General features: G+C 41.5%; 9 protein-coding genes, 1 non-coding gene and 2 pseudogenes across 27 annotated transcripts; 7 read left to right on the top strand and 5 right to left on the bottom strand.

Annotated features, from left to right (window-relative positions):
• The first annotated feature begins 955 nt into the window (after nt 1–955).
• On the top strand, nt 956–3,168 carry LOC115149061 (uncharacterized protein CXorf21 homolog). 3 transcript variants are annotated; one of them, XM_029691548.1, is made up of 3 exons: nt 956–1,261; nt 1,516–1,653; nt 1,839–3,168. In XM_029691548.1, the coding sequence occupies exons 2-3, from the start codon at nt 1,524–1,526 to the stop codon at nt 2,528–2,530; spliced, it is 822 nt and encodes a 273-aa protein (XP_029547408.1). In that variant the 5' UTR covers nt 956–1,261; nt 1,516–1,523; the 3' UTR covers nt 2,531–3,168. The 3 variants fall into 3 exon arrangements, with proteins under 3 accessions (XP_029547408.1, XP_029547406.1, XP_029547407.1); XM_029691547.1 differs by having other exon boundaries at nt 965–1,077; XM_029691546.1 differs by having other exon boundaries at nt 956–1,653.
• Nucleotides 3,169–4,558: 1,390 nt separating this feature from the next.
• On the top strand, nt 4,559–94,119 carry LOC115149062 (connector enhancer of kinase suppressor of ras 2-like). 2 transcript variants are annotated; one of them, XM_029691549.1, is made up of 25 exons: nt 4,559–4,663; nt 4,875–4,992; nt 11,885–12,048; nt 14,799–15,001; nt 27,503–27,590; nt 28,181–28,222; nt 30,776–30,895; nt 31,108–31,167; nt 33,495–33,563; nt 41,982–42,128; nt 57,760–57,893; nt 63,234–63,448; nt 64,581–64,667; nt 65,510–65,757; nt 66,168–66,202; nt 67,897–67,945; nt 68,061–68,109; nt 68,303–68,475; nt 73,301–73,374; nt 73,933–74,004; nt 87,561–87,631; nt 87,843–87,943; nt 88,962–89,502; nt 89,878–90,089; nt 91,701–94,119. In XM_029691549.1, exons 2-25 carry the CDS (start codon nt 4,926–4,928, stop codon nt 91,920–91,922), a joined length of 3,243 nt encoding a protein of 1,080 aa, XP_029547409.1. In that variant the 5' UTR covers nt 4,559–4,663; nt 4,875–4,925; the 3' UTR covers nt 91,923–94,119. The 2 variants fall into 2 exon arrangements, with proteins under 2 accessions (XP_029547409.1, XP_029547411.1); XM_029691551.1 differs by lacking the exons at nt 4,559–4,663; nt 64,581–64,667 and having other exon boundaries at nt 4,689–4,992.
• A 1,203-nt stretch (nt 94,120–95,322) lies between these two features.
• Nucleotides 95,323–103,294, top strand: LOC115149063 (MICOS complex subunit Mic27). Of its 6 annotated transcripts, none has more exons than XR_003866783.1 (10): nt 95,600–95,634; nt 96,368–96,472; nt 96,599–96,718; nt 97,031–97,085; nt 97,179–97,277; nt 98,815–98,906; nt 99,431–99,538; nt 100,527–101,049; nt 101,164–101,731; nt 103,173–103,294. XR_003866783.1 is itself a non-coding variant. In XM_029691553.1 (9 exons), exons 1-9 carry the CDS (start codon nt 95,558–95,560, stop codon nt 101,250–101,252), a joined length of 1,200 nt encoding a protein of 399 aa, XP_029547413.1. In that variant the 5' UTR covers nt 95,323–95,557; the 3' UTR covers nt 101,253–102,545. The 6 variants fall into 6 exon arrangements, 4 of the variants coding, with proteins under 4 accessions (XP_029547413.1, XP_029547412.1, XP_029547414.1 ...); XR_003866784.1 differs by lacking the exon at nt 103,173–103,294 and having other exon boundaries at nt 101,164–101,372; nt 101,620–102,545; XM_029691553.1 differs by lacking the exons at nt 95,600–95,634; nt 103,173–103,294 and adding an exon at nt 95,323–95,566 and having other exon boundaries at nt 101,164–102,545.
• A 21,116-nt stretch (nt 103,295–124,410) lies between these two features.
• Nucleotides 124,411–127,395, top strand: LOC115148305 (type-2 angiotensin II receptor-like; annotated as a pseudogene).
• A 3,382-nt stretch (nt 127,396–130,777) lies between these two features.
• On the top strand, nt 130,778–138,087 carry LOC115149065 (SH2 domain-containing protein 1A-like). The gene is made up of 3 exons (XM_029691558.1): nt 130,778–131,008; nt 131,443–131,506; nt 137,730–138,087. The coding sequence occupies exons 1-3, from the start codon at nt 130,833–130,835 to the stop codon at nt 137,859–137,861; spliced, it is 372 nt and encodes a 123-aa protein (XP_029547418.1). The 5' UTR covers nt 130,778–130,832; the 3' UTR covers nt 137,862–138,087.
• tenm1 (teneurin transmembrane protein 1) lies at nt 138,075–369,030 on the bottom strand. Of its 2 annotated transcripts, none has more exons than XM_029691557.1 (32): nt 368,408–369,030; nt 328,560–328,833; nt 317,386–317,646; nt 273,693–273,936; nt 263,317–263,555; nt 249,136–249,282; nt 243,590–243,798; nt 239,834–240,047; nt 239,013–239,114; nt 235,221–235,415; nt 228,249–228,449; nt 224,452–224,637; nt 222,947–222,973; nt 205,107–205,253; nt 199,919–200,135; nt 191,934–192,053; nt 190,492–190,753; nt 189,366–189,633; nt 187,145–187,288; nt 186,633–186,882; nt 185,517–185,537; nt 184,219–184,451; nt 161,498–161,652; nt 151,886–152,252; nt 150,945–151,455; nt 149,949–150,121; nt 148,883–149,118; nt 145,904–146,197; nt 145,367–145,757; nt 141,840–143,060; nt 141,568–141,710; nt 138,075–141,443 (listed from the first exon to the last, which is right to left on the bottom strand). In XM_029691557.1, exons 2-32 carry the CDS (start codon nt 328,774–328,776, stop codon nt 140,688–140,690), a joined length of 8,151 nt encoding a protein of 2,716 aa, XP_029547417.1. In that variant the 5' UTR covers nt 328,777–328,833; nt 368,408–369,030; the 3' UTR covers nt 138,075–140,687. The 2 variants fall into 2 exon arrangements, with proteins under 2 accessions (XP_029547417.1, XP_029547416.1); XM_029691556.1 differs by having other exon boundaries at nt 249,136–249,285.
• On the top strand, nt 236,356–236,408 carry LOC115149705 (U7 small nuclear RNA). Its single transcript, XR_003866957.1, has one exon. It is a non-coding gene; the product is annotated as a U7 small nuclear RNA (small nuclear RNA).
• A 114,093-nt stretch (nt 369,031–483,123) lies between the features above and the next one.
• On the bottom strand, nt 483,124–498,667 carry smarca1 (SNF2 related chromatin remodeling ATPase 1). The gene is made up of 24 exons (XM_029691559.1): nt 498,524–498,667; nt 497,625–497,693; nt 497,108–497,274; nt 496,809–496,909; nt 496,222–496,322; nt 495,330–495,509; nt 495,048–495,203; nt 494,783–494,914; nt 494,165–494,233; nt 493,470–493,579; nt 493,112–493,338; nt 492,476–492,597; nt 491,856–492,008; nt 491,436–491,568; nt 490,877–491,022; nt 490,662–490,790; nt 488,808–488,918; nt 488,432–488,545; nt 487,720–487,842; nt 487,428–487,560; nt 487,140–487,258; nt 486,421–486,633; nt 483,969–484,079; nt 483,124–483,687 (listed from the first exon to the last, which is right to left on the bottom strand). Exons 1-24 carry the CDS (start codon nt 498,578–498,580, stop codon nt 483,619–483,621), a joined length of 3,045 nt encoding a protein of 1,014 aa, XP_029547419.1. The 5' UTR covers nt 498,581–498,667; the 3' UTR covers nt 483,124–483,618.
• Nucleotides 498,668–500,002: 1,335 nt separating this feature from the next.
• Nucleotides 500,003–525,178, top strand: LOC115149068 (GRB2-associated-binding protein 3-like). Of its 3 annotated transcripts, none has more exons than XM_029691560.1 (10): nt 500,003–500,246; nt 507,526–507,835; nt 512,717–512,918; nt 514,203–514,690; nt 516,610–516,665; nt 516,876–517,125; nt 517,488–517,578; nt 517,657–517,750; nt 518,131–518,247; nt 523,110–525,178. In XM_029691560.1, exons 1-10 carry the CDS (start codon nt 500,175–500,177, stop codon nt 523,224–523,226), a joined length of 1,797 nt encoding a protein of 598 aa, XP_029547420.1. In that variant the 5' UTR covers nt 500,003–500,174; the 3' UTR covers nt 523,227–525,178. The 3 variants fall into 3 exon arrangements, with proteins under 3 accessions (XP_029547420.1, XP_029547422.1, XP_029547421.1); XM_029691562.1 differs by having other exon boundaries at nt 517,693–517,750; XM_029691561.1 differs by lacking the exon at nt 500,003–500,246 and adding an exon at nt 500,907–501,283.
• A 2,083-nt stretch (nt 525,179–527,261) lies between these two features.
• LOC115149069 (rho guanine nucleotide exchange factor 9) lies at nt 527,262–551,352 on the bottom strand. 6 transcript variants are annotated; one of them, XM_029691564.1, is made up of 11 exons: nt 551,149–551,348; nt 546,576–546,755; nt 546,082–546,171; nt 539,111–539,335; nt 532,956–533,135; nt 532,430–532,662; nt 531,967–532,096; nt 531,121–531,252; nt 529,458–529,701; nt 529,310–529,378; nt 527,262–529,217 (listed from the first exon to the last, which is right to left on the bottom strand). In XM_029691564.1, exons 1-11 carry the CDS (start codon nt 551,167–551,169, stop codon nt 529,048–529,050), a joined length of 1,674 nt encoding a protein of 557 aa, XP_029547424.1. In that variant the 5' UTR covers nt 551,170–551,348; the 3' UTR covers nt 527,262–529,047. The 6 variants fall into 6 exon arrangements, with proteins under 6 accessions (XP_029547424.1, XP_029547425.1, XP_029547426.1 ...); XM_029691565.1 differs by lacking the exon at nt 551,149–551,348 and adding an exon at nt 550,726–550,887; XM_029691566.1 differs by lacking the exon at nt 546,082–546,171 and having other exon boundaries at nt 551,149–551,352.
• A 4,055-nt stretch (nt 551,353–555,407) lies between these two features.
• On the bottom strand, nt 555,408–562,075 carry LOC115149070 (APC membrane recruitment protein 1). Of its 2 annotated transcripts, none has more exons than XM_029691570.1 (2): nt 561,950–562,075; nt 555,408–561,048 (listed from the first exon to the last, which is right to left on the bottom strand). In XM_029691570.1, exons 1-2 carry the CDS (start codon nt 562,041–562,043, stop codon nt 557,855–557,857), a joined length of 3,288 nt encoding a protein of 1,095 aa, XP_029547430.1. In that variant the 5' UTR covers nt 562,044–562,075; the 3' UTR covers nt 555,408–557,854. The 2 variants fall into 2 exon arrangements, with proteins under 2 accessions (XP_029547430.1, XP_029547431.1); XM_029691571.1 differs by having other exon boundaries at nt 555,408–561,151; nt 561,950–562,038.
• Nucleotides 562,076–564,095: 2,020 nt separating this feature from the next.
• LOC115148244 (ankyrin repeat and SOCS box protein 12-like) lies at nt 564,096–565,653 on the bottom strand (annotated as a pseudogene).
• Nucleotides 565,654–576,716: the final 11,063 nt, after the last annotated feature.

The following is a 576,716-nucleotide window of genomic DNA, read 5'->3' on the forward strand; positions in this document are numbered from 1 at the left end:
TTTAAAAATGAAGGAGAAGCAAGAGAGAGAGAGCTAGCTATATTTCGTAGTATTTTTAAAAAAAACTTTCACTTAGCTAGCGAATGCAGCTAGCTAGTTTAGCCTACTCAAACACCCGGCTCAAACAGGAATGCTATGTTAGCTAGCAGGCTATGGCTATCCAACACTGGAACTCTTCCAAGCCTTTTATTTTATTTATTACCACCGGGGCCTGCCGGTGTAACTGCTAAATTGCTTGCTGACTGTACTGCATTATCGTAGCGGGTTTACTAACACCTTAGTTTTAGTAGCTATGTTGACTATGACGTTAGCTAATATGGCGACAGTGATGTAGGCTGTGTGTAGTGGTTATGATATTAAGGTTTGACTTGTAAAGGCATTTTCGCCTGGTCACAGACAGCTGATTTGTTGTGCACTGAAGTCCATAAACGAAGGGAAAAGGTGAGAGGAGGAGAGCGCGTAGACGCGAGAAAGAATTATGTGGTCATGCTGTTTGTATGTGGCTGCTATGAAAGTGAACTGTGTTGTGCATGTGATCAGGGGTGTATTAATTCTGTCGATTCTGTTGAAAAACTTTTCTTAAACTGAAGCAAACGGAACCAAACCGGGCTAAACATACCTGAATTTGACCAACAGAAACTCTCATTTGCAACTGTTGGACTAATGATTACACCCTTGATCAGCTAGATGCAGGCAAGAGTGTGCAAGGTGGTGTTAAATGTGTCACTGTCTGTCACCTTGATTACTAAATTTTTTCTCTTGGCCTGTGCACCTACATTGTAAACTTTCATTCATAGGCTATGTTGTAGCAACCTCATGATGGATATATGGAAAATTCCAGCATCATGTAGTAGCCTAAACCTATTGATGTTACACTGAGCTGTGTGAATGGAATATGAATGACAGTCATCCAATATGCTGTAAAAGAAATAAGGCCATGCTCATAAAAAAAAAGAATCGTCCTCCCTCACCTTAAACGGCACCGACCGCCACCGCGTCACATATTGTTTCAGTTCTCCTTACATTCTAAAACTGATGTTTCACATCACAGAAGGCAGCAGCTGAAGAGCAGGGGTAGTGAGTGTTCTCACTTTATTTCTGACAATACTTCCTGTTTTTAACATTTGCTACTCAGATGCTCTGTACAAATAGGGACAGCACAATACCGTGGCTGCTTACCAGTCAGAGACATTTGTAGCTAACTTGTAAACCTTGTATTAGTGGACAGACTGAAGAAAACATCATCTATTGTAAAACAGAGGTAGGGATATTCTCAGCACCTGTCCTGTGTTTTATACTATTTATGTTTTATATGACCTGGTAAGAGAAACGGAGTATTTATTTCTATTTTGAGCCTGATAAGCTATGTCATGGTAGCATAACACTTTGGGGTGATTTCCTGGAACCAGATTAATGCTAGTCCTGGAATAAAATCTGTGGAAATACACAATTGAAAGTCCTAGTTGGTGTGGTTTGCTGCTATGTTGTGTTGAGATAATATGCACTGTTGTGTAGTGGTTGTCATGTTGGGAGAAGCCTTCATCAGAGTCTTCAGGTACAGGAAAGAGGATTGTGATTGTGATTTCACAAAGGCTCAGGAACGTCCACCACACCCTGCTCCCAATATCATTCTGAACCAAGGTTCAATGTTAGGTAAGCATTTTGGATTTGTCTGAAATACTTCATGCTTCACTGGATCAGTTGGCTATGCTGCATCTTAGAAGGTTCACATGAGATTAAGTGCATCCAGGCATGAGTACAATGTTTAATAATTTCATTCATTTTTGATTGGATACGTCAAACTTTTAAAATGTGCTTCTGGTGTGTGGGCTGCACAGGAAACATGGAAGGCCTGGTGCAGTCTGGTCCTAGAGCGACAACCAGGCCCAGTGATGCCCTCACCATCCCCAATAGCCACAGTGACAACTATGGTGACCTGGAGCTCTATCGCTCCTGGTGCTGCACCACCTTCTGCAAAGACTACCCTGACCTGCAGCTCAGAGGAGACCATGTGGGAAACAGGAGTTCAATGAGCTTGCGGCTGGAGAGTGAGGTGTTCCAAGGGCCACTACTTCAATCTCAAGACCTGGGAGAGCTGGAGTCCTTGGAACCCACAGGGCCTGTGGAGCCTGGGGTACGGGTGGAGTCCCAAACCCTGCAGGATGAGGGTAACCTGGTCATAGACAGCAGCATCATCACCCTAAACAGAGAACCTCTGTCCAACTCTATGCTGAACGGCTACCTGGAGAGTAAGCTGCTGGAGGTGTACAGACAGCATATGCAGGACAGCCTGGCCCGGGGCAGCTCTCCCCTGGTCCAGACCCCTCCCCAGGGCCTGGTACCAGAACCAGTGAAGCAGCTCAGCCAGTATCTCTGTCAGGACCACGGCCTAGACTCCAGTACGGCCCAGAGCATCGTCATCCACTACCTCAGCACCTGCACCGTGGCCAGCTCCAACTTCAGCTCTCCCGACCTGCGCATCTCCAACCTACGCATCCCCAACCCTGAGCCCAGGAAGAAGCCCACCTGACTGAAACCAGCAGTATTTCTACTTTGTCTGCCAACTCTAACGTACTTGACAATGCTAAAGCATTCCACTGAATCTATACTTGGTGGTCAGTTGTATTGCATTCAAGAGGAAAATCCAATTGATGGTTGGGAAGGAGATCCCCTCATTTTGTTGAATTGTTGAAAGAAATAGCTTTAGAAAATGCCACAATGTCCAAAATATTTACTACATAAATGCAACCAGTTGCTATAATGTCATGCTTGGGTGCCTGAGACAATGTCAAGCTTTCGAGTTTAAAGACAAAGAGTAGAAAAACAGGGAACTGTGAGCTGATCTTGTAAAGAATCTTGTTTCTGAGAAATTATTCCTCACAGATACTGCTGATTTGAAATTATATTGTTTTAAACACAGACTTACAAAACGCCAAAGAAAAAAGCTATTTTCCTATCTTTGGTTGTCAAAGCAGGAAAATATTGCCACCTGCTGTCATACATAAGCATTGCATGTTTACTGCAAGTGTCACATTGCATTTTGACAAGAAAGCATATTACACAACATCTGTGCCAGATAAACATATCATGCTGTGCCACATTTCTAATGCGTTTTAATCTTGAATGCGACTGACTGAATAAATAATAAATATTAATATGCTAAAGAACTGAGTTATTGCAGTCATGTCTTGTGGAGAGTAAACTGTATTGGCCATTGGAATGGGGGTTGCAATTGACTATAATATACACTTCCTGGTTTAGCCATGGTGGGTTGATATTTTGCCTGAGTGAGCCTCTTGATCTTCATTTGTAAAATATCCATCTGGATCACTGTGACTTGTGGGTAGGTTCATTTCAGAATTCTCAGCAGGGATGTATGGCTGTCAGGGTTTACGTGAGTGTGACTATGTGATAGTATGTGTTAGGTATGCATGCATTTTTCTTTCCGTTGGGTGCATCTAATGTGGAAAACAGTATTGAACAACATTAAGCACATGTTTACTCTAGGGGTTTGCTATGATGGACCATCTGGGCATTGCTAGTGATCATAGTGGCATGCTGCTTGGGAACTAGACTGAGAGGATTAACAGTAAACCAGTGTGTGTCAGGAGTGAGAGCCAATGCCACCACTTCACACCCTGTCGGGAGCCACTGGGTCATACAGCAGCCATGCCAAGGACTATTAGCATGGCACTGTTGGAGCAGCAGAGGAGAGGGTAATGGTTAGGGAGAGTGGTGACCATGTTTGTGTGTGTATGTGTGGGTGTGTGAGAGTGTGTGTGTGACTATTCCCATACCTCTGATCATTTTGCAGAAGAAAATGTTGAGGTTTATTCCATTTATCACCATGAAGTGAAACCTATGGGGAGACTTGAATAAAGATACAAGAAATGGCCAGATCTTCAAGGAGTCAGTAACAGGCTTAGCAGGTACAGTATTAGGTAAAGATGTGTCGTCATGCTGCCCAGCATAGCAAGGACTGAATTATTAACCATACCATAGTGGGACACAGGCTCATACAGTGTGCACACACCATACATAGTTGATTATAGTTGTAATAGTTCATTTGACTATAGCTCAATAATTATGTACTACATTTATTTTCCTAATAATAAAGCATGGGGACTTTAGAAAGAAGTGATTAGCACACATCGTGATGTGGTTTTACAGTAACTGAGATATTTTGTAATTAACTTTAAAAAACGACTTGGACAATCAATTGTGTCTTTCATGTTTTGTTTTATAATTGTTATTTCAATTTAGAATTGCAGGGTGACCCAGTTTCGTATGGTTTCCCCCCATACTGTATCCATACAGGCTTGATGCAAGCATCACTAGTTTTGTATTGTATAACAATAGATTCGTTTCGGTTCCAACTCAAATGGGCTGGAAATGACGTCAGTTAAGGAGGTGAAGATATTTGTGATAATAACGGTATTATAATTGGAGATATTATATTTAACAGAAATGTCCAATCGAAATATAATGCATCACGCTCAGCTGCCATTGCTTCTCTATAAAGGCGTCAGGTAATTATGTATTATTGCACCATTCCTTCTGTCTCTGGAACGAAGCATGTGATGCTGCGGTGTGCAGGGGAGGGAGGGGTTGCAAGAGTTTCTCACTCAGAGAGAGACTCGCTTCTCTACACAGTGGTCGGCAGGTACGTTTGTGTGTGTGTGTGTGTGTGTGTGAGAGAGAGAGAGAGCGAGAGAGAGAGAGAGAGATGGGCGGGGGAGTCGTTTCTGTGAGCGCGTGGACTGCACCATCGCATTCCTTACCCAGGATACTGTCACCAGCCATGCCTTTACCCAGTAAGGTGCACCTATGCTATGTGTTCTCTTGTATACCGATACAACATTTCTGATTTCTAGCACGATTTTCACGCTCGATCAAGTCCTCGTTTGAAGGATTTAAAGACATCGATGATGGCTCTGGTGATGGAACCTATAAGCAAATGGACACCCAAGCAAGTGCTGGATTGGATGAAAGGTAATGCTTATACAACATGTTTATTTGAATTTGCTTGACAGAGTACATTTGGAAACGACTAACATGGATATGTGCACATCTTTTCTCTTTTCTCTAAATGAATGGTTCAATGGAGGTGTTTTGAGCTAAAACGGTGCTATTCCTTGCATTGAAACATTGAACGTGTGCCATTTTGTGTATCCAACCCTGATGGAAGCGCTATTTAGTGTAGTTATCACCCTGGCCTGATAGGCTACGCATTTCTAGACCACCAACCAGATACTGAGACCAACGCATTACGTGTAAAACAATCAGTTGACCTATATAATGTTCACATTTAGATTACCTCATACCATAAAGACAGGTGCTCTCTCTGTCTCTCTCTCTCTCCCTCTCTCTCTCTCTCTCTCTCTCTCTCTCTGTCTCACACACACACACACACACACACACACACACACACACACACACACACACACACACACACACACACACACACACACACACTCACAGTGTTGGCAACAATTGAGGTATTAGCAAAACTAGAACCATGGACAGCGAACCTATTTCATCTGATAATGTGTTGACCTAGACAATGATTCACATTACTACATTGATACTGCAATTCAGCATTGTGGATATGGATAGGGAACATATTGCAGGTTGCAAGGTTATTGAACTGTACAGCAGCTTTTGCAACACAGTAGTCAATTTCATCTTTTAAATATGCTGTTGTACTGAATTCAAAATGGTTGGCGTTATGCTATTCAGTATGTTTTAAAGATGCCTTATGTTCAGGAGTATTAGTCAAATTCTCCACTATCTGCCATAACATTAAGATTTTTATGAGAGAAAGCATACTTACGTATAGTTGTTTTTATTATTGTGTTGGCCAACAGTACAGCTGAGGTGAAATAACACTTAGGTAAGACCAAATGGATGACAAAACGATTGTTGTTACCTGCCATAAACAAATTGTGGGCACCGTTACTTTAGTAGTGGCAGACTTCTGTCATTCTGAAGGCGAGACGCTGACTGACAACAAATTCTTTATTTTCAGCCTTCATTTAGAAAAAAATGAGGCTGAGGAGCTGAATGCTTATCTAGATGGTTAAATAATGTTCCAAAGAAAGACCGATCAGTTACTGTAACATCAGAGCACAAGTTTGATTTAATAACTTCCTCTCTCACCAGGGCACAGGGATTTATTTTAGGTCTACTATCATCCAACTAAAGGAGCTGTGATGTGTCAACACAGACATGGTTTATGTTTTCCCATGTACTGTACACAATAGTTTATGCCAGCCAAGTGTCAGTCCAGAAGTGCACAGCCGTGCTTGCCTCTGGCGCCACTGTCACAGATGTGTCTCCAGCCTTCGCACCAAGGGCAGGGCTTGCCTACGGCACAACTTCTGTGCAGCTGATACACAACACAACTAGGAACTTCAGTTCAGTCTCAAATCCTCCACACCAAACACCATGGAAAGTGCATAGGCAAGGGACATCTATGTCACCTGTTGTCATATTAAAGTTGAGAGAGTATGCTGATATGAAAGTTGAGAGAGGATGCTGATATGAAAGTTGAGAGAGGCTGCTGATATGAAAGTTGAGAGAGGATGCTGATAGGAAAGTTGAGACAGAGGATGCTGATATGAAAGTTGGGAGAGGATGCTGATAGGAAAGTTGAGACAGAGGATGCTGATAGGAACGTTGAGAGAGGATGCTGATAGGAAAGTTGAGAGAGGATGCTGATAGGAAAGTTGAGAGAGGATGCTGATAGGAAAGTTGAGACAGAGGATGCTGATAGGAACGTTGAGAGAGGATGCTGATAGGAAAGTTGAGAGAGCATGCTGATATGAAAGTTGAGAGAGGATGCTGATAGGAACGTTGAGAGAGGATGCTGATATGAAAGTTGAGAGAGGATGCTGATAGGAACGTTGAGTGAGGATGCTGATATGAAAGTTGAGAGAGGATGCTGATATGAAAGTTGAGAGAGGATGCTGATATGAAAGTTGAGAGAGGATGCTGATAGGAAAGTTGAGACAGAGGATGCTGATATGAAAGTTGAGAGAGGATGCTGATAGGAAAGTTGAGACAGAGGATGCTGATAGGAACGTTGAGAGAGGATGCTGATAGGAAAGTTGAGAGAGGATGCTGATAGGAAAGTTGAGAGAGGATGCTGATAGGAAAGTTGAGACAGAGGATGCTGATAGGAACGTTGAGAGAGGATGCTGATAGGAAAGTTGAGAGAGCATGCTGATATGAAAGTTGAGAGAGGATGCTGATAGGAACGTTGAGAGAGGATGCTGATATGAAAGTTGAGAGAGGATGCTGATAGGAACGTTGAGTGAGGATGCTGATATGAAAGTTGAGAGAGGATGCTGATAGGAACGTTGAGAGAGGATGCTGATATGAAAGTTGAGAGAGTATGCTGATATGAAAGTTGAGAGAGGATGCTGATAGGAAAGTTGAGACAGAGGATGCTGATAGGAACGTTGAGAGAGGATGCTGATAGGAAAGTTGAGAGAGCATGCTGATATGAAAGTTGAGAGAGGATGCTGATAGGAACGTTGAGAGAGGATGCTGATATGAAAGTTGAGAGAGGATGCTGATAGGAACGTTGAGAGAGGATGCTGATAGGAAAGTTGAGAGAGGATGCTGATATGAAAGTTGAGAGAGGATGCTGATAGGAAAGTTGAGAGAGGATGCTGATATGAAAGTTGAGAGAGGATGCTGATAGGAAAGTTGAGAGAGGATGCTGATATGAAAGTTGAGAGAGGATGCTGATAGAAACGTTGAGAGAGGATGCTGATAGGAAAGTTGAGAGAGGATGCTGATAGGAACGTTGAGAGAGGATGCTGATAGGAACATTGAGAGAGGATGCTGATAGGAACGTTGAGAGAGGATGCTGATAGGAAAGTTGAGAGAGGATGCTGATAGGAACATTGAGAGAGGATGCTGATAGGAAAGTTGAGAGAGGATGCTGATAGGAAAGTTGAGAGAGGATGCTGATAGGAAAGTTGAGAGAGGATGCTGATAGGAACATTGAGAGAGGATGCTGATAGGAACGTTGAGAGAGGATGCTGATAGGAACGTTGAGAGAGGATGCTGATAGGAAAGTTGAGAGAGGATGCTGATAGGAAAGTTGAGAGAGGATGCTGATAGGAAAGTTGAGAGAGGATGCTGATAGGAAAGTTGAGAGAGGATGCTGATAGGAAAGTTGAGAGAGGATGCTGATAGGAAAGGGTTAGGGTTAGGGTTGAGAAATGTCTTTGTGCTGCCACAGCTGTAAAGAATATTCACACAGGATACTGTATGCTATTGGTTGCTTTGGCTTTCTTCTTCTTGAGGGGTTTTTGAGAGGTGGTCAGTGGACACAGTTGTAAAGTAAAAGGGGAACTCCACTCAATAGAGACTGTTGCTTCTCATCTGATTTTTCTAAGGGAAAGATCACTAGGGCAATAGAGACCCTATAATTGTGAATATGTAATTTTATGATTAGGGGTTGGTACTTCTTGTTACAAAGAACAAAATCTAAATATTAGACGTTACCTACACAAGTATGCACACACACCAATGCATCAATTGAGGCAGTCAAGAAAAACTAGCACCATGGACAGCGAACCTGCCTTGGTAATGCTGCCTTACATTGGTACTATGTTCCAATATTGTGGCTCGAGGTAGAGCAGTTGGCAAGCTAGTTGAACTGTACTGCATCTATTTCATAACAACTATTTGCTGTGTATGAGAGTAGGTTCAATGCCCATGAGAGTAAGAGGGAGGGACTGACCTGTTTTTGAGGGCATTGAGGGCTCAGGATTATTCCCTTGGGTAAAATGTAATTTAGAATGAATATTAGATACCTGTCTTATTTCATTTTGTGATAGGTCTGAGGGCAATAATGAAGTACTGCTGATAATTCACTTCTTCAAGGGGGCTTACCTCTTGGTCACCCGGCAACTGTTGCCATGGAGCCTTGATAGCTAGAGGAAAGCAACAGAATGGAAATCCCACAAGCAGCAAGCTCTCAAATGAAAGCAGCCATTCATGATCATTAGATGGATACATGAACGTGTGTGCACACACATGCACATGCACACACACACAAAGAAACACCACACACACACACTTGCGCAATCATGCTTTCATAAATTTCACTCCCACGAACATAGGCCACGGGCCTGTCTCAAGGCCACGGACCTGTCTCAAGGCTACGGACCTGTCTGTGTGCTCAGAGAAGCAGAGGACTAGGCAGCAGCACACAACATGGCAAGACAAGTGTTTGCCACATACAAATGGGGAACTTAGTTCAGATGATTCACCTGATTATGCACAGACTATGCAGAGCCGTCTAGATACAACATATGTCTTTGAATGTTCCATCCTTTGATCTACCTAGGCTAATTTGTCCCGTTGAATGCCTGTGTCCATGGATGTGTGTGTGCTGTGCTGCGGTGTTGACATGGCCCAGCCAGTGTGTGTAATGTGGGTCAGCTCTGTGCTGTGGCCCGCTCCGCTCCGCTCTGCCGCCGGAGATGACTCATCTCCCGGGAGCCATGGATGGATGCTGTGGTTGAAAGCCGAGACTCTGCTAGTCTGCTCTGCTACTATCTGGGCTCCTCTCTCTCTGTCGCTCTCTCTGTGCCGCCTGGCCCGCTGTACATGGCTCCAACACAGAATGCTGCAGAGGACTCTGTGTGTCTGTGTGGCTCTGCTGTGCTCTGATAAGGATGGCTTTAATACGCTGTGGTGAGAGCAGTTGATCTCCTAGACTAGTCCCATTTTTCTCTGCTCCCGTTCTGTTCTGCTCTGCTCTGCTCTGCTCTGTTCTACACAAAGAGCAGGTCAACTGGTAGACTGGATCTGCTCAGTTCTCTGGAGTTGAAAGAAAAGTCTGTTCTCTCTGCTTAGAGGGTAAGAGCACACTCAGGACTTCGAACATGTTTATGGTTGGAAGCATGCTTCTGGTATTATGTAGGAACTAACACACAAAGTGACTGAAATGGAAAATACTTTTTTAGCAGCTCGGTAGGGGTTTGATATGCATCTTTTTTATTACAGCAATTACTCTGAATCTGCCAGTCACACTGCATGTTATACATGCAGTGTGACTATACATGCAGTGTGACATGTTATACATGCAGTCTGTCATATTTATGCCTTTGAAAGGTATATAAACCAGCCCAATCCACATCCTATACAGTGGGGGAAAAAAGTATTTGATCCCCTGCTGATTTTGTACGTTTGCCCATTTACAAAGAAATGATCAGTCTATAATTTTAATAGTAGGTTCATTTGAACAGTGAGAGACAGAATAACAACAAAAAAATCCAGAAAAACGCATGTCAAAAATGTTATGAAATGATTTGCATTTTAATGAGGGAAATAAGTATTTGACCCCTCTGCAAAACATGACTTCGTACTTGGTGGCAAAACCCTTGTTGGCAATCACAGAGGTCAGACGTTTCTTGTAGTTGGCCACCAGGTTTGCACACATCTCAGGAGGGATTTTGTCCCACTCCTCTTTGCAGATCTTGTCCAAGTCTTTAAGGTTTCGAGGCTGACGTTTGGCAACTCGAACCTTCAGCTCCCTCCACAGATTTTCTATGGGATTAAGGTCTGGAGACTTGCTAGGCCACTCCAGGACCTTAATGTGCTTCTTCTTGAGCCACTCCTTTGTTGTCTTGGCCGTGTGTTTTGGGTCATTGTCATGCTGGAATACCCATCCACGACCCATTTTCAATGCCCTGGCTGAGGGAAGGAGGTTCTCACCCAAGATTTGACGGTACATGGGCCCGTCCATCGTCCCTTTGATGCGGTGAAGTTGTCCTGTCCCCTTAGCAGAAAAACACCCCCAAAGCATAATGTTTCCACCTCCATGTTTGATGGTGGAGATGGTGTTCTTGGGGTCATAGGCAGCATTCCTCCTCCTCCAAACACGGCGAGTTGAGTTGATGTCAAAGAGCTCAATTTTGGTCTCATCTGACCACAACACTTTCACCAGTTGTCCTCTGAGTCATTCATATGTTCATTGGCAAACTTCAGACGGGCATGTATATGTATTCTTGAGCAGGGGGACCTTGCGGGCGCTGCAGGATTTCAGTCCTTCACGGCGTAGTGTGTTACCAATTGTTTTCTTGGTGACTATGGTCCCAGCTGCCTTGAGGTCATTGACAAGATCCTCCCGTGTAGTTCTGGGCTGATTCCTCACCGTTCTCATGATCATTGCAACTCCACGAGGTGAGATCTTGCATGGAGCCCCAGGCCGAGGGATATTGACAGTTCTTTTGTGTTTCTTCCATTTGCGAATAATCGCACCAAATGTTGTCACCTTCTGACCAAGCTGCTTGGCGATGGTCTTGTAGCCCATTCCAGCCTTGTGTAGGTCTACAATCTTGTCCCTGACATCCTTTGAGAGCTCTTTGGTCTTGGCCATGGTGGAGAGTTTGGAATCTGATTGATTGCTTCTGTGGACTGGTGTCTTTTTTACAGGTAACAAGCTGCGGTTAGGAGCACTCCCTTTAAGAGTGTGCTCCTAATCTCAGCTCGTTACCTGTATAAAAGACACCTGGTAGCCAGAAATCTTTTTGATTGAGAGAGGGTCAAATACTTATTTCCCTCATTAAAATACAAATCAATTTATAGCATTTTTGATATGCGTTTTTCTGGATATTTTGTTGTTATTCTGTCTCTCACTGTTCAAATAAACCTACCATTAAAATTATAGACTGATCATTTCTTTGTCAGTGGGCAAACGTACAAAATCAGCAGGGGATCAAATTCCTTTTTCCCCCACTGTACACCAAGCAAATGACTTGGATGTTGACGGTAAAGGGGACAAATACATACTATTAGAACAAAGGTGTGCTTAACATAGTTTCCCCCCCTCATGCTCTCTTGTCTGTCCCCCATGCAGGCCTGGATGACTGTCTGCAGCAGTACATTAAGAACTTTGAGCGGGAGAAGATCAATGGGGAGCAGCTGCTCCACATCACTCATCAGGAGCTGGAGGAGCTGGGGGTCACCCGCATTGGACACCAGGAGCTCATCCTGGAGGCTGTGGACCTACTCTGTGCTCTGGTGAGTAGTCGTTCTAGACATAAAGAGTTGGAGTCAGGAAGGATGGTCAGGAGATATGGCTGTAGAGTTCGAGGTCTGGTGCACAGACATGATGGAACAACTTTACTATCGATGACTTCCAGTGCAACCAAGCCAGTGCAGTCAAGGTGCTCGAACTGGAAGGACACAGTAGACATGCAGGAGATGTCCAGCTAACCTAGTTGCCAGATCTGTTTGTGCACCATTTGACAGACAAGGCATGGCAAGGCATGACAGACAAGATTGAAGTTCAGTAAAAAGTGTCCCTTTATTATAAAAAACATAATGTGTTTCATCTACAGTGGTCATCAATGTTATTTGCTGAGTAGGGGAGGGTCAGGTACAGTGCTCAGTAAACAGGGCTAAAAAGGATAGGGCCAGAGGCTAAGGCGAGAGGCTAAGGCGATGATTTGTGTCCTTTGGAGCTAAAGGCTAATTCAGATTCATTGGTGATATATCCTTGTACGGGCAGATAGAGGTGGAGCGGCAGGAGCCTGTGCTGTGTACATGAGTAAGGGTGGCATGAAGTGGGTGTCGTTAGCCTTGGTGTATGATGAGTCATACAGACAGAGTCAGGCGTGGGCCTGGGAAGAGCCCTGTTAGAGCAAGCTAAGAGCTGTGTATTGATTTGACTGAATCAGAGAGGGGCCACACAGCACACGTCCTCACTGATGGGCTGGTAATGGATCCATAGGCCTAGAAAGCAGCAGCCGGGAGGGAGTGTGTGCGTGTGAGGCTGCCTGTGTGTGCGGCGTGTGTGGAGCTAGCTGAGGTTAGTGTATGATTCGCTGTGAAAGAGCGGCCCGCAGCAGAGCATCATTAGAGGCTTGGGAAACGTGCCTGGACTGCCTGAAACCCTGTCTGGCCAACATCTCCACACCCACACACATGTAATCTGTGTCTGTTAGTTAGACGGTCCGGTGGGGGCTGCCTGGGTGTGTGTGTGTGTGTGTCAGAATTTGATTTGTGTGTGTGTGAATGTTGAGAAGACTGGATTGTTCACATAGGGGGCTATAATATAGGTGTGCGACTGTGTGAGTGTGTGTGTTTGAGTGTGTGAACGTGTGTGTGTGCATATGCGTTAACACAGTATAGTGTGTGTTCTGCATCTCATCTCCAGCATGGTGATGTGCTGTGATTCTCATTGGCTGCTGGGACATGTCCCGATTGATCCTGGCAGAGTGCATTAGAGCTGAACATTGCGTCACTGCTGAGAGGAGGCTGACATGAGTAATGACTGCACTGGGGGAGAGCTGCAGGTGGAGGGGCCGGGAGGGACAGGACACACACACACACACACACACACACATCACATGGCCCGTCCAAAATGGATGTCAACTGAATAGATGTCAGTCTCTCTGCTCTGCTTGCGAAAGACAAGCCTCTCAACAGATACATTTTAGGAATGAATCTCTCCTTCGTGGGTTGATTATGTGAGTGTGATGGATTGAAAGAAAATGCTGGCTTAGTGTCAGTGTGACTGCTGACTCACTTTGACATCAAACTGAGGGTTGCTTGTTGCTGGGAGTTAGATAATTGTTCATCAGTCGGCAGTGACCAGACAGACAGAGACAGGGCTCTGCTGCTGAGTTGTTGAGGCAACTGGGGTTTTACTCCCATTACATTACAGCAATCAGAAGAAAGTGTCCTCTCCATGCAGTGAAGCCTCTCTCTGCCTGAATGGCTCACTGGAAGGAGATAGCAGGGAAATGGCTGAGCTGGTCGGTGCTCACCACCACCTAGCAGCATAATGGTGCGTTTCCTCTACAGTGGGTCGACTGCCAAGACAAGGCCTTATTATAGTGTTGCTTAGCATATTTCTATGAATGTAAAGCATATTTAATTCTCACCCGCCTTTTGTCTCGTCATCCTCTGCATGAATGTATATAACCGACTAGTGATGGAGAAGCCCCCATAAAGGCTATCAGACAGCAGTGCATTACTTTGATATTTTTAATGAAGCAAGAGGAAAATCAATAAGGGAAGAAGGAGCTATGGAAACACTGGGCTCGGTGTAATTAAGAGTGACAAAGCCAGGAGTCACCATGGCAACCGAGCTGGCTAAGCTACATAGTCGTGAGTTAGACAGGAAGGAGGCATTTCTCCATGGTGACAGCGATGACTGCTAACAAGACCCGCAGAATGAGAGACAGCTATTCACACACAGGCGCACATCTCCAACAGACACACCATTGTGACGAGTATCGTACACACACAACCTACATTCCATTTAGAGTGGAATACGGCATGATGCTCTGTACACTTTAACGAAAGTGTAGCAGATGAGTGGTCTTTAATGTGTCTCTGATGAGGCAATCATCAGTTTATGTTTACTTGAATAACTTGATCAAAAAGATACAGCTCAGTCAACCTGGTATGGTGGGAAAATGAAGAGGTAAAGATGAGATTATATTACTGGAGGGACTTTGTCTCTATTTATCTCTGCCATTTAGATCTTATATCCACTATACATTTGCTATAGCACTGTTTTGTATGAGCTATCAAATACAAGGACCCCACGGGACACAGACGTCAATTCAGTGTATAATCCGCGTTGGTTGAAATGACATGGAAATAGCACTGATTCAACGTTGACTGGCACCACAATGTCCATGGAAGTTACTGTTATTTCTCCTTGTATCCACATTTTCTTGACAATGACATCGTAACTTTAAAGTTAAACACTTCTGGGAGCGTACTGATCCATGAGCGTACTGTACTTTTTATTCCAGAACTATGGACTGGAGACTGAGAACCTGCGTACCCTATCCCACAAGCTTAATGCCTCAGCAAAGAACCTACAAAACTTCATCACAGGGAGGCGTCGAGGCGGCCATTATGACGGCAGGGCCTCCCGCAGGCTGCCCAACGACTTCCTCACCTCTGTAGTGGACCTTATCGGAGCAGCCAAGAACCTGCTGGCCTGGCTGGACAGGTGGGTGTTACCTCGGCCCTGGGGGAGGGGGGGTGGGAGTGGAGGTGGAGGCTTATGCACCGGAACATCCCGGTTTTGTTAGACTTACAGCGAAACTACACTGACACCGTGACGAGAGCGTACCGTCATACCTCCACAAAGTGGTTTTCAGGGTGCTGCACTGGGAGTGTGACAAAATGTGTGGCTACAAGCATACATTTTGGGGGGCTTTATTTCATAATGGTATGCGATCTGAAATACATTTCAGCCAAACGTCATAATGCGAGGATATTCTTACAACCTCAGCATGTTTGTTGTAATTAAAATTATTTGAAGTAGTTGTATCAACAATTGTGTCAACTTCGATTTTTTGTTTTTTAATAAGCCTAAAATGTGATACCAAACCTTTCAATATGAGCAGGGTGATGTTTTGGGGCTATTTTCGCATTTAGGATTATTAGCTGGGTTTCCATCCAATTGGCGACAGAGTTTCATGCGAATATTCTAAAATCTGCATAAAAACAATACGCGCATTTTCCCACCAGAGATGTGTTTCCATCAAATTTACTTGCTGTGGCTAAAAGGCTGTGCGTGATGATGTAGTGCAAATAGAAAAATGTTTCTGGTTAAATTCCCATGTACCGAATAGAAAATACAAGTTAAATGGGTTTCCATCGCATTTTCAACTCTGCTAATGGTTTTGTCACAAAAATGTTGCGTTATATAGCGAATGTGCCCACTCTGGTCTTGGTACGTGGGCTCTAGCCAACTGCTCGCAGATACAGTGCAGTTAGCCTACTACATGATGAGATTATTATGGATGAACTAGCAAGATTCTTTTTATTTGTCAAATGACAAGAAAAGAAAGAAGGGATACCTGTCTATTCTTTTACGTCAGAGGGATTGAGAAAGAGGTCAAAGCATAGGGTGGTTCTGTGTGAGTGGGACTAGTGGGCTCAATAGACTGAATGAGGAGCGGATGTCGTCAACCTTCTTTTCAAAGTGGTTGACAAAGTCGTCCGCAGAGAGGGAGGAGGAGAGGGTGGAGGATTAAGCAGGTAGAAGAAGGTGGAAAAGAGTTTCTTAGGGTTAGAGGCAGAAGATTGAAATTTAGAGTGATAGAAAGTGGCTTTAGCAGCAGATACAGAGGAAGAGAAGGTAGAGAGGAATGAATGGAAGGATGATAGGTCCTCCAGAAGTTTCGTTTTCCTCCATTTTTGCTCAGCTGCCCGCAGCCCTGTTCTGTAAGCTCGCAATGAGTCACTCAGCCACAGAGCAGGAGGGGAGGGCCGAGCCGGCTGGGAGGAAAGGGGAGAGTGCGAGTCATAGGATGCGTAAAGGTAGGAGAGTAGGGTGGAAGAGGCAGAATCAGGAGAAGGATTTAGCAGAAGGGAGCGATGATAGCATAGAAGAGGGGAGAGAGCGAAGATTGTGACGGTGCATGACCATCTGGGTAGGAGCTGAGTGGCTGGGTTGGAGGAAAGGGAGACAGAAAAAGAAACAAAGTAGTGATCAGAGACCTGGAGGAGGGTTGCAGTGAGATAAGTAGACAAACAGCCTCTAGTAAAGATGAGGTCAAGTGTATTGCCGGCCTTGTGAGTGGGAGGGAACTGGGAAAGGGTGAGATCAAAAGATGCAAGGAGTGGAAAGAAAGAGTTGGAAAGAAATGAATCGAAGGTAGACATCAGGAGGTTGAAGTCACCCAGTACGAAGAGAGGTGAGCCATCATCAGGAAATGAGTTTATCAAGGTGTCAAGCTCATTAAGGAACTCTCTAAGGGCACCTGGTGGGCGATAGATGATAACAATGTTAAGCTTGAGTGGACAAGTGACAGTGACAGCATGGAATTCAAATGAGATGGATAGGTGAGTGAGGGAAAAAAATCTTGACATAGGAGAAATGAGCAGCCCTGTGCCACCACCGCGATGACCAGATGCTCTCGGACTATGAGAGAACACGTAGTCAGATGAAGAGGGAGCTGCTGGAGTAGCAGTGTTTTCTTGGGTTGATCCATATCTCCGTCAAATTCTAGGGACTGAATAGGCTGAGATGAACTCTGTGTTCTTGACCGCAGATCGGCAGTTACAAACGCTGCCAGAGACCAGTAATTCCACATGGGTTGTGCATACACTGAATTAGAAGGGTTGCAGCCAAGAGGTGGGGAGCGCCTGTAAAGCCTACAAGGAGAAGAGCGAACTGGGATAGAAAACACACACACATAGTTGGCAAAGCTACAAAAAAGCAAAATGAGATCTGAAAATACTAGGTCAAATAATCAAGTGCGAGAGTGTTGTGGAGCCTTCCTCTCCATCTTTCCTCGAAAAACTCGGCAGAACCATCTTTGTTTCGGCGATAGGCTATGTCGGCGATGGACTTTGTCGGTGCCGCTGAGGAAACAGGGGACACTGAAGTAGTAACAATAATTGTGTCGTGTCTTTGGCTATGCCGGATTAAGTGATATGACATGCTAACTTATAAAATTATTTCTCTGTAATTAATATTACCTGATTAAGCTAATCATGTAAATGTAATTAACTAGAAAGTCGGGGCACCACAGAAGAACGTTTATAGAGCTGTTATCCTCTGAATAAACTCTTAAAATACTTAGTAATATTTTACATCGATAGCAGTCAATCTTAACCCGTATGTTGTTTCAGTCTCATCATGAAAGTTGTAAATTCTTGGTTATCTGCACAAACCCAGTCTTTACTAAAATCATCCATACATCAATTGTCTTAAAATCATTTATTTACTACACTAAGTAATTAACAGAAAACATACAAACAGCAACTATCGTCACAAATGATGGGTAGAGGAATGTGCCCTAATGGCTAACAAGCATGGCTGGTCTGTTAGACAATGGGTCATAAAACGGTAAGCTGAGAAGTTACACAGAGTTCATTAATATTAACAATTGACAATTGAAGGCTCACTCATTCGGGAACATTTGCAATCAATATATATTTACGCTCATGTGTAGTCGGGATTCTTTTTGGAGAGTTTTGTTCTGATGGAGAGTTTGTCAGCGTTCTCTCTCTCTCGGTTAGAATGGATCTGTCAGAGCGACATCATAGAATGGATGTGGTTGGTCTTCGCGTTCGATGATATAATTTACTTAGCTGCAGACTAATAATTAATATCAAAGACTTGTTCTTATTCTGTCGATATCGATAGTCTAAAAGTTAACCACGTGGTATGGTTCACTTTCAGTAGAGTACTTGGCTGGTCAAACCTATGGGCCAAACTCACGATGGAGTGGAGGCCTGGTCTGTAGAAATGTAAATCAGGGGGTGTTTTATAGTGCCCATAGAACAGGCTTGTCAAATGAGGCCTGGTCCTGTATGTGTCCCTGGGGGCGTGCCTATGACTGATCTAGACTTGGTTACAGAAATATAATTCTATCACATTAACATCAGTACATAGCATCTCAATGTATTACAAATAGCTTTATCCTTAATAATACATCGTATACAACCATGTGGATTCAGTCTCATCGCTGAGGCTATCATGTAGACCGTTTTAGGGTAACATGGCTATATTGTCTCTTCTGAGTATCACAAAATTGTACCAAGCGGATCAGTTCGTAGCTGGAGTCTTCATCAATCTTCCATATCTTCTCCAGAACACACATGTCGCTAGGTTCTCCAATTCTATGAGTTGGAAGAATTTCCTTTGTCTCTCTATGAAACATGTTGTAGTAGATTCTCCTCTTGGAATTTTTACAACCCTGGGTTGGGGGGAAGGTAGGTTGGGTGATGGTACAAAGGGGAGGGGGTCAACTGTCCTTCCTGTACCCAAAGAGGCCAACGTCATGACAATTGCTTTGCAGAGGTGTAGAGCACACCTCCCGGTAATAATTGCTGATTGCCGAGGAGAAACCACTCCCCCTCCAATACAGCCACTGATGATGAAAACCACAACAGTCATACATTTCCCTGCCCCTTAATCCTGGTTGTGTTAAAAATCATCTGCAAGTGATGAGCAGTCAGCAGTTCACACACCAAGTAGGCTACTGGGAAGACATGCAACACTTAAAGTAGATGGCAAAAAGACAGTACAAGACAATAACAGATTAAGACAAAAAATATACTTAATATACTCAAAAAATACACTCCTGGAGATATCAGGATATCTAGCTATTGAATGAAGCACGCAAGGTCCAACTGAAATTTGACTTGGCTTTTAAAACCAACCCCTCTGAAAGACACACATACATACACATACAGTACATTTGGAAAGTATTCAGACCACTTGACTCTTTCCACATTTTGTTACGTTACAGCCTTATTCTAAAATGTATTAAATTGTCCCCCCCCCTACAAAGTTCTACACACAATACCCCTTAATGACAAAAAAAAACAGGTTATTAGAAATTTTTGCAATTTATAAATATAAAAAACCCGGAAATATTACATTTACATAAGTATTCAGACCCTTTACTCAGTACTTTCTTGAAGCACCTTTGGCAGCGATTACAGCATCAAGTCTTCTTGGGTATGACGCTACAAGCTTGGCAGGTTGGATGGGGAGCGTCGCTGCACAGGCATTTTCAGGTCTCTCCAGAGATATTAGATCGGGTTCAAGTCCGGGCTCAGGCTGGGCCACTCAAGGACATTCAGAGACTTGTCCCGAAGCCACTCCTGTGTTGTCTTGGCATTGTCTTGGTTGTGTGCTTAGGGTCGTTGTCCCGTTGGAAGGTGAACCTTCGCCGTAGTCTGAGGTCATGAGTGCTCTGGAGCAGGTTTTCATCAAGGATCTCTCTGTACATCCCAACAGCATGATGCTGCCACCACCATGCTTCACCGTAGGGATGGTGCCTGGTTTCCTCCAGACGTGACGCTTGGCATTCAGGCCAAAGAATTCAATCTTGGTTTCATCAGACCAGAGAATCTTGTTTCTCATGGTCTGTGAATCTTTAGGTGCCTTTTGGAAAATTCCAAGTGGGCTGTCATTGTCCTTTTACTGTAGAATGGCTTCCATCTGGCCAATCTACCATAAAGGCCTGATTGGTGGAGTGCTGTAGAGATGGTTGTCCTTCTAGAAGTTTCTCCCATCTCCACAGTGGAACTTTGGTGCTCTATCAGAGTGACCATCGGGTTCTTGGTCACCTCCCTGACCAATGCCCTTCTCCCCCGATTGCTCAGTTTGGCCAGGCGGCCAGCTCTAGGAAGAGTCTTGGTGATTCCAAACTTCTTCCATTTAAATATTATGGAGGTCACTGTGTTCTTGGGGACCTTCAATACTGCGGAAATGTTTTGGTACCCTTTCTCAGATCTGTGCCTCAACACAATTCTGTCTCGGAGCGCTACGGACAATTCCTTCGACTTCATGGCTTGGTTTTTTCTCTGACATGCACTGTCAACTGTGGGACCTTATATAGACAGGTGTGTGCCTTTCCAAATCATGTCCAATCAATTGAATTTCAACAGGTGGATCCAATCAAGTTGTATAAACATCTCAGGATGATCAATGGAAACATGATGCTCAATTTTGAGTCTCATAGCAAAGGGTCTGAATACTTATGTAAATAAGGTATTTCTGTTTTTATTTTATATAAATTAGAAAAAATGTCGAATAACCTGTTTTCGCTTTGTCATTATGGGGTATTGTGTGTGGATTGATGAGGGGAAAAAATATTTAATACATTTAAGAATAAAGCTGTAACGTAACAAAATGTGTCAAAAGTCAAGAGGTCTGAATACTTTCCGAATACACTGTACATACAGTACCAGTCAAAGTTTGGACACACCTACTCATTCAAGGGTTTTTCTTACATTTTTACTATTTTCTACATTGTAGAATGATAGCGAAGACATCAAACTATGAAATAACACATATGGAATCATGTAGTAACGAAAGAAGTGTTAAACAAATATAACAAAAATATAATAGATTTTAGATTTTAGATTCTTCAATGTAGCCACCCTTTGCCTTGAGGACAGCTTTGCACACTATTGGGATTCTCTCAACCAGCTTCATAAGGAATGCTTTTTCAACAGTCTTGAAGGAGTTTCCATATATGCTGCGCACTTGTTCGCTGCTTTTTATTCACTCTACGGTCCAACTCATCCCAACCATCTCAATTGGGTTTAGGTCGGGAGATTGTGGAGGCCAGGTCATCTGATGCAGCACTCCATCACTCTCATTCTCGGTCAAATAGCTCTTACACAGCCTGGAGGTGTGTTGGGTCATTGTCCTGTTGAAAAACAAATGATAGTCCCACTAAGCGTAAACCAGATGGGATGGTGTATCGCTGCAGAATGCTGTGGTAGCAGTGGAGGCTGGTGACTTGAATAATTGAGGAGGATGGGAGAAGACAAAGTGGGTTTGAAAAATCATCAAAGACTAATTATTTTAACCTAAAGTATTTAATAAAGACATTTATAGTACAATATTACGGGGAATGGGAATAAGAGGGCTACTTTTACATTGTTGGAAAGGGATCCCAGCAGTGATTGAATGAGGGTATGAGGCATGAGTTGAGGTGTTCAGAGGCTTGACCAGTGCAGGACAGTATTTGACCGAGAAGACAAAAAACACAACACACTACATAGTTAGACAAAAGAGCCAAGAATGAGTTAGTCCAAGCAAGGAGTAAAATCATTGATGTGTAGTTATGTGATTGTGTTTGTGTATGTGATTGACTCTACATACAGTAATGAGAGAAAATTGATAGGGGCACTCACAGTGCTTGGAGGGGAAACATTCAATGTGCCATTGGATGAGCGGGCACAGGAGACGTGGCTTCAGTTAATGTCAGGAGAAAGTTGACAATGGTATTGGAGTGGAGTAGTCATCACCTCTTAATCAGAAAACAGGACAGCTGCACCATCGTAGGTTTTAACAACGAGTTGCTCTATGAAGTTAAACTCAGACATCTCAAAATTCACAAAGTAAAACACAGACTACGCATCTCGCCCTCTTGACACATCAAAGTAGCCCAAGAAACGTTCCTAAATAAAGCCCTGATCATCCACATACCTGACGATAACTGCCAACTGCAAGCAGACTGGTGGCACCATAGGTCCCAGAGCGGTGGGGCAATTTTTACCCCCTTGGGCCTGGAGTTTTTCCTTATATGTTAACCTAACTAGGAAAACTCTGGACCTTGTAAGGTATGACAGTGATTAATCAGTTGTAAAAAGGTTTTATATGGGCTATGATGCGACCAGTTTGTCCTAATCAGGTCACATGGTTTTAAAAAAACTCCTGGCCCTGGGGGTGGATAAAAACTCTGTCAAACTGCAGCTATCTTATATTTGTTCATATAAATTATATTTAGACTAGATTAGGAGGGGGTTTCCTCTAGCCAGACATATAGACAACAACTGATAGACAATAGAACTCACAGAGCTGAGTGTCACGCCCTGACCTTGGAGATCCTTTATTCTCTATTTTGGTTAGGTCGGGGTGTGACTAGGGTGGGCATTCTAGTTTCTTTATTTCTAGGTTGGCTTGGTATGGTTCCCAATCAGAGGCAGCTGTCTATCGTTGTCTCTGATTGGGGATCATATTTGGGCAGCTTTTTCCCACCTGTTGGTTGTGGGATCTTGTTTGTGTATAGTTGCCTTGAGCACTGCATAGCTTCACGTTCGTTTTGTTCTTTGTTTTTTTTTGCCGGTTCACGTAATAAAGATGATGAACCCAAACCACGCTGCATTTTGGTCCGATTCTTACAACAACGGCCGTGACACTGAGCTTGCTTTATGCATGTTTGTAATATGCAGTTCGTTGCAACTGTAGGCCTTATAAAAAATGTACTCACATCATCACTATTATGTTGATTGGTTAATTCCAGTTAATCATTTTGGATTAAAAATGTATAGTCTGCCTAGCCAGCCCAATTTTGAATATAAACAAAATTTGATCATATTCACATTTTCTCCTGACACACAAATGGACTATAAATACCCTGACCAGATGGACAGCACGCATAGGCTGTATGCAACTGCTCTTATTAGTAGCCTATAGTTGATCAGACTGAAAAATAGTCTAGTTTTCATCCCATACAGCATGTCAGATTTCTAATGTTTAGGTGTAGCCTAGGCTGCTGCATAAATTTATATCATGAGTTTTTGCTTGTGTCTGTCCGGAATGATTGTGTTATCATCTTTGCTTAATAAATACCGGAGGAAAGTGGAAAGTCTACTTCAAACGCACAAGAAAAAATGCGCTGTAAACCTCTCTTTAATCTAACATTTAATGGATGATGCGATGGAAGCTATCAAATCATTCGGAATTGTTTTCGACATCCCAGAAAAGACAGTCGAAAGTTCCATATGTTCAGCAAGTAAACCATCGTAACGTGCAATTACCTCTGCAAGCTCCTTGTAGTTGCCCTTGTTGGCGGAACTTTCCCTCTCGTCGTGTCCTCTAAAAGCAAATTATTGCACGCCCAAAAACGCAGTGGTGTTAATAAGCAGTTTGATAACATTCCTGTTTCCTCTTACTTTCTAGTTGTGTTGTGCAGTTTGAATACGCAGACCTTCATCATGATCGATGCAGCTTTTTCCCAGAAGCTTGAATCTGATGTGGGCATTTATATGCTCCCTGCTTTTGTTTTGCCGTTTGGCTGAACTATCAATGTTTTTCAGGTCACTGTACCCACCTTTCGAACAAGGCTCTGACTTTCCAAAATGCAGGCAAGGCCAGCAATACAGGCAAGGCCAGCAATACAGGCGTCTCGATGAAAGGCTCCCTGTTAACCAGCTATACTTTTGATACCAGTTGGTATTGAACACCCTCACCTTTTCATCCTTCTTCATGAAACTGATCAGAGGTCGACCCCCACTTTTAATTTGCACCTTTTCCACGTACCCCAGAGAATGAAAGGGGTTCTTCAACAAGAAGTCCACAACATTTTCTGCAGCGTTGGCCATTCTACCATTCTGGCGGAGAAAACGGCCCACTCACGCCAATGTTATCTTGGGTTCTTGACTGCCGTTGTAAGGTTAGAACGTTGAAATCAACCCTACAGTGTGTGCTCCGAGAGCGAAACGCACTGAATTTACGAGCGCACTCTGGCACTCCAGATTGAATTTAAGAACACACCCAAAGTCGTAAAATGTCTAACTAGTCATTTGTTATGCTAACTAGCTTGCAAGAGGTTGCATAGCAACAGCATCAACTTCCCGTAGACAGGCGAAGTGCTAATACGCTCAACTGAAAGGATGCTGTTTGTTTACAGTATACTAAAATGAACTAATAGTATGTAGTATATACTCATTAAGTATGTAGTATATAGTATGTTAGTATGGGTATTCGAACACAGCTTAGGTTCATTCTCTGATCCTAATTCTATGATTGGATGGACAACATGTCAGTTTATACTGCAAAATCTTTGATTGGTTGGAGGACGTCCTCCGGAGGTGGTCATAATTACCATGTCTATGGAAAGGGGTGAGGCCTATGAGCCTCCTAGGTTTTGTATTGAAGTCAATGTAGCCAGAGGAGGACGGACGCTAGCTGTCCTCTCGCTACACCATGGTGCTACCCCAGATAGTGCTGTTGAAGTTACTGTAGACCATTGCAAAACAGTGTATTTTAATCAATTATTTTGTGAAATATTAATATATTTAGTATATTTTTATCTAAAAAGGATAACTTTTTTAATGTTTCACAATTTACATTTTTAGAAAATTTCACTGAGGATGGTCCTCCCCTTCCTCCTCTGATGAGCCTCCACTGTGTGTTAGCCATGCTGGTTAAGTGTGCCTTGAATTCTAAATAAATCACAGACAGTATCAACAGCAAAGCACCCCTACACCATCACACCTCCTCCTCCATGCTTCATGGTGGGAACCACACATGCGGAGATCATCCGTTCACCTACTCTGCGTCTCACAAAGAAACAGCAGTTGGAACCAAACATCTGAAATTTGGGCTCATCAGATCAAAGGACAGATTTCCATCGGTCTAATGTCCATTGCTCGTGTTTTGTGGCCCAAGCAAGTCTCTTCTTCTTATTGGTGTCCTTTAGTAGTGGTTTCTTTGCAATTCGACCACAAAGGCTGTTACTTGAACCCTGTGTCTGTTACTTGAACCCTGTCTGTTACTTGAACCCTGTGAAGCATTTATTTGGGCTGCAATCTGAGGTGCAGTTAACTGTAATGAACTTATCTTCTGCAGTAGAGGTAACTCTGGGTCTTCCTTTCCTGTGACGGTCCTCATGAGAGCCAGTTTCATCATAGCGCCTGATGGTTTTTGCGACTGCACTTGAAGAAACTTTCAAAGTTCTTTACATTTTCCAGATGTCTTAAAGTAATGATGGACTGTCATTTCCCTTTGCTTATTTGAGCTGTTCTTGCCATAATATGGACTTGGTCTTTTACCAAATAGGGCTATCTTCTGTATACCACCCCTACCTTGTCATGACACAACTGATTGGCTCAAACGCATTAAGAATGAAAGACATTCCACAAATTAACTTTTAACAAGGCACACCTGTTAATTGAAATGCATTCCAGGTGACTACCTCATAAAGCTGGTTGAGAGAATGCCAAGAGTGTGTAAAGCTGTCATCAAGGCAAAGGGTTGCTACTTTGAAGAAGTATATTTTGATTTGTTTAACACTTTTTTTCATAGTTTTTATGTCTTCTCTATTATTCTACATTGTAGAAAATTGTAAAAATTAAAAAAAACCTTGAAAGAGTAGGTGTGTCCAATCTTTTGACTGGTACTGTTTACCATCTTTTTTTGGAGAGGTGTTGGTGCCCGGGGAGCTGTTGTTGTGCGGGGGTTAAGTGCCTTGCTCAAGGGCTTGGTCTTGTTGTCTTCCCTTGCTAGCAAGTTGGCCTACAACATTATCCCAATTTGATAAGCTGCTTCAATTTATTCGGTCCCATATCAGCAAAAAATGTCACATGGCTATCTATTTTTATGTTTTCAAATAGAATAACATTATCACTTCTAAACAAAATACATTTTAGGGGAGATTCTAATAAGGCCACAATGTTGTTTGGTTTATTGTTTGAACAGTCACTGAGATTATATTGATTTATCAATGCAAAATATACTCAACAAAAATATAAACGCAACATGTAAAGTGTTGGTCGCATGTTTCATGAGCTGAAATAAAAGAGCAAAGAAATTTTCCGTAAGCACAAAAAGCTTATTTCTCTCAAATGTTGTGTACAAATTTGTTTACATCTCTGTTAGTGAGCATTTCTCCTTTCCCAAGATAATCCATGTACCCGACAGGTGTGGAATATCAAGAAACTGATTAAACAACATGATCATTACACAGGTGCACCTTGTGTTAGGGACAATAAAATTCCACTCTAAAATGTGCAGTATTGTCACACAACACAATGCCACAGATGTCTCAAGTTTTGAGCGAGCGTGCAACTGGCATGCTGACTGCAGGAATGTCCACCAGAGCTGTTGCCAGAGAATTTAATGTACATTTCTCTACCATAAGCCACCTCCAACTTTGTTTTAGAGAATTTGGCATTATGTCCAACCGGCCTCACAACCGGCCTCACAACCGCAGACCACGTGTAGCCATGCCAGCCTAGGACCTCCACATTTGTCTTCTTCACCTGCGGGATCGTCTGAGACCAGCTACCCGAGAAGCTGATGAAACTGTGGGTTTGCACAACCGAGAAAGTTCTGCACAAACTGTCAGAAACTGTCTCAGGGAAGCTCATCTGCGTGCTCGTTGTCTTCACCAGGGTCTTTACCTGAGTGCAGTTTGGCGTCGTAACTGACTTCAGTGGGCAAATGTTCCCCTTCGATGACTACTGGCACGCTAGAGAAGTGTGCTCTTTATGGATGAATCATGGTACCGGGCAGATAGCAGACAGTGTGTATGTTGTCGTGTGGGTGAGCGGTTTGCTGATGTCAACATTGTGAACAGTGTGCCCCATGGGGGAGATGTGTCGCTCTGCGTGAGGAAAATGGTGGTTACACCAGAAACTGACTGGTTTTCTGATCCATGCCCGTACTTTTTTTTAAAGGTATCTGTGACTAACAGATGCATATCTGTATTACCAGTCATGTGTGATCCATAGATTAGGGCCTAATACATTCATTTCAAATGACTGATTTCCTTATATTAACTGTAACTCAGTAAAACATTTTAAACTGTTGCAAGTTGCGTTAACATTTTTGTTCAGTGAAGGTTACTTTGATGCATACCCTATAGATCAGATCAAGGAACCAAGCAAGCTTCATTGCCTACACAACACTTCCCCTATGGCTATGCAAGGAATGATATGGCGCGTTACCATTTTCATGTGGCACGGGAGTAAGTAGAACGTTAAAGCGTGCTACAAGGAGCCGCCCCTTTTGTGGCGAAAAACGATATTGCGACACTGCGCAATGCTCCGTAGGGTCCGTCTCCATAGGTTATAAATAGCCCTTTAGAAAAACAAAATATTCCCAGAGGAACTTCATTTGCATGTCTTATAGTTTATATAATGGTTCTCTTTCATTGTAAAGTTGTTGGAGAAGGCTTATGCAAAGATTTTATTTTTTAACGTCTCTGAACTCTACATATTGTGCTTTCTTCCCTCCTGGCAGATCCCCATTTGTCAGTGTGACGGAGTACTCCTTACTAAAGAACAACATTGTTCAACTGTGCTTGGAGTTAACCACCATAGTACAACAGGTGAGTTGTCCAGGGGTAGGAAAAAGTTAGTCAGTGTGACGGAGTACTCCTTACTAAAGAACAACATTGTTCAACTGTGCTTGGAGTTAACCACCATAGTACAACAGGTGAGTTGTCCAGGGGTAGGAAAAAGTTAGTCAGTGTGACGGAGTACTCCTTACTAAAGAACAACATTGTTCAACTGTGCTTGGAGTTAACCACCATAGTACAACAGGTGAGTTGTCCAGGGGTAGGAAAAAGTTAGTCAGTGTGACGGAGTACTCCTTACTAAAGAACAACATTGTTCAACTGTGCTTGGAGTTAACCACCATAGTACAACAGGTGAGTTTTCCAGGGGTAGGAAAAAGTTAGGGAATTTTATTAACTAGATACTATTGCATCAATATTTCTCTCACAGAACATCTAGCTACATACCTCAATTTTATACTTCTGTTAAAGTTTTGTCAGGAATAGATGAAGGCCTACTGAAAATAACTTCCCTGTTTTAAACACTCTCAATAGACAGTCTGCCAACCTAATACATTACACTAAACTTGCGATCAGCTTTTTTTGTACTTTCATTCTCTAACTGGTTTTTAATTGTCTTGCAGGACTGCACGGTGTATGAGACAGAAAACAAGATTCTTCATGTGGTGAGTTTCGAGTCTTTTTTCATGGGGTTTACTGCCCCCAAAGACACTCAAGGATCCACAAATCTTCCTATCAATCATTAACTGGCACTAAACACAAATCTTATTGGTCACACATAATTTGGATAGTCTAGATTGTCCATACAATCAACAAGCTATCTGTTGATAAGCAACTGCTTGCTAAGGTTATGGTTTGGTTTAGAAAAAAGGTTAGGGTAAGGGTTAGGCCTAGGCTTAGGGTAAGGGTTAGGTTTATGGTTAGGGTAAGGGTTAGGTTTAGGGTTAGGATAAGGGTTAAGGTAAGGGTTAAGGATAGGGTTTGTAGATAGTTCGTTGACATGTTATTGATAGTCTGTAGATAGTCTGTGGCATATAAATCATCAAACAATATGTTGGTCAATGATTTTGAAACAGCAATGAATCTTTACACATTGTTTGTACTCACACACACACACACACACACACACACACACACACACACACACACACACACACACACACACACACACACACACACACACACACTACACTACACTTTATTTAGGGCACATGCCCACACTTGAACATGTGATAATGCAGTCACATGCAGCCTCCTCATCGCCAGGCAGGCAGCACTATGGTTGGAAGAGGGTTTGGGTTATTAATAAGAGTGTGTGAGTCTGCCTGTGTATTTCTCTAAAGCCGCAGTTTTAAGGCCTTTGGTTGGCAGTCTGTGTTGAATAATGCAGAACCTCTCTGCTGCTCCCACGGGCATTCCTGCCTACAGCAATTAGACAGGGAGAGAGAGGGAGAAGCTAGGAAACTATGTACAGGCCAGATGTGTGTCTGTCTGTCAGTCTCTGTGTGTGTGTGTGTGTGTGTGTGTGTGTGTGTGTGTGTGTGTGTGTGTGTGTGTGTGTGTGTGTGTGTGCGTGCGTGTGTGTGTGTGTCTGTGTCTGTGTGAGAGAGAGAGCGAGTGAGAAAGAGAGCGATTGGAGACTAAGGGAATAGATGGAAAGTCATGGCTGTGTCACTGTAGCTAGCCAGTTCTAGCCGCTGTGCTACTTGTGGCAGTAATAGAAACCAACATACAGTACATTCGACATGACATCTGAAGGACATGACAGTATCCAGTGCTGCTAATACAGTGCTGCATAGAGCAATAAGGACCCCTTTACTCCTCAGCTTGTTAAACCCGGGAAGACGAGCCGTAGCTTGCCTTTGAAGAATGCCATGTGTGTCTCAGATGATGAATAAGCCAAAGAATCGCTCATTAAAAAGCGGGTCAGATTCTCAGATAATTGCATGCAGTGCTTTATTCTTTCTGCTCTAAAACACAGGCAGGAGGAGAAGAAAGTGCGCTCTGTCATTAGGGCTAGGAATTGCCAGGGACCTCACAATACGAAATTATCATGACACTTACAGTTGAAGTCGGAAGTTTACATACACCTTAACCAAATACATTTAAACTCCGTTTTTCACAATTCCTGACATTTAATCCTAGTAAAAATTCCCTGTCTTAGGTCAGTTAGGATTACCACTTTATTTTAAGAATGTGAAATGTCAGAATAATAGTAGAGTGAATTATTTATTTCAGCTTTTATTTCTTTCATCACATTCCCAGTGGGTCAGAAGTTTACATACACTCAATTAGTATTTGGTAGCATTGCCTTTAAACTGTCTTTTTTATGGCGGTTTTGGAGCAGTGGCTTCTTCCTTGCTGAGCGGCCTTTCGGTTATGTCGATATAGGACTTGTTTTACTGTGGAAATAGATACTTTTGTACCTGTTTCCTCCAGCATCTTCACAAGGTCCTTTGCTGTTGTTCTAGGATTGATTTGCACTTTTCGCACCAAAGTACGTTTATCATTTTTCTGAGGTCTTGGCTGATTTATTTTGATTTTCGCATGATTTCAAGAAAAGAGGCACTGAGTTTGAAGGTAGGCCTTGAAATATATCCACAGGTACACCTCCAATTGAGTCGAATGATATCAATTAGCCTCTCAGAAGCTTCTAAAGCCATGACATCATTTTCTGGAATTTTCCAAGCTGTTTAAAGGCACAGTCAACTTAGAGTATGTAAACTTCTGACCCACTGGAATTGTGATACAGTGAATTAGAAGTGAAATAATCTGTCTGTAAACAATTGTTGGAAAAGTTACTTGTGTCATGCACAAAGTAGATGTCCTAACCGACTTGCCAAAACTATAGTTTGTTAACAAGAAATGTGTGGAGTGGTTGAAAAACGAGTTTTAATGACTCCAACCTAAGTTTATGTAAACTTCTGTATTGGTTTTTCCCCATCACTACTTTCCCCATCACTACATTCCCAGTTGGTTCTTTGTCCTACACCAGCAAAGTGGTACTCTTGAACTCCAGGAAATGATGCACGATCCCGATGCTCACAATAGACAATGTAGCATAAAGTTTACTAGTAATACCTTACACTGTGTCGTTTCTCTCCACCATACAGTCATCTGACGAATGAGAGACATTCAGGCAGTAATTCATATCAGCCAGTTGACAGTGTGAGCTGCAGCCTGTTGAATGATCCCGCCCTGTCTTCTTGTGTCTGCAGTGTAAAACACTGTCTGGGATCTGTGACCACATCATCTCGCTGTCCTCTGATTCGCTGGTGTCCCAGTCGGCCCATCTGGAGGTTGTGCACCTGACCAACATCATGCCCAGCGAGGGCCTGGTGAGAACTAAGACTACACTACAGACACCTTAAATCATACCTCCACAGGAGATTAACCAGGACTCTGTCAGGATAGTTCTGTGACAGAGCAAACAGGCTAACTTTACTTGTTTGTAATGTCATACCAAGATATGAAGTGTACGTCTCATCATTATAACTACATTATTCTCCTTTTTAGTTGAATACAGTCTACCCTCTCTCCTCTCATTTAGGGAATGTACATCAAATCTACATATGACGGCCTTCATGTCATCACTGGGACGACTGAGAACGTAAGTCTACTTCCTGGACCATGTGTCCCTGTAGTAAAACAATTGTTTTACTTTAAACAGTCTCTGCTAACCATACCAACTCTTGCACCCATACCTTTGTTATTCTGTTTTACCATTGGCCTGCTCGTTTGCCACGTGAGCCTCTTGTAGTCCTGTAATGACCCGCCTCTCTGGTTGGGGTTCTGGAATAACTGTTCAATTAGTGCAGCAAATAGTGAACCCCCTAATTGTCATCTGGGTGTTTAATTGGGGTTGGCAACAGAGGAGGGATGACACAGGCTTACAGATGGCAGCATGGCACAGAGAACCACAGCTCTTCTAATCAGCAACACTTTCAAAGCATGACTGGGATGTTGTGGATTCTCTGGTGGAGATGGAGAGGGATTGGGTGCTGTGACTGACAGTTCATTAATCATTTCTAAACCCCTAAAGAAGGAAAATAGTTACTATTAGTGATATTGTACAAAGTGTGAAGTCGTACTACCATGGTATGAAGGGAGGTATGGAGGCTGGTGATGTTTGATTCTCTGCCAAGTGATGTGACTCCTTTCAATTGCTGCTAAATGGTGGCTGAGATCATCACTCTTTAGACTTACTGGACATTTTGGGGGAAAACATAATTTATCTATCTTATAAAGCTGTGCCAAGGAAGCCTGTCCTTGCAGATCTGGGCCCATATCCACAAAGCATCTCAGAGTAGGAAATTGGTCGTATGTGCTTAGAATAGAGACATTTCACTCCTAAAAATAAAAGCTGTGCATGAAACCTCTTTAGTCATAAGTTTCCCACCTAGTTGACAGATATTTAGAAAACCTCATGAGCTCTCGTAATCAGTTAAGAGTTACCAGCAGGTGTCTTGATAATAGAAAAATACAGCGAGTCAGTGGTTCCTGCACCACATACAATCTCTTTGGAGTTGTTAAAAGAATGATTTGATGTTTGGATTTTGATCAATCCATAAATAATCTCTACATGTAACACTATCTCTTGCGCTTTTGACCATGATTTCACATGGGGCCTATTTCACAATATACCTGTAATGTAGGATCTTAATTTGATCACTCTTTTGTTTCTGAGAATATTCCTGCATTTCAAACTTGTAGGTATTCAAGGTTTAAAAATGATTCTAAAGTGTGTTATTTCCACTTTAAAATGACAGACTTGATTTGTCCTAACGAAAAATGTATCAACCCTTACCAAAAGAATCCATTAATTATAATCTACATAATTATTTTCCTTCGGTAGTAAACTGTCTCAAATTAAGATCCTACTTCTGTTAATACTTATAACCACTAGGCTAATAAAAAAATATGTTTTGGTTTCCATGATTTTATTACCTACAGCATGTTATTTCAAGTTATCTCTTTGGAGCGCAACATCATGTTGTTAAAAACGATGCCTAAATTGGGCTTGCCTATAAGTTCGGCAGTTGAAAGCATCTAGCTGGCTTATGTTACCTTTGATTGTGTTGATGAAAATGATAGACCTTTCAAACGTTGTATGCAATGTTGTTTGCAACATTATTGGCAAATGACTTGATGCCTACTGTGCCAAAGTGATTTAGAGTTGTTAAACGGGAGTGACGAGTGTGTTGATATAACGGTAATGTTGTCAAAATTCAGCTATTATTAAAAAAAAGGTTATGGTTACCAACATATTAGGCAATCATTAAGAGTAAGCAAAGTGTTTGTGTCAGGCGAAAATGATATAAAACATTTTACCATTGCAACATTTGATGTACAGTCACAGTCACCGTGGTTATCTGAAGCGTGCTATAGAGTTCACAGCTGGTGAAGCCTCATCATGATTGGTTATTCCCCATTATTTGCAACAATATCAATGCGCGTCATCACTATCTTTCCTTTGCGGTACCTCAAACTGTCGTGATTACCCTCTGAGATAAACTTTTATGAGTTGATTTTACTCCTGGCTCAGAGTTTGTCTGGGCAGTGAATTAACATCAAACCTAAACCCTATTTTGAGCTGGGAGTTTTTTGTGTGTTTTAAAACAGGGTTTTAACAAGATTCCTAGGACCTTTTCTGAGATGCTTTTGTGGATGCAGGCCCTGTTTGTACTTTAGTCAACTCCTTTGTTCTGTTCATTATCATGCCATAGATGTTGTCCTAGGCATGAGAATGAAGTCAGAGGAGTTGGCCAAAGCACTATATAGCCTATACGGTCAAACAATAGAGAAAGGTCTCTAATAACCATTATATTTTAATTTAATTGCTATGATGGCTATGTGTCCTAACCTCTACTTATCCTACTTGAATGCTGATAATTGACAACCCCCTCTGCATGTCTCTGTCTGTCACTGTCTCTGCAGTCTCCAGCTGACCAGTGCAAGAAGATCCATGCGGGAGACGAGGTTATTCAGGTCAACCACCAGACAGTGGTGAGTCCAGACTGAATGTTCCACTGTAAAGCACTGAGTACAGCTCTGAGTACTGCACTGTCATTTAGTCCTACAGGATCTCTCTCAGGGTCTGGGGGAAAGACACTCTGTTCAGTCTGGGTCAGGAAAGGTCAGCCATCATGAATGAGAAACGGTGCTTTCCTAGACTCTGTACTCCTCCAGCCCAGCCTGTCTGGGCACAAAACGCTTTGTCTTTGGAAGCCAAGAACAAGGTGCTTATTTAGTGCTGCCTAGTACCTAATTAGTCCTCAATTAATCATTTAGTATCTGGTAGTTTAGGGGCATTGTACTTGTAAAAATACAGGGGACTGGTTAGTCATTCATTGATAATGAGCTTTTAGTTCCCAAAGTAACCAAGTTCGTTCAATTAACCCACAGGGGGTTGACAGCAGTGGGCAATCCATTTAATCTGATCTGGGCCGGTATCCACAAAGCCTCTCAGAGTAGGAGTGCTGATCTAGGATCTAGTTTTGCCTTTGAGATCATAATGAATACTATTATATGGACAGATGGGGACCTGATCCTACATCAGCACTTCTACTCTGAGACGCTTAGTGGATACGGGTCCTGATCTCACTTTAAACAGCAAAGTTCAGTGGAGGACACAGTCAAATCAATCCTCCATATTCACCAATAGATACCCTATTTATGGTTATTCTACATCAGGGGTTCCCAAACTTTTTCACTCAGCCCCCCTTTCTAGCATTGGAGAACATCCCGCGCACCATGTCTATTTCTATGGGCACAAGCACTGTTCATGACACAAACTGTTCACACCCCTCTCGTTGGCGGAGAGAAAACCATTGTTCTACATCAATGTTATCTACATAAATGTTTTCTCCTCTTTAGTAGAAAGAGCATTCATTCCAGTACTAATTTTTGCCAGAAGTACACATTTGTTTATCCTCATTGTAACATTTGTTTGGGACTGTGGCCTATTTGCTTTCCCAACATTGTGTGCACATGTACCATGCTAACTCTGAGCACACATGTACAGTACCTACCCCCAAGCCATAAGACTGCTGAACAGTTACCCAGACTATTTGCATTGACCCCCTTCTTTTTGCACTGACTCTTTTGCACTTGCTCTATGCACACTCACTGGACCCTACCCACACACTCACACATACTACACTGACACTCCAACACACACACACACACACACACACACACACACACACACACACACACACACACACACACACACACACACACACACACACATTACATGTGCTCACACACACTCACACATAGACACACTTTCACACTCTTCACATACGCTGCTGCTACTCTGTTTATTATCTATCTTGATTGCCTAGTCATTTTTACCCCTACCTGTACATATTACCTCAATTATCTCAACAACCTCTGCACATTGACTCGATACCGGGGCTCCTTGTATATAGCCTCGTTATTGTTACTTTATTGTGTTAATATTAAAAAATATATATTTTGCTCGTAAGTAAGCATTTAACGGTAAAGTCTGCACCTGTTGTATTTGGCACATGTGACAAATAACATTTGATTTGATTTGATCCATTGGCAGCTTTAGATGGCCAACAGTGGCCGCTTTAGAGGTGTTTGTGTCACCTTGCATTGCGTGAGGTCTGTGTATGTTTCTACTTGTTGTTGCTATAGAGGCCCCCTTGGCCCATTTACAGTGCATTCGGAAAGTATTCAGACCCCTTCACTTTTTCTACATTTTGTTACGTTACAGCCTTATTCTAAAATTGATTAAATAAAATTGTTCCTCCATACAATACCCCATAATGACAAAGCGAAAACAGGTTTTTAGATTTTTTTGCTAATTAATAAAAAATAAAAAAACATAAAAACCTTATTTACATAAGTAATCAGACCCTTTGCTATGAGACTCAGAATTGAGCTCAGGTGCATCTTGTTTCCATTGATCATCCTTGAGATGTTTCTACAACTTGAGCCACAGCATTCCCTGTGGCTCAGTTGGTAGAGCATGGTGTGTGCAACGCTAGGGTTGTGGGTTTGATTCCCACAGGGGGCCAGTACAAAAATGAAATGAAATGTATGCATTCACTACTGTAAGTCGCTCTGGATAAGAGTGTCTGCTAAATGACTAAAACGTAAAATGTGGAGTCAACCTGTGGTAAATTAAATTGATTGTACATTATTTGGAAAGGCACACACCTGTCTATATAAGTTCCCACAGTTAACAGTGCATGTCAGAGCAAAAACCAAGCCATGAGGTGGAAGGAATTGTCTGTAGAGCACTGAGACAGGATTGTATCGGGGAACGGTACCAAAAAAATGTCTGCAGCAAGAACACCATCATTCTTAAATCAAAGAAGTTTGGAACCACTAAGGTCAGGGAGGTGACCAAGAACCCAATGGTCACTGACAGAGCTCCAGAGTTCCTCTTTGGAGATAGGAGAACCTTCCAGAAGGACAACCATCTCTGCAGCACTCTACCAATCAGGCCTTTATGGTATAGTGGCCAGACGGAAGCCACTCCTCAGTAAAAGGCACATGACAGCCCGCTTGGAGTTTGCCAAAAGGCACCTAAAGGACTCTCAGACCATGAGAAACAAGATTCTCTTGTACTCTTTGGCCTGAATGTCAAGCGTCACATCTGGAGGAAACCAGGCAATGCTCCTCATCTGGCCAGTACCATCCCTACGGTGAAGCATGGTGGTGGCAGCATCATGCTGTGGGGATGTTTTTCATCGGCAGGGACAGGGAGACTAGTCAGGATCGAGGGAAAGATGAACGGAGCAAAGTACAGAGAGATCCTTGATGAAAACCTGCTCCAGAGCGCTCAGGACCTCAGACTAGGGCTAAGGTTCACCTTCCAGCAGGACAACGACCCTAAGCACACAGCCAAGACAACACAGGAGTGGCTTCGCGACAAGACTCTGAATGTCCTTGAGTGGCCCAGCCAGAACCCGGACTTGAGCCCGATCAAACATCTCTGGAGAGACCTGAAAATAAAGTTGAAGTCGGAAGTTTACACCTTAGCCAAATACATTTAAACTCAGTTTTTCACAATTCCTGACATTTAATCCTAGTAAAAATTCACTGTCTTATGTCGGTTACGATCACCACTTTATTTTAAGAATGTGAAATGTCAGAATAATAGTAGAGTGAATTATTTATTTCAGCTTTTATTTCTTTCATCACATTCCCAGTGGGTCAGAAGTTTACATACACTCAATTAGTATTTGGTAGCATTGCCTTTAAATTGTTTAACTTGGGTCAAACATTTTGGGTAGCCTTCCACAAGCCCCCACAATAAGTTGGGTGAATTTTGGCCCATTCCTCCTGACAGAGCTGGTGTAACTGAGTCAGGTTTGTAGGCCTCCTTGCTCGCACACGCTTTTTTCAGTTCTGCCCACAAATTTTCTATGGGATTGAGGTCAGGGCTTTGTGATGGCCATTCCAATACCTTGACTTTGTTGCCATTTTGCCACAACTTTGGAAGTATGCTTGGAGTCATTGTCCATTTGGAAGACCCATTTGCGACCAAGCTTTAACTTCCTGACTGATGTCTTGAGATGTTGCTTCAATATATCCACATAATTTTCCTGCCTCATGATGCCATCTATTTTGTGAAGTGCACCAGTCCCTCCTGCAGCAAAGCACCCCCACAACATGATGCTGCCACCCCCGTGCTTCACGGTTAGGATGGTGTTCTTCGGCTTGCAAGCCTCCCCCTTTTTCCTCCAAACATAATGATGGTCATTATGGCCAAACAGTTCTATTTTTGTTTCATCAGACCAGAGGACATTTCTCCAAAAGTCCGATCTTTGTCCCCATGTGCAGTTGCAAGCCGTAGTCTGGCTTTTTTATGGCAGTTTTGTAGCAGTGGCTTCTCCCTTGCTGAGCAGCCTTTCAGGTTATGTCGACATAGGGCTCGTTTTACTGTGGATATAGATACTTTTGTACCTGTTTCCTCCAGCATTTTCACAAGGTCCTTTGCTGTTGTTCTGGGATTGATTTTCACTTTTCGCAGCAAAGTACGTTCATCTCTAGGAGACAGAATGCGTCTCCTTCCTGAGCGGTATGACGGCTGCGTGGTCACATGGTGTTTATACTTGCGTACCATTGTTTGTACAGATGAACGTGGTACCTTCAGGCGTTTGGAAATTGCTCCCAAGGATGAACCAGACTTGTGGAGGTCTACAATTTTATTTCTGAGGTCTTGGCTGATTTATTTTGATTTTCCCATGATGCCAAGCAAAGAGGCACTGAGTTTGAAGTTAGGTCTCGAAATCCATCCACAGGTACAAGTCCAATTGACTCAAATGATGTCAATTAGCCTCTCAGAAGCTTCTAAAGCCATGACAACATTTTCTGGAATTTTCCAAGCTGTTTAAAGGCACAGTCAACTTAGTGTATGTAAACTTCTGACCCACTGGAATTGTGATACAGTCAGTTATAAGTGAAATAATCTGTCTGTAAACAATTGTTGGAAAAATTACTTGTGTCATGCACAAAGTAGATGTCCTAACCGACTTGCCAAAACTATAGTTTGTTAACAATACATTTGTGGAGTGGTTGAAAAATGAGTTTTAATGACTCCAACCTAAGTGTTCAACTGTAGCTGTGCAGCGACGCTCCCTATCCAATCTGACAGAGCTTGAGAGGATCTGCATTGAAGAATGGGAGAAACTCCCCAAATACAGGTGTGCAAAGCACAAGGGGTGGTCGGCGGAGCCGAGGAGTGAACCAGAGCCAGTCTGGGAGAAGAGGGAGAAACTGGAGGAGAGTGAACGGAGAGAATCAGAGACCGTCAGTGAGTTGAGGGAGAATTTGGAGGAGAGAAAAATGAGAGAGTTATTGAATTGGTGGAGGATGCACGACATTTGCCCTAAGGAGCGTGTTATCGGTTTAATGCCACCTGAGTCAGCTCTCCGTACTCGTCCTGAGGAGCGTGCTATTAGTCTGGTGAAAGTTGGGCCGGCTCCACGCACCAGGTCTCCAGTACGCCTTCCCAGCCCTATACGTCCTGTGCTAGCTCTCCACACTCGCCTTGCGGAGCGTGTCATTGAACCGGTACCATTGATGCCGGTTCTACGCACCAAGTCTCCAGTGCGCCTCCAGAGCCCAGTACGTCCTGTGCCAGCTCCTCGCACTCACCGTGCGAAGTGTGTCATTGTTCCGGTACAATTGATGCCGGCTATACGCACCAGGTCTCCAGTGCGCCTTCACAGCCCAGTACGTTCTGTGCCAGCTACTTGCAATTGCCGTGCGAGGTGTGTCATCGAACCGGTACCATTGATGCCGGCTATACGCACTAGGTCTCCAGTGCGTCTCCACAGCCCAGTACATCCTGTGCCAGCTCCACGCACCAGGCCTCCAGTGCGCCTCCCCAGTCCAGTACGTCATGTGCTGGCCCCACGCATCAGGCCTCGAGTGCGCCTTCACAGTCCAGAGCTTCCGGCGACAGTTCCCAGTCCAGAGCTTCCGGCGACAGTTTCCAGTCCAGAGCTTCCGTTGACGTTTCACAGTCCAGAACCTCCAACGACGGTCCACAGTCCGGAACCGCCAACGACGGTCCACAGTCCGAAACCTCCAACGACGGTCCACAGTCCGGAATCTCCTGAGACGGTCTACAGTCCGGAACCTCCTGAGACGGTCTACAGTCCGGAACCTCCTGAGACGGTCTACAGTCCGGAACCTCCTGAGATGGTCTACAGTCCGGAACCTCCTGAGATGGCCCACAGTCCGGAACCTCCTGAGACGGTCCACAGTCCAGAACCTCCTGAGACGGTCCACAACCCGGAACCTCCAGCGACGGTCAACGGTCCGGAACCTTCAGCGAGGGTCAACGGTCCGGAGCTTCCAAACACTGCGTCCAGTCCAGCTCCATGGCAGGAGCTCTCCTCTGCGCCGATGCCCAGTCCAGATACGGCGTCCAGTCCCGCTCCATGGCAGGAGTCTTCTTCTGCGCCAGTGCTCAGACCAGATATGGCGTCCAGTCCCGCTCCATGGCAGGAGCCTTCATTGGCACCGAGGTCCAGGCCAGGGCTGGTGTCCAGTCCTGCTCCATGGCAGGAGCCTTCCTTGACATCGAGGTCCAGTCCAGGCACAGTGTTCAGCCCGGGTCCATGGCTGGATCCGCGGGATGAGTGGGTTCTTCGGCCCGCACCAGAGCCGCCACCAAAGCTGGTGGATCCACGAGCTGAGCGGGTTCTTCATCCCGCACCAGAGCCGCCACCGATGCTGGTGGATCCGCGAGCTGAGTGGGTACTTCGCCACGCACCGGAGCCGCCACCGACACTAATCACCCCCCCTACCCTCCCCATTTGGTTTCAGGTTTTGCGGCCGGAGTCCGCACCTTTGGGGGGGGGGGGGGGGTACTGTCACGCCCTGACCATAGAGAGCCATTGTTTCTCTATGGTGTAGTAGGTCAGGGCGTGACTAGGGGGTGATCTAGTATATCTATGTCTATATTGTGTTCTAGTTTCTTTTTCTATGTTGGTGTTTTGTATGATTCTCAATTAGAGGCAGCTGGTAATCGTTGTCTCTAATTGGGGGATCATATTTAAGTAGTTATTTTTCCCACCTGTGTTTGTGGGATCTTGTTTCTGTGTAGTTGCCTATGAGCACTGCTTGAGCTTCACGTATCGTTTGATCATTTATTGTTTTGTGCGTTTCACTTAAATAAAATATGTGGAACCCAGATCACGCTGCACGTTGGTCGAAGTATGTTTCCAGTTCGTACGACGAGCGTGACATCGAGGCTGTAATCACTGGCAAAGGTGCTTCAACAAAGTACTGAGTAAAGGGTCTGAATAATTATGTAAATGTGATAAAGTTTTTTATTTTTTAATACATTTGCAAACATAAAAAAGAAACTGTTTTTGCTTTGTCATTATGGGGTATTTTGTGTAGATTGATGACGGAAAAAAACGATTTAATCAATTTTAGAATAAGGCCGTAACGTAACAAAATATGGAAAAAGTGAAAGGGTCTGAATACTTTCCGAATGCACTGTATAGTCCAGTCAATATGATTCTGGCGGAAATGGAGATTTAGTATAAAAACAGCAGGCAGGAGGTTATAAACTAACAACTACTATAATCAATGGACTGGGAGGACTGGGGCTATTGCTGTAAATTATTTAGGTTTGTGTCACCATGGTGGATGCATTAATCAGGTCACTTGTGATGTTGTCATACTGAGCAGGGGCAGTGTCCTAGCTCGGTAGGGGACAATTTGTAGTAGGCCTAATTTCACATTTGTGATGTATATTTAAAGAAAAAGGGCACTATAGCTCCTCCTGCCCAAACAAAGACATACTAATAAGGTGTGGTTGCAGTAGCCTGTCTTACTGCAGGATATAAAACAACTAGTTTACTCTATGATCAACCAATCACAGAGATTACACATTTTATGATGCTGTGTTCAGAAACATGAGACAGTGGATGTGCCAATGAACTGTCATATGCCTGGGCGAACTTCCAATAGAAGGTTGCAACTGACACACCAGGGGGCCAGAGACTAGCTAGCTTATTACACGCTAGTGTGATCTGCCACTGCAGTTTCCAGTAAGCACAGAAGCTGGTGTGAACACAGAGACAGTGTCTCGGACAAACAGAAATGTGTGTGTGTGTGTAGAGGGATCTGTTGGTCTTTTTATAGTTTGACTATGTTGCCATGCCAGTCCCTGACTTGAATAATGTAACCTGTTTACAGTTAAGTTACATTATTAACATTGGCACTCTACAGTGCACGGGGGAGTTGAGGGGAACTGAACAAAGCAAAGAGGAAGAGAGAGGTGCTCTGCTCAGCGTAGCATAGAGAGGGAGGGAGGAAGGGAGAGAGGGAGGGAGGGGGACGTGACCTGCTTTCTCTGCTCCCCTGCCTCTACTGGAACCTGCCTGGGAGCACACTGCCATCAGCAGAACCAAGCTCACTGTAGCACAGCTGCACACTGTCTGTCTGCTGCGGTACAGAGCCCAGTTGAGCATGGTGCTGATGCTTTGTGACGCATTATAGGTCGGCACGAGGTGCAACACTATCCGTTAAACGTTGTATAATGTTGTAACAACAGATAGGACAGAATTCTGAAAATTGTTATGTTCAGTCAATAAAGGAAATAATTGGAACAATATTTTGTCTGCATTGTATGAAACACTTCCCAGCACATACTGTTTAGCTAACCGTTTTTGTGCCAGACGCCATTATTTTCCAAGCACTGTAATTTGTGGGAATGGACTATTGAGTATTGGAATGATAGTACAGTTGTTTTCACTGTCATTATCTCCGGTGTTTTACCTCAGACATGGTTGGTAGAGGAGATGTTCAGAACTACAGTAACTAGCTACGACAATTTACTAGTTCATGATTTGTTTAGTATTTCATCAGCCTTACTGAGTGTGTTGTATTGTCTCTCTCCACTGTGGCGTATTTGTGCAGGTGGGCTGGCAGCTGAAGAACCTGGTGAACGCCCTTAGAGAAGACCCCAACGGAGTCATCCTCACACTGAAGAAGAGACCTCAGAACACTCTCACGTCTGCCCCTGCCCTGCTCAAGAATGTACGGTGGAAACCCCTTGCACTCCAGGTAATTATGTTATAATGTGATATTGAGAATGGGGTTCCTAAAGGTGTTTGGATATCTGTTTAGGATTCCTTCTGGTAGATAAGAATAGCGTTTTTTTCACCAATTCACCTGGGAGCTGTGTAATTTGAGCGATAAGAAACATAGCGCTCATTATTGATAATGACCAACTGGCTTAGTAGTTCCTTATGGGTGCCGCATTGTGAATAGATGCGATTATGATACATGATGAATTTAAGGGTAATTATCTGCAAGTTAGCACTTAACTTGTACCCCATACCTGGCCACCCTTTAATTGAGTTCTAATGGATTACGTGGAGCATCAGTGAATGGAGTTAGTGAACCTATTGTGCTGCTCAGTGTGGATGGAGTACAGACAGTACAGTATGTGGGACTGGCTGGGGGAAACAGGGACTGCCTGAGGAGGAGGAACAAAGACAGAACACTAGCTGGGGAGGATGATGGTAGAGGGGGGTTGGGGGTTTACATCATAACTGCCTGGATGTTTTTTTCTTCGGGAGCCCTTAGTGCAGAGCTATTTTTAGCTCTGCACTAAGCTCACTCATTTTCATGCTGCATGGGTTGCCTTGATGACGCCCAGGAACGTTTCTGTGGTTACGTGTCTTTGGCATCTGCAGTGAAATCAGTTAATGTGTTCAGATAATCAGCACCTTATCCTCATATCTCAACATGTGAAGCCAGAATGGTTGCTTCTGTATGGGGTGTGTAGATAAGCACTGAAGTATCAAGGCACAAGGCGAGTGTCACGGTCGTCGTAAGAACTGGACCAAGGCACAGCGTACGTAGCGTTCCACATCTTTTTATAAAGTGAAACTTCAGCACAAACAAAACAATAAAGAACAAACGAAACGCGACGTTCTGGAGTGCTCACAGGCAACTACACAAAAACAAAACAAGATCCCACCAAAACACAGTGGGGAAATGGCTGCCTAAATATGATCCCCAATCAGAGACAACGATAAATGGCGGCCTCTGATTGGGAACCATACCAGGCCAACATAGAAATAAAACAACTTAGATTACCCACCCTAGTCACACCCCGACCTAACCAACATAGAGAATAAAAGGCTCTCTATGGTCAGGGCATGACAATACCTTCCCCCAAAGGTGCGGACTCCGACTGCAAAACCTGACTCAATAGGTGAGGGTTCGGGTGGGCATCTAGCGTTGGTGGCGGCTCCGGTGCAGGTCATAACCCCCGCCCAGACCCCGGATCCGGCCATGGCGCCGGGTTTAACGTCGTGCCTGGACTGGGCACTGGCGTAGAAGAGGGCTCCGGCCATGGAGCTGGGTTGGACGCCGTGCCTGGACTGGGCATCGGCGCAGAGGAAGGCTCCGGCCATGGAGCTGGGCTGGTCGCCGTGCCTGGACTGGGCACCGGCGCAAAGGAAGGCTCCGGCCCTGGAGCGGGACTGGACGCTGTGCCTGGACATCGGCGCAGAGGAAGGCTCCTGCCATGGATCGGGACTGGACGCCATGCCTGGACTCGGCACCGGCGCAGAGGAAGGCTCCGGCCTTGGAGCTGGACTGGACGCTGTGCCTGGACTGGGCACCGGCGCAAAGGAGAGCTCCGGCGTGTGGACTGTCGTAGGAGATTCTGGACTGTGGACCGTCGTAGGAGGTTCCGGACTGTGGACCGTCGTAGGAGGTTCCGGACTGTGGACCGTTGCCGGAAGCTCTGGACTGGGGACCGTTGCCGGAAGCTCTGGACTGTTGATGCGCACTGGAGGCCTAGTGCGTGGAGCTGGTACAGGTGGCACCGGACTGGTGACACGCACTTCAGGGCGAGTGCGGGGAGCAGGCACAGGACATGCCGGACTGGGGAGGAGCACTGGAGGCCTAATGCGTGGGACTGGCACAGGTTGCACCGGGCTGGTGACATGCTCTTCAGGGTGAGTGCGAGGAGCAGGCACAGGACATGCCGGACTGAGGCGGCACACTGGAGACCTGGTGCGTAGGGCCGGCACAAATCGTACCGGAACGATGACACACTTCGCATGGCGAGTGCGGGGAGCTTGCACAAGACGTACTGGGCTGTGGAGGCACACTGGAGACTTGGTACGTAGAGCCGGCACAAATTGCACCGGAACGATGACACATTTCGCTCGGCGAGTGTGGGGAGCTGGCACAGGACGTACTGGGCTGTGAAGGCGTACTGGAGACTTGGTGCGTAGAGCCGGCACACATGGTACCGGACAAATGATACGCTCCTCAAGGCGAGTGCGGAGAGCTGGCACAGGACGTACAGGGCTGTGGAGGCGTACTGGAGACCTGGTGCGTGGAGCTGGCACAGTTTTTACCAGACTGCTAGCACGCTCCTCAGGACGAGTATGGAGATCTGACTCAGGTGGTATCAAACAGATAATACGCTCCTTAGGGCGAATGTCGTGCATCATACACCAACACAACAACTCTCTCATTTCTCTCTCCTCCAATTTCTCCATCAACTCACTGACGGTCTCTGACTCTCTCCATTCACTCTCCTCCAATTTCTCCCTCTTCTCCCAGATTCGCTCTGGTTCACTCCTCGGCTCCGCCGACCACCCCGTGTGCCCCCCCCCCCCATTTTTTGGGGGGGGGGCTTTCCTTACGTCCGCGAACATCAGCGTCGTCGCTGTCCTCCCTTATCTCCTTGCGTCTGCTTCCATGAAGGCTTTCGTGTCCCTCCATGATTTCCTCCCATGTCCAGGATATCTTCTCCTCCTTGATCTCCTTCCAAGCCCAGGATACCTTCTCCTCCTTGGCACGCTGCTTGGTCCTGTTGTGGTGGGATCTTCTGTCAAGGTCGTCGTAAGAACTGGACCAAGGCGCAGCGTGCGTCGCGTTCCACATCTTTATTATAAAGTGAAACTTCAGCACAAACAAAACAATAAAGAACAAACGAAACGTGACGTTCTGGAGTGCTCACAGGCAACTACACAAAAACAAAACAAGATCCCACCAAAACACAGTGGGGAAATGGCTGCCTAAATATGATCCCCAATCAGAGACAACAATAAACGGCTGCCTCTGATTGGGAACCATACCATGCCAACATAGAAATAAAACAACCTAGATTACCCACCCTAGTCACACCCCGACCTAACCAACATAGAGAATAAAAGGCTCTCTATGGTCAGGGCATGACAGCGAGACCCAAATGCAGACACAGGAGGCAGATGGTTGGAGTCTTACAATGTTTATTAATCCAAAGGGGTAGGCAAGAGAATGGTCGTGGACAGACAAAATGGTCAAAACCAGATCAGAGTCGAGGAGGTACTTAGTGGCAGACAGGCTCGTGGTCAAGGCAGGCAGAATGGTCAGGCAGGCAGGTGCAAAGTCCAGAAACAGGCAAGGGTCAAAACCGGGAGGACTAGAAAAAGGAGAATGCAAAAAGCAGGAGAACGGGAAAACCGCTGGTTGACTTGGAAACATACAAGACGAACTGGCACAGAGAGACAGGAAACACAGGGATAAGTACACTGGGCACCTGGAGGGGGTGGAGACAATCACAAGGACAGGTGAACCAGATCACGGCGTGACAGAAGTCATGTCAGGGAAATAATTATGTATTGATTATTTTGCACGGTGGCATGTTTTTCAGTTTGAAATAAACAGGGTTCTGCTTGAGTTATGCTTCATTATTGTGGCTGAATAGAATTGGAGAAAGAAATTAGTATTGGATTGCCCTCCGTGGAGGATATTGTGATGGTCCATCTTTTTAATTTTTTGGGGCCATAATTTTAGGGATTCTCACAAACTTTTATTGATAGAAGGGTCCTTTGGAGGAACTATTGTTGACATATATTTGACCTTTATACAGTGCCTTGCGAAAGTATTCGACCCCCTTGAACTTTTCGACCTTTTGCCACATTTCAGGCTTCAAACATAAAGATATAAAACTGTAATTTTTTGTGAAGAATCAACAACAAGTGTGACACAATTATGAAGTGGAACGAAATTTATTGGATATTTCAAACTTTTTTAACAAATAAAAAACTGAAAAATTGGCCGTGCAAAATTATTCAGCCCCTTTACTTTCAGTGCAGCAAACTCTCTCCAGAAGTTCAGTGAGGATCTCTGAATGATCCAATGTTGACCTAAATGACTAATGATGATAAATAGAATCCACCTGTGTGTAATCAAGTCTCCGTATAAATGCACCTGCTCTGTGATAGTCTCAGAGGTCAGTTTAAAGCGCAGAGAGCATCATGAAGAACAAGGAACACACCAGGCAGGTCCGAGATACTGTTGTGGAGAAGTTTAAAGCCGGATTTGGATACAAAAATATTTCCCAAGCTTTAAACATCCCAAGGAGCACTGTGCAAGCGATAATATTGAAATGGAAGGAGTATCAGACCACTGCAAATCTACGAAGACCCGGCCGTCCCTCTAAACTTTCAGCTCATACAAGGAGAAGACTGATCAGAGATGCAGCCAACAGGCCCATGATCACTCTGGATGAACTGCAGAGATCTACAGCTGAGGTGGGAGACTCTGTCCATAGGACAACAATCAGTCGTATACTGCACAAATCTGGCCTTTATGGAAGAGTGGCAAGAAGAAAGCCATTTCTTAAAGATATCCATAAAAAGTGTCGTTTAAAGTTTGCCACTAGCCACCTGGGAGACACACCAAACATGTGGAAGAAGGTGCTCTGGTCAGATGAAACCAAAATCGAACTTTTTGCCAACAATGCAAAACGTTATGTTTGGCGTAAAAGCACACCATCCCCACTGTCAAACATGGTGGTGGCAGCATCATGGTTTGGGCCTGCTTTTCTTCAGCAGGGGCAGGGAAGATGGTTAAAATTGATGGGAAGATGGATGGAGCCAAATACAGGACCATTCTGGAAGAAAACCTGATGGAGTCTGCAAAAGACCTGAGACTGGGACGGAGATTTGTCTTCCAACAAGACAATGATCCAAAACATAAAGCAAAATCTACAATGGAATGGTTCACAAATAAACATATCCAGGTGTTAGAATGGCCAAGTCAAAGTCCAGACCTGAATCCAATCGAGAATCTGTGGAAAGAACTGAAAACTGCTGTTCACAAACGCTCTCCATCCAACCTCACTGAGCTCGAGCTGTTTTGCAAGGAGGAATGGGCAAAAATGTCACTCTCTCGATGTGCAAAACTGATAGAGACATACCCCAAGCGACTTACAGCTGTAATCGCAGCAAAAGGTGGCGCTACAAAGTATTAACTTAAGGGGGCTGAATAATTTTGCACGCCCAATTTTCTGTTTTTTATTTGTTAAAAAAGTTTGAAATATCCAATAAATTTCGTTCCACTTCATGATTGTGTCCCACTTGTTGTTGATTCTTCACAAAAAATTACAGTTTTATATCTTTATGTTTGAAGCCTGAAATGTGGCAAAAGGTCGAAAAGTTCAAGGGGGCCAAATACTTTCGCAAGGCACTGTATGTTAAAGCATAATTGAGGGATAATTAATTGAATTTGGAATATTTGAGACATTTTGGCCTTACCCAGGCCTCTTTTAGTACTCTATGATGTTTCATCTGTAGGTGCTACAAGCAAAAGTTGGTTTCATATGAAGCTTTACTGCTTGCTCTGTAATATGAGTAGTATTTAGATTTTTATAACACATTTACATTTATTAATATTGAAAAATATAAAAATGGATATTGAAAAATATAAACATGTGCAATGCCTTCAGAAAGTATTTACACCCCTTGACTTTTTCCACATTTAGTTGTGTTACAGCCTGAATCAAAAATGTTTTTAAATTGAGATTTTGGGTCACTGGCCTACCCACAATACCCCATAATGTCAAAGTGAAATTATGTTTTTAGACATTTTTACAAATTAATTAAAAATTAAACATTGAAATGTCTAGAGTCAATAAGTATTTAGCCTCTTCAGGGCAAGCCTAAATAAGTTCAGGAGTAAAAATGTGCATAACAAGTCACATAATAAGTTGCATGGACAAAATCTGAGTGCAATAATAATGTTTAACATGATTTTTGAGTGACTACCTCATCTCTGTACCCCACACATACAATTATCTGTAAGGTCCCTCAGTCGAGCAGTGAATTTCAAACACAGATTCAACCACAAAGACCATGGAGGTTTTCCAATGCCTCGCAAAAAAGGGCACATATTGGTAGATGGGTAAAAAAAAGAAGCATATTGAATATCCTTTGAGCATGGTAAAGTTGTTAATTACACTTTGGATGGTGTATCAATACACCCAGTTACTACAAAGATACAGGCATCCTTCCTAACTCAGTTGCCGGAGAGGAAGGAATCTGCTCTGGGATTTCACCAGGCCAATGGTGACTTTAAAACAGTTACAGAGTTTAATGGCTGTGATAGGAGAAACTAAGGATGGATCAGTGGCGATTTTAGCATATAATTCTTGGTGGGGCAAGAAATAAATAAAGTGGGATGCATGCCAGCAAAGCCACTACACAACACAACACTAAACAATACATTAATTGCACTATAACGGTGACAAACGGTACCCACAAACTGTTAGGGCCTACATAAAGCTGTCCCGATAAAAATCCCGACAGTTTACCACTGCTACACCTGGATATCAGCGGAGTCTTGTCTGGCAGCGAAACAGTTAATTCATATTAATTTACTGCCTTTTAAAAAAAACATACAGTAGCTGATATGGCTGACTTGCTTAAACAAATGTGGTTTCTACTGACAATTGAGATGTACAAACTATGGCATAAGGGGACGACAAGCGGATAAGAGGCAATCTGTAATTTCGATTTAGACATTAATGTGCGAGCTAGGACGGACGTAGTCAATAGCACTTTTGAAATGTACAGTGACAGAATTCAGAACATGGGCCATTCTTATAGTGTTCCCCCGTACACCAAGTCAGAACCGTAGGATAAATAAAGGGGGCATATAAGCAATGAAAGCTCTTACAATATTCAATGATTACATTTTTCTAAAACAGGTTATAGGCTACATGTGCACCACCAAGTCAGAACAGTAGGCAAAATTAAGAGAGGTAAATAGACCACATTATTAGGGTGAGGCACATGGGCTACTAAATCTTACTACACAACATACACTTAGTATTACTTTCTTAGCTCCAGTATACATATCTCCCTGGCATATTAAATAATTTATGCAGCAGCACATAATAGATTTTTGGACTCCCCTTGTTGTGCTGTGCTCACTTGAACAGGAAGGTGGCGCGGAGGTCCTTTGTGGGAACATTTTGTGATTAAAGTCTGGCATTCTCTGGATTTATGGTGCTTTCAAAACAACTGGGAACTTTGAAAACAAACAGGGTCGAATCCAGTCGGAGCTCATTTATTCCCGACTTCCCAGCTGTCTTGAACTCAGTGAAGTCAAGTTTTTGCAGTTCCGAGGTAACAGTTGTTTTTTCTTGCAGCACAAATCATGCTTCATTGACAGCATGGCCAATGTTGAATGTTTATCATTTTAAACTTGGAAAAGAGTTCCTTAATCCCAAATTTGGAACCACACATCCACTGTCACTGATTCCTTCTAAACCACTCATTGTTGAATTTGCGATTTCTAACTTGTTGTGACCTTGAGCCTTCTTGGATGGGCACTTTTAATGTAACTCTATGGCATCACCAAAGGGGCTTGAATTTTCGAGGTCTAACCATAGACTTGGCGGTGACATAGTGTCCCCATGAGAACAGAACACTGAGCCAATCACGGCACAATGCTTCGTATTTTATGCTGGCTTGCCCCACCACCACAGAAAGCACTGAGCTAGGCTGAAACACCTGCATTTTCAGCTGCCTTACTCAAGTAAACAAAAAAGAGATCATGTTTGCATGCGGCTTTATTAACTCAATCATATATAAATATTTTTTAACATTGTTTGCAAACTGATATGTGACACGTATTAATGCCAAAACAACATGCAAAACACGCAAAAGATGTGGGGCACAAAACAGGTGGCTCTGCCCCACCTGCCCTGAATGACGGGTCGCCACTGGGATGGATTAAAAACATTGTAGTTACTTCACAATCCTAACCTAATTGACATAGTGAAAAGAAGAAAGCGTGCACACAATACAAATATTCCAAAACAGGAACTAAATTACAAGTGCAAAAAATGTATGAAAGAAATTAACGTTATGTCCTGAATACAAAGCATTATGTTTGGGGCAAATCCAAAACAATATATCACTGACTACCACTCTTCATATTTTCAAGCATGGTGGTGGCTGTATCATGTTATGGGGATGCTTGTCATCGGACTAGGGAGTTTTTTGGGATAAAAATAAATGCAATAGAGCTAAGCACAGGCAATAGAGCTAAGCAGAGGAAAACCTGGTTCAGTCTGCTTTCCAGTAGAGGCCAAATATACACTGGAGTTGCTTACCAAGACCACATTGAATGTTCCTGAGTGGCCTAGTTACAGTTTTGACTTAAATCGGCTTGGAAATCTTGAAGAGACTTGATAATGGCTGTCTAGCAATAAACTTAAGGGAGTTTGAAGTATTTATTAAAGAATAATGTGCAAATATTGTACAATCCAGATGTGCAAAGCTCTTAGAGACTTAACCAGAAAGACTCCAAGCTATAATCACTGTCAAAGGTGATTCTAACATGTATTGACTCAGGGGTGTCAATCTGTATTTCATTTTCAATAGATTTGCAAAAAATCTAAAAACATGTTTTCACTTTGTCATTTTGGGGTATTGTGTGTAGATGGGTGAGAAAAAATATAAATTGTATCCACTTTTAATTTAGGCTGTAACACAACAAAATGTGGAATAAGCCAAGAGGTATGAATACTTTGTGAAGGCACTGAAAGTATAGCATTTTTGATTTGGCTAATTTTTCAATATATTGTTGAACATAATATACTTTATGGACATATCAAAGTTCCAGAGTAGAATCTTTGCTACTTTTAGAGTTATGATCTGATTTGTAAGCATTAGTTTCAAGTTCCTTGGTGTCCACATCACCAAAAACTATCATGGTCCAAGCACACCAAGAAAGTTGTGAAGGTATGGGTCCCCAGATCCTCAAAAGGTTATACAGCTGCACCATCGAGAGCATACTGACCGGTTGCATCACCGCTTGTTATGGTAACTGCTCAGCATCTGATTGTAAGGCGCTACAAAGGGTAGTGAGTACGGCCCAGTACATCACTGGGGCTAAGCTTCCTGCCATCCAGGACCTATAAACTAGGCGGTGTCAGAGGAAAGGCCAAAAAATCATCAAAGACTTTGGTTATCCAAGTCATAGTCTGTTTTCTCTGCTACCGCATGGCAAGTGGTACCGGAGTGCCAAGTCTAGGACCAAAAGGCTCCTTAACAGTTTCTACCCCCAAGCCATAAGACTGCTGAACAATTAACCAAATGGCCACCAGATTATTTGCATTGACACCCCCCCCATTAGTTTTTTACACTGCTGCTATTCGCTGTTTATTATCTATGCATCGTCACTTCACCCGTACCTACATGTACAAATTACCTTGACTAACCTGTACACCCGCACATTTACTCAGTACCAGTACCCCCTATATATAGCCTCGTTACTGTTATTTTATTGTGTTACTTTTTATAATTTTTTTACTTTAGTTTATTTGGTAAATATTTTCTTAACTCTTTCTTGAACTGCACTGTTGGTTAAGGGCTTGTAAGCATTTCACGGTAAGGTCTACATATGTTGTATTCGTGGCACATGTGACAAATAAAGTTTGATTTGATCTGTGATGTCAAGCTCCAAATAAGGGCATATACGTCACAGAGTTTACCCCAGGAGAGCGCACATGCACAGGTGTTACCCATCTCCACGGTTTTTACCCATCTCCGCTGTTGTTGCAGTCAGCCACATAACATAATTATATAAAATAATTGCGATTGTTTTGGGTGGAACACTTCCTTTCTCAAAAAATAGCTAATTTGGCTGTACGCTTTCAATAAAACAAAGAATTTGTCCTCAATTCGAGGTTTTCTCAATCATTCTTTGACTGATAATTGAGCAGAGCTAGCAGTGCACAAAGACACATCACGAGTCACGTGACCCATTTTTTCAGCTTTCTAGTTCTGGACTGCAGGGAAAGAGAGGAGGAGAAGACAAACTCCACCTAATGTATGGAATCACTTGGGATTGTTTTTATTTTAGGTAAACAGCCCTTTTAAGTGGGTTAAAATCTTCCTGGAGAGTGTGTATGGAGGGACATGTCTTTATTCATATAAAAATTCTGATTTATTGAATTCTCCATGTGGTCTATATTAAAAGGCACTTCAATTGAATATAACAGGCTTTTAAAATTCAATATTGGTGCACAATTTCTACTTAAAATCAAATGAAGCGAAAGGCACTCATTTTGTGGAACGACCCAGCATCTACAGATGAAATATTATGTAATCTTCAATTAATCCAACTTCAATTAATTATTTCTCAATTATTCTTTAAGAAAAAAATCCTTCCTCATAAGGACCCTTCTATGGAAAAAAATTCAGGAAATTCCCACAATTCATGGTCCTTTTTTGTTCTAGTTTCATGAGGAATCAGGCATTGTTGGCAGTCTTACAAGTAACACAAACAAATACACACAAAGGTTACCAATCAGTCACAAACACTGTTTGGTTAATGAAGCACCTCAGAGTTAAATGACAGCATGCCAGGTGGCTGTAGGAGCCATTAACATATGGTACGAACACTGTTAGGGTGATTTTGTCTCCCAGGACTGTTTATGATGGATGTTTCAGTCAGAAAGAGTCAAACCACGACAGCTCAACACAGCTTGGAGAAAGGGTAGGCATGTTCTATTATTAAATCAACTCTTTACGAATCATGTGATGACAGAGAAGCATATGCAAAATCCAGGTAGTAGAGGACAAATATATTGAAAGGAGTCTTCAGTGAACTATCAAGGACTCAGTGTTTCCCATAGTGAATAAGTCAATGAAGAGTGAACCTAGCCATCTTGTTCATCCGGTATACAGCAGTGGTTCCCAAACTGTGGGGCGTGAGAGGTCGGAACTCAGTTTGGCTTTCAACTTACTCTTGAAAGTTGTAATAGTAGAATGCACAAGGTACAATTTCGAAATTGGGTAGTGCATCATCAGTTCTTCTTGTCATGTCAGTCATTGCGTACCTTAGAGAACTATTTATAACTTGTCAGAAATGTCCAGGTCAACTAACCCATGTCAGCTAATGTTTTTTAGCTAGATTTTTTAGCACATAGATTTTGTTCTAATGTTTTAGTCACTCAAATATTTGAGTCAAGCTTCCAATTGGCTCATTCATCCCCCCTCCTCTCCCCTGTAACTATTCCCCAGGTCGTTGCTGTAAATGAGAATGTGTTCTCAGTCAACTTACCTGCTTAAATAAGGGTTAAAATAACAATTTAAATAAAAAATATCACACGAATACACATTAGACATGGCAAAATGTATAGAACTGCAAAATGTTCTCCACCACAAGAGGGGTGTGAACAATGCTTGTGCCCATAGAAATAGACATGGCGCACACACACAGGAGGGGTGCGGGATGTTCCCCAATGCAGGAAGGGGGGCCTGAGTGAAAAAGTTTGAGAACCCCTGATATACAGGAGAACCCTCAGCTGCCATGGTCAGACTGATAGGACACAGACATAGTGGGAGGACTGCCAGCTTTAATCATTATTTTGTACGGTAGTGTCTTTTTATCTCTTGTTTTGTTCCTTGACCCATTCCTAACCCGCTGCTTCATATTTAATTATTTTTGTTTTATCTTGCTTTGGTCTGAGAGACATGAACAATCTAACAGTTGGGGTCTTTTCTTTTGACAGCACTGAGCCAACACATTTAGGCCATCTTTTTTACTTTTCTTGTAGAAATGTATTAATAATGAAGAAGAACATAAAATGGATTCTATTTTGATTTTCTTGCAGAATGGTATTTATTATTAATTACAGAAGTCCCGTAGAAGGTGTCACGACTTCCTCCGAAGTCGGTCCCTCTCCTTGTTCGGGCGGCGGTCGACGTCACCGGTCTTCTAGCCATCGCCGATCCACCTTTCATTTTCCATTTGTTTTGTCTTGTCTTCCCACACACCTGGTTTCAATTCCATCAATTACATGTTGTGTATTTAACCCTCTGTTCCCCCCATGTCCTTGTCCGGTATTGTTTATTGTAAGTGTTTGTGCACGGTATGTCTGGTGTGCGTCGGGTTTTGTACCCATTTATTGATTGTTTTGTTTTAGGGTGGTTTTTATTATTAAACCTTACAGAAGGAGTGCGCTCTAGATGTTCTGAAGCCTCCATTTTATGGACTTAGTCGTAAAGATTTGTCATTTAACTTTTAAAATCTATTATCTTTTATTGTGGCATAAGTTTTCATCTGATTGTCAAACAATCACTTCAAAGGGCTCCTTTACTAGGCTACCCGTGCATGTTAATTCACTCGCAACATACACTACATGGCCAAAGGTATGTGGACACTCCTTGAAATTAGTGGATTGAATATTGCAGCCACACCCGTTGCTGACAGGTATATAAAATCGAGCACACAGCCATGCAATTTCCATAGACAAACATTGTCATTAAAATGGCCTTTACTGAAGAGCTCATTGACTTTCAACCTGGCACCGTCATAGGATGCCACCTTTCCAACAAGTCAGTTCATCAAATTTTTGCCCTGCTAGAGCTGCCCCGGTCAACAGTGCTGTTATTGTGAAGTGGAAATTTCTAGGAGCAACAACGGCTCAGCTGCGAAGTGGTAGGCTACACAAGCTCACAGAACAGGACCGCCGAGTGCTGAAGTGCGTAGCACGTAAAAATAATCTGTCCTCGGTTGTAACACTCACTACCAGTGGTGGAAAAAGTATCCAATTGTCATAAAAGTAAAGATACCATAATAGAAAATGACCCAAGTAGCAGTGAAAGTCACCCAGCAAAATACTACTTCATTAAAAGTCCAAAAGTAATTGGTTTTAAATATACTTAAGTATCAAAAGTAAATGTAATTGCTAAAATATACTAAAGTATCAAAAGTAAAAGTTCTTTACAAGTTCTTTACATTCTTTATATTAAGCAAAGCAGACAGCACAATTTTCTTGTATTGTTTAGTGAGTCCACCAGATCAGAGGCAGAAGTAATGACAAGGGATGTTCTCTTGATAAGTGTGTGAATTGGACCATTTTCCTGTCATGCTAAGCATTTGAAATATAACAAGTACTTTTTGGTGTCAGGGAAAATGTATGGAGTAAAAAGTACATTCTTTTCTTTAGGAATGTAGGGTAAGGAATTTGGTGTAAAGCTCGCCAGGCCTAATCACCCAACATCAGTGCCCGACCTCACTAATGCTCGTGGCTGAATGAAAGCAAGTCCCCACAGCAATGTTCCAACATCTAGTAAAAGTTGTTATAAATAGTAAAGAGATAGCTCAAAAAACTACTTAAGTAGTATTTTAAAGTATTTTTACTTCAGTAATTTACACCACTGCTCACTACCAAGTTTCAAACGGCCTCTGAAAGCAGCCACACTCAAGCCTAATATCACTATGCGCAATGCCAAGTGTCGGCTGGAGTGGTGTAAAGCTCGCCGCCATTGGACTCTGGAGCAGTGGAAACGCGTTCTCTGGAGTGATGAATCAAGCATCACCGTCTGGCAGTTCAATGGACGAACCTGGGTTTGGCGGATGCCAGTAGAACGCTACCTGCCCGAATGCATAGTGCCAACTGTAAGTTTGGTTGAGGAGGAATAATGGTCTGGGGCTGTGTTTCATGGTTTGGGCTAGGCCCCTTAGTTCCAGTGAAGGGAAATCTTAATGCTACAGCATACAATGACATTCTAGACTATTCTGTGCTTCCAACTTTGTGGCAATAGTTTGAGGATGGCACTTTTCTGTTTCAGCATGACAAAGCGAGGTCCATACAGAAATGGTTTGTTGAGATCGGTGTGGAATAACTTGACTGGTCTGCACAGAGCCCAGACCTCAACCCCATCGAACACCTTAGGGATGAATTGGAACGCCGACTGCGAGCCAGGCCTAATCGCTCAACATCAGTGCCCTGACCTCGCTAATGCTCTTGTGGCTGAATGGAAGCAAGTCCCTGCAGCAATGTTCCAACAACTAGTGGGAAGCCTTCCCAGAAGAATGGAGGCTGTTAAAGTAGCAAAGGGAGGGCCAACTCCATGTTAATGCCCATGATTTTGGATTGAGATGTTTTATGAGCAGGTGTCCACATCTTTTTGGCCATGTCGTGTATTTCCAGCCTCCAAACAGTGGTGAATGGAAAGAGACATCTGTTACACAAAAAAACAAAACGTGTAATGACATTTGGTGATTGTCATTAGGCCAGAATGTATCAGTCCACTGCTGTCCGCGCACGTCTCGGTGTCGGCCACTCATCTCTGCTTTGGGAAAATGTCTGTGTTCTCGTCGAACCACATTGCATTTTGGAGAATAGGCTATACCACCCGCTTTCAAGTTCATTCGCTCATGTTTCATGGCTCTAATATGCGCTAATGATAAAAAGTGGTGTAACAGCCTCCAGTTTTCTTGACATTTTGTTTAAATTATTGCAATAAGTTGATGTTTTACCGGTACAGCGTACCCCAACTACTTATTTTGCCGGGATGCTGTACCGGACCATACCGCCTTACTTTCACCCTATTAACATCAACGGGGCTGTAGTGGAGTGGGTCGAGAGGTTCCAAGTTCTTTGGTGTCCACATCACCAACGAACTATCATGGGGCCAAGCTTCCTGCCATCCAGGACCTATAAACTAGGAGTTGTTAGAGGAAGGTCCAAAAAAATTGTCAAAGACTCAGTCACACAGGTTATAGACTGTTCTCTCTGCTACCGCACGGCAAGGGGTACCGGAGCGTCAAGTCTAGGACCCAAAGGCTCCTTAACAGCTTCTACCCCGAAGCCATAAGACTGCTGAAAAATTCATCAAATTGTTCAGCAGTTGTATTTTTATTTTACTTTAGTAAATATTATATTTCTTGAACTGCATTGTTGGTTAAGGGCTTGTAACTAAGAATTTCACAGTAAGTTCTACACCTGTTGTATTCAGCGCATGTGACAAATAAAATTTGATTTGATTCATCTTAGAAGTAGGCTCGAAAGAGGAAAAATATATGAAAATGTAGTTGTTCACATCAGAAGGTGATGGTCACAGGACCTTTACCAATCAGATGTTGTTGGTCAAAGGGTTTAGTCATCACAGTAGGTTACACTTCATAGTGCATCTCCTGGGGAGAGATGGCTCATGCTCACCACACTTGACACATCTTGACATTAATGATGTATAGTCGTTATCACAGAATCCCTTGTTGCCAAGGGTCTTATTGCTATCCCCTCCATAGTTTCCAACAGACCTCTCTCAAGAATTTCTTGGTTGCTATGGACGAGATCGCTGTTGCTAATACAAGCCACTTCACATCCTCTCCCTGTCTCAATAACTTCATTCAACAAAGCATCCTATCCTTTTCACAAGCATAGTGTTTATTGTGTGCCACTGTGTTAAGTGAACTGTGTGACATTGCACCACAATCCTCTATTAGCTCAAACATGGAGTACGCTATTCTATAGGATTTTACTCATGAATCTTGACATACTATGCCATGAATGAAAAATTATTACATTTAGGAAATTGTCTCATACTACTACAGTCCTGCTGTCTACATGACTCCACCCTTGTCCCTACAGCCCATCCCCACCAGTCCCAACAGTGACTCCAACACCCCGCCCAACAGCATGGGGACCATGGGGATGTCCTCTACGCTGGACAGTGGCCATGATGTCTTCATCTTGTCCCCAGTCTCTGGCCTTTATGGACACAGGTGAGCCTAGAAAATCCCATACAATACAGTTGAAGTCAGAAGTTTACATACACTTAGGTTGGAGTCATTAAAACTCGTTTTTCAACCACTCCACAAATTTCTTGTTAACAAACTATAGTTTTGGCAAGTCGGTTAGGACATCTACTTTGTGCATGACACAAGTAACTTTTCCAACAATTGTTTACAGGCAGATTATTTCACTTATAATTCACTGTATCACAATGTCAGTGGGTCAGAAGTTTCCATACACTAAGTTGACTGTGCCTTTAAACAGCTTGGAAAATTCCAAAAAATGATGTCATGGCTTTAGAAGCTTCTGATAGGTAATTGTCATTTGAATCACTTGGAGGTGTACCTGTGGATGCGTTTCAAGGCCTACCTTCAAACTCAGTGCCTCTTTGCTTGACATCATGGGAAAATCAAAAGAAACCAGCCAAGACCTCAGAAAAAAAATTGTAGACCTCCACAAGTCTGGTTCATTCTTGGGAGCAATTTCCAAATGCCTGAAGGTACCCCGTTCATCTGTACAAACAATGGTACACAAGTATAAACACCATGGGACCATGCAGCCGTCATACCGCTCAGGAAGGAGACGCGTTCTGTCTCTTAGAGATGAATGTACTTTGGTGCGAAAAGTGCAAATCAATTCCAGAACAACAGCAAAGGACCTTGTGAAGATGCTGGAGGAAACAGGTACAAAAGTATCTATATCCACAGTAAAACGAGTCCTATATTGACATACCCTGAAAGGCCGCTCAGCAAGGAAGAAGCCACTGCTCCAAAACCGCCATAAAAAAGACAGACTACGGTTTGCAACTGCACATGGGGACAAAGATCGTACTTTTTGTAGAAATGTCAAATCAAATCAAATCAAATTTATTTATATAGCCCTTCGTATATCAGCTGAAATCTCAAAGTGCTGTACAGAAACCCAGCCTAAAACCCCAAACAGCAAGCAATGCATGTGAAAGAGGCACGGTGGCTAGGAAAAACTCCCTAGGAAAAACTCCCTAGAAAGGCCAAAAACCTAGGAAGAAACCTAGAGAGGAACCAGGCTATGAGGGGTGGCCAGTCCTCTTCTGGCTGTGCCGGGTGGATATTATAACAGAACATGGTCAAGATGTTAAAATGTTCATAAATGACCAGCATGGTCAAATAATAATAATCATTGTAGTTGTCGAGGGTGCAACAAGCACATCCGGTGAACAGGTCAGGGTTCCGTGGCCGCAGGCAGAACAGTTGAAACTGGAGCAGCAGCATGGCCAGGTGGACTGGGGACAGCAAGGAGTCATCATGCCAGGAAGTCCCGAGGCATGGTCCTAGGGCTCAGGTCCTCCGAGAGAAAGAAAGAAAGAGAGAAAGAGAGAATTAGAGAGAGCATATTTAAATTCACACAGGACACCGGATAAGACAAGAGAATACTCCAGATGAAACAGACTGACCCTAGCCCCCCGGCACATAAACTACTGCAGCATAAATACTGGAGGCTGAGACAGGAGGGATCAGAAGACACTGTGGCCCCATCCGATGATACCCCCAGACAGGGCCAAACAGGCAGGATATAACCCCACCCACTTTGCCAAAGCACAGCCCCCACACCACTAGAGGGATGTCTACAACCACCAACTTACCGTCCGAAGACAAGGCCGAGTATAGCCCACAAAATCTCCGCCATGGCACAACCCAAGGGGGGGCGCCAACCCAGACAGGAAGACCACGTCAGTGACTCAACCCACTCAAGTGACGCACCCCTCCCATGGACGGCATGGAAGAACACCAGTAATTCAGTGACTCAGCCCCTGTAATAGGGTTAGAGGCAGAGAATCCCAGTGGAAAGAGGGGAACCGGCAAGGCAGAGACAGCAAGGGCGGTTCGTTGCTCCAGCCTTTCCGTTCACCTTCACACCCCTGGGCCAGACTACACTTAATCATAGGACCTACTGAAGAGATAAGTCTTCAGTAAATACTTAAAGGTTGAGACTGAGTCTGCGTCTCTCACATGGGTAGGCAGACCATTCCATAAAAATGGAGCTCTATAGGAGAAAGCCCTACCTCCAGCCGTTTGCTTAGAAATTCTAGGGACAATTAGGAGGCCTGCGTCTTGTGACCGTAGCGTACGTGTAGGTATGTACGGCAGGACCAAATCGGAAAGATAGGTAGGAGCAAGCCCATGTAATGCTTTGTAGGTTAGCAGTAAAACCTTGAAATCAGCCCTTGCCTTAACAGGAAGCCAGTGTAGGGAGGCTAGCACTGGAGTAATATGATCAAATTTTTTGGTTCTAGTCAGGATTCTAGCAGCCGTATTTAGCACTAACTGAAGTTTGTTTAGTGCTTTATCCGGGTAGCCGGAAAGTAGAGCATTGCAGTAGTCCAGCCTAGAAGTAACAAAAGCATGGATTAATTTTTCTGCGTCATTTTTGGACAGAAAGTTTCTGATTTTTGCAATGTTACGTAGATGGAAAAAAGCTGTCCTTGAAACAGTCTTGATATGTTCTTCAAAAGAGAGATCAGGGTCCAGAGTAACACCGAGGTCCTTCACAGTTTTATTTGAGACGACTGTACAACCATCCAGATTAATTTTCAGATTGAACAGAAGATCTCTTTGTTTCTTGGGACCTAGAACAAGCATCTCTGTTTTGTCCGAGTTTAAAAGTAGAAAGTTTGCAGCCATCCACTTCCTTATGTCTGAAACACAGGCATCTAGCGAGGGCAATTTTGGAGCTTCACCATGTTTCATTGAAATGTACAGCTGTGTGTCGTCCGCATAGCAGTGAAATTTAACATTATGTTTTCGAATGACATCCCCAAGAGGTAAAATATATAGTGAAAACAATAGTGGTCCTAAAACGGAACCTTGAGGAACACCGAAATTTACAATTGATTTGTCAGAGGACAAACCATTCACAGAGACAAACTGTTATCTTTCCGACAGATAAGATCTAAACCAGGCCAGAACTTGTCCATGTAGACCAATTTGGGTTTCCAATCTCTCCAAAAGAATGTGGTGATCGAAGGTATCAAAAGCGGCACTAAGATCTAGGAGCACGAGGACAGATGCAGAGCCTCGGTCTGACGTCATTAAAAGGTCATTTACCACCTTCACAAGTGCAGTCTCAGTGCTATGATGGGGTCTAAAACCAGACTGAAGCGTTTCGTATACATTGTTTGTCTTCAGGAAGGCAGTGAGTTGCTGTGCAACAGCTTTTTCAAAATTTTTTGAGAGGAATGGAAGATTCGATATAGGCCGATAGTTTTTTATAATTTCTGGGTCAAGATTCGGCTTTTTCAAGAGAGGCTTTATTACTACCACTTTTAGTGAGCTTGGTACACATCCGGTGGATAGAGAGCCGTTTATTATGTTCAACATAGGAGGGCCAAGCACAGGAAGCAGCTCTTTCAGTAGTTTAGTTGGAATAGGGTCCAGTATGCAGCTTGAGGGTTTGGAGGCCATGATTATTTTCATCATTGTGTCAAGAGATATAGTACTTAAACACTTTAGTATCTCCCTTGAGCCAAGGTCCTGGCAGAGTTGTGCAGACTCAGGACAATGGAGCTTTGGAGGAATACCCAGATTTAAAGAGGAGTCCGTAATTAGCTTTCTAATGATCATGATCTTTTCCTCAAAGAAGTTCATAAATGTATTACTGCTGAAGTGAAAGCCATCCTCCATTTGCGAATGCTGCTTTTTAGTTAGCTTTGCGACAGTATCAAAAAGAAATTTCGGATTGTTCTTATTTTCCTCAATTAAGTTGGAAAAATAGGATGATCGAGCAGCAGTGAGGGCTCTTCGATACTGCACGGTACTGTCTTTCCAAGCTAGTCGGAAGACTTCCAGTTTGGTGTGGCGCCATTTCCGTTCAAATTTTCTGGAAGCTTGCTTCAGAACTCGTGTATTTTCTGTATACCAGGGAGCTAGTTTCTTATGACAGATGTTTTTAATTTTTAGGGGTGCAACTGCATCTAGGGTATTGCGCAAGGTTAAATTGAGTTCCTCGGTTAGGTGGTTAACTGATTTTTGTCCTCTGACGTCCTTGGGTAGGCAGAGGGAGTCTGGAAGGGCATCAAGGAATCTTTGGGTTGTCTGAGAATTTATAGCACGACTTTTAATGCTCCTTGGTTGGGGTCTGAGCAGATTATTTGTTGCAATTGTAAACGCAATAAAATGGTGGTCCGATAATCCAGGATTATGAGGAAAAACATTAAGATCCACAACATTTATTCCATGGGACAAAACTAGGTCCAGAGTATGACTGTGGCAGTGAGTAGGTCCAGAGACATGTTGGACAAAACCCACTGAGTCGATGATGGCTCCGAAAGCCTTTTGGAGTGGGTCTGTGGACTTTTCCATGTGAATGTTAAAGTCACCAAAAATTTGAATATTATCTGCTATGACTACAAGATCCGATAGGAATTCAGGGAACTCAGTGAGGAACACTGCATATGGAACACTGCATATGTCCTCTGGTCTGACGAAAAAATATATATAACTGTTTGGCCATAATGACCATGGTTATGTTTGGAGGAAAAAGGGGGAGGCTTGCAAGCCGAAGAACACCATCCCAATCGTGAAGCACGGGGGTGGCAGCATCATGTGTGGGGGTGCTTTGCTGCAGGAGGGACTGGCGCACTTCACAAAATAGATGGCATCATGAGGTAGAAAAATTATGTGGATATATTGAAGCAACATCTCAAGACATCAGTCAGGAAGTTAAAGCTTGGTCGCAAATGGGTCTTCCAAATGGACAATGACTCCAAGCATACTTCCAAAGTTGTGGCAAAATGGCTTAAGGACAACAAAGTCAAGTTATTGGAGTGGCCATCACAAAGCCCTGACCTCAATCCCATAGAAAATGTGTGGGCAGATCTGAAAAAGCGTGTGCGAGCAAGGAGGCCTACAAACCTGACTCAGTTACACCAGCTCTGTCAGGAGGAATGGGCCAAAATTCACCCAACTTATTGTGGGAAGCTTGTGGAAGGCTACACGAATCGTTTGACCCAAGTTAAACAATTTAAAGGCAATGCTACCAAATACTAATTGAGAGTATGTAAACTTCTGACCCACTGGGAATGTGATGAAAGAAATACAAGCTGAAATAAATCATTCTCTCTACCATTATTCTGACATTTCACATTCTTAAAATAAAGTGGTGATCCTAACTGACCTAAGACAGTGAATTTTTACTAGGATTAAATGTCAGGAATTGTGAAAAACTGAGTTTAAATGTATTTGGCTGAGGTGTATGTAAACTTCCAACTTCAACTGTACAGCTAATGTTCACTTCATTGTTTAGTCCTTTAGCACCTGACTGATCTTCTCCATAACCATACCTGTCAATCACAGAGAAGAGATAGGTATCATGTCCTGCGATGACATCAACAAGTACAGTCTGGAGAAGATGGGTATGAAAGGCTCGGAGTCTCCAAGCTTCTACCTGGACCATGATGGGGGCAAGTACTTCACATTAGTGGAGGAAGACTGTCTGGCCCTGGGGCAGGAGTACGAGACCAGGGGCCGCTCCACGGGGGTCAGGCGGAGGGACAGGACACCCACCCATGGTGAGTTACCCAGCCCAGATATGTAGCACTACCAACCAACCAGCCTTTTCAATCTGGGCAGTAGTTTAATGTTAGAGGAGCATTGAAGGGTGGAATGCCAGGCGAGGTGGGTAGCTTCCCTCTCCTGCCTTCATTTAAGCGCATTATCATACAGTGTACCCAGCTGTGAATGGCACGTGGAGAATGTACAGTAAAGCCCCATGGCAATTGCTATGCATAGAAGAGATTATTATTATGCACCCCAGCGTATTTATGTTTCACATAAACCTCTCCCTTTTACAGTCCAGCCCCACCCCCACAGTCAGACATCCCCTTCCCCTGTCATTGCCCCTTCATCATCAGCAGCACTGCAGCTGTAGGATGGCCAGCAGCAGGATGAATATTCTACATGCCACCTCTGTCTGCACTTCACATAATGAGCTCATTCACATTACTGCACAGGATGACTCCGGAATCTTTAGTGAGTGACACACTGTCTGCCAACACTGAGACAAGGAAAGGAGGTATTTGAAAGCCGTTGATAATGTACAGTATTCTATCCGTCCATCTGACAGAGAGATGGCGATGCATTGTTTCAGCCCTCTCCTGGCTGTTGAGGATCTGTTGAGGCTCTGTTGAGGCTCAGTTTGTTGTGTATTGTACCGTGTGTAGTGGTGCAGGGATAAATCCCTTTGGCTCTGCCAGACGGAGTGTTTTTCATGTTTAACAGCCTGCCAGGGAAGTGAGGGTGGATTGCTTCCAAGCTCATAATGGCTCCAGGCAGGGTACGCTCCGCTCATCCCAGTCTGTGGAGGCACCATGTGCCATGACATGGCTCCATCACGGTCTCTCATGCTCACACATTCACACACGTGCAACAAGCCTACCGTTTTCCCTTCACTCTAAAGATGACTTATTTTCAACTGGATTCCCATGCTATAACCTACTTCTCTTATACCCCTTACTGCCCTGCCTGCACTTTAACCTCTGTCATGCAGACATCCACCCACGCACAGCCACTCCTCTCTCACCATCTCTCTCTACCACCCTCTCCTATCCCTCTCAGTGAGACAGCCCCCCCCCGTCTTCCCTCAACTCCTAGCTCTCTCTCCACTCACACCTTAGCTGACATGCTACTTGGACTTCTTTCCAGGTGACCTCAGGCCAGTTTCCATGCCAACGGATTACAACTGGATGGCAGAGACAAAGGAGCCAAATATGTACAAGAGAGGTAGCAGAGGTGGGTCCTTCAGTTCAGGTAGTCTCCCCAGTCCCCCCCTTAAATGCTTTGACTTAGAGAAGGAAATAGCTTTGGCTTCACTGCGTCTGCAAAGTACAGACGCCTAATGAGGACCAATCACCGTCCCCACTTTCAACAACACATAACTAATCGTCTGCTTCTTTCATTCATTTCACTGGAACTGCTACACATACACTGGTTTCTTTTGACATTACCACTGAATCTTGACAGAAACATGATTGCGCATTTAGAACTCTTTTCAAACTGCACTGTATAGAGATGAAGCTATCGCAAGAAGCTCAACCAATTTTATTTTAAAAAAGGAGATTCAATCAGCTAAATATAGACAACATCTTCATGTCAGGCATTAATTAAGTTGAAAACCTAATCTTTGTTTTGCACGTGGCTGATTTCAGTGTTGTTTAGCTTCGTGAGACTATGTACAGCAGTTATGTTGAGCGGGCTGTAGTGATAGCATCTCACTCCCATGACTTGTGTTATAAATAGCGAGTGCAAAAACATATCTGCCTCCCTCTGCTCTGAAACCACACAGTGTTGGGGCTTGCCCTCACTGATAGGAGGTCACGTAACAGAGGTTGGTTTCTGTGGAAACATGCTGGTCTGTGAGAATGGGAAACATTACCTCAGGACTGCTCTCACTTTGACTTTCTTTTCCATTCCAAATGTTGTTTCACTAAACACTTGGTAAGAGTTTGTTTTGCCATCAAGCATTTAATGTGATAGGCACTCTGGGCCTCCTAATGAACAAATAATTACCTCTCTAGGCTTCCAAATGACACAACTTTGCTCCCCTCTTTCCCTCCCTCCCTGACCTGTGCTAGACTCAGACAACTCCCTGCTGCGTTACCTGAATGACGATAAGATCCTAGTAATCCAGGAGGAGCCGGACGTGTCCAGGGAATGCAAGCGGGACACTGGGCGGCGTACCCGCAAGAAGAGCCACAACCCCAGCAGCCCCAGCTATCCCATCAGCCCATCCCTGCTGGCCCCGCCTGTCAGACTGGACTCAGGACCGCCAGAAGGCCTGCCCTTCTCACTGCCTGAGAGCAACACTGTGCCAATGTACCACGTGAGTCAGCACAGCTACTATTTATTTTGTATCAATCTGAACCAGTTCAAGAAGGATATTATAGCTTAACACTCAGACATAGGGGCATAATGGTCTGACAATACAGATTCAACCTATTTGTGTCACAGAGCAGTGCCATTTTTCTGTTGTTTAGGCTTTTTTGAGGTCACAATCAATATTAAATAAAAAGTGAGTCAGAAGAGTGCCACCCATACCACCTCTATTTCCACAACCCCAGACACCCCCATGGTTTCTGCCTGGGCCCAGGGACTCTACCTTCCCCTGATCTACTGATCTGCCTTCCTGGTCACAACAGGAAACAAAAGCCACGCTCTGAGATAACAGTGTGCTGTGATCTCTCTCTCTCTCTCTTTCTGTGATGCGCTAATCTGCTCTTTACCTTTCCACAGAGAGCTGGAGACACACTGAGAGCTGACACTGACAGGTGAGTGAGCATTTCTTCTCCATGGGGATCAACGGGACAGGCCAACTCAATGGCCAGAGAATATTGCCATCGTTTTGTGAGGAACATGGATTTATTTGCTGATTCAGATTTTTTTTTGCTTAAGCTATGGAGGCAAGTTGTGGTAATTTGAAATTGATTGGTATAATTTCCTCTGAAGTAAATTGAGAGCTTTTCATAAACTATCAAAATGTAATTGATAGATAATTTATCTTGTGAATGCTTTGTATTAGTTACCTACTTCTGCTTCTTGTGAGTGAAGTAAATTTCCGTCATCCTTCCATACCATCATATTCATTATTCTAGTAGAGAGGACTTTTTACCTTCAGTGTGTTGTTACAATGTATTAACTTAAAGATGCAGTGTGGGATCTCACGCACTTACAAATTCCTAACATATTGTACGAATTGGAATTTGTAACATATCATTCGAATTGCTTAAAATTGCGGGATGAAACATATCATAAGAAACGGATGATGTACTACATAATTGTGGAAAATTTTTGGGGACCAGTTACGGCTCATGAGCACAACTTGCAAAACTACTGGCTGAAATTATACAAAAGCTATGGAGCATCTCTTTAATTGAATTGGCCAATAGGCCTCAAGAGAAGGAGATTTTAACAAATCATGAGGGGTGCCAAGCAGAACATATTTCCTTTACCTTTCATTGACCTAAATCTTATTTCCTGATTCTATTTTAAAAAACACTGTGCTTTGTTTCAATTTATGCTACAATCCTACCCAATTCAACACCTTACCCATAGTCAGTGTTCAGTGGGTGCTCCAACCATGTAGGTTTAAAATGGGGGTCTGGCAGTAGAGAATTCCTCTCAGCCATTGTTACAGTGATGAGTGCTAATAAGGTCATCATAGATAGCCAGCATGAGTAGCACATCCCCTGAGTGGTTTATGTTGCGTCGTGCTGAGCTCTACTGAGACACAGAAACTGTCTGAACCTGATTTCCTGCCACCTGCTCTGTGGTTTAGGTTGCTTCTTTCACTTACTGGAGGCAATACATGATTTTTCCAAGTGTATCAAGCTTTAGATCATTCTCATTGGTAGAATGGATGCACCAGCACTCCGTTTTACACAGAGTTTCTGGATAGGTGAGTGTTAGAGTAATTCTGTTAAAACCAAGGTGTCAATATGATGGAAAGCTGCTATGTGTTTCACATACAGTCCACTGCATGCTACACATACTTGCTTTACCTAATACACTGACATCCAGTAGAAAATCTACATCTAGTATATCACAAAAGTAAGTAGTGAAACTTAGATTGAGAATGATATGTGATGTCCATTTCTTCAGTCAGTGTCCATGTTCCAGTACCATGTATGGTACCATCTGTCAGTAGAGCCATGTCCAGATGGGAATTCAGGCCAGCCCTGGGGAGGATAATGATGCTGAAATGGGGACTAAGTTCTTTGGGACGAATTCTAGCATGAGATACACTCAGACAAATCAATGTTTCATGTATGTAACTCATGCATTCATGTCAATGGAATAAATGCTTTAGTATTTTACTCACATAGATATCAAGTCATAATTCTACCCTTTATTTATGAATAGTATCATTACATTGATAGCAGTACAGGATCAGCTTATCCCCAGATAAAGAGGGTTAGCCTCCATTTTGTTGCATGCTTACTCACCTGATCTTCCCTTTCCCCAGGTATGCTAGTTTTGGCATCGAGAGACAAGGAGGCTCATCCATGAGGAAGGTAAAGCAAATGATATGAAACAGTTAATACTACTGTTACTCCCCTAATATGAGTACTGTACTGTACTTTAGACACCTCTTCTAATCAAACCCTCTCTTCTTCCCTCTCCTTGCAGTCATTTCACTATGCGTCTTTAAGGACTAAGACCAAAAAAAGAACCAAAGGTAAGACATGAGGGATAAACCCATTCACTGTGAGGTTTCTTTTGGTGAACCTTTGTCAATAGTTTTCTTTTATATTAGGATTTGTGATGGGGTTGGAATGATGTTAGTATTAAGGATACAGTATCATCCAGGGAGTGTTTAGTGTGTCCATGTGTCTATAAGAATTTCCTGTGATATCCTGCTCTCCACCCAGGTTCTCTGACTAGCGCTAGCCGTAGGCGTATCTCCTGTAAGGACCTGGGCCATGGAGACTGTGAGGGCTGGCTGTGGAAGAAGAAGGATGCCAAGGGCTACTTCACCCAGAAGTGGAAGAAGTACTGGTTCATCCTCAAGGACTCCTCGCTCTACTGGTACACCAACCAGAATGTAAGCTGCTCTCTGACAGTACAATACATCCGTCAAACATTACTTTATTTTCTCTTATCCACAACAGGCTTGCTGTTTACCAACACAATCTGCAGATTTGTCAGATATAGCAACACTACAGGCCATATTCCAGATACTGAACCATTTACAGTGCCTTCAGAAAATATTCATACCCCTTGCCTTATTCCACATTTTGATGTGTTACAGCCTGAATTCAAAATTGATGTTTCCTTACCAATTTACACACAATACCCCAAAATGACAAAGTGAAAACATGATTTTAGAAATGTTAGCAAATTGATTGAAAATGAAATACATAAATATCTAATTTACACAAGTAGTCAACAACCCTTGAGTCAATACATGTTAAAATCACCTTTGGCAGCGATTACAGCTGTGAGTATTTCTGGGTAAGTCTCTAAGAGCTTTGCACACCTGGATTGTACAATATTTGCACATTATAATTTTTTTAATTCTTCAAGCTCTGTCAAGTTGGTTGTTGATCATTGCTAGACAGCCATTTTCAAGTCTTGCCAAAGATTTTCAAGACGATTTAAGTCAAAACTGTAACTATGCCACTCAGGAACATTCAATGTCGTCTTGGTAAGCAACTCCAGTGTATATTTGGCCTTGTGCTCAAGGTTATTGTCCTGCTCGCTGGCTCTGGCTCGCTGTGTGGCCTTATTTGTCCCACTATTGTTTGTGGAGATATGCTCTGATGAAGGTCAACTGACCGAAAGCTCAGCTATATTAAAATACATTTGCATATGACTAGAAGTGTGCAGAGATTGTTTTCCTGTTTCTCCAGTTTTGCCTTTTGCCTCCAGCACCTTCTCAAATCAGCTTTGGGTGTGCAGTAGATTATGCCTATTATCTATAGGTTATTGCTCTGCTGAAAGGTGAATTTATCTCCCAGTGTCTGTTGGAAAGCAGAGTGAACCAGGTTTTCCTCTAGGATTTTGCCTGTGCTTAGCTCTATTCCGCTTCTTTTTATCATAAAAACTCCCTAGTCCTTGCCGATGACAAGCATACCCATAACATGATGCAGCCACCACCATGCTTGAAAATATGAAGAGTGGTACTCAGTGATGTGTTGTGTTGGAATTTCCACCAGCATAACACTTTGTATTCACGGCATAAAGTTAATTTCTTTGCCACATTGTCTACACTTTTACTTTAGTGCCTTATTGCAAACAGAAAGCATGTTTTGGAATATTTGTATTCTGTACAGGCTTCCTTCTTTTCACTATGTAATTTAGGTTAGTACTATGGAGTAACTACAATGTTGAGCCATCCTTAGTTTTCTCCTATCATAGCCATTAAACTCTGTAACTGTTTTAAAGTCACTATTGGCCTCATGGTGAAGTCGTGAGTTAGGAAGGATGTCGGTATCTTTGTAGTGACTGGTGGTATTGATACACCATCCAAAGTCCAATGAATAACTTCATCATGCTGAAAGGGATATTCAATGTCTGCTTTTTTGTATTTTTAGCAATAGGTGCCCTGCTTTGCGAGGCATTGGAAAACCTCCCCGGTCATTGTAATTGAATCTGAGTTTGAAATGCATTGCTTGTGTCACGAATCCCACCGAAGGTGGCTCCCCTGCCTGCTCGAGCGGCGCTCGGCGGTCGTCGTTGCCGGCCTACTAGCCACCGCTGATCCCTTTTTCCTTTTCTGTTTGTTTAGTCTTATTGGTTGCACCTGTTCCCTATTGTGTTCTTGATTTGTGTTTATTTAAGCCTGTTTAGCCCGCCCAGGTTTGTGCGGGATTACGTTTACTGTTGTGTGTATTTTTGGATGTGCTGGCTTACGCCTTGTATTCTCTCTCCGGACTGTTTTGCCCGTTGTACTGGGTTGATAATTTGTTTTACGCGCCCGTTGGTTTTGGCGTTGACCGTTTTGTGCCGGGAAGAATAAAGGTTGTTATACTTCACCTCTGCTCTCTGCGTTTGACTCTACCACCACTCCTAGTATCCCGTGACAGCTTGACTGATCGACCTTACAGATAATTGTATGTGTGGAGTACAGAGATGAAAAAATCATGTTAAACACTATTATTGCACACAGAGTGAGTCCATGCAACTTATTATGTGACTTATTAAGCACATTTTTACTCCTGAACTTATTTAGGCTGGCCATAACAAAAGGGTTGAATACTTGACTCAACATTTCAGTTTTTAATTTATTTGTTAACATTTCTAAAAACATAATCCCACTTTGACATTATGGGGTATTGTGTGTACACCAGTGACACAAAACCTCAATTTAATCCATAATAAATTCAGGATGTAACACAACAAAATGTGGGAAATGTCAAGGGTTTTGATAACTTTCTGAAGGCACTGTATGTTGAAGTGACATGTAGTGTACAGCATATTCCTGTAACGGCTGTCTTCTGAAATGAACCAAGGCGCAGCAGGTATGTGAATACTCATTTTTTATTACCCAACAAAAGGAGTAGAGCATCCACAGGAACAACACAAAAGGGTGACACCAGTGACAGTTCTGCAGGCTATAAAAGCAGTGCAAAAAACAACCACCCACAACCCCAAAGAAAAACACACACACCTATATAGGACTTCCAATCAAAGGCAACTCAACACACCTGCCTTCAATTGGAAGTCCCAAATCAACAATCAAACATTCACATACACAAAAACTGTCACGTCCTGACCCCACTACCCCCTCTACTGGTCAGGACGTGACAGTACCCCCCCCTCAAGGTGCAGACGCCGGGATGCACCTAAAAAAGGAAAACAAGAAAATCCCCAACAAAATTTAACACCTAAACAATAAGGGAGGGAAGGGAGGGTGGCTGCCGTCACCGACGGCAGTGTGCTACACCCTCCCTCCCCAACCCACCTATCCTGGAGGTGGCTCAGGTGCAGGACGTGGACCTCGCTCCACCTTCGGCGTCGCCCACTTTGTTGGCGCCAATAGCTGCGCCGGGCAGACGGGCCACTCGGGCTGACCCTGGCAGACGGACCACTCTGGCTGGGTCGGAAGACATGCGGGCCACTCTGGCTGGGCCGGAAGGCATGCGGGCCACTCGGGCTGGGCCGGAAGGCATGCGGGCCACTCGGGCTGGGCCGGAAGGCATGCGGGCCACTCGGGCTGGGCCGGAAGGCATGCGGGCCACTCGGGCTGGGCCGGAGGGCAGGAGGGCCACTCGGGCTGGACCGGAGGGCAGGAGGGCCACTCGGGCTGGACCGGAGGGCAGGAGGGCCACTCTGGCAGATCCTGACAGGCCAGGCACCCTGGCAGATCAGGGCAGGCGGGCACCTCTGGCAGAACAGGGCAGTCTGGCCACTCTGGCAGAACAGGGCAGTCTGGCCACTCCGGCAGTACAGGGCAGTCTGGCCACTCCGGCAGTACAGGGCAGTCTGGCCACTCCGGCAGTACAGGGCAGTCTGGCCACTCCGGCAGTTCAGCGCAGTCTGGCCACTCCGGCAGTTCAGCGCAGTCTGGCCACTCCGGCAGTTCAGCGCAGTCTGGCCACTCCGGCAGTTCAGCGCAGTCTGACCTCTCTGGCGACTGTTGACTGGCGGGCAGCTCTGACGACTGTTGACTGGCGGGCAGCTCTGACGACTGTTGACTGGCGGACAGCTCTGACGACTGTTGACTGGCGGACAGCTCTGACGACTGTTGACTGGCGGGCAGCTCTGGTGATGGTTGACTGGCGGGCAGCTCTGACTGTTGACTGGCGGGCAGCTCTGGTGACTGTTGACTGGCGGGCAGCTCTGGTGACTGTTGACTGGCGGGCAGCTCTGGTGACTGTTGACTGGCGAGGCTGGGCTGACGCACTAGACTCCTGATGCGTGGGGCTGGTATTGGACTTGCCAGCCTGGAGACACGCACCTCCATGCTAGTGCGTCTAGCGGGAAACACCGGACCGAAAGGGCGCACTGGCGGTCTTGAGTGCAGGGTTGGCATCACCCCTTCCGGCTCGATGCTCCCCTTGCCCTGGCACCTGCGGGGCGCTGGTACTGGGCGAACTGGGCTGTGCGTCCGTATAGGCGAGATGGTGCGTACCACAGCGTAACATGGCGCCCTCCACCTCATACGCACTTCCTTGTAATCACGGGTAGCTGGCTTACGGCTCTTCCCTGGCCTGGCCAAGCTACCCGTGTGCCCCCCCCAAAAAAAATCTTGGGGCTGCCTCTCGGGTTTCCTACCCAACCGTGTTCCAGCAAAACATTCCCGTTGGTTCCTCTGTCCAGCTGCCTCCACTCTCCTGAGTGCCTCCACCTGTTCCCATGGGAGGCGATCCCTTCCGGCCAGGATCTCTTCCCAGGTGTAGGCTCCCTTGCCATCCAGGACGTCCTCCCATGTCCATTCCTCCTTTTTTCTCTCCTGTGGCTTCCTCCTCTTCTGCTGCTTGGTCCTGGTTTGGTGGGTGGTTCTGTAACGTCTGTCTTCTGAAATGAACCAAGGCGCAGCAGGTATGTGAATACTCATTTTTTATTACCCAACAAAAGGAGTAGAGCATCCACAGGAACAACACAAAAGGGTGACACCAGTGACAGTTCTGCAGGCTATAAAAGCAGTGCAAAAAACAACCACCCACAACCCCAAAGAAAAACACACACACCTATATAGGACTTCCAATCAAAGGCAACTCAACACACCTGCCTTCAAATGGAAGTCCCAAATCAACAATCAAACATTCACATACACAAAAACTGTCACGTCCTGACCCCACTACCCCCTCTACTGGTCAGGACGTGACAATTCCAGTATGTCTGGTATACTTAATGAGGTGTGTCATCTCTACAGGCATATGGCAATGTATTGCTTCTTATTTCCCTTACCTCTCCTTTCCTAGGACGAGAAGGCTGAAGGTTTCATCAGCCTACCTGAGTTCCGAATAGATCGAGCGATTGAATGCAGAAGGAAACAGTGAGTGTTTTTGGGATTCATGTTTTATTTTGTCTCTCAAACTTTTAGTGAACCTGGGGATTTAAAAGAAAACACAAAGCCTAAATGAAACACAGAGACAAGCACATCATACATTATTTCCAGCACGAGTGCTTCTGTTTGGCTTCAAAGGGACAGTACATAAACAGATGATGCTGTTGCGTGGCATGACTATTTTATTTCATAAGAAGAGCTTTAAATAGCCATGGCACAAAGTAGTAGAAGTAATAGGTGTCTGTTTCCACCTGAGAAGCTGATTGGGTCACATAGGGATCAGCGGGGGGTCAACTGGCTAGGTGTGGCATGTGCCAGCCAGCTAGGCCTCATGTCCACTATTACAGAGACTACAGCGGTGATAAGCACATCGCATATACAGTACACTTATTTGGCCATTACCAAATGCTCTGAAGCTCGCATTGTACCACGTGGTCTGGATCTAAGGCTAATGGAATGGAATTATGCAAAATTGAGATGTTTAAGCGTCAGATGAACTTCAACATTACACAGACTAAATGGATCTTTTTTCTGCTTCCGTTACAGTGCCTTCAAAGCCTGCCATCCCAAAATCAAGAGTTTCTTCTTTGCCACAGACTGTTTGGAGGAGATGAACAGGTAAGACCAGTGCTCTGATGGTAGGGTTAGTTAGTGTGCTTATTTCATAAAATGCTCTCTTGCAACAGAATGTACAGTAGGTGAACAGCTTATTTTCTAAGGCGTATTATCTGTTTCAGAGCATTCACAGCTGGAGCTGTGACATTGTTCTCCGTTCATTCTCAATCAGGAGGAATATGAAAATATACTTTAGACTGTAGTTGTGTTCTACTGAAATGTTATTTTTCTTTGTTTTCTACTGAGATGAAAAAGAGCAGGAAGTATCTTGTTTCAAGGAACCCTCTGGGTCATCAGCTACTGCTTTGTTCATCAGAAACAGTTTCATCTTTCCCTTGTGTTGTGATTGATTCACTTGTTATCATCTCTGGCTCTTTTCTTTGCAATTATGTGGCAGTGTTGATCACAAATTCCCTTTATTGATTGAGTACCACTAACAAAAGAAAGGATGTGAGAGGATTCAGAGATTGCATATCATGCCATCAATATACATTATTTTCTTCAATGCAGACTGTTAAAGGTCAAATGCAGCCATTTTTTATGTCAATATCAAATAATTTCTGGGTAACAATTAAGTACCTTAAAATGGTCCGAAATCAACAACAAAAAAGCATATTAGAGAAGAGCAATTTCTCAAGCAAGAATTTTGCTAGGATTGTCTGGGAGTGGCCTGAGTGGGAAGGGCAAAACTGAAAACTAGCTGTTATTGGCAGAGGGGTTTAGAAACTTTTCAAACAACTCTTACACTAAAAGGGCATTATCATAATTTTCATAATTTCACAGTATTATTCCAACCTCATAGTGTGGAAATATATATTGTAATGAAACAGGCAGGGAGCAGGTCTCAACCTTCTTGCCCGAAGTCCAGCGCGCTATCAACTGTGCCCCAAAAGCATGCTCAAGCGGCAGAGTCGATATCCTCGCTTATAAACCCAGGATTGTTACACAACTCCCTCCTTTCAAAGAGCGCATCCTCGCGCTAGCTTGCGACTCAACGTCTTATAGGAACGCGCTCACTGGCCAAGCACACACACGTTCGTGGATGCAAGGTCCGATCACTTCTGACACCAATGTAATGAAACAGGCATCAGTGCACTATCGACTGTGCCCCAAAAGCATGCTCGAGCGGCAGAGTCGATATTCACGCTTATAAACCCAGGGTTGTTACAATATATACATTGCATGCACAATTATTAGGCAAATTGTATTCCTCGGGATTCATTTTATTGTTGAACAAACACAATGCTCTCAGTCAATCCAAAATGTTATTGAACCTCAAACCTGAATGTTTAACAAAGGAAAAGTGAGTTTTGTCTTTCTCAGGGAAATATATAAGTGTGCACAATAATTAGGCAACTATTAGTGTGCAGAATTATTAGTCTACTAAATTACAAAAAAAAATTCTCCCAACTCACTTGTTAATTCTAAATTTTTTGAGTAAGTGTAACAGATAAGTAACACAAAATGACAATTATATAACATTTTTGGCCTTTCAAAAATATTCAGTGACCAATATAGCCACCCTTATTTTCAATAACTTCCATGAGCCTTCCATCCATGGAGTCTGTCAGTTTCTTGATCTGTTCACGATCAATTTTCACTGAAGCAGCAACCACAGCCTCCCAACTGCTGTTCAAAAAGGTGTATTGTCTTCCATCACTGTAAATCTCATGTTTGAGAAGGGCCCACAAGTTCTCAATAGGATTTAAGTCAGGTGAGGAAGGGGGCCGGGTCATTATTCAGGCATCTTTGAGGCCCTTGCTGGCTAGCCAAGCAGTGGAGTACTTGGATGCATGTGATGGAGCATTGTCCTGGATAAAGATCATGGCCTTCTAGAATGCTGAGGACTTCTTCCTGTACCACTGTTTGACGAAAGAATCTTCCAGAAACTGGCGGTAGGTTTGGGAGTTGAGTTTCAGACCATCTTCAACCCGAAAAGGTCCAACTACCTCATCCTCAATGATAGCAGCCCATACCAGTACCCCTCCTTCACCTTGCTGGCACCTGACTCAAAGTGGTGCCCTGTGTCCATTACTGATCCAGCCACGGGCCGATCCATTTGGTCCATCAAGAGTCACTTTCATTTCATCTGTCCATAAAACCTTTGAAAAATCTGTCTTCAGGTATTTTGTTGCCCAATCTTGACGCTTCAACTTGTGAATCTTATTCAGTGGTGGTCTTGTTTCAGTCTTCTTGACCTTGGCCATGTCTCTGAGCACTTGACACCTTGTACTTCTGAACCCTCCAGGTAGGTTGCAGTTCTGGAATACGGTGGCACTGGAGGATAATGGGTTCCTGGTAGTTTGACGTTTAATTCTTCTCAAGTCTTTTGCAGTTAATTTGCGCCTTTTCTTCCCCATTAGTTTTTTGCGCCCCAGTTGACTATTCGCAACAAAACGTTTGAATGTCCGATGGTCACACCTCAATAGTTTAGCTATTTAAAGAGTGTCGCATCCGTCTGAAAGGCATTTTCCATTTTTGTTTTTTCAGTGTCAGTTAAATTTCTTTTTGGCCCATTTTACCTGAGGTAATGAGGCTGCCTAATAATTATGCACACCTTGATATAAGGTGTTATTCACTTTCGCCACACCCTCCCTCATTACACAAATACATATCACCTGAAAAAGATTAAATCCAATAAGCATTCAAGTTTATATGGTTTGGAGTTCGAAAATGTGAATAGAAACAATGATAAGATCAGAATACTCACTTGCCTAATAGTTGTGCACGCAGTGTACAAAACACAGAAAAATCTAGTTTTTTACTGGACTGGGTCTTTAATTATTAATATTCTTAAGAAATATAGACTATAGTGCAACATACAAGGCCGGCGTTAAAGGGGCCTGACCCGCCCTACCGTACCTCCTTGCCCGTCAAAATTAAATATTTAAATTTTGACCAAGACATGCGCCGACAGAAAGACAATCTCAGTTAAAGCATCCGAGCGAGTGAAACAGCACTCCTCTGTCTCAGTATGGGTAGACCATGTATCTGATGCTGTCTGGACCAAAAGAATATGGCATGTCATACAATTTCTGGCCAGACAGCATCAGATACATGGTCTACCAATACTGAGACATAATGGCTACATATAGAGGGGTGCTGTTTCGCTCGCTCGGGTGATTTCTACAGTGATATAGTTTCAGCAGAGGAAGAGGCAAAGCAAGAGGGCTCTCTTGCCAAAATCTGTCCAATATAAATAAGACCAATGCGTTTCTATGGGGAATAATATGCAGACCTAAACTTGTCGCCTGCCTTCCCGCCTTTGGGACAAAGACTCCCATTGTTAGGGCGGAGACATGAGCATCTCGTCATTATATGCAGATCTCTAGTTTCAGCCTCTTGCGAATTAGAAAGGAAAGATGGCGGGTGCACAGTTATGGAGCCAGATAGCTGCCAAAAGGTTGAATATATGTATCGTTAGGATCGTAAGAAAAGCCATGCGTGAAACATGAAACAAACTGTTAAATTTGATCTGTAAACGTACAAACCCAATGTTACGACTATGAATGGACATTTACACGTTCAATTCTTACTTTATGTCTCCCTTAACTCGGTTACAGATCTTTTTTATACGTACAAACTTTTGTCAGGAATGTGGCATCTGTAAAGGACGAACTGAATGTAGCTAGTCAATCAAGCAACTCTAGCCCAGACGTTACAGTTGCTTTGCAGCTTCCGGTTTCATTTCCAAAATAAATGTCAAGAGCTTGTTTTAGAACGGCATTCAATAGCAACGTAATACAACTAGATGGCGTAGTATAGGCTTGGGCCTTCAGCAAATTACTTAAGTGAGAATGATACTATCAAGATACAGAAGAGCTTTGTCCAGAATAACCGCCTGAGCTGCAAAATAGAAAGTAAATATGATTTAGGCTCGGCCTATTCCACTATCTAAATATGCCATGCTGCTGTGTGTTATTTAATGGCCATATAATTGCATAATTCATTTTTATAGCCGTGTGGGGCTACTGTGGTGATCATGTAACCTAATGAATCACACTTTTTCCAGGATTTGGCCTTATATTAGGCATTTTGACTGTTGTATTAGTGAATTCCACTCTGTATGCAGGCTTGTTATAGCCATTTGCATTGCACAACCCCATCATGCAGAGGCTATATCCATATCAATAAATGAGACATAGCAAAATATTGATTAAGTCTTGGCTATAACTGGTCCTGAGCAAAATAGCCAAGAGGTCCCACATGTTCAAGGCTATCTATAGCCTATTCTTATTGACAGATCTGTTTTCCCTATCAGCCACTGCATGTGCTTCTTCAACTATTTTGTTTCAAATGTATTTAGAGGCTATATTTAGAAGCCTGTGAGCTAGGGTCTCTTTTTAAGGGGAGGCCTATAATAAAAAGTTATAAAACACAAATAGAGTTCTAAAATTATTCCGCAAGACACCAGTACCCAAAATGATAGCCTAAATTGCAATGCCTATAAGTTGAAGGCCTATTTTTGTATTTGGATTAAGCCTAAATTAAACATTGAATTATTAAAGTGATAGGCTAAATAACTTTGGAGAATTTAGACCATTTTGAATACACACATGGATTTCAATAAACAAGTGGATAAGACTGTTCTATTCTCTTTGATTTAGTTCCTATTGTAACTCAGACAAATTATAGAATGGATGACATACTGACTGACTGAACTTAATAAAATATGAATTAAACGTTCAAATATGTTGGAATGACGAGTTGCACGTATCATGCATGCTCTGCGTTTTATTTGGCTAGTAGGCAAATAGGCCTACATTAGAGTATAATGACTCTATGGCTGCATGCCTCCAGAAGGGAATCTTCTGAGGCTGAGTGGTTCTTTTCCGAATGTGCATGGTGCTGTAGTGCTGCATGGAGATCACAAGCTCTTCAACTGGGCAGCAGTGTCGCTATGGAGGGAATAACCTATATGGAGACTACCTAAGACCACTGCAACAGAGTTATTGTAAAGTGTGAGAATAAGCTTATGCCAGATTTAGCCTACATTTAACGTCTCCCTTGTTAATTTCAAAGTCCATATGTTCATGACCCGATTAATATAAATAATGTCAAATTATTTACAATTATTTTTAACCCCTCCTACATAATATGCTTTGGCAAGATTTTGAGTGATAAATAAATGTCAAAATATTCTATAAAAATATATTTTCCGTGGCAAAGTCTCCAGTGGTCATACATAATTCATAGATTCACCAAACATCTATTATTATTCTATGTTTCATTATTCCTGGTTGATACTACTGGTTATGATTGCAGACAGAGCACAGAGAATGCGATGGTGAAATATTGAATTAGTCATATTTTGATAAGGTGCATGCATGGGGATATCCATGTCACCCAGAGATATGCCCATTCTGTAGAGATGCACCTAGTGGACTGAAACTTCACTGTTGTAGGCATAATACAGCTAGTGCAATCTAGACTTGCGCTGGCAAACAAATCCATTACATTAGTTACCTACATGTGAAGTAAACTCATCTGAGTAATAGAGAATGGAGACTTTTAACTTGAAAACGTGCAGGATACCTCTTTCCAGTTTCCCTGACTTCCATGTTTTTTATACTGTGTTATGCTTGTTCGTGTAGCACTCCTCACAGGCCGTTTGGTATACATTTTTTTTGTTGGTGAGATGAAACTGCCAAAACTCTGAAAGTTATTATTGTACATCAGAATTGCAACACAAGATTTGTTCAAGCCTAAAACGTTCGTCTGTAATCGCAACATGGTGTTTGTATGTTCACAGATGAAATTTCACACTTACATTTCATGTTTCACGCATGGCTTTTCTTATGATCCTAATGATACGTACATTCAACCTTTTGGCAGCTATCTGGTTCCATAAACAGTGCACTGTTACGATGCTGGATTGCCCTAAAATAAATGGATGTTTAGCCAAAATTATATAATTAATCCTGTCTACACAAAATCATTCAAAATACTTCACCGGGGAGCATGACTTATCCACAGAGGATCATTAGCTTCTTAAAAATAATGGCTGTGGATTGTTTGGGAAGCCCGCAATTTGATTAGTGCGCGTGGCAATAGGTCTAGCTGATTGAGTTGCGGCTGTCAGTTAAAAGCATCTGAAATATATGTGAAGATAATGTGTCTTTAGTATAATTTAAAATGTTGCATCAAGAAGGGGAGAAGGTGTGGCGAAGATATGGTTTGTCTTTTTCAGAATACATGCATATGTAAGAAGGCCCCATTTGCCAATGTCTGATTTCTGATTGTCTTAACTGACCACGTACACCACTCATTTTTTTCTTCGCCTCACACAAGTCAACAGTCTTTTTTTTTAACATCCATTGCGCATGATAGTTCCCCAGTATTTGAAAAATCTTTCCATCACTCCCGTTCTCTGTGTGAAAAGAGCAAAATATAGTGGAAACGTCATAAAAACTGCTTTCTGTCCCGGGCTCACTGGAGCAGGAAACTTTAAGGGCCTGGAATAGGCAAGTTGATACACAGTTGCAAGTTTGTTAACGACAGCTTCGGACTGAAGCCTCTGATGATTTGATGCAATGTTGAACTTCACTGGCAATAGCTCAAGTCAAGACAGATAGAAAGGGAGGCAGAGATGCGGAGAAGAGAGATGAATGTGATTGAAAGAACCAGAATTTTAATTTGGATATTTTCTACTGTTCTTATTTGTCAGCTTTAGGCCTATGTATTTTACTTAGTTGTTGTTGGACGTTATAGGCCTATTCAGTGGCGATTTTAGCATGTAAATCTTGGTGTGGCAAACAATTATTTATTTTTGATGCATGCCAGCAAAGCCACTACACAACACAACACAACACTAAACAATACATTCATTGCACTATAACGGTGACAAACCGTGCCCACAACCTGTTAGGGCCTACGTATTCACCATGGAGTGAATCCTTACCACAGCTACACCTGGCTATCAGCGGACCCTTGTCTGGCAGCGAAACAGTTCATTCAGCCTCATTTACAGGCTTTTTAAAAAACATAGCTGATATGGCTGACTTGTTAAACAAATGTGGTTTCTACTGACAAGTGAGATGTACAAACTATGGCATAGGGGAACAATGAGCGGATAAGAGGCAATCCATAATTTCAATTAAGACATTAATGAGCGAGCTAGGACGGACGTAGTCAATATAACTATTTGTTCAGCACTTTTGAAATGTACAGCGACAGAATTCAGAAAATCGTCCATTCTTTAAGTATTCTCCCTGTACACCAAGTCAGAACCGTAGCATAAGTAAAGGGGGCAAATAAGCGGACAATGAAAGCTCTTACAATATTCAGTGATGACATTTCTCTAAAACAGGCTATAGGCTGTTTTAGAGCACCATCAAGTTTATATGTGCACCATCAAGTCAGAACAGTAGGCTAAATTATGAGGAAGGAAATTGACCAAATTAATAGGGTGAGGCACATAACAGCTTACTTCACAACATACACTTGGTATTACTTTCTTGGCTACAGTATACTTATCTCCCTGGCATATTACATTGTTTATGCAGCAGCATACAAGACATTTGGACTCACCTTGTTGTGCTGTGCTCACTTCAACAGGAAGGTGGCGCCAGTGGCGAAAATCTGATATCAACTTTGGAGGGGACAATTACATGAATTTTCTCAAGAGCAATTCCTGAGGGGGACACCAAAAGTAGTGCTGTAACACATAGCCTACATTGTAATATGGTAAATGTATATTGAGGAACCAAAGAAATAAGGTGTTTGCCGTACTCCTAACTACCGGTACCCAAAACTACACAACTAATCACAACAGCAATACCATTGCCTTTAACAAATCTTAGTTCAGTCACCAGTTTAAGTTGAGAGTGGGGGTATCCATGGCATTTTCCAATTATGTTCCTATTTTACAAGTAAAAAAAATTGAGAACCTTTCATAATGTTGCCAAACAAAGACTTAACAAACTTACCTGAGACTCCCTGTCTCTGCCAGTCTGTCCCTGCATATCTGTCCCCAACTCTGCTGTCTGTGTGCCATCTGTTGCCTGCTCTGCCTAATGACATCATTGTGAAACATTTCCATTAGAATTTCATTTCTTTCTTATGAACATTTTATCAACTAGTCTTTGAGATATTAGGCTACTAGGGTTCTTACTATGCGTTTTGGTGTATTGAAAAATACTCTGATGTCCGTCTTTTATTTTTCTGCCATTTTTCTACCTGGCTGGTTTACACACACACATAATGTGTAGGTTATTTACAGTAGGAGATGGGCTTCTATCATCTTCAATCATTCTATTTGGGCTTCGATCTAAAAGGTAGCTAGCAAATGTGAAACGGATTAAAATGACAAGATTTGACAGCTGTATGAGTTCACCATTTACACAACATATGCTGCAACCTTTTGTAATTTTAATAGTTTGTTTCATATTGGCTGGCTTCCAACAATAGCTGAATTTGCAAAGCTAGCGAGCACCAATTCAGTTTCAGTGGTGTTTGCTATAATCTTTGCTACCCGGGTTAAATAAAGGTGAAATAAAATAAATAAATAAAAGTTCCCTTGCGACAATTTAGCTTTTGCAACGAGACCATTAAATATATTTAAGACAATGGTAGAAGAGTGTAGTTCTGTTCAGTTTGGACTTCAGTTTATCGCTAACCTTATCACAGGGACTTTGAAGCACTAACTTACATCATCTGCATGCTGAACTTGGAATAAATTGACAATAGCAAAGATTCCATCTTTGACGACGCCATATAAATGGAATAGGTACTAGCTAGCTTAATAGTTAATATTTGCGCGCTAGCTCTGCATATTCAGCTAGTGTATGTGCGCGGTTGACTGGATTAACCTCACTTCAGTTACGTGCATTGAGTGCCTTTCAGACAGTAGATACGACCTCTCTGTTACCTAGCAAGCTAAGGAACTGGCAGTGGATCAAACCATTGTGAGGCAAAGGGTGGGGGGGTCGCAATCTTTTGAAACTTAAAAACGCGCTATTAAGTGTCTATAATCAGCACAATTGCTTTCATTGCGTATTATTAATATTATTTAAATTACATAGTTATGTTTCAGTGATATATTGGGGGGGACAAATCATATTTTTCCCAGGATGGGGGGGTCGTGTCCCCCCCGTCCCCCCCGGGATTTCCGCCCCTGGGTGGCGCGGCGGTCCTTCTTGTGGGCTATAGAAAGAGGCCCGAAATCCCGACTTGGAATGCCGAGTTGGATGACCGTTCAAAATTATTTTACGTATTTTCAGAGTTGCAGCTAGTTTTATCTGAGTTCCCAGTTGTCTTGAACTCAATGAAGTCTGAGATTTCTCAGTTCCAAGTTTCCAGTTGTTTTGAACGTGGCAGAAGTCATGCTGGATTGACAGCATGGCCAGTGTATTCAAACTTTTCTGGCCCATGGCGTTACACCCAAACAAGGGCACTGCGTTCATCCACCTCTGGCCTGCTAGCCCCCCTACCTCTGCGGAAGCACAGTTCCCGCTCAATCCAGTCAAAACTGTTTGCTGCTCTGGCACCCCAATGGTGGAACAAGCTCCCTCACGACGCCAGGACAGCGGAGTCAATCACCACCTTCCGGAGACACCTGAAACCCCACCTCTTTAAGGAATACCTGGATATAGATGTACTATTGTAAAGTGGTTGTTCCACTGGATATCATAAGGTGAATGCACCAATTTGTAAGTCGCTCTGGATAAGAGCGTCTGCTAAATGACGTAAATCTAAATGTTACCTGCTTTTATGTGATATCCAATTGGTAGTTACGATCTTGTCTCATTGATGCAACTCCCCTACGGACTCGGTGAAGGTCGAGAGCAAGGCCGCACTGCTTCTTGACACACTGCTCGTGTAACAGTGTAGGTTCCGTCCCTCTCTTCGCCCCAACCTGGGCTCGAACCAGGGACCCTTGCACACATCAACAACTGACACCCCACGAAGCATTGTTACCCATCGCGCCACAAAAGCCGCGGCCCTTGCAACGCAAGGGGAAACCCTACTTCAAGTCTCAGAGCGAGTGACGTCACTGATTGAAACGCTATTAGCGCGCACCACCGCTAACTAACTAGCCATTTCACATCGGTTACACTCGCTTAACCCGGAAGCCAGCCGCACCAATGTGTCAGAGGAAACACTATCGAACTGACAACCGAAGTCAGCTTGCAGGTGACCGGCCCGCCACAAGGAGTTGCTAGAGTACGATGAGGGCCTGCCAAACCCTCCCCTAACCCTAACGACGCTGGGCCAATTGTGGACCGCCTCATGGGTCTCCCGGTCACAGCCGGCTGTGACACAGCCTGGGATCGAACCCAGGACTGCAGTGGCGCCTTAGCACTCATTGTTGAATTGGCAATTTCCAACTTGTTGTGTAATGTTTATGTCCAATGGCTGATGAGCACCGATATGTTTTTATCTATAATTTCTCTTCATATGACAAGGATTGAAAGGGATTTGCCAGTAGATTGACGACTTGATGCATGATGATGACTGCTAGCTTGCTAGCTAAGATTTTGAAAGTATCATGTTGACATGATCAGTCCAATCAAAGCTACGGTAGATATAACGTGATTTGACGTCATTTTATCTTTGGCCAATGACCTTGAGACTTCTTGGATGGGCACTTCTAATGTAAGTCTATGGCAGCACCCAAGGGGCTTAAATTTCCGAGCTGTACCCGTAGATTTTGTGGTGACGTAGTGTCCCCATCAGTGACAGAACACTGAGCCAATCACGGCGCAACTAGAGAACATTACCAACCCCAACGCTCCGTATTTTCAGCTGGCTGCCCCACCACCACAGAAAGCACTGAGCTAGGCTGAAAAAACCTGCATTTTGGAGCTGTCTTACTCAAGAAAGCTAAACAGAGAACATGTTTGTATGCGGCTTTATTAACTCATAAAAAATATATAATTACATTGGTATGTGACACGTATTAATGCCAAAGTAACATGCAAAACAGAAAAAAAAGTTGAAGTTGGAAGTTTAAATCAAATCAAATCAAATGTATTTATATAGCCCTTACATCAGCTGATATATCAAAGTGCTGTACAGAAACCCAGCCTGAAACCCCAAAAAGCAAGCAATGCAGGTGTAGAAGCAAGTTGGCTAGGAAAGACTCCCTAGAAAGGCCAAAACCTAGGAAGAAACCTAGAGAGGAACCAGGCTATGAGGGGTGGCCAGTCCTCTTCTGGCTGTGCCAGGTGGAGATTATAACAGAACATGGCCAAGATGTTCAAATGTTCATAAATGACCAGCAGGGTCAAATAATAGTAATCACAGTGAACAGGTCAAATTTACATACACTTAGGTTGGAGTCATTAAAACTCGTTTTTCAACCACTCAACCACAGTTTTGGCAAGCCGGTTAGGACATCTAATTTGTGCATGACACAAGTAATTTTTCCAACAATTGTTTACAGACAGATTATTTCACTTATAATTCACTGTATCACAATTCCAGTGAGTCAGTTATATACACTAAGTTGACAGTGCCTTTTAACAGCTTGTAAAATCCCAGAAAATTATGTCATGGCTTTAGAAGCTTCTCATAGGCTAATTGACAACATTTGAGTCAATTGGAGGTGTCCCTGTGGATATATTTCAAGGCCTACCTTCAAACTCAGTGCCTCTTTGCTTGACATCATGGGAAAATCAAAAGAAATCAGCCAAGACATCTGGTTCATCCTTGGGAGCAAGTCTGGTTCATCCTTGGGGTTCATCCTCCCAAGGATGAACAAGTCTGGTTCATCCTTGGGAGCAATTTCCAAACGCCTGAAGGTACCATGTTCATCTGTACCAACAATAGTACACAAGTATAAACACCATGGGACCATGCAGCCGTCATACCGCTCAGGAAGGAGACACATTCAGTCTCCTAGAGATGAACGTACCTTGGTGTGAAAAGTGCAAATCAATCCCAGAACAACAGCAAAGGACCTTGTAAAGATGCTGGAGGAAACAGGTACAAAAGTATCTATATCCACAGTAAAACGAGTCCTATATCGACATAACCTGAAAAGCCGCTCAGGAAGGAAGAAGCCACTGCTCCAAAACCGCCATAAAAAAGACAGACTACGGTTTGCAACTGTACATGAGGACAAAGGTCGTACTTTTTGGAGAAATGTCCTCTGGTCTGATGAAACAAAGATAGAACTGTTTGGCCATAATAACCATCGTTATGTTTGGAGGAAAAAGGGGGAGGCTTGCAAGCTGAAGAACACTATGGGGGTGGCAGCATCATGATGTGGGGGTGCTTTGCTGCAGGAGGGACTGGTGCACTTCACAAAATAGATGGCATCATGAGGAGAGAAAATGATGTGGATATATTGAAGTGACATCTCAAGACATCAGTCAGGAAGTTAAAGTTTGGTCGCAAATGGGTCTTCCAAATGGACACTGACCCCAAGCATACTTCCAAAGCTTAATGACAACAAAGTCAAGATATTGGAATGGCCATCACAAAGCCCTGACCTCAATCCCATAGAAAATTTGTGGGCAGAACTGAAAAAGCACATGCGAGCAAGGAGGCCTACAAACCTGACTCAGTTACACCAGCTCTGTCAGGAGGAATGGGCCAAAATTCACCCAAATTATTGTGGGAAGCTTGTGGAAGGCTACCAGAAACGTCTGACCTAAGTTAAGCAATTTAAAGGCAATGCTACCAAATACTAATTGAGTGTTTGTAAACTTCTGACCCACTGGGAATGTGATGAAAGAAATAAAAGCTGAAATAAATCATTCTCTCTACTATTATTCTGACATTTCACATTCTTAAAATAAAGTGGTGATCCTAACTGACCTAAAACAAGGAATTTTTACTAGGATTAAATTTCAGGAATTGTGAAAAAACTGAGTTTAAATGTAGTTGGCTAAGGTGTATGTAAACTTCTGACTTCAACTGTATTTTTTAGCTAAATGCAGCCTACAGCTGCATTGGCCTGTAGGCTATCTACATTTACATTTTAGTCATTTAGCAGACGCTCTTATCCAGAGCAACTTACAGTAGTGAATGCATACATTTTTACCTTACTGGTTCCCCGTGGGAATCGAACCCACAACCCTGGCGTTGCAAACACCACGCTCTACCAACCTATCTCTGAGTTCTATGCTCTCATTTCTTTAGTCACTAATGGTTCACAGTGTATCAGTGTATCTATGACAGAGGCTAGTGCTCTCGCCATAGTTTTAGATTTGTATCATTTAAGGCCTACTTCGGATTTTTATGATTAACCATTTTTTAAATGAAACTGTTCCATGAAAATGTGCATTTAAAAATAATCATAACTGGCACGCAGATCGGTAGAAATGGTAGGATGAATTGTAAACTTCCCCAAACTTGAAATTCACCAGTTGCCTATGGTCTTTACTATTACACCCATTTAAAAAATGGATGCAAGTGCGTGCACACATAGGAGGTCGCATGAAAAAATGGGCCGCCTATGGAAATCATAGGCCCCTCCAACTGATTTGTTCAGGCGGCGAGTCTGGCAACATAACACATTTCAAACTTCCTACCACTCCCTGGATGGTATCAGTTAGTCGATTAACCATCTCATGTTGTGTATCTGCACCCTGTCTTCTTACCCATTTTAGATGGATGAACCGGCTGGGGCTGGCGGCGATTGGCTACACACCCGACGATAAAGTTTCTCGCCCTGATGAAGGTAGGACAATCTGACTAGATGTTTAGTGACATCAGACAACATCCTGTTGTGATGTGGAAATTGAATGATTTTAGGACATTGACGTAAAATGTTACATAAGTGTGTTAGATCAATACCTATTGTACTGTAGTGCAATACTGACAGTATTGGCATGGATGAGGTCACCCAAGCTGTTTATTTTATTGATGTTCAACTTTGATGTGTGTTTCAGATTACTGGAGTGAGAGTGACCAGGATGAGATTGATGGTTCTATGACCCTGAAACAAGAGGGCATGTCATCACGCTGTGATACCTACCACCGCACCCCGTCTGTGAGTGCAGGCATCTGGTCCACATTCTGGAACACACACACACACACACACACATATACACACCAGTGGCGGTCGGTGCTATTTAAGATGAGGGAGGGCAATTATTTTTTTTCACAAGCATGGCCTTATTTCTATTATAGCATATTGGATGACTGTCATTCATATTCCATTCACTCAGTTCAATGTAACATTGATAGGTTTAAGCTACAGTACTACATGATACTCTAATTTTCCCTATACCCATCATGAGTTTGCTACAGGTAGAGAGAAAAGACACTGACACATGGACAGACAGTGACACATTCAAAACCGCGTTGCACACTCTTTCCTGCATCTAGCTGATCTAGGGTGTAATAATTAGTCCAACAGTTGCAAACGAGAGTTTCTATTGGACAAATTCAGGTATGTTTATTCCCATTTTCGTTCCGTTTGCTTCTGTTTATGAAATGTTTTTCGACAGAATCAGCTAAATGAATGCACCCCTGATCACACGTAAACACAGTTAACTTTCATAGCGGCCACGTTGTATTCTTTCTCGCATCTATGCGCTCTCCCCCTCTCACCTTTTCCCTTCGTATGTGGACTTCAATGCACAACACATCAGCTGTCTGTGACCAGGCGAAAAAACCTTTCCAAGCCAAACCGTATCATAACCGCTACACACAGCCTACATCATTGTCACCATATTAGCTAAAGTAACGTCATAGACAACATAGCTTATAGAACTAATGTGTTAGTAAACCAACTACAATCATGCAGTAACATTACGGTGTATAGTCAGTAAGCAGTTTAGCAGTTACACCGGCGGGTCCTGGTGGCAATAAATTAGTGAAACCAAAAGCAAAAGGATAACCTTTTAAATGTTTCAAAACATTTTTTTAAATGAAATTCACTGAGGAGGATTGTCCTCCTCTTCCTCCTCTGAGGAGCCTCCACTGATACGCACACTTATGCTTACACTCATACAATACATAATGACCCTATCATTAAATACCTCTGTCCACTGGTGCCCTTCCAGGTGAACTCCTCCAGTCCATTCCCTGAGCGCCACTTCTCCAGTGAGTCCACGTACTCCCACTCCTCTGCTGAGGATTCCCGTCCGGACTTCCCCGTGAGCACCCACTCCTCCGGTTGCCGCCCCACCCTCCGTGACACCCAACGCCGCTCCTGGCAGGACCTAATCGAGACGCCTCTCACCAGCTCGGGCCTCCACTTCCTGCAGACGGTGCCGGGGGAGGGTGACAGGGGCGACGGAGGCTACGGCAGCGGCCACATGGGAATGGGTCAGCTGCTCATGTCCCCTGAGCGCCGGCGTCAGGCCACGCTTCCCGCCCAGAGGCGGCGGCAACCTGACAGAGATGGGCCCTTCCCATTGGTGGACATAGAGGAGCGCGAGCAGCGCCTCCACCACTGTACCCATAAGCAGCGCAGCCAGAGCCTGCCCCGGAACAGGGACGTGCAGGGCATCAAGGGCAGCCTGCGCCCAGCAGGACCCTCAGAGGAGAGGAGTGAGGACGATGAGGTGCCATTCAGAAAGCACAACTCCAAAAAAAAACAAGGTACTTCCTGCTCTCACCAGGCTTCTCTTTAGGACTCCTCAGATTTCAAGTTACTGTTTAAAAAATACACATATACCTGGTTATGCCTTGATTATATACTCATTTGATGACATGGTTAGGGTTGCAAAATTCTGTGAACTTTCAATAAATTCCCTGGTTTTCCCGAAATCCCAGTTGGAAGATTCCTGGAATTAGGAGTACGTAGAAAACCTGGATCCTCCAACCACTATTTCTGGAAAACCAGGGAATTTATTGAAAGTTCACAGAATTGTTCAACCCTAGACAAGGTACTTTGTAAAGCTTTTATCCAAGTTAAAATGGTTGAATAAGGTTTAGTACAGAGCTTTGAAATCCTGTCCTAATTTCCCCGCTAAGATTCTCGGTCTAAAGAGCGAGGCCATGATCATGAGGGAGTGGATGGCTTTCATGAGCTGTACCGCTCCATAGAGCAGGCCAGCCTGTCTGCCCTGGGGGAGCAGAGGCCCTCCACCAAACAGGAGTTCAGACGCTCCTTCGTCAAGCGCTGCAATGACCCTGTCATCAACGACAAGCTGCACCGCATTCGTGCCCTGCGCAGCACGCTCAAGGTACGGAGAGGAAGGGACACATCCACAGGGCAGGCTGTGGGGCAGTCATAGGCAGTGTTTTCCCCAAGTATATGGAGTAGCCAGTCAAATATGAAAAGTAGCCAGCCAGGGAGTTTCGGACTTTGGGGTTCCGGAGGTGCTTTCCCTCCTGGGATTTTTTTTTTTTCAGAACAAGCTCTATTTTGGTGGCCTCTGGTACATTTTAATGCCTTGATTCCATCCAAAATACACAGCAAACAAACAATAATCAAATAGTATTGGTCACATACACATATTTAGCAGATGTTATTGCGTGTGTAGCGAAATGCTTGTATGACTTTACATCCCAGATTGGTTAAATGAGTTGTGGTACTGAGTAGAAAGACATGACTTTGCAATTAAAATGACTGAAAATGTATGAATTCAGTGTGTTGTTAGTTGTATTGGATATCATCTAGGCCTAGGTAAAATAAGCTTATTTTTTCAACCTTTAACCTGTCTTCTCTTGAGATTAAAGTCATATTTATAGTTTTGCTGCAAGATATGAATTGCCACAATGATGTTTGTTCTTCAAATTATGTATTTTATTGGCTCTGTGGCTGTGGACACTAAGGGTAAGGAAACCAGTGTGTAATTTTGTAATTTGGGGGAACTATCCCTTTAACAGTTTGGCCTGTCAATCATTCACTGTGGGTGGGATTGTCAGTGGAGGGGGCTGGATGTTTCAGAGTTGGTGGGGTTTTAGACCTGTCAATCATTCACTGGGGGTTGGACTTAGAGGGAAGGCGGTAGCTTAGTAATATAGTCAGAAAAACTAGTCGAGTCTACACTTTCAATTTAGTATATTGTGGCAAGTTTCGACATGGGCTTCAAGTCCTAGGAAAATACAAACAAGATATTTGGTTTACTTGTTCCGATGAGATACCATGGACATGTAACTACATTGTATGATTTATGAATAGCAAAGTATATTGGAGATTGACTTTATTCAGTCAGTTCGACACCTTTTATAAACTAGTCAACACTTGCTGTTCGATCTTCAATCAAAGCACAGGAAATAGCCTGTGCCCCGACTCCGTGGCTGGCTATATAAAATACACGAAAGAAAATAGTTGAATGTGCCACAAAATAATAATTAAGTGGATTTCAAGTCATCATTACCAGTTACATTACATGGGGCGTGTAAATTCACTCACAGGAGACGATGAAGAAGCATGTACCGAGAGTCGGGACAGACAGCAGACTGACAAACCAGCAGTGTTTCCCTGTCATCGCTCGCTTTATGACTGACAGGTGCCTTTACTACCAATAGGTCACTAGAAGATGCATATCGTTTATTCTAGGGGGAGAAGGCTATACTGACTTTTCTGACTAGCGAATTTAAACTTTTAAATGAAAAGAAGCCTAGTTCATTTATGAAGTGGAAAAAGTAGCCGGACAATAATCAGTCTGTTATCGGCTGGTTAGCCGACGGCCAGCGCTTAGGGAAAAAACTGCAAAGGGCAAATATGAATGGTATAGGATGTTACAGGTCCAGCAGGTGTCTGTCTATAGCGATGCGAGGGGGTTGGCATATGAGTGGGGTCATTTAGGTGGTATGTAAGCCAAACACTAACTGATGTGTTCCCACAGGCCAAAGAGGGTGATCTGGCCATTATCAGCCAAGTGCTGGACGACCCCAGTCTAAACTCCCAGAAGTTCCAGGAGTGGAAGCAGCAACACCATGAGCTTTTTGTGGACATCTGTGAGTTCAGCTCTGCCCCGACAGAGTCTCACCCTGAGGGTTCCGACCTCTCTCCCCTGTCTCCACCTCTGATGATGCACACCCACTCCTTCATCGAAACTCATGTTTGAGTGCTCAGATACAGAGTAACAGGAAGACACTGTGGAATCATGCAATCATCTCTTTCCCCCCAATCGTCGATGCAGCCAGGGTCTACCGTCACCATTCACAGCAAATGAACTGACAAACCAATCACTGTAATATGTGTACATACTGCACTGAGGTCAAACAGAAGAGAGTTACGGTCGGTGTATATACTGTATATTGGATAAAATAAGGCTCCCACGGGGTGCCATTTTGCATGTGTGGAGAAACTATCCTTCTTCATTATTATCTTCAAAACAGAAAATGCAACAGATGATAGATTGAAAGAGAACTTAACAACAAAAAGAAGACGAGAACTGTTTTTGGCTGATGCAGTGCATTTTTTTCTTCGATTGTCATTTTTGTTATTTATTTCCTTGCTTAAGAGGAAGCAAGCTTTGATTTTATTTCATTTTTTATTTCCCCTTTAATGCTGCTTGAAGAGAGAGCTATGTAGCGACGGGCTATAGGCATCATTCTGATTACAACAATGCACCCCCCTACTGGGCCAACATGTTACTGTGTGACCCTGAGCCCCCAGAAAGAAAGACCCAATCTGTGTAAAAGTGTGCGCACTGTATGTTTGTATAAGTGTGGAGAGGAGAGGGGTGTATGAGGAAGAGAGAGTGAGAGAAAGAGATGGAGGTATTTGGGCTTTTAGTGTATGAAGCTCAGTAGGGTTTTATTACACATTTTTGTTGTATGTACGGATGTTGCATGTTTAACATGTATGTATAATTATGTACATTTTGTTTGACATTTAAACAAAGTAGTTTAGCCAAACACAGCTCACCGGAATGACACTTTTTACATTTATTGATATGTCTCTTTGTAGCTATTTTGATTTTGCCAATCATTATAGCATTTGTTGGTGAGATTTATTTTTGAAATCAAACATCTGCATGGTAGTAAACATGTACATGTGGCCATTGGGGTTGAGAAATGTGTTAAAGAAAAATATTATATTGTTTGCATAGCAGCACCCTCTATTTAAAACTGTGAACTATATACTTGTGAATGCAATCTTTAGATTCTGTGACGACAGAATCTTTTTACTTATATTTTTCTTAGAAAAAGTATATAAAAGACAAAAAGCATTGCGTCTCCTGAATGACTGTTTTTGCTTCACTCCACCTGTCACAGAAGTTACCTCCTGATCTTCAGGGTTGATTCAGGTCCTGAGTTTTGCTCATGTATTCTGTTCCCTTTCTGTGTCTCTGTTGATTTTATGTGAATGTACTGGCTTATTTTCAAAAGATCCCAGAAATTGTGTCGATGATTTGTATTTGCTTAAGTTGTTTATTTCTACAGGTTAAGAAGTAGTACTGTAGTACTTCAATGTGTTTGCATTCCTTCTGCGCAAAATACATGATCAACAACTCATAACACATTTTTCATTTTTAAAGTTTGACATACTTGGTTGTTTCTTTTTAGGCCTATTTTATGGACTTTCTTTTACCTGTGATGGAATATGTAATTTCTATCAAATTTCAATAATAATGTTTTTCTTTGTGCTGCTTAATACATGTTCCCTTATTCCTGGCAGGATATTGACATTTCTTCAATTCACCTCCAGTTATCATCTAGTGTTGTGTCCTGATACTTAAAATGCCTTTAGGTGTCAGTACATTTGTTATACAGTATAATCTACTTCAAATTATACAGTATGATTACACAGGCCCTGCATTGTTTGGCTACATGTCATATTAGACATTTAGGCTACTAACATTTATAAAACGTGTCAGCAGTTACTCTCAAGTTGTTGCTCGCAACTTTCAAATTTTATGAATAGCAGTACATGTATTGTAGAATGTATTTCATTTAACCAGAATGTAATTGTTCTCACAATGTTTTAAAACATTGTACATGAAATCTGCCCAATCTGTCCAGGGTTCCACTGTGTTATTTTTGGAGGTGTGCACCTCATAGTACAACTGCGCAGGTGTGTAGCTAAGATGTAAGTTGCACTGCGACATTAAAAAAAGGAACATATTGCTCTTTTTTGGAAGTATATTATTATCTGTTTATCTGTACATTAACTGATTAAAAAAGTGTTATCAAGAAAGAGAAATACATTTATTCTTCCTATGAATCAAAAGTAGCCTTTTTGTTTCTCAGAAATATATACAGTACGAGGTTGTAAAACTGAAGTTGTAAAACCAATAAACTGAATTACTGCACAAATAAATGCATTCATGTCTATTTATTTCGATAACAAAAACGGTACTCTGAACTAAAGTAGATATTCAACCCTGCTCTTAGGGACCCACATAATGGGCAGGCTTTTTCCAGGATAGGATCAGGAATGAAGAACAATGCTCTAAATAAAGAAAACTGATTAACATTGCTATGTGTATGTCATTGTTATAGTGGTCATTATTCACTGCCCAGTAAACAGTGCTTAACTTGGGCAGAAGCTCACTGGAGCTGATACCGCCATCACAAAGGTTCAACAGCTTGAGCTCCTGTTCTACTTATCCAATATTAGCTCAAAAGTATTGTGGAGCTCTTGCATCCAAATGTAAATAGTACCGGTGTTGTGCCGAACATCTCCCCCCTGCCAGAATCCCCCCCCCCCTTCGCATTCTTTATTGCTGCGACTTGCTTGCTAGTTGAGATTTCTGCTCTTCACTCCTTTGTCAGTTTAGCCTACATTTCACTGATCTTAGTAGCAGAAAGCATTTTTGTCGGCAGTTTTCGGTTTGGCTATTTGTTTCAAGTGTATGTGGCGGTTCTAGCTTGTATGGCCCGGTGCCGCCACCGGCAATCTTAGTAGCAGAAAGTCCTGGGCGGCTGCCCATGTCGCCCGTACCTAAATCCGCCCCTGATTTTTATTAGTCTATAAATACATATCTTTGCCAAAATTCGTCATCTCTCCCATGTCTTATTCGACTAGTATCTTTGAAAGTGTAAGGATAATAATTCAGCCATAGTTGTTGTGAAATGTTTATTGCTTGCCAACATTTTACTCCCTCCTCTATGTTAAATATAATACACATACATTCATTATTAATTTTGGTTGTCTATCCTGAAGTGAAGTTTGTTCTATAGAAAGTATTTGACTCTGATGTGTGCCACAGAAAGTATTTGACCCTAACCACAAAATTAGTGGCTGGCAGTGGGAGAAGATGAAAGGAGATTGATTTTGGTCAACATTCTGCACATTTTGTCATTGATTAAACATTTTATCTCAAAACAGTTTTCTGTTCCCAAGACTAAAATCTGTTATGAACAGTGTGGACTAAGATTTGTAGACTTTACCTTTTGCCAAAGTTGTAAAATATTGCGTTGTTTGGAAGGAGTGCAAGGCGTACTCCACAGAGTAGGCGTTCACTAACTGAAATATGTAGATACAGCTAGAACGAGCCAATAGGAACTCGCTAACTGGTGCTTGGCTCTGTCCATCTCTTTGCTTGTTCTGCCCACTAATGACGAATTTGTTCCCTTGGAAGAGACGGGCTGTGGTCTATCTGGGTTTAGTTACACAAATCTTTGATGTAACGATAGCACAGTGCCATTGAGGGCACGAAAGTGGTTACAGATTAAGAGGATTTAACGCGTTTTCCTATGATAAAGTTGGTCCCTTGTCGCCACCGGTAGGACACTGAGGGGAGGTACCATAATGGCTCCAGTAAGTATTTGTCCAGTGCAAGTCTTTCCTAAGCAATGTTTTCCTTGAGTTTGAACTGGGACTCTAAGGTTGTTTTAAAAAGGTCGAATAATGTATCCGTTTACATGTGTGTATTTATGTGCCAACACATCGACCAGAATTGCGTGAATACAACATTGTTTTCTACACGCACCTTTTAGAACATGTTGTAGCTACAAACGGAAATTGCTGTGGTCTAACTCTAAATTATATATAGTTAACGTTAGCTACGAATGTGGATTTTAAAGTAGATAGAGAATGGATGTAGCCAAGTGTTTCCCTGTATATTTCAGGATTAGCATAGATAGCCTACTCTTTCAATGTGAAAGAGGTCACCTCTTCTTAATCTGTCCTAAATGTATCTTTATTGTATCCATTTCATTATTTTAATCTAGAAGAGCCCTGCTCAACAAGTTCAACGTCTTATCTCTTTGATCAGTATCGCATTGATATTGCATTCTTAGTTTAAAAAAATGTTGAAACCGTGGTTTCATGAAGTAAAGTACTGTTCTGATAATTGTAATACTATGCATAACAGTATTATAATTTCCATTACAATATTTATAATTAGGCCTATCATTTTCATCATCAGTTCTAGTAGAATATTGTCCAATTATAGGTCCATAGTATTAGCACTAGATGGCACAAAACGGGTGTAGGCCTGTATTGTATTAGATTCAACTGTGCCTCTTCAATAACTGATGAGATGTGAATATAAGACAGGAAAACTATGGATTACTTTAGGCCTATCTTGACAAAAGTCTGTGGTTTGTGTGTCTGCAGGTAGTGAAGCTGGCAGCGATCTCCGCAGCAATGGGAATGGCCTCGTTTCAAGTTTATGCCATGAGTGAGGACAAAACAGAAACCGTGCGGCTCTGCCCTAGAGAGGTAATCAAATGACCAAGATGATGTTCAATTTACTCAAGAACCGGGATGTACTTGACTATTACCACCATGCTTCTTGCTGTATGCATTTGACGATCAATTGATGATGATCTATTGTACTATTCTTAGTTGTCCATCTATGCTCCAGACCCTCCAGCAACACACTACATGGATGAGCAGCCTGGAGATCTGCAGAGTGGGCTGGGTGTGGTCCGAGTGGGGCTGCAGCCATATGTTACAGCCGTTAAGGTATACTTACACTATATGGCTCTGATGGCCTCTTATTACTGCTGACTGTTGGTTGTATTAGCTCATTTGAATATTCATCAATATGGGTTTTTAAGAATTACATGCTGGAAGTTTTGGAGTGGCTCTTTAGTTCAGTTATAGTAATTGTCTACTTTTACTGAGAACTCTCATTTTGTGTTAGAGATGCCATGAGATCAATAGACGGTGAGGGACTTTCTGAAAATGGCAGCTTTTGTGATCCTGTAATAGCTCTGTTGGCTTGTTTTGCAAACAAGTTTTATTTTGTACTCATTTCTGACCATTGTTTTCCAGAATGCTTATACCTCTGTCAAGGTTGGAGCTGTAACAGTCTATACTGCTGGACACGGTGAGGAGTGGGGGAGTTCTGTTGACACATCAGTAGGTCTGTTCTAGTATCTCAATCTCTAACAATTTTGTTTTTCATGTCTATTTTACCTAGATACATATGAGTTCCTGAGAGATCCTCCTCCTGGTTTCTTCCCGAGGGTCAGTGTGATCACAGTCTCTGGGTTAGCTGGTCTGATCCTGGCAAGGAAAGGTAATAATGAGTTGCTGCATTACATCACTGAATACTCCCCAGATTATTGACCAGCAGTTTATTATATAGTTCATATACAAAGTCTACACCCCCTTGAACTTTTTGCATATTTTGTTGCGTTACAAAGTAGGATTGAAATAGGGCATGTAAACAAATTTGTGTACAAAATTTGAGAGAAATAAGCTTTTTGTGCATATGGAAAATGTATGGGATTATTTATTTCAGCTCATGAAACAGAACCAACACTTTACATGTTGTGTTTATGTTTGTTCAGTGAACAAAGACCAGGGAGCTTTTCGCTGACCTCAAAGAATGGCAGTGATGGGTAGCAATAACAAATCAGACATTGAATATCTCTTTTAAGCTTGGTCAAGTTAATACTTATGCTGTGGATGATGCATTAAACTACCCAGACACATTAAAGATGCAGTAGAATTTATGAACTAAGCTGCAGGACAGGGAGGAAACTGCTTAGGGATGTCACCATGAGGCCATTAGTGATTTTTAAAACCGCTACAGAGTTCAATGGCTGTGATTGGAGAACTGAGGATGGATCAACAACATTGCAGTGACTCCACAATAATGACAGTGAAAAGAAGAACAATATACAGAATACAATTATTTCAAAATGTGCGTATGTCTGCAACAAGTCACTAAAGTAAGACTGCAGAAAAATATGGCAACGGAATAAACTTTTTGGCCTAGGTGCAAAGCTCTATGTTTGGGGCAAATCCAACAAAACACTGATTAACTGCCTCCTTATTTTCAAGCATGGTGGTGGCTGCATCATGGTATGGCTATGCTTGACTTTGGCAAAGACTGGGGAATTTTTTTAGGATAAAAAGAAACAGGATGGAGTTAAGCACAGGCAAAATCCTAGAGGAAAACCTACTTCAGTCGGCTTTACAGCAGAGACTGGGAGAGGAATTCACCTTTCAACAGGGCAATAACCTAAAACACAAAGAAACATCTACACTGGAGTTGCATATCAAGAAGAGTGGCCAATTTACAGTTTTGACATAAATATGCTTGAAAATCTATGGCAAGACTTGAAAATTGCTATCATGATCCCCAACACCTTGACAGAGCTCGAAGATTTTTGAAAAGAATAATGGGCAAATATGCACAATACAGGTGTGCAAAGCTCTTATGAAACTTACCCAAGAAGTCTCACAGCTGTAATCACTACCAAAGGTGTTTCTATCATGTATTGACTCAGCAGGGTGTGAAGATTTATCTAATCAAGCTATGTTAGTGTTTTATTTTTCATTAATCTTTAAAAAATGGTCATTTCTTCCACTTTGACAGAGTATTTTGTGTAGATCATGACAAAAAATGACAATGAAATCTATTTTAATCCCACATTGTAATGCTACAAAATGTGCACAAAGTTCAAGGGGGTGTAGACTAATTATAGGCACTGTAGATAATCCAAAATGTACACTTCGCAGTAGAATGGTTGAATAAGCAGGTTGCCAAATGTCTCTTTGTTATCATGTTCCTCCATGTAGAGTAGCTGACTTGTTTTCCCCTGCAGGGCCACATCTGATGACGTTGGGGGTTCCTCTGGGTATGGTCACTGTTGGGATGGCCGTGTGCTACCCCACTCAGACAGTGGCTGTTGTAAAGGTACATATTAATGTACAGGAAAAAATAAAACAATTCCACGGCTTCCTTTCGACTGTCACTAAGGCCTTTTTACACAATATTATATAAATGTCATAAGATCCAATACTTTGGACTGTTAAAACACATTTTGTATTATGGCACAATATCTAGTTTTCTGTTATGTCAATTTGTTTTGTAACATCCATGTGCATATGAGCTAAAATTAAAAGCAGAAACTGGATTTCTTGTGATATGCCATAGGGACATTCAGATATAAGATCTTTAATTTGAGCCAGTTTGCTACAGCAGGAAAATAATCCTGCAGCACAGGATATGCAAATTATTATGTTGCTTATAATTAGTGGACATTTTTATAGGGGTTGATACCTTTTTCGTTAGGGCAACTGAAGTCTGATATTTCAAAGTGGAAATTTTGTAAAACTAAAATACAGTACAAGTTTCCATTTCCTGCACATTCTCGGCAACAAAAGAGTGATCAAATTAAGATCCTATATCTGTAACAATGTGTGGCTTTTCTTCTGCAGATGTCTGGGCAGAAGATGTATGCAGCCAACCAGTACACCACCTCATATGTGGCATCAACCTTTAAATCAAAGCCCAAAGAAGTAACTCCCACAACTGTCAGGCTTGAGGTACAACAGACTATTGACATTATAGATGCTGTTTTTCATCTACTCTATGTTCTCAAATTGATTTCACTGTGGAAAAAATGCATTTAGCAGTGTTCTATACTGAACAAAAATATAAATGCAACATACAATTTAAAAGATTTTACTGAGTTATGAGGAAATCGTCAATTTAAATAAATTCATTAGGCCCTAATCTATGGATTTCACATGACTGGGAATACAGATATGTATCTGTTGGTCAAAGATACCTTACCAAAACTGGGCCTCAGGGTCTCATCTTGGTATTCAAATTGCCATCGATAAAATGCAGTTGTTCGTTGTCCGTAGTTTATGCCTGTCCATACCATAACCCAACAGCCACCGTGGCACTCTGTTCACAACGTTGGCATCAGCAAACTGCTCGGCCACACGACGCCATACACGTGGTCTGCGGTTGTGAGGCCGGTTGGACGTACTAACAAATTCTTTAAAACGGATGCGGCTTATGGTAGAGAAATGAACATTCAATTACATGGGAACAGCTCTGGTGGACATTCCTTGAGTCAGCATGCTAATTGTACACTCCCTCAACTTGAGACATCTGTGGTATTGTATTGTGTGACAAAACTGCACATTTTAGTGGCCTTTCATTGTCCCCAGCACAAGGTGCACCTGTGTAATGATCATGCTGTTTAATCAGCTTTTTGATATGCCACTCCTGTCAGGTGGATGGATTATCTCGGCAAAGGATAAATGCTCACTAACAGAGATGTAAACACATTTGTGCACAAAATTAGAAAGAAATAAGATTTTTGTGCATATGGAAAACTTTTATTTCAGCTCATGAAACATGGGAACAACACTTTACATGTACATGCATTTATACAGTCTTTTTGTTCAGTGTAGCTAGGTCAATGATTAATAAATCTAACAAGCCATTTTAAAGCTCTCTCAGGAGTTGAAAAGCATATTTTTTGATTAAACACAATTTGACCAATGTTTTCCTGTTTAGAAGCAGCAAGCCCCACCAGCTCCAATCCCTGAGACAGAAATCCCTGAGGCAAAGCCCCTCCCTGAAGCTGGATCATCTGAACCAGTCGTGCCTGCTGTTGACGAGGCTCCTCCCTCTGAACCTGGCTCTGCCCCAGTCCCCATAGAGGAGGGTGTTCCATCTGAGGCTGAACCTTCCCCTCAGCCCACCACAGAGGTGGCCCCTGCAGAGGATTCTATTGACACTGAGCCTGATGCAGCTGATGCAGCCGCAGTGGTGTTGCAAGAGGCTGTTGAGACGGCCCTTGTGCCTTCTGTTGAGACGGCCCTTGTGCCTTCTGTTGAAGAGATTCCTCCACCTGCCCCTGTTGAGGAGGAAGCTGCTTCTGTACCCCATGCAGCTGAAGAGGCTGTCCCTGCACCTGTAGAGGAGGTTGCTGCCCCACCTCCTATAGCTGAAGAGATGGCATCTGCTCCTGCTGAGGAGGCTGCTCCTCCAGCTCCAACAGAGGAGGAGCCATCTGTGATTGTAATAGTAACTGCTGGTGAGTCACTCAATGTGAAGATATTTTAATCTAAGCGGTTGGCTTCATCTTCTTTTAATATCAGATATTGACGTCGACTATAAAGAAATAAACAAACATTTTGGGTATTTCCAGGGAAACCCAAATTTGCACCCGACCCCAAGCTAGTTGACCTGGGCCAGGTCAGCCCTGAGGATGAAGACCTGTACAACATGCGTGGATGAAGAACGACAGGAGGAGAAGGGGGGGGATGTGGAAAGACGTGGGAGGGACGGGAAGGATAAGGGAAAACCACAGAAATGGGGAAAATAATGTGATGTGTTAAAGCAACTATAGTTTTTCAGGTGCCTATTTCTCTCTTTACCTCAATGATTGGGAACAGTTAGTCACAGGATGTGTCCTGATTCTCCACCTTTCTCCCCAAGTGTGTACTTGCACACTTCCCGTCATGGATTTACCAATGGTGGAAACTCCCGCCTCCGGCCAATATTTTCACCAATCCGATTTGAATCCATTACACGGAGAAGGATGGAGAATCAGGACTCACCCATACTGTATTTGAACTCTAGTGTCATTTGTGTTTCTTTGCAGAGGAGCTTGCAGTTTACATAGACACCCACAGGGAGCAGGGTGCAGGCCATCATCTGCATCCACCAGAACAAACAGCCATCTTTACACTCTTCTTCCAGAGCCACAACACAAGGTTTATTTACCAGCACTTACACAGAGTGTACAAAACATTAAGAACACCCTTTGCCCTCAGAACAGCCTCAATTTGTGGAGTCCACAAATTATGTTACTAACCAAACTGGACCATTACACTAAATATATTTTTTTTAACTAGGGACTTTACTTGGGTCACTGCTATGCTGTCGCTTTTTTTGTCAGCCACGTTCATGTGGTGAATGCCTGTTATTAGTCCGGTCAGTCTATGCAAATATTTTCCATGTGGCATTTTGTAAACAAGTGAGTCGTTTTAACACACATCCATGTTTTTATAGCATTTGTAAGACTTTATAGCACCATAGAACTACTGAGTTGAACCTTTTTGTGAAAACCCAATGTTTATGGATGTGTGCAGCTCTTGCACAAGTTAGACACTCACAAATAAGCCCACATAGAGGCACCTGGAGGTCATGTTACATTATGAACTGGCCAGTTTGATATGTGTGTTTGGATCATTGGAATAATGTCCCTATACTTGATGTCAGTTAGTATTTTCAAAAGGAAATGTGTCAAACAGTTTTGTTTGTATTTTAATAGAACTGTCAACATATTTAAACTTTATATATATATATATATATGCTATGTTACAGTACAGCCAAGAGGACATATTTTACATGTTTTATCACTCCCTATTTTTTATTTTTTTATAAATGAAAATCACTTCATGAATTGACTGCCTTCAATTTGAAATCACAGCCCTGATCTTCATACTGATAATCATGTTTCAGATGTGTTCTTTTGTGCAATAGAATTGCCAAACAGGGAATAAAGGCATTTTTTTGTAATTTTAATCAGAGCAGAGAAAAAGTGCAAATGGTAAAGTATTGTGATAGTCATGCAAAGTAATTGTGGATGATATGAGTATTTGATTTCAAACACTAGAGGGCGATAGTGTTAATATCTGCCATTCGGGCAAAACCAGAATTTGTATGAACCAAGTCCATGTTTAGGGGAAGTACGTTGTTTTAAAAAAGGACTTATGGGAATGAGGGACACTTGATTATTTCAAATTCAGAGAGGAGTTCCCAGATAATGATAAGCTCATATCAAAACAATAATGAATGGTTTGGAAGGAATCAGTGACTAACTGTAAATTTCACAAAGCAAGCTCTCTTTTCCAAGCTTAAAAGGATTAACATTCACTTGCACACATCATAGGCCAGAGAAGGTTGAATACATTGGCCATGCTGTCAATCCAGCATGACTTCTGCCGCATCCAAAGCTGGGAACTGGGAAATCTCATACTTCAGTGAGTTCAAGACAACTGGGAACTCTGGGGAAAAAATTGAGCTCTGACTGGAAAAAGACATTTTGAAAGGTAATCTCATTAGGAATTGTAAGTCGGGAACTTGGGCCTCTTTCTAGAGCTGCGACCTGAAGATCACTGACATCATGATTCAACCTTGTTTTTTTTCCAGAGTTGCCAGTTGTCTTGACAGCACCATCAATCCAGAGAATGCTAGACTTTGATTGCAAGGTTTGACAAAATTTGCCCACAAGAAGGACCGCCGCGCCACTTTCCTGTTCAAGTGAGCAGAGCACAAGGTGAGTCCAAAAATGTATTGAATGCTGCTGCATAAATTATGTAATATGCTATGGAGATATGTATGCTGTAGCTAAGAAAGTAATACTAAGTGTATGTTGTGTAGTAAGTCGAATATTGTAAGAGCTTTCATTGTCTGCTTATATGCCCCCTTTATTTATCCTACGGTTCTGACTTGGTGTACAGGGAGAATACTGTAAGAACGGCCAATGTTCTGAATTATGTCATTGTACATTTCAAAAGTGCTCAACAAATAGTTATATCGACTACGTCATCATTGCTCGCTCATTAATGTCTTAATCAAAATTGCGGATTGACTCTTATCTGCTCGTCGTTCCCTTATGCCATAGTTTGTACATCTCAATTGTCATTGGAAACCACATTTGTTTAAGCAAGTCAGCCATATCAGCTATGTTTTTTTTTTAAGGCAGTAAATGAAGCTGAATGAACTGTTTCGCTGCCAGACAAGGCTCCGCTGTTAGCTATGTTTAGCGGTGGATTCACTCCATGGTGCTGAAAAGAAAGCTCTGCTGTTGGGACAGCTTTACGGATAAAGCACTAAATAAACTTCAGTTAGTGCTAAACACGGCTGCTAGAATCTTGACTAGAACCCCAAAATTGGATCATATTACTCCAGTGCTAGCCTTCCTGTTAAGGCTAGAGCTGATTTCAAGGTTGTACTGCTAACCTACAAAGCATTACAAGGGCTTGCTCCTACCTATCTCTCCGATTTGGTCCTGCCGTACATACGTACGCTACGGTCACAAGACGCAGGCCTCCTTATTGTCCCTATAATTTCCAAGCAAACCGTTGGAGGCAGGGCTTTCTCCTATAGTGCTACATTTTTATGGAATGGTCTGCCTATCCATGTGAGAGACGCAGACTCGGTCTCAACCTTTAAGTCTTTATTGAAGACTCATCTCTTCAGTAGGTCCTATAATTGAGTGTAGTCTGGCCCAGGGGTGTGAAAATGAACAGAAAGGCACTGGAGCGATGAACCGCCCTTGCTGTCTGCCTGGCCGGTTCCCCTCTCTCCACCGGGATTCTCTGCCTCTAACCCTATTCTCTGCCCCTAACCCTCTCCCTCCCCTCCCGGAGGACCTGAGCCTTGGGACCATGCCTCAGGACTACCTGGCCTGATGACTCTTTGCTGTCCCCAGTCCACCTGGCCGTGCTGCTGCTCCAGTTTCAACTGTTCTGCCTGCGGCTATGGAACCCTGTCCTGTTCACCGGACGTGCTACCTTGTCCCTGACCTGTTTTCGACTCTCTCTCTCTACCGCACCTGCTGTCTCTAACTCTGAATTCTCGGCTATGAAAAGCCAACTGACATTTACTCCTGAGGTGCTGACCTGTTGCGCACTCTACAACCACTGTGATTATTATTATTATTTGACCCTGCTGGTCATCTATGAACGTTTGAACATCTTGGCCATGTACTGTTATAATCTCAACCCGACACAGCCAGAAGAGGACTGGACACCCCTCAGAGCCTGGTTCCCCTCTAGGTTTCTTCCTATGTTCCTGCCTTTCTAGGGAGTTTTTCTTAGCCGCTGTGTTTCTACATCTGCATTGCTTGCTGTTTGGGGTTTTAGGCTGGGTTTCTGTATAGCACTTTGTGACATCGGCTGATGTAAAAAGGGCTTTATAAATACATTTGATTGATGTAGGACCTAACAGTTTGTGGGCACTGTTGGTCACCGTTATAGTGCAATGAATGTATCGTTGAGTGTAGTGGCTTTGCTGGCATGTACCAAGATTGACATGCTAACATCTCCACTGCTACTACATAATAAATACATTTTCCCTATAACCATCATGAAGTTGCTACAACCTAGCCTGTGAATGAAAATTTACAATGTAGGTGCACACAGGTCGAGAGAGAAATTTGAGATGACAGACAGTGACACATTCAATACGGCCTTGCACACGCTTGCCTGCATCTAGCTGATATAGGGTGCAATCATTAGTCCAACAGTTGCAAATGAGAGTTTCTATTGGACAAATTCTGGTATGTTTATCCACGTTTTGTTCAGTTTAATAAACCTGCTACAATCATGCAGTAACGTTACAGTTTTCAGTGGTCCCTTGTGGCTCAATTGGTAGAGTGTGGCTCTTGCCAAGGTTGTGTGTTCAATTCCCACGGGGGACAGTACAAAATATGAAAATGTATCAACTCACTACTCTAATTCGCTCTGGATAAAAGCGTCTGCTAAATGACAATGTACAGTCATTCTGCAGTTTAGCACTTACACCGGCGGGCCCCGGTGGCAATAAATGAGTAAAACCAAAACTAGCCTTGACTTGGAAGAGTTCCAGTGTTGGCTAGTCATAGCTAGCTAGCTAACATAGCATTCCTCTGTTTGAGTAGGCTAAACTAGCTAGCTGCATTTGCTAGCTTAATTTTGGAAGAAATTAATTTGTTAAAAACTGTTCAACTATTGTCTTTCTCTCTCTTTGAGTCAACTACTCACCACATTTTATGCACTGCAGTGCTAGCTAGCTGTATCTTTTGCTTTCAGTACTAGATTCATTCTCTGATCCTTTGATTGGGTGGACAACATGTCAGTTCATGCTGCAAGAGCTCTGATAGTTTGGAGGACATCCTCCAGAAGTTGTCTTAATTACTGTGTAAGTCTATGGAAGGGGATGAGAACCATGAGCCTCCTATGTTTTGTATTGAAGTCAATGTACCCAGAGGAGGACGGAAGCTAGCTGTCCTCTGGCTACACCATGGTGCTACGCTACAGATTGCTGCTGAGGCTACTGTAGACCTTCAATGCAAAATAGTATGTTTTAATCAATTATTTGGTGATGTGATTATATTTAGTATAGTTTTATCTAAAAAGGATAACTAAATGACTATTGCCCCATAGCACTCACTTCTGTCATCATTTACTACTTTGAGAGGCTAGTTAATATCACTTCCACATTACCTGACACACAAGGCCCACTTCAAGTTGCATACCGCCCCAATAGATCCCAAGATGATGCAATCGCCATCGAACTGCCCTATCCCATCTGGACGAGGAATACCTATGTAAGAATGCTGTTCGTTGACTACAGCTCAGCCTTCAACACTATAGTACCCTCCAAGCTCACCATTAAGCTTGGAGCACTGGGTCTGAACCCCGCCCTGTGCAACTGGGTTCTGGACTTCCTGACGGGCCGCCCCCAGGTGGTGAAGGTAGGAAACAACACCTCTACTACTCTGAGCCTCAACAAAGGGGACCCACAAGGGTGTGTGCTCAGCCCCCTGCTGTACTCTCTGTTCACCCATGAATGCATGGCCAAGCATGCCTCCAACTCAATCCTCAAGTTTGCAGACGACACAACAGTAGTAGACCTGATTACCAATAATGACGAGACAGCCTACAGGGAGGAGGTGAGGGCCCTGGCGGAGTGGTGCCAGGAAAATAAGCTCTACCTCAACATCAACAAAATGAAGGAACTGATTGTGACCTTCAGGAGACAGCAGAGCGAGCACGCCCCATCCACATTGACGGGGCCGTAGTGGATAAGGTGAAAAGCTTCAAGTTCCTCTGTGTACACATCACTGACAATCTGAAATGGCTTGGCCCCAAGACCCTCACAAACATTTACAGATGCACCTTTGAGAGCATCCTGCAACTGCAGGGCTCTCCAGAGGGTGGTGTGGTCTGCCCAATGCATCATCGGGGGCACACTGCCTGCCCTGCAGGACACCTACAGCACCCGATGTCACAGGAAGGCAAAAAAGATCATCAATGATGCGAGCCACGGCCTGTTCACTCATCCAGAAGGCGAGGTGAGTACAGGTGCATCAAAGCTGGGACCAAGAGTCTGAAAAACAGCTGTCAAGTCCATCAGACTGTTAAATAGCCATCACTAGCTGGCCTCCACCCAGTACCCTGCCCTGAACTTAGTCACTGTCACTAACCAGCTACCACCCGGTTACTCAACCTTGCACCTTAGCGGCTGCACTGCTGCCCTATGTACATAGACATGGAATCACTGGTCACTTTAATAATGTTTATATTCTGTTTTACTCATTTCATATGTGTACACTGTATTCTAGTCAATGCCATCCTATTCAACTATTGCTGTATATATATATACTATTCTATCCTATGTATCCGTCTTCTCCCCAATTTCGTGGTATCCAATTGGTAGTTACAGTCTTGTCCCATCGCTGCAACTCCCATACGGACTCGGGAGAGGCGAAGGTCAATAGCCGTGCATCCTCCAAAACACATCCCAGCCAAGCCGCACTGCTTCTTGACACAATGCCGCTTAACCCGGAAGCCAGCCGCACCAATGTGTCGGAGGAAACGCTGTACACCTGACGACCATGTCAGCATGCATTGCACCTGTCCCGTCACAGGAGTTACTAGTGTGCGATGGGACAATAATATCCCTGCCGGCTAAACCCTCCCCTAACCCGAACGACGCTGGGCCAATTGTGCGCCGCCCCATGGGTCTCCCGGTCGCGGGTGGCTGCGACAGAGCCTGGACTCAAACCAGGATCTCTAGTGGCACATCTAGCACTGTGATGCAGTGCCTTAGACCACTCCACCACTTGGGAGGCCCTATCCTATGTATTTTACATATATACTGTATTCACATACTGTCCATAATGTCTATACATCCCATCCCATATATACACTCCGGACTCCGACATTGCTCGCCCTAATATTTATATATTTCTTACAGTTTTTCCCAATTGCTAAAACACAATTTTGCAAACTAGGCTGGTTTTATCAAAATACTTAACACAATTCACAAAACCACACACCCAAACTGCAAAATACCTCATATATCCTGCAAAATGAAGCACTGCAACCAAAACTACACATAGCATTATCAAAATCAAACGTTTGCACGAAATGGCACACACTTCATTCATATTACCAGATTTTTGTCTAACCAACTACACACTGTTGGGTATAATGAAAAGCACTCTCATCTTTAGAATGCTTTGCCATAATACTAAAATAGCTCAAATTGTAGAAAATTCTTCAGATGCACAGAAATATTTGCAGATGCACACACATGCTGTTGAAACATTTTATTTTTCACCAAACAAGTCAGTGCAACATATGCACAGCATATATATTTACATTGGACTGAACAAAAATATGCTCACAAAAAAACAAACTGAAAAAGAAAATTGCAGAAAAAATATATAGAAAAAAAAGAGGCAAGAAAAATAATTAGGCAGCATCTTGCCGCACAGCTGAGTCTGGCCACAACACCTCGTCCACATCACAGGCAATATCTTCCCTTGCCAGACATCGAGGGAAGAAGCGCCGTGAGTGCCTTTTCCATCCCTGAATCACACCCACATCAATCTCATCACATGCCCCTTCCATAGCCTGCACAAGAGGCATGCGCACAAAGGGCTGCCGGTCGTATACTTTCCACCGCCATGCCGAAAATAACTCTTCTATGGGGTTCAGAAATGGTGAGTATGGTGGGATGTATTGCACGAGAAATGGTGGGTGGTCAGCAAACCAGTTTTGTACTGGGGCTGCACAATGAAAGCTCACGTCCCATACTACAACGTACCGGGTTCTTTGATGGTCTGCATCATTCATACGTTCTGGTGGTATGAGAATGTTGTGGAGTCTGTCCAGAAATGTGAGAATATGGGCTGTGTTGTATGGTCCAAGGTTGGCATGACGGTGGAGGACACCATGCGTATTGGAGATGGCAGCGCACATTGTGATGTTCCCACCACGTTGACCAGGAACATCTATAATGGCTCTGTGGCCTATGACGTTTCTCCCCCTTCTTCTGGTCTTTGCTAGGTTGAACCCAGCCTCATCTATAAAGATGAACTCATGTGGGATTGCATGAGCATCCATTTCCAGAACTCCCTGAAAACAAAGAACAAAATCAGTCAATATGGTGTTATCCAGTACACTGGGAAACAATGTTGCGTGTAGTGTATGTACTGCAGTCAATATTGTACTTACATCCACATTTGCTCGTCTGACCTCTTTGTTTCTTTGAGAGTTTCTCTCAAACGGCACCTTATAAAGTTGTTTCATTCTGATTTGGTTTTGCTTGAGAATGCGAGCCAATGTGGACAGACTGACTCGTTGAAGGTTGTTGAATAGGGTGTTGTCTTGGAGGATGTGGCTTTGAATTTCTCGTAATCTGATTTCATTATTTTCCAAAACCAAGTTTACAATGGCAGCTTCCTGTACCCCGGTGAACATTTGGCCCCTTCCTCCACCATGGTTGCGTCTCTGTCCTTTAGAAAAACAAAAAAACAAAAATATAGGGCTTCGACTAAAGATATTTCCCCCACAGTAGAGTAAATTCTACAGGAAATTTGTGCAGTTAGTGTATGACATCAGCCATTCATGAAGTAAACAGGTGTCACCCAACTGATACACTATGACATGGGGTGTACTACATAGTGTGAAAGAAATGTTGGTTACATACCTGTACTCCAGTCTAAATGTCCGGATGTCACAGGCGACAGTAAAACGGCTCAAGTTGGGCTGTACTCTCTGTCCAGCCTCTCGCATTGTCAGCCCATGGTTGATGACATGATCAACTAAGGTTGCTCTGATTTCATTTGAAAGTTGTCTTCTTTGGCCATGAACTTTTCTACCAGCTCTACCCCTACCTCTCACTCTTCCTCTCATTCTCACTCTTCCTCTCTCTGCAACGGCTTCCATTGTTGTTGTAAAACAAAAGGTGCTCACCTGTGGTCTTTTCATAGTGCTTATGTAACAGTGTAGGTTCCGTCCCTCTCGTCGCCCCAACCTGGGCTCGAACCAGGGACCCTTGCACACATCAACAACTGACACCCACGAAGCATCGTTACCCATCGCGCCACAAAAGCCACGGCCCTTGCAACGCAAGGGGAACAACCACTTCAGGTCTCAGAGCGAGTGACGTCACCGATTGAAACGCTATTAGCGCGCACCACCGCTAACTAACTAGCCATTTCACATCGGTTACACTTACTTCCTGATTGAAGTGGTAACAATTAACCATTGAGGTGTTTGGCCAAGGGGCACATGTATTGGCCAATTAGCTCATGTAGTGTCATTTTGAATGGCAGTGTTTTGAAATGGCAAACGTGACTTTATGTCAGATTGTTGTCTTATGCAGAGAACCGTGTGCAGTGCATTTAAAAAGTGCCATTTTGAATTGCAAAATGTGTGTAAAGCAGAATGTGTTTAGACTTTGGAGACTTGAAGAGGTTTTGCTCTGTGTGTCAGTTTAAATAATTGTGCTGTGCATTTAATTTTAGTGTGTTAGCAATTGGAAAAAACTAATTCCATTCTTTTACTTTTAGATTTGTGTGTATTGTTGTGAATTATTAGATATTACTACACCGTTGGAGCTAGGGACACAAGTATTTCGCTACTCCCGCAATAACATCTGCTAAATATGTTTCTGACCAATAACATTTGATTTGAAATGTAATTTGAATGAACAGCTGTTTCATTCCATTTGGATCATGACAGATTTTGATAGGATTTTTGATTGATATGATTTATTTAAGTGTCACATATACCAGTGCCCAGCCCACATGGGCTTACAAGACACTGCTAAACATTGTACCATTTTCCTTGTACTCAAAACAAAATACAATTTTATAAATTATACACATAAACAACAATCATGGCAAGTACAGATATCTAGCCACACTACAAACAGTACATTTATCCTCCTCCAGGCCTTGTGAACAATCTGAGCAGTTGTGGGTCTACTCTCGACAGCTTATAAGGTCTAGAAAGGCACAGTAGCAGGCCAATCTGGCTTTATTTTTTTACTTCTGATACTGAGATGCGTTGTCTTTTGAGGATCATCATTCTCCCAAGTCCGCCTATAACAATGTGGCCACAAAGGTTCCTAGCAGGCCAAATAATTTAGAAAAGCTTAATACAGCTCAGCCTCCTCTCTGATTCGAGTGTCTAATCCTCACACACCTAGAATGTAACACTTAAATATAGCCTAAATATTTGTCATGTAACTTTTAAAATGTATTACCTTTTATGCGTGGAACAAACACAACCAGTAACAATGTTTTCATTTAATTAGGCTACTTCAAAAAAGTCATGTAGGCTACCTGCACACATACATTCAACAAATAATTCCAACATCCAAACTTTGCACCATGCCATTTGATGAAAGTGACATCCATTACAAAAGACCAAAAAGTTTCATGAAATTCAGAGATTGTGACAGACATGTAGTTGTTTAAAATTTGTCTGGTTTCATTTGAGAGATGTCGTGGAAATTACCACCAGTGACACCTGAAGTCAATATTAAATGAATAATTCTTTATTATCAGCAAGCTGAAGAGGTTCCAACAAAATTAATGCACCAAGTAGTACATTCATCATTATCGTTTGGTTCATGCACATCACCGACAAGGCTTCTTCTCTCCAAGAACCTTTAAACTGAGATATGCCTTTCTGTTCTCAAAACAAGGTTCTGGGCGCAGTGCCAAATTGCTTATCCTCCCAGGCACGATCAATCAGTCACTTGCATGAACCCAGTCAAATTGGTTATTAGAAAAGCAATAACATAAAATGTTGCTTCACATTCCCTCCTTTTATCCAACTGTGATAATTCTCATTACATTTTAAGGTAAGCATTAGATTATAGCTTCTATCAAAAGGTTCTATACTTCTACTAAAGTAAGCGAAATCAACAGTGTTGGAAAGTACTTAAGTACAAAATTCAAAAGGCACTCACACATCTGAGCAATCTTGTTGCAGGTGCATGGCAACAGTTGAAACAGGATGAAGGAAAAAAGGAAACCGCACACTGCTCTTGATAGTATCACTGATATTTAACAAGCTTACTTATTGTGAATTTTCTGAAAACAGCACCTCTATGTAGACCTAGCCCCACCCACATCCGTTCCACGTATGGAAAGGGGTTGGAGGCAAAGAAAAAATAAATAAGTGCTACCAAACATAACAATATACATTTCACAAATACTACAAAAGTGTATAAATAAGACGCATTGAATACGTCCATAAAACCACAATGAGGACATAGCAAGTTTTCATTAATCATTGGGTACATCATACGAAAAACATCAGAGTAATCTTAAATAGGGACATATTTCAAATTCACAACATAACATACATAGGCATTTCATCATTAAGTCCTTTAGGAAATAATGTCTGGAGGGTGAAAATCCCAAAACATTCTCTTTTACTCAGAGTATTATTAATATCACCTCCCCTGTCTGATATCTTGACTTTCTCTATGCCACAAAATCTAAAGGTAGAAATGTCATGCTTTAGGTCATTAAAATGTACTGCGACTGGATAATCCCTGTCGTTTCTCCTGATTGAACTTTTATGTTCACTAATTCTCTGTTTGAGAGAGCGGGAGGTCTTACCGACATAGCAGAGCCCACATGGACATTTAATAATGTAAATAACATGGTTGGTGGAACACGTAATGATATCGTTTACTTGAAACAGTTTTCCTGTGTGTGGGTGGCAGAAATATTCACACTTCTTCATATTGTTGCACTGTGCGCATCCTCTGCATTTATAGCTACCAGGTAGAGGGCGTAAAAGAGCCTGGCTGATTTTCTTTCGTGGCTGGCAGTTGGCATGAACCAATTTATCGCGTAAATTGCGACCTCTCCTATACACAATGAGTGGTGGATTCTTAAATTCAGCCGGCAAAGCTGGGTCCGATGATAAAATATGCCAGTGTTTCTTGACCACACCTCCCACTTTCCGCGAATTCAAAGTATATGTGGTTGTGAACATTACGGAGTGTTCTTTTGCTTTAGCGGGTCTTTTTTGTAACAATTCATCTCGTGTTTTTCCCAATGCCAAATGAAGAGCTTCATCCACACATTGTGGCGAATAGCCTCTTCTTAGAAACCTAATGCGCATCTCCGCTGCTTTTTCTAGATAATCATCTGTGGAGTGGCATATACGGCGCAGTCTGAAAAACTGGCTTCTAGGAAGTCCTCCTTTTAATGGCTCAGGGTGGAAGCTGTCCCCCTGTAATAGAGCATTCCTGTCTGTTTCTTTTCTATACAGAGTTGTAAACAGGGTTCCATTTGATTTCTCAATCCACATATCGAGGTAATGAACGCGTTGAGTGTCACATTCAATAGTGAATTTGAGATTGGGGTCAATGTCATTGAGTAGTGCCATAAAATCTGACAGCTCTTGTTCAGTTCCTTCCCATATGCAAAACATGTCGTCAATATATCGATACCACTTCAGGATTTTATTCAAAAATGGGTTTTTGTTATTGACAAAACGTTCTTCAAATAGACCCACAAAGGTTAGCATAGCTCGGAGCGAATGTGGAGCCCATCGATGTTCCATTCGTTTGGAGGTAGTATTCATCATCAAACCTAAAATAGTTTTTTTTCTTCTCTCAGCAGCATGAGAGAAGTTTGGACGGGATCTCACTCCATGCTCACTCCACGTGGACTCATGTTGCACTCCTGAGAGAAAAGGCAGTTGATAGCTTCAACTGGATGCTGTGCACAGGTTGCTGGCTCGGACTCAGGTTTCAGGTACAAGTGGTGAAGGACCATAATGAACGCCAGTTAGATGCTCACATTGTTCTCGGGCTAATTATCCATGCATCTAGATACCATCTGTGGTCACCTTCACCATAACCTTGAGAGAAGACAGACCAGAACAACAAATTAGAAACAGTTTCTGTGGTTGCACTTCAATCTCCTAAAATATTCTTAGTCTTAATCGAGTTTACTGCTTCTTGGGCATCCACTGTAACTCCAAAATTCGGCCCTAATTCAGTTGAAGGCAATGCCAAAGATTTTTAGAACTAAACCAAGATAGACCACAGCCCGTCGTTTCAAATGGGAACAAATTAGTCATAGTGGGCAGAACAAGCATGGAGGTGGGCAGAGCCAAGCACAAGCTAGCGAGATCCTATTGGCACGTTCTAGCATTCATGCACATATTTCCGTTATGGAATGCCTACTCTGTGCAATATCTCAATTGGCCTTTTCACTCCTTCTTAAGAACACAATTAAAAAAAAAAACTTTGGCAGAGTAAAGTCAACAAAACTTTGTCAACTCTGTTCATAACATATTTTAGTTTTGGGAACAGAATATAGTATTGAGATCAAATGTTGCGGGGGGAAGACAAAGCTGCATGTGAGCTCCTGCATTTTTTATCAGTTTAAAAAAATATATAGATTTAGAGTTAAACTTGGATTTTTCGGCGAGGACAAATACAAGATACTACCCTCCACAACATAACCTTCACTCCAAATGAAAACTCCAAACCTTCAACCTGATTTTGGACAAAATTACCTGAAAGGATTCCTACATCCAGGCCTTTGAAGCCCCCTCCTGATATCTATCCTTACTAAGGACATAAACTTTGCGATGACGTAGTGTCCCCGTAAGTGACAGATCACTGAGCAAATCACGGCGCAATACTCATATTTTTTGCTATCCTGCCCCACCAACACAGAAAGCACTGAGCTAGGCTGAAACACCTGCACTTTGGAGCTGCCTTACTCAAGAAAACAAAAAGATATCATGTGTGTATACGGCTTTATTAACTCAATGATGTTTATGAATAATTGCTAGCATTTCATCATTCCATCCCCGTACCGTTTATTGCAACACGGAGACATTTCTGTTTCATGGTTTCATGTTTGATTGGTCTACGATACATCTTAATTTAACCAACCATTTTTTACCCTTCTCTGAGTGGGCGCAATGTTTATTGTGCTCATGCACGTTCGCAAGACTCATGAGGTAGAAGTTCTGTTATTTAATTCAATGTATTGTTTCCTTTGTTCATCTTTCCCGGGTTATGTCGGGTTCCGTGTGTCTGTGTCCTATGTCTCTGTCATTCTGGTTGTGCGTTATAGGAGCATGCGTGTCTCAGTGTGCATAGAAATAGGCTACGTGGCCTGCGCTCCATGCTTTGGAGTCAGAACGTTGAATAAGATAAAATTATTGTTCCATGTATGGTGTTGAAATATCATTAATATTCATTAGGTCTGATTTAAGACGAATGTAACAATGGATGTGGAAATTGCCTTTTACAGGGCAGAACCAGTTTATAGGTTGTAATTCCCAGTTGGATAATTGTATGGTCCTGGGGGCCAAGTGCTTATTATGTAGGCCTACCTGTTTGAGCTCCTGTAGGCCTGGGCAACTCGTCCTCGGGGCCTGATTGGTGAGTGTTACGTTCCCCAGTTTCTATGTTGTAGTTTGTGTATTTGTGAGTGCGTTTCAGGTAATGGCGTCCTGAAGTTCTCCAAGCAGCTGATTGGTCGGCCCCATTGCTGATTGGAGAGCTGACCCCGCCCCCTCGTCAGCACGCAGCTGTCTCCAATTAACAACCCCACCTAAAGCTATATAAGCCAGTGTTCTGTTGCACAGAGAGAGATATTTGCTGAGAGAGGAGGCTAACGGCTGAGGGTTATAGCATGTTGGTTGTTAAGACATTTGGTATGTACTGTGTTCGTTGTTGCTGAGGGAGCTGATTGGTTGTCTGTTGTGTGTCAATAGGACACAGTGTTTGGATTATTGAACTTACTTTTGTGTAATTCTGTTTCATTTGTTCCCAGGGGGGAAGGCACCTAGGGAGTGCTTAGGCAAGAGGCCCGCGGGCATACATTACCCGTAGTAGTTTGTCTATGCACACTAGGAAAGACCTGGGCGGACCATCCCCTGTATTTTGGTTAGTGCACCAGGTGGTGCTAGTTAAGTAGTGGGTAGGCAGGTAAGGTAGGAGAGGGGACTTTGATATTTACTCTCTTTGCTTTGGTTCCGTCCAGCCCCTTTTCCCCCAAACTTACCGTGCGAAGGAATAAGTTCCCTGTAAAACGGTATTCTCTGCCTTTGTCATCCTTACTCACACTTACAGTCCATACCTCTTTCACACCATGGAGAGTTGAGTTGTAGCAAGGTGTTGCGTTCCCTCTTCCGAGAGGCGTGCGTAACAGTAGTTAGATTCAATTTGGTTTCTCAAAAGGAGGCTGTATAGTCTTGCTGTCTGTTTTCGTTCATATAGGACAGGTTAAGCCTGATACAGAAGCTATTTCTTTTGGGCTATTGCCTGTGTATATTTGGTAAATCTACTTGTATATGCTTTATGATATGGTGCTTTCACTATTGGATCACCAAGACATGTAAATAAATCTATACATATCCGACTTTCATTCCGTTATGACTGCTACAAGGTCCCTATTTTACAATTACATAGGCTTTTAAAAATATGTTGTAGACAATGAAAAGAGTTGTCTGGTAGCCTTAATAAATAGACAGATTTGTAGTTGACTTGAGACTCGGACCTTGTGACTTGAATAATAGTTACTTGGTCCCACCTCTGGCTAGAGTTACGCTAACTCGATTGCAATCCCTTTAGCATTGCCTGCTAGCTTGCTAGCTACAGAGGTTAGCTGGCTAGTTAGCTACAGTAGTTAGCTACTGCCATCAGTTGTTTTTGTTATCATATTGTTAGGTTTTGACCAACTATTTGTTTGCATAACCAATATAATACAACTATTTAAACCTATATAATACAATTAGTTGTGGTGCATAACTTATGAATACTAAAGCTAAACATAAGAGGTTTATATTGTATTAACATAGATTGAGCGACATATAATAGACATGACTAACTGGAGGGTTGCTGGCTAGTAGGAGTGTAGGCTGAGTAGACTCTTGACACGCACACAATGCCTGATTGAGGGGCCGCTCAAGGACAGGTGTACGGGAGGGGCTGGTAGAATGGAAGATGACTGTAGCACAAGAACAGGCACTGTCCTTGGGTGTCTGACTCTCGGTTACACGAAGATAAGCTAGAAGACAACTATGCCTGGCAACAAAGATGCGTCTGGAGGCTGGGACCAGACTGCACGCCAACGATAGGCTGGAGTAAGTCTAAACCACACCCAAGCCTCTACTCTGACAGGCCAGCAGTGAGCGGGAACTATCTCTGTCAGAGTATTTAATGAAGAACTTATGTCATTTAGAGTTCTGTTTGCCCTGCGTGGTGTTACAGAGATCCCGTATATACGAACCACACATTTACCATTCAAGTGTTTGCATTAATTAAAGTACAAAGAAATCAGAAGTTACTATGTGCTGACTATTTTGTTCTGATACCAGATCGAATTGACGCAACTTTAACAATATTTTGCCTATTCCACTGTTTTGTATACCGTGGGAGAAGGGAATACGGACACACTGTGGACACGGTAGACACATTTAAATGTAGGTGTAGACGAATGACATGTTCGGAATTACATGAGAACTCTATGACTGTCTTAACAGTTCAAGTCACACCTACATTTACATGTGTCAACAGTTGTCCAGATTCCCCTTTCCCGGCGCCATATTCAAATGCCAGTATGCATTCTACAAACGGTGGAATAGGCAAAATATGATAACACAACTGATGGCAGTTGCTAACTAGCCGACTAACCTCTGTAGCTAGCAAGCAACCGTAAAGGGATTGCAAACGAGTTTGCATAACTCTAGCCAAACAATTTTTAAAATTCTAAATATTAGTAAGCTGGGTTCATTTGAGGCCAGCAAACACGTTCCTCACCGTATTTCCTCCAACATTACAATGAGAAGGTGTATCTCGATCCCAAAACACACGTTTTCTGGAGACTTGTGGGAGGAGTCCTGACCACCACCTGAAGTGGTCAAACAGATCTGAACACAGACCACAAAGCGACTTTTCAATGCAATCTTCGTAGTCTGATAGCAGAAGTCTCATCTAAGTGTCAAGAGTAGACACGACCTGTGATCAGAATACTAAAGCTGAATGAACTGTCAAGTATAGACATGACATCAGCAGCGTCTCTAGACTAGAGCCGACTGCGAGCTGGAGTAGTTCGTTTCACGACGCCCTCGGCCTGTGCCGCGAGAAATAATAATGCTTAATTTTCAGTAATTTCAAAGCTGTAATTTTTATGTAGCTTCTGACACCATAACACTCACAAAATGGTGTCGCCTTCTTCCCACAAAGACAGCGTGGTGAAGAAGGCGCAACAGCGCCTTTTCAACCTCAGGAGGCTGAAGAAATTTGGCTTGTCACCAAAAACACTCAAACTTTTACAGATGCACAATGAAGAGCATCCTGTTGGGCTGTATCACCGCCTGGTATGGCAACTGCTCCGCCCACAACCGCAAGACTCTCCACAGGGTGGTGAGGTCTGCACAACGCATCACCGGGGGCAAACTACCTGCCCTCCAGGACACCTACACCACCCGATGTCACAGGAAGGCCAAAAAGATCATCATCGACAACAACCACCCGAGCCACTGCCTGTTCACCCCGCTATCATCCAGAAGGCGAGGTCAGTACAGGTGCATCAAAGCTGGGAACGAGACACTGAAAAACAGCTTCTATCTCAAGGCCATCAGACTGTTAAACAGCCATCACTAACATTGAGTGGCTGCTACCAACATACTGACTCAAATTTCTAGCCACTTTAATAATTAAAAATTGGATGTAATGTATTACTACCAATGCCACTTTATATAATGTTTACATAACCTACATTACTCATCTCATATGTATATACTGTACTCTATACCATCTACTGCATCTTGCCTATGCCGTTCAGCCATCGCTCATCCATATATTTTTATGTACATATTCTTATTCATTCCTTTACACTTGTGTGTATAAGGTAGTTGTGAAATTGTTAGATTACTTGTTAGATATTACTGCATGGTCGGAACTAGGAGCACAAGCATTTCGCTACACTCACATTAACATCTGCTAACCATGTGTATGTGACCAATAAGATTTGATTTGAGATGTAATCAATATGACTTGAGGCATATTGCAATCAAGATGATTTGATATTGTCATCATCCTTTATCATGCAGTTCAATTCTGGACTGGCCTCTTTCAGGGAAATCAAATCAGCAGCAAATGCATTATTGTGTATGTTGCAAATAGAGGAGTACATCTCTGGCTGTTTTATATAATGTGTGGGATTTTCAACTCGCATGCTTGTTACCTTCACCACCCACTCTGCACCCCCAGTATGATTCTCTTGAACTCTGATTGAATAACTTCGGACTGAACCTGTGTTTGAGGTGATATTCCAAACTAAAACCATGTAATGTAATCTCTCAAGCTGTCTGCTTGTTTTTAGAGGGGAGTGGGACATAGAGGAGTGACGAATGCCTGGCCTGGCTCACATTGCTGGCACGTGGTCAAGTTCCCCGTTCATTGACATGGATGACTCCCTATGGGCCAGTCAGAACATAAAAACCACAGAACCAAGTCTTCATACAGCCAGTGTTCAGGCGCAAACACATCATGGGACTAACTTTCACTGAACAGGAGAGGATTTAAGGTAAATCAACTTTATTTGAATGTTATAGTGGCTTTGACATTTTTTCTGATGTCACACAAAATGTATCCATTTGGCAATTGAAAAATAGAGTGTGTGTGATAATCTTGGAAAAAAGTAATTAATATCAAAGGGAATAATTAAAATGTGACATTATCATATAATTACAGAGATACTTGAACAATTGTATTTAATCAGTATTACAAATTATGTCTCTGGGAAAGTTGTTAGCCACTTATTATTAGTGCAGAGTATATGAAAATACCATACAGAGAATATTGTACTTTTTTCAACATTTCAAGAGCTGAACTGTACTCTGTTATGAACCCCTTTCACAAGTTTGACATATTGCCAGACGTTGTCACACAAGTTTTGATCACACTCTTACTTATATAACATAACATTCATGCATGGTTTTCAACATTTTAAAAACAAATGATACATAAGACAGCAAAAGTATGTAAAGATCAGCAAGGGCTGAATCAGCAAGGGCTGATTTCAAGGTTTTACTGCTAACCTACAAAGCATTACATGGGCTTGCTCCTACCTATCTTTCCGATTTGGTCCTGCCGTACATACCTACACGTACGCTACGGTCACAAGACGCAGGCCTCCTAATTGTCCCTAGAATTTCTAAGCAAACGGCTGGAGGTAGGGCTTTCTCCTATAGAGCTCCATTTTTATGGAATGGTCTGCCTACCCATGTGAGAGACGCAGACTCAGTCTCAACCTTTAAGTCTTTACTGAAGACTTATCTCTTCAGTAGGTCCTATGATTAAGTATAGTCTGGCCCAGGAGTGTGAAGGTGAACGGAAAGGCTGGAGCAACGAACCGCCCTTGCTGTCTCTGCCTTGTCGGTTCCCCTCTTCCCACTGGGATTCTCTGCCTCTAACCCTTTTACAGGGGCTGAGTCACTGACTTACTGGTGTTCTTCCATGCCGTCCATGGGAGGGGTGCGTCACTTGAGTAGGTTGAGCCACTGACGTGGTCTTCCTGTCTGGGCTGGCGCCCCCCCCTTGGGTTGTGCCGTGGCGGACATCTTTGTGGGCTATACTCGGCCTTGTCTTCGGACGGTAAGTTGGTGGTTGTAGATATCCCTCTAGTGGTGTGGGGGCTGTGCTTTGGCAAAGTGGGTGGGGTTATATCCTGCCTGTTTGGCCCTGTCCGGGGGTATCATCGGATGGGGCCACAGTGTCTTCTGATCCCTCCTGTCTCAGCCTCCAGTATTTATGCTGCAGTAGTTTATGTGTCGGGGGGCTAGGGTCAGTCTGTTACATCTGGAGTATTCTCTTGTCTTATCCAGTGTCCTGTGTGAATGTAAATATGCTCTCTCTAATTCTCTCTTTCTTTCTTTCTCTCGGAGGACCTGAGCCCTAGGACTACCTGGCATGATGACTCCTTGCTGTCCCCAGTCCACCTGGCCATGCTGCTGCTCCAGTTTCAACTGTTCTGCCTGCGGCTACGGAACCCTGACCTGTTCACCGGACGTGCTTGTTGCACCCTCGACAATTACTATGATTATTATTATTTGACCATGCTGGTCATTTACGAACATTTTAACATCTTGACCATGTTCTGTTATAATATCCACCCGGCACAGCCAGAAGAGGACTGGCCACCCCTCATAGCCTGGTTCCTCTCTAGGTTTCTTCCTAGGTTTTTGGCCTTTCTCAGGAGTTTTTCCTAGGGAGTTTTTCCCAGCCACCGTGCTTCTTTCACATGCATTGCTTGCTGTTTGGGGTTTTAGGCTGGGTTTCTGTACAGCACTTTGAGATTTCAGCTGATGTACGAAGGGCTATATAAATAAATTTGATTTGATTTAAAGAAGAAAACAATCAACCGTTAGATTTTCTATACCCAATGTGACAATAGATTTTATATTTGGTGATGAATTGCAGCTACAAAATCCCCTCCAATTGTATTACTATAGTTTCAATGTACACCGAGTGTACAAAACATTAGGAACACCTGCTCTTTCCATGACTGACCAGGTTAAAGCTTTGATCCCTTATTGATGTCACTTGTTAAATCCACTTCAATCAGTGTAGATGAAGGGGAGGAGACGGGTTAAAGAAGAATTTTTATGCCTTGAGACAATTCAGACATGGACTGTGTAGTTACTGTATGTGTGACATTCAGAGGGTGAATGGGCAAGACAAAATAATTAAGTGCCTTTGAACCTGGTATGGTAGTAGGTGCCAGACGCACCGGTTTGAGTGTGTCAAGAACCTCAACGCTGCTGGGTTTTTCACCCTCAACTGTTTCCTGTGTGTATCAAGAATGGTCCACCACCCAAAGGACATCCAGCCAACTTAACACGACTGTGGGAAGCGTTGGATTCTGAGGGCAATTGGGTGTGCAACTCAATATTATGGTGTTCCTAATGTTTTGTACACTCAGTCTATTTGGTATGTAATATATATATATATATTTATACACAATGTAATAAATATACACCAAACAAAAATATAAATGCAACATGTAAAGTGTCGATCACGTTTCATGAGCCGAAATAAAAAAATATCAGAAATGTTCTATACCCACAAAAATCTTATTTCTCTAAAATGTTGTGCACAAATTTGTTTACATCCCTGTTAGTGAGCATTGTTCTTTGCCAAGATAAACCATCCACCTGATTAGGTGTGGCATATCAAGAAGTTGATTAAATGGCATGATCATTACACAGGTGCACCTTGTGCTGGGGACAGTAAAAGGCCACTTTAAAATGTGCAGTTTTGACACACAATGCCACAGATGTCTCACACCCGGCTTCTTCACCGGAGGGGATGCTGAGGAGTATTTCTGTCTGTAATAAAGCCTTTTTGTGGGGGAAAACTCATTCTGATTGGCTGGGCCTGGCTCCCCAGTGGGTGGGCCAATGCCCTCCCTGGCCCACCTATGGCTGCACCCCTGCCCAGTCATGTGAAATCCATAGATTAGGGCCTAATTCATTCATTTCAATTGACTATTTCCTTATGAACTGTAACTCAGTAAAATCTTTGAAATTATTGTATGTTGTGTTTTTATATTTTTGTTCATTATAAATACATATACATATATTACATACCTGTACAATACTTTAAGATTGAATCAAGGTAATGCAAATCAATCAAATCCACCGTATCATTACTGTTTCTCTACAATTTTTATATTTTCAAACACAAAATAGTTGTTTTGTAATAAGGAAGACCTTAAAATATCTCCTGAGAGATTGCAGCAGCCAGTTGTTCACAATGCTATGTTATGTAATGCTCATTACTTTGCTATACAGCATGCGCTTCTGGTTGTATAGGCCAGCCCCTGTAGGGGAGTTTATCATTCACAGGGACCCTGGAGGGGGGAATATGGCCAACCCCAGAACCCCCAGAGCCCTCTAAAATAACCAACCACATGTTCTCCTCTGTCTCCTCCTACATAACACTATTCAGATGGACTCCAGCCTGGAGCCTGCACAGAGGAGGACTATCCAATACATATTCTCAAAACAAAAAGGAATTCTCAAATGGGCCGTACAAATGTATTTCTTTTTTTACATTAGGTTGGCCCGGTGTTCACGCTCCAGGACAAAGCGACATAATGAAACGTGATTCTTACATCTGCTGTAGAGGGTTTGAAAAAAAAAATGTAAAAAAAAAAGACATACAGAAAGAAGACTGAGCTGTTTCACACACAGCTGTTATCACTAAAATATTTAGCTTTCATCAGTGTCACGACTTCCACCGAAGGTGGCTCCTCTCCCTGTTCGGGCGGTGCTCGGCGGTCGTCGCCGGCCTACTAGCTGCCACCGATCCCATTTTCCTTTTCATTTAGTTCTGTTTGGTTTTACACACCTGTGTCTTGTTTTTCTGATTTCAGTGGGTTTATATTTCCCCACTGCAGGTTAGGCTGTGTGCGGGATTATTTTGCTGTAGGCTACATGTAAGGAGTGCGTGCCCACCACGGGCGTTGTTTGTTTTTTGTACGGTATGTGTGTCGTTGTGCTTTCGGAACCGCCAAAATAAATCGTGGATTTTCCTGGAACCCTTCTGCTCTCCTGCTCCTGATTCCAGACACCCCCCTCCATCGAGAGGCTTTGTTACAATCAGAATGTAATAAATTCAGTAGGCAAAATATTTAGTGGACTGAGAACACATCATTCTTCAGTTGGCCCACCCTGCCTGTGTCTCCTAACACCCTGCCCAGACCGGACGCGCGCGTGCGCCATCATACACAAATATATTTTTCCCCCCCACACCAAACGCGATCACGACACGCAGGTTGAAATATCAAAATAAACTCTGAACCAATTATATTAATTTGGGGACAGGTCGAAAAGCATTAAACATTTATGGCAATTTAGCTAGCTAGCTTTCAGTTGCTAGCTAATTTGTCCTGGGATATACATGTAAACGTGCGTACCTGAAATGCACAATGTCCTCTACTCCGACAATTAATCCACACATGAAACGGTTAACCGAATCATTTCTAGTCATCTCTCCTCCTTCCAGGCTTTTTCTTCTTTGGACTTTATATGGCGATTGGCATCTAACTTTCATAGGTGTATTACCAAGACCGACCAACATCAGTACATCTTTCAATCACCCACGTGGGTATAACCAATGAGGAGATGGCACGTGGGTATCTGCTTCTATAAACCAATGAGGAGATGGGAGAGGCAGGACTTGCATCGTGTTCAGCGTCACAAATAGAACTGACTTCTATTTTAGCGCTTGGCAACGCAGACGCTCACTGGCGTGCACGAGCAGTGTGGTGCAATGATTGAATAACATGTATGTGTACATTTATTTTGCAACGCTCACGCACATGACGCGAGTGGTGTGGTCAGCATGTAACATTAAGCAATTTATTACCATGCTTTCCAAAACAACTGTCTCGTTGTATTTTACAGTTACGGATTTATTGCAACTCTCTCATTTAAAATATTGCTGATTTTACATGATCTTCTTACAGGCCTTAGTGGGAGTTAGCTGTAAAAGCAATCACGGACCGAAAGTCCCCTGGCAACAACACTCTCTAACCTCTGAATGGCCACCAACTCATCAGAAGTGCCAATGAACAATTCTTCTTCCTGTGATTCCATCTCCCCCTCTCTGCATCAGAACAAGCTGATCCCAACCATCTTCAGTGTCATCTTTGTCTTTGGTTTTGTGGGCAATGTCTTGGTGGTGTTTGTGTTGTGTCAAAAGTTCAACCGTAAAACAGTGGCCAACACCTACAGTGGGGGAAAAAAGTATTTGATCCCCTGCTGATTTTGTACGTTTGCCCACTGACAAAGAAATGATCAGTCTATAATTTTAATGGTAGGTTTATTTGAACAGTGAGAGACAGAATAACAACAAAAACTTCCAGAAAAACGCATGTAAAAAATGTTATGAAATGATTAGCATTTTAAAGAGGGAAATAAGTATTTGACCCCTCTGCAAAACATGACTTAGTACTTGGTGGCAAAACCCTTATTGGCAATCACAGAGGTCAGATGTTTCTTGTAGTTGGCCACCAGGTTTGCACACATTTCAGGAGGGATTTTGTCCCACTCCTCTTTGCAGATCTTCTTCAAGCCATTAAGGTTTCGAGGCTGACATTTGGCAACTCGAACCTTCAGCTCCCTCCACAGATTTTCTATGGGATTAAGGTCTGGAGACTGGCTAGGCCACTCCAGGACCTTAATGTGCTTCTTCTTGAGCCACTCCTTTGTTGCCTTGGCTGTGTGTTTTGGGTCATTGTCATGCTGGAATACCCATCCACGACCCATTTTCAATGCCCTGGCTGAGGGAAGGATGTTCTCACCCAAGATTTGACGGTACATGGCCCCGTCCATCGTCCCTTTGATGCGGTGAAGTTGCCCTGTCCCCTTAGCAGAAAAACACCCCCAAAGCATAATGTTTCCACCTCCATGTTTGACGGTGGAGATGGTGTTCTTGGGGTCATAGGCAGCATTCCTCCTCCTCCAAACACGGCAAGTTGAGTTGACGCCAAAGAGCTCCATTTTGCTCTCATTTGACCACAACACTTTCACCAGTTGTCCTCTGAATCATTCAGATGTTCATTAGCAAACTTCAGACTGGCATGTATATGTATTCTTGAGCAGGGGGACCTTGCGGGCGCTGCAGGATTTCAGTCCTTCACGGCGTAGTGTGTTACCATTTGTTTTCTTGGTGACTATGGGCCCAGCTGCCTTGAGATCATTGACAAGATCCTTCCGTGTAGTTCTGGGCTGATTCCTCACCGTTCTCATGATCATTGCAACCCCACGAGGTGAGATCTTGCATGGAGCCCCAGGCCGAGGGAGATTGACAGTTCTTTTGTGTTTCTTCCATTTGCGAATAATCGCACCAAATGTTGTCACCTTCTCACCAAGCTGCTTGGCGATGGTCTTGTAGCCCATTCCAGCCTTGTATAGGTCTACAGTCTTGTCCCTGACATCCTTGGAGAGCTCTTTGGTCTTGGCCATGGTGGAGAGTTAGTAATCTGATTGATTAATTGCTTCTGTGGACAGGTGTCTTTTTTACAGGTAACAAGCTGCGGTTAGGAGCACTCCCTTTAAGAGTGTGCTCCTAATCTCAGCTCGTTACCTGTATAAAAGACACCTGGGAGCCATAAATCTTTCTGATTGAGAGGGGGTCAAATTCTTATTTCCCTCATTAAAATGTAAATCAATTTTATAACATTTTTGACATGCGTTTTTCGGGATATTTTTGTTGTTATTCTGTCTCTCACTGTTCAAATAAACCTACCATTAAAATTATAGATTGATACTTTCTTTGTCAGTGGGCAAACCCACAAAATCAGCAGGGGATCAAATACTTTTTTCCCCCACTGTACATTGTAAACTTGGCTCTCTCAGATCTTTTGTTCCTGATCAGCCTGCCTTTCTGGGCAGTCTACTACTCCATTGACTACAACTCTGTGTTTGGTGGGCTGATGTGTAAGCTGTGTGGCAGCCTCCTCTCTCTGAACGTCTACGCCAGCATTTACTTAATCACCTGTATAAGTGTGGACCGCTACAGAGCCATTGTCTATTCCCTCCAGTCTCAGTGCAGCAGGAACCTGTGTCGGCCTCGAGTGGTCAGCTGTGTGATCTGGACCATTGCTGGCCTCATGACCATCCCTACCATGGCCTTCAGAGACACCTACCACCTGGAGGACCTGGGGGTCACGGCATGTGCCCTCATAGATCCATCTACCCAGACAAACTGGTTCCCTGGCCTGGCCCTGACAAAGAACATCCTGGCCTTCTTGGTGCCCTTCACAGTCATCGCCAGCTATTACTGCTGCATCGGGAAGCACCTCCTGGGGGCACAGCCCAGCCTGGAAAAGAGCTCCAGCAACCTGGACCATGTGATGAAGATGGTAGTGGCTGAGGTGCTGGTCTTCTTTGTCTGCTGGTTCCCCTTGCACTTTCTGACCTTCATGGACGTCCTGAGCACCCTGGGGGTGATGCACAGCTGTTGGGTGCGCCAGGCCATCATCACCCTGATGCCCTTCACCCTCTGCCTGGGCTTCTTCAACAGCGCCATCAACCCTGTACTCTGCTTTGTGGGGATCCACTTTCGGGAGCAGCTGTGGCGGCTGTACGAGGAGAAGGCTCCCAGGCTGTGTCAGAAGAGAGAGTCCATCAGGACCAGGCTTAGCTCCTTCTCCAGCAACATCAAAGATACAGGGCCACTGGAGACTCTGGGACAACACAGTAGGGACCCTAGTGCATCACCTGGCAGGACTATGAGAGGACTCTGCCTGTCAGATATGCAACAGTTGACCCCAGACATCCAAGATCACCCCCAGGCCTAGTCTCCAGGGGACGTTGACCCCCCCTCGTCTACTCCTAATCAGGGACACCCTGTAGGCTGGACAGAGGGCATCTAAACATATATTTAAATGTACATTTCACATCCCATGTGACCATGAAGCTCATGTTAGGGTGAAGCGATATTTCATTACAATCTACAGTATATGTGCTGGATAAACTGGCCAGGTTTTCTAAGATTGATAGTGTGATACTAAGTGTGTGTGTGAAATAAACAACTATGTGCTTTTGTCCTAGTTAAAATAATGTGATGTGTATGTTAGTTTATTGTATATACATAACAAAACTATATATGTCAATCAACACAGAGCCTTTGTCATGTTCGTCAAAAGGAGTACCAAGGCGCAGCGTGCGTAGAGTTCCACATGTTTTAATAAATGAAACTCACCAAAACAAATACAGAAGCAAACGAAACGTGAAGTAATGGTGTGCTCACAGGCACAACCCAAAAACAAGATCCCACAACTAAAGGTGGAAAAAAGGGCTGCCTAAGTATGATTCCTAATCAGAGACAACGATAGACAGCTGCCTCTGATTAGGAACCATACTCGGCTCAACACAAAGACATATAAACCATAGAATGCCCACCCCACACCCTGACCTAACAACCTAGAGAAATAAACCGTCTCTCTCAGGTCAGGGCGTGACAGTACCCCCCCCCCCCCCCAAAGGTGCGGACTCCCGGCCGGAAACCTGAACCTATAGGGGAGGGTCCGGGTGGGCATCTGTACTTGGCGGCGGCTCTGGTTCGGGGCGTAGCCCCCACACCGCCCGCTGATCCCCCCGCTTCTGTGTCGCCGGAGGAACCAGACCGTGGATCATCGCCGGAGGCTCTGAACTGCCGACCGCTGCTGAAGACTCCGGGCCATGGATTATCACTGGAGGCTTTGTGCCATGGATCATCACTGGAGGCTTCAGACCACAGATCATTACTGGAGGCTTCCTACGTGGAGCTGGAACCGGTCTCACCGGACTGGGGAGACACACAGGAGACTGGGTACGTAAAGCAGGCACAGGGTATACTGGGCCGTGGAAGCGCACTGGAGGTCTGGAGCTTAGAGCTGGCACACCCAGTCCTGGCTGGATGGTTATTTTAGCCCAGCAAGGGTGGAGCGCTGGCACAGGACGAACTGGGCTGTGCTGGTGAACAGGGGGTACTGTGCGTAGAGCTGGCGCAGGATAACCTGGGCCGAAGAGACGCACTGGAGACCAGGAACGCTGAGTCGGCACACTTCTTCCTGGCTGACGGCCAACTCTAGCACGGCAACGTTGAGGAGCTTGCACCAAGCGCACCGGGCTGTGAGTGCGCACTGGCGACACAGTGCGCATCACCGTATAACACGGTGCTTGCTCGGTCACTCGCTCCCCACTGTAAGCACGGAGAGTTGGCTCAGGTCTCAACCCCGACTTAGCCAATCTCCCCGTGTGCCCCCCCAAAAATATATTTTTGGCACTGCCTCTCGGGCTTCCGTTGCTCCTCATAGCATCGCCGTTCCGCTTGCGCCGTCTCTACCTGCTTCCATGGCAGGGTCTTGTCCCCTGCCATTACCTCCTCCCAGGTCCAGGACTTCCTCCACTCTCTCTTTTCCCTAGCCCAGGATCCCTGCTCCTCCTGGGCACGCTGCTTGGTCCTTTGGTGGTGGGATCTTCTGTCACGTTCGTCAAAAGGAGTAGACCAAGGCACAGCGTGCGTAGAGTTCCACATGTTTTAATAAATGAAACTCACCAAAACAAATACAGACGCAAACGAAACGTGAAGTAATGGTGTGCTCACAGGCACAACCCAAAAACAAGATCCCACAACTAAAGGTGGAAAAAAGGGCTGCCTAAGTATGATTCCTAATCAGAGACAACGATAGACAGCTATCTCTGATTAGGAACCATACTCGGCTCAACACAAAGAAATATAAACCATAGAATGCCCACCCCACACCCTGACCTATCAACCTAGAGAAATAAACCATCTCTCTCAGGTCAGGGCGTGACAGCCTTCTAAACGGCAAGAAAAGTTACATGCAAACATCTACTGTAAACTGTAGAATTTGTCTATCTTGAACCATAATTAACATTCTATTGTGTCAAATGTATAACCCTTATCTGGATACGCTATGAGTTATGTGTTCCAGACACTCTTCATTTGAATTTCATTGGGCTGTGACGATTATATAATTTTGTGTAACAATTAATTATCATGCAAATGATCATGATTCTTGTCATAAATAATTTTTTGGGACCATGTTATGTATCATAACACATCTTTGAAAAAAATATTGTAACACAGCTTTGGTGACCCCCGTCTCAAAAATGAATGGTTTTGACCACTCTGAACTTTTGGGTATGAAGCTTTCCCTCTTCATGTAAAAATGGAAAACTTCTATTGTGTAAACTATATCTACTTGAAAATGAAGTTGCATCCCCCCTCCCCCTCTTAAAATGAATGTATGAAGATGATTATGGAGATTTTTCTTTTTTTCTTTCACAGTTATTGTCCATAAATGTCCGTTACATGATTATACAGTGATTGTGCCAGCCCTAATAAGAATATAATGATTCATAATGATATAACTGTCTGGCTGTCTTCTTGGTGTGAAAACGAAACCCCCGTTCAATTATTTAAAGCCATGCTCAAGTTGAACAAACATGGGAAAGCCAGGGACTAGAGTTTGTATCACAGTGTAGCAATTTTAACATGCATTTCATTGCTTTCCATACAATCAAAACTAACCACTTTTTTCTCCTGACAACCATCATAGAGACAACGAAGACACTGAGTAACAAGCATTGATATAGGCTCTGTTTTACTGCCACTCTGTGGCTGGGTTTGAGAAGCGCAGATGCAAAGGAATTGTCTTGATGATAATTCCATAGTTTTTGCTTCAAATTGTTATTTTAGTTATTAAAACTCATCCAGACCCATCATATCATCAGCTAATATGAACATTATATGAAGATTACAATAAACAGAAAAGTTCAATGCAAATTAAGGTGACATGTAGGCATAACCTTAAAGGGATAGTTCACCCAAATTACAAAATGCAATCCATACTTTGGTTTAGTTTCCCTGGCAGTATCTATCAAGGGACAGATATTAGCATTTTTCGTGAATCATGTCCAAATCATCTGAAAGTATCTAAAATTGATTGTAAAGCTCAAAGTCACAGTAGATGATTTGAACATGATGTGTAAAAAATGATAATATCGGTCCCATGACTTGATTGGGATTGGTGCCACAATGCTAACAATTGCCAGGGAAACTAAACCAAAGCCTGGACTGTCATACTTTGTCCATTGACTGCTTACAGAGCAAGGAAACCAATATGTAATTTGGGTGAAGTATCCCTTTTAATATGACAACAGGCTGTGTGCTCTTTTCTTGATTTCCTGTAGATGCTACCATACCATAAATACTACCATACTGAATATGTGTCAGTGCTATTCAGAGATGTCAAGTTTCAGTATCATAGAGCATGTTTCTGTTTACCACGGGGCTATCAGCAAGGCCACTACTGAGAGGATCCTGGGTGCAGTGGGGAGAGATGGGAGTTATCTACTCCGAGACAGTGAGCGTTTGCCCAACACCTACTGCCTATGTGTTCTGTGAGTACCTCAACAGTATTGTTGATCCATTGTATGTTTTTGACCTAACATCATGTGACCATAAATATTTTAAACATGTAGGTTTAGTTATTGCCATTTTGATTGACTTATGCTATGAATTCACATTTGCATCAATGCTGTTCTGATGGAAATGTACTTAGAATAATAATTTCTCAGCAAGGTGGTGGATAACAATGTTACAGAATGAATCACCAGATGGATGATATGACATGCATATTTGTATGACACACACCTGTGTTTCCATCTTTCTGATTCATGCTCATACAGACTGGTTGTTCCATTTCATTTGACTCCAATTTACACAGACTATAGAATACCATAAATACTGGACTGTAATGTACAGTACGATTAAACAAAAAATAACTCTGCATTGAAATGCTGTAATCATATTTTTCTGCTATTTTCACGGAAAGATGCAAAGGTGTTGTCTATACCTACAGAGTTTTCCAAATCAATGAGGGGTCCTGGACAGTTGAGGTGAGTAAAGAGAAGAAACAGTAATGTTATCAATATCCATTGATTAATAGTAGATTACCGCATGGACACGCATGAATTGCTACAATATACTGCACATTCACGCACATTTTCTTACATTCTAATTATAGAAAGCACATCCCTTAATTAAGAGGTGTGGCCTCAAAACACTAGATACAAAATTATAAAATGGTATTGTATTATTGATATTTAGTAGACCAACCAACCAGGAAAAAGTGCTTGCTTTTAATTGATTTAATTGATTTTTACTTGTTACAGGCTCTCATACATACAATGATGGAATGATAAACAAAGTTAGGCCAGATGCTTATGGCCCGGCCTACACCTAACGACTTAAAAAAAAAAATACAGTACCAGTCAAAAGTTTGGACACACCTACTCATTCAAGGTTTTTCCTATATTTGTACTATTTTCTACATTGTAGAATAATAGTGAAGACATCAAAACTATGAAATAACACATATGGAATCATGTAGTAACCAAAAAAGTGTGCCAAATAATGCCAAGAGTGTGCAAAGTTGTCATCAAGGCAAAGGGAGGCAACTTTAAAGAATCTCAAATATAAAATATATTTTGATTTGTTTAAAAATGTTTTGGTTACTACATGATTCCATATGTGTTATTTCATAGTTTTGATGTCTTCACTATTATTCTATTATTCAGTCAAAATAAAGAAAAACCATTGAATGAGTACTGTAGGTGTCCAAACTTTTGACTGGTACTGTATGAGCAAAAAATATGACATTTTATTTAGAATGGTAAGCCAGACAAAATTAAACGGGCCTATTTATATAATGAATATGAATTCGGAGGGCAGACATTATTAAAGCATTAGACCTCTCTCTAAAGGCTTCAGTCATACAAAAGCTATACTTAAAACCAAACTGGTGCTCTAGCAGAATGGCTCACCCCGTGTTCAAGAATGGCCTTTTGCCCTTCGAGTGGCACAGTGGTCTAAGACACTGCACCTCAGTGCAAGGGAGTCCCATAGGGCGGTGCACAATTGGCCCAGCGTCACCCGGGTTTGGCCGGGGTAGGCAGTCATTGTAAATAAGAATTTGTTCTTAACTGACTTGCCTAGTTAAATAAAGGTAAAATATTTTTTACATTTATTTTTATGAGATTACAGCCTCTCACTTTCGGTTATTTGAAAATGAAATAATCTCCAAAATATCGCTATTTTTTTTAAAAAGCCATAGAAAGTTGGTTGCAATTTCAGTTTAATCCACCAGAAAAGACAGAAGAAATATTACAACAAATATGGTTAAACTCAAATATAGAAATTGATAAAAAAAACTGTACAGATTAAAAATGTTCAGGCCTACTGTACATCTTACTGTAGAAAGTATTGTTGAGAAAAAGTCTAGGTTGGAACTATTGCTATTACAATAAAATAAATACATTTTATTTTGAACTGGAATAAACTGATTAATCACATCACACTGATGTAGACTAGAAAACACATATATATACACACACACACACACACACACACACACACACACACACAGTCCTAATGAGAGGTGTGTGGCTGGTTTAAAGTTAAACAAGTATGTCTATTCTGGGCTCAGTTTTTGACAGTGCAACCCTGTTTCTGTACTTGTTTTTTAAGTATGCCAGATCTGAGAACTCTGACTCTGATAGGCTTGTGGTGACAAACTGGATCAGAACATCTACTGCTTTCTCAGTCATGCAGGAGACAGCTTCCTGCTGTAGATGAGCAACCCAGAATTGTGAGTGTTTGCCTCAAAAAGCGTCTTGCTTCAATCAATTTATTCCAGAATAATAATTATTACTTGTATTTTAACAGCAATAGTTCCAACCTAGACTTGTTTTTAACAGTAATTTCTACAGTAAGATGTACAGTAGGCCTGATAATGTTATATCTTCATCTGTACTGTTACTTAGGGTTGCACTATCAGTACAGTAGCTAACTTGCTTTGGCTAACGTTAGCTAGCTATTAGCTGTGTACAAGGGGAATGTTTTTAAAAGAGAAAATCACATCTAGTACTATGAGCGATAGTACTTCCTTATTTCTGACAACAATGCCTTGCTAGCTGACTTACTTTTTTACTGTCGAAGCACTGTTTCCTGAATCATTGTGCCCTGTTCTGAAATAACTCCCTGGGTTTACCGTCATGCTGTGGATGTTTGGTCAGGATGTGTCGCTTTAATTTGTTAGTTTTGAGAGACTCATTCCTAAGCACTTCCCTGCACCAAACACATTGTGGGCACTCGTTATTTCTCAAAGTTTGTATGAAACCAAGAGAGATAAAATCAAATATCGCTGTATGAGTTCAGTCAGAACTGGTGGCTAGCTTGAGTCCATTTGATGACAGCGGTGAGTGATGGCAGTTGAGTGAGTGGCAGACAGCGCTTCAGCGTGTGGGTTGCCGAGTGATCTTCAATAAAACTGCAGAAAGAATATGAGGTAAAACGCGAAGCACACGGGCATCTCCCTCCCACTTGCGCAGCTGCCAAACTGAGCTCAGACACGGCTGCTAAGCAGGTCCGCGACCCACTTTGCCATACAGATCGCAAAATAGTTGGGAAGAGATTTTCTATGTACCGATTCCATGACACATGGAATGAACTGATACACAAAATGACGCGCTCTTCAAAACGTAGTTTTTCAATTTAAATGATACAACATTTTTGCAATCAATAGAATATTATATATATTTATCAGTTTATATATCAGTTTTTCACAATTTTTTCATCACATTCCCATTGGGTCAGGAGTTTACATACACTCAATTAGTATTTGGTAGCATTTCCTTTAAATTATTTAACTTGGGTCAAATGTTTCGGGTAGCCTTCCACAAGCTTCCCACAATAAGTTGGGTGAATTTTGGCCCATTCCTCCTGACAGAGCTGGTGTAACTGAGTCAGGTTTGTAGGCCTCCTTGCTCGCACACACACTTTTTAAGTTCTGCCCACAAATGTTCTATAGGGTTGAGGTCAGGGCTTTGTGATGGCCACTCCAGTACCTTGACTTTGTTGTACTTAAGCCATTTTGCCACAACTTTGGAAGTATGCTTGGGGTCATTGTCCATTTGGAAGACCCATTTGCGACCAAGCTTTAACTTCCTGACTGATGTCTTAAGATGTTGCTTCAATATATCCACATGATTTTCCTTCTTCATGCTGCCATCTATTTTGTGAAGTGCACCAGTCTCTCCTGCAGCAAAGCACCCCCACAACATGATGCTGCCAACCCCGTGCTTCACGGTTGGGATGGTGTTCTTCGGCTTGCAAGCCTCCCCCTTCTTCCTCCAAACATAACAATGGTCATTATGGGCAAACAGTTCTATTTTTGTTTCATCAGACCAGAGGACATTTCTCCAAAAAGTACGATCTTTGTCCCATGTGCTGTTGCAAACCGTAGTCTGGCTTTTTTATGGTGGTTTTGGAGCAGTGGCTTCTTCCTTGCTGAGCGGCCTTTCAGGTTATGTCGATATAGGACTCGTTTTACTGTGGATATAGATACTTTTGTACCTGTTTCCTCCAGCATCTTCACAAGGTCCTTTGTTGTTGTTCTGGGATTGATTTGTGTAACAGTGTAGGTTCCGTCCCTCTCTTCGCCCCAACCCGGGCTCGAACCAGGGACCCTTGCACACATCAACAACTGACACCCCACGAAGCATCGTTACCCATCACGCCACAAAAGCCACGGCCCTTGCAACACAAGGGGAAACCCTACTTCAAGTCTCAGAGCGAGTGACGTCACTGATTGAAATGCTAACTAACTAGCCATTTCACATCGGTTAAATTTGCACTTTTTGCACCAAAGTACATTCATCTCTAGGAGACAGAACGCGTCACCTTCCTGAGCGGTATGATGGCTGCGTGGTCCCATGGTGTTTATACTTGCGTACCATTGTTTGTACAGATGAATGTGGTACCTTCAGGCGTTTGGAAATTGCTCCCAAGGATGAACCAGACTTGTAGAGGTGTACCATTTTTATTCTGAGGTCTTGGCTAATTTCTTTTGATTTTCCCATGATGTCAAGCAAAGAGGCATTGAGTTAGAAGGTAGGCCTTGAAATACATCCACAGGTACACCTCCAATTGACTCAAATTATGTCAATTAGCCTATCAGAAGCTTCTAAAGCCAGGACATAATTTTCTGGAATTTTCCAAGCTGTTTAAAGGCACAGTCAACTTAGTGTATGTAAACTTCTGACCCACTGGAATTGTGATACAGTGAATTATAAGTGAAATAATCTGTCTGTAAACAATTGTTGGAAAAATTATTTGTGTCATGCACAAAGTAGATCTCCTAACCGAATTGCCAAAACTATAGTTTGTTAACAAGAAATTTGTGGAGTAGTTCAAAAACAAGTTTTAATGACTCCAACCTAAGTGTATGTAAACTTCCGACTTCAACTGTATATGACAGGTAAACAATTACAAATCATGTTCAATCTACTGAATTTACCACAGGTGAAATCCAAGTTGTAGAAACATCTCAAGGATCATCAATGGATACAGGATGCACCTGAATTTTGTGTCTCATAGCAAAGGGTCTGAATACTTATGTTAATAAAGTATTCCTGTTTTTTTTTTTTTATACATTTGCAAACATTTTTAAAAACCTGTTTTTGACTTTGTCATTATAGGGTATTGTGTGTAGATTGAGAATTTGTAACAAAATGTGGAAAAAGTAAAAAAGTGAAGGGGTCAGAATACTTTCCGAATGCGATGTAGGTTCAGAACTTTTGTGAAACTTTACAGCACAGTTGAAAATATATGACAAATAGAAATATAAACTGAGATGGGAAGGGTTGAGGGTAGTTGAAGGATGGGACTAAAAACAAACAAAAGATAACTAATGTAAACTATATTGTGTCCGTAAAATGTATATAGTATATATAAGCTGGAAGTTGAAGCCTAAGTGTTGTTTTCCATTAGTTTACTCCAATTAGGGGAGGGGTGGTAGGGTTAGGGGAAAATAATAAAGGAACATTTTTTTTAAAATAATGTATTTATAAAAAGACTATGGGATTGGAAATTTTGCTGACAATTGGATTAATCTATTTGCAATATTAAAGCTGATCCACCCCTAAAAAAAAAGTTATGCCGGATAACCTGTTACATTTGGATTTTGAAGCCTATTTTCAATGGCTTCAAGGTGAAATCTGGTGAAAATGGGCATAATGGAAATGATAGGTCAAATAACCTGACACTCTCAACAAAAAATGAGTGGATTATCAAACATAAACACTTAGACTATGGAATGGATGCATTAATAGTTACTTTTCAGAGTTAGTATGCAGTTGTGGCTTGTAGAACCACCATGGGGCGTTCTCAGATGACGTAGACACGCTGAGAAAACTTCAGGAGACCCCACTGAACCAGGAGAGCTTTACCTCGTAAGAATCTGTCTTTCTGGGCCAGAGATTTTGAAACTGAAATGTAATTTGTAAGCAGCCAAATAGGATAGATTCTGACCAAATTTACTGAATATAAATATATTACTAATTCCATTATGTAAAAATGTAAATAATACGTAGCACATTATCCGGCCTAACTATATAAATCACCCCATTGCATACCACCCTGCATCCGACTGCTGGCTTGCTTCTGAAGCTAAGCAGGGTTGGTCCTGGTCAGGCCCTGGATGGGAGACCAGATGCTGCTGGAAGTGGTGTTGGAGGGACAGTAGAGGGCACTCTTTCCTTAAGTCAAAAATAAATACCCCAGGGCAGTGATTGGGACACTACCCTGTGTAGGGTGCTGTCTTTCAGCTGGGATGTTAAATGGGTGTCCTGACTCTCTGAGGACATTAAAGATCCCATGGCATTTATTGTAAGAGTAGGTGTGTTAACCCTGGTGTCCTGTCTAAATTCCCAATCTGGCCCTCATACATTTTTACATTTTAGTCATTTAGCAGACGCTCTTATCCAGAGCGACTTACAGTAGTGAATGCATACATTTCATACATTTTTTTTCCCCGTACCATCACGGCCACCTAATAATCCCCATCTTCCAATTGGCTCTTTCATCCCCCTCCTCTCCCCTGTAACTATTCCCCAGGTCGTTGCTGTAAATGAGAACATGTTCTCGGTAAAATAAAAATAAATTGTTGTTGCACCTTTTCCAGGTTGGCTGGTCTACTAATTACCTTATAGTTATTTTGGAAATAGGAAACTCTATCCTGACTTTACCTGAATGAACAGATAAGGCGTTTCTGTGTTTCAGACAAACCCTGGAGTACAGACACGATTATTCAGGAAGATAAGAAATCTGATAGCTGCCTTTGGTAATCCAAACCAGGGCCTGGAGATGCCCCTCCTCTATCCAGTTGAAAACCAACACACTGACCTGCAGTAGCAATGAGATGATGGCTCCTCTTCAAAGATACCAAAACTTTGACAACAATATATTTGAAGAACTGTGAAATGATTCCAATTAAATAATTGATGTGTATTTGTATTTTGTTTAAATCACATTGTTTGATTAACTATTTTTTGCATTATGTCCAGTACAATTTAAACCAGTGGTACTCATATTATTTCATGATACAATGAAATAAACATCAAAACATACGGACAAAGAATTTGCACATTTATTTATTAAAAGTCAAACCTTCAAAGTACCTTGTTTTGAACATGAACTTTCCACACCCAATATATTAATTTCTCATTATTTACACCCACTTCCTGGAGCACTCGCAGAAAATACATGCCTCTTGGTCAAAGCCCAGAGTAGAAAATGCAGTCAAGCAATAGTGTTTTTATACCATCAGTCTACATAGTATACCGTATATCACAAATGTATCTTGGCAATCTCATCATCTTCGCTCTCAGACTCTGTTACCCGACTAAGACAGTATCATCAATTTGACCACCAATGGGCAGAGCATTATCAATTATAGGGAGTACTATCAATGAATTTACCCAAAATATGTTATATATTATATCATATAGCCTACGTTTTATACAATTGATTTTTTTGCAATACAACCCAATGAGAATTAAAGTAAAAAACAACAGATAAGGTTGCACAGAATTACATATTGATGAACTTCACAGTATTAAAGTGAATATCAGAATATAGGGTGTTTGGCTTCGTCCAACAGCACTTCATGCTTTTGGTTCAGACTTTTCCACAGTGCTAAATGTTTCATTTCCATATGGGAAGCTTAGAAAACAAATGTCAGCACACAAACCATACACATCCCAATTACAAAATTACTTGACAACAATACAACCAAATTGTGTGTGTGGGTAATGCGTGAGGGTGGATGGCTGGACAACATTTTAATTTTTAAACCCCTCTTTTTCGGTTCCAAACATGTCATACTCTGATCAAAATAAATTAAATAATTAAAATGAATTCCCAGACTTGAAAGTCAGTCTTAGGAAATAAGGAGGTTTCTTAGATCTTTCAAAGGACTGAATAAACTATTGCTTTACTAAGGCTTGTTTAATTGGGGCTGCATTGAAAATATTTTAGCTGTTGTGAAGATGGGGTAGCGGATGTCGAAATTCCTCAGATCATTTCTGTGGAATACTCGACACAGAGGCATATAGCACTACTTACAGTCTTTCCACAGAGGAATAGGAATGACTAATACTGCAACACAATGTGACTTTGTTGCAGTAAATTAAGCACAGAAAAAAAAAATGTTTAAATATTGAAACATTGTTTCCAATTCGTTTTATTTGTGGGAAACAGCTACTCTGTGTGCATTTCTTTTTGAAAAGTCCTCCATATCCACTATATTTGACCTGTAACTGGTACACACTTAGGCTCTTGTAAGCCACGTAATGTGAATTTGTCCTCTTCTCTTGCTGCTTTTCAGCCTGTTATGATTTCCTGCTCCTGATGTAAAGTCTATATTTCTATCCACTTGGTAAACTTGAAGTGTGCCTTGTCCTACAAGTATGGACATTTTTCTTTACAAGCTTATCACCTTTTTTAACATGCAAACCATTGATTCTTACTAATTCATGACGTTTGGATTTCTCAGTGGCAGCAGAGACTTATCTTCTGTACTGTCTGCCAATTTTTATTTATTTAACCAGGTAGGTCTTATTTAACCAATTGACTTGCTAGCTCAGATATTTCTATTACTGGGACACTTCTGTCTATCTAAACAGAGTATGGTAAGGATTGCCTTGTAATGGCATCAGAATAATTAAGGTACAATGAATGTAATACCTGTGAATTACAATATGATGAGGTATTTGCAGCATTTACACTATGATTTAGCACTTTGTATAGGCCACTATAGTCTGCCCTGCAAGCTCCACTCCATTAGGATTCTAGTCCAGTAGATCAATTATACAAATAATAACACTTTTCATGGTATGGAAAGATGCTTTTTGAATTGTCATCCTTCAAAGTTTTTTTAAGAGCAGAAAGGCACAAGCTCCACCCAGATAATACATTATATTTTACAATAAGCAATTTGTAAAAAATAAAATAATAATAATGTAAACTATACTGTACAGGTTTTCAGCATGAATACTTTTTCCCGTTGCTCTGTGTAACTCCAGTGATCACTTCTATTGATAGGATTAACAATTAATAATCAGTAACAACACATCAAGTTAAGCACTTGTATCTCGCTAAAGCACTTGCTATATACAATTTAATGTGTCTAAACACACACAATCTACTTCATTGTACCACCAGAGATTCAAATACGCAGGAAGCAGCAATCCCCGATGCCAGTGAGTCTCGTAGTCACAAAAGAAGACTGTAGTTGTCACTACCATTTTCAAAAGATCAGAGAGATATGTACTGTATAAACTGAAATGAGAGAAATTCACAACACTGTTATACATACTATATGTATAAAGATGAATTATATGGTAATGAACTTGATATAGCGTCTCATCTCAGATTCAGCATATCTAACAGTTTACAAAGTAGGTCAAATTACAGAAGCTAGCTAAATCACTCAATGAAAGACAGTCAAGAGTTTCAAATGATCAACTCATTCTCAGAAAAAACGAAACAATCAAAACACAGGTGAAACAAAATACCATCATTTGTCACTTTTAATTGTCACTTTTAAAGGCAGTTGTCTTTTTCTTATTTTATCGTCATCATTCTAGAAAAAACGGTACAACAAATCATTGTATGTCTAAAAACAGACTGTCTTTGGTGAAGGGGAACCCACGGCAGTAGTGAAGCACGATGCCGCTGTTACCTCCTCCCTATTTCACTTTGCCTCATGAAGTGAATGTTGTTGGCACTGTCAGAGAGCTCCAGGTACTGCTCCACGGAGAGCACGAAGTAGCCATCGTAGCCGGGCACCTGTCCAGTGGAGAGCAGCTGCTGCCTCTCCCCCTCTGTCCAGAGCCTGGAGCCCTCCTCTCCTTCCTCCAGCCTCCTCTGCTCGATGACCCAGGCCTGCTCCACCGCCCTCTGCCGGGCCACCTCCAGAACATGCTCCCGCTCCTCTTCCTCTGTGGCACCGTAGCGGATGTTGAAGCACAGAGTCCCGTGCTGCATCTGGATGTCAGCGAAGCGCCTAGTCCTCCCACCCACCACTGTCGTCATCTGGGACACGGTCATGTTGATGCCGTTTTCCAGGACGCGACCCACTCCGGTGTGGCCGACCACTCCCAGGTCCCCCTCCAACAGGCCAGGCTTGATAAAGTAGTGAGTGTCCAGACCGCCCACCGTGAAGTGCAGGCCGGAGAGGTAGACCGCGTGGTTTAGGATTGCTGCCACACGTCGGCTGTCCTCGCTCGCCACCCCAATGATTTCGGTGGTGACGACATTATCTCTGATGGCAAACTTGACGCCCTTACCAAAGATGGAGGAGATGGCAGAGAAGCGGGGCCTCCGGCCATGCCACGCCCCCAGCTGACCACTCACCTTACTCATAGGCAGCCGGTCCAGAGAGATGAAGTTCTTCAGGTGTTTCTGCAACTCACACTGGATACCCAACAGAACCTGGCAGACAAACACACATGGGGTGGTTATCTAATGATATTAAGGATTATGAGGAGGTTATGTAATATCTAAGGATCATACTGGAAATTAGGCTCTGTCTAGGCCTAGTCTAGGTTTAGCTCACCTTACTAGGGTCCCAGTCTTGTGTTTTGGTTTGAGTCCTCATCATTTCATAGGTTTGCTCCATGCTCTCCACCTCCGGCTTGGGGTAACCAGGGACAACGTTGTGGAGCTGGAACCCAAACAGTTGCAACCAACTGCTAATGTCTGGAGACAGAAGGTATTGAGGTGTCAATGACAGGGCATAGAATTTTAGATTTTGTCATGAAACACAATTGAGAGTCCTATTTTCTATAGTTTAAATGTCTGTCTTCAGGAAGTAGACATATAGTTTACCTGTAGTGAACTTGGTGACATCCTGTAACTCTCCAACCGGGTAGTTGTTTTTGAAGGAGTAGAGGTTGAAAGGCTTGGGGTTGATGCTGAGCTCCATCCACAGGTTATGGTTGGGAGTGGTCCACCTCCCAGCCACCACATCATAGTCTCTCCTCCCCAGGTGGACCAGCTTTGTCAGCGCGTCATATAGACCGCCCTGGAACCCGATGATCAGCTGAAAGGAAGGGTTTGAGTCTTGGTAGATGTCTCCGTATGGGGTGTAAAGCATCTCCTTGACGATGTGTCCTCGGCTACTGAAGATGGCCAGTGGCGTGCCAGAGTTATCACAGGCTACGTAGTACTCCTCCCCGCTGCTCAGCTCCATGGCGATCAGGTGTCCCTGCAGGTCATAGTACAGGGAGGTGATCTCAGAGCTGGAGTGGTTGTACATGTGGGTCACCCTGGTGGGTTTGGTCAGGTCAGCATAGAAGAACTGCAGCTGCTGGCCGTCACTGGTCCTGCTGGCCACCCGCCTGCCCAGGCCATCGTAGCGGTAGTGAACACTCCTCTCTGACACTTTGTCAAAAGCTTTAGCAAGCAGCCCGTTGGAGTTGTAATCAAACATGACATTGCCCCGCAGGTGAAGAAAGCCATCTTCATCCATTTTGTACTGAATTTCTCCGAGTCTTGTTATGCGGTCTCGTAAGTCATAGCGCAGCGGCGTGAGTCTAGCACTGTTGCCATGACTCAGTAAATTAATGTTGCCATTGAGGTCGTAACTATAGCGCCACTGTGGCCTATCATTCACCGACACAGCCTGGAGCTGACTATCAGCATCATACTCGTATGAGTAGCGTGTGATGTTGTTATCCACACCAATTCTGATGTCACAGATAGTGATGCGGCCCATGTTGTCATACTGCACTGTCATCCAGTAGGCAATAGACTTCAGGATCTCGTACTGGACCTCGATCACTTGTCCGTTGGCATTAAATATCTTAGTGTGCTTCATGATGTGTGTAGTGATCACTTGATTGAGGTCGTAGTTTATGACACTGAATTTCCCAAACTGTTCAATCCTTCCTGACACGTCAACATAACGGTAAAGGTCAATGGGAAGAGGAGTTTCATTGATCATGGCCTGCATGCTGGTGACCCGGAAGTTATTATAGCTGTAGTCAAATCTGGCATTCACCAGGCCCTCCACACTAAACCTATAGATCTGTCTCCCAACCAGAGGACCTGTGGGGAGAAGGATGAGGTAATGAAAGTTAGATTTCTCAACATTTATAAGATGAATCACAATTTCATCTTTTAAAAAACTCAGGCATAAATGAAACAATCTGTTATAATGAAGTACATTTGCATGACTCTAGCAGCTCTTCAAAGTTTGAAGACATACATATTGTATCATCAATAGCAGAGCAGAGATGCCCAGAAGACTAATACTAATCCAGTACCTCAAACAGTCTTGTTCACACCCATATGGATTGCACATTATAAAACAGAGGCAAAGTATTTGTATGTCTGCCTAAACTAACGAACTAAAGCAGAATTAAAGACTTGTACATTTTAATCACTTCTGTCCTTAGGATATGAAAATTGCATTGAGATGGTTGCGTGATATCATGTGACTGCAAATGAAGTTGGAGGCTGCTGACCTGTGATGCTTGAAATTGCAGGGGTGTGATACATTCAAAGCAATTGAATGGCAGTTAATTAATGTGGGCTTATTCACTCTCCCATTCAGCTCTGTAAAGGCCTCTAACAACATATTCAATACCTTCATTTGGGCTCAAACCAGCTGAGGAACTCAGAGCAAAAAGGCAGAGACCTCACTAAAAAGACTGCCTAGCCTACAGTATAATACTTAGTGTACTGTAGGTGTGAGAAAAGGTTAATTCATTTGACATCTACACTACTGAAGTGATAAAGTGTGTAATAGACAGTGGTATAAACTAAGTAAAATACTTTGAAGTACTACTTTAGTAGTATCTGCACTTTACTGCTTATATTTTTTACTTGACTTCATTGCTTTTTTTATTAGATTACTTTTTACCCAATTGGTAGTTACAGTCTTGTCCCATCGCTGCAACTCACATACGGACTCAGGAGAGGCAAAGGTTGACTATTAGATGTTTCTTTTGAAAAACAAAATATTAAAAAAGGAATAGTTTCACCATATTAAAACGAGAGTTCAGTTCACGTAACAGGGTTGAACTTAAAATGAGGGACAGATGTAAATGAATCACTAATCACATAAAATAAATCATCTTCAAAAGCAACAAAATAACTAGGGCTTTACAATGATGGTGAAATTTTGGGATTAAGTTGGTTAATGTCTTCCTGGAAGTGACAGCGTTGACAGAGAAATGCTGAATTTTGGCCCTATTGCAAACCTTTATTCATATTTAATTCTCCATGTGGTCTATATTAAAAATTGCAGTTCATTTAATAGAACAGGCTTTTAAAATTCAATATTCAAATATCAAAGGGACGCAAAAGGCACTCATTTCGTGGAATGACCCAGCTACATTTTCTAGTAATATATCCAGGCTTATCATTGAGCCAGCCAAATCCACCGGCCAGGCTATATAATACATTCTTAAGTATTCTCATCTATGCTCTCGCCTACCATCATCCCTCTCTCTGCTGTTCCTGATTGCTTATTTGCTTCAAATCAGACTTATTGTGGCCCAGCCAGTGGAGGACCTGGGATACTATTAAGTACAGGTTCATGTCAATTCGTTAGGAGGAAATCGAGGTGTATCTGTGCATGGAGACCAGGAGAGACCAGCAGAGTATGGTGACCCCCAACAGCGAGGCATGCATGTCTCAAAAGGACAGAATACAAGTCTGTGAAGCTGAGGAAATTGCTCATCAGTGCACAGCAGCACTCCCAATCTCCAACTATCCAGAATGGGTTCTGATTTGGTGCCCTATATAATCAGTGTGCAATTCCATATTGGCTTTATAGGGATTTTAAATCCCAACAAAGTTTCGGAGTCGTCCATGGATTTAGGTTCCAAAAATAGATTTAAACTTAGCAGGATGAATAGGATATATAAATTCTCATGGGTGAATTATTGGGGCCATACACCTGAGGATATATTTCAAGAGGTGCTAATAGAGTACTTCATGATGGTATGCTCAATCTCTCAAAGCAGACTTATATGTCAAACTTTAAGTCTTGTCTGACATAAAGCATTATCAGAATTGCTTATAGTGATAAGAACTCACAATAAAGGATCATCCTCAGCTATGCCTAAAGGCCTCCTCATCTCATATAGCTTATTGTATTATACTCCTGCAGAGGCACAGCCATTTGTGGTTTGGTTTCTTACATTAACCTGTCATAATACATTCCATTATAAAAATCAATAAGCTGCTTTATGGCATGCCATTCATTTTGAATCTATATTATCTTCTTGTCATTATGTGAGGATCATACGTCATTACTGAAGTTTAACCGGCTTGTCTTCGTTTGTAACGTTCTTGAGTGCTATTCCTCATTAAGTTAGCTAGAAGGTTGGTCTGTATTGTGGTACCTGTCTGTCTGTAGCGGATGGTGCACATGAAGCCCTGGTTCATGAGGTGGATGGTCTTCACCCCCCCAGAGGCCTCTTCGTAGGTGTAGGTGACCAGGGTGGTGTCGTACAGGATCTCTGCCAGGCGGGACTGGCGGGTGTAGTGGTAGAGGATACGGCGGCCCGTGCCCAGGTACAGAGTCTGGAGCAGGCGGCCATCATGGCTGTAGTCCTGGATCACAGAGGCTCCACTACTGTCTGGAGGGCTGTAGGTGTTCCTGTAGTAACCCACTGACAGCATGGACTGCAGACTGTGACGCACCATACTGGGCATGGTCACAGATATCAGGTAGTCTGTGTGGTCATACTCAAAGGTGTACCGCCGCTGGCTGTGCAACAGCAGCATGACCGACTGAAGAACACACAAACAAAAGTAGATTAATACTCTGAGCTACAGACCGCCACCTAATTCATATACATATACAGAACAAACTAAAATCCATATGGATTGGACTCTTTCTGGATCCATCACAACATGTCTAGCAAATTACTGAATACCTTCTCCAGGAAAGTGTAGCTCCATATCTTCCCATTGGTCCAGGTTCTGGAAACCACCTTCCCGTTCTCATACTCCAGTTTCTCTGACCAGTTACCCCTCTGGATGCTGGTCACCAGGCCTGCTGGAGAATAGGTCACATTCACCTCATTGTACTTGCTGCTGGGAGACCAGACGATGGGACGACCCATCTGGTCATAGAGGATCCGCAGGGTGAACTTGCGGTGGTCGTCATAGATCTTGCCCACTCGTGTGGCTTGGTTAAAGTCTATGGACAGCACATTTCTGTTGTGAGCCTGAGGTTGGTGAGAGACAAGAATGACACTTGAGTGAGTGGTACAGCCATTCCTCTGACTAATACTAGAGCTATTGACTATTTCTCCCAAAAGTTTGCTGTTTTATCTAGATAACAATGATACAAATGTTTCAAAAACAAATCCACTGTGCCGATTTGAAATGGAGGCTTTTAAAGACTTCAGTGTGATGGTAAATGAGTGTTTCGCCATCAATAGCGATTCAGACAGGCAGTAATGGAGCTGAATGTTCCCTCTCTGCCTCAGCTCAACTAGAAATGGGCCCTAAATGCTTTTATTTCATTTAATCCTAATTTGGAGGAGGAATAAGTCAAACATTCTGCACCCTTTTCCCCCTCATTATCCTCCTCTCTCTGACAGAGTCATCATCGTCTGGGTTACAATTGATTTCCCATTTTCACTGTCTGAATCTAAAAATATTCCACTAAAAGTTCTAGGGATCCATAATATTTGAGCAAGTCATGTGTAAATGTGACTCGTTTCAGTAAACTAGGCGTATGTTGCGCATCACTACTTCACAGGAGAGGCATTTGAATGTAAACTTTTTTGCTTAAAATGTGTTTTTTGGCAGAAATGCCTTCTGGAACATGTGAACTTTCATGTGCCTTAATAACGAACTTGCATGCCATCTGTAAATAGGAATAAAATAGTTAAATTTCGAGTTGGTTTAGCAACAGAAAAAGACAGGAACCTTCCCGCTAGCCAAGATTGGCTGAGATAATGGAAGGGCTGGACATGCCAAGAGATGAGTTTGGATTGGTCTGCCATGTAGCACGCTTCTGTCTATAACATAAGTTGCTCAGTATGTGTAGGTAATCCTTTCTAACACAGCTTTTTTTAAAGATATCACAAACAACTGAAAAAGTATTGCTAATGCTCTCCATTTTCTGGAGGACCGAGTTTTGAAATCAGTGGAATGTCCGGTGGAAGCGGAGTATGATAACTATTGCAAATATGCAGTCTCAAAGAGAACACTCAAGGCTGTTGTATAAAACACCTGTCTCCGGGTTGCATTTTAAAACGAAGGGCAACTGTGGCATCCATGACTTAGAGGGAGAAACGTTCATCCATGTATACGAGTAAGAGAGTCTAGCTAGCTACATTTTCAGATATTATATGTGTCAGAAAGTCATTTTCATTGCAAGTTATTGTGTACTGTTAGCTAGCTAGCTAACATTAGCTGGCTGGTTCACTAGCTAACGTTACGTGTATGATCTGTGTAGTAATATTATTCGTATCTCAGAGCCATTTGCATTGCTAGTTATAGTCTAATGTTAGCTAGCTAGCTAATATTGAACCTAGTTGGTTAGTTTTAGCTACCAGCAGATTCATGCAGGGTAGTAACATTATGAGTTGGGATTATGGTTCATTGTTAAGATAGCTACATTTTTTAACAAAAGACTCCACTATGCAAGTAACCGTTTCACTGTACCAGTTATACCTTCTGTATCCTGTGAATGTTACAAATAAACTTTGATTTTATTTGATACAGTGTGCATTTACCAGAGACGGTAATGTGAAGAACAATATGACCTGCACCAAAGTCAAATTATTATACAACGTTAGGCCAATGAGACAGTGTCCAAGTTCTGAAATTCTCCAGTAGAATGCCCCACTTTTATTTCACACTCAAAACCGTAAGGTATTTTCTGTAATAAGCTCGCAATTAACTTGGAAATAATGATCTTGTTGTGAGTTGATTTTCCTGTAATAATGAATACAAATGAGGTACATTTAAGACATTGTCAGCTATATGATATGGTCATTATTATTATTTGAACAAGATAGAAACATTGTTTAGAAAGTTGCTTTTAGTTGCCTGGTTGGCTAGATTGACATATACTAAATTCATTTTTAAACGGATGGTTTATTGGTGTTAAAATCTAAGGCGGTCTAAGGCACTGCATCTCAGTGCAAGAGGCGTCACTACAGTCCCTGGTTTGAATCCAGGCTGAATCACATCCGACCGTTATTGGGAGTCCCATAGGGTGGCGCACAATTGGCCCAGCGTCGTCTGGGTTTGGCCATGGTGTGCCGTCATTGTAAATAAGAATTTGTTCTTAACTGACTTGCCTAAAAATGAATGATGTCACTTCGACAACTGTCTACAGACATAGTATAAACCAGCCTTTAGTCTTGAAATCTTTGGTTGTTTAGTACACTACCATACTCACTCTGTTTAGCACATGGCCTCACATGTGAATCCTTAAAGAGATGGGTAGGGCTAAGGCTTAAGAGGGTGTGAACAATCTTGAATGGGTGAAGAGAAAGAAGAGCTCTCCGGTATGTGTACCAAAACATTCATGGGCCATTTTCTCAAAAAGTGGGGTTACAAGCTTATCAACTTTCAAGGCAGAATTACTTTCCCATTGTTCCTCAACTGTAGTATACGATATACAATTTTCTAGCTCTGAGTCGCTACTTTTATCCAATGTAAAAAACACTTTCAAATTTTGCTACATAAGACCAAATTGAGCAGGTCAGTCACACACCTTCTATTTAACATGACCTACAGTGTTATGGAAGAGTCATCAAACTCCCATAGGGCGACATTAGGTCTGTTATAAGTACGCTGCCATATTGTACCATATGTAGACATTCCTCCCACACACACAACATATGGTGAGGGGTATTGTGTTCACGCTGTCTGTTCTGCATCTTCCTTACCCTGAGCCTGCGTTCATAGGTCGTATAGTTCCCTTTAGCCTGGTCTCTTCTCTGCCTCCACTCGATGACGCTGTGAGCATGCTCGCCTGGCAGGGTGATGTTACACTTGCCCACCGTGGGGTTGACCACACCTGCCGAGATGTGGGGTTCTGTGTTCAGGGTCACCTCCATGCCACTGGCGAATGTCACCCACAGAGAGCCATCCGAACTCACACGGTACGTGTTCTGAGCATGCTCTGTGTGGGGCCATGGGACAAAGAGAGAGAGAGCGTAACAGAGAGCATTAGTGTGTGTGAAAGAGAGAATTAGTGTGAGAGAGAATTAGTGAGTGAGAAAAAGAGAGAATTAGTGAGTGTGAGAAAAAGAGAGAGAATTAGTGAGTGTGAGAGAATTAGTGAGTGTGAGAAAAAGAGAGAGAGAGAGAGAGAGAGAAAGAGAGAGATTAAACTCATTCAGTATTACCACAGGGACAGGGACAACAGGGACAACTCATATTGCAAGAGAAGACTGGTTCAACTGTAGACTACATACCGTACATGGCAGTTATAGCAATCAGGGCATCCAGTAATACCATTGTCATCTCTTCAATAAAATGCATGAATTATATTCTTCACAGATTTTATTGTAGAGATAACAGAATGGTATATTATTGCACGTGCCATGTGACATTTCATTGGTATCTCCTTGAGTAACTGTATTTCTACAAACCAAACTTGATGAGACACTGGCTCTATATGTGTCTATGTGAGAACAGAGGTGTGACTTTGTGAAAGAAGACTACTTCTCATTTCTTTCCTGTTTACTTCCTCAACAACTCTTTACACTTTTGTCAGACCTGCCATCTCAAAGTTATTTTAAGGCTCTATAAAATTGCTGTTGGGCCGTTATTAAAATGGTTCACCTCATAAAGACATGCATGTGAACAATGTGTTGAGGACACTGAAATAACAGATACAGGGAGGAATATATTTGCTTCATCATTGGTAGTGAGCAGACAACATAAAAAGCTACGGCATGATAATGTAAAATAACGAGATGAGAAAATGACGCGAAACCTTACTACTACCTTGGCGTAATGTATAGATAGTGCTGGCAGCAGAGAAGTTTGTGGCTGTGATGAATTTCTCCCGATTTGAAGTGTCTGCTTCCACCCGCACTGATTTCTCCATATTGCCGTGGAAACTGCTGACCTCTCCCGTTGGAAAGGTGACATTGATGAGATGACCGTCATAATTATACCTGGTCAAGGAAACACTCAGTCAAATAACATCCTACCAATGTCTGAAATGTGGATCTTACATCATTGTGACAACCTTGTGTAGTAAAATGGTAATATTTCAGTGGATTCCAGAAAATTCCTTTTCTGAAAGGTGTAGTTCCCCAGCATCACCACTGGGAGGCAGTATAATGATACTGCTGGAACAAAGGAGCCAATGAGGTATGACCTCCAAAGGCAGTCTTACCGCAGGACACTGAGGACAGTCTGAGAATGGGGTTTCGGTGGATTTAGGATTTTTCATAGAGACACAATAAAGGAGAGGGTTTTACTGCCGATCAAACAAAATTAAGAGGCAGTGAAAAGGATTCTTTGCCCCTGACATCCGAACGGATTTTAAACCCAAAGCACCCCTGAACAAATCCCTAAAAATGCCTATGCAAACATTTTATATAATCACACTATTCCCAGTTCTTTGAGGCTTTGAATCGCCAACAAAAAGAAGACAATTTCTGCAGGCCAGCGTATGGATTTGCCCCAATTACAGAAAAACATAATTTTGGAAATAATCTATTAGAAATTACAATTATATTAAATTTTTTCAGACAATGTAATTTATACATAGCTTTCAGATTTCACACATTCCCAACTCTGAAAAAATGCAGCAAAATTCTGCAGCAAAATGTTACCATATAATGCGAGTGTAGGTGGTGAAGCACTTACAGCTTCACACAGGCAAACAGGAACAAGAATATGGCTATGATCTGAAGGGTGCTAATAGAGGATATTATCAAGCAGAATGAAATTGACATGAATAGAGAGGAAGGAGCGTGGTGGAAAACTCACTCATATACTGTTGTCCAGGCGTTCTCATTGCTCATGGTTGCCAGGAGACCCGAGTTGCCATGGTAGCTGATCTGCGCCAGGTCATGCGCCAGGGCGGAGACTTTCTTGAGGACGCCCCCATTGCTGATCGTGAGCCAATAGACCTGACCCCCGGGAACCAGTAGCCAGAGGGGGACGCCGTTGGCATCGCGCCGCACATGGACCATGGTGCCGTCGCTGGTGACCACGGCGCTCACATCGCCCTCTCCTGAGTAGGTGAAGTTATAGACGTAGTCTCCGGTGACCAGGCTGCGGGTGTGGAGGTGGGTGCCATTGACACTGAACAGATAGAGCTCCTGGTCCACCACAGAGGTGATCTCATACATGCTGTTCTGATTGAGCTGGGGCCTGTTGGGGGACAGGGCCCTGATACGGATGTTCCCCAGGTCAGAGATGTACAGAGTCCCGTTAGGGGAAACAGCCAGGGAGGAGGGAGCCTTCAGCTTGGCATCACGGGCATATCCACCATCTCCTGTGGGAACAGGACAATGAAGAAATTAAGCACTTAACTAGCTAAGGTAGAATACATTGAATCAAATGAGAGTCAATCATAAACAACTATTTATGTATTCATACTTTACTGAATAATAATGTGGTGTTTGACAAGTTGCAATGTCAAATAAAGTTGTTATGAATAATACATCCGAGACAATAAAGTGAGGAGTGTTGTGTGAAAGGGAAATAAACTCGCTGTTCATCCCACCACTCCACTGAGCTATTTCACACGTTAAAGCTTGTTTGTTTTGTCAAGCTAGACCGATGCAACCATAAACATTGGGCGGGTTATAATAGTTCCAAATCATTGCTTCAGAGCATGTCCATCCAGAGAGCCTCTCCGCAGGCCTTTGATAGACTGCTGAATTGAGTCTGAGGCATAATGGGGTGCTCAGCAGGGGACCCACCGGAAAAGCAGTCACAGTTGGGGTCGATCTTGCAGTCACACTCAGTGGGCGCCCCGGCCACCACAGAGATCTCCCCGTTGGTGGTGACCTGCTGGATGCGGTTGATCTTCCTCTCGTCCGTCTCGGCGATGTAGAGCGTGCCTTGGTGGGACACGGTGATGGCCTTGGCTGCCTCCAGGGTGGAGTGGACGGCTGCCTTGCTGACCAGGTAGTGGTCGATCCCAGGGACCTGGCAGTGGATGGGCCGGCCCGCCACGATCCTCACCTGGCTGCTCTCTGACACCTGCATCACTATGTTGTTGTCCAGGATATACAGGGAGTTGTCCATTGGGTTGACAGCCAGGTAGGTGGGCCATTCTAGACGAACCTAGAGCAGGGAAAACACAGTTTAACAAGCATATACACTGAGTGTACAAAAAGTTAGGAACATCTTCCTATTGAGTTGCATCCCCTTTTGCCTTAAGAACTGCCTCAATTCGTCGGGGCAAGGACTACAAGGTGTCGAAAGTGTTCCACAGAGATGCTGGCCCATGTTGACTCCAATGCTTCCCACAGTTGTGTCAAGTTGGTTGGATGTCCTTTGGATGGTGGACCATTCTTGATACACATGGGAAAGTGTTGAGCTTGAAAAATCCAGCAGCGTTGCAGTTCTTGACACAATCAAACCGGTGCGCCTGGCACCTACTACCATACCAGGTTCAAAGGCACTTAAATATTTTGTCTTGCCCATTCACCCTCTGAATGGCACACACACAATCCATGTCTTAATTGTCTCAAGGCTTACAAATCCTTTTTTAACGGTCTCCTCCTGTTCATCTGCACTGATTGAAGTGGATTTAACAGGTGACAACAAGACGTGATCATAGCTTTCACCTGGATTTACCTGGTCAGTCTGTCATGGAAAGAGCAGGTGTTCCTAATGTTTTGTACTCTCAGTGTACGTGTCATATAGATGGATGTCACAAAGTTTCTCCTGAAACATTTCCTTTCCAGTTGTCCCACTGTCTTTGATTATGCATTATATTGCAATGTTATGTAAACGTAGTAGTAAGAATAGCACATAAACTGTGTAGACTGCTTGGACATTGTCTGTCTGTGTCATATATTCAGAAATGTCAAGTGGGCAATTCATAATAGAGAACATTTTGTGAAAGCCTTATAATAGCATGTGACTACTGAGAAACAAAGCTGTACGTTGTGCTCGTTCTGTACAAGCAGTAAGGTCACTGTAAGGTCATTTTTGGACGTGTGCGCACACTGTGTTCCCATGAGACTCAGCTAAGGATACATATTTCTAATAAAAAGCTCCATGGTATAGTTCACTAATTCTGAGTAGGATACTTAAGGGTGCTGGACAAAGTCCTAATAAAGAAAGCTTCCCATATAATCGCCCCTGTGTTTAATTGGATCATGAAAAACCATTCTTCCACCACAAATAATGGGTGGTAAGTGTTCCTGCACAATAGGGGTGAATGATTCAGATTGGTGGAGGATATAATTAGTTGCCATCTCACCTTCAAGCACTCGGAGATGATCTGATGAAGGGGCTGTATGCAAGTCAATTGTCCGTGAATGAAAGGAATCCGTTCAGGAATAATTTGACACTTCTCTACACAGGTAACAAAATATACTGACAACATAGTGTTTGCGCATTGAAATTGGAGGTACGTTTTCCCACTGCAGCCAATGTTTTAAAGCACATCCGAACACGTCTGTCTTGTGAGAGAAGTCTGGCAGCTCAGTGTTTGAAAATAACTTCCCACAAAAAGAACACTAATTGACAATACATTAACATATTTTTCTTCTGCGTTTTAAAACGCTAAATCAATGCAATGAGCTCCATTAAAAAAAAACGGTGATATGATTGCATTTTGTTTGCCTAAAAATCTGGAATGGTGAGATCTGTCACATATATGATAATACGCTATCACTGAACTATTCCATTCTTTAAATTCACTTTATACCCACACAATGCTAATCTGCTTGCAGTGACTCAATACAACTCTCTCCTAATCTTTATAATAAAGTGCCTTATTATTCACTTGAAGGGGTCTCATTTGCTAGGGGATGGGAACCAGAATGGTATGCCTTATTGCACCGTAAAGCCTGGAGTGCTGGATTGGATGGAGTATTGGACTCTCTTTGTTTCTTAGATCTCTCCAGCCTTCTATTGTTTTCAGAATGGCTTGGGGGAGAAACATATTGCTCTGGAGAATGAGACAATGTTTCTCTTCCAGTGTGATGCAACAATGAAATAACCTTAATTTTCCTCCTGCACAGTTTTGGTCCAAGCTGGGGACACAGTTTAAATTGATTGTCAAATGCAATAAGAATATGTTTGTGGGACTGTGCATGCTAAGAGGCCTAAGCCTTGCATACACCAAAAACATGAAAGGAGAATTCTGGAGAAAGGGAAATACCACTGCCAACATATGTGTAAACTACAGTATCAACCACACATCAATTTCAAAACGGCCAACGCACATTACTGTGATTAGAGGCCTTGGCCTGATAGTTTGGACATTTGATTCTATCACAGTGGAACATCAGACTTTGCATGTTAAGATACGCGAGAAGGAGAGGGAGACGGCCAGCTCACAAATGAGCATCTTGAGGATGAAGTTGCTTGGAATAATTTCACTGCATAATACATCAGCATAAAAGGCATTCAGAAAACCAACAAAATGAAAGCCAGGAACACAAAGCCTGAAATATGGACAGTAAAAAAAAATCTTTCATGCAAGATATTATCTGAATTGCAAACATTTAATTTAATGCTTCATCCTGCTGCTTCTCATACGACTGAGCAGTTGACAAATGTCTATGGGAATAATAGGCAGTGTCAATGACTGGCTCATTGTGATGCAAAATAGGGTATACAGTATCCTCCTATATGAAGGTTTAATTGCGACGTTATATACAGTATGCAAAGTCCCTGTAGCCTCTCTACAGCATCAGCCTCAGAAAATGCAAATGCTCTGGAGAAAACCCACACCCATAATGATGTTATATAGTTATGTATCTTTTCATGAGCACTTTGATGGGTTCATCAGCACGTGATCCAGTCCAGTGATGCGCATGGATAATCTTTCTAAAGAAGCAAATCTGTGCATAAGAGGGGAATTGCACGCTTCTTATGTGATAAGCCCTTATGGGGGCACAGCAGTTAATTTCCTGTTGCCTATTCAGAGCTGTGAGACCCACTCAGATGCGGGTCAATGTGCTGTGTTGCTGTGAAGAAGAGAGAGATGGAGAGAGGAAGAGTAGAGCGAGAGAGAGAAAAGGGGGGAAAGAGATAGAAGGGGGACAGAGAGGAAGGGAGAGGGGTAGAAAGAGAGAGGGATAAAGAGAGAGGTAAAGCTCGAGAGAGAGTCTGTAGAGAGTGACTGTAATGCAGTGGTCCCAAAACTTTTGTGAGCCAAGATCACTTTGAGTCAAAATTAAGGGCTGAGATTCACCTCTCAGATTTCGTTTTTAAAACATGACTTAAAAAACGTAAGCCTATGCAAAACAGTTTGTAGCAATGAGGTGTGTAGTAGGCTATATGCCCAATACATTTATCACTGCATATTGGATATGCTTGAATTGCCTTGCCAATGTTGTTCTTCTCAGACCATTTTAAAATAATATTTCAAAACATGAGGTATATAATCAAACTGGTAATAGATCATCACTTGTATTACTTGTGAGGCACAACTGAGTGAGCATAAATATACAGTTGAAGTCGGAAGTTTACATACACTTAGGTTGGAGTCATTAAAACTCGTTTTTCAACCACTACAAATGTCTTGTTAACAAACTATAGTTTTGGCAAGTCGATTAGGACATCTACAGTCGTGGCCAAAAGTTTTGAGAATGACAAAAATATTCATTTTCACAAAGTCTGCTGCCTCAATTTGTATGATGGCAATTAGAATATACTCCAGAATGTTATGAAGAATGATCAGATGAATTTCAAATAATTGCAAAGTCCCTCTTTGCCATGCAAATGAACTGATTCCCCAAAAAACATTTCTGCTGAATTTCAGCCCTGCCACAAAAGGACCAGCTGACATCCTGTCAGTGATTCTCTCGTTAACACAGGTGTGAGTGTTGACGAGGACAAGGCTGGAGATCACTCTGTCATGCTGATTGAGTTCGAATAACAGACTGGAAGCTTCAAAAGGAGGGTGGTGCTTGGAATCATTGTTCTTCCTCTGTCAACCATGGTTACCTGCAAGGAAACACGTGCCATCATCATTGCTTTGCACAAAAAGGGCTTCACAGACAAGGATATTGCTGCCAGTAAGATTGAACCTAAATCAACCATTTATCGGATCATCAAGAACTTCAAGGAGAGCAGTTCAATTGTTGTGAAGAAGGCTTCAGGGTGCCCAAGAAAGTCCAGCAAGCGCCAGGACCGTCTCCTAAAGTTAATTCAGCTGCGAGATCGGGGCACCACCAGTACAGAGCTTGCTCAGGAATGGCAACAGGCAGCTGTGAGTGCATCTGCACGCACAGTGAGGCGAAGACTTTTGGAGGATGGCCTGAATCAAGAAGGGCAGCAAAGAAGCCTCTTCTCTCCAGGAAAGACATCAGGGACAGACTGATATTCTGCAAAAGGTACAGGGATTGGACTGCTGAGGACTGGGGTAAAGTCATTTTCTCTGATGAATCCCCTTTCTGATTGTTTGGGGCATCCGGAAAAAAGCTTGTCCAGAGAAGACAAGGTGAGCGCTACCATCAGTCCAGTGTCATGCCAACAGCAAAGCATCCTGCGACCATTCATGTGTGGGGTTGCATCTCAGCCAAGGGAGTGGGCTCACTCACAATTTTGTCTAAGAACACAGCCATGAATAAAGAATAGTACAAACACATCCTCCAAGAGCAACTTCTCCCAACCATCCAGGAACAGTTTGGTGACGAACAATGCCTTTTCCAGCATGATGGAGCACCTTGCCATAAGGCAAAAACGATAACTAAGTGGCTCGGGGAACAAAACATCGATATTTTGGGTCCATGGCCAGGAAACTCCCCAAACCTTAATCCCATTGAGAAGTTAATTGACAGCATGCCAGGGCGGATTGCAGAGGTCTTGAAAAAGAAGGGTCAACACTGCAAATATTGACTCTTTGCATCAACTTCATGTAATTGTCAATAAAAGCCTTTGACACTTATGAAATGCTTGTAATTATACTTCAGTATTCCATAGTAACATCTGACAAAAATATCTAGACACTGATGCAGCAAACTTTGTGAAAATTAATATTTGTGTCATTCTCAAAACTTACATACACTAGATTGACTGTGCCTTTAAACAGCTTGGAAAATTCCAGAAAATGATGTCATGGCTTTAGAAGCTTCTGATAGTCTAATTTACATAATTTGAGTCAATTGGAGGTGTACCTGTGGATGTATTTCAAGGCCTACCTTCAAACTCAGTGCCTCTATGCTTGACATCATGGGAAAATCAAAAGAAATCAGCCAAGACCTCAGGAAAAAATGGTAGACCTCCACAAGTCTGGTTCATCCTTGGGAGCAATTTCCAAACACCTGAAGGTACCACGTTCATCTGTACAAACAATAGTACACAAGTATAAACACCATGGGACCACGCAGCCGTCATACCGCTCAGGAAGGAGACGCGTTCTGTCTCCTAGAGATGAATGTGCTTTGGTGCGAAAAGTGCAAATCAATCCCAGAACAACAGCAAAGGACCTTGTGAAGATTCTGGAGGAAATAGGTACAGAAGTATCTATATCCACAGTAAAACAAGTCCTATATTGACATAACCTGAAGGCCACTCAACAAGGAAGAAGCCACTGCACCAAAACCGCCATAAAAAAGCCAGACTACGGTTTGCAACTGCACATGGGACAAAGATCATACTTTTTGGAGAAATGTCCTCTGGTCTGATGAAACAAAAATAGAACTGTTTGGCCATAATGACCATTGTTATGTTTGGAGGAAAATGGGGGATGCTTGCAAGCCGAAGAATACCATCCCAACCGTGAAGCAGCATCATGTTGTGGGGGTGCTTTGCTGCAGGAGGGACTGGTGCACTTCACAAAATAGATGGCATCATGAGGTAGGAGGATTATGTGAATATATTGAAGCAACATCTCAAGACATCAGTCAGGAAGTTAAAGCTTGGTCGCAAATGGGTCTTCCAAATGAACAATGACCCCAAGCATACTTCCAAAGTTGTGGCAAAATGGCTTAAGGACAACAAAGTCAAGGTATTGGAGTGGCCATCACAAAGCCCTGACCTCAATCACATAGAATTGTGGGCAGAACTGAAAAAGTGTGTGCGAGCAAGGAGGGCTACAAACCTGACTCAGTTACACCAGCTCTGTCAGGAGGAATGGGCCAAAATTCACCCAACTTATTGTGGGAAGCTTGTGGAACGCTACAATTTAAAGGCAATGCTTCCAAATACTAATTGAGTGTATGTAAACTTCTGACCCACTGGGAATGTGATGAAAGAAATAAAAGCTGAAATAAATAATTCTCTCTACTATTATTGTGACATTTCACATTCTTAAAATAAAGTGGTGATCCTAGCTGACCAAAGACAGGGAATTTTTACTAGGATTAAATGTCAGGAATTGTGAAAAACTGAGTTTAAATGTATTTGGCTAAGGTGTATGTAAACTTCCCACGTCAACTGTAAAGAACATGCTTTCTTTATTTTACTGGACTGATTGTCCTGCATCTGATGTTCAGTCTCATCCTCCACCGTCGGACCGTCCCTCAGCTAAGATTGACCTAAAAGGGGACACCGTCTTCAAGCTGACGGCGAAACTGAGTCACCGAGTAGGTGGAGTTTGTACCTTCAGCCTGCAATTCTGGGCATTCCCTCAAGCATCCCATTGGTTCCTCTATGAATGCCCCCGCCTCGAGCACTACATGCTTGTGACACTTTTGAATGTTGGTCAAAAGGGAAATAAAAGTATAATCTGAGTTATTTCGTCCCCGCCTACCTGAGTCCTCCTTGCTAGCTAGCGGGAGCGACACCAGTAGACAGTGTCATTCACTTCTGCCTGCTGAACACCTGCCCTCACCGTCGTTAACAGAACTGTGGGAAACCAGTGCAAGGCTTTATCATTGTTTTTTTATAGAAATGTTTTGCGATCGACTAGGAACGCCCTGGAGATCGACCACCAGTCCCTTTGGTGACCACTGCTGTAGGGCATATCTCTGCAGCCCTCTCTGAATGTTAGCCAGCCTCAGCATTTGTACAACTTTTGGTGAAAACTTAATAAAGGTCAGTGTGTGAATTACAGGGGAGCCAAGGGGGTGCTCAGCTTCACTGAATGAGACTTTGGGGGAGTCTCTAAATAATGCTAATTTAATCATTCTCCTATTTGTTTAAATAAAAGCTTATATTAAAATAAAGCTTCCAATTGAAACAAACGCATCTCTGTCGTGGTTTAAACAATTTATTTATATGTGGTATTAGTGTCCACTTCAGGCAGATCACCTGTGTTACAAGTCAGTATTCAACGTCCATCCATGTCTGAAGACATTGGGAGATGACGTGGAAACCGGCCACAAGGGGGAACAGCGAGTGTTGTTACCTTCAAGTAAGTTTCAGTTTTTGCTATGGCGTTGTGGATGGGCGTAAGCATCTGCCTCAGGTTCCAAAGGCTGCATGTTCGAATCCAGCGACAGAAAGTTGTTTTTGATATTTATGTTTTAAGCCTATCCCAAACCTTACTCCATTCGGAGTTAATGCCTAACCTTAAGAATTTGGAGTTAATGCCTAAACTTAACCCTAACCTGAAAAATGTGGAATTAATGCCTAAACTCAATGCTTCGAAGATTTGGAACAACTTCAAAATTTGACGTTTGAGAAACATGGATGAACGTCTAATTCTGACGTGAATTAGGCCTGATTGGTGAAGTGCTGCAGAGATGGTTATCCTTCTGGAAGGATCTCCCATCTCCACAGAGGCACTCTGGAACTCTGTCAGAATGACCATATCAGTTCTTGGTCACCTCCCTGACCAAGGCCCTTCTCCTCCAATTACATTTTTTATTTAACCTTTATTTAACTACGCAAGTCAGTTAAGAACAAATTCTTATTTACCATGACTGCTGACCCCGGCTAAACCCCAACGACGCTGGGCACCACCCTATGGGACTCCCAATCACGGGCAGTTGTGATACAGCCTGGAATCTAACCAGGGTCTGCAGTGACACCTCTAGCACTGAGATGCCGTGCCTTAGACCGCTGCGCCACTTGGGAGCCCGATTGCTCAACTTGGCTGGGTGGTCAGCTCTAGGAAGAGTCTTGGTGGTTCCAAACTTCTCCCGTTTAAAATTATGATGGATGCCAGTGTGTGCTTGGGGACCTTCAATGCTGCAGAAAGTGTTGGTACCCTTCCCCAGATCTGTGCCTCGATGCAATCCTGTCTTGGAGCTCTACGGAGAATTCGTTCGACCTCATGGCTTGGTTTTTGCTCTGACATCCACTGTCAACTGTGGGACCTTATATAGACAGGTGTGTGCTTTTCCAAATCATGTCCAATCAATTGAATTCACCACAGGTGGACTCCAATCAAGTTGTAAAAACAGCTCAAGGATGATCAATGGAAACAGGATGCACCTGAGCTCAATTTCAAGTCTCATAGCAGAGGGTCTGAATAAGGTGTTTGTCTTTTTATTTTTAATATATTTGCAAACATTTCTAAAAACCTCTTTTTGCTTTGTCATTATGGGGTATTGTATGTCGATTTATTAGGATTTTTTTTTATTTCATCCATTAACGTGACAAAATGTGGAAAAAGTCAAGGGGTCTGAATATTTTCCAAATGCACTGTACATGCAGTTTGGATGCTGGAATTATTTTGGAGTGGACAAACATGGAGAGGAAGCCTACTTTTTTAAGTGATTTGTTTGACAATCAGATTAAAATATCATGACTGGTTGTGTTCATGCCACATTAAAAGATAATGAATTTTTACCTTTATTATAGGCCCGCTAAAAAAAATCCGTACACACGCTGACCCCTTGAATGTCATGGTGTAGCCTAATTTGCACTCTGATAAAGATGGTTTCCTTTGGCAAGGTCTGAGGGCTGAGAATAATTGCTCTCTGAGTCAGGGTGCATCCCGTGCTCTATCTGGGCCTCAGTTGCTCATGAGAGCAGGGACAGGAGCAAGAATAAAACTCTCCATTGAGAGGGAGCATTCAGCCGCTAAGGCCAGTTAATCGTGGCGGGAACGTCTCAAAGGAAATTTCATTCTCGATATCAGGCCTCTCCATTTTTATAGGTCAGATAGATAAAAGATCTGTTTTAACTTGTTTCTTTTTTTTCTCTTGGACATTATTGTCTAATTGTACATCGCTAATATCAGTTTTAATGCTTTGCTACATTACTTATTGATGACTTAACTGTGCTACTTCTATATGACTGTGTATAGATTAAAAGGGAATTGTTGCATGATAAGATCCTTGGAACCAGAGGATGATATCAATCATAGATAAGGGGTAAACAATTGCTTTTGAAATACTTTTCTGTCCGTTCAGTCTGCCAGTACTGCTCAATGTAAATGCATGTGTGTGTGTGTGTGTGTGTGTGCGTGCGTGCGTGCGTGTGTGTGTGTGTGGGCCGTCTAGTCATCTTACCTGTGAAATATCCATGCGGGCGTCACAACTTAATGGCTGAGTGGAAGTCAGGCCATTGGAACCAATGACAGTTGATATCATTCCTTTTCCATTGATCTTGCGAATCATGGTTCCATCAACAAAGTAGACTAATCCTTGCTTGTCCACTGCAATCCCTGTTGAAGGGGAAGGAGAGACAATTCATTAGCGCACAGCTCAGTATCAAAGAAACAGCAGTAACACTTTGTTGACATAGATGTGATTATTCTGACAATATTATAAGCTTGACATTACATGTTACACTTCATGACAACGTTCACCAGACTTGGACATTATGGAAGAGACCGGTCTTGTGATACAAGCTGTTCATAACAATCAAATAGGCATATTATTACTGAACTACCTTCAAAGGGAGAGAATGAAATGCTGTATGTCATCTTTATACACCCATTCATTCCTTATTGGACAATATGCCTATACTGTAGCCTATAGTAGACAACAGTGAGTCTGAACAGTGAGTTTGTTCAAAAAGAGTGAATTATGAACTAAAATCCTTCAAAGAGCAGCGGGACCAAGATGGTATTGAAGCAGAGCTCCTATTAAGGAGTAACAGATTGCAACAGCAGTCTATTCACTCTCTCATCACATTGTTATGGTGAACAGCCTGGCTCCATGGTGTAGTGAGTGACTACTTTTATCCCTGTCATCAGTCCCCTTCTCCCCACAGAGATGTGTGCTGCATGATAATAATAGCCAATTAATTTAATCAAGAGTCTGGGTATTATTTGATGAGATTTGCACTGCAAGTTGGGAGTCTTTAGAGCTCACAAAGCAATGCAGATTCCAGATCACATGCTGCTGGCTGCCGCATTCCTCCAACACTCTCCGATCCCAATGAATGAGGCAGCTTTAATCGTCTTAGAGGAGCTTACATCCTTAAAACCAATTCTGAAATTTAAGTTTGAAAAGGTTCAAGGCAACAATTTGGCTAGTTGCAGCATGCATTGAGCAGCATCCTCTGTAATTGTGCTAATTGAAAAATATGACAAATTAGTCAACACAACACAACAGAGTCCCTTCTCTGCAAAAAAAAGATGTGGTCACAGTAAAATGTTAATACAAAAGTATACTCTTGAGGTTTCAAAGGGTGTTACGAATTTAACGTTTTTAACACACTGGCCATTGAAACAATTTTTCTATAAGTTATGTAATAAATAACACAGTATGCTTTCCTATTTACTTTCATTCTTTGCCATTAGTACTGCCTGATGTAAATATAATACATACAGTACCAGTCAAAAGTTTGGACACACCTACTCATTCCAGGGTTTTTCTTTATTTATGATTTTCTACATTGTAGAATAATAGTAAAGACATCAAAACTATGAAATAACACATATGGAATCATGTAGTAACCAAAAAAGTGTCTAACAAATCAAAATATATTTTAAATTTGAGATTCTTCAAAGTAGCCACCCTTTTCCTCGATGACAGCTTTGCACACTCTTGGCATTCTCTACACCAGCTTCATGAGGTGGTCACTTGAAATGCACTTCAATTAACAGGTGTGCCTTGTTAAAAGTTAATTTGTGGAATTTATTTTCTTCTTAATGTGTCTGAGCTTGTGTTGTGTTGTGTTGTGACAAGGGAGGGGTGGTATACCTATTTGGTAAAAGACCAAAGCCATATTATGGCAAGAACAGCTCGAATAAGCAAAGAGAAAAGACACTCCATCATTACTTTAAGGCATGAAGGTCAGTCAATACAGAAAGTTTCTTCAAGTGCAGTCGTAAATACCATTAGGCACTATGATGAAACTGGCTCTCATGAGAACTGCCACAGGAAAGGAAGACCCAGAGTTACCTCTGCTGCAGAGGATAAGTTCATTAGAGTTACCAGCCTCAGAAATTGCAGCCCAAATAAATGCTTCAGAGTTCAAGTAACAGACACATCTCAACATCAACTGTTCAGAGAAGACTGCTTGAATCAGGCCTTCATGGTCGAATTGCTGCAAAGAAACCACTACTAAAGGAAACCAATAAGAGGAAGAGACTTGCTTGGGCCAAGAAACATGAGCAATGGACATTAGACCGGTGTAAATCTGTACTTTGGTCTGATGAGTCCAAATTGGAGATTTTTGGTTCCAAGTGCCGTGTCTTTGTGAGACGCAGAGTCGGAGAATGGATGATCTCAGCATGTGTGGTTCCCACCATGAAGCATGGAGGAGGAGGTGTGATGGTGCTTTGCTGGTGACACTGTCTGTGATTTATTTAGAATTCAAGGCACACTTTACCAGCATGGCTACCACATCATTCTGCAGCAATACGCCATCCAATCTGGTTTGCGCTTAGTGGGACTATCATTTGTTTTTCAACAGGACAACGACCCAACACACCTCCAGGCTGTGTAAGGGCTATTTGACCAAGAAGGAGTGATGGAGTGCTGCATCAGATGACCTGGCCTTCACATAAAATAAAAACTTTATTTAACGAGGCAAGTCAGTTAAGAACAAATTCTTATTTACAATGACGGCCTACCCCGGCCAAAACAATCACCCGACTTCAACCCAATTGAGAGGATTTGGGATGAGTTGGACCACAGAGTGAAGGAAAAGCAACCAAAAATGCGCAGCATATGTGGGAACTCCTTCAAGACTGTTGGAAAAGCCCTCCTCATGAAGCTGGTTGAGAGAATGCCGAGAGTGTGCAAAGCGGTCATCAAGGCAAAGGGTGCCTACTTTTAATAATATAACATATATTTTGATTTGTTTAACACTTTTTTGGTTACTCCATGATTCCATATGTGTTATTTCATAGTTTTAATTTAAAAAAAGTCTTGAATAAGTAGGTGTCTCCAAACATATGACTGGTACTGTATGTGTAGGTTTTCAACTAAGACCGTCGATGTAGGCTTGGGAGCTGAAAAGAACAGCTGTGACACACAACAGCCAAATACCTAGTCAGTTGTACAACTGAATGCATTCAACTGAAATGTGTCTTCTGCATTTAACCCAACCCCTCTGAATCAGAGAGGTGCAGGGAGCTGCTGTAATTGACATCCACATCTTTGGTGCCCAGGGAACAGTGGGTTAACTGCATTGCTCGGGGGTAGAACAACAGATATTTCCTTGTCATCTCAGGGATTTGATCCATCAACCTTTCAGTTGCTGGCCCAATGCCCTAACCACTAGGCTACCTGCCACCCCTACTCCAGTACAATGGTTGTGCATTTCATATGTATCAGGAATGCACAATTATGAGGTACAGCACAGCAAATGGATTGCCTTGGCATGGAGAGCCTATAGAATGGACTCCTTTACTATGTCCGTGTGAACCACCTGACAAAACAATTCTGCCATCCAGCCTTGTACCACTCAAGGTCAGGATATCCTGTTTGAATCAGGCACTTAGTAATAAACCTGGTGGGCAGAACGACACATTTTTACCTTGTCATCTCAGGGATTCGATCCAGCAACCTTTCGGTCACTGGCCCAACAGTCTAACCACTAGGCTACCTGCCCCCCTATCACCCAAGGTCAGGTTGAGATATCCTGTTTGAGTCAGGCACTTAGTAAGCCTGGTGGGCCGAAGGGCATCATGTTGGCTGCTTCTCTGGGACTGGGACTAGCCTTGAACCTATTGGTTTTGTGTCCAGGTCCACACAGTGTTTACATCAGGGCTGGCCAGCCAACGCCCCCAGGGGCGCTGTCTGTCTGCTGCCAGTTATCTCTCATTTAGACTCTGGTCAGGGCCTGAGAAGCCAGGTGAGTGGACTCACTCCTCTGACCAATCAATGATGAAACCAACAAATGAAAAGTAATTTCTTTCAACAGTGAAATAAGATGAAACTGAAATCCTACAGATGCTGTGTGTGTTTAGGCTTTCCTGGAAAATGTTAACAATCTATTTCAGCAGTCTGAACAAACTCTACAGTTGACAACATTATATCCTCAAATTTAAAGGCTCATTTCGTTTAAGACACAGAGATACTGCAGAGGATATTTTTAACTGATTGCCAGACATGTTCCCATGAATAATAGAACTCTAAATGCATAATTTAAAAATCCATATATTTCAACCAAAATACTCAAGTTCGAACAACATTAGCGTCAATACTGCTTGTATAGAGACATACTGTACCACATCATTGAGCTTAATTGCATGACATATCACCCTCATCATCTAGTTAATTATGCATGATGTGGGATGATAAGTGGTCCCGTCATACCCTTCATAGTGTACTAAATAACAGGTTGTCACTAGTTAACACAGCCACAATTATGGCTAAACCCTGCCCATTTCAACAATTTCACTTCTTAACATTGGATTTTAAACCTAACCTTAACCCTAACCTAAACCACACTGCTAACCTTATGCCAAACCTCAACCTTAATTGAATACCAAAAATATAATCTGACTTTAAGGCTGTGTCATCTAGTAGAAACCCAAATAACAGAGAGCGTACCGAAATAGAGAGCAGAGCAGAAACCCCCACTGTACATTTGAACTCATCTTAGTTTGATCTAATTAAAATTCCAAAATACAAAACAGCTTCATGTAAATGCAAGTATCTGTGACCTTGGGGGTGAAGCTGTTAATACGCTGGGCAACATGTTTACTTACAAATATACAAATATATTTGTCACATGCGCTGAATACAACGGGTGTAGTCTTTATTGTGAAATGCTTGCTTACGAGCTCTTCCCAACGATGCAAAGTTTTAAAAAGAAAAATAGTAACACGAGTAACACAAAATACACAAGAATGGAGCTATATACATGGAGTACCAGTACCTGATCAATGTGGAGCTACATACAGGGAATACCAGTACCAGATCAATGTGGAGCTATATACAGTGAGTACCTGTACCAGATCAATGTGCAGCGGTACAAGGTAGTTGAGGTAGATATGTACATGAAGGCAGGGTAAAGTGACTAGGCATCAGGATAGATAATAATAAGAGTAGAATGAAAAACAGAGTAGCAGCAGCATATGATGAGTGTAAAAGTGTGTGTGTATGTGTGCGTGAGTGTATGTGTGTTTGTTTGTGTGTTATGTACAGTATGTGTGTGCGTATGTAATGCATGTGAATGTGTGTGGGTATTGTGTGAGAGTGTCAGTGTAGTGTGTATGTACAGTGCCTTCAGAAAGTATTCAAAACCCTTGAATTTTTCCACATTTTCTTGTGTTACAGTCTGAATTTAAAATTGATTACATTTAGATTTTTTTGGTCACTGGCCTACACACAATACCCCATAATGTCAATGTGGAATTACGTTGTTTTTTAAAAATCTTTACAAATTAATAAAAAATGAAATGTTGAAATGTATTCAACCCCTTTGTTATGTCAAGCCTAAATAAGTTCAGGAGAGAAAGGAAACCACCCAGGGAGTTCACCATGAGGCCAACAGTGACTTTAAAACAGTTACAGAGTTTAATGGCTGTGATAGGAGAAAGCAGGATGGATCAACAACATTGTAGTTACTCCACAATACTAACCTAATTGACAGAGTCAAAAGAAGGAAGCCTGTACAGAATACATATATTCCAAAACATGCACCCTGTTGCTAACAAAGCACTAATGTAATACTGCAGAAAATGTGGAAAGGAAATACCTTTTTGTTCTAAATACAAGTGTTTAGGGCAAATCTATTATAATCACTGAGTACCACTCTCCAAATGTTCAAGCATAGTGGTGGCTGTGTCTGCATGTGTATGCTTGTAATCGTTAAGGACTGGGGAGTTTTTCAGGATAGAAAATAAACATAATGGAGCTAAGCACAGGCAAAATCCTAGAGGAGAACCTGGTTCAGTCTGCTTTCCAACAGACACTGGGGAATTAATTCACCTTTCAGCAGGACAATAACCTAAAACAAATCTACACTGGAGGCCAAATCTACACTGGAGTTGCTTACCAAGAAGACAGTGAATGTTCCTGAGTGACCAAGTTACAGTTCTGACTTAAATCTACTTGAAAATCTATGGCAAGACCTGGAAATGGGTGTCTAGCAACAATCAACAAACAATTTGAAAGAGTTTAAAGAATTTTGAAAATAATAATGGGCAAATGCTGCACAATCCAGGTGTGGAAAGCTCTTAGACACGTACCCAGAAAGACTTAAAAGTGCTTCTACAAAGTATTGTCTCAGGGGTGTGAAAACTTATGTAAATGAGATATTTATGTATTTAATTTTCAATAAATTAGTTAAAAATGTATAAACACATGTTTCACTTTGTCATTATGGGGTATTGTGTGTAAATGGGTGAGTAAAAATATATATTTAATCAATTTTGAATTCAGGCTGTAACGCAACACAATGTGGAATAAGTCAAGGGGTATGAATACTTTCAGAAGGCACTATTTAGCCTTGTGAGTGTGCATAGAGTCAGTGCAAGATAGGGTCAGTGCAGATAGAGTTTGGTAACCATTTAATTAACTATTTAGGAGTCTTATGGCTATTTAGCAGTCTTATCGCTTGGGGGCAGAAGCTGTCTCGTAGCCTGTCGGTCCGAGAACCGATGCTCCGTTACCGTTTGCCGGACGATAGCAGAATGGCTATGGCTTTGATGGCTGGAGACTTTGGCAATTTTTCAGGCCTTCCTCTGACACCGCTTGATATAAAGGTCCTGGATGGCAGGGAGCTCGGCCCCAGTGATGTTCTGTAGTGCTTTGTGGTCGAGGGTGCTGCATTTGCCATACCAAGCAGTGATGCAGCCAGTCAAGATGCTCTCGGTGGTGCAGCTGTAGAACTTTTTGAGGCCATGTTGACTACAGCTCCATCGATGTGGATGGGGGCATGCTCTCCCCTCTTTCTCCTGTAGTCCACGATCAGCTCCTTGGTCTTGCTGATGTTGAGGGAGAGATTGTTGTCTTGGAACCACACTGCCAAGTCTCTGACCTCCTCCCTGTAGACTGTCTCATCGCCATCAGTGATCGTCAGTAAACTTTATGATGTTGGAGTTGTGTGTGGCCAAGCAGTCGTGGGTGAACAGAGAGTACAGGTGTTGTGGAAATTCATACTGAGACTTTGTCATTTTTTCAAACAATCATCATCACCATCAGTGATCGTCAGTAAACTTGATGATGTTGGAGTTGTGCGTGGCCAAGCAGTCGTGGGTGAACAGAGAGTACAGGTGTCGTGGAAATTCATACTGAGACTTTGTCATTTTTTCAAACAATCATCTTTATTTAATATTGATTAATTATTGTAATAATGAGACTAGTCAACCCCACAGTCTTGACTGTTGGGCAGAGTAGCCTAACCTTTACACAAATGCAGAGTTCTTTATATAGCTGACACTAAGAATGCTCAGTCATGGTTGGTTCCACCCCTCCCATGCAGAATAGGGCATCATAAGCAACTCTGAGTTCATCCTGTCGTTATCTACATAGGGTTGTTGTCTTAACCCCACCCTGGCTTAGGTTCCCAGTTGCAAGGATGCTTTTGAGACAATGAGGGATTGTTCTACTCCTAAGCTATCTCTAGTAAAACACATTCTTGTCTATGTAATGCAGTCTTTAACTCATTTATCGGCTCAAGCCATCTCCAGTGACCATACGCCCAGATTAGCTGCAGGGAACTATAGTGGAGACCATAAAAACACAGACACTAGTAGGACAGAAATGTCTTACTATTAGTTAAATATTAATTGTTAACCATTAATATCATATAGATCAGGTAAATATGTAATTTGTCTATCACACAGGAGTTGACTAAGCACATATGCCTGAGGGGCCCCCGTGTTGAGGGTGAGTGTGGTGGAAGTGGTTGGCTACCTTCACATGTTGGATATGAGGATTAGTTCCAGTTTTAGAGGCAGGACTGCTAGAAACACTGGGTTGGAGCAAATCTAACCATTTCTTTTGATTTGTGTGATGCTGTTGATGGAAGTATTAACCACTATTACCTCAGGTCTTCTCCAGTTTCCACATATTGAGAGCAACTTTAGGATAACAGTAGGGGGAGGATTGTTACTGTGTCTAATATTTAAACCTCTTATTCTGCAGGTATATTGTTTGTGGTAGTTGCATTGCTGTAGTGTTCGCACAATATTTTTTGTTATATAGTCATAGTGAAATATATTCAAAGCATAATTTTAAATGCAAATATACATTTTCTATGGTAGAAAACATATATGGAACACTGACACTGTTACATGATACCTATGCATATGAGAGGTCTAAAAGTAACGCTAAATAGATGAATCATCCAGATTGATTAAGCCCTCTGTAAATGAATCATGTCTAGGTTACCTCATTGAATCCTCGACCCCCAAACATCGGCCTGGTGAGTTGAATTCACTGCTGAACGAGAGAGACCAAATAATTTATGGCACAGACAAAAAGAATGCTACTTCAGATGCCAGGAGTCCAAAGCTATTACCCTGGGTATCATGTAACATTTCACAGCACAAGCTTAGGTGGATGCCCTGGGGAAAAGGTGGGAAATAAAATGATAAATTGACCAGTCACCAGGTCTGACCCAGCGTTAATACCTCGGCCAATGTATTTAAAAAAATAAAGAAGGGAAAACATTAATTTTGAGGAGAAGCTCTTGACCCTGATCTATCTCTGGTCCCTGCTGCTGAGGCAAAACACAGCATATCCAGGGCAGCCTAGCCTGGCCAGTGCTGGTTGGAGGAAGCTGTGTCTGCCTGGGATGCCTGGATGACTGGGTGCCTGGTGCCGCTCCCTGGCTTCCACAGCCAGTTGCTCAACATCAGAGAGACTGATATGTGGGTCCTGCCTGAGCGTACGTGTGTTCACAGATGACTGCTTCTGCCACTTTCACGCATGCTTCCTCATTAAAACAGCCCTGGCAGCCTCCATGCCGTCTCGCACTGATAACGCGGAGTGTACACGGCCTATGCAATGATTGTACGGACAGCTCTTGTTCTCTCTGGAGAGGGCTTTCGTGTGTGGCAGCTTGATTCCTGCACCACACGGGAGGTCGATAATTGGAGACATATGTTTGAGTTGAGAACTGCCACAAACGTGGTGGAAAATGCTTATGATTTTTTTTTAAACGCTGCCACATTGAAACTAAACCATGGGATCTGTGTAGCTGGTATAGCTAACGCCCACCTTTGTTATTGAAAAATATTGAAATCCAGTGTGGGCTTTCAAAGGATTTGGCATTCTTTTTGGGTGAATAAGGCTGGGGGCTAAAGTGACTGGTGTTCTGAGACTGGGAAGGGAGGTACAGTATATCACCTGAAACACAACAACTACCACTACTGCTATTGTACAATGGAATACAAATAGGGTGTATTATTGATACCAATTTGTTTACAGTACATTATGGCCCACTTGAGGCAACGTGTTGCCAGATACTCTACGGTACCTAGTGGTTGACCTACTTCTGGGAGACCTTTTTATGGATAATCAAGAAGCAAACGCTTCTACATCTATTTCATGGACAAGCACTCTCTCCAGCTTGAAAATACTTAATCAATGCGTTTATTTTTTGTTTGTAATCGGTTCGTCACCATATTTCCAGTCAATATGAATCTACTGAAAGTGAAGTAAACCCAATGTTTGTTTAACCACATCATAGCTGCTGCTTGATAGCTGCTGCTACAGTTAGAATCAGATACATTTCTAGCAGACACTACAGACCCTCTACACTGCATCTAAATTACATTGCATTAAGTAAACAAACAAGTAAACCAGGGATTTCAACAATTATCTTTAACACAGTGAAATCCTCCTGTAACAGTCAGTTAAATGCATTTATATCCGATATACAGTACATCTCTGGATATGATGGTATTGAGTACTTTGTTGTCTGCTACACTATTTTTGTGGTAAGAATTTAGAGTGAGAAAACAACAACTCTCAGATTTCCGTGGGGTGAGGACCATCGTCTGCTCTAAGGTCAAGAGTGTATTGATTGAAAATATATTTTAGAAGTGTGCAACTTAATTTTTTGGGGGGCAAAACTTTCTAAAAGCCCATTTTTTCTGAGTAGACTATTATGAAGCATGTGGACCTGGTGTCAGGTTATCAGACATTTGAATCAGTCTGCCAATGATCTTATCTTTCTTTAAAAGCATTTTTTCATCCTTAAGAGCCCTAGTCACTCAGTATACAATTGTTGGAAAAATCCACTTATTCTGCCCTCTTCTTGCTAAGATGCATCAAGCAACATGATATCACTGGCAGTGGCGTACCTCAGTTTCTTGCCATAACCCCCCCACCCGCAAGGTCTGAGCAATTCTACACATTTCACCATGGGGCAAATAGCATTGCTACACATATTGCCAAAGGGCAGGGAGAAAAAAACGTGCATTTTTATAGTTCATCTCATGCTATTCTACACATATTGTAGAGGCTGAGAGAATTCTGCATTTTTAAAGATAATTTCCTGCCTGTGGGCCTCCCTGCCTTGCAGGGGTGTGTGTTACGCCAGTGATCATTGGATATGCATTATCTAATGGATAGACTTGAACTCGGTTTAAGAAGTAGCCAGTCTACATTGCTGCTTATCCATGTTTAAGTTCCAACCACAACAGTCAGTCGCTACCTCATCCTTGTTCAGTCTATTGGTTTCCTGTCTGTGAATCGCAGTTGGCTTACACTTTAATATGTTCTACCAATCAACACCCTCAGAACTTTACAGTTCCCTGGTTATATAACAACGGAATGAATATGTGTTCCCATGTTTACAATGACAACTACCACGTTTACAATAACATCTCCTAACCTATTGCTGTTCATGGCATATCAGATGTTCTCTTGGTTAGAAGAGCTTTTCAAATCAAATACAATTGCGCCAAATACAACAGGTGTAGACTTTAAAGGGAAATGCTTACTTAACCAACATGCAGTTTTAAGAAAAATAAGTGTTAAGTAAAAAACACACATAAAAAATAATTAAAGAGCAGCAGTAAAATAACAGGAGCGAGGCTATATTATTATTTAAATAATTTTTATTGAACCTTTATTTAACTAGGCAAGTCAGTTAAGAACAAATTCTTATTTACAATGACGGCCTACACCGGCCAAACCCAGACGACGCTGGGCCAATTGTGCGTCGCCCTATGGGACACCTAATCACGGCCGGTTGTGATATAGCCTGGATTCGGGTGGCGCATCTAGCACTGAGATGCAGTGCCTTAGACCGCTGCGCCACTCAGGAGCCAGTACAGAGTCAATGTGCGGGGGCACAGGTTAGTCGAGGTAATTGAGGTAATATGTACAGGGTAGGTAGAGTTAGCATGACTATGCATGGATAATAAACAGAGAGTAGCAGCAGCGTAAAAGAGGGGGTGGGGGGGCGATGACAATGCAAATAGTCTGGGTAGCCATTTGATTAGCTGTTCGGGAGTCTTATGGCTTGGGGGTAGAAGCTGTTAACAAGCTTTTTGGACCTAGACGTGGTGCTCCGGTACCGCTTGCCATCCACTTTGTTTATTCCCTCTACTTTTACACCTAGGCTCAGTCTGGTTCCTTTAGAAACATCAACTCATAAAAGTTGCTTCACAATCACAATGTTTTAAAACCCTGAAGAAAGATTTGGCCTTTAGATGTAATGGAACTTGCACATATTTAAACCATATTCCAATCTCCTTACTTCAACCAATAGCAAAAACATATGATATACACAAGACCAGCAGGCCATGCATATTACTAATACATGCATAAGAAAATACCATGAACCCATATACTAATTAGAAAACGTCTTTGTGTGTTACATTAACTTGGCAAGGCAAAGCCTCTTTACCATTCAAAAATTATTATTCACACCCTCTCCTGTCAATCAGAAAGGCTGAAAAGCTGATGAAGGAAGACTCACAATCTGTGTGACAATGACAGAGCATCAGCTAAAGACCCACCAACACACCTAATTGATTCACTGCTTGATTTAGCAAAAAGTGTGCCAATGTCATCTTTCATAATCTAGCTTCTCCCTCAGGCTGTCTTAAGGAGCTAAAAAAAAATGAACCCTTCACAAGTGCTGGGCTAAAGGTCAGGGTTATTAAAGCATTGTTCTAAAGAATAATAATACATCATTACTGTGTGAGGTGCTCTGGTAAAGTGTGTTTATTATATCAAACTGCAAACAGACAGCACCTTTCCTCTGTACGCCAGATCTAACAGCATCTAGTCCTAGTCACAACAACCCTGCCAACCATCATCACCAAATGCATACAAATTACTAATCACAAAATCCACACATTAATACAACGTATTTCTATTCAGGCCAAGTGGAACATTAGCTGGTAAAGTACACAGTCGCTTGCAGGTGGAACAATGTAGTATTTGCAGTTACCGTAACAACATGGGAATCTATTCACCAGGGGGAATGGATTGATCTCAATTTCGCTGTTGTTATGAGCGACAGACCAACTAATCCATCCCCATCTGGAGTGTCATCTCATCATGTCTGAGCCATTCATCAGCCTCACATGACTATATTAAAACTAACCTAGGTCTCCACATTAACGCTTGTCCTCTTGTCCGGGACAAGTCCAAAAAATTGTCGGACAAGAAGAATAAATCACACAACAATCACAATATCAAACAATTACTCAGATCAGAATTTGATCAGGGAGGCCAACATTGGAATAATATTTAAATCTCTCAAGTACATAAATAAAAAAGCCTACATGTCAAAGCGTATGTGATATGCATATTGGCTACAGCCTCATGTCCAAACAGATGCTGACATGAGGAAGAGGAAAATGTAGCCAAGCTTCAATGAGACTTTTAATGACATAAATATAGGCTAAACACCAGTCATATTTGACAAATATAATGAAGGATAAAGGCTTGATTCTGTCGACATACTGGAGGTACGGTTCATTCAGATCAAATGGTCAAAAGACCTGAGTGAAAGACAGTGCTGCGCACCGCTCATCACCTAAGTTAAATCTGAGCGGAGGCGGTTTGAGCGGAGGCGGTTTGAAACTATATAACCATAAACTTTATTGTCATTTTATGAGTCATGTCTTACCTTGTTTGAAAGTAGCCTAGCCCAAAATATAACCATAGAAATGTTGAGAAAATTATTTTATAAACACACCATTGAAACCATCATTTTTCTCATGCTCTATTGTTTTTCAAATCAACGTTATTTTATTTTCCAGCAGCCAAAGACATAATCTTAGTCATATTAGCAACCCATGTTAGTGGATGTATCTTTAGATCTCCCCTCTTTCTTAATTTCAAACCGATATTTGTCTCATGAAACGTCTTGCGTGTGCAGTGCGCATTGTCGAGCTTATCATATGAAGAAATAAAACTGAATCAACATTTTAAGCTAAAAGGTCTGATCTGTTGCATCAGCCTCATTACTGTGTGTGGCATGGTCAGTAAAACACCTCTTTCTCAGACAAAGAATAATCTGATGTTATTACTACCCCTGTTTTTGCACATTGCAATTGACTTGACAGTTTCCTTGATTTTGATCGTGCCTGTACAAATATTTTTCACTGATTTAATCACACCCTTATATGTCTAGAATGATCAATACAACAAGACTACTTTGATTATGACACATTGGGGATGTGAAGATGATTGTATAACCAAAAAAACCAACCTAACACAATTTACTAAATGTAATACTGCCTGTTAATAGTATAGCCAGACGAGTTAAGAGTATAGTTGGCATAAAAACGCATAATCCAAAGCCCTTTCTCTTAGTGTCCTATTTATGCAACACAACGTAATGCAGCAGGATGCACAAAATGAGGATAAATCCAAGGCTGGCTGAGGTGACAGTGATGAACTGATGTTGTGGTCTCATGGTTCAGGGAGCTATTATAATTAATAGTTCTAATGTTTTATGTGCTTCTGGGGACACTGCAAAAACTGTGGGACTGGGGAGAGTGTCAATACAACATCAATATCAATGAAGGCCCAAACAGTAGTGCATGTATGGACTGCAGCTGCTTCAGAATGACTGCATCTGTATCTGTGACAGCCAGTAATACCCATTATTCCTGAAGGTTAATGCCACGCCATGGAGTACCGCAGCCTCTCTTCCTCTCACCTACCGTTGCAGATCTGTCAGCCATGACACACTTAAATCCTGTTAGCAATACACTATTCTGCTCCCTCCCAGCCTGGGTGCCCTGATTTAGGAACAGTTTCATCACTCGTCATGGTTTTACAGTAACATCTTTATTTTGATTTGGCTGTCATCATTTACTCCCATGTGACAACAAGACACACACAACAAAATAAACAAACTGGCTGCATGGGACCAGGGACCGTGTCACATGTTGCTGAAACAGCCCTGTAAAGGCCTGTACGTTGAAGGGGGGTCATTCCACCTTCAAAAGCACAAGCAAGAGGATTTCAACACCCACCATCTCAGATTGGTCTGAAATTGTTTGTTGTTTAGCTGTGGCTCAGAGCATTGTTTCTTCATCCTATGTAAAGTATTCCCAGTGAATTTGTTGACACCCCCCTTTTCAGAGATATTTGTCATTTAATAAGAATCAGCCACATTTTTTTCAATTTTCGCCTAAAATTACATACCCAAATATAACTGCCTGTAGCTCAGGCCCTGAAGCATGGATATGCATATTCTTGGTACCATTTGAAAAAAAAAACACTTTGAAGTTTGTGGAAATGTGAGAGGAATGTCGGAGAATATAACACATTAGATCTGGTAAAAGATAATACAAAGAAAAAAAACCCCATTTATTTATATATTTTTTTGTACCATCATCTTTGAAATGCAAGAGAAAGGCCATAATGTATTATTCCAGCCCAGGTGCATTTTAGATTTTTGCCACTAGATGGCAGCAGTGTATGTGCAACGTTTCAGACATCCAATAAACCATTGCATTTCTGTTCTAAATTTTGTATCATGACTACCCAAATGTGCCTAATTTGTTTATTAATAACGTTTCATGTTCAGAACTGTGCACTCTCCTCAAACAATAGCATGATATTATTTCACTGTAATAGCTACTGTAAATTGGACAGTGCAGTTAGATTAACAAGAATTTAAGCTTTCTGCCAATATCAGATATGCCTATGTCCTGAGAAGTTCTTGTTACTTACAACCTCATGCTAATCGTATTAGCCTACGTTAGCTCAACCGTCCCACAGGGGACCCACCAATCCTGAATAAGTTTTAAGTTGTTTGATTTATGTCCCATCCTACAGCCTAATATTACCAAGTTCTGACCAATAGATGGTGCTGTTCCAAGTTTCTTTTTTAAAGAACAACCCCCCCATTTGAAACAGTGGCCAGGTAAACAAATCCAAAGCATGGGTTTCTATCAGACGTAGTCCATAAACTGCTTAAGGAAACCAATATGTAATTTTGTAATTTGGGTGAACTATACATTTGACATAAAAAATAAATCACCTAATAGTAGGAACAGCACCATCTAGTGGTCAGAACAGATGGGTCTAATTCGGGTGGTCTAATCGGGTGGGTCTAATCCTGAATGCTGATTGGTTAAAACCGCACTCCAGCCAGTGTCTATTCCATAAATTACTACCAGCTAAATCTAGGATGTTAAAAAGCCTATTTACTCTGTTCCATCTAACTGCGCAATCCACTGTCCATCAGCCCATCCAAGCAGTCTATAAACTTGATCTCCACTATAAAAAGCATCAAGAGATTATCTCACATTTCTTTAGACTAAGATTTAGTTTTCAACAGCGGAGATTTGTATAAACCTTGCTGTCTGTCTCTCCGACATTGGCAACATTGTTTCAATATTCAAATTTGATCTCCTGCTGTCCCATAGGAATGAACATGTCATGACAAGACAGTCCAGAGAACAGCATTTTTCAGCCAGTTTAAATCATGGATCAGCTGGCATTTTTATGGATATATACAAAGAAATGTCAATTGAAAAAAGGTCAAATGAAATGAAGTGCAGATAGTTTTGAGTCTTTCCAGCTTCAGTTTGAGGTGATTGTGTTAGCGGTCTTGTGAGCTAGCTCCTCTGAACAACAGTGTTCTGACAAGTGAGCACATTTTCTATGCCAGGTGAAATCGCGCCTCATTAGCTCATTGTTAAGGATGTATCCAAATAAATGTCACTAGAAAACAACTTAAACAAATGCAAATGCAGCTACAGTTGATGTGTCTGTTACTTGAACTCTGTGAAGCATTTATTTGGGCTGCAATCTGAGGTGCAGTTAATTGCTGATTTCTGAGGCTTGTATACTCTAACGAACTTATCCTCTGCAGCAGAGGTAACCCTTCCTTTCCTGTGGCGGTCCTCATGAGAGCCAGTTTCACAATAGGGCTTGATGGTTTTTGCGACTGTACTTGAAGAAACATTAAAAGTTGTTGAAATTTTCCGCGATGACTGACCTTCATGTCTTAAAGTAATGATGGACTGTTGTATCTCTTTGCTTATTTGAGCTGTTCTTGCCATAATATGGACTTGGTCTTTTACCAAATAGGGCTATCTTCTGTATACAAACCCTACCTTGTCACAACACAACTGATTGGCTCAAATGCATTAAGGAAAGAAATTCCACAAATTAACTTTGAACAAGGCACACTTGTTAATTGAAATGCATTCCAGGTGACTACCTCATGAAGCTGGTTGAGAAAATGCCAAGCATGTGCAAAGCAGGCATCAAGGCAAAGGGTGGCAACTTTGAAAAATCTCAAATATAAAATATATTTTGATTTGTTTAACACTTGTTTTGGTTACTACATGATTCCATATGTGTGATTTCATAGTGTTGATGTCTTCACTATTATTCTACAATGTAGAAAATAGTAAAAATAAAGAAAAACCCAGGTATGAGTAGGTTTGTCCAAACATTTGACTGGTTCTGTACAACAGGTGGGTCTAATCCTGAATGCGGATTGGTTAAAAACGCATTCCAGCTTGTGTCTAAGTTACCACCAGGTAAATCTAGGATGTTAAAATGCATATTTATTCTGTTCCACCTGACTGCGCAATCCACTGTCTCATCAGCCCAGCCAAGCAATTTATAAACTTGATCTCCACTATAAAAAGCAGCTAGACATTGTCTCACATTTCTTTTAGACTAACATTTAGTTTTCAACAGCGGAGATTTGAAAAACCTTGCTGTCTGTCTCTGTCATGTCCTGATCTGTTTCACCTGTCCCTGTGATTGTCTCCACCCCCTACATGTGTCGCTTATTTTCCCCAGTGTATTTATCCCTGTGTTTCCTGTCTCTCTGTGCCAGTTCGTCTTGTATGTTTATTCAAGTCAACCAGCGTGCTTTTCCCCGTACTCCTTTTCTATTCTCTTTTGCGTGTCTTCCCGGTTTTGACCACTGCCTGACTTTGGACTACTTTCCTGCCTGCCTGATCATCCTGCCTGCCCTGACCTTGAATCTGCCTGCCCTTTGGTACCTATTGGATTTTTGTACTGGTTTTGACCTTTTGCCTGTACATGACGTTTTGCCTGTTCTCTTGCCTGCCCCTTTTTGGATTAATAAACATTGTAAGACTCCAACCATCTGGGTCTCGCCTTGTGCCTTGATAGTCTCTCCGAAATCATGAATCATCTGGCATAATTTTTTATGGATACATACAAAGAAATATCAATTGAAAAAAGGTAAAACGAAACAAAGTGCAGCTAGTTTGCAGTCTTTCCATCTTCAGTTTGAAGTGATTGAGTTAGCTGTGTTGTTGGCTAGCTCCTTTGAACAACAGTGTTCAACAGTGAAGAGGTGACTCCGGGATGCAGTTGACAGCCCTTTTTATTGGTCAGTCTGAGATATGGCTTTTTCTTTGCAACTCTGCCTAGAAGGCCAGCATCCTGGAGTCGCCTCTTCATTGTTGACGTTGAGACTGGTGTTTTGCGGGTACTATTTAATGAAGCTGCCAGTTGAGGACTTGTGAGGTGTCTGTTTCTCAAACTAGACACTCTAATGTACTTGTCCTCTTGCTCAGTTGTGCACCAGGGCCTCCCACTCCTCTTTCTATTCTGGTTAGAGCCAATTTGTGCTTTTCTGTGAAGGGAGTAGTACACAGCGTTGTACAAGATCTTCAGTTTCTTGGCAATTTCTCACATGGAAAAGCCTTCATTTCTGAGAACAAGAATAGACTGACGAGTTTCAGAAGAAAGTCCTTTGTTTCTGGCCATTCTGAGCCTGTAATCGAACCCACAAATGCTGATGCTTCAGAGACTCATCTAGTCTAAAGAAGGCCAGTTTTATTGCTACTTTAATCAGAACAACAGTTTTCAGCCCTGCTAACATAATTGCAAAATGGTTTTCAAATTATCAATTAGCCTTTTAAAATGATAAACTTGGATTAGCTAACACAACGTGCCATTGGAACACAGGAGTGATGGTTGCTGATAATGGGCCTCTGTACACCTATGTAGATATTCCATAAAAAAAACGGCCATTTCCAGCTACATTAGTCATTTACAACATTAACAATGTCTACACTGTATTTCTGATCAATTGATGTTATTTTAATGGCCAAAAAAATTGCTTTTCTTTCAAAACAAGGACATTTCTAAGTGGCCCCAAGCTTTTGTACGGTAGTGTTGGACCATATATAAATTAGATGTATAATTTATTTTAAAAATGTAGTTCCCCATGATAGGTCAATAAATAAATTAGGTGTGTAATTTATTTTAAAATGCTGTTCCACCATGATAGGATAATTAAATAAATAAGATGTAAAATTCATTATAAAATGTATATCCCTCATCTGCACAGAATTGAAAGCTCTCTCACGACACCTGTTCACAGACATACATTGGTTCTGGGAAATGCAACCATTTCCTTTCTCACTCAACGCCACACTTTCCTAAACACCAAAAAACACACACCATCCATCTCAATACATCCACACATACCCACATACTGTGCCTTCTGTCTGCTGTGTTTTTATCTCCACCATGTTGAATAGTCCTTTTGTGTTCCAATTAGTTATATTTGAAGATAGATAGAAAAGCTATACGTATTATTACAATCCATAACAAGGCTAGTATTGTGTGCTTCATTTTTAGAATAGCCATGGAGTAGTCTTTGTGTCTCTGAACAATTGGTTATCAATATACATTTTATTGACTACGAGAGCTACGCGTTTCCATTTCAATCTATTTTCCTTGAAAATTGGATACAGAACTTTGCCCTGTTCTGCAATTTCCTTCAGGAACTGGTCATTTATGCCTATTTTCATGCCAGCATTTTTATGCCTATTTTCATGCCAGCTTTTACCCAGGCTTTTAACCAATATTCTATCTTTAAAGAAAGCAAATTTGGCAACGATTTGGCGTTCATACCTCTGCCCTCTCTGTCCGAAGCGGTGTACACGTTTGAGTTGGATTTTGTCGATAGATCCCACGCGAAGCTAAAGCGCTGTAAGGAGGAACTCTAACTACATATTCAGGAACTTCTTCTTTCTCTTGGATACCTGTAAGTACCAGATTCTCTCTTATGGATCTAGTCTGTATGGCTTCTCTCAGAACGATGTTCTCCTTTTAAAGTTCATTAACATCGGTTTCAATCGTATTGACTGTCCCTTTTAGCTTGTTTGTGTCTTTCTCCAATGTCGCAGCTTTTTGGTCACTCATCTCAAGGTCTTCAACTCTTTTCTATCCTTACTGACTAGTTCAAGTTTGCCCAGTTTGTCATTTATTGATTTCAACAGATCGGTTTCGACCTTTACCATTTCTGGTGGTGAAAAGATTAAATCGTCTGTCTGTAGAAGAGCCACATTTTCGTTTTGAGATAGGTTCCCCTGTCTTACTCTCCGTCATGTTTGGGTGTTGCTTGTTTTTGTAATATTTGGCAATACATTTCTCTAGTCTTATAATTTGTTCTGTGGTGTTATGCAGATTGAAGGTTATTACCCACCAGATTGTGAAGTGCTAATATTTAGTCTAACTTACCGATATTGAATATTACATTTTTATCTTGAGGTGATCTACATTGCTGTGTTCAGTCCGCCATCTTGCCATTCCATTCCTCATGTCTTACTCATTATTAGAAAAAAGCTTGGTCCAAATCAGATATTAGGTACTATTCTATTAGGTACTACTACTACTATTGAATATTTATATGGGGGCTATACATTAAAATGGCCAATTTGGGTAAAAATCTATTAGCTTAATTTCCCAGAGATATATTTCAACAAAATAATGTTGAAGGAATGCTAATCTTATCTGGTTCTAACTACATAAATGATTTCAGAACAATCTGAGATGGTGGGTGTCATGGCTTGCTGAAATGACATTGAACAAACCAGGGGTGAGTCAGTTATTGGAACTGTGTGTGATGGACCCTGATGCAGTGACTGTGTTATCACCTGATAATGCAGGGGTGGGCAAAAATTTGTCTCGAGGGCCACATCGGGATTTAAAAATTCAGCCAAGGGCCGCAAAGATTTTTTGGGGGACCGATTTGTTCGCGTCAAAAGCAATTTGTGGGCTAGAAAAAGGGCAGTTATTTGAAAATGTAGAGGTCCATTATAATTTCTACATACTTTTTATCTAGTTTTAGATGTTCAAGAGTGGCCTGGAGTGGTTTTTTACCCAAAATAATATTCCCCCCCATTTTATTTTATTATTATTATAATTGTAGATTTTTTTTTACTCAAACCTCCCCCGGCTCCATACCGCAAGCACATTCAATTTGGTCTGTGGGGCCGTATGTTGCCCACCCCTGTGATAAGGGCCTTACTCTGGCGCCTACGGGGCCATGGAATCCCGGGTATTGTGTATTGGAGGAGCAGCAAAATTAATTTCCATTGCTGCCATACTGTACTGTGTGGTCTAACTAAGCTCCACCCAGCCCAGATGATAAGGCTGAGGGAGAGGTTGAGGGAGAAGGGGAGGGGGAGAGGCGGGCACATAGTTGGAATTAATAGCGTCTCAGCACTGGAGCCAAAAAATCATGCCCGGGCTGAAGCCAGTCTAAATGATGTGCCCACACTGCTCTGAGCCTAATTTGGCTCTTACACATGTTCACTGTAGAGAGGAGACTGCAGACAGGAATTTCAACCCCGACAAAAAGGAGAGACACTCTGTTTGAACTTCAAAGCTGCTGCTGTTTGAGAACAGAAAATGACTGGGATCATCATTGGTGGACAAACCAATTTCAAGGACTTTCTATTGATAAGACAGAAGCACATTGAACCTCTGCTAATATCTGTCAATATTCAGACCCTGAATCATAATACTTCTCAGGTTCAGAAAAGGGCTGGTTGCTGAATGCATATACAGTGCCTTCAGAAAGTATTCATAGCCCTAGACTTATTCCACATTTTGTTGTGTTACAGCCTGAATTCAAAATGTATTTAAAAAAGTTTCTCGCTCATATACACAATACCCCTTAATGAGAAAGTGAAAACATGTTTTTTGAAATGTTAGCAAATTTATTGAAAAACAAATAGAGAAATATTTAATTTACGTAAGTAGTCACACCCCTGAGTCCAATCATGTTAGAATCACCTTCGGCAGTGATTACAGCTGTGAGTCTTTCTTGGTAAGTCTCTAAGAGTTTTGTACACCTGGATTGTACAATATTTACACATTGTTCTTTTTTAAATTCTTAAAGCTCTGTCAAGTTGGTTGTTGATCATTGCTAGACAGCTATGTTTAAGTCTTACCATATTTTAATTTTAATGTCGATTTAAGTCAGAACTGTAACTAGGCCACTCAGGAACATTTAACGTGTATATTTGGCCTTGTGTTTTAGGTTATTGTCCTGTTGAAAGGTGAACTTGACTCCCAGTGTCTGTTGGAAAGCAGACTGAATCAGGTTTTCCTCTAGGATTTTGCCTGTGCTTAGCTCTATTCCATTTATTTTTATCCTAAAAAAACTCCCTAGTCTTTGCCGATGACAAGTATACCCATAACATGATGCAGCCACCACCATGCTTGTAAATATGAATAATGGTTCTCAGTGATGTGTTTTGTTGGATTTTCCCTAAACATAATGCTTTGTATTCAGGAAATAAAGTTAATTTCTTTGCCACATTTTATCGCAGTTTTACTTTACTGCCTCATTGCAAACAGGATGCATGTTTTAGAATATTTGGATTCTGGTACACACGTCCTTCTTGTCACTGTCATTTAGGTTAGTATTGTGGAGTAACTACAATGTTGTTGATACATCCTAAGTTTTCTCCTATCACAGTCATTAAACTCTGTAACTGTTTTAAAGTCATCATTGGCCTCATGGTGAAATCCCTGAGTGGTTTCCTTCATCTCCGTCAACTGAGTTAGGAAGGACGCCGGTATCTTTCACTATGCTCAAAGGGATGTTCAATGTCTGCTTTTTTAAAAAACTTTTACCTATCCACCAATAGGTGCCCTTCTTTCTGAGGCATTGGAAAACCTACCTGGTCTTTGTGGTTGAATCTGTTTGCAATTCACTGCTCGACTAAGGGACCTTAGAAATAATGTTATGTGTGGGGTACAATGATGAGATACACATTCAAAAATCATGTTAAACACTATTATTGCACACAGAGTGAGTCAATGCAATAAAGAGGTTGAATACTTATTGACTGAAGACATTTCAGCTTTTCATTTGTAATAACTTGTAAAAAATAAAACATATATAATTCCACTTTTACATTATGGGGTATTGTGTCTAGGCCAGTGACACAAAATCTGTAACACAACAAAATGTGGAAAAAGTCAAGGGGTTTGAATACTTTCTGAAGGCACTGTAAATAGCTGTCCTTTTAAATCTCTCACTTCACAAAATACAATTTATTAAGCAAAATTTCAAATTGAAAGCAATAAAGTAGCCCTGGATTTTTCTTGGATTATAGACTAATTGCTATATTAAGGTAATGATGATGCTGTACCTCTGGGGTTGTTGAGGGAGGCCTCGGTGGCTTTGCCCCCGTCTCCACAGTGGCCCTGGTCGAAGGGGGTGCACTGGTCCCCAGTCCCTGCCACCACCTCCATGTTCTTGGCCAGGTCCTTCGGCTCCGTGAGGGTCCTGAGTCTGTAGACCCTCCTGCTGCTGGTGTCAGACAGGTAAAGAAGCTCCCTTACTGGGTCCATGGCCAGGTAGTACTTATGGGCTGGGCTGGTGCTGAAAAGAAAAGACTTGTGAGCAAAATGTTACCCAGTCACTTAGGTATAAAGTACCAAAAACATGAACAATGTATACATATACAGTACTGAGCAATCTTCAAAGAGCTGGCTTTTATCACTAAACACCAGTTCAGTTGCCTCCGACAGTCTTTCATATTAAATGGTTGCTCAAGAGGAACCACGTCATCAGCTCCGACATTAAAATCTCGCTGACGTGAAACAAACATCTGCCAACCACAGACAGACTCGATCTTTTCATCAGAAGTTATTATTAAAACCCTTACAGCGCTAATTCTGACAGCTGTATCACCTTTACAGTTGATTCACTGCAACTGAAAGGGGACTGAAATCCTGACAAAATGATGGAGGCAACCTAAGTGCCTGTGTAATATGAGCCCTGACAGAGTGTAACAGCTATGTGTGATGGCGTGCTTCCTTGTGAACTCTCTGTAAATATTAAGCTATGATTATAGATGCTGATTTGGAGAGGAACATTACTCATCTCAGGCTTTAGCTGAATGTGCCATTCCATACAAGCAGTGAAGAAAAAGCACAGCTAGTTCAGTGATTTTTTTTTACAGGCTTTGATTGAGAAAGAATCAATTGCGAACATGACAGCTGCTTGAAAAGATGAATCATATCTCTGGGAGAAATGAGAGCCTGTTCGTTCGGGGGAGAGAGTATGAGAAGCCTATCCCAACACAACAGTGTTACACTGGCCTTCAGCGGGGTGCTCTCCCATCTAAACACACATGAAAGGCTGGGGCTTGTCTATGATAAGAGGCACCCTTTAAAGACCTCGCCTCGTTTGTATTTTTCTCCAAAGTATTTCTCTCCATTTCTGATCCCTGCTACTTTTAAATCCAGGTCAATACACTTCCATATTGACTGACTCTCCTCGCTTCTAATCCTGTATTCTGTAACCAAATGAGAACGTCTTCTTTCATCCATGAAAGGGAGGCTGGCGGTTTGCAACTGAAGCACCGCTCTCTTCATGCAGCAGTGTCATAAAAACAGTTTTGAGGAAAATACATTATGAATGAATATGGTATTGAAAACGTACCTGTGCCTGATATCTCGATTCCTAGCAGCGTTGTATTAAAGAGATAGAAAGACAGTATTAGTTCTTATCCTTGGAGAAATGTCTCTTCTTCGATCCATGATTACACTTATGAAAGCATTTCAATGAAACTTTTCTGTTCAGTTTGTTCGTGTACTGTGTGCACAATAGATTACTTATTTCCTAATCTTTTTCCATTTGATCTTGAAAATTGAACAATCATAACAACAACAGCAAAGTATTTGGGCAACTAGCACTACAACAACTTTTATTATACTGTATATGTCAAATGCTTCAACCTCAAATAGTGCTTGTGATAATGTACAAAAACATAAAAACACTGAAAAACATATTAAAAGATGCACTATGCAGAAATTGCTTCTCCATTTCCTGGTTGCTAAAATTCGAATAGTTCGCCTAATTTCAGTTCATGTGACAAAACAAGCAAGTATAGTGCAGAGAATAATTTTACCATCTAAACCGCTGTCAGCGTGTGTAAAAGAGGCGAAGTCAGGTGCAGGAGAGTAGCGTGATGTAAACAGGCACACTTTATTAAAGTTCCAAAAGAGCACAACATAAATCAAATGCGCTCAAAAACACGGAACATAACAAAAGTAAAGCACGTAAAAAGACACCACAGCAACATGAAACAATTACACACAAAACATGATGGGAAACAGAGGGTTAAATACAAGTAGCTTCATTGAGGAAATGAAAACCAGGTGTGTATGGAAACAAGACAAGACAAATGGATATATGAAAAATGGAGCAGCGATGGCTAGAAAGCCGGTGACGTCAATCGCCGAACGCCGCCCGAACAAGGAGAGGAGCCGACTTCGGTGGAAGTCGTGACAACCGCTGTGAAATATATTTTCCATAACCAAAACTATTGTATTTTCAACCTTTTAGATCTGGTGTACAAAACTGAAAGTAAAAGGCGCAAAAACCAAACTTAAGACCAGGAAGAATAGAAATAGCGCACATAGAACAGATCTATCACTTCTTAGACTTGCTTTCAATGAGAATGGCATATCTATAACACATATTTCCATGTGAATTTGGTTGGGTCGCCCAAAAAGTTACATATTGCTGCTTTAACTGTTAGTCTTAAAGTGTCACCTCAGTTCTAGTATGCTAATAGCAAATCCGTTGGGTAGAATCCTTCTGATGAAGTTGAAGTCGCCAATGTAGATGCTGCCATCGGAGCCACAAGTGATTGCGACAGGAGCGTAGAGCTTGCTGCCCAGGGCAGGCCCGTTACAGTTGGGGCAGGGGATGGTGCGCACGTTCCCCGTCCCCATCACTGTGTGGATGACTGGAGGTTGCTGGGAGATGAAGATGTTCTCTCCATTCCCTTTGTGTAGGACACCTGGAGTTTAAGGACAACTAGCAATTATATTCTAATCCAGAGGAATGACTAGTCCTTCCTGGAATCTTCAAAGTTCAACAAGGCCAAGAATAATGCATTGTACTAGTCTATATCAAGTAATTTGAAATTGATAGTTTGGCAAGAATGTCTTCACAATATTCCTACTAGATAACCAGGTATGAAATAGTGTCAGGTCAGGTAGGCTTAGGGTAAAGTACTGTTGAATGGAATTGTGATACAGAGGAACAGGCAGAGCCCTCACCGCTTTGGAGGTTAAGGATGTGGTGCTTGTCCAGGGACCAGCCCCCTAGGTTGGAGGCAATCATCTCAAAGCCCTGCAGCTGAGCCATCCTTCTCTCCCACACAATGTAGTCAGCACATGACTCATACTCATAGCCTACAGAGACTGGAACACAATAGACCACTAGGCCGTTAATGTGACGCTGCCAATGCATTCATTATGCTGTTGATATTGCATTTACAAAGAGACATACCTGGAAAAAAAACAACCCCTAATGCTTTTGTGAGGCTAGCTCCTGCACAGTGTACAATTGCTTGAATCTGGAGTTGCTGTGGTCAAGGCAGAGGCTGGAACGATGCAGCACGGTGGTTATAGCAGAGCCTGGATGTGTGCTAACAGTCTGCGAGTCTCCGGAGCCTTTTTAATGCATCACTGATACCATCATGCTCTGCTGCATCCACCCAGTATGTGTACATGCTCACACAATTTTTGTCACTCTGTCTCTCTCTCTCTCTCTCTCTCTCTCTCTCTCTCTCTCTCTCTCTCTCTCTCTCTCTCTCTCTCTCTCTCACCCACACAAACACATGCGAAGAAAGCACACACAAACACACACACACAACAAGCAGGACATAGTCAGTTACACAGAGTAGCTACAGGCTCCTGCCTGTCTCACCATGATAGATCAGCCTGTTACTATCGGCAACAGAGAGAGGTATGGTGAGGAGGAAGGAGGGAAAGAAAGCGTGAGAGGGAGAGAGCTCAATTCCCACTGGTACATAAAGATAAATGAATAAATTAGAGGCTGTCTCATTTCCTTATCTCTTCCTCTGGTTTCGTGTGGATGAAAATATGTTTGCCCCATAACAAAATGTGTGTTTTGAATTTGAATTTAGTTTGGATGTTGTTCCTAATTGTGTCATGTGTTCGGTCCGTAACATCTCCAGGACTTCCTATTTATATCACAGACTATTAACCACAGTGCATCATATCCACCATCAAGGAGCTGAATACACACAAATTAAATTGTGCATTCAGTGAGAAAGGATTCCAACGCATGCACACCAGCCAGGCAATCAAGAAACACTCTGCTATCTGATAGTAATACATGGAGCAATCAAGAGAGAAATCCTCATAGTGTGAAGGAGATAAGAGTGCCCAGCTAGCACATGACGTTCTGAGAACCATATGTTTCTTAGAGCTTGGTGAGCATGTGGTTATCCTATGGTTATTTTCCATACAACCTTCCTACAATGTTCTGGGAATGCAGCAGGATAGTTGCTTGGCTTGGGAACATTCTCAGCCCTTTTAAGGAACTTGACAGAATAAAATTATTTTCTTGGTATTTCATTACTTTAACAGAACATTTCCTAAAAGTCTAAACATGGTTACATTTAATTTACATTTTTAATGTTCTAGGAACGTTCTCCAACTGGTTTGACATTAAGAATGTTCTCAAGTAGTTCAGAGAAAGTCATGAAACAATGTTCTCCTGTGGGAATTTCAGTACTTCAGCATAACGTTTTCGGCAGGTTTCCTCAAGTAAGTAATTCAAAAACCTAAAAATAACCTATAATTTCCGATCTCAAAACAGTAATAAAACCTACCAGGAAACATTTCAGGGAGCCATAATAAAACGTTCTCAACTAAACATTTTAGTTCCCAGAACAGGTGAAATGTTCACTTCTGTTTTCAGAATATTTAAACTACTTTCAGATTTACCGGTCAGGAACCTTCCCAGAACCAATGGGAAACCAAAAACATACGTACCCACAACTTCCAAGGAACCAAATGTGCTAGCTGGGTCTCTCCTGCTTTCTATTCCATTTAGATTTGTAACACTCTCTCCATTAAGAGCTGGTGCTCCCAATAGGCAGACGGCACACTAAATCAACCACTGATATAGAGCTTATATGTGGCCCTTCAAAAATCTCTCAGGCTTTCATACTACTGACCATTAACACACTGACAATCTCTTTAGAGCTCTGTGTGATTGTATTATCTAAAGATAAAGTATAACAAAAGTAACATGCTGTTCTTCTGTTACACTGTTGAACATTATACTGTCTTTATAGATTTTTGTCTTCCATTAGCTACAGATTGTCTCTCGTAGTTACCCAATGGAGAATGCTTACTTGCTTTCATCCCTTGGGTGTAAATTGTCAAAGGAGTGAAATACAGCACATTATGTTTGCCCTATAGGGAATCTGAATGTATATGATTCAAGTGCTCCATACTGTCTTACCAAAAGCTTGGGCCAGGCCCAACACTTTCTGCCCATAGACATCAGTCTTGTTCCAGGCCAGGACATAGACCAGGTTGGGGGCAGCAGGGAACCACTTCTGGAAGAGGCGTCCCTCGATGGCGGAGGATACGTGCACCTTAACGAGGCCAGTGGGGATGATGGAGTGGGTTAAGATGATGCGTAACAGAGACTTGTAGCCAGGCGAGCGGGTGCTCAGGTAGCTGAGCTTTAAGAAACTGCCAGGGATGGTGATCTCCTCTTGGACAGCCTGAGGAGGAGGAGAAAGCATTTCACCTGCTGTTATTACATGCTATTGGTAACTAGGAGTTGGAAAGGCTTCAAAAGCCCCAAGGATACAGACTGTACGTATAGAAAACTTTTAAAACTTTCTCAGTAAAGAATGTTTGATCACTCAGTGTTTGTACTCGCTCCAAGATATACTTGCACGTACTGTATATCACTTTCTTGAAACCAAATCAAAATAACGATACTTGACACTTTTTTAACTTTGAACATTCTTTGTAACACTATGCCCCTGGAATACAAAATAGCAACTATATATCCTATATCATTAGCGACGTACAGGAGGACATTTTAATTACTGCTGATGATCTAACCCCCACTCCCACCCTTCACTGCTCACAGATTCAATCATTCTGAACTGGGTCCTCATTAAAATCACTATCAGTTTCATTATCTTCCACAACAAACTAGGACGTCTAGTCGTCTACACACTGCAAAACACAGTTCCAAAGAGGTAGGAATATCAGGGGGATCGGGGGAGAAAATAGCAAGCAGATGGCAGCTCTGTGAATAAAGCGCCCCGGCAACTGATTAGTGTGAGATTCTAAGATGATTCACAGGTACAATATGAGCCTGCTGAAAATTTGACACGGTGCAGGAAGAACGCAAAAAAAAACATTTCAATATCCTACTAAAGAAAAATGCAGGAATTGGAATAAAAACGACCATTTATCACTTACACCTGGAAGTCATCATAACATGATATTCCGAGTAGAGTATAGGTTGTAAATGAAAGCTGAGTGAGTACCACTGGGACTTAAAACTGTATATTACCATATATATTATGTTTATTACTAGCTGGTGAGTGAGGAGTCTACTGTACCTGCAGCTCAGGGATGGCTGGACCTCGCTCCTCACAGGTGCTGGCGAAACGGGTGAGAGGGGAGGGGAGGACGATTGGGTAGGGACTGACCAGGTTCTTCAGGTCACATACAGGGGGGCGAGACTCCACCCTCGCCATGGTGACCTTCTCTACAACCACAAACTGGTTCCATGGTAACCAGACGGTGCGTTTCTGCATGAGGAAGGGAGCCCTCTGGAAGATCAGGGAGACTGAGATTCCCCCTGCAGCCACCAGGTCAAAACTACAGGAACAGAATCGACACAAATCAGAGCAAGACTATCTCAGCATCATAAGCCAGTTTACTATAGTATCCACTGGTGGTGTAACGGACCGTAGTTGATCCGTGATCCGTACGGATCACCCCCAACGATTCGGCACGCATGTGAACCGCGGATCAATTGCAAAGTTTGACCATCATAGTGTGAAATACAGTTTTACTGCCGCTGTTACTTTTTCAAGTAAAAATTCCCTAAATCTCGATGCAGAGTTGCAGTGAAAAGATAAAGACAAGACAGATGCATGCTGTGTTTTACTCTGAAGCCTGAAGGTTGATTTGATTATTTTTAAAAAGCAGTTGTGTGTACTGTTCACGTGAACGGGGCATGTTGAATCCCAACAAATCAAACCTGGATGCTCGCGTTGCAAAAAGCAAAGAAGAAAAAAGAGCAGTGATAGCCATGGCTAGCGGAGGAGCTGAAGAACTGGAAAAGTCTCCCGCTTCATTTATGTACATGTACAGTGGGGGAAAAAAGTATTTGATCCCCTGCTGATTTTGTATGTTTGCCCACTGATAAAGAAAGGATCAGTCTATAATTTTAATGGAAGGTTTATTTGAACAGTGAGAGACAGAATAACAACAAAAATATCCAGAAAAACGCATGTCAAAAATGTTATAAATTGATTTGCATTTTAATGAGGGAAATAAGTATTTGAACCCCTCTCAATCAGGAAGATTTCTGGCGAGAGGGTGTTCTCCACTGCAGGGGACATAGTGACTGCAAAGAGGCCTACCCTCTCCCCAGACAATGTAGATATCCTCATCTTTTTGAATAATAATGTGAAGTTATAAACTCAGGTCTGCTTTGCTTACTTTTTTTTTGATAATGTGGACACGGGCTATTTTTACATTCACTATTGTTCAAAGGAAGAAAGTATCATGCCTCATATTGCACTTTAACTTAACAATTGAGTATTGAATATTTTATTTTAATATTTTATTTGAACATCGAAAAGATCCTTGCTTTAAGTGTTCTTTAAGTAATAAATGGAAAGCAAAGTTATATTTGTCTCCCTCTTTACTTTTGCTGATCCGAAAAATTATCCGATCCGTGACTCAAAACCGTGATCCATCCAAACCGTGAGTTTTGTGATCCGTTGCACCACTAGTATCCACATACAATACTTGACCATTGTCTACCTACCTGCCATCCTGGCGACTGACAGAGAAGCCAAATTCGGGGTACTGCTGGAAGCTGATGTTCACCCCCACCAGTGGAGTCCCGTCTACTGCCACCACCTGCCCCCGGATCACTGAGGCTCGGCTAGGAGAGAGCAGGGTTTATTTTACTGGGTAAATACATTCTACTATAAGAAGTTGAAGTGTTTTCCAGTTCAGTTGACAAATGCAAAAGTGCTATATCCATACACTGTGGTAGCCTACAAATAGCTACGTAGAACAGGATCTGTACTTCAGTGGTAATTATACACTGAACAAAAATATAAATGCAACATTATTTGTTCATCAACAATTGTGAATAACTCACCACAGGTTAATGAGAAGGGTGTGCTTGAAAGGATGCACAAAACTCTGCAATGTTGGGTTGTAATGGAGAGAGTTTCAGTCTTACATCAGTTTCCACACACAGTCTGTGCCTGTATTTAGTTTTCATGCTAGTGAGGGCCGAGAATCCACTCTCACATAGGTATGTGGTTGCAAAGGGAATCAGCATCTTAACAGCGCGATTTGCCAAGGCAAGAAACTCTGAGCACAGCCCTATCCAGAAATCTGGCAGTGGCTTCTGATTAAATTCAATTTTCACAGAACCGCTTGTGCAACTTCGATGAGGCTCTCTTGTTCAGATATCTGTAAGTGGACTGGAGGCAGGGAATGAAAGGGAAAACGAATCAAGTTGTTTGTGTCACTCGTTTCAGGAAAGTACCTGCGTAATTGCGCACCCAGCTCACTCAGGTGCTTCGCTATATCACATTTGACATTGTCCGTAAGCTTGAGTTCATTTGGACACAAAAAAATCATACAATGATGGAAAGACCTGTGTGTTGTCCTTGTTAATGCAGACAGAGAAGAGCTCCAACTTCTTAATCATAGCCTCAATGTTGTCTCGCATATTGAATATAGTTGCGGAGAGTCCCTGTAATCCTAGATTCAGATCATTGAGGCGAGAAAAAACATCACCAAGATAGGCCAGTCGTGTGAGAAACTCATCATCATGCAAGGAGTCAGACAGGTGAAAATTATGGTCAGTAAAGAAAACTTTAAGCTCATCTCTCAAATCAAAAAAACGTGTCAATACTTTGCCCCTTGATAACCAACACACTTCTATATGTTGTAAAAGCATTACATGGTCGCTGCCCATATCATTGCATAATGCAGAAAATACACGAGAGTTCAGGGGCCTTGCTTTAACAAAGTTAACCATTTTCACTGTAGTGTCCAAAAGTCTTTCAAGCTGTCAGGCATTCCCTTGGCAGCAAGAGCCTCTCAGTGGATGCTGCAGTGGATGCTGCAGTGTTACCAAGTGGCGTCGGGAGCAACTGCTTGCACGCGCGTTACCACTCCACCATGTCTCCCTGTCATGGCTTTTGCGCCATCAGTACAGATACCAACACATCTTGACCACCAAAGTCCATTTGATGTCACAAAGCTGTCCAGTACTTTAAAAAGATCCTCTCATGTTTCCAGTGGTTTGCAGAAAAGGATGTCTTCCTTAATTGACCCCCCATAAACGTAACGGACCTATACCAGGAGCTGTGCCAGGCCCGCCACGTCTGCTGACTCATCCAGAAGTAACGCATATAATTCACTGGCTTGTATGCAAAGCAGTAATTGTTTGAAAACATCTCCTGCCATGTCACTGATGCGTCGTGAAACAGTGTTGTTTGATGAAGATATTGTCTGTATAGTATTTTTGGCCTTATCCCCCAGCATTGTCCCAGCCATATCTGTGGCAGCAGGAAGAATTAAGTCCTACACAATAGTATGGGGCTTACCTGTCCTAGCCACTCGGTAGCTCACCATATAAGACGCTTCTAGCCCCTTCTTACTAACGGTATCTGCTGCTTTTATACATGACTTACTACTCGAAAGTCATCTTTATTCTCGCTCAAATAACTCCCATGGCTTATTTTTCAAATTGTCATGTTTCGTTTCTAAATGTCTCCGCAAGACTGAATGTTTCCTGCGAGAGAGTAACGGTTAATGTGATTTGATGTTAATTATGTGACTAGGCTACCTGTATTTGACATTGTGTTGTTATTTCGCTGAACCAGGGGCGAAAATCCCGGGGGGGGGACGGGGGGACACGACCCCCCAATCCTGGGAAAAATATGATTTGTCCCCCCCAATATATCACTGAAACATAACTATGTAATTTAAATAATATTAATAATACGCAATGAAAGCAATTGTGCTGATTATAGACACTTAATAGCGCGTTTTTAAGTTTCAAAAGATTGCGACCCACCCACCCTTTGCCTCACAATAGTTTGATCCACTGCCAGTTCCTTAGCTTGCTAGGTAACAGAGAGGTCGTATCTACTGTCTGAAAGGCACTCAATGCGCATAACTGACGTGAGGTTAATCCAGTCAATCGCGCACACACACTAGCTGAATATGCAGAGCTAGCGCGCAAATATTAACCTGTTATGGATAGGGGGCAGTATTTTCACGGCCGGATAAAAAACGTACCCGATTTAATCTGATTATTACTCCTGCCCAGAAACTAGAATATGCATATAATTATTAGCTTTGGATAGAAAACACTCCAAAGTTTCTAAAACTGTTTGAATGGTGTCTGTGAGTATAACAGAACTCATTTGGCAGGCCAAAACCTGAGAAGATTCCAAACAGGAAGCGCCCTCTCTGACCATTTCTTGGCCTTCTTGATCGTCTCTAACCAAAACAGGGGATCTCTGCTGTAACGTGACACTTCCTACGGCTCCCATGGGCTCTCAGAAGGCGGCAAAAAGCTGAATGGTGGCTTTGCAGGCCCTGGCTGAAAAACATTAGCGCATTTTGATAGTGGTCGATCAGAGAACAGAGACTGGAGGCGCGTGCACGAGGCGACCCCATGTTTTTATTCTTTCGTCTTTGAACGTAAACAACGACTCCCGGTCGGAATATTATCGCTTTTTTTACGAGAAAAATAGCATAAAAATTGATTTTAAACAGCGGTTGACATGCTTTGAAGTACGGTAATGGAATATTTAGAAATTTTTTGTCACGAAATGCGTCGGGCGCGTAACCCTTCGTCACCCTTGGATAGTGTCTTGAACGCACGAACAAAACGCCGCTATTTGGATATAACTATGGATTATTTTGAACCAAACCAACATTTGTTATTGAAGTAGCAGTCCTGGGAGTGCATTCTGACGAAGAACAGCAAAGGTAATCAAACTTTTCTAATAGTAAATCAGAGTTTGGTGAGGGTCAAACTTGGTGGGTGTCAAAATAGCTAGCCGTGATGGCTGGGCTATCTACTCAGAATATTGCAAAATGTGCTTTCACCGAAAAGCTATTTTAAAATCGGACATAGCGAGTGCATAAAGGAGTTCTGTATCTATAATTCTTAAAATAATTGTTATGTTTTTTGTGAACGTTTATCGTGAGTAATTTAGTAAATTCACCGGAAGTGTTCGGTGGGAATGCTAGTTCTGAACATCACATGCTAATGTAAAAAGCTGTTTTTTGATATAAATATGAACTTGATTGAACAAAACATGCATGTATTGTATAACATAATGTCCTAGGCGTGTCATCTGATGAAGATCATCAAAGGTTAGTGCTGCATTTAGCTGTGGTTTTGTTTTTGTGACATTATATGCTAGCTTGAAAAATGGTTGTCTGATTATTTCTGGCTGGGTACTCTGCTGACATAATCTAATGTTTTGCTTTCGCTGTAAAGCCTTTTTGAAATCAGACAGTGTGGTTAGATAAAGGAGAGTCTTGTCTTTAAAATGGTGTAAAATAGTCATATGTTTGAAAAATGGACGTTTTGGGATTTTTGAGGAATTTGTAATTCGCGCCACGCCTATCATTGGATATTGGAGCAGGTGTTCGCTAGCGGAACGTCTAGATGTAAGAGGTTAACTATTAAGCTAGCTAGTACCTATTCCATTTATGTGGCGTCGTCAAAGATGGAATCTTTGCTATCGTCAATTTATTCCAAGATCAGCATGCAGATGATGTAAGTTAGTGCTTCAAAGTCCCTGTGATAAGGTTAGCGATAAACTGAAATCCAAACTGAACAGAACTACACTCTCTTCTACCATTGTCTTAAATATATTTAATGGTCTCGTTGCAAAAGCTAAATTGTCGCAAGGGAACTTTTATTTATTTATTTTATTTCACCTTTATTTAACCCGGGTAGCAAAGATTATAGCAAACACCACTGAAACTGAATTGGTGCTCGCTAGCTTTGCAAATTCAGCTATTGTTGGAAGCCAGCCAATATGAAACAAACTATTAAAATTACAAAAGGTTGCAGCATATGTTGTGTAAATGGTGAACTCATACAGCTGTCAACTCTTGTCATTTTAATCCGTTTCACATTTGCTAGCTACCTTTTAGATCGAAGCCCAAATAGAATGATTGAAGATGATAGAAGCCCATCTCCTACTGTAAATAACCTTCACACTGTGTGTGTAGCCAGCCAGCCAGCCAGGTAGAAAATGGCAGAAAAATAAAAGACGGACATCAGAGTATTTTTCAATACACCAAAACGCATAGTAAGAACCCTAGTAGCCTAATATCTCAAAGACTAGTTGATAAAATGTTCATAAGAAAGAAATGAAATTCTAATGGAAATGTTTCACAATGATGTCATTAGGCAGAGCAGGCAACAGATGGCACACAGACAGCAGAGTTGGGGACAGATATGTAGGGACAGACTGGCAGAGACAGGGAGTCTCAGGTAAGTTTGTTGAGTCTTTGTTTGGTAACATTATGAAAGGTTCTCAATTTTTTTGACTTGTAAAATAGGAACATAATTGGAAAATGCCATGGATACCCCCACTCTCAACTTAAACTGGTGACTGAACTAAGATTTGTTAAAGGCAATGGTATTGCTGTTGTGATTAGTTGTGTAGTTTTGGGTACCGGTAGTTAGGAGTACGGCAAACACCTTATTTCTTTGGTTCCTCAATATACATTTACCATATTACAATGTAGGCTATGTGTTACAGCACTACTTTTGGTGTCCCCCTCAGGAATTGCTCTTTAGAAAATTTCATGTAATTGTCCCCTCCAAAGTTGATATCAGATTTTCGCCCCAGCGCTGAACACTAGATGGTAAAATTTTATTTTTGGCAGTGAAACGAGGCTACTCAGGCGAGAAAGAAACTCACCCAAATGTATAGCCCCGTTGGAAAATATAAATGTACTGTTTGAAAATGTGAAGAATGTGCGAAGTTGCTGGATATTGGCGGGAACTGGAACACACTGTTGTACACGTCGGTCTAGAGCATCCCAAACATGCTCAATGGGTGACATGTCTGGTAAGTATGCAGGCCATAGCAGAACTGGGACATGTTCTGTTTCCAGGAATTGGCTATAGATCCTTGCGACATGGGGCCGTACATTATCATGCTGATGGAGGGGGATGAATAGCACGATAATGGCCCTCAGGATCTCATCATGGTACCTCTGTGCATTGAAATTGCCATTGTTAAAATTCAATTGTGTTCATTGTCCGTAGCTTATGCTTGCCCATACCATAACCCCACCGCCACCATGGGGCACACTGTTCACACTGTTGACATCAGCAAACTGCAGCAAAATGCTGTCTGCCATCTGCCCGGTACAGTTGAAACCAGGATTAATTCGTGAAGAGCACGCTTCTCCAATGTGCCAGTGGCCATCAAAGGTGAGCATTTTCCCACTGAAGTCGGTTACGATGACGAATTGCAGTCAGGTCAAGACCCTGGTGAGGACGATGAGCATGCAGATAAGCTTCCCTGAGACAGTTTCTGACAGTTTGTGCAGAAATTATTCTGTTGTGCAAACCCACAGTTTCATCAGCTGTCTGGGTGGCTGGTCTGAGACCATCCGGCAGGTGAAGAAGCGGGATGTGGAGGTACTGGGCTGGCGTGGTTACATGCCAAATTCTCTAAAACGATGTTGGAGGCGGCTTATGGTAGAGAAATGAACAATCAATTCTCTGGCAAGAGCTCTGGTGGACATTCCTGCATTCAGCATGCCAATTGCACGCTTCCTCAAAACTTGAGAGACATCTGTGACATTGTGTTGTGTGACATTTTAGAGTAGCCTTTTATTGTCCGCAGGACTAGGCGCACCTGTGTTATGATCATGCTGTTTAATCAGCTTCTTGATATGCCACACCTGTCTGGTGGAAGGATTACAGTGAGGGAAAAAAGTATTTGATCCCCTGCTGATTTTGTACGTTTGCCCACTGACAAAGAAATGATCAGTATCATTTTAATGGTAGGTTTATTTGAATAGTGAGAGACAGAATAACAACAAAAAAATCCAGAAAAACACGCCAAAAATGGTATAAATTGATTTGCATTTTAATGAGGGAAATTAGTATTTGACCCCCTCTCAATCAGAAAGATTTATGGCTCCCAAGTGTCTTTTATACAGGTAACGAGCTGAGATTAGGAGCACACTCTTAAAGGGAGTGCTCCTAATCTCAGTTTGTTACCTGTATAAAAGACACCTGTCCACAGAAGCAATCAATCAATCAGATTCCAAACTCTCCACCATGGCCAAGACCAAAGAGCTCTCCAAGGATGTCAGGGACAAGATTGTAGACCTACACAAGGCTGGAATGGGCTACAAGACCATCACCAAGCAGCTTGGTGAAAAGGTGACAACAGTTGGTGCGATTATTCGCAAATGGAAGAAACACAAAAGAACTGTCAATCTCCCTCGGCCTGGGGCTCCATGCAAGATCTCACCTCGTGGAGTTGCAATGATCATGAGAACGGTGAGGAATCAGCCCAGAGCTACACGGGAGGATCTTGTCAATGATCAAGGCAGCTGGGACCATAGTCACCAAGAAAACAATTGGTAACACACTACGCAGTGAGGGACTGAAATCCTGCTCAAGAAAGCACATATACATGCCCGTCTGAAGTTTGCCAATGAACATCTGAATGATTCGTGGGACAACTGGGTGAAAGTGTTGTGGTCAGATGAGACCAAAATGGAGCTCTTTGGCATCAACTCAACTCGCCATGTTTGGAGGAGGAGGAATGCTGTCTATGACCCCAAGAACACCATCCCCACTGTCAAACATGGAGGTGGAAACATTATGCTTTGGGGGTGTTTTTCTGCTAAGGGGACAGGACAACTTCACCGCATCAAAGGGACGATGGACGGGGCCATGTACCGTCAAATCTTAGGTGAGAACATCCTTCCCTCAGCCAGGGCATTGAAAATGGGTCGTGGATGGGTATTCCAGCATGACAATGACCCAAAACACACGGCCAAGGCAACAAAGGAGTGGCTCAAGAAGAAGCACATTAAGGTCCTGGAGTGGCCTAGCCAGTCTCCAGACCTTAATCCCATAGAAAATCTGTGGAGGGAGCTAAAGGTTCGAGTTGCCAAACGTCAGCCTCGAAACCTTAAAGACTTGGACAAGATCTGCAAAGAGGAGTGGGACAAAATCCCTCCTGAGATGTGTGCAAACCTGGTGGCCAACTACAAGAAACTTCTGACCTCTGTGATTGCTAACAAGGGTTTTGCCACCAAGTACTAAGTCATGTTTTGCAGAGGGGTCAAATAATTATTTCCCTCATTAAAATGCAAATCAATTTCTAACATTTTTGACATGCGTTTTTCTGGATTTTTTTATTGTTATTCTGTCTCTCACTGTTCAAATAAACCTACCAGTAAAATTGTAGACTGATCATTTCTTTGTCAGTGGGCAAACGTACAAAATCAGCAGGGAATCAAATACTTTTTTCCCTCACTGTATCTTAGCAAAGAAGAAATGCTAACTAACAGGAATGTAAACAAATGTATGCGCAAAATTGGAGAGAAATAAGCTTTTTGTGCGTATGGAAAATTTCGGCAATCTTTTATTTCAGCTCATGAAACATGGGAACCAACACTTTAGATGTTGTGTTTATATGTTTGTTCAGTGCAATTCTACAGTATAAGAGCTATTTCTGTTCATCCATGCAAACTATCTATAATATACTCTACCTGCTGTCGAACGGGATGTCTCCAGGGAAGACATGGGTGCTGTCCTTCCCAACCAGGAAGTGGACACGGTCATAGAAGAGACGTGAGAGGAGCGAGGCGAAGGGGGTCTGGCTCTGCTGGATCAGGTCCAGGGGGTCCGGGGAGCCCTGGCACAGAGGCCCACTGTGACAGCTCGACTGCTGGCAGCAGTCCGGGTCCACACAGTCCGTCAGGCCATCTACAACAACACGATAACACAACATCATCACTGCTGGCAGCAGTCCGGGTCCACACAGTCCGTCAGGCCATCTACAACAACACAATAACACAACATCATCACAGCTAAGTCTACACTGTACAGTATCTCAGGCTCACAATGTAATACAGGAGGGAGAGTTAAATAACATTCAAAGCACAGAGGACCATGTGAAATTGAGATAAAATCTCTCAAGTGGTTTGAAACTGTAAATCAAATTTCCAAATGATATAGAATAAATTGATAATGTTTCTCCTAAGTGGGAATACATCTACTCCACCCTATTGAGCCTTTAACACACAGTAATCAAGATGTCTTTGCTGTGATGATTTAAACTTGAAAAACGTGGAGGTACTAATGAATAACAATATTCACCAGCATCTCCACTTCTATGAATAATTGTAATTTTGAGAGCGAAAAACTGAAAGAAAAAAAAACAGAATTCGGGAAAATATAAAGAGTGCCTATTTGAAAGCTAGGAAAAAATTATGAGTAGCTCACAACATATTTCATAATTTAAAAGTAGCTCACATGCTAGAAAATGTTGGAGACCCCTGATCTAGATAATTTCTGACAAGGAGCAAAATGCACTTCTGATTTATACAGTCTCAATACAGTACATGTATACTGCACTTACTTGCCGCTCTATAATTGCAATATAGTGCCTTTCTAATTATGTTCTCTTTAATGTCTAATACAATGTGGGTCTGAGCAAAGGCAGCGCGTTGGTTCCATTAAATCCATAGACTCCTCTCACACAGCCAGTTTGAGTAGTGCTTAAGTGAATGCTGACATTCATCACAGCAAAATTGCATTGGTAATTAAAAGCAGAATAATGTCTCTTGGTCTTTTGTACACATCTTCCGCGATATGTAAACATGCTTTCTCATAGCACGTTTTAAAAGTGTGGTTACTTATATCAGAGATGACAAATATAAGCACAATGTGGAATTATTTCAGAATAAAGTGTTACAGTAAGTATGTTTACAGAATATGATAAGGTAGGAACTATACTAAGGTAATGTAATAAGATAGTAACTATATTAACATAATGTAACAAGGTGCAATGATACAATATGTGGCAAATAAAATTGACAAGCTTAAATTCAGTAAACTACTGGCTAACACAACAGCATAACTACTGGGCCGAGAGCCATAATATCCCCATTCAGTGCTGGATTGCCAAAGTAAGGGAGGCACTGTGCCCAGCAGGCCTGGAATTTCGTGATTTTAGGGGCAAGGCCATTTGGCCTTCAAGAGTTGCTGAATCTGCCAGCGCACCAAGGCCATTAACCAAAATAGCTGTAACGATGTACGCTGAGAGTCGGGAAGCAAGTTCAGGGAGTGAATACATTTAATTAATAAACGAACATGACCAAAACAAGAAACACGAACAGCGCACCGACATGAAACAGATACAGAAACAATAACACCTGGAGAAGGAACCAAAGGGAGTGACATAAATAGGGCAGGTAATCAAGGAGGTGATGGAGTCCAGGTGAGTGTCAATAAGCGCTGGTGCACGTGACAATGGTGACAGGTGTGCGTAATAATTAGCAGTCTGGTGACCTAGAGGCCAGAGAGGGAGTATACGTGACAATAGCCAATAAAATTGCGTATGTAACTAAATAATTAGCCTACATGTCGAAGTGTAGGTGATATCTTATGCTACTGGCTACAGCCTCATGTCCAGACCGATGCTAAGATGAGACTTTTAATTACATACCCTATATATAGGCTAAACGCCAGTCATGTTTGACAAATTTAATGTAGCATCATTATTAATGTCTAAATGCTTGATTCTGTCGACATACTTGAGGCATGTTTATTCAGATAGGAGAGAAAGGTCAGTACCTGCTGAGCACTGCAACATCACCCACCTTGCAATCTGAGCAGAGGCAGTCAACATTTTGAAACTATTTAACCATAAATGCAATTGTTTATTAAAACCTGGAAGTTTTTGTCATTTTATGAGGCATGTCTCACCATGTTCTGACCATAATGTTAAGGGGATTATTTTATAAACACTTCCTCATATGCCATTGAAACCAGCAGGGCCTATTTCTCTCATGTTGTCGAGCAGCAAAAAACATAATCAGTCATATTAACAACCCATGCTAGTTGTTGCGGCTTTAGATCTTCCCTCCTTCTACATTTCTGAATGATATTTTAATCTCTGTCATATGATACCGCTCACATTTTGCTGTGCACTTTTGAAGGAAGGACAAGCAGACCATTAGAATTGATCATCTTTTCTACTATGGGGGATAGTAGATTGACATACGCTAGTGATTTTGCTGTTCGTTAAGCCTACTCATCTTGTTGGCTGATGAAAATTAAATGTGGACAGTTCTTCTAACATCTTTAATATGCACGCCACAACATTCCCTATGTGTCAGTCTTCACTTGTAGCCTACTTCGGAGCTGCGATGCCTGTGAGAAGGACGCGATCACGTGACGGGCATTGGCTAATAAGAATTGAGATATCTGAGAGAGCCAAGTGAGTGAGAGGTGATTCGGAGCATGGCGATTGGCAGCAGGGAGAAGGGAATTATAATGATTTGATTATATTCAGCCCAAGGGCACAACGGCCACAAGGCATGGATTTTTTTAGGGGGCATTACAGCCACACAAGGGGGAAGAGACAGTCATGGCCCCTGGGAAATTCGAGGCCTGGTGCTCAGCCATAACCAATACTTAGATAATCAACAAATAAACAACGCAATGAAATAATGAAGAAAACATTTATTTGGGGGAGAATTGCTATCCGTGTTCTGGATCTATTGTTGTATAATTAATGTACTCCACAGCTTCAAAAGTAAAACAAAGCATAGTGCATCAGCAATGCACAGCCACCATGTTCATAATGAAGGCTGGATGTTAATTTGTGGTTTTAGCAACTCATTTACAGCTGGTTGGAAAAGTCATTATCTTTTCTCTTAATCACTGCTCTTTTTCAGGTGATCATTTGCCATTTAGTTTTTTCAAACAATGCCTCCGATGAGGCCTCATTTGGAATATAAATGGCATTTCTAATGGAGTTGAGATGAGATGAAAATAGGAATATGTTCTGGGGTTGTGATGTATATATATTGGCTTGAGAAAGTAATTGGCATGGGGTGATTATTTCCTCCTCCTTTGTTGGAGTGTCGGGCCAATTTGAGCCTCCTACAATTTCCCTCTACATCAAAGGAGGGCCAAAATGAATGTACATCATCCAAGATTCCCATCAGTCATAAGAACTCACACACAATGCGGAGGTATCATCTTTGAAGGGAGAGTCATAGCTGCCGTGAATAGCACTCAATTAGGTTGTAGAATGACAGAGTGAACGTTTACTGCCCAGGCTGCTGCACATCACTGAACTGAACGTGATTTTATTTTCTATTGTATTGGATGAGGAAAGAAAATACAGTGCATGATTTATGATCAACACAAACAAAACAAAGATACACTAACATCACGCTGCACATGCCTGCCTTATCACACGCACAGGCACACACAGGGGAACGCACACTAACACGGCTAAAGAAACTGTGAAAATTAGCAAAGAATGAAGACATGATAAAGTGAAGAAGCTGTTTTGCTTCAATCTAGAAGCTTCCTAGGATCTGACTTAACACTGTCAAGGTAAGAGGTAATGGTACAAGCAGCCAGAGCTGGGAAACCCTGAGGAGTGGGTGAGGTAAAAGAATTCATGCTCAAATCCACATCTCCCTGTTTTTCACACACTAGCTAGACTGTAGAGACTGTGCACAATATTATGCTCTTACCTTCTCTGACACTTTGGCCAATTCTGATCTTTTTTCCACTAATTGCTCTTTTGACCAATCACATCAGCTCTTTTCACATCAGCTCTTTTTCAGAACTGATGTGATTGGTGAAAAGAACAATCACTTGAAAAAAGATCAGAATTGGGCTGCCTGTGTAAACGCAGCCTTCTCTCTGCATGTTTAAAGGAACTAGATGCAGTCTAATGTAGCTAATTTACACCTTAAATAAAGAGGTACATTTTAATTAAACATCTGACTCATGTAGTGGAATTGGATGAGACAGTGCTCAAACAGAATCAGTATATTTTGGAGCCTGTCACTTTAAATTATTTCATAATGACTCTTCATTTATACATATTACACCTCATGTTGTATCATCATAAAGTCAGAAGAAAAAGGAGTTCACGCTCCAACCACATCCCTGTTTCCAGATGGTAGCTTGACTGTACAGTAACTGTATTATGCTTTTATCTCCTTTGCCACATACAAAGGAACTAGATGCAGTCTAGTGTAGCCAATGTACACCTCATATACAGAGGGACATTTAAATTAAGAAGCTGACTCATGCACTCGATGAGACATGGTGCCTAAACAGAAGCAGTATGTTTTGTAACCTGTCAATCACAATTTGTATTATACCAAACTACAGTAATTACTACATTACGCAACCATGTTTTACACTTCATATTACATAATTGTAAACTTGACTTTCTCTTTTTTAACTTTGAAACAACAATAACATGTCATGTAAGTCAGTGAACAACTAGGTTACCCTTGCTTTTACAAATGGCCTTTTTCTCCATCTTTTACGTTTCCCTCAAAGACACGGGCATTGAACCCGAGCTCCAAAGCCTCATATCTGGTTCCCTGTTCACTGGAACACTAGGGGCTATGCTCAAGTATTAATCCTCAGAGGAGCCAAGCAACAGGCAGCACACCATCAGCAAATTACTGAGAGAAAACCTAGAGGTCCCCTTGGTCTGAGAGCCATGGCAACTATTGTAGCGAGAATCTAACAAAAGGAAAACAAAAAGGAAAATGAAAAGTCTCGTTGGCTCAGATGAAGGGAAGGAGAAGTGGAGTCCTAAATATTTCCTCATCTTGACCTTCACCGACACTGGAGGTCAAGTCATTAATCATTATTGAGTCACAGACAGGCTACCATCCACAGGGACCTTACCTCTGTCGTTGTCAGTGTTGTCATCACACTCTGTCTCCATGACAACATTGCATCCCATGCCGCTCCAGCCCGCCTGGCACACACAGTGCCACCCGCTCTGTTCCAGGGTGCAGCGACCGTGGCCATTGCACAGGCCTGGACAGCCGTCTGGATGGAGAAAGGGAGAGAAGACAGTCTGTGTATCAGAACACTGCCAGAAACAACGGGTCATTCCTCATGATTAAGGAGATGGGGACAGATGCTGCTCTCTTTTAATTTACATAAAATCCAGATGTCTGGCCATTCGAGAACATTTGCTACATACACTCCCCTACGTATTTATTTTGACAGTGAAGCTAAAACTTTTAATTTGGCTCTACTCTCTGGAATTTTGGATTTGAGATCAAATGTTTTATGAGGCAACAGTACAGAATGTCACCTTTTATTTGAGGGTATTTTCATAAATATCTGTTTATCGTTTAGAAATACATGCACTTTACCTATTCAGTCCCTCAATTTGAAGTTGTCAAGTATTTGGACAAATTAACTTGTGACTCAAGCATGTGACTCTACAAACTTTTTGCATGCATTTGCAGTTTGTTTTGATTGTGTTTCATATTATGTAGTGCCCAATGAAAATCAATAGTAAATAACGTGTGGTGTCATTTTGGAGTTACTTTATTGTAAATAAGAATATAAGTGTTTCTGAACACTACATACCATGATTACGGATAATCGTGAATAATGATGAGCTAGAAAGTTATAGATCCTTAACCCAGTGAGTCCCACCGTTGTATTGGTGTGATTTTGAACTTCTAACCCCTTTTAAACATTGTGTGTTTGAGCTACAGACTTCTGGTTATACCATTAGATTTTAAAACTTATTCTGCATACGTTGGTACCAACCATTAGTTTGTGTGATTAACGGGGGCTGAGCTAGGGTGGTGTGTGAGACAAGGGAGGATCCCGAAGGGGCCTGGACTGTCTTTCTTTTTATATAAACGTCTGTAGAGTCAGAATGGTTTGAGATACAAACTTTAAAAATATATCTATGAAAAGCTGAGACTCTCACAAGTCTTTCCTTTGGGGGGGTAGATCAGCTTAAATATTGCCGATAGATTGTAGCTTCCATCAATGTAATTGTCTGCATCACTTCCAAATTAGTAAACAACGCTTAGGCTTCTACTTCCAGCTTATACATACTATATACATTTTATGGACACAGTCTGTTTTACAATAGTTATATTTTGTTTGTTTTTACTCATGTCCTTCCTCTAACCTCAACCTCCCATCTATTTCTTTCACAAAAGTTCTGAACCTATATACGTTTTAAAGACAATGTATGTTTTACATTATTTATCTTGTTATTATTAGTTGTTATTATTCCCTACCTTCAGCTCCATTCAAACCCTCCCATCTATCTCTTAACACCATCCATATTGGATATCTATTTGCCATATATTTTTCAACTGTGCTGTGATAATATTTTTTCTCATATAATTTAAATGACTGTTCGCTAGGTGTAGGCAAGACCATAAGAAAATAGGTAAACTGGGATATGATTAAAGAGTTAATCAGGGTTATTTTTCCACAAATAGACAGGCATTTTCCTTTCCATGGTAGCAAGACTTTTGTTTTTAAGCCCTGGATTTCTAACCCCTTGATATTATTGTTGGACCCCTTGATTTTATTGTTGGATCTAATTTTAATAGATAACATTTCGATGGCCATAATAAATACATATGCCGAAAGTGGACAACCTTGTTTTACTACTCTTGACAACTTTCTGAGTAGCAATTATTTCATATTTTACACCTACAGTAGGGTTACTATACATGACTTTAACCCATTTTATAAGAAATTCTCCAAATGTTCCAGACATTTATATATAAACTCTAGTCGTACTTTATCAAAAGCCTTTTCAAAGTCAGCTACTGTATGAATAGCAGGCCTGGCTTCCCAGATTTTTCATAGTGTTCTATTGTTTCCAGTACTTGTCTTATATTATCTCCAAAGTATCGTCCATGTAAAAAACCTGTCTGATTAGAATGAATAATATCTGACAATACTGTACCTTTTTAATTCTATGCGCTATACATCTTGCTACAATTTTTGCGTCACAACACTGAAGTGTAAGGGGCCTCCAATATTTACCAATATCCTGTTTCAGTAATAATTAAATTAGACCTTCTTGTTGAGTGTCTGATAATCTACCATTTACATAGGAGTGGATAAAACATGCTAATAACGGTCCTCTGAGTATATAAAAAAGGTTTGGTATATCTTAACTGGTAAGCCATCCAGCCCTGGAATTTTCCCAGACTTAAAGGCTTTAATTGAATCAAGAAGTACCTCCTAAGTAATTTCGCCTTCACATGAGTCTTTCTGTACAGCTGTTCATTTTACATTATTAATAGAAAAAAATCCATACAATTAGCTTCGGTTAGAGGAGATGGAGGAGACTGAAACAAAAACATGCTTAAAGTACTTTGCTTCCTCTTTCAAAATATAATTTGGTGAATCATGGGTGACGCTATCATTTGTAACAAGTTTCAGTAAATTAATTTTGGTAGCATTTCTATGTTGAAGATTAAAAAATAATTTGGTGCATTTTTCCCCATATTCCATCTAGCTTGGTTTAATTTTATAATATATTACACTTGATCTTTCTTGAATAAGTTCCTCCATTTTTCTTTGCTTTTCTTCTAACTTGTTCTGAGCCTCTAAGGTACAGTTTTTATTGCTATCTATCTGTTCTGTCAGACATTCTATTTCCTTTGTTAATATGGATTATTTGAACCTAAATTGCTTTTGTTGTAGAGCTGAGTACTGAATTGCATGGCCTCTAAAGGCACATTAAAAGTGTCCCATACAGTAAGGGGATCTGCTGTACCTATGTTATGTCGGAAAAATTCAATTATAAATTCCTCTATCCTAGTTAAAAACAAGTTATCATCCAATAGGCTTTGATTAAATTCAGTTAGAGTAATGTATATGCCAATTATCTGATGGTCCGACCGCATTCTGTCACTTATCAACACTTTTTAAACTTTTGGTGCCAACGAGAATGCCATAAGAAAGTAGTCAAGACGACTAGCTTGATTGAGCCTCCGCCATGTATATCTCACTAGGTCAGGATATTAAACCTCCATGTATATCTCACTAGGTCAGGATATTTAAGCCTCCATATATCCACTAGTTCCATTATATCCATGACATTTGTGATTTCCTTAAGAGCATGAGGGTGATAGTGTCACGACTCCCACCGAAGTCGGCCCCTCTCCTTGTTCGGGCGGCGTTCGGCGGTCGACGTCACCGGCTTACTAGTTGCCACCGATCGATGTTTCACTGTTCGTTTGGTTTTGTCTTTATTGTGTACACCTGTTTTTCATTTCGCTAATCATGTTCATTATTTAACATCTGCATTTCCTGTTTGTCTTGTCGGTGATTGTTTGTCTGTTTTGTGTAATTGGAGGTGTTTTCTCCAAACTATGTATTTTTCGATGAGAAGCTTTATTGATAATTTTAGTAAACACGTTGGTTTACCTTTATCCCTGTGTCCTGCGCCTGACTCCTCCACTTCTCTAAGAAAACCATTACAGAATCACCGACCACGCAATGGAGTCAGCAGGAGCAGCCAGTCTTCCTATTCATATAGAGGAGCGTGTTCAGCAGCAGACGACTATGATTCAGAATCGTATGACTGCCATGGATTACGTGTTGCTGACCATGGAGAGAGTGGAGAAGAAAGGATGTCCCGTCAACCCAGCCACACCATCGCCCGGCACACCTCTGGATCATCTCCACCCGCCGTCTAGATCCGGTGGGATTCGGCTCTCGCTCCCGGGAGCGTATGACGGAGCAGCTGCCGGGTGTCAGGGGTTCCTACTCCAGCTGGAGCTCTACCTGGCGGCTGTCCAGCCGCCGCCCTCGGGACGCGAGAGAGTGAGCGCCCTCATCTCCTGTTTGACTGGTAAAGCCCTGGAGTGGGCCAACGCCATCTGGGAGGTGGAAGACCCGACTCGGGATAACTACGAGGACTTCTCCCGCCGCTTTCAGGCAGTATTTGATCATCCACCAGAAGGAAGAGCGGCGGGAGAGCGCTTGTTCCATTTAAGACAGGAGATGAGGAGCGCTCGGCAGTTTGCACTGGATTTTAGAACTCTGGCGGCTGGTGCAGGATGGAATGAGCGGGCCCTGATCGATCACTACAGGTGTGGTTTGCGAGAGGACGTTCGTAGGGAGCTAGCCTGCAGGGACACCACCCTCCACCTGGACCAGCTGGTGGACTTATCTATCCAGCTGGATAACCTGCTGGCCTCCCGCGGACGTCCGGATCGGGGTCCGTTGGTTCCATCCTCCAGTCCCTTAGACCCAACACCGATGGAGTTGGGCGGGGCTGGTTCTAGGGAGACCGGAGGGGAAACCGTTCCATGCACCAGAGGTGACCGCAGAGGACACACTGCTGGTCGGTGCTGGGGAGGTTTTCCAGGTAGTCGAGGTGGTAGGCGGAACACTGGTGGTTCATCTCAGGTGAGTAGGCACACGATTCACCCAGACCCCCCTGTTGCTCACATGTGGTTATCTATAAGATTTCCGGGGTTTTCCCAGCATTCCCAGCATAAGGCGCTAGTAGATTCAGGCGCAGCTGGGAACTTTATTGATCGGTCTTTGGCCAATAGATTAGGGATTCCTATTGTTCCCATTGATGTTTCCTTCCCTATACATGCCCTAGATAGTCGTCCTTTGGGGTCTGGGCTGATTAGGGAGGTCACAGTTCCCATTGCTATGGTGACGCAGAAGAGTCATGAAGAGAGTATTAGTCTCTTTCTGATTGATGCTCCTGCGTTTCCCGTTGTGTTGGGGCTTCCCTGGTTGGCTTCTCATGATCCTATTATTTCGTGGCAACAGAGGGTTCTCAAGGGATGGTCCTGTCAGTGTTCAGGGAGGTGTTTAGGTGTTTCCTTAGGTGCCACTACGGTGGAAAGTCCAAACCAGGTTTCCACCATGCACATTCCTCCCGAATATGCCGATTTGGCAATCGCCTTCTGTAAAAGGAAGGCGACTCAATTACCACCCCATCGACCGGGGGATTGTGCGATAAATCTCCTGGAGGGTGCTGCACTTCCCAGGAGTCACGTGTATCCTCTGTCACAGGAGGAGACGGCGGCTATGGAAACATATGACGCTGAATCTCTGGGACAGGGATACATTCGGCCCTCCATTTCACCTGTCTCCTCGAGCTTCTTTTTTGTGAAGAAGAAGGATGGAGGGTTACGCCCGTGCATTGACTACCGAGGTTTGAACCAGATTACTGTGAAATACAGTTACCCGCTACCTCTGATCGCCAGTATGACAGAGTCATTGCTCGGGGCGCGCTTCTTCACAAAATTGGACCTCAGGAGCGCGTACAACCTGGTGCGTATCAGGGGAGGGGATGAGTGGAAGACGGCATTTAGCACTACTTCTGGGCACTATGAGTACCTCGTCATGCCGTATGGGTTAATGAATGCTCCATCAGTCTTCCGATCATTTGTGGATGAGATCTTCAGGGACCTGCACGGGCGGGGTGTAGTGGTGTATATAGATGATATTCTCATATACTCCACCACCCGCACTGAGCATGTGTCCCTTGTGCGTACGGTGCTTGGTCGACTGTTGGAGCATGACCTTTACGCCAAGGCGGAGAAATGTCTGTTCTTTCAACAGTCCGTCTCCTTCCTTGGGTACCGTTTGTCCGCGTCAGGGGTGGAGATGGAGACTGACCGCATTTCAGCCATGTGTAATTGGCCGACTCCAACCACGGTAAAGGAGGTGCAGCGGTTTTTAGGGTTTGCCAACTACTACCGGAGATTTATCCGGGGTTTTGGCCAGGTGGCGGCTCCCATTACCTTCTTACTGAAGGGGGGACCGGTGCGGTTGCGGTGGTCGGCTGAGGCGGACAGAGCTTTTGGTAACCTGAAGGCTCTGTTTACCACGGCTCCAGTGCTGACGCATCCTGATCCCTCCTTAGCGTTCATAGTTGAGGTGGATGCATCCGAGGCTGGAATAGGGGCTGTGCTATCTCAGCGCTCGGGTAAACCACCAAAACTCCGCCCCTGTGCTTTCTTTTCGAAGAAGCTCAGCCCGGCGGAGCGAAACTATGACGTGGGGGATAGGGAGTTGTTAGCTGTTGTCGGGGCTCTGAAAGCGTGGAGACATTGGCTTGAGGGGGCTAGACACCCTTTCCTCATTTGGACTGACCACCGAAATCTGGAGTATATTCGGGCAGCGAGGAGACTGAACCCTCGCCAGGCTAGGTGGGCTATGTTTTTCACACGCTTTTCTTTCACTCTTTCTTATAAACCAGGTTCCCAGAACGTCAAGGCAGGTGCACTGTCCCGGCTGTATGATACAGAGGAGCGGTCCACAGAGCCCACTCCCATAATTCCAGCCTCATGCCTGGTGGCACCGGTCGTTAGGGAGGTGGACGCGGACATCGAACGGGCGTCACGTGCAGAACCCACTCCCTCCCAGTGTCCCGTTGGGCGCGTGTACGTGCCGTTTGATGTTCGCGATCGTTTGATCTGTTGGGCCCACACATCACCCTCCTCTGGTCATCCTGGTATAGGTCGGACGGTGCGCTGCCTTACGGGGAAGTACTGGTGGCCCACGTTAGCCAAGGACGTGAGGGTTTATGTCTCCTCCTGTTCGGTATGCGCACAGTGCAAGGCACCTAGACATCTGCCCAGAGGGAAATTACAACCCCTTCCCGTTCCGCAACGACCGTGGTCACACCTATCTGTGGATTTCGTGACGGATCTTCCCCCGTCACGGGGTAACACCATGATCCTGGTCGTTGTGGATCGGTTTTCTAAGTCCTGCCGTCTCCTTCCTTTGCCCGGTCTCCCTACGGCCCTACAGACTGCGGAGGCCCTATTCACCCATGTATTCCGGCACTACGGGGTGCCTGAGGATATAGTCTCTGATCGGGGTCCCCAATTTACGTCTAGAGTCTGGAGAGCGTTTATGGAACGCCTGGGGGTCTCGGTCAGCCTTACCTCAGGGTTCCACCCCGAGAGTAACGGGCAGGTGGAAAGAGTCAAGCAAGAGGTGGGTAGGTTTCTGCGGTCTTATTGCCAGGACCGGCCGGGAGAGTGGGCATCATTTATCCCTTGGGCGGAGATGGCCCAAAATTCCCTACACCACTCTTCCACTAACCTTACCCCTTTTCAGTGTGTGCTAGGGTATCAGCCGGTCCTGGCACCATGGCATCAGAGCCAGATCGAGGCTCCTGCGGTGGATGAATGGTTTCGGCACTCGGAGGAGACATGGAACGCTGCCCATGTACGTCTTCAACGAGCCATCAGGCGGCAAAAGGAGAGTGCCGACAGCCACCGCAGTGAGGCCCCGGTTTATGCACCGGGGGATCGGGTCTGGCTCTCGACCCGAAACCTGCCCCTTCACCTGCCCTGCCGGAAGCTGGGTCCGCGGTTTGTGGGGCCATTTAAACTCCTGAGGAGATTGAACGAGGTTTGTTATAGGTTACAACTTCCCCCTGATTATCATATTAACCCCTCGTTCCATGTGTCTCTCCTCAGGCCGGTGGTGACTGGTCCGCTCCAGCAGTCTGAGGTACGGGAGGTTCCTCCGCCCCCTCTGGACATCGAGGGGGCCCCGGCATATACCGTACGAGCCATTATGGACTCCAGACGTCGGGTGAGGGGCCTTCAGTACCTCGTGTAGTGGGAGGGGTATGGCCCGGAGGAGCGAAGCTGGGTACCGGCGGAAGACATCCTGGATCCGTCGTTAATCCAGGATTTTCACCGCTTCCGTCCGGATCGCCCTGCTCCCCGTCCTCCGGGTCGTCCCCGAGGCCGGTGTCGGCGCGCTGCTGGAGCCGCACGTCGGGGGGGGGGGGGGGTACTGTCACGACTCCCGCCGAAGTCGGCCCCTCTCCTTGTTCTTGCGGCGTTCGGCGGTCGACGTCACCGGCTTACTAGTTGCCACCGATCGATGTTTCACTGTTCGTTTGGTTTTGTCTTTATTGTGTACACCTGTTTTTCATTTCGCTAATCATGTTCATTATTTAACATCTGCATTTCCTGTTTGTCTTGTCGGTGATTGTTTGTCTGTTTTGTGTAATTGGAGGTGTTTTCTCCAAACTATGTATTTTTCGATGAGAAGCTTTATTGATAATTTTAGTAAACACGTTGGTTTACCTTTATCCCTGTGTCCTGCGCCTGACTCCACTTCTCTAAGAAAACCATTGCAGATAGTTTGTAGTGTGATTTCCTTTACAGTCCATTGAGGTATTTAAAACAGTATTATAATCTCCCACCATAATAATAGAGTCTTGTATTACTTGTAGGGTTCATAATTCAGTATATGCATTTTCAAAGAAATGTGGATCATCATTATTGATCCATAAAGGCTAATGAGCTATATCCAATAACATATTTAATATCATCCATCTACCTTTCGGATCTGTTTGTAAAATTTGCACATTCGGATCAAAATTACTGTTAATTAATATCATCACCCCTTTTGAGTTTCTTTGCCCATGGGAGAAGCATATTTCGCCACCCCCAGTCCTTTTTCCACACAACTTCATCTAAAATTGTTGAATGAGTTTCCTGTAAACAATAGATATTATATTCCTTCTCTTTAAGCCGGGTAAATATTGTTAATCTTTTCTTATTATCTGCTAAACCATTACAAACGGGTTATAATTATTTCACCAATTACCATAATGAGATACACGTTTCAAATCTATTTACATAATATAGAGTACCAGTCAAAAGTTTGGACACATCTACTCATTCAAGGGGTTTTCTTTATTTGTACTATTTTCTATGTTGTAGAATAAATAACACATATGGAATCATGTAGTAACCAAAATATTTTAGATTTGAGATTCTTCAAAGTAGCCACCTTTTGCCTTGATGACAGCTTTGCACCCTCTTGGCATTCTCTCAGACAGCATCACCTGGAATGCTTTTCTAACAGTCTTGAAGGAGTTCCCACATATTCTGAGCACTTGTTGGCCGCTTTTCCTTCACTCTGCGGTCCAACTCATCCCAAACCATCTCAATTGGGTTGAGGTCGGGTGATTGTGGAGGCCAGGTCATCTAATGCAGCACTCCATCACTCTCCTTCTTGGTCAAATAGCCCTTACACACCCTGGAGGTGTGTTGGGTCATTGTCCTATTTAAAAACAAATGATAGTCCCCCTAAGCGCAAACCAGATAGGATGGTCTATCGATGCAGAATGCTGTGGTATCCATGCTGGTTAAGTGTGTCTTGAATTCTAAATAAATCACAGACAGTGTCACTAGCAATGCACCCCCACACCATCACACCTCCTCCTCCATTCTTCACGGTGGGAACCACACATGCAGAGATCATCTGTTCACCTACTCTGCATCTCACAAAGACACAGAGATTGGAACCAAAAATGTAAAATTTGGACTCATCAGGCCAAAGACAGATTTCCACCAGTCTAATGTCCATTGCTCATGTTTCTTGGCCCAAGCAAGACTCTTCTTCTTATTGGTGTCCTATAGTAGTGGTTTCTTTGCAGCAATTTGACCACGAAGGCCTGATTCAGGCAGTCTCCTCTGAACAGTTGATGTTGTGATGTGTCTGTTACTTGAACTCCATGAAGCATTTATTTGGGCTGTAATTTCTGAGGTTGGTAACTCTAATGAACTTATCCTCTGCAGGAGAAGTAACTCTGGGTCTTCCTTTCCTGTGGCAATCATCATGAGAGCCAGTTTCATCATAGAGCTTGATGGTTTTTGCGACTGCATTTGAAGAAACGTTCAAAGTTCTTGAAATTTTCCAGATTGACTGACCTTCATGTCTTAAAGTAATGATGGACTGTTGTTTCTCTTTGCTTATTTGGTGACATGTCAATGATAGCTATCTAATAACTATAGTTATGCTAGGTAATGGTTTGGCTTATCATGTTCATGTATATGTCGAAGAAGACTGTAGGAGGAAGTGAAGAGGACTCAGGGACAGGTATCAGCGAGAGAGAAGGGCAGAGAAAGAGAAGAGGTCTGGGTCAGCAGCTTCAGGCCAGCAGCCTTGGCGCTTCTGCCACATTCTTTCTTTTCTGGATCCATTTATTGTGCCTAGGGCAACGAGTGGCAATTTTACAGCCAGATCCTCTACTACGTCATCCACAAGTGTTGTCACCACCGGTGCATCAAGACACTCAACGTCATCTACAAGTGCGACCATGGCCTCCACCGGTGCAGCGAGACCCTCTATGTCGTCTACTAGTGCAACCACCACCGGTGCAGCGAGACCCTCTACAATGTCTACATCATCCACAAGTATGACCACCACCGGTGCAGCCATGGAAGATGATGAAATGGAGGAAGCACCTCTGGATCTAGGACCACCTGAGATTATTATGAACCTCATGGAAGTGACCACTGAGGACCTCATTGAACAGGATGTGGCCGTGGAGACAAACTAGGAGAAACAGAGAGAGAAACGAAGAGGAACAACGTCACACCAGGCGTCATCGGAGGTACCAGCCCACAGATCCACTCAACTCATTTCAGCAGAGGCTCCTCCGAACCGTCGAGAGGGATACAGCCCAACCTGATGCTCACAGGAAGGATGAGCCTGAGCCTGGTGCCAACACTGAAGAGGCTGCCTCAGCAAAGAAAAGCAGCAGTCAAGGTTAAAATGTATCAGCTGCTTTTCAAAGCCGAGTTCAATGCTACGTTTTCTTTTCTCCATATCACAGGTAGTGTCATAAGTGTTGCGACAATGAAGTAAAGTTGGTCATTTCTACAGTATAGTCATGTAGGCTAATTGGTATTTCAGATCAAAGGATTAATATGAGGCAAATGTATAGCCGTTGTTTCTGGGTTATAAAATATCCTAAAACAACAGTTTGCTGTCTAAATATTTGCCTCCCTTATTCATCTATTGATCTGAAATACAAATTCCATGAGTAAACAGCAGGAATTACCAACTTTACCACATTGTTCCAAAATTTATGTCACTAACTACACTTTACAAGCAGTATTTAGTTAACATAAATCTCACCTTTTATGGTGTTATATTATGTAAAGCTTGTATGTGTTGTTTTTCTCTTCCCTTCCAGAGATGGAGTCAATTTAGCCGACCAGCTCACAGGAAGGACAGGAAGAGGAGAGGAGTTGTCTGGTTGTTGTTTTGACCTCCCTCATTGTGCCTTTCTTTTCACACACGTCAGTTCCATTTACATTCAGTCAATTCATAAAGTCATTTGTTTATAAAGTCTCGGGATAGCATTCATTATTAGTGTTACATAGATTTCTGAATTGACAGCATTGAAACTCATACACCGGAGAATTCAGATGCTCTTGTTGGTCTCTTACAAGACTAAAGGTGAACATATTTATTTCGTTTAAAACCACTTGAAAACCAGGGTGTTGAAACTTTTTGTGAAGTTATGTTCCATCGACTGGTCCATGACATCCAGGGGCCATTTGTTTGTTTAGCTGTGTTATGGCTACACATTATTTTCTTTTTTTCAGAGACAGAGACACACACACACACACACACCTCTCCTTCGTTCCTCTCTGTACCTCAGATCTCCAAGATCGCCCTCTCTCTCTTTATGGCCATGTCTGAAGTTCCCCTACTACGTCTAGGCTTTATGAGTAGTCCCTGTATCTGTCTGCAATTGTGCCAAAAATACATGCTCTTGTTGTTCTCTTACAGATGACAGGTTACACATTCATTTTTTTATTTTTACACCCACGTACACACACACACACACACACACACACACACACACACACACACACACACACACACACACACACACACACACACACACACACACACACATACACACACACACACACACCTCTTTCAATAGTTTTCTTTTTTTAAACATTTTTACAACACACATACCTGTCATGTTCTTTCCTGTACTTATTAAATACTTATTAAATTACGTTTTCATAGTCAGTTGTTTCATTTGTTTATTACTATCACATTTAGACTTAATCTGCTTATTTCTTCCCTATACCTTTGCAGATCTAAGACACATGAAAGTAAAAACACATTCTCTTCCTAATTCGTTTTTTTTCCACCTGTATTTTGTCAGACCAGTGAACATGGCGGTAAACTGTACTATTTGTATGGACCCTAGGCTACCCTTTCCCTTTGTTATCATACTAACTGTATGTCGTATAACTTTAATTAGTGCTCCCGCTCACCTGATGTACCATGCCAGGTGTGTATAATACTGACGTTAATGGGAGAGGGAAGGGGTTAAGGTGTGGTCTATACTCCCAAATTTTACTTAAATATAACTTCCAAATGAAGAGAGACAACGAAATATAAAATAATCTGGGGGAAAAATGCTATTTTATGGACAATGGTGGATGGTTTTTAAAATAACCTTGGTGTTAGAAGGCTCTTAAAAGAGCCGTTTCACTCCACGGCATGCTGACATGGGACTTCACCTGCTGGCAATGAGAAGTAGGTGGTCAGCTTCTCCCTCACCTGGAGTGCCTGTCTGGGGGCGTTGTTGGCACGTGCCCTGGTGACATCAGGTAGGTGACTATTTGGCGTGCCCATCTCCATCCGGAGCGGCTCCTGGAATGACCTCCGCAGGTAGTTGTGGAGAACACATGTGGCCTTCACGCAGGCATCGACATTTGAGGGGCTGAGACCAAGCACTCTCCAATACATTCTCCACCGGGCTGCCAGAATCCCAAAGGCGCATTCAACAACTAAACTTGCCCTGGACAGTTGTTTGTTAGAGATCCTTACAGGCTTTGGCAATGGCAGCTGGCGTCCAGCGTAGGGCCTTATGAGGTTGGGTCTCAAAGGGAAGGCCTCGTTGCCGACGAAGACGTGGGGAACAGGTCCCAGGTCTTCAGCCCCAGGGAGTGATGCAGGTGGTGGAATCTCCAGGGTGCCATCCTGAAGTACCTGGCCGAAGGAGGGTCCCACCATCACTTCCCTTGCCCTAAGCACCAACATCGACAACACGGAAACAGTAGATGGCATCTACTACAGCCAAGAGTACAACTGAATATGTACCCTTGTAGTTGGAGAATTGTGAACCCGAGCATGGTGGAGCCTGGATTACTACATGTTTCCCGTCAATGGAGCCAAGACAGTTGGGGAAATTCCACCTCTCCAGGAACTCAGCAGCGATGGCCCTCCAGTCTTCCTCCTTGGGGACTGGCATGTATTCACTAACCAGACAGTCCCAAATGGCTTGTGCCACAGAGGGGACAATGCCTGCCACCGTGGACCGTCCAACTCGGAAGCTGAATCCTATGGTCCTGTAGGAGTCCCCTGTCGCCAAGAATCTGAAATATAATTCAAAATAATTATCAATATTGTGTGTAACTTCAATTCCATCCACATATTATATCTACTCATATAGCTTCCTCGTTACTGTTTATTATGCTCTACTAAGTATATTGTAATACTCGTCAACCATCATTAACAATGCCTTGAAACAGTACAATTCAGTCTATGACTATATCAATAAACTGTAGCCCAGGCCAACTCTACTCTTAGAAAGAATGGTACTATCTACTTAAAAGGGTTCTCCGGCTGTCCCCATAGGAGAACCCTTTGAAGAACCCTTTTTGGTTCCAGGTAGAACTCTTTTGGTTTCAAGTAGAACTCTATTGGATTCCATGTATAACCTTTTCCCCAAAGGGTTATACCTGGAACCAAAAAGGGTTATCCTATGGGGAAAGCAGAAGGACACTTTTGGAACATTTTTTTCTAAAAGTGTATGTAAGTCCAATAAGAATGTAATAAATGACTGTAACTGTCTTGAACAACAATGGGTCCTGGAGAAGACTAGCCTACCTTCATTAGGGCAGAATGCACCTCAACTTTCTTTTCATTTGGTAACATTGCATAATTAAAAAAGGATTATAAACCAATTTTGGGAAAAGTTATAGTCCTAATGAACATTCTGTAAAAGTACATCTGATGTCAAACAGGGACTATTAACTACAGAGCCCTTTAGCTAGCTAGGTTGCACATAAAAACAATGTATCAAATATCAGTCAATTATGGTATCAAAGGCTTTAAAAATGTACTAGAATTTAGCTTACCGGAGACAAATCGCCAGGCGTTCACTGGGCTGATGGACTCCCAGTAGTTGGTATCCATCTGGCCGATCCTGGCTCCAACCATCTGGAGCAGGTGATCGAACTGACTTCAGTCCAGACGAAAGTAACTTCAGAATTCCTCTCCAAACAGTCGAAGCTCTTGAATGAGACGGTGGAACTCCCCTGCCTGCTTTCGGGACTTTAACCCATCTCTGGACCTACAAAGACCTGTGCTTTCGGCGGGGCTGGTCCCGGCACAACAGCGCGATCAAGACCACCTTCCTCAACGTTGGTCTCATTGTTGAAAGAGCCTACTCTGCTATCTTGACTATTTATTATTGCATTTTGCTCCAAATCTGCATTTTGGAGGGAAATTATATTATAGGCTCTCACAATTCATTTGTGGATGTCATCGAATAAATAATATACTTGGTAAATAAATGAATAAAAAAAATTCCAGAAATTCTCCAGTCAAACTGTTTTTATTATGTTATCCCAATTTTTTTTACTGGATATGTGTGCACCAAAAATTCAACATTCACATTTTGCTACTTTCTGTCAAGTCTATGCATAAAATTTGATGCATACGTTCGATAAATACAACATATGCACCACACAGGACGCACTGCAAATGCCTCTGCAACGCAATGCTGCAAAGCAAACGCAGCGTACCATTGGAAATGAATGTACTTCTGGTGTATCAAAACGCAATGACGCAGTCGATGTGTTCGAAGCGTAAAGCATTACTAAGGAAAGAAATCCCACAAATTAACTTTGAACAAGGCACACCTGTTAATTGAAATGCATTCCAGGTGACTACCTCATGAAGCTGGTTGAGGGAATGCCAAGAGTGTCCAAACCTGTCATCAATGCAAAGGGTGGCTACTTTGAAGAATCAACTTCTTTTTTTTCACACTTTTTTGCTTTCTACTTGATTCCATTTGTGTTATTTCATAGTTTTGATGTCTTTACTATTATTCTACAATGTAGAAAATAGTAAAAATAAAGAAAAACCCTTGAATGAGTAGGTGTGTCCAAACTTTTGACTGGTACTGCATGTTTGGAAATGTACCATTAAAAAGTACCATAGTGATTGAGTGTCCATATAGCTGGACCATGATATTTGCATTGCTACTAAGTAACCCTCCAATTGTTCTTCTCCACTATTCCACCCGCTAAAGCCCCACCCCATTCCAAGTTGGGTTGTCATCCCAGCCACCGCCGTCCCCCCGGATCCCTAGGCCCCCTGAGAGGCCAGGGCCCATCCTTCGAAAAGAGCACACAGTGCCACCCACAGAACAGAAGCAGATCAACCGCTAAAAGCATTTCCAATGCTCTCACCTCAATTTGCTTTATATATAGCTATCAAAAAACTATATATATTCAAAAATCTTGCGTATCTTAATTTCCATCATTAACAATTAATATGCGTAATAATGTCGACAGTTCATGCAAAAGATTATTACCTATAACCAGGATTGCCATTGCATTACATTTTAGTCAAGTAATTATTATTTTAGCAAACAATCATTGTGATTCATCCTATATTGTTCCTAACATCCTTATCTCCTAGCAACAGATGTGGTATACACACACACACATACACACATACACACACAAACACACACAAACACACACACACACACAACCCCTTTCCCCCACAATCAACTATAAGCTCAGAGGCTCAACAGTTGTTACATCCCAGAGCCCAACTCAAGACTTGATTTACGAATGCATATACAGTTACAAGTGTTTGAGAAAGCATGCAACATTGACCAAAATGTGCAAAAATTGGGAGATTTGATGAACCATTGTCAAGTCCTAGGTGATGGAGATCAGATACACCCCCTTCCCTTGAAACACACTCACACTGTTCCCCCGTTGTGACCATTTTCCCAAGCATCTCTGTGCAGTCAGACCTTTGATTATTTTGTGCCACCATGGTCACAATAACATGCCTCCTGTCTGATTGTCCGAGTGTGACCCCCTCCCCATTGGTTACTGCAGCCAGTGTTGCCAGCACAGCCACTGCCAGGGTGGGGGCACCCCACCGGAATCCCCACCGGCTCGGTACAAGGTCGTCAAGGTTCTCATTAGTAGCTTTGATAATTTCCTTGTATATGATGCTCTCCCATCAGGGGGTTCTGGCTTTGTAGGACCAACCCTGCCAGGCAGGGTTAGAATCTTGATGGGGCTGTGCTGCTCCAGTAGGTCTTTGTCCACATTCCTCTTTCTGTTTTGGCTGCATATAGGCAACTTACAGTAAGCCCATAAAACAGATAAGGACTTATTTTTAGTGTATGGGTCGCTCAGTTGGGTGTCTAGAGTATAGGGTTGGGGACAGTTGACAATAAATAAATAAATTAGATGCCGTCTTATCCATTTCTAAAATAGTTAAATAATTATTTTACAACATTCCCTATCTTGAATGCTACAGCGTAGTTGTAGTTTATTTAACAATTGTTTATTTTATTGCTTTTCCTCTTTCTTTTAAATTATTATTTCAATCCCTACTATGGCTAGCAATATACAGTTTATCGACTACGAGAGCTACATGTTGCCCTTTTAATCTATTCTCCTTGAAGATTGGGTACAGAACTTTGTGCCGAGTTGTTAGAAGGTAAGGGGTTAATTTATGTAGAAGATCATAGGAAATCCCAGGACATAGTGTCTATAATACTGTAATAAGCTCACATAGTTGCTACCACAAATTCCACACAGTTGTCATTGACTAGTTGGATATTCATTTCCCACTGAGCAAACAATTTCTGTTTTTACAGCATTCATATCAGTTCATTTTTATCCGTTTTTTGCTCTGGCAGACTTTTTTTTTGTCAATAAAACTCATGAATGCAACTGTTTATGTCAAATTGTCCTGAAAAGAAAATGGTAAAACTCTTCTTGTGAGGCTAAATATAAGGGCTGGACATGGAGATAAATAAAAGTCAGATAAATGAAAATATAATTTTTGCTGGTGTCTCGGGACTACTAGGGTTAAAGATCAAGCCCCCAAAACATGTTAACCTCTCACTATTACCAGTAACAAGGGAGGTTAGCATTTTTTGGGGGTATGATATTTATGCCTCTAACTTTCTCACTCATCATTATCCACGATTCATTCTTGAATATCCGTAATCATAATAGCATCCACATTAAATAAGTGTTCAGAAACATATTATATTCTTATTTACAATAAAAGTGACTCTAAAATGGAACCACACATTATTTACCATTCATTTCTATTGGCACCACATAATCCAAAACACAACCAAAACTGCAAATGCATGAAAGAAGTGTGTAGTCACAAGCTTGATGTAGTCATGGCGTGCTAGGAATACGGGACCAAATACTAAATGTTTTAGTAAATTTATACACTATAAGTGAATTTGTCTTAATACTTATGACATCATTAAATGGGGGGACTACATACATAAAGTGCTTTCATTTCTAAACGGTAAAATAGATATTCTCAAAATACCCTCAAATAAAAGGTTACATTCTGTACATTTGACCTCAAACACAAAATTCTGGAGTATAGAGCCAAATTAAAAGTTTTAACTTCACTGTCCAAATAAATACATAGGGGAGTGTATTTTGTTATATTCTATCTTACATAAATTGAATATAGTGAATGTTCTGCCATTGCTTTGGGCATCGTACTTTCTCCTTAGAATTAATTAACATCTCAATAAATGTGCTTTGGTGGTACTGCAGGAATACCTTTTAAAACCCCTGCTGCTATGAAACAATTCAATCCTAAAGAATGAGAGTGCATCTTACCTTTAACAACGAGATCCAGGTAATACGCTATATACCACATGAAGATAAAAGGAAGAAAGAAAAAAGTGTTTGAGATTAGATTACTGAGCCTCAAAGATATATGCTAGCACCAGGGCACATGAAGAGATAATTACAGCCTATTAATGTGCCAGGAGCTAAGCTTTATAGTTTGATTCACACATCCACAGAGACACAAAGCCCATCTCCAATTCCCCATCTCTAAAGGCAAGAAGAAGGATTTCAAAGGAGTGTTTTCTTGCATTTCTGAAGTTTTCTGGTTCTTTTACAAAATGTGCTTTTCAGTCACTTGGCAAAACCCAATTCCATTAGTCTCAGATGACAAACTGCAGTGTTCTATCAAGGTGTATCCACATTAATTGAGTGTGTTCGAACTTGGTGAGCAAATTATTCAGTTGCAAGAGAAAGAAAAATGCCTCCACTCTAGGGAGGAGGGCATGGCTGATGGAAAATATGCCTGGCGGCAACCAACAGTTCCGTTGTGACTCTGAGTTTTCATTCTCAAATAACGGCAATGAAGTGGATAAATTGTATAACTGACAGGCAGGCCACTGACATCATTGAACCCCAGCCAGTGGCTCTAAGACACATGGTAACATGTTACCCTCCCTCTGAAGGTTTGGTACCTGTGTTTCATCTGTTCTCTTCTAGCAGACTGAGTGAAGGACCAGGCAAGAAGGACTCATGGGTTCCATCTGACAACTGCACGTCTATATTATACAGCAGACGGATGATTGGCTGGGAATGGTCTGCTAAACTGCTACAGTATTTAACATGTGTGGTGATATGCACGCACATGGATTACATATTCGTTGATTTGTATCTGCAAAAATCAGTGGTTCACACATCTTTCATTAGTACAAAAAAAAACATTAGTAAAGCGTGGCCCAGATTAAGACGTTACGACCTCGGGACTATAACATTCTCTCTGACATTTTTGTCAAACATTTGTTAGTCACATATAATTGATCTTTAGATGGTTCTTCATATGTCTGCGAAGCTAGATATTTTTTTAAAGTACATTTTGGATGAAGAAAATTAAAAACTAGAAAGTTCTATCTGCATAAACTCATTTGAACTTGGCGCTATAAGGCTCTATCTGCAATCCAATCACAAGACAGAACAAATACAGACGGAATGTCAATCTGGACTCAGACATAAAGTTCTATCTGCGATGGCACCCCCTAAAAAAAACAGATTTACAAATGTCTCAGGATTTTGATATTCTGCACTTTAGGTACCGTTACAGTGAGGACCTTAATGGGTCATGCAAGAAGAATTCACTACAAAACTTTTCGGAGATTTTGATTCTCAATATCTCAGAACTATGCTTTACATATAGAACCTTATAGTCCCAAGGCCACAACATGTTAAAACCTAGGTACAGTAAACCAGCCCCTATGCCTCTAAACAGAACACTAGCTACTAGAGTCACGTATTAACCTCCTGTGGTAGTGTTAGTCCGGGGGGGCGGGGGCGAGACTCACCAATGCTGCAGTGTTCTCCCTCCCAGCCGGGGTGGCAATCACACTGTCCGTTCTTACACTGGCCATGTTCCTGGCAGCGGGGGTGGCAGGCCTGCAGGTCACAGCCTGGCCCCTCCCAGCCCTCCTCACACTGGCACTTCCCTCCCACACACACACTGTGGGCACTGCAGGGCACCAGACACACCTCTGCACACGGACAGAGAGAGAGACCGGCAGGGGTCTTACTGCACTTGGCAACAGACAGTACACCTCTACATTGGCCAGATGGATATGTCAAAGGTCAGCTGCATCATTGCTCCCAAAATACACGTGATCATTTCCTATTAATTAATTCAGGATCCTAGACTCATTTCTGCACTCATCTTGTCTTGCTAGTTCATCTAATATAACTAAAAAAGGAATATTTTAAAAAGGAATATAATGAAAACCCATTACCATTTTTATTCTAATGGTATCTCTACTCTACATACTCATGATTTGAAACTTTAATTTTGAATAGGAATTGGAAAATGTTTGTTATAATACAGAACAGGCAATACTTTCTATGTAGAGTGCTGCAGGTGCAGTTATAATACATTCAATGCTTAAAGATTTAGAGGTTTAATGGTATTCAATGAATAATTTCAGCAGAATATGGAGAGTACTGTCCATCCTATCAGCAAGTAGCCAATCAGCAGGGAGAAGAAAGAGCTGCTGGCGCAGAAAGGCCACTTATCCCCACACATGGAAAAGGCATTCCCATTTAAATATACATCATATTTAATCATGCCATAACAACTCAATTTGCATTTTATTAATCTCGATTTTTCTACCATTAAGCATATGACATTTAATCCATTTCGTCTATGCATCTGCTTGCAATAGAATTCAACATGTTTGCCATCTAAAACGATTTAATAATAACGGTTGAATGTTGGCATTATCTTCAATGCCTTTATATTTCTGTTTTAAAAACCAAATACGGCACATTGATAGATATAATTCACTGTCTTACAGTGAGGTTACAGTATGTCTACTCCATGGTAATGAAATTGTCAGTGCAGTCACACACAGTCAACATTACAAGTAATTCTACATACACTTGAGTGAACATAAAATCAATTTTCACTTTTGGATAGAAAACCTGAACTTTGCTTTGGAAGGCTGGAAAAAAGTGTGGGTTGAGTGAATGCACAATTCTTTCATGGTTACGGAAACCGAGGCACCACAATGCTCCAATATTCAATTCATTGGAAAGTGAAATAGCCTCCACATGAGCTCTTTTCCCCTTTGGCCATCCCTGAAAACACAATTGATAGGAAAAATAATGAAGAATGAGGGATTACTTTGCCTTTTGAGGAATGTCTTAATATGCAGCCCACCTCTCAGGTTTTTCACCCAACTTTAATAAAGGCTTGGCATGTAGCACTACTTGACTCAAGGAAGAGAACCATTAATAATATGAAGATGAGCAAAAATGTATATGACAGGCAGCCTATATTCTAAAGGATGGATGCTTCCATAATACTGTTGGCACGGTTTCCATCCCTCTCCATAAGCGAGGACACCAGCAGTAGGGTGTGTGTTAGTGTGTTGTTGTGTTGTGTGGCAGCTATAGCAGCAGGCAGCTAATCTGTAAACCTGGCCCTGGGCTCCTGAAGAATCTGATCTCCTTTGTGATCTGGTTGCTACATGAGATCTACATCTGTATCACTGGCTGAACAAAACAAAAACAACAACTTTCAGACAAAGATGACAAACTATACAGACGAATATCCAGCATCATCTCCCTTACGGGAAAAAAACGCATGTTTTCATGTGATCACGTGATCTTATGTGAAAGGAATGTGATAACATGAAACTACATATGTGAAAACATGTGATCACGTGAAGTATTCCAAAAACGTGAAATCATGTGATTTTCTTCGAGGCTCACAGCTTCTCTGAGATGTTCCTACAACCAGTGTCAACGCTGTTTGTTATCAGTAAGAACCATAGTCATTGGTGGCAAACCTCATTATCAATGTCCTCTGACTCAAACAAATGAATTAAACATTTCAGTAAGAGGCAGCTGTTTGCCACGAATTCAACAAGAGACAGACTGAAATTAAATGCATATGCATTTTCTACTTTTTCAAGTGTCGCAGTGTACTAACAAGTGAGTGCAGTGAAGATAACTTTAATTTGTTCTGTATAAACAGCCAGAAAGGTGACCTAAATTCAAATACGAAAAGCTGATGAACAGATAACACCAACAGTATGCTAAAAATAACAGATTAAAATTGTACAAATGAGCATATCTCGGGATGAATCCTAACCATGGCATTATTGTTCCCTGGAGGAGGCATATTAAAAAAGGAAGAATTTATAAACTAGCATTAGAATGCATCAATTTCATGACTCCCACCAAAAGATATGCAAGTATTGATAAAGAAACAAGAAGTGGCTTAGATGGCAGCCATGGTGCGTAGTCCAATTTACACACAGCATGTCAGAGAAATGATTGCAAAGTTGTCTGATAGACTGCTGGGTGTGTGAAGTTCTGCTTCTGCTAGGAGCTGGCAGATTACAAGCAGAAAAACACATTGGCCAGGGTCTGTGTTACTCAGTCAAAGGTAAGACCAAAAGTTAGCGTCATGTACAGAAAACGTAATCTAAATCACAGCCAGACAGAAACCAACAGTAGCGGCTTGACTACATTTAAACCTTTTATGGGAGGTTAAGGATGTGATTAATCTCCAAAGGCTCCCCTCTAAGAGTCTGGGAATGGACTTTCCAACTCCGTTCACAAGTCACTACAGCCCCTTCTAAGGATGTGAATTGTTTATGTGCGGTAAGAGTCTGAAAGCACTGTATTCAAGTGTGTGTATCTGTATTTAGGAATAATCACACAGTATATCGATAGAGACATTTCTATATATTCATCCCTATATATGGCTCTGCATGTACGTAAGTTGTGTGTACACTACTGTTCATAAGTTTGGGCTCACTTAGAAATGTCCTTGTTTTTGAAAGAAAAGCACATTGTTTGTCCATTAAAATAACATCAAATTGATCAGAAATACAGTGTAGACATTGTTAATGTTGTAAATTACTATTGTAGCTGGAAACTAATGATTTTTAATGGAATATCTACATAGGCATACAGAGGCCCATTATCAACAACCATCACTCCTGTGTTTCATCACTCCTGTCCTCTTGCTCAGTTGTCTCCTCTTTCTATTCCGGTTAGAGGCAGTTTGCGCTGTTCTGTGAAGGGAGTAGTAAACAGCGTTGTACGAGATCTTCAGTTTCTTGGCAATGTTTCGTATGGAATAGCCTTCATTTCTCAGAACAAGACTAGACTGACGAGTTTCAGAAGAAAGTTATTTGTTTCTGGCCATTTTGAGCCTGTAATCGAACCCACAAATGCTGATGCTCCAGATATTCAACTAGTCTGAAGAAGGCCAGTTTTATTGCCTCTATAATCAGGACAACAGTTTACAGCTGTGCTAACATAATTGCAAAAGGGTTTTATAATGATCAATTAGCCTTTTAAAATGATAAACTTGGATTAGCTAAGACAAACTGCCATTGGAACACAGGAATGATGGTTGCTGATAATGGGCCTCAGTACGCCTGTGTAGATATTCCATTAAAAATCTGCCGTTTCCAGCTACAATAGTCTTTTACAACATAAACAATGTTTACACTGTATTTCTGATCAATTTGATGTTATTTTAATGGACAAAAAAATTGCTTTTCTTTCAAAAACAAGGACATTTCTAAGTGACCATAAACTTTTGAACGGTAGTGTACATAGTGGTTCTTGTACTCACCGGTGGAGCAGTCGGAGCCTGTCCAGCTGGAATCACAGGTACAGGTGCCAGAATCTGGCAGGTAGTTCCCATGGCCTGAACACTGCTCCTGGCACGCTGGCAGGGGACTCTCACAGTCTGGGCCTCCCCACCCTGGTGAACACAGGCACTCCCCCTTCACACAAACACCATGGCCAGAACACTGAGGTTCCAGGCAGTCCACTAGCCATGCATAAAAAGGGAGGTGAGAGAGAGAGGGGGTGGATGGAGGGAGTGTGAAAAAGAGAGCAGGAGAGAGTAGCGAGAGAGAAAGAGTAAATATTTCACATCCCTCACTGAACATCTGTATATTGTTTGAATCATTTTTTCTTCTGGATTTCCTTTCTTCTATGAGTAGGTACTGACACAAAACATCCCCATCACACCTTTCCTCTATTGGTAGTTGATGACACAAAACATCCCCATCACACCTTTCCTCTATTGGTAGTTGATGACACAAAACATCCCCATCAAACCTTTCCTCTATGGGTAGGTTCTGACACAAAACATCCCCTTCACACCTTTCCTCTATGGGCAGGAAGGTACTCACACACAGCATACCCATCACACCTTTCCTTTATTGGTAGGTACTGACACAAAACATACCCGTCACACCTTTCCTCTATGGGTAGGTTCTGACACAAAACATCCCCTTCACACCTTTCCTCTATGGGTAGGAAGGTACTCACACACAGCATACCCATCACACCTTTCCTTTATTGGTAGGTACTGACACAAAACATCCCAGTCACACTTTCCTCTACAGGCAGGTTCTCAAAACAAAACATCTCCATCACACCTTTCCTCTATGGGTAGGTAGGGTAGGTTCTGACACAAAACATCACCCTCACACCTTTCCTCTATGGGTAGGAACTGACACAAAACATCCCCATCACAGCTTTACTCTATGGGTAGGTACTGACACAAAACATCCCCATCACACCTTTCCTCTATGGGTAGGTACTGACACAAAACATCCCTGTCACACCTTTCCTCTATGGGTAGGTAGGGTAGGTCCTGACACAAAACATCCCCATCACACCTTTACTCTATGGGTAGGTACTGACACAAAACATCCCCATCACACCTTTCCTCTATGGGTAGGTACTGACACAAAACATCCCTGTCACACCTTTCCTCTATGGGTAGGTAGGGTAGGTCCTGACACAAAAAATCCCCATCACACCTTTCCTCTATGGGTAGGAACTGACACAAAACATCCCCATCACACCTATCCTCTATAGGTAGGTACTGACAGAAAACATCTCCGTCACACCGTTCCTCTATGGCTAGGTAGGAACACAAAACATCTCCATCACACCTTTCCTCTATGGCAATGTAGGAACACAAAACATTTCCATCACACCTTTCCTCTATGAGTAGATTGGGAAGGCTCTAACACAAAGCATCCCCGTCACACCTTCTTCTAAGGGTAGGTTCTGACACAGAAAATCCCTGTCACACCTTTCCTTTACGGGTAGGTGATGACACAAAACATCCACATCACACCTTTCCTCATTGGTAGGTACTGACACAAAACATCCCAGTCACACCTTTCCTCCATGGGAAGGTGATGACACAAAACATCCCCGTCAAACCTTTACTCTATGGGTAGGTGCTGACACAAAACATCCCAGTCACACCTTTCCTCTATGGCTAGGTAGGAACACAAAACATCTCCATCACAACTTTCCTGTATGGGTAGATTGGGTAGGTTCTAACACAAAGCATCCCCATCACACCTTTCCTTTATTGGTAGGTACTGACACAAAACTTCCCTGTCACACCTTTCCTCCATGGGTAGGTTGAGACACAAAACCCCTCACACCTTCCCTATATGGGTAGATGGGGACACAAAACATCCCCATCAGACCTTTCCTCATTGGTAGGTACTGACACAAAACATCCCTGTCACAACTTTCCTCTATGGGTACGTAGGAACACAAAACATCTCCGTCACACATTTCCTCTATGGGTAGGTTCTGACAAAAAACATCCTATCACACCATTCCTCTATGGGAAGGTACTGACACAAAACATCCCAGTCACACATTTCCTCTATGGGTAGGTTCTGACAAAAAACATCCTATCACACCATTCCTCTATGGGAAGGTACTGACACAAAACATCCCAGTCACACCTTTACTCTATGGGTAGGTTCTCAAAACAAAACATCACTGTCACACCTTTCCTCTATGGGCAGGAAAGGTAGTAGTGACACAAAACATCCCCCTCACACCTTTCCTCTATGGGTAGGTCCTGACACAAAACATCCCGTCACACCTTTCCTCCAAGGGTAGGTACTGACACAAAACATCCCCATCACACCTTTCCTCTATGGGTAGGTACTGACAGAAAACATCTCCGTCACACCTTTCCTCTATGGGTAGATTGGGTAGGTTCTAACACAAAGTATCCCCGTCACACCTTCCTCTATAGGTAGTTGGTGACACAAAACATCCCCATCACACCTTTCCTCTATAGGTAGGTACTGACACAAAACTTCCCTGTCACACCTTTCCTCCATGGGTAGGTTGAGACACAAAACCCCTCACACCTTCCCTATATGGGTAGATGGGGACACAAAACATCCCCATCAGACCTTTCCTCATTGGTAGGTACTGACACAAAACATCCCTGTCACACCTTTCCTTGACGGGTAGGTAGGGACACAAAAGATCCCAATCACACCTTTCCTCTATGGGTAGGTGCTGACACAAAACATCCCAATCACACCTTTCCTCTATGGGTAGGAAGGTACTGACACAAAGCATACCCATCACACCTTTCCTCATTCGTAGGTACTGACACAAAATTTCCCAGTCACACCTTTCCTCCATGGGAAGGTGATCACACAAAACATCCCAGTTACACCTTTCCTCTATGAGTAGGTACTGACACAAAACATCACAGTCACATCTTTCCTCTATGAGTAGACACTGAAACAAAACATTCCTCTCACACCTTTCCATCTAGGGGTAGGTTCTGACACAAAACATCCCAGTCACACCTTTCCTGTATGGGTAGGTGCTGACAAAAAACATCCCAGTCACAGCTTTCCTCTATGGCGAGGTTCTCAAAACAAAACATCCCAGTCACACCTTTCCTCTATGGGCAGGACGGAACAAAAAAACATCCCTATCACGCCTTTCCTCTATGGCTAGGTGCTTACACAAAAGATCCCCATGAAAACTTTACTCTATGGGTAGGTTCTGACACAAAACATCCCCGTCAAACCTTTCCTCTATGGGTACGTAGGAACACAAAACATTTCCATCACACCTTTCCTCTATGGGTAGATTGGGTAGGTTCTAACACAAAGCATCCCCGTCACACCTTTCCTCTATGGGTAGTTGGTGACACAAAACATCCCCATCACACCTTTCCTCTACAGGTAGGTACTGACACAAAAAATCCCCGATCAAACCTTTCCTCTATGGGTAGGCTTTGACACAAAACATCCCCGTTAAACCTTTCCTCTATGGGTAGGTGCTGACACAAAACATCCTAGTCACACCATTCCTGTATGGGTAGGTGCTGACAAAAAACATCCCAGTCATGCCTTACCTCTATGAGTAGGTACTGACACAAAACACCCCATCACACCATTCCTCTATGGGAAGGTACTGACACAAAACATCGCAGTCACACCTTTCCTCTATGGGTAGGTTCTCAAAACAAAACATCCCAGTCACACCTTTCCTCTATGGGTAGGTTCTCAAAACAAAACATCACTGTCACACCTTTTCTCTATGGGCAGGTAAGGTAGTAGTGACACAAAACATCCCCCTCACACCTTTTCTCTATGGGTAGGTACTGACAGAAATCATCTCCGTCACACCTTTCCTCCATGGGTAGCACTGACACAAAACATCCCCCTCACACCTTTTCTCTATGGGTAGGTACTGACAGAAATCATCTCCGTCACACCTTTCCTCCATGGGTAGCACTGACACAAAACATCTCCGTCACACCTTTCCTCTTTGGGTAGGTAGGGTAGGTCATGACTCAAAAAATCCCCATCACACCTTTCCTCTATGGCTAGGTAGGAACACAAAACATCTCCATGACACCTTTCCTCTATGGGTAGTTGGTGACACAAAACATACCCATCACACCTTTCCTCTACAGGTAGGTTCTGACACAAAACATCCCTGTCACACCTTTCCTTTACGGGTAGGTAGGGACACAAAACATCACAATCACACCTTTCCTCTATGGGTAGGTGCTGACACAAAACATCCTCATCACACCTTTCCTCTATGTGTAGGAAGGTACTGACACAAAGCATACCCATCACACCTTTCCTCTATGGGTAGGTACTGACACAAAACATCCCAGTCACACATTTCCTCTATGGGTAGGTGCTGACACAAAACATCCCCTTCACACCTTTCCTCTATGGGTAGGTGCTGACACAAAACATCCCCGTCATACATTTCCTCAATGGGTAGGTACTGACACAAAACATCCTAGTCCCACCTTTCCTCTATTGGTAGGTACTGACAGAAATCATCTCCGTCACACCTTTCCTCTATTGGGTAGGTTCTAACACAAAACATCACAGTCACACCTTTCCTCTATGGGTAGGTACTAACACAAAACATCCCAGTCACACCTTTCCTCTATGGGTAGGTAGGGCAGGTCATGACTCAAAAAATCCCCATCACACCTTTCCTCTATGGGTAGGTGCTGACACAAAACATCCCAGTCACACCTTTCCTCTATGGGTAGGTAGGGCAAGTCATTACTAAAAAAATCCCCGTCACACCTTTCCTCTATGGGTAGTTGGTGACACAAAACATCCCCATCACACCTTTCCTCTATTGGTAGGTTCTGACACAAAACATCTCCATCACACCTTTCCTCTATGGGTAGGTTCTGACACAAAACATACCTGTCACACCTTTCCACTATGGGTAGGTAAGGTAGTAGTGATACAAAACATCCCTATCACACCTTTCCTCTACGGGTAGGTCCTGACACAAAACACCCCATCACACCATTCCTCTATGGGAAGGTACTGACAGAAAACATCCCAGTCACACCTTTCCTCTATGGGTAGGTTCTCAAAACAAAACATCCCTGTCACACCTTTCCTCTATGGGTAGGTAAGGTAGTAGTGACACAAAACATCCCCGTCACACCTTCCCTCTTTGGGTAGCTTCTGACATAAAACATCCCCGTCATACCTTTCCTCTATGGGTAGATACTGACACAAAACATCCCTGTCACACATTTCCTCTATGGTTAGGTAGGGTAGGTCGTGACTCAAAATATCTCCGTCCCACCTTTCCTATATAGGTAGGTTGGGTAGGTACTAACACAAAGCATCCCCATCACACCTTCCTCTATGGGTAGGTCCTGACACAAAATATCTCCATCACACCTTTCCTCTATGGGTAGGTCCTGACACAAAACATCTCCATCACACCTTTCTTCTATGGGTAGGTTCTGACACAAAACATACCCGTCACACCTTTCCTCTATGGGTAGGCAGGGACACAAATCATCTCCATCACACCTTTCCTCAATGGGTAGGTTCTGACACAAAACATACCCGTCACACCTTTCCTCTATGGGTAGGTCCTGACACAAAACATCTCCATCACACCTTTCCTCTATGGGTAGGTCCTGACACAAAACATCTCCATCACACCTTTCTTCTATGGGTAGGTTCTGACACAAAACATACCCATCACACCTTTCCTCTATGGGTAGGCAGGGACACAAATCATCTCCATCACACCTTTCCTCAATGGGTAGGTTCTGACACAAAACATCCCGTCATACCTTTTCTCTATGGGTAGGTACTACATACTGAAGAAGGCTGCAAATCCGAAACCTCTGTCTGCTATCCCTAATGCAGTGAAAATAATAAAAATAATAAAAAATGAAGTAAGCTTTATGCGACATCTTTTTCAGTGCAGACCCATCACACATTTTGTTTGTCTAGGTACTGACACAGAACATCCCCATCACACCTTTCCTCTATGGGTAGGTACTGACACAAAACACCCCATCACATCTAGCTGATTTAACACATTGTCTGTGTACTTCTGTGGTGTGTATTCTAACAGTGTCACTGCAACCTTGCGAGAACAGCGTGTCCAAGCAGTGAATGGTTTATTACTGAGAACCCATCGCACCGTGAGCAAAACATGTCCATCGACAAAAAATAACATTGAAACCGCTGCAGCTTTCACACATGATTCTCATAAAGAATGAACAACAAACAGCTTCAATCCATGTCTGGAGCTAATTGATCACATTTAGTCGTGATACACTTCCGAACAACCCCACCCCCCCAACTAATGCACACTACAAAAAAGAAAAAAGAAAAATCTATGCAGTGTTAACCACAGTAATTACCACAATGCTTGCAGGCTAGATCCTAGTCACAGGCTCATTGACTCAAGGTTATTCTCTAGCACGGATATCTCAGACAAAGCCAATAATTACCACTGGGTACAACTACCTTAGGACAATCAATTGATTTGGCTGCTTCATGTATAAGCATTCCTCATGACGTGCGTGAAAAGCAGGGAGCGGCTGTGGGTGTGTGTGGGTGTGTGTGTGTAGAGGATAATCTATTGGATCAATCTGTTTTGCACACAAAAACTCTCCCCATAATTAAAATGATGTGAGAGGAGGATACTGGATGTATTGTTGCTGTGGTTAAATAGTAATCAGACAATCTATCAGACAGTTTGGTGTGTGTCTGCGTACAAAACCCAACAACAAATAGAATACTGGTTTGGTTAGTGGCTAAGAGCCCTGAACTAACATCGAGTAGCTTTTAAACTGATGTGGCATGCTTCTGTTGTTGCACTCTTGGATAAGGGATGCACCAAACCAAACCCCCTTGGCTAGGCTAAATGCAGCTGTATCCTATGTCTATCCCTATTCCTGTGTAAATAGTGATAATGATTATTATTAGAATAGGGCCCTTGCCTTGTTCACAGTTGTTGCCCTTATAGGCAGGGCTGCACATGCAGATGCCGTTGACACATGTGCCGTGGTTGGAGCAGGTGGGATCGATGCACTGGTCCTCCTGGATGTCACACTCTGGGCCCTTCCAGCCCGGGTGACACTGGCAGTAACCTTTCTCATAATCTCCATTGCCACTGCACAGGACAGGACAGGAGTCTGGAAGAAAAAAGACAGTACAGCAGCCATTTAGAAATACTGTGGTGGAAAGAAAATACTTTGGTTTGTTATCATTCAAAACCTTAACTAAAAACTGGTTGTTATCCAAGATGTGAATTGTGAAGCTGTTTGTGTCATTCCAGCCCTAGAAGGTACTAGTCAGCTCTCACCCTGAGACCCCAGTGGCGATCTCCCCATGAGCCATATACCAGTTTTAAACAGGTTTCACCCATCACCAATATCTCCCTAATAAGCATGCAGCTGAAGTCACTTAATCCTCTCCCCTGATGGTAGTGCTTTAAGTACTCTCCCCTCCGCTGGGCGCAGGCCACGCACCCCTACTCAAACCCTCTTCCTGTGAAATCCACCTAATCTTTCAAGCATTTCAATTTTTCTTAAGTGGCACCTGAGTTAAACTCCAGTAGCTGCGGCATGGCGCTGCAGCACCGGTATCTCCCTCCAACACCCCCCTCTATTCCCCAAGGCCCCTCTGTACACCAACCACATGAAAACATAATACAGTTTACTATAGAATACTACAGTACTTACTATAGAATTCTGTAGTATACTGTATTATTCTGTAGAATACTATACTACACAATGTATGATCCCTCGATCATGTGCAGTACTTACTATATAATGTTGTACAGTATTATACTGTAGAATACTATAGTAAATACTACTGTATTATCCCACCAAAAAACACTTCAGTAAACACTACAGTAATGTCCGCAAAAAACACTATAGTATATACTACAATATTTAATTTGCATTTACCCTGCCCATTCCCCTCCCCATATCCTAATTTGTGCCACCCATAAGTGAGAAATCTACATGCTAAGTATAGACCATATATTGTGTTCCCTTCAGGTTATAGAAAAGAGAAGAATCTCTGAACTATCTGTTCAGAACCCAGTCCTACCTACCTACAGGTTATGGAAAATGTGCTCTTTTATTATTTCTCCAGTAGGTTTCCTCAAGAAGAAAGCCTCCACTTCCATGTTAAAGATAATACAAATTCTACTTAATGTTTGACAAAATACCACAGTATATTACAGTCTGCAAAACCACTACAGTAAATACTACAGTATACTACAATTTGTAAAAACACTTAATTGCTATAGTATAGATTTTATTTTACTGCAGTATTTATACTATTGTTAACTGTAAATACCACAGTATACTACAGTAAATATTCCAGAATTCACTGTAGTACTGTAGGATTTAAGTCCACAAAAACACTACAATGAATACTATTGTGAAGTCTGCAAAAACACTACAGTGAATAATGTAGTATTTATACCATAGTATACTATAGTATTTTTCCATGTGGGAACTCATCGCCTTACCATGAAAATGGATATTTACAAAATGAGGAAGAACGGAGCCTCAGAGTCTCAGAGGCTGCATCATGGAGACTCATGGTAAACATCAGAGCAGAATGTACAGTGCTGTATAGATTCAATAGAGATCTTTGTTCACATGCCAAAAGGATCGGCGTTCCGTCAACGGGACAGTTGTAAATCATGCAGCGCTTTATATCAAGATCGCAGATTTTAGAGTAACAACAAATGTCGGTACATAGAAGTGTCTTATATTGGCTGAAAACATAAATTCTTGTTAATATAACTGCACTGTCCAATTTACAGTAGCTTTTACTGCGATAAAATGCTATGCTATTGTTTAATGAGAGCTCCTAACAACAAAACACTTTCTTCAACGCGACAGGTTTGATAAATTCCCCTCTGAAGGTGAAATGTGTACTTACATTCTGAAATCTTGCTCTGATTTATCATCCAAAGGGTCCCAGAGATAACATGAAGTGTCGTTTGCTTATAAAAATATTTTTTTTCATATCCTAAAAAGGTCCATATAACACGCACGATCAATTTTGTATTTCCACTCGTTCAATTTGCAAAGAAAGGAATCTGTGAAAATCTCACCCTAAACGTTGTTTGAAAGAGTCAAATCACATTCGTATGTATTCCTCAGAGATCCTAGAAGGTAACAAGACTTAACTATTTAATTAGGGGTGTAGTATATCCTATAGGACACCATACTTGGTCAGAGAGCGACGCCTTCATGGCACACCGATGATGCGGGCGGCCATCACTTGAAGAACTGTATCTTTGTCAAATAAGCACCAATCGGGGTCAAACAAAGCTAGCTTGATAGCCAATGAGCTGGGCTTTACGGGAGTATCCGGAAACCCCATCTCGGTCGCAAAATGTAGGCGCTAACCTTTTGCGACAGCATGCCTTTTCCTTTTGGACACAACGTATAAGAATATTCAGTTATGAAGTTATGAAAACTGGTTGTTGAACTTATAATATGGCTACTAACACTTGGAAAGCTAAATCATTGTCTAAGTATACAGATTTGACGATAGTCTTGCAGATGGAATATAAATGGAATATGAATGCGAATGTCTCATTCACGATTTGCCCAAATGTACTTGGGGACTTGACACTAAAAGTATTGTTAAGTTATCCATCAGAAACTTTGCACATACCCTGCTGCCATCTTGGGGACACTATCGGAATTAGTGTTGGCTATAACTATGACCTTTCTCATGCATTTCAAAGATGGTGGTAGAAAACGACCGGTTGTTTTTGTCTTTGTATTTTCTTCTACATTCAATTCACATTTCCACAAACTTCAAAGTGTTTCCTTTCAAATGGTACCAAGAATATCCATATCCTTTCTTCAGGGCCTGAGCTACAGGCAGTTAGATTTGGGTATGTCATTTAGGTGAAATCCTTTTTTTTTTAAAGGTGCTATCCCTAAGAAGTTTTAACCCTTTGGTGTGTAGCCTAAACACTACTCACATCACTAACATGCTGCATTCCTATGCTATATTCCTAGTCTACAAGTATAGGCACTCAGTCATAGTGAACCGTTTTCCAGAATGTCTTTGAAACCTGCAGAGCTACGTGAAAGAACATTGCTCCATTCTCCCATTATCCCCTTCTCTCTTCTGCCAGGATCTCTCATCCCTCCAGTCTGTCAGTCTGTTTATGGACAGTTGCAGTGTGGAAGCTGCCTTTCAGATCCTGGCCTGTCCATTAGTCTCCATAATATGTCCCAGTTCCACACTGGGAACAGTAATAGACACATTATGCTCGCTACAGTGGCTCCCTGACCTCAGATCTAGGCAGAGACAGATTAAGGCATTCGTCCAGAGCGGGTTGGCCTGGGCAGAGAGAGACCTCACTGACCACAAAGTGGATCTGAAAGCCCCACTGCCGCTTGCTATCCTCATTTAATGCAAAGATTGTAAATAGTCCTCAAAGACAATCAAAATACTCCCATTCAGAGTGACTTTTGGCATTGATAATATTGGTAGTATCCATTACGAAGCACCAGGTTTAATCAAAAAGTAGCCATTGTTATTTGACTATTTAGACTTTACTCTGCAGAATAATTTGATACTGGTAGATTTACAGAATAAAAAAAATATATGATGGTCTATCTGACCAAAAACTCAATTTCAACCCAATATTATGTGAGCTTTCATTATGCACAAAAATTTAATTTAAATTTGTATGAATTCATTGGAAGATCCCACATATCTCAGAGGTGCCTAACTTAATATACCTTTTGAGCAGTCTGGTCCCAGGAAACCGCTGAAGCAGTGGCAGTGACCTGCTACACATTCCCCGTTCCCCTTACAGTTGGTGGAGCAGCCGTCCATGGTTTCTACAGACAGAGAAAGTGGTAAACAACACAACCATCCATGGGCTAGATAGAAACACCTAGGAGAAAAATGGTGCCAAACTCAGGGTATAATGAACACTTTTACTTTGTGCATCCATTGAGACATATAATAATCTAACATGTTGCATTGGTTACAATAAGGTAACAGATATATGAGCATGAAGATAAAGGAAACTGACATGTACAGAACTACACTGCAGAACCATTCTTGCACTGCCTTTCAGACAACAATACGTTTTAAAAGACAGAGCAAAAGCATTTCCAGGAGAGGCTGGAAAGAGAGAGCATTAGAAGAAATACATTGGCTCATCTCTCAGCAGAGGCTTACAGATGGGTGACAAAAGGTCAGTCAATTAGGGATGACAGACTTTGCAGCACCTTGCAACGAGCAACAGAACTCAACCGTTTTGATGTTAAAATGGCAGCCTGTTTCACACAATTCTTTTGGTGCAGAGAAAAAACTTAACAAAACATGTTTTTTTGTCTATTTGCAGCTATTGTTTAAATGTTATAATTGCTTTGCTTTTTGAGTGCTTTTGTAACCACAGACTACATCCTGGAAATAATGTCACATGTACTGTATTTTTCTTATAAGACTTCATTACTGCTCACAAATATGATTGCATGGTGCATCAATTTTCTTTAGTAACTGACACTGTGGAGCACCTATTCTACTTTTTACACCAAGAGGAGCCAATTACCGATGGCAGTGCTGAGAACAAGCACTTGTTCCATTTTCTTTCCATCGTTGTAGAAAGCCAGGTACCAGGTTCCAGCGTCCATGTACTCTATGAAGCCCATTTCCTGGAGGGAGGCCAGGATCAGGTTCCTGGGAGAGGCGTTGGAATCCTCCGCCACCGTCAGAACCTCCTGTCTGATCAGCTGTTTCCCGTCCAGGAGCTTGACAAAGTCAAACTACAGGAGAAAAAGAAAACATCCGATTAAAAATGAGGCAGAGGTTTGGAAGTCAAAAGCTGGGACATCACAAGCTCCTGGTTGGGTGAACTGACATGCCCTGACTGACAGGGTGTATCAGGGTTCCTCCAACATCACAGCACGGATATCTATCTCTGGGAACAGGCCAAAACATGAAATCATCATGCGCTGTATCATATCCTGTCATCCATCTTAAAATAACTTGAACTTAACCATATGCAAAGCTCCCGAGCCACCTTTTGACTTTGCCCTTGATGAGCTTAATAAGGAGACAGGCCCCCATGCTGCATTGCTGGATTACCAGATGAGTAGGATATGACAGTAGCCCTGGGCGGGACGCAGTGCCTTAGCTGCACCAGTGTCACTCATGTTTGTGTGTGCTCTTGGAGATAAGCCGAGACCAGGGCTGGTATTACGCTGCTGTCGGCTGGTGACTGCATGCAGCAAAGCCTCTCCATCTGCCGGGCTCAGAGGGACGTCTGTCTTCACCCCTCCACCCGTCCTAAATAATAAACCCAGAGCTGGGTGAGGCCAGGTCCCTAACTCCAATGACATGCCCCCAGGCCTCAGAATAATTCTATGACTCAGGTTCTTCTTATGAGAAACAAATGCTCCCCTACGGAACAACAGCAAAACGATGTTTGTAATTCAGTAGAACCACTGGGGCACAGTAGCCATTGGGCCCCTGCATTTCAAATCATCAGCGATGCAAAGCAGCAGAGGAGGGATCCCAGCCCCTCCATAATTCACTTTCAGCCGGGGATCAGCACATGATGTCACACTGAAGCGGAAATGGCCACTGTCTTCTCCGTACAATCCCCTCGGCGCCAATAGTGACAAAATCTCATTGGAAGAAAAAAAAAGTCTGAACTGTGCGTGCCGCCCAGGGGACTGACTCAGATTAATGACTAAAACATCCTATTAGGATTCATCATGCGGAAGCCTGCTGGGTTTACTGGGGCCGGTGAAACAGCTTTGTGACAGATGAGTCACTTGTGTGCAGGTCTCACCGTGACCCTGAGTGCTCAGCCCTGTGACCTGCTGGGTATTCTATCAGCAGATGTAATGAGGGCCGGTCCGGGGGAACATATGCGTGACTGCATGCAGGGGCCAAAAACTGAACTGGGATCAACCGAATCTGCCGACCTGGCTGACAGAGACATCTAATGATGGTGTGGGATTAGTCAGCCCCACTCAGACAGGACTTGAATATGGTCCAACATACAGTTAGCAGGCTATATGCCAAGTGTGATTACTATAATGATTATGAGCATCCTTACGGAACAAAAAGGATGTCTATGTTTAAAAGGAACCTTTCAATAAGCATTAATTCCTTGTTTGTCTGTATCCGTGCACCTACATATGCAAATTAGTATGCAAAAGAGGCAGAAATAAGGAGACTTTAATTGAGTTGACAGGTCTTAATTTCTTGAATGATTTGAACTGTTAATCTTAGATCATATCTATGCTAAGAAGCAGTGATTAGGGAGTTCAGGCATTTTACTGACATCACATTACTTCCCCTAGATATTTCCTTAACTGCATTCATTCCATAACAATAAACAACATACATTGCAACTCATTATGCATTTGACAAAAGTACTGGTAAGAAGCCAACAGAAATGTAGCTAATTCACTGATTGGTGAAGTGATCAAACTTAACATAAAGGCACCACACCTGCTTGATCCAATTTTTTATTGTGGGTTTCAATGTAGGTGAAGAGTGAAGGATCACAGACAGATTGAGGAGGAAAGGAAGTTGTGCATACGGGCTGGGGTACACTCATTAGCATGGGGGGTTGTGTGGATCTGTGCATGTGTGGATCTGTGCATATACCCAGGTGTGCTTATAGTTACTTACCGTTGAAGTCGGAAGTTTACATACACTTAGGTTGGAGACATTAAAACTCGTTTTTCAACCACTCCACAAATTTCTTGTTAACAAACTATAGTTTTGGCAAGTCGGTTAGGACATCTACTTTGTGCATGACACAAGTAATTTTTTCAACAATTGTTTACAGACAGATTATTTCACTTATAATTCAGTGTATCACAATTCCAGTGGGTCAAACGTTTACATACACTAAATTGACTGTGCCTTTAAACAACTTGGAAAATTCCAGAAAATGATGTCCTGGCTTTAGAAGCTTCTGATAGGCTAATTGACATAATTTGAGTCAATTGGAGATGTACCTGTGGATGTATTTCAAGGCCTACCTTCAAACTCAGTGCCTCTTTGCTTGACATCATGGGAAAATCAAAAGAAATCAGCCAAGACCTCAGAAAAAAGATTATAGCCCTCCACATGTCTGGTTCATCCTTGGGAGCAATTTCCAAACGCCTGAAGGTACCACGTTCATCTGTACAAACAATAGTACGCAAATATAAACACCATGGGACCACGCAGCCGTCACACTGCTCAGGAAGGAGACGCGTTCTGTCTCCTAGAGATGAACGTACTTTGGTGTGAAAAGTGCAAATCAATCCCAGAACAACAGCAAAGGACCTTGTGAAGATGCTGGAGGAAACAGCTACAAAAGTATCTATATCCACAGTAAAGCGAGTCCTATATCGACATAACCTGAAAGGCCGCTCAGCAAGGAAGAAGCCACTGCTCCAAAAACGCCATAAAAAAGCCAGACTACGGTTTGCAACTGCACATGGGGACAAAGGGGATGAAAGAAAAATAAAACTGTTTGGTCATAATGACCATTGTTATGTTTGGAGGAAAAAGGGGGAGGCTTGCAAGCAAAAGAACACCATCCCAACTGTGAAGCACGGGGGTGGCAGCATCATGTTGTGGGGGTGCTTTGCTGCAGGAGGGACTGGTGCACTTCACAAAATAGATGGCATTATGAGGAAGTAAAATGATGTGGATATATTGAAGCAACATCTCAAGACATCAGTCAGGAAGTTAAAGCTTGGTCGCAAATGGGTCTTCCAAATGGACAATGACCCCAAGCATACTTCCAAAGTTGTGGCAAAATGGCTTAAGGACCACAAAGTCAAGATATTTGAGTGGCCATCACAAAGCCCTGACCTCAATCCTATAGAACATTTGAAAAAGCGTGTGTGAGCAAGGACGCCTACAAACCTGACTCAGTTACACCAGCTCTGTCAGGAGGAATGGGCCAAACTTCACCCAACTTATTGTGGGAAGCTTGTGGAAGTCTAACCGAAACGTTTAACCCAGGTTAAACAATTTAAAGGCAATGCTACCAAATACTAATTGAGTGTATGTAAACTTCTGACCCACTGGGAATGTGATGAAATAAATAAAAGCTGAAATAAATCATTCTCTCTACTATTATTCTGACATTTCACATTCTTAAAATAAAACTGAGTTTAAATGTATTTGGTAAAGGTGTATGTAAACTTCCGACTTCAACTGTATGTGTGTTGGGGTGTTTCAGTCATTGTATAGGTTGGAGTGGGAATACATAAGAGCCTACAGTATGATCGTTTACATGGGAGTGGATGTAATGCTCTTGTGTGTATGAGGTAGGTAGGGGGTACAGTACCTGTGTGTGTGTAGGGGGGATGTTCCTCCGTCCATAGATCCCCAAGAGGGCGTCCCGTGCCAGGGAGACGTTGAACTTGACATACTTAGGGTGGTGAATGGTGATGTGGAAACGCCAGAACAGACCAGGTGGAATGGCCTGGATCACCTCGGTACCAATGTCCACCTCCCCTCGGTCTATCGCTTTCCCCCTGTGGAATAGCTCCTTATCTATATGGTGTAAAAAAAAGACACACGCACACACAAATGGATATAAACACAAATGAGAACAGCGTCTGTTGCTGCATGTAGATATTGGCTATCCCCCTTTACCTCTATCAGATAATGAGAGGAAATACAGGCAGACTTTAATCTGTTTCATTTCATTGCCTCAACTAATAAGTCCTCCTCTGTCCTTTTAGGAAACATTTGTCAGATGAAGTCATACATCTTCTCAAACTGGAGCTAAAAAACTGTGAACAGACACAGAAACGAACCACATCCGATATGGCGTAATACTATGGTGTATCCAGGAGAAGACCAGCAAGCTACCAGATGCTTGTACAAACACCTCCCACATCCAGGCATGAACTAATTATTCTGTGCTGATAACCTCTGGTGTGAGCTCTCTGGCAGGTACGCCAACACACCAGGGTGTCACATTATTGATTCCCTCCTCATGGCGGGTAACATGAGATCAGCTCAGCTCTACTGTACATATTAAGCTATATTCTATCTGTCTGGTGTCTTCTTACCTTCACATTACTCACTGTACAGAGAGCTCTGGAAACCACATTTTTAAATGTGCTTTAATTGTATGTATGGAATACTAAAAAGCATCTAAATGCACATACATGTCTAGAGTCACGGATTGATCACACATTAGCCTCGACAACAACCTTGTGAAAAAGGTTGGTTCGGTAATCATAGAAACTGGGCTCTTTTAGTAGAAAACCTGGAGCAGGTGGACAAGGTAATGGTAATGTTACTGTTGCTACCAGAATAGTTTTACTAGCTCAATCACTGTATAGCTGTGTGATGCTGTTTAGGAGAGGTGGTGTTTGGTCTGTGCCACTGCCACCACAGAACATATCACAGGTTAATGAAGGCATATCTAGCTTGTGCCTCTCCTGCAGGCCATCTTACCTGTCACTTACACTGGGTTCAGGGGGGGGGGCAGAAAATACATTTGAAAAGTGCTTCAAAATAGTCTGACATACAAGCAAATTAATTCTCATAGCCTAAGGGCTATCCTGATAAAGCAATTATTCCAGTAATCCATTTTCAATGAAACCGTCTTTTCAATTACAGTTTTAATTCCCCTCCCCCCTCACTTAATGGACATCTGAATAGAACAAGCTTTTAATACTTGGGTCTGTCTGTTGATTGAGACAATGCAAAATAATATGGTTATTCTATTTCCTGTAATCCCTCAGATCTATGCTGAGAATAATCAAATTTCTATTCTAAAGAACATTTGCAAACCAATTACAGGATCAATTATATATAGAGGACTGGGCCAACACAACATGCTATGGTAAGTGCCCTCTAAAATCCCTTTTGATTTATCTTATTTTAACCAACATTCCACCTCGTTTTAATGCTTCTCATGTTTTTGCAAATGATATAACCCACTGGGAAAAAACTGGTTCAATCAATGTTGAATCCACATCATTTCAACAACAAAAAATCTATGTGATGACGTTGAATAAACGTGGAAAACTGATTGGATTTACAAAAACGTCAGGGAAGTTTGTCTTTTTTTCAACCAACTTTTAACGTAAAAATGTTGGTAAAATTCCTAAAGAACCTCCACGTATCTGTAAGGTTCTGTATTCATTTTCTTAGTCAACCTTGTGTTCTGTTTCGTTATGTTCTTGAACGTAGCCCTGTTTCTTTGTGTTCTTGAACGTAGCCCTGTCTTTCATTTTTGTTCATTGATTTCACCTGTGTTAGTTACTCACCTGGTCTCTTCAGCTCCTTATTTAGTTCAGTTCATTCTGTTTGTGCCTTTGTGAGGTATTGTTTGTTTTGACTCTACTAATCCTTTTCCTAGCTTGTTTGTGAGATCCAAGGGTGGCAGGTAGCCAAGTGGTTAGAGCATTGGACTAGTAACTGAAAGGTTGCAAGATCAAATCCCTGAGCTGACAAGGTAAAAAATCTTTTGTTCTGCACCTGAACAAGGCAGTTAACCCATTGTTCTTAGGCTGTCATTGAAAATAAGAATTTGTTCTTAACTGACTTGCTTAGTTAAATAAAGGTAAAAAAAACAGGTACAGCCTTCAGGCCAAGTTTTGATTCACCTGCCTGTTTGCTTACCTGTGTATGACCGTTGCCTGCCTGTGACCACGATTCCTGCCTTCTGCGATGGCAAAATAAACACCTGCCGTGTGAATCTACACCTTTTTCTCCCTGATTATTCATTACAGTATCATCATGAAAACTGGAATTAACATTTCCTGGAATTTAGTTGAATTCATCCCTGATGTTGAATTAGCCTTTCCTTACTTCTATAAAGCATTCCAGGATGTATACAACAAGCACGCCCCTTTCAAACAATACAGAATTAAGGGAAGAGACAACCCTTGGTTTTCAGAAGAACAAGCTGAAATCATAAGGAAATGGAATGCTTTGTGGGTTAAAGCAAGATGGTCTGATTCAGCTGATTGGGTGGCTTTTTTTTGGAATCAGGGTGTGGCGATGACCTGAAAGCAGACCTCTACCTCAAATCTACTGCTGATAATCTGAATAATCCTTTCAAATATTGGCAAGTAATGAAAGGTTTAGAGTGCCAAAAAGATGCACAGCTGGTTGACTCACAGGTGGTACCTGAGAGAACCTCTATTCTTAACTCTTTTAATCAACATTTTCTTGATGTAGGCAGATTATTTGATAAGGTTAAAGGCTTACATGAGCCACCTGTGAAATTACCTGACCCTCCTAAGCACTCCATCTCCAGGTTCTCCTTCTCACCCTTCTCTGTCTCAGGTGTGTAGTGCCCTGAGATCAACTGATATTTTTTTTTTAAAAGAATCCCCTGGCCCTGATGATCTAGACCCCCGCCTACTACAAAAAGCTGAAGACAATATTACTCCCCCTTTAACATACATCTTTAACTTCACCCTAGAATGTAATAATCTCCAAATTATGGAAATCAGCATTTGTCCTACCTCTTTTGAATGAAAGTGATCCCACTACTGAATAACTATCTGCCAATATCTAAATAGTCTGTTCTGACAAAGGTATTGTAGTCCCTAGTCAATAAGCAGCTAAAAGTCCTACCTCTCTGAATTTTTTTTTTGCGTGGTATGCAATCAGGTTTCAGGTCTAGCCACAGCACTGTCACAGCAACTTTGAAGGTTTTGAATGATATTCACTCTGCACTGGATAAGTAGCTGCATTGAGTATCTGTATTCATAGACTTGTCAAAGGCATTTGTGACAGTGGACCACACTGTCTTGGTGGAGAGATTGAAGTGTATTGGGATTACTGGTCATGCTCTGGAGTGGTTTGTGAACTACATGTCAAATCGAACCCAGCGTGTTAAGGCAGACGGTTGTCAGACACCATGGAGTTGTGCTCGGATGTGCCTCAAGGATACATTTTAGGTCCCGTTTTTTTTCTATATCAACAACATTGGGAGACATATTGAGACAGCTGATTGACAGCAGACAGCAGACAGCTTTTAACATCATTCAACAGAATCTGTACGATTTGTAGCTTGTTCTGAAGTCCTCTGAAACAAAATGAATGGTATTTTCCAATACTAATCACTCTGAAAACCATGTAATTATTACCTTGGAATGACATTCTATAGAGCAGGTCAAAGTGTACAAATATCTGGCAGTTTGGGTAGATGAAAAGTTGAGAACATTGTAGAGAACATTGTCAGGAAACTCAAGCTGCGTATTGGGTTTTATTACCGGCACAAAGCTTGATTTAATTTTTCTGTCAGAAAATAGTTGATTTGTTGTACTTTTCTCTCTGTGTATACTATTTATGTGCGCGCCTCAAGCCCTACACTGAAGGCTCTTGGCTCTGTGTTTCATGCAGTCCTTCATTTTGTCACCAATCAGAGATGTCCAACTCAACACTGTGATCTCTACAGTGTTGTCGGGTGGACATCACTAGCAACACGCGGGCTCAAACACGGGTACATTCTTATTTATACTGAACAAAAATATAAATGCAACATGCTAAATTATCAATGATTTTACTGAGTTACACTTCACTTGAAATGAATTCATTAGGCCCTAATCTATGGATTTCACATGACTGGGAATACAGATATGCATCTGTTGGTCACAGATAACTTAAAAGGTAGTGGCCTGGATCAGAAAACCAGTCAGTATCTGGTGTGACCACCATTTGTCTCATGCAGCGTGACAGATCTCCATCGCATAGAGTTAACTCAGGCTGTTGATTGTGGCCTGTGGAATGTTGTCCCACTCCTCTTCAATGGTTGTGCGAAGTTGCTGGATATTGGCGGGAACTGGAACACGATGTCGTACACGACGATCCAGAACATCCGAAACATGCTCAATGGGTGACATGTCTGGTGAGTACGCAGTGTTTGTTTCGTAGAACAGGGAGGTTGTGAAGGGGAGCTGGCTGGAGGATCTCTGGTCTGAAAGAGTTAACAATGATGCTGTGGGCTGTAGCCTGCTAGGGGATTAAGCCACGCTCTCTTACTTTAATTAACTGCCCATGAAGCTCCTCCTGATTACTTCATTGTCAATGCATGCTAATGTGACCCGGCATAGCTATGCTACATTGTACCAGCCACAGAGTGCACACTGCCTTGTACACTGTGTCAATCTAGCAGTAGTACCTGCAGTGTTTCCTATTCCTCCCCTGTCAGAGGGCTACGATATGGAAATACTGAAACTCAGACACCAAGCTTTTACTGAGATTCATTATGTGCTTATGCAGGGCAATCCAATATTTTCATAACTGATTTGATTTTAATCTACTCTTCAACATTGTCCTAGTTGCAGAGAACATTTTCTGGTTCACGCACTTATAGAAATGGAATTGAATTATGTGGAATGGAACTGAATTATTTCACTCATTGCCGATATGGAACTGTATGTCTGCGGCGTTTTGGACCCCAGGGTTGGTCTGGTGTTATTGGAATAATTCTATTTCTCTATCTCGATGATTCTATGAGTTTATTTTTCGAAAATGGAACATTTCTATAATCAGATCTTTATCGTGCTAATGGAGGCAATGCCCTGCGAACATGAGGTGTTTTAACTCGGGGATGACCTGTGCATCACCCGAGCAACCCATCCACCTACAGTACAGTACCGCACTCCTTTATCTGAAATGCAATTCAGCATCACACAAGAGGAAAATAATTATCCCTGTCGAAACATATTGCATCCAACACGCTGGTTATGAAACAACAGGTTTATCATGTAAACACAAGGAAGACAAATAGGATGAAAGAGCCCATGGAAAACCTCCTGAGGTAAAACTCTTGCTCTAGTTTTTGTTGCGTGGTCTAACAGTGAGAATCAAAACCTAGAGGCTTCATAACATAAATCTTTGCCCACCACCGCTTACCTTTGTTGGTGTTGTTGAGGCCGGGCAAACCGAAGGGAGTGAAGGTTATGTCTATGCTCTCTGAGTCTCTGTTCAGTTTGCTTAGTCCATTCTCATAGAGCTGCCCATCCACTGGCTGCAGGTGCCAGGTCAGCCCAAACAAGTGCACTGCTGTAGGGGAGAGCCATGGTTTAGCATGGGGCGGGAGGATTAGTGCTAGAAAGAGAAACTCAGGGCATTAATCATTCAAAACCTAAGACTAAGACATCTGATTAAACCTGGCTGCAGCAAACACAGTAACTAAATGCAGTATGGATGTGTTACAGGTTCCTGCACTTCGGCTGTATATCACAATATTAGTTATTTGACAGAGGACTAGTTATTAGGGCTGGGAGCGAGACACATTGACATACTGTTTCTAAGACATCCTGCTGCTCCTATGCTTATTACAACACCGGAAAGAAATTGTACATCATTAGTATGTCATTTTTCGCCTTTCATTCATGACAACTTCACTTTCTTTTCAGTTACTACATCGAAATGTGATGAAACAAACCAAAATAACCTTGGTTTTTTACTAGATATAAGACTGGTAGCTTACAGTATGAGGTTCATGAAGTTCATGACATCAGGTTAATGGAATATTGATAAGTAGCCATCTAATCTCCATAGAAAGGGGATAAACTATGTGCCTCTCTAAGTAATGGATTGGTCAAAATTAAAAATGAATTGAATGTGCGGCTATGGAATGTAATTAATTGAGAAAGATTCAAAAATGTAATTCCACAACCACAATGTTTGGCTCATCGTTTCCAATATGTCAAAACAGAGATCTCTTATGTAGTTCCATTCCCAGTAATCCAAGGAGCATTTCTAAGAATGGCAGAGCCAGTTCCCCACTTGCAGAGTAAGCATTGAAATCTATTTTGGAAAAAAAGTCTTGGGATCATTTGGAAGTAATTTAAATAATTAAGAGTTCCAGAACATGCAGCAATTGACAAACATCACACCTCTCATGGTTTCCCAACCTACAATAGACACATCTTTGCATTAGGATGCACCACAACACTTGGCCCTATAATAACGTAGGAGTGGTTAAACAAAGGTGAACAATGTGCTGGACTACAGGAAGACTAGTTGTCGTCATTCTGTCAGCTAATGGGGATGCTAATCAAATCAAAATCAAACCAAACAAAGGCATAACACACACAGAGACATGCACTAACTACAAAGACATCAACAAAGATATACACACAACCTGCAATCATTTCAAAGATTTTCCTGAGTTACACTTCATATAAGGAAATCAGTCAATTGAAAACAATTCATTAGGCCCTAATCTATGGATTTCACATGACTGGGAATACAGATATGCATCTGTTGGTCACATATACCTTAAAAAAAAGTAGGGGCGTGGATCAGAAAACCAGTCAGTATCTGGTGTGACCACTATTTGCCTCATGCAGCACGACACATCTCCTTCGGCATAGAGTTGATCAGGGTGTGGACTGTGGACTGTAGAATGTTGTCCCACTCCTCTTCAATGGCTGTGCAAACTTGTTGGATATTGGCGGGAACTGGAACAGGCTGTCGTACACGTCGATCAAAAACATTCCAAACACTTTCAATGAGTGACATGTCTGGTGAGAATGCAGGCCATGGACGAACTGGAACATTTTAAGCTTCCAGGAATTGTGTGCAGATCCTTGTGACATTGGGCCGTGCATGATCATGCTGAAACATGAGGTGATGGAGGCGGATGAACGGCACAACAATGGGCCTCAGGATCTCGTCATGGTATCTTTGTGCATTCAAATAGCATATGCATGCCCATACCATATCCCCACCGCCACCATGGGGCACTCTGTTCACAACGTTGACCTCAGCAAACCACCCGCCCACACGACACCATACACACACGCTGGCTGCCATCTGCCCGTTACAGTTGAAACCGGGATTCATCCATGAAGAGCACACTTCTCCAGCATGCCAGTGGCCATTGAAGGTGAGCATTTGCCCACTAAAGTAGGTTACAACGCCAAACTTCAGGAAGGTCAAGACCCTGGTTAGGATGACGAGCACGCAGATTAGCTTCCCTGAGACGTTTTTTGACAGTTTGTGCAGAAATTCTTCGGTTGTGCAAACCCACAGTTTCATCAGCTGTCCAGGTGGCTGGTCTCAGATGATCCCGCAGGTGAAGAAGCCGAATGTGGAGGTCCTGAGCTGGTGTGGTTACACGTGGTCTGCGGTTGTGAGGCTGGTTGGACGTACGGCCAAATTCTCTACAACGACGTTGTGGCGGCATATGGTAGAGAAATTAACATTCAATTATGTGGCAACAGCTCTGGTGGACATTCCTGCCGTCAGCATGCCAATTTCATGAGACATCGGTGGCATTGTGTTGTGTGGCCTTTTATTGTCCCCAGCACAAGGTGCACCTGTGTAATGATTATGCTGTTTAATCAGCTTCTTGATATGCCACACCTGTCAGGTGGATGAATTACCTTGGCAAAGGATAAATGCTAACTAACAGGGATCTAAACAAATTTGAGCACAACATTTTTGAGAAATAAGCTTTTTCTGCATATGGAACATTTCTGGGATCTTTTATTTCAGCTCATGAAACATGCGACTAACACTTTACATGTTGAGTTTATATTTTTGTTCAGTATAATTTCAGAACAAAACAGAAAGACCTAACTACCAAAGGGAGAGAGGAGAGCAGGATAATTAGCAGCTAACTACTATACCACCTGATTCATAAGCCTTAACAAACCACTAACCCAGCAGGACTCCTCTGCACTGATTAGCCATGGTGGAGACAGAGTGTGTTTCGGAAAGGTGCTGCTCTGTATAACAGCCATTCACTCACTAGTGCAGCATTTAGATACGCAGATCAATGTAATTCACCCCTGACCGCTTCAAAGCCTTTTCCTTTTCATCTATCTTTAAAACGCAGCTAGGCCAGTCATATTGTCGGAAGGTCTTAAAGAATGCCTGTTGAAAAATATAGTTTTTTTTAGCAGCCAGCTGAGTGGGAATGCCTAATTAGAGTGAAAGTAGTTCACACCAATTTGCATCTGTTTTACATATTCAGTGGAAGAATAATTGATAGTACCTGCTTTTAAAATGTATAATGCACATAATGATTATGCAGTTTAGAGGGAAGAATTAGATTAAACTCTTGTCTTCTACTTGGGTAGACCCAGAGAAATAGACAGCTGTATAGTTGTAATGAAATTGAGAGAGAAACATATCGCCACAATAATAGATAAGAGTTTTGTTTGGGGTCTGCCAATAATGAGGCAGAGACAATTTGATTAAATATTCTCTGTAAATAAGAAAGAGAGGGAATGTTTGGCTCAGGAGGCAACTGCAGTGTCCTCCTTATTAAGCTGCTTTGAACTATTGTCTTGTAACTTGTTAATTGATTCAGGTCGAACCGTATAAACACATTATGATCCTCTTGTTGCTAATAAACAGAAATAAAAAAAACTACAATTGTTTTTGCTCTACAGGAAAATAAATGGAAATCTAAAATAAATGATAAATCAACAAAGCAAAGTATTCTCCAATGAACCAACACAACCCAAAACGTATATACTGTGGACAAATGAAGTCTGGTGTAAAAGTACAACATGTATATTTTAGAACTATATTGTTTCCCATAAATACATGACAGTAGGAGATGTGACCTTTAAAGGACAATAGACCTAAATAGCTACTTGCACCTTTCACTGCACATTTATGATGAGTCTTATCCAATTTAGAGGAATAAAGTAGAGAAAACCCAGAGCTAAATGCCTAAAGCATCACACCGCCCAATTATGTTTTATCAATAGCTGTTCTCCTTTGACAGGCAACGCTTTAAACTAGCCAGTGAGTATGCCCAGAAAGAATGAAATCGTAAAACTCATGAGCAGCGTGTTTGGGGGGCAAAATTAGGTTATGTTCAACAGTTGACCTACCACGCTGGGTCCCCACGACGATACCATTGTCTTAAAGTAGCTACAAATCAGGGCTTTATCCATGTGATAGTGAGATTACTGGGGGCATCAGTTTGCATTACTCTGTATTGGTGCCCTGCAGAGATCTGTGGGAAGACTTTGGGGAGGGGTAATGAAAAGCAAGCGCTGGATTGGATTCTCAGCAGGGGGCTGGATGTGCAGGATCCAAAACCACTCTTGTTTCAAACAGACCGGGAATCCAATGAGTATTTTTCTAAACGCAGTTCAGTTCACAGACCAAAAGCATCACATGGAACTGGCTGCCTCCCACACCATATTAGCTAATGAGTTACTATTAGTAGTACTAAACTCAGCAAAAGAAAACGTCCCTTTTTCAGGACCCTGTCTTTCAACGATAATTAATAAAAATCCAAATAACTTCACAGATCTTCATTGCAAAAGGTTTAAACACTGTTTCCCATGCTTGTTCAATCAACCATAAACAATGAATGAACATACACCTGTGGAACGGTTGTTAAGACACTAACAGCTTACAGACGGTAGGCAATTAAGGTCACAGTTATGAAATCTTAAGACACTAAAGAGGCCTTTCTACTGACTCAGAAAAACACCAAAGAAAGATGCCCAGGGTCCCTGCTCATCTGTGTGAACATGCCTTAGGCATGCTGCAAGGAGGCATGAGGACTGCAGATGTGGTCATTGCAATGTCTGTACTGTGAGACGCCTAAGACAACGCTACAGGGAGACAGGATGGACAGCCGATCGTCCTTGCAGTGGCAGACCACGTGTAATAACACTTGCACAGGATCGGTACATCCGAACATCACACCTGCGGGACAGGTACAGGATGGCAGCAACAACTGCCCAAGTTACACCCGGAACGCTGAGAGAGGCTGGACTAAGGGCTAGTAGGCCTGTTTTAAGGCAGGTCCACACTAGACATCACCGGCAACAACATCGCCTACGGGCACAAACCCACCGTTGCTGGACCAGACAGGACTGGCAAAAAGTGCTCTTCACTGAAAAAAAAGTGCTCTTCGCGGTTTTGTCTCACCAGGGGTGATGGTCGGATTCGCGTTTATCATCGAAGGAATGAGCGTTACATCGAGGCCTGTACTCTGGAGCGGGATCGATTTGGAGGTGGAGGGTCCGTCATGGTCTGGGGCGGTATGTCACAGCATCATCGGACTGAGCTTGTTGTCATTGCAGGCAATCTCAACGCTGTGCGTTACAGGGAAGACATCATCCTCCCTCATGTGGTACCCTTCCTGCAGACTCATCCTGACATGACCCTCCAGCATGACAATGTCACCAGCCATACTGCTCGTTTTGTGCGTGATTTCCTGCAAGACAGGAATGTTAGTGTTCTGCCATGGCCAGCGAAGAGCCCAGATCTCAATCCCATTGAGCACGTTTGGGACCTGTTGGATCGGAGGGTGAGGACTAGGGCCATTCCCCCCAGAAATGTCCGGGAACATGCAGGTTCCTTGGTGGAAGAGTGGGGTAACATCTCACAGCAAGAACTGGCAAATCTGGTGCAGTCCATGAGGAGGAGATGCACTGCAGTACTTAATGCAGCTGGTGGCCACACCAGATACTGACTTACTTTTGATTTTGACCCCCCCCCTTTGTTCAGGGACACATTATTCCATTTCTGTTAGTCACATGTCTGTGGAACTTGTTCAGTTTATGTCTCAGTTGTTGAGTCTTGTTATGTTCAAACAAATACTTACACATGTTAAGTTTGCTGAAAATAAATTCAGTTGACAGTGAGAGGACGTTTATTTTCTTGCTGAGTTTAGTAGTGGTACAACTGAACAGTTGCAGTAGTAAGAGTTGAAGTGACTTCCACTGACTTACAGTGCATTCGGAAAGTACTCAGATCCCTTGAGTTTTCCCCCCAAAAAATGTACGTTACAGCTTTACTATAAAATGGATTGAATAAAAAAAAATCATCAATCTACACACAATACCCCACAATGACAAAGCGAAAACAGGTTCTTCCAAATTTTTGAAGATAAAAACATAAATAACTTATTTACATAAGTATTCAGACCCTTTGATATGAGACTCAAAATTGAGCTCAGGTCTATCCTGTTTCCATTGATCATCCTTTAACTATTTCTACAAGTTGATTGGAGTCCACTTGCGGTAAATTCAATTGATTGGACATTGGAAAGGTACACACCTGTCTATATAAGGTCCTACATTTGACAGTGCATGTCAGAGCAAAAACCAAGCCATGAGGTCGAAGGAATTGTCCGTAGAGCTCCGAGACAGGATTGTGTCGAGGCACAGATCTGGTGAAGGGTACCAAAACAATTCTGCAGCATTGAAGGTCCCCAAGAACACAGGAGCCTCCATCATTCTTAAATGGAAGAAGTTTGTAACCACCAAGACTCTTCCTAGAGGTGGCCGCCCGGCCAACCTGAGCAATCGGGGGAGAAGGGCCTTGGTCAGAGAGGTGGTGACTCTGACAGACTAGTGGAGATGGGAGAACCTTCCAGAAGGATAACTATCTCTGGAGCATTCCACCAATTAGGCCCTTATGGTAGAGTGGCCTGACGGAAGCCACTCCTCAGTAAAACGCACCTGACAGCCCACTTGGAGTTTGCCAAAAGGCACCTAAAGGACTCTCAGACCATGAAAAACAAGATTCTTTGGTCTGATAAAACCAAGATTGAACTCTTTGGCCTGAATGCCAGGGGTTACATCTGGAGGAAACCTGGCACAATCCATACGGTGAAGCACGGTGGTGGCAGCAGCATCATGCTGCGGGGATGTTTTTCAGCAGTGACTGGTAGACCAGTCAGGATTGAGGGAAAGATGAACGGAGCACAGTACAGAGAGATCCTTGATGAAAACCTGCTCCAGAGCACTCAGGGCCTCAGACTGGGGCGAAGGTTCACCTTCCAACAGGATAACAACCCTAAGCACACAGCCAAGACAACGCAGGAGTGGCTTTGGGACAAGTTTCTGAATGTCCTTGAGTGGCCCAACCAGAGCCCGGACTTGAACCCGATCGAACATCTCTGGAGAGACCTGAAAATAGCTGTGCAGCGATGCTCCTCATCCAACCTGACAGAGCTTGAGAGGATCTGCAGAGAAGAATGGGAGAAACTCCCCAAATACAGGTGTGCCAAGCTTGTAGCGTCATACCCATGAAGACTCAAAGCTGTAATTGCTGCCAAAGCTTCAACAAAGTAAGTAAAGGAAAGTAAGTAAAGGATCAGAATACTTATGTAAATGTGATATTTGTAAAAAATGTAATAATTATACATTTGCAAAAATTTCTTACAACCTTTTTTTACTTTGTCATTATGGGGAATTGTGTGTAGATTGATGAGGGGAAAAACAACTATTCAATCCAGTTTAGAATAAGGCTGTAATGTAACAAAATACTGTATTAGAAAGAAAAAAGTGTTCCCTTTTGGGTTTATTCCATTTACATTTACATTTAAATCATTTAGCAGACGCGCTTATCCAGAGCGACTTACAAATTGGTGCATTCACCTTATGATATCCAGTGGAACAACCACTTTACAATAGTACATCTATATCTTTTTTTTTTGGGGGGGGGGGGTTAGAAGGATTACTTAATCCTATCCCAGGTATTCCTTAAAGAGGTGGGGTTTCAGGTGTCTCCGGAAGGTGGTGATTGACTCCGCTGTCCTGGCGTCGTGAGGGAGCTTGTTCCACCATTGGGGTGCCAGAGCAGCGAACAGTTTTGACTGGGATGTAGAACCCTCTATGGAAAGGGTTCTTCCATGTAGAACCCTCTATGAAAAGGGTTCTACATGGAACCCAAAATAATTATACCTGGAACCAAAATGTGTTCAGAAAAGGGGTTTTATATGGGGACAGCCGAAGAACTCTTTTTGGTTCTAGATAGCACCTTTTTTTCTAAGAGTGTATCACTTTGCAAATGAATATATTAATATTCATGATACAGCAATACTGTTGTGATGGCACTTACAGTGCATTAAGAAAGTATTTATTCCCCTTGACTTATTCCACATTTTGTTGTGTTACAGCCTGAATTCAACATGTTTTTTTTTATCTCACCCATCTACACACAATTCCCCATAAAAGTGAAAACATGTTTTTAGACATTTTTGCAAATGTATCGAAAATGAAATACAGAAATATCTCATTTACGTAAGTATTCACACCACTGAATCAATATATGCTAGAATCACCTTTGGCAGTGATTACAGCTGTGAGTCTTTCTGGGTAAGTCTCTAAGAGCTTTTCACACCTGGACTGTACAATATTTGCCCAGAATTTTTTTTTTATTCTTCATCTCCCAGTGTCTGGTGGAATGCAGACTGAACCTGGTTTTCCTCTAGGATGTTGCCTGTACTTAGCTCCATTCCATTTCAACTTACCCTGAAAAACTCTGCAGTCCGATTACAAGCATACCCATAACATGATGCAGCCACCACTAGACTTGAACATATGGAGAGTGGTATTCAGAAATGTGTTGTATTGGATTTACCCTGAACATTACACTTTGTATTCAGGACAAAAAGTGAATTGCTTTGCCATATTCTTTTGCAGTATTACTTTAGTGCCTTGTTGTAAACAGGATACATGTTTTTGGAATATTTTTTTTTCTGTACAGGCTTCCTTCTTTTCACTCTGTCAATTAGGTTAGTATTGTGGAGTAACTACAATGTTGTTGATCCACCCTCAGTTTTCTCCTATCACAGCCATTAAACGACGTACAGTAACTGTTAGGAAGGACGCATGTACCTTTGTAGTGACTGGGTGTATTGATATACTATCCAAAGTGTAATTAATAACATCACCATGCTCAAAGGGATATTCAATGTCTGCTTTTTTATTTTTACACATCTACTAATAGGTGACCTTCTTAGCGAGGCATTGGAAAACCTACCTGGTCTTTGTGGTTGAATCTGTGTTTGAAATTGACTGCTCGACTGACAGACCTTACAAATCATTTTATGTGTAGGGTACAGATGAGCTAGTCATTAAAAAATAATGTTAAATACTTTTATTGCACACAGAGTGAGTCCATGAAACTTATTATGTGACTTGTTAAGCACATTTTTACTCCTGAACTTATTTAGGCTTGCCATAACAAAGGTGTTGAGTACTTATTGACACAAGACATTTCAGCTTTTCATTTTGTATTAATTTGTAAAATTATGGAGTATTGAGTGTAGGCCAGTAACACAGAATCTCAATTTAATCCCTTTTAACTTCAAGCTGTAACACAACAAATTATGGAAAAAGTCAAGGGGTGTGAATACTTTCTGAAGGCACTGTATACTATAGGGCCAGAAGCAAAAATAATTCTGCCACTATAATTTAAAAAGGAGGATGGAATTGGATTGAGTTGCATTAAAGCTATGGGAGACAGTCACCTACTTTAACACTAGCAGCAAGTCATCTGAAAGTAAAGACCTGCTTAATCAGGTGAGACCCTACATTGGCACGGTGACTCCAGAGGACAAAACATGAAAGGTAAGACATACTTGGCTCTTTTTGTCAATATGGCTGCCAGTATGCAGACGTTTGACACTTTGTACTGTTAAAAAGGTGTTCTCTAAGGAACTGAACCAGAGCCAGTCAGCTCTGGTGGGCATAGTGGTAAAAATGGCCGATTAAGGTTATTCTTACTACATTATCTCTGCCTACGGTCTCTATTGTTGACCAATACCAGGAAGAGGTTCATTAAACATGGTTGAGTACGGGGAAAAGATACTTCCTAATAGCAGTGTGATTAGTATTAGTCCTACACCTACTGTCCACAAAGTCCCTTCTGAGCTTCAGGAGAGGTGTCAGTTCCAGTAGATTGGCACTTGATCTAAACTTCCCTGTACTGGGTGAAATAATTCACTGCCTGCCCCCTGCACCCCAGCCTCCGCTCTCTTCAAAAAGGGCATTGTTTGGTTTATAGAGCCGCGACCAGAATACTAATGAGATACTGAAGAGAAAATGGATCGATCAATACGATCACAATGAGGCATGAAAGGTCTGCTACCTTCAAGGCAAGTCGCCTGGAATCATAAATTCCATGGCTGCCCGGTTCCCTTTCAACACAGAGACTCTGACTCTGACCCTTTGACATTACTCAGTCTTATTGATCCTAACACTTTTCAGTCTGTTAAACCAATACCACAGCTGACAGCTATCCTTTACAGCGCCCTAATGAACTGAAAAAATCTAAACGTTTAATTTTCTCCCAGGAACATTGTTCCCCTTTCTGAGTCGCAGTCTGTCAATACACCTTGGAGAGAGATATCTAAACTTCATTAAGGCTTTTCTTTTACTCAATACCAAAACAACTCCTCAAAAGGTAGGTGAGTTTTATTGCTTATAAGTTATTGCACTAATAAACAGGTGAAGTGTTGCAGTTAGAAGAACCGCTGTGGGATAACTCAATCACAGACACAGAGGAGGAGAGAGAAATGGAGACAGAGGAGGAGAGAGAAAGTGGTGATGGAGGTGGTTGAGGTGGCAGGGGAGACATTGTTCCTTCCTGCATTGACAGAATTCTGACAGGCAACGGTAACTTTCTCTTCAGCGCATATCACCTCTGGGTATATGGGTGACATTTTGGAGTATTTTAATTAGCATCAGGTTGTCACCTTAGTGAATTAAGAGTGTTTCTGAGGAGAACGGAGTAGTTGGTATTTACTCCCAGTCAGAATCAGACAGTGTGGCTTACTGTGCTATATCAGCAGTATGCCTGCATGTTCTTCAGTTTCTCTCCTCTCATCATTCATTCATCGCCCTGGGGCTTGTGTGCATTCTCTAAGTATGACACAATGACATGTCACCGTTGTCTTTGAGGCATTCCTCTCATTATGTTGTGTGAGGTCAAAGGAAAATTCAGTTGCAGCTTAAATAGCTGTATGGTGGGGGTCTACAAATTGTCAAATGCAGATTGTCCTGGATTGTTACTGGCCCCACCACCTACTAGATTTCTAAGCTTTCTGTTCAAACAGCAATGCATTTTTCTTCAGAAAAGTGGAGAATAAAGTGGGATGTGCCCTACCCAAGCACCAGTGTGTTATCTTCGGTTTTAATGTTGTGCTAGAATCGGAACACATCACAGTAACGTGCAAATCAGTTACAAATTATGATATATTCACCATGTGATTTGGCAAAATGTGTATAAATGTGCTTGGGATGGAGTCTTATGAAGACAAATATTGTCCATTTAAAACATGTTTGAAGAGATGGATGTATGCTCAGCAGTAAACAAAGCAAATCGCTGAAATGCAAACTGCTCCAGCCCAGCCACTGCTGTCCTGCTGTGACTACAGCAAACAAATACCATGCTGATGTCTCTTCTGGGGTCTGGACTAGCATTAACCAAAACAGATAAATACAGCAGATAAATAAATAACAGGGTTGATCACACCAATGGTACCATCAAGCAAAGCCATAAAGGCCTGTGTCAAGGCACAGAGAGAGCCATGTTTTCTGTGATTTGTGGTGACTGGCACCTTCCATGTTCACTGAGATTCGTGATGTTTTACCACCGAGCAGAGATTTGTGGGTGATAGATATTCCACCTTTTATTATTTATTTGACATTTTTATGTACAATAGCAACATTATTCGTGATGACAGTACATCTGGTTGTTTACGATTTATACTGATTGCCTAATAACTAGAAGGAATTAACATATAGCAGCTAATTTCAAAGCTGTTTGCCAATATTTCAAACTCCGGAAATTACTCAGCATTTTATTTATGTAGCCTACTACTGTAGCCATATAGATTTTTATTTGGTCAAATCAAAATTGGTAATGTAGAATTTAAAGTAGAAGAATGAATAATAAAGCAGAACTTTTAAGATGCAGTCAACATTTGTTAGACAGAGTGGGATTTACAATCCCTATCCCTCGCTATGGGCTGATGGCTACCTTTGAAGCGGCCTTATTAAAGGGCTGTTAATGCATGGTCATGCAATTTAGTAAATTACAAGTCTGAGGATCAAAATTGGAGGTGTAGAGTCTTCCATCTTGCTCTGTGTTGCATTTCCTAAGATCTTTATTGATCTACTGTTGGAAGCTTAAGGGCATCATCTCAATTAGGAAAAACACACAGACATCTCTGGGTCAGAGCCTTCCATAAAGATGGCACACGAAGGTTACAATGCTCTCATATTAATATCAGTCAGTCCTAGAATAACACCACGCCAGGCTTAAAGACAAGGCCTTAGATGTTATATTCATGGCTACGGACCTTGAACGACCAATCTTTTGTTGCTCTCTGATCACTAGGTAAGGATCATCTTATGAGAAATTAATGAGAGGTTCCAAATCAAAGGCTTATTCAAAATCTAGAGTCTCTTCAATGGAATGATTTATTGATAATGTCAGTGAACATAGTAGGCAAATTTGACCTGATTGATATCTGGATCTACAATGGACATATTGACAGAAACAAGGTTGTAATAAAGTAACCCTTTCTCTTGATCAAATACCAATATTCAGCTACACTTGACACCGGCAATATAGAGTAACTACCAGTGTAATAATATATATAACTACACAGTACTGTACACTAGTAAGTCCATGCAGTTATGGGGTAGACCTACTTGGTGCTGGATGGCTCAGTTGGTAGAGCATGGCGCTTGCACCGCCAAGGTTGTGGGTTTGATTCCCGGGGCCACCCATACGTACAATGTATGCATGCATGGGTGTAAGCTGCTTTGTATAAAATCATCTGCTATATGGCATAATTACTTACTTTGGCACTGTTTTGTATTTTCTTGGAAACAGTGGGAAGTATTATGTAACTATCTCTACTGACGTACCTACTTGGTAAATGGTATTTGTCATACTCTGGAATAAAGGCTAAGCAAGACCAATAGCTACATAATGTATTGTTACATAACAGTCTATCTGTCCTTTTCTACTTGTCTCTTAGTCCAAATACTGCTTCTTACAGTTTTGATGGGACAAGAACACATGCACCCCAAAATTCTGAGGGTGCACAAAGTACGTGAGGATGGCTGGGGGTGGTCCGGTGGAGGGATAGTTGGAGAAGTTTTAATTTTTCAAACATCTGAAACAGTTTTTCCCTGCAATCTAAAGCCATAATCATTATGCTTAATTCTATGTAAAAATATGTATATTTTTCTGCATATGTAAGCACACATAAACACACTTTCACACTCTTCACATACGCTGCTGCTACTCTGTTTATTATCTATCTCGATTGCCTAGTCATTTTTACCCCTACCTGTACATATTACCTCAATCATCTCAACTACCTCGTACTCCCTGCAAAATTACTCGGTACCGGCACTCCTTGTATATAGGCTCGTTATTGTGATTATATTGTGTTACTATTTCCTTTTTTGTGTGCTAATTTCGGTACTTTTTAACTCTGCATTGTTGGAAAAGGGCTCGTAAGTAAGCATTTCACAGTAAAGTCTACACCTGTTGTATTTGGCGCATGTGACAAATGACATTTGATTTGATTTTACGTCTGTATCCTCCTGGTTATTTTTTTTAAAGAAAGAAAATATGTTTCTCTGCATCTCTGCTAAAATCTGAGTAAAAGATTAAAAGGAATGTGAGTCTTATTCATTACATTTAGTAAATGCTTGCTTTTCTAAAGTAAACCAACATTGCCAGCCGGCATGCCAGCTAAGATAGTTAGATAAGCTAGCTACTCTAACTTGATTGATAGACTGAAACGGCTTCTTGGTAGCTAGTTATGAGGTTGGGAGATTGGGAACCTATCTGGGCAAGCTAAAGCCAACTTCATGAAATTGCTAGGTGGCTAGTAGTACTACAAAAAAAAAATATATATATATATATATTTTTTTTTAACAGGAGAAATCTGAAGGGGTATGTGCCCCTGTACCCCCTATTTGGATGACACCTCTGAACACAACCATTATGACAGCTACAGTACAAAAACAACATCATTATACAAATCCAACTACCGTTATATGTTTAATGGGTTTCAAAACCTTTAAAAATGATTTGCCTCTGATAGAACTTAAGGAATGTTTGCTTCCTTATCTTACAGACTCAGAAATGACTTGGATGGATTTTCCCCCAAACAATGCATTCATCCTATTGCATGAAATAAAATGACCCTGGCAAATAGTTGGAGATGAGACAAAAAAAGAAGAAATTCCAAGTGGAGACGTTATGCTGTCTGACATTGTACTGTACTAAATTGTTCAGTAAAATATAGAGATAGATGATATAGATAGGGAGAAATACCCAACTTACCAATGACATATGTGAGCAGGAGGGCGAGGGTTACGGTGATAGCGGTGGCGCTTAAGGCAGTGCATTTCCAGTTGCAGCACTTGTAGGGCTTGTTGAAGGTGAACATGGGTCTGGAGAAGGTGCTCCTGGGTAGGGGCCGTGGGGGTGGGGAGTACACTGTGTTAGATGTCAGAGGGTAGTTCTGACTGGCAGCGCTGAACAGGGCAGAGGAGCCTGAGCCATGTTTGAACAGAAAATGCCTGCAACCCAACAACACAAGAGGTTGACATTGATGAGAACATACACAACATAGCACATACATTACCATACATGACCGTTTCATTGTTACACGATAACATAGTATTGTTTGAACATATTCACCTTTTAATTTGCTCACAAATACAAACAGCGTAGATATGGCATGAATACACATGCACAGATTAAGACATTTCCAATCTGTGCAGTACTTAAATAGGATACAGAACATAATTTACTTCTGTTAGATACTTGTGTAGTTCGGTTTAAGTTATTGGTAAACTGCTGGAAATGCACATCATTAAAATCAATCTCAGAATGCAATCCCACTTCCCTCCATGACCAAATTATATAAATCCTACATCTAATTAATGAATGCTCCCAACAGGCAAACTGCCTTAACATGTTTGCACCAGCCATGCATTTTTGAGAGAGCGAGAGAGCGAGAGAGAGAGTCTAAGACCAACATTTATTATTACATTCTCACACCTGACAGTGATGCTGAATGCTGTGATTACATGGATTTATGCTAATGCAGAATGGTGGCCAATTCCTCCTCACTGTGAACTTGACCTTGCAACCACTGCCTTTATCTAACAAGCTGTAGGCGGCAGTGTGCAGGGAGGGAATAGACCGACCGGCGGAACAGAAGAACAAAAAGAAGGGGAAAAAAATAACCCTCATTGCTCAGGTCCCTAATTAGAAAAGGTTTTAATACCATTAGCCGCTATCTTTAATGTGTTCAATTAAAGATGTGAGAGTACAAAGGTCAGTTTTAGGGAAGATTATATCACAGGGCATAATTGCTGGGCCAATTTTCACAGACAGCGTAATTCAGTTTAAGTATGGTTCACAAAGGGATAAAGTTATCTGAGGCATGTTTGTTTTTGTTGTCCAAGCCAGTGTAAACGCAGCATCCTGTGGTATTGGGTAATTCTCCTCACGGTCTGCAGCAACATTCATGAAAACTGGTGAATTGTATTGTTCAGTTATGGACCGTGGACATCCAGAACTGAGCTCAACACAGTCTGGGATATTGAGGCACAGTTCTGTGGTAGTGCTGCTGCTGACACTTGAAAAATGCATTGTTAAGGGCAAAAAAACAGTCAATAGAGGACCAATCAATTCCTGTCTGTGTGTAATTTAAAGAAATTAGGAAGAAAATGCTTGTGGTCTTGAATATGGTCATTATGCTGATGTGACAGAAATATGTAATTGCATTGATGTTGGGTCAGTGCCATATCATCAGTGTCTGTGTTCTCAACAGTGTATCGACTTGGCTGACATCATTTGGCCAAAATAAAATAACTGCTTTTATCTCAAACTTTGTTTTGGTTTGAGGAAGGCATTCAGGAGGAGGAACTCTACACTACACAAAAAAGGGTTCCAAAAGGGTTATTTGCGGAGCGATAGGGTTCTACCAAGAACCATTTTGATCAGAAGAACCCTTTTGAAATCAAATCAAATCAAATGTTATTTGTCACATGAGCTGAATACAACAAGTGTAGACCTTACAGTGAAATGCTTACTTACAAGCACTTAACCAATAATGCAGTTTAAAAAGAATTGTGTTAAGAATGTTTAAGTAAATACTAACTGAAGTAAAATAGAAAGAAAGAAAAAGAAAGAAAATAGAAATATAACAAATAATAAAAGAGCAACAATAAAATAACAGTAGCGAGGCTATATACAGGGGGTACAGTACAGAAACAATGTGCGGGGGCACCGGTTAGTTGAGGTAATTGAGGTAATATGTACATGCAGGTAGAGGAAAAGTGACTATGCATGGATAATAAACAGAGAGTAGCAGCAGCGTAAAAATGAGGGTGGGGGACAATGCAAATAGTCCGGGTAGCCATTTGATTAGCTGTTCAGGAGTCTTATGGCTTTGGGGTAGAAGCTGTTAAGAAGCCTTTTGGACCTAGACTTAACGCTCTGGTACCGCTTGCCGTGCAGTAGCAGAGAGAACAGTCTATGACTAGGGTGGCTGGGGTCTTTGGCAATTTTTAGGGCCTTCCCTGACACCGCCTGGTATAGAGGTCCTGGATGGCAGGAAGCTTGGCCCCAGTGATTTACTGGGCCGTACGCACTACCCTTTGTAGTGCCTAGTGGTCGGAAGCCAAGCAGTTGCCAAACCAGGCAGAGACGCAACCAGTCAGAATGCTCTTGATGGTGCAGCTGTAGAACTTTTAGAGGATCTGAGGACCCATGCCAAATCTTTTCAGTCTCCTGAGGGGGAATAGGCGTTGTCGTGCCCTCTTCACGAAAGTTTGGACCATGATAGTTTGTTGGTGATGTGGATACTAAGGAACTTGAAGTTCTCAACCTGCTCCACTACAGCCCCATCAATGAGAATGGTGGCGTGCTCGGTCCTCCTTTTCCTGTAGTCCACAATCAACTCCTTTGTCTTGATCACGTTGAGGGAGAGGTTGTTATCCTGGCACCACACTGCCAGGTCTCAGTGCGGATGCTGCTTGTAATCCATGGCTTCTGGTTGGGGTATGTACGTACGGTCACTGTGGGGACGATGTCATCAATGCACTTATTGATGAAGCCAGTCACTGACGTGGTGTACTGCTCAATGCCATCGGACGAATCCCAGAATATATTCCAGTCTGTGCTAGAAAAACAGCTTAGCATCTGTGTCATCTGACCACTTCCTTATTGAGTGAGTCACTGGTACTTCCTGCTTTGGTTTTTGCTTGTAAACAGGAATCAGGAGGATAGAGTTATGGTCAGATTTGACAAATGGAGGGCGAGGGAGAGCTTTGTACACGTCTCTGTGTGTGGAGTAAAGGTGGACCAGAGTTTTTTTTCTCCTCTGGTTGTACATTTAACATGCTAGTAGAAATTTGGTAAAACGGATTTATGTTTCCCTGCATTAAAGTCCCCGGCCACTAGGAGCGCCGCCTCTGGGTGAGCATTTTCTTGTTTTTTTATGGCCTTATACAGGTCGTTGAGTGCTGTCTTAGTGCCAGCATCGGTTTGTGGTAAATAGACAGCTATGAAAAATATAGTTGAAAACTCTTGGTACTGTAAATGGTGTGGTCTACAGCTTATCATGAGATACTCTACCTCAGGCAAGCAAAACCTCAAGACTTCCTTAATATTAGATTTTGTGCACCAGCTGTTATCTACAAATAGACACAGACCGCCACCCCTTGTCTTACCGGAGGCAGCTGTTCTATCTTGCTGATGGACCGAAAACCCAGCCAGTTGTATGTTATCCATGTCGTTGTTCAGCCACGACTCAGTGAAACATAAGATATTACAGTTTTTAATGTCCCATTGGTAGGATAGTCTTGATCGGAGCTCATCCATTTTATTATCCAATGATTGCACAGTGGCTAATAGGACCATCTAGAACCTTTAACATCCCAAGAACCGTTTTTGGAAGGTAGGGTTCTTTGATGATTCTTTGGAAGGCAAGAAGTATTTTTTGGAATGAAAGAAGGGTTCTACATAGAACCATACATAATATTTCCCAGCATTGCAGGGAGATTTTCAAAATGGTTTGTTTTAGTGTAATATCTGTGTTTTTGCATGTACATTGATTGGTTGATTAATTGTATGGTAAACTTATATAAATAACATACAATTTTCTAACTAATCCAATCAGTTAGTAATTGGATTTATTGCACCTGTTACTGAGATGGTTGTTCCAGTTTAAGTGATTGACGTAGTTTCAGTATTCAATCATCCCTACCCTGGCAGTCATTCTGAATGCAGGTTGTGGGTGATTAACAATTTCTCTTGTTGGATATCCTAACTCTGGCTGGGTTCCAATAGGAACTACACATAACATTGAAAGCCAGCATAATGTGACTTGCAATCCTGATGTGCCCTGTAAACCAGGAGATTCCTAAAACCACTGTGTTAGGATATAACCAGGTGATCAAATATGATATATATTGCATTCGGAAAGTATTCAGACCCCTTGACTTTTTCCACATTTTGTTACATTACAGCCGTATTCTAAAATGGATTAAATCGTTTTTTCCCCCTCATCAATCTACACACAATACCCAATAATGAAAAAGCTACATTTTTGCAAATGTATTCAAAATAAAAAATTGAAATATCACATTTACAAACTGTAAGTATTCAGACCCTTCACTCAGTACTTTGCTGAAACACCTTTGGCAGCGATTACAGCGTCAGGTTTTCTTGGTGTTAGGTTCTAAATGAACATAGTAAAACACATGGATGATTAGTAAAGCGTAAACCAAGTTTATTCACCCATTGGGTCACACAGCTGCATGAGACAAAGACATGGTTCCACCAGTGGTAGTATATATACCCAAATTGTAAGTATTCAGACCCTTTACTCACTACTTTGTTGAAGCACCTTTGGCAGCGATTACAGCCTCAGGCTACAAGCTTGGCACACCTCTATTTGGGGATTTTCTCCCATTCTTCTCTGCAGATCCTCTCAAGCTCTGTCAGGTTGGATGGGTAGCATCGCTGCAAAGCTATTTTCAGGTCTCTCCAGAGATGTTTGATCGGGTTCAAGTCCGGGCTCTGGCTGGGCCTCTCAAGCACATCATAGACTTTTCCCAAAGCCCCTACGTTTTCTTGGCTGTGTGCTTAGGGTTGTTATCCTGTTGGAAGGTGAACCTTCGCCCCAGTCTGAGGTCCTGAGTGCTCTGGATGTCTGGCCACTCTACCATAAGGGCCTGATTGGTGGAGTGCTGCAGAGATGGGTGTCCTTCTGGAAGGTTCTCACATCTCCACAGAGGAAGTCTGGACCTCTGTCAGAGTGACCATCAGGTTCTTGGTCTCCTCCCTGACCAAGGCCCTTCTCCCCCGATTGCTCAGTTTGAGCCGGGCGGCCAGCTCAAGGAAGAGTCTTGGTAGTTCCAAACGTCTTCCATTTAAGAGTGATGGAGGCCACTGTGTTCTTCAATGCTGCAGACATTTTTTGATACCCTTCCCCAGATCTGTGCCTCGACTCCTGTCTCAGACCTCTACGGACAATTATTTCGACCTCATGTTTTTCTCTGTGGGACCTTATATAGACAGATGTGTGCTTTTCCTAATCATGTCCAATAAATTTGTAGAAACAGCTTAAAGATGATCAATGGAAACAGGATGCACCTGAGATCAATTTTGAGTTTCATAGCAAACGGCCTGAATACTTATTATAAATGAGCATTTTAGAATAAGGCACTATCGTAAGAAAATGTGGAAAAAGTCAAGGGGTCTGAATAACTTTCCGAATGCACTGTATGTAATGTATCGTCATAAATAATAACAATTTAAAAGGATAATACCCGTTCATAGAGGGTCCTAGGAAGAACCCTCCAAAGATAAAAGGGTTCTCGGTAGAACCCTTCATAGACGGTTCTAGGAAGAACCTTTAGATGAAAAAATGGTTCTAGGCACAACCCTTCATAGAGGGTTCTAGGTAGAACCATATACAGCGGGTTATTTGAAGAACCCTACATACAGGTATCTAGATAGAACCCTCTGCAAAAGGTTTTACCCAGCACCAAAAATGTATCCCCTATGGGGACAAACTGAAGAACCCTGTATAGCACCTTTTTTTCTAAGAGTGTACATTTTTGGATCATAAAGATACAAGACGTCTGTAATGATGATCTGGTGATCACTCTATTGATCACTGATCTTTACCATTGATTGTATATTATGTTAAACCACCATTTTGTGGAGATACAGTAGGTCTATGTGTGGATTGGCTCCTCATAATATCCCTCTGAAGGTGTTTGTGGAGGTGGGTGATACTGTGAACCTAATTGCTAGTCATTTTAGCGGCCTGAAAAACACTCGATGCTACAGTATACTAATTAATTGGAAGGCAGCTATGTTTAATTGGTAATGTCTGCTGGTGAGAGTTGACAACACAGAAATCTGAAATCAACTCAAATATATATAATCTCTGGTAAATATTCAGTATTTTGGTTTATTTGGCAAAGCCAAGAGAACAGTATTAAAACTCTCAACAACACATCACCCAGCCTTTAGAGTGAACGTGCATTAATAGAACAGTTGTTATAATTTTCTAAATGTGAAGACAAAACATCACGTGTGGTGATGTTATTGATCGGCCATCACGTCAAACCTTTCATTTAATTAGAATTGACAATGATAAGATATACAATGCCAAGAGGAGTTATTGGATAGCAATTTGCTGATCTACATGAATGCTGGCATTGTATTAGGTTTAAATATCGACAACAAGGTTTGTTTAGGTGTGAACAGAAAGTCAGCACACAGCCACACCAGGGCATGGTGACATTCTCATCCTCTATGCAGAGTGGTTGACCTCTACATATATTTGGGGCCTTAATGAGCAGTCAATGAGATCCACCATAAGGGAGGGAGGATCTACCCACTCCATCAAATTTGAGACGTTCAAGTACCACTACCCCTCCCGCAAACCTAATTGTGTTCATTTGTCATTGTTGTCACTTTTGTATATTACATACAGTGCCTTCAGAAAGTATTCATGCCCCTTGACTTATTCCACATTTTGTTGTGTTACAGCCTGAATTCAAAATTGATTAAATTGATTTTTGTCTCTCACCCATCTACACAATACCCCATAATGACAAAGTGAAAACATGTTTTTTGAAATGTTTCCAAATTTATTGAAAACGAAATACAGAAATATCTAATTTATATAAGTATTCACTCCCCTTTGCTATGACACTCCAGATTGAGCTCAGGTGCATCCAATTTCCTTTGATCATCCTTGAGATGTCACAACAGCTTGATTGGAGTCCACCTGTGACCATGAAGTCCACGGAACTGTCTGTAGATCTCTGAGAATTGTGGTGAGGCATATACAGTGCCTTCAGAAAGTATTCACACCCCTTGACTTTTTCAAAATGTTGATGTGTTACAGCCTGAATTTAAAATTGATTAAATTGAGATTTAATATTAAAGTAGAATTATGTTTTCAAAATGTTTACAAATTAAAAATGAAAAGTTGAAATGTCTTGAGTCAATAAGTATTCAGCCCTTTTGTTGTGGCAAGCCTAAATAAGTTCAGGAGTAAACATTTCTTTAACAAGTCACATGATAAGTTGCTTGGACTCACTCTGTGTGTAATAATAGCGTTTAACATGATTTTTGAATGACTACCTTATTTTTTTCATAGATGTTTAAAATATTTTATAAACAATACAAAACATACACATACAAAGCAGTGAATTTCCAACACAGATTCATACACAAAGACCAGGGAGGTTTCCCAATGCCTCTCAAAGGACGAAACCTATTGGTTGATGGGTAAAAATAAAAAAGCAGACATTGAATATCCCTTTTAGCATGGTGTTATTAATTACACTTTGGATGGTGTATCAATACACCCAGTTACTACAAAAATACAAGTGTCCTTCCTAACTCAGTTGCCGGAGAGGAAGGACACCGCTCCGGGATTTCACCATGAGTTCAATGGTGACTTTAAAACAGTTCCAAAGTATAATTTCTGTGATAGGAGAAAACTGAGGACAGATCAAGAATATTGTAGTTACTCCACAATACTAACCCAAAAGACAGAGTGAAAATAATATAAATACTCCAAAACATCTATCCTGTTTGCAACAAGGCACTAAAGTAATACTGCAAAAAATGTGGCAAAGACATTTACTTTTTGTCCTGAATACAAAATGCTATGTTAGGGGCAAATCCAATACAACACATTACTGAGTACCCCTCTCCATATTTGCAAGAATAGTGGAGGCAGCATCATGTTATGGGTATGCTTGTAATTGCTAAGGACTGGGGAGTATTTCAGGAGAAAAATAAACAGAATGGAGCTAAGTACAGGCAAAATCCTAGAGGAAAACCTGGTTCAGTCTGCTTTCCACTAGACACTGGGAGATTAATTCACATTTCAGCAGGACAATAACCTCAAACACAAGGCCAAATCTACACTGGAGTTGCTAACCAAGAAGACAGTGAATGTTCCTGAGTGGCGAGTTACAGTTTTGACTTAAATCTGCTTGAAAATCTTTGGCAAGACTTGAAAATGGATGTCTAGTAATGATCAACAACCAATTTGACAGAGCATGAAGAATTTTGAAAATAATAATGGGAAAATATTGTACAGTCTAGGTGTGTAAAGCTCTTAGAGATTTTCCCAGAAAGACTCACAGCTGTAATCACTGCCAAAAGGGATTCTAACATGTATTGACTAAGGGGTGTGAATACTTATGTAAATGAGATACTGTATTTCTGTATTTCATTTTCAATGAATGTGCAAAAATGTCTAAAAACATGTTTTCACTTTGTCATTATGGGGTATTGTGTGTAGATGTGTGAGAAACAAAATCTATTGAATCAATTTTTTGAATTCAGGCTGTAACACAACAACGTGTGGAATAAGTCAAGAGGTATGAATACTTTCTGAAGGCACCGTACACCTACAGGTCGTTATGGATGTTTTGAATACAATGCGTGGGGTAGAAAACATACCTAAAGTAGGCCCATGTTTTCTTCTATGATGTAGTCTTCTCCCTACTGATGCTGATAACGCACGTTTCACACGTCTTTCTCTGAAGACAACATGTCAACTTCTTTTAGTCAACAGAAAGGAGTTGTTTACCGCTGATAGGATTGCTTATTTTCAATTTACAATACATTTATAAAGCACCAAGCACTGATGGGTTTACCAAACAACGGGGACACAGACAAATACACCAGCGACACATACACCAAGATGAACATGTCGGCTCGTCCTTTCCCTCGCCACATTTCACATTTCACGGACAAACCTTTGAGCGAAAAAACTATCTCAAAAAGCAGACAACATAATTGTCAATCTTGACAAAGGCTCTCTACTTCATGATTCATTTACTTATCTATAGTTTCTTGTCATAGTGGTCCCTCTTTGCATATTAAAACCTAAAGATAAACAAGACTTGTCATTAATAACAAGCGGGAAATGTTTTGATTGAAGGATACAAATAAGGATAGAACATTTACCACGTTGCTTTTGGTCTGAAGTAATTGAATTTGCCATTTTCTAAGCATGAAGCATATAGAGCTCAGCTCATTTTAAGTTAATAGAGTTTTTCCATTTTCAAGTGTCTAAAAACAGTGAATTAGACAGTGTGACATCATTGTTTGGCAACTCTTTTCAATTTCACCTTCGACCCAACACAGCTGTTGGCGGCCATCGCTTCTTCCTTTGATTTCCTATCAATAAGCAGTCTTACTACTAACCTGTCACAGTCTGTTCTGTTTCAACTACTTTCATCTCCCATACTCTAGCAGAACAAAGCTACGAAAGAGAAACTAATTATCTCACCTGGCAGGCTGGTTTTCAAGCAGGACAAAGATAATTCATTCCAAGTTCATAAGCTCAAAGGGATAAAGGTCACATTTTGGTCTCTTGGAATTCACAAAAATTATTACATTATTAAAAGAAAAGAGTGTTCATAAAGGGTGACTGCTTGAAATGATTTTCCCTTTGGATGTCCATTTAAAAACCAATAACCCTCTTTGGGATGAATAGATACACTTCAAAAAAAAGTTGTTCCTTCATTAATTGTCATTAATGACTCACACACCAGTCAGATGTAGACAACCTTCCTTTAACTAACTACAATAGCTATTTTACTATTCACACCTGACACAACATTTCTTTAAATGCTAATTGTGAACTCAACAGGCTTTTTGCTGTTAAATCGATGATTCGCTTTGTAAAGGCCTTGATCTTCAGTATTTTCAGCTAATCATGTATCTATTTATGTTGGATTTGTACACCACTTCACTTCTCAAAAGCCTTAGCCCTGAATCTCTTCAAAATGATATGATTTAGTTACACACCACCAACCCCTCATTATGAATTAACACCATTATTCATCTCTCTATCAAGTGTGAATCATTAAAGACGTGTGAGAGGTCTGTGACTGAAGTCACAGGGGTCCTCTCTGCAACACTTAACTCATGCCAACAACATGTTCATTCAATCTACTTTCTCAAATCTAACGCTATTTTTTTGGATCCAAGTTACCGGTGGTGTCACAGTGATTAAGAACATGGAGGGAAAGAGGCCAAGAGCCCTGCATGACTCATATTGTGGAAACTACGGCCACAGAGCTGTTAAAGTGTCTGCCACACTGAACTGACCCCATTACTAGGCAGGTGAGAGTGGAGGTGCCAAGGCTTACCTGGTCTCCAGGGGGATGTTGCTGTTGAGGGCCCAGCTGTTGTGGAGCTGGCCTCTGTCTCTGTCGGCCGGCTGAGTGGGATCTCCATCCATCGCCTGGCTCCGAGCCGGCAGGGTGTTCCTCTGCAGTGCCTCAGAAACGTGAGCGTGAGGGGCCGGGCGGGCACATGTGCACGCGTGGGGAGGGGGCGGGGGCGGGGGTAGGGGTCTGAAGGTGAACTGGGCTGGTGGACTGCTGGGGAGCTCTGCAGAGAGAGAGAGAGAAAGTGAGAGAGAAAGCGAGAGAGAAAGCGAGAGAGAAAGCGAGAGAGAGTTGAGTCTTTTCTGAGTGGCTTGATAAGTGTGTGAGAGTTTTGTGACATTTAGTAAGCACTTTGATAACGTTCACTTTTCCTCCACTTGGAAAGAGCCTTGGGGATTTTTTCAGTTTAATTAGCACACTTAACAAGGTTATCATTCAAAAGTACAATCCACATTTTGAAAAATAGTTATGCAATAAAATTGACAGATGAACATACATTTTCCTGAGAGTGTTAAGGCACCCCAGATGCTATGATAAACGACAAGCCTGTTGCTAATGAAATAAAGATGATTAGACATAAGGGCATAAGGATTGTAACCCTAGAAACCAAATTGGCTTCATCCTGCATTATTACTTTGTTGTTGTTCCTCTATAAAGAGCTCAAAACCCCTGAGTCACCCTTCGCAATCTCACGTATGAGTCTGTGTTTGAGTTCAGTGGCTCAGCAAAGAGAGCTGGTTTTCATGCCCCTGCAGTGTGACAGGTGAGTTTAGTCAAGTACATCCAGACTGAAGTCTACCAGACATTTTCTCTTGCTGCAACATCACAGATGCATGAATTCACTCCAGCTAGGAGTGAGTCCCTGTCTATTGACCACACCTGTTGTGTCTTCACACCACAGAACGTGCAACTTGCAGTGTAGGAGCTTTAGAATCCAATTCCTTTATAAAGACTCTTATTCTACCTACAGGCCTAATTTCAGAATCAAATTAAAAGTTTCAGTTTCAAGTGTTATTAGTTGTGTGTACAGGATACACACGGTATACAACGTCCAACAAAATACTTACTTGCAGATTCCTTCTCGACATTGAAACAACAATAAGAAATAATAAGAAAAGAATACGAACTTAAAGAAAATGTCTCAGTAGAATAGAATAAACATTTAAGCATAACAATAATACAGCAAGGCAAATTTATAGTATAATATTTACACATGTATCAGGGAAAGAGAGATTGGGGGGCACGTGTTTAAATTGTGCAGTATTAGCAATAGTAAATAAGAGTCTGGTAGCAGCAGTTGTGATGTGTGTGTTGCATGAATGTATGTACAGTATGTATGCATATATTTGTGTGAATATGTGTGTGTGTGTGTGTGTGTGTGTGTGTGTGTGTGTGTGTGTGTGTGTGTGTGTGTGTGTGTGTGTGTGTCAGTGTTCATTTTGGCACTCTGTTTTAGATTTTGTCTAGTCAGTCATTTTGACTAAAATATAATTAAGTCTTAGTCACATTACTGTCATTTGAATAATGATTTAATCTAGTTATTGTCAAAATGACGAAAATTGTGGGCCATTTTTGTCAACTTAATGCCCTTTCAATTTAGCCACATTTTAGTCACATCACATTTGTATTGCCTCATTAACCTATAGTAAACATAAATCACTGATTTCCATGTGTACAAACATACATAACCTTGTCCTACCAACATATTGTTCTGCATAACATCATATTCTCCTCCCAGCTGCAGAAATATGACAAACATATATAATATAATATTATATTATATAAGAACTATCTGATCATGTAAATTCCTAATTCAGCCATAGATACTGCACATGACATATAAAACAAACAGACACACAAGCGCAGAGAGAGAGCGACAGAGCCAGAGAGACAGAGAAAGAGAGAGACAGACACAGAGCCAGAGAGAGAAAGAGGGAGAGAGAGACAGACACAGAGCCAGAGAGAGAGAGAGAGAGAGAGACAGACACAGAGCCAGAGAGAGAAAGAGGGAGAGAGAGACAGACACAGAGCCAGAGAGAGAGACAGAGCCAGAGAGAGAGAGACAGACAGACACAGAGCCAGAGAGAGAGAGAGAGAGAGAGACAGACACAGAGCCAGAGAGAGAGAGAGACAGACAGACACAGAGCCAGAGAGAGAGAGAGAGAGAGAGACAGACACAGAGCCAGAGAGAGAGAGAGAGAGAGACAGACACAGAGCCAGAGAGAGAGAGACAGACACAGAGAGAGAGACAGACACACACAGAGAGAGAGAGAGAGAGAGAGAGAGAGAGAGAGAGAGAGAGAGAAGCAAAATCACCAGATGGTGCCGCAAAGTAGCCTAGTATGGGTTGCACCTCCGTCACTCGGTCTTGTCATTGCCATTGTTATCAAGTCACATTGATGTCCAAAAGTAGAACGGTGGCTAATGAATTTGAACAAGAGCTATTGACTGTTTCGCCCAGTGATGTAGTCGAGTCACTAAACATCGAGTCCCAAGTCCCCTGTGCTCGACTCAAGAGTGGTGTCATGAAATTGGCTGAAATTCCGAGTCACTGGGTCCACATGAACTCAAAATAGATTTAAATACCCAGTCAGATATAGTGTAGTGGCAAGATACATTTTGTCAATAAATTGTTTGTTTTTCTTTTTCCTTTCTTTCTGTGCCACCAAATGTTTTCCTGTTTTCATATAGGCTACTGGTAATGTTACCTGGGCCACGTTCAGTTGAAAAACATTCTTAACCGTTGCAGATAGATCAGTGAATAGAGCCGACGTTATTCCTTATTCAACATGTCAGAGAGGCATGTTTGTTCTACATAGCATATTTTTATCTGAACATTCCAAAACTTTGTGTCCTGTAGCTGCTGATTAGCAGGAGGGACGGGGCAACTTATTGTCGCATGCGGTGCTCAAGTTAAGAACGGCTGTCAGTCAAAACCCATACAGCGCTATGAAGCGCAGAGCCTGAGGTCTGACGTCATTTACAGCATGTACAGCCACTGCCTTCCAATTTAGGCGCATATCAGTGCCCAAATCTGCCATTTTCAACCCGTATACGGGTTTGCGTGTAAAGGGCTACCATGGGTTTGCGTGTAAAGGGCTACCATGGGTTTGAGTGTAAAGGGCTACCATGGGTTTGAGTGTAAAGGGCTACCATGGGTTTGAGTGTAAAGGGCTACCATGGGTTTGAGTGTAAAGGGCTACCATGGGTTTGAGTGTAAAGGGCTACCATGGGTTTGAGTGTAAAGGGCTACCATGGGTTTGAGTGTAAAGGGCTACCATGGGTTTGAGTGTAAAGGGCTACCATGGGTTTGAGTGTAAAGGGCTACCATGGGTTTGAGTGTAAAGGGCTACCATGGGTTTGAGTGTAAAGGGCTACCATGGGTTTGAGTGTAAAGGGCTACCATGGGTTTGAGTGTAAAGGGCTACCATGGGTTTGAGTGTAAAGGGCTACCATGGGTTTGAGTGTAAAGAGCTACCATGGGTTTGAGTGTAAAGGGCTACCATGGGTTTGAGTGTAAAGGGCTACCATGGGTTTGAGTGTAAAGGGCTACCATGGGTTTGAGTGTAAAGGGCTACCAAAACTAGATAGTTGTGTGTTCTCTTCCCAGTTGTGTACAGAAAGACTAATGACAGAGTCCTGAGTTTGGCCTAAGAGGTTGAATTGAATTGTATTGATTTTGTTTGTCTGTGTGATACATTTTACTCCTGCTTATTATACATCAGCGTTTAGATGCCAAGGCACACTTCTAAGGTATTATATAATAAATGCAGATTGAAGTCTGTACCTGCAGTAATCTGATAAGATCAGTCCTCTCCATTGATCTACTGGCCATTCATTCTGTTTAAATGCTAAATTCCTCCATAATTTCCCTTTTCAGAGTATTGATATTTACCAGGTAACAATGTAAAGGAGACTGCAAAAAATGATCAGAACATTCTATTCCATCAGACAGGAGGAAATTATTATTGTAGATACATGGAGGGTAACTTGTTTGGGAGGGTAATTTTCCAACTACAGAATCAAGTTGCTAATTATTGACAGATCAAATAAAATGTTATAAATCTTAATCTTGAAACATAATATGTTGTGATCTATGATGACCAAAGAAATGATGATTGCGAATGTTCTAAGTAGAATAAGAACAATATCTATGGTTCTAAACCGGTGAGGGGCTAACATGGATAACAGTATGGTTTCCAGAATGTATGCCAAAATCTAAACAGACAAACAAATATACACTAAGTGTAGAAAACATTAGGAACACCTTCCTAATATTGAGTTACATCCCATTTTGCCCTCAGAACAGCCTCAATTCGTTGGGGCATGGACTCTACAAGGTGTCAAAATGTTGACTCCAATGCTTCCCACAGTTGTGTCAATTTGGCTGGATGTCCTTTGGGTGTTGCACCATTCTTGATACACACGGGAAACTGTTGAACGTGAAAAACCCAGCAGCATTGCAGTTCTTGACACACTCAAACTGGTGCGCTTGGCACCTACAGTGGCAAGAAAAAGTATGTGAACCCTTTGGAATTACCTGGATTTCTGCATAAAATGGTCATAAAATGTTATCAGATCTTCATCTAAGTCACAACAATAGACAAACACAGTATGCTTAAACTAATATAACACAAATTATTGTATTTTTCTTGTCTATATTGAATACATAATTTAAACATTCACAGCGTAGGTTGGAAAAAGTATGTGAACCCCTAGGCTAATGACTTCTCCATAAGCTAATTAGAATCAGGAGTCAGCTAACCTGGAGTCCAATCAATGAGAACAGATTGGAGATGTTGGTTAAAGCTGCATAGCCCTATAAAAAACACTCACAAAATTTGAGTTTGCTATTCACAAGAAGCATTGCCTGATGTGAACCATTCCTCGAACAAAAGAGATCTCAGAAGACCTAAGATTAATAATTGTTGACTTGCATAAAGCTGGAAAGGGTTACAAAAGTATCTCTAAAAGCCTTTATGTTCATCAGTCCACGGTAAGACAAATTGTCTATAAATGGAGAAAGTTCAACACTGTTGCTACTCTCCCTAGGAGTGGCCGTAAGGGAGAGATGACTGCAAGATCACAGTGCAGAATACTCAATGAGGTTAAGAAGAATCCTGGAGTATCAGCTAAAGAATTACAGAAATCTCTGGGACATGCTAACATCTCTGTTGACGAGTCTACGATACGTAAAACACTAAACAAGAATGGTGTTCATTGGAGGACACCACGGAAGAAGTCACTGCAAAAGTGCACCTGGATTTTCCACAGCGCTACAGGCAAAATATTCTGTGGACAGATGAAACTACAGTTGAGTTGTTTGCAAGGAACACACAACACTATGTGTGGAGAAAAAAAGGCACCGCACACCAACATCAAAAACTTATCCCAACTGTAAAGTCTGGTGGAGGGAGCATCTGGAGTGGCCCAGTCAGAGTCCTGACCTCAACCCGATTGAGATGCCGTGGCATGACCTCGAGAGCGGTTCACACCAGACATTCTTAGAATATTTCTGAACTGAAACAGTTTTGTAAAGATGAATGATCCAAAATTCCTCCTGACCGTTGTGCAGGTCTGATCCACAACTACAGAAAACATTTAGTTGAGTTTATTGCTACCAAAGGAAGACCAACCAGTTATTAAATCCAAGGGTTCACATATTTGTTCCACGCTACACTGTGAATGTTTACACAGCGTGTTCAATAAAGACATGAAAACGTATCATTTTTTGTGTGTTATTAGTTCAAGCAGACTGTGTTTGTCTATTCTTTGACTTAGATGAAGATCAGATCAAAGTCTATGACCAATTTATGTAGAAATCCAGGTAATTACAAAGGGTTCACATACTTTTTCTTGCCACTCTACTACCATACCCCGTTCAAAGGCATTTAAATCTTTTGTCTTGCTCATTCACCCTCTGAATGTCACACACACAATACATGTCTCAATTGTTTCAAGGCTTAAAAATCCTTCATCTACACTGATTGAAGTGGTTTTAAGTAACATCAATAAGGGATCATAGCTTTCACCGGGATTCACCTGGTCAGTCTATGTTATGGGAAGAGCAGAAATGTTTTGTACACTCAATTTAAATATTTTTTTAAATACAATATTTTTCTACAACTTTGCCCCAAAATCCACATGCACATTTTTGCAAGGCATTTTGTTTAATGTATCTCGATTGGCGCAGCCACATCCTTATTATTTTCACACTTGCTACATAAAACATAGCCTTTGAGGTGTGAACATGAGAGGAACAGACAGTACCAGAGGAGGCTGGTGTGGAGAGATATAGGAGGATGATCTTATTGAAATGGCTGGGATGGAATAAATGGAACGGTATCAGACATATGGAAACCACATATTTGACTCCGTTCCATTTATTCCATTCAAGCCATTACAATGAGCCCGTCCTCATATAGTTCGTCCCACCAGCCTCCACGTAGGTACACTTCTGAAAGGTTCTTCAGAAAAAGCTTTCAATTTGACATTCTTCTCTAATCATTCAGGAGCTTCCAAAGCCAGCCTTTAACATGGCCTCAATTTACTTAAATTCCATTTCCGGGAATTTCCTTCCGAGCGCATGCTTTCAAGACAGAACCTCCGCGGGATTGAAAGAGTCTTAAAAGTACACCTGACCTGCTGCAGACATACTCTATCCTTGACAAATGTAAATATACTGGGTCATACGTACACATGCATTATTAAGACTAGGCCATTCACTGATCCTCTCTTAGATAAGCTAGCTGCTCTAAGTGCTGCCTGACTGCAGCCAGCCAGAGCCTGACAATACACTGTAAAACAACAAAGAAGAGGAAAATTAGAATGCATTTCCATGGCAGCTCCTTCCACTCTGCCAGCCTGCTTGGCAGTTGGCATAATTGGACTTTTCACAGGCACCCTTTCTTATAAGTACTTTATAATAACCCCATCACAGGCTCCTCAATCCAGAGAAGAGATGGGACAACTTAATACTTCACAATGGTACTAGAGAGAAGCTGCTGCACTGTCTCGAAAAGAAGCCACATTTAATCAGAACCGCATTGCAGAATTTACACAGCAGTATAAACATATTTCATGAGGGCGGCAGGTAGCTTAGCGGTTAAAAATCTGCCGATGTGCCCTTGAACAAGGCACTTAACCCTAATTGCTCTGGTAAGTCGTTCTGGATAAGAGCATCTGCTAAATGACTACATTTTTTGGTAAAATAATATGGTTTCGATTGAAGATTAACTATTTGCCGTTATAAATCCACACTGAATAAAACAGATCTAGCTACATGAACAAGAACGCTGCAGGGTGGGTTGAATCAGACCCAGCATAATTTGATATGAGATTTGGCCAGCGGGACATCAGACTACAGATCTGAGTGGAGATACATCTTGGCTGCTGTGTCAGAAACACTGAGGTGTAAAGCTGACCCACTGAGACCCTGGTCCAGGCAAGAGAGCAGTTTATTGATGACCTTGGCTGTAGAGCATGTGTCTACAAGTGTTATTGCAACCCTGATGCCACCCACTGCAGTGAGACGCACAAACAAACAATAAGCCAATGGGAACTCTTTTCCATTTAATTTTGTCATTACAACATAACACCACATTGACTTGCAATGTTAATAGATAACTGTTTTAACAACACAAATGCTTCTGATTTCAATGGTAGAAAATGGAAATGCATGCAAAGGGCTCTGACTGTGTTATACCCATTCTATTTCTAACAGGGAACCTGAGTTGCGAGGGGAAGCACATTAGCTTCACCTGGAGGGAAGAGAGCATGGCTCAGTGTCTCACTAGACATGGGAGAATACAGAACAAAAGGGCTGGCCCTGCAGTCCCCCTCACCCTGCTGCTTTCAAGTGCTGCACACAGTGCATTATGCATAGCCTTCCTTACTATTGACATTTATACTTCAAAACTCACCTTCCTTTTGCACAGGGAGAGATGGGAATGGAGCTGTATAAGAGCAGGTAAGGCTGGCATTTTCAGCAGACAAATCATTCCGCTCTGTTTGAGTGTGTGCGTGTGTACGTGCATGTTTGTGTGAGAGTAGGGGTGAGAGTAGGGGTGAGAGTAGGGTGTGAGGTTCGGCACAGCACATGACATTTAATAGAAATGCCTCTAAGCATGTGGCCTATCAGAAAGTTTGAGATTCTGAGAGAGGCCTTAAATGAAAATTCTGTTGAGTGCAAAAGCTGGACTAGCCAGCAAAAGGTAGAGAGAGAGAGTGTAAATTGCCGTGTTGTACTTTATGTCATGTCCCTACATAAAGGAAGCACCAGTTACAGTGTGCACCTTTAAGTTGTTCACTTTGGGCAATTTTGAAGATTCAATTTAGTGTCCTAGTCTTACATGGCTATACATGAGTTTGGTAATACTCCCTTTGGAAATTCATAATCATGCACCATCTAGGATGATAATACTGTACACCATTTGTATGTTTCGCGAGCCATAGCACAATGACTGGAAGTCTACAGGTACAAAAGCACATGCTAGCATACCTGTAGATTTCAAGTCATTGCGTTAACACTAGTTAGCAATAGCTCGCAAAACTACCTCTGAATTCCTTCATACTGCACGCAGAGATGCAAAAATGGTATCCACGAGTTCAGCCAGCACACATATACATATATATATATCAGATTGGGACCTTTGCAAAACACGCGAGAAAGCTCTTAATGCCAAAGGCTTTAACACAATTTCTTTCACAGCAAGACCCTCTATTATTGAAATTGCTCTCGGCATATAGAAAGGTACATCAGCCAGCCACAATGAAAATGCCTGGTGTTGAGTAACACCGCAGAGTCTAAACACACACAGCTCTCAGGCACTCCAGAAGAGCGGCTCCCTTTCCCCTACCCCTCAGAGGCTACTGCAATAACCTCCTAAAATAAAACCCCATGTATAATGTACTACCGCAATTACTTCCAAAGGTGGAGTAGTCTATTCATCACACATCAACTATTTTTGCTTTTGGCAACAGTACATCTTGCACAATGACAATCAGTAATGCTTGTGAGGAACATGTTCTTCTGCACAGTCCTCCCCATTGGCTTGGCTCCCTTCAGAAAACAAGCTGAATGCACCTGAAGGGTACAGTGTCACTTATTCAATCTCTTCATTAATACATGTTTACTTTCACCAGATGTCCTTCACAGCTCATAAACCTAGATTTCCTCTCCAACATCTGATTAACCACTGTGGATGAGGACTTGTATGTACGTATCCATATGGTAAAGGATCAATTAAGGTACATTAAGCCAAGAGTCTTACCACTCTGTCAGAACCTCTGTGTTGACTGTGGATTGGAAGTCAAGTAAGTCAATGTAACTCATGCCTAGCCTGGGTGAGAGAAAGGCCTGAGGAAGGAAAAGGCCTGCTGTTTTAATAGACAGGCCAGGCAGGGTTGTATGTTTACTGAGCAGCAGATTGATAAGAGCACTGTTGGTCTGTTTTAGACATAAAATAACTGAAATGTAGGTCCACGTACCTGGGTAACCTCTCAGTCGACAGCATGTATTTGCCAGCAGGGTCCTTATACTGTACGACACTCTCAAGCACCTCTGCCAAGAAAATATGACTATCCTCTTCAGGCATAAATATATTTATTCTCTGGCATAGTTATGCATGGTTGATAATACACAAGAGGAAACAGAGGCAAATACTCTTGTATTCCCCCAATTTGACCTGGCCTTTTCTAGCCTGGGCTTGAAAATGCATTTATTGTAACCTGGTGCGTGAATGGAATCTTTTAAGAGCTTTAAGATGATCCCACTGTAGAAAGTGCTACATGATTTTACACACTACACAAGGGTAACGTCAATTCATGAGACTAGACACGTGTCCCATCTTCTTGCTAGAATCATCTGGGGCACTTCAATCAATAGAGACAACATGGCAATTAACATTCTCGGGTTGAACTTCAAAAAACATTTTTTTGTTATATTTGAATCATTGTGAACCATGACTTCGCTTAACAATATGGGGCTATCACATGGAATCACGAAAGCTAAAGAGCATGTCCAAAGAAATTCATATAGAGAAATGCAGTTATAAGGTAAACGGTTAAAGACAGATATTTTACGAAAGTCTTAGCAAAATCAGAAAAGCAATATTATCATTAAATAAGTACTTACTTTCATTTAAAACCTGACTGTTTGTTTAAAGCCTAAACAACTGAGGACCAGTAGTGGTTTGCTGAATGCCTGACTCATGGCTTGGGCACAATGACATTGATTAATGTGTTATAGTGGAACATGTCAAAAAAGAACCCATTTTCAGAGGGAAATGGACAATAATTACTGAAATCAACATGTTTCACATATAGTAGCTATTTCAAATGTGTATGCCAAGACATCTGGCTAGTTCACTGACCAGAAGAACACTGTGATTATTTGGCGCTATGACAGGGATATTCATAGATGATCTGTGATTGTGTTTAATAGGGCCGTAGCACATACATCCACTGATCTCACAGCAAACTAACATCAGGTATTTTACTAAGAAAACGTGTGGCTCACATCATCTCTTTACATAGGGGACTTATTCTAAATGCAATAAAGACAATACAGAGACATGGTTGTAATAATTGAGGTGAGTAAAATGAGTTCTCTACCAGATGGTGCGTCGGTGATAGTGTCACCGTTTGCGGCTCTGGTATTGATCCTCTTTTATAAAACGACATACAAAGGTCAGAGGAAGTCTATCCACTTACCCTTAGCATGCTTTTACTGCATGGATAGATTGGCAGACACAGAGGCCATTGTGTGAAAGCCCATTTGACACGACTGGGTGTACCTGTTGTTCTGTGGCCAGTAAATTCTCCCTTCTCAGATTCATAGCCTCGTTTTATGGGCAACCCTTTCTTTATACTTATCTGATCTGACATGCATTATTTACTGTGCCAGCTTATCTGGTCGGTACACAAACCCTGCACTTTTCACACTTGAAAGAGAAGCCAGACTAGAATAGGAGGGAGGATCATAAAATCTGTCAACTGCAATGACACTAACCCTAACAAACCCTATCAAAGACCAATCTAAGTAATTAACCGGAATAATTCAAAACAATTAAAACTTAATGACATTGATCCATACATCTCTTTTGAGGAGCATTTGGCTTAAACAGCCATGTTAACCTTCCAAAGGTTTAAAGCTTGACTACTGTATCCAATGTCATTACTGAACATAAGCGGAAAATGGATGGAGAAGAAACGGCAGGAAGTTCTTCATTGAGCTGTCAACAAATGTCAAGGTTGGATTCTCTCACTGTCTGTCTCTCTTGCTCTCTTTCTCACTTACTATAGATAATGGCGATAGTTAAAAATGCAAAGCACTTGCCAGGAGAATTTCACTGTGGTTCTTACACCTAATGAGATATTCAAGATACAAACACATTACCAGTGTTACATTTGGTTACTTTTGAGGTTAGCAAGCTAGCTGGGCACCTAATTAAAGGATTAGCTTGGGAGGGAATAACTTAAGATAGATAGCTACTGTTTTGAGACAGAAGCGCACGGTCACCAAGCTTGCATCCGAGATTAGCATTTGGGATTTTTATTAGACACCCACGGCTCCCATCCCTCGAATGCCAGTCAGCGTGTGAAGGTTATGTATGTGTCCACATGGGTGGCTGCAGCTTTATTTGTAGAAGGAGTACAATAGAGAGACACTGTACAAACTGTACAAACCACTACACCACAGCCTAGTAATTAATTCAAGGTTCTGCAAACCTTATAGCCTCATTGTTCATTTGACAGGAAACACTGCAAAACAGAGCTTCAAAACCCGTAGCAAAATGACAGCTTCTGACAGTTTATGGCTGTTACCAACATGTACACAGCTGTTGTTTCCACAGGGTCTGAAATCTGAACACTTATTTATTTATTTCCTCAAGTTTATTTTGCTTTAAATAATCAGCTCATACATTTTCTTCTCCTTGTCTTGAGAAAGTTTCTGAAAAGCCTCCTATGAGGATGGGACAATACTCTATTTTCCCTTCGCTCTGCAGGAAAAGTCAGGAGTCAAAGAAAAACTGTGTGAGAAACCAACCAAAATATATGGTCCATTGTTCATCAGTAGCTAAGGTCTGGCTATCAGGTAGTGTGTACAGTAGGACACAAATAGAATCCCTTCTTCTTAGTCACATCCTTGATGTATCTCTAAAAGCAAGGAGAGAGAGCAAGAAAATAACTAAGAGACTGTGATTGAGACAATTAAAATCGTTATTGATCGGTGTTGGCTGCTCTGTAGTGGTCTGCCTAACTGTGCGTGTACCCAGTGCGCCTGACAGGGCAGACTCAATTGGTCTCCTCTCTGTCCGATGGAATTGGCAGGCCTCACGGCATGCCTGACAGAAATTGACACCATATATTACTTTATCAAACCATTATTCACCCTCCATTAAAAGAGAGAACTTAACTGACTTCCCACGAGGCCCCTTCAGAAGTGATAGCCATCCATGGAGAGATGACAACCTTGCTGTTAAAGGGCAGAGCTGTCATCAGCTGAGACTACGCCACGTCTCTCTGAGGGCTAATGGCCATCCATGCTTCTGAAAGGGGAGTGGACATCAGAACACATAGGCTATATAGTAGGTATCATGCATGCTTTTTAAAGGGGAACAGAAAGCAGGACAGATAATGCATCAGACTCCCAATGGACACATGCTTCCTGGCACAAAACCATGCGACAGGGAGGCCATACCCAGTGTAAGCAAAGTTTAAAGGTACATGGGGATCGTAGAACAGCTGCTAGACCGAATACATATTATCTAGGTCCCAATATATGGGTCTAGGGCATTGTATAAGCCTTATGGTGGGGTTCAATTTCAGTTTCATCAAAATGAGGTGACATAACAATGGGGACGTTGCAAGATTGAGAATCATGCATTCATTATCAAGATGCTAACAAAAGGACAACACAGTTCAGTCGGTACATTTATATACTCAGTCTACCCACATCTCCTGTGATTTGCTGATTAAAATAGTGTGTGTTGCCAGGAGATGTTTGTTGCATAAACATTTTTAATAAGTCTGTTTACCAATAATGTACATCATCTCTACAGACATCAAAATTCAAATGAAAGAGACTGATGATCATTATGTAATATGTACAATTATTTAAGAGCCTTATGCAATATAATTGTGATAAACACAATAAAAAAAACAAGACATTTTCATGGTGAGCAATTATCTTAAAGTGCATTTCAAAACAATTTGCGCCTGAATTGCATTCTTCCTGTTGTCATCTTGAAAAGAAAGCTTTCCTCTTATATGTCCCCTGCTGGGAACATGTCTCAGAACTTTTTTTCATGACAGAAAGTCTTAGATTAAAGTGCTTGGTGCCAATCAAACTGTAAGAACTGCAACACAAATGTAACAGGTTTTTTGACTGATTGAGACACGGCACTGTTTTGTCCGTTTTAAGACATTCTGGATTAGGCGGTGTCAAAGGTAGTGGCTAAAAATCAAAGACTCCAGCCACCCAAGTCATAGACTGTTCTCTCTGCTACCGCACAGCAATCGGTACTGATGCACCAGGTCTGGAACCAACAGGACCCTGAACAGCTTCTACCCCCAATCCATAAGACTGCTAACTATACTGCTCAAAAAAATAAAGGGAACACTTAAACAACACATCCTAGATCTGAATGAAATAAATAATCTTATTAAATACTTTTTTCTTTACATAGTTGAATGTGTTGACAACAAAATCACACAAAAATAATCAATGGAAATCCAATTTATCAACCCATGGAGGTCTGGGTTTGGAGTCACACTGAAAATTAAAGTGGAAAACCACACTACAGGCTGATCCAACTTTGATGTAATGTCCTTAAAACAAGTCAAAATGAGGCTCAGTAGTGTGTGTGGCCTCCACGTGCCTGTATGACCTCCCTACAACGCCTGGGCATGCTCCTGATGAGGTGGCGGATGGTCTCCTGAGAGATCTCCTCCCAGACCTGGACTAAAGCATCCGCCAACTCCTGGACAGTCTGTGGTGCAACGTGGCGTTGGTGGATGGAGCGAGACATGATGTCCCAGATGTGCTCAATTGGATTCAGGTCTGGGGAACGGGCGGGCCAGTCCATAGCATCAATGCCTTCCTCTTGCAGGAACTGCTGACACACTCCAGCCACATGAGGTCTAGCATTGTCTTGCATTAGGAGGAACCCAGGGCCAACCGCACCAGCATATGGTCTCACAAGGGGTCTGAGGATCTCATCTCGGTACCTAATGGCAGTCAGGCTACCTCTGGCGAGCACATGGAGGGCTGTGCGGCTCCCCAAAGAAATGCCACCCCACACCATGACTGACTCACCGCCAAACCGGTCATGCTGGAGGATGTTGCAGGCAGCAGAACATTCTCCACGGCGTATCCAGACTCTGTCACGTCTGTCACGTGCTCAGTGTGAACCTGCTTTCATCTGTGAAGAGCACAGGGCGTGTGGTGAATTTGCCAATTTTGGTGTTCTCTGGCAAATGCCAAACGTCCTGCACGGTGTTGGGCTGTAAGCACAACCCCCACCTGTGGACGTCGGGCCCTCATACCACCCTCATGGAGTCTGTTTCTGACCGTTTGAGCAGACACATGCACATTTGTGGCCTGCTGGAGGTCATTTTGCAGGGCTCTGGCAGTGCTCCTCCTGCTCCTCCTTGCACAAAGGCGGAGGTAGCGGTCCTGCTGCTGGGTTGTTGCCCTCCTACGGCCTCCTCCACGTCTCCTGATGTACTGGCCTGTCTCCTGGTAGTGCCTCCATGCTCTGGACACTACGCTGACAGACAGCAAACCTTCTTGCCACAGCTCACATTGATGTGCCATCCTGGATGAGCTGCACTACCTGAGCCACTTGTGTGGGTTGTAGACTCCGTCTCATGCTACCACTAGAGTGAAAGCACCGCCAGCATTCAAAAGTGACCAAAACATCAGCCAGGAAGCATAGGAACTGAGAAGTGGTCTGTGGTCCCCACCTGCAGAACCACTCCTTTATCGGGGGTGTCTTGCTAATTGCCTATAATTTCCACCTGTTGTCTATTCCATTTGCACAACGGCATGTGAAATTTATTGTCAATCAGTGTTGCTTCCTAAGTGGACAGTTTGATTTCACAGAAGTGTGATTGACTTAGAGTTACATTGTGTTGTTTAAGTGTTCCCTTTATTTTTTTGAGCAGTGTAATTAGTTAACTATCTGCATTGACCCTTTTTGCACTACCTGTTTTGACTCATCCCATATGCTGCTGCTACTGTTTATTATCTATCCTGTTGCCTAGTCAATTTATCCCTACCTACAGTATATGTACCTGTACATATCTTCCTCAATTACCTCGTACACCTGCATATTGTCTCGGTAATGGTACTCTGTGTACAATGCATTCGGAAAGTATTCAGACACTGTCCTTGATTTATTTAGAATTCAAGGCACACTTAACCAGCATGGCTACCACAGCATTCTGCAGCGATACACCATCCCATCTGGTTTGCGCTTAGTGGGTCTATCATTTGTTTTCAACAGGACAATGACCCAGCACACCTCCAGGCTTTGTAAGGGCTATTTGACCAAGGAGAGTGATGGAGTGCTGCATCAGAAGACCTGGCCTACACAATCACCCGACCTCAACCCAATTGAGATGGTTTGGGATGAGTTGGACCGCAAAGTGAAGGAAAAGCAGCCAACAAGTGCTCAGCATATGTGGGAACTCCTTCAAGCCCATTGGAAAAGCATTCCAGGTGAAGCTGGTTGAGAGAATGCCAAGAGGTTGCAAAGCTGTCATCAAGGCAAAGGGTGGCTACTTTGAAGAATCTCAAATATAAAATATATTTGGATTTGTTTTACACTTTTTGGGTTACTACATGCTTCCATATGTGTTATTTCATAGTTTTGATGTCTTCACTATTATTATACAATGTAGAAAATAGTAAAATAAAGAAATGAGTAGATGTGTCCAAACTTTTGACTGGTACTGTATATTTATATTATTTTACTCAAAACATGTCACTACACCTCAACTCATCACCCAAGGGAAATGCCAATTTGCTAGCACCCAGTATTTTCTACAATATGTTTTGCAGTATAAAGGACTTACAAACAGGTAACTGCCAAAGTAAAGGAAACACCAACAAGTCTCTTAATGGGGATTTGGGCCACCACGAGCCGTGAGAATAGTTGAAAGCAGAATTACTTTCCCATTGTTCCTCAACTGCAGTGTATGGTATACCATTTTCTAGCTCTGAGTCTCTACTTTTATCCAATGTAAAAAACACAATTTCAAATTTTGTTACTTAAGACTGAATCGAGGCAGTCGGTCACAATTATCCAGCAATCCGTGAGAATATTTGATGATACTTGATGGTATGAGGTCGGTTGGTTTGCAAAGCCTTCCTCAAACCATAGCCCCCTAGGTACGGTACTACTGTATTACCTACAAACACTGCTTCCAGCTGCCTCCTGGTGGCGATTATACATTTTAAATATTTATTTAAATCCTCCTGCTGCAGGATTATTTTCCGCCTGTGACGAAATGGGTCATATTAAGATCCGACATCTGTATGTATAAACAACACATCCACATTATATCTTAAACATATTTCTCCTATGGTGAAACATGTAGGTCTCCATCTAACCGGTTTATTGAATACTGCAGACAAAACAGTGTCTCATGCTATTAATGTATAGAGACATCTTTTGATTTTGTGTAGATGATAATATAGCTTTGAAAATAGTAGAATACCCCCCCAATCAGATATGGTGAAATGTTTTCCTCTCTTGTTTCTATTCAGTCTACCACTGATGTCTGAGACTTTCATACTGGAAAGTCTATCCAAATTGGAATACTTTTGATATTTTTCTTTTTTCACTCCCCATCATCCCACTTTAGGTTAGCAAACCCTGCGGGGTAATTCTGACAAAGGTATCTCTAAGTGCTAAGTCTTGTATTATGTAGCTGCTTCGCTCCCTCAGCCTTGCTGTCGATCCGAGCTGTTCCCACCTAGAATGCTGCTAGAGGACTGGTATCCAGTAAGAACTGGATCACTATGTCAAGCTCAGCACATTTTTTAAATAAATCTGAAATACTGTCAGAAATACCCAGACTTTGAAAAAAAAATGCTGTTGGGTTGTTCAGAATCAACCAAAGAAGTGTCAGGAAAACCTGCATATATTTCATTCAGTAGAGCATACAACAAACCTTGTTTAGAATAAACTGTCATGGTCATTACTACACAAATTACTTGTAATTGTTCATTTGACCAATTCCCCTTTTCAGTACATGGATAATGCTCACACCCCCATGTTCTTTTGACTGGTGTAAAGCTACTGCACAACAATGGTTAGCTGAGTAATATTACTGTTCATACCATTGTCCTCTGGCTGCCATTGTTCTACTCCCAACCATGCGCCACATTAATTATCATTAATAAATTGCTGCATTTAGAACCACAAAAAATGTGCATCGTTTAACTGCTCAGAATGTGCCCGCACAGTACGATCTGGACAAATATGGTTCCAGGATCCATCTTCTACATAGCATGAAAAGGTGTAGCGGGTCTCTGAAGGTATCAGCAGAACAACTCCCTTGTGTCATGTCAAAAATATGTGGAATAGCTCAGTGCTTGCTCCGATAACTTCCCTATCCCATGTGACACATTTGATATTGAAGAGAAAATAAGTTCTGCACAACTTGATGCCTTCTTCAGTGGGATACCAACACAGTTGCTAATATGCGGCCCCATGGAGACATCATTTCAGATAAGAGGGATTTGGGGAGACAGGAAATGTAGCTCAGCAACACTAGAAAGCCGCAGGTAAAAAGGAAGTATGGAAACCAGAGATAGGTTTGATATTCTATCTGCAAGCATTTTCAAAAAAGGCCACTGAACATTTCAGAGAATTGTTTCTAAAAATGAGATCTTTGTTTACTGTATTCTGTTTATTGTTTGATGCTTTATATTCAGATATGGCAGGGCCAATTGCACCGTCCAATCTCTAACTGTAAATTGCGCGTTGATCCTGGGGGGGAATTATATACAGTGCATTCGGAAAGTATTTAGACCCCTTGACGACTTTTTCCACATTTTGTTAGGTTACAGCCATTCTAAAATGGATTCAATTAAAAATGTTCCTCATCCATCTACGCACAATACCCCATAATGACAACGTTTTTTTTTTTTGCAAATTAAGAATAAAAAACAAAAATACCTTATTTACATATCTGTTCAGACCCTTTGCTATGAGACTCGAAATTGAGCTCAGGTCCATCCTGTTTCCATTGATCATCCTTGAGATGTTTCTACGACTTGATGGGAGTCCACCTGTGGTAAATTCAATTGATTGGACATGATTTGCTAAGGCACACACCTGTCTATATAAGGTCCGACAGTTGACAGTGCATGTCAGAGCAAAAACCAAGCCAAAAGGTCAAAGGAATTGTCCATTGAGCTCCGAGACAGGATTGTGTCGAGGCACAGATCTGGGGAAGGACACCAAAACATTTTTGCAGCATTGAAGGTCCCCAAGAACACAGTGGCTTTCATCATTCTTAAATGGAAGATGTTTGGAACCCCCAAGACTCTTGCTAGAGACGTTCGCCCGGCAAAACTGAGGAATCAGGGGAGAAGGGCCTTGGTCAGAACCCGATGGTCACTCTGACAGAGCTCCAGAGTTCCTCTGTGGAGATGGGAGAACCTTCCAGAAGGACAACCATCTCTGCAGCACTCCACATATCAGGCCATTATGGTAGAGTGGACTCTCAGACCTTGAGAAACAAGATTCTCTGTTCTGATGAAACCAAGATTGAACTCTTTGGCCTGAATGCCAAGTGTCACATCTGGAGGAATCCTTGCACCATCCCTACGGTGAAGCATGGTGGTGGCAGCATCATGCTGTGGCGATGTTTTTCAGCAGCAGGGACTGGGAGACAAGTCAGGATCGAGGGAAAGATGAACGGCGCAAAGTACAGAGAGATCCTTGACGAAAACCTGCTCCAGAGCGCTCAGGACCTCAGACTGGGGCAAAGGTTCACCTTCCAACAGGACAATGACCCTAAGTGTACAGCCAAGACAATGCAGGAGTGGCTTTGGGACAACTCTCTGAATGTTCTTGAGTGTCCCAGCCAGAGCCCGGACTCGAACCCGATCAAACATCACTGGAGAAACCTGAAAATAGCTGTGCAGTCATACCCAAGAAGACTCAAGGCTGTAATCACTGCCAAAGGTGCTTCAACAAAGTACTGAGTAAAGGGTCTGAATGCTTATGTTAATGTGCTATTTCATTATTTATTTATTTTTATATAAATGTGCTACAATTTCTAAAAACATGTTTTTGTATTGTCATTATGGGGTATTGTGTGTAGATTGATTAGGGGGGAAAACGATTTAATCAATTTTAGAATAAAGCTGTAACGTAACAAAATATGGAAAAAGTCCATGGGTCTGAATACTTTCCGAATGCACTGTATACTTTGGTATAACAATTGATGACCAACAATTGTTTTCAGACAGTTTTGTTTCGATAATGTTTTCATTACAATAGAAAAAAGAAGTAAAAGAGTCACACTCCTTAGAAGGCACAGTGATGCCGAAAACGTTGGTGTTTAACCCAATAAATTACTGGGAGATTATATATAGTGTATATATTTTTTTTTAAGCTTACAGTTTATTCACCATTAGTCAGCACCTCTACACAAAATAATTTTCTCTGGGTGTGCGCCAGCTCATGCTTTTTTATTAGTTCATTACAAGAGTAACAAGTAATTGTTACCAATCTACTTCTAAGTAAGTTGTCCAGAATGGAATGACATTGGAATAAAAATTGGAATAAGCTTGTTTAAAGGGGTTATACAAACAACAATTTGACTCTTGAGTTGATGGTAAAATAGCCAGCATTGTTATGGGTCGTTCTTGAATTGAGGTATAATTGTCACGCCCTGACCTTAGAGAGACCTTTCATTTTCCTTTAGTTTGGTTAGGTCAGGGTGTGATATGGGGTGGGCAATCTAGGTTGTTGTTTTCTATGTTCCATTCTATGTTTTCTATTTCTTTGTGTTCAGCCGAGTGTGGTTCCTAATCAGAGGCAGCTGTCTATCATTGTCTCTGATTAGGAATCATACTTAGGCAGCCCTTTTTTTCTACCTTCAGTTGTGGGATCTTGTTTTTGTACAGCTAAGTATAGCCTGAAGAACATGACGGTCGTTTTGCCGTTGTTTGATATTTTGATTTAGTGTTCTGAGTTTATATAAATAAATTGAACATGAGCACTTACCACGCTGCACCTTGGTCTACTCATTACGACGAGCGTCACAGTAATTTCAACTTGAAATGTTATTTTTTTTACTTAATTCTTCTTTACCAAAATGTTTTGTACAACGTTAGTGAACCTCTTAACATTATTAATCAACATAAATGATAGCTTAATTAATTTGAATAATTTGAAAACATTTATTCAAATAATGCTTGTGCTGCCGTTTCATCATTAGTGTTAAATTACAATTCTGGCTTTCCATCATGTTTTTCTGTCAAATCAACCTGCACATCTAATTAAGGAGATAAAGTGTAATGGTAATTTGAATAAAAATGACTGCAGTCCTTTTGCACTCTAACTACAGTTATACTACAGTGTACTGCAGTTATACTTCAATCTGACTGCAATTTTTTTTCGTAATGGAAGACAATTGTTCATTTTCAGCCATTCAAAAGGCTCATTTGAATTTCCTGATGCATCCGGAAAATTCTCCGCAACAAAAGAGTGATCAAGTTCAGACCTGACATCTGTATACAAGAAGATATTTAATATAAGCATCATTCCACTAGGTAAAAGAATGTCTGGAAGTGACAGAATAGCAAACAGCATAATTTGTAGTCAGAGCGTGAAACACGGCAGACCATAAGGACACAACCCCAAGACTCAATGGATTGCATTCCACCTTCAGACTCAATACATGGTATGTATACTGAACCAAAATATAAACGCAACATGCCACAATTTCAAAGATTTTGCTGAGTTACAGTTCATATAATGAAATCAGTCAATTGAAATGAACCCAATAGGCCCTAATCTATGGATTTCACATGGACTGAGCAGGGGCATTGTGTTGATCAATGACATTGTGTTGCGTGACAAAACTGCACATTTTAGATTGGCCTTTTATTGTCCCCAGCACAAGGTGCACCTGTGTAATGATCCTGCTGTTTAATCAGCTTCTTGATATGCCACACCTGTCAGGATAAAATGCTCACTAACAGGGATGTAAACAAATGTGTGCACAAAATTTGAGAGAAATAAGCTTTTTGTGCGTATGGAAAATTTCTGGGATCTTTTATTTAAGCTCATGAAACATGGGACCAGCACTTTAGAAGTTGGGTTTATATTTTTGTTCAGTGTACGTGTGATTGCTGCTGTGACCTCTAATCTCTAACATACAATACATCAAATGAGAGGAGAGGCCACTGACCTTTAGAACAACTTAAGAAACAGAGTGAAAATTACATTTCTGGTTATAACACAGAATCCATGTAAGTGGACACAACTTTGAGTGGAGACAGGAGACAACACCCTTTGGATGCAGATGACGGGGAGGAACAGGTTCATAGATCAAGTCTAAAAGAAGAGATCTATCATGCCCCCCACAGTAGGTCATCCGTAGGCCCCTACCCATCAGGCCTAATTGCTGGGAGCGATTCCTCTTCGTAGTGAGGAAGTCTGGGCTGTCCCCGTGGTCAGGGAGCAGCATGCTGGGGCAGGATTAATGGACTGGGAGTCAGGGCTTCGTCACAGCGCAGGGTAATAAGCAAATCTCACATCCGTCAGTCGAGGGAGCCCCCCAGTCCCCGAGCCCCGCTGTGCTAAGCTTTTACAAAGCTCCTAGGAGTCCTTGGGCTGGGGTGAAAAAGCATTAATGCGTACTCGCCTCACAGTCACACTCCTCACAGCAGTCGATTGGATTTTCATGAGATGCTCGTGCTCAAGTCCCCCAAATGTTTACTGTGATTTTAAAGTCTTAAGTCAGTTGATGGTAACATCCATTTCTACATCAGAGAATGGGTTATGGTAATCTAGACTGTCTGAGGATGAAAAGTATTGCTCTTATCATTGTGTGAAACCAGTCGTTTCTGTGACTACTGTTTGTCTCAGTCACTGCAGTTTAAGAATCAGAATGCAGGATGAGACATCAACTTTTAGACCAACAATGACAGCATCCCTCTCAGCAAACACCATGCTGTCCCATGTACTTAGAGACATTAAATACTGGACCGTTTCTTTTATACTCTTTTTCACACTGTGGATTCATACGCTGTATTGTTCATATAACATATAACTGTGGTCCCGTGTGGCTCAGTTGTTAGAGCATGGTGCTTGCAACACCAGGGTTGTGGGTTTGATTCCCACGGGGGACCAGTATGGAGAGAAAAAAGAAAAAAAATGTATGAAATGTATGCATTCACTACTGTAAGTCGCTCTGGATAAGAGCGTCTGTTAAATGAGTAAAATGTAAATAACTCCTTATAATATATCTACCACTGTACAACGCATTTTTGTTACACTATTTATACACTGGATTCTTAACATAGCTCACTGTAATATATCTAATACTGTACATATCCTTACTATATATTTCTGGGGTATATACACAGAATGAATTTGGATTACTAATACAGTGTTATTTGGGTTGTTAACTGGATTTGATCTGGCATCTGTGATTTCTTGCTTTTTTTTCGTTTTTGATTATTATTTGTGTACTTGTTTGACATTTTGTATGCATTGTTGGGAGTAAGTAACACAAGCATTTCGCTACACCCACTATAGCATCTGCTAAACTGTGTACGCGACCAATAAACGTTGATTTGATTTTTAGATGCAGTCAATTATGCCAATTAAACTACTGTAGCACCATCACCTAAAATCTAAAAGTGCATTAAGGTCAGTGGTGGAAAAAGTACCCAGTTATCATACTTGAGTAAAAGCAAAGATACCTTAATAGAAAATGACTCAAGTAAAAGTGAAAGTCACCCAGTAATATACTACTCAAATAAAAGTCTAAAAGTATTAGGTTTTAAATATACTTAAGTATCAAAAGTAAGTGTAATTGTGACCGACCGGCTCGATTCGGTCTTATGTAGCAAAATTTGAAATTGTGTTTTTTACATTGGATAAAAACAGAGACTCAGAGCTAGAAAATGGTATATCATACACTACAGTTAAGGGACAATGGGAAAGTAATTCTGCTTTGAAAGTTGATAAACTTGTAACCTCACTTTAGAGAAAATGGCCATTGAATGTGTATATGAAATATACTTATTGATGTCACTGAGGGAGAGAGGGTAATATATAACGTTTACATTATGTCAGGAGGATATGTTATTGTTAGCCATCAGGGATCCTCTGGGAGGAGAAGAGACACAGTCTGGTACCAGTCAACATGACAGCTGTGAGTTGGGGAGGAGTGAGCACTTTGGGGCAAAGGTCAGGTCAGATGAAGTGATGAAGAACAGATATCACTAAGGTTCTGTCTAGCAACAGAGATGCATTGGCTGTTCAGATGTGTAGAAGACTCAGCATAGGAGAAAGGGTTAAATATCAGTGCTTGTGTAAATATGTCTTTGTCTGTTCAGCTGTTCAACCCTTTGGAGTGAATAAACTTGGTTTAAGCTTTCATACTTGAGTACTTACTCTGATATTTAGAACCTAACAAATGTTGTGGTACCTACTGGTGAGCTCTTCTTTGTCTAAATCAAATCAAATTTATTTATAAAGCCCTTCTTACATTAGCTGATATCTCAAAGCGCTGTACAGAAACCCAGCCTAAAACCCCAAAAAGCAAGCAATGCAGGTGTAGAAGCACTGTGGCTAGGAAAAACTCCCTAGGAAGAAACCTAGAGAGGAACCAGGCTATTAGGGGTGGCCAGTCCTCTTCTGGCTGTGCCAGGTGGAGATTATAACAGAACATGGCCAAGATGTTCAAATGTTCAAAGATGACCAGCAGGGTCAAATCAGCTTCGTTCACACCCTCTTAGAAGTTTTAGTAAGGATTCACGTGAGGCTATGTACTAAACAACCAAAGAGTTCAAGACTAAAGGCTGGTTTATACTACGGGTGTGTTCGTACATTTAATCTGGAGTGTCAGAGTGTACTCTGGGCGTTCGTAAACTCAGAGCGTTGTCAGATTGACCGTTTGTAAATTCAGAGTGTTTTGCTCTCTGAGCATTCAGCGCGCACCCTGGACACTCTGGCCGGAAAGTAAGGTTGATCTGAGCCTTCTGACCTAACAACAGCAGTCAAGCACCCAAGCTAACAGGCTAACTTTGGCTTGCTTGCTGCTACTTCCAGACACAAATGTTATCCAGAGTGCTGGTGACTGCAACTGTGCTGCTGGCAACAATTTAATTACGCTTTTTTGCCAACGTTTACTGACACCGGCCATATTCAACGGGTGTTGAGTAAATTCGGCAGTTATTCTACGCTCTGGCATACTCAGATGAGAGTGCTCTGAAATTGGAGTAGATAGCAAGAGCGAATTTACCAGCTACGTCTATCGACAGTTGTCGCAGTAAATGTTCTATTGAAATAGTTACTTGCATAGTGGAGTCTTTTGTTTAGACATGTAGCTAGCTAGCTAAAAAATTAACCATAATCCCAACTCATAACGTTACTACCCTGCATGAATCTGCAGGTAGCTAACCAACTAGGTTCAATGTTAGCTATCTAACATTAGGCTATTACTAGCAATGTAAATGGCTCTGAGATACGAATACTATCAGATCACTACACAGATCATACATGTAATGTTAGCTAGCTAGCTAGCTAACAGTACACTTTAACTTGAAATGAAAACGCCTTTCTGACCAAAATAGAAACGTGTAATATCTGAAAATGTAGCTAGCTAGACTCTCTCACCCATATACATGGCTGGACGCTTCTCCCTCTCTGTCACGGATACCATGGTTGCCCTTAGTTTGAAGATGTTTTATACAACAGCCTTCTTTCTGTGTGTTTTCTTTTCTACTCCGTCTACATATTTGCAATCAAACGCCAGAATTGTCTCCATCTCCTTAGCTATCATACTCTAATTCCACTGATTTCAAAACTCGGTGTCCAGAAAGTGGAGAACAACACTTATGCATTTCTACTATATCTATGATACATTTTTTTAAAGCAGTGTTAGAAAGGATTACCTACACATACTGACCAGCTCATATTATAGACAGAAGCATGCTACATGGCAGACCAATTCGAACTCATCTCTCGGCATGTCCAGCCAATCATAGCTAGAGGAAAGGTTGCTGGCTTTTTCCATGGCTAGACCAAGTAGGCTCGTAGTTTAACAATTGTATTCGTATTCACAGATGGCATACAAGTTTGTTATTAGGCACATACATGTGCACATGTTCCAGAAGGCTTTTCTGCCAAAAAATGCATTTTGATTTAAAAAAAAGTTTAAATTCAAATGGCGCTCTTGTAAAGTAGTGCTGCACGACATATACCTAGTTTCCTGAAACAAGTCACAATTGCTCAAATATACTTAAGTATCAAAAGTAAACGTATAAACCATTTCAAATTCCTTATATTAAGCAAACCACCATTTTCTTGTTTTTTTTTTAATTTACAGATAGCCAGGGGCACACTCCAATACTCTGACATACCTTACAAATGAAGCATGTCTGTTTAATGAGTCCGCCAAATCAGAGGCAGTAAGGATGACCAGGGATGTTCTCTTGATAAGTCGGGGAATTTGACCATTTTCCTGTCCTGCAAAGAATTCTAAATGTAACGAGTACTTTTGAGTGTCAGGGAAAATGTATGAAGTAAAAAGTACATTATTTTCTTTAGGAATGTAGTGAAGTAGAAGTAAAAGTAAAAGTAGTAAAAAAGATATATAAATAGTAAAGTACAGATACCCAAAAAAGCTACTTAAGTAGTACTTTAAAGTATTTATACTTTACACCACTGATTAAGGTACAGTAGACATGGCAAGCATAACAAGTGTTTTTCTTGAAAACAATAATCAGTTTACTATGACTTGGATTGAAATGGATTGACACAAAATATCTAATCAAGTGAATTAGAAAGTAATTATTCTTGAGCATAGAAGGTTGTACTGCTTATGTAAATAGTAATCTCAAGAAATACCCAAATGGTAATAATGGCTTGAGTCAGTCAACATTGTCTCACTGTTATTTCTCCATACTTTTTCATAACTGTATCATCATGGCTTTTTGATAGCATTTTCAAAAAATCCTCAATGTTCACAATTTCTGTCTCAATTCAATCCAAAGATATACAAGGTTTCATGGTTGTTAGTTTTGGAAACGAATTCATGTTTGTTGACAGCTCAATTAAAAATCGAACAAAACGGGATGTTGATCATTCTGTATGTCTTGGGAAGGGAGATGAGAATATAAGGAGAGAGACGTCAAAACCAGACAAGGAATACAATCAACCACTCAATCTGCATTAGTACTGCTAGATGTTTGCAAAGAAAGACAGCATAATTAAAATACAGCAGCTAAATTTATCAGGGCAGTAGAAACATGGAGCTTGTAGTCCCACTGGCCCATAGATCAAGATTAAATGTATCCTTCTTTTACTACTAGAAGCTTCTATTGAGAGAGGGCACTAAAGGCATTTGTGCTTTAATTCCTGTATTATGAAAGGTAAATATAAAACAGCACACTTGAATCTCACAGTCAACTCCTACCCTGGTATATGTTGTGACTGGTGTGCACTGGCTGGATTATGGGAGGTCACACAACATGGTGTGCAAATCCGCAGCAGGTTTGGGGCACAGCTCAGAGCCCCGATTATTATAACACCTGCTGCCCTGACTCCCACTCTCATTAAGGGCTCTATAACAAGATTACCCACATCATGCAATCTCTCTTCACAGTTTACCAAGCAGCTCTGGCTCTAATCAGAGTGGATGCCCTAATCGTAGTTGTTTTTGAACACGTTTAATATCTGGTCTATAGTAGTAGGCAATTCAGACATGCTTGAAAGGAAAATTCAAAGAAAAATACATGTAAGTGACTAAGGTTTAAAAAATAGCATGTATACAGAATTTGAAACAAAATATGGTACACGCTTCAAGATTGCTTTGATCAAGTGGACTGGGATATGTTCCGGGTAGCCTCAGACAATAACATTGACGTATACGCTGACTCGGTGAGTGAGTTTATTAGGAAGTGCATTAGAGATGTTGTACCCACTGTGACTATTAAAACCTTCCCTAACCAGAAACCATGGATTGGTGGCAGCATTCGCGCAAAACTGAAAGTGCGAACCACCGCATTTAATCATGGCAAGGCGACTGGAAACATGATCATATACAAACAGTGTAGCTATTCCCTCTGCAAGGCAATCAAACAAGCAAAGCGTCAGTATAGAGACAAAGTAGAGTCGCAATTTAATGGCTCAAACACGAGACGTATGTGACAGGGTCAACAGACAATCACGGATTACAAAAAGAAAACCAGCCCTGTCGCGGACATCGACGTCTCGCTCCCAGACAAATTACACAACTTCTTTGTGCACTTTGAAGACAATACAGTCCCACCGACACGGCCCGCTACCAAAGACTGTGGCCTCTCCTTCAATATGGCCGACGTGAGTAAAACATTTATATGTGTTAACCCTCACAAGGCTGCCAGCCCGCGTCCTCAGAGCATGCGCAGACCAGCTGGCTGGTGTGTTTACAGACATATTCAATCAATCCCTATCCCAGTCTGCTGTCCCCACTTGCTTCAAGATGGCCACCATTGTTCCTGTTCCCAAGAAAGCTAAGGTAACTGAACTAAATGACTATCGCCCCATAGCACTCACTACTGTCATCATGAAGTGCTTTGACAGACTAGTCAAGGATCATATCACCTCCACCCTACCTGATACCCTAGACCCACTCCAATTTGCTTACCGCCCCAATAAGTCCACAGATGATGCAATCGCCATCACACTGCACACTGCCCTATCCCATCTGGATAAGAGGAATACCTATGTAAGAATGATGTTCATTGACTACAGCTCAGCATTTTACACCATAGTACCCTCCAAACTCATCATTAAGCTTGAGACCCTGAGTCTCGACCCCGCCCTATGCAACTGGATGCTGGACTTTCTGACGGGCCACCCCCAGGTAGTGAAGGTAGGAAACAACATCTCCACCCTTCTGATCCTCAACACTGGGGCCCCACAAGGGTGCGTTCTCAGCCCTCTCCTGTACTCCCTGTTCACCCATGACTGCGTGGCCAACTCAATCATCAAGTTTGCAGACGACACTACAGTGATAGGCTTGATTACCAACAACGACGAAACGGCCTACAGGGAGGAGGTGATGGCCCTCGGAGTGTGGTGTCAGGAAAATGACTTCTCACTCAACGTCAACAAAACAAAGGAGATGATTGTGAACTTCAGGAAACAGCAGAGGGAGCACCCCCCTATCCACATCCAAGGGACAGTAGTGGAGAAGGTGGAAAGTTTTAAGTTCCTCGGCGTACACATCATGGACAAACTGAAATGGTCCACCCACACAGATAGTGTGGTGAAGAAGGCGCAATAGCGCAACAATTTGGCTTGTCACCTACAACCCTCACAAACTTCTACAGATGCACAATCGAGAGAATCCTGTCGGGCTGTATCACCGCCTGGTATGGCAACTGCACCGCCCTCAACCGCAAGGCTCTCCAGTGGGTAGTGCGGTCTTCACAACGCATCACCGGGGGCAAACTACCTGCCCTCCAGGACACCTACAGCACCCGATGTCACAGGAAGGCCAAAAATATCATCAAGGACAACACTGCCTGTTCACCCCGCTACCATCCAGAAGGCAAGAAGGCATCTTGCCTATGCCGTTCGGCCATCGTGCATCCATATATTATAATATATGTACTGTACATATTCTTATTCCATCCCCTTACATTGTGTATATAAGGTAGTCGTTGTGAATTTGTTAGATTACTTGTTAGATATTACTGCACTGTCGGAACTAGAAGCACAAACATTTTGCTACACTCGCATTAACATCTGTTAACCATGTGTATGTGACAAATAAAAATTTGATTTGATTTAAAATCAATAGAGATAAAAAAAAAACAAAGTCTGGTTTTGTTCAAGGGTCTAGTTATAACTGCACACACTCCCACCCAAAAAGGGCACTCTGACTTTTTAGACACACCTGTGCACAATCTTATCGCTTCAAGAGCAGTACATTTAGCCAAAAGCACTTCATACATCATGGCGACGGAGCCAATCTTTATTTAGATGGGTCATCATTTGTATTCCTGACAGCACAATAGTGGGTGAGGAAGGCTAATTCTCAGGGTGGTTAGTGTGCACTCTGCGATAAGCTTGACTCGCGGCAAAGGGAAAAGCACCTATTATGTGGATTTTCAATTCAACTCCTCAGAATTGCCTGCTGCCTGTGACACAGCCATGTGTTTGTTCAGAGCAGCGACACATATCACTTTTTAGGGGCCTGCATGAAGGGTGGAAAGGTCTCTGCTAGTGTCAATATTTCAGATGCTGCTCCATTGCTGTGCCAATGTTTTATTTCACGTCACAGATGCACAGAGGAATGGACTGCATTGGCAGAGTGAGGACACTTGAAATCTTCTACTACTTGGAATGATCTTTCAGGTCAGCGAGCACTTTTGAGTAATCACAGCAGTGCTCACCAACCCTGCTATCTCAGATATTGCAAATGTGTTTTTGGCAAATGTGTTTGGACAACGCCTTAGGGAAATATTGAAGTTTTGCGTTCAGCATCTCCAACCCAGAAAGCTCTACCAGCCTAACGATTACGCCAATGACGCATCCATTTTCCTGGGTCCCGAGAGGAATGCTGAATATCTACCGCCATCAAGAGGAGAAAGCGACGTTAGCCAGAGGGCTCGTTCTGACAGAAAATCCTTAACATTATCAATGATTCTTTAAGATAAGACGAATCAATTAATATAAAGGGAATTAGTAGGCCTACTGTAAAGGTTTATGTCAATAACATGAATATGGCGCTACCCATTTTCCCATACCCTTTTCCTCTCTACCTTTTTCAGACATGCGCAAATCAAACATTTTGATGTTGCCATTTCATGATGGAGTATCAAAGAGGATATCAGCTTATCAGAGTAGTAAGCATTTGTAAATGTTCAGCAGGTGAATTCTCATCATGTGAAATAATGATGAATACTGACATTGGAATCTAATGTGGGAGGACTGGAAACATTGGTTTGTCTGTTTAAAACCCCATGATCTAAGACGACCATGTTGCTTCTGCATGTTATGACTATCATCATTAGCCTGGACTATTATACTTTAACATGTTGAATGAGATTAATTACATTTTTATTCTTCTGTTTCCCATGCATATTATTTCCAGTGTATCCCACTTGCATGGTAAGTGATAAGTTAATGTAGATTTAGTTACTGTAATATTGAATTAAATTAAAGGTTCAAACTTGGTATGAAGCCATACAAATCCATGGACAGAGACTAAACACACTTGCCTCCTCTGTTTTATTTGAGGCATGTTCATAGAAAATCTTGGTCTAGGTTTATAGGATAGTGTGCAGGACCTTTATTGGTTTTACGTTTCAATAAAACAAACATTAACATGGACCTGGACACTGAATTTACATACGCAGGTTGAATACCAAAGGGATCCAGTGTTATATATATTAGCTTTCTATGGTCTTAGCATTCCATTCGTCTGTCTCTGCATCCCAGGGGACCAGTACAGATGTTCCTGCCTGAATCAGATGCTGTTTTATAACACAACCATTCCATTCACGCAGTCATTACACCATAACACTGAATATGTGCACCAATGGACACATAACAACAGCGAGCACAAACAAATAATCGAGTGTATTCATTTCATCAGAGGAATAGAGGTGATTCAATCTATTCATTCTTCAATTAAATTCCGCAACTACAAATTACTGATAATTAAAATTGTCTGAACCGTTCCATTTCTACCAAACCTGTTATTATCATTTTCTATAACAGTATATCTTTATCACATGGCACATATAAAACATAATCACTTTGAACAAATGTGTGAATTTGCATTTAGAGAGACCAAGAAGATGAAACCTCCCATGCTTTGCAGAACCCTAGAGAATGAGACACAATGCAGGCATAAAAGTGGTGTGTGTGTGTGTGTGTGTGTTTGTGTACGCGTGCATGCATGTGTGTGTGTGGTGTGTGACAGCAGCAAGAGCCAGCCCCAGTTTGCCAGCATTACGCATTCTGTCGGAGGTCAATCCATTATCATTCCTGACATTTCAAACAGATAAGAGCCCACCGCTGCCATTCTATTACCGAAATCATAATGGAATTTGGGGACATTGCAAATAGATGTTTGACTTTGGCGGATTAAGGCAGAAAGCTCCATAAGAAAATGTTATCAAAGGCCTGTTGACCAAACAAATGAAACAGGTGTTGTTCTGTGTTTTCCAGGGCAGACAGTAGCAATGAGCATCTGCAGGGGAGGGGAACATTATTAGCATTTGGGCCAAGTGGGAGTGTGCTCTCTCTCTCTCACACCCCTTGTACAGTGTATAATGTAGATTTTCAGCATTGTTATCCAGGTTCTCATTGAATTTCAAATAAATCCCCAAGACAGACCTAGTTCCAAGTGGCAGGAAACGAAAGCCGATAATTAAGAGTGTTGGATAAAATCTATCAGTCCCCCCCAACCCCCGACTGCAACGACCGCAACGGAACCAGAAGAGGAGACTTACATGTGGATAATATGCAATTGAAATAAACCATTTAAACTTTAAATATGTTGAATCCCTTTTCTGTGCTTTGTTTTACGAGATTTTTGCTGCTCTTGAGACTGTTAAAGTGTTGAATGTTAACCTCCCTAATTACACAAACAAGCAGCAAATGAATCTCTCCAGTGGAGCCAGGAGAGCCAGATGTGTCAGTCCTTTAGAAAATATGTCCGTTCCCCAGAGTGATGCCTCCATTTACGATGTGACTGAAGCCTTATGCTTTCTTCCTAAAGCAAGTCACATTATCGCCCGCTCTCACCGACACTCACTGGGAGAGTTGTGCTGTGTCTGTGTGCGGCAACAGCATCATCATCTAGCCTTATGAGTAGGAGGGAGGATGGCATAAAGCCTGTCAACCAAGCTGAAGATAAACTACTGCCACAGTTGCAGCCATGCACAGAATAAAAAGTAATTCTGATGAAAACCACAGCCAAAGTTTGTTTGATTATAACTCTGAAACAAGACCATTTTCTATCTCTTCTAAAAGAACCACGGAGAAGACCTTAGTCCAATGAACGCTCAGAGAGATGCTGGAAGAGACATACAATTATGGCATTTCCTCTTCACTAACAATGCAACTGAAGACGGCATTGATTTTTGTGAAATGTTCATTTTCCCCAAAACGGAGTTTAAAAACTCCAAACGCCACATTATTTCCTGAGTAATGTAAGAGAATCAAAACAATGATCATTATGATTTGGTGGGGCTGTCACCTCTGGAGAGATCTATGAATATAAAGTTGGTGCAGCTCATAAAGTTAGGTCTTGGTGGTGTCGGATTGAGATGAGGAAGCTTATGCATTTCATAATTACATTTTGAAAAAGACTGTGCAAGCCAGGGAGTCAGAAGATGCCAACCGTCTATATTTAATGAGGGTCAAATTTAGAGCTGCCATTTTAACGTTGTATGGAAGACCCAGAAAAAGAGAATAGGCTATTGCTTATTGTGGTCATTAAGCTGACATTCCAATTTGAGTTCCAACTCCTGAATGAAAAACCCTGCTTAGACTTGTAACTGCTCTAAGAGCCATATGAGGTCTGTTAACTTGGCTGCGTCTGATCATCACTAATTTATGTTATTTTTGAGTCCTTTTCATATTTCATGGTGTGAGAGGGAGTGGAGCAGGAATATAGATAGAGATGGCTTTAAGCCAAAGAGAACAGCTCTTGAGAAAAGAACAGAGGGCAGAGAAGGGAGGAAGAAATGGTGAGAGGGGGGTCCAGGAGGGGAGAAGGGGGAGTTGGGGTCAACATGAGATGTACTGGCGAGGGTGAACGTGTTTGGAGCAGTGGATGGCGGATGAAAAAGGACTAATAGGAATAAGTCCATGACTGCCAGGAATGTGGGGAGTGTGGGGGTTGGCAAGAGTCATCATCTAGGAGTAATGATGGCAAAGAAGCGGCAAGGAGGAATTTATGAGTGAAAAGACACAGGCAGGGCAGGCATTGTTAACAAGCATATCCAGTGGCAGATTGCAGATGAGGGAGTTTTCTGTGGAAGAGAATGATATGGTCAAGATTAGGAGCTCTTGCAGCTTAATATGTTGGTCTGGATCTCTTCCATTGTGTCTGTCTGCAAGCTGTTTCCTGCTTACTGAACATAGCTGTTCAGAGCAAAGATGGAGAGAAAGACATTTGAAGTGGTAAAAAGGGCACCGTTTTGATGGGTGACTGTTCAGAAGAGGAAGACGCCTTCAGGGTGAAAGACAAAAAAAGAGTTGTTTCAGCAGGAAGAGGGCCATATACAGTGCATTCGGGAAGGTATTCAGACCCCTTGACTTTTTTCACATTTTGTTACATTACAACCTTATTCTAAAATGGATTAAATAAATGTATTTCCTCATACATCTACACAGAATACCCCATAATGACAAAGCGAAAACAATTTTGTAGACATTTTTGCAAATGTTTTAAAAATCTAAAACTGAAATACCTTATTTACATAAGTATTCAAATCCTTTGCTACGAGTCTCGAAATTGAGCTCAAGTGCATCCTGTTTTCATTGATCATATTGAGACGTTTCTAAAACTTGAAACGTCTCAATATGAGTCCATCTGTGGTAAATTAAATTGACTGGACATGATTTGGAAAGGCACACACCTGTCTATATAAGGTCCCAGAGCAAAAACCAAGCCATGAGTTTGAAGGAATTGTCCGTAGAGCTCCGGGACAGGATTATGTTGAAGGAACAGAGCTGGGGAAGGGTACCAAAATATTTCTGCAGCATTGAAGGTCCCCAAGAACACAGTGGCCTCCATCATTCTTAAATGGAAGAGCTCCAGAGTTCCTCTGTGGAGATGGGAGAACCTTCCAGAAGGACAACCATCTCTGCAGCACTCCACATATCAGGCCTTTATGGTAGAGTTGCATGACGGAAGCCACTCCTCAGTAAAAGGCACCTGACAGCCCGCTGTAATTTGCCAAAAGGTTACCTAAAGACTCTCAGACCATGAGAAACAAGATTCTCTGGTCTGATGAAACCAAGATTGAACTCTTTGGCCTGAATGCCAAGGGTCACAATCCCTACGGTGAAGCATGGGGGTGGCAGCATCATGCTGTGGGGATGTTTTTCAGCAGTGACTGGTAGATCAGTCAGGATCAAGGGAAAGATGAACAGAGCAAAGTACAGAGAGATCCTTGATGAAAACCTGCTCCAGAGAGCTCAGGACCTCAGACTGGGACTAAGGTTCACCTTCCAACAGGACAACAACCCTAAGCACACAGCCAAGACAACGCAGGTGTGGCTTCGGGACTTGTCTCTGAATGTCCTTGAGTGGCCCAGCCAGAGCCTGGACTTGAACCCGATCAAACATCTCTGGAACGACCTGAAAATAGCTGTGCAGTGACACTCCCCATCCAACCTGACAGAGCTTGAGAGGATCTGCAGAGAAGAATGAGATAAACTCCCCAAATACAGGTGTGCCAAGCTTGTATTGTCAAACCCAAGAAGACTTGAGTCTGTAATTGCTGCCAAAGGTGCTTCAACAAAATATTGAGTAAACGGTCTGAATACTTAAGTCAATTTAATATTTCTGTTTTATTTTATAAATTTGCAAATAATTTTTAAAAAAAACTGTTTTTGCTTTGTCATTATTGGGTATTGTGTGTAGATTGATGTTTTGATTTTAGAATAAGGCTGTAATGTAACAAAATGTGGAAAAAGTCAAGGGGTCTGAATACTTTTCGAATGCAATGTGAATGAGCAGGAAAAATCGATTGTCATTTTTCATTTTGTCATTGAGTTGGATGACTGCCTCCCACCCTGACAAAATGTAAGCCCTTTAGTTCAAACTTGAATTAGAAATTGTCAGATATTATCCCACTGGGCAAAAAAATGGTTGAATCAACATTGTTTTCATGCAATTTCACCCCTAAACTATGTGATGGTGTTGAATCAACGTGGAAAACTGACTGGATTTGCAAAAAGTCAACAACATAGCGAGGGGAAAAAATGGTGACAATTAATTTCATGTTGAATTCACGTTAGTTGACAACTCAATCAAATGTAAATCAAAACTAGACGTTTAACTGACTGAATTCTGTGCCCAGTGGATTGGTTCCTCGAGTTGAACCCACCCAGAGACACAGATCATTAGGCTACATATACAGTACCGTAGGCAGTATATTCCAGTATACTCTAAAATGAAGGGAAACCATAGCAGCTCCTACACATGGTGGCTTCAGCATGTTCTTCAGACAACCAACCAATGCATAAAAAGGAGATACACATTATTTCGTCAAGACTCATTTGTCATTTGCCCAAATGGATAACATCGACCATCTCAGGGTGGTGTAATGAAAACAAGCAACTATCCACAAATGCAGGCAATATGTCTATCAATATGTCTTCAGAGTCATCTTCCAGCCAATTGGTTGGCCTTAGCCAATCAGATCTACTAATGAGTGTCTAATTGATACTCAGCTGGAGTTAAATTCAGGATGCACAGTGTGTCTCCAGGGCTGGATTTACACAGGCAGTCCAATTCTGATCTTTTGCCCAATTATTGGCAAAATGTCAAAAGACGCAATTAGTGAAAAAATATCAGAATTGGGCTGCCTGTATAAACGGGAGGATCAACGTAGGAGGATCAACGTAGAACAACACTGTAGTAGAGGACTTCATCCTCTCTCCCCAGCCTAGTAGCCTGAACTGGCAGGTGGATGACCTCCTCATGTTTGTTCAGCAGGACACTGATGGTGCTGCAGTCAGCACACATGTCAATTATCACCAAACAAACACACTAGCTAGTGTTAGAGCTGGGCCTTTGCAGTGGGGAAACTGCACCAGCTAGCACATTTCACCCATTCTTTAATTTTAACCATTTCCTCAAATTTTAAGACAGAGTGGTATAATAACGGCACTTATCCTAAAATGGAGCCTCATTTCCTGTTCTCTGGCTTATTCTGATTAGGCTTTAGATATTGAAAATTAAATATTAATACTGGAGGGTTTTAAGAATTCATTAAAAAGGCATTATTTTATAAGTAGGCAAATTATGTTGAACAATAATAAAACAGCCAAAGGGCTCCCTAAATGTACACATTTTCATCCATTCATCATCTATTTGTATCTATCCATCTATTGCCCTGTGAAGTATATTATGGGTAAATTGGAAATAAAATACAGATGTAGGATCTTAGTTTGATCACTCTTTTGTTGCTGAGAATTTGCATGCACAGCAGGAAATGCAAACTTGATCAGACTTGATTTGCCCTAATGAAAAATGTATCAACCCCTACAAAACATGTCTATTCATTATAATCCACACAATAATTCACATTTCCTGTTGCTGCAGGATTATTTTCCTGCTGTAGCAAACTGGCTCAAATTAAGATCCTACATCTGTAACTACACATCAATTGCATTCAAAAGAGTATCATTCATAGCCAGGACAGCATCAGGCGGCAGTGGCAGATGTAGAAGCCTCAGCTTTGACATGCAGGCTGTTCCAGCAGTCAGACAGCAGAGGCAGACACATATGAGGGATCTCTCTTGGTTGCTACCTTTAGCATTAATCAGGCTCATCATCACTGGAGCTGCCTGCTCTGAAGTCTCTAATATGGGGCAAAAAAAGTAAAGTCTGATTCAACACCCTCCTCAGTGTACATTTCCCTCACAAGAATGGCATGGTAATTCTACAGAATAATACACTTTTTTTTTTGTTTCTGTACTGTGGGGTTGACGACAGAAACGCTCAGGATGCAAAAGACAAAGCAATGAGATGGAATCAGTCAAATAACTGTTTTCCACTGGAAAAATAATACATGCAATAATACAAATCAATCAGACATGGAAAATATCCTATATCCAAGACAATAAGTCCCACAATGCATCAGAAAGATGTCACTTTCTGATGCAGACAGGCTGACAGTCTTGACTTGAGCACACTTAGAAAAAAGGTGCTATCTAGAACTGGTGCACCTACCATATATACAGATGTTCCCATAGGAGAACCTGGTGCACCTGGTGCACCTACCATATATACCATATATACGGATGTCCCCATAGGAGAACCTGGTGCACCTACCATATATACCATATATACGGATGTCCCCATAGGAGAACCTGGTGCACCTGGTGCACCTACCATATATACCATATATACGGATGTCCCCATAGGAGAACCTGGTGCACCTGGTGCACCTACCATATATACCATATATACGGATGTCCCCATAGGAGAACCCTTTAAAGAACCCTTTTTGGTTGCAGGTAGAAACATTTTGGTTCCAGGTAGAACACGTTTGTGTTCCATGTTGAACCCTTTTTTACAAAGGGTTCTACCTGGAACCCAAACGGGTTCTACCTGGAACCAAAAAGTGTTCTACCTGGAACCAAAAAGGGTTCTCCTATGAGGACAGTGTCACGTCCTGACCAGTAAAGGGGCTGTTTGTTATTGTAGTTTGGTCAGGGCGTGGCAGGGGGTGTTTGTTTAGGGTGTTTCGGGGTTGTTTGGGTTATGTTCTATGTTAGTTTATTTCCATGTTATTTCTAGTTGGTCTATTTCTATGTGGATTTTTTCGGGTTGACCTTCAATTGGAGGCAGCTGCTTCTCGTTGCCTCTGATTGAAGGTCCTATTTATAGGGGTGTTTGTTCTATGGGGATTTGTGGGTAGTTATTTCCTGGTTTAGTGTTTGTTGCACCTGACGGGACTGTTTGGAGTCGTTTGTTTTTGTATACGTGTTTATTTTGTAAAAAAATAAGATGAGTATACATTTTCCCGCTGCGTTTTGGTCCACTCCTTACGACAATTGTGACAGACAGCCGAAGATTCCTATTGGAACCCTTTTTTAAGAGTGCATAGTCCAATCAGATGGACTGTCTACTCCAAATACAGACATACGATACACCCCAAAACTTCAAAGCCCACATCTGTCAGAAATCTAGACAACATAGTCTCTTTAAATATTGACCCCTATAATCAGACCATACATTCAGCCAGCCCTGTCGTTACAGTGGGTAACTTCCCTGATCATTAAAACCATCATCATTACAGCCAAAAAACATTAAGTACAAGGGCACACGCTAATATCTAATGATAAACAAGCTAGCATCCTAAGAGGAATACACACCACGGTATTCTGTCTAATGCTCTTAATTCATCTCATATTTAACAGTTTGGTTTAATCCTTCCCTTTGATGTTTTCCTGATGAAATTGTTCAAGCTCGTCTGCTTTATTTAGACTGATATGGCTCATACGTTTCCATAACGGAGTCAGTCATTAGGAGGGTATTTGATGTGTCCGTCTTCCGAGGGTTCGTGTGTCTCACAGCCCCCAATCATCTCGTCTCAGAGTAGCCAGAGGGAGAGGAGGATGGCTCTGATGTCGACACTTTACATTAAACTGATGAAATTCATTCAAAGATGTGAATCCATCACACAATATCAGTCCTGGCATATGGGGGCCGTTAAAATATTAATAATTAATAGAATCATCTTATTGAACCACTGCAGAGCTCAGGTTCTCATTTTCTCATTTTCACTCCTGCCAATTTTCCGGCACGAAATGGAAGGGGGAGAAAACAAATTGAACAAATAATACCTTTTTGGTATGAATTTTAGATTAAGGCTTGTCACCTGTTAAACTTGTATTAAATTACATGATGGACAGTTTGGGAGATAACTTTGTTATCACCACAGCTTGAATACAAATTTTATATAGAGCATAATTCATATAAATGAGATATATTTGACAATGCAGAGGAATGAAACCCAGACGTGTGGATTCTTTATGTTTTTTTACTTTCTACAAGATACTGTCATTGTCTCCCGGAAATCTGATCCAAATGTAAAGAACAAGGCAGTTAAAATCACATTTGAAACATGCAAAGAGTCCCTGTACTAACTTTCTTCTGCACAGAGAATATAATCAGCCCATGACTACTTATGTCTGTTTCTGGAGCCCTTCAGACACACAGATAAATGTGGTCCTGATTGTTGCCTTATATTTCTATTTAATTGCCCAGGGACGTGTTGTAGTACCATATCAGCTAAAGACCCTCTGAGGTGACGAATGGAATGGTCGATAATTCACCAGAGGCTGGGCTTCAGGAGCTAAAAGCCAAATGCATTTACACAAGACGTCCAGGGGACCGCTGTACATGGCCTAATCTCACACCAAATCCCACAAGACCACTCCTGGAACGGATCCAGGCCAGTTTGTTATGTGGCATTCCACCAAGAGAGGAAACAAACTTTGTTGTTTGTGTACAGCGTAGTACTTACTCTGTACACATTGGCATGAACAACTTAAACAAATTGATTTTGCATCATTGTATATCAAAACAAGGAAGCAAAAGATTGTTCTAGGTCTGATAAAGTATTACACTAAATAAAACATAAAGACAATATAAAATGTAGTAAAACTTTAGATGGCAAAACAGCTCTGAGCTACATTTGCAATATCTTTGTAAGATAAATACAATATACTGTAGTACATGGATTGAAATAAAGGCAAAATTGTAAAATCCTCAACATCATGACACATTTATGATGTAGATCAACTCTACAACATTTTGTCTTGTAACAAGAATACTGTTCAACCCATCGATAACATCTATACTGTAGACCTCATCCGGAAAATGAAGTATACATGAGCATCATAAATTAATGGGAAGCAGTTTCGGATGATTTATACCGTCTGTTACCCATCAGCTATTTAACTCCTCACTTCAAAACATTCAGTGAACATTAATAAACAGAAGTACTTATAAAGCATGAACTGGATTGATAAATGAAGAATACATTAATTGATAGATAAGAACACAAATACATACTGTATATAAAGCTACAGTATGAAACTTGAACTTTTGAAACACAGGTTCAAATTGTTGTTGGCAAATCCTTTCTTTTAAATCCATTAATGACCGAGTGAGTTACTCCTGTAGTTTTGTTACTGGGAGCTCAATCCAGGCGATGCATTAATGTATAATCTGTCACAAAGTCTCACTTTACAAACAAGGAGATATTGATCAGATGGGAATCTTTTCCTTTAATCATTTTGTTTGCGGAGTTTTGGCTGTTTCAGCTCTGAATTTCTCAGGAACATAAAAAAAAAACTAAACCCTTTGGTGGTGTCACGGTTGTCATAGGAATGAGTGGACCAAAGTGCAGCGTGTGTGTCATTCCACATTTAATTTATACTGTGAAACTATGCAATACATAAATAAACTGAAAGACAAAAACAACAATCCGTGACGCAGAGGTGAAACATACACTACTCAAAATTAATCTCCCACAAACTGAAATATGACCTCAAATTACAGACAACGATGACCAGCTGCCTCTAATTGGAGATCATCTCAAACAAAGCCCAACATAGAAATACAAAAACTAGAACAACCCAACATAGAAATACAAAACTAGAACATAACATAGAAAAACTCAACTAGAAAACCCCCCTGTCATGCCCTGACCTACTCTACCATAGAAAATAACAACTTACTATGGTCAGGACGTGACATGTGGTGCAAGGCACAGGGGGAGGTGACGCATACAGATTTATGTTACTCCTATGATTGACACCAGTGAAAATGTAGGCTCATGCAGGGTAATAGATACACACAGCGAATATGACTCAAGATGGAATTATTGTACAGCTATTCTAGAATCAAATTATCAATATTTCCTAGGGTCTGCCTAGAATGTACTGTAGTTAGCCATCCATCAGAGAGACATACTGTTCATAACATGAAAGTGCCCATGTACTACTACTACTACTACTACTACTACTAAGGTATGTTATGATTTCTAACACTGCTGGCCAAGGGTATAACCTCAACTATTTTCTTGAGGACAACCTCACACATGCATGTGACAGCCACAATGGGGCCTAATCCATCAATGTTTGGCGTTAGATATCGTTGTGTTTGTTCTGAAGGGGTACAGAAGCCTAGAACGAAGAGGAGGGTTTATGGCAATCAACCAAATGTGCTGTATGATATATGAACCAAATATGCTAATATATAATGTGCAGCCTGACCATAGCAGATTTTCAAATAACACTTCCAAACCCTTGAAGAACCGGAAAAAGCCACTCCTTCCCAAATCAAAGAATAACAAGAAGCCATTCATTCTTAGCCTTCATGCTTGTCTATGGTGCATAGCATTCATTTCTACACTCATCCACAGTGGTTTTACATGCATGGTAATCCTTTACAGAACAATAGTTGTATTTACCCAACATAATCTGTGAAATACCAGGAGAGGACAGAGTACTGTGGCATCAAGTAGCCAAAATATAACAAGAGCAATTGGTTCCTTCCAAGGGAGTATAAAGGTCAGATCCGTTCAGAGTAAACTGATAAATACTGCATTAAGAAACAGTGATAATATTTTTCTACATGGGGAGGAATAGCATTAGATACTTTAATAGTGAGGAGCCAAGACATTAACTCAGGGAGGGAGGTAAACTGCATCTGAACCTCCCTCTGCGCTGCAGCTCATTAAAATTGCAGATCACATACATCATCAGTGCCATGCCAGTTCAAAACCCCATCCTGCTCTTCCTTTCCATTGGTCTGTCAGTCTTAACAGATCAGCAGGAGTCAGGGACGGTAAGAGAAAGACAAGGCCCACCATTTTCCCACTTCAAACACAGCCTTTCTCCCACCACAAAGCAATATTTATTCCCTAGAGTGATAATCGTTCTGACTGAGAATAAATAAATGCTGAGGGACATTCTGGTGCAGATAAAGACAATAAGGCAATATTAATAATAAAGCAACAACAATGACAACATTGTCTCTGTAATGACCTCAGCGATTAACGTGGCCATGCTTCCCAACAGATATGCACTGAGTGTACAACATTAGGAACACTTGCTCTTTCCATGACATAGACTGACCAGATGAATCCAGGTGAAAGCTATGATCCCTTATTGATGTCACCTGTTAAATCCACTTCAATCAGTGTAGATAAAGGGGAGGAGACAGGTTAAAGAAAGATTTTTAGGCCTTGAGACAATTTAGACATGGATTGTGTTTTTGTGCTATTCAGAGGGTGAATGGGCAAGACAAAATGCCTTTGAACAGGGTATATATGGTAGGTGCACCAGTTTGTGTTAAGGACTGCAACACTGCTGTTTTTTACATGCTCAACAGTTTCCTGTGTGTATCAAGAATGGTCCACCACCCAAAGGACATCCAGCCAACTTGACACAACTGTGGGAAGCATTAGAGTCAACATGGGCCAGCATCCCTGTGGAACGCTTTCGGCACCTTGTAGAGTCCATGCCCCGACGAACTGAGGCTGTTCTGAGGGCAAAAGGGGGTGGGGGGTGCATCTCAATATTACAAACGTATTCTCAATGTTTTGTACACAGTGTTTAACATTCACAAATGCACATTTCTGGCAGGATAAATAGTCAATGTGAAGGCTAAGGAGTACATTTGAATGGCAGTAACATTGCATCACAGGGGACAGTACCCTCCAGTCCACAGCTTACAATCTCAAAAACAACTCATCTGCACCTGTTTATTAATAATGTTCTCTGGTGATGCTCTATTTCTTCCATTATTACCACAAATGACATCATGCATGAATCTCGTGTAAAAGCACTTTGAGACAAACATTCAAAATAACAAGCTGATATAAATCAAATTATTACTTGATTTATTCTCTCCTCCACATACTGTATGTTGATATATATTTTTTTTACAGCTGTTGGAGACCTGAAATGGGTAACTAACACTGCTGTCTGATTTCACATGAGAAACGAGGCTGCTACAGACTCACTCTTTTCTCTCATCAGACTTGACCCTGGAAAAGGTTCCTCACACAAGCAAACTTAATTTCACACTAACGTTCTGCCTCTCACTGAAGAGTGTGCATAGCGAATTAAGAGCGTGACATCCCTGATACAAATATCACTTCTCTTGACGATCAATAGACTGAGCCTGCTCTTTGTTTGCTTTCATTACCTGCTGAATGAATCCCCGGGTCTTCAAGATAAATACATACCCCAAAATCATTATATTCCTCAGTACACACTGTCGCAGTACACACACTGTCACTTTATGGTGTATAGTACAGTAGGTCCCAATGCCTTGAGGACCTTGCCGCCTTACAAAAGGTTTTACCTGACACCTTGCAATTGTGGTCACTATGGAGTTCTTGGGTTGACATCATGGACAGATTTGGTGGAAAACATAACAGAAGTGTTTAGCTTTACTGCAGCGGGACCCATTTTCATTATTTTCATAGCGAAATTATGGGAAAATAGTGGGATACACAGCTACCTATTGAACAAAGCTCAATCCTACGTACAGCATAGTTATTAACAGGTTATGAACAAAAAATGGATTGTTGTTTTATACCTTTTGATGAAATGATAAGAACACACAGACAGTGGGATATGTAAATAAATGGTGTATAACCCCATGGTGTTGCATTTCCCGTGCAGTGTGGTCTTACCGTTCTCACCGTCTGACTTCCTCTCCTGCTCGGTGTCAGTGAGAGACAGGACAGAGTTGGCTCTGCTGGACAGACAGGAGCTGTGCTCCGATTTAATCTCCTGCATCCAGAGTCTTAGGGCGTGGTCGGGCGAGGGCCCACCCTCCGTCTCTGTCTCCACATCAGAGCCCATGCCCAGTGGGTAGCCATGCTGGGGGGTAGAGCGAAGCTCTGCCTGGTAGTTGGGCCGCGCTAGCTGGGTGGATTCACAGAAGTCCATCTCTAGGAGAGAGAAAGGAAATAACAACATCAAGTCACATACTTTATGTATAGCAATATGAACTAATTTATTTTCATATCTCCGCCAGTGTTTTATGGTGTTATATTATTTCATATATCAAAACAAAGAATTATAGTGTACACTGCAGTAAGTTCATCACTGAAGAAGCTAATAATATTTGAAATAAACAGGCACTGCAAGAGCCAAGAGGACACTATTTTGAAAGCTACAGTACTTGGTAGAACTGTTGTAATGCCACCAATAATGGAACGCTAGACAGATATTGTCAGAAAATACTTTAGAATGTAATACTTTCTGGCTTTATTTAAACCATTTGGCTATTCATTAAAATTCAGAAAATGCCTCTAAATGGCTCACCTTTAAACATCAATCATTGAACAACCATCTACAGATCATTCTAACTAAATGAGAAACAAAGACTGTTTCTATTATAATAAAACCGTGAGATAATTCATAGTGACATATAGTTTCAGGGACGAAATGCTGTGAAGTAAATTGAGTTTTTCCCATTGATCTCCCAAATAAAGCAACGGAAAGAGATATTTTTGGTGCTCACTTACATATCCCTTGGGGAAGTGCTCACCAAACATATGAAAATTGTTTCTAAGAGTCAGATTTCTTTACAGAGAATGGGCTTTATAGTTATCACAGTATCCACTATGTTGTCATACTCTATTTATTGAAAGGTAGCTGGTGGCAGTGAAAGCAGATTCGCAAAGGCTGTTCTAGAGTGCAACATGCCATATTTTTGTCAATGCACATCATTTTGAAACAATGTTTAGTCCACATTTCGTGTTTGGTGAACCCTTTTAAAACGGAACATTTTACTACTGCTGGTTGATACCTATCAGTATACTGTGTGGTACACTGACCTACACTGGTATAGCCTGGGTAAAACTGTTTCTGCTCTCTTGCCAACTCCTTATGGAATTGATCCTTCGCTAAGCCCTGCCAATCGCAGTGCTCCGTTGGATAGCAACTGTCATCAAACAGGCTCGCATCCGACCTGCCTCAGACAAACTCACATTTCACATACAAGGTTTAAATGGCTAAATAATTGATAAGTGCACCAGGGGTACTTGCGACTGTGATTCCTGAAATGCAGAGCCTATTTTACGAATTCAAAACACTAGTTAGTTAGCTAGCCAGTCAATATAACTTGTTTTATCCAAATGGATGTTAGCTACCTAAGTTAGCTATATTATGAATTTAACTCTCATCTGTTGTCAACATCAAATTTTATTTGTCACATGCGCCGAATACAACAGGTGTAGACCTTCATGTAAAATGCTTACTTATGAGTCCTTACTTAACCAACAACGCAGAGTTTTAAAAATGTAAGTAAGAAACTAGCTAAAGAAACTAAAGGAAAAATAGTAACACAATAAAAATAACAATAACGAGGATATATATATACAAGGAGTACCGGTACCGAGTCAATGTGCAGGGTTACTGGGTATTCGAGGTAATTGAGATAATGTACATGTAGGTAGGGTATTCGAGGTAATTGAGATAATGTACATGTAGGTAGGGGTATTCAAGGTAATTGAGATAATGTACATGTTGGTAGGGGTATTCGAGGTAATTGAGATAATGTACATGTAGGTAGGGGTATTCGAGGTAATTGAGATAATGTACATGTAGGTAGGGGTATTCAAGGTAATTGAGATAATGTACATGTAGGTAGGGGTATTCAAGGTAATTGAGATAATGTACATGTAGGTAGGGGTATTCGAGGTAATTGAGATAATGTACATGTAGGTAGGGGTATTCGAGGTAATTGAGATAATGTACATGTAGGTAGGGTAAAGTGACTATGCAGAGATAATAAACAGAGAGTAGCAGCAGCGTGTGTGAAGAGTGTGAAGGAATGTGAATGTATGTGTGTGTGTGTGTGTGTGTGTGTGTGTGTGTGTGTGTGTGTGTGTGTGTGTGTGTGTGTGTGTGTGTGTGTGTGTGTGTGTGTTGGAGTGTCAGTGCAGTATGTGTGGGTCAGTGGTTAGAGTCCAGTGAGTGTACATCGAGCCTGTGCAAGAGAGTCATTGCAAAACATTATAATAGATAATAATAAAATAAGGGGGTCAATGCAAATAGTCCGGGTAGCCATTTGATTAACTGTTCAGCAGACTTAAGGTTTGAAGTAGAAGCTGCTAAGGAGCCTTTTGGTCCCAGACTTGGTGCTCTAGTACTGCTTGCTTTGACTGCATGCTGACATTGCAGAGCCATTCAGTGGCTAGCCACACTATTTTACCAAGTTCCTGTGAAGCAACTGTTATGACAGTCCACCACAACATACCAGAGAGGCGCCTGATTAGCAAGGAGTAGTCTGTGTTTAAGAGGGCGGGGCTTAGCTGAGGGTTAATTGTCACGCTAAACACATCAATGGGCGAATTCGTTTTGCATGGCCCAGTGCCCCGATTTTGCTCATTTTCGACCATTCCATTGGTCCTAAGGAGAAGTCTCTTGCCTAAAAGCAATCATGTTTGGCTTGACAATGACAATGGAGCTGGCAAAAGCACAAACCGATCTGGGACCAGGTTAAATCTGGTACATTTTGTCTACCATTTTCTGTAACAATATTTACATTAGTAGAGTGGTACATTCTCTTGTTCCCTCTTCATTTGATGTTCTGAAATTGGAGAGGCATTCTGGAAGTGTGTGGATGCTGTGAGTATTCCCACAGAATGAGGTGTTAGGAGCACCATCTGTTTCAACCACCTCCAGATCAGGGATGGGTGAACAGTAATTCCCCCAGTTACCTTTCAAGACAGAATACAATATGATATCCTTCAAAATAAATAATTCAGGACTAAGAATACTAATTTTAACTCACAAGCCAGATTTCTAGGTCATTGTTGGCATGGCACAAAAAGGCAAGTTTTGTTTTCACTTGAAAAAGCAGCAGAAATACTCTATGTTACGAAGCACTTAATTTACTTAATCTGGGAAAATTAGATACACTTCTTCCACGTCAACTTTACACCTCTATAACAGGTGTGACCTTGAGCGATATTAACTTGAGCTGTGAAAAATGTCTATGTATATCCTTTTCAAAAAGAAATGAAATTACTCCAGAGAGGATGATGCATCCTATTTTATTCCTAATCTGTTCTGCACTGTTGGGTCAAATCATAACTTCCAACAGTAACAAAAAGAACAGTGCCCAAAGCTTCAGCCGTAAACCCAGAATGTAGAAAGACCAAGGTTTAATCTTTCATTATGATTTATGTTTATTTCTTTATTGGGATCCCTGTTAGCTTATGAAGAAGAAACTGCTACTCTTCCAGGGGTCCACAAATAAACTTAAAACACTGATAGACAAGGACAGTCACACACATTTAAAATAAAGCTATTTACAAACAATGCAACAAAAAAATAAAAATACAAAAATAATGTGTGTGTTAGTGTATCTGTTTTTGCATATGTTTGTGTGTCCCCTCACAGTCCCCGCAGTTCCATGCGTTGGTTTTTTATACATTTTTTAAAGGTAATTCTGCTGTTTGCGTGAGTAATTGGAGATGGAAGGGAGTTCCATGCAATCATGGCTCTGTATAAAACTGTGCATTGACTTGAATTTGTTTTGAACTTGGGGACTGTGAAGAGACCACTGGTGGCATGTCTTGTACGGTATGTATGGGTGTCTGAGTTGAATGTTTTTGATAATGCAGACAATCTGGAATTTGTCACAGTATTATTTCTCATAAACTTGAAGAGAAGCCGTAAATCTCTCGCTAACCCTCAAACGGAAAGACTGGCATGCATGTTGTTGATGTTAGTTCTGTACGTGCAGTTAAGGGCAAGGCGTGCTGCTCTGTTTAGAGCCAGCTGCAGCTTTGCTAGAGATTTCTTTGCTGCACTTGATCATATTACCAGAGTAATCAAGATGGGACAAGACCAGAGCCTGAACAACTAGTACAGTTGATTTTTGTGTAAAAAACGCATAACATCTTTTTATAAACAGACATACCCCTCCCCATCTTCACAACAACTTTGTCAATATGAATTGCCCATGATAATCAACCATCCAATGTTTTACCAAGGAGTTTAGCTTCCTCAATATCCTCAATGGTCACAACCTTTATCTAAAACTCCAGGTGAGGTTAAGGCCTTAAAGAATGTTTAACGAAATACAAAGCTTTTAGTTTTAGAAGTATTTAAAACCAGTTTATTATTAATCACCCATTCTGATACTGACTGTAACTCCTTATTTAGAATTTGTGTGAGCTCACTGGCTTTGGGTGCTGACATGTAGAGTGTGGAATCATCCGCATACATACAGTGCATTCAGAAAGTACTCAGACCCCTTGACTTTTTCCACATTTTGTTACATTACAGCCTTATTCTAAAATGGATTAAATTGTTTTTTTCCCCTCAATCTACACAAAATATCCCACAATGACAAATAAAAAACTGAAATATAACATTTACATAAGTATTCAGACCCTTTACTCAGACAAGCACCTTACAGCCTCGATTACAGCCTCGAGTCTTCTTGGGTATGACGCTACAACCTTGGCACACCAGCATTTGTCTTCTCTGCAGATCCTCTCCTGCGCTGTCTTGGCTGTACACTTAGGGTCGTTGTCCTGTCGGAAGGTGAACCTTCTCTCCAGTCTAAGGTCCTGAGCACTCTGGAGCAGGTTTTCGTCAAGGATCTCTCTGTACTTTGCTCCATTCATCTTTCCCTCGATCCTGACTGGTCTCCCAGTCCCCGCCGCTGAAAAACATTCCCACAGCATGATGCTGCCACCACCATGCTTCACCATAGGGATGGTGCCAGGTTTCCTCCAGACGTGACACATGGCATGCAGGCCAAAGAGTTCGAGCTTGGTTTCATCAGACCAGAAAATCTTGTTTCTCATGGTCTGAGAGTCCTTTAGGTGCCTTTTGGCAAACTCCAAGCAGGCTGTCATGTGCCTTTTACTGAGGAGTGGCTTCCATCTGGCCACTCTACCATAAAGGCTTGATTGGTGGAGTTCTGCAGAGATGGTTGTCCTTCTGGAAGGTTCTCCCATCTCCACAGAGAAACTCTGGAGCTTTGTCAGAGTGACCATCGGGTTCTTGGTCACCTCCCTGACCAAGGCCCTTCTCCCCTGTTTGCTCCGTTTGGCCGGGTGGCCAGATCTCTGAAAGGTCTTGGTGGTTCCAAACTTATTCCATTTAAGAATGATGGGGGCCCCTGTTTTCTTGGGGACCATCAATGCTGCAGAATTGTTGGTGTCCTTCCCAAATCTGTGCCTCGACACAATCTTGTATCAGCGCTCTACAGACAATTCCTTTGACCTCATGGCTTGGTTTTTGCTCTGACATGCACTGTCAACTGTCAGACCTTATACAGACAGGTATGTGCCTTTCCAAATCATGTCCAATCAATTGAATTTATTACAGGTGGACTCCAATCAAAGAAGGGGTCTTTCCGAATGCACTGTAGTCATTCTAGTTTCGTGTAAGATCAGTGGCAAATCATTTGTAAAAATAGAGAAGAGTATTAGCCGAAGGCCACTGCCCTGAGGGACACCGCACCGTTCTTATCTGATGTTAGAGAAGCTTCCATTGAAGAACACTCTCTGGTTTAATTGGAAAAAAACTATACAACCATATGATGGCAGGTAATGTAAAGCAATAGCAATATTTTATAACAATTTATGATCAATAACATCAAAGGCTGCACTGAAATATAACAGTTACGCTCCAACTAGCATTTTATTCTCCATTTATTTTAACCAATCATCAGTCATCTGAGTCAATGCAGTACAAGTTGAGTGCTCTTCTCTATATGCATGCTGAGCCAGTAGTTAACTTCTCTGAAAAAAGAGCATTGTATTTGGTCAAACACAACCCTCTCCACCAGCTAACAAAGAACAGGCAGCAAACTGATTGGGCTGCTGTTAGAGCCAGCAAAAGGTGCTTTACTATTTTTAGGCACTGGAATTACTTTAGCTTCCTTCCATGCCTGTGGACACACAATCCTTTAGAATTTGGTTACAGAGATAGAAAATCGGGGTGGCAATGCAGTCTGCAACAATTATCAATAGTTTCCCATCAAGGTTGTCTATACCTGGTGACTTATTATTGATGGATAACAATAGTTTTTCCACCTCTCCCACAATAACGTGACCAAATTCAAAACAGCATTCCTTCTCTTTCATTATTAGATATTTTATACAAAGTGATGATGGTTGTCACGCTTGTCGTCGGTAATGGAGGACCAAAACGCAGCAGGTATGTGTATGCTCATCTCGACGTTTTAATGAATACAATAATGAACACCAAAATAACAAACAGAACTAACGATCGACAAAACAGTCTGGCAAAGCATAAGGCTTACACACAGACTGTTTTGTCGATCGTTAGTTCTGTTTGTTATTTTGGTGTTCATTTTTGTATTCATTAAAACGTCGAGATGAGCATACACATACCTGCTGCGTTTTGGTCCTCCATTACTGACGACAACCGTGACAGAATCTCCCACCAAACCAGGACCAAGCAGCAGAAGAAGGAGCAGTGGGATTTTGAGTTGGACTATGGTGGGAGATTGTTCTGTGTTTAGCCTTGTGCCTTACCAGACTGTTTTTGTTGATCTTTGTTATTTTGGTGTTCATTTTGTATTTATTAAAAAGCAAGATGAGCATACACATACCTGCTGCGTTTTGGTCCTCCATCACCGACGACAACCGTGACAATGGTTCACTGTTTAATGTTGTCATTTCACTTTTAGTTTTTTCTACTTTACTAGTGAAATAGTGGTTGAAATGATTGGCAATATCAACTTCAATGAACGATGGAGATTAATTTGGTTTTCTGCCCATAATATAATTTAAGGTACTCCAAAGTATTTTTACGTTGTGTTTTATGTCATTTCTCTTTGTTTGGTAATATAATTTATTCTTCTTTTTGTTAAGATTAGTCACAACATTTCTCAACTTACAGTGTGTCAACCAAACAGCTGAGCAGCCTGACTTGTTTGCCACCTCTTTTGCATAATCTATTTGAACCATACAATTGTTCAATTCATCATCAATCCATGTGGCTCTAATAGTTATCACACTTAGTTTCTTAACAGGTGCATGCTTGTCAACAATTGGAGCAAAGCTTTGCAGCATTAGTGAAGATATACATTGCCAGCCAAAAGTTTGGACACACCTACTCATTCTAGTCCTAAAATGATCTACATTGTAGAATAATAGTGAAGACATCAAAACTACGAAATAACACATATGGAATCATGTAGTGGGCAAAAAAGTGTTACAAAAAAAATGTTTCAACAAATCAAAATATATTTTATATTTGAGATTCATCAAAGTAGCCACCCTTTGCCTTGGTCCTTGTCCTGTTGAAAAACAAATGATAGCCCCACTAAGCCCAAACCAGATGGGATGGAGTATTGCTGCAGAATGCTGTGGTAGCCATGCTGGTCAAGTGTGCCTTGAATTCTAAATAAATCACAGACAGTGTCACCAGCAAAGCACCCCCACACCATAACACCTCCTCCTCCATGCTTTACAGTGGGAAATACACAAGAGGAGATCATCCGTTCACCCACACCGTGTCTCACAAAGACATGACGGTTGGGACCAAAAATCTCCAATTTGGACTCCAGACCAAAGGACACATTTCTATCAGTCTAATGTCCTTTGCTCGTGTTTCTTGGCACAACCAAGTCTCTTCTTCGTGTCCTTTAGTGGTGGTTTCTTTGTAGCAATTCGACCATGAAGGCCTGAATCACGCAGTCTTCTCTGAACAGTTGATGTTGAGATGTGTCTGTTACTTGAACTATGTGAAGCATTTATTTGGGCTGCAATTTCTGAGGCTGGTAATTCTAATGAACTTATCCTCTGCAGCAGAGGTAACTCTGGGTCTTCCTTTCCTGTGGCAGTCCTCATGAGAGCTAGTTTCATCATAGCGCTTGATGGTTTTTGCGACTGCACTTGAAGAAACTTTCAAAGTTCTTGAAATTTTCCGCATTGACTGACCTTCAATGATGAACTGTCATTTCTCTTTGCTTATTTGAGCTGTTCTTGCCATAATATGGATTTGTTTTTTTACCAAATAGGCCTATCTTCTGTATACCGACCTACCTTGTCACAACACAACTGATTGTCTCAAACGCATTAAGGAAAGAAATTCCACAAATTAACTTTTAACAAGGCACACCTGTTAATTTAAATGCATTCCAGGTGACTACCTGATGAAGCTGGTTAAGAGAATGCCAAGTGTGCAAAGCTGTCAGTTTTGATTTCTTCACTACAATTCTACAATGTAGAAATAGTAAAAATAAAAGAAAAACGAGTAGGTGTTCTAAAACTGTACATTTTAGGTCAATTGGTTTAGCAACAGTTTTAATGGATTTGTCAGGGCTGCACAATAATCAGGCGTAGATCAGAATCCTGTGTGACTAGATTCAGTAATACCAGCCTGTGGCCATGATGTGTACTCAACACTGTGGTGCGGCTTGCATATGGAGAGGTGTCGTCTTTCTTTAAACTGCTCTTGAGAATCCCTCACCAAGGTGACTTGCCTGACCTCACTCTCAAGTAATAATCTCTACACTAATTACGCCAGTCAGGAACCCATGTCCTTGACCAATTTCTTGTCAGTGAATATCTCTCTACGACCTCCTGCCCCTTAAAATCACAGCAGCGAAATGGAGGCACCAGCGGAAAATGGACACATAAATGAGCACAGAGAATGTTCTCCTCTCCACGAAAGGGGCTGAAATCCTGTGCATACTGTTTTGCTATCAATCTGTTCAGGTTGAAAAAGCTGCTGCTCCGAGCAAATGCCATTTGTTCATTTTATGCAGTTTCCAAGGTAACCAGAACAAAATGTTTTGTTCAGTGTATAATTTGAATACCGCAATACATGGGAGCATAAAGCCGATTTGAGCTCACATTTGCAGTTAAAACAAACCAATAGATGAAAATATGTATTTTCATCATTCGCATAGGTTTGAAGGTACATCTAAAGAAAATAAGATACTACAGTATAAAGATGATCATTTGATTAGAAATATGTCACTGTTAATCATATCAATCTGAGGGATATGAAGTTCAGGTGTTATTCACATGTATGTAAAATGTGCCTGTAAATAGGCAAGTACTGTATGTGAAATAAATATTAAGTGTTCTCTTTAGAAAGTGTAAAATCATCATTTGAATTAGAAATACCTACTCTAATCTTCTAATGATCAATCACTGATTGGCATCATTAGAGAGGATCCTCATATAGATTATGACATAATGGTCATTATACCAGACTCATAGTTTCAGCATGACTATTTTGTTCTCCAATTATTCTCTTCAAATGATATCAAAATGATCAAGGAATGTGTCATGTCAACTATATTTCACAACTGCATTTGTTCCAGGACTCCATGAGAAGAGACAGAATAGGCTTAGAAGAACTTGTATGTAAAACCATAAGAACAGCAACACGGATCAAAGTTGAACTACGGCGGTACACGTGTACTATCCCCATTACGATAATGTTCTATGGTAATCTGTTTTTGTCCATCATCTGCACCTGTACATACTTATGCCCAATAACCTTACAAATAGCTTTCGTATAGGTCCTATGTAGAATTGACATAAACAAATACAACTGTTGTGAGGAAACCTTACAGTAGCTCCTATAAATCATTATTTTCCAATGACACTGCCGTTTCTGATTGTGTTGTTGCCCGAATCTCACAACCGCTTGTTTTCCCCCGATATCAGTATTGTCCATCACAGCCAAGAAAATATTGTTTTTTGTCCCAGATTTCTCTTATCTGGGCATCCCTAGTAACCATGAATCTTTGACAAGTAATAAAGCAATATGGAAATGTAGGAAATTACTCTTATCAAATGTCTTATCAAATTAGAAATGAGTCTATAATAATTTCAAGACTTATAATGTGTATTGTGAAAGGTAAACATTCAACCAGTGGTTTAGATGGGACCTGGAATAACCTCCTTTAATCTCCATAGTGGTATTTCATGTCTTCCTGAAGCAGACCAGACCCTGTGACATTTTCACGATGACCCATCAATAGACAGTGATGACATACTGCACAATGTCTCCAGTGAACAAGGTAGATAACAACGTAGACTGCAATGGAAAACTGAGTAAAAACATCTCCACTCAAACCATTCATAATTCTTTGAGTTTTGACCTTGATTACATTGTTTTCCCCGCAACACTAATTTCTTATTCTCATTTCCTAACGATAGATATGTTTAGCGTGGATGAACTAGAGGTGTGATTGTGTTATTTTCTACAGAGAAAAAGTCAATTCAAACATAATTATGCAATCCCTCCACCATACCCATCCCACCCACCAAACCCCAACACAGCCCTAAGGTGTTAAAGAGATCCTATGTGTGACTGACTAGGAAACAATTGATGGAGTAACTGAATTACCTCTAATTCACATTTTTTTGCAGCAATATACAACCCGAGTCTACCTTCCACATTAGCATGCAATACTTCCATAGTCACTGCAGCAGCAGAGCAAAGTTTTCATACATTTACCAGGGGATATGTGGATACGGGAACATGAGATTATAAAATTCATTCTGCTAGCTGCAAAGTCATGATAAGCTGCAATGTCTTATCATGCATACAATCAGTTATCCAGTCACACTGCATTTACCTGTTTCCCCCTGCAACCTCGCTGCCATTTTGACTTCATAACTGACCATAACCTGTGTGCAGGGAAAACTGATTAACCTGGAATGTCAAAACTGGAACTTGGGAGTTTATCAATAACTCAAAAATGGAACAGGCATTTACATAATAAATGCCCCCATTGCAGTTACCAGTTAAAATGAATTGCTATTTCAATTCAATTACTATTTAACAATCTCACTTTGATTGGTTAAACTTGTTTGTTGTTTGTGGTGTTATGCCGTACCTCCAGTGGGCTCGTCCACTGTTTTCCGCTTGGCTCTGTGGCTGTTGTAGTTGAGTCTCATCTCTTGGCCATAATCGGGCAGGGTCTCTCGGGATGTGTAGGATTTGCAAAGGTTCCTACCATCCTCGCTTTCGTCTGAGGAGCTGGTGTATGCAAGCTCCATCTCATTCCGGGCCTTGGATAATGACTGGTAAGGCTTACAATCCATCTGCTCCATGACTGGCAACGCTGAACCAAGCTCATTCAGTCATGGGATCCACAATGCAAGACCAATCTGGAGGAAGAATGAGAGTGGAGACAGAGTACAGATTTAGAACAATTAATATACCTCACACATGGACAATGTTGTGTCTCAGTATTGTGAGAAAAAATATATCACTCAAGTAAAAAGTAATTATTTGGATATTAGTGTCCTTAATCAGCATGTTCCTGTTCTAAGGGATTGCTGCTGGGTGGTGTGGTAGAATATTGAGTTGCTTTAACAGACACAGGGGAGGAGAAGCCGGACGGCTACCTGTCCCAGACCTGCTGTTTTCAACTCTCTAGAGACAGCAGGAGCGGTAGAGATACTCTCAATGATCGGCTATGAAAAGCCAACTGACATTTACTCTTGAGGTGCTGACTTGTTGCACCCTCGACAACTACTGTGATTATTATTATTTGACCCTGCTGGTCATTTATGAACATTTGAACATCTTGGCCATGTGCTGTTATAATCTCCACCCGGCACAGCCAGAAGAGGACTGGCCACCCCTCATAGCCTGGTTCCTCTCTAGGTTTCTTCCTAGGTTTTGGCCTTTCTAGGGAGTTTTTCCTAGCCACCGTGCTTCTACACCTGCTTCTACATCTGCATTGCTTGCTGTTTGGGGTTTTAGGCTGGGTTTCTGTACAGCACTTTGAGATATCCGCTGATGTAAGAAGGGCTATATAAATACATTTTATTTGATTTGTAGGAACAGATTGCGAGATAACTTTAATTTTCAACAGAATCTGATGGACTGCTATCAAATACGATGACATCAATAATGTGGTGAACAATGTAGTTCTTGCATCCTAGAACAATGTCTTCTTACACACTATTTAAAGTGCCAATATATAACTTTTTCAGCGACCTGACTAAATTCCCAGAAATGATTATAGATCTATCATTCTAGTTGAAAGCAAGTCTAAGAAGTGATATATCTGTTCTATTTCTATGCTTCCTGTTCTTATGTTTTGTTTTTGCATCTTTTACTTTCGGTTTTATACACCAGCTTCAAACAGCCGAAACAACAATATTTTTGTTTATGGAAAATATATTTCACAGCGGTTTAGATGAAAAAATGATTGTCTACACTATACTAGCTTATTTTGTTACATAAACTGAAATTAGCCGAACTATTACAGTTTTAGCAACCCAGGAAATGGCGGAGTGATTTCTGCATAGTGCAACTTTAATATAGAAGGGTTTGAATTCTCAATCGTATCCTAACATCACATCCTGATACCTGCCACTATTTTTAGAATCAGTATTTATCATTAGCATTATCCAGTAGTAATATAACAGTAGCACAATGATGAATACTGTTATTTTGCATCTGTGTTCTACTGCAGTTCATCACAGCACAGTAGTGTTTTGCTGTGTAGTGTAAAGCACATTGGTAACCTTGACATGAACCGTCTGTTCTGCCCTGAGCTCTGCTTGGGCTGACATTTCTATCATTGCCGCCTGACAGCCACTAAACCTTGGCCTTGACCCAAACACTCGCCCCGTGAAGCAGAGAGTATTGTCTTCACCCCACTGTCCTTCTATCCTCTGGGAACAGACGGGGAAAAACTTCCCATATTACAAATTTCAGCAAGAAATCAGAAGAGGCTTCTGACAATGTTTGCCCTCTGACATTTGTAATCTTTAACAGCATTCAAGACAAATATGACAATCAAATGCTCATTAGGCTGTGCCATCTTTACCCGGCTTGTGGTAAAAGGTTATTAATTGCAAGTTCAGTACATATCTTGCTTGACTAATTGGCAGTTGAAAGCATTTTAATGGGCCATTTGTATTCTGTGCTGTGGCCAGCCCCCTGGCCGGACAAGGCTGTTCTTCTGTGCGTGCAGAGGTAATTACTCAGGGTAGGTGTGGCTGGAAAATGATGAGTGGGGAGTCAACACCACCAGTTGAAAAAAGGCTGTTTTTTGTGAGGTTACTGTATAGACTATAAGGCAGTTCAGTTCAGGGCTTTAGACACACGCTGCCCACCTCTCTGTGTTTGTTTTATCCAGTTGTGGGAGTGTTTGCATTGTTTATCAAAAACGTGCATGTTTATGCAAATGATGCCTTTATTTCCATAAACACGTTCATTTGTGGTCATTGTCTATTTGAGCAGTAGTATTGCCATCAAAGTGTATAATCAAAAAGTGTACAATTAGAATTAACCTGTTTAAAGGTGTAAGGGGGATACCTAGTCAGTTGTACAACTGAATGCCTTCAACTGAAATGTGTCTTCTGCATTTAACCCAACCCCTCTGAATCAGAGAGTTGCGGTGGCTGCCATAATCAACATCCACGTCTTCGGCGCCCAGGGAACAGTGGGTTAACTGCCTTGCTCAGGTGCAGAATGACAGAGCTTTACCTTGACAGCTCAGGGATTTGAATCAGCAACCTTTTGGTTACAGGCCCAGTGCTCTAACCACTAGGCTACCTTCTGAATGGTTTACATCAGGTCCTTTTAGCATGTTTGTGGTTAGATTATGGTTTACAGCAACGGTAAAAAAAAGTTGCATCTTTTAATCATGTCAGGGAGAATTGTTGCATTTTAGCTAGCACTAACCCTTACTCTTTTCCTAACCTAAAATGTATTCTCCTAACCTGCTACGTTTATTCTCCTAACCTGCTACGTTTATTCTCCTAACCTGCTACGTTTATTCTCCTAACCTGCTACGTTTATTCTCCTAACCTGCTACGTTTATTCTAACCTGCTACGTTTATTCTCCTAACCTGCTACGTTTATTCCCCTAACCTGCTACGTTTATTCTCCTAACCTGCTACGTTTATTCTCCTAACCTGCTACGTTTATTCTCCTAACCTGCTACGTTTATTCTCCTAACCTGCTGCGTTTATTCTCCTAACCTGCTACGTTTATTCTCCTAACCTGCTACGTTTATTCTCCTAACCTGCTGCGTTTATTCTCCTAACCTGCTGCGTAAATTCTCCTAATCTGCTATGAAACGTCACTTCTATCCATAGCTGTATAGCATCTAGTCAAATCCTTTTAGCATGCCTGTTCTCACTTCTCCTCATTAAGGATTAAGGTAGAGCTTTTTGTCTTGGTAACATGATGTGACTAGCTATGCCATAATATTTAGATCCTTGAGTTTATGGAAATTTTGCCTGTTTGAGGCTATTCTCGCATTTGTCCGCCAGTTGTGGTAATATTGCTATTGGCAGTTCCAGTTATGATACATTTCTTTGTTTAAGTATTTTTGTCATCAACTATTTCCATAATTTCTTAAAAATACATATCTGGATTCATTCTTCTACCAGTTCTACCACTCCTACCACCTATTTTTCACCTGATCCTCTGACTCTACTGCTGCAGCTCCACACCAATTAAATATCATGAGGTTAGAGACAGTTAATGGACTCATTGTGTACACCAACTGGTCGATCGCGATCAACTGGTCGATTTCCAAGGATATTCCTAGTTGATCACCAAACATTTCTGTAAAAAACAACAACGATAAAGCCTTGCGTTCCTATTTGATTTGATTTGTTTCATGCTATTGGCGGTAGGTCACTTCATTCTGCAGCCCTAGCACCAGGAAGACAAAATGTTTCCATTTTAAACCATTTTATGTGTCTGAAGGTAGAACTCCACCTGCCCGACAGGCCTACTGCAGTCATTCAGATAGCTCAGATCACAGTGTCTGCACAGTTTACTCGATCCATAGACTGTAAAAATAAACAGTACAGTTGATACTGTGAGATTTAAAAACTTTTAAAACCATGACTAGAGAGAGACTACAGCAAAGAGCTACTGTTTTATGAGTCATTTCGTAATCAAGTTGTTATTTAGCACTGTCAACACTTTGTTCAACACTTTTATAAGCCATAAAATACCAAAGTGTTCCGATAAGCTTGTTTTGTTAATATTAGCGGCTTGTGTCTTTTTTAATAACGAGGAATATTTCCCTTTCTCTGGTCATAGGAGTAACAACATGGATTGGTGCATGAGGCAGAAATTCAGTGCGACTTGTTTCGCCATCAGCTGGAAGATTGTGTCCTCCTTTCTCAGCGGACAGAGGGACGGGGAGTCGGGTGAGAGGCAGCCTCACCGATGCGCCCTCCCTCCCTCCCTCCCTCCAAATCATCTGAGAAGAACAACACTGGCAGGGCAAATCAAGCATAGCAATTCAAGTAGGCCTATAGCCTACTGCACAAACCTTATTGCTACAAAACCTTTTTTAATTGTTTAATGTTGCATAGGCTTATGTAAAAAACATTTTTTTTAGAGGTAGATCTCGACTTGCATTGTGACTCAGAAAAGGTTGGTGACCACTGGTGCACACAAATGGCTTACAATAGGTACTTCGATTTTTTTAAAGATGTATTTATTTTTTAGAACTAGGCAAGTTTTTTATTTAACTAGGCAAGTCAGTTAAGAACAAATTATTTTTTCAATGACGGCCTACCCCGGCCAAACCCGGACGACGCTGGGCCAATTATGTGCCGCCCAATCGCGGCCAGATGTGATACAGCCTGGATTTGAACCAGAGACTATAATGACACCTCTTGCACGGAGATGCAGTGCCTTAAACCGCTGCACCACTCGGGTGCCCCAAAACCACTTCCTCTGATCAAAAACAAATAAGTGGTGGCTACCACATGCATATACAATCATTTATTTGTGTACCTTCTTAACTTAGATATGGATCTGTTTATTCTTACGAAAGAAACTTAGCGGATACAGTAATAAAGCTACAACCAACATGTGCCGAATATGCAGGCAAAAATCACAAGAACATCTTCATTGTCACGTTCTGAATCCTCAAATTCCCTGTCATAAAGGAGCCAAGGCGCAGCGTGCCGGTAATTCCACATCTTTAATTAGGGAAACCGAAACCAAAACAATAAACAGGTACGCAGTAAGAACATAATGCACTGTGCTGAACACACACCGAAATAACAATAACCCACAAACACAGGTGGGGAACGGGCTGCCTAAGTATGATTCCTAATCAGAGACAACGATAGACAGCTGCCTCTGATTAGGAACCATACTCGGCCCAACAAAGTAATACAAAAACAACATGGACATACAACACATAGACTGCCCACCCCATGTCACACCCTGACCTAACCAAACAGAGAAAAACGACTCTCTCAGGTCAGGGCGTGACAGTACCCCCCCCCCAAAGGTGCGGACTCCCGGCCGCAAACGTGAACCTATAGGGGAGGGTCCGGGTGGGCATCTACTCATGGTGGCGGCTCTGGTTCGGGGCGTAGCCCCCACACCGCCCGCTGATCCCCCCCGCTTCTGTGTTGCCGGAGGAACCAAACCGTGGATCAGCGCCGGAGGCTCTGAACTGCCGACCGCCACTGAAGACTCCGGGCTGCGGACCGTCGCTGAAGACTCCGGGCTGCGGACCGCCACTGAAGACTCCGGGCTGCGGAGCGTCGCTGAAGACTCCGGGCTGCGGAGCGTCCCTGAAGACTCCGGGCTGCGGAGCGTCCCTGAAGACTCCGGGCTGCGGACCGTCCCTGAAGACTCCGGGCTGCGGAGCGTCGCTGAAGACTCCGGGCTGCGGACCGTCCCTGAAGACTCCGGGCTGCGGACCGTCCCTGAAGACTCCGGGCTGCAGAGCGTCGCTGAAGACTCCGGGCTGCGGACCGTCCCTGAAGACTCCGGGCTGCGGACCGTCCCTGAAGACTCCGGGCTGCGGAGCGTCGCTGGAGGCTCCGGGCTGCGGAGCGTCGCTGGAGGCACCGGGCTGAGGAGCGTCGCTGGAAGCTCCGGGCTGAGGAGCGTCGCTGGAGGCTCCGGACTGGGAAGCATCGCTGGAGGCTCCGTGCCATGGATCATCACTACTGGTTCCGCACCATGGATCATCACTGGAGGCTTTGTACCATGGATCATCACTGGAGGCACCGGGCCATGGATTATCACTGGAGACTTCGTGCCATGGATCAATTCAAAAACAAAACAAATGTCAAGATTGAACATTATTACAAGAGTTAATATGACTGTAAATATAAAACATGTTACATACACAGTAAATCAAAATACTAACAATTTTAAAAAAACTTAAATATACAATACTCCTGAAACTGTCTGTTTCCCATTTAGTCTCCACCATCCTGTTACTTGGAAACCTTTTAAGAAGAACCCTGTTCCTCCTTGACCTTGTTCTCCGCCTCCATCTCCTCCACCCCAGCCATGGATCATCACTGGAGGCTTCGTGCCATGGATTATCCCTACAGGCTTCGGACCATTGATCATCACTGGAGGCTTCCTACGGGGAGCTGGAACCGGTCTCACCAGACTGGGGAGACGCACAGGAGACTGGGTACGTAAAGCAGGCACAGGGTATACTGGGCCGTGGAGGCGCACCGGAGGTCTGGAGCTCAGGGCTGGCACACCCCGTCCTGGCTGGATGGTCACTGTAGCCCAGCAAGGGCGGAGCGCTGGCACAGGACGAACTGGGCTGTGCTGGGGAAAGGGGGGTACCGTGCATAGAGCAGGCGCAGGATAACCTGGACCGAAGAGATGCACTGGAGACCAGATGCGCTGAGCCGGCGCACTTCTTCCTGGCTGACGGCCAACTCTAGCACGGCAACGGTGAGGAGCTTGCACCGAGCGCACCGGGCTGTGAGTGCGCACTGGCGACACAGTGCGCATCACCACATAACACGGTGTTTGCTCGGTCACTCGCTCCCCACAGTAAGCACGGGGAGTTGGCTCAGGTCTCAACCCCGACCTCGCCAATCTCCCCGTGTGCCCCCCCCAAAAATTATTTTGCCGCTGCCTCTCGGGCTTCTGTCGTTGATTCTCCCCGGTCCAGCTCTTCTTCCCAGTCAGCGCACGCTGCTTGGCTTTCTTGTGGTGGGTTATTCTGTCACGTTCTGAATCCTCAAATTCCCTGTCATAAAGGAGCCAAGGCGCAGTGTGTCGGTAATTCCACATCTTTATTTAGGGAAACCGAAACCAAAACAATAAACAGGTACGCAGTAAGAACGTAACGCACTGTGCCGAACACACACCGAAATAACAATAACCCACAAACACAGGTGGGGAACGGGCTGCCTAAGTATGATTCCTAATCAGAGACAACGATAGACAACTGCCTCTGATTAAGAACCATACTCGGCTTACGAAGAAATACAAAAACAACATAGACATACAAAACATAGAATGCCCACCCCATGTCACACCCTGACCTAACCAAACAGAGAAAAACGACTCTCTCAGGTCAGGGCGTGACATTCATAGTGAGATTGAAAGAGTTCTCGATATGATCAATAATAGAAAAATGTTACATATCATAGTTGAATGCATTAAATTACTCTTGGTGAAAAAGGAACAATAATAGCAGACGGACTTAATCCAGTGCAAAGTTCATAAGGCACAACAAATCCAATCAAAAAGGTTGATATTCATAACTTATTTTTCACACTCAAAAATCAATATTACTCTGTAAATGTCATTCAAATCAGCAGAAATAGAAAATATACATTTCCCCATCTCTGAAAGGGCACATGCATAATGTAGCACCGGGAAAATGTAACATTTTATCTTTCTTCTAAGCAACTTGCAATTTAACTACGCATTCCTAAAATAACATTGTGTTAATATTACACAACCCTTGCATTTTATGAATGTGAATCATGTTCCATTTGGGAGACGATCAGTCTTATTTCTCTTACAGTAAATATCCCTTTTCTTCCTAATGTTCCATAATGATATTGGGTGATAGTTGCACCATGATTTCAAACTATACCATTTGTCTGCTTGGCTAAGACTGTTTAGTTCTACCTTACCTCTCTGATGCTTAGCAAAATATGTTTTGAATGCAGAGGTTTAATGGTAGCACATTGGGGCTAAGGCAGTGTCTTCTAATAACCACCAAGTAGCTTTAAATGAGATGATTACGTTTTTTTGGGAAATAAACCTCCAAGTGGACACACAAATCATTCAGAGTAAGACCAGCCTGCACAACACACAGTCATTTGCTCATTATCCATGGGCTTTAACAGGATGAATGTTGCTGTACATCTATTTGTGGTCCATAACCTTAGAATGCGAAAGCCAGTACCATTTCGGAAAACACTCTTAACATTCCAAAGCTCCATGACAAAAGAATCAGTACCACTGTAGAGAGAGCAAGAGTAGAATAGGTATACTGTCTTTTCCGTACAAATACAATATCCTGCCTTGGTGTTGTACACTAGAGTATTAAATCCTTTAATTTAATTTACCAGGCAAGTCAGTTAAGAACATATTCTTATTTTCAATGACAGCCTAGGAACAGTGGGTTAACTGCCTTGTTCAGGGGCAGAACAACAGATTTGTACCTCATCAGCTCAGGCATTCAAACTTGCAACCTTTCGGTTACTAGTCTAGCGCTCTAACCACTAGGCTACAAAGGCTGTTCGGTGGTTTGGTGCCAGTTTGTCATGCACCATGATGCTGACTGCGCCATCCTGGGACTCGGCAGGGTAAAGTGCTTGGTGTTAATTGGGTAGCTAGGTGGGGGGATACAATATTCAGATGAAAGTCCCCCGTCGAGTCTGGGAAAGTCTGGCTGGTCGGTCCAGCATGGGCACACCAGCCACAAACTTCATTACAGTGCTACAGGCATGCTGTAGGCACTCCCTGCCTCAATCTCTGTCATAGAGATTCTCTGAAGTTATTCCTCTTCTTCCAACTGAGAGAGATCTGTCATTGTCATTGCTCTACAGTATGCATCTGGTGGTGAGTGTTTTCTACCCTACTGTATTTTCACCCCGGCTCATTCATTCCCTCACATAAGCACTGTTCCTAGGTCAGGGTTAGTATGTACCCAAAGGGATTGGCTTGAGCGCCTCGAGCACACAAACCTATCACTTAGAATGTATGGTGTAATTGATTCTTGTGTGAACTGAAGATGTCTTCATAGACAAACATAAAAATACATGTATGTCTACATCACCAAAGAACTATCATGGTCCAAACATACCAAGACAGTCGTGAAGAGGGCACAACAAAACCTCTTCCCCCTCAGGAGATAGAAAAGATTTGGTATGGGTCCCCAGATCCTCAAAAGGTTCTACAGCTGCACCATTGAGAGCATCCTGACCGGTTGCATCACCACCTGGTATGGCAACTGCTCGGCATCTGACCGTAAGGCACTACAGAGGGTAGTGCGAACGGCCCAGTACATTACTGGTGCCAAGCTTCCTGCCATCCAGGACCTGTACAATAGGCGGTGTCAGAGGAAAGCCCATACAATTGTCAGACTCCAGTCACCCAAGTAAAAGACTGTTTCTCTGCTACCACACGGCAACGGTACCGGAGCACCAAGTCTAGGACCAAAAGGCACCTCAACAGCTTCTACCCCCAAGCCATAAGACTGCTGAACAATTAATAAAATCGCCACCGGACAATTTACATTGACACCCCTCCCTTTTTGTACACCGCTGCTACTCGCTGTTTATTATTTATGCATAGTCACTTCACCCCCAAAATACATGTAAATATTACCTCAACTAACCTGTACCCCTGCACACTGACTCGGTACCGGTGCCTCCTGTATATAGCCTCATTATTGTTATTCTTATTATGTACTTTCTATTATTTTTATTTTAGTCTACTTGGTAAATATTTTCTTAACTCTTCTTGATCTGCACTGTTGGTTAAGGGCTTGTAAGTAAGAAGTGAACAGTAACAGTAAACTGTAGAAACACCTGCATGTGTGAGAAAACATTAGCTACTTTAAATTAAAACATTTCAAAAGAGGTGCATCATAAGGTTTTTGATTTGCACATTTCCTTCCCAGTTTATGCAACACAGTAGAATACTAAGGATGTGCATCTTTCCCTTTCAAGACGAGTCGATATGTATCTAGATACATGGGCTCCGATACAATATAGCAACGATACGTCTCAGTTTGATTCGGTGCATTTCAGTTTGATTAGTGAAATAATCGATGAGATTTGGTTCGATGCGATACAATACAATTCGATGGACTAACATTTGCTGCATAAACACATACATTTTCTATCATAAACTAAAATCTGCTGCTGATGGAGCTCATGAGCTGGGCCTCTCTGAGCTGGATCTGTCTAAGCTGACTTCTCTGTGTGTGTGTGTGTGTGTGTGTGTGTGTGTGTGTGTGTGTGTGTGTGTGTGTGTGTGTGTGTGTGTGTGTGTGTAAATGATGTACACTACCGTTCAAAAGCTTGGGGTCACTTACAAATGTCCTTGTTTTTGAAAGAAAAGCACATTTTTTTGTCCATTAAAATCACATCAAATTGATCATAAATACAGTGAAGACATTGTTAATGTTGTAAATTACTATTGTACTGTAGCTGGAAACAGCAGATTTTTTATGGAATATCTACATAGGCGTACAGAGGCCCATTATCAGCAACCATCACTCCTGTGTTCCAATGTCACGTTGTGTTAGCTAATCCAAGTTTATAATTTTAAAAGGCTAATTGATCATTAGAAAACCCTTTTGCAATTATGTTAGGACAGCTGAAAACTGTTGTACTGATTAAAGAAGCAATACAACTGGCCTTCTTTAGACTAGTTGAGTATCTGGAGCATCAGCATTTGTGGGTTCGATTACAGGCTCAAAATGGCCAGAAACAAATAACTTTCTTCTGAAACTCGTCAGTCTATTCTTGTTCTGAGAAATGAAGGCTATTCCAAGTGAGAAATTGGAAAGAAACTGAAGATCTCGTACAACGTTGTGAACTAGTCCCTTCATAGAACAGTGCAAACTGGCTCTAACCAGAATAGAAAGAGGAGTGGGAGGCCCTGGTGCACAACTGAGCAAGAGGACAAGTACATTAGAGTGTCTAGTTTGAGAAACAGATGCCTCACAAGTCCTCAACTGGCAGCTTCATTAAACACCAGTCTCAACGTCAACAGTGAAAAGGCGACTCCGGGATGCTGGCCTTAGATTATATTTTGATTGTTCAGGATCATCATCAGCAATAGGTTTGTTAGTTTTGCTTTAAACAATCAGTGCACAGTCGTGGCCAAAAGTTTTGAGAATGACACAAATATTAATTTTCACAAAGTCTGCTGCCTCAGTTTGTATGATGGCAATTTGCATATACTCCAGAATGTTATGAAGAGTGATCAGATGAATTGCAATTAATTGCAAAGTCCCTCTTTGCCATGCAAATGAACTGAATCCCAAAAAAAAACATTTCCACTGCATTTCAGCCCTGCCACAAAAGGACCAGCTGACATCATGTCAGTGATTCTCTCGTTAACACATTCTCTCGTTAACACTCATTGTGTGAGTGTTGATGAGGACAAGGCTGGAGATCACTCTGTCATGCTGATTGAGTTCGAATAACAGACTGGAAGCTTCAAAAGGAGGGTGGTGCTTGGAATCATTGTTCTTCCTCTGTCAGCCATGGTTACCTGGGGTAAAGTCCTTTTCTCTGATGAATCCCCTTTCCGATTGTTTGGGGCATCTGGAAAAAAGCCAGTCCGGAGAAGACAAGGCGAGCGCTACCATCAGTCCAGTGTCATGCCAACAGTAAAGTATCCTGAGACCATTCATGTGTGGGGTTGCTTCTCAGCTAAGGGAGTGGGCTCACTCACAATTTTGCCTAAGAACACAGCCATGAATAAAGAATGGTACAAACACATCCTCCGAGAGCAACTTCTCCCAACCATCCAGCAACAGTTTGGTGATGAACAATGCCGTTTCCAGCATGATGGAGCACCTTGCCATAAGGCAAAAGTGATAACTAAGCGGCTTGGGGAACAAAACATCGATATTTTGGGTCCATGGCCAGGAAACTCCCCAGACCTTAATCCCATTGAGAACTTGTGGTCAATCTTCAAGAGGTGGGTATACAAACAAAACCCCACAAATTCTGACAAACTCCAAGCATTGATTATGCAAGAATGGGCTTCCATCAGTCAGGATGTGGCCCAGAAGTTAATTGACAGCATGCCAGGGCGGATTGCAGAGGTCTTGAAAAAGAAGGGTCAACACTGCAAATATTGAGTCTTTGCATCAACTTCATGTAATTGTCAATAAAAGCCTTTGACACTTATGAAATTCTTGTATTTATACTTCAGTATTCCATAGTAACATCTGACAAAAATATCTAAAGACACTGAAGCAGCAAACTTTGTGGAAATTAATATTTGTGTCATTCTTGGCCACGACTGTATATGCTCATTTTTAGATATACAGGGTAAAGTTGATCATTGCATAATGAGGACAGCAAACACTTTTGCGAGGCGCACTGCATGGCGTGAGGAGAGGAAAAAACAACATTTTCAACAGCGCATAGATAACAATAATCTAGCAAATTACATAGGTTGTCACTCAACTAATAAAGTCTTATGTCACGCAAGCCATTTTAGCATTTAAATGCTAAAGGTGCTGCGCAGACGTGAAAAATCAGGAACAGGCCACCTACCTCACAATGGTCAGCGTGCGAAGCTGGGCACAGTGCACAGTTTGACTAGGCTACTGATATTGTCTGGGGTGGTTCGACATGTAGAATTACTTGTAGATCAATGACTGTCAACACTGTCACAGTTGAAGTCGGAAGTTTACATAGACTTAGGTTGGAGTCATTAAAACTCGTTTTTCAACTACTCCACAAATGTCTTGTTAACAAACGATAGTTTTGTCAAATCGGTTAGGACATCTACTTTGTGCATGACACAAGTCATTTTTCCAACAATTGTTTACAGACAGATTATTTCACTTAGAATTCACTGTATCACAATTCCAGTGGGTCAGAAGTTTACATACACTAAGTTGACTGTGCCTTTAAACAGCTTGGAAAATTCCAGAAAATGATATCATGGCTTTAGAAGCTTCTGATAGGCTAATTGACATCATTTGAGTCAATTGGAGGTGTACCTGTGGATGTATTTCAAGGCCTACCTTCAAACTCAGCGCCTCTTTGCTTGACATCATTGGAAAATCAAAAGAAATCAGCCAAGACCTCAGAAAAAATTGTAGACCCCCCACAAGTCTGGTTCATCCTTGGGAGCAATTTCCAAACGCCTGAAGGTACCACATTCATCTGTACAAACAATAGTACGCAAGTATAAACACCATGGGACCACGCAGCCATCATACCGCTCAGGAAGGTAGACGCATTCTGTCTGCTAGAGATGAATGTACTTTGGTACGAAAAGTGCGAATCAATCCCAGAACTGTAGCAAAGGACCTTGTGAAGATGCTGGAGGAAACCGACACAAAAGCATCTATATCCACAGTAAAACAAGTCCTATATCGACATAACCTGAAAGGCCGCTCAGCAAGGAATGGGCCCAAGTTAAATAATTTTAACGGCAATGCTACCAAATACTAATTGAGTGTATGTAAACTTCTGACCCGCTGGGAATGTGATGAAAGAAATTGACATTACACATTCTTAAAATAAAGTGGTGATCCTAACTGACCTAAGACAGGGAATTTTTACTAGGATTAAATGTCAGGAATTGTGGAAAACTGAGTTTACATGTATTTGGCTGAGGTGTATGTAAACTTCCCACTTCAACTGTATATGCAGTTCAACACTGAAGGAGAGGATGCATCAGTTGTAACAAAATATTTGATTTTTTGGGGAAGGTAGAAAGAATCGAATTTGAGCAAAACATTTATATTTTGGGGTTTGGGGTCCGCAGACCGATGCACTTGTATCTTAAACATTTGGGGGCCGATGCGTATCAGTGAATCCTTACATCCCTATAGAATACATTAAAAAACACTTCTCTGCAAGTTCTTTATTTATCTTAATAGGATGACCAAATATCCACCCATTGCCCGCTGTCATACTTCAAGGTAATGATCCAAGATCAACAGTTAGATTTTCTCCCCCAGCTCAGTGATGAGAAATATCAGCAGAGTAATATCATTTTTCAGAATGTACCTCCAGCAGGTGACAGACAGGTCCAGAATTAACTACACTACAGGCTTTATGGCTAGCTACCTCCATCCCTCCATCCCACTTTAACATGCCCCACATAGACCCACTCTCCTGGGGAAGCACTAAGCTGGCATGACCCACCTATCCATCCGCCTCCCCCAAGCCAGAGACACTTAGTGACGGCAGACAGCAAAATGAACTTAAAATTTTACTTAACTTAACTTAACTTTAAAATATAAATAATATAAGACTGACAATTCACACAAAAAAGAGGTCCTCCACAGTGTATCTGTGTTACTGGCAGTAATCCCACCAAAATGTGAACCATTTCAATTATTCATAGATATTATGAAATGTCCTATCCTGTAGCTTTCGTGGAGTCATATGACAACTGAATACACTTACTGTAATAGTGGGTCTTGGTAAGACTAGCTGCACACGCACAGAAAACAGAAGACAAGGAAAAAGGATCAAATCCGTAAAAGCAGGGCTCTGACTGAAATGGCAATGAGGTTCAGACTAAACTCTATTCCCCTGTGCCTCTTAATAGAAATTACTGATTTAACGACTCACGCACCTTCATAGAGCTTGGCATTGACCACAGAGAAGGATCATGACTAATGTGATCATCTATACTTCTTGACCTCCCCAAGGGAGAACAAATGCATTTGTATACACTGCATACTGTTTAGATGACAAAGCCAGTAAAACAACAGTGAATAGCATTATGCTCCCTTTAGTAAGCCTTGGTACAACATGGCAGGATAAACTATACATTTTACATTTTAGTCATTTAGCAGATGCTCTTGTCCAGAGCAACTTACAGTAGTGAATGCATACATTTCATACATTTTTTCTCCATACTGGTCCCCTGTGGGAATCAAACCCACAACCCTGGCATTGCAAACACCATGCTCTACCAACTGAGCCACACGGGACAACAATGGTTCTTAAAAACCATATTGAACAACCTCTGCAAACAATCGAGGAAAGGCTTCCTCCCCCAGTCATAACCTACTGGTCAACAAAATGTAGAACAAGGCAGACCATCCCCCTGTTGTTGAGGTGTTGGCCAAACACAACCCCTTGTATCAGACTTCTTATTTAGTGCTCAGATATACAACAACGCCTTACAGGGGGAACTATATCCCTGGGCTTCCATCCTCTTAACTCATAGATGTACAGGTAATTGCCAAAATAAAGGAAACACCAATATAAAGTGTCTTAATAGGGCATTGGGCCACCACAAGCCAGATCAGCTTCAATGCACCTTGGCATAGATTCTACAAGTGTCTGAAACTCTATAAGTCGTTATCAATTAAGTGTCGCAATACGGTGCAGAGCGTTCGATTTGGCTGCAAAGAGATCACAAGCTCCACTAAAACCCAGTGGTAGAAAAAGTACCCAATTGTCATACTTGAGTGTAAGTAAAGATACCTTAATAGTAACTCAAGAAAAAGTCACCCAATACAATTCTTCTTGAGTAAAAGTCTAAAAGTATTTGGTTTTAAATAAACTTAACGATCAAAAGTAAATGTAATTACTCAAATATACTGTTGAAGTCGGAAGTTTACATACACCTTAGCCAAATACATTTAAACTCAGTTTTTCACAATTCCTGACATTTAATCCTAGTAAAAATTCCCTGTCTTAGGTCAGTTAGGATCACCACTTTATTTTAAGAATATGAAATGTCAAAACAATAGAAGAGAGAATGATTTATTTCAGCTTTTATTTATTTCATCATATTCCCAGTGGGTCAGAAGTTCACATACATTCAATTAGTATTTGGTAGCATTGCCTTTAAATTGTTTAACTTGGGTCAAACATTTCGGGTAGCCTTCCACAAGCTTCCCACAATAAGTTGGGTGAATTATGGCCCATTCCTCCTGACAGAGCTTGTGTAACTGAGTCAGGTTTGTAGCCCTCCTTGCTCATGCACATTTTTCAGTTCTGCCCAAAAATGTTCTATAGGATTGAGGTCAGGGCTTTGTGATGGCCACTCCAACACATTGACCTTGTTGTCCTTAAGCCATTTTGCCGCAACTTTGGAAGTATGCTTGCAGTCATTGTCCATTTGGAAGACCCATTTGCGACCAAGCTTTAACTTCTTGACTGATGTCTTGAGATGTTGCTTCAATATATCCACATAATCTTCCTACCTCATGATGCCATCTATTTTGTGAAGTGCACCAGTCCCTCCTGCAGCAAAGCACCCCCACGACATGATGCTGCCACCCCCGTGCTTCACGGTTGGGATGGTGTTCTTTGGCTTGCAAGCCTCCCCCTTTTTCCTCCAAACATAACGATGTCATTATGGCCAAACAGTTCTATCTTTGTTCGTCAGACCAGAGGACATTTCTCCAAAAAGTATGTTTTTTGTCCCTATGTGCAGTTGTAAACCGTAGTCTGGCTTTTTTATGGTGGCTTTGGAGCAGTGGCTTCTTCCTTGCTGAGTGGCCTTTCAGGTTACGTCGATATAGGACTTGTTTTACTGTGGATATAGATACTTTTGTAGCTGTTTCCTCCAGCATCTTCACAAGGTCCTTTGCTGTTGTTCTGGGATTGATTTGCACTTTTCGTACCAAAGTACGTTAATCTCTAGGAGACAGAATGCGTCTACCTTCCTGAGCGGTATGACGGCTACGTGGTCCCATGGTGTTTATACTTGTGTACTATTGTTTGTACAGATGAATGTGGTACATTCAGGCGTTTGGAAATTGCTCCCAAGGATGAACCAGACTTGTGGAGGTCTACATTTTTCTGAGGTCTTGGCTAATTTCTTTTGATTTTCCCATGATGTCAAGCAAAGAGGCACTTACTTTGAAGGTAGGACTTGAAATACATCCACAGGTACACCTCCAATTGACTCAAATGATGTCAATTAGCCTGTCAGAAGCTTCTAAAGCCATGACATAATTTTCTGGAATTTTGAAAGCTGTTTAAAGGCACAGTCAACTTCGTGTATATAAACTTCTGACCCACTGGAATTGTGATACAGTGAATTATAAGTGAAATAATCTGTCTGTAAACAATTGTTGGAAAAATTACTTGTGTCATGCACAAAGTAGATGTCCTAACCGACTTGCCAAAACTATAGTTTATTAACAATACATTTGTGGAGTGGTTGAAAAATCATTTTTAATGACTCCAACCTAAGTGTATGTAAACTTCCGACTTCAACTGTACTTAAGTATCAAAAGTAAAAGTATAAATAATTTCAAATTACTTATATTAAGCAAACCACATGTCACCATTTTCATTTTTTTTTTTACATTTACGTATAGCCAGAGGCACGCTAAAACACTCAGACATAATTTACAAACGATGTGTTCAGTGAGTCTGCCAGATCAGAGGCAGTAGGGATGACCAGGGATGTTCTCTTGATAAGTCTGTGAATTAGACAATTTTTCTGTTCAGCTTATTATTCAAAAGAGAGTACTTTTGGGTGTCAGGGAAAATACATGGAGTAAAACGTACATACTTTTCTTTAGGAATGTAGTGAAATAAAAGTAGTCAAAAATAAAAAATAGTAAAGTACAGATAACCCAAAAAACGACTTAAGTAGTACTTTCAAGTATTTTTACTTAAGTACCACTCCTAAAATCATTGACAAGTATGTTCTGTTTTCAAGGGATTGTTAAATAAATGTTATAATTATTTGATTTTAATATCACCTCTTGAAGACTATAGTCAGAACAAGCTACACATTTCCGATTATTCCACATTTACCTCTATCATCAGGATTATACAGCAAGTAAGTTAACTGCATGTTTTTCATGATCAGTAATTTCAGATACGTGAGGGTCATGTTAGCCTATTCATTTGGCATGTAGCTAACTAGCTAAGCAAACAACATGTGTAATTTAGTTTGCTTCATCTATGATTAAGCTTTTTGGAAAGAGCTTGACATCGGCAAGTCCTCGTACGGGTAAAGTTGTCAGTCAGACTTCCGTCATCACCACTATAGATGGCAAGCAAATCAAACAATATTTGGATATAACGTTAGCCATCTAGTTTATCCATGAAAGTTAGCTGGTTAACTAGCCATATTGGCGTGATATGTTATTAGCTATAATGGCCTGTCCAGCATTGTTATACAAGACTCTAAGCATGATGTGATGTTAATTGCTTAATTAACTTAGGAACCACAACTGTGTGGAAGAACCTGCTTTCAATATACTTCGTATCTCCCATTTTGTCTGGCCTGCTCCCGCTCTCCCAATCTGGCGCTCGAGGGCGCCAGGCTGCCCTTCATTACGCACACCTGTCACCACCATTACGCGCATCAGCGCTCACTGGACTAACCTGGACTCCTTCACTTTGTTGATTGCCTTCCTTATTTCTGTCTGCTCCTCAGTTTGTTCACTGTGTCAGCATTAATGTTGTTATTTTTCCCCTGTCCAGATGCTATTCCTGTTCTGTTTCATGTCCGTGTTTCATTAAATATTCACTCCATGTACATGCTTCTCATCTCCAGCGTCGATCCTCACAGAATGCAGACACCACTATATGAAGCATCAGGGAGGTTTTTGTTTTGTTGGCGACGTCGGGTCCGGGTGCTGCCGCCAATGGAACTGGGGGTGCCTCAACTGGGTCGTCGGGCTTTCACGCCTTAGTTGGCTCGAGAGGTTTCCTTGCCCCGGTTGGGTCGGCAGGCTCCCATCCCACGTCATACCTCAGCCTGCTCGTCGGGCTCCTACGCCTCAGCCGGCTCATCAGGCACCCATCCCACATCCTGCCTCAGCTGGTTCATCGAGCTCCCACGCCTTAACCGGCTCGCCAAGCTCCCACGCCTCAGCGAGATCGTCAGCCTTTCACGCCTCAGCCGGATCGTCGGGCTCCCACGCCGCTGCCTTCTCGTCAGGCTTCTACGCCCCCAGCCGGTTTGTCCAGCACCCACGCCTCAGCCAGCTCGTCGGGCTTCTATGCCCCAGCCAGCTTGTCCATTGCCCATGCCTCGGCCGGGCCCGTCAGGCTCGCCCAGGTGGGCGCCCCCTAGGGGGGAGTACTGTCACGCCTTCTCCCGCTCTCCCTCTCTGGCACTCGAGGGCGCCAGGCTACCCTTCATTATGCACATCTGTCACCATCATTACGCGCATCAGCGCTCACTGGTCTCACCTGGACTCCTTCACTTTGTTGATTGCCTTCCTTATTTCTGTCTGCTCCTCAGTTTGTTCCCTGTGTCATCATTGATGTAGTTATTTTTCACATGTCCAGACGCTGTTCCTGTTCTGTTTCATGTCCGTGTTTCATTAAATGTTCCCTCCCTGTACCTGCTTCTCGTCTCCAGCGTTGATCCTCACACATTTACTCAAGTGTTTCCATTATTTTTGCAGTTATCTGTATCTGGAAAGCCACCTGAGGAGCATATATTCTGAGCATACTCTGGTCAGTTCCAAACATCCATTAAAAGGATCACACTACAGGAAATACATGTTGGCAAAGAAAATCCCCTGGCAATGACACAAACATACATTCACACACATTCAGTTGCTTGCCAACGCACATACGTGCATACGCACACATGCACACACACACACACACTGAAGCAGTAAATAACAGTAAATGTAAAAGCTAAGCTCGGGGTCAACTAAGAATACCTCTTTGCTCTTGGCAATTTTCCATGGTGCTGAAGAGCAAGTGCCTCAACATTAATCTTTTTAACTTGCAACAAGGAGTAGAATTTGTATGTAATATCATGCAAAGGATATGACAGTGGGGCCAGAGAGCAAAACATAGCCTCTGGGAATGAGGAGAGGAAATGTCAACTACCTGTATATTGTTTTCCATGCTCGCTGTTAGAAAGTGGTACTCACATTTTAAACAAATCTGTCAAGTTGGCATAGTATGTTATCACATTTTGGGACTATTCAAATAATGCACAACATCATCTAGGTTTTGAAACAAATACTCACATTTGTACTTATACATTTTTCTCTGGTTCAAAATATTTGCAAGTATTTCCTTAGGCATTGTGTATTTCCTTTGGCTCAGTGTTATAATGCCAACTTTACCAAAATGCTGCCTGGTAGCTATCTATTTCTCCAATTAGTTCACTATTTTGCATTTCAGAATCAAAGTGATGAAATAAACAGCTGTGGTTTCAGTGTTCCCATAAATACTCTAATTGCAACTATAAGGTCAACCCATTAGATTACATTATATTAGGAGCATTACACACTCTGCAGAGGCGGTGTTATTTACAAAATGTAGACTGGCCAAGCCATGTCCTAACAAGGAATGTTGTGGTTCCTCTCTTTCCTGTCTGTTTTTCACAATTCTCTCCGTGTGGTTTCCCAGGTTGTGTAAATCTGCTCATGCTGGCCCCTCTGCGTCAAGCCCATTTGGTGGCTTGATGTTTCTCTTTGATATGAGACCTGAAAGCCTGCCCTTCACTAAAAATGAAAGACGAATCTTTGAACATTTGAACGTTTTTTAATAGATAGCCCCAGGTTGGCTCGGTTCTCTATGATGCACCATGTCATCTGTCTGTGGTGATTTATCTACACTGACATGAATACATTTTAAAGCATGAGTTTTCTGTTTTTAATTTGATGTTTCGTTTTGCATGTTATGGAATAAATATTATTTCTGACATGTGTCAAGACAAATATTACAAAAGCCATGTGATACAGAAGCACAATGATGCTAAATAGCTTAGTTCCACTTGACTGACATGGTCTACATTGAGTGTGAGTAGGCAGTAATACTATGTGATATTAACAACATACTCCAAATCATGTTTTGCTCTCATTCCTTGATTGATTGGATGATGTGTTCTAGGTGGAGTTTCAGGAAGACATGTTGGATTATTCATTATAAAGCAAACCTGTTCTGTTCACATGACCCCAAAAGCGAGACTGTCAAATACCTTCATAATGCTTGCAAGTGTTCTTGACTTACAGTACACACCCCTCTTTGGATAACAGCACCAGCAACATCACTGCCTCCCCAAGAATGCTATAGCATACCTATAGGTCCATGACTGCCTTCCACAAAACCAATTACAACTCACTGACAGCGTGTTCCAAAGGGGGAAACCTTCCCTTGTTAGCCAGGATGATCAAAGTTTTTCCCCAATGATTTTGGACACACGGTAAAGAACCTACAGGCCACTGAATCATTACCATAATTCAAAGTCTTTAATCTTCTCTTAACGGTGCACATCAAAGTAGTTTTCAGCCTCTAGTAAAAGTGCCAACATGACAAGGAGCAATATGACAGATTCTCTCAAACTCACTCTGTTGTTTAGCTATTTATTTGTCTATATTTTACAGACCCAAAATAACATGGGCTGTCACTTAGGGATCTACAATAATCAATGATGATTAAAGAGAATTACCCACCTCATTGGTGACCACTGAGCGCAATTATGTAAAATCTGCCAGGAACATCATATAACACCCATGCAGTGTGCTGGAGGTACGCACCTGAGGAAAATCACATTTAAATTCACATTGGTACTCTTGATTTGACTGAAAATAAACCTAGGAGATAGGCCTACTACAAGTCCCATAGAGAGCATTGGTTTTGTAGTGTTCACCTCTGTATGTGTCTCTGGCATTGCATCAACTACTGTTGTGATCACCCCACAATTACATCAACATATCTCCTGTTTCCCATTTGTTAATGGAAACAACACAATAATAACAAATATAAAAATGCTTATAAATTCCAGAAGTATACATACAATAACTAGGGGTTAGTGTATTTTATACAATTTAATAACATTAATAAACAACATGTTATACAAAACGTTTTGCCTGTTAAAGGTAGTTTCCAGCCCCATGACTGACAACATAGTTGTCCCGAAATGATGTCATCAGGGGTGGGCAACTCCAGTCCTCGGGGGTCGAAGTAGTGTCACATTTTTTCGGTATCCCTGGCAAACACAGCTGACTGAACTAACTGCATTCTAAACTGAAGATTATGATTAGTTGCTGATTGGACTCAGGTGTGTTAGCTGGGGCTCGGGTAAAAGTGTGACACCAATCAGGCCCCTGAGGACTGGAGTTGCCCATCCCTGGTCTACATTATTGTATTCATATGTCCATCTAATGATGGTGTTCTCCATGAAGCACAGCAAAACAACACCCCACCTCATTAAAAGATGATTTAGAGAAAAGGTATACATGACAGAATAACTTTAATGGTAATAGAGTTGAAATACAGCCAACAATCTCCCAGAGGAGATGCCAGTAAGGTCCACAGCTCGCCACACATCACTGCCTCCTTTCAGAAGAAGCTAATTATTCCAACGCTTTAGCAGGTTGTGTATCTTGTCAATGTCCCTATGTGTATACACGGCTGACACCAGGTACTGGTTGGAAATAAATAACTGGATCTGATAGTTTGGTGAGAACAATTCCTATTGATTTTAATGTGAGATCCAGTCAGAAATCCATTATTGATAGAGAGTGAACTGAAGGCAGTAGATGCACTCAACAAATGTACCTTTATTTAATTAGGCAAGTCAGTTAAGAACAAATTCTTATTTACAATGACGGCCTAGGAACAGTGGGTTATACTGCCTTGTTCAGGGCAGAACGACAGATTTTTACCTTGTCAGTTCAGGGATTCAATCCAGCAACCTTTTGGTTACTGGCCCAACACTCTAACCACTAGGCTACCTGCCACCCCAAATGACAGTCTCAGTTGACAGTCTCAGTTAAACACATGAAGCAAAACTGACCAGCTCTTACAGTACTACACACTATCTACTACTATCTTCTCACTGTTCCTAGTTGCCTAATAATGGCCTCTAAAACCACCAAGAAACAGCATATTAAAATAAGGAATAGGCCACTGTCCTCTGCATCATTTAAAGGGAAATTACGCTCAAGTCATACAGTAGGGTCGTTCCACCAATTCGGTGCCTTTTGAGAAGAGTAACTTGGTCAAAAAAATGCTTGATTTCACCCAATTTTAACATTCTGTCATAAAGAGCTCAACTTCATAAAAACATGTTTTACGATCTGAAGGGGTTGAATAAAAATGACTATACTAAGCACCTATAATTGCTAAATAAAGTAACAGGGTTGACGATTTCGTCTTAAATCAGCCATAAACCCCCTTATGACAGGGGGAATGGAAGCTTGTTGTGTGCAACAGGAAGTGGCAATTGAATGCAAGCTTCACAAAAATATATCTTGTTAAAGGCCCAGTGCAGTCAAAAACGTAATTTCCTGTCTTTTATGTATTCTTCCACACTATAAGGTTGGAATAATACTGTGAAATTGTGAACATTATGATAATGCCCTTTTAGTGTAAAAGCTGTTTGAAAAGACTGCCTGAAATTTCTGCCTGATGACATCACCATGTGGTAAATTGGTTAATAGACCAATAAGAAAGAGACCTCCAAACCTCTCTGCTAATAACAGCTAGTGTCAACCTGTTGAATGTTAATGTTAAGTGGATGGCCGTATAAAACATATCTTCATGAGAGGGCCATGAACAGTAACTAGTAATACCTTATACTTTTTGGGGGGAATATGTTATGTATCTATGATTTGTATGTACATTTTGCACTAGTATGCACTGCTATAGTAAATAGTATGAAAAATAGAATATCATACATTTCATTTTCAAATTGTATATGCTATGAACATCCTACTCATGAAAAAAGGGGGAATAGGGCTTGGCAATTTTTGTTGATAATCTACATATACTCACAATCAATTTTACAATTGACATGCTATAAGATTTCAGCTGCCTTATTACTGTAATAATGTTTTATATAACTAGTGGTCAGGGAAAATCTGTGAACTTGTGTTGGCTCACGAATTTACTGATCCGTCACGATCTCAGCTTTCATCTAATATAAAGTTTGTCCCTCTGTGATGAACACAAAATGGTTTTGTTTCACATCTTCAAATTGTGTTTGAGTTTTTTTAAATTAAATTTGATATAAATCGATGTGTGTTTGTCATAGAACGATGTGAGACTCTCAGCTTTGCAGCATTATGCAGCTTGTGTGCCTGAGATGAACCGTTCCTCCACAAATTGACGGACAGTCCGATCAGGGAATGAGCATTAAGGCGGGACTCCCGAGCCTCCAATGGCTGTGGATATGTAACCTGATACCCCAGAGTCATTTGAGGCCAACTGAATTGAAGCAGGCAGAACTGCAGTGAAGCGATTTGGCCTAACAGAAGTAGATTTACAAGTGAATTACCTTGATATGCCGTGATAAAACAATTAAATTATAACGAAGGTCCCCTAAATAGGGGATTTAACATTTAAGAGGTAAAAAAATGTCTAGCCTGTCTATATATGGGTAACAGGGTTGATGTGTTTCACTCGACCCGCTCAGTTTTCCACCACAAAACACCAGAAAATGGCCAAAAAGAGTAGAACCAGCTCACCTGCTTTTACTCTATGATTTGACTATTAGATGTTCAATGTTTCTTTGGCAAAAAAATATATTTAAAAAAGAATAGTTTCACCTTATTGAAACGAGAGTTCAGTTCACGTAAAAGGGTTAACCTTAAAATGAAGGACAGACAAATAAATCACTAATCGCATAAAATAAAGCAGTAAGGCCCGAGGGGGTGTGGTATATGTCCAATATACCATGGCTAACGGTTGTTCTTATGCATGATGCAATGCAGAGTGCCTGGATACTGCCCTAAACCATGGTATATTGGCAATATACTGTCCCACAAACCCCCGAGGTGCCTTATTGCTAATATAAAATGGATACCAGTGTAATTAGAGCAGTAAAAATACATGTTTTTTTTATACCCGTGATATACAACGGCTTTCAGCCAATCAGCATTCAGGGCTCGAACCACCCACATTCAAATAAATAATCATCTTCAGAAATGACCTTGTCAAAGCAACAAAATAACTAGGGCATTACAATGATGGTGAAACTTGGAGAAATGTGGGGATTAAGTGGGTTTAAATCTTCGTAGAAGTGACACAGTGATGGAGGGACATGTCAAAATGCTGAATTTTGGCACTTTAGCATAATATTCATAGAAAAAATCTGATTGATTGAATTCTCCATGTGGTCTATATTAAAGGGCACTTCATTTATTATAACAGGCTTTTAAAATGCAATACTGGTGAACAATTTCTACTTAAAATACCAAAGGGAACCAAAAGGCACTCATTTTGTGCAACGACCCAGTAATTCATAATGAAGTCTGTGTTTCCTCATAGAGGAGCAGAAAGGAGATAGAGAGTACTGTCTGCTAGCTACTTTTATAGAACATGTAGATTAGTATTTAGATGTTTGAGTCATACATTTTTGTAACCTGGCAGAAAATGTATTCCTATTCTGTAGTGATTCATTTGTGTGAGGATTAATTGGGCTAGGTTTTAGATTCAACAATACAACTCACACATAAACAGGTTCTGTTTTCATTGTTTGTAAAAGAAAGAGAAATAGGATGACAGTATTTAACAGAACGCTATTTGACATCGTAAGGCCACAGCCTGTTAGATTTTCAGTCATTTTAATTAATGATGTATCATTTAATTAATGGTGATATAAATATCTTAATTATATTGGTGCAACTGTCTTACCTTACGCCATAGTTCATGATTTGTTGGCATAAGATAAACAAAATAATGTTGACAGGTTCAAAAGAGAAAAAGTAATGTTGTTCTTGGAGGAAAGTAATTCCTTCCTACACATAATATAAAATAGGTAGCATGAAAATGGCATGGGATGAGGATTGCACAATTAGCGGTATTTTACAAAAGTTACTGGAATCTTCTGTAATGTTGGTAATTAACAGAAAATATATGCCAATCTTTGTAACTTTGGATTAAAAAAGTAATTATATATAGTATACATTGTTTATATCTGTGTCCATACTGTCCATGAGTTTCTAGTAGATAAACCATATGGTTCAAGAGAAAATTGCCTAATTAATGAAAATAGCATCTAATCAACAATGGCATTATTATAGTAGCAACTCTTCCAACTATTTACTTTTTTCACAACTGCTACTAGCTTGACACCAAAGCAAAAGACAACAAATACATACTGACATAGTAAAATAAATAAGTGTGTAAAAAAATAGAAAGGATATTGCTGAAATATTAAACACCAATGATATTCACTAAGTTGATGGTTTATATTTAGCCTAATGTTTTACTGCTTTGTCATTCTATTTTAAATGTTTAAATCATCTTATTTAAGTATTTCCTATATTTTACATGCGATAAGGCCACACATATGGCCAGAGATAATTAGACACCTGTGATAATCTGAAGTACCCAAAAGGGCCACTAGATGTCTTGTGAGAGATTACATAAAGCCCTTGAAAGACACCAAAATGCTGGTAGTTTCCTGGTAAACTTCAAAAGTTTCAACTAATATAACCTCCCTTTGCAAACCTACATGGGATGCATTTGCTCCATTGTTTTGTTGGTGGCCCAGCCTTGTATGGCATCCACATCTTCCAAGAATGTGCATTTAAGGTATACACATTCAATGAGGGGCATAGGGTCAACAGGTAGGAAGGGGATTATCTTGCCTCCTAGAGAGGAATTCTGCTTCAGCAGCACTAGAGATAATCCACAAGACTCAGTGATAAAAGGCTTTACTGTTCCCACTAAGTACCATGGAGTCCCCAGCACCTGCAGCTATCTAGGGTTACTGCCAAACTAGTTATTGGGGGTATATGACAGAAAACACCTCAGATCCACTGTGTACACCCCCTTCCCTGCTTCACATTTACTATAACAATTGCAGCTATTGAAACATCACACACACCACATGGATAAGAACACACATGCACGCCCACACACCCACATGTACAGACACACAAAGAAATTGTTTATGTAAGTTAACCCAATTCTGGCATGCCCTGCCCAAGGTTGCCATGTGTAATTTTCCCTCCAGAGGAAAAATCCCCACCACTAATTTAAATGTCAAAATAGTTTTCTTCTTCTTTTTCTTCCAACATAAAAGAGTTATGATCATAAATCATTAATACACTGTAAGCTTATTCAAAAATTGGAAATTTGTGCGACATAAATAGAAGATAGATTCCCATAAATAATTGATACGCTTAAATAATAAACCATGAATATATTTGCAATTTTATTCACTGTATATTACTTGTGCTTATAGAAATGATTATTGTATATTCAGCGGGCTTCCTTCTTGTTTTAGGTGAATAGAGTAGTCCCATACTCTATGGTTTTTCATTGTGGAAAAAAACAGCACCCATGAATAAATAGCAGAACATCTAAATAGCGAAAATAAGATATATATTTTAAGTGGTAATCCTCTGAGGCTATAAAACAACAGCAATGCTCACAGGGACGCAAAAACATCAAATTAATATTTCAGCAGTGTCTGGATACAATGGCAAGCAGCAGCCCCACTTGGTCAATTACTGCAGCTCAACCATGTGACAACACTAATCAAACACTGCCTCACCACGACCGATTGCTAACTAAAGGCCAATTCATACTTACATGTCCGTAAGGGCCCACCAGTTCATTCTGATATATTTATGTATACCGGCAGGGCTCTTTTGGCCTACAGTACACCTAAAAAACAATCTCACCAATATAGCTCTGCATGTGGATGTGGCTTCATTCAAGCAGCAGGTACAGATTTAAGAGACAGAGACGTTATTTTAGCCTAGGTCATATGTAAGGTAAGAAACCCACCTACCAGCGCACAGTCTAATATTCTAGAACATAGTCATGCAGGTCCATCCATTTTTTGTATGGAAGACCAGTAAGAGTTCATTATAGAGATGGTGCATTACTACAGTAAGTAATATACAGTACACCAGCTCTGCTCTGTCCACTCTACCAGGAAAAACAGGAGTCCAATTAAGTGAGTGCTGGGATTGTTTTGTGACACCTGTCTCTTCACATGGAGTTGTCACAGCTTGCAGAGCGGAGCCGAGTGGGGGACAGGATGTACTATAACAACATCTGATTACAGCTCAATAACGTGTAGACCTCTCTTTCACTCTCAGTGTCTCATGCTCGATAGCTTCTATACATCTCACTAAACGATACATCCCACTATTGTACATTCATGGCATACAAATATATGCCTATTATCCTCTCCTGTTTGATTGCTGTTGTATACAGTAGGTGAATAGGTGAAATGGAATTGTATAGTATGGCCTTCAGAGTGATGAACAAGACCCACACCTCGGAAAATAACTTTTACAAGCTTGTTGCTGAATGGTCAACAGTTGGTTCTTGTTTTGACTATAAAAATGATATAGTTACTGTTACTCTCTTGCATCAATTGTAGCACTGGTCTCCCACTGGTCTAATGGTAGCCTAAGGAAGTCCACAACAATGGACACACTAACACCCACAGCACTGTTTTGGATGCCGGTACCCATTGCACTTGACTGTAGCCTCTTCCTCCTTTTCTCTTCTACAACTCTGGGGTCTTGTATTCAATCATCATCTTTCACCTTGTCACAGGACAAGCATGGCCCTGCAAGGCAGGCCTGTGGACTGTGAAGAGATCACTCTCTCTCCCCACCCCACCACCAGTGTTAATGAAGCGGGCTCAGAGATGGAGGAGGCGAGGGACGCAATGAAATCCTCTCTTTTCTACCCTGTTATGTGCAGATTAAAGGTGACTCCTCCTAATGCAATAACCCTTTCCAGAATCTAGTACAAGCAGCATCTCCTGAAAAAGTCATCCATAAACGCAGGTTTAACTTTCGTAGCTTTGCAGAATATTTTAGGTGACGACCTGATAGGCAGCATGTTTCACTGTGACTTTCCCATCGTGCTTTGACACCTACGGATGGTAAACATTCACAGGGTGCTCTTGGTTGTCACGGCGCGTAATGCACTGTTAGCTACATGAGGCTATCAAATTAAGTGCTGGAGGCATTGATTTCTCTGCTTTAGAGAGACATGTTTGTTTCTGGGCTCAAAAGTGGCTGTTCATAGAATCTAGTTTTATAGTTTTAGGGAATCCAAATTATCTCCAAAGATGTATTGTTAGTACCTACAATACATAGCATACAGTGTATTAGACAAATACTCCAAATACACAAATGAAAGCCTATGGAATGCTTGATGGTGAGTATACATAATTCAATGATAATTCAATATTACAGGGGATAACCATGGGCGATACACCAGTCTCGTCGACCGGCTGTCTACCGTACCTATTTACGGAACAAGTACGTTTATATGCACACTAATAATTCAATATTAAACTGATTATGGCTGAGTATGGCATTAGTCATGTAAACACCTTCCTCTGCTTATCTTAATCAGCGTAAGATCATAATCGAAATAAGCATACGCCGATTAAAACACCTAGTTTTCTGAGCAATATTTCTAATTATTAGGACATGTAAACAGCTTAATCGGCGTTCCAACAGTGTATTTGATCTGTGCATGTGCAAGCATCTTCGTGAGTGCGTCTTAGAAATAGTTTTCACATAAAAACTCTACATGTCCGAACTCAGAATCAAATAGTCTTCAAAAAAAATAACATGGTCACTGTGGTAGAACACCTATTTAGATTTAAGATTTTCTGCATTTAACGAAATGCCCATCAGAAGCCTGATTTCAGATGTTTCCATGTAAACAGGCTTATTAGTGAAATCATATCAATGTTTTAAACTAACTATTATATTAATATCTAATATAATAGTATTATAGTGTGCATGTAACCGTGCTCAATTGTCTGTTGCATTTATCTGTTGTGAATGAGAGGTCACCCTAATATTTCCTGGAATCTGAGTAGCAGCAATTGATTTCTGCTGCGCCTTGTAAGCTATTGTAGGCAGCCTCTAAGTCAGGGGATCTCCTCCCTGATACAAACATCCAATCGTATGATTTGTTAAAAGGGAAATCTGCAGTTTCACGCATACATTTTTTGACGTATACATTTATGATATATACCCATTGATCCTTGAAGAATATAACTTAAAAATGCCTCATGAGTTTCATTCAACTGTGGTACCCCATCAGAACCCACAATATACGCTTGTTTTAGTCCAATGTTTGTAAACAACATAAAAGTAAACAAAAACGGTATAGCCTCAAAACATCATTTTGATATAATAGATGGTCAGTCCTTGTACATTCCTCCACCCCCGTCCCTCAGCTTTTCACCAAAACAGTGGTGGGGTGTCGGCTTTGTTTTCCTTTCAACTCCAGTTTGGCCCTTTAAGCAACCAGACTGTAACCTTCTCAGCATGTGGCAACCCACCCAGAGTGTGGGCAGCTCAAGATGAAATTCAGAGTTTACTAGGCTTATAAGCCTGGTATGCATGGTTAGCTACGTAGAAATCCTTGGTGGTTTATGGGAACTAGTACAAGCCTTTTATAGGCTGGTTTAATTCCCAGTTTGACGAATGGGACGACTTGGTTTTAAGGGTGCTCCCCACCATTTCTGTCCTGAAGTTCCAAGGAAATTACACAACAAGTCATCTCTGTGCTTATGCTCCAAACTGCCAGTAGACACAGAAACATAATGGACTTGAACTAAAAGCACTGGAACTATGATTTGAAAACAGCTGGAGAGTTCAGAGTCTGTGGGTGGTACTGCTGTTTATATCAAAGGAGATGATCACTCTAGACTACTCTTTTTGAATATTTAAATAAAAACCACTGACCTATCAATAACCCCTATGGAAATAATGTCAAATAGTCCATTGTTACGCCATATATTAAAACATGGTTGCATGGTACCACTGAAATGAGCAATGTGCATGTGCATTTGCACATAAAAGCTTTTCGATGAATTGACCAACGCAGGCAACATGGATCTCAAGATGGATTACAACAGAAGCACTAATGTTTTTCTTGATGTTCGCTCACATTACAAGCCAAGTTTGGGGCACCAGGGTTATCAGTATCTACTTGAGGGATCTCTTATGAGAATGGCATCTTATTGTAAGGATGAATAGACCACTCCCATAAAGGCATACATCCACTTTATTCCCAAGCCATGTATCAAATGGAGGCGTTATACTCAGACACGTGCACTTTTGACAGGCACCAGGGAACAATATATTGTATGAGACATATCTTCCACTTTCATGGTCTTCATTGCATTGTGCTGCAGCTGCAAATCATCCATTTTGAGTGTAAGAAGGTGTCACTCAGAATCTTCCAATGTCAAATGTCTGTATGACACTCACGCTTTAGTCATCTCTCAACAGTATACCGTTTGACATTCAACTTTGGCTCCATCCTTCCCGCATGGACAAGCCCTTAGATGCAACACATTATTCACTATCCCTACCGGCACGTCTGTCAAGCCCCTCTCTCCACTGTGCGTCTCCACCATGCATCACAGCTGGCTGCTCCCAGCCTCCCATCCACTCTGCTGGGCCGGCCCTTCCAAAGCCCGTCCTTCAAACCAATCATCCGTGCTAGACATGGAATGTATGTGCCATGTACTGAACACACTAAATCACATACCAGTCAAAACTCATTTGAAAAAACATAATTGCTTTGCTCGAAAACTAATAACACTGACATGCAAAGTGTGAAAACTATTGTAGTTGAATATATGCATTTAATTCAGATCCACTGCTCTTCCAATTCCAATTGAAGCTGTTTATTCTACATAAGACTATTTTAATTCTTCCTTGTCATCCATTCATTTGTTTATTTCACCTTGGTACTATGTGTTACTGTAGTTAACTGGAGTAATCTCAACAGCAGAGCTTCCTTGTCCTTTCTTCTGAACATTCTAATCAGCTGAAAGCATCCTGTCTTGTCCGTCGTTCTGATCCCTCTCTGATAAGGAACATAGATCCTAATAGATACCACTGAGTTGGATTGTGAGTCAAATATTTGTAGATGTTGTTACTGTAGCTCTTTTGTTGTAAGACAACAGTAGAGCAGATGCACTATTTTTGATCATTGGTCTCTAGTGGCACGAGGTAAACTTTAGAAATGTTCAAAACAAACCTTCCTTTGTAATGTCTTATACCAGCTCTGCTTTATTCAATGCAGCGTCATTAGTCTCAGTTTATACATAATGTAGATTCTATGGGGAAGAGAAAGGTATACAGAAGAAGACAACAACAATGATTCACATATCCACCAAGCAAAATGTAATTCCTCCCTATTAGCATTTCAAGACAACTACAAAAGCTGATCAAGTTTCTCCCTAGAGTCCACTTAATATATTTCAGCAGACACATTCTGGATAAGTTATACAAGCGCAAACAAATATGACTTTGGGTATTCCATACTCATAACTCAAAGATATCTCTGGCTTCAAGATCTTTCTTTTAACCTCTAGCCTACATGTTGACAATGCTGTATTCAACACAGTTATTTTACCTGGTACAGTATAGGGTTAACCCATGGTAAATCATGGTTCAATGAGCAACTCCTTGAATGAAGAAAGAGCTCTTGCTCAGGCCCAAGCCAGGTACTGTATATCCACAAAGATTTAGTGTCACTACTGTACAGCATGATACGAGTTATGGTGCATTACTAATATCCATTTTATGGCTGTATCCTCTCCAGTCAAGAGAGAATTTCATCTTCACTCACAAATGTTCGTCCCTTCCTTTCCAACTCACTGCCCCTATACACCTCTCCATGATAGTGAGAGGCCAAAATGAATGTGGTCAGGTACTGCGCCTATAGGTTCTGGACATTTCAATGGGCTTGTGTACTGAAATTCAAAATGATTAGTTTTTTAACTGGATCATTTATATCAATACAATTTAGAGACTCAACTAATATATCATGGAAGTTTTAACAGTCGTTCTGCACTGAGTGTACAAAATATTAGGAACACCTGCTCTTTCCATGACATAGACTGACCAGGTGAATCCAGGTGAAAGCTTGGATCCCTTATTGATGTCACTTGTTAAATCCACTTCAATCAATGTAGATGAAGTGGAGAAGACAGGTTAAAAAATGATTTTTAAGCCTTGAGACAATTGAGACATGGATTGTGTATGTGTGCCATTCAGAGGGTGAATGGGCAAGACAAAATATTTAAGTGCCTTTGAAAGGGATATGGTACTAGATGCCAGACGCACTGGTTTGAGTGTGTCAAGAACTGCAATGCTGCTGGGTTTTTCACCCTCAACAGTTTCCTGTGTGTATCAAGAATGGTCCACCACCCAAAGGACATCCAGCCAACTTGACACAACTGTGGGAAGCATTGGAGTCAACATGGGCCAGCATTGCTGTGGAACGCTTTCGACATCTTGTAGAGTCCATGTCCTGACGAACTGAGGATGTTCTGAGGGCAAACTGGGCTGCATCTCAACATTAGGAAGGTGCCCCTAATGTTTTGTACACTCAGTGTATAGTCTATAATACTATATGATCAGTACGTTCCTGATAAAAGAAAATGGAGAGTGACACATGACAATAAAGACTGAAATTTTATAACGTAAGATCGGGACAAAATACCATGTACAATATAGCTTTCAATAAATATTAGGAAAGATGAGAGGCATAATACAGTAGTTGTATGAGAAAGCCACTGCTGAAGTGGGAGGCTATGGAGAGCATGGAGGGGTCGGGGAAATGATTGCCTTTGTTGTAAAGACTACATTCCATTTGACTACAGGGTACTGTACTGTATGCCAACGGCATCATTTGAGAAGACAAGCATGGGCAGAAGAGGTGGAGACAAATAATTGAATAGAAAATAGGCAGTTGACGTTTGGCAGAATGGGATCTTGGTTCATGGGAAAATACCTGCTCATACAACCACATGATATGGGGAGAAACCTAAATAATATACACTATGAGCTATGGGAAATGTTCATCGAAAACTGCACTTCAAATAAATGTTTTTATCACCAGTTGAATACAAAGTAAACATAAAAAACACAATTATGTTTAGGCAGACATGAAAACAATTGGTTGTTTCAATGCCAATGGGAGAGAGGCAGAGTTCACACTTAACACAACTAGAAAGTAGGGATTAATGATTGTTAAATGGACATAATTGTTTGATGATGAAGAAGAAGATGATGATGATGATGCATACTGGAGATTGTGGTATGCTGAATTCCTCATTACAACCATAGAATCTGACATGAGAAAAGTGAAAACGTTTAGGCCTTTAGGTGGTTTCTTTGGGCTTCATAATGGTCACATGCTGATAAATTATCAAAATAAATTGACAATAAAGGATGATTTAGATACCAAAACATGTACATGGCAAAATAAACGTAATTAACGTAATATTTGAAAATATATACACATAATCCCCAATAATGCAGAAAAACAGACAGCTGCAGGTCTCATCTAACACAACAAGGAAATAACTTAAAGGTAATTAATTAAAAGGTTATCCCTCCCTAGAATAACTCACTAGCATCACCACTGCCACCACCACCACAGCATTCACCACTACCATTACCACCCCCAACACTGTCACTAAAAAAACACTGCCACTACCAATACTGCACCTCCAACAGTGCCCTTAGATCAGCTATCAGCTATCAGCCAGGAACCAACATTCCTCAGTGCTTTGCTCCTTGTCCTGGTACATTCGGAAATACATGTCTATGTATGAACCTGATATTAGAAGGGCCAGTGAACAACAGGCCGTATGTATTTACTTAATTTAATGGTTCTAAAACTATGTGATAATGCATTAAGAATTCATAACCAGACCATTAAATAAAGTGTCACCTTGTACTTTTCTGCAAAAACAGCAGGGCATACTCGACAATGACACATACAGTAGTCTTGTGTCTCATACATTTAGTAGGTATGCTTAGGGATCGTCATTGAGCAGGCCAACATTCATCTAGGAATGGAAAGATATGCATACTAATGCTCTTGTTTTCACCACCTTCAGACATCAAATGTCCCAACAATATGTTTCCATATTTCCTTGGACATTAAATGAAAGAATAACCAAACTGCATCTCCCATTAGTTCATGTGTGAGATGTGGAATGGAATATATTTGCATAACTGATTTACTGATTTAAAATTTGGTTCAAACTATCCTCCAGCCTCAAACTGTGACCTAACCTTTAAGATACATCATTTATTGTATCACACAATGCATTCAGTCACTAACAACTGTTTAAAAATACACCATTGATTAATGTGAAACGCAATCAAGTCAGCAGAGTGTCCAGGCATATGCCCTTGCATAAGGTTATAGGCCTTGAACTGTAAAAAGATATACTGAAATAAAAGTCATGGAATGACATAATAACAGAAGGTTTCTTTGTGAAATGAAGGTCTAGAAACAGAAACATTTACTTTGGCGCCCCTCTGGTTTAAAGATAGACTATGCAGATGAGTAACCAACTGCAATGAATTATTAGGATATGTAAGATGGACAGGCCAGGTATTGGTTTAGCATCATACAAATAAAACTGTGTTTCTGTACAATCTGTAAGACCTATTCTGGATCCTAGCTAATGTGCTTGGCCATAAATGCAGAATATCATAAGCAAGCTATTTAGAAGTCCTAATCATTTAGAAACTTGCGTTTGTGTTTTTTCTACCATTAAACCCAGTGGTTTAATTTGAATTGAGTAAGAAATAAGGCATAAGGAATGGCTGCTAGGTGGTGTACCATGTAAACCAGTTGAATTCAGTGTACATGACTTCTCAAAACACACTGAGGGCTCTATTTTAACAAACCTAATGCAATGGTAAATCTCTCAGCCAGAATTATGAGAGCAATAGCTGGCAGTGGCGCGATAGGGCTGGGTTTTGATGAATAAACAAGTTGTAGGTGTGGCAAGGGCTTGGCCACTCACTGCCCATATGAAAAAAATACTACAGTACTTACTGTAGAATTCTGTAGTAAACTGTAGTATACTGTAGAATACTATACTGCACACTGTAGTATCCCTCGATCATGTGTAGTACTTACTATAGAATGTTGTAGTATAGTGTAGAATCCTATAATAAATACTACCGTATTATCAGCAAAAAACACTGTAGTAAATAGTACAGTAATCTTTTCAAAAACACTACAGTCCGCAAAAACACAACACTCTTTTAACTATAGTAATTTCCATATACCCTGCCCATTCCCCTACCCCATGTCCCAATTTGTGCAACCCATAAGTGAGAAACATACATGTCAAGTACAAACCATATTGTTTTCCCTACAAGTTCAGAACTATCCATTCAGACCCCAGTCCTACCTAGATACAGGTTATGGAAAATGTGCTCTTTTAGTATTTCTCCAGTAGGTTTCCTCAAGGACAAAGCCTGCATTTCTAAGTGAAACATAATAAAACCAAAAAACTATAGTGAATACTACAGGAATGTCGGCAAAAACACTACACTAACAGACCGCAAAAACACTACAGTAAATACTACAGTATACTACAATCCGCAAATACACAACATGAATTACTATAGTATATACTACAGTTTTCTTTTACTACAGTATTTATATTATAGTTAAGAGTAAATACTACAGTAAATACAACAGTGAATACTACAGTAAAGTCCACAAAAACACTACATTGAATACTATAGTATTTATACCATAGTATACCATAATATTTTTTCATGTGGGTGGCCAATCAACGTGTTCCATGGTTTAATACGGCATGTGTTTGTCTCAAGTTCTGTAGGTTATTGATGATCTTTGCATTGTCATCAACTCCAATCAAATCATTTAAAAAGAAGATGTAGAACAAGCTATGAAGGGAAAATACTAGGGTTTTAGTACAGGTACAGCCAACTAGTGCAAAAACAATATTGCAATATTGTCAAAATGATACAATACAATATATTGTCAAAAATAATATCCCGATATGTTACTGTATGGATTCCTTCTCCCGTCACTAGCGCACAACTCGGACACCCATGAATACCCCACACAACATGCCACCAGAGGTCTCTTCACAATCCACAATCTAGAACAGACTATGGGAGGTGCACAGTACTACATAGAGCCATGACTACAGAAACTCTACTCCACATCAGGTAGCTGATGCAAGCAGTAGAATCAGATAATAAAAACGATAAAAATACACCTTATGGAGCAGTGGGGTTCCGTGAAGAGACACACAAAAATACAGACACATGCATACACACACTAGCACAAGCACTCTACACACACGTACATTGTATTATTGTTGTATGGTGGTATTATACATTTTGTGTTGTAGATATGTAGTGGTGTAACAATGTTATATGATGCACTGTTTTATCTTTTGTTGTATGTGTAATGTAAGTGCCTTAATGTGTTTAGACCCCAGGAAGAGTAGTGGGGATCCCTAGTAAATACAAATACAGGGCTTGATATGAAACGGAAAACAAGCAATCAGTTTTTTAAAACAACAACAATATTTCTAAATAGGATGAGGTCAGAAGCATGATATCATAAATCACTTCTCTCCTTCCATGGCACTCACTGTATGCACATGTAGGCCTAAATGTCTTTATGCATCATATTTGCACATCTACACAAAATACTAGGCCTCTATCAATTGTATCGTTGTGCAAGGCAGATTTTTTTTTAAATGCAGTTGATATGGCATTATAGGAGTACTGAATAGTTTGGAGGAGTGTGTGTTTGGTAAGCGGATGAGGGGCACTCTTTGAAAATGGGGATGGATAGCCCACTTGAACAAGCAAAATTAAGTATGCAGTGAATTGTGAATAATTAAAAAGCATGAGGGCAAAAACCTCCAAAATATTTCAAACGCCCTCTCAGTAGACCATTTAAAACCCTTCATTCATAGGCTACTTGGCTAATGGCCAGGATAAAAATACGCACCTATGCAATGCTGCTAAAACAGCCTTGAGGGTAGGCTATGCGTGGTTTTTGCTCAAATTAAACGAAATGGGGGGGAAAACAATAGTTTTTGAAATGTTTTTAAATACGAGATTCACCGGCACAATGAATCTCTCTTCCAAGGGCACTTCGCGTCATGGCTGGATAGGCTGCGCTTCCACTCTCAAAATCCCTTCTAATTATCAGCGGTGTAACCGTTAAGACCGGCTTTTTGTGGGTCTCAAAACTTCCCATTAGCACTGCATGAACCTCACTTTTGTGCTTGTTTTTAAGGAGACACCACAAATATTGCCATCCCTCCCACCTCAGTGCAAGCGAGCTGATGTTAGACAGGTACATTTCCAAACCTGGCTTCAGGGCTGGAAAATGCCAGTGCGACAGTTTTTACAAGACAAAATTGCAAACTAACGTGTGTTTGACACTTGCGCTTCCTTAGTGACAGCCCAAAATATAACCCTCAGACTTACTTGTACAGATTTTTTAATCAATGGCTCTCAAAAATGACTGTGTTCTTTCATCAAGAAAAGTAAGTGTTGTCACACTGTTTTTCAGTCCAATACTGGTATTTAGATTTATGAGTGGTGTTTTATTCGGATTATATATTCGTATTGATCTATCGGAGAGGTTCATAGCAATTGATAAGAATATCATCATATATCCATTACAGTACATGAGGTAGGCCTACATAACGGTACATGAATAATACTTTTACATTACACATCTGGAGTCTGCAGTAGTTTCATCTAGCCTACTCAACGCAGATTAATATAATTAACATTTTCCAAAAATGCAGTAATGGAAGCTCAACATTGCCTCTGTTCTGACTATATTAGCCTGTGTGTTTCAGGTTGCGCCTGAGAGTAAATGAAAGCCGTGTGTTGATCATACGCAGCGGCCTTACGATACCATATCTAATATCATAATTGCAGGTAACAAATATGTAATAATATGTAATAGTTGTTTTCAACGAAACATAGGTTCCATGTCAGTAAGCTATTACTGGACACCCCTGAGTAACACATATCTGAGTTGCCAGTTTAAGACGGGTCTGTCTTGCACATTGCACAAGGTTGTCAACAGATTGCAGCAACTATACAACCTGCCATAAACAGAATTGAGATATTATTCTAAAAGAATTTTGTTTCATCCTTGACAGCTGGAACATACTGTATATTCTGTTTCTGGTCATTCCATCAAGAGCATTGGCATAACATTTGACATAGCCTACATGTACTTGTTTGCATCTTTACCTGAGGAGCTGATCAGTGGGTCTCAAGGATATGTTCTCAGACTACATAGGCTACTGAGTGTCTAATACTACTACCATTGATAATACATATGATACACAAGTGTACCATGATAGCCTACATTTAGAAATAGAGCTACATTATAACCTAACCTTACTGTATACAGGTAGCCAAATACATTTTAATGCACTGGCTCACTGCCCACTGGGAAAAACTGGTTGAATCAACGTTGTTTCCACTCCTTTCAATAAAACAATTCAATTTAATGACGTTGAATCAACGTGTTAAACTGACACCACGTTATCAACGTTAGGGAATTTCGTATTTTTTCACCCAATTTTTAATCTTAATCCAATGACGTGTTTTGTTGATTTCATGTTGAATTCACAACCAAATGTACATCGAAACTAGGCGTTCAGATCATGTATGTGCCCAGTGAGTGACCGACATGTCAACTCAATGACCCATCTGTCTGTAAAGTTTACGTGTCAGGTGTATAGCCTTTAGCAAAATGGTCATGTTTAGGTAGGTTACCACAGAATGTCTCTTTCCTCAGAGTTGGTATCACCAGCTAGAAACATAAAGATAATGTACATTAGCATCACGGGCCCACGGAATGAGAATAGCCTATCCGGCACCTTGTGTGTTGATACGCGGCTATCACTACACTCTACATTCCGGTTTCTCGATACACAATGTTTGTGCACCTGAGGCTACCACGATTCACCAGCGATAAGACTATTGCGCGCCACGTAGAAATTCTGCGATACACACAATCTAGCAGTAGCTAGCCTACTACACAAATGGCTCACCTTTGCGTGATGTGACCATTCCGGAGGCTTATTCCCATGTCATAGCTTCACTTCAGAGAAAAATTACGACTGTTGATATTTGTATATGTTGTATCCTCGTGTATCCTTGGAAAATAACGCAATGATGATGGTTGAGCTACACTCGCTTCAGATGAATAGGCTATGATGCTCCCGGTCAATGTCTCGAAGAGAATTGCAAGACAGCGTTTGAAATGTAATGCCGGAACGCGTGTATTAAAAGTTATTTGCTTTTTTTCTAAGGGTTATGTTTCAACTGCTCATCTTCAACCAAATCTTCCCTGTTGGACACAATCACCAACTCAGCATCACTGGAATATACCATATGCTACAGAGAGGAAGGGGGTGTGGCACCGCTGACCAATAATTTCCACATCCACACATTCGGTATATGCCTGCCGAGATTTAAACGCGTTAAATTGGAATTAGACCGTTTCAGGGTGAAGAGATATTGCTGAACATTGTACAGGTAGTTCTCACTACCTTATAATGGTATTATTGTGTATTATTACACAAAAATACGCTTTTGAATGTTGCAAAATTATCCAAATAATGATTAAGATGATAATGATGATGATCATGACATTATTATCATTATTATTATTATTATGTTTGTTGTTGTTATTATAAGTAGGCTATTGTCAAGCCACTTTTTTTCAACAGATTGTTACGGTAGACAACCATTAACGATCTGTCTACATCCAATAATGGATGTAGACAGATCCAAATAGGGAGGTGAGTTGAACGCAATCCCTGCCTGTGAACTGGCTGCTTTCTCCCGTTAGTATTCAAGGCTGCTAGCTTATCATGGCTAATTTGAATTGCAATCTGTTTGCGCAAGGGTCCTGCCAGAGGGAACCAAGGACTGAGTCTTATAAACTCTGGGAGGCCACAGCCCTGCCTCTGCTGTGCACCAAGGCAACAAGATTAATCAATACAGCAGATTTAAATACATACAGCCTCACCGCACCATTGAGCTTTATCAAGGACTAATTTCAATGGTGCAAGAAAATAGTTCCTGTGTTATGCCATTAAAGCAATAAATGTAGACTAAAGCAAACATACAGACAGGGCACATGAGCATAGGATTACTTCCATTACAACTAGGCGCAGGTGGCATCTTTAGGTTGCATGCTGTTTAAGCCTAATGATACTGTATATAATGTATAGTTACTGTAAAATCCCTGAACAATTCCCTAACACCATAGTTTGCCATTAGCCCCTGGAAATGACTAGGTGCTATTATGAGGGCCTACAGTAGAGGTAGAGGTGATTGGCCAGTCTTGCCACAGTATAACGATAAACGATAGCTTACTTTTACTAGATTTTGGTAGAGGGGTGAGATGACATCATGTAGCAGGCTGAACTTGCAGTGAGTGACTATTGTGATTAATCTACTGTAGCCTAATGAGCTGTACAGTGCTACAGACACAGTAGGTTTCAGAATCATTCAAGGATTTCGTCTGTGAGGATCCTGACATATTAAACCTATTAAAACATCTGTGAAATATAAATGAAAACAAAACCTTTCTTAACATAAAATATTGTTCAAAGATTTCACATTGTGAGGGTCCCATGTAATGATCATCTTTTATATTTTTGTTTGTTTGTCTGATCTTGTCTTATTATCATCTTGCAGGATAACAGGCAACATCTAGAACATCAGAGTGAGAAAAATAAATTACAGCTTTCATACAACAGTCCCCGGGGAACATGATAAATAATCTCACGGTGAGAGCATTTTTAACACGGTTTTGATGGGAAATATAATTTTGTGTATACTAGACACTCACGGTTAATGCTTCAACACAAATATAGACTCATGGAAAATAGGAAAATAAGTGGGACTGAATTGGTCTGCCCAGGAAGATTGACCGATGGCTCATTGAAGTAGCCATCAACACATCAATCAATTCACATTCACTATACCATATGATTTCAGTGGATAAATGTTGTTGTTTTTAAGAATTAACAAAAATACATCAATGTACATAGCTTTCATCTTAACTGAACCAATCTTCAAACAAACATCAACAACAGTGTTTCAAGGGTTTGGTTAATCCCAAACTGAATTCATGTTTCTTGACAATCCAATCAAAATTGGATGTTGATCTGACATCTTTGCCCAGTGGGGAGTAGGCCTACTCTGTGGTTATAAATGCCAAGGCCTTTGTATGGAACACACAGACAAAGAAGTACTTTAAGATGACATTTTATTTGTCCTTGTGTCAGAGGACATATCACAATTGCATCCGACACACAGTGGCTTGGTAGCTTAAAAAGAAACCAGCACTCAGCCACTGAGACCGAAATCTTTACATACTTACTTAAGACAAGGGAGATGTAATTTTTTTGCTGCATCTCTTTTTCTCAGACAGCTTTCAACACTTTTGTTATTGTTCCAGCCAAGAGAGTGCACTTTCGCAGTCTTTGATCTGGGAGTCTGTGGAAGGACTACTAATCCCGATGCATAGCAGCCTGTTCATTCACCTCACAGAGAAATGGATCAGCCTATCTATCATTCTACAAACGTAGTGCTGGGTCACTCCCAGCACTAGATGACATTTTAACTACAGCCCATGTCTCCATGCCAAAATTAAAGACTGATGTCAAATCAAAAATATATTGATAATGTCCGTCTTATAACCCTAGCATTACATGTGCAATACACAAAGATCTCTTCATTTAAAGAGCTACAGTACTGCGATCTTAGGGCTGTGTGACTACATTACAGAAAGTCATTACATTACATTAGACTGGACAATGTCAGATTGATTTGATGGTGCTCAGACAGCCTTTAGCTTACTCCTCTAGAAAATAGTAACACGGCCAAATGATAGTCCTACAATATAGCTTATAGTTGAAAATCACAACCGCCCACATCTTGTACTGGTCGGTTTGGGACAGTCTTGCTAGTACGGAGGTGATCACACAATGCTTCGCTCAAGGGCAAAGTACTGTAACCATGCATGTTTCCCAGACAACCCCCCTCACATATGGTTTCCTCATATCAAACCCAAATTATTCTCATATATAGCCATACCATAACCAAATCTCATGCTAGGTAGCTTGATTTATTTCTGTCAGAAAGACTAGATTCAAATCAATATATTTTTGAACAGAGGGACAGTTTGAAATTGACTGGGGGTGGGTCTTAAAGAGGGGAGGGTTGTCTAACTTTGTTTTTGCTTTGGGGAGGGCTGTGTGTTTTTTTATTGGGCACTGGGTAGGGTAGTGTGTTTTTTTATTGGGCACTGGGTAGGGTAGTGTGTTTTTTTATTGGGCACTGGGTAGGGTAGTGTGTTTTTTTATTGGGCACTGGGTAGGGTAGTGTGTTTTTTTATTGGGCACTGGGTAGGGTAGTGTGTTTTTTTATTGGGCACTGGGTAGGGTAGTGTGTTTTTTTATTGGGCACTGGGTAGGGTAGTGTGTTTTTTTATTGGGCACTGGGTAGGGTAGTGTGTTTTTTCCCCGGTTTGCATTGACTATTTTGCAGGTTTTACTATATAATTTCTTCCATCATAGCCACATTTCCTCATCTGCCTCCATGTGCCTCACCTATATCAAGGTGTTATGCTACTCCCCTTAAGCACAACGCTAACTTTGACTATACCACAGGTCAATATAGTCTACCAGTCTAACTGTCTATCCTGCCCTCTATCCACCATTCATAGTGACAATAGTGGTACTGAGATGGATCGTCTGTCCAGGTCTGCAATAGGCTATTAGCAATCATACCACACATAAAAGCATTTAAAGCTGCATCACTTTTCAATATGAATCGACAAGAACAAATAGCAATAGCTGATAGGCAGTGGAGAGGCCAGGTGCATCATTGCGCATGAAAGAACATTGAAGACATGAGACACGCAGCTCAAAAAGCTCCCCTATTGATCTTGTTGAGGGACAATACAATTATCCTACCTAGACTAGCCTACAACACCACAATGCATAATTGCAATAATTACATTATTGTTTTCAAGTGAGTAATTTTTTTTACTCTAGGTTGCAGTGAAAATGTCATTTGAATAACGGCACAAAAGCCCTGTGATTTGAATGTTTATTTGATTTGGATCAGTTGTGGGTCTACTAGAAAGGCACAGTAGCAGGCCAGTCTGGCTGTATTTTTACTTTGGATACTGAGATGCGCTGTCTGTTGTGGATCATCATTCTCCCAAGTCGTCCTATAATAATGGGGCCACACATGCCCAGTTATTCAGGAAAGTTTAACACACGCTTCGCTCCTCTCCAATCCCAGAAGCTATTCTTAGCGCACCTAGAACCTAATGCTTCACTATAGCCTAAATTTTTGTCATTTAACTTTTAAAATGTATTACCTTTTATATGTGGCATTAACACAACCAGTAATCATGTTTTAATCTGATTAGGATACTACAAAAGTCTCCTGTAGGCATGCGCATATTCGTCCAATATAATTCCAGCATCCTCAAAATGTCTTGACATGAACCAAGTTTCCATCCAACCTTTTTATGCAAGTAAAGTACATGTTGGATAAAAAATGTCAAGACATCATGAGAAAGCATGCAGTTTATTAGGCTACATATGAAATAATGATGAACTTCACAGGGTGGTGAAAGTGCACAGTGATGAGCTTGATGCTCCTTATTCTGGTGACATGATGATCGATGCTTGGCTGCCATTTGACAAATAAAAATGATCTCACAGTTTTGTCCATAATAATCTTATCATGCATAATAATCTCATCATGCAGGCTATACCCACACTGTATCTGTGAGCTGTTGAGTAGAGTGCACGTGACAATACTAGAGTAAACACATTCGCTACACCTACGCAACATGTTTGTAACAAAACCATCAGTAGACCCAGTAGTTGAAAATGTGATGGAAACCCATTTCACTTTTGTTTTTTATTAGGTACATGGGAATTTAACCACGAAAGTAAATTGGATGGAAACACCAGAGATGTCCACCAGCATAATACCAGAGCCAGAGATTCTAATATTAACTGTTTTAAATATAAGAGTCTATCTGGGAAGAACACATTTGTGTATACCAACGCTGTTTAGTGGAACAAACTACCACAGCAACTCAAAGCCATACCAACCATAAACACTTTTTAAAAGAATGTCAAAAGCAGGCTAATGTGTGAACAGCATAACCTTTTTTTGTCTGTATCTCTGTAATTTGTCTGTATCTCTGTAATTTGTCTGTATCTCTGTAATTTGTCTGTATCTATGTAATTGTATCATTATTTTTGTAAAAAATAGGAACAACACTGGAAACAGGTCCCTGAATTTATTGTGCATTTCTGGTCACTTTCAAAAATCATTGTACTGTGTGTTAATACAGTATATATATATATATATATATATTGTACTGACAAATAAAATCAATAAATCAATCCAAACTGTGCAGTGGCCATTTGATGTATGGTAAGAGACATCTGCTACGAAACACTAAAAAGTTTAATGATATTCGGAGATTGTCAAGCCAAGCCTTCGATACTGCCTACAAGGTACGGAGGAATGTATTTTCTGTCTATTTATTGTGGTGTGGAAACACAAACCATGATATTGAAGTGCCCAAAGTTGGTATGCTTTATTTATTGGTTGTGTGGTTCATTGGTACAGAAACCGATTGGTGGATTTCTTTTGCATATACAGTATTTATATAATTATAAATATGGCATCAAAATGTGGAACATATGATTTCCACCTAGCTGATCATTGTCTGCAACCTGCTCTGATCATAGTGTAGGCCTAATGAAACAGGCAGGGAGAGTGAGCTCGTCTATGGTGGTCGGCAAACCCTCAACCTTCTGGCCTGTAGCCCTGCGTGGCATTGACTGTGCCACAAAAGAATGCTTAAGTGGCAAAGTCGATATCCACGTTTATAAACACAGGGTCGCTACAGTTATTGTTATTTGTAAGCGTTATTTTGAGGGGGGACGGTGTGCAATTTTTTTGACAGTACAAGGGGAGGGTCATGTGAAAATATTGTTTTATGACACTTTGAGTTGGACCCCCCGAGCAAATTTCAAGCTGTCCCTAAATGAAAGTACAGATCCTCTGTTAGTACTTAGTTTGTTCTGTAATGATATCACTCTGTCTATTCCTCACCTTTCCTCAGGCCGAGGAGAGCACAGTGGGTTCTGGGTAAGATGTTATTTAGGGAATCATAGATGAGGCACACCTAAACACTGTGTGGCCTTTATCATTTGATGCAGACATGAACGGAGTGCAGTCATGTTACACAATCTTCAAACGTCTCAAACCTGTGTCTCTCCAGCATATCTTCACATGTTTAGGGCCTTAAAAGTGCTATTTCTTTGACCACTGCAATATGTCATTTAACAGAGTGCTCACTTTTGCTCAATAGGTTGATAACTCTTGATAGCTCTGCTAGGATAGCTCTTAGCTCTTCTAAGTCTAGACTTCCAAGATTTTCAAGTGCCCTGCTTTTCCATTGTGCACTCTCAGAATTCAGCATCACCAATATTCCTTATTCATTGATTCCGGGATCTCAAGTAAACTTCACAATTATATGTCACGTCCTGGCCAGTATAAGGGTTAATTGTTATTGTAGTTTGGTCAGGACGTGGCAGAGGGTATTTGTTTTATGTGGTTCGGGGTGGTGTGTTATTTAGGAGGGCATTTAATTTATATATTCCGGGGTTTTTGGGCACTGTTTGATATTCATGTAATTCTATGTTTAGTCTAGTGAGTCTGGTTCTATGTTTAGGTAATTGGGGTGGAGACTCTCAATTGAAGGCAGGTGTGGTCTATTTGCCTTTGATTGAGAGTCCCATATATTAGGGTGTGTTTGTATTTTGTGGGAGATTGTTTCTTGTTTAGCGTGAGTGAGCCTTTCAAGACTGTTCGTTGATCGTAAGTTCGTTTTGTTTGTTTGTTATTCTGGTGTTCACTCGATTATAGTTTAAATAAACGTCAAGATGAGCATACACAGTCCTGCTGCATTTTGGTCCTCCTTTACCAACGACAAATGTGACATTATATTTAAAAAATACAAATAAAAAGTACAATTAGTTTTACTTACATATCTGATCATTCAACACTGCTTCATTTTTTGAAAATCCCCTTGTTGGGATGCTGTTCTAGCATGTACTGTAACCTGCTCTACAGTACATGCTATTTTCATTGGTAGAACAGGAAAAGGAATGGAGTTGAAATGGAGTTAATTCCGGCATTGTATAGATCATTACTTGCTCCCTTGTTAAGGCACAAATGATACCTTGCTCAATTGCTAGGGTAAAGGGAGGGTGACATTTTCTAAATCATTGAAGCCTATGATTAAAATTAAAGTTTATGACAGGGAGAGTCTGAGTTACTTAATGAGCATATAGGTCTTACTAGCAAACGGGTGCTGAACAATATTGTCACATAGAAGTACTCAAAAATCTTGGACCATCAATTTAAAGCACAATTTACTAATAAAATACACAAATTATACAATAGAACTTACAGAGGGCCACATTTAAAATCAGCATGTTCCCGCCAGCTATAAGTGCCAAAGGACAGTGGGTTAATGGTTGGTTCCTGGTGTTTGTTTTGAATTGCTTTACTGTTCCTGCGTCTAAAATACCTTTAATACAATTACAACTTTTCTGAAAGTTGGCAAGATTATTTTCCGACGTATCTCTTGATACTGTACTGTATTTGTCTTTAATAACTGTCACAGTGAGTTCCCAGTACGTTCAACTGGCCTCTTCATTAGTATCGGTGTCCTTGGAAAGTGACCTCTGTCTTCTTATCTGATTCTCTTATCTTTCTGTCATCTTTAACACAGGGAGCCTTATCAATTATGTAGTAAGGCTTTATATGCATGGATTCATTCAAAACGAGATAAGGACAGTAGAAAAAAATGCATTTTCTTATGACATTGTGGGGCCATATACTCTCTTTACTACAACCTACAACATCCACCAAACGACCCAAACCACATGTAAAGATAGCAGTTATACTGCTTTATTCTACATCTGTAGTGCAGGGGTGGTTTATTTGTCTCATCCCTTGGAGTACTTTTGTAGTTTTTAGTCTGGCTTTGGTCAGTACATTTCCAGTGGCACGATTAGTATTGATCTACAAAGGGAACTACTAGGGCATGTTGAACATTTGTTGGTTTAGATTAAAACTAAAATTAGGACTAGCAGCTAGCTTGTGTATTTTTAACCAGGCAAGTCAGTTAAGAACAAATTCTTATTTACAACAACAGCCTAGGAACAGTGGGTTAACGGCATTGTTCAGATGCAGAACAACAGATTTTTACCTTGTCTGCTCGGGGATTCAATCTAACAACCTTTCGTTTACTGGCCCAACACTCTAACCACTAGGCTACCTGCCGCTCTATCTAATAGATAGAGCTTTGTAAGAATGTCTTTGTGCTTCGAAAGAGGGTTCATTCTCTGATCAAAGCCTATAACAGCTTGGTAGAAAATACAGGTCTTTTTTTGCCTCTTTTCCTTTATGTTCGGAAGTATAATCCACTTCTTTATCTGTAGCATCGGACTTTCTCAGCTATCAAGAAAACCTTTTGGCCAGCCTTTCTACTTGTAAGATGACTGTATTCGGGGAAAGATCAAACTTCAGATGAAAAGGTTTATACTCCACGTCCCTGTCCCTTTTTTACCCATGCAAAAACCAGAGAAAAAGTCTTAAATGTCATCTAGGCTGTGTAGGCATCCCAACCCTGACCCTTTCACGGCTCATCATTGTTTACTCTCCCCGCTTTCTCTTCCTGTTCTCCTTTTTGCAGCCCAGCTCCTTTCATGAAACCACATCTCATTGAATTTGAAAAGAATTGAGCAAAATGGACATTGTTATTGGAGGTCTATAAACAGTGAGCAGATATATGGTACAAATTACAGAAGGTACCTGATTTTAAATCACTACTTAATGCCAACCACTCCATCTGTGCCTGACTGAGAAATCTCATCTCTGATGCCTGTCTATGGACTCCATCCTTCCCTATCTATAGGAACAGACAATGTGAGGTTACTAAATTTTGTACCTGATTAACCCTTTCGGTATAGTACCAAATACTTGAGTTATGACACAGTTATGACCAATGTTTGTTAAAATACTTCCAGACTTTTATGCTATGGGTATTTTTATGTTTTATGCTTCCATAAACAATTGTTTTGTTGAACGGCAAACATAAACATATCATTATTGAAAACAGTGCTCTATCTCACACATTTCTCTTCCTATCCACACAGATCTAATCCTTTTTCACGCTTAAGCAGCTCTTTCTGGAACAGATCTCTGCAGCACCTCTTGTAGACGCTTTGGGATTCTTAAATACTGTTGGGTTCCTTTTCTTTGCATTAATCCAGTCATAGCATGTCTGAATAATGGGATCCGGTTCTATATCATCCACCCGTGCTGTAGCATTTAAGTATTGTCAAAGAGGATGTCATAGTACCCTGCAGAAGCACTCATTTGAATGGATAAGTGAATAATGAATATGCTCTAAAGCAATTAGGCAGTCTGGACATCTTGTTCTTATATGTTATAATGAGAGGCAATAGAGCTAAAAACATGCTTTACAGCTTCCGGCATATTAGTATCATTGTGAAAGCCTGACATCTGGAGAAGGAAAATACAGACCCACCTTGCCAAAAGAACTGGCAGCCATTGTGAATATGGGAGGAGTCACAGAGAAAACTACGAACCAACAGACGACATTATTAAGTAACATTTTCACCATGGCAACTCATCATTAAACAAAACTTTAGCGTACTTAATGTTCATATGTCTTTCAGATCCAAGTTCATGACCACGGAAACATAATGATGTAGAAATACATCCTCAATAGCAAGCGGATTACATCCTGGCTTCTTCCCATGACAGGATTGTGATGAGAAACCACTAGCCAGCCCCCAAATGAGAAAATGCATTAATACCGCATCGATGGAAATGTGTGATTTATAGTGTCTAAAGTATCTGTGGATACTCAGTGTAGTGTACTGTACAAGGGTAAAACTGTGGTTAAGAGTGACAAACTGTGGGGCTATTAAGTATATGAGGGGGAAATGGTCTTTGCCTCTGCTGCCTGGAACAAGGCTAAATATGTTTAGGCCTGTGGCTTTTAAAGCCTTGCTGTGAGAAACAGGGAAATGTTGTTTTGTCCCCCTCACACATTGATGTTCACCATTGTGATGCTCATCTCCTGTAGCTGCCACAAGGGAGGTCGCTGAATATCATAAATCCTCTGTGCTTTTCAATGTCACCCGGTAATTAACAGTCCACACCCATTGTAAATCAAGCCAAAAATACTGTCTGGAGCCGGTGGGGTAATATACAGTGCGTGGCTGCAATACGATCACCTCTGTGACAAGAGACAGGCATCATCCCTGGTAATCTGATGAAATACTCTATGCTAAATGAAGTTGTTATGATGAACTGTTACAGGGAATCTACAGTATGTCATCCTTATGACATGCTCTGATCCATGTGAGACCAAAGAGCATGATATCACCATGCTCCAACCAACAGCTGTCTGCATGCACATAATTACCATGATCCCTTTATGTAAAGCTATAAATATGAGGTATAGCACCAATGCATTTTACAGTACTTTTCTACTGGGACATTTTGTTCTCCTAAGGGAAAAAATGGAATATATCTTGATTGAAAATTAAGGTCACATTTCAGCTCCTGTAAGATCAAGGCAAGATTTATAGACAATCGTTAATAATGGCCTCTTATGGACATTGGTCTTATTTGAATGCAGTCTATACATCAGACTTAGAGAATACAGTCTAGCATTATGACTCTGTCAACTAGATGAAGAAGTTACAGATAAGGACTACTTGGCATCTTTGATGGCACGACAGCTTACCACAAAAAGACACAAGCGAACCACATGCCTCCTCACAGTAAATACATTTGATAGTTCTGTATTCATAGTATCACTAGTGGTACTTGTGGTACACTGTCTCAGAGTGATAGCATTCATATAGCATCAGTAGTGGTAAGCCTACTAGACTAGTCTTATGCTGCCTCAGAGTGATAGCATTCACACTACTACTGGTGCTAGTCTTGCACTGTTTCAGAGTGGTCATTGTCTCAACTGTATGTGCTGCGGTCTGTGTCACATTAACTTGTCTCTCCCTGTCTCCCACTGTAACGCCATGCGTTTTCCTCAGGCTGGGGTTGGATCATGCTTAAATACATGCTTCTCTCTTTCCCCGAGGGTATGGAAATGCAACTGGATGGAAAACAAGAGCCTTTTCTCACATCACATTGTCCTCCCTGGCCTCGGTCTTTTGCACCTTGCATTAAATGCCATTCAGTGTGGAGACTCCTGCTTTCTTGAAGATGGGTAGAAAATATTATAGATTTGAGCACATAGTCAAGATTGCACACAACAATGTTTGATGAGAACAATGAATCTGTGCCACGGTAGTAAACATTGGTAGGGAGAGAGGCATTGTGTACATGCTGGGGGACACATTGCTTTTACAATTTCAATTTTCTCTAACAGCAGCATCGGGGAAGCACATTACGTGCATTCCTAAACGTTTAAACACTGGCATCACTGATGCCAAACTTGAATTTGACCTTTTTTGCCATAAGGGCTGGTTTGTAATGCCACCACTTAAAAATAATATCATACTCATGTTTCACATTGCATTTCTACATGCATTTTCAGAAAGGATGATGTACACAATGCTAGGTTGTTTGGATGATCCAGCTGCTAGGTTGCAGGCATTGTGTCACTTAATTGGGTTGTTTTCTTTAAAAAGAGCAAGGTTGGGTTGTTAATGCTGTGTTATTGATGCTGGGTTATTGAGATACAGTATGACCCAGCGGGTCAGATCAAAAGACTGGAGGTGTGGCTTAGTAGGGGCATGTGGGTTTCAGATAGTTATTTTTGGCCACCAGTGAGCGTAAAAGTCATGCAGATTCATCTGTTCTGTTGTATTTTTTATCATTTTAAGGTTAAAGACTGACACTTTTGTAGCTTTTATGAGCCTTACACAAAGTGTATGAGTTCCTCAAGAGCCTATGCACATCCCGATGTTGGGATAGTTACCACTTTGTTATAATAATGTAAATATATGTCACTTCCTGACCAGTATAAGGGGTTATTGGTTATTGTAGTTTGGTCAGGACGTGGCAGGGGGTATTTGTTTTATGTGGTTTGGGGTTTAATGGGATATGTATTTATGTAAGAGGGGTGTTTGATTTATGTGTTCCGGGGTTTTTGGGTAATGTTCTTGTTTTGTATTTCTATGGTTTTCTATGTTGTGTATTTCTTTGTGTTGGCCTGGTATGGCTCTCAATCAGGAACAGCTGTACATCGTTGTTGCTGATTGAGAGTCATACTTAGGTAGCCCTGTTTCACCTGTCCCTTTGTGGGAAGTTGTATTCGTGCACTGCTATGTTTAGCCTGCAGAACTGTTAGCTGTCATTCGTGTTTTAGTTTTGTTGTTTTTGTGTGGTGTTCGTTATAAAATAAATATGAGCATTCACGTACCCTCTGCATTTTGGTCCACTTCCTACGATGGTCGTTACAATATAATTGTATTAATATTATAAATATTCCAGGAAAATCAAACTTAACATGATGAACAGGAATGACATTTACTCTCATAGGTGGCCAAAAATTACTACATGAAAGCCACGCCCCTAATAGGCCACGACTCCTGAAAATAACCTATGGATTACATTAAAAAAGACCCGGCTGCTGGGTCAACCCAGCATGAAAGTGAATAAAAACCCAACTGATGGTTAAATTAACCCATGTTTGGGTAATATGTTGGGTTGTTTATGCAACCCAACTGGCTGGGTCAAAATAACCCAGTGTTTTGTCCAGTAATTACCCAGCGCTGGATTACCAAATAACTCAAATTGGGTGGTTTTTAACACAGCATATTTTGGGGTGTATAGCACTCATATCTATTTTCAATTTAAACATCAATCTTTATTTACTTGTTTGATCATCACTCATGTTTTACAAAGCTTTAGTTCATGACTCCTTGAGATCAATTCTAATAAAGAAATATTAGATACAAAAGACACGCCCAAGCAAAAATATGCACTTAGTACATCCTGTATTATTTGATAACTTAACATTATAGGATAGGTGGTATAGGTGTATGTACAAAACCATTCAAGGACTATTCTCTCTCTCTCTCTCTCTCTCTCTCTCTCTCTCTCTCCTCTCTCTCTCTCTCATAAAACTATTATGTAAAAATAACCATGGTCAGGGCAATCTATTATGGGGCATTTGTGGAAAAACACATACATTATTTATTCCCCTTCTGTTTCCATTGTGCGCTGGGGCACCCATACTTAAGGCTGTTTCTTTCATGTGTATCATAACTATTGTATTGTTTTCATAAGGCCATATAACTGCAGATATCATACTTTATTGTTGCATAATTATACAGCACACCCCCAGTAGCGTAAAATAAATAGCTGTGCGTGCTGCGAATCTGAAATCCACACCGCATACAGTATCTCAACCTGAAATAATATGCTAATAGGCTTTGTTGTGTGGTCATGTCTCGGTGTCACATATGAGGTCTTCTTTTTCTCTTCACAAAATAACAATGTGCCAGATCATAAAACAGGTAATTAATTTGGGTGCTATTGCATGTGTATAATTGTGTGCTGAGATACTATTCCCACCGCTAGTAACATTAAAAAAAAATCCACTCAAGGCTGTTAGTTACCCCTGAGCAGTTTTATTTGTACAAAGTTTCTCAAGTGAAAACAAAACTGGAAAAACACTAATGGCTATTAATTGTATTAAACAGAGAGGCCATTAGGTGGATGGCTGGGCATTAGGGGAACAAACCTTTCTGGAGGGAACAAGCCGTGAAGGGGGTAAATCTACCTCCACTTACTGCACCCCCCTTGCCTGTGCACTTGAGCATGATATTCACTCGGTTAAAACTCGAGGGCTATGAGGGCGATGTGCCCAGCTAAACTCTTTAGTATAAAGATAATGGAAAGAAATATAGATAGATAAAGCGCAGGGCAAGAGTTCATAGTTTGCATAATGGTCGTGGTCAGTCAGCTCAGAATCATGGTCCATCATAGTTATTTTAAGTATGATAACAGTTGATTGAATTGTAGTGGGTTGCTGTGCTTCGTGAGGTTAATGTGGGTAGGGGTGATTTGGGTAGGGATTATAGAGTCATGTGATGCCAGTGTGTTGTGGGAGGTCCACTGATCCTGCTTTACTGTATGTGGCATGTTAAGAAAAAGGCACATTTCTTGCAAGGGGTTTGGAGCTACAGTACATACTGTCTATATTATAAAAATAATGAGTCTGTACTGCTCAATGCTTCCACAAATGGTCCGCTAACACGATTTGGTAAAGTTGAGGAAAATTCTTTATTTTTTTAAAGCTTTTAAAGTGATCAATAACATCAGCTCCAGTACATTAGCATGTAGAGTGAAAACAATACTGTGGCTGAGACAAAGGGTTGAAAGGAAGCTCCTTTCACAAGGATGCTCAGTGGGCTGCAGCACTGCTGCTGATGCTGTATAAAATGGCAGCACTGACACTTTAGGTAAAACACACCAGGAGCATACCGTATATCTAACGCATATCCTGTCCTCTACGTACACTACATACTCCTCTATAGTATCATGGGGAAAGTGCTCTTTCAGCAACTAATGAATGTGCTGGCCTCTTGCTGCTAACATTAACCATGCAGGCAAAAATAAGCACCGGTGTAATATCATTTGGATGAATATGTTCATCAGAATGAGATCAGAATGTGTTAGGGTTATTACAGAATGTGTTAGGATCATTTGGATGAATATGTTCATCAGAATGAGATCAGAATGTGTTAGGATTATTACAGAATGTGTTAGGATCATTTGGATGAATATGTTCATCAGAATGAGATCAGAATGTGTTAGGATTATTACAGAATGTGTTAGGATCATTTGGATGAATATGTTCATCAGAATGAGATCAGAATGTGTTAGGATTATTACAAAATCTGTTAGGATCATTTGGATGAATATGTTCATCAGAATGAGATCAGAATGTGTTAGGATCATTTGGATGAATATGTTCTGAAGAATGAGATCAGAATGTGTTAGGATTATTGCAAAATCTGTTAGGATCATTTGGATGAATATGTTCATCAGAATGAGATCAGAATGTGTTAGGATCATTTGGATGAATATGTTCATCAGAATGAGATCAGAATGTGTTAGGATCATTTGGATGAATATGTTCTGAAGAATGAGATCAGAATGTGTTAGGATTATTACAGAATGTGTTAGGATCATTTGGATGAATATGTTCTGAAGAATGAGATCAGAATGTGTTAGGATTATTTCGCTGTTCACTCACACAGCTCATTGTGAACATTAGAATAAACACAGCAGCATGAACGTGAGATACTTCAACAATGTCCCTAGGCTGGGGGCATAACCCTGCTTTTACATCTGTTTCTGGTCTGTCGTATTCTAGGACTGCATCTTTTATTTATGCTCAGGTTTTTTGTGTTTGTTTGAGGGGGAGGAGAGAGAGAGGGGCGTTCCATGTGGTTACCGAGCAGGGCCACTCCAGTACTGTCTCTGATCCCTGCACTAACATTCTGCTCAGCCTCAGAGCAGAGTGGAGCCGGATGCAGCCTGAGAGGAGAGACATGGTGGAAATGAAGTGGAAAAACGATCCTGGGCCATCCTCCAATGCCACCATTCCTCTGAAACTACGCCTCCAGGGAATCGGGGACATCTCCACCAAAACATGTACGCCTACGTGCAGCAAATCCCTCCAGGACCCCAGGCTATCGGGAGCTGTTGGAATTGGAATACTGAGGCTAGAAGACAATTAAACTATTTACAAGCATTATTTATGCGCAGTTTAGCAGGCATACCCAACCTAATCAGTGAGCAGTAAAAACCTATGTTAAAATAGGGAGGCCTGCCATAACTCTACAATAATCTTTTTTGATATTTTCATTACCTTGTGAAGTAATATACTGCATGATTGAGATACCAGTGAGTGAAGGTAGTTCTCTGTGTAGTTCTGGATGCACTGAGACCTCATACTGAGACAACAGATCAAATTGAATATTTATAAGTATAAAGGAGAGGGGTGTATTTAAACATTGCCCGGTCCAATTAAACATCTTATTATATGTTTCCTATTCCAGCCTTGGGCTTGGTGAGGAAGGATGGGGTACAGTATGCTACCTACACCCTGTCTAAAAAAATTTTTTTTTAAATAACTAAACAATATATCTCATCATGACATTAACAACAGATTAGACTCAACATAGTACATGATAACAATACAATTAAACAATAAGCTTTGTTGAAACAAAGATGATTTGGAATTCCGAGCTCATTTACTCATGCACCATACTAGAGATTTATGCAGAGAAAGCCTGGGAATATAGTGAGTTTATTGTACTTGAAGTGCTGAGATTCAATTAGAGCAGAAAAGCCTCCACAGATAAGCGTCTCATCTGCTCAGACTGACACAGTAGAGCATGCCCACAGAATACATCACAGCTAGCTACAGTACACTCTCACAATTACAGCTAAACACCATGTCTGTCAGACAAGTGAAGGTATACACTACCTGATTCACTGATTAGCACAGAATGTTGACTCTGTTGATTGTGGATGTACCTTTTAAATTGCTTCAACAGTTTTAAGTAGCTGAGATTCAATCAGATGGCATAGGCAGAATACAAATCCACACACCTGCTTTCCAAAAATATCAAAACACAGTAGGCTACTATGATAAAGCCTGCAATTCACTGCTGTGTTACTTTAAAGAGCTGTGTTCCCCTGGCACAAGATTTTGTCCTTTTGGTTTGTTTACCCTAATAATGAACACAATGGTGTGGCACAATGGCACAAACTCCTTGCTCTGGTCAGTCAGAGTGACCATTTCAGTCCGTCTGTAAGAGCTTGCATGTCCTTTAAAACATAAAAGAGTGATTACTCATTGTTATCCTTTGGTCAACAAAATGGAAAAATAACTATTGATTCCACTTCAGTTCTCATGCTTATCAGTGAAATGGACTAAATTCAAATGGTGGGTCAAATAATTAGGGTTTCAAATGGAACTTTGTAGGAAAATAATACTTTTAAACCCATCTGGCTAACACATAGTTACAAAAATATAATAATATCTTCATGAAATTACTGGGTAACTTTTCCATTGCCTGTGAATAAAATAGCATTACGTAAGATTATGTTTTAATAGCCTGCTCTTTTCATCTCCTTATATCAGACATGGTTATGGTCATAATGTAACTTCAAAGTTACTTGTGTTCAGTGAGAGCTGAGGTTTCTATGTTCTGTCCCTCAAGCAAATATAATGTCCTTATGTTCTTCAGTCGCCCCTTTCACAAATACATACTTTAGAGTTTCAATCTTCTCAGAAGATTGTAAGCAGGGGCTGTTCGCTGGTTGTTTATCCTATAGAAATAGGTGTCTGGGCCTGATCTTGCAGGCATAGTGAGGATTGTATTTGACTTCATCCTAACTCACACAGTGAAAGAGAGAAAAGAAGGCGAGGGCATTATTGAGCATGGAAAATACATTATGTAAAAAAAAATATAAATAAATAAAATAAAATGACCTGCACTTGTCTTTTCCTGCTAGCACTTACTTTACTGGTAGCTACTTTATTGAGGGAAAATGTACTGACTATGACTGAGGTATGTGGTTGTCTCACCGAGCTATCTTATTAAGATGAACACTCTAATTGTAAGTCACTCTGGATAAGAGCGTCTGCTAAATGACTAAATTGTAAATGTTACAATAAAAAAGTTATGCAAGTTTGTATATTTATACAGATTTTTTAACAGAAGTGAGAAAAGATGTGCTTGTTCAGTAAGTGAACCTGTAAACCTCTCACTGCTGTTTCAGGACCTTGGACAGCAACCAGACAAAAACCCAGAGGCAGAAAATCCAGCGATACTGGTTGGCTATAGAAGTACCTTGAGGCAACCAAACTCATGGAGAGAGACCTATCGACTTGGAAAATAGATGTGTGTGGGGGGGTTGGGGTATCACAATAATTGTCTGCCAAGCTTGAGATTAAAGAAACATCCCACAAAAGTGGCATCAAGTAAATTGAATTATATGAAATGTGTCCGTTTTACAATTAATCGGGTGCATATGAAAGAATAGAGCTTTGTTTGGCTGCCCCGATTCAACTGTAGCTTTAGAATTCCTCATAAATGTTGATCACAAAAAACATTTCCCTGATATTACGATGCCATACATTTGATACCATAACACAACATGCTCATCCTTCATTTTGATTGAGCAGCATGTCCAATGTAGTCATTATTCTCTTGATTCGTGTGTTAAGTTGATTTTTCACAGTAGCATTCCTGGAATTGATTTATTTGTTCTTGGCAAAAACATTACACCGCAGGATGTAATGTGAAATGTGAAAACAAGTTTCAATTACAGGGAGGTGACCTTCGTGGAGAATGATTTGAATCTCTGTTTTCTAATTAGCAAGTTTTCTTGTTTTGAAATAATGTCTTGCCATTCTTTTGTGTTGCCAAATAAGATAGCATGCTGATTTATTCCTCTGTGCACCATGGCATTCTGTACCTATTAATTTCAGTTGAATTAACAGTGATGTCATTACTTTCCCTAGATTTACATTTTATTTCCTGGTGTTTGTTAATTTACATTACAATAGCCTAATTCCAAAATTGTATGCGGGCAATTCCACAGTAACGGAATTACACAAAGACTCCAGTTTTTCACTTCAAAATGTTACCCAACAGAAAGCATTCATTTCAAAGTTTATCAAACCATACAACTCTATGCACAAATTTTCACTGAACATTTTACAAAAACTAATTTACTGGAAGAACTGTGTAGATGCAAAGTTTGTAACAGAATTTCTGTAAAATCTAACAGTTTTTAGTGACCTTGTTTTCCAAAAACAAGGTCACTAAATAAATAAACAAGGTCACTAAATATCTGCTGCGAATTAAGATTCAAAGATGTCTGCAGAAATAATGGGGTGTCAGCTATGAGATGACACCTTGACTTTAAAAAAAGTTGGTTATCAAACTACAATAAGTGAAGTGGATTTACATCTGGTAATAAAATTACGGTAAGAGAATTACATCATGGGCCACTGATCTGTACTATACAGCCATGCATAATTATGGATATGAATATCATTCTGTTTATGGTGATGTATCCTGAATAGGTACACAAAGGTAGAAATATGCAATATCCTCCTTTGCATATTTGGCTATTATTCTACATACTATTATTCTAATGACCTCCGCCCCCAAACAAGAGCACATTTGGTTGGTCCGGGCAAGACCAAATCTGAACCAATCATGGACGTCTATGTTTCACAAGTTTGGACATCACAGTACAGGACAGTAGAGCACAGTAGAGTACAGTACAGTACCGCATAGCACAGCACAGCACAGCACAGCACATCACAATAGAGTAGAGTAGAGTACAGTACAGTACAGTACAGTATAGTAGATATGTTCAGTACAGTACAATACAGTAGAGTACAGTACAATACAGTAGAACATCATACTTAATCTAGTGTGTTCTATTGTAGTGTACTGTACCTGCTGTTCTGTACTGAAGAATACTTTTTATTTACTTTACTTTACTGTACTTTACTATACTGTTCTCTACTGTCCTCTACTGTACTGTACAGAACTGTGCCGTCCAAACTTTTGAAACAAATAAACTCAGCAAAAAAAGGAAAGTCCTCTCACTGTCAACTGTGTTTATTTTCAGCAAACTTAACATGTGTAAATATTTGTATGAACATAACACGATTCAACAACTGAGACATAAACTGAACAAGTTCCACAGACATGTGACTAACAGGGGGGGGGGCAAATCTAAAGTAACAGTCAGAGTCTGCATTAAGTACTGCAATGCATCTCCTCCTCATGGACTGCACCAGATTTGCCAGTTCTTGCTGTGAGATGTTACCCCACTCTTCCACCAAGGAACCTGCATGTTCCCGGACATTTCTGGGGGGTATGGCCCTAGTCCTCACCCTCCGATCCAACAGGTGCCAAACGGCTCAATGGGATTGAGATACGGGCTCTTCGCTGGCCATGGCAGAACACTGACATTGCTGTCTTGCAGGAAATCACACACAGAACGAGCAGTATGGCTGGTGGCATTGTCATGCTGGAGGGTCATGTCGGGAAGAGCCTGCAGGAAGGGTACCATATGAGGGAGGAGGATGTCTTCCCTGTAACGCACAGCGTTGAGATTGCCTGCAATGACAACAAGCTCAGTCCAATGATGCTGTGACACACCACCCCAGACCATGACGGACCCTCCACCTCCAAATCGATCCCACTCCAGAGTACAGGCCTCAGTGTAACACTCATTCTTTCGATGATAAACACGAATCCGACCATCACCCCTGGTGAGACAAAACCGCGACTCGTCAGTGAAGAGCACTTTTTGCCAGTCCTGTCTTTTCTAGGGTTGGGTTTGTGGGTTTGTGCCCATAGGTGACGTTGTTGCTGGTGATATCTGGTGAGGACCTACATTAAAACAGGCCTACAAGCCCTCAGTCCAGCCTCTCTCAGCCTATTGCGGACAGTCTGAGCACTGATGGAGGGATTGTGCGTTCCTGGTATAATTCGGACAGTTGTTGTTGCCATCCTGTACCTGTCCCGCAGGTGTGATGTTCAGATGTACCTATCCTGTGCAGGTATTGTTACATGTGGTCTGCCACTGCAAGGATGATCATCTGTCCATCCTGTCTCCCTGTAGCGCTGTCTAAGGCGTCTCACAGTAAGGACATTGCAATTTATTTCCCTGGCCACATCTGCAGTCCTTATGCCTCCTTGCAGCATGCCTAAGGCACGTTCACGCAGATGAGCAGGGACACTGGGCATCTTTCTTTTGGTGTTTTTCTGAGTCAGTAGAAAGGCCTCTTTAGTGTCTTAAGATTTCATAACTGTGACCTTAATTGCCTACCGTCTGTAAGCTGTTAGTGTCTTAACAACGGTTCCACAGGTGCATGTTCATTAATTGTTTATGGTTCATTGAACAATCATGGGAAACAGTGTTTAAATCCTTTATAATGAAGATCAGTGAAGTTATTTGGATTTTTACGAATTATCTTTGAAAGACAGGGTCCTGAAAAAGGGACGTTTCTTTTTTTGCTGATTTTCTATCTACTGTATGAAAGGTTCAGAACCAATCATGGACTTCTATGTTTGGGCCAAGTCTGTGGACGTTGAAATTATGGCGGGACCGGACCTAAAAATGTCAACTACTTTTCAACGCCATGGACATCCAATGTCAGTTGGTGTTCAGTGGGTTTATATCCTGGTTACAGTAAATGGAAAGACGGTAGGTGTCATGGTAGGTGTCAGTAAGAACCGGGAAAGGTGAAATTAACTGGAGAGGGAGAGGGAGAGGGAGAGAGAGACCAGACTGTTTTCACATTCTTGTTTTGACCACCAGATGACAGAAAGACAAATAAAACAGTTATGACTGAACATAACAGTATTCCAGTGAGGAAAGTAGCAGGTGACCCATCTGTGGTTTGTGACTACGATGATTTCCCATTGTAGCCAATTCAATTGAAGTAATTCCATTAGTGATTTGGTAACAGAATTACAAGTTTAATTACTTAATAATGAATAAACAAAACTGATATCAGTAAAAACACCATAACTAATTGATAGGTCTACCTTTACTTGTTACTTCTGTGGACTTTCATTATCCTCCCTTCTCATGAGGTAGAGAAATTTGAAAATATCGTAAAGATGTGGCTTTTTGTTAATGGAAATACAAGGCACAGGGCTATGTTTCTTAAACTTACAAATGGCAAATTATGTATCTAAAACTAAAAATGTGTTGATATTACACTGAACAAAAATATAAACTCAACATGTAAAGTGTTGGTCCCATGTGTCATGAGCTGAAATAAAAGATCCCAGAAATTTTCCATATGCACAAAAAGCTTATTTCTCTAAAATGTTGTGCACAAATGTGTTAACATTAGTGAGCATTTCTCCTTTGCCAAGATAAACCATCAACCTGACAGGTGTGGCATATCAAGAAGCTGATTAAACAGCATGATCATTACACTGATTCCCCTTGTGCTGGGGACAGTAGAAGGCAACTCTAAAATGTGCAGTTTTGTCACAAAATGTCTCAAGTTTTGAGGGAGCATGCAATTGGAATGCTGACTGCAGGAATGTGCACCAGAGCTGTTGCCATTCATTTATTGTTAATTTCTCTATCATAAGCCACCTCCAACATAATTTTAGATAATTTGGCAGTATGTCCAACCGGCCTCACAACATCAGACTGACTTCAGTGGGAAAATGCTCACCTTCGATGGCCACTAGCACGCTGGAGAAGTGGGCTCTTCAGGATGAATCTCGGTTTCAACTGTACCGGGCAGATGGCAGGCAGAGTGTATGGCATCGCAAACGTTTTGCTGATTTCAACATTGTGAACCGAGTGCCCCAAAGTGACGGTGGGATTATGGTATGGGCAGGCATAAGCTACGAACAATGAACACAATTGCATTTAGTCAATGGCAATTTCAATGCAGAGGCCCATTGTTGTACCATTCATCCGCCGACATCACCACATGTTTCAGCATGATAATGCACGGCCCCATATCGAAGGATCTGTACACAATTCCTGGAAGCTCTAAATGTCCCAGTTCTTCCTTGGCCGGCTTTCTCACCAGACATGTCACCCATTGAGCATGTTTGGGATGCTCTGGATTGATATGTGCAACTACGTGTTCCAGGTCTCGCCAATATCCAGTAACTTCGCACAGCCATTGAAGAGGAGTGGGACAACAATCCACAGGCCACAATCAACAGCCTGATCAAGTCAATGCGAAGGAGATGTGTCACACTGCATGAGGCAAATGGTGGTCACACCAGATACTGACTGGTTTTCTGATCCACATGTCCCAGTCATGTGAAATCCATAGATTAGGGCCTTATAATTTATTTCAATTGACTGATTTCCTTTTATGAACAGTAACTCAGTAAAATCTTTGAAATCGTTGCATGTTGCATTTATATTTTTGTTCAATGTAGTTGGCAATGGTCTTTACGTCAACATTATTATGTTTTGATGTATTTCTAGTACCTTTTAAGACTTTTCTGGTAGATGATGTCTATGAACCCTTTTCCATCTGTTTGGCCAGAAATCAAAGCCTTTGCTTATTCCTTATTTTGAGGATGGAAAATGGTTGAAATATATATATGCCTTAATGTCTCAAAAATGTAGACTCTTAGCTTTCATTTGACACGCAATTTGACATGCTTCTGTGACTTTACATGTTGTTGCTCATGGATCATTTTACTGTATATGGAAATGCCCATGCTGAGAAAGACCAACAGTTACCCCAACTGGTGAATTTCATGCTAATGTGCATTAATGGAGTGACGTTGTTCACTTCAGCCACAAAATGTCAAACATTTAAAGGCTACATTTTCCAACAACAGCAAAATACCCTTTCTGCTCGAATGGATTAAACAAATAGTATAATCTCAGAGATAGAAAGGGAAATAGACTTGTTCAACACTGAGCACAGATCATTTGCTTTCCAAATACACCAAGATTTCCAAGCCAAGTAAGTTCGCCTAGAGAGGTCACCACTGCCGCAGGATCTGAATCCAAATGAGACGGTTACGTTGTGTTCATTTCAGCATACAGTTATCTGCTGGATGAAGGGCAGATCTAGATATGTAACCAATGATGGGCTTCCACGGACATATTCTGTGGTAATTAGTTTTGAACTGTGAGCAATATAGCAGTTGACTTGTAGAGGTGCATGTTGATACCAGGGAGAGGGGAAAGGTCTGACACTAGCTTGTTTGTTGTTTGATCAAGCAGGCTTGTAGCAGGTGGACCATGGACTCAAAGCCTGCACTGTGTGTGAAACGATTGTAAATTAAGACTTTAAAGGTCAGATGCAGCGTTTTAATCTCAATATCATATCATTTCTGGGTAAAATATATCGTTGTTGGGTTTGGAGCTTGCAAGAAAAGCATTTCTCTGTACTTGTGCGCGTGACCTTAAAACATGAAATGTAACAATGTAGTACCTTGTGATAGTTTTCAATTACAATGGTCAAAAAGAAACAAAAATAGCTTCTTAGCAAAGAGCAATTTCTCAAGCAATAATTTTGCTAGGACTGTCTGCGAGTGGTCTGAGTGAGGAGGGCAAAACTGAAAACTAGCTGTTATTGGCAGAGAGGTTTGGAACTCTCTTTCTTATTGGTCTATTAACTTGTTTTCCGCATGGTGATGTCACTAGGCAGGCCAAAACTTCATCCCACCAAAACAGGATGCAATTTCAGGCGGTTATTTCAAACAGCTCTTACACTAAAAGGGCATTATCAAAATGTTCACAATTTCACAGTATTATTCCAACCACATAGTGTGGAAATATACAGTAGATCCAAAAGTATTAAGACAGTGACACATGTTTTTGTTGCTTTGGCTCTGTAGTCCAGCACTTTGAATTTGAAATGATACAATGACTACGAGGTTAAAGTGCAGACTGTCAGCTTTAATTTGAGGGTATTTACATCCATATCGGGTGAACTGTTTAGAAATAACAGCCCGTTTTGTACATTATCCCCCCATTTTAGGGGACCAATCATTGTATAATTTCAAATACAAAGTGCTGGAGTACAGAGCCAAAACAAAAAAACGTGTCACTGTCCCAATACTTTTTGAGCTCACTGTATACAGGACATTACAGGGCAATCATGTTTTGACTGCAATGGGACTTAAAATAATTATAGATTTATCGATTACACTGTACAGTATTGTGCATGGACTCACTGCCAACAAGCTTCAGGCAGTTGATTGCGCACAACAAAATATGCAGCCACGGTGTTTGATCCAAGTTGACTGGCATGTAGGATGATGGACGGGGGTGGGGAAGGGCATTGCTTGCACTACTTTCAGGCAGATGATAAAAATGCAATAGAATGGAAAATAGCTTGAAACTGAATTTTGTGGAGGAACAAAAGATCCCTTTGCATATCTAATGTAGCACGAGGTAGAACTGGCATATATCAACCACTGAAAACATACATTCATTTGATGTTTGTACTGTAGGTTTTACCTTGTTAAAGGTAAACCCATGACACTTCGTGCTACTGTTTTGACATAATGGTACGGTATGGACCAACCCTCATACAAGTATCAATACATTTGTTTGTAGAGAATATCTGCTAGGATTTATCCCAATCAATCTTTTTTAATCTTCTCAGTGTGGAACAACGAAGCACTGCTCTCTTGTCTCCAATTTGCATTTTGATAATACAGTATGTTTCCTTTTTTAGGATGTTGCACTGAGGCTTCTCAATATGTGCCAGGGTCCTTAGAGAGGAAATACAGATCTGCTCTCTGCCTCCCTCTCTCTTTGCCTCCATCTCTCTGCCTTTCTCTCTGCCACCCTCTCTTTGTGCCTCTCTCTCTCTCTCACTCTCTCTCTCTCTCTCTCTCTCTCTCTCTCTCTCTCTCTCTCTCTCTCTCTCTCTCTCTCTCTCTGTCTATCTGTTCTCTTCCCCTCTCCCCTTCTCTAAACTCATTGTTCTCAAAGTCTTCCCATTAGGGTTCCCTGAAGCAGATCCACAGCTGTGGCTACCAAGAAAACATTGGCTATTTCTTACTCATCCACATATATATATATATATTCAAAAAGATTCATCAAGTATTTATCAGAACAATGTCTGCCTTTCTCTCTCCCTTCCTCGTGAGAACCATTTGTACAGCTACTAGCTCAGTATCGGCTCAGTATACAGCTTTTACTCTCATCGATCCAGGCATTTAAAATCCAACATCAAAAGCATGCTTTGGATCTTGTAAGCACAACCGCAGCAACGTATACTAGGAATATATTGGTCATAAAATACATTTGATATTTAATAAGAAGAAAGCGGGAGGTTTATGAAAGACAGCATCACTCAATGGAATTGGCTAACCGTCAGAAATGACACAATCTAAGTATGTAGTACTCCCAATGCCATCTACTGTAGCTGTTTTTGGCAAAACCAAAACCAAATACCTCAACAACACAGGCTTAAACATGACAGTGACACTTGGCCATGACGGTATAGCCCTCTCTAGAGGCAACAGCAGGTATTCAGTTGTTTCAAATGAGGATTTTCCATGGAATAATTTATAACAAGGCAAATGTAAGAATACCTGATGTTACATTAATAAAACAGGATTGTTTTGGGGAACTTGTCTGCCCAATATTTCACTGCTATAATGAGGTTATCCATCAAGAAGCGCTGAAAGAAGTCTGCTCACGTGAGGATTCTTCTACTAAAAAATGTTACCACATACTTTTCTTTTCTAGGGTAAACACCATCTGATAATGAATCAGTATTTTATAAGAGCGTTCCAGTGGTAAAGAATCACATAACCGCACATAACCCACATTATCCCTGCCTGTTATTGTCTCATGGTCATTTTCTGCATAACAATAGTTCTGACCTTCAGTTTGACTCCTTTAGCTGCAGTAGAGGAGATGTCTGGTCACGCTTCAAACTAAAATGGAGACATCTGAATTGGATAATTACAAGGTGCACTTTGCTTTTGCAAAGGAATCTAATTCCAATGGTGATGGGACAGCAGTAAAAATGTCACTCAGGATTCAGAGGACTCTTAAAGTGATAATTTCTCACTTGAATAGGCATAGTGCAATGGCAAAGATGTCTTTATGCACACACACACACACACACACACTCACTCACACAAAAGCTACCGGTAGGTATCTTTGGAGGAATTAGTTTTATGTGCTCTTTTTTGATGACAGACCAATATAAACCATAGTTAATTAAAGAGTGGAATGACATTTTCAGAGAAACGTGAGTATAAGTACAACGCACACATGAGTCTGTGTGTGTGTGTGTGTGTGTGTGTGTGTGTGTGTGTGTGTGTGTGCTTGTGTGTGTGTGTGCTTGTGTGTGTGTGTGTGCTTGTGTGTGTGTGTGTGTGTGTGTGTGTGTGTGTGTGTGTGTGTGTGTGTGTGTGTGTGTGTGTGTGTGTGTGTGTGTGTGTGTGTGTGTGTGTGTGTGTGTGTGTGTGTGTGTGTATGAGTGAACTAGATGACTGCAAGAATCTTTTCCTCATGGCAGCTCATAATATTTTAGCACCTTGCTATAAGGTCAGTAATACAGAGATATAGAACGGAAAGCCCTGGGCTTGGTCTCAGAACTCTGACTTACTGGTAGTTATTTTTGGAGGAATGAGTTTTATGAGCTCCTTTTTTGGTGGCAGACCAATAAAAAACCATAGTTAATTAAAGAGTGGAATGACATTTTCAGAGAAACGTGAGTATAAGTACAATGTGCACTTGAGTGTGTGTGTGTGTGTGTGTGTGTGTGTGTGTGTGTGTGTGTGTGTGTGTGTGTGTGTGTGTACGAGGGGTGATAAATGCCATAAATGAACCGTTGAACATGTGAACATCTGCATGTGTGAACGTGTGAATGTGTGAACCTGTGTTTTTTATTTATTTCTTTGGTATTATTGTTATTATAACATTTTTTTGTTGAAGGTGTGACTTGTATGTGTGAATGTGTGTTTTTATATATATATATATATACTTTAATTTTACCATTCAACCAAGTTTATTTATAACAGTACAACGCATGAAAGTCTGATTAATTCAGTTCCAAACAGTTGCTTTAATGGAATTCACTCCAAAATGTAATGGTCACTGTACTATCAGGACCCCAGCACTGTTTATCATCTGTCAAGGTGGGGGCTATAATGCCTGTACTGTATACAGTATAAACACAACACTTCAACCAAATTATAACATTGTTCATTGGGTCTACATTAATTAGGTTAAATGTAAAAAAAATCATTCACCTGTCAGTTATTTCATGTTAGGCTATTACATAAGCTATAAAGTGTGTGTGTGTGTGTGTGTGTGTGTGTGTGTGTGTGTGTGTGTGTGTGTGTGTGTGTGTGTGTGTACGAGGGGCGATAAATGCCATAAATGAACCGTTGAACATGTGAACATCTGCATGGGTGCTGTCTGAATCGCTGTTTCTCCAGCTCACCTAGCTTCCCACTGGTCCCAATGATCACTCGGCTACACATGCCTCTCCCTAATGTCAATATGTCTTGTCCATTGCTGTTTTGGTTAGTGATTATTGTCTTATTTCACTGTAGAGCCTCCAGCCCTGCTCAATATGCCTTCGCTAGCCCTTTTGTTTCACCTCCCACACATGCGGTGACCTCACCTGGTCTAAATGATGTCTCTAGAGACAAAACCTCTCTCATCGTTACTCAGTGCCTAGGTTTACCTCCACTGTATTCACATCCTACCATACCCTTGTCTGTACATTACGCCCAGAAACCTGCTCCTTTTACTCTCTGTTCCGAACATATTTGACGGACAGTTATTATAGCCTTTAACCGTACCCGTATCCTACTACTCCTCTGTTTTTCTGGTGATGTAGAGGTTAATTCAGGCCCTGCAGTGCCTAGCTCCACTCCCATTCCCGAGGTGCTCTCATTTGTTGACTTCTGTAACTGTTACAGCCTTGGTTTCATGAATGTTAACATTAGAAGCCTCCTCCCTAAGTTTGTGCTTTAGCACACTCTGCCAACCCGGATGTCTGAATCCTGGCTTAGGAAGGCCACCAAAATCCTGAGATTTCCATCCTTAACTATAACATTTTCCAACAAGATAGAACTGCCAAAGGGGGCGGAGTTGCAATCAACTGCAGAGATAGCCTGCTTTGTTCTGTCATACTCTCCAGGTCTGTGCCCAAACAATTTGAGCTTCTACTTCTAAAAATCCACCTTTCCAGAAACAAGTCTCTCACCATTGCCGCTTGTTATAGACCACCTTCTGCCCCCAGCTGTGCCCTGGACACCATATGTGAACTGATTGCCGCCCATCTATCTTCAGAGCTCGTACTGTTAGGTGACATAAACTGGGACATGCTTAACACCCTGGCCATCCTACAATCTAAGCTAGATGCCCTCAATCTCACACAAATGATCAATGAACTTACTAGGTACAACCCCAAATCCGTAAACATGGGCACCCTCATAGATATCATCCTGACCAACCTGCCCTCTAAATACACCTCTGCTGTCTTCAAACAGGATCTCAGCGATCACTGCCTCATTGCCTGTGTCCGTAATGGGTCTGCGGTCAAACTACCACCCCTCATCACTGTCAAAAGCTCCCTAAAACACTTCAGCGAGCAGGCCTTTCTAATCGACCTGGCCCGGGTATCCTGGAAGGATATTGACCTCATTCCGTCAGTAGAGGATGCCTGGTTATTCTTTAAAAGTGCTTTCCTCACCATCTTAAATAAGCATTCTCCATTCAAAACATGTAGAACCAGGAGCAGATAAAGCTCTTGGTTCTCTCCAGACCTGACTGCCCTTGACCAGCACAAAACATCCTGTGGCGTACTGAATTAGCATCGAATAGCCCCTAAGATATGCAACTTTTCAGGGAAGTTAGGAACCAATATACACAGGCAGTTAGGAAAGCGAAGGCTAGCTTTTTCAAACAGAAATTTGCATTCTGTAGCACAAACTCCAAAAAGTTCTGGGACACTGTAAAGTCCATGGAGAATAAGAGCACCTACTACCAGCTGCCCACTGCACTGAGGCTAGGAAACACTGTCACCACCGATAAATGCACAATAATTGAGAATTTCAATAAGCATTTTTCTACGGCTGGCCATGCTTTCCACCTGGCTACCCCTGCCCCGGTCAACAGCTCAGCACCCCCCCACAGCAACTTGCCCAAACCTCCCCCATTTCACCCTTCACCCAAATTCAGATAGCCGATGTTCTGAAAGAGTTGCAAAATCTGGACCCCTACAAATCAGCTGGGCTAGACAATTTGGACCCTCTCTTTCTAAAATGATCCACCGCAATTGTGGCAAACTATTACTAGCCTGTTCAACCTCTCTTTCGAATCGTCTGAGATCTCCAAAGATTGGAAAGCTGCTGCGGTCATCCCCCTCTTCAAAGGGGGAGACACTCTAGACCCAAACTGTTACAGACCTATATCTCTCCTACCCTGCCTTTCTAAGGTCTTCGAAAGACAAGTTAACAAACAGATCACCGACAATTTCGAATCCCACCTTACCTTCTCCGCTATGCAATCTGATTTCCAAGCTAGTCATAGGTGCACCTCAGCCACGCTCAAGGTCCTAAATGATATCATAACCGCCATCGATTAAAGACAATACTGTGCAGCCGTATTCATCGACCTGGCCAAGGCTTTCGACTTTGTCAATCACCGCATTCTTATCGGCAGGCTCAACAGCCTTGGTTTCTCAAATGACTGCCTCGCCTGGTTCACCAACTACTTCCCAGACAGAGTTCAGTGTGTCAAACCGGAGGGCCTGCTGTCCGGACCTCTGGCAATCTCTATGGGGGGGCCACAGGGTTCAATTCCTGGGCCGACTCTTTTCTCTGTATACATCAATGATGTCGCTCTTGCTGCTGGTGATTCTCTGATCCACCTCTATGCAGATGACACCATTCTTTATACTTCTGGACCTTCTTTGGACACTGTGTTAACTAACCTCCAAACGAGCTTCAATGCCATACAACTCTCCTTCCGTGGCCTCCAACTGCTCTTAAACGCTAGTAAAACTAAATGCATGCTCTTCAACCGATCGCTGCCCACACCTGCCCGCCCGTCCAGCATCACTACTCTGGACGGTTCTGACTGTGGACAATGTGTGGACTATTGCAAATACATAGGTGTCTGGTTATACTGTAAACTCTCCTTCCAGACTCACATTAAGCATCTCCAATCCAAAATTACATCTAGAATCGGCTTCCTATTTTGCAACTAAGCATCCTTCACTCATGCTGCCAAACATACCCTCCTAAAACTGACCATCCTACCGATCCTTGACTTCGGCGATGGCATTTACAAAATAGCATCCAACACTACTCAGCAAATTGGATGCAGTCTATCACAGTGCCATCCGTTTTGTCACCAAAGCCCCATATACTACCCACCACTGCGACATGTATGCTCTCGTTGGGATATGTTCCGCATTGCGGCGAACAACAACATTGATGAATACGGTGAGCTGATTCGGTGAGCGGGTTAATTAGCAAGTGCATCGGTGATGTCGTACCCACAGCGTCTATTAAAACATTCCCAAACCAGAAACCGTGGATTGATGGCAGCATTCGCGCAAAACAGAAAGCGCGAACCATTGCTTTTAATCAGGGCAAGGCGACCGGAAACATGACCGAATACAAACGGTGTAGCCAAAAAGATCATCAAGGACAACAACCACTGCCTGTTCACCCCGCTATCATCCAGAAGGCGAGGTCAATACAGGTGCATCAAAGCAGGGACCGAGAAACTGAAAAACAGCTTCTATCTCAAGGCCATCAGACTGTTAAACAGCCATCACTAACATTGAGTGGCTGCTGCCAACATACTGACTCAACTCCAGCCACTTTAATAATGTAAAAAGTGATGTAATAAATGTATCACTAGCCACTTTAAACAATGCCACTTCATATAATGTTTACATACCCTACATTACTCATCTCATATGTATATACTGTACTCTATACCATCTACTGCATCTTGCCATCTTGATGTAATGTATCACTAGCCACTTTAAACAATGCCACTTTTATATGTTTACATACCCTACATTACTCATCTCATATGTATATACTGTACTCTATACCATCTACTGCATCTTGCCAACAATGCCACTTTTATATGTTTACATATCCTACATTACTCATCTCATATGTATATACTGTTCTCTATACCATCCACTGCATCTTGCCTATGCCGTTCTAAACCATCACTCATTCATATATTATTTTATGTACATATTCTTATTCATTCCTTTACACTTGTGTGTATAAGGTAATTGTTGTGAAATTGTTAGGTTAGATTACTCGTTGGACATTACTGCATTGTCGAAACTAGAAGCACAAGTATTTCGCTACACTCGCATTAACATCTGCTAACCATGTGTATGTGACAAATAAAATTTGATTTGATTTGATATTGTTATTGTTATTTTTTTCTTCTCCTTTGCAACCCATTATCTCTACTTGCACATTCATCTTCTGCGCATGTATCACTCCATTGTTTAATTGCTAAATTGTAATTACTTCACCACTACGGCCTATTTATTGCCTTACTTCCCTAATTTTACCTCATTTGCACACACTGTATATAGATTTTTTCTATTGTGTTATTGACTGTACGCTTGTTTATTCCATGTGTAACTGTGTTGTTGTTTGTGTCGCACTGCTTTGCTTTATCTTGGTGAGGTCGCAGTTGTAAATGAGAACTTGTTCTCAGCTGGCCTACCTGGTTAAATAAAGGTGAAATTAATCAAATAAAATAAAAAATAAAAAGTGGGTACATATAGCAACATTCAATCAGACTTGTGAGTTAAAACATGTTTGAATCTTTCTCCTTCTTGGTGTCTTCACATATTTGGACAGTTATTTTTGGAGTATTGAGCTTTATGAGCTCCTTTTTGGTGGAAGACTAATAGAAACCATAGTTAAATAAAGAGTGAAATTACATTTTCAGAGAATTTTGTGTTGTCTTGAATTTTTGCATGTGTATGTATGTATGTATGTATGTATGTATGTATGTATGTATGTATGTATGTATGTATGTGTGTGTGTGTGTGTGTGTGTGTGTGTGTGTGTGTGTGTGTGTGTGTGTGTGTGTGTGTGTGTGTGTGTGTGTGTGTGTGTGTGTGTGTGTGTGTGTGTGTGTGTGATAAATTCCACAAATGAACCGGTGAATGTGTGAAAGTGTATTTTCTTTTAACTTGAAAGTGTGCCTTGCATGCCAGCAATCCCAGTTGATTGGTGTGTGTCACCAGCAAAGCACCCCCACACCATAGCACCTCCTCCTCTATGGATCACAGTGGGAACTATACATGCAGAGATCATGTGTTCACTTACTCTGCGTCTCACAAAGACACGGCGGTTGGAACCAAAATTCTCCAGCTTCGACTCTACAGACCAAAGGACAGATTTCCACCGGTCAAATGTCCATTGCATGTGTTTCTTGGCCCAAGCAAGTCCTTTAGTAGTGGTTTCTTTGCAGCAATTCAACCATGAAGGCCTGATTCACACAGTCTCCTCTGAACAGTTGATGTTGAGATGTGTCTGTTACTTGAACTCTGTTAAGCATTTATTTTGGCTGCAAATTCTGAGGTTGGTAAGTCTAATGACCTTATACTTTGCAGCAGAGGTAACTCTGGGTCTTCCTTTCCTGTGGTGGTCCTCATGAGAAACAGCTTTGTCATAGAGCTTGATGGTTTTTGTGACTGCACTTGAAGAAACTTTCAAAGTTCTTGACATTTTCCAGATGGACTATCCTTCATGTCTTAAAGTAATGATGGACTACCTCATGAAGTTGGTTGAGAGAATGCCAAGAGTGTGCAAAGCTGTCAGCAAGGCAAAGGGTGGCTACTTTGAAGAATCTAAAATCAAAAATAAATGTTGATTTGATTAACACTTTTTTGGTTACTACATGATTCCATGTGTTATTTCATTGTTTTGATGTCTTCACTATTATTTTACAGTGTATAAAATAGTAAAAATAAAGAAAAACCATTGAATCAAATCAAATCAAAATCAAATTTATTTATATAGCCCTTCGTATATCAGCTGAAATCTCAAAGTGCTGTACAGAAACCCAGCCTAAAACCCCAAACAGCAAGCAATGCATGTGAAAGAGGCACGGTGGCTAGGAAAAACTCCCTAGGAAAAACTCCCTAGAAAGGCCAAAAACCTAGGAAGAAACCTAGAGAGGAACCAGGCTATGAGGGGTGGCCAGTCCTCTTCTGGCTGTGCCGGGTGGATATTATAACAGAACATGGTCAAGATGTTAAAATGTTCATAAATGACCAGCATGGTCAAATAATAATAATCATTGTAGTTGTCGAGGGTGCAACAAGCACGTCCGGTGAACAGGTCAGGGTTCCGTAGCCGCAGGCAGAACAGTTGAAACTGGAGCAGCAGCATGGCCAGGTGGACTGGGGACAGCAAGGAGTCATCATGCCAGGTAGTCCCGAGGCATGGTCCTAGGGCTCAGGTCCTCCGAGAGAAAGAAAGAAAGAGAGAAAGAGAGAATTAGAGAGAGCATATTTAAATTCACACAGGACACCGGATAAGACAAGAGAATACTCCAGATGAAACAGACTGACCCTAGCCCCCCGGCACATAAACTACTGCAGCATAAATACTGGAGGCTGAGACAGGAGGGATCAGAAGACACTGTGGCCCCATCCGATGATACCCCCGGACAGGGCCAAACAGGCAGGATATAACCCCACCCACTTTGCCAAAGCACAGCCCCCACACCACTAGAGGTGGTGATGAGTAGGTGTGTCCAAACTTTTGACTGGTACTGTACATAGTGAACTCGTACATATTGTAAATATAAAAATAGAATACAGTAATTTACAACGTGACCAATCGCTTGCATGTCAATATCAGACTGGGAAGAATTGGCGTTCGCGACATCCCCCTATCTGCAAGCGTAACCAATGGCATACCGCGTTATTGATAATGTAAGTACATTCAACCAACCAACAGAAATACATAAACATTGAACACATATCTCTAAAATATCAAGTGGAAACACAACATGCATAACTGAAGCTTATACTTTTATAACATATCTCTCTTATAATGTTATGCATGACTGATTTTATTCACTGTTATCATCCAGGTATTTGCAGAAAGGTAACTTATTCCTATTTTATGAAAAACCCATTTAAATTCTCAAATTAGTTATAATCCATTTAACACTGCTCGACAAAATCATTTGCATGTAATAATAATTGAATTTCTAATCCCAAATTAGCAACTGATAATATATCAGGATACTCTTTGATTTGGCATTTTTTTCTCAACAAAACATGTTAATTTACCGAGCTGGATGCACATGACTCAGATGAACAAAGACTCTCCAACCAAACCAATCACTTCGATGCAAACAACAGTCACACTGTCCTCTGAGACAGAAGATGTGCACCAAAGGACTGTGCCGTCTCCTTATCAACGAGGGTCACCAAGCCCACCTATCACAAAGCTTTAAAGCTGAGGAGAACAGGGCTTAGATCTCCACGTGTGATGTGCACCTGCTCCTGCACAGGGAAGCTATTTTCTTTGAGACGGTCCCCATGGTCCCTCATTCATCAGTGGCAGCATGGGCTGAAACCACGGCCGCCTCGGACACCGTGGCCTTAACAGGAACAGTCACGCCTTATAATTTCCTTCAGATGATCCCCAATGCTGGAATCCAAGGGCATTTATGTTGTTGGTTTGCTATGGCACATATCTCTCTCTAAGGCAGAGCTGGGAATGGTGTGGGCTAACTGCAGGGCAGCCCTAGCAGGTTTGAGGGCTGTGGACTCCAAAGGAAGTGCTGGAAGACTTCCAGGAGTGCCCTGCTCACCACTCCAAACCTTCACTCCAAAGGAGATGCATCAGCAATGAGCAAAACTAGAGGGACGTTAATTTATCATTATGTGTGTGTGTGTGTGTGTGTGTGTGTGTGTGTGTGTGTGTGTGTGTGTGTGTGTGTGTGTGTGTGTGTGTGTGTGTGTGTCCCCTCAGATTTGACCTGTTTTTATATTTTTCAGATGTTAAATCAATTACTAAACTTATTTTTTAAGCCCACATTTTAGCATGATTATTTATTAAAAGATCTGTCAGTAAGTGGTTCCTTCCAAGGTGCACCATGGAGCAAAGATATGCTAGGCAGGACGTTAGATACTCTAGTGTGTGCAGACAGTATCATCAGTGGAGGAGGAAAGAAATGGTCAATGGACACACACAGCGTTTGATTTGATTTTAGCTGCCGGTGATGGCAGGACTGTTTGTATGTTGGAGGTATGTTTGTAAATTAATTTGATCAAGCCATGTAGTCTATTCCTTCTTGATTAATACATCAAATTAAAATGTTTTATTGTTTCTCTGTAATACTAGCCACTTAGCAATTTTTAAATTGGCTTTAGCCAGCTAGCTAGATAGGTTCCCAATTTCCCAACCTAGCTTTGAAGCCATTTCAGGGTATCAATCAAGTCAGAGTAGCTTGTCTAACTATCTTAGCTGGCATGTCTGCTGGCAAGGTTGCTAGACTTTGTAAACTTTATGAGTTATGATGAAATACCAGTGTGGCAGTTGACTAAACTCCTAGGGCATAAAAGTTCTTAAAGAATCAATGTGCACAATTAATTAAAATGACAATTGAACAGGTAAATCGGTATACTTAGATAACCTATGCAGATAAATATACATATTTTTTACATAGAATTAGGCATAATGACTACGACTCTAGATTGCAGGAAAAAGCTGTTTCAGGTGTTTAAAAAAATGAACATTTCTCAGAGCCCCGCCCCCTCCCACCCACATGTACTTCATGCCACCTCTAAAATAACAGGTGCATGATGCCCCTATGTGTGTGTGTGTGTGTGTGTGTGTGTGTGTAGTGTAGTGTAGTGTAGTGTAAAACGGTTGACTGTATGTTATCCCTGACTGAGTGGAACACCAATCCACCTGCACAGAGGCTGAGGAGATTTCTGATGCTATTAGCATCATTGCTAAGAAGAATTGACCTACAGAAAGGGTTTCTTACAGGGTTAAAATTGTCACAGCCTTTCACTATGCATAGATCAGATGAGAGTGACAAGCCCAGTCAGACAGACAGGTTGTCAACATTCAATGAGTCCAGAGTCACATTTAATGAAAGGTAACTGACAGACAGTGTGAAGGGGTGGCTGCTCTGCTTATTCACATATGATGCAATTCCAGGAGAAAAAAGTGACAAGTTAGCGACTCCACATGCACACACACACACACACACATGCAAGCATGTGCGCTCACATGCACAAATCTCAAGTGGGTTTTGTGTAAGCCTAGGCGGTTTCCATAAGAACAAATGGAATTATATATGTCTACAAATGCCAATAGATCAGACCCATTGTGTGTGAACAAATGGATGAGGTAAAGGAGTCAATGAAACACAAGACCATTGACCAGATAGGCGCACATTCAACAAATCTGATCTAACAAAGTGGATATTCGAAAAATCTGTCATGATTTATGTATTGTAACAGTTCCACAATGTGTTTACTCAAGTTCGATTTGGATATATTTAGCTGTTTTCGCTGCAAAACATGTAGAAGTTGACCCTTTTTAGGTTTAGAAGAAGTGACTGCTAAATACTATCTCCCATTCATATAAACTGCTTAGCATCACTAGCAAATAGAAATCGGGGGTGGTAGTCAAAGTCATTATTTTTTACCTTCATTTAACTAGGCAAGTCAGTTAAGAACTCTTATTTTCAATGACAGCCTGCCTTGTTCAGGGGCAGAATGATTTTTACCTTGTTAGCTCAGGGATTCAATCTTCGATTCTAACATTTTGATTACTGGTCCAACGCTCTAACCCCTAACGCGGTTGATTGGTAACGATGACATGAACATGTGTTGTGGTTGACATCCATACAAGCATTATACTCTTACCTCAACATAGTGTGAAATACACATATAGACAATAGGCTCATTTTACTGGGTGGCATTGAGGATATTTCTCCCCATGCATTTCCATTGCAATTCCATTGTTTGGGGGCGAATTCGATTGACCTCTTTACCAAATCTATATTTGTGTTAAAGATCTCACCAAGAGTTGGCAGATGACAGACAGCAAAGTAAACTTTTAAGCAAGGTTACATTCTATTCTGTTGAGGCTGAATACGGAAGTCTCCAGTTTATGATAAATATTTGGTATTTGGTATTTTATTAGGATCCCATTAGCTGTTGCAAAAGCAGCGGCTAACCTTTCCTGGGGTCCACACAAAACATGAAACATAATACAGAATGACATAATACAGAACATCATTAGACAAGAACAGCTCAAGGACAGAACTACATACATTTTTAAAAAGGCACACGTAGCACAAACTATCTAGGTCAAATAGGGGAGAGGTGTGTGCCGCGAGGTATTGCTTTATCTGTTTAAAACAATACCTCGCAAACACATAAATATGTTCCTCTAGGTCTCGCTTTTGTGCTTCATGATCTTGCTCTAGGACTTGCTTTTGTGTAAAGTTCTACAGTTATGCAATATTCTGCTCTGCACTGAATATTGGAGCATGTGTATGGATATCAGATTGCCTTGCTGATACTACAACCGTTTGTCCCTTGTCCCTTGCGCTAGCTAGCGTACCATTTCTCCCTACTAGCTAGTTACTTCTAGCTTATGTTGTTGTTGGCTAGCTGTTCATGGCTTTTTGTTACATTTAATACGCATGCCTCTTCTATAATTTGATTGTACTGTTAGACAAACTGTTGTTGCCCAAACAATGCATGGGTGTATATTTAGTGGTTTTGAACACCACCATCTTTAGTAATAAACTTGCTGACTAGCTAGCTAACTAACCCGGTTCAAATCGTGATACGCCATACATACACACCTAGTAAGACATACATTTCTGCAGGCAATTAGCTAGTAAAGTAGATTTTTCTAGATAATGTTGAATTGAATGCAACACTTTTGCATTCTCTCTGACACACAGATTCACCACCCAGCACAATGTGTCTGTGCGATGTGAGCACGAACACCCCAGCTAGCAATGAGGAATCGGCCCAGAAGTGGCCCTCTTCCGAGGGGGCGAAACTGATTCAATCGGCATGGAATCGGATGTCGGACTCGGCCTGGAATCAAAGTGAATGACTGCCCAGATTCGGCCCAAGTACATCGGGCCGTTTCCATCTACCGGAATTCAGCCGACTTTGTCGGCATTTTAGCAGAATCCCCCTAGAAGTGGCCCGATGCAAATGTAAATAAATGTATTTTGTAGAAGTAGTTTCTGTGTAACACTGGGTTTATTAATCCTGTAGTAATCCTCGTCCTTGGAATACAAAGTGCATGCATGGCCCTATTACATGTTTAATGTTATATATTTGAGTCTAGAAGACTATAATAAAAACAGATGTTGAATTCCACCCACCTGGTTTAGAGTGGTTGCTATAGTCCCCGTAATTCAATTAATCACTGATTGCTGTACTACTTTGTTAGAACACTAAGTCATTTCACAAGATACCAAAAACAGTTTGTGGGAACTTCAATCAAGGTAAGTGATAAATGTCAAAGGTTGAAATTCCCCTTTACTATCTCTCAGTCTGGGGTTGGTGGGGTTGGCGGGGTAAAGTTTCAATTTTATGTGAATTACAGTGCCTTCAGAAAGGATTCACACCCCTTGGCTTTTTCCACATTTTGTTGTGTTACAGCCTTAAAATAGATGAAATTGAGATTTTTGACACTGGCTTACACACAATACCCCATAATGTCAAAGTAGAATGATGTTTTTAGAAATATTGACAAATATATAAAAAATTGAAGCTGAAATGTCTTGAGTTAAAAAACATTCAACCTCTTTGTTATGGCAACCAAAATATATTCAGGATTAAAAATGTGCTTAACAAGTCACATAATAAGTTGTATGGACTCACTCTGTGTGCAATAATAGGGAAAGGGAAAGGGGGATACCTAGTCAGTTGTACAACTGAATCAGAGAGGTGCGGGTGGCTGCCTTAAATCAACATCCTAATAGTGTTTAACATGATTTTTGAATGACTACCTTATCTTGGTACCGCACACATACAATTATCTGTAAGGTCCCTCAGTCGAGCAGTGAATTTCAAACACAGAGTCAACCACAAAGACTAGGGAGGTTTTCCAATGCCTCGCAAAGAAAGGCACCTATTGGTAGATGGGTAAAGAAAAAAAAAGAAAAATACCTTTTGTATCAAAGGAATATCCCTTTGAGCATGGTGAAGTAATTAATTACACTTATACAGGCATCCCTTCTAACTCGGAGTAAGTAAACCGCTCAGGGATTTCACCATGAGGCCAATGGTGACTTTAAAATAGTTACAGAGTTTAATGGCTGTGATAGGAGAATACTGAGGATGGATCAACAACGTTGTAGTTACACCACAATACAAATCATATTAAATGAAAGTTTATTTGTCACGTGAGCCGAATACAACAGGTGTAGACCTTACAGTGAAATGCTTACTTACAGGCTCTAACCAACAGTGCAAAAAAGATATTATGTGAACAATAGAAATAAAATAGAAATAAAAACAACAGTAAAAAGACAGTGAAAAATAACAGTAGCGAGGCTACATACAGTAGCGAGTCTGTAACAGTAGCGAGGCTGCATACAGGCACCGGTTAGTCGGGCTGATTGAGGTAGTATGTAGATATGGTTAAGTGGACTATGCATATATGATGAACAGAGAGTAGCAGTAGCGTAAAAGAGGGGTTGGCCGGTGGTGGGTGGTGGGACACAATGCAGATAGCCCGGTTAGCCAATGTGCGGGGGCACTGGTTGGTCGGGCCAATTGAGGTAGTATGTACATGAATGTATAGTTAAAGTGACTATGCATATATGATAAACAGAGAGTAGCAGCAGCGTAAAAGAGGTGTTGGGGGGGGGGGGGCAAAATGCAAATAGTCCAGGTAGCCATTTGATTACCTGTTCAGGAGTCTTATGCCTTGGGGTAAAAACTGTTGAGAAGCCTTTTTGTCCTAGACTTGGCACTCCGGTACCACTTGCCATGCGGTAGTAAAGAGAACAGTCTATGACTGGGGTGGCTGGGGTCTTTGACAAGTTTTAGGGCCGTCTTCTGACACCGACTGGTGTAGAGGTCCTGGATGGCAGGCAGCTTAGCCCCAGTGATGTACTGGGCCGTACGCACTACCCTCTGTAGTGCCTTGCGGTCGGAGGCCGAGCAATTCCCGTACCTGGCAGTGATGCAACCAGTCAGGATGCTCTCGATGTTGCAGCTGTAGAATCTTTTGAGGATCTAAGGACCCATGCCAAATCTTTTTAGTTTCCTGAGCGGTAATAGGCTTTTACTGGCTCAAATAGCCAAACCAATCAGCCTGTTACCAACCCTTAGTAAACTTTTGGAAAAAAATGTATTTATTTTTTTTCCCCCCTTTTTTCCCCCCTTTTTTTTATTATGATCTAGTCTCACCGCTGCAACTCCCCAAAGGGCTAGGGAGAGGTGAAGGTCGAGTCGTGCGTCCTCCGAAACATGACCCACCAAGCCACGCTTCTTAACACCCGCTTGCTTAACCCGGAAGCCAGCTACACCAATGTCTCAGAGGAAACATCGTTCAAATAATGACCGAAGTCAGCCTGCAGGCGCCTGGCCCACCAGAAGGAGTCACTAGAGCTCGGTGAGTAAAGTAAAGCCCCCCCAGTCAACCCCTCCCCTAACCCGGATGACGCTGGGCCAATTGTGAGCTGCCATATGGGACTCCTGGTCACGGCTGATTGTGACACATTCTGCGATCGAACCCCAGGCTGTAGTGATGGCACAACACTGCGATGCAGTGCCTTAGACCGCTGTGCCACTCAGGGGGCCCACAATGCTATTTTACAGTAAACAAATTTACAACAGACTTTCAGCATGCTTATAGGGAAGGACATTCAACAAGCACACCACTTACACAAATGACTAATGATTGGCTGAGAGAAATTGATAATAAAAAGATTGTAGGGGCTGTTTTGTTAGACTTCAGCGCGACTTTTGACATTATCGATCATAGTTTGCTGCTGAAAAAATATATGTGAACCCTCTCCAACATGATCCAGGTAGAATCAGGAATTCCCCAGGGTAGCTGTTTAGGCCCCTTTCTTTTTTCAATCTTTACTAACAACATGCCACTAAAAACAAAGTATATAGGACAAATCATTCACTAAACCCTAAACATCAACTAAATCTTGTAATGATTAATGTGGAAATTGAGCAAGCTGAGGTGACTAAACTGCTTGGTAACACTGGGATTGTAAACTGTCATGATCAAAATATATTGATACAACAGTAGCTAATATGGGGAGAAGTCTGTCCATAATAAAGCGCTGCTCTGCCGACTTAACAACACTATCAACAAGGCAGGTCCTACAGGCCCTAGTTTTATCGGAACTGGACTTCTGTTCAGTAGTGTCCATAAAAAGGGACTTTTTTTACACTTGGCTCAGAACAAGGCAGCACGGGGAGCTAGCATTAATCTCTCATGGCTCAAAGTGGAGGAGAGATTGATTTCATCGCTACTTGTTCTTGTAAGAGGTGTTGACAAGCTGAATGTACCGAGCTGTCTGTTTAAACTATTAGCACACAGCTCGGACACACATGCATACCCCACAAGACATACCAACAGAGGTCTCTTCACAATACCCAAGTCCAGAACAGACTATGGGTGTCACGTCCTGACCCTTGTAAGAGGTCATTTGCCATAGTAGAGCGGTCAGGGCGTGACAGGTGGTTGTGTTGGGTGGTTTTGGGTTTTCTGTTTATATGTGGGTTTTTTCTAGTATTCTATTTCTATGTTTTGTTTTCCAGGTTTTGGCCGGGTATGGTTTCCAATCAGAAGCAGGTGTCTTTCGTTGTCTCTGACTGGAAGCCATACTTAGGCAGCCTGTTTTCCTTTGGGGTTTGTGGGTAGTTGTTTTCCGTTTTGTATACGTACCTGACGGAACTGTTGGCTGTCGTTTTGTTTTTTTGTTGAAGTATTATCATAAATAAAAGAAATATGAGCACTTTACACGCTGCGCCTTGGTCCCCTTTCAACTACCCCTGTGACAATGGGAGTACTACATAGAGCCACAGTACTACATAAAGCCATGACTAAATGGAACTCTATTCCACATCAGGTAACTGATGCAAGCTGTAGAATCAGATTTAAAAAACAGGTAAAAATACACCTTATGGAACAGCGGGGACTGTGAAGAGACACACACAAAGGTACAGACATACGCATACACACACAAGCGCTAGTACACACACTCTACACACATGTACATTGTAATATTGTTTTATGGTAGTATACATTTTGTATTGTAGATATATGATATGTAGTGGTGTAATAATGTTATTTGATGTGCTGTTTAATATTTTGTTTTATATGTAATGTAAATGCCTTAATGTGTCTGGACCCGAGGAAGAGTAGCTGTTGCCTTGGCAAATTCAACTTTGAGCAACTGCACAGCCATTTACTTACATTAATGGGAAGGATGTGGGTGAACATGGACGGAGACAGTGGCGACCCATCATTCGCTAACAACAACAAAATATACATGTTGAATTAATAAAACTGCATACAACATGGTCTATTTTTCACTTACTTGAGTAAGGCAGCTCCAAAATGCAGGTGTTTCAGCCTAGCTCAGTGCTTTCTGAGTGGGGCAGCCAGCAGAAAATACAGAGCGTAGGGGTTGGTAATGTTCTCTGGATGCGCCGTGATTGGCTCAGTGTTCTGTCACTCATGGGGATATACGGGTAGAGCAAAACAATTCTAGCCCCTTGGGTGCTGCCGTAGACTTACATTAGAAGTGCCCATCCAAGAAGGCTCAAGGTCATTGGCCACAGATAAAATTATGTCAAATCATGTTATATCTACCGTAGCTTTGATTGGACTGATCATGTCAACATCATACTTTCAAAATATTAGCTAGCAAGATAGACAACCAGTCATCATCATGCATCAAGTCGGCAATCTACTGGCAAATTCTTTTCAAACCTTGCCAATCGGCAATTGGACATAAACATTACACAACAAGTTGGATATAGCAAATTCAACAATGAGTAGCCCTGGTTTGATCCCAGTCTGTGTCACAGCCGACTGTGACTGGGAGACCCATTAGGTGGTGCACAATTGGCCAAGCATCACCTGGGTTAGGGGAGGGTTTGATCGGCCGGGTTGTCATCGTGCTCTAGCGACTCTTTGTGGCAGACCAGTCGTCTGCAAGCTGACTTCGGTCGTCAGTTTAACAGTGTTTCCTCCGACACATTGGTGTGGCTGGCTTCCGGGTTAAGTGAGCAGTGTGTCAAGAAGCAGTGCGGCTTGGCTCTCGACCTTTCGTAGGGGAGTTGCAGCGATAAGACAAGAGCGTAACTACCAATTGGATATCACAAAAAAGGGGGTAACGCCAGGTGCCAGAAAGGTTTGAATACATTGGCAATGCTGTGAATCAAACATAACTTCTGCCACATTCAAGATAACTGGGAACTCGGATAAAACTAGCTCTGACTGGGAATTCCAAGTCGGAATTTTGGGCTTCTTTCTAGAGCCCACAAGAAGGACCGCCGCGCCACCTTCCTGTTCAGGTGAACACAGTACAACAAGGTGAGTCCAAAATGTATTGTATGCTGCTGTACAAATTATGTAATATGCCAGAGAGATATGTATACTGTAGCCAAGAAAGTAATACTTAGTGTATGTTGTGTAGTAAGCTGTTAGTAGCCCATGTGCCTCACCCTAATAATTTGTTCCCTTTCCTCCCTCATAACTTAGCCTACTGTTCTGACTTGATGGTGCACATGTAGCCTATTAATAGCCTGCTTTAGAGAAATATACTCATTGAATATGTCATGTCCTGACCAGTATAAGGGGTTATTTGTTATTGTAGTTTGGTCAGGACGTGGCAGGGGTGTGTTTGTTTTGTGTTGTCAAGGTTTTTGGGTAGTGTTCTATGTTTTGTATTTCTATGTTCTATTTTCTAGTTATTCTATTTCTATGTTTAGTTTATTGTTTTGACCTTCAATTGGAGGCAGCTGTTCCTCATTGCCTCTAATTGAAGGTCCTATTTAGTAGGGGTGTTTTTCATGGGTTTTTTGTGGGTAGTTGTTTCTTGTTTAGCTGTGTGCCTGACAGGACTGTTTTTGTCGTTCTTTTTGTTCAGTGTTCATTTATTTAATAAAGAAGAAAATTAGCATTCACGTACCCGCTGCATTTTGGTCCAATCACTACGACGGCTGTGACAGAATATTGTAAGGAGTTTCATTGTCTGCTTATATGCTCCCCTTATTTACTCTACGGTTCTGACTTGGTGTATAGGGAGAATACTGTAAGAACGGCCCATGTTCTGAATTCTGTCGCTGAACATTTCAAAAGTGCTGAATAAATAGTTATATTGACTACATCTGTACTACCTGTAGCTTGCTCATTAATCTCTTAATCGAAATCACGGATTGCCTCTTATGCCATAGTTTGTATATCTCAATTGTCAGTAGAAACCACATTTGTTTAAGTAAGTCAGCCAGTTGGTCACATTTTGGTAAATGTATATCTTGTGAAAGAGATAGGCTAGAGCTATTATTTTTTAATCATACCATGTCATGGGCTAGTGAAAAGACAGACATGATTTTGTTTTAAATATATTTGAAGCTAATTGTATTCTGGAGAGACAAACAATCATGTTTTGTGGCAAAACGCTATATATAATCCACCCCAATCAACAGAACACCAATAGAAAAAGTATCCCGATTGGGTTTTAATCAGTTACATGTAGGGCTAATAAAATCAACCAGATGGCTCAAGATTGACTTCGAAATTGGACTTGTATCCATGTATTGAGGACGTTGGGAAATGACTTAAAAACCGTCCACTAGGGAAGTCGGGAAATGACTTCAAAACCGGCCACTTGGGGCAACAGTGAGTGCTATTACCATCAAGTAGGCTTATCTCCGGATCCAAAAGTTGAGTGTTCAATCCCAGTGGTAGACACTTGTTTTTATTTTATTTTAACCCTATTCCAAACCTTAAACCTTAAAGGGATACTTCGGGATTTTGGCACTGAAGGTGTTTGTCAATATTTCTCCAAGTTAAGGGTTAAGGTTTTGGATATGGTTAAAACATAAACTTCAGGCATTAATTCCAAATGGTTGAGATATTTCATGATTTGTGCAATGAAGCCCTTTATCTACTTCCCCAGAGTCAGATGAACTTGTGGACACCATTTTTATGTCTCTGCATACAGTATAAAGGAAGTTATAGTTCATTTTGGGGTTTCTTTTTTGACATTCAAGCAAATTTTGGAACAATTTAATGGGGTTTTTACAGGGTTTTTTCATTAGGATAAATCAAGGGAAGCTTTTTTAGTTTGATTATACATACTGTAGGGAAGGATTTAAGTAATAATAAGGACATTGAAAGTCTGTCGCATTTCATTATTTTCCGATCAAGGATGGATTGATTCTTATTGTTAGAGTGACGCAGCCTGCTGTTTACAACCTCCATATGTTTGCAGTCAGTAGCCTATTATTGGTTCCTGTCACTGGATTTTGTCTCTCTTCTTTTCATGAGCTTGTTTAGAAAGTTTACTCTTTCGGCCAACAGGAACAGATATCACAGGTTGTCGAAGGAATCCATAACCAAAAGGTCCACCACACTTAAGAGCTCAAAACTAACGTAACACAGTAGCCAGCGCATGAACAGCTGGAAGTGACAGCTGTCTAACACCTTATCTGGGCTTATAAACCAGAGGATAGCCAAAATGATTAAGATAATGCTTATTAGGTTTGGAAAAAAAGTGTGGGAAAATACAGTACCAGTCAAAAGTTTGGACACCAACTCATTCAAGGGTTTTTCTTTATTTGTACTATTTTCTACATTGTAGAATAATAGTGAAGACATCACACTATGAAATAACACATATGTAGCCAAAAAAGTGTTAAACAAAGCAAAATATATTTTAGGTTCTTCAAAGTAGCCACCCTTTGCTTTGATGACAGCTTTGCACACTCTTGGCATTCTCTCAACCAGCTTCACATGGAATGCTTTTCCAGCTGTCTTGAAGGAGCTCCCATATATGCTGAGCTGCTTTTCCTTCACTCTGTGGTCCAACTCATCCTAAACCATCTCAATTGAGAAAGTCAGTTGTACAACTGAATGCATTCAACTGAAATGTGTCTTCCGCATTTAACACAACCCCTCTGAATCAGAGAGGTGTGGGGAACAGTGGGTTAACTGCCTTGCTCAGGAGCCGAATGATTTTTACCTAGTCAGCGCAGCAGATTCAATCCAGTGACCTTTCGGTTACTGGCCCAACGTTCTAACCACTAGGCTACCCTCCGCCTGGGATGAGGTTGGGTGATTGTGCAGGCCAGGTCATCTGATGCAGCACTCCATCACTCTCCTTCTTGGTCAAATAGCCCTTACACAGCCTGGAGGTGTGGTGGATCATTGTCCTCTTGAAAAACAAATGATAGTCCCACTATGTGCAAACCAGATGGGAGGGCGTATCGCTGCAGAATGCTGTGGTAGCCATGCTGGTTAAGTGTGCCTTGAATTCGAAATAAATCACTGACAGCATCACCAGCAAAGCATCCCCACACCATCACACCTCCTCCTCTCTTCTTCATGGTGGGAACCACACATGCAGAGATCATCCGTTCACCTACTCTGCGTCTCACAAAGACACAACAGTTGGAACCAAAAATCGCCAATTTGGACTGATCAGACCAAAGGACAGATTTCCACCGGTCTGATGTCGATTGCTTGTGTTTCTTGTCCCAAGCAAGTCTATTCTTCTTATTGGTGTCCTTTAGTAGTGGTTTCTTTGCAGCAATTCTTTGCAGCAATTCTTTGCAGCAATTCGACCATCAGGGACCCTGGACCCGTGCCCTGCGTGCCTGGTCGGTATTCAGCTACGCTTACTACAAGTTTAGATAACTGGCTAGACTAACTTACCAATCTAAAAATTGTTAGCTGACACAGCTAATTTAGTGACTGTGACAAAACAAGAGAAAAACTGCTGATGCACAACCAAGTTTTTAACTTTTAATTTTCAACATTAAGTGGAGTCCCCAAATGAATCCCCCCCCAAAGAATTCATGATTTTAATGTGGTTTCACAGCCCCCTAGAGGCCGGGGGCCCTTAGTGATCGCTTTTGTCTCTTATGCCTGGAGCCGGCCCTGGTTATTGGGGTGCTAACATGGCTGCCATAGAATTGCAGAAACTTCAATGGCCCAACTCTTTAAACACATGGCTCTGGACATATCGTGTTTTGGTATGAAACAAGCGGGTTAGATATCTCCTTTTGCAACAAAAAAACACTTTCTAAAGCACATTTAAAGTAAATGTTTAAAAAGTGTTCATACATATAAAAGAGACCCACGAGTATTGTTTTCAGATGAAAAAATGTGAATGTAAAAAAATTGGCGTTTATTGCATTTTGGAATCAATCAAACCCTTCACTTATAGTTACATTTATTTGAACATAGGCTAAATTTTCATTGCTAATTAATTTATCAACAGCAGTGACAGTGGCCTAAATATTGGAATGAGTTTAGCTATTAATGCTCTTGTTATTGTGATATACTTTTACCACACTGGCTGTACATGAAAATAAATCTCACTTTGGTGGGTTTCTCTGGTTGATAGGGGATTCGGGGAATAGTTGAATATCTCACTCTCACTACATAATTGATGAGGTGTTTAGAACTGTATACTTTATTCATGCCAGATGTACATTTAAAAGCATCTTGTCTATAACCAAATGTTAGATAAAATAGGCGGAAATGTCAGCTCTCTACCTAATGCACATTCTTAGAAAAAGGGTTATTTGGAATTCTATATAGAACATCTTTGTTCTTTGAACGAGATTAAACAACCCTTTATTTAAAAAAGGTTATATACACTACCGTTCAAAAGTTTGGGGTCACTTAGAAATGTCCTTGTTTTTGAAAGAAATGCAATTTTGTAGTCCATTAAAATAACATCAAATTGATAAGAAATACAGTGTAGACATTTTTTATGTTGTAAATGACTATTGTAGATGGAAACGGCTGATTTTTAATGGAATATCTACATAGGCGTACAGAGGCCCATTATGAGCAACTATCACTCCTGTGTTCCAGTGGCATGTTGTGTTAGCTAATCCAAGTTTATAATTTTAAAAGACGAATTGATCATTAGAAAACCCTTTTGCAATTATGTTAGCATAGCTGATAACTGTTGTACTGATTAAAGAAGCAATAAAACTTGCCTTCTTTAGACTAGTTGAGTATCTGGAGCATCAGCATTTGTGGATTCGATTACAGGGTCAAAATAGCCAGAAACAAATAACTTTCTTCTGAAACTCTTGTTCTGTGAAATGAAGGCTATTCCATGCGAGAAATTGCCAAGAAACTGAAGCTCTCATGCAACGCTGTGTACTACTCCCTTCACAGAAAAGCGCAAACTGGCTCTAACCAGAATAGAAAGAGGAGTGGGAGGCCCCGGTGCACAACTGAGCAAGAGGACAAGTACATTAGAGTGTTTAGTTTGCTTCATTAAATAGTACCCGCAAAACACCAGTCTCAATGTCAACAGTGAAGAGGCGACTAAGGGATGCGAGAAAAGAGAAACTGGAAAAAGCAGGAGCTGAGACACAAAACGCTGGTAGCCTTGAACAAACAAGACGAACTGGCACAGACAGACAGAAAAAACAGGTATAAATACCCAGCGGATAAGTGGGGAAGATGGGTGACACCTGGAGGGGGTGGAGACAAGCACAAGGACAGGTGAAACCGATCAGGGCATGACACATCCTGCTGAAATGTGGGGCGGTAGGTAGCCTAGTGGTTAGAGTGTTGGACTAGTAAACGAAAGGTTGCTAGATTGAATCCCCGAGCTGACAAGCTAAAAATCTGTCCTTCTTCTCCTGAACAAGGCAGTTAACCCACTGTTCCTAGGCCATCATTGAAAATAAGAATTTGTTCTAACTGACTTGCCTAGTTAAATAAAGGTTAAAAAAAGGGATATTCAATGTCTGCTTTTTAAAAATTTACCCATCTACCAATTAGTGACCTTTGCGAGGGATTGGAAAATCTCCCTGGTCTTTGTGGTTGAATCTGTGTTCGAAATTCGCTGCTCGACTGAGGGAGCTTACAGATAATTGTATGTGTGGGGTACAGAGATGAAGTAGTCATAAAAAAATGTTAAACACATTTTTACTTCTAAACTTATTTAGGCTTGCCCTAACCAAGGAGTTGAATACTTATTGACTGAAGACATTTAAGCTTTTCATGTTTATTAATTTGTAAAAAATTGGAAAAACATCATTCCACTTTGACATTATGGGGTATTGTGTGTAGTCCAGTGACAAATCAATTTTATATTCAGGCTGTAACACAACAAAATGTGGAACAAATCAAGTGGTGTGAATACTTTCTGAAGGCACTGTAAGTTGTTCTTCTACATCATAATAATTATGTCTGTATAGCTCATTATTTTGTTCCTTTTTTCTTCTTCTCAGGAACCAGGCAGGCAACAACCCATACTGTACTGTTCCTTAAAGAAGTCAGCAAGATTGTGTGCCATCATTCAACCAAAGAGAAGCCTTTCTAGCCAGCAGTGCATATAGTGACAATACAAAAAATTATGCTTGTATTCTTTTGAGCATTATTTAAATGTTTATTATATTCTTAGCTAAAAATATAACTATTTATTAGTTGTAGCCATAATTCATAAATGGCACCATACAGGGATCTACATGTATATGGAACTTGTCACAAGCGTCGTTGTAGGGAGCGGACCAAACTGCAGCAGGTATAGTGAACATCTTTTTATTAGAAGGAAAAACCAAAAATACACTTACAAAACAAACGACGAAAACAGTCCAGTAAGGTGCTCAGACTATACACGGAAACAACCACCCACAAACACAAGAGAAAATAAACCCACTTAAATATGGCCTCCAATTAGAAGCAACAACAACCAGCTGCCTCTAATTGGAGGTCGTTCCCAAAACGAACATAGATACAGAAAACCCACATAGAAATCGGAAACATAGAACATAAACCAAAACCCCAAAACACACTAAACAAACCCCCCCTGCCACGCCCTCACCACAATACAATAACAAACAACCCCTTTTACTGGTCAGGATGTGAGGTGCAGACCCCGGATGCACCGAAACACAAAACCCCACAAAAATAACCCCAAACTAAAGGGAGGGAAGGGAGGGTGGCTACCATCACCAACGGCTCCCGTGCTACACCCCCCCTCCCCAATCCTCCAACTACGGAGGTGGCTCAGGCTCCGGCTTTAGTCCCCATCCTAACCTGCCCACCCCCATTAAAGGCTCATGGCTGTAGACCACTGCTAAAGGCTCTGGGCTCAGGCGCGTCGCTGGAGACCTCGGGCTGAGGCGCGTCTCTGCAGGCTCAGGGCTGTGGGCCGTCTCTGCAGGCTCCGGACTGTAGGACGTCGCCGGAAGCTCTGGACGGGGAACTGTCGCCGGAAAGCTCTGGACGGGGAACTGTCGCCGGAAAGCTCTGGACGGGGAACTGTCGCCGGAAAGCTCTGGACGGGGAACTGTCGCCGGAAAGCTCTGGACGGGGAACTGTCGTCGGAAAGCTCTGGACGGGGAACTGTCGTCGGAAAGCTCTGGACGGGGAACTGTCGTCGGAAAGCTCTGGACGGGGAACTGTCGTCGGAAAGCTCTGGATGGAGACTGCGCACTGAAGGCCTGATGAGTGAGGCTGGCTTTGGAGGCGCCAGACTAGTGACACGCACCACAGGGCTAGTGTGAGGAGCAGGAACAGGACATACTGGACTGGGTAGGCGCACTAAAGGCCTGGTGCGTGGGGCTGGCTTTGGAGGCGCCAGAACAGTAACGCGCACCACAGGGCTAGTGCGAGGAGCAGGATACACTGGGCCTTGACTACGCACTGGAGGTCTGGAGCGCACAGCCTGCACAACCCGTCCTGGCTGGATTGTTACTGTAGCCCGGCACAGGCGGAGTGCTGGCACAGGGCGAACTGGGCTGTGCTGAGGCATGATGGCTACCGTGCGTAGAGCAGGCGCAGGGTAGCCTGGGCCTAGGAGACGCAGTGGTGGCCAGATGTATTGAGCAGGCATACTTCTCCCTGGCTGGATGCCCACTCTAGCACGGCACTTGCGGGGGGCTGGTATCGCTCGTACCGGACTGTGCGTGCGGATGGGCGAGGCCGTGCGCACTTCCACATAGCACGGTGCTCTCACCGCCAAACGCTCCCCATAATAAGCACGAGGAGTTGGTTCAGGCCTATTGCCTGACTTACTCCAACTCCCCGTGTGCCCCCCCCAAATTATTTTGGGGCTGCCTCCTCACCTCCTGAAATGGAGGATATAGTGCCTTGTACCTCCAACGCTCAGCCTTTGCTGCCTCCAGTTCCTCCTTTGGGCGCCGGTACTCCCCAAACTGGTGCCATGGTCCTGCCCCATCCAGGATCTCCTCCCAGGTCCATGACTCCCTATACTTTTCCTGCTGCTCCTTCCTCCGCTGCTTGGTCCTTCGTTGGTGGGTGGTTCTGTCACAAGCGTCGTTGTAGGGAGCGGACCAAACTGCAGCAGGTATAGTGAACATCTTCTTTTTATTAGAAGGAAAAACCAAAAAATACACTTACAAAACAAACGACGAAAACAGTCCAGTAAGGTGCTCAGACTATACACAGAAACAACCACCCGCAAACACAAGAGAAAATAAACCCACTTAAATATGGCCTCCAATTAGAAGCAACAACAACCAGCTGCCTCTAATTGGAGGTTGTTCCCAAAACGAACATAGATATAGAAAAACTAGAAAACCCACATAGAAATAGAAAACATAGAACATAAACCAAAACCCCGAAACACACTAAACAAACACCCCCTGCCACGCCCTGACCACACTACAATAACAAACAACCCCTTTTACTGGTCAGGACGTGACAGAACCCATTTTGGTTCAGTGAAGAACACTAACCAAAGAACTCTATAAATGGGTTCTATAATATAACTTTTAGGGGTTCCATATATGAAGCAAGAGATATAACCTTTTTGGTTCTACATGGAACATTATTTTCTAACAGTGTAGGTAGGTTTCTGGATGTAAAGGGTCCTTTCTCAAGTGCTTGGTTGTCAGAATCCACTGGGTTTCAAAGATCTGTGTTTTTCTGTGGATTATTTCCCATAACACATTCTGATCCCACTGTTTCCATCAATCTGCCTACTGTTGACAAACCTGCTGACATTCACAGTAGCCTACATATAAATGGATTAAAGATTCACTAGATTGATTTCACATTTCTCCAGCAGGGTTACACACAGGGATTATTTAAAGCATAGGGCAAGAGCAAAACAAAAATATTTTGAGGAAATATTGAGAAGCCAAAATGTTTTCTCCTCCACAAAGTCATGTTAAGTCACTTTTGTCCAACTGTGGTTGAACAGAATCAGATCTTTCTGGACAATGACATGTCAATTTGTTTTCAAAGGGTATTTTTTCTGAATAGAAACTCAGAATTAATTTTGACTTTTGGATTGCTTAGTAGCCATACCAGCTCTCAACCAACTCTGTTGATATCCCTATGCACGTATATCACCAAACAACTTCCAAATAAAAAAGGATGTGTCGTATTATCTTTGCATTTTTTTCGGAGTATTACCAAGAGTCATACATATCGTCCATGTCAGTGAATGTTTCCTGTGTTCTTCTAGTCTTTCCCTTAACAGAGACTCACTTCACTACAGCAATGTTGTATTTTGTGTGTGGGCCCACCTCTTGCATACTATTTCAGAGGAGAAATCATCCAAAGCTGATCCCTCCATGTCTTCATGTACAAGTTGAAACACTGCTGACGCCGCAGGTTTGTTTGCCACTGTTACAGGGCTAAGCAGCAGAGTGGAAAGCTTGATTTTCTGCTGGGGTAACAATTCCCAGTGCCTTATACCATAAAACTAATTAAAGATGTGAGCTACAAAAATGTATCATCCCTGTTGTGCAGCTTCAAAAACTTCATCACAGGTTCCTATTCCCCTGTCTTTCATTCGATCTTATTTATTTATTGGCAGGCTATGGAGGCTGGGCAGAGAGAGAGAGGCAGGCAGGGCTCACCGTGTCTGTATAGATTTACCAGGGATGAGAGAACTCCACTCATCTCACCTGGTGGAGTTTCCTTGATTGATTCTCCAAACTGTAACATGGCAGAAGTCAAAATATTTTGGAATGCAAATTATTTGTAAAAGTACAGTTTAAAATGCATGTAAGATAAATGGTGCATTTCAAAAGGTTGGGAGGTCAGGCATGTATTGGCAAATAATGAACTCCCCATTCGCCACTGCCATCTGACCAGGAAACTGAGAGTTATTTTGCTGAACGATTGCTATGGTAATTATGCTAAACCCTGCTCATCTGCTTTGAGCCTCTTTATTAGATGAGGGATTTCATTTGCACCAAATAAAAATAATCACATCCACAACATGAACATTCCTGGTGGCTGTTTCTCTGACTGTACTCTTGCAGCTCCCAGCCAGATCATATCAAATCAAATTGTATTTGTCACATGTGCCGAATACAACAGGTGTAAACTTTACCTTCAAATGCTTACTTACGAGCCCTTCCCAACGATGCAGAGTTAAAATAAAATAAAAATAGTACCACAAGAGGAATAAAATACACAATGAATGACGCGATACACTGAGTGTACAAAACATTAGGAACACTCGCTCTTTCCATGACATAGATTGACCAGGTGAATCCAGGTGAAAGCTATAATCCCTTATTGCTGTTGGGTTTTTCATGCTCAACAGTTTCCCGTGTGTATCAAGAATGGTCCACCACCCAAAAGACATCCAGCCAAAATGACACAACTGTGGGACGCATGGGCCAGCATCCCTGTGGAACTCTTTCGATACCTTTTAGAGTCCATGACCAGACGAATTGAGGCTGTTCTGAGGGCGAAAGGGGCATCTTGATACACACTGGAAACTGTTGAGCGTGAAACACCTAGCAGCATTGCAGTTCTTGACACATTGTGCCTGGCACCTGCTCACCATACCCCATTCAAAGGCACTTAAATCTTTTGCCTTGCCCATTTATTCATTTATTTTATTTTTATTTAACCTTTATTTAACTAGGAAAGTCAGTTAAGAACAAATACTTATTAACAATGATGGCCTACATTACAATGACGGCCTACCATTCACCCTCTGAATGGCATACATACACAAAACATGTCTCAATTGTCTCAAAGCTTAAAAATCAGTCTTGAACCTGTCTCCTCCCTTTAATCTACACTGATTGAAGTGGATTTAACAAACAATAAGGGATCGTAGCTGGTCAGTCTATGTCATGGAAAGAGCAGGTGTTCTTAATGTTTTGTATACTCAGTGTATATCGTATGTATCTGTGTTTTTAGTGTTTCTGAGCATTGATTGAATCGAATATGCCATTTTTGAAAATACACATCCCAGTTATTTGTGTAAAATCTGTCATTTCTCCTGTTTAAATATTACTGCATACCATACGCTGTATTGGCAACATCTGTGTTTGCATTATCAGCTGTAAGGTGTAAGCATACTCTTTGTTTGCCCTCACACAAAAAACTAGAAATCTTAGCCAGCATCTATCTGTTCTAATCGTCATAGTTATCCCACGATAAAGGCATCCCTGCTTGATCAGCAGTGTCAACTTTGGTGCAAGAACCTGTGCGTTCTCTAAACACAGAATGTCTGACACATGCCGAGTCCAGGCAACAATTCAATCAGTGTGCGATCACGGGGGACACAGGCTTATTGACAAAGAGACAATACGTGGGCAGTTAGCTGGCACTCTGACAGAAACATGGACACCACAGACCAGAAGGTCACATTTAGTTGATATGATGCCCAAGCCACTTTACACATTTTGCCAATAGGCTGAGAGAAAGTGTTGCTGTTTAGAAGTTCAGGGATTCTTGAAAGATGGGACAATCTCAACTTTTTTTGCTCGTGGGCACACACGGATGGCTGGCTCTGATTACAGAAAACTCCTACATTTTAAATAGTAATAGGCTACATTTTGTAGATATTACATGTTTCATTCACAGGAATAACTGTGATATTATTTTGGATCTTGCCGCGCACTCCAAAAGACTTCCAATGACTCGTAAGTCATGTAATAATCATTGAAAAGTCTCGGCAAAAGTATCTGAGTTTTTAAGCATTGGGAGTGTTAGGGATTGCAAATTCAGAACCTCGCATAATACTGAAATAAAGACCTGCAACTTTGATCTTACTCTTTGCATTCTGTTGCATCAGGGTGTACTTCCAATACAATCTAATTATTAAAAGTTTACTACCTTAGTGTCAGAGGAATACTTGATTTGTTTGTATAATTCAGACCTTTATCAGACACCAGCGGCTACCTGGGGCTACCCTTGACAAGGTCAAATGAAATGAAATCAAATGTATTTATAAAGCCCTTTTTACATCAGCAGATGTCACAACGTGCTTATACAGAAACCCAGGCATCACATCACTTTGACAGACAACTGAATTACAGATAAAAAGGAGGCTGTTTTACCAAAGAATTATATCTGTCACAAAAGAGGAGATGCAGTGTCACTCAGTAACCCCAGTGATGTTTTTAGAGGTAAGCATAAGGTGGACAGAGAGATAGAGAGGCGGCTCTCCCATGCGCTTGGTGTCCTTCTCGCTTTAACATGAGCTGACACCTTGTGTCTGGAACACACACTATCAAACAAGATGTGTGAGGATCGGCTGTGCTCCCCTATGCATACTAAAATCCTATAGGTCCCACTCCAAAGCCCAGGAGACAGACACTTTTTATTTTAAATAGACAGGCTCTTGGTTTGTATGCCTCCTCTTTCATTAAGCAAATACTTTACTAGCGTACAATTGCTTTTTCTACAGAGCACAGTGGGTGTAATCATATTGGCTTTGCAGCTCAAAGCACTCAGCATGTGTCAAAGAGAGTAGAAAAGACTGTAGCTTAACACAATCCAGGAGAAAGGGAACTCTCTTTAACTCTTTCAATCGGTTTGTTTTCATCAATATCAGAACAGTTACACATGTAATGTCACACATGCTTCATGAACTAACCCTGCAATACATATCCCACTTCTTTATCTGAAACAGCAAAACAATCTTGACATTCAGTAACATTGTGAGAGATTCATGAGGAGTTAGACATGATGTGGCCTAGATAGTAAATGTGTCTGTGGGCACGACAACTTCAAAAAATAGTCAACAACATTCCAAGTTGACATCACAGTGAGTGTTGATAGGCTTGTAATACAAGGATACAAGTGATTGTGTTGTTTGAGAGGTTTTTGTTTAGAAACAGACGGAGACCTTGGGGACTGGCAGGAGACCCAGGAACCAATGGTGTACGAACCATTCCCATTTGGCAAAGGGCGATTTCCTCCCTTAAGGATCTGCCCCTTTTTTTACATTTTCGCCTAAAATGACTTACCCAAATCTAACTGCCTCTAGCTTAGGAGCTGAAGCAAGGATATGTATATTCTTGATACAATTTGAAAGGAAACACTTTGAAGTTTGTGGAAATGTGAAATTAATGTAGGAGAATATAACACATTTGATCTGGTAAAAGACAATACAAAGAAAAACCATGCGGTTTTTGTATTTTTTTTGTACCATCTTTGAAATGCAAGATAAAGGCCATAATGTAGTATTCCAGCCCAGGCGCAATTTAGATTTTGGCCACTAGATGACAGCAGTGTATGTGCAAAGTTTTAGACTAATCCAATGAACCATTGCATTTCTGTTCACAATTTTGTGTCAAGGCCCAAATGTGCTTCATTGGTTTATTAATACATTTTCAAGTTCACAACTGTGCACTCTCCTCAAACAATAGCATGGCATTCTTTCACTGTCATAGCTACTGTAAATTGGGCAGTGCAGTTAGATTAAGAAGAATTTAAGCTTTCTGCCAAAACAGATTTTTTGTTTCTGCCAAAACAGAATTTTCTTGTTACTTACAACCTCATGATAATCGCATTAGCCTACGTTAGCTCAACCGTCCCGCGGGGGACCCACCGATCCTGTAGAAGTGATCCCGGCATTATAAATATTGTTGTTTGAAAACAGATATGTTGGGGAACACCTGTTGTGCCGTTTTATTTGAATCCTCATTCCTCAATTCCCTTTATTTGATATGACGCAGCTTTCAGTTGTCTCACTACCTTTGTACTTTTATGACAGCCTTTGTGATAATGCTATCACTGTAGATCATTAAAAAATATGATTTTGTTTTGTAGGCTAATACAATTTTCATTACAGTAAATTCAAAGCCTCTTGAGGGGCATCTCATGAATCACCAGTGGTCAACAAACCTCCGTTTGGAAACCTGTGGCCAGATGTTACCTAACAAGCTAGAAATATAATGATCTGTGCAACTACTAAGCAATATAGGAACCTGACAACCTTGAGAAAAGTAATAGACTAACTTATTAGTGTAATGAGTCAGAAATGTATTGTACTGTAGCCTATACACAGACTAACTCCAAACTAACATTTTACCCTGGTGGCACTGGAGCCACTAACTTCTTCAGTTGGTGTCACCAGTCCATGATTTTAATTATCCTATAATTGTAATTCACAGTGCTTTATTTTATTTTGTTATAGACTACTGATATGTTATTCAAGAAATACGTTGTTTCATCGAACATGTTTAAGTAGGAATCCAAGTTATTTTGAGGTGCAACCTAACCCAGTGATTATCAATCATTTTGGGATGACAATTAGGCTATTGTATTGTTTGGGCAAAGATGTATCACGCTCTCTCATTCCAAAAGATACAAATCATATAAGATTTATATGATTTGTATCTTTTGGAATGAGAGAGCGTGATACATCTTTTGCGCAGCAAAGTCTTCCCATTTCCTATACAGTCTTTCCTAATGCCAAACATTATCTTTTACTGTTAAAATAGGAATTTTCAACAAAACAAAAATCAATAGAGATGAATTTGCCTACATCTTTATGTGCACTAATGTCATAGGCTAATTTATTTGGTGCTAATTCATCACCTGACAAAGTGGAAACTCAAAACTCATTGGCTAGATCGCTAATTCTAAATATAATAACCACTGGTAGTAGCCATGTACTAATCTAACAGTAAATTTTATGTCCTAAAAAACTTTGCAGTTGTAGCCTACTACCCAATGAGGCCCATGCACTCGCAATGGACAATACGCATTTTGCTCGATACGTATCTCAAAGCCATATCAAATATCTTGGTTGTAAAATAGTTGCTTTAGAACAAAATATTTAGAGTGGAGAAATAAAAAGTATACCTACAGAAAGCTGAGAACCTACTATTTTCAACTATAACAACAAGTATTACACAGGATAGCTGTGTTTTTCCCGCAATTGGTTTTTGAAATATTGTACAATCAGGAAACATTTTTTTCTCCCGGAGGGCAGTGAGAGAGGCTTTGAGAGTGTCTTGCTCTTCACAGCCCCAGGCACCAGTGTAACAGGCACACCGTCTGGGCAAACACTTTCATTACAGGAATCATGAGGACAATACACTTCATTGTTTGACCAAATCATGTTTTAGCCTCCTAAAAAATAGGACGTTTTGAGTGATGTGACCTTGTATGATGCGATCAATAAAAAATGTAACTTACACAGCCAAGTCAAGGGTCGTAAAATGCGACTAAATGGTCGCAGTCTGGAGCCCTGCCTATACATCAAAATCACATGCTGATATTCACACTTATGCTCCCTTTCTCCTTACCTACTGAGAATTCTGCACTTTTTTATTTTACTTTGTTGACATTGCCTCTATTATCTACTGTAATGGTTAACTTCCCAATTGTGAAATATTCAGCAATGGCCTTAACGAACTGCTGCAGTGGCATTATTTGCAGTGCCATTAGTTTTGATATTGCAACCTTCGCCGTTGAAACTCTCAGTGCTGTTTCCATGGCGACCACCTCTGCCTCTCAGGCTATTGTGTATAGCTCTCTCCCTGTCTGGCCTGTGAGAATTGTCTCTTCACACTCCCCTGTCTCTCTCTCTCTCTCTCTCTTTTTCTATCTTTCTCTCTCTCACTCTCTCTCACTCTCTCTCTCTCTTTCTTTCCCCTCTCTCTTATCTCTCTCTCCTTCTCGCTCTCAAGGTCATTTAATCAATTACATTTTCCATGAATTAATGCTATACTGTACATAGTGTTTGCGAGTTTACCACATATATTCCCTTTCAACAACACAGGAACAATTGATTGGAGTGTTCTATTATGTTTCTATTTTACTCCAATTTATACATATAGTTACTTAAAGAGGCAATCCGCAGTTGAAGCAATAACAAAGTGTTTTCCCTGCCCCTGTTTTGCCAAAAAGGCTGGAGAAATGTAACCACTCTCAAATTCATATACAAATCTATGGATGCAAGGACTGACCATCCATGATGTCAAACTATAGTTTTAACCATGTTTTGAGGCTACATAGTGTTTCTTTACATTTATGTGTTTACAAGCATTGGAATAAAAAAGGCTTATTTTTAGGCTTCTGATGTCGTATGACAGTTGAACTAATCTCATGAGGCATTAATAATTTATATTCTTCAGGAATCTTCAAAGTCAAAGTATCATTAATTTATAAGTTGAAAAATTGATGTAGCAACTGCAGATTGCCCCTTTAAGCTAATATGACCAATATTATACGGTCCGTGGTCAATATGTGTCCTGTAAACAGATTTAAGTACCATGAGCTGTATATTGTAAACTTTCTTCTCAAATGTTCACGTCACAGGGGGCTCAGCCTGTAGAGCAGCGGTGTGGGAGTTTCTCGTCTTGTGGAGGCACAGGATCGAATTCTTTACTGAAATAAAAAAAGAGACATACTGTATGTGACCGTGTCTCAATGTAATCAAGTAATGAAATGATCGTTATTTTCAAATATAAACTCTTTTTAGGCTTAATTGTGATCATTTGCAGTGTACAAATGATAATAATTATGTTCCGGCCCGCGACCATCCACTCTGACAAAAATTGGCCAGCGGTTGAATCTAGTTGCCTACCCTTGTTGTAAAGAGTTCAATCAATGTGTGTAGAAACTATGTCATGCGTTGATCCATGCTGTACTTCTTTATGAATATGTTTTTTGTATGTTTTCTTTTATTTATCTTGACTTTTTTAAGGGTCCAGGAGATATCACTAATTCATCCCCTTCAGGTCTCATCCCCGAAATGGATAGGTACTCAAAAGTCTGCACATATGATGTAGGGATGTACACTTCATTGATATCTTTGTCTTTTCCTCACAATGCTCTCAATGGTAGGACCATGCTTGGTGAGCGATTTTACCAGTTAGGGACTTTTAGAAGTGCTGACAACACTATGCTAAGTCTTCATCTTCTAATCCATGTGACCATCATCTGACCATCATCGCTAGTGATTACAGACTTCAGTCAGCTTATAATTACGGCTCAATGACCAGAGGATTGCATGACCACTTGGTTAGAGAAGCTCTGGGGATATTAAGGTTTTGCTGCTTCAATTGCTGGCCAATGTCTCTAACCAATATTTTCTAAAGGCAGAGTGACCATGTGACAGCTCATAGTAATAGTTCTAACCTTCTCTCCGGCTTAGACAAATGTATAGGATTTTCATTACTTACATTTTTATTTTGAGATGGCGTAGGCGTGGTTCCTGTCTGCTTGCCTTTGAGTTGTTTGTCAGATTTCTCAGCATGACAATCCCATTAATCAGGTCTGATTATAGGGAGATTATTTCACCTGAATAATTGCAGTTTTGCTCTAGTAACTCTCTGAAATATCTCACTATTAAATGCATGAATTTAATGACCGTAATGTCATCGGGAATATAAGATGTGTGAGGTTATTTCCATAACCTTAAGTGGGCCTGTAAGCAGGTACCTTCCCACCTCCCTTAACATTTCAGTGTTCTTTGTGACTTAGTGACTTGGCTAAGGAGAACAGAGGCCAATTACAAAAAATTCCCCGTTAGCTTACTTCATAATTTATACTTTTAACACTGCTTAAAAGGCTTTTGAGGTCTCTCAGAGGGACAAACCCTGGACTAAATGCTAAATTACAGGCTAAATGTTGTCACGTGAAACCTACAGTTTAATTGATGCAATAAATATATTTTTTATTTAACCTTTATTTAACTTGGCAAGTCAGTTAAGAACAAATTCTTATTTACAATGATGGCCTACCCCGGCCAAACACTAATCCGGACAACGCGGAGCCAACTGTGCGCCGGACTCCCAATCACAGCCGGTTGTGATACAGCCTGGAATTGAACCAGGGTCTGTAGTGACGCCTCTAGCACTGAGACCGCTGCGCCACTCGGGAGCCCAATAAACAAATGTAAATGTCCTACTGTTGGTTCAGTAAACATAGATGAGTGCATACCTTTACTAATGCAAAGACAATGATAACTGAAACAAACTACTTATCGTTTGTTGAACAAAAGTGGACTTGTTGAACATGGTTGATTTCTTCATCAGTGTGACTTGAGGGTGATATTAGACAGTTACCAGTAGGGACAGGACTAAAAAACTATAATTGAAAGATACTTAATGCAGAAATTGCTCCTCCATTTCCTGGTTGCTCAAATTCTAATAGTTCGCCTAATTTCAGTTTATGTGACAAAACAAGCATGAATAATGTGTAGAATTATTGTATGATCTAAACCGTTGTGAAATATATTTTCCATAATCAAAACTGTTGTATTTTCAGCAGTTTGAAGCTGGTGTACAAAACAAAAAGTAAAAGACGCCAAAACTAAACTTAAGAATGGAAAGAATAGAAATAGTGCACATAGACCAGATCTACTACTTCTTAGACTTGCTTTCAATGACAATGACAGATCTATAACTTTCATTTCTATGTGAATTTGATCAGGTCACCCAAAAAGTTAAATATTGCAGTTTTAAGTCTTTGGCACTACTTTAGCACACTTTACATGTTCTTGGTTGTCTTACAGCTGCAACAAAGATGTATTTTTATTTTTATGAAAGAGTACACTACTATTAGACATCATAATGCAATGCAAGTTGATAGCGAAGGAGATATATCCCAATGCCTAGTTGGTGTCCTCACAGTGTTTATGGATTCAGTATAGGAGAGCAACTCTAACTGTATCTGGACACAGCAAAGGCGATGTGCAAGCCTGCAGAAATACTGTTCCAACCTGTCACTGTGATTGCCTAATTGGCTTGCCTCTCAAATCAGATGAAGCTGCAGGAGAATTCATTATTGCGCCAGCATGGCACCTCTACAAAGATAATTACTTTGCTAAAAAGTAGGCAAATCAGCATAATCTGAAGTATTTTCACTGTGTTAAGTCAATAATTGTTTGCTAGCAAAATTGAATCATCAAGGGGTGAGGTAGTGGGCCGAAGCAGAAAAACGTGAAGTTGATCAAGCCCTGTCGAGGGAAGAGCTGACATTTTCAATATGACAGTAAAATATTGTTATGATGACTATAACATTTGTTGGCACCTTCAATTCTTGCACATTTTTTAATTTTTTTTGTGTGTGTGTGTGTGTGTGTGTGTGTGTGTGTGTGTGTGTGTGTGTGTGTGTGTGTGTGTGTGTGTGTGTGTGTGTGTGTGTGTGTGTGTGTGTGTGTGCGATAAAGAGGAACATAATAGCTAGCTCCCAAAGACTGAAATAATACCAGGACAAAAGGAATACCTGTTCCTTGAATTCAGCTCAGCATTCAACACCATAATCCCCTCCAAGCTCATTACCAAGCTCCGGATCCTGGGACTGAACACCTCCCTCTGCAACTGTTTCTTGGACTTTCTGTCGGGCCACACCCAGACGGTAAGTGTAGGCAGCAACACATCCGCCATACTGATCATCAACACAGGGGTCGCTCAGGGGTGTGTGCTTAGTCCCCTCCTGAACTCCCTGTTCACCCACGACTGCATGGCTGTGCACAACTCCAACACCATCATAAAGTTTGCTGACGACTAATCACTGTATAGGACTAATCAGCCTATAGGGAGGAGGTCAGAGATCTGGCAGTGTTTTTTTTTCCATTTTTTAAATGTACTTATTTATTTCACCTTTATTTAACCAGGTAGGCCAGTTGAGAACAAGTTCTCATTTACAACTGCGACCTGGCCAAGATAAAGCAAAGCAGTGTGACACAAACAACATCACAGAGTTACACATGGAATAAACAAGCGTACAGTCAATAACACAATAGAAAGAAAGTCTATATGCAGTGTGTGCAAATGGCGTGAGGAGATAAGGCAATAAATAGGCCATAGTGGTGAAGTAATTACAATTTAGCAAATTAACACTGGAGTGATAGATGTGCAGATGGTGATGTGCAAGTAGAAATACTGGTGTGCAAAAGAGCAGAAAAGTAAATAAAAACAATATGGGGAAGAGGTAGGTAGATTGGATGGGCGATATACAGATGGGCTATGTACAGCTGCAGTGATCGGTTAGCTCCTCAGATAGTTGATGTTTAAAGTTAGTGAGGGAAATATAAGTCTCCAACTTCAGCGATTTTTGCAATTCGTTCCAGTCATTGGCAGCAGAGAACTGGAAGGAAAGGCGACCAAAGAGCTGTTGGCTTTGGGGATGACCAGTGAGATATACCTGCTGGAGCGCGTGCTACGGGTAGGTGTTGTTATGGTGACCAGTGAGCTGAGATAAGGCGGAGCTTTACCTAGCAAAGACTTGTAGATGACCTGGAGCCAGTGGGTCTGGCGACGAATATGTAGCGAGGGCCAGCCGACGAGAGCATACAGTAAGCAGTGGTGGGTGGTATATGGGGCTTTGGTGACAAAACGGATAGCACTGTGATAGACTGCATACAGTTTGCTGAGTAGAGTGTTGGAGGCTATTTTGTAAATTACATCACCGAAGTCGAGGATCGGTAGGATAGTCAGCTTTACGAGGTATGTTTGGCGGCGTGAGTGAAGGAGGCTTTAATGTGAAATAGGAAGCCGATTCTAGATTTAACTTTGGATTGGAGATGTTTAATATGAGTCTGGAAGGAGTGTTTACAGTATAGCCAGACACCTAGGTATTTGTAGTTGTCCACATATTCTAAGTCAGAACCGTCCAGAGTAGTGATGCTAGTCGGGCGGGCGGGTGTGGGCAGCGAATGGTTTAAAAGCATGCATTTAGTTTTATTAGCGTTTAAGAGCAGTTGGAGGCCACGGAAGGAGTGTTGTATGGCATTGAAGCTTGTTTGGAGGTTTGTTAACACAGTGTCCAATGAAGGGCCAGATGTATACAGAATGGCGTCGTCTGCGTAGAGGAGGATCAGGGAATCACCCGCAGCAAGAGCGACATCGTTGATATACACAGAGAAAAGAGTCGGCCCGAGAATTGAACCTTGTGGTACCCCCATAGAGACTGCCAGAGGTCCGGACAGCATGCCATCCGATTTGACACACTGAAATCTATCTGAGAAGTAGTTGGTGAACCAGGCGAGGCAGTCATTTGAGAAACCAAGGCTGTTGAGTCTGCCGGTAAGAATACGATGATTGGCAGAGTCGAAAACCTTGGCCAGGTCAATGAAGATGGCTACACAGTACTGTCTTTTATCGATGGCGGTTATGATATCGTTTAGTACCTTGAGCGTGGCTGTGGTGCACCCGTGACCAGCTCGGAAACCGGATTGCACAGCAGAGAACGTACGGTGGGATTCGAAAAGGTCAGTGATCTGTTAATTAACTTGGCTTTTGAAGACTTTAGAAAGGCAGGGCAGGATGGATATTGGTCTGTAACAGTTTGGGTCTAGAGTGTCACCCCCTTTGAAGAGGGGGATGACCGCGGCAGCTTTCCAATCTTTAGGGATCTCGGACGATTCGAAAGAGAGGTTGAACAGACTGGTAATAGGGGTCGCAACAATGGCGGCAGATCATTTTAGAAAGAGAGGGTTGAGATTGTCTAGCCCAACTGATTTGTACGGGTCCAGGTTTTGCAGCTCTTTCAGAACATCTGCTATCTGGATTTGGGTGAAGGAGAAGCTGGAAGGCTTGGGCAAGTGGCTGCAGGGGGTGCAGAGCTGTTGGCCGGGGTTGGGGTAGCCAGGAGGAAAGCATGGCCAGCCGTAGAGAAATGCTTCTTGAAATTCTCGATTATTGTGGATTTATTGGTAGTGTTAGCTAGGCTCAGTGCATTGGGCAGCTGGGAGGAGGTGCTCTTATTCTCCATGGACTTTACAGTGTCCCAAAACTTTTTGGAGTTAGAGCTACAGGATGCAAATTTCTGTTTGAAAAAGCTAGCCTTTGCTTTCCTGACTGACTGCGTGTATTTGTTCCTGACTTCCCTGAAAAGTTGAATTTCGCGGGGACTATTCGATGCTAGTGCAGTCCGCCATAGGATGTTTTGTGCTGGTTGGTTGCAGTCAGGTCTGGAGTGAACCAAGGGCAATATCTGTTCTTAGTTCTACATTTTTTGAAAGGGGCATGCTTATTTAAGATGGTGAGGAAATTACTTTTAAAGAACGACCAGGCATCCTCTACTGACGGGATGAGGTCAATATCCTTCCAGGATACCCGGTCCAGGTCGATTAGAAAGGCCTGCTCGCAGAAGTGTTTTAGGGAGCGTTTGACAGTGATGAGGGGTGGTCGTTTGACCGCGGACCCTCAGCGGATGCAGGCAATGAGGCAGTGATCGCTGTGATCCTGATTGAAAACAGCGGAGGGGTATTTGGAGGGCAAGTTGGTCAGGATAATATCTATGAGGGTGCCCATGTTTATGGATTTAGGGTTGTACCTAGTGGGTTCCTTGATAATTTGGATATCTATCTTAGATTGTAGGATTGTAGGACTGTTAAGCATATCCCAGTTTAGGTCACCTAACAGAACGAACTCTGAAGATAGATTGGGGGCAATCAATTCACATATGGTGTCCAGGCCACAGCAGGGAGCTGAGGGGGGTCTATAACAAGCGGCAACAGTGAGAGTCTATCTCTACAGTAGATTGCAACTCCTCCCCCTTTGGCAGTTCTATCTTGCCGGAAAATGTTGTAGTTGGGGATGGAAATCTCAGAATTTTTGGTGGCCTTCCTAAGCCAGGATTCAGACACGGCAAGGACTTCAGGGTTGGCGGGGTGTGCTAAACCAAGGCTTTTACGGTTACAGAAGTCAACAAATGAGAGCGCCTGGGGACACGCAGGGCCTAGGTTAACCTCCACATCACACGAGGAACAGATGAGGAGTAGGATAAGGGTACGGCTAAAGGCTATCAAAACTGGTCATCTAGTGCATTTGGGACAGAGTATAAAAGGAGCAGATTTCTGGGCGTGGTAGGATAGATTCAGGGCATAATGTACAGACAAGGGTATGGTAGGGTGCGGGTTCAGTGGAGGTGAACCTAGGCATTGAGTGACGATAAGAGAGGTTGCATCTCTGGATGCACTAGTTATGCTGGGTGAGGTCACCGCATGTGTGGGAGGTGGGACAAAAGAGCTATCTGCGGCATGTTGAGTGGGACTAGGGGCTCCGCAGTAAACTAAAACAATGATAGCTATCCTAAACAACAGTATACAAGGCATATTGACATAGTGAGAGACATAAAGCGAGGCATAAAGCAATCACAGGTGTTGATTGGGAGAGCTAGCTAAGACAACAATGAGTAAGACAACAACAGCTAATCAGCTAAGACAACAACAACAGGTAAAATGGCGATGAATGGGCAGAGAGGGTCAGTTAACTACACACAGGGCCTGAGTTCGAGGCTGGGGCCGACAGATAAACAAAAATAAACAAAATGGAGTACCGTGATTAATGAACAGTCCAGCAGGCATCAGCTATGTAGCCAACTGATCATAGGGTCCAGTGAACAGCAATATTTGTGAGGTCGGGCACTAATGTTGGACATGCAATCGACGTTCTAATTCGTCTCAAACGTGTTAGATGGGGTTGAGGTCAGGGCTGTGTGCAGGCCAGTCAAGTTCTTCCACACCGATTTCGACAAACCATTTTTGTATGGACCTTGCTTTGTGCACGGGGGCATTGTCATGCTGAAACAGAAAAGGGCCTTCCCCAAACTCTTGCCAGAAAGTTATAAGCACAGAATCGTCTAGAATGTTATTGTATGCTGCATCCACCAAACCCAGATTCGTCTGTTAAACTGCCAGTTGGTGAAGCATGATTCATTACTCCAGAGAACATGTTTCCACTGCTCCAGAATCCAATGGCAGCGAGCTTTACACCACTCCAGCCGACGCTTGGCATTGCGCATGGTAATTTTAGGCTGCTCGTCCATGGAAATCCATTTCATACAGCCCCCAAAAAACAGTTATTTGGCTCACGTTGCTTCCAGAAGCAGTTTGGAACGTGGTAGTGAGTGTCACCGGTCCCATTCTATAAGCTTGTGTGGCCTACCACTTCATGGCTGAGCCGTTGTTGCACCTATACATTTCCACTTCACAATACAGTAACGGCACTTACAGTTGACTGGGGGCAGATCTAGCAGGGCAGAAATTTGTTGGAAAGGTGGTATCCTATGACGGTGCCACGTTGAAACTCATTGAGCTCTTCAGTATGGGTCATTCTACTGCCAATGTTTGTCTTTGGAGATTGTATGGCTGTGTGCTCGATTTTATACACCTGTCAGCAACGGTGTGCGTGAAACAGCCGAATCCACTCATTTGAAGTGGCCATATAGTGTATGTGTGTCATGTATGTTAGAATGGAGGTTTAAAAACTACAGCTGCATATGCGTATTAGCCAACACGGCTTATCCTACACATATAGCATACCCTGCAATACAATTTTCTCGAAAAACAGCTGGGAAAATGTATACAATGTGTTCTGCAATAAGATGACGAGTTTGATTTCTAAACCAGTTGAGTTCTCAAATGTTAGCAGCTGCACAACACCATGGTGGGCATGCATAATGTTGGATGCATTGGAAGATAAGGTATGTAGAATGATAAAGCGTCTGCAGGATTATATTAAAAGCAGTTGGAAAATAAATGTTTGAGTTTCAAATACTAAACGTTCAGTGAATAGTTATATATTTTGGTGGTTTAAGTGAATATGCTAACTTTGCTACTAACCTGCTACTAATTCTTGCCAATCCATTGTTCTACTAATAACTATGACTGAGTGTGAGGCAAGTTTTCCATAATGTACGCTTCCTGCATATACATTCAAACAAAGAAAACCATCACATTTATTGTTTCACCATTTATTGAGTACAGAGACAAACAGACAATGAGTCTCAGTCTGTATTTGAAGTATGTAAATATAGTGTAACCTATCAATCAACGTACTTGTATGTGGAGAGAAAGGTGCTGTAGGGATTCAATCTTACAATGTTGCAGTCCAGAAATGAGAACTATGCCAAAAGCCTGAGCCTCTGATGGAGACAGTAGAACCGTCATTAATGCATGTTTCAGTATTCCCCCTCTCTCTAGGGTAATTACCACCACCCTCCAGGACACCTACACCACACGATGTCACAGGAAGGCCAAAAAGATCATCAAGGACAGCAACCACCCGAGCCACTGCCTGTTCACCCCGCTATCATCCAGAAGGCGAGGTCAGTACAGGTGCATCAAAGCTGGGAACGAGACACTGAAAAACAGCTTCTATCTCAAGGCCATCAGACTGTTAAACAGCCGTCACTAACATTGAGTGGCTGCTGCCAACATACTGACTCAACTCCAGCCGATTTAATAATGGAAAAATGGATGTAATAAATGTATCACTAGCCACATTAAACAATGGCACTTTTATGTTTACATACCCTACATTACTCATCTCATATGTATATACTGTACTCTATACCATCTACTGCATCTTGCCATCTTGATGTAATGTATCACTAGCCACTTTAAACAATGCCACTTTTAAATGTTTACATATCCTACATTACTCATCTCATATGTATATACTGTACTCTATACCATCCAAGGCATCTTGCCTATGCTGTTCTATACCCATCACTCATTCATATATTTTTTAATGTACATATTCTTATTCATTCCTTTACACTTGTGTGTTTAAGGTAATTGTTGTAAAATTGTTAGGTTAGATTACTCGTTTGATATTACTGCATTGTCGGAACTAGAAGCACAAGCATTTCGCGACACTCGCATTAACATCTGCTAACCATGTGTATGTGACAAATAAAATGTGATTTGACTTGATTTGGTAATTAGTGTGACCTACAGGTGTATTGAAAGGATCCTAGCCTGGCCACCAATGTAGCATCACGTGTTGGTTTTTGCTCTAGCAATACACATCTGATTAAAATAACCAACTCATCATCATCATCCTTTGATTATTTGAATCAGCTGTGTAGTGTAGGGCAAAAAAACAGAACGTGCACCGAAGGGGGGCCCAGGACCGAGTTTGGGAAAATCTGCCTGAGCGGAACTCAATCTTAAGATCGTATGGTCCAGAGATGAGAACTTTACCATCTACGGCAAAATCCTGGGTTCCTGACGGGGACAATATAATTCTCATCACTGCATGTTACAATAGTAAAACATAATCTGTTTTTCACCTCGTCAAACGTTTGTCTTCGAGATGCTCTAACAAGCACTAGACTGTGTAGACTGTGTAAATCAAAACTCACTAAGAAAATACAACAGGAAAATCCCAATGGGGTCTCAATGTCAAATAGTGACGGCAGGGATAGTTCAAACTGCAGTAGGATGGTCCTCCTCACAGAGGAGTTAATCAGCTGAGCCCATGCTTGGTGAATAGCACTTGATGTATCTCTGGGAGACAAACGTAAGAGACAAGAATGAATCAAAGAAGTCATCACAGCAAGGATTGTAGTTTATAAGCTAGAAATGAACATCCTGACAATCTAAAAAAATTACAACTAGGCTACTAGGAGAAGGATAAAGGCAGCAGGGTGTTCTGCATCCAACTCCAACTAAATCAAATCAAATCAAATTTTATTGGCTACATACACATGGTTAGCAGATGTTATTGCGAGTGTAGCAAAATGCTTGTGCTTCTAGTTCCGACAGCGCAGCAACATCTAACAAGTAATCTAACAATTTCACAACATCTACCTAATACACACAAATCTAAGAAAAGGGATGGAATAAGAATATGTACATCTAAATATATGGATGAGCAATGATATAGCAGCATAGGCAAGATGCAATAGATGGTATAAAATACAGTATATACATATGGGATGAGTAATGCAAGATATGTAAACATCAATATTAAAGTGGCATTAATAAAGTGACTTGTGATTCATTTGTTAGAGTGGCCAATGATTTCAAGTCTGTATGTAGGCAGCAGCCTCTCTGTGTTAGTGATGGCTGTTTAACAGTCTGATGGCCCTGTTGACAGGGGAATTTCTTATTTGTCAGCATGGAGGAACTTAGTGTCCTGCCTTGATGACTGTATTAGATTTACAATACTTGTCCTAAATATTGATTTCTGAACTCTTCCTAAGTTAAAACATTAGTATTGTGTTGTTTAAAAATGAATATGAATTTATTTTCTTTGCATTATTCGAGGTCTGAGAACACTGCATTGTAACGATCGTCGTCGGGTGATGAGGAAGCGGACCAAAGCGCAGCTGGGAGCGAACACATGTTTATTCTTCACACTGAAATAAACACGTACACAAAACCAAGAAAAATACCGATACATTAACTGCTCAAACACAAAGAGGCAACACCCCACAAACAGCGTGGGGGAAAAAGGAACTTAAATGTGATCCCAATCAGAGACAACTAGCGACAGCTGTCTCTGATTGGGAATCGACAGAACCCAACATAGAAATAACCCACATAGAGCTAACACAAGGCTATAACGCAAACATAGAAAACAAACCAAGGAAAAATACCCAACATGACACACCCTGACCAAAATACCTGAGTTCACCTAGTCAGGGCGTGACATGCATATTTTTTGTTATTTTGACCAGTTGTTATTTTCTGCAAACAAATGCTCTAAATTATAATATTTTTATTTGGAATTTGGAAGAAATATTGTCAGTAGTTTATAGAATAAATCAAAACATTTAATTTTACCCAAACACATACCTATAGATCGTAAAACCAGATAAACTGATCATTTTGCAGTGGTCTCTTAATTTTTTCCAGAGCTGTAGGTTCTTCTTTGGATGCCTGTATGATACAAGTCATTGAAAATAGTTAAAGAATTTTAGCTGTCTGAAGAACAAGGTGACACAATTTGTTCTGATGGCCTTTCAAACCTTGAATGCGTTTTGTCAGACTTTTCCTGACTACTTTTCCAGCTATTGCATTGCTGTGGTTTACTGATTGAAGTATTTGAGCCACAAGTGCTCTGACCCTGATTCATAAATATTTGACATGTAGACTGTCTGGGATGTGTGTATAGAGAAAGAAAAAGTGGAAGGTGGACTTTCTTGACCAGACAGGTGATGAAAAGGTTTAGACTACATTGTCCTGTTAGTACAGAGGACAATAAACTGTTTATTGACTGTAATACAGACCCACAATATTGAGAGGACCCGATGTGCTTAAACTGTGGTTACACTGATTTGTTCACACGTAGAAGGCTTGGGCTGTTGCACAATAGCAACCAAAGCCCATGTAATTCAGTTTATAACATTCTATCATTGGTTACTCTGAAAGTTCCTCCTATTGTCATTGGCTACAGCCTCAGGCCCTATGGTGCTAACCTTGGAAAAGAAATTCCAATTTCTACTCATTCCTCAATTACTAATAGAGATAGACCAAACGGTGCAGTTCTATGCAATATTATAGCCATACCAACTATATCAATATCAACCATCAGACAGGGCCTGCAACCACCTATTGAACGTAGCTTGTATGAATTTGTGACTTTAAAAATTGTAAAGGACTTGGGTTGATGCATCTAAACATTAGGAGTTTAAGTCCTAAACTGGATTACATCAAGATCTGGGTGTAAAGAGTGACGCTGGAGAGGAGAAGCAGGTACGGGGAGTCAAACATTTAATAGGGAACAGACATAGAAGAAGACAGGAACAGCATCAGAACACGGGTAACACGGACATATGACAATCAATCCCGAAGCAGGGAACAGAGCTTGGGAACAGACAGATAAAGGGAAGGTATTGATACAAATAATTGAGTCCACGTGAGTCCAATGATCGCTGATGCGCGTGACGGGGGGAAGGCAGGTGTGTGAACTGATGGTGGCTTAAGTGCGTAATGCTAGGGATCCTTGCGCCCTCGAGGGCCAGGGGGGAGGAAGATCGGGAGCAGGCGTGACAGTACCCCTCCCAGGAGCGCCACCCGGCGTTCCGCCTGGGCGAGCAGGCCCGAGACATGGGCGCTGGGCAAGCCGGCTGGGGGAAACTCCCCACGAACCAGCAGAGGCGTGGGAGCCTGATGATCCGGCTGAGGCATGAACCCCTGTCGATCCCGCTGTGACGTGGAAGCCCGATGATCCGGTGGAGACGTAACAGTCTGATGAGCCTGCTGGGCGATAACAAGACCTGACGATCCGGCTGAGGCCCAACATGGGATGGGCACCTTCCGGCCAACCGGGGCAAGGAAACCTCTCGAGCCAGCTAGGGCGTGGAAGCCCGATGAACTGGCTAGGCACACCCGGTTCCATCGGCGGCAACCCAGGACCGACGTCACCATCAACCGGAACGCCAGTACTCCCCAATGCTTCGTGTGATGGCTTCGGGATTCTGTAAAGAGTGATGCTGGAGAGGAGAAGCAGGTACGGGGAGTCAAACATTTAATAGGGAACAGACATAGAAGAAGACAGGAACAGCATCAGAACACGGGTAACACGGACATATGACAATCAATCCCGAAGCAGGGAACAGAGCTTGGGAACAGACAGATAAAGGGAAGGTATTGATACAAATAATTGAGTCCACGTGAGTCCAATGATCACAGATGTACGTGACGGGGGAAGGCAGGTATGCGCATTGATGGTTGCTTGAGTGTGTATTGCTGGGGATCCTGGCGCCCTCGAGCGCCAGGGGGAGAAAGAGCGGGAGCAGGCGTGACACTGGGCTAGGTAGACGAATCCGGACATTCTGGTATTGACTGAAACTTAGATCTCTGGAGACATTCTGGACTCTAATATTAATATTGATGGTTATAATGTGTTCAGAGCTGACAGACAGGGTAGAGACGGTGGATTGGTCATTTAAAAAAAAATGACTGAAAGCATTTGTCTGGGGAAAAATGTATCCATAACTGTCATAGTGGTCTACCGTGCTCTCGAGGAGTTAAATAGTTTGATGTCTTCTTTTACTATATAAATCAGAAGTTATTATCCTGGGTGACCTAAATTATGATTGGGAAATGCAGGCTTCAGACAATATAAAGAGATGTTTAATGGTCTAAACCTAACCCAGATGGTAAGCCTACACGGCCCAACCCTAAAGATCCTTCAAAGTCTACTCTGATTGATCTTACTAAAACAAATACAGCCAAGAAATATGTTTCTACTGGTGTCTTCGCCCCAAGACATTAGTGACTAATGCCCAGTTGTTTATGTTAGAGGTGTGAAAATATAAAAATATAAGCCTTGTGTCATCACAAAGGGGAACTTTAAAAACGTCATCTTTCTTTTAATATCCTTGATTGTATTTCAGCTATCCATGAACCTGATTTAGATTTAGAAGGGGCTGACCAATTGGATTCTGATCTGCTTAAGTGTGCAGCACCCATCATTGTTGTCTCAACAACCTACAGTTTTTGTTTAACATTGTTTTCAGAAAATATTCAAAAAGTATGGAAATCAGCTCTTGTGCTGCCACTCCAGCAGAGCAGGGATAGTAGTGATCTTAATAATTATTGCCCCATTTCAAGGCTTCCTTGTCTAGCTAAGATGTTTTAATGTAAACCAATCAGGGTTCAGGCCTGGACATTGCAATATTACAGCAACCACTTTAGTTTTTAATGATCTTGTCAATGCTTTAGACACTACAATGAAATGTGCTGCTTTGTTAGTGGACCAGTCAAAAGCTTTGATACTGTTGATCATGCTATTTTATTTAATAAGTTGTCCTCGATAGGCCTGAGCTCTGAAGCCTATTCATGGTTTATGATTATCTTAGTGACAGAACTCAGGCAATCGTAATTGATGGGGTGAAGTCTGAATTTCATGAAGTACATAAAGGTGTACCAGAGCGGTCAATTTTGGGACCTATTCTCTTCGTTATTTAAAAAACACCATTGGTCAATCTGTTAAAAATGGTAAACTTCATCTATATGCGGATGATACTATTATGTATGCTGTTACCCTGACTGTTGATCTGACAGCGTCAAAATTAGTCCGATTTTATAGTTATGCAGGAATCCCTTGATGATTCAAATACATGTTGTTTCTAAACTCTCGTAAAAATGTTTCAGATGAACTACATGTTCACTCATTAGATGATTCTTCAATCAAATGTGTTCCCGCATATAAATACTTAGGCATTTGGATTGATATTTTTTTTAAATGTAACCTTTATTTAACTAGGCCAATTGTGCGCCGCCCTATGGGACTCCCAATCACAGCCGGATGTGATGCAGCCTTAGACCACTGCCCCACTGGGAGCCCATGGATTTGATGTTTAAAAAACATATAGATGAGCTGGTTAAGAAAATTTTAAGTTGGCTTTTTCTACAGAAACATATTGTGCCTTTCTCTAAGCAGTAGGAAGCAGATTATTCAGTCAACCTCTTTATCTGTTCGTGTTTATGGTGATATTATTTATCAAAGTGCAGCTGCTACTACTCTTAAACCTTTGGATGCCATCTACCATAGTGCCCTTCATTTTGTTACAGGTGACAGATTTGATACTCATCACTGCATCCTGTATCAAAAGGTTGGCTGGCCTTAACTTAAGACCCGCAAATCTCTATATTACTCCCATTTTGTTAACAAGGCCCTACTTCATAAACTTCTGTCTTATCTAACTTTGCTGTTGAAGTATACACCTGAGTTGCATAACCCGTTCACAGGATTGATTAACTCTTGAGGTTCCCAGGGTCTCCACTGAGCTAGGTAAAATCTGCTTTTAGTTTTAATGCACCGTATTGCTGGAATAAAATTAAATATACATTTAATCTTGATGTTCTGGTGTTGTTTGGGCAATTTAAAGTATTTATTGGGGACTTATTTGTGGAGGAATATAACTGTTTTTCTGGGTGATTTGTGATGTTTAATTTGTGCTTACTATGACTGTGTTTTTGTATTTTAATGTGTGTATATATATTTTTTGGGGGGGGGGGGGGTGTATATTGTGTATATTTATATTGCATTATACAGTACAGGGCACATTTAGAATAGAGGCCTAGGTCTCAATTTGTCTTCCCTGTTAAAATAAAGGTTAAATAAATAAAAAAATATATATGATTTTCTATACACTTCAGCCTTGGTTCAGCTGGATGCTGATGAGGGTCAGAAGTCTTTAAGTTATTACAGTTAAGAAATAACGTAATTTATATTTTGGAGACAACCTTTAGAAGAGAGCTACTGTATGTTAACAAACCATGCAGGTGTTTTCGTGTTATTGTAGGCCTATATACATCTCTATTTTAGATCTCCCATCTTTGTGTTACAGTTAGTCAGGATGCTGTTTCATCACAGGCCCACGCATTTCCTCTGCATTCCTCCCATAACATTCAGAGGTGGTGTGTATAGACTCAGATCATTTTTGGTGACACCCGGGGGGGTTCGCTGTTGATAAATGTCAGGGGAAGAGGCTCTATCTTCAAAGACGCCCTCACACCTGACGCTGCCTTCGTTTTGGAGGAGGCTAATTTTCCCTTGACGAGTGCTTGTTTTAACTTAGCATCAGAACACGTATTCACAGACTTTTTGGTTGGCATTGTCAGAATGTGTATATTTGATTTCAAACACCACAATTTTCTGTAATTTTCACATATACAGTAGTGATCGTGAAATGTCAAATCAAAGAGGAGATATTCTGCTCCTGGATTCTGACTGTGAAGTGGGATTGTGAAACCTTTACTGTAAATCCCTGTTTAAATGTTTCCTCTGAAGCTTTACCTAACCTGTGTTAGTAAGATTAACAAACTAACAACCAAATAAGATAATTAGACTCATAATTTGCCTTTGAAGGATAACAAATAATGTAATTTAAATTATTTTAGAGAAGAACTGACAGAATGTCATAAGACGTGGTCAGCAGGTTCAGAGGAAAACAATTATTTGTACCTACAGTACACTATACATGGAGAAAGTAAGTGAAAACATTTTTGAATTTTAGGGAGATTTTCTCCCATCTTGTGAGGAGGAGATCATTTAATTTGTATTCATTGGTATTCTTGGCCAACTCAAATGGCAACACAGTCATTATGTTTCACAGCTCCCTGGACTCCAAATGCTCCCACACACCACACAGTTTAATATATATGTGCAGCCTGCGAACACATATGCTTTGTTTTGAATACAAATGGACCTGTATTACATGTCCTACAGTAGATCCACATCTCTATTAGTCTGATGTGTTCCACACTGAAGGATTTTGAAGCGTTGGGTCATGGCTAAATCTCACTAGCTGGACAGGCATTTAAATATTGTCACTAGTGTGGATACCTGTAGGTTGGTATCATACAATTGGTTGCTATATAAAGAGTGGTCCTTATTGGAAGATGTTCTGAGATCATTCAGATGAAGCAGTGACATGGCAACATCTCCATACTATGGCAGTGTACCATAGAGACTAAACCCACTGCACATACGATCCTTTGACTTGGGTACATTGTGGTCCATTATTGAAAATGTTTGAGTACTTACAGTATTACAGTAGAAAATATCAACATAACTTGGCTATCATACATTGTTGTGTATCACAATAGTATCTGTAGAAGCCAGTAAGAGGCCTCTCCCACATGACGACTCCAAACTTCAGGTTCAATACAAATACAAAGATGAAACCAAAAACAAATGCTGAGTCCAACAACCAATCCTTTACACTGAGCTGATCAATAAATCAAGTATTTACTCCATAGATATACTGTAAATCTGTAATTCTATAAAACCAAACCAGCATATGCTTGTGATCTAGCTTAATTGATTGTACTAACAACAAAAAGGCCGAGGCTACAGATATCATTATTTTGATAATCAAAGCTATGATAAAATAGCTGTCATATCCTGATTAATTCTATTAATTGGTTGCACCTCCGTCACTTGGTCGCATCACGCCATTGTTATGAACGCTCTAAAGACGTCTCAGCTAGTTGTGCCGAAAGTCAAGTGGTGCCCAATTATTCTGAACAGGGGCTAATGACTGTTTCGTTTAAAGGGATAGTTCAGGATTTTGGCAAAGAAGCCCTTTATCTAGCAGTGGTTATTAAAACAATTCTAAGAAATGCAACAGTTGGACAACTGATGAAGATACTCCAAACCTTTTTAATAAACAAAAATCCATCATATGTTGAATGAATTATAGCACATAAAACATTTTACTGGCACAGACAAAAAATTAATGGAGTGCAGGGATTTTGGTGAGAATTCAGTTATTCAATTTATTGCCAAATGTCACTTTATATTCTTAGAATGCACTCATATGTCAATTTTCTAGTGGTATCATGTATTTGAAAAATATTTTGTGTTAAAATAAAGAAAATCATAAATGCCTCATTTGCAGAAATAGACTGGGTGTATGTGCATATATGAATGAATTAACAAAGGGGTGGAGCAAGGCTGCCTGCAACTACCAAAATCTTGCTCTATCTAGGCCTACCTGCACTCACCTGCGCTCTCTAGACTGCCTCATTAATTACTGCTGTTGTCACGTTCTGTTGCATAATTCACCAAGTGTCAATAGCAGGATACCCTTGGATAAAAAAAATCAACACGCTTAGCTCTAGATTACACCTATCTATACATACTTTACATTGTTTGCAAGATCAGCCATAATATCACTATAATCTGAGTGTTCATTTTTGGAAGTTGCTTTAATTTCAGCACATCTAATTTGAAAACTTTTCAAATGTACAAAATTATTACAGCCATTAAAATAAATAAATAAATCTCTTTCTTGTGATGTAAGTGTCGAGACAATGCGCCAAATCCCAGACTAAGCTTTAGTATTCTTTGTAGATGCAATGGAAAGACAATGTATTCCAGCACATTTCAGCCATTATCGGGGTGTGCTTGACAGATCATTACAAACATTTCCACGGTCGTAAATTGGGAAAGAATAACAGGCACAAGCAAGAGTATCAAAGAGTTACAGGAGTAAAATTAAATCAATCAATCCAATTTGATTTAACTGACAAGTGGATTTTGCACCCCTCAAACACAGGAAATAGATAGCTGAATGACAGATCCACGGGTGGGCAGGGCATGCACATTGCTACTTTATCTACTTCCCCAGAATCAGATGAACTCATGGATACCATTTTAATGTCTCTGTGTCCAGTATGAAGGAAATTAAAGCTAGTTTTGCAAGCCAAAGCTACCTAGCTGTAGCGCTTTCTAAACGCAAAGACTGTAAGTCTTCTGGGTTTTTCTTCGGGTTTTGTACCCAAAGACTTACATTTACATTTACGTCATTTAGCAGACGCTCTTATCCAGAGCGACTTACAAATTGGTGCATTCATCTTATGATATCCAGTGGAACAACCACTTTACAATAGTACATCTATATATTTTGGGGGGGGGAGGGTGGGGGGGGGGTTAGAATGATTACTTAATCCTATCCCAGGTATTCCTTAAAGAAGTGGGGTTTCAGGTGTCTCCAGAAGGTGGTGATTGACTACCAGTCTTTGCGCTAAGCTAGTTAGTATTGGCTCGCAAAAGTACCTCTTATTTCATTCATACTGGACGCAGAGACATAAAAATGGTATCCACATCTCTGGGGAAGTAGATAAAGGGCTTCATTGCCAAAATCCAAATTATCCCTGGGAATATGATGACAGTAGGGAAATAAATACATTGCCTTGCAAAAGTATTCATCCCCCTTGGCGTTTTTCCTATTTTGTTGCATTACAACCTGTAATTTAAATTGATTTTTATTTGGATTTCATGTAATGGACATACGCAAAATAGTCCAAATCGGTAAACTGAAATGAATTGTTTAAAAAAAAACAATAATCTAAACGGAAAAGTGTTGCGTGCATATGTATTCACCCCTTTACTATGAAGCCCCTAAATAAGATCTGGTGCAACCAATTACCTTTAGAAGTCACATAATTAGTTAAATAAAGTCCACCTGTTGCAATCTAAGTGTCACATGATCTGTCATATGATCTCAGTATTTATACACCTGTTCCGAAAGGCCCCAGAATCTGCAACACAACTAAGCAAGGGGCACCACCAAGCAAGCGGCACCATGCAGACCAAGGAGCTCTGCAAACAGGTCAGGGACAAAGTTGTGGAGAAGTACAGATCAGGGTTGGGTTATAATATCCCACGGAGCACCATTAAATCCATTACAAAAAAAAATACGATTATGGCACAACAACAAACCTGCCAAGAGAGGGCTGCCCCCAAAACTCACAGACCAGGCAAGAAGGGCATTAATCAGATAGGCAACAAAGAGACCAAAGATAACCCTGAAGGAGCTGCAAAGCTCTACAGCGGACATTGGAGTATCTGTCCATAGGACCACTTTAAGCCATACACTCCACAGCGCTGGGCTTTATGGAAGAGTGGCCAGAAAAAAAACATTGCTTAAAGAAAAAAATAAGCAAACACGTTTGGTGTTCGCCAAAAGGAATGTGGGAGACTCCCCAAACATATGGAAGAAGGTACTCTGGTCAGATGAGACTAAAATTGAGGTTTTTGGCCATCAAGGAAAATGCTATGTCTGGCGCAAACTCAACACCTCTCATCACCCCGAGACAACCATCCCCACAGTGAAGCATGGTGGTGGCAGCGTCATGCTGTGGGGATGTTTTTCATCAGTTGGGACTGGGAAACTGGTCAGAATTGAAGGAATGATGGATGGCGCTAAATACAAGGAAATTCTTGAGGGAAACCTGTTTCAGTCTTCCAGAGATTTGAGACTGGGACGGAGGTTCACCTTCTAGCAGGAAGATCAAATCAAATCAAATCAAATTTATTTATATAGCCCTTCGTATATCAGCTGAAATCTCAAAGTGCTGTACAGAAGATGACCCTAAGTATACTGCTAAAGCAACACTCGAGTGGTTTAAGGGGGGGTTGAATAGTTATGCACAAATGTTCAGTTATTTTGTCTTATTTCTTGTTTGTTTCACAATAAAAAAATATTTTGCATCTTCAAAGTGGTAGGTATGTTGTGTAAATCAAATGATACAAACCCCCCAAAAATGCATTTTAATTCCAGGTTGTAAGGCAACAAAATTGGAAAAATGCCAAGGGGGGTGAATACTTTCGCAACCCACTGTACTAAGAAACAACTTTGCTACCATTTTGATGTGGTCAAATTTACTTCAGAGAGATGGCAATGTTGCCATTAGCTTGCAAAGTTTGTAAAAAAAACAGGTATCAATGCTAACGTTAGCTAGCTACAATCTGGTACTGTCCACTCATCTTAGCTAGCTAAGGTTATACTGCATCTAAGGTCAGTCTGGCAACATCACAATGATGACAAAAGGTTTTCCTACTAATTGTGTGCCTCCTTTTGAAATGTAATCATCTTTCCAAGCCACTGTAATGCATTTTCTACTACATTTTCATCACTGCCAATTGAGAATGCATTAAAGTAGACTAGGCAAAATGACGTTGCCATAAGCGGCACCTCAGATATTGCGATGATGTGCACGGTTTCACTTCACGCTATTACAACGTGGTAGCCACGGGACCCAAACAACAGAGAAGTTATGCCTTCAATGCTCTTAGGTGTTGAGGAAATTGACCCACTATGCTGTTAACTTTGGGCATCTACGTCATATTCCTTGAGTCTACCTTTAAGTAGAATGTTCAGTCTGTGCAGTGCTCAAGATCATTTTCATAACAATGTGCAACCCATAAATACCATTGGGAGAGAAACCAGTGCACCACTGCCGTAAACACCTGGAAAGTGTTAAGGAAAATAGACTTTAATCGTGACAAGTAATATAATATTTTTTTAGTGTTCAATTCTTAGCCATCATATACTTGGCTGCATCATCCAATCTTCATCTCTTGTACATCACACAATGAAACTAAATACCTTAATTTCCATTTAACAGGAGCTGTATAATCATAATGGCTCTGCATCAGTGTGAGGGTTGTATTACTCAGTCACAGGGGTAATACATTTGGCATCGTCAGGCTAAGTAATCCCTTGATGATGATGGTAAGAATCAGGCCATTTTTATGTGTACAACAACTGTAGGAAATATCAATCTCTGTAACTATTTGGAATCCCTACATTGGTATGTGTTTGTCTTTAATCTTTTCTCTCCTGACACATCTTAAGTTTATGATTCTTCTAACAGTTTGAACATGAAGCAAATTCCCAATCCTCTTCTTCGACAGTCCCAGTGCTTTGCAGTTGCCAGCTGTGCCATTTGATGGAAAAGTAGTGATAAAGAAGTAGCTTGTCTCAAGAATTTTGTGAACCACACCATGGGATAACAGTCAACATGTGTGAGATAACCATTTGAGTGTTTTCAGCCCTTTGGTGAGACATCACACTGACAGAGAGCAGGGACGATACAGTTGGAATTGAGCGTTGACATTGGTGCATTTGTGGATGGCATTTGTGCATGGACAGTTGTCATAGAAACAGAGCACTTGTAACAGCATGAGCTTTTTGACAGATTAGGAAGGGTTGGAGTCTATTCAATGAAGCAAACAAGGCTCATCCAAAGACAACTGTTGAAGGAATAAGAGGTACTGTAAACTATTGTATTGTTTTCTCATTTATGCAAACTGAAACTGACATAAATATATTGTCAAAAAGGTGGAATTATTAGAACATATTTATCCTGCTGACTGTAGATCTAAATCATTGCTTGTGTACAATGTATTTCTCAAAAGAGAGAAGGAGCATGCTCTCTTACATACATTCTCAGGGTGATGTACCCTACCAGATTGGAGACGGTCAAGATCAACAGACTTTCATTTTGAAATGTGGCAATTAGGGTATTTTGGAAAAGCTTTCAACAAAACCAGCAGATGGATGGTACAGTATGCGGCTCCATGGAAACTTTGAAGTAACTTTTCATTTCCTCCCACCATCAGGATGTCAGCCTGGTCAAAATGCCTATGGTATACACCGGCTGGAACTCTGTGGGAACATTCAGAAGACAATGAAATACTAACAACTCTGAACGATTCTCTCAGTAGATCTTTTCAACCATTAATACATATTTTGTTATAAAGGTATTTGTCTCAGGGCAAGGGAGGGCTATGATATCATGATTATGTACTTCTTATTGGCTAACAAGCATAGGGATGAGCTGAGAGAGGCACTGGTATAGATCAGGTGTTTGGGGACAAATGTATTTGTGATGACTTCTTAGTAGAGTAGTCTCTCAATAGTCAATAAATGTGCATCCAAACAAATTTAACAGGTGAGCTGAGTTATTTTCATCACATTAGGGCATAAAGTAGCTCTGCTCTCAGAAATCAATGCTATCAATGTTTTGTGACTAGTAAAGAACTGACATAGTGGACTCCTCTACATCAATACTTTGTCTGATTCAAATATATAAACAGTCGTTTTTTAAATTCTTTATTAATTTTTTTATACAAAATCAACCGCTTTTTACAGTCTGTTGCAACCGTGGTACTGTATTGTAAGCAGAAATTCACTTTCATTTGTGTTTTTGTGGACAACGTTATTTTGACAACAGAATGAGTTCTACTGTTGCCGTCTCCTAGTAGATGGACGGCACTGTGATGTGCACCTTGTTGTGCCAATTATAGTAATCATTAGTCCTACTATGAAGCCATTGATGAGTCATTTAAATGTTCAATGAAAATCCTTTTCTTGGATGGCATGTAGATGGATGGCCATATTGCTTAAATAAATACTCAGTGACACTTACAGTACGCCAAAACATGCTGCAACGAATAGTATTTCATAATGAGATTGAGCATCCACACGGTTTAGGTTAAAATAATAATAAATGATTGCGTCCAAGTTTTGAAATTAAGATTGAAAAACATACTATTACTTTTTGCGTTTTTAATATTAGATTGAGTGATCCTGAAAAAGCTTTTAAAACCTGAGACCTGGACTATTGGACTACATCTCTCATGAGTAACAGAATAAGGACAGCCTGAGCTTGTTTAACAGTAGGCTACTACTTAGACACAGTCCTAATTTACAGCTGTGAACATAAAACCCTCAACTCCAGTCCACCACTAACATGCTGAGATCCAGCCTCTCACGATGATATGTAGACAAAAAGGTATCGCTGCTTTTGAAGAGAGAGTGCTAAAAGATTGAAATCTTGCAGCGATGCAATCATAAAAGGCAGAGGTATGAGAAGATTTGAAGGCCTTAATCGATATGTTGCATCGGTTGGCTGTACAGTGAAGATGACATGGCTGCCTCAGAGACACAGGTGGGCAAGTCCAATCCACTCCAGTCCTCCATGTGGCCACAGCACTCAGCCAAGTCCCTGGCCACTTCCAGCTGGCTCACAGCACTGCTGGAGCAGACAGATGAAGAATTCTCATGTATGACCAGAATCAGGAACATGGCCACACGCTACATTACACAGCGCTTATACTAGAGTAATTACAATGTAACAAACTAGAACGTACGTATACGGTTGTGTACAGTCATGCTGTCATTTGTAAGTATTTAAGGGGAATATATTGTGGATAATATGACATAATAACTTTTATTTGCCTGATATAAGATAATTATATATGTTATTACCATGCATTTACCGTGTAATATTGTGATTGTAATGTGAAATATTAAGAATAGCACAATCACTATTCTCTGTTTCTGGGGTTGAATGGCCATGAATATTATAAACATACTGTATTGAACTTTCTCAAGTATATTTCAATTAATGTTAAAATCATCCAGCTGTCAAGATTTTAGGCATATTGCATCTTTTAAATCTTTGTATATATTGATGTTATATTATTTTTGCTCTAAATTATTCTAAATCATCTCTGTCCTAAAATACAAAGACATGAATATTCTTGGATGAAAAAAGTTTTCAAATGGACTGTGGTTTGTCTTCAGAAAATAATGCAGTAGACTTACATACAGTATCACATTTTTCTGTGGTATTGTATCATTACGATGCTTGGCATGAAGTTACTTTTTAAAATCCTAACCTATAGACCAATGTATTATTTAGTTATGAAACCTATGAATTTCTATCTGGTTGTGTTCTTCAGATCAAAAGACAGCTGTACACCTACAGTACCTGGCAGGCACATTCATGCATAATGGCTACATCAACATAGTGTGTTGTGTACCATACAGTGACTTGTATAGCACATGCATTTAAATAAATCATGGTGTGAAATAGTGTTGTCAATGAACATTGGATAACATAATTCCAATTAAAGCTGCTGCTATAGTCCAATGTTGTCTAGTTTCTGTACTGCAAGTTGTGATAGGGTACATTGTACACAAATTTGCAAATTCATTGAATTAGGAGTGCACAGTCAACATCTGCTAATCAATATGTGCATATCCAGTTGCTGTGTTTGAAGGGAATTTATAATGACACACGTTTAAAAAGCATTTCTTTATACCTCTCACCTCTAATTACTTTTGCCTGTAGCCAAGTAGCCCCAGCCTGTCAGTCATCCAGTCAATTTGTCGTGGGAACTGACTTAATTAAACAAAATAACTGTTTCCTTTGACCCTCCACCACTTAAGTTTCAAGTAAAACAATTTGCAACAACAAAACTGGTCCCAAGCATTTGTTTTACATATAAGGTTACTATTTTGTGTTTAATTTTTACGGTTCAAGCTCTAATTTAATCATCAATTCATCCAGCCAATTTAAAACCCCTATACTGTGTTGTAACACATGTATGTATACCAGAGCCAACATTCTATGTGTACCCAACAAAGCCTCTGGTATATATGATTTCATTCACATGTATCAGATTCAGTTATGTCATGTGATACAATAACTCAACACGAGGTCTTACAACATGAGCTCCCTGGGGGGGCTGCATCGAGTCAACCTTAGAAACGTTGGCTTCCCCTTCAGGTAGCTTTGTTAACAAAAGGTCCAGAGAAGAAAATGCATGGATAATTTAACATACCATCAGCGGTGACATTTTGATGAATGGAGTAACCTATACCTGTGCATGCAGTATGATGGTCGATTTACCTCTGCTGGGAGGTACAGAGGCTGAGGATAAAAGAAGGGTGACACGGAGGAGGGAGAGCGTGATAAGCAGAGCTGAGACAACTTGTGCAATCTTGCATTGTTGAAACAATTGCTTAAGCAATGGACAGATCTACATTGTAAATGCCAATGTAAACAACATGATCTACCATGTTGTAAGAAAGGTGAATCTACAGACGAGGTCAAGGCAAGTTCTACACAGCATACTATACCACACCCCCATACTTTGCACCAGCCTGCAGTCATTTTAACATGTGGCATCATCTGCACTGGTTTAGATATGGCAAATATTTATTTAGTGTCTGACTTTGCAGTAGAGACTCTGCCCAACATCTGGATCCCCAGATTGTAAAGTGACATGGGAAATCAAGCACAAATGTTTAATTGCCTTCAAGGAAGACAGCACTTTTGAACACCGTCTCCAAGGAGACCAAAGTCATTTGGTCTTCAGGAGGCTTATCACTTTGGAATATTCAGCATAGATGACAGCTGTCAATCAACAGACAATAGTTGTGTTTTAGCTAAATGAAACATGATTTCTTTCACTGTTGCTACCCTGTTGTGGGCAATGCTTTATATTACTGTATCTGACAGCATAGTGCATATTTCATATTTTTCATTAAAATCTTTTCAAACTTTTACCATCATAACCTTCCATTGTATTCTCCAAGTATCACCCCAATGTCTACCCAAGACAGCACTTATTTCTTATGTAATGACACGTCATGTAATTCACAGGGCTATCATGTAACAGTGTGAATTATTAAAGGCAGTGTAGCACTTATTTCTCAATGCCAGAAACGCATATAATAGCAGAGGTTCACAAACTTTTTCACTCAGTCCCCCCACCATTTTGAAGGTTTTTCACTCAGTCCCCCCACCATTTTGAAGGTTTAAAGCTTATTTCCTGCAGTTCTACACATTTTGTCATTGGGTGCAGAGAACATTTTACCGTTTTAAGCAAATTTCCTTGCAATTCTATACATTTTGCCATATCTAATGTGTATTTATGTGATATTTGCGTGACTCAAACATTACAACAAAATCTATGGGCTAAAAAACCTAGCCAAAAAAACGTTAGCTGACATGGGCTAGTTGATCTGGACATTTCTGACAAGTTATAAATAGCTCTCTAAGGTACGCAATGACTGACATGACAAGAGGAACTGATGATGCACTACCCAATTTCGAAATTGCACCTTGTACATTCTACTATTACAACTCTTCAGAGTAAGTTGAAAGCCGGACTGAGTTCCTTAAAAAAGCTGGACTGCCAACCCAAAACTGCACCACACTTTGGGAACCACTGACTTAGAGCACAGCAAGAAAACATTCCGAAATTACAAACTCTTAAATCAATGGTTATAATATTATAATGTTGTTCTAAAAGTTGGGTTTGAGGTTCTCCAAATTAGCTCTAACTTCAGTACAGTAGGCTACAGGCAATATGTTCTTCCACTGTGCGAGTCATAGAAACTACGATCTACGTTCGGGGCTTTCTGGCAGTCTTCATAAAAATGTTTTAGTTAGAAACCAACTACATACATATCTGTTAGGATCCATTATCTGCTACCTGGACTTTAAACTATTTTGATGGTTGTACAATGCTGGCCTTAATCTTATATGAAAAAGATGTCTGCAATACATTATGTTTAATGGAAATTATGTAAATGGTGAGGTTCTACAGGATAAATGAAATATATAAAGTAATGAGTAACTCAGTATAGTGCACTCATAGTATAGTGGATAATGACATACAAATACAGTATGGCCTGTAATACAAATACACTGGCCTGTAATACAAATACACATATGTACATATACTAATACACAATCCGTGCACTACAATGATGATGAATGATTAGTGAAATAATAACAGCTACAGGAAATAACAGCTACAATAGACACAACATAGTAGAGTTAAATGGCTGAGTGCACAACCACACTGGGGCCACGAGGCAAAGCCATGCACATTTGCATGATGTAGCAAGGTTGGAACAAGGGGAGAATGACTGCCACTCTCTCATTGAAACCATGGAAGTTCAAGGCAGACCGAAATGCAGCGGGTACGTGAATGCTCATCTTTATTTTATGACGCACACTATACAAAAACAACAAAACGAAAAAACGAACGACAGCTAACCAGTAATGCAGGCTAAACATAGCAGTGCACAAACAACCTCCCACAATTCCCATAACAAACACACCCCTATATATAGGACCTTCAATCAGAGGCAACGAGAAACAGCTGCCTCCAATTGAAGGCCCAATCCCAATTAACTAAACATAGAACTAAACACCCTAGATCAGACATAGAAATACACTAACATAGAACATAGACCAAAACCCCGGAAACTCTAAACAAACACCCCTCTACATAAACACACACCCTGAACCACATAAAATAAATACCCCCCTGCCACGTCCTGACCAAACTACAATAACAAATGACCCCTTTACTGGTCAGAACATGACAGTACCCCCCCCAAAGGTGCAGACCCCGGACGCACCTCACACAAAACACAAAAATAACCCCCCCCCCCAAATAAAAAAAGAATCCCAACTAAAGGGAGGGAAGGGAGGGTGGCCACCGTCACCGACGGTTCTTGTGCTACACCCCCCCCCCCTCCCCAACCCACCTACTGTGGAGGTGGCTCAGGCTCTGGCCTTATTCCCACACCTAACCTGTCCACCCCCGCTGAATGCCTCTGGCTGAAGCGCATCGCTGTAGACCTCAGGCAGAAGGACGATTCTGGGAGCTCCGGACTGTAGGGCGACTCTGGGAGCTCTGGACTGTAGGGCGACTCACTCGGTTCCGGACTGTAGGCCGTCTCACTCGGTTCCGGACTGTAGGCCGTCTCACTCGGTTCCGGACTATGGGCCGTCTCACTCGGTTCCGGACTGTAGACCGTCTCACTTGGTTCCGGACTGTGGGCCGTCTCACTCGGTTCCGGACTGTGGGCCGTCTCACTCGGTTCCGGACTGTGGGCCGTCTCTCTTGGTTCCGGACTTTGTACCATCTCTAGACGGGGCACTGTCGCCGGACACTCTGGATGGGGCACTGTCGTCGGACACTCTGGACGGGGCACTGTTTCCGGACACTCTGTACGGGGTACTGTTGCCGGAAGCTCTGGATGGGGTACTGTCGTCGGAAACTCTGGACGGGGTACTGTCGTCGGAAGATCTGGACGGGGACTGCGCACTGAAAGCCTGATGCGTGGTGCTGGTAGTGGAGGTACCAGACTGGAGACACGCACCCCAAGGCTAGTGCGAGGAGCAGGAACAGGACGAGTTGGACTGGGCTGACGCACTGGAGGCCTGGTGCGTGGGGCTGGTACTGGAGATGCCAGACTGGATACACGCACCTCAAGGCTAGTGCGAGGAGCGGGAACAGGACGAGTTGGACTGGGCTGACGCACTGGAAGCCTGGTGCGTGCGTGGTGCTGGCTTTGGATGTGCCAGACTGGAAACACGCACCTCAGGGCTAGTGCGAGGAGCGGGAACAGGATACACTGGGCCGTGAAGGCGCACTGGCGGACTCGAGCACAGTACTGGCACCACCCTTACTGGTTGGATGCCCGCTTCCCCCTGGCAAATGCGGGGCGCTGGCACCTCGCACACCGACTTGTGAATGCTCGGCCTCGATGCCGTGCGCATCACTCCATAGCACGGGACCTGACCAGTAATAGGCTGCTTCCAATAAGCACGGGGAGTTGGCTTGGGGCTTAACCCTGGCCCAGCCAAACTACCCGTGTGCCCCCCCCCAAAAAAAATCTTGGGGCTGCCTCTCAGGCTTAAATGCCAACCGTGTATCCCTGTAACAGTCCCGGTTTTCTCCAGCCTTCCTCCATGGTCCCTTTCCGGCTAATAACTCCTCCCAAGTCCACGACTCAAAACAATTCCTTTCATGCTCCTTACTCCGCTGCTTGGTCCGTTGTTGGTGGGAGGTTCTGTAACGGCCGTCGTAGGAAGTGGACCAAAATGCAGCGGGTACGTGAATGCTCATTTTTATTTTATGACACACACTATACAAAAACAACAAAACGAAAAAACGAACGACAGCTAACCAGTAATGCAGGCTAAACATAGCAGTGCACAAACAACCACAATTCCCATAACAAACACACCCCTATATATAGGATCTTCAATCAGAGGCAACGAGAAACAGCTGCCTCCAATTGAAGGCCCAATCCCAATTAACTAAACATAGAACTAAACACCCTAGATCAGACATAGAAATACACTAACATAGAACATAGACCAAAACCCCGGAAACTCTAAACAAACACCCCTCTACATAAACACACACCCCGAACCACATAAAACAAATACCCCCCTGCCACGTCCTGACCAAACTACAATAACAAATGACCCCTTTACTGGTCAGAACGTGACAGGGGGTGAATAATTTAATTTACACAACATACCTACCACTTTGAAGATGCTAAATATTTTTTCTTGTGAAACAAACAAGAAATAAGACAAAAAAACTGAAAACTTGAGTGTGCATAACTATCCCCCCCAAAGTCAATACATTGTAGAGCCACCTTTTGCAGCAATTACAGCTGCAAGTCTCTTGGGGTATGTCTCTATAAGCTTGGCACATCTAGCCACTGGGAACAATGGTTAAAACTGCTCCAGCTCCTTCAAGTTGGATGGGTTCTGCTGGTGTACAGCAATCTTTAAGTCATACCACAGATTCTCAATTGGATTGAGGTCTGGGCTTTGACTAGGCCATTCCATGACATTTAAATGTTTCCCCCTAAACCGCTCGAATGTTGCTTTAGCAGTATGCTTAGGGTCATCTTCCTGATGGAAGGTGAACCTTCGTCCCAGTCTCAAATCTCTGGAAGACTGAAACAAGTTTCCCTCAAGAATTTCCCTGTATTTAGTGCCATCCATCATTTTTTCAATTCTGACCAGTTTCCCAGTCCCAACTGATGAAAAACATCCCCACAGCATGATGCTGCCACCACCATGCTTCACTGTGGAGATGGTAGTCTCAGGGTGATGAGAGGTGTTGGGTTTGCACCAGACATAGCACTTTCCTTGTTGGCCAAAAACCTCAATTTTAGTCTCATCTGACCAGAGTACCTTCTTCAATATGTTTGGGGAGTCTCCCACATTCCTTTTGGCGAACACCAAACGTGTTTGCTTATTTTTTTCTTTAAGCAATGTTTTTTTCTGGCCACTCTTCCGTAAAGCCCAGCTCTAGGAAAAATGCCAAGGGGGATGAATACTTTTGGAAGACACTTTACCAATACTTGCTTCTAATAGACCAGATGTATGTTCTTGAACTGATTATTTTAAAATCACACACAGAAGAAGTTAATTTAGTAATAATAATTTAGTTGCTAATGGCAGCCTGCAGTACCCCGGTCAGCCTTCAACTTGAGTTACTCAATGAGAGGGTGCAGCAATGAGCTAGCCTGCAACGTCACTTCCTGGAGTAGCTCAAATGGAGCATGTTATGTCTCCAAGGGATGCCATCTTAACTGACTTCGTTTGGCTTAAATGTGCTATTGAGTCTTCACATAGGAATGAATGGTGTCATAGGAATGAATAGAGAATGAAAAGAGCTCATTGGCTTTGTCATAGGAATGACTAGAGCTCAATGGCTTTGTCCATCCAGATATACAGTCATTGGTTCGAACCTTCAGAGAACAGAACTGAAAAATAACTAAATATATAAGGAAAGTGAAGGCTAATGTGGAACAGAACCATTATTTTAAAAGCATGGGAACTGGTTTTAATAACGTTACTTTACGTTCTGTGCATTTTTTTCAGTCCAACAAAAATGCCATCGTGGATGGCATCTATGGCTGCAAAGCACTCACTCTGTCACTCAGAAATGTGTCCTTCCAGTGTCTGCCTGCCAGCTAGTTTTGTAGGCTAGTTAATGCTACTACAGTTATCAAGTTTCACATTGGATTTATTAACTACAAAAAGGCAAGACGTGTTTGAGGCACCCAGTAAGTGATACAAGGCAGGGGGCTTTGTACAAACAGGATACATAATGTACCAAGAACCTGTGACCATGGGTATTGTTACACAAGGAGGCTATATTTATACAATACCGATAGGATGACATAGACATTAAAAATGACTAAGAAAACACAATATTTTGAGATCCATTGTCAAGTTGTGTATTAATGCATGTCTTAACCATTGTCATATCTCGTACAGTTACATGCACACAATAATACAACTATTGTGGATAGTTTGATTGTTTGATTAAAACATTTAAATGCTTTGCAAGAAAAATGATTTCACTAATAATCCTGTTTACATGGACACATCTGAAATCAGTTTGTATGTGAAAACTGCTTCTAAAGACAAATACATTCAGTTGTGCCGAACATACTTCACTCGTGCTAAAAAGAGTGAGGCTTGCTCGGCTGGTGCAAGCCCATACACAGATCAAATACACCACTGGAACACCGATTAAGCTGTTTACATGTACTAATAATTCTACAGATTGCTCAGAAAACAAGGTGTTTTAATCGGCGTATGCTTACTTCGATTTTGACCTTACGCCAATTAAGATAAACAGAGTACGGTGTTTACATGACTGTTGAATAATCTGCCTACTGTCATAATCAGTTTAATATAGAATTATTACTGTGCATGTAAACGTACTCTGCTTCAAGATCTATTAGGAAATCTCAGCAGATTGGTGGTGATCTCATCTGTCTCAGCACATTAGATCACATTATTACTGTAAGTTTGTACTAAAACAATTTGGCATTCCTCCAAGGCCTAGGATTGCTCTCTGAAATGAGCTGTGTAGTGTTTTCTTACTCCCCACATCCTGTCCCCACAGGAAAGTAGTGTAGCAGCCGAGCGGAGCGGAGAGGCCTGACTCCTAGGCTGCTTGTACCAGTCCTGCCTGCAAAAGGACATGATTGGAGAGAAATTAATCTAATTAATGACTCATTCAAGGTCACATTCATCAGTTACACCCTCCAGGGTGAAATCTATATTTATAAACCTGGAGCAGATACAGTATATGATTGCTCCTCAGTAGTCTGCTCACTGGTTGCAACTTATTTGCAGTTATTTTGTGTCCATCTAAGCTGACTATCAAATTCCCTCCCAGCAGACGATCAACCCATGCAAGATGACTGTTATGTTTGTAGGTCCACCACCCGTCAAAAAGCTACAGATATTCTGAGTGTCTAATTAACAAAATGTTTTTAAAGTTTCAGAGCATGTGCTTCCTATGAAAAAGATTATGAATTATCAATCACAGTGAAGCTTTACTAATCTGATTGACAAATGAAATGTTGGACACTTCGCATTTCAATCATACTTTTTATTGGACCTATGTAATCTGAAAAGTATCTAAATAACCTGGTACCAAAGTTGACAGGGTAGTAGTGTGTAGACAATAAAAAGAGAAAACATGCAATGGCTTATATTTCTTGTCCCAAAGGGTCAAATTCGATTTGCACGCATTACTTGAATTTCCAGGCAAATACATACATTTTATATATATACTGCTCAAAAAAATAAAGGGAACACTTAAACAACACAATGTAACTTCAAGTCAATCACACTTCTGTGAAATCAAACTGTCCACTTAGGAAGCAACACTGATTGACAATACATTTCACATGCTGTTGTGCAAATGGAATAGACAACAGGTGGAAATTATAGGCAATTAGCAAGACACCCCCAATAAAGGAGTGGTTCTGCAGGTGGTAACCACAGACCACTTCTCAGTTCCTATGCTTCCTGGCTGATGTTTTGGTCACTTTTGAATGCTGGCGGTGCTTTCACTCTAGTGGTAGCATGAGACGGAGTCTACAACCCACACAAGTGGCTCAGGTAGTGCAGCTCATCCAGGATGGCACATCAATGCGAGCTGTGGCAAGAAGGTTTGCTGTGTCTGTCAGCGTAGTGTCCAGAGCATGGAGGCGCTACCAGGAGACAGGCCAGTACATCAGGAGACGTGGAGGAGGCCGTAGGAGGGCAACAACCCAGCAGCAGGACCGCTACCTCCGCCTTTGTGCAAGGAGGAGCAGGAGGAGCACTGCCAGAGCCCTGCAAAATGACCTCCAGCAGGCCACAAATGTGCATGTGTCTGCTCAAACGGTCAGAAACAGACTCCATGAGGGTGGTATGAGGGCCCGACGTCCACAGGTGGTGGTTGTGCTTACAGCCCAACACCGTGCAGGACGTTTGGCATTTGCCAGAGAACACCAAGATTGGCAAATTCGCCACTGGCGCCCTGTGCTCTTCACAGATGAAAGCAGGTTCACACTGAGCACATGTGACAGTCGTGACAGTCTGGAGACGCCGTGGAGAACGTTCTGCTGCCTGCAACATCCTCCAGCATGACCAGTTTGGCGGTGGGTCAGTCATGGTGTGGGGTGGCATTTCTTTGGGGGCCGCACAGCCCTCCATGTGCTCGCCAGAGGTAGCCTGACTGCCATTAGGTACCGAGATGAGATCCTCAGACCCCTTGTGAGACCATATGCTGGTACGGTTGGCCCTGTGTTCCTCCTAATGCAAGACAATGCTAGACCTCATGTGGCTGGAGTGTGTCAGCAGTTCCTGCAAGAGGAAGACATTGATGCTATGGACTGGCCCGCCCGTTCCCCAGACCTGAATCCAATTGAGCACATCTGGGACATCATGTCTCGCTCCATCCACCAACGCCACGTTGCACCACAGACTGTCCAGGAGTTGGCGGATGCTTTAGTCCAGGTCTGGGAGGAGATCCCTCAGGAGACCATCCGCCACCTCATCAGGAGCATGCCCAGGCGTTGTAGGGAGGTCATACAGGCACGTGGAGGCCACACACACTACTGAGCCTCATTGTGACTTGTTTTAAGGACATTACATCAAAGTTGGATCAGCCTGTAGTGTGGTTTTCCACTTTAATTTTGAGTGTGACTCCAAATCCAGACCTCCATGGGTTGATAAATTGGATTTCCATTGATTATTTTTGTGTGATTTTGTTGTCAGCACATTCAACTATGTAAAGAAAAAAGTATTTATTAAGATTATTTCATTCATTCAGATCTAGGATGTGTTATTTTAGTGTTCCCTTTATTTTTTTGAGCAGTGTATATATATATATATATCTTTTCTTTTTTTTTTTTTTTACTTTTTACCACTTTTTCTCCCTAATTGGTATTTACAGTCTTGTCCCAACGCTGAAACTCCCGTACGGACTCTGGAGAGGCGAACGTCGAGAGCCATGCGTCCTCCAAAACACGACCGTGCCAAGCCGCACTGCTTCCTGACACACTGCTCGCTTAACCCAGAAGCCAGCTGCACCAATGTGTCGGAGGAAACACCATACAGCTGGCGACCGAAGTCAGCGTGCATGCGCCCGGGCCCGCCACAAGGAGTCGCTAGAGTGCGATTGGACAAGGACATCCCGGCCGGCCGGCCAAACCCTCCCCTAACCCGGACGACACTGGGCCAATTGTGCGCCGCCTCACGAGTCTCCAGGTAGCGGCCGGCTGCGATCAAACCCGGGTCTGTAGTGACGCCTCTAGCACTGACCGCTGTGCCACTCGGGTGGCAAGCAAATCCTTATTTTGACCTGAATCAAAATTTCAATGATTTTATATTGAAGTGTGGTGAAGTGAAGACAATTTAAATACCAACACCAAAAACAATCTAACCATATGTGAATACATCCATGTATAGCAAGAGCGTTATCTTCGGTGTTACATTTTTGACATGCGAAAACATAACCAAACTCCCATAATAGGGAGTTTTTAATGTCAGATACAGAATAGCTATATTCACTGATCTTGCCTTGTTCATTTCCATCATCCTGAAAGTTTCCAGAGCACCTGCAAAAGTAACTCAAGATCCCTTCTATCTGTACTTCTATGCCAATTAATGCTTTTCCTGACATACTTGAAATCCTCCGCATGTCAGTGTGGTTCAGGAGTGTACTCAAAGTAATCCTCCCAGAAAGACTATCTTGACACAATCAAAGCTGGCTTGTCTAAAGGAGAGCTAATCAAGGGGCACACAGTCAAGCACATTAGTCGTTAGCATCTATCTCTTGAATTTCAACTGGGGATACTCTCTGCTGCGCTCTGTCAAATCATTGTTAGTTTTATTGACATGAGAAAGAGAGGGAGAGAAAGAGAGTGTTTGGTAAAGCATGCTAAAAATAACATTTTCCATACCTACTATTTACAATTCAATTCACAGTCGACATTTGGTAAATACAGAAGTTTTCAAACCATTATAATGTGACTAACCTCCTGTTGAAGCAGTTCTTTGAGAGTCCAATTGGACAATAGAGTTGGCATGACGTAACAAATCTTTGATGGGCTGCGGATCCCTACACTACAGTTAACAACTGTCCTGCTGTGAGTACAAGAATCTAACTGAGGAGATGCTCCAGGATAGATTGTCCAATGGGCAAAGTTTATGTGGGATTTGAGATGAAAATAAGAACTAAGCTTAAAGGGGATCCTAAAGGGGACGCATTACCAATACAGCAACCCAGAGAAGCCTGTGCAGAGGAGGGAGGGGAGGGCAGGACGGGGTTGAACTTGAAGAACGAATCCCAGGTTTATTGGATTTTCTGACCAGCTCAGTAGCAGGCAGGGGATGGATCAGCCCCTAAAGACCAGGCAGAAAGTGGTGAGGCATGTGAATGATAAAGATTAGCTATCGGCAAATAGATTTTTACCTCTGTCTCACATTGTTCCCAGATTCAAGATCTCCTCTGTTGACAGAAATCCCTTGAACGGTAAAAACAAAAATAAAGTGTTACCCAGTTGTGTGTCAGAAAAGTAAATGAAGATAAAGATCTCTGTCCCAATGTTTGACTGAACACACAGGTTCAGACTCAGAATTCATTAGTATGAAAGACTGGAACAGCTGCATCAATTTTTCAAGGGAAGACCAAAATCCAAGAGGAATTCATTCCCCTTGCATGCTTGCAATGGTCCAATAATCCTATTACATACTACCTCTATTTGAATTATTTTAAAGCCGGATCAAAACGTGATAGGATGTGGTTGTATTGTGACTCCAGATGTGCTCCAGTGGATCTCCATAAGCTATCATAATGTGTACAGAATCACTGTGGAAGACAGAACAGCAAAGGGTTAAGAGAGTAAGAAAGAGAAGAGTCAGGGGCTCGCTCCAGTCTACTTACTTCTCATTCTTGATCTCTCACACCCTGGAGAGGACAGGGATATTTCCAGCCTCTTTCCCACACTTGTTTCAATACCCTAATTGTCCCGAAGGGAGGACAGACTCCAGTGTGAGATAATCTGCAAATCAATGAAGGTGGTTGTAAAACTCTTACTAAGCCATGTCACCCCAGCTGGAGGTAAATTCACTCTGGATACTTCTAATTAGGAGTGTCAAACGAGTGGAGGTGTTTATAAAGGTAGGGTGATATTCTGTCACTTTGTGACTGTAGGCTACCCTCAACGTACAGTTGTAGTGCGTTACCAGGGAAAGTTGCACTGCAAGAATTGTATTTGGTTGACATTTACCTGCAGCTCTGGTCATCAGTCAGGTTCAGTCACAGGACTGAAAATGGTACTACATTGTAAGATGATGTGGCAATCATAAAATGAAAAATAATTTATACAGAGCCTTGAAGAGCGAGCCACCAGCTAGCACTAGAGGAGAATGCAGCTGTTTCTCACACTGGTTGGTTGTTGTCACAGTGCTCATAACTAAAATCCTGGAGAGTGTTTTTACATTTTCACATTTTTCATGACCAAAATAAAAAATGTCATGTCTTGTTGTTTATGTTTAAAATTGCTGAGTAATATAGATGATATATTTGAGAACCAGCCTCGTTCTCCCCTACAAAGTTGATATAACATGAAAATATGGAAGGTTTGAATTTTGCCTGAATTTATACAGATTTTCTCTTTTTACTATCCTGTCAAGTATAATGTTACACGTGTTTACAGCTTTTGATGGGTATGACTTTCAAAGTTAACTCTTTGACCTCATAAGCATTGTAGGTTTGCTCTTGCTATTAAAAGAGTCTGTATGCATATATCTGTATGCAGACCTTACCGCCACAGTAATCCACGCTTTCCACAGTTTGTCTCCAAAGACCTCTCTGCCCCCAAGAAGACAAACAAAGGATCTTTATGAATCCCTTCAGGATTACCACCAACCAATAATTATTCCAACACTTAGATTAGCATTTAAAGCTAATCTAAACATTTCTATGGACAGGAGGCTGATGGATGACCAGTCCACCTCTTTGCATAGGATAAAACATGTTTAGTAAGGTCCTTTTGTCACAGTTGGAAATATTTGTTGATCTTATACATACATTGAATTTAAAATGAACATTATTTAGTTAGCTTTATTTGACCAGGTAAATTGAAGGAGAAGTTGAGAGCACATTCTCTTTTTCAGCAATGACCCAGGGGAAGAGTTGCAGAGGAGAGGTCAAGGGTTGAATGAGCCAACCTGAGACTGGGGTGTTCAGGTGGCCATGGTAGCATAGGCAGTCAGGTTAGGAATGTATACAGGACACTGGGGTTAGAAGCCATTGTCTTACGACAAGTGCTATGGGATCTTTGAATGACCATTGAGAGTCACAACATCTGTTTAGCTTCCTATTCGCAGCTCCCTAGTCTCCCCAAACACTGTCCTGACATTGGGGTCTCAGAGGGAGGCATGTCCCCTACTGGCCTTCCAACCCCTTCCAGAGTCTTATGATGTCCCTTCCAGGTATAGAAAAGGCTCCACCTGCTTAGCTTCCAACAGAGGAAATCAGAGGGATGAAGCGGGTATAGAAGATTTTTACTGGCTGGAAAATAGTAATAGTCTTGACCACACAACAAATTTGTATTTAATGGAATTTTTGAGAAAAAATATAATTAAAGGAAAATTTGACTTTTCGTTTAGAGGGTGAATGTGTTGCCAGGCCTTGTGCCCAAATAGCCAAGTCAGTGGCATATTCACTGTCATGCAGTCAGGAAATGCATGCCCTAATCCCCCAATACAAATGAGGCTGATATTCTGCCATATCACGTCCAAGGCTTAGAAAGATTATTCTTGAACCACATCAAATGCTTAAATAGATTAAGAAAACCAATACCGCATCCTGTTAGGAAACTCCTGCATTAAAGCAAGAATTAAAAAGAGGCAGGGCTTTTGGATTTCCTTCTTTGCATATTTTGTGCTATTTCTGTTGGTATTGCAAAAAATGTATACCTTTATAAATGCCTTAAATGGGTAGACCACAATGCTATCATGATTAATGAATAGTCTATCTGAGAAGAGGTCTATAGGTAAAGGTTGTTTATACTGAGTGCAAGTCTCAACATTTCAGTTGACTCATGAGGTTACAGTGCAAGTACAGAACACCTTTTGTAGCTATATAAAACTTTTTTTCATCCATTCCCCCAGAGAATGTTTCTGTCACATTTGTACCAAGAATATTTAATTCAATTTTGGATTCTGTTATCTGCTGAGTCCAAAAACAGATGACCTGCATCTGACCCCATGATGTAAAAGTGGACTTGTGGAACAATGGGTCACAGAAGGACGGAGAACAGTGGTGTGTTTTGCAATGGCATTTCTCTGGCAGCCTCACACGGTTGCTTTCTATTGCTCTTTTAAGGTCACTGTGTGCTTGCTGGATCTATCCTTGGGCTCCTGATGGCATTTCTTTATACAACACCATGAATATTGAGGTTGTTTAAGCCGGCCTGTCCCCTACAATATAAATGGTTTTCCTGCTAAAGTATCAAAGGAAATGTATATCTCAATGTCTATCTGAGCAATTCCCCCATTTCATTGGACATCATTGCTATTGGTTTATCTTGACATTTCAGTATGAATCATCACCCTAGCTACTATATTTCAGTCCCTAATGCAAACCTGTCACTGGCTTTTATCCTCATAAACATTTTGATGTTAGAAAATAAAACATGGTACCCTGAGGGAGCTGTAAGTGAGTGGGTAAACTGCCGGGGTGAAACCTGTTAAACCCAGAGCCTGTTAATTGCAATTGGGTCAGTTAGTGCTACAGGTCTGATCTGATATATAGAGACCTGTAATAGATAGATCTACAGGCCTGCTGGGTCAGATAAATGCTGTATAACACAGCTGCCCACAGCCACTGAACTGAGAACTGTGTAGTTGGCCTTTGGAATCACCAATATCTAAACAAGCTGTCTCCTGTTTATTTCCAATAATAAAATATAAATCACAAGGCACTCTGCCCCCTTCAAGTCACGCTTCTTTTAACTGTGCATATTCACCATGTAATAATTAGGTATACTATGTAGAAATACTATATGATTAACTATCTCTACTTAAATGATTATCAAGACTCAGCTACTGACATGAGCATCTCATTTTAAATGATTTATAATTACTATTCACTAAGTCAAACTCCGGGTATGTGTAAATTCACTTGACAAATATAAAGTGATTCTGACTAAGTCAGAAATCTCTGGTGCAGTTGCCATTTAAAGTGATAGTTCACTCTAAAATCAATGTTTGTCAGATGTTTTTAGACTTCAAAAGTGTTCTTATGTCGAGATGATTCCATGTCCTGTGGTATCTATTTTGTATATCCAGCTATTTGCCTCAATCCCATTAAAATTGAAAAGATAGGCACACAAATAACTAGATTAGACATTGTCTTTCTGGCCTTTTCTCCTTTTATCGAGCTAATACTGGAACAAGGTTGCATTTTTTTGCATCAGCATTATGTGAGCGCACGATTGTGCTCAAATTATCGAGAGTAGTGCTAATTCAATCTACATTATAAGGTCAAGCCTTAAAATCAGTCTTTCTTAACCAGCAACATTTATTGTAGCCAACAAAATAAGTCAGTGAATATAATAAATCCATTCACATTAAGATAAGGGTCAAATCTGACGAAACAGAAATCCTTAAGCGAAATGCTCTGTGGATGCCACCTTGCCCATTTCTAATGAGCTATTTAAACATGAGCATAGTTGGCTGGAAAAATTGGGATTTTGCATAAAACTTGAAGTGGTATCAGTGTAATCAGTTTTCAAAGACCCTCCATTTTATTGATGTATGAATCTTATTTCCTAGAGGCTTAGTTAGTGACTCCTCCCTGCTTCAGGGGTAGGCCGTCATTGTAAATAAGAAATTGTTCTTAACTGACTTGCCTAGTTATACAAAGGTTAAATAAAAAAATAAAAAAATAAAACTTTATTAACCATCATTACTTTAGCTACATAAAGTACCTGGAGGTAGGAGACTGAACAGGAAAAGTTTATGTGTGGGAAATGAAATATAACTGTATTTTGTGCTTCAGTCACATTCTTGCAAAAAATAAATGTTTTATTTCTTAAAAACGTATGACACTTGAAAATAAGTCCGATTTCCTTTCAACTCCGGGCCTTTACCTTTCATACGTTTTTTAAAATTCAAAGTGTGGATCTCTTTGTAGATGATTTCGAACCTATGTTCACAAGGGATGAAAGAGATTTACTTTTCCTGATGCCTTGTAAAGCATACATAAAGGTAACCTTGATGAGCTGTTCCTTTAAAGGCAAAGCCTGAGAAGTCTGAAGCTCATTTGAGAGATGTCAGATCTTCCTGTTGAGGTACTAGACAGTTGAAATGATCCCATATTTATTCAGCAATTCACTTTTGAATTCAGGTTAGGGCTTCAAGAGTCTCAATGATTCTCAGCAACACTATCCTGATGAAGACTTCACCAAATGAATAGACAAAAGATTGTGCCATATTTGTTGTCATTTGGAATCAAACTGGCAACATAGCCTAATTATAATCTTTGAAATGCAATAATAATATTCTTGTGTAATATAGTCAATCTTTAACCTTGTATAAGGACGGAATTAAAATCACATCTTAACTTCATTAAAATCACATATTAACTACATTAAAATCACATCTTAACTTCATTAAAATCACAAATTAACTACATTAAAATCACATCTTAACTTCATTAAAATCACATATTAACTACATTAAAATCACATCTTAACTTCATTATTACGTGTGAAGAAACAAAAAAAAGTATTCTATGTATATATTTGTTTAATAATTGTGTGTCCACAATGGATGGTTCAAATCTACTGTCCGTGTCAGGACAATGTACAAGCTCATAGTCAGCCAACCACAAATCAACAACCACACAATGTGGAAAAGCAGAGTAAGGGACACACTGAAAGTCTCCATGGCTCTCTAAAGATTTTTATCTCCGTTTCCATCTTGTATGGACAGATTATTCTCTCTTCTGCCAGGGTCTTCGCTGACCCTTTGTCAAGTCTACGCACTGAGAAAAAAGGAAGTTGGCAAATCAATCCTAAAGACATTCATTTTCGACTGGCAGGTAGAGACCTGACACCCTGAATCCATCATCTGGGCAGAATCCTAATAAAGACAAATTCAAAGGCCTTCACTTTTGGGAGAGAGAGCTGAAGAAAGATCTTTAAACACCCCCCATGCCAGGTTACTGCCAATTAGTATCTTCAGCCACCAACCCTGTCTACATTTGGAAAATGTAAGGAGTCAGGGTTTCATTTGCATATAAATGTTGACAGGGACATATTTCATATTTTATGGGGCATGAAGCTCTGAGGATGAAGTAAAAAGTACACAATGACAGCAATATACCTTCAAGTGTTTTATTTACCCACATGATGTGTTACCATTGAAATTACATTTCCTGCTGCTCATCATGATTATGGGTAAAATAAATATCTGCCAAAGTAACCTCCCAAGATCATATACTGTATCATGGTGTTCATATACTGTATCTGACTGTACCATGTCAGATATTAGGTGAAGTACAATAGGCACAGCCCCAAAATAAAAAGAATACATGAATTTCATCTCCCATGTTACATCAATGTCCACTCAACACTATTCACCCCAGGGTAACTTTGACATTGTCACTTTTGCAGAAAGAAATACTTATTCATTTATTTAATTATTAATATGGCATAGAATTTACATGTACAATTTGTATCATTCTCTGAAACAGGTTTCCAGCATGAAATATTAAAGCTGTTGCGTGAATATAAATTGTTGTATGGTTTCCCATATGCAGTATATCTATACATTACATACTGTATACACAACTTATACAGTATGTAATGGGCTCCTGAGTGGCGCAGTGGTCTAAGGCACTGCATCTCAGTGCAAGAGGTGTCACTACAGTCCCTGGTTCAAATCCAGGCTGTATCACATCTGGCTGTGATTGGGAGTCCCATAGGGTGGTGCACAATTGGCCCAGTGTCGTCTGGGGTGGGACTGTAGGCTGTCATTGTAAATAAGAATTTGTTCTTAACTGACTTGCCTAGTTAAATAAAGGTTAAATACAACTTAAAGAAACTTAGCAAAAATAGATTGATTTCATAACCCCACAGATAGGGAATCCTACTCAGTATGAATTGGGGCATGGTCATCTTTCATTGAGAGTTCCCTTAAAAATATCATGGACAGAATGATGGCTGCAAAATATGGCTTAAAAGAAAGTATGCTTTAAAGAAAGTGCCCATAACAGCATTAAAGGGTGTCTGTCGTGACTGATTGTGCCTTGGTAGAGGACCATTGTCAGTGGAGAAAATATGGACCTTCTTACTACCAAGTCTCTCCCCAAATAAGCACTGTGCATTGTAGCATGATCTATTGCTGTGAGACCTCAATGGCCACCGTTTATCATGGCTGAAGTATTGCTGTTGATATTTACAACAGGCCATCCTTTTTATTACCAGACCATGTCAATAATTTCTTCTCAAGTGTGGTTGGTTTGGGCTGCTTCCAGTCTGTACATAGAAGCCTAGAAGGCGTCAAAGTATTCCCCTCCCTGGATGGACATAAATAGTTAAATGAATTCCATTGTATCATTTTGGAGGTCTACCATGACAAATATTGACCCAGAGAAGACATACAGCTCCCATGAGGCAGAGAAAGTGTTACTTTGGGTAGTACCCATGAGCCTGAAATGACACTGCCTTCATATTTTAAAGCTAGAGTCCTTAATTGAAACAGTAACAAAGCGGACACCCCACCTCTGTTTTGATAAAACACTGAGGGATGGGCCTGGAGAAATGTAACCACTCTCAAATGTATAGATAGAATTACGGATGCAAGGATTGACCATGCATGATCTCAAAATGTTAACCATGTTAACCATCAACATGTTAACCATGTTTTGAGGCTTTACAGTGTTTGTTTACATTTACACTATTTACGAACATTGGAGTAAAACAAGCATATAATTTGGGTTCTGATGAGATATGACAGTTGAACTAAGCTCATAAGTTATATTCTTCTTGTACACTGAGTGGACAAAACTTTAAGAACACCTTCCTAATATTGAGTTGCACCCCCTTTTGCCCACAGAACAGCCTCAATTCGTCTGAGCATGGACTTTACAAGGTGTCAAAAGCTTTCCACAGGGATGCTGGCCCATGTTGACTCTAATGCTTCCCTCAGTTGTGTCAAGTTGGCTGGATGTCCTTTGGGTGGTGGACCATTCTTGAAACACAGGGGAAACTGTTGAGCGTGAAAAACCCAGCAGCATTGCAGTTCTTGATACACTCAAACCGGTGCGCCTGGCACTTACTACCATACCCTGTTCAAAGGCACTTACATCTTTTGTCTTGCCCATTCACCCTATGAATGGCACACATATACAATCCACACACACAGTCTCAATTGTCTCAAGCCTTAAAAATCCTTCTTTAGCCAGTCTCCTCCCCTTCATCTACACTGATTGAAGTGGATTTAACAAGTAACATCAATGAGGGATCATAGTTTTCACCTGGATTCACCTGGTCAGTCTATGTAAAAAATGGATGTAGCAACTAAGGATTCCAGCTTTAATGCCTTGTATTTCCCGCTTGCAGTAGTTACAGCTCACTAATGGTTCTGGAGTAGTTGAACTGGGATAATTTTCTCACAAATGTTCAGTTTGACTGCACTTCAGGCCAGACCAGCCTGCATGCTAAAGATATACTAGTGGGGTGATCTAATAGAATGAGCCACAGCAATTCCTCTCCACAGCAATTTGAACTTTGCAATAATCTGAAGAAAAAAAGGTTAGACATATGCAGTGCATTCGGAAAGTATTCAGACCCCTTGACTTTTTCCACATTTTGTTACGTTACAGCCTAATTCTTAAATTGATTAAATCGTTTTTTTCTTATCAATCTACACACAATACCCCATAATGACAAAGCAAAAACTGGTTTTTAGAAATTTTACACAATTATAAACTATAAAACCTGAAATATCACATTTACATAAGTATTCAGACCCTTTACTCAGTACTTTGTTGAAGCTCCTTGGCACACCTGTATTTTGGGAGTTTCTCCCATTCTTCTCTGTAGATCCTCTCAAGCTATGTCAGGTTGGATGGGGAGCGTCCACTCAAGAACATTCAGAGACTTGTCCCGAAACCACTCCTGCGCTGTCTTGGCTGTGTGCTGGGTCGTTGTCCTGTTGGAAGGTGAACCTTCACACAAATCAAATGAAATTGTATTTGTCACATGTGGCAAATACAACCGGTGTAGATCTTACCATGAAATGCTTACAAACCCTTAACCAACAACACTGTTTCAAGAAAAATGGTTTAAGAAAATATTTACGAAATAAAGTAAACACAAAATAAAGTAACACAATAAAATAACAATAACAAGATACAATCTTGTTTCTCATGGTCTGAGTGTCCTTTAGGTGCCTTTTGCAAACTCCAAATGGACTGTCGTGTGCCTTTTACTGAGGAGTGGCCCATAAAGGCCTGATTGGTGGAGTGCTGCAGAGATGGTTGTCCTTCTGAAAGGTTCTCCCATCTCCACAGAGGAACTCTGGAGCTCTGTCAGAGTGACCATCAGGTTCTTGGTCATCTCCTTGACCATGGCCCTTCTCCCCTGATTGCTCAGTTTGGCCGGGCAGCCAGCTCTAGGAAGTCTTGGTCGTTTCAAACTTCTTCTATTTAAGAATGATGGAGGCTACTGTGTCTCGGAGCTCTACGGATAATTCCTTCAACCTCAGGGATACATTTCAAGTCTCATAGCAAAGGGTCTGAATACTTATGTAAATAACTTATTTCAGTTTTGTATTTTTAACACATTTGCTCAACAAACAAAACTCAGGGCTTGGTTTTTGCTCTGACATGCACTGTCAACTTTGGGACCTTATATAGACTGGTGTGTGCTTTTCCCAATCATGTCCAATCAATTGAATGTACCACAGGTGGACTACAATCCAATTGTAGAAACATCTCAAGGATGATCAATGGAAACAGGATGCACCTGAGCTAAATTTCAAGTCTCATAGCAAAGGGTCTGAATATAAATAAGGTATTTCAGTTTTGTATTTTTAATACATTTGCAAAAATGTCTAAAAACCTATTTTCGCTTTGTCATTATGGGGTATTTTGTGTAGACTGATGATGATTTTTATGTATTTAATCAATTTTAGAATTAAGGCTGTAACATAACAAAATGTGGAAAAAGTCAAGGGGTCTGAATACTTTCCGAGTGCATTGTAGATTTCCACTGCTCAAAAGTAATGTATCCCAACTAGCTACTGTCCTTCACTTTCTTCTGATACCCCTTAACATGACTCAGGATAAGACCCAGATGCAGACACAGGAGGAAGACAGTTTGAATCTCAGATGTTTATTACAACACAGGGGGCAGGAAAACGGCAGGTTCAGGGCAGGCAGAGGTTGGTAATCCAAGACATCGTCAATAAGGGAGATCCCGAGTGGACAGCCATACCCTCTGCCAGAGACGATAACAGGGAGCAGAGGTCTGGTGGCGGTCCAATTGTCGCCAATACCTGGAGGTGGTCTTGAGAAGAGCGGATCGGGCACTCTTCCAAGTACGGCGACAGTGACGGATGAACATTTGGGCCGAGGGTATGCTGAACTCTTCCTTTCCTCAGGGAAGAGCAGGGGCTGAAAGGCGAGAGACCAGCCGCAGAGCAGGGAAGGGTGTTACAGGCATATTCCACCCACACGAGTTGCTGGCTCCAGGTGGTGGGGTTGGTGGAGACAAGGCAACGAAGAGCCGTCTCCAGGTCCTGATTGGCTCGCTCCGACTGGCCGTTGGACTGGGGGTGAAAACCGAAGGACAGGCAGAACGCCTTCCAGAACCTGCACGAGAACTGAGGACTGCGATCGGGGACCATGTCCACCGAAAGTCCATGGATCCGGAAGATGTGCTGCACCATGAGCTGGGACATCTCCTTGGCTGATGGTAATTTGGGATGCGGAATGAAATGGGCGGCTTTGGAAAAACTATCTACCACTGTAAGGATAGTGGTGTTGCCATCTGATGGAGGGAGACCAGTGACGAAGTCCAGGGATATATATGACCGGGGGCAGCGAGGAACAGGGAGTGGTTGAAGGAGGCCAGCCAGAGCTTGCTGCAGGGTCTTATTCTGAGCACACACAGTGCAGGCGGCAACAAACACGGAGACGTCAGGAACCATGGCAGGCCACCAAAAATGTTGTTGTACAAAGGCAAGGGTCCAATGGGAGCCAGGATGCCAGGCAAGTCTGAAGGAATGAGCCCATTCCAGGACCGGGGAATGGGCAGAGTCCGGGACAAACATCCGGTTAGCCGGGCGCCCCCAGGGACTGCTGCACCTCACGGACCTGGTTCTCTGTACCCCAGATGAGTGCAGCCGCTAGACAAGAGGTAGGGAGGATGGTCTCGGGGTCCGATGGTGTAGCAGCGGTGCTATAGAGGCGTGAGAGCGCATCAGGCTTCACATTCTTGGACCCCGAGTGGTCGGAGATGGTAAAGTTGAACTGAGTGAATAGCAGGGCCCATCGAGCTTGCATAGAGTTACATTTACATTTACATTTAAGTCATTTAGCAGACGCTCTTATCCAGAGCGACTTACAAATTGGTGCATTCACCTTATGATATCCAGTGGAACAACCACTTTACAATAGTGCATCTAAATCTTTTAGGGGGGGGGTTAGAAGGATTACTTTATCCTATCCCAGGTATTCCTTAAAGAGGTGGGGTTTCAGGTGTCTCCGGAAGGTGGTGATTGACTCCGCTGTCCTGGCGTCGAGTTGAGGCGCTTGGTGGTGCAGAGATATTCCAGGTTATTGTGATCAGTCCACACTATGAATGGATGTTCCGCTCCCTCTAACCAGTGCCTCCACTCCTTCAACGCCATCTTCACCGTGAGTATTTCTCGATTTCCCTCGTCATAATTCCTCCCAGTGGTGTTAAGACGATGGGAAAGGAAAGCGGGGATGCAGCTTTTGGTGGTGGGGAGAACACTGGGACAGGACAGCCCCCACACCACCACAAATTGACGGGATGGATCCGGATGGATTAAGATGGGAGCTGTAGTGAACCAATGCTTGAGGTACGAGAGCGCCCAGTCAGCAGCTGGAGACCACGTGAACGGGACCTTGGGAGAGGTGAGTGCTGAAAGAGGGAAAGCCAGGATGCTACAACCCCGGATGAAACGGCGGTAGAAGTTAACAAACCCCAGGAAGCATTGCAGCTGCACTCTGGATGTGGGTTGAGGCCAATCCACCATCGCTCTCACCTTGCCAGGATCTATCTGCATATTTCCTGCAGCAATGATGTCTCCTTGGAATGAGATGGTGGAGTGATGGAATTCACATCAGCTTTAACAAAAATCTGGTTCTCCAGGAGACGTTGGAGGACCTGTCGGACGTGGAGGTTATGTACTTGAGCTAAGCGGGAAAAGACGAGGATGTCATCGCGGTAGACGAACACGAACCGGTTCAACATGTCACGGAGAACATCGTTAACCAGGGCCTGGAACACTGCAGGAGCATTGGTCAGTCCGAACGGCATCACCAGGTATTCGTAGTGCCCACTAGCCGTGTTAAAGGCTGTCTTCCACTCGTCTCCATCCCGTATCCGCACCAGATGGTAGGCGTTCCAAAGGTCTAACTTTGAGAAGATAGTAGCCCCCTGGAGAGGCTCAAAAGCCAAGGCGATAAGTGGTAGCTGTCTTCCTTTTGTCTCCATCCCGTATCCGCACCAGATGGTAGGCGTTCCAAAGGTCCAACTTCGAGAAGATAGTAGCCTCCTGGAGAGGCTCGAAAGCCAAGGCGATGAGTGGTAGCGGGTAACGGTTCTTAACCGTGATGTCATTAAAGCCCTGGAGGTCGATACACGGGCGCAGGGTTTCACAGATGACTGAAATATAACAAAAACGTTTGACATAGAAACACAGGATTTTCTGAGTAAAAACAATAATTATGTATGCGTTAGGAAATTATGAAAAATATTAATAACATTCCACCCATTAAGCCAATCAGGACGATTTTGGTCATTGATTGCAGGATATTGAACATTTTAAATCAGACGGGTAACTTGTCTTTTTGAGTTTAAACGGTGAGATTGTTTTAGTGAAACAACATTCTAGTATTTTTCTATAAGAAAATGTAGTAATTTCATCCCTAAGCATTTTCAATTTAAATATTATTTCAATCACTTTGCCTGAAACTAGCCATCACAAATCACTCTTGTACAGTATTATTTGGAGGCCTGTTGCTAAGAAACAAAATTTGCAGCAGTGCATGCCAGAATACTTACTGCTGTCAAATCCAATATGGCATACACTAGACTGACAGAGAGAAACCAGCCCACATACAGATCTTGATTTATATGACAATGATTATTATGGATGTCACATTTAAAACAAAAATATTAATGGTGTGTCCAAGTAGATTAAATAAAATACAAATGAGAAAAAAACAAGATTTATATTTATTTTAAATCTTAAAGAATAGCACCACTGAACAATTTCAAGCTCTAGTCTAGACATTTCTGTTAGAACCAAGACAGCTAGACAATGATGTGGGTTTGATCTGCCAATGACCATTCACAAAGAGAATCGGAAAACTAAAATCAAAAGTGACATTTTGATTAAACATTATCATACTCCTTCTATTAGGCTACATTAGAACAACATTATAGGGGCTGAAAATAAAATTCTATATAAAGCATTTTCACATGAATATCAAATTGGAATCCATTTCTGGGAATGTGCATGATATTAAAGTGGGACTACAAAAGAATGACTATACTTCCCCAGGGTTTTTGGTACATGAGCAGATCAACCACTTTAATTAAGAGAGGAGGAAAATTGCACACTCACCCAGTATGTATTCAACACCTACTCTGAGATAAACCACTTCAGACGCCATAAATAAACATTTTGAATCCTGTACTTCAAAATACTGATAATTACAAGCAAACAGTGCAAATACTGTTTCAAAGTCACCAGTGACCACTTACTGTAGTTCTGGATCGATCTGTGGCCATTGACCAGGCAGGTCTCTTCAGTTTTCATCTAAATGGATTCTGCAATGGATTTATCTGTTCTGTCCCCTATGACCTCACCCATTGATGGTCACAGCAGATTTTCTCTGTGTGAGCGGTAGCCGACATGTTACATGATGAAGTCAACCTGCCAGCCATTTTGGTACTTCTACAAGATCTAGGCTACTATAATGTATGTCCACAATAAATTGGTTAGGAATAGGAAAGATTTTAATATTGGATATTCTACATTAGGTATTTAGAAACCTCAATATGTTGACTTAGGTTTTCATTATTCTGTCATCGTAGTAGAGATAAAAGTTACAAAAAATAACATTTCACCTGAAAAAACATTATTCATAAGATACTAAGAAATTACTGCCCATGGGTTTGTATATCTACATAAAACTAAAAATCAAAAATAATTTTCTTTCTACCGTATTTTGATACACATTTCATTTCTGTCTGACACTGTCTCTGTCGGTCTCTTTGTAGAATAAATCTGAGGAAATGAACAGTGAGTTATGATACATTCTTCCTCCCACCTCAAAAATACATTGTGAGATTGGAGTTCCAGCTCATTTAACAGGCAGAAAAAGTGGGAATGCCATACTGGCTCTTGGACTGGGAGTAATTTAGATTGTAATGAGTAATCTAGGCCATGTCCTGCCCCAGGAAGTGGAATCACTGTGTGACTGAATACAGAGGTTAATTCAAGCACCTCTACAGGTGTTGGAGAAAATCAGAGCTCCGCTGCTGCTCTTTAATACAGTAGTCCTTTCCTCAGATCAGAACACATCTGCTGTGAGATAGGATGCAGGGCTCTCTCTTTTAAATAAAGTGACAGGTGACCCAGTTGTTCGCCATGTCCCTGTGCCCATCTAAAAACTGGAGGTCCAGCAGAGCATGTCTGACTTTTTAACAGCGTATGAGAGGTGAAACATTGACAGCTCTCATAAAGCCAGATCGATTTCCAATCAGCAGCGGTGGCCAGATGTGCCCGCACACAGGAGAACAGGGGGAGGGCTTATTGAAGAATTTTGGGAGCTGGTCAACAGGTGTACTGTAAGACTTGCTGTGCTAGATAAAAGATAGTATGGCGGTACCACGGGATGTATGTGGTATTTCAATTCGGGGAAGAAGTGAATCACAAGATGCAGGAGGGTATGGAAAAATGGTGCATGGGTGGGTGGGAAAGCAGATGGAGATGATGAAAAAGTACTTGGCATTGGCTAAACAATACAATAGAAAGGCAGCAGCAGGCAGTTCTGACAGCAGAACTAACAGTTATACTAAGGCATAGTGGCAAGGCACTGGGAGACAAGCCAGCAGCAGAGAAGGCCACGGGATATTAGGACTGGATGTCAAGTGTTAAAAGAGTAGGAGGAATGGTAAACTGAATTAATTACAGGCTTCAAAGAGACCCTCTATTTCATTGTACTGTATGTCGCTCAGATGGCTGGCTGTCATGTTGATGTCGTCTGTTATGCAACTATATCAATTATATGATAGGCAAGGTGATATACATAGAAACAACATACTGTTAAAAAAACATATTTAACAACTTGGAAATCAAGTCAGAATTTAGGGTTGCAAAATTTCGGGAACTTTTAATAAATTCCCTGGTTTTTTTTTCGAAATCCCGGTTGGAATCAGGAGGGAATAAGCAGGAAATCCGTAATCCTCCAACCAGGATTTCTGGAAAACCAGGCAATATATTGAACGTTCCCAGAATTGTTCAACCCTTGTTAGCACTGCACATCCCATACATCCTACTGTTCTTTCCACAACTAGCACCTTGGATAGAGTACACCTACACAGAGCTGGTATAGAGTACACCTACACAGAGCTGGTATAGAGTACACCTACACAGAGCTGGTATAGAGTACACCTACACAGAGCTGGTATAGAGTACACCTACACAGAGCTGGTATAGAGTACACCTACACAGAGCTGGTATAGAGTACACCTACACAGAGCTGGTATAGAGTACACCTACACAGAGCTGGGCACAATGGTTCCCTTTTCCCTACAAGGAATAAACAGCCTTTCGCTTTGGGGCATTGTGATAGGGTCATGTGTGAATGTAAATCTGTAAATCTGTCAACCACTACCCAGGGCTTTGGCATCTATCATGCATCAAAACGATATGCTGAAGTGATATTAGACTGGGAGGTCATACCGATTGTGTGGACAGCATAAAGCTCTTCTTAGAACAACCTAATGAGGTGTATAAATACAAATATAAACAATATTCATCAAAACTGGGTGGGAATGGTAATGATTTCCATCCTGTTGTTCATTTAGTGATTGGTGAGGTGATTTGGTCCAAGTAGGTCACTTTAGCCCTGAAAAGGTTCTGCAGAAAACACTGGAAGACAATGAATGAAACACCTATCATTAGCATTGCTAATTGGGTTGTAAAACAGAATAAAGTAATCTTGCCATATGTAGAACATTGCTCTCTCACCAGACAGCAGTTAGCGCTGTAAAGGGTGTCATCTCTCATAACCTGACTGGCAGCCATCAGGTGATGGAAAATTACTTGGAGACAAGCCAAGTAATTTTGGGCCCCTCTATTTCTGGGCCCAACAGCGAGAACAGAAGCTATTATCATGTTCACAGGGTGTTTAGTTGGCCAAATAGAGTCTGAGGGGCAACATTGTGTCCTCCTCACAGACAGAGCTGATGCCATTTTGACTGGCCAACATATACATAAACTGAGAAAAATGAGTTAAGCATTTTCTGCAAACATATGGATTTTTCACATCAGTGTTGTGGATCAAACAATCAATAAACATATCTCTGTCTATTTTGTATGAATATTGACAATCGGTCCAGGTAAAATGAAAGATGTTATCTCTTCACCCATAATGTAAATCGTTCCAAAACTACAACAAGGCAACTCCAATTCAAATTTGGCCATTTCACACAATCTATTTTTCTATTGAATAGTGCTAAATTGGTATGAAATGTGTAATTTCAGATGAAAGTTCACACTTTGATACACCTATTGTGAAAAATGCAGATGAATACTATCTTTGCAGAAGTCAATTACAAACTCACGGTCAATAATATCATTGTCAACACACAAATTCTCTTTGTGACTGAGAATTATCTCTGAGTACAAATCTACAGGGACAAGTACTAAGTAAACTTGAAAACATCACCTTTCTAACTTGTCTTGAGTTGTGTTTCATCAGCCCAGTCTCACCTGGGAAACACAGTGAAAGAGCCAGGAAATTCGAGAGTTTGTATTTGCTTTCCTTTCTTTTAAAGTTTTTCCTCCTTTGTTTCTGATGGCAATCTCAGAGGGTCTTATTATTTCTTAATTATAGATAGGCTGGCTCTACGATTTGGGACAGTTTTATGAGGGCTGTCATGCATCATGGCTCCCTTCTTCTCACCGAGCATTTATAAGACAACAGTTCACCTTGGGCTATTCTCTAGGACAACAGAATGACTCTCACTCTTTAACTAAGGGAATCAGACGCATCAGCACAAAGAAATGACTATTTGACACATTGTCAGTGTATCACACAATGGTTGTCTTTCTTTCAGATGATGCAGTAGCCCACAGTGTAATATTTTATTGATTGACAATGCACCCAAACATAATACACACAACTACAATATTCTTATTCAGCATTAATGCATCGTATGTAGTTTAGTCTGCTAAAATAGGCTTACTGTTGTCACCAGTCACAATTTAAATTGTGTATAACAACTACAATAAGTGACACAAACTAAAGCTCCTAATTAGTGCAGGATTTAAATAAATACATTTTTGAAATGACAAATGAGAACATCACTGTTAACTGATAATTAGATAATCCATGCATTTGGAAGGAAGTTACATTGTTAACATTTATCACACCTGAGTGATCATCATGTGTTAATTATAACTAGACTACATGTAGCTCCACAAAATACTTTTTGAAGCTCTGGCAGAAAACACCTTATGCAAGCTACTGCGATTCACATTCAGTTCTCCTACAGTTGTTTGTAAGTTTGTTAGTTAAATTGCAGGGGCTAATATCCCAGTCTCCATCAGATCATGTTAAGCAGTCTCAGAGTTTACACTCTCTGAAGCAGCAATTCTATCTAAATTGGATTAACGGTATGTGTGTGCTTTTTGGAAACAATAATATAAATTTAAAAAACGAGTTGAGTTGGTTCAAGGCGAAGATCAACATGACTGCAGGGTGGTTTGCAATATAAGGGATTTCTTAACAGGTTATTTAAATGACACGATGAATATAGCTTATTCTTAGACTTGTCCCCTGCTTCAACGCCACCTTTTATTCTAGGACAGCGTTAAAATGCCCCCATGTGGACATACAGTGTAACTTCATCCTTATTAAGAATTGGGCCATGGAGGCACGAAGAGTTCCTCCCAATAACACATGAGCAGCTTAAATTCAACCTCATTGCTCAGTAAAGATTATTATTGCTCTAGAACTTGTTAAAGGGGGAACTACACACATTTTATCCCTACAAAATTGGGGGTCCAACGCGTTATCACAGTCAGTGCCAAATACAACATACAGTATAATACTCATGGTCCTTTTGTAATACTATCTGCTACTGTTGGGTTCACAGCGTCCTTTACATTAGTTTAGTGATTTTAATATAATGTAGGAGGATTTTGTGAGACATATCAAAATAGTTACTTGCAAAAAATGTCAACTACTATATAATTAAGGTTGGATTTTGTTTAATAAGTGAACTGACACATAAGAAAATACAACAGGAAAAGCGAAATACAACAATCACTTTTTGTTCAAATACCAACACAGCTTAAAAGGATAGATGGAATTAAACTAAATATAAAAGAGCTTAGGATATGTGCAAAGCAATAGGTTATATAAAGTGCATAAGGGAACCACTTAATGAAGCATAATAACAATGTGTCACACACATAGTTTAAACAACAGCCATCGTTATTTCACCACCAATTACACAAGACATGAGACAACAATCAAAACAAATCCGTACATACGTATATAGCATGTTGAGTTGAAAAGTGCATCAAACACTTGCAAAAACAGCAATACAAAATGTCTTAAAAATGAGAAACCACTCACTTCCACAGAAATTATTACAGCTATTGAATGTCGTGTTTGTATTTTTTTTTTTGTGGGTGATTAATGCTGTTTGTTCATGATGGGAGCTACATTAGTTCAATGACGTCTTCAGGCTCTGGCTTTCTTCTCTTTGCGTCCTGTGGCTTCTGATGACGCATCTGCCTTCCTTTTGTGAGCCTTAGAATACAAATGACATTAGAATCAAATCAATGACATGTCTACATGTAAATGTTACAATGTATGTAATCACTGAAATATGAATATTCTAACACATGAGTATTGACACATTTTTCATGGTAACATGGTTTGGAATCCTCAAGATGGTTAGCCAATACGCCATTTTCTTCCCACAAAATGTTTACCCCAAAAACAAAACCACTGCTTGTGTGTTTTTGGTTAAACCCATTTTGTACCTTAAAATCTGTATATGATTGTTTTGAAACGGTAAGATCAATTACCATCTGGCCTTTTGTGGTTCTTTTCTTCTTTTCAGCACGTTCCTTTTCCTCAATCTCCATATTTTCTTTTTCGATGAGGGAGATGAGAGTGTTACAGCGTCGCTGAAGTTCCTGGGGGAAGAAGAGGAAACTGTTTGTAGAGAAAACAAAACGATAGTACAATGGATGTCTGATGTTCTTCTCGGTTAGCCAGTCTGTTTGAAGCAAACAATTTTTTTATATTTATTCATTATTCTCCTCGTGTGGTTATTACAGCTTTTGTTCATAATATTGACGTTTTAATAACCAAAACAGTTCATGTAACATACCACTTTGTCTAAAACACAAAGTAATGATAAATAACCCCAGAGAGGTAACCCAGCAAACAGGGGACGTTCTGAGGACATTTGGCAATGTTCCCAATAACCCCAGAGAGGTTCCCATAAGGTCCCTTAAGGGTTTTGGCATGACGTTATCCCACTGACGTTCCGAGCACATTCTAAGAACATTACGTGATGGTCCAAAGGGACCATGCTCTGGGGGACCATTCTATAGTTCCGGGTTTGACCCAGGGATATTTTTAAGATGTTCTTGGGACATTGTGTTATGGTCTCCTGAAGGTCACCTGAACGTTCTTGGGACATTGTGTCACGGTTCCTGGAGGTTTTGCCTAGTTCTGGTTTGTCCCGGGGATGTGCCCCCGAGAACATTTTTAGGACATTCTTGGGATGTTGTGTCATCGTCCTCTTAAGGTTCCCTGAACATTCGTCGGACGTTGTGTCCAGGCCCTCTGGAGGTTTTTGTTACGTGATGGTATGGGGGTTTTAAGGTAAGTGGGACGCTGTTCAGCTAAAATAGTGTAAAAAATCTTCAATCAACAAGAATATGATTACATTTGACATGATCACTAGTAACGTTTCAATATGACCCCACATGGGATTTGAAATCTCAACCTCTGGATTTGGGGTGTGCTGATCTTTCTGCTGCGCTGCAAAGTCTGTAGAAATTCCCCTACACATCCCCTACACATTCATTACCTATAATAAATCTCTGCATTTAGCAGGAGAGCATCATCTGCACGCTACTTTAGTTATCAGTTAATCTGACTATTCTCTCATTGATTTCACTGACTTATTTCAGTGATTTGAGTTGGGGTTTTCAGTATACAGTAGTCTGATGTTGGTGGGGCATATTATTCTGTTTTAATGTTACTCCTGAATACCTATGATAAATATAATAGTTTTTCTTCAGTGTATTTTTAACAGAGCTGAGATTTACTTTGAAGTCGAAGTGTAGGAAAAAGCCTACAGGTGAAACCAGTCATTAATACAGACATGGCGTAGCAGGAAGAGTAGAATGCTATGAACCAAGAGGTTGTCAGTTCAAAGCCCAGGTGAGGACATGTTAAATAATTATTATTACATCATGTAATCATGCATGTCAAATATGTAAGTTGAAAACACTATGTTAAAAGCACTGTTTGTGTGTGGGTGTCCCTAGCATTGCTAAAAGACAAAGAGCTGAGACTGTATCAGTGGTTCACCAATCAGGGTCTTGATAGGCTTGGCAACAGTAACAAGTGGTGTAATTATTTATCTTTTTTTGAGGGGGGGGGTGTTTCTTTTCAACAATCAGGCAACGTCCCCGGGAAAAACCGGGAACTAGACAAAAACCTCCAAGATACCATGACACAACGTCCTGATGACTTCAGCTGACCATTTCGTGATGTCCTGGGGACGTCCTAACGACTCATTATTGTTTGCAAGGAAGTGTCTATGTATGCGTGAACCTGAACAATAGTCTTTCCTCCCATGAATTCCCATCCATCTCAACTTGTAAAGGAGGGCCACATTGAAACAAATACAATTCTATATTCAGCCATACCTCCTATAGATAATGTGAGAGGAAAGCAAACTAAATTGTCTCTGAACTCACTGCAAACTCTATAATAAAAGTAATAAAATTAGTTTTTATGATGGGTCCAGAGAAAGCAAAGGAGTAGGACACCAAAGCCTCATTTACACCTTGCAGTAACATGTACGTTTCCTGATCTGATCAATATGATCCAATCACTATCTGATCAAGGTTTGTCGCGTCGACACATTGTACCTAAATGTGTCTCTTATCCGTCCACTGTATCCGCATTGTGACCAGATTAGCTGGTGCCTCCATGTATGCAAATGATTTGACATACTATTTGAAATAATAGAAATGTAAAAAGAATTACAGATGCCATAAGTCAATGGTGCTACATGTCAAATGATTTTAAAAGCTGGTATAATGACGATCAGGATAAAAGGTGCACGTTAACACTATGTATAAACAGGGCTTAAGACACTGGAACTGGGTTCATGAACTATCCCAGAGGCAGCCCAGGTGTCATCTGAAATACTGTAAGTGTCCCCATGTTTGCTCACCCAAGACTTCTAACAGCTGTAACATAGATAGTCAAACTGTTCAAGACATATTGTACCATGGCAGTTCGGGACTTGATGAACCAGTCGAATCTAAACTGGGGAGCATTCCGGACACACTGTCGGAGTTCTTCATAAACATTCTCCTTGTCAAAGCCCATCTTGTGGAGCATACAGATCAGGAACCTGTCCTCCTCCTCCGTGTAGTTCTTCCCTTTATTGGTGCCATACTGAATTCTCAACTGGTGGAATGGGGCCTTGTATCTCGCAATCTGAAACGATCAAAACAACATTTCCATTTAGTCAATATGAAAATAATAAGTAATCTTAGAGCATACTCAAATAAAGGTTCATAGTAGCAAATTGAAATATGTAATTTCCAGAGTATCTACCATGGAAAATACAGTGCCCTCCGTAATTATTGGGACAGTGAAGCATTTTTTGGCTCTATACTTCAAAGGTTTGGATTTCAAATCAAACAATGACTATGGAGGTTAAACTGCAGACTGTCAGCTTTAATTTGAGGGGTTTTCCATCCAAATTCCAGCAGTTTTTGTACATATTCCCCCCATTTTAGGGGAGTAAAAGTATTGGGACAAATTCACTTACATGTGTATTAAAGTAGTAAAAGTTAAGTATTTGTTCCCATATTCATAGTACGCAATGACAACATCAAGCTTGTGACTCTACAAATTGTGGATGCATTGGCTGTTTGTTTTGGTTGTGTTTCAGATGATTTTGTGCCCAATAGAAATGAGTAAAAAGTACAGTAGTTGACCTTAGCATCCAGCGCCTTCTTAATGCTGATCCTCCTCTGGATACGGGCCTCACCACGCTCGATCTGAGCCATGATTTTTTCAATATCCTGGAGTTCATTGCACCGCTCCCAGAAAATGGCTTGAAAATAAAACAAGAACATGTATGAAAGAAAGGACTAGTGTGGTGCATAAAGTTATAAGCTGTAATAACCATGGTTATTTAAAACAGATACAAGAATGTGTCTATAGGAAACACAATTATAATGGAATAAATATGAGGATGATTCTGATGAGGACCGGTATATTACCAGAATATTCAATGACTTCCTCAGGGTTTTTTCCCTCGACTTCCCGAGCAATGTTGTCGATGTCATCACGGCCGTATTTCTCATTGGCTTTAATGAACTGATTGAAATCTCGCTTGTTCCAACTTGTGAACCCCTGTGAAACAACATTCACCACAAACACAGCACTTGCTTAGATACAAGCTTTAGAATGTCCAATAACGTGGCACTTTTTGTGACAAACAAATAGGGATCTTACTAAAATCATTTATGCAGGAATCTAGAAAGTTGTGTCTCGCCTAGCGCCCTGCAGTACCTGTGTGAGTAGTTTCTCCTTCTCCTCAGTCTCCTCGGGACTGAGGGGCCCCGCCTCGTCAATCTTCCTCTGCTCCTCCTTCTGCACCTGGGCAGCGTTGGGAATGTCAGGGCTCCTGGGGACCTGCAGCGGCACAGGGGAGAGAACAGACACACAGCTCCTATTAGAGACAGCTCCAATGAGACATAACACTGAACAGCTCCATCTCTCGCTACGAGGCAAGAGACTGCTAAGGCTGGGTGAAGCGATAGACAGGCCTGTTGGGGAACCAGACTAACTGAACAGATGCACCCTGGGATCAGGTGGCATAGGGGGAATGTGTGTGTGTGTGTTCTGTGGTTCTGGCACCATGGAGGAGCACAAGCTCCAATCTGTCTCAGTTCAGCAGCCTGCCCTGGCAGTGAGTGCCTCTGCACAGCGAAGCACTTGGGATACTGCTCACAAATGTCAGAGTTGAGACACACTTCTATGGACTCTATCCACCACTCCCATGAGTAACATGTTGGCTCTGTGAAAGCCCAAACCAACAGATTTCAAAATGTTGTTTTTAAATATTGAACTTTGTAAATTGTTTCAGTAAAATAGAACCAGCAAGACGTGGAAACAAAAATACATTACTATAAACAGCCAAGCTTAAAACTACTGTACATAAGACAACATGGGCACACTTTCTTTATCTATTAGACAATGAACATAACTACAGCTCTCTTACCTTGTAGCCAATAGTCTTCCTGTAATAAAGGATCTCCATCTCCAGCAGCTCAAACAGGCGAGGAGGAAAGAACTGGAAGTCCTGTATGTTGGGCTGTTTGGGGGGACGTGGGGCCTGAAATATATTCATCATTATTAATCATGTTCTGGTGAGCAAGATTAACATTTACGCCACTTCCATGGACATCTTTCTGACCTGACTGGCCATCATTATTTGGAAGAATGGGGAAACAAGACGAAGGATTGACTACTGACTAGCAACTCACCCATGAACATGGGGGCAGCCCTTGAATAAGCATGTTGTTTATAAGCAGGGATACAAAGCAAGGCGGCAGCCCTTGAAGTTTCTGTGTGCTTAATCTGTGAGTGGGCGTTACCTTGGGGGCTCGAGGTTCACTGACACGCAGGGCTTCTCTGAAGTAGGCATCCACCGCATAGTTGGCTTTCCTCTCTCTTTTAGGAGGCTCGATCCATTCCATCATACTCAGCTACAAAACAAGGCCAGGCCATGACTCACAAGGGGAATCAACTCAGTATACGGTATATGATGCACACCTCATTTCATGGTTATGGTGGTTTCATAAAGTTTATGTCATAAGAATCTACAGTGGGGGAAAAAGGAATTTGATCCCCTGCTGATTTTGTACGTTTGCCCACTGACAAAGAAATGATCAGTCTATAATTTTATTAGTAGGTTCATTTGAACAGTGAGAGACAGAATAACAACAAAAAAATCCAGAAAAAAGCATGTCAAAAATGTTATAAATTGAATTGCATTTTAATGAGGGAAATTAGTATTTGACCCCCTCTCAATCAGAAAGATTTCTGGCTCCCAGGTGTCTTTTATACAGGTAACGAGCTGAGATTAGGAGCACACTCTTAAAGGGAGTGCTCCTAATCTCAGCTTGTTACCTGTATAAAAGACACCTGTCCACAGAAGCAATCAATCAATCAGATTCCAAACTCTCTACCATGGCCAAGACCAAAGAGCTCTCCAAGGATGTCAGGGACAAGATTGTAGACCTACACAAGGCTGGAATGGGCTACAAGACCATCGCCAAGCAGCTTGGTGAGAAGGTGACAACAGTTGGTGCCATTATTCGCAAATGGAAGAAATACAAAAGAACTGTCAATCTCCCTCGGCCGGGGGCTCAATGCAAGATCTCACCTCGTGGAGTTGCAATGATCATGAGAACGGTGAGGAATCAGCCCAGACCTACACGGGAGGATCTTGTCAATGATTTCAAGGCAGCTGGGACCATAGTCACCAAGAAAACAATTGGTAACACACTACGCCGTGAAGGACTGAAATCCTGCAGCGCCCGCAAGGTCCCCCTGCTCAAGAAAGCACATATACATGCCCGTCTGAAGTTTGCCAATGAACATCTGAATGATTCAGAGGACAACTGGGTGAAAGTGTTGTGGTCCGATGAGACCAAAATGGAGCTCTTTGGCATCAACTCAACTCGCCGTGTTTGGAGGAGGAGGAATGCTGCCTATGACCCCAAGAACAACATCCCCACTGTCAAACATGGAGGTGGAAACATTATGCTTTGGGGGTGTTTTTCTGCTAAGGGGACAGGACACCTTCACCGCATCAAAGGGAGTGGCCAGTCTCCAGACCTTAATCCCATAGAAAATCTGTGGAGGGTGCTGAAGGTTCGAGTTGCCAAACGTCAGCCTCGAAACCTTAATGACTTGGAAAAGATCTGCAAAGAGGAGTGGGACAAAATCCCTCCTGAGATGTGTGCAAACCTGGTGGCCAACTACAAGAAACGTCTGACCTCTGATTGCCAACAAGGGTTTTGCCACCAAGTACTAAGTCATGTTTTGCAGAGGGGGTCAAATACTTATTTCCCTTATTAAAATGCAAATCAATTTATAACATTTTTGACATGCGTTTTTCTGGATTTTTTTGTTGTTATTCTGTCTCTCACTGTTCAAATAAACCTACTATTAAAATTATAGATTGATCATTTCTTTGTCAGTGGGCAAACATACAAAATAAGCAGGGGATCAAATACTTTTTTCTCTCACTGTATGAATAGCATACTCTGTTCGTCATCTCTACCTCTATCACACAGTATTCACAAAGTTCAATAACTGAGATGAAATTAAACCTGAGGCACAAGGGAACAAGCTAATCTAACGAAGTACAGTATCATCTCAAGCGTCTCTTTGATGCTATTAACAGGTCATGAGTCATGACAAAGCATGTAGTAATGTGATACCTTTTGCTTCTCTCTGTAATCCTCCCCTTCAAAGTTGTAGAGGCTGGTCTCTGCTCCTCCTGTGTCCACCGTGAAGTTCCTGAGGGAGCTCTCTCCCAGAGACTCCATGCGCTCGTTCATCTCAGCCGTCTAGGACAGGTCAAAAGGACAGGTCAGCACAGAGAACCAAACAGCCAGTCTGTCAACCAAACACTATGTGCTGTTCCCTCACTCACCTTCTTTGCCCCCCTCTCTAAGATAGTGTTGATGTCTTCGTCTGTGAGCTCATTGTCTTTGGAGGCGAAGACGTGAGTGGCCCCATGCCTGATCATCTGCAGCATCTCATCTTTCCCCAGCTTGTTGGACTGCTCCATCAGCCTCCCTGGAAAGTTGAAAGATGTGAGAAGTAGTTGGGGTGTGGGACTGAATGTACTCTGCAGCAGCCTCTTACATTCATGTCTCAGGGTCTAGATCCTTCTGTAAACTGATAGTAGTATCTGTATCACAGGAGGCTGCTGAGGGGAGGACGGCTCATAATAATGGCTGGAATGGAGCGAATGGAAACCATGTGTTTGATGTATTTGATACCATTTCACTCATTCCGCTCCAGGCATTACCACAAGCCTGTCCTCCCCAGTTAAGGTGCTACCAACCTTGTGTGATCTGCATACATGCATGCGGTATAATTTTGTCCCAAGCCTAACCAAGGTCTGTCTGTCTTACCTGTCCCAAAGACCATTGCTTAACATGTAATGACAAACCATGAAGTTGGAATCAAAAAAACATGCTGAATACCTTGTTGTATAACTATGGAGTCTAGCCTCAACTTCATCTCAGCTCTTTCTACAATCCTCTCTTCGACTGTATTATCAGTGATGAGGCGGAACACACGCACTGGTTTCTTCTGACCAATCCTATGAGCCCTGTCCTAGAGAGGCAAAAACAAACACACCGATTGCCTCAGTTGATGAGGTGTCTATTTCTTTGAAATACAAGCCAGTGTTATAAATTAACATTACTAGTATTTTGTATGCATGACATAGAATTTCACACTAAATGACTAATACTTACTTTTCCAAACACTTACATTTACAGTTACGTCATTTAGCAGACGCTCTTATCCAGAGCGACTTACAAATTGGTGCATTCACCTTATGATATCCATAATATATAGATGTACGTTTCCAAGGAAGCCACAAATGAAATGTTTCTCACCATTGCTTGCAGGTCCACTTGAGGGTTCCAGTCAGAGTCATACAGGATGACGACGTCTGCAGTTGCCAGGTTAATGCCCAGACCTCCAGCTCTGGTGCTCAACATGAAAATGAACTTGCTGCTGTTTTCAGCATTGTAGGCCTCTATGGCGTCCTAGAAACACAGCCATAAAGCAGGGGTGTCAAACTCATTCCATGGTGGGCCTAGTGTCTGCAGATTTAATATTTTCCTCATAATTAAGAGCTAGACAACCAGGTGAGGGGAGTTCCTTACTAATTAGAGACCTTATTTAATCAATCAAGTACAAGAGAGGAGCGAAACCCGCAGACACTCGGCCCTATATAAAATGAGTTCGACACCAGTGCCATAAAACATTAGGCAGACAATGTCTAAAATATCAGTTGTTTTTATGTAGTTGAAGTAAAGACACTTTACACATCAGAGCAAACATTTTTACATTTTACAAGCAGGGTCAGTACGAGCACGGTAGACAAAGTTGTGGCTTAAACTAAAGTCCATGGTTGATTTGACTGAACTGTTCCACTATAGCTCCTTATGGTTTCCATGGGAGCCTGTGTTGTGGTCAATGAGGCCTCATCAGCTGAAGTCATGCTCCGTACCTGTCTGGCTTCGTGTGGAGTGTTTCCATCTAGACGGCAGTACTCATAACCTCTCCACATGCAGTAGTCCTCAAGGATGTCAAGGACCCTGGTCATCTGGCTGAAGATGAGGACTCTAGACCCTGGCAACCAATGAGACAAAACATAGTCATTCCATTAGAGAGCAGAACAGCATACATACACTATCAGGTCAAATAGCTCAAATGCAATCTCCAAAGAGAGAAAATTATTCATAGGGTTTCTTGCATGGCAGGACGGTTTGATTCATGTCATTCTAAACGAGCATGGCTGATTTGAGAGTCAAATGAACTTTTCTCATCAGGAAAACTTCACAAGAAAATGATCAATTCTACATGTGAATCCTGATATCCTTCAACAGTACGCAATCTTTTGAGCCTGCGTCCTCTGAGGTTGTCCTTGCCTTTTAAAGACCATTATGTACTTCCATATATCAGAGTTTGCACAGACAACCTATTGCATAGTCTGTTACAACTGCAAATGTACAGTGACAACCGCAGATCAAAGCTCTTTGAGATAAACACATCAAATATACATGAAGAATGTATTCTTGTTTAAACCCCTTTCTTTTTCAATGGGATAAACTACAGTAAAATCATTGAATGATGGGTGTATCACCTTGTTCCTGGACTTTGGGCAGCAGTTTATCCAGGGCCACCATCTTGCCACTGTTGGTGACCAAGTGACTGTCGGTAGTGTAGGGGGGCCCGGGCTCGGCCCCGTCAAACAGGTATGGGTGGTTGCAGCACTTCCGCAGTTGCATCAAGATATTCAACAGACGCATCTTGTCCGTTTTTCCAGAAGAATTGAGGATGTCAATGTCTTTCATCAGAATTCGTGTGTACCTAACAAAAATAGAACAAAACCTTTTTTCATTTGAAATTATTTTGGAAAGAATTTAATTAGTAGAAATGTTGAACCAACACAAGCTATGGGCAACACTGGGAAGGACAAAGTATTTGAACCAAAAACATACCATTCTCGCTGCATCTTACTCAGTCCGAGGTAAATCTTCACCTCTTTTTTGGGAGGCAGGTTTTTCTCCACTTCAGCTTTTATCCGACGCAGAAGGAAAGGTCTCAGCACCTGAACAAACAGCATGTTATACACAAGAAGGAAAAAACTCAGCACCTGAACAATCAGCCTATTACACAAGAAGGAAAGGCCTAAGCACCTTCTAGAGCCTGACATATATGTTTATTTGGGTCCAATACCGATTCCGATTTTTTGGGGGTTAAAGCTTACCGATACATCTGCCGATATTCTGTTTTACAGCAGAAAAAATTCATTTCCCCACACTGATTTCTCATAAATTGCCATCCAAAAGAGCAATTGCTTCAAATTTTGATTTCTTACATTGTGACAATAATGACATCATGAGAAGTGTTCAGATCCGCATGACATTCCCTTTTCTCATCCTATTTATTGAATATCGGTTATCAGTGGAAATATCAGCTGATAGCGATATAGCGTTTAAAAGGCCAATATCGGATGATAATATCAGTGAACCGATATAAACGGTCGGCTCTAGAACAAACAGCACATTAACAAGGCAAATGCTTTTCTAACTAAATACATTTTTTTTATCCATGTATTAACACAACAGAATAATAGATAAGGAGAATCCTGCAGTAATCTCTGAGAGTAATGGAAATGTGAAACACAGCTTACCGCATGCAGACGCTCCACCAGCTTCTGGTCCCCCAGACAGTTGTTGGTGTCAAACCAAGAATCAAAGTCCTGAGAATATAAGGAACATTTTCCTTTTGTTTTCAACGAGTAAAGATTTTCCATGAAAGTGCAAAAGATAATTTTGCGGGAAACAGAGAGTAATGATGATTCTGCTTTGGCTTCATTTGCAGAGGGGAATGTGTTAGAGAAAGGACAAGATACATATGATAAGCTAAAGCTTGTGGGGGTGAGGGATCCCAGACAAACTTGGAGGAACTGACAACAGAACAGAGCAGTGCCTGAGGGGGAGGCCTGTGCTCGGGGCTACCTTTCCCTCTCTGACACATCATGGAAAGACAAGAAACATATCAGGTAGGACTTCCGTGATTGAATGATGCTCATTGAAACTAGGTGGTATAAAATGGAACAACAAAAAACATTAAGTTACTGCTGGAGGCTCTTTTGATACAAAACAACAAAATAATGCAGTTCATTTTGCCTGGAGCGATATGATTTTATTTTATTCCTCCATTTAGTATTCCAGTCACATTCATCTAAAGGAGAGGAATATCACTACTAGAGAAATAAACGGAGAGAACAGACAGAGGTAGCACTCACATTGGCAGAGTTGAAGACATCAGGTAGCAGGAAGTTGAGGAGTGACCACAGCTCATGGAGATTGTTCTGCAGAGGTGTTCCAGTCAGGAGGAGACGGTTGGTGGTTTTGAACTCACGGACAATCTCTGAGAGCTGACAACACCGGACAGATGTTAAGATTACATAAATATCATTCAAAAAAAATGTATTGGCCAGAGTTTAAGTAATTGAAAAGTAGAAAGAAAAGCTTGGTTCAGACCACAATTATTTTCATTCGAGTTCATACCTTGGACTTCTCATTTTTTATCCTGTGAGCTTCGTCGATGACAAGGTATCTCCAGTTGAACTTCTTGAAGACCGATTTCTCTCTGATGACCATCTCATAGGATGTGACACAAACATCCCATTCCCCTGGCATCATGACATCGCGGATGAATGCCGCCTGGCCAATAAGGAGAACGTTTGTCAAAGGAGTCATCTGTGGTCTTGGTTAGCTACCCACTTGATAATGCTTTATAAGAGGGCACATTTTCAATCAGTGTCAATCAAGAGAAAAAACAGGACATACTCTTGCATCCTTGTCCCCAATAAGACAGACAGCCTTCAGGGTTGGTACCCAGCGTTTGAACTCATTCATCCAGTTGTGTAGCGTTGATTTGGGAACCAGAACCATGTGGGGGCCTGGAATGTTCCTGTAGTGCTTCAGGTATCCCAGCAACGCAATGGTTTGGAGGGTCTTCCCCAAGCCCTGTTGTCAACACACAATTATAAAGTTGGTAGTTCGAGCCCTGAATGCTGATTGGCTGACAGCCGTGTTATATCAGATCGTATACCACGGGTATGACAAAACATTTATTTTTACTGCTCTAATTACGTTAGTAACCAGTTTATAATAGCAATAAGGCACCTCAGGGGTTTGTGGTATATGGCCAATATACCACGACTAAGGGCTGTGTCCAGGCACTCTTTGTTGCGTCGTACTTAAGAACAGCCCTTAGTCGTGGTATATTGGCCATATACCACAGCCCATCGTGCCTTATTGCTTAATTAAAAAGTGGGTGGTTCGAGCCCTGAATGCTGATTGGCTGACAGCCGAGGTATATCAGACCGTATACCACAGGTATGACAAAACATTTATTTTTACTCTTCTAATTACGTTGGTAACCAGTTTAAAATAGCAATAAGGCACCTCAGGGGTTTGTTGTATATGGTCAATATACCACGGCTAAGGGCAGTATCCAGCACTCAGCGTTGCATCTCCCTTAGTCGTGGTATATTGGCCATATATTACACCCCCTCGGGCCTTATTGCTTAAATAAACAACCTGTCATACACAGCTTGACTCACAACTAGTGGCACTTACTTACATTTGGATATAGATATAATATACATATTTATCTCAATATAAGGCTCTGGCACTTAAACTATTGTTAATTGCATGTTTAAGGTACATTCGTTACCATTTCATCAGCCAGGATTCCATTAATGCCATTTTCATAAAGGGAGATCATCCAGTTGAGACCTCTGACTTGATAATCTCTCAGCTCTCCATTTTTCACATCTGGAAAATAAAATAGGTTATGTCAGTAGCCCTTTCCTGCAGTCAATGACCAAAAGCGCCCTCTAAAAATACAATGAAGATCCGATGTTTCTATGTCAAACAGTTTTGTTATATTTCAGTCTTCTGTGATGTATATAAAGTGTAATATTGGGATGCAAATTCAAAATGGAATACATTTCAACTCTATATCTGACATGGTACCCATAACCATCAATGTGTGTGAGGTGTATATTTTTGTATCAAAGAAGATTTGTTTAAGACTACCAAGAATCACTCTGTATGACCCTGATTTAGCCCACTGCGGTAAAAAGTTAAGGGAAAAAAAGGAAATGATATTCGTATCCATCGTCAGCTATTCTCAAATGGGAGCTAATTAGGATTAAAGGTATAGACCTGATAGAATACAACACTGAGTTACACCTGCTACTGTTCATTTACACAGAGAGCATTAAAATGAGCTTTTAAAGCTATATGAAAACATCATACAGGATGGGGACTCTTCAAAGCGAACCAAGACATTAGCTGCCTTCCTGCTCTCAGATAACAACTCCTCATCTTCTTCTTGTTCCGTGCGTCGGTGGCGGTTACTGTAAAAACACAGGTGGCAGACAAATAGTTTGTAAAAATAATGATATCTGGTATTGGTACAATGGTAAGCAGATTGTATTGTTTATTATTCATGGTTTACTGACCAAAATAGCTTGTTTATTTAAAATAACAGACCTGTCGATTCAAAAACATACAAATAATGTCAGGACTCTTAAAACAAGTCAGCAGTCACATACTCTCCAACAGAGAGGAGATTTTGTTTCTCATCCTGTTTAACGCGAGGTCGTCCAGGTTTGACTTTCAGGGGCGAAGTAGGAGACTTCTGAGACGCAGGCTGGATGAAGTGGGCAAAGAGTTCTGTTTGCTTGAGCAGAAACTCAAACCGGTTCGCTCTATCTGTTTTCTATGATTAAAAGACAGGGGAAATAAAAAGTTAAACCAGCAGGTTATGTTTTACTAGTAAGGATATGGGATCAATGTTATGCTAAACTGTAATTTTGCCATTCACTTTCCCTATAAACTGCAATTCCAAACATTTACCACAGCGGGGAGCCCATTGCAAAAGTTGGTGAAAAATAAATGATGAAAAATAAATATATCAAATATCTGTCCCAGAATTCAACCAAGATGTGATTACTCTGTGTGACGTGATAATCCCTATAGTAATATGTCTTGTAAATGCATCTTAACATCTCAAATGAATCCTATTTAGATATCTATAGAGAATGTTTGTGAGAAAGCAATTTGTCTCACCCTTTTCTCCTCATACTCTGGATCCAACTCTCCCTCCGCTTTGGGCACAGCCTTCACGGGTGGCTTCAGCTGAAACACAGTAGACTACTTTATTACATTCTCAACCTACTGTACATATTTATGACTTGGTAACATTCAATCAATGTCATGTGCAATTTAAAACAATTTCATTTGGCTATTTCAGTGAGCCTTATTAAGGGAATTTGTTGTGTATTGTATATCATTTCCTCTTAATTAATGCAACATTATTCTACATACTGAATGATTATGGTTTTGGTTGCAAGTTGGCTTCATGTGACGCTTGTGCAATCAATTTTGTGCACGTTCACATATTGTGTGCTCAAAATGTATAATAAAATGTGCAAAAAGTTATGCCTTCTGAAGTTCAAGCTTTTAGCCTCACCTTTAATGTTAGGCTACTCTTCATAAAACATATTACATAGCTACTGTAGCTAGCTATAGCCAACTCGACAGTCCCCAAAGCACAACAGCCAGTGTTGAAATTGACAGCTGATTTGCTTGAGGCTGCTCGTGCTGCGTGTGTTGTGCTGCCTGTGCTGAGTGAGACACAACAAGCTTCTACTGTAGTCAGAGGCTGCTGGGTCTGGGACTACGAAGCTTGTCACGCTGGTTACAAATTGGCAGCATTTATAGAAGTCTACGGGGATATTGGCTAAATGTCTATGAATTGCACGACGAAACCCATTGTTATGTTTGCTGGCCAGCACAGCGTCTGACCTGGTAGCTAGCTAACATCTGTAAGAGAGCTATGCAGATGTGCAAGCCTCCTTCCCGCCATGTTCCCCCCCAATTGAACAAAACTGCAAACTTCTAGCAACCTAACAGTACAGTGTATCTCATATTTCTGGAAAAGAAGATGTCTGCTTTTAAATGCTCACCTCTTCTTCTTCGGGTACAGGCTCTCTGGAAGTTGAAGGAATCTCTTCATCTGACATTCTGTGGACTCGGTTTTTATCATGAGTTATTTTAGACCAGACTGTAAGTTATACATGGCAAAAAGGCTTGCTACGTCATTAGATAGACTGTACATTGTGAGCATACGCCCCCTTCATACTATCTCGCGAGTATATAGCATTGAAACACCGCGATAACACCATGTACGCCACTAGAACGTTCGAAATAATATTGGTAGCCCTGTTTTATTTCAGCATTAAAGGCATGAAGGGGTTATATGGCCAATATACCACGGCTAAGGGCTGTTCTTACGCACGATGCAACCCAGAGTGCCTTGATACAGCCCTTAGCCGTGGTATATTGGCCATAATATATACCACAAACCCCAGAGGTGACTTATTGCCATTATAAACTCGTTACAAACGTAATTAGAGCAGTAAAAATACATGTTTTGTCATACCCGTAGTAAAAGGTCTGATATACCACGGCTGTCAGCCAATCTGCATTCAGGGCTCTAACCACCCAGTTTATAATGTATTTATAAACTTGGTGGTTCGAGCCCTGAATGCTGATGGGTATGACAAAACATGTATTTGTTTATAAGTAAGCAATCCTATGGCAACAAAAACATAAACAATTAAGTAAAAGGACCTGCTTTTCTTTCTTTCTTGGGTTGTTATTGTAAAACCTCATTACAGTTTATAAGCCATATTCTTCAAAATCAAGGGGTGTATTTTATTTGTTGAAAGGAGGCCTGCTGCAGATCTACCACAAGATGGCGATCAGGGACAAGCATTTATAACTGTCTCGTTCACCAGCCGTAGGCAAGCTCGGCAACCTAGACCATTTAATTTATATATTTTCAAAACAATATTCTTGAGCCCTAAATCACATGGCCTTAGACCAACAGAACCTTTTTTGGTGGGGATTCTAAATTATAGCAAGATATCTCTTTGCTAAATTAACCTTAATCAATACATTTATGCTCTAGTTTCTTCATTTCCCCCTACAACTAGCCTACTGTACAAAGCGTTTTAGGTTTCAAAGCCACTATATATAGGTTTTTGTAGAATTTAAATGCATCCCCAAAGTGTGTTATGTGTTTTCTCTATTAGTGTATTTAAGTTGCACAGGGTTGTTCTTTTGGTGCATACCGTTATTCTGACTAAGACAGAGAACATTGGGATGGTTTATGTGACAACTGGCTCTAGGTTTTAATGATGCACACATGCACACACATGCACCCACATATACAAATTCACATACATGTTCCTCTCTCTCTCTCTTGATCTCTCTCACTCACTCACTCTGTCAGACCCACACACATCTACAGAATCAAGCATACAGACACCACCCCCTTTCTCCCTTCCTCTCTCTTCCCCTCTCTCTTTCTTTTCCACCCTCTCTCTCTCTCTCTCTCTCTCTCTCTCTCTCTCTGCCTCTCTGCCTCTCTCTCTCTCCCCTTGTCTGTCAGTGTGATCAATGGCTTGACTTCCTCTTTTTGGTATGGCTGTAGGCTGTATACAAGAACGCAGGATTCGCGTGGTGCTGCTCTCAGTTTCACAGCAGCAGCAGCCAGCAGTGCTTGAAGACAATTATATCTAGAAAACACACCGGATTCCCTCTGCAGTCAAGATGAGTGTAGGGGATGTGGTCTGCACCGGCTGGCTCATCAAATCTCCCCCTGAGAAGAAACTAAAGAGATATGTGAGTAGAGGATCAGGCTGTGCAGGTGGCTAGATCTGTGCTATTGTGATTAATTTTACCCAAGCAGTAGTAGTACTAGTTCCTGCTGCAGAGCAGTACGTGTGTGTTTGTGTGTGTGTGTGGGATTCTCAGCCATCAACACAACTGCACTGCAATGCCGTTAGTTCACAAGATACTGTTGGTTTATTTTCCCAAATGAAGCTTGCAGAGGCATGTAGAATCATGACCATTACATGCCTTTTTGTAAACAGTGTTTTCATGCAACCTCACGTGTCTTCCACCTCATTTTTATAGTAGTGGCCATTAATGACATACTGTATGACATGCTGGTCATGCTGATGTGCATCATCAATGCACTGTGAGAATAAAATGTTGATGCCTTTCAGCAAATGTAAATGAATTTTAAAAATACAAACTGCTTATAAACCATTATGTTTACAATTTTGACCTTTGTTTAGAATTTCATAATTTGGGGTTGCCTCTTATTAATAATTCAAGTGCAGTATACTCTAATGCTAACATGTCTGGATGAGCGTGTTTGACCAGAAGTGAACTGGGACAAGTGCCTTGCATGGAAATCTGCAGTGTTTCTGTAGGGGTCATGTGAGAGTGTTGTTGTGTAGGGAGGAAAGGGGGAGGCTACCCATTCTGGGATGTGTGTTGAGACTGTTGGTCTCTCATTCTGTGAAAATTGGGGATGTAATGCAAAACATGGGAAGTACTGTCACTGCCAAGCAGTACAAAATGACCCGACAGGCAGAAATGACCAGGCTTTATGATGGCTGTTTGCACTTCCTCTCTACAGAGGAGAGAGGAGGAGGGCTTTTCTGAAAACTAGCACAGAGAAAGGGGGGCAGTGGTAATTCACTGGAGGGAGAGTCACTTAAGAGACACAATTTGGTGGGAAATAGTTCAAGGGCTTTGTGGAGGACACAGACAAACAGGAAGGACATGGTTTTCCATTGCAAGAACCAGACTAGCCATACACAATAGCAATGTGTGGGCATGCGTTGGACATCACTCCTTACCAGGGTTGGGTAGGTTACTTTCTAAATGTAATCCGTTACAGTTACCTATCCAAAATTGTAATCAGTAATGTAACTTTTGGGTTACCCAAACTAAGTAACGTAATCTGATTACATTCAGTTACTTTTAGATTACTTTCCCCTTAAGAGACATTAGAAGAATACAAAAATATATGTTACCAATTGAACGACATCTTTTGCAGGATAAATCAATGTTAAAGTTTACATAGCTGGCCATATATGGATGTTACATTTTACTTTATGGGTTGGTTACGTAGACTTCTTCTAACCCATCGCTTTCTACTACATATAATAATACAATTTAATTACATCTTTACATTAAAAACCAAAGTCTATCAGAATTCCAGTCGTTCCAATAAATGTTATACCCCTTGATCTTCAAAAATAGGACTTGGAAATATGGAAGAATAGATTAGCCAATTTGTTTTACCTGAGCATAACCCCAAAACTAAAGACTTATTAGCCAGCCCTACTCTGTTGTTTATGATTTTGTTGTCATGGAAAGCTTATTGGGCTCATTGATTCAAGTTGAAACCCTAACCCTAACTGCTGACCTCATGGAATGGCATGCTTTGAGCACTACTGAAAATGGCAAGATGTGTTAGCTAATCTAAGTTGATCATTTTAAAAGGCTACTTGATCATTAGAAGAAAACCCTTTTGCAATTATGTTAGCACAGCTGAAAACTGTTGTCCTGATTAATGAAGCAATAAAACTAGCCTTCTTTAGACTAGTTGAGTATCTGGAGCATTCAATGCTGATTAGAATGTAATTGAGAAAACACAGAAACATCCTTTCTGAATTTAAAAGTAATCCTTGAAGTAATCATCTAGTTTTTCAAAAGTATCTGTAATTCCATTACAAAAATGTTGTTGGTAACGTAACGAAATACAGTTACAGCATTTTTTGTAATCCTTTACTCCTCAACCCTGCTCCTTACACACACCAAGTGAAGGCCCAGAGCAGCTAGCTCTTAGAAACACTGATGATCAGACTCAGACAATCAGAGTTTACAGCTGAAGTCGGAAGTTTACATACACTTTAGTCAAATACATTTAAACTCAGTTTTTCACAATTCCTGACATTTAATCCTAGTAAAAATTGTCTGTCTTAGGTCAGTTAGGATCACCACTTTATTTTAAGAATGTGAAATGTAATAGTAGAGAGAATGATATATTTCAGCTTTTCTTTCTTTCATCACATTCACAGTGGGTCAGAAGTTTACATACACTCAATTAGTATTTGGTAGCATTGGCTTTAAATTGTTTAACTTGGGTCAAACATTTCGGGTAGCCTTCCACAAGCTTCCCACAATAAGTTGGGTGAATTTTGGCCCGTTCCTCCTGACAGAGCTGATGTAACTGAGTCAGGTTTGTAGGCCTCCTTGCTCGCTAACACTTTTTCAGTTCTGCCCACAAATGTTCTATAGGATTGAGGTCAGGGCTTTGTGATGGCCATTCCAATACCTTGACTTTGTTGTCATAACTTTGGAAGTATGCTTGGGGTCATCGTCCATTTGGAAGACCCATTTGCCACCATGCTTTAACTTCCTGATTGATGTCTTGAGATGTTGCTTCAATATATCCACATAATTTTCCTTCCTCATGATGCCATCTATTTTGTGAAGTGCACCAGTGCCTCCTGTAGCAAAGCACCCCCACAACATGATGCTGCCACCCCGTGCCTCATGGTTGGGATGGTGTTCTTCGGCTTGCAAGCCTCCCCCTTTTTCCTCCAAACATAACGATGGTCATTATGGCCAAACAGTTTCATCAGACCAGAGGACATTTCTCCAAAAAGTACGATCTTTGTCCCCATGTCCAGTTGCAAACCATAGTCTGACTTTTTTATGGTGGTTTTGGAGCAGTGGCTTCTTCCTTGCTGAGCGGCCTTTCAGGTTATGTTGATGTAGGACATGTTTTACTGTGGATATAGATCATTTTGTACCTGTTTCCTCCAGCATCTTCACAAGGTCCTTTGCTGTTGTTCTGGGATTGATTTGCACTTTTCGCATCAAAATACGTTCATCTCTACGAGACAACGCATCTCCTTCTTGAGCGGTATGACGGCTGCGTGGTCCCATGGTGTTTATACTTGCATATTATTGTTTGTGCAAATGAACGTGGTACCTTCAGGCATTTGGAAATTGCTCCCAAGGATGAACCAGACATGTGGAGGTCTACAATTTTTTTTCTGAGGTCTCGGCTGATTTATTTTGATTTTCCCATGATGTCAAGCAAAGAGGCACTGGGTTTAAAGGTAGGTACACCTCCAATTGACTCAAATGATGTCAATTAGCCTATCAGAAGCTATAAGTGAAATAATCTGTCTGTAAACAATTGTTGGAAAAATGACTTGTGTCATGCACAAAGTAGATGTCCTAACCGACTTGCCAAAACTATAGTTTGTTAACAAGACATTTGTGGAGTGGTTGAAAAACAGGTTTTAATGACTCCAACCTAAGTGTATGTAAACTTCCGACTTCAACTGTAAGTCACAAGACACTTTAAATTCTCCACAGCTACCATTGCTAGTGGCCCATGCTCTTTTAAACAAGGCTTAAAACATTTTTTAAGTAGCTGTAAGGTAAAATAGTAATGTGTTGACATTTTCTACATAACATTATAATAGTGTTATAAAGAATATCATGGGGAAACAAAAATATGATGATTTAGAAACTTGAAACATCATTCTCGATAGATTAGGCATAGTTTATTTTCTAGCATAGTTCAACTCACGCTCAATAAGACAGTTATCACCCACAACAAGGAAGTGTTTTCATACATGATTCTATAGAGGTTTCTAGAGTGTGAGTATATTTCCTGTTAGCGGGTTGATTATTCTCACATTATGTATTTTAAATGTGCTTTGACTTTCTGAAAATGTACCCCTGATGAGGGACATGAGCTTCCCTGCTCTATGTTCTATACTAGCACTGTGTGATGCAAATTAAGATTTACAACTCGTCCACTGTTTATATTTGATTTGAATATGAGTGTAGGCACACCAAGGCAGAGTTTTGGTTTCAAACAAACGAACAAACCGTCTGAGTATTTTCATAGCTCTCTAGAAAGAGCATCACAAAGTGATACAATGTACTCCTGAATTGGTGGCTGGTGGGTTACAGCACACACTTACTTTGTCAACTGAGATAGGTAAAACAGTGTAACACAGACAACTACAAAAAGTGTTGTTGCCAGTATGGCTAATACCTCTGACTCTTCAAAATAAATCACGTCTTCTTTATGATAGGTTGTTTCACCAAATGTACTCTCAAAGCTCAAAAACAGCTGATTTAATTTCAAGTCATGTAGTGTTCCATGCCAACAGACTTCTGACTAATTGAATAATGCATGAATCACCTGAATGCTGCATTTATGAGGCAACTGTATAAAAATATACAACTCCTGCTTAAAAGGTGGAATTGGAAATGGCTTTAAATAATACATGGGTGAAGTTTGAAACAGACATAGTATGGAGGTCAGTCATGAATATTTGACTTTTAGAATATAGATGTTCCTATGACTTATAGCCCATGTGAGTGACCATGAGGTCATCGCGATCAAGACCAAAACGTTAACAATACTTCAATTAGGCCTACTTACTCAGTATCAAAATTAAGAGAGCCAGCTCAGCATCAAATTCCCATAGCATTAAAGAAAACAAAACTGCTCCTATACCAATCAGTAAACATACTGGCATGAAAAACGAATCTCAGCAGAAAAAGAGGTTGCCTTTTTAATCTTCTCCAATAAGTTAGTGACCCACTGCAGTACAAATAGCTTTTTGTTCGTGTCAGACATTCTCTTTTACATAGAATTGACTTCCTCTTGTTGTCAGTTCCAGTACCAAAAGTAAGAAAAAGGGTGTTGTCTATAGTTAATTTAAGGTGTTGTAGCTAAACTTCCCAGTGAACATGTTTAGAAGAGCAGTGATACATTTTCCTTTTATTTGTGTGTGAAAAACTGATTGACACAGGTCACAATGCTGGAGACTACATGAGGATATAAGACAGTGATTTGTACAAGTCATCTTTAGTCACAGTCAGGGAACATAAAAATATTAAAAGCAATTCTGTATTGAGCATGTAGCATGTTCAGATTGTTCACTGATGGTTCTGTTGATAACCTATAAAATAGACATAGATATACTGACATTCTATTGCTGAGGCTGTCACGCATATGTGTAGGAACGAACCAAGGCGCAGCGTGAGTATCGTTCCACATCTTTTATTTGAATGTGAAACTTCGTAAGACAAACAATAAACTATAAACAAAACACAAACCGTGACGACAGCGGTGCAACATGCACTAACTCAAAAATAATCTCCCACAAACACAGGTGGGAAAAACAACTACTTAAATATGATCCCCAATTAGAGACAACGATGACCAGCTGCCTCTAATTGGGAATCATACAAAAAACCCAACATAGAAAAAATAAACTAGATAAAACCCCCTAGCCACGCCCTGACCTACTCTACCATAGAAAATAAGAGCACTCAATGGTCAGGACGTGACAGAGGCCTTGGTTGAAACTAAATTCACATCAAAATGCATCAAACATAATAACCAACCAAATACCTCTAAGGTTACTAACCAACTAAGGCAACTAGTCTACATACTGTATGCATGCAGAATAATTGTAATACACTGAAAAAAAATATAAACACATGTAAACTGTTGGTCCCATGTTTCCTGAACTGAAATAAAAGATCCCAGAAATGTTCCATACGCACAAAAAGCTTATTTCTCTCAAATTTTGTGCACAAATTTGTTTACATCCCTGTTAGTGAACATTTCTCCTTTGCCAAGATAATCCCTCCACCTGACAGATGTGGCATATCAAGAAGCTGATTAAACAGCATGATCATTACACAGGTGCACCTTGTGCTGGGGACAACAAAAGGCCACTCTAAAATGTGCAGTTTTGTCACAAACACAGTGCCACAGATGTGTGCAATTGACATGCTGACTGCAGGAATGTCCACCAGAGTTGTTGCCTCACAACCACAGACCATGTGTAACCACGCTAGCCCAGGACCTCCAGATCCGGTTTCTTCACCTGCGGGATTGTCTGAGACCAGCCACCCGGACAGCTGATGAAACTGTGGGTTTGCACAACCAAAGTATTTCTGCACAAATTGTCAGAAACCATCTCAGGGAAGCTCATCTGCGTGCTCGTCATCCTCACCAGGGTCTTGACCTGACTTCAGTTCGGCGTCGCAACCAACTTCAGTGGACAAATGCTCATCTTCGATGACCACTGAAACGCTGGAGAAGTGTGTTCTTCACGGATGAATCCTGGTTTCAACTGTACCGGCAGATGGCAGACAGAGTGTATGGCGTTGTGTGGGAGAGCGGTTTGCTGATGTCAACGTTGTGAACAGAGTGCCCAATGGTAGCGGTGGGGTTATGGTATGGGCAGGCATAAACTACAGATAATGAACACAATTGCATTTTAATTGCATGTCCCAGTTCTTCCATGGCCTGCATACTCACTAGATATGTCACCCATTGAGCATGTTTGGGATGCTCTGCATTGACGTGTACGACAGAGTGTTCCAGTTCCTGCCAATATCCAGCAACTTTGCACAGCCATTGAAGAGAAGTGGGACAACATTCCACAGGCCACAATCAACAGCCTGATCAACTCTAAGCTAAGGAGATGTGTCGCGCTGCATGAGGCAAATGGTGGTCACACCAGATACTGACTGGTTTACTGATCCACGCCACTCGCTTTTTTAAAGGTATCTGTGACCAACAGATACATATCTGTACTCCCGAGCATGTGAAATCCATAGATTTGGCCCTAATGAATTTTTTTCAAATTACTGATTTCCTTATATATGAACTGTAATTTAGTAAAATCTTTGAAATTGTTGCATGTTGCATTTATATTTTTATTCAGTGTATATATATTTTTAGAAACTGGGTGGTTCGAGCCCTGAATGATGATTGGCTGACAGCCATGGTATACCACGGGTATGACATTTATTTTTACTGCTCTAATTACGTTGGTAACCAGTTTTTAATAGCAATAAGGCACCTCGGGGGTTTGTGATATATGGCCAGTACACCATGGCTAAGGGCCCCGCGTTGTGTTGTGCATAAGAATAGCCCTTAGCCGTGGTATATTGGCCATATACCACACCCCCTCGGGCCTTATTGCTTAAGTCTATTAGTACATGCAACAGTACAGTATGTTGATCTGTCTGGCTCCCTGTCCCCTAGGCATGGAGGAGACGATGGTTTGTTCTTCGAAGAGGACGTATGAGTGGGAACCCAGATGTGTTGGAGTACTACCGAAACACAACCTCAAAGAAGCCCATCCGCACCATCGACCTGAGAGAGTGTGAGGTTCAGATGCAGACGGAGCAACGCCTGGTCAAGAGGGAGTTCCAGAACCAGCACCTCTTCGTTATCAAGACGTCGTCTCGCGTTTTCTACCTGGTGGCCAAGACTGAGGAGGAGATGAACAGTTGGGTTAGCCAGATCAGGGAGATCTGTCACTTTGGACCTCTGAGTCTGGATGATGGGACAGGTAAGGACCTGGCACAGAGACACAGTTCAATAAGGTCACAGTTTAAACGCCTTGGGTATTAGAAATGCTCATTACAAATTAAATTAATTAGACAGCTCTAATTACGTTGGTAACCAGTTTGGGGGCTCCCGAGTGGTGCAGCGGTCTAAGGCACTGCATCTCAGTGCTAGAGGCGTCACTACAGACACACTGGCTCGAATCTAGGCTGTATCACAACCGGCCGTGATTGGGAGTCCCATAGGGCGGTGGACAATTGGCCCAGCGTCATCCGGATTTGGCCGGTGTAGGCCATCATTGTAAATAAGAATTTGTTATTAACTGACTTGCCTAGTTAAATAAAGGTTACATTAAAAATATATATTTTTATTTTTATTAGTTACAAAATCACATTCATATGTTCAATTTCTACAAAGAATATAGAGAAACACTGTTTGGTATTCAACTCTTGTTGGAGGCTTTTGTCCTGTGACCTACAGTAGGAATGTGTGTGCATGTGTTCGTGTGTGGGTAGAGTAGACATGTTTAGGGAAGGTTGTCTATATTCAAGACTGAGAAAAATCTAATCCAATTTTATTGGCCACATATACATGGTTAGCAGATGTCATTGCGAGTGTAGCGAAATGCTTGTGCTTCTAGTTCCGACAGTGCAGCAATATCTAACATGTAATCTAACAATTTGACAACAACTACCTAATACACACAAATCTAAGTAAAGGAATGGAATAAGAATATATACATATAAATATATGGATGAGCAATGACAGAGCGGCATAGGCAAGATGCAATAGATGGTATAAAATACAGTATATACATATGAGATAAACCATTTAGGTGTCTGATGATTTCTCTGTGTTAAAAATTGTCATGAGCGTCTTAAAAATGTCTTGAGGACATGACTGGTAAGTCAATGACTGTCTCAGAGAAGCCCGGTGGAGATTCCTGCAAAAATATTATTTGAAGATGTGAATATTAATTTGTTATGTGTAGTTTTGCATTGCATTTAAAGGAGACGTTTGAATTAAATGTGTTTATTCTCATTAATGCTCCAAGCCAAGTATGATACTTTGCCTCTTCTTGGCTGTTAAAGTCCCTGGGCTCAAGAAATGTACTGATGTCCCTCAATGACATATTGTAATATATTAACTATTTTAAGGGTATTAGGTTGAGGTTAGAAATCTTTTTCGCAAAAGGGCCCTGACGAACATGTACAATCAGAAAAGTGCACACTAAAATGATAGACACACACACGTATGCAGACACACACAAGCACACATGTAGGCATACACACACACACGCACGCACCCATACACCTACTTCAATGTTGTAGCAATAATCAAATCAGAACCATTTTGCAGAGAGCTTCTGATTACAAACAGTAAATCACTGGACAGTGCTGAAGTAAAATGTGATTTATTTTACCCAATTCAGTTACAAGCTATCATTCTCTGTGAAACTCATAGTGCCATAGATATTACAACTCCACAGGCATGCAAGTTCAGCTAGGGTGATGCTTGAACAGTTAGACACCAAGCTCTCTTGTCTTCATGTCTTATTAACTCCAAACCAGGGGGAGAGCTGTGGATAAGAGCTGCCAGTTGGAACATTTAGTTAAACATTGTTCTGTGTGGAGCAGATAGAGCCGACTACATGATCTCCAGACAAAGAGAAGAGATTATAGCCCAGAGGAACAGTGGCAAACCCCAGGTTTACACATTACTGGGAATGATAACACAATGTCAGACATTCAGTCAATGAAATCCTGAACTAGTTTAATATTCAGTACACACACAAAAAACTTTCCAACACACACTGTCGTAAATCCATTGTGTGAAAAAACAGATAATGCCACAATTTCATTATTTTCTGCAGTTTCATGTGCTGAATAAATACCTTCAGGCTCTGCCATGATGTTACAATATGCCTCTTATAGATACATAACTATAAGGTACTTACAGCATTTTAAATCATTTTCATATAGTAGTTACAGTATATCTCATTGTCTCCAGAAATATGAATACACAAAGCGTTGATAGACCAAGCTATTATACTCTACCACATGGTGATACTCACACTCATACTTTGGTCTTTATAACTATACTGAACAAAAATATAAACGCACCATTAAACAATTTCAAAGATTTTACTGAGTTACAGTTCATACAAGGAAATCAGTCAATTGAAATAAATTCCTTTGTCACACTCTTCGTAAGAATGAGGAGACCAAGGCGCAGCGTGCGTAGAGTTCCACATGTTTAATAAAGGAAACTCACCAAAACAATACAGCGCAAACGAAACGTGAAGTCATGGAGTTCATAACCTGCACCTACACATAAACAAGATCCCACAACTCAAGGAGGGCAAAAGGGCTGCCTAAGTATGGTTCCCAATCAGAGACAACAATGGACAGCTGCCTCTGATTGTTAACCACACTCAGCCAAAACAAAGAAATAGAAAAACTAGATTGCCCACCCCACATCAAACTAGAGGAAAATAAACGTCTCTAAGGTCAGGGTGTGACATCATTAGGCCCTAATCTATGGATTTCACGACTGGGAATACAGATATGTATCTGTTGGTCACAGATACCTTTAAAAAAAGTAGGGACTTGGATCAGAAAACCAGTCAGTATCTGGTGTGACCACCATTTGCCTCATGCAGCGCGAAACATCTCCTTCGCATAGAGTTGATAGACTGTTGATTGTGGTCTATGGCATGTTGTGCCACTTCTCTTCAATGGCTGTGCGAAGTTGCTGAATATTGGCAGAAACTGGAACATGCTGTTGTACACGTCGATCCAGAGCATCCCAAACATGCCCAATGGGTGACATGTCTGATGAGTATACAGGCCATGGAAGAACTGGGACATATCCATCTTCCAGAAATTGTGTACAGATCCTTGCGACATGGGCCATGAATTGTCATCCTGAAACATGAGGTGATGGCGGCGGATGAATGACACAACAATGGGCCTCAGGATCTCATCACGGTATCTCTGTGCATTCAAATTGCCATCAATAAAATGCAATTGTGTCCATTGTCGGTAGTTTATGCCTGCCCATACCAAAACCCCACTGACACCATGGGGCACTCTGTTCACAACATTGACATCAGCAAACCGCTCACCCACACAACGCCATACACGTGGTCTGGTTGTGAGGCCAGTTGGACATACTGCCAAATTCTCTAAAACGATGTTGGAGACGACTTATGGTAGAGAAATGAACATTCAATTCTCTGGCAACAGCTCTGGTGGGCATTCCTGCAGTCAGCATGTCCATTGCACGCTCCCTCAAAACTTGAGACATCTGTGGCATTGTATTGTGTGACAAAACTGCACATTTTAGAGTGGCCTTTTATAGTCCCCAGCACAAAGTGCACCTGTGTTATGATCATGATGTTAAATCAGCTTCTTGAATGCTACACCTGTCAGGTGAATGGATTATCTTTGCAAAGGAGAAATGCACACTAACAGAGATGTAAAAAATGTGTGCACAACATTTTAGAGAAATAAGCTTTTTGTACGTATGGAACATTTCTGGGATATTATATTTCAGCTCATGAAACATGGGGGGACCAACACTTTACATGTTGCATTTATATTTTTGTTCAGTTTATAATGACCTCAGTTACTGAAAGCCCAGCAGAGATGATTGCCAGTAATGAAGTAACGGCAATCTATTAGTTAAGCAATGTGTGAATGATGAGAACATTGATGTGTCCTCGTATATAGATCTCAGGCTCCTGTCTGCATGTTCTCACCACTCAACTAAAATCATTTTAACTGAAAATTAATAGTTATAGCTATGTTCTACTAGTCAGCACCTCGCCTAATATTTTCAATAGAAAATTCAAACACATAACTATGCATGCACAGGACACAGTCACAAACTACAGTATGTACAGTATATGGTTTGGAAAAGTAAAGAAATAGTACATTTTTCAATAATTATACTGCCTGGTCTTTTTTTTCTCATTCTTATGTTTTATGGTGCTGGTCAAATAATGGTTATTCTACACGTCACATATTTACACAAAATAGAACGAGTATAAGAACACCTGCACTTTCCATGACATAGACTGACCAGGTAAATCCACGTGACATCTATGATCCCTTATTGATGTCACTTGTTAAATCCACATTAATCAGTGTAGATGAAGGGGGGAGACAGGTTAAAGAAGGATCTTAAAGCTTTGAGACACTTGAGACATGGATTGTGCATGTGAGTCATTCAGAGGGTGAATGGGAAAGACAAAACATTTTTGTGTGAAGAACTGCAATGCTGCTGGGTTTTTCACACTCTGTGTATCAAGAATGGTCCACCACCCAAAGGACATCCATCCAACTTGACACAACTGTGAGAAGCATTGGCGTCAACATGGGCCAGCATCCCTGTGGAACGCTTTCAACACCTTGTAGAGTCCATGCTCTGACTGTTCTGAGGGCAAAACGAGGGTGGTGGGTGGGGTGTTCCTAATGTTTGGTATGCTCAGTGTATAACATGATTATACCTACACATGTGTTGTGGTTATACTGTACCATAGTGGACTTTTTATTAGAAAAGGGGTTACTCAGTCTGAATAGTTACATGGTGGGGGATTCGTTTACAGTAAGGGGGACATGGACAAGCGCAAAAGCATCAACAGCACTACAAATTCATTGCACTGCCACCTGCTGGAGAGTACTGACAACTACGTTTCAGAGATCACATTTATCAAGAGACAGATCAGGATTCCTGTCTGACTCTGACCCAATGTCTGTGTAACATTATCCTGAGCCAGCCCAGAACTAATGTAGAAACTATGGATTTCTTCTCTCTATTCTCTCTAATCCCCCTGTTCTTTTTCTCTCCCTCGCTCTCTCCCCATCTCTCTGTCTTTCAGAATCAGAGGAAGTTTTCTCTCACACCCCAACCCCCCAGCAGGTTTCACCAGCTCTCTCCCGAAGTATGTCATTCATTTCCAACCATGACTTTAGGGCCAATGGCGACAGCAGAGTGGAGATGCCGAGCCAGATGGAACCCAACTATCCACTGGACTACCTCTTCCTCTCACAGTGTGAGACAGGGAGGTTCAGCATCTCTAGGTAAATAGCCTCTCAAACATCAAGCTGGACACCATATCAACACCACACGTTGTTTAACCCTCTACTGCACATGTTTAGTTTTTTCATTAAAAAAAAGTGCAGTATGCTGAAATCGCTCCGCCACTTCCTGGTTGCAAGAATTCGAACAGTTCGCCTAATTTCAGTTTATGTGACAAAACAAGCAAGTATAGTGTAAAGAATCATTGTACCATCCAAACCGCTGTGAAATATATTTTCAATAACCAAAATATTGTATTTTCAGCTGTTTGAAGCTGGTGTACAAAACCGAAAGTAAAAGACGCAAAAACGAAACTTAAGAACATAAAGCATAGAAATAGTGCACATAGAACATATCTACCACTTCTTAGACTTGCTATCAATGAGAATGACAGATCTATAACTCACATTTCTATGTGAATTTGGTCGGGTCACCCAAAAAGTGACATATTGCATCCCCCCCAAAATATCCATTCTATTCTTGGAAGATTTAGGCTTTCTGATAATGTATCAATAATTTCAACAACAAAAAAATTACTTTTACCCCCATCACCCAGATTAGAATGTTTTGCCTCAGGGCAACTCTGTGCCATAAGGGCACTAAAACACCAAGGAAAATCTGATATTTTCAGAACATTTATTAAGTGAAATATAGTAGAAACGAGACTATTGTCATAAGAAATTAAAATTGGGCATATAGTATTTCACTGCCTCTAAAACCTGATTCTGGGGTTCATTCTTCCTCACTGTCCTCAAGATCACCGTCCTCACTATCAGAGGGTATGATCCTAACTGCTCAATTAGGCTAATTTTACCCATAGAATTTCCCTGTGTCAATTGCCTGTGAATGTCAGTGGATATGTTGGCAAAAATATTGACCAAAGCCCTCATTTCAATCAAACTACATGTCTTTCATTGAGTATGATATTGCCCTGAAAAGTAGCATAACTGCTCAACGTTGCCCTGAGGCAACAAAAAGAAAACTTCATTTTAAAAATATATTTATAAAAACGAAATATGTTAAAAACCTAATAAATATGCTTCTTTAGAGATTTGTCAAGTTATCTCTATTTAAACATGCAAAAGTCTGAAATGTTTCTTAACCTTCGCTCACACCATGCGCTCAAGTCGCTCTGCTTCCTGAAGACGATCCCTCCCCCAATTGATACATCATACCAGCTTCTGCACCTCATTGGATTGTTTACAGACGTCATCACATATTTTGATGTTTAGGTTAAATTATGATAAATGATAAACACTGTATTTTTCTTTTTCTTTCTTTTATAGATGCGACAGCTTTTCAAACTCGGAGAGATCTCTGGAACAAAATTCATCAGACACTACTACTGAAGATGTCTTCTCTTCACCCCTCGGCACTGATCCTTCTCCGTCTCCCTTTCCCCATACTGGACCATTTCTGTCCCCCTTCCCTCACACTGGACCATCTTCGTTTCCCTTCCCCCACATTAGGACGCATGACCCCCCTTTCAGCGCACCATGTGGCCCCACGTCAACCTCATCCTCTCCTCGAACACTCCATCGTACACCAGATATCTTCCAGTTTGACAAGCCATACTCTTCTGCCATATTGGAGGCAACGAGTGATGGACTAACTCCCCCTCCTCTACCCCCCAAGCCTGTCCACCTCTCAGAGCACCTCAGAGATGACGGCTCCCACGGGCCTCTGGCAGGAATTAAGCAGCAGCTCACAGGCCAACCTGCACTCATCCCCCGGAGGATCTCTCTGTCAGGCCTGCCAGACCACTTCAGAAGAGGTACAGTATATAACCAGCAGAGTCCTTCAGTCTAGGCCAAGGTTTCCCAACTATGATTATATTTTGCCCCCCAAGTTTTCTGCATTTTTTATTTATTTTTTATTGTTGGACTTAAGACTCCAAAAACACCAGGAAATCAGCTCCAAGTGATTTTAAATTTGGAAATCTGATCCAAAGTATTCCTTAACAAAATAGAGCTATGTATGTGATTGTATTAAAATGTAAGCAAGGTTTGAAATGATTATGTTTTCGTCAAATATTATATCTGTTTCTAGCTTCTTGCGGTCAATTTGCAGTCTCCAAATGTATAATTACACTAAAGTATGTGGACACTGTCTCGTCGAACATCTCATTCCAAAATCATGGGCATTAATATGGAGTTGGTCCCCACTTTGCTGCTATAACAGTCTCCACTCTTCTGAGAAGAGAAGGCTTTCCATCCAGGCTGTATCACAACTGGCCCTGATTGGGAGTCCCATAGGGCGGCGCACAATTGGCTCAGCGTCGTCCAGGTTTGGCGAGTGTAGGCCATCATTGTAAATAAGAATTTGTTCTTAACTGACTTGCCTAGTTAAACAAAGGTTAAATAAAAAATAAAAAATATGTGGGAACATTGCTGCGGGGACTTGCTTCCTTTCAGCCACAAAAGCATTATTGTGGTCGGGCAATGATGTTGGGTGATTAGGCCCGCAGTTCCAATTGAAATCCAAAGGGGTTAGATGGGGTTGAGGTCTGGGCTTCGTGCAGGCCAGTCAAGTTCTTCCACACCGATCTCAACAAACCCTTCCTGTATGGCCCTCGCTTTGTGCACGGGGGCATTGTCATGCTGAAACAGGAAAGGGCCTTCCCCAAACTGTTGCCACAAAGTTGGAAGCCTAGAATCATCTAGAATGTCATTGTATGCTGCAGCGTTAAGATTTCCCTTCACTGGAACTAATGGGCCTAGACCGAACCATGAAAAACAGCCCCAGACCATTATTCCTCCTCCACCAAACTTTACAGTTGGCACTATGCATTGAGGCAGGTAGCGTTCTCCTGGCATCTGCCAAACCCAGATTAGTCCGTCAGACTGCCAGATGATGAAGCGTGATTCATCACTCCAGAGAACGCGTTTCCACTGCTCCAGAGTGCAATGGCGGCAAGCTTTACACCACTCAAGCCGACACTTGGAATTGCGCATGGTGATCTTAGGCTTGCTCGGTCATGGAAACCCATTTCATGACGTTTCCGACAAACAGTTCTTGTGCTGACGTTGCTTCCAAAGGCAGTTTGGAACTCGGTAGTGAGTTTTGCCACCGAGGACAGACGATTTTTACGCGCTGCGCACTTTAACACTCGACGGTCCCGTTCTGTGAGATTGTGTGATGTACCACTTTGCGGCTGAGCCGTTGTTGCTCCTAGAAGTTTCCACTTCACAATAACAGCACTTACAGTTGACCGGGGCAGCTCTAGCAGAGCAGAAATGTGACGAACTGACTTGTTGGAAAAGTGGCATCCTATAACGGTGCCACTTTGAAAGTCACTGAGCTCTTCAGTATGGGCCATTCTACTACCAATGTTTGTCTATGGAAATTGCATGGATGTTTGCTCGATTTTATACACATGTCAGGAACGGTGTGGCTGAAATAGCCGAATCCACTCATTTGAAGGGGTGCCCACATACTGTTTCGGCCCCACGACCATTCACTCAAGAAAAAATCGGCCCGCGGCTGAATGTAGTTGATGATTTCTGGTCTAGGCCCTTTATACCTGCTGCCACATACTGTATGCTCATCAATGTGGTATATGTAATCAATATAGTCAACACGTGTATTTATTCTGACCTAACATGTTTCCAACCAAACAGTATGCATGGTGTCATTGTTTCTGTTATATAACATGATAACCACCTTCATTAGTGATATTTCTGTCTTATCTAGGAGACACTGAGGGGAGTGCATTGAGGAGCAGGAACAAAAGGCTCAGTCTCAATTTGGTGAGAAAACATGTACTTACAATGGATGAGAACTGAATGTTTTGCACATAATTTTGTCGGATAGTTCACAGCAGGGAATAATTCTTAACTGTCATTGTTTCCTTTTTGAATCTCAAACAACAATATAGGATTTACAAGTGACTTATTACATCATTCTAGGCCATGCTGTAGTACAAATTCCTAAGTTGGTCTGGTCTTGTTGTCTTGTAGCCACATTTCATTGCCACTCAAAGTCCAAACTGCCATGAGGACTCGTACGTGTCCATGGCCTCTCCGCGTGTCTTTGTTGGTGAAGATGTATCGGACGGCTACGTCCCTATGAGCCCCACTCCAATCAGCTTCCTCAAGGCTAATGGCAAAACAGAGGCCCCTCTCGCTCCCACCTCCCTTCCCATTGCAGATCTACCTGGGGATCTAGAACCACCTCCAATCAACAGGGATCTCAAACCACGCAGGAGAGGTAATGAACAAAAAGGAAGTAAAAAACATGTCTAAAAGGGATACATAATGTATTTAATCCTCATTCCAGCAGTGGGTACTAAGTAGAGGAAGCATAAAAAATGCTTTCATAAGCATGTATTTTGCTGAAAAGCAAAATGAATAAGGTTTTTACATTCTATTGAATCTTGTGACTCCCTGTGATAGTCTCCTTTCAGGACAGTATTTCCTGAGTCAACATTTGCAGCATGGCTCTATTTGAAATATTGCTGTTTCAACACAAATGTCCTTTGTTGGGGGAAAAGTACAGCTGATCATTATTGTCCGATAGAGAATTTGAGGGTTGCCTGCCTCACCTCACTATATTGTTTTGCTGGTTCGCAGCACGGCCTCCACCACTGGACCTGAGGGGTCTGTCCACTATCAGAGAATGTCCGACTCATATGCCTTTGATCAGAACCATGACAGTGCCAGGGTGAGACCGAAATTTACTCTCTTCATCCTGAACTCTCAGCTCTCTTTCTGTCCAAATTCTAAAAGGAAAAAAAAGTAGGATTTATTTGTGTGTGTTTGTTTGTGTTGTTCCCAGCAACTCACTGCAAGGAAAACTGGGAATTAAAGGAGACCAAGAAGCCAGCATTCCAATAGTAAAGTTACCTTCTATATTGACATTAAAAATAGTTATACATGCATACAGTTATGCAATCATCAGCAAGAAGAAAAGTACCCAAGTCAGTTCATAGATAGACTACTTCACTCCCATACCATGAATAATTCAGCTGTTGTGTCTAAACTCTGAGTTCCAAACTAAAGCAGGGGAATAAAGCTTTGAGCATCATGATTATTTATTCATGTTTGGGGTACCAAGAAAGGCTTAAAATATTACAATTGATATTTACCTGAAACTAGTGATACAACATGAAAAATGTTCAGTATTAGTGAACCAAATGACATAACATATTCCGAGATCAAAATAGGGATGAATGTGAGGTGAGACTCATTGTAACTGAGATTCCTTTAATTTCAGGAGTCAAGGCAACAGTTCTCTACAAACGAGGGAGCCTCCCAGCCATGGCTTAGGAGATCAAACCTTGACTACCTTTCACTGGATTTCAATTCCGCATCCCCCTCTCCTGTGCAAAAGGTAAGCTTGATTGAATAGAAAGAGGTGAAATGGTAGGAATGGGTTTGTTTCCAAAGCAAGACATTGATTTGATTTGACCATTTTAAAGACATAAAAATGTTACACCAGGCAACAGATACATATACAGTTGATGTCGGAAGTTTACATACACTTAGGTTGGAGTCATTAAAACTAGTTTTTCAACCACTCCACAAATGTCTTGTTAACAAACTATAGTTTTGGCAAGTCGGTTAGGACATCTACTTTGTGCATGACACAAGTAATTTTTCCAACAATTGTTTACAGACAGATTATTTCACTTATAATTCACTGTATCACAATTCCAGTGGGCCAGAAGTTTACATACAATAAGTTGACTGTGCCTTTAAACAGCTTGAAAAATTCCAGAAAATGATGTCATGGCATTAGAAGCTTCTGATAGGCTAATTTACATAATTTGAGTCAATTGGACTGTGTACCTGTGGATGTATTTCAAAGCCTACCTTCAAACTCAGATACTCTTTCCTTGCCATCATGGGAAAATCAAAAGAAATCAGCCAAGACCTCAGAAAACAAATTGTAGACCTCCACATGTCTGATTCATCCTTGGGAGCAATTTCCAAACGCCTGAAGGTACCACGTTCATCTGTACAAACAATAGTACGCAAGTATAAACACCATGGGACCACGCAGCCGTCATACCGCTCAGGAAGGAGACGCGTTCTGTCTCCTAGAGATGAACGTACTTTGATGCGAAAAGTGTGAATACATGCTAGAACAACAGCAAATGACCCTGTGAAGATGCTGGAGGAAACAGGTACAAAAGTATCCATATCCACAGTAAAACGAGTCCTATATCGACATAACCTGAAAAGGCGCTCAGCAAGGAAGAAGCCACTGCTCCAAAACCGCCGTAAACAAGCCAGACTACGGTTTGCAACTGCACATGGGGACAAAGATTGTACTTTTTGGAGAAATGTCCTCTGGTCTGATGAAACAAAAATAGAACTGTTTGGCCATAATGACCATCGTTATGTTTGGATGAAAAAGGGGGAGGCTTGCAAGCCGAAGAACACCATCCCAACCGTGAAGCACGGGGTGGCAGCATCATGTTGTGGGGGTGCTATGCTGCAGGTGCACTTCACAAAATAGATGGCATCATGAGGCAGGAAAATGATGTGGATATATTGAAGCAACATCTCAAGACATCAGTCAGGAAGTTAAAGCTTGGTCGCAAATGGGTCTTCCAAATGGACAATGACCCCAAGCCTACTTCCAAAGTTGTGGCAAAATGGCTTCAGGACAACAAAGTCAAGGTATTGGAGTGGCCATCACAAAGCCCTGACCTCAAACCTACAGAAAATTTGTGGGCAGAATTGAAAAAGCGTGTGCGAGCAAGGAGGCCTAGAAACCTGACTCAGTTACACCAGCTCTGTCAGGAGGAATGGGCCAAAATTCACTCAACTTATTGTGGGAAGCTTGTGGAAGGCTACCCGAAATGTTTGACCCAAGTTAAACAATTTAAAGACAAATACTAATTGAGTGTATGTACACTTCTGGCCCACTGGGAATGTGATGAAAGAAAGAAAAGCTGAAATAAATCATTTTCTCTACTATTATTCTGACATTTCACATTCTTAAAATAGACTGGTGATCCTAACTGACCTAAAATAGGGAATTTTTACCAGGATTAAATGTCAGGAATTGTGAAAAACTGAGTTTAAATATATTTGCCTAAGGTGTATGTAAACTTCCGACTTCAACTGTACCAAAATTGCCTAGGATAATATACACAAAAAAGTCAAAAGACTTGTTTCCATTGTGGTCCTCTCATTGAATCAATTCAACCATTTAACAGTGTTAAAAGTGCCTGTCTTTTACTTTGAACTGCCACTGGCAGTTTTAAAGGACCTCAAATTACCGTCATCATCCACTGCAATTCCCTATGTTCATTCTATTGTGTGTGGGCATATCAAGAATTTATTCATCTATAGTAATATCACTTTGTCTCTGCATGCTTAATTGATACACATGACAGTTAACAGATTGGTGTCATACATTTTAATTATTGGCACTATGCTCACTCTTATCGTTTAATCTGTAATTGAATGTGCAATGCGCCTGTATCGAGGAAACATGTGTGTTATTTCATAGTTTTGATGTCTTCAGTATTATTCTACAACGTAGAAAATAGTAAAAATAAAGAAAAACCGTTGAACGAATAGGTGTGTCCAAACGTTTGACTGGTACTGTATATATGGAGTCGCTAAAGTGTTAAACAAATCAAAATATATTTTATATTTTATATTCTTTAAAGTAGCCACCCTTTGCCTTGATGACAGCTTTGCACACTCTTGGCCTTCTCTCAACCAGCTTCACCTGGAATGCTTTTCCAACAGTCTTGAAGGAGTTCCCACATATGCTGAGCACTGTTGGCTGCTTATCCTTCACTCTATGGTCCAACTCATCCCAAACCATCTCAATTGGGTTGAGGTTGTGTCACGCCCTGATCTGTTTCACCTGTTCCTGTGATTGTCTCCACCCCCTCCAGATGTCGCTTATTTTCCGCAGTGTATTTATCCCTGTGTTTCTTGTCTCTCTGTGCCAGTTCATCTTGTATGTTTAGTCAAGTCAACCAGCGTGGTTTTCCCGTACTCCTTTTCTATTCTCTTTTTATGGTCCTCCCGGTTCTGACCCCTGCCTGACTCTGGACTACTTTCCCGCCTGCCCTTTGGTGCCTACCCCTTTGGATTAATAAACATTGTAAGACTCCAACCATCTGCCTCCTGTGTCTGCATCTGGGTCTCGCCTTGTGCCTTGATAGGTTGGGTGATTGTGGAGGCCAGGTCATCTGATGCAGCACTCCATCACTCTCCTTCTAGGTCAAATAGCCCTTTCACAGCCTGAAGGTGTGTTGGGTCATTGTCCTGTTGAAAAACAAATGATCGTCCCAGTAAGCGCAAACCAGATAGGATGGGGTATCACTACAGAATGCTGTGGTAGTAGACCCGGCTAGTTAAGTGTGCATTGAATTCTAAATAAATCACTGACAGTGTCACCTGCAAAGCACCATCACACCTCCTCTTCCATGCTTCACGGTGGGAACTACACATGTGGAAATAATTCGTTCACCTACTCTGCATCTCAAAGACACAGCGGTTGGAACAGAAAATCTCAAATTTGGACTCATCAGACCAAAGGACAGATTCCCACTGGTCTAATGTCCATTGCTCATGTTTCTTGGCCCAAACAAGTCCCTTCTTATTATTGGTGTCCCTTAGTAGTGGTTTCTTTCCAGAAATTCAACCATGAAGGACTGATTCACGCAGTCACCTCTGAACAGTTGATGTTGAGATGTGTCCGTTACTTGAACTCTGTGAAGAATTTATTTGGGTTGCAATCTGAGGAGCAGTTAACTCTAATGAACTTATCCTCTGCAGCAGAGGACCTGTGGCGGTCCTCATGAGAGCCAGTTCATCATAGCGTTTGATGGTTTTTGCGACTGCACTTGAAGGAACTTTCAAAGTTCTTGAAATTTTCTGGATTGACTGACCTTCATGTCTTAAAGTAATGATGGACTGTCATTTCTCTTTGCTTATTTAAGCTGTTCTTGACATATGGACTTGGTCTTTTACCAAATATGTCTATCTTCTGTATACCACCCATACCTTGTCACAACACAATTGATTAGCTTAAACTCATTAAGAAGGAAAGAAATTCAGCAAATTAACTTTTAACAAGGCACACCTGTCAATTGAAATGCATTCCAGGTGACTACATCATGAAGCTGGTTGAGAGAATGCAAAGCTGTCATCAAGGCAAAGAGTGGCTACTTTGAAGAATCGCAAATAAATGTTGATTTGTTTAACACTTTTTTGGTTAATACATGATTCCATATGTTATTTCATAGCTTTGATGTCTTCACTATTATTCTACAATATAGAAAATAGTAAAAAAAAAAAAAGAAGAAAAACCCTTGAATGAGTAGGTGTCACTGTTAATGTGGAAAGCATAGTGCGGCAGGTAACCTAGCGGTTAGAGCGTTGAGCCAGTAACAGAAAGATCACTAGTTAGAATCCCGATCGAGCAAGGTGAAAAATCGGCCGATGTGCCTTTGAGCAAGGCACTCAACCCTTGTTAATCCAGGGTCATCGTTGATAATAGCTGGTCGTGACCCCAATCTCTGGGAGTGTGGGACATGCAAAAAACACATTTCCAATTCACACATGAATATTAATACACATGTGAAATAGGACAAATACGTACAAATGATTGTGTTCTGTATGTGGCATTTTCTTTAAGTGGCACTTTTGCATTGACTCATATGTTAGAAATCAAGCCAAATTATTGGTCTGTTTCACCTTCTGAGCAGGGGTGCAGAATAGGTTTTCATTTCAATAGTACTTGAAACCACACATACTGGTCATACCTTAAAACAGTGAACAACATACATATACTGCATGTATCATCTTATTTGTTTGGTTTTATTGGTCCAACTTCCATCTGATTTCAATAGCCCAGAAGTAAACAATACAGTACATTGTGGAATTGGCTCAAATAGCACTTGCAAGGTGTAGTTGTGCCTATTTCCATGGTAATGAATCTGTGACTCATTGTTTTGGTGATTCACAGCAAAAAGACATAGTGAAAGGAATACTAATGGCTGGAATACAAGCTGGACCCTAGTGAGGACATATGACATGAACTATAAGACTGCATTATAGCCACTGAATAACTGACAAAACAGCATCAACTTAAAATTGTTTTTCACGTTATGGAAAGGTGTGAAGTGTCATCTATGTAAGACTGATAGTTCTATTCTGGATACAGGTTTGGATTGAATAATGTTTACTGTACACCAACTCTGCTGTGATGTCTTCCAGAAGCCCTTACTTACCGATGAACACAGGGTGGACTATGTGCAGGTGGATGAGAAAAAGACTCAGGCCCTGCAGAACACTAAGATGGAATGGAAGGATGTCCGCCAGTCTAAAGTGTAAATCAGACGGAGAAAAAGTAAGATGGGATAAAACACAAATACTTTCCATTTCACAAAACAAGTGGAGCAAATGCAACATCACATTAAATATATGTCATAACAGATGGTAACTTATCTCAAAGAGAGCAGTTCTTCTTTCATGTACAAAATAAAAGCACTTTGAAATTTATCAGATATAAACATCTATGAGAGAAGAAAGTAGACGGTGTTGTCAAAAAAGGTTTAAATTACTGGTTTGTAGTTTGGGGCATCAACATTCACTGTAAAAATATCACATCAAAGTTACATTGTGAATGTCACCTTACCATGCACTGTTTCACAATTCTGTTTTTGTATCAAATGTTATGCAATGAAAAGGACATTGCTCATTGCTCATTATTTGCTGAAACAGATTGTATGGATTCTTAATACACAGGAATTCAGGGATTATGTTTTTCTGAGTTTGAGATCATCTTAAACCAAATGAACACGTGTCTAAGTGTTAGCCATGGAATCCTAAAGACAAACATGCATTAATGCTTCTGCCCAGCATATTGCATTTGTTGTTGTTTTTTAAGTTCTGATGCCTTCGATTGGCAGCCAGCAGGAATAGAGCCATGCAATCTGTAGTCATGCACATAGGGAGTGAATGGAGTAGTATCTATCATTCAGAGAACTCATACAGTATCAACAGGATGAAAATCTCAGACCTGATACTGTGTAGGCCTAACAGTACTGTGTTGTTACTGTTTAACAGAAGGCGGGTTTATGCATGCGTCTAACATACATCCTTTGTCCCGACCTTGTCCACACTCTTATTGTACCCACATTTTCAGACAGGTGTAGATGATTGAAAGACACATTGGGATCTGATCTTCTTGACCACTTCTGGAGATAGTCAAGGACCCACTGTGTCTGGATATCTTACAAATGCAGACGGATCTGGACAGTGAAATCATCATTATCCCATCTTCTATAACCATTGACTTATGGAATAATTTTTTTTAATGTATTTTACCTAGTAAGTTAACTGAGAACACATTCTCATTTACAGTAACAATAGTTACAGGGGAGAAGAACGAGACAATTGGAAGCTGGGGATGATTGGGTGGCAATGATGGTATGATTTCCAGATTGGGAATTCAGCCAGGAAACCAGGGTTAACACCCCTACTCTTACAATAAGTCCACAGGATCCTTATTGACCAGAGTCTCAGGACACCTGTTTAACATCCCATCCAAAAGACAGCACTCTACACAGGGCAAAGTCCCCAATCACTGCCCTGGGGTATATTTTTTAGACCAGAGGAAATTGTGCCTCCTACTGGCCCTCCAACACCATATGGTCTCCCATCCAGGGACCAACCCTGCTTAGCTTCAGAGGCAAGCCAGCAGTGGGATGCAGGGTGGTATGCTGCCAGAATCAATATGTCTTCAAATAACTCATATTGTGAAAGAATGGCTGTCAAATCATTTGCATACAAGGAGGGACCAGGAAATCTGGTCACAATGTGGACACAGTGAATGGATATGAGACACATTTTAATACTATGTGTAGACATATTTCAGAAAATGTGGGCACAATAAGAATGTGGACAAGATCAGGACAAAGGACGTGTTAGCGCCAGGTATAAACAAAGCTAGATGGTACCGATGACTCAAACCACAATATCCACACCATCTTGATAGGTCAATCTACAGCAGAAAGCACAAATCACTCAGTGTGCCTATCCTAAACTTGGTGAGGGTGAATAACTACCTTACAATGAACGGTCGGCTCACAAATGTTGGGAAAGCCGCAGTCTTAACTAGATGTTTCTACAGATGGAATTGAACCCATTATTTTAGCATAAGCGGTACCAGCTTCAGGTTGTGAGTTTTGTTTTAATGTATGCTTTAACATGTCCGTGTAATGTATGCAAAGATGCACATCTAAGAATGTTTTCATGCTTTAATAAATCACTTTTACCTGAAATACATTTGTTTTCTTTATTAAGTCATCCACAGCTACAGTAGTAGGCTATACTACATCACTGATTAGTGTAAACAACTGAAAGGCTGTTACACACAACCAGCAGGCTACCAAGTCTACCACTTCCCTAACTAGCCAGTTGGGGCCCATAGCGCAATTATACTGTAGCTTATCCTTGAATTTCTCAGTTTCAAACATCATTTTAATTATATTTAAAGTCTTCATATAGTCCTTCAACATACATGCAGTGCCTTCGGAAAGTATTCAGACCTCTTGAATTTTTTCACATTTTGTTAAGTTACAGCTTTATTCTAAAATTGTTTTTTTTTTTATCATCAATCTATGCACAATACCCCATAACGACAAATCAAAAAAAGTTTTAGATATTTTTGCTACTTTATTACAAGTAAAAAAAATTGAAATATCACATTTACATAAGTATTCAGACCCTTTACTCAGTACTTTGTTGAAGCACCTTTGGCAGCAATTACAGCATTGATTATTCTTGGGTATGACGTTACAAGCTTGGCACACCTGTATTTGGGGAGTTTCTCCCATTCTTCTCAGCAGATCCTCTCAAGCTCTGTCAGGTTGGTTGGGGAGCGTCGCTGCACAGCTATTTTCAGGTCTCTCCAGAGAAGTTCGATAGGGTGCACATCATGTCCGGGCTCTGGCTGGGCCACTCAAGGACATACAGACACTTGTCCCAAAGCCACTCCTGCGTTGAACCTTCGCTCCAGTCTGAGGTCCTGAGCGCTCTGGAGCAGGTTTTCATCAAGGATCCCTCTATATTTTGCTCCGTTCATCTTTCCCCCATCCTTGACTAGTCTCCCAGTCCCTGCCGCTGAAAAACATCCCCACAGCATGATTCTCCCACCACCATGCTTCAGCGTAGGGATGGTGTTAGGTTTCCTCCAGACGTGATGCTTGGCTTCAGGCCAAAGAGTTCAATCTTCGTTTCATCAGACCAGAGAATCTTGTTTCTCATGTCTGAGAGTCTTTAGGCGCCTTTTGACATACTCCAAGCAGGCTGTGATGTGCCTTTTACTAAGAAGTGGCTTCAGTCTGGCCACTCTATCATAAAGGCCTTATTGGTGGAGTGCTGCAGAGATGGTTGTCCTTCTAGAACTCTAGAGCTCTGTCAGAGTGACTATTGGGTTCTTGGTCACCTCCCTGACCAAGACCCTTCTCCCACGTGAGCTCAGTTTGGCAGAGGGGCCAACTCTAAGAAGAGTCTTGGTGGTTCCAAACTTCTTCCTTTTAAGAATGATGGCGACCACAGTGTTCTTGGGGACCCTCAATGCTACAGACAGTTTTTGGTACCCTTCCCCAGACCTGTGCCTCCACATAATCCTGTCTCAGCGCTCTACAGACAATTCCTTTGACCTCATGGCTTGGTTTTTGCTCTGACATGCACTTTCAACTGTGGGACCTTATATAGACAGGTGTGTGCCTTTCCAAATCATGTCCAATCAATTTAATTTACCACAGGTGGACTCCAATAAAGTTGTAGAAATATCTCAAGGATGATCAATGGAAACAGGATGCACCTGAGCTCAACTTCGAGTCTCATAGCAAAGGGTCTGAATACTTATGTAAATAGGCATTTCTGTTTTGTTTCTAATAAATATATTTGCAAACATATCTTCGCTCTGTCATTATGGGGTATTGTGTGTAGACTGTAGAGGATCTTTTATTTTATTTAATACATTTAGAATAAGGCTATAACGTAACAAAATGTGGAAAAAGTCAAGGGGTCTGAATACTTTCCGAAGGCACTGTATCTGCAATAGACAATAAATTGATTTCTTTACACATTAATGGTAATTCTTTAATAGTAGATCTTATGCATGACTTCTCTTACAGGTTGGTGTGCTTCATTAGACTGTATTTTGATACATTAAGAAGGAAAGATAAGGAAAGATGGTGATCATTTGAGGAAAAAGGTAACAAACACCTGACATTCAGAGAAATGAAGTTAGATAATCTTGTTGGTTATCCCTCTAATTGGAGTGTGTTAATGCACATCTATTAACACCTAGCAGGGTACTGCACAACTTCAATTATTAAGAAGGAAACAATCATGTTAACGCATTTTGATTTATTCCAAGCCATAGTCACAGAATTAATGAAAATCATCCATAATTATCAATAAAACCAAAAATGAAACAAAACAACTTCAGATATTTAAGCATTTGTTTTCATTATAAAATGCACTTTTTTAAATGAATGTATGAATGTTACATATCAGTTCATCAAGAGAAAATGCCTTAATATTTAAAGTGTTTTTTTCCTTCAATATTACTGCACACTTTCATATTGCGCTTTTATACTGTATCTAATGCAATGTATTAAATCCTAGTTGATTTTTTTAGGCATATAAATAAATATCCTTTTAAAAATTGTTTTTACCCTTTGAATACAAATATAGATAACAAGCTTGACCACCAGCATTTCCTTTGCATTTTTCATGTGAAATTCTGGTATAACTGTTGTTGAAGTAGCCATCATAATGCCTAAAAAAAAAATAAAAAAAAAAAACACACTGGAATCCCCCTGAAATGTTCCCCATCTTCTGCTTCATCTAAGTCTGGTGGCAGACCAAGCGAAGGATTTATCCTGCAATGACAGGCGTAAAATCAGTCATGTCATAACATTGTGCTGGCACTATGAAAGCCACCACAGGAAAAAGACTACCAAGATGTTTCAACTGTAGTTTGGCTACCTTAAAGTGGTATTCTTTTTTTTGTCCTAACCAATAAAGCTTTCACTATCAAGAATGAATATCACATGAAAATAAAGCCAATGAATAGGGGTTTAACCATGGTCATTTATGGAACTATCGCCAAATAATTTTATGGTAGGTCTTTTTATTTCTGAAACTTATGCGATCACAATCTTTGTTAAATGACTTGGGTGGTTGAAAGGCATTCTAGCAGACTCTTCTACCTGATGAAATCACAGATGGATCTTAGGTAAGTGCAACTATAACCACATATTATTCTACAATGACTGAGGTGCCCGGTGGTAAAGAAAGCACTATGCAATGATAGCTGAATATAGCCTACTGTTATATCAGGTCTCAAACAACCATCCTGGTTATGCAAAATCAGTGTGAATGACTATTTAAGAGAACACCACGAGATGATATTCCTATCAGACTTAAGTACCTACATGTAATAAAAATATATACAACATATATACCCTGTCAACAATATAAGATGTATTTGAATGAGTCACACTGAAGTTGATGATGCGGATTCTCTTTTTCCTTTGACCCGTAAGAATATAATTGCACAATTAATACCTACAATGGACTTCATCATGCATTATAAATTAACAAAAATAAAATGGAAATAAATACTCAAAAACAATACAAGACTGATGAATCTGGCCAGCATTTTACTTTAACCAAAAAATAAAAATAAAAAAAAACTCATAAAATGCCCATTAAGGTCACAGTGAACTGTAGGACACAACCAGATTTGGCATAAAGATCAATGTATGACTAGTGCTTCCTCAGTTTTAAATGTGGACACAAATGTTCTGTTAGTCTTTCCTTGAAACTCACGGTTCCCTTTTCCATTGTCCAAGGATTAGTAGAGGTCACAAAAATATTCTCACAGATCAAGAGATAGGAAGGTGTTTTGGTTTCTCTCAGGTTCCAAAGGTGTGGTCATTCGCTGTGGTAGTTGTCATTGCAGTCATACAGGTAAAGTGATTACAACAGTACAGTCATCAATGAGATGCTCACAAGCTAAATGTTTGACAATCCAAATACTTGTGTTCAGCTTTCCCTTAAGAGTCACAATTGAAATACAATGGTGCTTCTCAAAAAAAATAAGGTGGTCTTTCTAAAATATATCTCTTCTCTATTTCCTAAAGGGGGTTAACCTGCTGAAGCTCTGCCAGAAGGGAGACTTGCACCTTTCAGGTTCAGGAAATTCAAATTCTGATTGTTCCATGCCGTCTCCTACCAAGTACTGTCCTGGATTCATGGGGTCCATAGGAGGGGGGTATCCAGGGGGCACAGACCTATGGCCTACACATGGGAGGAGAGATATATTAAGGAGGAGAGAGATGGACTAAAAACAGAAACTCTTAGTTAACTAATTTGGGAAAGTGTGCATTTACCTTTTTGTTTGGTCATTCTTCGCACTGTCATCGCTGCTTGTCGCTTCTGATACTCTGATATCTCAAACCCTGAAAAATATAAATAATTATTATATTCATTCACCATTTTCATTTGTTGTACAAATGAACATTTCTTTCACATACACACCTATTTTTTCATCCTCTTGCACCATCTTGCGTTCCTCGTGAAAAGCTTTTAGCCAGCGAAGTTTCTCCTCCAGCTTCTTGGCCAGGAAGATGTGGATCTCGTCAGAGTCCTTATTACTCAGCTTGAACGCATTCTTCACACTCACATTGAAGTCATCATCCCGCCCATCCACAGCATCAACTAAATTGTACCTGTCCATATCCATGCGGCCCTTGTAGTACAGGATGTCTCGTCGTATTAAGTCCTGAGGGAAAAGTAAGGGAGTGAGGAGCGGAAGGGAAAGGAAAAATAAAGTAGAGAGTGGATTCTAATTTACTTTGAATTATCTAGACCAGTGCTTTGAACAATAGTGAGGCACTGCGAAACCCAGGTGACAGACAGGAAATGAAAAGGCTTGAATTCCTGGCAGCCAGGAAGAAATAAGTGCATTTTTACTAATTGCAGCCGATCAATTTCCCTGTGATAGACAGGGTTCCATGCAATCACCCTGATGAATAATGCACTTTGCTGTAAACAGCTGCTCCTGATTCCAGGTGTCCCATCCCCATTAGTGATGTTTCTGCTGCGTACTATGTATTCCTGTCCCCTCAAAGAGCTTGTGTCACACATGTCCCAGCGGTAGCGGTAAACTCTGGGAGACACAACAGCCCTGTGTACTGTACGGTAAGTCTGTCAGCTTCCCCTAGCTCCCCTTTGGACCTGACAGCCTCATGTTACAACACTGTTGTCATCCACCTCAGGAGCAGGAATCAATCACAATGCTGAGGGGATGGAGATAAAAGATAAGACCTCACAGACAAGCAGGAATGAATCTCCATCCAGTTCTGTTACAACAAGTACCACAGGGTCCATTTTCAGGAGCTGAATTAAAGATGTATTCCTGACCATTTTAATTTCGAACTACAAATTGCATGGTGACAATATATCACACAGAATTTCCCTCACTGTGAAGTTTGTGAGCTACCATCACATTTGAATGACTAAGCTTTTACAAAGACTCATACTAATAGGCCTAATTCATGGGATTGATTGTGGGTTTAAGAGCTAAACACTTCCGTGAATTGAGAATTTCTTAGCATGACATTTGAGAATCTCTCAACACATGTTGAGCTATTGGATGCATTTCAGAACTTCGTAAATTTCTCTTTTTTTCTTGAGATGCTTATTTTTTTTAACAGCTTAAGTTTTGTGTATATGACTCAAATGTCTTGTCGAAATTGGGGAGTAAAGAGGAATTGCTGTCATAAAAACTACTATCAAACAAGCCTGTTCAGTCATCAAAACGGTAGTTATAATGTCCTAAGCTGTCTTTGTCACCACAGCGGTGAGGCTAAGCATTTTTTCATACAAGCCTGTGACTTTCTGTTTCGCACAATAAATCATTACCCCTTAGGCACATTAATCTGGTGACTTGACTCTTTCAAGCAGCGACCTTCATTTGCCTTGAACCTGGGAGTGTAACTAAGGGTACAAACACACGTACTGATTTTGCTGCCATGTTTTATTCACAAACAAACTGACAGGTTGATCACATTCTAAACAAATTCCTGCCAACTCTGTCTGCAAAAGAGAGGGGTTACATAGGCAATATGTACACCTGGGAGTGCCAAGACTGGTTCCGATCAATTAAATAGCATTTGTGACCCAGATGTGGACACCTTACCTTTTTACACAGAACCATCTGATGGTCGAACAGGAAGAAGACCCTGGTCTGACTCCGCCCATATGGCTGGTAGATCCATGACATCTCCCCAGTGTAGACCAGCTCTGTACTCCTGTCTAGAATATCATCCCCCTGCATAGAGAAATACAAGACGGTCAGATCTTTAAACAGGATCAATAACACAGTCTGTGATACATAGTCAACAAAACGGAATCCTTTTATGCTTATGACATTAGAAAAGTGACTGATAAGATACTGACTGGTAAGACAGGCTTCTTCTGGTAAGACAGGCTTCCACTTCCTCAAATACATAGATGGTGACAAAGTAGAACTCTGGTGGGTTTGATTTTTTTTTTTACTTGACATAATTACAGTACCTCAGTGATTGTGCAACTCTGGAAAAACTCTTCAACTAGGTCAGAGTGGCCTGATAACGCTAGCTCTCTCACATCAAATACAGGCTCGAGCCTAGCAACACAGATCCTTCCACTTCCTCTTCTCACTCCTGATTAACTTCATCCCGATGAAACGGAGTGCTTCAAAAATGCACCGCATCTGACAGTCTGTTTTCTTATCAAAAGAGTACATACTCCAAAAGGAGCAATTGATACATTTTCCTTTGGAAGAAACAACTTCTTGCCTCTAAACCTTTATAGAAGGTCTACGTGACAGCTTATCAAAATATTTGCATTGTAAAATACATTATATTTCAAACTCTGACCAAAACAAACTAGTAGTAATGGAGTGAGTTGACAGAGCAAAACCATTAACTAAAAACGGCTTGTTGTATGTGTGTCCCACAGTACTTGCTAGTTCCTCAGCCATGTCACCCTGTCTCAGTCCTACCTCCCAGTCCAGCACAGACGCCTGCCACTGTGCTATCTTGTCAATGTTTTCCAGGCGACGCTTCCTCTCGTTAATCTGCTGAGTGACGTTCCGCATGACAGCCAGCGCTGCAGCGACGTAACGGTAGTCACTACGAGAGGGGAGGAGACACAATGTTATAGTGGGGGTGACTAAGAAAGAGGAATAGGTCAACAAAAGAACTGGAGATAGTCAGGCATGCATACCGTGCCACATCTCTATCACAGCTTCACTGCACAAAACAACAATACTTTAAGTTTAGCATCCACGTCTAGGATCCTCACATATTAATGAAAGATCCTCAAGTCTCATACTGGCCAATTAGCCTGAGAGCAAAAAAAACCAATCATTCCAGCAGGATCTTTATCAGTAGAAACAATGCTTCATCATGACACAGAGGTGAATGTAAATCTTTGATGTGACATTGAGACTAAGGGACAGGTACCTGTGCTCCTGGACAGTGTACTTGAGCAGCTCTGCCAGCTGCAGAGGGTACTTGCAGATCTTCTGGACGGGCGTGAGCAGGAAGCCATCAATGGCGATGTCAATCATCTGCTGCACCAGGCGACACGCCTCGAAGAAATGCTGATAGCGGCCATCCTTCATCAGCCGAGAGAGCTCCATGCAGGCATCCACGTGGTTGTTGCAGTACTCTGAGTAGATCCAAAAGCCATCTTGCTGCAACAGATAAACATGTACACAGTATGTTTGAAATCCTGAAACGAGCGGAATTTCTTTTTCTTTTTTGGAGTTAACAAAATAGCAAGGGTGCACTACTGCCTTAAGTTACCATTGAAATGAATAACCAAAGGGAACTCTGAAATGCCCCATCATCAAGGTTCTCAGATGTATGAAAAATGATGAGAATCCAATGGACATGTAGATATGATACACAAGGTTTACGCAAACCTATCGAGGGATTACATTTTTTTAAAAACACTCGAAATCCTGAGAGATACAAAAATGCTTACATGCTCTAGGAAGCAGGGACCTATTTCACTGAGATGAGGTTCTTCTGTATTGTACTGCTTCTCCAGGTCTCTGACAAAGCCCATTTGAAACCTGTAGATATCTTCAATGTTCCCAAATATGACCCTCAACTGGTCATCATTGAACATGTCTCTTCTTTTTTTACATTGCCGGAAGTAACCCTGAGGCAACAAAGAAAAACAAATGGTTTTGATCCAATATTATGCATTTCAAAGGATAGTATTTCACTGATGTTGCATGGCATCTCAGATTATTTTTTCTTTACTGCAGGGTGTCATGTAAAAATCTTCCCAGCATGAAATAGTTCCCAATCGTTCTGATTGTGTTGTGATTGTAACGTCATGTAAAATTTCTCCCAACATGAAAATATTCCCAGTTCAATAATTGCACAGGCGTCTCTTTATGTGGATGGCGGAGCTAAGGGGATGTTTCTTTCTCACCCTCCCGTAGCGCCCAAGTCTTCACACTGGCAACATATCTCTCCTCACATCAACCCTCAGCACTTAGACACGTGAGTCCGGGTGTATATATGCCAACCTCACGCCTCAACAAGCTTCTGATTGGTCAGTGTCAATACTCCTGACCACCATTGAATGGCAGATGTGTGAAGCAAATGCGCGTTCTCACAGAACAGTTTTTCGAGGTCATGACGGGGTGAGAGAAACATCCGCACGAGCTCAGCCATTCACATAAAGATCTGCGCGTGCAATTATTGAACTGGGAACTATTTCACACTGGGAATATTTGTACATGACACAGGGCATTCAAACAGTTTTGTCTGAGTTTAAAAAAGGCATCAGTGCCAATGACTGAATCATAATCATTGTTTATTCACTGTTTAATTTCCCATCAAACTTATTTTTCTAACCTCATTTTTCCCAGATTAGATCTAGAGGGAAACAAAGGCAGGGAAGATGGCTACAGCTCTATAAGCAAGAGTCTCAGTTATGTAACTCATCCCCTCTGTGGGAGCTCATTTCTCCAATAACATTTCAAGTCATTCATGAAAAATCATATAGTTTCACACTTATTAAGGGACCCATCACGCTTCAATACGCATTCCCAGTCACCTAGACATTACGATTTGCCATGTGATGTTGCTTACACAATTATGTTTTCTCTGCGTCATTTTGGGGGTTTCGAAGCACATTGTGATTATGTAATATTTATGTGGGAACAGAGGGAAAACTGATGAAAAACGTCTGATTGGGTAACAGCTTTTTGAGTACTTTTTCATGTACTCTCCTGGGCGTGTTGTTTGACGGAGACAGGTGGTGCGTGAAGAGATGGAGTGCTTGTTTCTATATATGCTGGGGAAGAGTGGTGTGGGATGGGAGGGATGCTATTTCTGAGCCCACAACCAGCACTTACGGGTCAGCCATCGCTTCTAATCTCTCACTAAAACACTGTAGCATGTCACTACTCTTTAGAACATAATTGACTGAAGTTTGCCTTTAGACACATTTTGTTCCTAGTCCATGGAAAGCACTGTACTGCATAATCTAAATCTGCACAAGAGCTGTTATAGCACTGTGGAAATATTGGATATACAGTTTATTGGGTACATACATATACACTTTTTTTCAAGCCCATAAAATAGTTCATACTGGATCATCACTAATAACCTGTCTTATCTTGCTATGAATAGTGGTTGGGTAATGGTCTAAAAACAAGGCAATTGTCTAAAACAGAGATAGGCAACTCCAGACGTCATTAAAACAAACTACACTCCCCTCCCAACACATGTTTTTTCTTCACATGACCCTCCCTTTGTACTGTAAAAATGTTTGCACATCCTGCCCCCTCAAAATGTACTCAAAAATAATGATTACCACCATAAATAACAATAACTGTAGCAACCGTTGTATTTATACATGAAGTTATCGACTTTACCACTTTAGCATGGTTTTGTGGCACAGTCAATGCCACTCAGGGCTAACGGTCCAGAAGGTTAAGGGTTCGCAGACACAGTGATGCCAATTTACCAATTTTGTTGCTAGATTTAGCAACTTTTCAGACTACCCTGCCAACTTTTTTTCCCAAACAGCAAACTAGCTACAAATTGAGCAACTTTTAAAAATGTATTTGGAACTTTTAGCAACTTTTGAAAAGTGACTCAAACGCTAAAATGCACGCATTTTCCCTCTAAATGACACAAAAACTATGTTCTCTTGTCACACACTCAGTCACAACACACGTGCCTGGCTGCAAAAGTACATTGTGAGTAACGTCAGCAGGCCAGCAGCAATTTCAGCAAATTGCAAATCATTGTTGGCTGACTGCAGCAGCAGTAGTACGGGTTCGACAAGCCAAATCCAATGAATATAGTTGGTCACAAATGTTTGACCTTGAATACAACTTACAACATCAATCAACATGTCTCAATCAAAATTGTACAGCCAGAAGTACAGAAAAGAGTGGGTGTCTGTAATGTCAAATCATATTTTTTGCCGAGATGGCCAGTCAATTTGAGTAACGTTATTGTGTATTCTACGTAATGACACCACAACGTCATTTAGCAACAAATCAACCTGCCTCTAGCAACTTTCCCTGGAAATTAGTTGGCAACACTGCGCAGACAACGACCGAAAAATGGACAACAACAAAAAATGACTCCCTGTCTGTCTCGTTACACTACGATCAGAATCGGCTGCAGACAATGATCAGCTAGGGGGAAATCCGTTTAACATTTTATGACATTTATAAATACATGCAACGAATTTTCCACCAACAGGTTTCTGTGCCAATGCACCACACGCAACCAAACCAACGCGTAACCGCATACCGACTTGGAACGCGTATCATCATGGTTTGCGTTGTCAACACCACAATCAAGTAGAGCATGGGTCTCCAACAGGTCGATCAAACTACCAGTAACTCAAAGGCCACATACGAGTAGCTCGCCAAACAATTCTGAAAGTGCATGCAATTTGCACGTGTTCCACCACAAACTGTCATAAATAAATCTCCCAAGTATCAGACACTGCAAGCTCCCATCCAATCAACGCAACATTATCCCACCATTGGTTAGCTACTAATAGCTTAAAAAGACAAACCTAACACAATATTTGCCAATTAATTTCCAGCAATAATGCCGTCTCTGTGTTGTGTGCGTTTATGTGCATCACTCCGTGTGTAGCCAGTTGATATGATAATCGTCTTGTGGTTTAACAGAAATACTTTCCCCAAAACCTTCTAACTTAAATGTTAACTGCAAAGTAGGCTTACCTGGCAGAAGTGTATCATCAGGAAGTATATCGTTTGTATATTATTTGCAAAGTTTGCCATGAAATGAACATCAGCAGAACAGAACCCACATTATACCGCACATTCCGCGCTCACTATATGCACAATTAAAGGGCCAGATGTGCAATTAAAGGAGAATTACACTCAAACATCTACTTGTTAATTTCCGTACAGACCTAAAATAAATGGTCTTCTGATGTGATGTAAGCATTGACATGGACTCAGAACATCCAATTTCATTGTTTATCTATGAACAATTGTAGTTTTAAGAGTAAAAAAAAGAATATTTAAAACCAGGAACAATAAAACTGAAAAAAACAGAATTTTGGAAAATATAAAACAGCATTCAGGGGAAAACAATCTCAGATTTTATAGGGCCCCCTTTAGAGTTGTTTATTAACTATTATTTTACCAGGTATATTAACAGAAACATTATTTTCTCATGTACACTAAGGACCTGGGGAAGAGTTGCAGGGGAGAGAAGAGAATCATGTGCATATTTGAGAGCTAGAAAGGAAATTGTAGCTTGTGACGTTTCATTTTTAAAAAGTATCTCTCATAATAGAAAAGGTTGGAGACCACTGAAGTAGAGTATGTCAATCTTGACCAGCAGAAATGCATCCCTCCCTACTCAGAATCGAATGCTTTGTTTGACAATCTCGATTGTAATTAAACTTTTTGGTGTTTTATAACAGATGTCTCTTTCCATTAATCGAATGGCCGCTGCACAGTTTGGATGCTGGAATTATATTGGAATGGAGTGGATGAACATGCGCAGGTAGTTTACATGAGACTTCTGAAGTAGCCTTATCAGATTAAAGCATTGTGACTTGTTGTGTTTATGACACATAAAAGGTAATGCATTTTAAAAGTTAAATGACAAATATTTAGGATAGATTGTAGCGTTAGGTTATAGGTCAGCTATCTGAGCAGCTAACCGATCGCTGCAGCTGTACATAGCCCATCTGTACACTGCCCACCCTATCTACCTACCTCATCCCCTTACTGTTTTTATTTTATTTACTTTTCTGCTCTTTTTGCACACCAGTATCTCTACATGCACATCTTCATATGCTCATTTATCACTCCAGTGTTAATCTGCTAAATTGTAATTATTTGCTCCTATGGCCTATTTATTGCCTACCTCCTCATGCCTTTTGCACACACTGTATATAGACTTTCTTTTTTCTACTGTATCATTGACTTGTTTATTGTGTTATTGGCTTGTTTGTTTACTCCATATGTAACTCTGTGTTGTTGTCTATGTCACACTGCTATGCTTTATCTTGGCCAGGTCGCAGTTGTAAATGAGAAGTTGTTCTCAACTTGCCTACCTGGTTAAATAAAGGTGAAATTAATGTTTTTAAATAATTTAAAAAGTTTGAGTCATAACCGCTCAGATCGGAAAGGAGGCAGAACCCTGTTAAGCTTTCCTGAATGGGCCTGCTGGGAGCATAGAAAGGATGACTTGGGAGAATGATGATCGGCAACAGACAACGCATCAGTATCAGAAGAAAAAAATACAGCCAGACGGGGCTGCTATTGTACCTTTCTATAATCTGTCCAAAGTAGACCCACAGCTGATTCAAATGGAATGAAACAAGGCTTTTGCGCCATTATTCAAATGACATTTTCACTGCAGTTTACAGCCTAGAGTAGAATTGTACTCAATTGTACTCACTTGAAAACAATAATGCAATTATTAATTGGATTGTGGTGTTGTAGGCTAGTCTTGGTAGGATAATTTTATTGTCCCTAAACAAGATCAATACGGGGGCTTTTTAAGCTGCGTGTCTTCACTGTTCTTTAATGCCTAGTGACGCACCTGGCCTCCCCACTGCCTATCAGCTATTCCTCCATCTTGTTGATTGATATGGAAAATTGGTGCAGATTTAAATTATTTTATGTGTGGTATGATTGATAGTTAACCTATTGTAGATCTGTACAAACGATCCAACAACCACTATTGTCACTATCGATAGAGGGCAGGATAGACAGTTGACTGGTAGACTATATTGATCTGTTGTATAGTAAGCATGCGGAAAAGCATAGTGCATAAAGGAGTCTGCATACTAGGTTCAGTTTGCTCCTAGCAGAACTCGACTAGGTGAAGTGAACGTCTGTGCCTTGCATATTCTCATAAAAGAACGCTTGAAAATAAAAAAAAATGGCAATAGGACAGTTTGTCCGTCTTGAGATGCCATAGCCAGTATACACACCTCATAATATCCTGAATTAATCTAAGATAACTCAAGAAATCTGTAATTAATTTTGAAGTTTTTGCAGAGGTCTTTTTTTTTTCATCTGCAGTATTTTGCAAGTGAAAAAATGTGCATGAAAATGAGTCGTCTCTCATTGAATGACAACAAACACTTCATTGAAGAATCCCTACTGTTGACCAATCACTGATGAAGGGGTGTAAAACCCTTGCCGAAGACCAAAACGAACAAAAATGTCAAAAATATTTTGTCCCGAACAAAATGTCACTTAGGGGCCCCAAAAGGATAGGGCTGGCACTGACTGCATGTAAGATGTTTTATTGTTACATACACCGGAGAAGTGCGGTGAAGTGTGTTGTTTTACAGGGTGCGGCATAGTAGTACGGCACCCCTGGAGCAAATTAGGGTTACGTGCCTTAATCAAAGGAACATCAACAGATTTTTCACCTTGTTGGCTCGGGTATTCGAACCAGCGAGCGACCTTTCATTTACTAGCCCCAACGCCAGGTTATATGGATACGTAGACCCGTGACCCACTGTAGCCCCTCATGACATTTTCAGATTTTTTGTGGCCCCCACCCCAATCAAAGTTGCCCATCCATGGTCTATAACCTCTGCTTCACATATGCCCTTCTGTCTCTGGAAGATCTCCTCTAGCCAGCCAAGCCTACCTCACATATGTCCTTCAGGTGTTTGATGTAGTGGCGCTCTGTGCTCATGATCTCGTTGATTACGTTGGCCCTCATCTGGTCTCTGTTCTGGACGGTTTGGCCCAGGCAAAGACAGTCGCTGCTGCTGGGGCTGGCCTCCGCATGCCCGTTCTGGACCTCACTGGGGCTGGGGCTAGCCCCCTCAACTGTCTCTACCGTCGTGCTTTCCTCCTGGTTCACCCACAGCTGAGGACAGCAGAACACAACATGTCAGCCTGGACAAATAAACAGTAGCATCAACAATCAGGGTTCGGGTTGTAAGTGATCTAAAATATTATTAAAATACACAAAAAACAACACCATATTAATTCCAAAGCCATGGGGCTTTTCTCCCTATTCAAATGAATTTAATGCTACTTCTTCAGTTTAAATTGAGCAATGTGTATGATAATTAGATTTGTCAAAAACGTGTTAAAAAAGTATAGAAATATCCATATCAGGCCTTCATTCCTCTGATGCACCCGTAAAATAGGTACCTGTTCAAAAAACATTGTAATTTATCTTCAATTCTAACGAAGCCTTTACATTGAATAGTCAGGCGGGTTGGGAATTGCCAGGGACCTCACTATAGGTCTGCTGTAGAGGGACAAGAGACAGCCATGATAACGAGTTTTGATCAATTATGGAAATGTGCTGAAGACAAATTAGCTCCCTATTGAAAAAGAAGATGGAGAACAAGCTATGAAGGAAAAATACTGGAGTTTTGGTGTAGGTACAGCCAACTAGCGCAAAAGTAATATTGCAATATTGTCAAAACGATACGATATATTGTCAAAAATAATATTGCGATATGTAACTGTATCGATTGAATAGGTTGAGCTAAAGCAACAGTATGCATCAAAACTAGAAAAAGAAACAAGCATGAAATTGCAGGTTAGGCTGAGTACATCACTGTGACTGCACAATAGAGCTTTAAGCATGAGCGCTCACAAGATGTAAGGCAGTGACACAGGGAATTTAAAACAGAGCTTTGCTACTGATAAATGGGACAGTTGATAGACTGCACTGCACAATCCCTTTGTTTCAACTGAGGCTCCTGACACTGTTTCCAGCAATGTTCAAATTGACAGTGTTGGGGAGTAGTGAATTACATGTAGTTCAATTAGTAATTTACCTACATTTTGCAGTATTTTGGTGGCAGTTGAACTCAATACAAATCTTGGTAGTGTTTTCAGTAGTTAATTACTTTTTTTGCCATGTAGCAGTGTAGAAAACTACTGGAACAACACAACATTTTTTCTGCCCCACAAAAAAAGGATGAAGTAGACAACAATTTCCTTTATTTTTCAGCATCAGACCTGCCAAATTCTCACTTGAAACTGAGTTTTTGTGTTTATTTGGTAGCTTGGAAAACTATATTTTCAGTGTAGCTTCCCCAACACTGCAAATTGATAGGGATATAACCTTAACATGCTATAACTTCATGAACAATATGGGTCCACACAAGTTTAAACTTCTCAGTCTCAAAATGAGCAGTAGCCAATTAAAATAATCTACTTAGTTGCACTTGATACAACGCTAAATGTATAGCTGTTCCCATAAGATAACCTGCCAAATTTAGCACGATGCTAACCTGACCAGCAGGCCAGTGATTATTTCCTGTAACAAATTCCGCATCAGCCTATCAAAGATCTTATACTTTATATCCACCAACCAATGGCATTTCTTAAAATAGGTCAACTTGGCCACCAGAGGGATATTTTAAACCTCCAAATTCAAGGTTTACTTATGTTCCTCTTAGTATGTCACAATTGTAGTGTGCCAATATTGCATGGTGCTGATTTTTCACTATATGACAAAATCTCACATTTTTCACACACATCCATGTGCTTTTACAGGAAAAAGATAAAGGAGGTCTATACAACATTTACATTTAACATACAACTTTTACATTTTTTGAAGAGCCTTATGGTCTTGTCAAAAAGCTGTCATGTACCTCCATTATTATTGCTGCCAGGTAGCATATGCCAGTGAACTGTGAATCTGCAGGATACGGTAACAGTGGGTTTGAGGCCCCCTTGTGCCTCACAAAGACACACCGGTTGGAACAAAAAATCTCAAATGTGGACTCATCAGACCAGATTTCCACCAGTCTAATGTCCATTGCTCATGTTTCTTGGCAAAAGAAAGTCTCTTCTTCTTATTGGTGTCCTTTAGTAGTGGTTTCTTTGCAGCAATTCGACCATGAAGGCCTGATTCATGCAGTCTCCTCTGAACAGTTGATGTTGAGATGTGTCTGTTACTTGAACTCTGTGAAGTGTTTATTTGGGCTGCAATCTAAGGTGCAGTTAACTCTAATGAACTTATCCTCTGCAGCAGAAGTAACTAGCCTAGTGGTTAGCGTGTTGGGCCAGTAACCTGAAAGGTTGCTGGATTGAATCCCTGAGCTGACAAGGCAGAAATCTGTTGTTCTGCCCCGGAACAAGGCAGTTAGCCCACTATTCCCTGAAGATGTTGATTAGGGTAGCCTCCGCACCTCTCTGATTCAGAGGGGTTGGGTTAAATGCGGAAGACACATTTCAGTTGAAGGCATTCAGTTGTACAACTGACTAGGTATCCACCTTTCCTAACTCTGGGTCTTCCTTTCCTGTGGTGGTCCTCATGAGAGCCAGTTTCATCATAGCGCTTCATGGTTTTGTACGACTGCACTTGAAGAAACTTTCAAAGTTCTTGAAATTTGCCGTATTGATCAACCTTCATGGCTTAAAGTAATAATGGACTGTCGTTTCTCTTTGCTTACTTGAGCTGTTCTTGCCATAATATGGACTTGGTCTTTTACCAAATAGGGCTATCTTCTGTATACCACCCCAACCTTGTCACAAGACAACTGATTGTCACAAACGCATTAAGAAGGAAAGAAATTCCACAACTTAACTTTTAACAAGGCACACCTGTTCATTGAAATGCATTCCAGGTGAAAACATCATGAAGCTGGTTGAGAGAATGCCAAGAGTGTGCAAAGCTGTCATCAAGGCAAAGGGTGGTGATGTTGATGAATCTCAAATAAAAAATATATTTTCATTTGTTTAACACTTTTTTGGTTACTACATGATTCCATGGGTTATTTCCTAGTTTTGATGTCTTCACTATTATTCATCTACAATGTAGAAAATAGTAAAAATAAACCCCGGAATGAGTAGGTATGTCCAAACTCTTGACTGGTACTGTACATATTATTCAATCATTGCATCCACACTGGTTCTATTTGTGACGCTTGATGCACTGCAAGTCCTGCCTCTCCCATCTCAGTCTGGTCAGCATGTTAGCGCCTGGTTAAGCATACTCTCATTGACGCACGCAAGCAGTATGGGTGCAATGATTGAATAACATGTATGTGTACATTTATTTTGCAACGGGTGGTGTGGTTAGCATGTATGTCTGGCAGGTTATCCTATGGGAAAAGCTAACATGTAGCGTTGTATCACATGCAACTACGTCAACGATTTTAATTGGCTGATGGGCATTTTGAGAACTTCTACTTTTTCTAATGTTCGCAAGTATGGACCCGATAAATATATACCATATAGTTCTGTACATGAACAGTTTGCTTATATTCACATCGAACCCCAATATCAGGAACCACTAGAACAGGGGTCTTCAACCTTTTCTTGTCCAGGGACACCTCCCAGGAAAACCGGCGACCCTGGGACCCCCATCATATGTTTTTTGTTCACATGTTTTGTCTTATCATCAGGTGAATGATAATGGCAAGGAGAAGTAATCAACATTTTAAAATTAATAGATTTGGTAGATAGTTTTTCATTGTTTTGACCTCCCCACATTATGATTGGAAGACGCATACACACGGTCAAGAAATAACATTGTATTACAAAAGGGATAAAACCATGAAACAATGAACATGATGTCCTTCTACGCAGTATTCATTGTTTGATTAAAATCTGATACCTCCTAGTTGAGGGAGTTGGAGGAGTTGTGAGCGCATTAGTGCATTGGTTGCTTGAAGGCATCTCAAGGAATGAACTGTCACTTTGTGTAATCCTCAAAGGGAACTAATTTTAGCAACCTTGCCAGAGGACACGGGGTAGGTAGCTGACTCCTAATACACATCTACACAATCATGATGTTTTTCAGGAAAAATACACATTACAAAGCCAGCCATGATGCAACTGTATTGTTAATGGGTACATTTCCCTCTAGGATATGAAGGTACTATTTTCCCATAGAATTAGCTTATAATTTCTTGTCACATAAATAAAATCAAACACAAACTCTAGCAATCACTGAGTAAGATGAGATGATGAAATCAGTTGGTAGATTCAGTCAAATAAAAAAAAGATGAGGTTGAAGCATTTACTCATTTACTTAGTTTACCTCAATCGTAATGACAGATAGTGGGGTCCGAAATGATTGACACCCTTGATAAAGACGAGCAATAATGACTGTATAAAATAATTCAAATATTGTATGTTAAAAAAAATAGGGAAATTATATTATTTTATACAAATACAATTGCTCAGAGAAAGATCATACCCCCAAGACATGGTAACCACCCCTGTTATTGGTAATTGTAAGAGGTTAGCATGTCTTGGAGGAAAACCACATACACAAAAGTATGTGGACACCCCTTCAAATTAGTGGATTCAGCTATTTCAGCCACACCTGTTGCTGACAGGATTACAAAATCGAGCACACAGCCATACAATCTCCATAGACAAACATTGGCATTAGAATGACCTTACTGAAGAGCTCAGTGACTTTCAAAGTGGCACCGTCATAGGATGCCACCTTTCCAACAAGTCAGTTCGTCAAATCTCTGCCCTGCTAGAGCTGCCCCAGTCAACTGTAGGTGCTGTTATCGTGAAGTGGAAACGTCTAGGATCAACAACGGCTTAGCCGCGAAGTGGTAGGTCACACAAGCTCACAGAACAGGACCACCAAATGCTGAAGAGAGTAGTGCGTGAAAATCGTCTGTCCTCGATTGCAACACTCACTACAGAGTTCCCAACTGCCTCTGGAAGCAACGTCAGCACAAGAACTGTTCGTCTGGATCTTAACAAAATGGGTTTCCATGGCCAAGCAACCGCACACAAGCCTAAGATCACCATGCGCAATGCCAAGCATTGGCTGGAGTGGCGTAAAGCTTGCTGCCATTGGAAACACTCTCTCTGGAGTGATGAATCACGCTTCACCATCTGGCAGTCCGACGGAGGAATCTGGGTACGGCGGATGCCAGGAGAACACTACCTGCCCCAATACATAGTGCCAACTGTAAAGTTTGGTGGAGGAGGAATGAAGGGAAATCTTGTGAAGGGAAATTGTAATGCTACAGCATACAATGACATTCTAGACAATTATATGCTTCCAACTTTGTGGCAACAGTTTGGGGAATGCCCTTTCCTGTTTCAGCATGACAATGCCCCCGTGCACAAAGCAAGGTCCATACAGAAATGGTTTGTTGAGATCGGTGTGGAAGAACTTGACTGACCTCCACAGAACCCTGACCTCAACTCCATCAAACACCTTTGGGATGAATTGGAACACCAACTGCGAGCCAAGCCTAATCGCCCAACATCAGTGCCCAACCTCACTAATGCTCTTGTGGCTGAATGGAAGCAAGTCCCTGCAGCAATGTTCCAACATCTAGTGGAAAGCCCTCCCAGAAGGGTGGAGGCTGTTATAGCAGCAAAGGGGGGACCAACTCCATATTAATGCCCATGATTTTGGAACGAGATGTTTGATGAGCAGGTGTCCACATACTTTTGGTCATGTAATATTATTTTCTTATTTACAGTAAAAGTGACTCCAAAATGACACAATATATTATTAATCATTAATTTCGATTGGACACAAAATAATGTGAAACACAACCAAAACAAACTGCAAATGCATCTAATAAGTTTGCGTCACAAGCTTGATGTAGTCATTGTGTGCTAGGAATATGGGACCAAATAGTAAACGTTTGACCACATTATTTATAAGAATCTTTAGGGGTGTCAATAATTCTTACCCCTACCTTTTTGAGAAAAAACAATACTTGTTAAACAAAATATATTTCTCTGAGCAATTGTATTAGTATAGCTGAATATTTGAATGATTTATTTCATACAGTCATTATTGACACCCTTGATAAAGATGAGCAGTCATTTTTGGACCGTACTGTATCTGACTGTTTGTTTGCAAATATGAGGTAGTTGTGGTCATTAAACCTATATCTATATTACAAACACTAGACCCCACCATAACATACATAGAGTCATGGGACCCTTCTGAGATTGATTTGAAATATACATGTGGCCATATAGAATTCACATATGGCCTGTGCTGTAAGTAATATTTTCCAGACATCAGGTCTCAGTGCTTGATGGTACTGTGTACACAGTATATCTCAGCCTGAGTACATTGTCCACGGGTGTCTATTTAGAGCCCACTCTCTCTGTTTCCTTGGACCAGTGGACAAAAGCTGTATGGTCAATTCATAGGATGGGCACAATAATCCAGAAATGCTCTTAACATTTTATAAAATGTATGTTCCTGAAAATAACTTCCAACATGACAACAAATCCAGTTACATAAAATAACCATTAAATAGCTTTTATTTGAGTCACTCATCAAGCCTTGTTCGTTTTATCCACCTGTTTGATATGCCCTGTCCTCTGCTAAAAGGTTGGTCATACATGTTTCATCATTCAGATCTGAGATGAATCAGTGCCTCAGTGCTCGCTTTTCAGTTGAGTGAGAGTACAGAGAGTGAGAAAAAGAGAGTAAGTGAGAGTGAGAAAGAGAGTGTTGTTTGAGATACCATAGTTTGACCGTAATGCTATTACAAGCTTGACACTTGAAGCATGGTGATGTCTGCAAATGGAAGCAGTAGTATAAAGCGACAGGATGTTAGATATGGGGTGGTCCAATGTGCAGTGAGATGCTAGTTAAAACAGTTGCTTTGAAATACTTGCTGAAACTATTAAACGCACCTTGGTAGTTGTGTTTTGGAACCTTGGAGCTGCTATAGGGTTGATATAGAAAACCTGTTTTGTTTGAGGTTGTGGTGGGTGGGGTTCAACCTTTGGAGAGAAAAACATGACATACCTCGTTCAGACTCATTTTTACAGTTGGCAGATGGAGAAGGCTAGTAGTGATAACCCCGCAAAGTAATAACTCCTCACTTTTCTGAAGTCTTCTTGTTTTCACAGTATTTCAATTGGAGCCTAGTAAATATTTTTAGTTCCTGTGAGATTAGCATGGCATAATCATATTTTGATCTATATCAAAATATCATCATCATCACCCAAGCCTAAAATATCTGCCCTCAAAACAGAGCAGTGAATCAATGATAATTATCAATGATAAGGCAATGGCAAAGGATAATCCATCGGAGCATTGAGAATAGGTGGTAAACCCTAGTGTACTTGGGTGGGCAAGACACGGTGCCACAGAGAATGAGAAAATCTTTGATGGCTCCACTCACCCTCACAAAGCTGGCTGGGAACCATCCTTCTTCATCATCAATCTGTCCCCACCACCAGTCCTTATTTGATGCATCGAGGACCTTGATGACATCCCCTGCCTTAAATGCCAACTCCCTGTCGGCCATGGTGACATGATCCCATACTGCCTCAGCGCTGACGATGGAGCCTCCACTGATCAACTGTGGGAGAGGGGTGAGGGGTGAGGGGAGACAGGGGTTGAGGTAGGGGAGAGAAGGGAAGTGAGAGAGAAGAGGATAGGGGACATGGGGGATTGGGGTGAGGGGAGAGAGTGGGTAGAGGGAAAAGGTGAAGGAAGGGAGTGAGAGGAGTAGTGGTGAGGGAGAGAAGATAGGATGGTAAGGGCTCATTAGTACTTTTACAAGGGCAGGAGGGCACTGTCAAGTCTTGGTGACAATATCTGAGTTTCAAACCAATTTATCTACTTAATTCATTTTTAAAAATTATTATTATTATTTAAAAAATTCAAATGACCAGTATTATAAAGAGTTACACATATTTGATTCAGTGAAATGAACCTAACACGAGGCGTTATAATCAATGCCAAAGTGATAATGGTGGATGATAACTGACTTGCTCAGGGGTAGACCGACAGATTTTTACTATGTCAGCTCAGGGATTCGATCCAGCAACCTTTTGGTAATTGGCCCAATGGTCTAACCACTAGGCTACTTGCCATCCCATGGAGACACCCCAGGTTCAATCCCCCAAAGACCTCATACCATAAATGGACACTGGTCTCTAAAATATGATTAAGTATAACGTCCAGTAGTGGGTAGAGATGACTCAAGGATGATACCCTAACAGACACATGCCTATTTTTTTTTTATTTAACCAGGTAGGCCAGTTGAGAACATGTTCTCATTTACAACTGCGACCTGGCCAAGATAAAGCAAAGCAGTGCGACAAAAAGCAACACAGAGTTACACATAGGATAAACAAAAGTACAGTGAATAACACAATAGAAAATCTATTTACAGTGTGTGCAAATGGAGTAAGAAGGTAGGCAATAAATTGGCCATAGTAGCGAAGTAATTACAATTTAGCAAATTAACACTGAAGTGATAGATGTGCAGATGATGATGTGCAAGTAGAAATACTGGTGTGCAAAAGAGCAAAAAAAGTAAATAAAAACAATATGGGGATGAGGTAGGTAGTTGGGTGGGCGATTTACACATGGGCTATGTACAGCTGCAGATAGCTGATGTTTAAAGTTAGTGAGGGAAATATAAGTCTCCAACTTCAGCGATTTTTGCAATTCGTTCCAGTCATTGGCAGCAGAGAACTGGGAAGAAAGGCAGCCAAAGTGGGTGTTGGCTTTGGGGATGACCAGTGAGCTGAGATACTGGAGCGTGTGCTACGGGTGGGTGTTGCTATGCTATGGTGACCAGTGAGCTGAGGCGGAGCTTTACCTAGCATAGACTTATAGATGACCTGGAGCCAGTGGGTCTGGCGACGAATATGTAGTGAGGGTCAGCTGACGAGAGCATACAGGTCGCAGTGGTGGGTGGTATAAGGGGCTTTGGTGACAAAACGGATGGCACTGTGATAGACTGCATCTAGTTTGCTGTGTAGAGTGTTGGAGGCTATTTTGTAAATGACATCGCCGAAGTTGAGGATCGGTAGGATAGTCAGTTTTACGAGGGTGTGTTTGGCAGCAAGAGTGGAGGCTTTGTTGCGAAATAGGAAGCCGATTCTAGAATACATTTTGGATTGGAGATGCTTAATATGAGTCTGGAAGGAGAGTTTACAGTCTAGCCAGACACCTAGGTATTTGTAGTTGTCCCTATATTCTAAGTCACAACCGTCCAGAGTAGTGATGCTAGCCTGTCTGCTCACCCTCGGGGAATACCTCCTTCTACAGATTATCAATCTCAATCTGGAGTTTAGACATTAAAGTGGGGAAATCTAAAACTTTTCCAAAAAAATAAATGGAGTCTCATGAAGAGGAATGATTGCATTTATATTTCCATTGTAAAAGACAGGTCAAACAAAATAAATTCACAGTTTGACAACCCTATTAATTGCATCACCCACAGGGATTTAAATTTTACACCTGTGCCACTTTTTGTCTAGCCCCTCCCTCTCACGAAATGGCCCTAGATTTGTGGGCAAAATCTGTAATTGGCCTTATTATGTCTAAAACAGATTTACTGTACATAAAACACTTTTCCTCTGTGCAAAAGATCAATGTTACATAAGATGATCAGTAGTACATTGTTCAGTCACACTAGTACAAAAAGCAGTTAAATAAGGCCAAAAGGAGTAATATATCTTCTTCCAAATATCTTCTTGACTCAACATTTAACATTAAAGTGTAAAAACCTGAATATGAACATAAACTATTGCTAACCTATTGCTCTAAAGAGCTTTGTGTAGTTGGCTGGAGTGTGGTGGAGGCTATAGGGAGCAGGAGCACCATACTGAAACAGGGTGCAGATTGGTAGATGCTACATTGGTGCCATGACCCAGATTACACAGTTGAGCTGCACTATAAATCCCTAAATCATATCCGCTCTGCTTGGAGTGACTGTTTTTCTCATAATCCAAAACAAACTTTGGCATAACTTATGTTTTACTCAACAGCGTTTCTCTAATATATTATGTAGAGAAAAACTAAAATTGACCTACCGTCCATTCACACTTTAATGTCATTATCTATTCCAGGCCAAATTACTTTATGTATGAACATAATTAACATTTCTTTAAACAAAGATTTATGGAATAGACCACAGGTACCCTGCCTGAGCTCCACCTGCAATCCTAATAATATCATGAATGAATGAAAAAAAGGTGATAATCTCAAATGAAGAGAACAGGAAGAAAACAGACAGTAATCCCTCACAGTAATATACTAATTAACAAGTCAACATGTTCCCTGATAAGTGTCAAGAGACCTCGCTCTCCACTATAACTCACATGCTCAAGAACAGAAAGGGGTATTTTTAGCTCCACATGCATCTCCATGTGAATAAATAAAGGTGAAAAAAATGCAACGCCTGCATTAAATATGCACACCCGTTTTGATATGACAACGTGTATTTGGCTTCCTCATAATACAATGAATGAATAACCCTGTCTTTTTAAAATAATGTCTGCATAGGCGTACTGACAGTAATACTGTTATTACACTAGAGCAGAGCATTCCCCTTTTGCAATACAGATTTTTTTTATCTCCTGTGAGACTCAATGCATCACCATTTATTTAACTGGGACCCTGTGATATGAACAGCAGTGTAAGCATTCAATACAACAGGGAGGTCTATGCATTAAGTTGCAAACACACACACACACACAAAACAAAAACATGCTGTTACATTCATAGCATCTGTAGAATTGTCACTATGAAAACGCAAACTGTATTATATTAGTTCTACATAAAAAAATAATATCCACATAACCATTCGTCATACTATTTAGGCCTACCAATTCGCATAAACTAAAAGCAATGTTTCGAGATATCCTATAGGCTACGTCATAAAATACAACATTATGAGGCACCATGGGGCCTACAGTGAGATAGGCCTACAGTAGAAGCATGGAAGTATATACGTAAAAAACACTTCAATATCAAATGTAAAACCATTACAAAACGGGTCAATATTTAAAAACGAAACTCTACATTCGATAATACATTATTTTATTAGGCTACTGGATAGCTCGTTTACAGTAGGCTAGATGATGCTGTTTTTGCATTGTGCCCAGTAGCTCTGAGACCTAAATGACATGGTCAGTAGTTTACAAAACGCAATCTACAGCCTGGAGAATACCGTTATTCTATTTAATTATATTATTTTAGCGCATGTAGAGTCGCATCTTTTCAAACCTACCAGATCAAGAAGATTATGTGATAGGACTATATTTATTTCAAACGAGCACCATATTGCCAACGCCAAGTAATCAACAGAACAGGATTTTACTGAAAAACATTGCCTCTCCCATATCGCATGCATACATGTGTTTTACAACATGCCAATAAAATACATTAACAACAAGAGAACGCCGAGACAAGGAACAATTCCTAACAATCTATAACACCAATCTGGCGCCCGCGACTGCCATATGCCACTGATGGCCGACATGCTAAATCAAATGTAAACCACAAACAAGATATGGTAATATAGAATATACCAGCGCCATTCATATCGTGATGAGGCCATGTTGAAGCCCTGTGTGTACCTCCATAAGAACACGCATTCACTCCCACTTCCTCGCCTCCACTGCACGCCGTGCGTACTTGAGTGCGGGCTGTGATTATCCATACGCGCACTGAGGCACAGTATCAGCAACCACCAACCACACAAACAAAAGCATCGCATACGATAATTACGACCATGCATATTATCATTTTCATATCCAAGGTCATAATGTAGAGCATGAGCTCTGCAAAATGTAATCGGTTAAGGTGCATATTGTTGTACACCAACATTTTGTGACTGTTCATAATTTTATCGAAACGCAAGGAAACATTTCTGGTATAATCTCTAGCTACCTCCTCTTTCACATAATATTGTATTCATACGTATAACTCTCTTACAGAATCATCATCCTCACCATCATCATCCTCATCATCATCAGAGTCTGCACCGTTAGTTCCCCTTCCACTCTGACACCCGTCGTCCGCTAGTTTCCTGATTTGCCGATTTGAATGCCGTTTAGCATTAGGAGTAGGGGTCTTTGCATGCACTAAAATTGTGATGGTAACGTAGGCACTGTATAATGCTACTGCTGCATCTCTCCCTGCGTAGCGGGGAGCAAAAACCTGGGCGGTGCTTCGTGCATAGAGGAACAAACCACAGGCACTCATTGGGGGCTCATTATGGTTCCTAGCTATGCTTCAAACTGGGAGTCCTAACCTCGTGATGCTTGCTCATCAAAATATAGTTACAATCACGGACCAGAAATATGAAATCATAACAAGAGGAACATAGACACTGTATGGGGGTTATATTGACCTGTGCCAGTTGGCAATTAAAATGTCGTAATTTCATTATATGCATAGGCTACTGTAATCATTGATAACAGTAAAAAAAAAAAAAAGGCAGGTTTTTGTAAAGAGAAATATTGACATCCACCCACGTGCACCATTCTACACAAATCATTAAGTAACAGAGGTCTTAACAGTAGGATAACTACTTTGTAATTTATCTCAGTAGAGATGAATCTCTCCTCTTGGCTCCTGTGCACCTGTCACTCCAAATCCCCATGCACTCTGAGCTCGATTGTTCACTGGCCCCATCGCTGTCACTCCTGTAGCTCTCTCTCACAAGCATGATGAGAGAAGTGCATAGTTGCACTATCAGCCTTGGGTCTCAGACTTCCACCAACACAAACTTCAGGGGGAAAAACTCACAGAACTCTCATAAGGATAAAGAAGAATAGAATTGAACAATAATTCAAATAAGACACATGAAAGCAACACAACACAGGATGAGGAGAAAACATGCTTTGGGCTAATAGCACAAGTGGATGAGGATAAGCAACACCTCTGCTGTTCCAACACCCGTACAGATGATTCTGAGGGGTCATAACAAAACCAGGTGGACCTTACACTGAGTCCTCATGGGGGACTCCGGGAGACCAGAGGTAACAAAGCACTGGCCTGGCCGGTTGTGTGTTCTTATCATTGCCAACAGGTAGAGAGGAGTGGTTACCCTCACTGCCTCAAAGGAAAGCACAATGGCTTTGAATCTGAAGCCAACAATAACTGGGAGCTTGTGTGGAGAGATGAGGAAAAGGGTGACATGGGCTGGCTTTAAGAAAAGCTCAGATATACAAGTATTTAGTCCACACAAACAAAGTTAAGTCCACAGACAAGACCTCTCTGACACTGGCAGTCAACAGCTCTTTGTTGGCAGCTACTTGAAAGCAAGGGGAAAAGCATCATGTTGTTTTGACCTCAATGCTAGGCTGCTGTCTGTCTTTGCGGCTCATCTGAGGATAGGAAACGTTTCATATTAGAATCAGAGGAGTCTCCGCTGCCCTCAGATGACAATGTGCCTGTACCTTTCAAACGAGAGAATCTCATTATCTGGAACCAGATACATTCACTTCACTGAGGCTCAGTGACAACGACAGCTCAGAAGTAAAAAAATATGTCACTGTTTAAAAAGGAAACAAACACTATTAGTGAGAAGAACTTGCTATTTTTACTCTCCCATGATGATAGAATATGCTGTTAGAATAAGCTTTCACATGATACTGTGCAACGGAAAAAGGGGGTGGGGTAGGGAGGTGGGGTGGAGGGGTACTGTAGAAATCCAGTGAAATCTAAAACCAGGGAGACTGCAGCATTAGAGTGGGGCTAAACCACTGCAGTGGGAAATCTACATACTTCTACTACAGCTTTTGTAGTGGATGCACTGTGCTGCAGTGACCCAGCCGTTGCCCACGTACACCTCAAATAGTCTCACAGTCCAGTTCACATTTGTATTTCGTTCACTTGTTAATGCTCAAATGTGTTCTATTAAATTAACATCACATAGAGCTTTCAGTCTCTCTATATATATCCACATAGGCCTATACACACACTTATCTAAATCAGGAGCAAAAACAAGAATAGTTCCAGTTTCCTGTCGCAACTCCTGTGGAGACTGCGTGGTTGAGCACAGTAGTTGGCCGCAAAAGGTCTAAGATGATGGCCAGGCAACCTCAAGAGTAACATTTCACATCATCTCAATGTGTTTAAAGGTCAGGGAGCACAAGGAATTACAGAACTCAGGAAAATAGCTCTTCTCTCATGGTTTGCACACAAAAGACAGTCACACATAAATACACAAAGATGAATAACTGTAAGGTAATCATACACAAGCTTTATGGTGTAGCCTACTGAATTGTGGTCAGGGCGTGAGATTTAATTTGATGCATTTCTAAGTATTTTTCCAGTGGCAACACACCGACTTATCTTGAAGTTCCAGGTGTTTTGTCAACACTACCACACTAACTCTAATATACTATTTGTGAAGTAGGCTTCAAACTATTATGCCATGGTACTCAATCTGTTCCCTCTCACTGCAAATCCAGATAACACAATACCTACTGGGCACAGACTGGTTGAATCAACGCTGTTTCAACGTAATTTGTCAAAGTATGGCGATGTGCAATCTAAGTGGAAAATACATTGGATTTGAAAAATTCATTAACGTCAACTTTTGTTTTAAGGGTGAAATTTCAACCACAGGATTATCTCATCATGGTAATCAATTTTCAACAGACAAACCTTGTTGAATTTGTACCTTCAAGACAATGTCAGATCTTCAACAGTATAGCCACCATCAGAAAGAAAGAAATCTGTGCAGCACCACCTACTGGAGAGTATTTCCATCTACAGCTATCCATTCAGCGTCCCATCCAGGGTTCTAAACATGCCCAACCCTGCTAAACGTAGGTATTTATCACTGACTACTACCAATGGGCTATCTTCAGAATGGTCATTGAGAGATCTCTTAATAGGTAAATAGATTCACTGTTGCTACTGAAGTAATTCCAAAGGGTAGGTTAACTAGGTTTAAGAGTACAAATAAAATGTAACCATACCTTATGTCATATCATCAATGATACTATTTAGGCCCATATATAGCATTTGCAAAGTCATCCACAGCTATGGTATTGTTTCAATTCAACCCTGGGTTCAACTAAAAATAGACAATACATATAGGCCTAGGGTTTCGGTTGATTTCACATTTCATCTTCCAAGTTAATAATTAATATGTTGGATTCACGTCTCCATCTCAACCACAGATCAATTGCTATAATAATCTGCACAGAATCTCAAACAGCATTGATCACTTGCACTATGTACTTTAATGTAATCTCAACTGCAATCCAGGTCATTGGGTTGTGCTATTAGATAAAGCACAGTGATAACACATTAAGTTGTATAATAAATACAAAATATCTGACATTGAATTCCCATTTCAACTTTGTTGTGCTTTTAAATGGTTGAATGTGCAGTGATAACACATTTAGATAAAAAACCCAAATCTGGTTGAAAGCAGTGATAACATTGAGAATTCAAAAAACTTCTGGCTGTCTTGAGTGGGTGAATAAAGGTTGAAATCTCACTGATCAACATCTCAACCAATGAAAAAAATGTCCATGTAGAAATGACGTGGTGTTTCCCAGTGGGTAGCCGAGAGTCAATGGTTGTACAGCAAATAGGGAGGAATTTGGAGGCTTGCTCACAACAGATGAGACTGCAAACTGACCTTGATGTCATTTCATTTAGCAAACTATTTCAGCATTAGCAAGCTCCAACCGAAACATCAACTATTATTGGCTGCTAGCGCCATCAAAAGGTCCAGGATTGTATGCTCCTGGATTGTTGAGGTCTCATTTGCTGTTGTAAAGTTATTTGTCCAGCAGAGGGTAGCGTCTCTAGATCTACAGATATATCAGCCTTACTTCTCGTTGACGCCAAACCCATCACTGGTGTGTGTGTGGCCAAAGAGCTCTATTATCATGTAATGTGACGAAAGCGTCAGTTCCAATCCAAGTGCCAAAGCCGTTTAGCAAACTCCAGGCATTTACATTTGTTGGATGATATGAAAATAGAGCTCCTTGGCCATGCACACCAGTGGTGGGTTTGGCATCGAAATGAGAATGCATGAGCAAAAAAAACAACAAAAAAAACATGCCTACTGTAAAATATGGTGGTGGATCTTTGATGTTATGGGGCTATTTTTCCTCCACTGGTCCTGGGGCACTTGTTAAGGTCAACAGCATCAATAACTTTACCCAGTACCTGGATATTTTAGCCAAAAGGCTAAAACTTGGCAACACGTGGATCCTCCAGCAAGACAATAACCCCAATAAATTGTATTTATTTTTTTAATCACAAAGAAATTTTAATTGGCCACAAAAATCAACATTTTGCAATGGCCATTTCAGTCTCCGGACTTGAAAGTGATTGAAAACCTGTGGTTTGAAAAGGGCAGTCCATAAGAGCAATGTATATCAAGGATCTGGAAGTATTCTGTATGGTGGAATGGTCTAAGATACCTCCTAATGTGTTCTCTAACTCATAAAACATTTTACAAAAAACGCTCAGTGACGTTAACCTCACAAGGTGAGGTATTGAAAACAGGGGTATCAAAAATTTGGCCCACCTTGTTAAACAAAATCGCTTTCTCTGAGCGATTGCATTAGTCATTTTTTTTAGCATACAATATAACATAGTATTTTAATTATTTTATAGTAATTTTTTCTCAACTTTATCAAGGGCGTCAATAATTTCAGACCCCACTGTATATGCTACATGTAGGCATAGAAATTTGAACATTTGCTTTCATTCATACCAGCTGCTTCGGCGTGTACGTGACAAATCAAGAAATTGATATACATATACAGTCTATTCCTTATTGTTGAAAAATATACAATTACAGATGTGCCCTTTGTCAATGCCAGTGAGAGCAAAAACATACTAAAGCTCCCATAATTGGTTTTGTCAACATGGGAAAACTCATCTTTGGGCATGAAATTGTCAGATAGCTTACCACAACAAATTCAGTTGTAACAGCTGACAGAAAACAATAACATAGGGAAAATCTAACTTAAAAAGGGGCAATCTGCAGCAGTTACATACATTTGTAGACTTAATGTTCTTGAAGAATAAAACATCAAGATGCCTCATGAGATTACTGCAACTGCCATACCCAATCAGAACACAAAATGTCTTACTCCTTTGTTTGTTGCTATAAGTAAACAAACACTGTATAGCCTAAAATCATGATTAAAACTATAATTTTGATATCATCATTGATACATATTAGGTCTGTTCATGAGTTTGAAAGTGGTTAAATTTCTTCTGCCCTATCCCTCAGCTGTTTACCAGATCAGTGGGGGGTGTCCGCTTTGTTATTGTTGGAACTGCAGATTGCCACTTTAAAGACAAGAATCATGATAAGATGTATTAATGCTCAAAATACAAAAGTTAAACATGTAGCCATGTGCTCAGTAAATACATAAAACTAACTGTAGTTAGGACAGGTCTTACAGATGAAACAGACAATGTAGTGTAGAAAAGAAAGTGCTGAGATGTAGAAACAAATGCAGAGTTGGTCAATGAGTATAATATATCGAAAAGGTCTTACAATAGTATGATAATCAGAGAAATAAGGAACATTTATGATGAATCTACTAAAATCGGCAATAAAAAAAAATATCCCAACCATCCCCTTGTTTTTTGTCTTTTTATCTACAAACAAAACAAATGTATCAAGGATTTAAGTGCAAGGCAGCATTCTATTCTTCATAGTGCTAGACAAAAAAAATGGTAACTGGGGCAATATCCCAAAATGCCAACCAGCATGATACAATTTCACAGACTTTGCCAGCAGACAGTTGAGCTACGATTACCTGGGTAAAATCAATCTATATCAGTTTTCAGCAGATGGATTGGTTGTGAATACAAATTTAACATCACTTTTTAGAATTCTTGCAGAGGTACTACAGAATACAAATCTAAAGAACAAAGCATTACTTTCAGATATCAGATTCTGTCAACCAAAAATAAAACATACAGCGTAACCATTATTTTTTTTAAAGGTACAACTGTTAACTGATGTAAGATTAAATCAATTCAAAATGTAAAACACATTGTAACATACAGTTTACAGCCTACCAACAAAATCAGTTTCACGAAAATGTAAGACATTATCGATGCATTTCCCCCTACATTTGATATCTAAAAAAGGTTAACTGACCTGCTATCCAAATCTGCATGTTGAAGCTGAATCTTATAAATGCATCACAATCTAATACCATCATAATAGTGTACTAGCACAAAGACTGCAGTAAACAGCTTTCTGTAAAGAAAGTCATTAAAAAAAGACTAAAGGCTACCTACAACTTGACAGGGTGAAAATACCATGTAGTTTAACTACCAATATGTGTAATAAAATGTGATGTGCAGCCTAACGCTGGGCTGAGCAAATGCAAGGTATACTCCTGCCTGAACATTTTAATGAAAGATTGCATGGGAGAGTCTGTATTTTGATGACTGTTCACAAGATAACGCAGCATGATAGAACAGCACAGGCTTCCTTATCCATTGCAACACAAATTCTAAGGCTTGTACATCACATTGAAATACAATAGCTTATTAATCAAAACAGCGTATTTGCAATGTGTAATAACGGTAACAGACAATCATTCTATTTTCGGTGATGTAAACGTACTAGATGGTGTCTTTTTGGTGGCACATAGTATGAAAACGTGGGATACAGGCCTATATGCTAACTGTAGAGGATTCCTCCCATTTTTAGGGATTTGCTCCAGACATGTGTTTGTTACATTCAACAGGGCGCACCATTTCCACTGCTTTTCTTCCTTTACTGGTGAAGTCTGGCAGCTGCTCATAGTCCACTGGGCTTACAGGACTCCCAGACTCAGAGCAAAGATGAGGCATTCCATGGGTGATCCCCACTGGCCTAATCTTACTGTGTTGATTATAAGGATGAGAGTCAACAGTCGATGTGTAAAAAAGGGCCTCACCCCCACCACCTGATGCCTTATCTGATCTCCCATAGTGGGCATGAGGTCGACCAGGGGCCTGAGGCCGACAGGATTCTGATTGCAAAGGAAGATGAGATGGCCTATGCAATGGTCCTGTATTCTGAGGGATAGAATTACAGGATGCTCTGTCAGCCAGTTTGCTAGCTGAGATCGGATGAGGTTTACAGTTTGGGACTCGACTAACAGGCTGACTGAATGATACCATGCGTCCGTCTTGGGTTTGATAGAGACTGTGCGTCTGCTCTTTTCTTTTCCCATCTGCTCCTGGGTGGGTTACAGTCCCCTCAGTCTCTGGTTGCCATGACTGCAACATGTTTCTATTGTCCCCGTTTTCTGAAGTGGAAATGTGACCATTATTTTTGCGGTGAAGTGAGGACACCATCTTTGAGACTCTTTCAGTTCTAGGGCATGACGCTAGCGCTGCCCCACTCCCTAAATACATGTCAGTCATCTCTAACTCCAAGCTCTCTGTGTCCAGGGATCTACTCCTCCTATTTAAGGCCAGAGGACTCGGCAGAGGAGCCAGTAGACTCGACTGATGGACTCGTGTAAGGCTAAGGTGACGTGGCAGGCTGGCGATTCCCCAAGTATTACTGAGGAGACTCCGTTCATAGAGGTCAAACATTTGTAAGTCACATTCAGCAAACGCATCCTTTTGCAGGTAGCTTTCTTCAAACACTTCATAAGGCGACGTGATGTCTTCCTCCTCCATTACCATATCCATCTGCTGGTCATATTCCCCCTCATTATCCATGTCCACGACATCAAATGTGACAATGGCAGGGAGGGATTGCATGTTTTGGGAAAAGGGAGAGCCTGACTCAGAGCCTTCCATGCTTTCAGTTGAATTACTATAAAACTGTGACTGTTTCGTAAAGTCCACTAGGGCTTGGGAGAAGCAAATTGCCTGGTCATCCTTCAAGTCATTATTTGTTTCTTTAGAAATATCATGATTTCCTCTTAAGTGGGGGGACTGTGGCTTGTTTTGCTCAGGGCACATTCCTTGTGATTGACATGTTTTTGAGGCAAGGGAGCTAAAAGCTGCATCTGACATTCTCTCACTATTCCCACCATTACAGGCTTTGAAATATCTCTGCTCTATGGCATGCGATCGGTTTTCTTTTTTATTCAAAGCCTCTGGGTTGACCTGGTCCTCTTTCATGGAGGCTTGTGTTTTTGTGTTGACCTTAGAAATGCTTTCCTGGAAGCTATTATCTTGGTGGATCCTCCCTTTGGTGAACAGAGCCTGCTCTTTGGAAAGTTTACACATGCTTTTCAACTCCGCACAGAGAAGGTCCTGCTGGATCAAAGTCAGCCTGTCCTCTTCCATTAGATCTGTTTCAGGAGTGAACATAGCATTTACATCACTACACTGAGCTGGTATTTCTAAAAACTCAAGTGGATCAGGCAGCTTAGATTTTTCAAGAGGTGGACTGATAAGACTGTCATCAGGCTCAAAAAGCTCATACAGAGCGTCGCCACTGTAACTGTCCCTTGGTAGTCTATCCGTCCTGATCTTGTCAACTTTGTCACGTCCGTCTTCATCTTGTCCTGGGGTGGTAGAGTCATAGTAACCCTCATCGCTGTTAGGAACTGACTCTTGATGGTCGCTCTGAGGGGTCATGACATCCGCAGATGTAAGGGTGGTCTCTGTAACTTCAAGATCACCATTGCTGTTGTTGCTGATGTCCATGTTATAGGAGCTAGATGGCTCTTCAGGTGTCATTCTAGGACTTTCACTGTGTTCTAGAAAGTCTGGTTCCTGGCTGTCTGTATAGCACATGTTCTCTGCAGCATCATTTTCCCAGAGGTCGTGGAGATAATCTCCAGCCACCTCATCAGGGGTGGCCATTTCTTCTCCTCCACCCTGGTAGGTAACATAACAGGAACTCCTTTTGCCTGCATTTCGACTCCTTTCCCCCGAGACTGTGCTCTCTGCAATACTGTCATCATCTTGATCAGCTATTATGTCACCACAGCCAGTGAGTGAGTCAAAACTCTTCAGTGATGCCACATCACCATAAAGCAAGCTTATTTGAGATGAGCCAGTAGGCAGCTGGGCGTTCACTGTAGACTCTAGGTTGGTGTTCGGGAGAGAACCAGGTTCAGTGGTTTCATGGAGTGTCTCTTCATGTTTATTTGGGATAACATTCTTTGCTACAATGTCCTTGCCTTTCATCAGTTCCCCTACAAGAGAATCCACACTCCTTTGTTTCACCATGTTGTTCTCAGACACTATGACATCAACATTAATACATTCAGGTGCAATAGTCAAACAATCTTCGACATTTGCCGAAACAGGCACATTGGATTCAGACAAACTGTTCAGGCACTCAGTGTCATTTTGGTCAATCTTAGTCTGGGCAATAGGCACCTCTTTGTTGCAGACATGAGACATTGCAACCATTTCATTTTTTTCTATATCATAATTTCTATTCTTTCTATGACGCCTGATGCTGTTAAAAAGTCCCCTCAAACCCTTTTTCTGCCGGGGGAGGGAGAAGGACTTCTGATCACCAGTAGAGTGACCAAATTCACTACAACAAGTGCTAGGAGTCTGGCTGTGGTACTCAAAATCTCCTGCTGGAACATATCCACTTCCCAGACTGTCCTCCCAACCTGCCTTGCTAAGTCCATCATGCGTTTTACTCTTGCTTACTCCCTTTTTAGAGGCACACTTGTTCTGATTTTTGTTCCTCCCTCCAAAGAAGTTGGGCAAAACACAAATGCTTTTACGTCCTCCAAAGAATCTTAAGGCAGTCCTCTTCAGTTTCCCTGATGGCTGAGGCTCTGGGGGCACAGCATCAAATGTGTCAGATGGAGGCTTTACCTCAGTCTGTGAATCCTGGCCACCCATGACTGTCTGCTCACAGCCAGCAGACAAATGCTTTGTATAACTTGCTGGCTCATTTCCTCCGCAGGGCTCCATGGCAACACAATCTACAGGAAGATGAAATGAACAGAGTGCATGACAGTCATCACCATCAGGTGCAAAGAAGACTGCTGCCAAGCCATCCTACAAAACCATTTGCTTCCATGTTTTCTGAAATGTAGGACAAATGAAGGATTAGGCATATAATGATTAGATTATGTTTTATACACTGGTGGGCCTACATCAAGCACGTTGGAATGGTTTTCTTCACATTAGAAGAAATAACACGTTTGTAGTTAATGATCTGACAAACCTTTCGCAACAGCAGTGTCATGCTATCTGCATAAAAAGTATAAAGCAAGTTGTCCATTATCTAGGTGCAACAGTATGCGCAGATAAATAAACAATAGGACGTGCCAAAACTGTTTTAACTTGGCATAGCTATCAAGTCACCACCTGTTTTGGAAACAAAATCATTAGCTATGTAGGCCTAATTGTTTATTATGCTATGCTACACACTACGCGAGAAAACAGAGAAGCATGACGTTTGTTACCCAAGCAGTCGTCGGGTTAGGACAACAAAGCTTAGCTATGTGTAGCTAATGCCTAACGTTAGCTTGTGTGTGGCCTGTAAATCTGAAGGACGTAAACTAACGTTAACAGCAAATTATCATCTACCTAGCTAATATTCCGAAATTGAGGTGATTGTATTAATCTAGCTAGCTACTTCCAAGAAATAACATTTACTTTCTTGCTACAGTAACTACCATTGTTGGGTAATATACACACTGGCAGCAGAGGTGATAAGCTACGTTAGCTAACTAGTTAGCTAGCCTAAAATACAATAATTCCCTGCAAGCGTCAAACGGTGGCTAGCATTACAACGAGGGAAACGTTCGCCAAATTTTCAAAACACCGTCCCAATAAAAATCGTGTTTAGGCGACGGGGAAAAATATAAATTAACCAACCTTGTTGTTTGGCTGCTACACCCCAGGATAATATACACAATAAATCCGATTCACTTTGTTCAGTCGCGTTAACAGTCTGGAGCCTCTTGTTCATATGCGCATTGAATTCTGGTAGTCGTAGTGACGACGGGGTATGTCTCTCTTTTTAGTTATCGTCCATTGTAAATACTAGAAGAAAAAAAACACGAGAAATGAGAAACTTGTCAGTTGTAAGAAATAATATCTGATACAGTTCGTGAAAATAAAGTAAAAATAAACGACAAAATAATCACAAAACAGAAAAGTAGGGACCTTGCACTCTTCTTGGCCTCCGGATGCTCAAACTAGGATAATTTCTCCAACAAGACATTAATTTCATAATTTGATGGTCAATTTATCTTTCATTTTATAGTTGCGTAGTATCTACCTCAAATACCCCAGTATGCCTGCACATTGTACATTTGTTACTGGCAGACCCTGCATATAGCTTCCTCTCTTATTTCCTATTTCTCGTGTTTTTTTATACATTGAATACTGCACTGTTGAGTAGGGTTTGGAAGTTAAGCGTTTCACTGTACATACTTGAAACGTTGTTAGGTCTACATGGCTATTATCATAGCTCAGTTTAAATTGTATTGTTAGTAGACAACTGGAACGACAGCTACACCATCAATGTAATGTCAATTATGTATATTATTACTTGCATGGTGCACTCCACCAATGAGATATGTATCTATAAATATATATCTCAATGGTGGAATGCACCATGGACATAATAATATACAGGGCCTTCAGGAAGTATTCATACCCCTTGACTTATTCAGCCTGAATTAAACATGAATCAAATAGATTTGTTTCTCACCCATCTACACACAATACCCCATAATAACAAACTAAAAACATGTTTTTAGAAATGTTTGCAAATGTATTGAAAATGAAATAATTTACATAAGTATTCACTCCCCTGAGTTAATACTTTGTAGAAGCATCTTTGGCAGCGATTACAGCTGTGAGTCTTTCTGGGTGTCTCTAAGAGCTTTCCACACCTGGATTGTGCGACATTTGCCCATTATTCTTTTCAAAATTATTCAAGCTCTGTCAAATGGGTTGTTGATCATTGCTAGACAACCTTTTTAAGGTCTTGCCATAGATTTTCAAGTAGATTTAAGTCAAAACTGTAACTTGGCCACAGTCACATTCACTGTCTTCTTAGTAAGCAACTCCATTGTATATTTGGCCCTGTGTTTTAGGTTATTGTCCTGCTGAAAGGTGAATTATTCTCCCAGTGTCTGGTGGAAAGCAGACTGAACCAGGTTTTCCTCCAGGATTTTTCCTGTGCATAGTTCCATTCCATTTCTTGTTTTATCCTGAAAAACTCCCCAGTCCTTAACAATTACAAGGATACCCATAACATGATGCAGCCATCACTATGCTTGAAAGTATGGAGAGTGGTACTCGGTAATGTGTTGAATTGGATTTGCCCAAACATAACACTTTGTATTCAGAACATTCAGTCAATTAGGTTAGTATTGTGGAGGAACTACAATGTTGTTGATCCATTCTTATAGTGAATGGCCTCATAGTGAAATCCCTGAGAGGTTTCCTTCCTCTCCAGCAACTGAGTTAGGAAGGACCACCTGCATCTTTTTAGTGACTGGGTGTATTGATACACCATCCAAAGTGTAATTAATAACTTCACCATGCTCAAAGGGATATTCAATGACTGTTTTATGTTTTTTACCGATCTACCAATAGGTGCCCTTCTTTGCAAGGCAGTGGTAAATCTCCCTGGTCTTTGTGGTTGAATCTGTGTTTGAAATTCAATGCTCGACTGAGGGATCTTACAGATAATTGTGTGAGGGCTACGAAGATGAGGGAGTCATTCAAAAATCATGTTAAACACTATTATTGCACACAGAGTAAGTCTATGCAACTTATTATGTAACTTGTTAAGCACATTTCTACTACTGAACGTATTTATGCTTGCCGTAACAAAGGGTTGAATACTTGACTCAAGACATTTCAGCTTTTGATTGTTGTTTAATTGGTTATTAATTTTAAACATTTCAAAAACAGAATTCCACTTTGACATTATGGGGTATTTTTTGTGTGTAGACCAGTGACCCCAAAAAATCTAAATTTAATTCATTTTAAATTCAGGCTGCAACACAACAAAATGTGGGGGAAAATTAAAGGGGTGTATGCACATAAAGTGTAAAAATAAAATAAATGTTCTGTTGCAAAATTTGTTCAAGCCATTTTAATGGCTGTAATTTTTACAGCACCTTATATTTTATACTTACATTGCAGTCTTTCAAAATGCACATAAATTCAAACAGATGTATATTACACAAATATTCTCTAAAACAAAGGACAAAAATTTGCAACATCACTATGAAATGTTTTGCAAAAAGTAAGCATTATATTTAATGTAGCAAAAGTATAGTGACAGTATATGCTTTCAACAGAGATATATAGCAGTTTTGGGGACTGATTTGTAATGCAAGAAGTTTATCATGCTTGATGGCATTTCCAAATGGTCAATGGACTGGATTTTGTTGATCTTCCTGAGGTATCCTCGGATGGCAAGTCGGCACTGTGATACGAGGGACTTTGGACAACCTAGCAAAGAGAATTGAATTTGAGTTAGTTAATGTGTAATAATCAGGTATTTTTAATTCACAGATTCAAGAGTTTATTCAAATAGCCAAATGCTGCACTGTTGGTAAAGCAGTACAGTACTGTATTGTCAAGTAGCAATTCAATAAAAAAATAAAAATAACCCTAGATGTCAATAAAAACATTAACAGAAATCAATTGGAGAATACTAAGGTTAATCAACAGAATAACTCCATCACCTCTTTCTTGCAGCAGCAGCTCCACAGCCTCATTCTGCTTTGTGGATTTCTCTATGATGAGAGTTGGGAAGTAGACATTTGCACCAAAGTCAATCAAGAGTTGGATGTACTCCACCCCACAGCCCTGTCTGAGGCACATTTCAAGGACAGTCTTGGGCTGCTTGATTTTTCTAAGAAGCTGTGCATCTGTGCAGTTGTAATTTGGATCAGCCCCGTAAGAGAAGCAATACTTTAAAGCAGTCTAGTTAAAGTGTCCATACACAGCAGACAGATAGAGGAGGCCACTAGAAACACTGGCACTTGAAGTAAACAGCAAGACTTTGGACCTGGAGATGACCTCAGCACCATGTTTAAGTAGTTGCATCAGAATCTCAACATCCCCTTCTCTAGCTGAAGTCAAGACAGGGGAGCAGTTGTTATACAAGCTGCCACTGGGGTTAGCACCTGCCCTGAGGAGGGCTAAAACACAGTTCAAGTATTTCCCACAGACAGCTGTGAAGATTGGTGTCTGAGCCTTCACGTCTAGAAAGTCCACCTCCACTCCGTGGGGCAGTAGAACCTGCAGACACCCGAGATGACCTTTAGATGCAGCCATTCGTAAAGGTGTTCCTGGGATACCCCAGCCGCTCCTACAGTTGAGAAAGTTATTGTACTTTTCTTGAGAGACCAGCTCATCAAGGAGTCTTTCATCATTGTTGGACACTACATGATGGAGCAGTTGACTTTCACCCCTGTAGTCCTCCTCTTCTTCTACAACAATTTTTAACTGGATCATATAAATCTGGTTCGAAGCAAGAAAGAAAAACATAATAAATAAGGCTCATGAAATTATGTGCATTTAAAGGCCTTTAAAAGGCTGTTGATGGCTATCTAGTTAAAGTTAGCTAGCAATTTTTTTTATGAGGGAGTACAAGGTGGACATTTTCACCAATTGAAAGTTAGTTATGCTATGCACACATCAATAAATGGAAGAATCTTTAATAATCACTTAATATTAGTCTGTTTGCTCGCAAATGGCTTCTTTAGCAATTTTAGTTATGTTTATAGCTAGCTAGTAGTTGACTTCCTGAATGACAATCCATATTCGATTATTTCGGTGTGCATACGCCGCATTCAAAACAACTGGGAACTCCAAAATTTCCGACTTAATGCCGCGTTCACCTAATAGTCGAGAAATCCTCTCCTAATTTGCTATGAAAATCACTTTGTATCGACGTGCCATGAAAAAGAGACCGAGGTAAAGTTGGTTTTATATTCACACATCCGGACATTCAACAGACACTCAACAAACATTCATCAGACATTCAACAGACATTTGCCAAAAGCCATTGAAAAATGTAAAAATCAATAACTAATTCACTGTTTGTCACAGAATCATCAAGCTAGATATGATTTCTTCAATAAATGTCTAGCATACTTTTACAACCTTTGTTTTGAGTAGAAATTCCAGTTTTGAATTGATATAAATACATAACATCTATGAAATGCCATTTAAAGCTACAGTTGAAGTCGGAAGTTTACATACACTTAGGTTGGAGTCATTAAAATTAGTTTTTAACCACTCCACAAATTTCTTGATAACAAACTATAGTTTTGGCAAGTCGGTTAGGACATCTACTTTGTGCATGACACAAGTCATTTTTCCAACAATTGTTTACAGACAGATTATTTCACTTATAATTCACTGTATCACAATTCCAGTGGGTCAGAAGTTTACATACACTAAGTTGACTCTGCCTTAAAACAGCTTGGAAAATTGCAGAAAATGATGTCATGGCTTTAGAAGCTTCTGATACACTAATTGACATAATTTGAGTCAATTGGAGATGTACTTGTGGATGTATTTCAAGGCCTACCTTCTAACTCACTGCCTCTTTGCTTGACATCATGGGAAAATCAAAAGAAATCAGCCAAGACCTCAGAAAAGAATTGTAGACCTCCAACAGTCTGGTTCATCCTTGGGAGCAATTTCCAAACGCCTGAAGGTACCATGTTCATCTGTACAAACAATAGTATGCAAGTATAAACACCATGGGACCACGCAGCCGTCATACCAGGTAGGCAACCAGGTAGGCAAGTTGAGAACAAGTTCTCATTTACAATTGCGACCTGGCCAAGATAAAGCAAAGCAGACACATACAACAACACAGAGTTACACATGGAGTAAAACAAACATACAGTCAATAATACAGTAGAAAATAAGTCTATATACAATGTGAGCAAATGAGGTGAGATAAGGGAGGTAAAGGCAAAAAAGGGCATGGTGGCAAAGTAAATACAATATAGCAAGTAAAACACTGGAATGGTAGATTTGTAGTGGAAGAAAGTGCAAAGTAGAAATAGAAATAATGGGGTGCAAAGGAGCTAAATAAATAAATAAATAAATACAGTAGGGCAAGAGGTAGTTGTTTGGGCTAAATTATAGATGGGCTATGTACAGGTGCAGTGATCTGTGAGCTGCTCTGACAGCTGGTGTTTAAAGCTAGTGAGGGAGATAAGTGTTTCCAGTTTCAGAGATTTTTGTAGTTCGTTCCAGTCATTGGCAGCAGAGAACTGGAAGGAGAGACGGCCAAAGGAGGAATTGGCTTTGGGGGTGACCAGAGAGATATATCTGCTGGAGCGCGTGCTACAGGTGCGTGCTGTTATGGTGACCAGTGAGCTGAGATAAGGGGGGACTTTACCTAGCAGGGTCTTGTAGATGACCTGGAGCCAGTGGGTTTGGCGACGAGTATGAAGCGAGGGCCAGCCAACGAGAGTGTACAGGTCGCAGTGGTGGGTAGTATATGGGGCTTTGGTGACAAAACGGATGGCACTGTGATAGACTGCATCCAGTTTATTGAGTAGGGTATTGGAGGTTATTTTGTAAATGACATCGCCGAAGTCGAGGATCGGTAGGATGGTCAGTTTTACAAGGGTATGTTTGGCAGCATGAGTGAAGGATGCTTTGTTGCGAAATAGGAAGCCAATTCTAGATTTAACTTTCGATTGGAGATGTTTGATGTGAGTCTGGAAGGAGAGATTACAGTCTAACTAGACACCTAGGTATTTGTAGTTGTCCACATATTCTAAGTCAGAACCGTCCAGAGTAGTGATGCTGGACGGGCGGGCAGGTGCGGGCAGTGATCGGTTGAAGAGCATGCATTTAGTTTTACTTGTATTTAAGAGCAGTTGGAGGCCACAGAAGGAAAGTTGTATTGCATTGAAGCTCGTCTGGAGGGTTGTTAACACAGTGTCCAAAGAAGGGCCAGAAGTATACAGAATGGTGTCGTATATTGAAGCAACATCTTAAGACATCAGTCAGGAAGTTAAAGCCTGGTCACAAATGGGTCTTCCAAATGGACAATGACCCCAAGCATACTTCGAAAGTTGTGGCAAAATGGCTTCAGGACAACAAAGTCAAGGTATTGGAGTGGCCATCAAAAAGCCCTGACCTCAATCCTATAGAAAATTTGTGGGCAGAACTGAAAAAGCATGTGCGAGCAAGGAGGTGTACAAACCTGACTTACACCAGCTCTGTCAGGAGGAATGGGCCAAAATTCACCCAACTTATTGTGGGAAGCTTGTGGAAGGCTACCCAAAATGTTTGACCCAAGTTAAACAATTTAAAGGCAATGCTACCAAATACTATTTGAGTGTATTTTACCTTCTGACCCTCTGGTAATGTGATGAAAGAAATAAAAGCTGAAAGAAATAATTCTCTCTACTATTATTCTGACATTTCACATTCTTAAAATAAAGTGGTGATCCTAACTGACCTAAAACAGGGAATTTTTACTAGGATTAAATGTCAGGAATTGTGAAAAACTGAGTTTAAATGTACTTTGCTAAGGTGTATGTAAACTTCCGACTTCAACTGTCTCTAAATCAATAACGTTTTCACTGATTATGACAGAATCATTAAACTATGTATGATTTATTCTAAAAATGTCTAGTATACTTTTACAACCTTTGCTTTTGTAACAGATGTATATCGTACTCTCCTTGCGTTGTGTTTTCTCCTAATAACTCACATCAGCCAGTGGTCCCAGTTGAGCATCATTTATTCCTGTTGTTAAATGAGAAACAGCACGGTAGTTGTGCAGGGCTTAATGATACTGATGGCTGTCGATGGCAAAAGCCCTTGCATCACATTTTCATACTGGGGTCACAAAATACAAAAATACAATACAAAATATAACATGTGTAAATACCTGTTGTTAAATGAGAAACAGCACGGTAGTTGTGCAGGGCTTAATGATACTGATGGCTGTCGATGGCAAAAGCTGTAGCATGAAGACAACTGTGTTAGCAGTGGGCTTATGTGACCATTACAACGGTGTATGCTAGCTAACACTTATCTACAGCAATCATATGCCAAAGCACATCACAGAAAGCCCCTCAATCCCTAACAGGTACCATATACCCACACATGTATAAATCAGTAACGTACAGCAAACTTGTACACATTGTAAAATATAAAATATAAAACAGTATTCAGAACGTGACTTACCCCTTGCATCACATTTTCATACTGGGAAGACCTGACGTTCGCGATCTCCCCCTATCTGCAAGCGGGGCCAATCACAACACACCTCATTGTCATCAGTTGAACCAACCAATACGAATGCTTGAACATTAAGTACACATTGCTTTAGAGGCAAGTGGAAACATAACCAACCCTGTTACATTCTCCCCTGCTGAATTACACTTGCACACTATAAAGAAACAAAATGAGGTATGCAATACCTTGCAATACATATGTCACCAAATATTCCAGTGCAAAGACTATTCCCTCAAGAGAATTAGGGGAATTCAAAGACCCCGTAGGAAAACATGCCTGTTACATGTTCAGTACACTCAGTGACAATAAGAACCTCACAGAAAAATCTTGGTCTACTTGACCTCTGACCCATGACCCCCATGGGGTCTCTTGAATGAGAAAAAAAATATATATATAGAAAAGAAATGGGCTACAGACTTGGATTCTAATCCTACACCCACACAGGTATTCTAATGAATTCTGTATGAAAAACCCTCTGTGTCTGCATAGTCTCTATGAGTCTCACTGGGCGTTTCTTAACCCGACCAGCCCCTGAACTGACAGGCCTAACAGAGTTATTACGTTTAATCTGTTCACCTACAACCACCACTGGTGGGTCACTTTTCACAGTCGGTGGATAGTCAAGGTCAAGGGTTCTGTGACTGTTGCTGGAGCTTGTGCTACCAGCGGCATCTTCAGAATGCCTTTCTTCTTCAGAGGGTTCTGACATTTCTTCTCCAAAGGTTAGCTCTGACACGCTTGTGCCACCAGTGGCACCCTCAGAATGTGGTGAGTTCTGAGGGTCCCTCGCCAGTGGCCCATCTTCCAGCACATCTGGGGTTTCTTTTTCAGAGTGCTCCGGCTGTGCTTCCCCCGAGGTCTGTTCTGATACCCACACACCAGTCCTCTCACCAATGTCCATTTCTGGTATATCGTTCACGGATGAGTCCTCCATCTCCTCACTCGGATCCTCACGGTCTCCCATATTAGGTGTCTCCAAGGCAGTGTCAGGTAGAGGCAAGAAGTTTATAGGCATTATCAGATTACGGTGGACCGTTTTCTCCTGGCCAGTCGACATGTTCTGTATATTGAAGATGTGGATGTCGCTATTCTTCTCCGTAACAATATAGAGGTTGTTCTCCCAACGATCCGCCAGCTTCCTCTTTCCACGTTCACCCTTATTCGCCAGCAGCACCCGATCACCGACCTCCACTGGAGCCCCTCTGATCTTCCTGTTGTAGAGGCCCGCATGCCTCTTCAGCTGTTTGGTTGCCGACACCTGTACTGTCTCCATGGCCTCCCTCAGGTCTCTCGTCAGGGACTTTATGTACTCGTCATAGTCTACAACCTCTGAGTCTTGCAGCACCGTACCAAACATCATGTCGACAGGCAGACGTGGGGTTCTCCCCAACATCAACTGGAAAGGGGCGTAGCCCGTGGTTTCATGGACCGTACAGTTGTAGGAAAAGGTCAACGACTTCAGCTTCTGGGGCCACCTGTGCTTTGCTCTTGTAGGTAAAGCCCTGATCATGTTCCCCAGCGTTCTATTGAACCTTTCGACTCCCCCGTTCCCCATTGGATGGTAGGGAGTTGTGTGCGACTTCTGGACTCCTGCAGCACTCAACAACTCAGCAATCAATTTACTTTCAAAGTTGGCCCCTTGGTCAGAGTGGATACGACGAGGAAAACCATACACACAGAAGATGTTGTTCCATAGCTGAAGGGCCACTGCTTTAGCTGATTGGTTCGGACACAAGAAGGCATGGGCCATCTTAGTAAAATGATCAGTGACGACCAGGACATCCAAGGACTTGTTGTTGGAGTCTTCAGCAGACCAGAAGTCCACGCACACCAACTCGAGGGGCTCAGTCGTGATGATGTTCTCCAGTGGAGCTCTGGCCTCTGGCTCGGGGGCCTTACTGAACACACACCTCTTGCAGGTCTTGACATACTCTCTGACATCCGACTCCAGACCATGCCAGAAGAACCTCTGTCTCGTCAAGTACAACGTCCGCTGTTGCCCCTGATGACCGGCTTCATCGTGGACACCCTTCAAAACTGTCGCCCTCATTGAGGTGGGTACTACATACTGGTATGTCTTCTTCTTTGACAGCAAACTTTTGGTAACGCGATACAGTACACCCATTTTCAGAGTGAGCTTCTCCCAGGTCTTCAGAATCCGCAGAGCCTCGAGTGGTTCATGGCCACGTTCCCTCCTAGAAGGTCTACGGCCCCTGTCCACGTAGAAGACAACTCTGGCGAGAGCGTCATCCTGGCGCTGCTTTGATATCAGGTCGTCACGGGATAGCACTCTCACATCTGACATCTCAGACGGCACCAGTGACTGAGTGAGCTGAGGCAGTAGCAGCGCACAGTTCTGTAGACCAGCCTCCCCTTGCGACCTCAGGACTGCTGACACCGCTTCCTTTGACAGAGAACCAGGAGAAGGATAGGAGGAGGTTTGGCAGTCCATGACAATTTCACAGGCATCTGCCTCAATTGACGGTGAGCAGCTTTCGAGGTCGAATGGGTGGGTCGACCAGCGGAACACATCTTGCACCTTCTCAGCACGTACTCCCGCAGCTTCTTCCAGCAAGGCCTTGTATGGAACCCTTGTGATGCGGTGGAGAGCACTCGGCTGCACAAATGGCTGTCTACTGAGTGCATCAGCAATGACATTTTTGGGACCGGGAATGTACTTGATGTCAAACTCGAATGGAGCAAGTTTAGCAACCCATCTCTGTTCACAGGCGTCCAATTTGGGCTTGGACAGGATGTACGTTAATGGGTTGTTGTCTGTCCATACAGTAAAAGGCTTGCCCCTTAGCCAATGACTAAATTTCTCACAGACAGCCCACCGTAAAGCAAAAAACTCTAACCTATGGGCAGGATACTTTGACTGTGCATAAGTAAGTGATTTGCTAGCGAAAGCTACCGGTCTGGCTGCAGACCCATCCTCTGGCACCTGGGAAAGGACAGCACCTAATCCATTACTAGATGCGTCTACAGACAGCAAGAAAGGTCTACTAAAATCAGGGTGGGCTAGCATGACCTGATCGAGGAGAGCTTGTTTCAACTGACTAAAGGCCTGTTTGCACTCACCAGTCCAGTCTGCTGCTGTGAGTTTCCTATGTATTCCTCTTTTCCTCTTGCCTTTCCCGTGGCGTGGTGCCTTCGTCCCCGTTGTCAGCCCATGCAGCGGCTTAGCGATGGTGGAGCACCCCTCAATGAACTGCTGGTAATAGACTATCATTCCGAGAAAGGACCGAATCTTCCCCTGGGAAGGCACGTCCGTGTTATCCTCCATGAGATCCTTCTCTGTCATCCCTGTAATAGCGGTCACTTTTTCTGGGTCTGTGGCCACACCTCCTTCACTGATGACATGCCCCAAGAACCGCACTGACCTCTTCATGAAATGGCATTTCTTTGGAGACAATTTCAGATTATGGGCTTTGAGACGCTCAAAAACTGACTCCAAGCGTTGCAATCCAAGTTCTTCAGTCGGGGCAAAAACCAGCACATCGTCCAGGTAGCATAGGAGGCTAGAAAAAATTTTATCCCCAAAAATGCTCAACATCATCCTCATGAATGTAGCTGGGCTGTTGCATAGTCCTTGTGGAAGACGGTTATATTCATATAACCCAAAAGGAGAAGTGAAGGCTGTAAACTTCTTGTCGTCTTCATGCACCTCCACATTGTAGTAGCCGGAGGTCAAATCCATTGTAGAGAAGAAAGCATTGCCACCCAGGGCCGCCAGAGCATCAGCTTGGTGAGGTAGAGGGTGGGCATCCTTTACGGTGCGAGCATTGAGCCATCGGAAGTCTGTACACAGTCTCAGATCACCAGACTTCTTCCAGACCAGGACGAGTGGGGAGGCATACTCACTGCTGGATTTCCTGATTATCTCTCGCTCTTCCATCTCATCCAAGGCCTGCCTGAGCTTGTCATAATGGTTAGGGGAGAGCCTACGGTAAGGTAGCCTAAAAGGCTTAGTGTCACTGAGTCTGATGCGATGGACATATCCCGTAGCCTTCCCGCAATCTAGTTTGTGCCGGGAGAAGATAGACTCGTAGCGGGCTATAAGCTGAACTAGCCTGGCCTTACACTGTTGCGACAACTGAGTGGACTCAATGTCAATGTCACCTAACCCTAACTCGTGCAACACCTCACTTGTCACTCTGTGCGGGTTGACGGTACTGTCAACGGTCAAGCTATCTCCACTACCATTGTCAAAGTCTGGATTGTCATCCATTTTGTGTACCTGCTGCACCAGGGGGACCGGTTTGACAGTGGGCCCATCTATATAGTCAGTGTCAAAGTCCTCTAATGCCATGCAAGGAAAAACATCCACTATCTTGGCATTCCGTCTCACCGTTACTGGCTTTGGTGAGGGGTTGATAACTTTGACAGGGACCCAGCCATCGCTCCACAATGTCGCTACTGTTCTCCCCACTAGAATGTTTTTTTGGCCTTGAGCGTGCCCTCGTAGGCTCAATAACGACAGCACTGCCTGCGGATACATTTTGAGGCGTACACAGCCGGCCCCAGACTAAATGTTCCTGCATAGGCTCCAATGTGACCGCCCGCTTCAGCCTTACTGTGCCCACTCTTTCTGGCACTTCAGTCCCTTTCCATCTCTCTACATTAGCCAGCAGACGGAACAGTTTGTCATCTCCATTGTGTTCAGATGATGACATCTTCTCCCAGAAGTCACCAGTCGTCTTCAGCTCCCTGATGAGGTGTTTAATCACGTTACTGCCTAGGATAAGCTCATCACGTTGGCCATCCACTACTAGAACAGGGACAGAGACACTGCTGCCATACACAGACAGATTCAATTCACACACACCTACAGGCTTGGTCTTCAACCCCCCGCAGCCAACCAACACCACTTCAGTTGGACTGAGGGAGCCACTCTTGAGCACACCTGCTCTCTCAAGGCGTGGCACCACTGTTGAGCTCAATGTGCATGCCATAGAACCGCTGTCAATCATAGCGCTCACCTCTATAACATCCCCCAGTAACACACTAGTATAGAAGAGTTCATCGTTGTGGAGCACTCTGTGTATTTTGCATAACGACTTTTTCGTTCGACTTGACTTCATCACAAACATTTGAATATACTGACTCTAGATCTACAACACTAACTGATTGGGGCACCTCACAAGGCCCAGCACTTCCCCCCATCCCGTGCGGGCCAGCTAGTTTTCCTGCCGCTGTGTCGTTGTTTGATGGAGCGACGGGAGTTACCGATGAAGTGCGAGGGCATTCTTGACGTCTGTGCCCAGCTGCATAACAGAGGAAGCATAGGTGGTTAGAATAACAATGATCCATTGTGCTGTGATTCGCATCACCACACAATTTGCATCGCAAAGACGGGTTCTCCCTTCTCCTGGGCCTCCCCTGGAAACGGTTATCATAGCCGCCTACAGGTTGCTGTGGCCTCTGCTCCAAGACCCGTTCAAGCATGCCAATCACCCGATCCAATGCCTCGGATGAGCCAGTTGTGGGCTGCTGCAAGGGGTCCGGACAGTTTGCAACAGCTGACACTGGCCTACTTACTTCCTGCGTCAGTGTGGTGACCAGTGGGGCCAGCCGCAAGGGACGTGGAGCCTTGCACTTCCTCTGGTACTCCTCCAGCCTGCCATGGACTTCCGCAACCGTCCACTCATGCAATGGTTTGCACATGAATATCAATGACAGCTCTGGGTTCGGACAGTGCTTGATGAACATGACAGTCAGAACACGTGATGGATTGTCTAGCTCCTTGTTCTGCCTCTTCAAACAGTCCTCTGCCACCTCTATAGCCCTGTTCAGTCTGATCCAGTAGTCAAATGGAGTCTCCCCCTCCATTGGCAACGTAGAATAAACATCAGCTAGGGGCATGTCGGAGTTGACTGTGTCGCTAAAGTGACGCTTCAGAATGTCAAAAACTGGTCTAGGGCCCTGGCTTAAGTCAACTGGGTTACTGCGTAGGCTTACTCTTACCACGTCACGTGCCCGCCCTGACAGTTTACCCAAAACTTCATCTGACCTCTCCTGCCCATCATAGCCCTTCCTCTGCATGTACGCTAACATGGTCTCCTCCCACTCATGCACTGTGCATTTCTCTGAACCATCCCCCCTGAAACACACTGGTTCCCTGACATCATTTTTCACCACTACATTTAGACTAGAGCTGGCCCCAGCCATGGTACCACCAACATAATCGACCTTCTGTCCTACCCCATCTCCTATAGCCTTTAATTCCAAACAAGAGGCAATATTTTCACCTATGGAGTGACCTATCTGCTTAACAATGTCTGCCAGGAAATCCATAGAGACATCCTCCTTCCTAGGACTAGGTGAAACTGGCTCGAATGCACTGAGTTGAGGTAGCTCTAAATCATGTGGAAAGCGCACACTTGCCTGTGCAGTTGGCCTGGCCAGAGGTGTGGAAGCAACTGGAGAAATAGCTGCCCCCTTACCCACTAGCGGTGAAGGGTTAAACATGAAAACTCCCCTACCTCTCCCAAAACCTTCAATTTTTAAAATAAAATTAAATATATTGTTGTTTTTTTAAATGTAAATATTTAGACCAAAAAAATAAAAAAATCACAATCAATATGAACAATTCTATCAAGTCGAAATGAACATAATCCACTCAAAACAAACGTTCAGTAGTAGATGTCTAACAAGACCAAGAATCAACACAGAAAAGTAACAAGAAACGCCATCATAAATAGTTGTCGCCACCGTGTGGTAGAAAATGGCGTTGCCCTCACGTTAATTGGCTTCGGAAGGTTACTAGCATAACAGCACAATTACATCACTAAATAATCATAGCATCACCACATACAAGTAATAACCAGCACATTATATTTCCCCCACTCACTCATGCTACCAGGAGCTCCCTGAGAATTCCACTTGTGCAGAAAGCGAAACCTAGCCCTCTGGCGTGCATCAGCAACCACAGTACTTCTTGAAGCCGGGTCTCGGATCCCTCCACGTGACGTCCGGCGAAGACAAGACGAGTCACGGCACCAGTGTAACAGATGTATATCGTACTCTCCTTGCGTTGTGTTTTCTCCTAATAACTCACATCAGCCAGTGGTCCCAGTTGAGCATCATTTATTCCTGTTGTTAAATGAGAAACAGCACGGTAGTTGTGCAGGGCTTAATGATACTGATGGCTGTCGATGGCAAAAGCCCTTGCATCACATTTTCATACTGGGGTCACAAAATACAAAAATACAATACAAAATATAACATGTGTAAATACCTGTTGTTAAATGAGAAACAGCACGGTAGTTGTGCAGGGCTTAATGATACTGATGGCTGTCGATGGCAAAAGCTGTAGCATGAAGACAACTGTGTTAGCAGTGGGCTTATGTGACCATTACAACGGTGTATGCTAGCTAACACTTATCTA

This window comes from Salmo trutta, chromosome 15 (assembly GCF_901001165.1).
Source record: "Salmo trutta chromosome 15, fSalTru1.1, whole genome shotgun sequence".
Taxonomy (NCBI): Eukaryota; Metazoa; Chordata; class Actinopteri; order Salmoniformes; family Salmonidae; genus Salmo; species Salmo trutta.

Bases quoted from the DNA above. Each gene is read 5' to 3' on its own strand.
- LOC115149061 (XM_029691546.1), top strand. From the start codon at position 1,500: ATGCACTGTTGTGTAGTGGTTGTCATGTTGGGAGAAGCCTTCATCAGA. The intron at 1,654-1,838 runs GTAAGCATTTTG...TGGGCTGCACAG, and splicing joins GAACCAAGGTTCAATGTTAG to GAAACATGGAAGGCCTGGTG.
- LOC115149062 (XM_029691549.1), top strand. From the start codon at position 4,926: ATGATGGCTCTGGTGATGGAACCTATAAGCAAATGGACACCCAAGCAA. The intron at 27,591-28,180 runs GTGAGTTGTCCA...ATTGTCTTGCAG, and splicing joins TAACCACCATAGTACAACAG to GACTGCACGGTGTATGAGAC. The intron at 67,946-68,060 runs GTAAAGCAAATG...CTCTCCTTGCAG, and splicing joins GAGGCTCATCCATGAGGAAG to TCATTTCACTATGCGTCTTT.
- LOC115149063 (XM_029691552.1), top strand. From the start codon at position 95,602: ATGTTTTCCTTGAGTTTGAACTGGGACTCTAAG. The intron at 99,539-100,526 runs GTACAACAGACT...TTTCCTGTTTAG, and splicing joins CCACAACTGTCAGGCTTGAG to AAGCAGCAAGCCCCACCAGC. The intron at 101,050-101,163 runs GTGAGTCACTCA...GGGTATTTCCAG, and splicing joins GATTGTAATAGTAACTGCTG to GGAAACCCAAATTTGCACCC.
- LOC115149065 (XM_029691558.1), top strand. From the start codon at position 130,833: ATGTGTCAGTGCTATTCAGAGATGTCAAGTTTCAGTATCATAGAGCAT. The intron at 131,009-131,442 runs GTGAGTACCTCA...TTTCACGGAAAG, and splicing joins ACCTACTGCCTATGTGTTCT to ATGCAAAGGTGTTGTCTATA. The intron at 131,507-137,729 runs GTGAGTAAAGAG...TCTGTGTTTCAG, and splicing joins AGGGGTCCTGGACAGTTGAG to ACAAACCCTGGAGTACAGAC.
- tenm1 (XM_029691556.1), bottom strand. From the start codon at position 328,776: ATGGAGCAGATGGATTGTAAGCCTTACCAGTCATTATCCAAGGCCCGG. The intron at 249,286-263,316 runs GTAAGTTGGGTA...TCTCCCCTACAG, and splicing joins CCTGCTCACATATGTCATTG to CAGTGCACTTGTTTGGGCTG. The intron at 243,799-249,135 runs GTAAGCGGTGGT...TACACCATATAG, and splicing joins CCTCAACAACACCAACAAAG to ATAAGGAGCTATTCCACAGG.
- smarca1 (XM_029691559.1), bottom strand. From the start codon at position 498,580: ATGTCAGATGAAGAGATTCCTTCAACTTCCAGAGAGCCTGTACCCGAA. The intron at 492,009-492,475 runs GTACGGAGCATG...CTGTGTTTCTAG, and splicing joins CTCCACACGAAGCCAGACAG to GACGCCATAGAGGCCTACAA. The intron at 490,791-490,876 runs GTGAGTGAGGGA...GACCTGTCCTAG, and splicing joins TAGAGAGGGGGGCAAAGAAG to ACGGCTGAGATGAACGAGCG.
- LOC115149068 (XM_029691560.1), top strand. From the start codon at position 500,175: ATGAGTGTAGGGGATGTGGTCTGCACCGGCTGGCTCATCAAATCTCCC. The intron at 514,691-516,609 runs GTACAGTATATA...TGTCTTATCTAG, and splicing joins GCCAGACCACTTCAGAAGAG to GAGACACTGAGGGGAGTGCA. The intron at 517,751-518,130 runs GTAAAGTTACCT...CTTTAATTTCAG, and splicing joins AAGAAGCCAGCATTCCAATA to GAGTCAAGGCAACAGTTCTC.
- LOC115149069 (XM_029691564.1), bottom strand. From the start codon at position 551,169: ATGATGATGAGGATGATGATG. The intron at 532,663-532,955 runs GTAAGCATTTTT...TATCTGTTGCAG, and splicing joins GTCCCTGCTTCCTAGAGCAT to CAAGATGGCTTTTGGATCTA. The intron at 529,702-531,120 runs GTAAGGTGTCCA...CTTTTCCCTCAG, and splicing joins AGATGGTTCTGTGTAAAAAG to GACTTAATACGACGAGACAT.
- LOC115149070 (XM_029691570.1), bottom strand. From the start codon at position 562,043: ATGAACAAGAGGCTCCAGACTGTTAACGCGACTGAACAAAGTGAATCG. The intron at 561,049-561,949 runs GTTGGTTAATTT...ATCTTCCTGTAG, and splicing joins TGTAGCAGCCAAACAACAAG to ATTGTGTTGCCATGGAGCCC.